Genomic DNA, 576716 nt, shown 5'->3' on the forward strand with positions numbered 1-576716 from the left:
TGACCTGACAGAGTTCCCTAATCTTACTGAATTGGCAATGGAACATAAGAAAAAATTAGCGTGAGCAAATATCAGAAAAAAAGGCTCTGGAGAGCAAAAGGAAACATGATGTGAGAGCAAGTCCAACTAGATTTCAAATTGGTGACCTAGTGCTTGTAAAAACCGAAGAGAAATCAAAAAAGCTTATGGCTGAGACGAAAAAGTTTACTGGTAAATATGTGGGACCTTTTAGGATTGTAGCCAAACTACTAGGTTTAAGAAACATTATTGATTTAAAAAGGTATGTACTGAAGAATCAATTAAATAACAGTAACTAAGAAGTCTCAGAAGGTGTTGCACTCTATGCAATGCTAAGTGTTTGATGAACACTACGTGCGTGAGTTATTGACAAATACTATTTCAGTTTCTTTTCCTGTTATCAATCATCCTCTTCTTCATTCAGAACTTTGAGAATCATCATTCCTTCTTCCCTATCAGTAAATAGTGTACTAAAGTAGTAGTACAAAGTATACAGAGAGTGAGTGTCCCAGTAGAAACTAAGAAATGACTAATCAGATGAGAGAGAATTGCCTATTAATGACAGAAAATATTACTTTAAGGTGACCATACAGTAATATGAAGAGTAATACAAAAGTTTTTGTAACCTGTAAAAAGGTTGCAGTGTAAGAAATGTGTTTGAGGCAAGAGAGGGCCTGTTCAAGGAAGTAAAGTCTAAAATGTGATGTGTTTTGAAAGCCACAGAGGTGAGCTTAGGATGTCTAATTTTCCCAAAGTTTTATGTTGTTGTTGTTGTGGTCTTCAGTCCTGAGACTGGTTTGATGCAGCTCTCCATGCTACTCTATCCTGTGCAAGCTTCTTCATCTCCCAGTACCTACTGCAACCTACATCCTTCTGAATCTGCTTAGAGAATTCATCTCTTGGTCTCCCTCTTCGATTTTTACCCTCCACACTGCCCTCCAATACTAAATTGATGATCCCTTGATGTCTCAGAACATGTCCTACCAACCGATCCCTTCTTCTGGTCAAGTTGTGCCACAAACTTCTCTTCTCCCCAATCCTATTCAATACTTCCTCATTAGTTATGTGATCTACCCATCTAATCTTCAGCATTCTTCTGTAGCACCACATTTCAAAAGCTTCTATTCTCTTCTTGTCCAAACTATTTATCGTCCATGTTTCACTTCCATACATGGCTACACTCCATACAAATACTTTGAGAAACGACTTCCTGACAATTAAATCTATACTCGATGTTAACAAATTTCTCTTCTTCAGAAACGCTTTCCTTGCCATTGCCAGTCTACATTTTACATCCTCTCTACTTCGACCATCATCAGTTATTTTGCTCCCCAAATAGCAAAACTCCTTTACTACTTTAAGTGTCTCATTTCCTAATCTAATTCCCGCAGCATCACCCGACTTAATTCGCCTACATTCCAGTTTTATGTAACTGGTAGAAATGTTGCTGTAAAGGTAATGTGTTCAGAGGCTGTCTGCCTAATGAGTAAGAAGAAGTTTTGCATTTGTGATGACTCGAAAGCCACTGAGGTTGGCTTGTTTCAATAGTATGTTTTCTTGAATATAGTGAATGGGGTGTGGTGGAGAGCCACACAAGTTGGCTGGAGTTAGTTTCAGTAATGTGCAATAAAGAGCCACAGTAATTGGCCAGTAGTTCAGTACTTTACTATAAGGACTTTTTGTATTTTTCTTGAATATTGTGCACAAGAAGTACAGAGCCACAGTGGTGGCATGAGTTACATTCAGAATTCTTATACAAGGACTCTTGGTAGTATTTGTCAGTAATTTATATACTTAATAAAAGGTGTGTCTAAGGTGTATTGCTGGAAGCCACAGAAGCTGGTGTAAAGGATTTTCAGTCTGTTACCACAATATGATAAATTTTGTATATAGGATAAATGTGAGGACTTTGCTCAAGCCACAGATGATGGCACGGATATTTTTCAGAGATTTTTATGAGGACTTTTCTATAGAATAGATGTTCTTTGTAAATAGTATTATGTAAGATGTGAGTAATATTTCAGTGATTTCATAAAACTGTTTTTCTTTTTTTGTAAGATGTATATAGAAGGAGCTGCAGTACTGCAGGAGGTGGACTGAATGATTTTCAGTGCTCAGTAATTTTGTATTTCTTTATGTAATGTGTAATGATGTTTTTCAGAGCCACAGATGGTGGCAGAGATAACTTTGCAGGATATTTTATGATGTTGTATAGTCAGCAGAATTTGTAACAGTAACTTGCTTAATGATTGAAACAGATTTTGGAAAAAGATTTCAGTAGTAGTGCCAATATTGGGTACTGTTGATTTCTTGTGGGACAGTTAATTCACTTTTTACTGAGGTGATTAATACTGAATTTAACTACTGTATATAAGATGCTGAGTTCTGATGAACTATGAATTTGTCTGACAAAAAGGCTTTGTCTAAATAAGAAGTAAAATGTGGAGGACAGTAAAATTTTCAAAACATTTTTCATCGAGTTCTTTGCTTTTGAATTGAGAGCAGCAATTGCTGACTAAAGTATATGTGTGTGTTAGGTTAGGATGTCGATATTAACCATGGATACTTAGACGTAATGTATTTTGCAGGTACAGAGGAGGAGGGGGGGGGGGGGAGAGAGAGAGAGAGAGAGAGAGAGAGAGAGAGAGAGAGAGAGAGAGAGAGAGAGAGAAAGAAAAGAAAAGAAAGAGATGACCCCCATAACGAAGTGACTATATTCTGTTAAGGTTCAGGAAAGGACACCCTTCACAGTGCCTAAATTGTATTTTATTAATTTTTTGAATGCTGATAAGCGGCGTAATAAAATTACTATTTTTTCATAAAGTCAAAATGAAAGATTAAGTACTTTTGTACAGAGAAGATTGTAATTTCAAGAAAAGTTCAATGTAAATACACTCCTGGAAATTGAAATAAGAACACCGTGAATTCATTGTCCCAGGAAGGGGAAACTTTATTGACACATTCCTGGGGTCAGATACATCACATGATCACACTGACAGAACCACAGGCACATAGACACAGGCAACAGAGCATGCACAATGTCGGCACTAATACAGTGTATATCCACCTTTCGCAGCAATGCAGGCTGCTATTCTCCCATGGAGACGATCGTAGAGATGCTGGATGTAGTCCTGTGGAACGGCTTGCCATGCCATTTCCACCTGGCGCCTCAGTTGGACCAGCGTTCGTGCTGGACGTGCAGACCGCGTGAGACGACGCTTCATCCAGTCCCAACATGCTCAATGGGGGACAGATCCGGAGATCTTGCTGGCCAGGGTAGTTGACTTACACCTTCTAGAGCACGTTGGGTGGCACGGGATACATGCGGACGTGCATTGTCCTGTTGGAACAGCAAGTTCCCTTGCCGGTCTAGGAATGGTAGAACGATGGGTTCGATGACGGTTTGGATGTACCGTGCACTATTCAGTGTCCCCTCGACGATCACCAATGGTGTCGGCCAGTGTAGGAGATCGCTCCCAACACCATGATGCCGGGTGTTGGCCCTGTGTGCCTCGGTCGTATGCAGTCCTGATTGTGGCACTCACCTGCACGGCGCCAAAAACGCATACGACCGTCATTGGCACCAAGGCAGAAGCGACTCTCATCGCTGAAGACGACACGTCTCCATTCGTCCTTCCATTCACGCCTGTCGCGACACCACTGGAGGCGGGCTGCACGATGTTGGGGCGTGAGCGGAAGACGGCCTAACGGTGTGCGGGACCGTAGCCCAGCTTCATGGAGACGGTTGCGAATGGTCCTCGCCGATACCCCAGGAGCAACAGTGTCCCTAATTTGCTGGGAAGTGGCGGTGCGGTCCCCTACGGCACTGCATAGGATCCTACGGTCTTGGCGTGCATCCGTGCATCGCTGCGGTCCGGTCCCAGGTCGACGGGCACGTGCACCTTCCGCCGACCACTGGCGACAACATCGATGTACTGTGGAGACCTCACGCCCCACGTGTTGAGCAATTCGGCGGTACGTCCACCCGGCCTCCCGCATGCCCACTATACGCCCTCGCTCAAAGTCCGTCAACTGCACATACGGTTCACGTCCACGCTGTCGCGGCATGCTACCAGTGTTAAAGACTGCGATGGAGCTCCGTATGCCACGGCAAACTGGCTGACACTGACGGCGGCGGTGCACAAACGCTGCGCAGCTAGCGCCATTCGACGGCCAACACCACGGTTCCTGGTGTGTCCGCTGTGCCGTGCGTGTGATCATTGCTTGTACAGCCCTCTCGCAGTGTCCGGAGCAAGTATGGTGGGTCTGACACACCGGTGTCAATGTGTTCTTTTTTCCATTTCCTGGAGTGTATATTGCTGATTTAATTTTGAGAAAAATGTGATTTTGGAGAAAGATGGAAATTTTCTGTGAATTAATTTGATTGTATGCTACTCAGTCCTAGCCTTTGATATTCGATGTAATTGTATATGATACTGTCATGAAGTTTAGATATTTGGTTAATTGATGAAAACAAAGTTTGATAACACTGTCATGGTAGTTCAAGATTCAACTTTTGTTTGCAATAAGAACCACAAAATATGTTCAGCAGAAATTTTAGGTTCTTAGGCCATATGTGATACCACGAATTAATGCGCGATAACAATCATTGCAGTAAGCTACATTGCAGTACAGCCTGCAGTATTGTAGCCAGAGGCTGTGAAGGAGACCACAAGTTGTGTCCTACCTATGAGTCATATACACCTGCTGCTACTGCAGCGTGAGAACGGCTCCTATGTCACTTTGAGCGACTGTATATTCATACCACCTTGAACTTAAATAAATGATATTAAATATAATTCAAACATTTTCAAAATCAGCACACTACCTTTTGTCATTGAGGAGAAGATTGTATAAAAATTTTAACACTGTAACTATCACAGTTTAGGAGATAAAAAAAATTACTAAAAAGTAAAAAACTGACACTTAGGGAACTAAATTCAATTAGGAAATATGATATTTGGCTCCTTGAGTCCAGATTGTGTGGCCATAATAGCAGTTGCATTTACGTGCAGTTTTGTGAAGTTTGGAAGTTTTGTAATTGTTTTATTGGAAAGATATTTGCGTGTGAAAATTTGGCCTTCATAGTATCCACATAGCATGTTTCAGTATTCAACCACTGACCATTTTTGGCGAGCAATTTCTTTTTTAGAAATCCACAAGAAGGACTGAATGTAATAACTCAGATTAGTGGGGAAATTAATGACTGTGAAACTGTTGTTTAATTCGGGTCGGATCTGGACAGATTTCTGGCTGCTGTGCGTATGAAATGTGTATATGAATTGTGAACTGGAAGAAAATAGCCAATAGTTTAAATGTGGACTGAATAGTACCACTTCTTTGGCTATAAGGACAAAATAAACATTTTTGTGTGGAAATTTCGGACATTATTTTCCAGAAGCTAATCCATTTTCTTACTGCCCAATAGAATTGAATGATAGTTTTTCTACAGACTTTTCTTTCATTACTAGAGTTGTGCATCCTCAGTAATTGTTGATATGGAGTTTTTTATCAATGCTCCTTTTACATCATCTTGTAAGTATCTATGTTGCCGAGTGAAGGGACATCGAGCAGACGCTGTTCTGAGATAGGTGAATTTTAATGTGCAGCCTGCACAGAGAACAAAATTAAGAGTGAATGTAATTCTTCTTTTGTGGTGAACTGTAAAATAAGCTCATCTGATTTTTGTATGTTATTGGGATAATTTTTATGATCCGGAAATTGCAGCCATAATTTGGTGGCTACTCGAGAATAGGCTGACAGTCATATGTTTAATTAAGCAAGAAATTCTATACCAATTGTGGCATTTCATTCTATGACATGTATTGATTTTTTAGTGAATATTTTTACAGACACTGTAGTCAGAAATAATCAGCAAAATGTATATGTCGTTTGACTAGGGCCTTCCATTGGGTAGACTGTTCGCCAGGTGCAAGTCTTTTGATTTGACCCACTTCGGTGACTTGCGCGTTGATGGGGATGAAATGATGATGATTAGGACAACACAACACCTAGCCCCTGAGCAGAGAAAATCTCCAACTCCGCCAGGAATCGAACCTAGGCCCTTCTGTCATTACGACCACTCAGATACCAGGGGCAGACGAAGTAATCAGTGTAATTATTGAACTAAATATTTGCAAACCTGAAAGAACATGGAATCTAGGAAGTTTTGCAACTGAAGCTCTTCTTTAAGCTCTAATCAGCGATGTTGTAAGCAGCAAAAGAATGGGTAGAATGGCCACTAATGAATCTTGTGTCTGCAGAATGGTTACACATAGGAAAATATGAATGAGGAAGCAACAGTAACAAATCAATATTGTAATAATTTTTTTCTGTATTTTACTAATTAAGACTCATGGTGTACATGAAATACTGTACAACACTCATCAAAATATTTGGCACATCTCACAAGTTTTGCTTTAACCATTTCCATCAGGTACACTACATAAACATTATTTGATGTGAATAGTGTATATAACTTGCATTTTAAAAAGTTTTTATTGAAAAAAGGAAATTATGAGCAGCATGGTGATTTCAATGAAATGAGTTTATTATGGCACATGGTATTTAACCTATCCTTGTGGGTGCAAAAGTGACTGGTCTGTAGTAGTCAAGTCCTTGGCCCCAGCCTCTGGGTGCTGTGTTGTAATTGTTCAGCGTTTTGAATGAAAATCTGGCTGCAGGAGGCTGTTCCTGAACTATCTCAATAGAAGGCTCGTAACTGTACACTGGAGCTGGAGGCACTGAAAGCAGAAGGTAACATTAATTGACAATTTACTCTTGTTTTAAATAAGTACAATTTACTAATGTTGAAGATGCACAAGAAAATTAAGAATTTCAAAGACAATTAATAACTTCACCAGCAAATGGTGCACATTCAATGCATTAATATTAAATACAAGAATACAGTAACAAATTATATATTAAACTTTGGCTGATCAGCAACCAACGTATTGTAACACACTGATATGGCTGTGAATTAGTAACAAGATGTACATTAAACAACTAACAGCACAAATGTCATCAGTCAAGGGAACCCAATGTTTGTGCATGAGATTTACCTCCGTTCTGCACATTTTGTCACTATCAATAAGCTCCACTCAGTTCACACATGCTCTTATGTGCTGAAGCAAGTAAGTTTTGTACTGTTGTGCTTTGTTTTTCTGTTCTATCAAGTTTTATTATTCTGTTTGAGATTAGGCTGTGACTTAATGTGAAAACTGTAATCAGAAATCTAATCATAATTTCCCCAAATACCCAGAAATGTGATCAATATTTTCAGCTCTGTGAAATTTCCACAAAGGAATATCTTAAAGCAGAATGCAGTGGCTACATTGCACTTTATTAAAGCCACTTCCGCTGCTGTTCCACCCTATAGCTAACAGGTATCTTGAAGAAATAGCAGAAGGCAAGCTCATGAAACTCGTGAATATGTGCTTAACATTATCAGTGAAAAAGTGGAGCGAAGTGCAAAAGCAGAAAAATGCTGTATCAAGCATGAAATTAAGGAACCTGAGACAGAACTAACACTAATGAGAGAAAAAAATCAGTGTGTATTAACAAAAAAACAATAAGCTCTGCTACTACTCAATGTTACATGGAAATGGCTGATCACTGCCATACAAAGTGGCCCAACTTTCACTCTACATAGCAAACTTGCTATACATGAAATAGAAAAATTTATTTTGGAGAGCTACATCACATCTATATAACACAAAACTATTCAGAGACGCTTTGAGCTTACGGAATATATTTTTTGTTTTGACCCATATCTGAATGGCAATAATTTCTGGGTGCACTCCTGGATAAAAAAAGTTCATAACCATGCTGTTGACATATTTTAGCTGTTATAACTTTACTTCCTGGAATCGTTATGAGGGCTGAAAATTGAGGATATCAGTACTGCATAAATATGTTTACAGAGGCAGTGTCACAAACTTGTATCATTTTATGCTTGTCCTACAGTCGTCTATCCAGCAGCACATGGTGCACACGGACTGTTCTCAATGGATGCTTGTCACAAAGGTAGTCTGGTGCTGAGACTGAAGGTATGCAAGTGAGCAGACTTATTTGCACATTAAGATATTTATGTTTCACCAGATAAACAGTTAAGTTGGGACAGCTTATGTGTAAAGATTTAATATAGTGCTAAACAACAACAAAATCAGGAAAAAATTATGTTATCCTCAATATGTATTTTGAAAGTTATTGAAGCTACCAGATACCCACTAAATGAAATGTTACATGTTTCTGTATTGCTCATGTATTTTGAAGCAAGTCTTGAAATCATGACTTTAATTTATATTGTGTTAGCTTGAAATATTTAATACATTCAATGACAGCTTTTCATTTGCAGTACCCCCAGCATTGATTTCACATGTAACATAAAATACATACAACATATTTCTTCTTTTAAAGAAGACTTTCATATTAGAGTATGGATAGATAAAACCTACTTCACTGTAAGGATGAGAAACATTATCACACTGACTGAAAAGTATAGCTATAATAAACAGTCTAAGAATGTTACAATCAACAGTTCTTCTTCACAAATTACAAACAAAAACAAGAAGCATGCTAGATTGAAACTGTGAGCAGGACCAGGACTAACAGAGATCAGTTATTTTCTTCACTAGACATGCTGACTAACCATATATGACACCTGGCCCAACACACAGTCTGCACATCTTTTGGACAGCACACATAAAATATTTATTGTTAATGGATGGCTAATACATAAATAAAATATAGTTCCTAATTTTAAAAAAATTCCACATAATACGGTCACCTATTTGTTCAAGTTGTAATATAGAAACACAGTTTTGATTGTTAAATGGCATTCTCCATCCCATTCACAGTTTCTTCAGCATTATTACTATTGATTTGTAGGAAAGATGTTAGGGACTATTGACGCTGTCATTTGGTTCACAAGACATGATGTGATATCTCAGTAGGCAAATTGTTGTTTACTGAGCATTCATTTCGCAAAGAGAAAAGGTCCTGCAGAAATGATGAAACGAACCCAATAAGATCACAAAGATATTTTATCAAAACAGTGCTCTTTAGTTTGAGAAGCTATATTTTGTTACAATTAGTAGTAATACAAAAAATGCAAAAACAGATGTAGCCTCTGCATGCAGAAGCTTGAATGTTGGGTTGAAATATTGTTTTATTAATCAACAACATGCAGTTCCAAACTTTTACCTACAAAAGGCAACAGAACTCTTACATAAAGCTATAACTACATCACTCGTGCAACATTAAAAATCCTATTTGAAAAATCAATACTACCATGCTGAAATATATCAATTATCATTCATTTGTCTCTGTCTAAAATTGTGCCTGCCGTTGTCTAAATGTATATCACATTGTTTTCATTCCATTTGATCACTAAAATATTTTACTGAAACTTCATTCTACAGATACATCTGTAACAATAAGCCACAAAAACAAGAATAAGTATGTAAAACTTGTTCCAGTCCAATCTTAAGTTTTACCAGCAAACTGACTGTTTGTACTGCTGTCAGGTATCCAGCCATGTGCAGTTGTCTTTGTAACAGGATACTCTGACAGTGTACCATGCTGTCATCTTCACATGATACATCTTTGCTACATTCTACCTCCTTTGTGCTGTAATCTCTCCCCACCCCTTCCCCACTACTTGGTTATGCGAGGCGTCGGATGGAGTACTGGAGGATTGGCATCACTGAAGGTTGTGAGCGAACCTTGGTCTCTCAGTGCTTCTGTAGTCTCCATCGGGCATGTGAGTGGCTCTTGCTCAATGCTGTGATTTTAGTTGCCTTTACACTGGGTCCCAAACTTTGCTTGTGTGTAGCCACAGTCTCTTCTGTTTCCTCATATTTCATTGAGGCCCTTGTAGTCATGCAATGTTCTGCAACTGCAGATTTAATAAGTTGCTTAAGTTCAGTGTGTGTTTTGTGTTCCTTGAATCTTTCTTCAATTGCCTGCTCAATCTGCCCAATGTACGCCTTTACATGGAATATGGTAAACATGTGGTTTGTGGAGCCCCAATCTTTCACCGTACCTGATAGTACACACATTTTTGGAGATGGAAAGAAAGTGCACTTAATGTTACATCAAGCCAGGATTCTGCCAATTTTATTTGAGACTTCGCTGGTGTATGGCAGATATGTCATTGTCTTATGCTACTTGTCACATTCTATTTGCAAACAGAACATGATAAGGAGGACAAGACAATGGCATATCTGCTGTACACTAGCAAAGTATGGAATAGAATGGGCATAATCCTGCTTCCAAGTAACATTAAACGTGTTCTGTATTTTCGAACAGAATACGATGAGGAGGATAAGATTATGTTCTATCTGTCATACACTGTAAAAGTATCAAATAAAATGGGCAGAGTCCTGGCTCAATGTAACATTAAATGTATTTTCCATCCACCTCTGAAAATGCATGCTCTATTAGGTATGGTGAAAGGTGGCTTGGAGCTCTGTAAACTGGGTGTTTACAGTATTCCATGTAAACAGGGTAAGGCATATATCAGGCAGACTGTGCGGGCAACTGAAGAAAGATCCAAGAACCATAGAACACCCATTGGACTTAAACAATCTACAAAATTGTATGTCTATAGGGGACTCAATGAAGTATTAAGAAATGGAAGTGTTAAGAAAGACCTCATAGTTTTGGGACTGTGTCCTGAAGGAGGCTATTGTAATTTGAGTTGCCAACAGGTTCATCAATACAACAGCTACATCCTAAGCAAAGCTTAGTCTGTCCAATTTTGGAGGAAGAAAGCCTGCCAAGATAGCTCAACTACGGGCATGACATGGGGCTCCATAAACCAGGTGTATAGCGTATTCCATGTAGATGTGGTAAGGCATACAATGGGCAGACTGTGCGGGCAACCAAAGAAAGATGCAAGGAACACAGAAGACACACTGAACTTAAGGAAGTTACAAAATCTGTAATTGCAGAACATTATATGGCTGCAATGGGTCCAATGTAGCATGAAGAAACAGAGGTGTTAAGACACACACTGAACTTCAGCAACCTACAAAATTACATGGCTACAGGAATGAAGTATGAAGAAATAGAGGTATTAAGACAGACCCCACAGTTTTGGAACTGCACTCTACATAAATGCAGTAAGGTGTACAGCTGTCAGACTGTGCAGACAATTAAAGAAAGATACAAGAAACACATAAGACACTTAAAGAACTTACAAAATCTGTGGTTGCAGTACATTTCATGGATACAGGGGACCCAATGAAGCATGAAGAAATGAATGGAGGCTATTGAAATTTGAGTGGCCAACAGGATGACCAACAGAGACATTCACTACGCCCTAAGCAAAGCTTGGGACCCAGCACAGAGGCAACTAAAATCAAGGCATCAGCCAAGGTTCAGTTCTGTGCCTGACAGGAGCTACAAAAGTACTGAGAAACCAAGATTCATGCCCAGCCTTCAGTGATGCCATCACCATACCACTCCACCTGACACACTGTGTGGGCAGGTAATGGGAGAAAGGATGGGGAGACATCACAGTATGTGATGCCAGGTTATTTGCCCTGGGCAGCAATTTCAGGGGGCACCAAATTCATTTCTTGAATAAAAAACCATGTTCCACAACACACCTAGCTACCCAGTGCTTGAATGCATGCATAGGGCATGTGATGTCTCTGCCAGGGAAATCCCTGTCGCATCTAGAAATAAAAAACTTGCCCGCAGACAAAAGGGGAGAGGGCTATATGACCTGAGCTAAATAACCCCAAACAGGTGAATACCAATATCTGTTTGTTTGTGTGGTGGATTGGATGTGCGAATGCATTCATTTAATTTTTAGCGAAATTCAGACTATCAGAGTGGAAATAAATGACTAACAAGAATAGCCTACAACAGACCATGTTTTCTTTTATAAGGTAATTAGAAGTTGTGGCTCCTCATAGAAACAAAGTTTTAGTACAACAAGAGAACAAGAGTTCACAATTTTTATTGATATCATTTGTCATCACATTCACCCTGCTTTTCAATGCCCTTGGTTTACCAAGACGCTATCTTTCTGATACCTTCTGAAAAAAGCCTTTTGGTGGCACAGCAATCCACATACACACTGCTTCCTTCACCTGTTGATCAAAGCTGAATCGGTAGCCTTCCAACACATATTCAAGTGGATCATCTCCATCAATCAACACATATTCAAGTGGATCATCTCCATCAATCATTTGTTTTAGAAACATCTCACCTTTGTTAACCTGATGGTCTAGTAGGTGACGGATTTTCACACAGTTATGCCTATGCTCTCCATCAAGTTGCTTTGGAACCCATTTTGCACAGACTTTGTGAAAGTTGAGCTGGTTATGCATGATTTCATGTATAGAACCATGACTGATCTGCATATGGTTTGCAACATCATCAGTAGTCACCTGTTTGCTACTCAGAATAAAGACATAGACTTGTTCAATATTAGCATCAGTTGAGTCTGTAGCTGGATGCCCTGCTCTTTCCGCTTCCTTCACATTCCTTCGACCACTTTTGAACTGTTCTATCTTTGCTGAAAGTCTGCTATGAATTTCTGTTCCTGGTAAGCTTTCAGACCACAAAAATGGACTACAGAATGCTGTTCTTCTATAGTGTAACAGAGTGTGGCATGGCCATCTATACGTCACAACAGCTTGAAGTAACACGATAGTATTGCAACCTACTAGTGCCATGTAGCGGTTGGTGTGTACACAAAACCATAGAGCCAACCTAACAACAATCAGCAAAATCTCAGTTACTGATTGACTTACCATCATATGTGCTCTAGGATAGATGACAGAGATTTTTTAACTGAACAGAAGTATTCAATGTTGATACATTTTTTATCTGCTGAAGTGACACATATCAGAATAGTGTGGCCTTTTCTTTTAGGTTTCCAAACATTAAAATTTTCTAACGTAAAGTGAGTTGACACCCAGATACAGGCCTTCACTGAAAATGTGTCTTGGACAGTTGAAGCAGGTATGGTAGAGATCTATGTACTTTCTTTAAGTTTCATTTCTAGGTGCTAAGCTCAGGAAAAAAGTCACACTGGAAGGCTTGGGGTGCTCAAAATACATCATAGGAACACACAGTTCCTATCACATACACCAAGCCACATTTCATGTTTCAGCATAAGTGTGTGATCCATTCTTGTATAAACTCATTGTACAGTACTATTTTAAAATTTATTTGTAGTTAATGTAACCTCAACTATGCTCAGTATATTACTATTCCAGTCACACACATTAGAAGTTCACCATTCATTGTTCTGTTGTGGCATCTTTCATAATTAATTTTCCTATTTGCACCACTGCTCCCATATTTTAATCTCTTTCTCCAATAATGTGTTGTGTTCAAAAGCATGTCAGATCATTAAATAATGTACAGAAATAAGCATTCTAATGACTGATATCTTGCAGCACAGCTCATTTTTTCCTTGCTGTAAATATTTCATCAGGTTCGTTTTATTTCTTAAATCACCTGTCCATCAGATCTTAATATGCGTCACATTTCTGTTTCCTGGTAGTGAGTCTGTGGGCATATAGCTCACATACTTCAGATTCAAATCTATTTCTGGTCTGAGTGTAGTTTCTTCATCAACAGGTTATGCAACCACTTTTTATCTGAATAATAGAAGGTATGGTTCCAGCTAGACAAGATTTAGTTTTAATATTAATTACTCTGCTACTAATTCAATAACAAATGTGCATCTCTTCTGAATATTTTCAATTTTTCTTCATAAACTGTGAAATTGAATTATTTGCAAGTCAAACGGAGCTCTGCACCTTGGGAAAAATATTCAGGAAACTACCAAGCAACACACAATCAATAAACAACATAGCAGGGTTCAAAGTTGCAGTAAAGGCATATCCCATTGCTTCCACAGCCTTAAAGAGTATTTTGATGAATAATAACATGCTAGTATGAATCCACTGAAACCACTGTAACATTGTAACCACTAAAAAAAATACAAATAATGTACTGATAATGAGTAGTGTAACCATACGGGATTAATGATGTTAAAATGATAGAAACAATATTGTGTTAAATGATGTCCAACATCTTATGTACATTCTACATACCAACAGGTCTGTACAAATAAATAAATATTCATTCCATTGTACAAAATGGAATAATATTTTATGTGAAATCCTGATTACTAATTTTTTCTGCTACCTCATTGGAAATGAAATTTAAGCAGTTGATAATCACTTGGTGTCCCAGTTGTACCTCATATTCAGTCAGTGTAAAAGGTACTTAATCACACATAACCTCTCCAAAATATTTAGAGTCAGTGAAAAATACAGCTCAAGTATGCACCAAGGAATTTCACAAGTACCATAATTTGTACATTAAAAACTAAAGAGTGTGCTTAATGTGAATTTCATTTTCTGTCAATAATTTCAAAATATTTTATTGTTCTTGCAAAAATAAGTCTCAGTAGGTATTACCATTTTATTATTGAGTACTTCTTGAGCAACTGGCATTTTATGTACTACATGATATAATTGTCATCAATTTATCAAAGCAGCATCTATGAAGCTCATACTATGCCATAATTAAATGTGCATAGCATTGTATAGCATTTATCAATGATTTCAGTTCCTCACTATTTCTTCCAACCACAAATATATAAAAAAAAACAAAGATGAGGTGACTTACCGAACGAAAGCGCTGGCAGGTCGATAGACACACAAACAAACACAAACATACACACAAAATTCAAGCTTTCGCAACAAACTGTTGCCTCATCAGGAAAGAGGGAAGGAGAGGGAAAGACGAAAGGATGTGGGTTTTAAGGGAGAGGGTAAGGAGTCATTCCAATCCCGGGAGCGGAAAGACTTACCTTAGGGGGAAAAAAGGACGGGTATACACTCGCACACACACACATATCCATCCACACATATACAGACACAAGCAGACATATTTAAAGACAAATTTGTCTTTAAATATGTCTGCTTGTGTCTGTATATGTGTGGATGGATATGTGTGTCTGTGCGAGTGTATACCCATCCTTTTTTCCCCCTAAGGTAAGTCTTTCCGCTCCCGGGATTGGAATGACTCCTTACCCTCTCCCTTAAAACCCACTTCCTTTCGTCTTTCCCTCTCCTTCCCTCTTTCCTGATGACGCAACAGTTTGTTGCGAAAGCTTGAATTTTGTGTGTGTGTATGTGTCTGTTTGTGTTTCTATCGACCTGCCAGCTTTTTCGTATGGTAAGTCACATCATCTTTGTTTTTAAATATATTTTTCCCACGTGGAATGTTTCCCTCTATTATATATATATATATATATATATATATATATATATATATATATATATATATATATATAGACACACACACACACACACACACACACACACACACACACACACACACGTTTGTCTGGCCTCTCAACAGATACCCCTCCGTTGTGGTTGCACCTACGGTACGGCCATCTGTATCGCTGAGGCATGCAAGCCTCCTCTCCAACGGCAAGGTCCATGGTTCATGGGGGATGAGAGGGAGCCAACAGCCCCTGGTGTTCCCAGGCGGTCACCCATCCAAGTACTAACCGGGCCCGATGTTGCTTAACTTCGGTGATCGGACGAGAACTGGTGTATTCAACATGGTACGGCCGTTGGCCACATGAAAGAATGACAGAGTCATATCAGGTGAATAAGGCAGATTTGGCAACAATTCATACCTTAGTTCGTGTAATTTTGCCATGGCAATGGCACGTGTGCGGGCAAGCATCAAGAGTAGCAGCACCCATCTTGCAGATAATTTTTTCATTTCTAATTCTTCAGTTAAAATGTGCTGCACCCTTTTAGATGACATCTGGCAAGCATGAGCAATTTCACACACTTTCAATCGGCAATCCTCCATGCCCAATTTGTGAACTTACACAATGATTTCTGGAGTAGTGACACATCTCGGTCGACCACTGCGTGGATCATCATCTAAGCTCTCCTGACCAAATTTAAATTCATTGTCCACTTGGTAACAGTTGAACATGAAGGAGCAGAATCCCCCAGTGTATTCTGGAAATCAGCATAAATGTCCTTTGCGTTCATATCTTTCTTTACGAAATACTTAATCACTGCTCGAATCTCAATTTTTTTCCATCTATGCAAATCACTATGTGGGAACAACAGCAGAGCCACACCACCTCCACAGCTCTCTTCCAAGAGCACTGCCATGGCACATGTTTACAGACAACAGTCCAATGAATATCACGTGAACAACTCTTTGCACTCGCACTGACCTCTTGTGGTGATTTCGAGAACTTTTCAAACCACCCTCATATTTGGAAACCACTTTTGAGAAAAAAGAAAAAAAATTGTTTCTGTCTTCCTCGACCTGTCCACGCCATATGACATAAACTGAACAGAGACACTTCTACAGAAATTGTATACTTAAAGATCAACTCCTTATTGAATAATATGCTGATTAACTACCTGTTTCAAGTTTACTCCAAACATATGAAGAGTAAATTCCACAAACCAAAATTAGCCTGCCTACCAGAAACTGTGTATCACAAATTATGCACATCTGTGTCATCTATATGGTGGTTCAATGTCTGTCAGAGACAGATGAAAAGGCTGACAGAAGACATGTGTACTGAGGAGGAAAACCAAACCCAGTGTAGGCAGATATTGCAGCACTCATTCTGAGCAACAAAGAAGCAGCTACTGTCCACTGGTAATATTCTGAGGCAGTGTGTTACAATGTGACAGGAATTCAAAGTATTAGGGATCACTTTGGATAGGCCATTCACCTACCAACACCACCTTTTTGAAAACAGTTGCAAAAGTGAAAAGGCCATTTGATTGTATATAGCATGCTTCTGCATATGCTACTTCAATGGCTCCCAGTGCTAAGCCCAACATCACTCTACCTCATGTAAAAACAGAGCAAATACTCAGTCATGACCAAGAATATACAAAAACTAGTTTGTCCCCTAGCAACGTTCTGTAACCTGACTGAAGCCTTGTCAACCAGCCTGGAGAACTGCCATGAGCCTGTTACCAGAAATGTCATCCTGTGGCTGCCTGGAAATTGGAGTGTTGACCACAGCAAGGCTTCCTACAAGTTGAAAACCAAATGTCAACTCCCATGCATCACTTGGTGCAAACTGAACTAAATCAGATGTGGGACAGCCCCAAGCTGTGACTGCAGAAGGTGATGCAGAGATGCACATCTGACTATTGTGTAGTTTTGCCAGATCCCTGGAAGAACTACATCATGCTGATTATAAAGAAACTGAGTTGTTGGGATATGTGGACAGTGGCCTTTGGTTTCCTAGTGTTTATGTAACTGGTTGTTCATTATTTATTTGTTTGCAATTGTTAATATACTTCTAATAGTTCAAGAGCATCAAATGCTAAATAAATTCACTTTCAGTATTCCACAGCTTGCACTCTGAGAAAAAGCGTACTTTTTTCCATACTAGTTTCTCACCACATACTACACTTTAGAACTAACCTAACTGACTGTAACTGAAACAAATACAATCTACTTTAAAAAATTTTTTTTAAAAAAGTTATACAGACTACTGTATGAGAGATTACAAACATCCTTAGGGTGCACATTTAGAAATATTATTTATTCATACAATATATATGCAGTTTCAGAACAATCATTCCATCATCAGATGTATCTGGGATATCAATCACATCTGCACTGAACCAAAGAAATATACCCATATATGGCTATCAGCTGACCATTTCCTGCCATACCACTTTACCATGTAAGTCAAATCGCAAAGATATTTGAAAACTTCCATACAGATACGAAACCAACACGGATGTTCAGTTTGGATTTTTTAAAAAGTTTTTGTGTGATCTTATGTGATTTTACCTGCATGGTAAAATGGTTTGACTGGATATCAGTGGTTAGTGGCTATCCATGCATGGATGAATTTAACTGAATCTATATAATTGTGATTGCTTTCCCAGATACAACTGATGATGAAATGGGTATTCCAGTCTCGACCCTGTATGTTGAAGGAAAACTCAACATTGATAAAGCGCTGCCTGAAGAGGACTGTAATCTTTCACATAATAAAACACTGTGGCCTGCATGCCTCATAGATGCCATTGCCAGCAACAAAGCAGAGATTAAAAAATAGTGCATTGGAACTGAGCAAGTCTCTGCAGAAATAAGATTCAACATGGCTGAATGGCAATTTATGGTCATCACAAATGCACATATGTCAGCATGCAAATATTAAATATGTATGTATAGCTACTATCAGTAGGAAGGCACTGATCAAATTTGTTAATATTTATTTACATCTAAAAGTTATTTATGTTAATAGGAAATACTAAATCACAAGTAGCAGTCAAAAATGGGTCTATCTACTCAAAAAACTGGAGTGAAACAAAAAAACAGGTCTTGCCTGCTGTTTTTGTTAGAAGCTGCTGGACAGATCCGGTTGTGGATGATACTGTCTTGTGCTGTGGAGGCTGGGCCTTAGGAATCGTTGGTACTGACGTTTTTTGCTCTGTGAGCTGTGCGGATGCACCTTGTTGTGAGAAAAAAGAAGTACTCGTACGCATTTCTGATTTCTGCTCGTAGCTTGATTCGATATGCGTTTTTTCAGTTATTTGAGATGAAAATGAAACACCCTCTGTTTTTGTTTCAATGCCCTGTTGTAGTGGCACATCAAATGTTCGTGATTTCACATTTGCAACATTTGCAATGTAATAGCAACTTGGGTGTGGCTTTGATTCTTGCTTCTGTTGTAAAATTCCTGCCATTTGTGATTCTGGCTGAACCTGTTTATACTTAAATGGTGGCCTTGTATTCTGCTCAAATGATTCTATAAGAGTTCTAACAGGCTGTTTTGACTCGTACAACACACCACTCTCAGTCTCTGCAGTATCTAATTGCTTATGGATATTTGTGTACTCAATAATATTTTCTTTTGCGGTCTCTTTTGCAGATGATGACTGTCTGAACTGCAATGGTGGAAATGTAGCTGCGTCTCTTATACCTTGTTCAATAAATTCGGTAGATTTTGCACTTGTCATTTCCTCAGCCACTTTATTTGAAGAAACTTGCTCACCCTTGATTATTTCACTTAAAGATTGTTTTAGAGATGATGTGTCTTCAGAAACAGCTCTAGTAATAAAACTATTCTCCTCTTTCTTCACTTGTTTCTCAGTTTTCTTACTTATGTTGTGAACTGAAGAAACAGTTTCTGTTACTTGTTCCTTGTTCACTGAAGTGGCATAAGATGATGAGGCACTGAAAGTACTACCAGTAGGTATCATACTAGACTCCATGCCTAAGATGTTAGTTGCAGCAGCATCAGTAGTAGCGGTAGTGGTGGACTGACCTGATGACAAGTTATACTCCTTAAGACTTGCACAGTGTTATTTTGTTACAGATTTTTCAAAATTAGTGTGTTACACATCACATATAGTAGAAATTAAAGTATATTATATCTGTTTTTTAAAACGAGAGTATGAGAAGGAACATGAACATTGATTTCAGTTCCTGAGAAAAATGTAGACTTACATAATCATTGTTCCACATGTCTTTAATTTTGATTGGCACAGGTAAAAAAGAAAAAAAAAAGTTGAAAATTTTCAAATGCTTTGTTGCAGTTATTTGTCCTTCAAAAAGAACGATTTCTGATGTTAGTAATGTCACTTTTTGTGAATATTGTAGACAACTGAAGTATTTCTTTTTGCATAAAAACTGTAATTGTCACGGAGTGGCACAGAAGTATGAATCAAAGGTAACTGACATAGGAAAATGAAAAAGAAAACAGTAGTGACAGGAAGAAAGAAAAGATCTCTTGAGATGTAGAAGAATAAAATAAAATTTTTCTTGCAAATGATTACACAGTTCTTCTTAATGAGTAACATTTAGTTAATATTTCTTTCCAACTTTACATATGTGAAACATCTACAGCAATGGTGCTGTAAAATTATGAGGCAATATTCTTTAAAAAAAAACATGGCATTTCAAATTGTGCAGCACTTAATTAAGAAAACTTAGTGTGTTAGTAATAATTTTCTGTAAATATTCTTGCATCAACTTTAGTAATAATTTACTGAGATTTTCTTGTCATCACTATGAAGTGTTGGCACTAAGTATTTAAAAAAATCTTAAATAATCACTCACCTCTCACATGGAATATACCTACACAAAAATAAAAATTAAATCTATATTATAGTCATAATTCTGGCTAAGGAGTGATGAATTGTAAGAGAGTTTCCTTAAATTATAAAGCAATTTATTTACAGAAAAATGCAGGCAATGATAGCCATGTTTTATGACATTTACAATATATTGATACAAAGGGGATATAAAATACTTATTAATTTTAGAAATTAACCAGCTTGTTATTTTACTGTTTTCAAAATTGTGCTAGGCAGATCTGTGTACAGAAAATAAAATATTATCATGTGTCAAAATCACACTGTTAATTCACAAATCAATTTCTAGACTCACTTCACATCACTACCAAGTTCCAATATTGATATTTCCTACACATGCATACATCAAACTTTAAATATCTAGTGAAGTTTATTGAAAATCATGCAGGACACCATCTTCTGTAAAATTTTTCACATTGTCTTAGATTGTGGCTATAATATGCACCGGGTAAAGGCCAGGGTCTTGGTATGACCTAGGTGATAAATAAAAAAATGCATGTTCCAATTGCACTATGTATACTAAATAATAACATCACATGTCACAGAACCAATCCTCTGAATCCACACAACACTATCTCGTGGAATAAATAAAAATCTCATATTAAGCATGAATAAAAGTTAGTTAACAGGTTGGTGTGAACACCAATGCACTTCAGGAGGCATGATCTTATTATAGTGGTATTCATTGTGTTCTTCTTACCAAAGAACTGGTTCTCCCAGAAAAAGGGTTACTGTGGAATGCTTAACAAAGTGTGATGCTTTTATTTACTTTTTTGCAGTTGACAACTTACTGTTGCCATAGCTGGAAGTCACATTAAACAGTGTTAGTATAAGTTGGAAGTTAAACTGTCAAAACTTCAGGCTACAGATTGAAATCTTATCAACTAATATGCTGAGCCACATAATGTGTCTTTCTAAAGATATTGACTTGTGTGCTGTCAGTAATGTTGTCATGACTGCAGATTACTTCCACTGAAGAATGGTAGCCAACTTTTAACTATGTACACTGTGGTCTTACATTTTTTTCCCCAGAATTCTGTGTAACTGTCTTATACATAGTGTGGATGCTTTCTCTCATGAAACATGTTCTAACAGATATAAGGAATGAGAGAAATCATTGTATACCACCATAACTCCAAAGGATCAGGAATGTACAGCACAACACAAACCATGAAGCATAAAATAACAGCTGCAACCTCTCTCACAGATTTACCTTTCAACACCTTATGTTAAAAAATAAGCTGCTTTATTCGCTATGTTGATGAATATGGGAAGAGGACGAAACACTAACGACACAGTTATGAACCCTGCCCAAAGTTATAATAGAGGTCAGAATGTTCTTTGTACTCATTATATATCTAGATTTAGCTGTTTTAACTGCTTGTGACTATGATTTCTTATCAATATTTCATGAGTGACAAAGTATAAAGTTTAACACTTCTATTATTTTCTCCCAAATAAAACATGCTCTGTTAAACACTCCTTTCAGCAATAATAAAATGAATAATGCTGTGCAATTACTGACACAATATGCTGAGGAGCTGTCAGTGACATTAAATGTAAAACCTGCCAACTTCAAAAATTAAGCATTGCAGTGTCCATAAAGAATGGTAGATAATACTCATTTGCTCATAATTAAGAACTTGTGCTTTAGTCTTCATTGTTTTGATTGATTTTCTTAATTTTTGACATAAAATATCAAGTTGATCCTCCCACAATAGATGTCAGCCTAACAATATATCAAGGAAAGCAGTGTTATCATGCTTGCATCGATTAAACATCTAGGTGTAATACTGTAAAGCAATACAAAATGGGATGAGTGTATAAGGTCAGTTGTAGAGAAAATGAATGGTCGACTTCAGTTTATTGTGGGAATTTTAGGAAACTGCAGCTCATCTATAAAAGAGATCACATAGAACCCTATTGTGATTCATACTTCAGTACTGCTTGCGTGTTTGAAACCCAACAAGATCAGATTAAAGGAAAATGTCAAAGTAATTCAGAGGTGTGCTGCTACATTTATTACTGGTAGTTTCAGTCAACATGCAAGTATTACGGAGATGCACCATCAACTCAAATTGGAATCCATGGAGGGAAGACAACATTCTTTACATGAAACACTACTGAGAAAGTTTAGAGAACTGGCTTATGCGACTGAAGGCAGTCCGATTCCATTGTCACCATCTTACATCTGGTGTAAGGACCACAAATGTAAGATAAGAGAAGTTAGGGCTCATACCGAGGCATATAGACGGGTAGTTTTCTCTTGCTCCACTTGTCCAGTGGGCAGAAAAGGGAATTGACTAGCAATGGTAATAGGTACCCTCCACCATGTTCTGTGTAGTGGTTTGCAGAGTATGTATGTAGATGTGGAAAAAAAAGGTGTAGTATACAGATACATGTTAGACAGAAAACCTATTTTGGTTAACAGTTGGCTCAACATCCTTAAATTGTTAGAAATGATGGTTCTGTTTTATGAGGTGGTTCTTGAGTGTATCTTACAAAAGCCCATCAAAAATATTCTAGAAACAGATTTTCCAATTGAAATATTTTGCTAACTAACATATTATTAAGATAAAATTGTGTATTGTTGGAATCAGAAAAATTAGGACTACAATATGATGAGACTGCATCTTTGAAAAGATTGCCTGTTAAGATTCTAACATTGTAGACACATACAGTCTTGAATAAAGATAGTTTTTGAACTACATAGTTTTCACAAAAGATAAGATATTCTTTAGAAAGATGGGAATAAGAATTTTCAGATAGTTATGACAATTGTAGAACAGACAACTTTTAGCGGGGTCGAATTTTCATGTTCCTACATGAAAATTTTTGTATATATCTTTGAATTAGATGTTTCTATATCAACTGTTTATACATTGTTACTTGATGCTTATGCCCTATGCTTTAGATCATAAAGCTTTGAAAACAGTTGTGATAAAAAAGTAACGGGAATTTTTGTTTTTCTTAATGTATCTTTATTTATTCATCAACATCAACTGTGTGCCCTTCAAAGTTCTCTTCCTCAGATATAATCTGGAACTTGCTTTTCATTATTGTGTTCAGCTCCTACAGCAATCCTGTTTTTCTCTCATCAGTGGTAGCAAAACAATATCCTTTCATGGCTCTCTTCAGCCTCAGGAATGGAAAGAAGTCACAGGAGGCAATGTTTGTTAGATATTCACAGAGGCAACAAAAAGTTTCATTTTTTGCCAAAAAATCATAAAATCATAAACAAGTGTGAGCAGGAGCATTATTGTGGTGCAATTTCCATGAGTGGTTTTGCCACAATTCTGATTGTTTTCTTTCAATTGCTTCATGCAAATGCCATATAACCTCCAGTTAGTATTCTTCTTGACCATACGGCAGGAACTCATGATGCATTCTACCATTGTAATCAAAGTAAACAGTCAGAAGAACCTTCACATGTGAATGAACTTGTTGAATTTTTTTAGTCTTGGCTCTTCAAGCAGTTTCCACTGGGACAATTGGGCTTTGGTTTTGATGTCATGCCCATATACCCAATTGTTCTAGGTTGTTGTTGAATTCATTCAGCAATTTCTTAGCAATGTCTGAGTAATGTCTTTATCGGTCAAAATTCAACAATTTCGGAACAACCTTTACTGCTACTCATTTCATGCTCAAAGCATACAAAAACATTGCTTTCCATGAGACATAGGATATGCCAACATCATCAGCAACCTCTGTGATGGTGATTTTTACAGAACCATTTTCTTTACTCCTTCCGCATTGTTGTCAATAGTTGTTGTGCTAGAGCAATGAGGGCAGTCGTCATCTCCAATTTCTTCTTGACTCTTTTTGGAATGTTTATACCACTCATAAACTCTTGTCTTATTCATAGTAGACTCACTAAAAGCCATAATCAGTATTTTGAATGTGGTGCTGCACTTTATTCCATTTTTTAAGCAAAATGTAATGCAAATTCTTTGAGCCATCTTTTCTGTAAGTAAAAATTCACCAAGCACTCAAAAATACATATAACCTTTTCAACTGTCAACAATAAAGTACATATTCAAAACATTTGAAAATACAAATATATCAGCAATATGTGTACCAATGAGATAAGAAAAAAAAGTTTTGAAAATCAGAAGTATAAAGCCTGCAAAATTAAAAAATTCCCTGTTACTTTTTGATCATGCATCATATGTATTACATATCTAAGAGAGATCAGAAAAGAAATAAATTGGATTTATGTGAAGAGTGGTTTCTAGCTTGTGCAGCTATTCCACACAGTAACCTTTGCAGCGAAACCTTTTCTGGGGGGCTCCCATAAATTAGTAAGGTTAATGCAAGGATAATTTCTCTAAAAAGGAGACAGCCAATTTCCTTCCCTGTCCCTGCTCTGCCTCTAATGACCTCAAGATTTATTCTCTCATTTTATCACAACATATAAAACTGTATAGAAATTTTGCGGCACTGACATTGGGTGTGAGAAATAAGAAAGAGGACTTAAGCACAATACTGATTATATTCTGAGAACATCGTGTAGGTCAGCTTGACAGACATGGAAATGTCTGGATACTTGTTTGTTTCTGAGTAAATTACTTATTCTGGGTTTCATATTAAAATTACAGTAAAGAATTCTGTTAAGTACTCAAAAGTCTAAGTAATGCCACATAATAATGAGTATACTTATTAACATTATTTAATACTCCCTAGAGTTTATTATTAGGGATATGGACACGGTAATGATTAATTTTTGAAGTTGACAGGTTTTACATTTAATGTCACTGACAGCTCCTCAGCATATTGTGTCAGTAATTGCACAGCATTATCCATTTTATTATTGCTGAAAGGAGTGTTTAACAGAGCATGTTTTATATGGGAGAAAAGTATAGAAGTGTTAAAATTTATACTTTGTCACTCTTGAAATATTGATAAGAAATCATAGTCACAAGCAGTTAAAACAGCTAAATCTAGATATATAATAAGTACAAAGAACATTCTGACCCTTATTATAACTTTGGGCATGTTCGAAAGAACAGACACCATTGATGACCTGCAGCCATCTGGAATGAAATTAAAATTATATTAATACCTTCATCTGCTAACGGGCATTGATATATATCAAAGGGGACAGGTGAAAATGTGTGCCCTGACTGGGACTCGAACCCGGGATCTCCTAATTACATGGCAGACACTCCATCCAACTGAGCGACCGAGGGCACAGAGGAAAGTGCGACTGCAGGGACTAACTCATGCATGCCTCCTGCAAGACCCACACTCTCATCTTGTATGTCCACACACTACATTCGTAATGTCCCACCCCAACACACTCATTACTTGTGGAAGACATTCTTACCAAGTCCCGTAAGAATTCGGGGAATGTGTGTGCATCCACACAGAAGAAGAAGGTCATGGCCGGTGTTACCATAACTATATACTTATATGGATATGGTGTCTGTTCTTTTGAACACGTCCGAAAGAACAGACACCATTGATGACCTGCAGACATCTAGAATGAAATTAGAATTATATTAATACATTCAGCTGCTAACAGGTGTTGATATACATCAATGGGGACAGGTGAAAATGTGTGCCCCGACCGGGACTCGAACCCGGGATCTCCTGCTTACATGGCAGATGCTCTATCCATCTTAGCCACCGAGGGCACAGAGGATAGCACGACTGCAGGGACTATCTCACGCACGCCTCCTGCGAGACCCACATTCTCACCTTGTATGTCCACATGCTACATTCGTAGTGTCCCACCCCAACACACTCATTACTCGTCGAAGACATTCTTACCAAGTCCCGTAAGAGTTCGGGGAATATGTGTGCATCTGCACAGAAGAAGAAGGTCATGGCCGGTGTTGCCAGAACTATATACTTATATGGATACAGTGTCTGTTCTTTCGGACATGTCTGACAAGGTAAGAATGTGGGTCTCGCGGGAGGCGTGCGCGAGATAGTCCCTGCAGTTGCACTATCCTCTGTGACGTCGGTGGCTCAGATGGATAGAGCATCTGCCATGTAAGCAGGAGATCTCGGGTTCGAGTCCCGGTCAGGGCACACATTTTCACCTGTCCCCATTGATATATATCAAACCCCATTAGCAGCTGAAGCTATTAATATAATTCTAATTTAGCTAAAAATAGTGATAACATCATTCCTTCCAACATTTTCAAAAATATTAGAGAAATATATGAAGCACCAAATCAAATCTAAATGATCCTAATTTACTAAACAGAAATCAGCATGGCTTCCACGCAAGAAAAACACAGAAATAACAGCAATGTGCTACACTTATCAAATAGCCCGAAATCTAGGAAAGAAACAATAGTATTGCACAATGCAATCCCTGAAGGACGGTATTTTGTGAAGGTGGAGGTATGGAGGCGGATTGTACTGTTGCTGGTTCCAAGTGACAGTTGCTGTACATGCATACACGTGCTTTGCACTTAATGAAAGTGTGTAGCCTTCAAATTATGTCTCTTGCTTGCTTGTACAGAATTTGTCACTTAGCACCAGCATCAGCCATGAGAAGTTGCAGCAAACAAAATAAAAATTCACTAAATAACTCGCTTTGATCATGTGTGACGCTCGCACTAGGTACGACGTTCACTGTGGAGTGCTCAGAACACTACTAAACACCCACTGGCCGTCAGACAACGTCTGAAGTAGGTGCGCAGATCAAGCCTAAACTCGACCACCGTCATTTGTGACTCCAATTGTAGGAGTAAATTTAGACACAGAAACAGAAGAATTGGTAAACAATTTTCGTATAAAGTATTGACTAGTTTTCTGCAAATAATCTCACCCTCAATTTTAAAAAGGCACAACATATTCAGTTCTGCCCATCTAGGAGTACTACAACAATGGTAGATGCAACACATGATGAGGAAATAACAAATGGGGTGGAAACTTCAAAATTCTTAGATGTCCATATTAATGACAATTTAAACTGAAAAACGCACATTTTGGAACACCTAAACCATCTCTGTTCAGCCATATTTGCACTTAAAATAATCGCAAATCTTGCTGAGGGACAAATCAGTAAGTTGACATATTTTCATTGAAATGTCATACGGAATAATGTTCTGGGGTAGCTCATCTTTAACCCTCGAGTGGGTGCACCTGTGCATAAAGTGCGCCACTGCAAATAAAATTGTTTTGCACCATTCCATTGTTGATTCACAGTTGTGAGCCCATACCTCCTCCGTCATGATGCTTCATCTAACACAGAGATAAATTGTGCTGATGTGTGCAAGTGAGCAGCAGCAATATAAAATAAATGATGAGCTGAATGAGAAAAAAATTTATGATCCATTCAACAAAATGACCCAGATTACAAGCTGGTAGCACAATCCCACAATTGGGCTGTTGTGTATGAGATAATTAGTAATCGAATAAGGGGTTGGCTTGGGATCTGATGCAACTGTGCTATTTAATGTTTCAAGTGGTTCATTACTGTGGGGTAACAACTGTCTGTTACAACAGAGTGATATGATGGAAGTTTATTTTATTATTGTTTAGTTAAACAATGCTTTAGTCATTTAATATATGTATAGTTTATCGTTGTTTCATTAAACCTGTGATTTGGTTATATATATTTACCTTTGTAACATAGATATAGCTCTTATAATTAAATTTTCCCTGATACATTTAAGCAGTATTGTTACCCTAGTGCTATGGTGGTGTATGGTCAGCATTTCTGCCTAGTAAGTAAAAAGATCCAAGTTCAAGTCCCAGCCGTAGCACAAATTTTAATTCATTTCTTTAGCCTCCACCAATCTCATAAATATAATTATTCCTTACAGGTGTTCAAAGTATGTCACTTGCCCACTCATACTACGAAAAACACTGTGTGCCCACTTAAGAGTTAAGAAACAAAGTCTTCATTGCTCAAACACAAGCTGTAAAAATAATATGTGGTATTTACCCACATTCATCTCGTAGACTTCTGTTTAAGGAGTTAGCCATTCTGACTAATGCTTCACAGTATGTTTATCCCTTCATGAAGTTTGTTGTAAATAATCCTCTACAGTTCAAAAGGAACAATGATGTACATCGTTACAATACCAGGAGGAAAAGTGACATTAAGGTTGTCTTTAGCACAAAAAGGGATGCACAGTGCTGCAAAAAATTTTTTTGATTACTTGCCCAGTGATGTAAAATGTCTGGCATATAGCAAAGTAAAATTTATTATAATAAATGTGTAAAATGTGGCTGTTAGGAATTATTAACACCTGTATTTAAAAAAAGAAAAAAATGACTTATAATTGGTCAACATGTAGTCATATTGACAAATTAATATGCGATGGAATGTAAACTGACTCATTCCACATCATTCTGATTTATTGTGCAAAATTATCCATGGATCATGAAACAAACTATATAACTAACAAGCTAACAAACTAACTAATCTCCAAAGCACTTGATACTCTCAGACATGGCATCTTCTTAGAAAACTTGGAAGAAAGAAGTAGTTTGAATCATACCTCCAAAACAGAACACAGAGTGTAGGACTGATGACAGCTTACTACAACCATAAAATCAATTTAGTATCAGATGCAAAAAAGTGGAAACAGGAGTACCATAAGACAACAGTCTGTGTCCCTTATTATTCCATGTCTATATTCACACATTGGAATATTACAGCCAATGCTGCACTACTCGAAGATGATACTAGTGTGATAATAGGTGTGCCACAGCAATTGCTGCATACAACTACTGATTAAATCCTAAAGTATGTCCACTCTTGGTTAATGCAAAGACGTTGGCATTAAATGTCAAGAAACAAATTACATGTATGTTGTATGTATGCAGACTGAAGTGACACATGAAAATTTGTACCAAGGCAAGAATTTGAACCCAGGTCTCCCATTCACTAGGCAGATAGACTAACCATGATACCACGTTGGCCAAGTTGCTTTGAACAACCATATGGACTACCCTGGCACACCTCCCTCCTCAATCCAAATTCCCAATCATGCCTCAACTTACTTGGTATTCCTGATAAACTCATTACAGTATTGCAGAAGTTCTTCAACTGTATTGGACTAGCACCTCAGCAATGCGATGCTGTTTGAGTTTAGACGGAATATCAAGTGGGCTGAGGCATGAATGGGACTGAGAATGGAGGCATGCTAGGGTAGTCCATGCAGTTGTGCAAATCCACTGTTCCAAGGTGCTGTAATGGTTAGCGCATCTGTCTAATGAGTAGGAGAGCTGGGTTCAAATCCTGGCCTTGATATAAATTTTCATCTGCAGCTTCAGCCTGCATACATATGTCATAGATATCTGAGACTTGAAAAGGTCTCTGGAACCATATAATTTCATTTGATTAAATTAATTACAGTTTGGGAAAATAAAATAAATCAAAACATGAATCTAGACCTGGTGTTCGGTGACAAATACCACATTTACAAACATCAAATTGGGTCAGTGATACAATAAAATTATTACGTCACGTGACTTCTTTCTACTGACTTCACATTTCCTTAATCTTGGGGACTGATGATCCTGTAGTTTCGTCCGTTTACTCTCCCCACCAACCAATCTTAATCTTGTCTCTGGAGCTTATCACACCTATATACTAACTGTACTTGTCTATACTGAATCTTGGTAGATGTATATCTAATTAGGGATGGTAAGTGGTTGCTTTTCTTTAATTTAATATATTAATATCGAATTTTATTCAAGTTACACATACCATGGAACTCCTTTTCAGAAGCTCACAATCTGGATTCTTTTTATTCTCTTCTATTATTTTTATGAAAGAATTATAACAATGGAACATAATATCCATCTTCTTGACAACTATCATTTTATACCAAGCTATGAGATTTTATAGATAAATTGAACAATGTTTAAGTGAGGCGCACTAGAAGAAGAAATTACACATGTTACTATGACGGGATAAATTACCTTCTAAGGAAAAATACCAAATGAAAATAGTAAGAGACTATGAAATATATAAGAATACTCCAGCAAAAGTTCTGTTGTTTTATGCCACAGATAAAGACTAGTCTTTTTATAAATGTTGAAACCATGGTAAATGGGTTTTAATAAACCTTCAAATTTGCAACTGATTGGTTGTTTTACCATTTCTACAAGAAGAATTCATTCCATGGTTGCTGCTCCAGCCATGTAGAAAATTAAAGTCTTATGATTTCCTTAATAAAGGATTATCCTCATAAAGAGTTTGTTGTTGTTGTGGTCTTCAGTCCTGAGACTGGTTTGATGCAGCTCTCCATGCTACTCTATCCTGTGCAAGCTTCTTCATCTCCCAGTACTTACTGCAACCTACATCCTTCTGAATCTGCTTAGTGTATTCGTCTCTTGGTCTCCCTCTATGATTTTTACCCTCCACGCTGCCTTCCAATGCTAAATTTGTGATCCCTTGATGCCTCAAAACATGTCCTACCAACTGATCCCTTCTTTTTGTCAAGTTGTGCCACAAACTCCTCTTCTCCCCAATTCTATTCAATACCTCCTCATTAGTTATGTGATCTGCCCATCTAATCTTCAGCATTCTTCTGTAGCACCACATTTCGAAAGCTTCTATTCTCTTCTTGTCCAAACTATTTATCGTCCATGTTTCACTTCCATACATGGCTACACTCCATACAAATACTTTCAGAAACGACTACCTGACACTTAAATCTATACTCAATGTTAATAAATTTCTCTTCTTCAGAAACGCTTTCCTTGCCATTGCCAGTCTACATTTTATATCCTCTCTACTTCGACCATCATCAGTTATTTTCCTCCCTAAATAGCAAAACTCCTTTACTACTTTAAGTGTCTCATTTCCTAATCTAATTCCCTCAGCATCACCCGATTTAATTTGACTACATTCCATTATCCTCATTTTGCTTTTGTTGATGTTCATCTTATATCCTCCTTTCAAGACACTGTCCATTCCGTTCAACTGCTCTTCCAAGTCCTTTGATGTCTCTGACAGAATTACAATGTCATCGGCGAACCTCGAAGTTTTTATTTCTTCTCCATGAATTTTAATACCTACTCCGAATTTTTCTTTTGTTTCCTTTACTGCTTGCTCAATATACAGATTGAATAATATCAGGGAGAGGCTACAACCCTGTCTCACTCCCTTCCCAATCACTGCTTCCCTTTCATGCCCCTCGACTCTTATAACTGCCATCTGGTTTCTGTACAAATTGTAAATAGCCTTTCGCTCTCTGTATTTTATCCCTGCCACCTTCAGAATTTGAAAGAGAGTATTCCAGTTAACATTGTCAAAAGCTTTTTCTAAGTCTACAAATACTAGAAATGTAGGTTTGCCTTTTCTTAATCATTCTTCTAAGATAAGCCGTAAGGTTAGTATTGCCTCACATGTTCCAGCATTTCTACGGAATCCAAACTGATCTTCCCCAATGTCCACTTCTACCAGTTTTTCCATTTGTCTGTAAAGAATTCGCGTTAGTATTTTGCAGCTGTGACTTATTAAACTGATAGTTCGGTAATTTTCACATCTGTCAACACCTGCTTTCTTTGGGATTGGAATTATTATATTCTTCTTGAAGTCTGAGGGTATTTCGCCTGTCTCATACATCTTGCTCAGCAGATGGTAGAGTTTTGTCATGACTGGCTCTCCCAAGGCCGTCAGTAGTTCTAATGGAATGTTGTCTACTCCCGGGGCCTTGTTTCGACTCAGATCTTTCAGTGCTCGGTCAAACTCTTCACGCAGTATGTTATCTCCCATTTCATCTTCATCTACATCCTCTTCCATTTCCATTGTCCTCAAGTACATCGCCCTTGTATAAACCCTCTATATACTCCTTCCATCTTTCTGCCTTCCCATCTTTGCTTAGAACTGGGTTTCCATCTGAGCTCTTGATATTCATACAAGTGGTTCTCTTCTCTCCAAAGGTCTCTTTAATTTTCCTGTAGGCAGTATCTATCTTACCCCTAGTGAAATAAGCCTCTACATCCTTACATTTGTCCTCTAGCCATCCCTGCTTAGCACTTTTGCACTTCCTGTCGATCTCATTTTTGAGACGTTTGTATTCCTTTTTGCCTGCTTCATCTACTGCATTTTTATATTTTCTCCTTTCATCAATTAAATTCAATATTTCTTCTGTTACCCAAGGATTTCTATTAGCCCTCGTCTTTTTACCTACTTGATCGTCTGTTACCTTCACTACTTCATCCCTCAGAGCTACCCATTCTTCTTCTACTGTATTTCTTTACCACATTCCTGTCAACTGTTCCCTTATGCTCTCCCTGAAACTCTCTACAACCTCTGGTTTAGTCAGTTTATCAAGGTCCCATCTCCTTAAATTAGCACCTTTTTGTAGTTTCTTCAGTTTTAATCTACAGCTCATAACCAATAGATTGTGGTCAGAGTCCACATCTGCCCCTGGAAATGTCTTACAATTTAAAACCTGGTTCCTAAATCTCTGTCTTACCATTATATAATCTATCTGATACCTTTTAGTATCTCCAGGATTCTTCCATGTATACAACCTTCTTTTATGATTCTTGAACCCAGTTTTAGCTATGATTAAGTTATGCCCTGTGCAAAATTCTACCAGACGTCTTCCTCTTTCATTTCTTCCCCCCCAATCCATATTCACCTACTGTTTCCTTCTCTCCCTTTTCCTACTCTCGAATTCCAATCACCCATGACTATTAAATTTTCATCTCCCTTCACTACCTGAATAATTTCTTTTATCTCATCATACATTTCATCAATTTCTTCATCATCTGCAGAGCTAGTTGGCATATAAACTTTTACTACTGTAGTAGGAATGGGCATTGTGTCTATCTTGGCCACAATAATGTGTTCACTATCCTGTTTGTAGTAGCTTACCCGCACTCCTATTTTTTATTCATTATTAAACCTACTCCTGCATTACCCCTATTTGATTTTGTATTTATAACCCTGTATTCACCTGACCAAAAGTCTTGCTCCTCCTGCCACCGAACTTCACTAATTCCCACTATATCTAACTTTAACCTATCCATTTCCCTTTTTAAATTTTCTAACCTTCCTGCCAGATTAAGGGATCTGACATTCCACGCTCCAATCCATAGAACGCCAGTTTTCTTTCTCCTGATAATGACGTCCTCTTGAGTAGTCCCCGCCCGGAGATCCGAATGGGGGACTATTTTATCTCCGGAATATTTTACCCAAGAGGACGCCATCGTCATTTAATCATACAGTAAAGCTGTATGCCCTCGGGAAAAATTACGGCTGTAGTTTCCCCTTGCTTTCAGCTGTTCGCAGTACCAGCACAGCAAGGCCGATTTGGTTAATGCTACAAGGCCAGATCAGTCAATCATCGAGACTGTTGCCCCTGCAACTACTGAAAAGGCTGCTGCCCCTCTTCAGGAACCACATGTTTGTCTGGCCTCTCAACAGATACCCCTCCGTTGTGGTTGCACCTACGGTACGGCCATCTGCATCGCTGAGGCACGCAAGCCTCTCCACCAACGGCAAGGTCCATGGTTCATGGGGGGAGAGTATCAGATGATAATTTTTTTCTCTTCCTCATTCACACACCTATAGGTTCTTCTGTTCTCCTATATGAAACCTATGTTCCATGTCTTCTTCTTTGTTACAAAATGTTGTCCCCACACAAGGTACTCCTTCATGTTCACTTTCCTGTTAGTTCTGTTATCCATGGTTACATTTGTTTCTTGATCCTCATAAATATAAACTAATATACTGCAAGGTAAATTACAGAGATCTTTCTATAAATGCAGAAGAAATGAAACATAAGAAACAAACTTGCCCCTTTCCACTTTTATGGAAAAGAATGCCTTTCTAATATGGCAATAAGGAAAATCTCCTACCAACCAATGCTTAAGGTATTTCTGATTTGTAGCATGATTCGCTACATCACCTATGGATATTATTAAAATCAAAGTCTCAAGAAGAAAATTGTTTCTGCCTTGTTCTTAAATTAAACTGGTTTGTAACACGAGCTGACAACATACTGGAAAATGTCTGTTTTGCGCAACATATTGAATCTCAAGTCGTACATTTAAGTATAAGCTCTGTAGTTAATGATTACTTAATTGTATGTTTATTCAAACTGCCACAAAGATTTATACAGTAGCATTCTAATATGTATTGGACCAAGAAAGGGTGTATGGAAAAAAAGGAGGGAAGAGATAAAAAATGGAAATGTGGAAAAAAGAGAGCTACAAATCTGTAACTATGTTAGGACATGTACACTTCAACAGACAAAAAGCCTTCATCCCCACAACAATGCAAGTTGACAGGGTTTACAAAATTAATGCATTTCACATGCATTAACAATGAAATTTCTGCATTAAAACAACCCAAAATATCACTATCCCCAACTAAGATCTTTCATACAATTGGTAGTAAATTGAACTAACTTAAAACGAGTTCTGCAAGTACTTCAGTCTTGTTATTTTAAGGAAAGATAGTAGTAAAGAGCTCAATAATCAAGAAAATAAATACAAAAAAGTAGAATAAATGAAATTATTGAAATACAAGATAAATTAAATTAGCACTGATACGTTTCTATATTTAAATAGGTTTTTGTTAACTGGTGTTGCTTTCCACAAATTGCCTTTACAAAGTATGTTCTGTATTCTAGGCTATTTACTGGCTGTTTTAGCTATGATTTGTGTTTCAGTGATTATGAATATCATACTACAATTAGCTGGTGATGAAGGAAAACTAATATAAAAACACATGCATCAAAGATATTACAGTCATGCAGCTATACGAGTGTATCATCATTAGTAAAATCAACATACATTTACCAGAGTAACAAATACATGATTAAAGCTTTACTGGACAAAATGCAATATTTAAAATAATTAAATAAAAGCTCTCCAAATAAATCTTTCATGTGATTACCATAACTTTGCTGTGAGTGTTGTGCACCGCTCCATCCTCTTGGTGCCTTAGGTTTGTACAGAAAGTCCTTTTCATGACCAGAAACTCTTTGGCTTGGGGGCTGACTGACACCAGTAGAGGGTGTAAGAGGAGTAAATACTGGTTCAGCTGATACAGGTTGTGGTGTTGTTGATTTGTAGCTGTCAAATGTTGAACTCAGAACTGGCTCAGGGGCAGCTGGTGTTGGAGCACTAGAAAAGCTCCATGACTGCAGTGGTTTGAGTTCCTGGAAAGCTGCATCCACGGAACCAGTCTCCAGAGCAGCTTCCCATGGAGATTTCACAAGGCGAAGTCTTGGTAGAGTAAACCGCTCCTGTTGGTAAAACAAGTCTCACACTTTTATAGTTGAAAAGAAGACATGAAAAAATCAATATTTACAATTTTCATTACTGTCTCTTGTAAAGGGACATCCTCCCCTAGCATTGCTTTACCTGGACAGAAGTATTCGACACCAGAAATATTTTAGAATTTTGAACAGGTTAATATTATCTCAGCTGTTTTTCAAAAAAAAATTCATATGATTTTGTAGACGAGATGCTATATTTCAAGCTAAAATCTATAAAAAGAAATTATTTTATTTTTGCTGTCACAATCAATATGTACTAGCTCTGGATGTACAGTTAAAATTATTTTTTTAGAAACACGAAGATTACGAAATATTTGGCACACTTAAAATTTCTATTATTATTTACACAATTTGGCGCTATTTATTACGTTTATTTCTGGATTTGTTTATAAATTAATAGAAATTCATTTGTCAAGAAAATTTTTAAACCCTTTCGAATATTGTTATCACCACAGTGTGAAGGAGTAGTGGGCATGCCTCTGATGTGATCGATTGTGTTTTTGTATGTTGGAAGAACACAAATTCAAAAGATAGTGTGATACAATAAAATGTGAGACAATAAATTATTGTGAAAACAAAAATACAGTGCAAGCATTCTACAAAGTTAATTATGTCAACTGGAACGGTGAGAGCCTAAAATGTCAAAAATTTCATCTTCAAGAATCAGCCCCTAGACATGAATAACTGGAGCCAACTACGAGAAAGAAGATAAGTAAAAAGTTTATTGTAAATCTTACTCTTGTATTTTTGAAAAAAAGAGACCTTACCATTGGCAATAGTAGTGACAACAACAAATTGTGGGAGGGGGAGATACAACTTTGACTTTTTTGGTTATTCAGTATACTCTCTACTGGTTACAATGGTCTCAGATATAAGGTCTCGATTATAGCAAACTGCTTTACTTAGTCAATTTATATTGCTGCTGGCTTGAGAAGTGCAGGTACTTGGCGGACAGGAGAGTAAGAAATATCAGCACTACTGCCACCTCTACTGACCCAAAATCCTGTATCTCTGTTGAGTGGCCCATTCTCTATATACAGTGAAACATGAGAATGCTTAACATGAAAAATCAGTTAACACAAAATAATACTGTAGGCCTGGAAAAAATACTCATACATTGCATGCATTTGTTTCTTTTAAAGCACAATGAAATCTGTTTAATGCAGAAAGATTTTGTCCCTTGGGAGAACAAGTAGTGAAGAGTAACATGGTTGCCTAACTTCATTGACCTTTGTTTTTTATTAGACCAAAATAAGCAATGGCTACTATGTTGCTATGTTATCAGTTATCCTCGGGTGCTGCCATTGACAAACACTTTAGTCAGTTTTCAAATACGGTGAACGACATGTGAAAGGTAGTGAATAGTGTATTGACATCAGATTTCCTTTCTAATTTCAGCTTGTTATTTTTCTGCACATAATAACAGGCAAAATGGGACAGAAAAAATTGCTACTTCACTCAAAACAAAGATGAAACTGCTTCATGAAGTTACTGAAAATGAAGACTGGAAGCAGAAATCTGTAAAGATTCTTGCAATGCTACGTCTACACTGTCAACATCAATTAAAACCAGTGGCCAAATTATGGCAATGTTTTAGTATCACACTAGTAAAATTGAATACTTCATGCCTAACTTAGTACCCTTTTTTTAAAAATAAGCAGCAGATCTCCAAAACAGATGATGTTTTGGACTGCAAACTAGTCCTTATTGTTATAAAAATTCATCCAACATTAGGTTCAAAAGTTTTATGCCACTGATACTGAGTCTCAAACTTGGAACAATCATTTTAGTAAACAGTGAACCATCAATTTAATAACTATTGTAAAGTAACACTAGCAAGCCATTTACCAGAAAATCTTCACAATTTCTTTACAGTGTATGGGTGATGTTTTTGGAATTGAGACAAATTTTCCTGGAGTAAGCAAAAATCTGTGGTTACTAAGAAACATATACAGAATAAGGGATACATAAATTTACAAAGTAACATGTCACATTACAAAATCTAGGTGAAGCCCCTTATAAATATTCTCCTACAGTATGCATATTCATCAAACATAACTCTCGTTCTCTATCTCTCCCTATCTACTTCTTCCTCATGACTTCTCCTTTGTCAGATGCTGACATATCTTTTTTGTTTCCCATAACACGTGAAAATTCACTGTCTGCCGACTGATAAGACCAGTTGCCTTGTACCACTTAACACCACATTAATTTTTCATGAGCATCACAGCTATATTGCTGAGTTTTTTTACTGTCCCATGTATTAGTACAGTATGCACATTATTTTCTTTGACCTCTCAGTTTTCTTATATCAGTCAACAACAGTTTGAAGCCTTTGAGTCTGTTGTGTTTCTTGAAAGTATGTTACCAATCTAAGCAAATAAACAGTAACACGTTACATCATTCTAGTACGAATAATGAAGCAATTCCTGGTTCACTGCTTGTTACTTTTATGTCACTGTTTAAAGTTTGTAAATGCGTGTTACAAAGCACAAAATGAAAATCTCATTTATCTTGTACCTGTTTTGATTGAGGAAGATTGAGAATACCCCATTCTCAACATCAATCACCTGGTGGCAGAATATGAATGGCACACAATTTCCTTCCTTTTACCCTCCCAAACCCTACTGAAACAGACTAAGGAAAAGTGTGCACACTGCACTTCAAGTAAATCCTTTGATGTGGACCTCTGATGCTTTGGTTACCTGTATCTCATTCAGTTTTTGTGCATGTTGCACACGTGATGTATCTAAATATGATGGAACAATTGGTGGCAGCTGACTAGGAGTCCCAATGCTACTCTGGCGTTGCAGAGTGCTTGATGAAGAAATATAATCAGTAACTGTGCTGCTTGTGCTGGACTTCTTCACAGTAGTTTCATCAACCACCCATTTTTCAGACTTCTTTCGTCGCTTTGCAAAGAGCTCAGCACCTGCAATGTCACAGAGGAGTATTATAACACTTGAAATTTGCTAAGTTATTTGATGTTGTAGCTTAATGCAATTAGAACCAGAGAAAAACTGTTTGGAATAGTTGGATAAAAGAAGGACTGGGGGGAGGGGGGGGGGGGGAGGCGCAGTACAAAAAATATGGAAATAGTGAGCTCAAATTTGAGCTGCTTATGTTGAATGCAATGACAAAAACGAAGCAGAAAACTGCATTAAGTGTCATTTGATACAGCTAAGAACAAAATATGACAGTTGAGTATCATATCGAAAATGGGTGGGTACATGAGGAACAAATCCACAAAGACAAATGTGTACGAAGACAGGGACACCTCAAAAAGAAACGAAAAATAATTAATTTACAAATATTGGACATTTGATGTCGCATGGTTACAAATGTAAAAACATCTATCGTTAATTAAATCCTCCCCCCCCCCCCCCCCCCCACTATTGCCTGCACACATGCATGAGCATGCTTGTGCGCGCGCACACACACACACACATCCTGTGAACCCTACCAAGGATACAATTTGACAATTTGTAAACAAGGTATAAGATGAATAAAGGAATGTGATTTATGAGAGTACTTTCTGCTGTGATGTTCTATACCAGTCTGTCAAAGATTGTTTTTTTCTAGGTCTTGAAAGACAGCAGTTCATTATATTACTTACTCTGATGGTTAATCCAGGATGGAATGTAACAATATTATGAGAAGGAAATATTATTATAATATTGTTACTTTGACGGTTAGTTTTTATGACGTCTACAGCCAACTTAACACTATTATAATAACAGCCAAATCCAAGTTAGTTGTTTGTGTGGCATAAAATTAGTTTTTGTAATTTTTCATGTACTCTTCTTACAGCCAGAACACATACAAATTTTTCAAGTAATTGCGTTGATGCTGAAGAGAGGATTCTTTCTTTTTTCCCTTTTCCTAACAATGTTTGACAAAACTTCTACATTTTGTTCTAAAAAAACCTATAAGGACTGGGGAGATTATGTCTGGCCTCACGATAAAACTTTTGGTAACAAATAACTTTTCAACTATACATTGAGGTTTATGCCATCAAATATGCAGGACATCCAAGTTCATACATTAACATCACTCAGATGTCTGTGCGATTTTTCAACTGTACAAAGTGCAATGTGGCCCATCTAAGGCTTAACCCTGGACTGATCAAAATGTTAATAATGTTCACATTTGTGTGTAGTACGTCTTCATAATTTTGGTAATATCATTTTATATTTTTTTATTGACTTACAGTTCAAACTGTTGCTAGCATCCCTTTTTTTACTGTTTGTTTCTTCTGTATTCTTCTCACATTTTTAAATCAAGTGTCATTTGACTTGTTTTAATGCCATTATCTATCTGTTCTGATCTTGCGCTGGTATTTTCTTATCTGCACATCTACCACACCCAACCACAAATTTTTCGTGACCCTCTGTTACACTACATCTCTCCAGTACTTCCAGTTCTTTCTACTATGGTTTTCCTGCAGTTATTTTTTGCTTCTGTATACTGCTGTATTCAAAACTCACAGTTTCAGAAATGATTTTATTAGTTCATCATTGTTTCAGTGCATCCTTTTCAGAAATAGTTTTCAGTTCTCTTTATGGCTTCTCAAATTTAAAATTTAAACAGTGGTGACTCTCTGTTCTTCCTTCTATTTTGCCATACATAGTCAGAATCACTGCTCTCATGTCCTAATCTGATCACAATCTAATTTTATGTAGTGCCTCCTCAATTTTTCTTCATATTTTCCAGTATATTACTCTAGTCAGCAGTTAGCAAGCAAAAGAAGTCTGAGCTATTCTTTAACAGTTCTCATATCTACTTCTACAAGCCCTCTTCAATATAATTATTAAGTAACCTTGGTCACCAAACACTTTCTTTGAAGAACTCAATGTATACCATACCACTGACTGTGGATAGCCAAAGATACTTCATAGACATAATGCAGTGCAGTTCTCCAAGACACCAAAGCTACAGCTCACAGCAAACATGGAGCTGCCATTAATTCTGGCTTTTGGCAATTCACATTGAAGAGCTATTGGTTCTCTGTATTAACCCAAAGAATAACTTTCAAATTATCAGATGTATTCTTCACTATTGCCAATTCAGTTTCAAGCTTTTAATACAAATTGCAAAGTTTCCCTAATACGTAAGCATACCAGGTGTAAAAGCATAAAACCAGAATTTCCCTATAGACGGTGCTAGCTGTCAGTGTAGGGCCCATGAGACCACGTCTGCAGCACCATCTGCATCCTGTAATGGCTGACGATGAATGTCAACACACAGTAATCTAAGTTCCATTATTCGGTATCTATTTCAAACCCGTAAACATGTCGAGTTGAACATACTCTTTGGAAAACACAGTGTTTTTAGTGGTTCAAAAAACTCAAAAGTGGTGATTTTGACGTGAGAAATGACAAGTGCTGGGAAACCACCAAAAAAGTTCGAAGACAACGAATTGCAGGCATTATTGGATGAAGACGATACTCAAACTCAACAGGAACTTGCGGAACAATTGAATGTGATACAGAAAGCCATTTCTCTTCAGTTGAGAGCTATGGGAAAGGTGCAGAAAGTGGAAAAATGGGTTCCGCATGAAGTGAATGAAAGACAGCAAGCAACTCAAAAGACCACTTGTGAAATGCTGCTCACCTGATACAAGAGAAAGTTGTTTCTCCATTGAATAGTAACAGGTGATGAAAAAGGTTGTATTTTGAGAATCCTAAGCATCGTAAATCATGGGTGAATCCAGGCAAAGCATCAACATCTAATGCAAGACCAAACTGCTTTGTAAAGAAGACAATGCTCTGTGTGTGGTGGAATCAAAAGGGTGTCGTCTATTATGACCTGCTAAAACCTGGTGAAACAGTTAACATTGATCACTACCAACAGCAAATGATTGATTTCAATTGAGCATTATGTAAAAAATGTCCAGAATATGGAAAAAGACTACAAAAAGTCATATTGCTCCATGATAACGCCCCATCAAACACAGCAAAATGGGTTAGGGAAATGATCGAGGTGCTCAGTTCAGGAATACTAGGGCATTTGGCTTATTCTGCAGAATTGGCTCTGTCTGATCATAATCTATTTGCATCACTGGGACACGCTCTCACTGAACAATGCTTCAATTCATATGAAAATGTACAAGAATGGCTCGCTGACTGGTTCACTTCAAAAGAAGAATTGTTTTTTGGCGTGGCATTCATAGCCTTCCGGAGAGATGGAAGAAATGTATAAATAGCAATGGAGATTATTTTGAACAAAATATTGTTTATCAGTTTCAAACAAGAGACATGTAATTATTGCAACCAAATTCTGGTTTCATACTTCTACACCTGGTAAAACACATTACTGAATGCCTATGTGAATGAAAGTAATACATGCTTGAAACTGGTATGAATCTAGGTAATGATAAGAGCAAAGAAAGCTATTCTTTAATGTTAATTTCAAAAGAAAATGGCTAATATTAATTTTTGAAGCAAGAATGAATTTAGGACAACTGTGCAATACGAAACCATAATTCTACAGTTGCAAATAATTCCCATATAATAATTCCCATATACAGGATGTAACAAAATTTTATTAATAGAGTTTTAGGGGTTGTATCTGGTCTCTTGGGAAACAAATTGAGACTAGGTACCCATGCCTGGATACATCATCCAATGCTGCTAGACACCACTGAAGTTACAGGGGAAAATGTCTGCCACCAAACCACTCCTTCAGCAACAAAAGTGTGATGTAAGACTCTGCCTTCACTGTGCTTTAGCAGTCTCTACAGTGTTGTTGTGGCAGGTGTGGATGCACTCTAACATTGATAATACTCTCAGGTCCATTGCGAGGAGTTTGGCCTGCAGTCTGTTATCATTACAAATCGTATTTCCTGCTGAAGGGGTGGCCTAATATAGATGTTTCCCTTATAACTTCAACACTCTGTACCATTGTTAGATGAAATTTCTGGACATGGGTGCCTCTTCTCAATCTGTCCCTCAAGACACCATTTAGGCCCCTTAAGAAGTTAATCAGAGCATCTGCATTACACCCCATATTGTAGGCCTATCAAAGGCTCAAAATGGTGTTTAATATTGTGGTGCAAAATTCTGCAGTAGGTTGCCCACTAGAGTTTTGGCAGGAAATTCAAAATCCCCAGGCACTAAAAAACAAATTAGTATAATGCTTTACTGGCAGTTCCTTCTACTATTTATCAGAATATTTGAGCTTAGGGGCGTCAATTCTGCGTCATTCCAATGTTAACATTAAACAGATCTCGTCTCTGCCTTTATACAGCCACTTGATAGTGTTCCATACAATGTTCCACAAATGATTTGATGGAAATATTAGATAAAAACAGCATCTGAGTTGTCTAAAATGAGTTTCTTTCAAAGTGGCTAATTTTCTCCTAATATACTTATACCTAATTATTATAATATATAATTAATTAATTCTTGTAATTATTGGTGTGAGTAGAGTAATGATAGTCGTAACCTGTTGCATTCAAACTTTGCAGAAATATCCTGCAGTGGCTGCTTCTACCTGTTAATATGATTATAAATTGGCTCATTACACATCCCTAAAGGCTTTCCTTTATCATGGGATTTATGGAACACAATCTGTGGCTGAATAAATGTTATATTAATGTGCTGGTTGTTACCTTTCCCTTTCGTTGCATTGAGATCTCGCACAAGATCAAGGCAAATGTCCGGACTAAGAGCTCCAGTTTCAATGTTGTAACCTTGTTGTCTCAGACTTGCCAAATCTTGCACCTGACCTCTGGGATCCATAACAAGTTTCAATGGTGTTTTACTCGGCTCCTTAAACACCATTTCCTAATGCAAACATAAAAATGGCTTTCAGTTGTTAAAATATTTATTTAAAGATTTTTTTTCACAAACAGGCTTAAATGCAACTGATAAGCAATTATCCTTGTTTAACAGGAAAATAATGTTCAGTAGAAGTGAGTAATAAGACTATCTATTAACAATAAACTCTATTTCATATATATCCTATGACAAATATTTTCAAATAAAACTTGCACACAAAGGGGCTCATAAGGTAACCACATCAGTTTCAGTGCAGATGGTGCTTCTCTCAGTGAAAATATGGTACACTGTCTTTTTCTTCAACTGCAATGGGCAGTTTCTTCTAATTTTACTATTCTGTTGTGAAAAGTAACACTCATCTGAAAATGACTCTCTAATTGGTGAAAAGAGGATAAAACAATTTTTTAATGAAATCAGAACTCCTATTTTAATGGCACACAATGATTTTACATATAGGGTAAATCCATAAAAATGTCACATGTTCTCCATAACCAGTCTAATACGTCAAAGAAATTCCCATGGTGGAAATATCACTTATTTCTCTTTTATGTTTTTAATTAATTTATTTATCTTATTTCAGTCAAATAAAAGCAATACCAGTAACTTTTGTATGCTTTAATTTTAAAACTACGTAAAACCGATTTTGACTCAGTTTTCTATCAACATAAATGCAGTGCATTAAATGTGTAAGATTACACTCCCAATAGTATTTTATATCTACATCTACATGACTACTCTGCAATTCACATTTAAGTGCTTGGCAGAGGGTTCATCGAACCACAATCATACTATCTCTCTACCATTCCACTCCCGAAAAGCGCGCGGGAAAAACGAACACCTAAACCTTTCTGTTCGAGCTCCGATTTCTCTTATTTTATTTTGATGATCATTCCTACCTATGTAGGTTGGGCTCAACAAAATATTTTTGTATTCAGAAGAGAAAGTTGGTGACTGAAATTTCGTGAATAGATCTCACCGCGACAAAAAACGTCTTTGCTTTAATGGCTTCCATCCCAACTCGCGTATCACATCTGCCACACTCTCCCCTATTACGTGATAATACAAAACGAGCTGCCCTTTTTTGCACCCTTATATATTCTGATGTGTCTTGGTAAAGTGAGGGAAAATTATTATGAAGCTGTCTATATATTATAAGGTCATTTACTTGCTCAGAGATGTCCATTTGATGTCACCATTCCACTGGTTTAGCAACATCTGCATCCAAATGTACACACCTGAATTTTGTATCATCTTTGTCAATTTCCTACTACCCGGTTCCATTTGTTAATGAAAGCAATTAATACCTTGCATGAATCTTCTTGGAATGAATATTCTTGGAATTTTAACAGGAGTCCTCTTTTGATGCAAAATGCCTTTGTTGCAGCAAATTTGTTCAAGTTTGATGAGCATCTACATAACATTTCCTTGTTTATGAAATGAACCTGTGAAAAAATGCATCTCTCATCTTTGGATCTTCTCTAGCTCCTTCATGAATCCTACCTCATAAGTGCCCCAGACTGACCAATAATAATCAAGAAGCAGTCAAACTAGTGTTGTTGTTGTTGTTGTTGTTGTTGTTGTTGTTTTTTTTTTTTTTTTTTTTTTTTTTTTTTTTTTTTTTTTTTTTTCCAGTGCATGTTTTGAGCTGGCATCTGCTTTTAATAGCACTAGTTTTAAGTGATCATTTCACTTAGATAGCTCCAGATGGATGTTCTATTATGCAACAGCCTCTCCAAAGATCATTATGAACTGTCCAATACCACCTTTTTTTATATGCATCCATGTATTTATCATATGAATCAGTGCTTCCTAGGGCCTTTTGTGTGTATTTTTATAGGTATTGTTCAGTTCAGTTTGCCCAAAAACCTGTTCTTCTTTGTAAATACATATAAAATATTCTGGAATGACATACATTCTCTTGATTGTTAATAGATTGTTGTCATTAACAAAAATATTTACATATGCCAAATTAAATATCAGAGATCATGAAATTGTAGTAATAAATGTTTAGCAATAAATATTAAGAGGCTGTGGAAATGTTAGCATGTACGCCTCTAATTACCATAACTGCAATTTGTAAAGACGCTAACATAAAAACCTCATTATGATTCAAATGAAAATAACAATCTTTATCCAATGATCTAATTTCATTTGTTATTCATTTTTAAGTAATTCATTGTAATTAAAGATGCTTGTAAATTACACAGATATTTACCTCTTGTTAGTTACACTACCCACATTTACGAAATTCCGGTATTTGAGAAAACGTTTGTATTTAATTTATGTAATCTGGCGAAGCACGATGTGTATACTTCAAACAAAATCCATACAGTCACTAATTATGAAATTAAAGTAAAATCAAAATAATTGTTGAAATCAGATTGTGAATTAATTTTCACACATAAAACCAAGATGATGATAAAAATATTACATTATCTGACATTACATTTTATAACCTGTACAAATGTAACAGCAGTTAGTTTAGATGAAATTGTTTTTAATTGTAAGTTACAGTTTGTAATGAATTAACAATGGTAGCAATTGTTAAAACTGTATTTAAAGCGACACAGCAAGGCTGCGCAGGCAGTCAGTCAGTCAAGTTTTGTTTACTTCTGGAGTCAGTGCAGTTCAGTTCGGTTTAGCTCAGTTTCGTCAGTTGTTTTGCACTTATGTCAGTTCTGTTGATCAGCTGATGTCAATAAATAATTTGTCAAGCTTCAAATTTTCGTGATATTCTCATTATTCACAGCATCCACAACATTGATGAACCACAGGCCAAAGCAAGTTAAGTAGCAACGTTTAAAGATCGTTACAATTCCCTTACTTGTTACTGTTGCCAGCGAATTAGGGCAAACATTGTAATTGGTCCTTCTATCTAATTACGCAGTTACATTTATTTACATTCATGGTCAGCTGCTGGACCAAATTGCTAGTCCTACGCAGGAACTATTTCATTATCATTTTCTAGCACTGCATCTTTCCTATAAACAACAGTATTATCTACAAAATCCCCCCATGAAGCTTCCGCTTTATCCACAAGACCTCATATATATATATGTATATGGAACATTCCCCACAACAACTGCCACTATCCATACCAATTACAATGCATGCAAACATTATTTCTTGCCTCTGTGTCAATGGTCTGTTGCTGGTTCGTCACACAGGCCGCCATGGTGTTGAGATTTCTGTCTTCCATCCTATTCCCAGATGAGGCAACATTTATAGGGGAAGTATTGTCAATCTATACATCTCTCACCTGTGAGCTACAGAAAATCCCCGTCATATTGTGGCAGTGAAACATCAGCAGCAGTTCAGCCTCATCGTGTGGGCATGGGTTATTGGCAGTTGCCTTTGGGACCAGTCATCCTTCCACAACGTCTCACAGGTGAGGTATATCTGCAGTTCCTGCAAGTGACCCTGCATCCACTTTTGGACGATGTGCCTTTGGTGGTGCAAAGGGTATGTGGCTACTATATGATGGTGACTACTGCTCCAGCTGATTGCCCGCCTAAGTGTAGTGCTAAACCATTAGTACAGATTGAACTTTCCCACTTGCATGAAATGTTCTCAATCACTGAAGTGTACACTGTCAAAGATCTTTTATCTCCACCTTCAAGTTGGTGTGCCTTTGTAATGTATTTCTAGCCACGTGCATATGACCTTTAAAAAGTTCTGAATCCAGTCACAAAACCCGTCCAATATTCCTTAAGCACTTATTTTCTGCGCATACTGACAAGAGTAGAACTATATTAAATTCATTCTGGAAGTCAAGGAACATGGCACCATCCTGGGCACCAATGTCTATGGTTTTCTGGATACACGAGTGAACAGAGCTATTTGTTTATCACAAGATTTCTGTTTGCAGATTCCATGTTGACTCCTTTGAGGAGATTTTTGTTATCCATAAATGTGCATTAAACACATTCCATAACTGTACAAAAGATTGCCATCACCAATAAAGGCCTATAATTATATGCGTCTGTCTGACTAATAGATTTGAAATATGGAATGATTTTTTTCCAATCTCTTAAAATCCTGCATGCTTGAGCAACCTGCAATAAATTGCTGATGTGAAGGGAGAAAGTTTGTTTGCTTAATATATTTATGATATCATACAGTTATCTCTTCAGATTCAGTTTCTTTCCTCTGTCGGTGGATTTTCTATACTGAGATAACTTATCTCAATGTCCACCATTTTAAGGTTTTGTGCAGTGATTGAAAAGTATTACAACTGTTAAACCACCACCTTCCTAACTCAGCTCAGTGAGGCGAGCCAGCAGGTTGTATACCACATTCTGCTACCAGAGCCGAAAAAGGTGATGAACTGGCATGATGAAAGCCTCTGTTCCGGCACTGAAGATAGCACAACAGTGATGGGAAGCATCACCTTTCCCTAATAAATCTAATGTGAGCCCTACTTGCAGTACTGGCCACTATAAATGCTGGCCATCAAGACCCAACGGTATCTGTCCTCAACCACTGCCTTCAGCAAGAAATAGCACACAAAAGCCATTGATGCGCTGTCGGTCATCCACTCTATGCTACAAGTAGCCACTACCTCCACTAGCTGCTGGTCTATGGGCCGTGTGATGAAGCAAAACTATTAGTTTTGTCAAAAGTATTGTTTGCATAACAATATCTGTTATATTCATCATTTAAACAAATAATTCGGCCTAACTCTTGTAGCAGAAGAAACTGTAAAAGACGCAATTTTTCGATGTATTTAGTTAATTTAATGAGTTAAGTTTTAATTGTAAGTTCTGTAGATTAAACATCAAACAATGTGTAGTTTCGGTGCCTATTATTATGACGATATATAAGGGCCTGATTTTTGGTCCGGAGACAGACAGTCCATGGCCGAGTTTCAGACAAGAAACTCATATTGGTTAGATTAACAACAATGCATCCACTTAACTGAAATAAGTGTAATAGGCTGCGTGCTAAAACAATGGCAGTGTCTGTTCAATACGTACCATATTATGTGGCAAGAACTATGCGGTTAGGTTTTTAGTGTTTGTAGATGTTCAACAGTAAACTACTGTAGCAGTATGTTGCTGTTTGCTTGCAACCTATTGATGAGACTTATCGAAAGTTAAACAATAGTGCACTGGCCATATAACTGGTATAATTGGGAGGTTGTGAACTGTGAAATGCAAATGTGCACCTGTCGGCTACATCATTTAAAGTAGTCAGTATTGAACTTCCACCCCCCATTTTTCAGCCAGTGTAGCAACGCTGTACGTTGACACTGAGGACAGTCAATGAAGAACTAAAGCAGGTGAACATCACAGCTGCACCCAGTCCTAATGCTGCCATGAGCTGAAATGGTGTCTTCCAGCTGGGGCCTGCTGCTGGCTGATACCAACTGACACAAGGGCGGCGGCGATAGAGAGCACTGGGTGCACCCGACTGCAAATTGTTGCTCATGTCGGCACCAATGACTTGTGCCGTCTGGGTTCAGAGGTCATCCTCAGTTCATACAGGCGGTTGGCGGAATTGGTGAAGGCAGAAAGCCTCGCTCGCGGGGTGGAATCTGAGCTAACTATTTGTAGTATCATTCCCAGAACCGATCGTGGTCCTCAGGTTTGGAGCTGAGTAGAAGGCTTAAATCGGAGGCTCAGACGATTCTGCGGAGATCTGGGGTGCGAATTTCTCAACCTCCGCAATCGGGTGGAGAAATGTAGGGTCCCCCTGAATAGGTCAGGCATGCACTGCACGCCGGAAGCGGCTACAAGGGTATCGGAGTACGTGTGGAGTGCACATGTGGGTTTTCAGGTTAGAGAATTCCCTCCCTAGGCCCGACAAGACGCCTCCTGAGACGCGGCAAGGTAGAAGTAGGCAAAATGCAACAGGGAATAACAATATTAATGTGCTAATAGTGAACTGCAGGAGCGTCTATAGAAAGGTTCCAGAACTGCTCTCATTAATAAATGGTCACAATGCCCACATAGTACTAGGGACAGAAAGTTGGCTGAAACCAGACGTAAACAGTAATGAAATCCTAAGCTCAGATTGGAATGTTTACCGCAGAGACAGGCTGGACAGCGAAGGGGGAGGCATGTTTATAGCGATAAGAAGTGCAATAGTATCGAAGGAAATTGACGGACATCCGAAATGTGAAATAATTTGTTCGAAGGTCATGGTTAAAGCAGGCTCAGACATGGTAATTGGATGTCTCTATAGGCCCCCTGGCTCAGCAGCTCTTGTGGCTGAGCACCTGAAGTATACTTTGGAAAATATTTCGAGTAGATTTCCCCACCATGTTATAGTTCTGGGTGGAGATTTTAATTTGCCGGATATAGACTCGGTGACTCAAACGTTCATAACGGGTGGCAGGGACAAAGGATCCAGTGAAATTTTTTAAAGTGCTTTATCTGAAAACTACCTTGAGCAGTTAAACAGAGAACTGATTCGTGGCAATAACATATTAGACCTTCTGGTGACAAACAGACCCAAACTATTTGAAACAGTTAACGCAGAACAGGGAATCAGCGATCATAAAGCGGTTACTGCATCGATGATTTCAGCCGTAAATAGAATTATTAAAAAAGGTAGGAAGATTTTTCTGTTTAGCAAAAGAGACAAAAAGCAGATTACGGAGTACCTGATGGCTCAACACAAAAGTTTTGTCTCAAGTACAGATAGTGTTGAGGATCAGTGGACAAAGTTCAAAACCATCGTACAATATGCATCAGATGAGTATGTGCCAAGCAAAATCGTAAGAGATGGAAAAGAGCCACCGTGGTACAACAACCAAGTTAGAAAACTGCTTTGGAAGCAAAGGGAACTTCACAGCAACCATAAACATAGCCAAAGCCTTGCAGACAAACAAAAATTATGTGAAGGGAAATGTAGTGTGAGGAGGGATATGCGAGAGGCGTTCAATGAACTCGAAAGTAAAGTACTATGTACTGACTTGGCAGAAAATCCTAAGAAATTTTGGTCTTATGTCAAAGCGGTAGGTGGATCAAAACAAAATGTCCAGACACTCTGTGACCAAAATGGTACTGAAACAGAGGATGACAGACTAAAGGCCGAAATACTAAATTTCTTTTTCCAAAGCTGTTTCACAGAGGAAGACTGCACTGTAGTTCCTTCTCTAGATTGTCGCACAGATGACAAAATGATACATATCGAAATAGACGACAGAGGGATAGAGAAACAATTAAAATCACTTAAAAGAGGAAAGGCCGCTGGACCTGATGGGATACCAGTTCGATTTTACACAGAGTATGCAAAGGAACTTGCCCCTCTTCTTGCAGCGGTGTACCGTAGGTCTGTAGAAGAGCGTAGCGTTCCAAAGGATTGGAAAAGGGCACAGGTCATCCCCGTTTTCAAGAAGGGACATCGAACAGATGTGCAGGACTATAGACCTATATCTCTAACGTCGATCAGTTGTAGAATTTTGGAACATGTATTATGTTCTAGTATAATGACTTTTCTGGAGACTAGAAATCTGCTCTGTAGGAATCAGCATGGGTTTCAAAAAAGAAGGTCGTGTGAAACCCAGCTCGCGCTATTCGTCCACGAGACTCAGAGGGCCATAGACACGGGTTCACAGTTAGATGCTGTGTTTCTTGACTTCCGCAAGGCGTTTGATACAGTTCCCCACAGTCGTTTAATGAACAAAGTAAGAGCATATGGACTATCGGACCAATTGTGTGATTGGATTGAAGAGTTCCTAGATAACAGAACGCAGCATGTCATTCTCAATGAAGACAAGTCTTCCGAAGTGATTTCAGGTGTGCCGCAGGGGAGTGTCATAGGACCATTGCTATTCACAATATACATAAATGACCTTGTGGATGACATCGGAAGTTCACTGAGACTTTTTGCAGATGATGCTGTGGTGTATCGAGAGGTTGTAACAATGGAAAATTGTACTGAAATGCAGGAGGATATGCAGCAAATTGACGCATGGTGCAGGGAATGGCAATTGTATCTCAATGTAGACAAGTGTAATGTGCTGCGAATACATAGAAAGATAGATCCCTTATCATTTAGCTACAAAATAGCAGGTCAGCAATTGGAAGCAGTTAATTCCATAAATTATCTGGGAGTACGCATTAGGAGTGATTTAAAATGGAATGATCATATAAAGTTGATCGTCGGTAAAGCAGATGCCAGACTGAGATTCATTGGAAGAATCCTAAGGAAATGCAATCCGAAAACAAAGGAAGTAGGTTACAGTACGCTTGTTCGCCCACTGCTTGAATACTGCTCAGCAGTGTGGGATCCGTACCAGATAGGGTTGATAAAAGAGATAGAGAAGATCCAACGGAGAGCAGCGCGATTCATTACAGGATCATTTAGTAATCGCGAAAGCGTTACGGAGATGATAGATAAACTCCAGTGGAAGACTCTGCAGGAGAGACGCTCGGTACGGGCCTTTGTTAAAGTTTCGAGAACATACCTTCACCGAAGAGTCAAGCAGTATATTGCTCCCTCCTACGTATATCTCGCGAAGAGACCATGACGATAAAATCAGAGAGATAAGAGCCCACACAGGGGCATACCGACAATCCTTCTTTCGACGAACAATACGAGACTGGAATAGAAGGGAGAACCGATAGAGGTACTCAAGGTACGCTCCGCCACACACCGTCAGGTGGCTTGCGGAGTATGGATGTAGATGTAGATGTAGATAAAGGGTGCCTCCCAGCAGTCCTTGGTCACAGTCCATGTCCATGTGTCACTCGTACCAGAATTGCCACCACTTGCCCTGCTTGCTAACACCCTGCTGCCACAGACCCACATCTGAGGGCAACTGACACTGCATCCTTCACTGGGGTACCATGTTAAAGGCGCAGCATGCCTTGTCTCTACGCAACTGCCTGGCCCAGGGTCTATGCTTGTTGCATCTGATAAAGCATACCATACAAGGTGACATATCACTGTGCCTTGCTGAGTAAAGCTACTGTGGCCATCCACACATGAAACCTTGATTTGCTGTGGTCATCCCTGCCACCCATGGTCACTGCAGGCCACTAGGATGCTGTCTACATTGGCTGTATGAATTCTGCTGAATAAATCACATAGCTGCTACTGCATTTATGATTTCACTATGGCTGAGAAACTGGTTGTTCATACCTGGTGCCCAGCCTACCATTCTGCATGTCATCGTGACCAATTCCAGGGTCAACAATGCTTGGTCCATCCTGCCCCATAACACCACCTTCTTCAGTTAAACAATTTCAGACACCAAATGGTTCAAATGGCTCTGAGCACTATGCGACTTAACTTCTGAGGTCATCAGTCGCCTAGAACTTAGAACTAATTAAACCTAACTAACCTAAGGACATCACACACATCCATGCCCGAGGCAGGATTCGAACCTGCGACCGTAGCGGTCACGCGGTTCCAGACTGAAGCGCCTTTAACCGCACGGCCACACCGGCCGGCTTCAGACACCAGATTCAATATGTTTGGCCTCCTGGCTTTCATCTTCCATTGCAATGACAGTGTGGTCACTCAACTAGACAGGTGATTTTGATCCATTTATGTGAGACCAAATTTTCTTAGGATTTTTTTTTTTTCCAGCCGGGTCATCAGAACTTTACTTTCAATCCACTGAAAACTTCTCACATTCCTTTTGTTATGCTCATTTTGGCTTTGCTCAGTTCTGTTTTGTTGAATTCCCATAAATGTATGATTAAGCTCTCTTAGCTTTCATAACAACTTTCTAATATGTTTATTGAACCATGGCAGGTCCTTCCTATTGTAAAATATGTTTACACAGCTGTTGGGAATTGTAGTGCAATCTAATATGAAACAAATAGGATTACCTCAGGAGTCTCAGTCTGTAACCTGTTTTATGCGAAACACTTTTGTCAGAGGGTTTATGGTTCTCAAGATATTCTGCTGCACACATCAACAAGAGACACACTGTACAATGATTTCACTCATTACATTTTCTTCGTGCTTTTGGCAAACTTAGCACGGTTCATTGAACTTAAAAAAGGTATTGTACCATTTGTCAGCATCAATGGTACACCAATGTTATCACAATGTTATTTACAATTATCACTCAGAAATATTATAACCAAAGATGGGCAGAGGAGAGCTAATGTGAACAAGAGTTATCTGACCAAGCAAATGACATGCCTGGAGGGCCAACATTCATTTTTTCTGTTATGCTCAACCATAAGCAATCTCAGCTCACAATAAACAATGTGTGAAATAACGAAAATGAAACAGTTCATTTTACTACTACTTGTTTATATGAGGGTTGCCCAAAAAGTAATGCACCACATTCTTTTCTCAGCCGAAAACAATGCTATGAATGCAAAACGTTATGTTTGTATTATCTGAAGTCTCCTGAGCGAGCGCCCCAAGGTTCCGTCATTTCCAACAGATAATGTAGCTGCAGGATTGTTTCAAAATTACATCTACAGGTGATGTAGGTTACAAGCAATGTGCCATCATTGAATTTCTCACTGCAGAGAAATTCTCAAACACTTGTGCAACATCTATGGAGCATCTGCTGTCGACTGAAGTACAGTTAGTTGCTGGTCACGGAGGGTGAGATTATCAGAAAGCAGTTCGGCAGAGCTCCACGATTTTTGGCAGTTGAGGAGACTATCAACGGCTGTCACACCTGACATTTTGCAGCGAGCTGATGTAGTCATTCGCAAGGAGAGATGCACTGTGACTTGGCAGTTGGCACCACATCTGTCAATCAGCAAAGGAAGTGTGGATGCAGTTATCTACACTCTTGGATATTCAAAAGTGTGTGCAAGATGGGTCCAATGGTACCTAATGGTGGATCAAAAATTACACAGAAAAAACATTTGTCTTGATTTGTTACAAAATTTTGAAGGGGAGGGGACGTGCTTCTTCTCCCAGATTGTGACAGGTGATGAAGCCTGAGTTCACCACTTTGAGCCCAAAACAAAATGACAGCTGACTGAATGGCACCATTTCCACTCCCCACAGAGGTAAAAATTCAAAGAAACTGCTTTCTCTGGAAAGATCATGATCCACAGAGCACATCAAAAAACAGGGTTGGACAGTGTTACCCCATCCACCCTACAGCCCTGATCTAGGCCCCTCAGACTTCCATTTGTTTGGGCCATTAAAGGTTGCCTTTTATGGAACACATTTTGAGGATGATGAGAAGGCAATTCACACAGTGAAGCACTGGCTCTGCCACCAGGACAAGGATTTATACTGTCGGGGCAAACATGCACTGGTTTCGTGCTGGAGGAATGCCATAGAACAGGATGGAGAGTATGTGGAAAAATAGGTTGTGTGGATCAAATGTGTGTAATTCTCATTATGTTCAGTAAAGAATTGTTGAAGAAAAAAAAAGTGGTGCATTACTTTCTGGGCAACCCTCGTATTTTTTTATTTTTTTCAATAAATTACCTTTTCAATTGTTTTCAGAATTGTGTGACAACTTTTATATATTATAAATTTGTATTTCTTGTCTGTGGAGGAGAGTAAACCAACTGCTAGCTCCCCCCTCCCCCCTCCTCTCCCTAGGCATAGCACATTGTTATACTCATTGCTAAGTAACGCTCTGCTTGGCCACACAACACAATTTATTTTTGGATTCTATCAATTTCCACAGTATGTCAGGTGTTCAAAAATGAAAACTGAACTCTGAAGCAGCTTTCCCTTGTATGTGCTTCTAAGAAACGTTAGACATGCATTGTGGTATTTTCCATAGCACTAACTCATATTCATAGTGGCATATCTTTTGCATTTTTTATTTCATATTTTGTTAATTTATATTATACACTTTCCTTTTAGTCTACAAGCAATCAGACATACCTGTGGACCCACATTTGGTATTTTGAATGACAAATTCTCATCAGTAATTTCAGAGTATTCTTCATTGGAACTGAGCTTGCCTGTACCCTGTCCTATGGGGAAATAGGAAAATATTGAGTCATTAACACAGTATCAAGAATTTTCTCCATTAATTAACAATAAGATTTGGTAGAATAAATATGCACATAAATTTGAGGACATACATTTACTTTATACAATCAGAAATCTGGGAAGTGTGCGCTTCTCGATACTTACATTTGTCCAATGAAGTTTGATTATTCTTTACATATTCAACTTCACCACTACAAATCAAAGCAAGAAAGTGAAGTTGTTAATTTGATAAGAAATTACGCTTGTTTTTATTTACATTGTATATCAGACAAACAGGATAGATAGTTATTTAATGCCAACTAAAAGTCTAACTGAGTTGTGCATTGTTTCTAGGTACTTGTAGTAGCTACGATAAACATATTGCAACTGTGCTATAACAATTACAAGCACAGAGATAAGGTTTAAAATCTTATGAAGGTGGGTGTCTCTGAAGAGTTGTAACCTCATTAATTTCAGGTGGCCCAGTTGACAGCATCCTGCAAGGATCTCAGCACAGGGTACAAATCGGTGTGTTTTAAATTTTTACAAAAACAATGACTAAAAAAGTTTATGGTACAAATGGTTTTATTGTTTTTGAAATAGTCACCTTTAATATTCACCAATATTTGTGTGCACTCGAAACAAATCTGATAACGTTTTCTATGCTGACGTTGTTGCCTCAAAAACATGGCCTTGGAAGAATTCAACAGCCACTAGAGGTCATGAAAATCTCTGTACACACATATTTTGTTGACATTAGAGAAGAAAAAGAAGTCGTTAGGCAATAAATCAGGTGAGTACAGGAAATGAGACAAATTGTTGTGCATCACTCAGCATTAACAGTTGATCCTCTAAAGCAATGTCTATGAGATGTTCAGTGTGACCAAAGACCCAAGCAATCATTTTCTTGGAAGTGCATCATGAACAAAAACTTTGCTGGTTTCAATTAATCATGGAACACCAAGTCAGTTGATTCCTGCTTAGTTTTTGGCTTGTATGAATATAATCAAGTTTCAGCTACTGTTGCAATGTACTATATGTATTATGCATTTCCCTTCATCAAATTTTTTGAGCGTTTTTTGACACTAAATGACATGAACATTTTTCTCTAGGTCTGTCAAACTGTGGGAAATTGATCAAGGCCAGATCTTTCACACAGCTAAACATTCATGCAAGACTCAACGTTCAGCAGTCTTTGATACACCTAAGGATGCCTCTATCCCACAGTAAGTAGCATGCCAGTCCTCTTCAATCGCGTTGCACACAACATCAATGTATTTTTGGGAAAATAACAGCTTTTGGTCAATCTTCATGAAATTCATCACTGATGGAAGCACAACCATGATGAAATTCTGCAAATCAACCACAAACAGCATTTTTCTGAATGTGAGTGATTACCAAAAGCTGAACAAAGTGAGCTGAGTCTTTGTTGCTTAGTTACACTTAATGAAGATTGTAAAAAAAACCATCGAATGAAACACTTTGTGAGGAAATGCCATTTACTTACAACACTGTTTCTTTAAATGTTCACTGTAAACAAATTAGTGGGGAATTTCTGAGCTTCCATTGTTTTAACAGTAACAAATGACAAGTTTTAAAACAATAGCAGTGTCATATCCCAACAGTGCCACCTAGCTGCCATTTGTAAAATCTTAAAAAACTGACAATTGTATGAGTAAAAAGCTAGTTAGTGGATTCTGATGCAAGAGAGAACACATGTACCATCTCACCAGCAAGAAATGAAATAGGATATAAGTAACTTTTCAAAGAAACACACAGAACTGTGTTGACCCTTTGCAATGTGTTGTGCTCTGAGAATACAGACATGTTCAAGTAAATTAATAGTGATTCATGCATACTATGCAGAGTTCTATTTATTCTTTATCATAGATCACTTTCTAGGGAAATGCTATTAATGGTGTAAATGTATTTACAATACAAAATTCAAATTCTTTGTTCACCCAGAAAATCTCTACAGATTGTGGGACCTCATTTACACATGAGCACACACACTGGTAAGGGTGCACACACACACACTACATATAACATCAAAATATACTGAAAGAGTACAGTAAATTAATTCTGTAAGATCTTGCTTTACCAGCAGTTTTTGTGCATTCTTGCTCTTCAGGTCTGCTGTACTTTAAATGGTTCAAAAATTCTGTGGCTGAATAGAAGTAGTGGTCTAATAAGAATGCCCTTGAAGGTTTATAAACTACTGAAAAAAGAATACTAAGAATATTTTGTGACTCTAAAGAACTGGAATCCCCTGAACCTCACAGTACTAAGTCTGGTGTCATAAATGTTCCTTCGTTATATATCCTTGAAACCTTTATTAATAAGGCACTACTTACAAAACTTTGCAAATTGAAGCAAAACAAGAATGTATACAAATCAGAGAACAATCAAATATCCACAAAAAATTTTACAGTATATCTTATTACCAGAGAAGTGTATTTCATCCTGGCCACACATTACACAACAACATGCCAGAAGAAGGAAAAAAGTATTCCAGATTAAGTGCCAATGTTAAAGAGCAAACAGAAAACATTTCTAATAGAGCATGCACTGTTTCTACCTCACACAAGAATTACTCAACAGTAACTGTTCTTTAAATGTACACTGATAAGAATTTGATTGTAAGAATGAGTATCTATTTACTGTTCTGTTGGTATTATATGTTATATTATGTCCTTTGACCTGTCTCATGTGATCTTTACAACTTGTATTGCATGAGAAGCTAGACCAACAATTATGAAAGTGAAATAATCACTTTGGAGAAGGTAGGCTCCTTATCTCAAGAAGGAAACAAGCATAATGGAGCAAACTCTGATTAAAAGCAAAATCAGTGTTTCTAAATGTTGTGGAAAATGGGGGTTAGCCACACATATACAAATTATTTTATTTTCAGCACACAAAACAACTGTATGATTGTACTGGGGAAGAAATGGGTATCAGAACAAGCTTTGTCCTATTTTAAACAATGGAAAATCCAGGATGGAATGTAACAGTATTATGAAAAGGGTAGTTGCTACTCATCATACAGCAGAGATGCTGAGTCTCAGATAGGCACAACAAAAAAGACTGTCGGAAAGTGAGTTTTTGGACAACAATGCCTTTGATGAAAATAAACAACACACACAGGTGCAAATGCAACTCTCACACACACGACCACAGTCGCTGGCAGCTGAAGCCAGACTGAAAGCAGCAGTGCATGGTGGGAGAGGCAACCGGGGTGGTGGAGGTAAAGAGGAGGTTGGGGTGGGGAGGAGGAGAGATAGCAGGGTAGGGGTGGTACTATAAATAGCTATTTGTGGGAGAATACAGGGATGAGGTGGAGAGAGGGGTATGGCAGCTAGGTGTGGTTGGGAGTTAAAACGGAAGGTGGGTGGGGGGGGGGGGGGGAGGGAGGGACAAGGAGGGGGGGGGATGGAAAAGGAGAGAAGTAAGAAGACTGAGGATGTGTTGATGGAACAGAGGGCCGTGTAGTGCTGAAATGGGAACAAGGAAGAGGCTAGATGGGTAAGGACAATGACTAGCGAAGTGTGCAGCCAGTAGGGTTACAGGAACATAGAATATATTTCAGACAGAGTTCCCACCTGCGCATTTCAGAAAGCTGGTTAAGTGGGAAGGATCCAGATGGCCGAGGCTGTGAATCAGTCACTGAAATGAAGAATGTCATGTTGGGCGGTGTGCTCAGCAATGGGGTGGTCCAGCTGTTCCTTGGCACAGTTTTTCGGTGGCCACTCATGCGCACAAACAGCTTGTGGGTTGTCATTCACACATAGAATGCAGCACAGTGGTTGCAGCTTAGCTTGTAGATCACATGACTGGTTTTACATGTTGCTCTGCTTTGGATGGGATAGGTGATCTTTGTGACCGGACTGGAGTAGGCGATGGAGGGAGGATGTATGAGGCAGGTCTTCCTTCTAGATTTATTACAGGGATGTGACCCATGAGGCAAGTGGTTGGGAGCAGTGGTTGTGTAGGGAAGGATGAGGATGTTGTGTAAGTTTGGTGGGTTGTGAAATACCACTGTGGGAGAGGTGCAAAGGATAGTGGGGAGTGGGTATGTAATGCCTTCAAATCCATTACCTACCAACAAATCCAGGGAATTGGCACCCGCATGGCACCATCCTATACCAACCTATTTTGGACCACCTTTCCTAAACATCCAGAATCCCAAACCCCACACCTGGTTCAGGTCCACTGATGACATCTTTGTGATCTGGATCGAGAGTGAGGACACCCTATCCACATTGCTCCAGAACCTCAAAACCTTCTCCCCCATTTGCTTCACCTGATCCTACTCAACCCAACAAGCCACTTTCCTCAATGTTGACCTCCACCTCAAAGATGGCTACATCAGTACCTCTGTCCATATCAAACCTACCAACCACCAGCAATAACTCCACTTCAATAGCTGCCACCTATTCCATACCAAGAATTCCCTTCCATACATAGCCTGGTCACATGTGGCTGTTGCATCTGTAGTGACGAGTGGTACTTCTCAAAATATAGCCAAGGTCGTACTAAGTCCTTCACAGATCATAATTTCCCTGCCACTACCGCCTCACAAAGTCTCACCAACTGGCCACAGAGGAGTATTCCCCTCATGACTCAATACTACCCATGACTGGAGCAACTGAATAACATCCTCCGCCAGGATTTTGACTACCTCTTGTCATGCATTGAAATGAGAAATGTCCTACCTACTATCCTTCCCACCTCTCCCAATGTGCTATTCTGCCACCCACCGAACCTACACAATATCCTCGTCCATCCCTGCACAACACCTGCTCCCAATCCCTTGCCTCATGGCTCATATCTCTGTAACAGACCTAGATGCAAAGCCTGTCCCATATATCCTCCCACCAAAATCTACTCCAGTCCAGTCACAAACTTCACCTATCCTACCTGTGGGCTGCACAGGGTAGCCGCGCAGTCTGTGGTGGCTTGTCACGGTTCGTGAGGCTCCCCCTGTCGGAGGTTCGAGTCCTCCATTGGGCATGAGTGTGTGTGTGTTGTCCTTAGCATAAGATAGTTTAAGTTAGATTAAGTAGTGTGTAAGCGTAGGGACCAATGACCTCAGCAGATTGGTCCCACAAGAACTTACAACAAAATCACAAAATACCTACCTGTGAAACCATTCATGTGATCTCCAAGCTAAGCTGCAATCACTGTGCTGTATTCTATGCATGAATGACAACCAACAAAGTGTGTCTGTGCACGAATGGCCACCAACTAACTGTGCTCAGCACGCTATCCAACATGATATTCTTCATTTCAATGACTGCTTCACAGCCTATGCCACCTGGATCCTTCCCACCCACACCAGCATTTCTGAAATGCACAGGTGGGAACTCTGCCTGCAATACAGGGTGAGCACAAAGTCTTGCTCTGATTATAAAAATTTATAACAGAATAACCATTTGACATAATAAGTTACATAGGTTGGTGTTACTAGTTTTTGTGACCAATAGATGGCACTACTGCTCCATAATAGCAATGCGGTCTGTTGGGTCACGTCAGTTGCTGGCGAAATGGTGCCGAGGCTGGAGGAAGTGCAACGTGTGCTTTGGTTTCACAAAACAAAATCGCCCATCAATGTTCAGTGTAACTTTCGGGCCTCTTATGGATGCAGACCTCCTGACGTTAAATCAATAAAATGATCATATGCAAAGTTTAATGAAACAGGCAACGTTGAAGATTGTCCTCAATGTGGCAGGCCCCATGTGAGTGATGCAACTGTTGATCATGTTCAGCAATCGTTTCAACAGAGTCCATCTAAATCAACTCATCAAGCATCATGTGAACTTCAAATACCGCAATACCGCAAGTAAGTGTGGTGAAGATTCTTCATGAAAGGCTTAGGTTGCATGCTTACAAAAAGAAAATTGTGCAGGCCTTGCAACCGAATGATTTGCTGCTGACACATGCTGAATTTGCAACTGAGATTCTTGTCAGTATTGATGGCACTAACGATTACTTAAATTGCATATGCTTTACTGATGAATCCACCTTTCATGTCAGTGGAATGGTAAATGGGCATAATGCCCGTATATGAGGTTCAGAGTCTCCACATGCTACTGTACAGTTACAGCGAGACAGCGAAAGGCTAGGATACAAGCTGCTGTGGCTACTGTGACAGAACACATGTTACAAAACACCTGGCGTTAACTGGAATACTGCCTCAACATTCTTCGAGCTACCAAGGGAGTTGAGGTTTACTAATGTAAGTGGTCTAAAAAAAAAAAAGAAAAAAAAAGGTAGGAACACTAACCCATGTAAAGGCACCAAATGTAAATTATGATGTCAAATAGTTATTCTGTAATAAGTTGTTATAATCAGGGCAAGACTTTGTGCTCACCCTGCATATTCTATGTTCCCATAACCCTACTGGCCTCAGCCTTCGTTAGGTATTGTCCTTACCTATCTAGCCTCTTCCTTGTTCCCATTCCAGCACTACACAGCCCTCTATTCCACCAACACATCCTCAGTCTTCTAACTTCTCTCCTATTCCACCCTGCCCACCCTCCCTGCCCCCTCCCCTGCCCCCCCCCCCCCCCACCTTCTGTCTAAGCTCCCACCCACATCTAACTGCCCTATGCCTCTCTCCATCTCATCCCAGTATGCTCCCATAAGCAGCTTTTTATTACCCCTCACCCCTCCTTGCTATCCCTCCCCTCCCCACCACAGCTTGCTCCTTACCCCCCCCCCCCCCACCCGGTTGCCTCTTCGACCATGTGCTGCTGTTTGCAGTCTGGCTTCACCTGCCAGAGACTGTGGTCATGTGTGTGTGAGTTGTGTTTGCATGAGTGAGTGAGTGTGTGTGTTTGTGTGTGTGTGTGTGTGTGTGTGTGTGTGTGTGTGTGTGTGTGTATTGTCTATTTTCGACAGAAGCTCATTTTCCAACAGACTTTTTGTTGTGCCTACCCTTGACTCATAATCTCTGGTATATAGTGAGTAGTAGCAACTATCCCTTTCATAATATTGTTTGTCCTATTTTAACTCTTTCAGGGAAACTGAAGAAGAATCATTTTGAAGATTATGAGGAAACAATGCAAGATGCTGCATAAAAGTACCTGAAAGCTATCCAGTGCCATATTTCTTCATAATAGGTACTGTTATATCTGTGAACTGACAAAGACTAGGAATAAAAACTGGCATTTTACAGTGTGCCAAAAGTGGTAATTTGTAGAAGCAGAATATAAAGGATTACTCTAAAATAAAGGTGAAGACCACAATGAAGTGAGACCTCAAAAAATACATTCAGGGTAACAGAGTATTACAGCAAGAATTATGGTGTTAGAAGAACAGGTGAGTTAATAACTTGATGCGGTTAGAAATACAAAAGCACTCAATGAAAAGACAAGGTATCTTGAGCAGCAGTCAAGTTCCACAAATTAGCATGATTACCTGCTGAACTTACGCACAATCTTTCTTCAGTAAACTAATGAACATCTCTCTCTCTCTCTCTCTCTCTATCTATCTATCTATCTATCTTTCTTCCATACACAAACACATGCACACATACACTCACACCACAAACAGCAATTAATTATTCTTTTCTAGAAATCTGTTAGTGTTCAACATTCATTTATTTGCTGCATATGCATGTGAGAAAGAGAGAAAAAAAGAATGATTTGATTCAAAAGGTCAGTTAGTTTGCTGCACTGTTCGTCATTTATTCAGTGAGCAGTGGTGTATAATAAACATAGTGCAGTAATTTTAAACTGATCACCCCACACAGCTCAGAAACACCAATTAAGATTGGTGTGTTAGAACTACAAGAATCGATATGACATACCACACGGCACTTAGTAGAATACCAAGTTTCACTCATAGCAATATAAATCTGTGTGAATAAGGAATTTATCAAAGATATAAAGAAGTGGAACACACCTCACGAGATTTGATTAAATAAATTAACTTTGTGCGAATTACTGAAAAAGACATCATGAAATTCAGCTGCTAGTGGGGATTGATTTACAACGGTGGGGAAAGTTCAAGATTTGTGCTGGACTGGGATTTGAACCTGGGTCTTCCGTTCACTAGGTAGATTCTCTGACCATTAAGCCATCCAGACACCCTGTGGTCACTGCAACTGCATGGACTACACTGCGTGCCTCCCATCAGACCCAAGTTCTCAACTTATCCATACATTACTGACACAGAGCCCCTGCCCATTATGCTCATTACTTGTGGCATTTCACTGGTTACCATAAGAGTTTGAGTGTGGTATGCATCTGCACTGACATGTCCCAAAGAACAGACAGCACATACATAATTAAGATGAGGCTGGCCAGTGATCCATTCAGTGCTGATGCATAACGTGCCCAAACTCTTATGGGAATTGGCGAAACGCCAAGAGTAATGAGGATAATTAGCTGCAGCACTATGTCAATAGCATGTGGATAATTAGAGTCTGACGAGAGGTGTGCTAGGGTAGTCTGTGGAGTTGTGATGTCTATTGGCTGTCCGGATGGCTTAGTGGTCAGAGCATCTGCCTAGTGAGCAGGAGACCCAAGTTCAAATCCCAGTCTAGCACAAATTTTCAACTTTCCCTATTGATATAAATTAATGCCCACTAGCAACTGAATGTCATTATTCCTTTCTGTTGATATTCACAATGACTGCAGGATCAAAATGATTTCTTTTCTTTCAGATAAGTCTGAAAGAATGTACATCACATATATAATTACTGAAAAGGTAATTATTGATTTGTACTGAGAAGCAAACAGTATATACCATCTACGAGCTGTAGTGTGATTATCATTAGAGTAAAAACTGCAGATTATTTTGAGGATATCATAAGAGCATAGAACTTTCTTGAAAAAGCTGTTTTGCTCAGAAGAACAGAGGAAAAACAAGGAGAAGAAAGTACCGGAGTGACCTTGAAGCGGAGGATCAAAACAATATCCAAGAGTGCATGGAGGGCCATCACATCATGTCACTAGGACATGGAGATGACTAAATGGATCATAACATGTTTATAGGCCATTGTTTACTGAGAATGTTTGCCTCCAATGATATCACAGAACAACATCTGTATCAAAATGAACTTAGCATAGGACATTCTCAACATATTTACAGTTCATTGACCTGACCATATCTGTCTTGCTCAGTAATAACGAAACTAAACTCAACAAATTATGTACAGTAAAGCAAATTAAAACTGAAAGCTTTAAGAGCAACAGAGACCACTCACTGTGGTGTATAAACACTGAGTTGTCGACAAGCACATACAAATGATAGTGAAAACTTTGCTAGCCTTTTGAAAAGCACTTTTATGAGCTTGGGGATGCACACACACACACACACACACACACACATACACACACACACACCTATGTGCTCACATTGTGCTGGATGGGCACACGATGCAGAGATGGCAGTCTGGCAGATGTCTTGAGTATGAGTCGTGTTGGGTGGGGTAGGTACAGGGAGAAAGAGGCAGGAAGCAGGAGGAGGGATTGAGAATGGGTAGCTAGTGGTTCAGAGGAAGTCAGCAGGTTTAGGCACTAGGAATTAGGGAGGGAGGAGTGGTAGGTGCAAGGACTAGGCATGTGACATACAGCCACCGGAGCAGATTAGGTGTGGCATGTGACATAACAAGGGCTTGGCTGCATTACTTTATATGATGTCATTTGAAGCTTCAAGAGCTGGTGGACTGTTATGTACTTTTGGGCCAGGGATTGATGTGTGTCACGGTGAAGGTGTCGTGACATGAGATCTCACATGAATACGGAATGAAAGCCACCATGGACTAATAACTGAAATATTAGGCAGAAAAAACTGTATAGTCACATAAACTGTTAAAATTACTTACAAATATGTTATGGGAATGGTAGACACTTTTAAAATTGGCAAAAGCTCTAGATTCTAACAAAATTATCACCAAAATCATACAAAAGGAGGAGGAGGTTAGTGTTTAACGTCCCGTTGACAATGTGGTCATTAGAGATGGAGCACAAACTCAGATTAGGGAAGGATAGGGAAGGAAAGTGGCCATTGCCCTTGAAATGAACCATCAAAGCATTTGCCTGAAGCAATTTCGGTAAGTCATGGAAAACCTTAATCTGGATGGCCGGATGCGGGTTTGAACTGTTGTCCTCCTCAAAGTCATATAACTTATGGTTTAAGAACCATTTCTGCTAGAATATTTATTACTTATAACTACCGTACAACTATTTCCATACAAGTTAAGGATGCATATAGCACACCAATGAAAAGGTACTGACCTCAGATACATATTGAGAGACCTATGTGATGCAGTTACAGCACATATAATTTATTAAACAAATTATTATTTATTGTTATTGAAACATGGGTCAAAACAGAGTTCTCCACATGTACACAAATTATTAACAGCTGTTTGCTCCATTTGCAATAAGTACCCTGCAGTAATTATTAGTGCAAATATATCTCATTACAATTATTATTGTTAACAAGGTTATGTTTTATGAGCATGGGGCTGCCACACTATGCAGAAGTCAGTCTTGTATTTGACTTGAGCTGGACCATACACTCAGTACAAGTGTTAATTACATAATTTTTGTAAAAAACCTACAACTATTCAAATAATGAATGTGATAGAGATATGTAAGAAATTGTGAATATGTTTATTTTATACATACAGGGTGAACATTAATAAAACTGACAAACTGCAGGGACAGATTCCTGACTGGAAATGAAGGGAAAAAGGTGCTGTACACATGCATTCAGCAATGCATCGTTGTCACATTGGAAAGTGCTGAAGAATGAAAGTTCCTCTACCATGTGCCATGTGTTCCATGTATGCTGCAGGCTGTGTGATTGATGCAGCACACTGTAAGCAGGAGAATGGTCTGGTATTCACTTTGGGAACAAGCTGAGATGGTGTCTGTGTATGACCAAACAGATGGGAATGGTAGAGAAGCAGCACGGCAATACCAAAACAAGTGCTCTCATGGACACCAACCACATCATCCAACATTTCAAACCCTTTTTGGGCAGTTGTGTGATCATGGATCCTTTCAGACAGAAGAACATGCAGGGAGGGAGTTGACTTGGCACACACTAGATTTGGAGGACCGAGTTCTACAGGATATTAAGACAAACCCTAGTACAAGTTCCAGGCAAGTTGTCCGCCAACATGGTGTAAGCCAAAGTACAATTATGTGTATCTGACAGAATAGGAGAGGTGGGAAGGAATCCCATACAGGGAGTGGACACAAGAAGACTGAGCTAGAGGCTTTTGGAATGATGACATTAAGATCAGCCTCTCGGGAAGTAATGGAATTAAGTACATCTGTTGTCAACCAGGCAAAGACTTGTTGACTGCCACTATCAAGCATCCCATCAGTGTCATGGTGTGGGGCCACATGATGCAACATGGCACTGAATGTCTACAAGTATCACAGGGCAACATTATGCCAAGAAGTACCAAGAAGAAGTCTCAGTGTTGAAATTGCTGTCCTCTGTTAGGTTTCAAGGTTACAACAATCAGTGTATCTCTCAGGAAGAGAGCACAGCACAGCACTAGAATCAAGAGAAATGGTTTGCTGAACATCACATATGTGTGCCAACTGTGGGCTGGCAAAAGTTCCAACCTCAACCTGATTGAGAACTTGTGATCAAGACTAAAAATTATGGTTTCATGATGGAATTTCAGTAATGAGAGGGAGCTGTTAGAAGCCATCATGAATTCAAGGCTCAAAATGTTCACACAGAATATCTCTGACTGGTAGACTCCATGCTGTGCAAAGTCAAGGCAGTGATTACAGTAAATCAAAAGGATACCCAGGAAATACTGAGAACCACTGAAATATATTTTGTATCAAATAATTTGTAACTTTCTGAAATTGTTGGTTTGTGAGTATTTTGTTTGATTTTTACTTATATTTAATTAATTTTTTATTTTAATTCAAAGTTTTGAGCAGTGGACATTAGAGCATATTTCCTGAAACTTTGTAATAAATTATAATGTACATTTTAGTTAAAATAAACCCCTGAATGTAATGTTCAGTGAGTATACTTTTATTTTATTATTAGTACCATCAAATGTTAATTATAAAACAATTCCAAATAAAAACTATTTCCACAGCCATTTAAAACTACAAAATAACTAGGTGGACACAGAATTCTGTGACAGTGGAATATTTAAGAAAGTAAAGCTGCACATTCATTACAGAAAAAGTGTCCAGTTATTTAAAATGTTGTTCTATTTTTTTCTCAACAGAAGTACATATTAAATAACTACATCCCAACAGCAAACAATGAGGGCTGATGGGCAAACAAAGTATGATTCTGAATTAGGACATTATACTCCATACAGTGAACCACTACAAATAGTAGAGATGTATAAATACCTGGAAATTACATTACAGATAACATCAAATCTTTTGGCATACAAAGTCAGGAAAGAGCAGCAGCAGCGATCAAAATCTCATATAATATCCCTAACATTACCAATATATCAACAAGCACAACAATGCCACTATTCTAAGCAGCAGTCATAGTATATGGAATAGTTACCATGTGGGGAAAATTAAGGGTCGGTGATTTGAAAAGAACAGAAAAAGTCAAGATGATATTAATGAAACAGTTTATAAGAGTAGGATCATCTCGACTTAAATATGAACTCTTGGAGAAGACTTATTTCATAGACAACATCAGATTACCCCACTGGCTACCTTCTGCAGGACCATATCATGAAGTGATTAACTTCATAGATCAGAAGAAGAAGGAAATAGATGTAAGAGTTTTACAACACACCAGCCATGCTGGATGACAGCTGGGTCAGAGACGGCAGGAAACAGACACATGTAACAACCAGACTCGCAATACACGAGTACCATCATAAAATGTGTACCAAAAACAAATTCCAAGAACCGACTGAAGGGTGTAAGTATGTTCTACGCATACAAGGATGTAAAAAATATCATATTTTAGTATATATGAGAAGAACAAAAACTGTACAGGACTATAGCAAAGAATAAAATTTGCTTAAACTTGTATACTAATGCTCAATCTGAGTGCACTTTTCTCATTAAATTTGAATCTCGACAGTTAACAGCCAATTATAGCCACTGAATCATATAAATAAACGGATGAATGAATGATGAATAAATGCTACAGAAAATATAACCCTAGCATTACTTTGATGTTCATTTAAACTAAATTTTCTCTGATTTGTGATATGATATGAACTTGTGCTAAGGCTTACTTATGGTAATACTGAGAAACTTCAGCCATAAACACGCATATTGCAAAGTCTAGGTTGGAATATCAACAAAATTATGAAAAGGGTACATTGCTTCTGTTTAGTTGCAGACAGGCATGACAAAAGACTGTTACACATTAGAATTTTTGCCAAAGCCTTCTTCAGAAAGAAAAATACCCACACATTCACACAAGCAAATACACTTCACCCACACATGACCACTATCACCGGCTGTTTTGGCTAGAATGCCTCAGAGCATATGCAGTTTGGACAGTGATAAGAAAACACAGGAAGGGAGAGAAAGAATGGACACTAAGTAGAGTAATGCCTTAGAGAACTGCAACAAAAGAGCACATGAAACAGATTGTACACCTTGTGTGACATAAACAACAAGAAATGTAGTATTTACTACATTAGTACTTCACGTTCTACAATTTATTTTTCAGCGGAGAAACTAAAAAAATGGCTCTGAGCACTATGGGACTTAACATCTGTGGTCATCAGTCCCCTAGAACTTAGAACTACTTGAACCTAACTAACCTAAGGACATCACACACATCCATGCCCGAGGCAGGATTCGAACCTGTGACCGTAGCGGTCACGCGGTTCCAAACTGAAGCGCTTAGAACCGCAAGGACACACCAGCCGGCGGAGAAACTAATATTATCTGTATTTTGTCACATTTGTAAGTCATAGTTGCTGCAAAGATTACAACTGCTACAGATCAATAAACAGAATAATGACACTTGACATTTTGCATAAATTTGTAGATTAAAAAAATATCATTACAGTCATTACATTGCACAGATTCACACTTTATTACTAGTTTTGATCATAAGCAATGGTCATCTTAAGGTCTAAAAGTAAAAAAATATTAATAAATAATTAATTTTTTGGGCCCGGCTGCCATGACAGCACCCAGAAGCAGTGGCCATCTGAGTGTGAGTGGTGTTTATGTGTGTGTGTGTGTGTGTGTGTGTGTGTGTGTGTGTGCGAGTGTGTGCGAGTGTGTGTGTGTGTGTGTGTGTGTGTGTGTGTGTGTGTGTGTGTGTGTGTGTATGTGGATGGGTGGGTGTGTGCACGTGCACATGTGTTCTACTTTGGAAGAAGAACTTTGTCTGACCGCTTAAGTACTTTGGCAGTCTTCATTGTGCCTTTTTGTGACTCGATGGCTCCTTTATGTGCTGAGTATCAGCCTGTCCTTTCCATATTGTTGTTATTTCATCCTACACCTTCTGTTGTTTTATTACTTTAAATGATATAGATATTTCAAAGCAAACATGTTACAATTGTACTGCATACTGAAATTACATAGATTGCCATATGTTTAAAATATATATCTAAAAGAGTACCTGATTGATTATCAGTACTGAAAAGTCACAAATCTTCAGAAAGGAGAACATAATCAAAGTTGTACAATAAAGGAAACATCACAAAAGTATGCTTGTAAGCATATTCCATGGTATGAAACACACTCAACCCATTATGCAGGATGCAAGTCCATAATCATGAATAATGTGTAGGGGAGGGATGAAGTTGTGAGGGGAGAGGAAATACTGGTATATGTATTATTAAAATATAACAAAAAAAGTGTCTAAAAGGGGTAGTACAAATGATCTGGAATTAAGAAGGAAAATAAATAACAAAATTTAACATTAATAAGTGACACATCTTGTTTATACTTGTAAACAAAATAAAACGTTGAATGAAAACATAGAGTATGTGCAGTTTCCACCAAATGGTGTCTGGAGTCTGTTGGGCTGCTTGCAGCCATGATGCCACTCAGCCAAGTTCCAGCAAGAGCAGCAAGCTGCTAAGTCTTGTTCTGCCGAGTGGGGCTGTAGTGAAAGTCGTGGAATGCTGTTGATCGGGCTGTTTAAGTACAGCCTCAAAGATCTTGAAGCACACTGAATTCTTGAAGTTACACTGGAAATTAAGTACTTTATCTGGTTCCTTCAGGTGATGGCAATATGTTTAAAAAATGTCCTTTAAACGTCATGTGTAAAAGTTCAAGATGTGTCTCTGTTGGTCTGATGGAGAGTTTAGTTTCATTCAGATGATCTCCAAATGCTGTCCTATTATTTCATAGTACTGTGTTCTTCAACCCCTTAATATGACAATTTTTTTCAAATTATGCTAAAAAAAATTTTTATTTAAGGAAAACATCCTATCCTGAATGACATTACATAAAGACATACACTCCTGGAAATTGAAATAAGAACACCGTGAATTCATTGTCCCAGGAAGGGGAAACTTTATTGACACATTCCTGGGGTCAGATACATCACATGATCACACTGACAGAACCACAGGCACATAGACACAGGCAACAGAGCATGCACAATGTCAGCACTAGTACAGTGTATATCCACCTTTCGCAGCAATGCAGGCTGCTATTCTCCCATGGAGACGATCGTAGAGATGCTGGATGTAGTCCTGTGGAACGGCTTGCCATGCCATTTCCACCTGGCGCCTCAGTTGGACCAGCGTTCGTGCTGGACGTGCAGACCGCGTGAGACGACGCTTCATCTAGTCCCAAACATGCTCAATGGGGGACAGATCCGGAGATCTTGCTGGCCAGGGTAGTTGACTTACACCTTCTAGAGCACGTTGGGTGGCACGGGATACATGCGGACGTGCATTGTCCTGTTGGAACAGCAAGTTCCCTTGCCGGTCTAGGAATGGTAGAACGATGGGTTCGATGATGGTTTGGATGTACCGTGCACTATTCAGTGTCCCCTCGACGATCACCAGTGGTGTACGGCCAGCGTAGGAGATCGCTCCCCACACCATGATGCCGGGTGTTGGCCCTGTGTGCCTCGGTCGTATGCAGTCCTGATTGTGGCGCTCACCTGCACGGTGCCAAACACGCATACGACCATCATTGGCACCAAGGCAGAAGCGACTCTCATCGCTGAAGACGACACGTCTCCATTCGTCCCTCCATTCACGCCTGTCGCGACACCACTGGAGGCGGGCTGCACGATGTTGGGGCGTGAGCGGAAGACGGCCTAACGGTGTGCGGGACCGTAGCCCAGCTTCATGGAGACGGTTGCGAATGGTCCTCGCCGATACCCCAGGAGCAACAGTGTCCCTAATTTGCTGGGAAGTGGCGGTGCGGTCCCCTATGGCACTGCGTAGGATCCTACGGTCTTGGCGTGCATCCGTGCGTCGCTGCGGTCCGGTCCCAGGTCGACGGGCACGTGCACCTTTCGCCGACCACTGGCGACAACATCGATGTACTGTGGAGACCTCACGCCCCATGTGTTGAGCAATTCGGTGGTACGTCCACCCGGCCTCCCGCATGCCCACTATACGCCCTCGCTCAAAGTCCGTCAACTGCACATACGGTTCACATCCACGCTGTCGCGGCATGCTACCAGTGTTAAAGACTGCGATGGAGCTCCGTATGCCACGGCAAACTGCCTGACACTGACGGCGGCGGTGCACAAATGCTGCGCAGCTAGCGCCATTCGACGGCCAACACCACGGTTCCTGGTGTGTCCGCTGTGCCGTGCGTGTGATCATTGCTTGTACAGCCCTCTCGCAGTGTCCGGAGCAAGTATGGTGGGTCTGACACACCGGTGTCAATGTGTTCTTTTTTCCATTTCCAGGAGTGTATAAAGGTAGTATTTAAAAAGCAAAATAATGAGTTACAGAATTTTTGAAGAACACCAATAATAAACCCTTGAGCATACTCGTGTGCTGGACATTCACTAAAATACCCTGAAACTTGAAGTCATTTCTTAGTTTCTGTGTAGCTACGAAGTCTAACCATGTATTTCATAAAGGTTTCCTGTGAACGTAAATCTTGGAGGAGCTGGGTGGAGCACACTGAATGTATTTATCTCATAACAATGAAGAGTTCTTGTCACTCAAATGATGACCTGCCATTACTTTCAGTCCCTAATACAGTATCATCACATTCTTCTTCACTTTCTGAGCCGCTAAATTCCATGCCAAACTCAGGATCACTGTAGACATCATTTTGGAAAGCATTGCCTAGACAGCAATACAGGAAAGAGATTGAAAGCATGTGGTTTGTTGTTGAGTATCCAAAGCTGCACACAATAAAGACAATGAATATAGCAGCAACTACCTCAACAAAAACATGACAGCCTTGCTACAAGTGTAAGACAGTAGCCAGGCTACAAATGTTGGGCCAGGTGCTCTCTTGTGGCCAAATGCTTAACTATCAGTGCTGAAATTGATATAAGAAGAGTTTTATTTTTCTGAAGGTCTGTTCTTAAGTTGCCCAAGTGTACTCAAGCTTTTAGGTCTCTGCCAAAATAATAAAAACGAGATAATTCATGATTTTATATTATGGGGTTAAACTGGATCTTAAAAGTTCTGCCACTCTGACCAATATACTGTTTATGAGAGTCATTGCAGTTGACCGTAGAAATTCATGACACACCTAATTTGCAACTCATATTTATTTATATCATGTTTTAACCTAAATCAAAGATTTTTACTTGTGCAAAAGCATATTCTTTAATCTGTTTTCTGAAATTGTTGTGTTATTGTATCTGACATCTTTCCTCTTCATTTTACAGGCATATATATTGATTTATGTACCTACGCTCATTTTTTAAAAATATTAACGTCTGTTCTCTACATGTACTCTGTTTTCATTTTCTGAAACATTTCAGTAACTATTTCAAGAATGTAACTACTGTTCACAGAGACTTTTTTAAGAATGGCTATTTCATTTTCCTATCTTGCCCACAAAATGGTAGTTCGAGCAGTCTGTTAATTAAGGAGCAAAAATGTGGGATTTTATATACAATGAGATGCCAGAATGTAAGGGATGTAATGAGATCTTAGCAAGTGAGTTTCTCATAAATGCTGGATCTGTGCATCTTATTTAGCGAAATTACATACAGGAAACTGATCACCTCTTGCATTTACGTTGAACAGCAATTTTGTCTTGGGGTGAAAAGCATTAAGCTTCATGACACCTTCAATGATTTCATTTACATTCCCTTTGAATAATAAGATGAAATCATCCACACATGGATGACAGTATATTATTTCACTAGCAAACTTTGGATTTTCATTGCAAAATTCCTGCTCTCTATGGTTCACGAATATTTCTGCCATAACACTAGCAAGGGCGTTACTAGCTGTTAGATCTGATTGGTGGTAAATTTTACCATAAAAATAGAGTAACTGTAAGCTGTTGCCAATTACAACAATTCTATTAACTCCATTGTTTCTCCTACAGATACCTTTTGTGCACCAGTAGCTGTTTTTAATTAAATTGCGGGTTTCACTATGTGGCACATTTGTACACAGATTTACTACATCAACTAACACAAACAATTAAATGTTTCAAAAAATTAAAACAGAGCACATATGAAGAACAGACTGTTATGTTAAAAAATGAACATCAAGTGCAAAAATCAAAGCACTTGCCTGTAAAATATGGAGCAAGGGTGACACAAACAATAACTCAACAATTTTGTAATACAAGTTTAAGAATAAGTTTGCATAAGTTAAACTCTTTGATTTAGGATAAAATATGGTAGATATAAATCCGAGCTGCAAATTTAGTGTGTCATAAGTCTCTAAGATAAAGTGCAATAACTATCACAAACAGTATATAGATCAGAGTGGTAGATCTTTTGAGACCCAGTTTAAAGAATACACAGCATGATGAAATAATAAGACAGCATTTGGAGATCATCTGAATGAAACTTAACATTCTGTCAGACCAATAGATACACATCTCAAAACTTAAGACACAGTATTTAAGGGATACTTTTTAAACATATGGACATCACCTGAAAGAACCAGATAAAGTCTTAAATCTCCTATTTGACTACAAAAATTCAGTGTACTACAAGAATTCTGTACTTAGACAGCCCAGTCAGTAGCAGCTCACAACCTTCTCTGCAGCCCCACTTGGCAGAACAAGACCTCAGCAGGTCACTGCACTCACTGGTGACTGGCTGACTGGCAGCATGGCCGCAAGTAGATCGAGCTCAGTGTACATGAGCCCAATACACCTCAGATGCCATCTGGTGGAAATTGTCCACGCACTACATTTTAGTTCAGTGTTTTATTTTATTTATTAATCTAAATGAGCTGTGTCATGTATTAATGTCAAGTTTCATTATCTGTTTGCTTTTTAATAGACAGTTCTCTGTTATGCTTTCATAGTGCACATACCAGCATTTTCTCTCTCCTCCCACCTTCCTCCCTCCCCCTACCCATCATTCATGGCTATGGATTTGCATCCTGCAAAGTGGGTTCAGTATCATGCCTGACGCCATGGAATCCACTCACAAGCATACTTCTGTGCTGTTACCTTTATTGTAAAACTTTATGTTTTTCTTTCTGAAGAATCGTGACTTTTCACTACTCTTGATTCATCAGCTAATATTTTATGTATTTTATATTTTAGACAATGTTAATCCCTGTTATTTCACTATGTAGGTATAATTTTAATGTCTTTAATTTTTAATTTTTTTTCTATCTATGTCATCTAAAGATATAATTATTTCTTAATGTTTCATTTCATTTTATTTTATTTTCAGACCTGAAGATGATCACTGTTTATGATTCAAACTAGTAATCAAGTGTGATTTTGAGCAACTAGATTCTCTTAGAGAATATGTAACCTGTTATTGAAGTCTGCAGATATTAGATGAACATGAAATAGAAACAGAATATTTTCTGAATCACAACTACATAGAGTCATCTACATAAAGTCATAGCTTTCTGCAAGATGAGAGTAAATTTTTATCAAATTTCCTAAATTTGATAAATACTGGATCAACATCCATCCATATATGAATAAACTATCAACTTTATATAAACACTGGTAGCTAGCTGTTAATATAGAGAAATGAAACAATGTTTACTTCACAAAAGATAAAAATGTAATATAAGATCAAAGGGTTACAATTTGATTCAGTTACCATGACTGTGTAAGAGTACAATGTGCAATGATCATGTAAGATTTATTCTAGATAAAGCAAATGGTGGAGTTCAGTGTACAGATAGGATTTGGGATAACTGCCACTTTTCTGTGAAAGTGACTACTTACAAATCATTTCTAGCAGATGTAGCAGAATAGTCCTCATGTGAGTGTGAGGTTCATATCACGTTGGATTAACAGGAGATAGCACAAACAGTCACAAGACTGCCCATGGGATAATATGGTGAGAATACTAAAAATCTCATTTCATTACCACAAAACCTAGTTTAAACATTCTAAGAAGCAGTTTTTAGATTGGAAGCTGCAAACATTCATCAGCTTCCTTTGCACTGCTCCTGAGGAGACACAGTATGAATAAAATCAGATCAATAACAGCTTGCATGCAGAGGCATACAAGCAGTTACTCTCCCCACATTCCATCCATGAATGGATCAAGAAGAAACTAAAATATATGATATGATAAAAACTACCATTTGGCATACACTTTAGAGCATAGCGCCAGATGTAGACGCAACAATCCAGAAGGTTTATTCCACCACTTGTCCCAAGTGACATGTTTTGGTGTACATGTGTCAATATTTCTCACTGAGTTGATTTACATTTTCCTCTAAATGTTTGAGACATGTAATGCATATTACAGGGAATGACTACACAAATAAAATCTGCTTAAAAAACAAATACAAATATATTCATAACGAGGAGACATCAAAAACAGTAAATGCAGATATACTACAAAGTGCTATGATCCAATTTACTCACACCTATCACACTGCATCCCAATATGGGGATATGCTTCAGATACCCATGTTCAAAAAACTACAGAAGAAAGCATTCAGGGGCACAGCTAATTTACAACAAGACAGTCATGAAAAAATCCATTCAGAAAATTAATACTAACTCTCCTGCACTATATATATTTGAAACAATCATGCAAGTAAACATAAATTGTGCTTCATTTAACAAATTATAATACAAGGTGTAAGAGTGATTACTACATACGAGAAACACAGCTTCATTTAACTGACAAGACGCCAATAAATAGTGGTTACTTTTACCACAACACACTCCCAATCAAAATACAAACATACAAAGGACACCACTATTCCAAAATAAATTAATGAAAAATCTGAGCTGTTAATTCATGTGAATTAACTGAATGTAGAACACAAACATTATGAAAACAAGTAAACCTTTGGATTTTAGTAGGCATTCTTACAAACCGTGCAAGCAGTAGATTCATAGATTACAAATTAATACAATAATTACAAATTTAACAATATGGCTCACTGGTTAATAAAATTTAGGAACTAACACAATGCAGGAGGAAAATACACAGATAAAGAACGTTGATTTGATTGTTATTGCATATTATGTGTCTATAATGACTAACCGTATTACAGTTAAAAGAAACTGAGAAGAGACTATCTATTCAGTTAACTAAATGCACCATGTCGTTGAAAGGAGTATCAAGCTATCACACAGCTTTTCACCAAGAACACTAATCTGCCATCTACCGTATTTCATTTTTTGAATCACTTACTGTAAAAAATGATAGAAAATGACCAGAAGGTATGATGATTAGCAGCAGTAAAATTATACTTAAAATAAAACAAGTATGATTCTTGTGCCTCTCAACAAATTCTTCAATAAGCACAACTTACATGTATGGATGCCTATATTTGTCACTGTTTGTTGTCAGCCAGGAGGTAAGAAATCTGCATTAAAACTGGGCCCTTAATCATAGACAACTGTGCTATAGGAATTCTCTAGAAATTGATACTTATATATTGAGTAACTCTGCTCCACACTGAATAACAGGTTAATTCTGTAATAATATGACAACTGCTAACATGAAGTTATTAACAGCTCGTAATTTGAGTATGTACCAAATAACAAACACTAATTTTCTTCAGAAGTCTGTCACTCCATTTATGAGTAAAAAGAGTACAATGCATTGTGTGAAGAATCAGAAAAGAAGAATAGCATTATAAGCTGATTAATATAAGGTGCACTGCTATCCCAAAGGAAGAAATATTTTCAAAATCAGTATGGCATAATCATCTTTGCAGCTGCTGTGTTTCTTCATGTCTTATTTTTTTCTAGAATTTAATTATATAGTGGAAAGTACTGTCCAAAAATATATGTGATGTTGCAGTAAAGAACCAAGTTTCCCATATCAGTTTCAGTCAGAAACTAGCGTGGTGCAAGAAAACATCTAAGCTTTAAAAAAGGTACTACAAAAAAGATAATCCTATTAGAAAACTAATGAGGGTAGAATATGTCTGACTGAAAAGTGTAAATCCTCCCTCAGCTACTCTTTTGGCCTTTTAGTTGTCAGAAATGCAGTATTTTATGATGCTATGAATCTGTATGTTTTAATGTTAGTACATTATAATCTTGCAACACACCACAATCATTAAAGTTTTTATGCAAACAATTAATAAAATAATTCACATATCTTAAACATAAATATTTTTGAATGTTACCACATAACAGCCTGTTATTCACTTCTTCAAATGTATTCCCATTTTATGCTGCAGAGAGAGAAATACACCACTCACAATATGATCTGTGTACCTTCTCCTGATGAGGGCTGCCTTCTCTTTGGTAAATAGGTGGGGGTACCAGGTGGTGGAGGTGGCCCTATGCAGGGTATCCATCCCACACGTGTTGTCATCACTGTCCACTACATTGTTCCTCACTGCACTGTGTGTCTGACTGAACTATTTCACAGAGTGTTGAACACTAAGAGGCCCAGACAAAGCAACAGGCATTCTGAAATAGCTTTGCTATAAATGTTATTTACCACCACTGGGGAAAACCCCTTCTCCTCTCTCTGACTCTCTCCTCTTCCTGTTGTGAGTCCACAGTTGGCAGCAGTGTAGCCAGTAGGGCTATATATAGTATTTTAGGAGCAACAAAAACACAACTTGAGTGCTGAGCCTTCCTAGTATTTTTTTCGCATAACAAGCTTTTGAATGTATGATCCAAGTATCCTACAAAGCCTGTCAAGAAAATTTTGAAGGTTCCAGAACTTGTAAAACGTCTGTCTGGAAATTCCAAACCAGACATCAAAATGTGTTTTACATAATATATAATAATGATTATTTAAAACTGATTTTTAATTAGATTACTAAAGTTTATTTTTGGAGTTCTCTGAGTTCATTTTCTTGACACAGAAGATTAGTTCTTTTTATTATCTTCTTTGGATTCTGAACTTCAGTGTATATATAGCGAATTGCGAAATGAAATTACTCATGACCTTAAATTACAAATGTACTCAAATATGATAACATTTTAGTGATTAGTAGACACCTGATAACACAAAAGTACTAATGGTCAGATGAATAAAACTCTTCACAAGAAATAATATTTCACTGCCAGGGTTATGTCAAACATGTAATACCATAGGTATGTGGTTACATCATTAAATTAATGTTAAGTAGCTGCAGTTATAACTTTTTGCTTTAAAATTATTAAAAAAATTATAGATAAGTTTGATAAATGACACATGGTCTTTTTGTGGAGGAAAAACATGAGAACAGGAAATCTTACCTTCATGGATCCATTTAACTGATCTCTTCTTACGATTTACATACATGGACTGCCCCTTGCTTTGTTGATTGCTAATATCACTGAGAGAATTTGATATGCGCCTGGCTAACTCCACTTGATCTTCAACTGTTGGGTGGTTTGGGGAATAAAAGCTGGATGATGCATACATTCTCCCTGAAAGGAAAAAAAGGGTTTCCTAGACACTTTAAAATGAAGTATGTATGTAAACGCTTTTTGCACTATATTTAATTTTTTGTTGGAAGTAGTTGATAACCTGCAAACAAAATGAAAAAATTCTTATTGCTTTAATTTTAATGTTTCTATCTTTCCTAATGAACTTAAAACTTGTAAAAGTTGTTAATGTTTTCTGGGAAATGTACTTAATGGGAAAGTATTGAATTAGAAATTCTGTCATTCCTATTTGATCACATGTAACCAGTTATTCTATATCTTACCCATTGACAATACAACTATTTTATAAAACAAATTTACAATTGCCTTCCAAGTAAACATCTTATGTCATTGTGTATCTGCACAGTTTTCCTTGGTTTTATTGAAAAAAGTGGAAATGTTACTATACACAGAATATGCAGCTTGAACACTGACACAGAAACATCCAATCCCTGACACCAATGAAACAAAAATAAAAGGGAACACACTAGTCTACTGCAATTTTCTAACAGAGTGACAAAATATATAGAAAATACCACTCAAAATAGTTTTCTGAATGAGCAGTTCCACTGCTATATCACTACAGTTACTGCTTACTGTGTCGGGAAGGGGTGACTTCTCCTGAATCAGAAGCTGGTGTAAACAGCTTCTCCAAATCGATAGCCTTGTGGTGTGAACCATCTGTTGAATTTTCATCCTGAAAGAAGAAACAACACTGTGGTGACTGCATAATAGAATAAGGAAGAATAATAATGAAACATTATTAAATACAGAGATTCCTACAAAGTATACACAGACTTTGTCATTTACTAAATTAACATGTAATAAATTTTACTGACTTTATACTTGTGGCAATTTCAGTAAAAAATAATTTAAGCTTTTTTAAGGTAAACAGTAATGGATTGCAGATGAATTTGAAACAGAGCTGTGCTGCTGATATGAACGTTTTATAAATGGGTTTATAGTGACAGTAACACTGAAAAAACAAATTTTAGAAGTATTAATATACTTTCTTTTTCTGTAAGACAAGTTAGTGTATCATTTTATACTGCAAGTACACATTAGAAAGTACAAGCAGACTATTTGGAGAAAGGGCACATGTATGTCTTCGGGTCAATTGGTACACATAAAGTTAAATTAATTTCTTACAGGTGGGTTTACAAGCTGTTTATAACAGAAAAGGTTAATAATGAAGTGCATGAATTGTTTATATTGAATACAGAATAAACTAAATTCACCATGGATATTTTCTAATTAATTACTGCTTTTTGTTTATAATCCATATAATAATATTAATGTATAAAAAGATAATAACCAACACAACCAGCAGTATTTATTACCTTCAAATGACACTGATGCATGCTGGCCAAAAGGAAAACATTTCTGATTTATTACTGAATGAACCATTAATTTGAGAAAAGATAAACTGAGGATAAACCATAGCACAAAATAATGGCACAAACATCTGCTTTCATGAGGTTTTAATAACTTTTTATGCCATTTTGATGCAAAAGCTTTCTTTAAACTTCCATTCCACAGCAATTTGGAACTACTTTGACTGTTAAGGTCATTCTTCGCACATGATGCATGCTGGCTTATGATTGTTTTAACATTCATCAATGTAAATTTCGCTTACAGAGAAATTTTGTGATAAACATAAATCACTAGAGTCCAGATTATGAGTAGACTTGGTACAACTTATCTTCCTGCAATAATGTTTTCAGTTGTGAATAAAATAGTTATCATTTATGATGTAACAGTTTTCCCAGCCACTTAAACTTTCTCGCCATTGCAAGTTTTTACTGTCTGTCTAATTTCTTTGGCCCTTTCTCTCAAATGAATAGAAAAATTAAGCTTATTCTGTCTCGTATTTGCTTGAGGAATAGAGCTAATTCCTCGTGCAACACTTTTGATGACATCACTTCAGCAGTTTAGACATCAAATATGGGATTACATTTTTCAAGAGCGATTCAGTTGGAGTCACAGCTCTGAATGGACATCTCCTAAACTATCTCACAAAGCTACATAAAGATGCGCACAATGAACTGTGAGGCTTCTAGGTTAGTATTCATCAAATTACCATCATGCATATGTTGAATGTGTATCAGCGGAAGTTCAAACCTCATTCTAAAGTAAATTCTCCTAGAGTATCTTCCAAAAATACTAAAACTTTTCAAGTTATTTCCATGGAAGGAAAACTATAAAATTTCGAAAAGGCAGGTTATAATCTGCAGATTATTCTCTGCACAAAACTATTGGTTAAGCTGGGTTGAATATCGGATGAACTTCACAACTATATTTACATTTTGAAGCCACTGTACAGTGCATGACAGAAGGGCCATTGCTCCTCCTTTAGTCACTCTCTGTCTCAAGTCATTCATTGATGGGATGAGGAAAACAGACTGTTTCTGTATCCGCCTTAAAATCTCTCTTCTGTTATTTTCATGATCCGTAAGAGAGATGTAAAACTGGTGATGGAGAACTGTTGCGCAGTCCAGTGTGCGATTTGCAGAGGGGGATGGGGGGGATTCTCCCCCCCCCCCCCCCCCCTCTGCATCAGACCATCCCCTACTCTGGTGTTAGTTTATGCGTCCCAACCTGGGATGTTTATTCGCCACGCACTGGAGTAAAACTTTACATATAATTTAAATTTGTGGAGCCGAACACTGAAAGTTTTTAATAAGTCTTACTATTAATACTATTAATATGTGTCAGTTTTCTATCATCAGAATAAGTACAGCTTTTCACAAATGTGCCTCTACTTTTTGAATTCCCCTAGTATACCTGTATGTAGAGGATTTTGTAAATAAGCTTTACCTATAATGTACTTTTAAAGATATAACAAGGGATGGCTTTTCTGATAGTGCATATGCGTGAATAGTGAGTTTTGGCATTAACATCTATTTATAAATAGCTGTTTAACCATGCGTAACACCACGGTCCAAGCTACTAACATATATAATTCTAATAACCCCCGAAGACATTACCCCCACTGGTAAAAGCACAAATCGCACCCTGGCGCAGTCTGCACGAATTCTGGTTCTCAAAATTTACCCAACTTGGTTTCGAGAGGACATCATCTTTCTTTCAAAGAATCACATTTACATTTCCTGGGAATCTCTGTTACAATCCAATGGACTACACCAAAAACGTGAAGTTACGTCCTGGATTCCTTCGATATCTGCTGTCATCCCTACTTGCTACGGACTCCACACCGTTTTAACAGTGCACTAGAATAGGTCTCACTAAAACACATACCGATATCGTACTTTTCCATAGTTTTCAACAAATGTATCGGTTCGCCTATCATTCGTTTTCACGTATTTATTTCGTCTGATTTATATAACTTCGTAATGTAACTCATATATATATATAAATGACTAACTGGATTCAGAGGATTGCTACGAATCTTCTAATCACATAATATTGTGTTCCTTTCTTCATTGTGAGCATTATTCGACATTTACCCATTTTTAAATGGGGGTACCGTTCAGCACACCAAGTGAAATACAGTACCGGTAATGTCTACATCGTTATGATCTTCCTTACAAGCATCCTGCTACGATACTTTTCTGCAGGTAGCCTAATAACACGATCAGTGAACAACTGGAGTGTGTCCTACGCTATCTAATAAAATGGCTCTGCATACTAAGGACGCCGTGGTAATAGTTTTAAAACGTATTTGAGGGCTCTTACAGAATGATACTTTCGTTTCACTTGCGCATTAGCCATCCAGCGTACAGTACCGTTACCTATCACTTAAAAATCCTTTGTCTCAATCACAGACACGTGTGGATATTGGTATGATCGTAAAAGTGATTGTTACTCAAACCAGTTTTTGCTCAGCTGTAAATACATAGCATAGAGAGATACTTTTTTGGACTGTCAAAAAATCAATCATCTCCTCCAATAGTCAGACAAAACCATCGGTAAAGATATATATAGACACATTACAATGCTGAAAACGAGCAGAACTATCATTGTTAAATGTCTTCTTGTTGATGTAAACAGTGGCGCCTCTATTGGTTTGTTCAGGAACTACACGAAATATAAACGTTCTTTAGAGCCGGCAAAGTTGTCCCACGTCGGCCATGTGTTAAAGTTGTTCCATTTACCGGTACGAGTATTAACTTCAGCTCCTGAGAAGCAAGTCAGTGGATAAACCAAGGAAAACGGAGTACACGTTCTGTTTTTGCTTTACGCGTCACTCGCCTTCACGTATCACTTTCCAACTTTTTTTAGGAAATACGTTCCATTTTTCTTACAATATGTATCGCTGCCTGAATTCACCAAAGAAAGTTGCTATAATCAATCGCGACTTCAACATAAGTGTGCCAGAGTGAAATCGTGCAAACCACGTGACATCTGTTACGGTTATACTTCCGATGCGTCCCAAAACTTGATCCAGTCGGCAGCAGCAACAGAAACTACTCACCTCACTGTCAGACCACACGAGGATGAGCGGCAGACCGGCTCTCATGGCGGCCGCGATCCTACAGCCTGCTTCTTGGACAGGCATCGGGCGCCACGGCGCTTATTAAAAATAGACGAAACTTCAGCTCATCGATTTGCCTCTTGACGCCTAGTTTATGATGCTGCGGCACCCATTCGCTCTTGAGGCTACCGTGTCAAGGCGACATCTGCTAATAATCTTCGTTTTGCTCAGCCTTTATTATTCCCATGTCCGTTGAGAGATGGCGAAACAACAAAAAATCCAAGCCCGCGAATAGGGCGATCGTAATTCTATTACCAATCCACGCTACTAGACAAAAGCCTCTAGATTCCGAAGTGCACTTCTCACATTACGATAGAGTTTACACTGGCTCTAATTAAACTTCCTGACAGATTAAAAGTGTGTTGGACCGGAACTCGAACTGTATATTTGCATTCATTAGACAACGCTCTTACCAATCGATTCATCCTGGAGCGCTACGCTATTCAGCTCCAGGAATGAGCCAGCCAGTAGCGTACTCGCCCATCATTCACAGAAGCGCTCCTGCTTATCGTGCCGGATCATCATTTACAAGTAATGGTCTCGCCTGCAATATTGCCGTAGCAGTCTTTTCTTCTCTGAATTTCAATTTGTTGTGCAGATAAAGCGTGCATGTACAACAGTGATTACTCTAGATCTCCAAAGTGTTCATTACCACTGCTACAACATAACTGAAGACTAGGTAGTTTATGGTTTGCCTCGACCCAAACTCTTGCGAGAAATCATAATGGGTTGCCAAAGATCTTGACGTTAAACTAACTCCCTGTTGGAAACGTTCGTTAAAGTTGACTCTGTTGACTCCTTGTTGCTAAGCGATTGCTATGTCGCTCTGGAAACGTCTGTAGACGGTGTCAATTTTCTCCCTTTTTTTGTAGAAAAGAATGTACGGAGGTGAAAAATACTTCCTTAACATCAAATTTGATGAATATTTGTCATCGTGTTACAGATATTGCGGGAATTTTTATACGCTGTTTTTCAGTTCTCGATCTTACGTCTTTACGTTGAATCATAAAGCTACTAGCCACAAAGTGCTTGAAAACTTAATTTTTTTTTGGCTTACCTGTAGTTTTTGTCATCATAAATTTACAGGTGGATGGCATTTTTCGTAATTCGTTAGTCATACTGCACTATTGAAAATCGGAATACATGAGTGCTTTATGGCTTGGACAACTATCAATATGCTGTTTTATGTTAGTTATGGCGGAGATTTTCCCCTTCACGATTCCTTTCTAACGTATGCCATATTAACTCAGCACATGGGGTGCCAAGGAGTAGCAATGAATTAATCATTTTGACCAACTTTAAATTTACTGTTAAATAGTAATGCATATTAAGTACACATCTGTTCGACAATAATTCTAAGTTTGTCAGTTATATCAGTACTCTCTGGAGAGGAGAGCTTTGTTTCCTGGTAAACTGAAAGCGAAGTGCTCTGGACCCAGACTAGGTTATAAAAGTAACAGCAACAAGACATTTTACATCAAAATGTAAGTATACAGGGTGTACCAGAACTCCGACAAACTTTCACGAGATCGCTCGGAGGTACGTTCTTAGTATTTTGGTATCAAGAAACAACGGTCTCCGGCAGCTCGTTACAGAGTTCTTGCATTTAGTTTGGTTTCTTGTCCCAGTGAGTTTTGTATCTATATTGCCCTGAAAATAGCGCACATCAGTGCAAATGTCGACGATATGCATTGTGTGTCTTGTTTTCATTCGCTCAAGGTGCCTGCTGTTGACAACAGTAATGCCTCATTTAACCCGTTGTCCTCAAGTCTGCACTCAGTACTGTTCGTTTCCGTGTAGGTTTTTTTCCCGACAGTGTTGGTTATGTGTTCATAATCGCATACGAGAAACCGAATCCTGTGTTTTGCATTATGCGCTTCAGTTATTACATGTAACAGTCTTTTTTACTAAGGTAACTGGGGTAACAAAATGAATAAATCATAAATATATTGGTACTGTGTAACCATCCGCCGGAGAAAGTGGGCCCCTTGTACCAAAACAAAAAAATGGCTCTGAGCACTATGGGACTTAACTACTGAGGTCATCAGTCCCCTAGAACTTAGAACTACTTAAACATAACTAACCTAAGGACATCACACACATCCATGCCCGAGGCAGGATTCGAACCTGCGACCGTAGCGGTCATGCGGTTCCAAACTGACGCGCTTAGAACCGCACGGCCACTCCGGCCGGCTGTACCAAAACACAAAGCAGGTATCCCTGTACAACCATTTAAAGTTTGTCGGGGTAGTTCTGATTCATCCAGAAACAAAAGGTATGTAGTAGCCTCAAGGTTATGTTCCGTACCAGCTTGCTTTATAAAAAATATAACTGTAATAAACTGTCATTCTGATAACAAGGACTTTACTGTAACTGGAAGTTTATTTAATCATATACAGTTGATGTTCCTGAGACATGTGGAGTCTCACCTTTCTCTATGATAATGATGTAGGCCGAAGCAGTGAATTAAAATTCGTTCTAGCACCGGATTCGAACCTGAGTCTCCTGCTTACTAGGCACATGCGCTATCAGTTGATGCACCAGCAGTTTTTGCCATCCGAAATTTACAAGTAAATTGGCAGTTAACATAATACGTTAGTCATACTGCACTCTTGAAAATTGGAATACATGCGTATCTGCAGAGCCACTGTGGCGCAACAGATAGTGCATTTGTCTAGTAAGCAGGAACCTATTTCGTTATCATTATTTATAAGTAAGTGTAACTAGCTGAGTTTATTGAACGACAAACAGTGCAGCAATAATACTTCATGGAATGTATTTTGTGCTTCACATTTAATTTTAGAATGTATATGACAATATCCTTTCAACTCACATTAATCAATGGCTAGAGAAATTCAATTTCCAGACGCTATAAGCGAAATTCTTCTAAATATTTATCAGTCGCCTTATGTAGGTAAGTAACGCTATTTCTGTAGGTCAGATCATTTCTTTTCATTTTTAAATCTAATGAATGCTCCAGCTGCGTCAAATCTCTAAACGGGAGATGCAAAACTGTCAGTCAGAAAACATATTGCGTGTGCTTCTGAAGGAAACTCACTTCTAAATTAGTGACCGGTTTAGGCATGAGTTCGTTAGTCTCAAACTAGATTTCGTAATGCCTTCTTGTTTACTGGTCGTCAACCACTGTGCCCTGTGACGCCGCCTGACATAGAATCAATTTTTTCCACCACTGGCTCCTTTGCCACCAGCTACGTGCTCAAGAATTGTTCGTTAATATATGTCTGACAGTGAGAGACACACGGTTCCGTTCCAAAACAAATAGATACACGATAATGCTACTCATGGCATGTTTCTTTTTCTCGACTTGTAAATGGTCCGCCGCGCTGAATGTCCCATGGACAGATTATTATCATATTATGGAGCATCCTTAAGCTACTGCAGAGAGATTTGCGGTTCTGCTAGGACATTGTCGTACGTTCTTTAACTATAACCCGTCATCACCTATCTTATAGTCCGCCCCGATAGCTGAGTGGTCAGAGGGCTAGCTGCTCTCTGTAATAAAAAAAAGTGAGTTAATCGATCAACAACTAACTTAAACGGGTGTCTTACGACGTCCGCCCCGAGCAACGAACGAAAGCGAAATATGAGATTAAAAAAAAAAGAGTAATCAGCCTGACGGATTGCCGTCCCACGGGCCCGGGTTCGATTCCCGGCTGGGTTGGAGATTTTCTCCGCTCAGGGACTGGGTGTTGTGTTGTCTTCATCATCATTTCATCCTGATCCGGCGCGCAGGTCGCCCAATGTGGCGTCGAATGTAATAAGACCTGCACCAAGGCGGCCGGACCTGCCCCGCAAGGGGCCGCCCGGTCATTGACGCCAAACGCTCATTTCCATTTTACCCATCTTATAGATTCTGTCAGTGAAAACCTGTTTAACAGTCGAAATTCGAGCTATCAACCTCCAGGTCTGTATACACTGTAATGAAGTAATCTCTGCCAGGGAAGCAGCCTAAGTGTGACAACCCAATGAAAAAGAAACATTGGTAAATATCCTGTTTTCAGCAATATCTTGTTTACAGCAGTGAGTCGTCCTTTTCTTTCAGGTTTTATTAGGCAAATCTATATTTCGACTAGTGCCTAGCCTTTATCAATGCACTATTTCGCGGTATCAATACGTCAGTCCCCTGTTTTTCGGGCTTATGTGACGGTTCGTTCAAGTCTTAAACGTCATATTCAAGTCTTGAAAGTCATATCACAGTCGTTGAGTGCACCCACATTCCTAATGGAAGGTAGCTTGATGGAAGATCCTGTTAATATAGAGTTGTTAAATCTTTACTTCATTTTTGTTGATTTTTGCTGGATGCATCAGGATGTTATCACAGAAATGCGCCGTCCTTTAGTAAATTTGCGTAAATCGTAATATACGAGCGCAGTATGTCGCGGATACACTCTGCCTACGCAGAATCTGGAAGGAACCATCTTAGCGGGTGACAATGGTAGAAGAATCTAGTCAATAGTTTTAACATCATCCATATTATCTCGAACTCAGCGTTACGGTGCTAATGCTGCTCAGAAGAGCGTGGTTGTTCGACGAAATAAAGAGCGTTGAGATGGAAGTAACAGCAACGACAAGACATTGAATTTTGCAAGAAATGGATTTTCGGAAAATAAAAAACTTAAATCCGTAGCTGTTGTGCCATCTTGCTCACTGGGGCCTTTATATACCCCCGAGACTGAAACTGTCAGGAAGTGCATCACAACTGTTGCGACCTAAGACTAGAGGTGGTGCGAATAACTAATAACTTCTTACAGCAGTTCTAAATAAAATAAGACCTTATTTACTTCTAGATATCATACCAAATGGAAGTTTCTGCAACATTAACTGCTATACGCTTCGATCGGAGCCTGCATTTAGTGACACTGACTGTTACAAGATCACCTTCAGTCAGTTCTCAAGCGGCCATGTATACCTATTCAACTGTATGTTAGGCCAACAGTGTAGACGATGCAACTAAAGGCTTCCAAATTCTGATCTGTCGATGATATTTGAAGCACATTCTACCGCTGCACTTAGAAATCGTCTGACGTGGCTCTCAGAAGGGCAATCAAATATTCGGCGTTATGAAGTAGTAGACGGTCTAAAAGAAAGCTTCAAAGAAGAGGACCTGATATTTACACAGCTGTCATACTGAGACTTTCTCAATGTTTAAAAAAAAAGAGGCAGACAGTCAATGGGAACGAAAGTGGCAGATATCGCAGCAGAAAAGGGCTTTTTGTTCGCTTCGTTCCAGCGCAATATACCAACAAAATCGGGGTACAGTCAGAAAAATCTCCCAAGGAGATATGCAACATCAGTTACTAGAATAAGGTTGGCACAAGCATATTTCCCTGCAGGAATGGAGTGATTGACTCTCCCACTTCCAGAAGACAATGGAGATCTACACCATATCATTTTGGGATGTTCCAAGTAAGCTCCACATCAAAATAAACTATGGAAAAACATCGCAAAAATGAAGATTCCCTTACCAACAAGCACTAAAACATTAATGAGTGAGAACAGCCGCAAAATCGATAGTACATTACCTACAAGAGGCGGAGATGAAGCTCCGAAATATAAAATAATGAATTTGGGAAAGTTCAGCATACGGACGTTACAGATATCCAACAAACCGTGACCAAGATGCCACGAACGATTCCACAAGAAGCGTTTGCTGACAGTTTTCAACAGCTTTACAACCGCTGTCAGAAGTGTTTTGAATGTAATGTTGATAACTTTGCAGGTCAATAATGCTATTTTGTATTTCCTGAGACCATTCACCGAACTTTTCAGACGCACCTTGTATAACAGAATGTCAAGTCAGCTGACGTCAGTGAATAGAAGCATTCGTACATTTTTAGATACTGAAATCCGGAACCACATACTCACAAAATTTGATGAACTTGAGCGTCTAAGAATGTCTATAATATGTAATTTCTAATTCAAGTTACTATCAATGCGAACACAGAAGTTTTGAACATTTTACTTTAGATATTGCTTTTTCCACATGTTCTACAGATATCGTAGAAATTGCACCACACCTTATCTGGAATAGCAATGTGTTTCTTTTTTTTATAATTGCAGTGCTAGTTTACGTGAAAAGAGTCAGGTTCATGTCCCAGCACGCGGTTTAGATTGTTGCAGTGGGTAGATAACTGTCATGATGCACTGGGGCGTCATGCAGTATTAGTGACGTTCTCAACGGCTACAACTTGTAGGTACTCCAACAATAACAACTACCTCACACAATCTGTAAAGGTACTGGACGTAACACACTTTCATCACATTACTAATGTTGTATTCCATCTCGACAACGTCCTAGTACATGATGCCGAGAACGCTCCACCTCTTCTTTCGCTGTACCTGGAGGTGACTTTACTTTCCCGCAAACCGTTTACTAGGCATCTCCCTGTGAACATGTATACCTCGTGGTCGAACGACAACTGGCCATTCTGTTTTACCCTGGAAGTATCAATGAGTTGTGCAGTTTACCCAGAACCACTCGGCATGCAAAGCTCCATAAAAACGTTCAACACTTCCGCTATTTGATGCCGTTAAATTGTTATTTCAGCTCATGAAGTTTCAACAGCGATTCGGCAGTATTAGATGAAGCCATAACTATTTACATAGATGATAGTCAGCCATTTGTGGCACCAGTTTCACTCCATGTCAATTTTTTTTTTCATAGCATTGTTTTAGTCTAAAGTGTAGTTTGCTTTCTTTTGCACTCGCGACACTACCATGTCTAGTTTTTGTTAAGTGAAGTCGGTACAGTGACGAAATGGTAATTGCAGACGCAGATGCGAGAGAGACGCAGAGTGAATGGCGAATTCTGCAACTGGAAGTAACCGATAACATAAGGTACACGCTACTGTAAAAACGGTTCGTTTCTCTGCCGACGAGACGAGGTGACTTTTTCGGTCTGCGAGTAGCGAAGCTCTGTATGGCGCCCGATACGTTCAACAGCCTTCCACCTACCGCAGGAAGACATGTCCACGGTAGTTTCAAAGAAGGCACATGAGCTGCACGATGATACAAATCGCCCCTTAGCAGACAAGTGGATGCTATAACTAGTATCTTATACGATAAAACTGGTACACCGCACGTACATAATTTCCTACAGGGACTACGTCGCCTAATTATATTAATAACTCCTCATTAGCCCAGGAAATGTCAATTTTCATCATCCGTACAAGCATGCTTAGTTGTATCAAACGGAACAACTTCACCAGTGTAATTGTTGGTACAGCAAATTCTAGTCCATACTAGACGGCCGCTGTGACCGAGCGGTTCTAGGCGCTTCAGTCCGGAACTGCGTTGCTGCTACGGTCGCAGGTTCGAATCCTGCCTCGGGAATGGATGTGTGTGATGTCCTTAAGTTAGTTAGGTTTAAGTAGTTCTAAGTCGAGGGGACTGATGACCTCAGATGTTAAGTCCCATAGTGCTTAGAGCCATTTGATTCTAGTCCATACTAGACAGTTGGTGGTTGCAATTGATTCTAAAAGTTAATCATCGATTGTGTAATCGAACAATATCGATTCCTTCTACCTGCTTATGAGTAATATGCACCATCTGATCAAAAGTATCTGAACACCGCTATGTAACGCGGAACGGAGTACCAGACGTCACGGATCCGTCAGTACGAAAGAAGGTTCGGATCATTGTTGTCAATAGGGAAACAGTAACGGCAGAATGAGTCGGTCAGGAAAGCTCAATGACATCGAATGCGGATTAGCCATTGGATGCAACCTAAGTAACATATCCATTAGGGTCATGTCAGCCTTCTGAGGATGGCCAAGTCGACTGTTGTTGATGTGATTGTGCAGTGGGAACGCTAAGGAATAACCGTAGCTAAACTAAGACTGGGCAGATCTTATATAGTGACGGACAGGTACCGTCGAACATTGCAGAGGGTAGGTGTAAACAAATCGCATAAAATCAGCCGAAGCGTGAGTTCCAAAGTGTTACCACCAGTTCAGCTAGTCCAATGACTGTGCGCAGGGATTTAAAAAGAATGGGTACAGTGGTCGAGGAGCTCCTCATAAGCCACACATTTCTGTACTCAACGCTAAGATACGCTCGATGTGGTGTGAACAGTGATGTCAGTGGACAACAGATAACCAGATACTAGCGATCTGGAATGATGAATCTCGCTATACCCTATGGCAATGCCGTGAAAGTGTTTGGGATTGGGGAATAGCCCCAGAACTTTACCTGCCACCATGTCCACTGCCAACAGTGGAGTACGGAGGTGTGTTACGGTATGGGCGTGTTTTCCGTGGTTAGGTGCGGTCCCCTTATTATGCTTAAGAAAACGCTAAATCCAGAAGGATATGAACACATTTTACAACAATGTGTACTATGTGTAGTAGAGGAACGATTCCGAGACGATGATTTGTGTCAGCATGACAATTCGCCTGTCATAAAGCAGCATTTATGAGGCAATGATTGTGTGGGCAACAGCATTCCTGAAATGGATTGGTCTGCCCGAGTCCCGATCTGAACTCAATGGAAAACTTTTGGGTTGAGTTGGAACGTCGACTTGGCTCCAGACCCCAGTGCTCAACATCGCTACCTTCTGTAGCTTCGGCTCTTGAGGAAGGCTGGGCTGCTGGTCCTCCACAAACATCCGGACACCACACTGAAAGTGTCCTCAGCGGAGTTCAAGCGGTCATGAAGGCGAAGGATGGGTACACCCAAATTTAATGTCCACTAATAGGTGTCCGGATACTTTTGATCAGATAGTGTATCAGCCGACAAACATAGCGCCATGCGTTGATCATCTACCTTCTACCTTCCTGCATACAACTGCACGTTCCACTATCAGTATCCTCAGGGAGCTACCGACATTAGTCAGTTGTGTGTATTATGAATAATAGAGGTCGTAACACATTTGCCTTGAATAATTCGGTTTATTTAGAGGCCTCCTAGCTAATGATAAGGGACTGTGGAAATCCATAACACATTTGGGAAAGAAACCAGTTGTATGTATCTTTGAGTATGTCGGGCGCCTGCATAGTGGATTTAGGCTCAGGAGACGCAAAAACGCAATCTGCTGTAGTGGAAGTCGGTCGTACCAGCCCGGTATAATCATATATTTTTCAGCCAGATGAGCGACAATGTTTACTTGCAACCGTATAGTGTGGGTGTGGGGAGGGGGATGGAAGGAAAGCAAAAATGAGGAAACACCAAACACATAACGAATTACCATGCCTAATACGGTATAGGAAAACCGTTGCTATTCAAAACAACTTCCAGTCGTCTCGGAACGGATAAATACAGGTCCAGTATGGTTTTCAAGGGAATCTTATACCATACTTCCTGCAAACTAGTGACAAGTTCATGTAACGAGGATGGAGTTGGATAACAATCACGTGCCCTTCTCTTCAAAACAGATCACAAAGGCTCAATAACATTGAGATCTGGTGACTGTGGTGCCCAGGGCAGATGGGACAATTGATCCTCATGCTCACAAAACGATTCTTTGACGATGCCAGCTATGTGGACAGGGGCCCTGTCCTCTTGTAACACGGCATCACCATTGTGGAACAATCATTGTACCATGGGATGGATCTAATCGGCCAAAATGATCACATATACCTTGGCAATAATGCGACCTTGTAGAGTAACAATGGGGCCCCTGGGATAAATCGATATGGTCACCAAAACGATCACCGAACCGGCGCTATATTTCACTCCTGGGACGTAAATTCGGTCCGAAGCCGGAAAAAGTGTGAAACGAGACTCATCCGCCAAATGACATTCTTCCATTGCTCGATAGTCCAGGTTTTATGGCTTTGGCACCACGTTTTCCTGTTACAGGCACCTGCATCATTGATGTGTGCCTTTGGGATTCCAGTTCTCCATCCACTTCTCTGCTTATGGACTCCCTTCGTGTTGTTTTGGTGCTGGCAGGGTTCGCGAGTGCACCGTTCAGTTCTTCAGTCTCTTTTGCAGCTATCGTCGTCTTACTTTTTGTCACAATCCTCTTCAATGACTGTCCGTCACGATCACTGAACACATACTTTCGTCCGAGTTGTGACTTAGAGGATGATGATTTTCCGCATTCCCTGTATGTGGACTAAATCTTTGATACGGCTTCTCTTGAAACACCAACACTTCAGCTACCTTGGTTAGAAAAGCACCCACCATAAGAGCACCAATGTGAAGATGGTCCCAGCGGAGGTTCGAGCATGGGTGTGTGTCTTTGTCCCTAGGATAATTTAGATTAAGTAGTGTTTAAGCTTAGGGATTGATGACCTTAGCAGTTAAGTCCCATAAGATTTCACACACATTTGAACATTTTTTCGAGCACCAATAATTTGCCCACGTTCGAATTGACTTAGCTCCGACAGAATGTACTCACAACTACACAAAACTGTTCTGACCAAGACAGGCACTTGCAATGTATTGGCGACATTGTACAAGTGCCGTTCTTGGTCGGATAGAACATCACAACCTACAGGCTGGACTAGCAACTGCATTCATATTCAAGCATACATTTCTCGTATTGTTTCCAAATTTTTGTCCATCCCCTGTATACCTGACAGTACAATAGCGCAGAGAGGAAAGGGGAAAAAGAAACATGAAAGCAACTTCTTCTGTTTCATTGATGGCTGAGAGCATCTAAGATAAGTGTCATCTTTCTTTAATACTGAAAATAATTCATTAGCCGACACAATCGCATTAATTTCAAACGAATTATCTATTTCACTCGACATGGAAGATCCTTAGATATATAAGTCAAATAAGTTTAAAAGCTAAAGGCAAAGCTATGCAGATTATGTCAAAATTAAAACACGCTGCTGCTTACACACTGGCTACTGAAGGTGTTCTAACACACCGTACTGCCCTACCGCTGCTGGTGCAGGTGCCACGTCGGCGCTATCCTTCCGTTAATAGAAAATCTGGTTGTGTTCACCACGAAAGAAAGCTGGAGAATTAGCCGTCTGTGTTCTTCGTCTGGGGCCACTGTACCAGCAAGTCTATCCTGTCACGGTGAAGGTTTCAGGGTGAAACGTCGCAGGAGCACCGCTAAAGTGTCTGTATTCTATAACGGAAGGCCCTTAACACATAGCGAACATGCAAGTTCACCGGACAAAATAGTAGGAGCCACCTCAAAAGAGGAGATCGGTAGCTTTGGAACTGATACCTGTCAGTCACGTGACTACCGCAGACCTAGTGATGGTAGTGAAGGCGTGTATATAGCCAGTCGGTTGTGTGGAATCAGCGTAATAAGATGGGTCGAAGTGTAGATGTGACAGAACGCCAGAAACGAACTATCGAGAATCAAGTTGCCCGACTGGATGGTGCAGAGGTGCGGACTGCCCAACGTGTCTACAAGGAATGGTATACCACACGTAGCCCTGTGATACAGCGCAGTGTCAGTGACTGTTTAGCGATCCCAACTGACAGGGGTGTTAGGCGAGTGTCACACCTTGCCTACATCTACATGTGGATGCGAGGGGCGTTTGAAAATCCCGTGCAAAAATAAAAACTTCTTACGTGTTTGGGGTAAACCCTTTTTTATTTTTCGACATAGTCTCCTTTTAGGCTTATACACTTCGTCCAACGCTGTTCTTATTTGTTGATCCCTTCCGAATAATAGGAATTGTCCAAGTCTGCAAAACAGCTATTAGTTGCTGCAATCACCTCCTCGTTTGAATAAATTCTTTGTCCCGTCAGCCATTTCTTCAAATTGGGGAACAAATAGCAGTCCAAGGGAGCCAAGTCTGAAGAATAGGGGGGGGGGGGGGGTGAAACGAGTTGGAATACTATTTCTATTAATTTTGCGACCGCAATTGCTGAGGTGTGTTCTGGTGCATTGTCGTGATGGAAAAGGAATTTTTTGCTCTCTAATCACCGGCGTTTTTCTTGCAGCTCGGTTTTCAAACGGTCCAATAACGATGAATAATATGCACCTGTAATAGTTTCACCCTTTTCCAGATAGTCAATGAGGATTATCCTTTGCGAATCCCAAAAGACAGTCGCCATAACCTTTTCGGCCGAAGGAATGGTCTTCGTCTTTTTTGGTGCAGATTCTCCCTTGGTAAACCATTGTTTAGATTGTTCTTTGGTCTCAGGTGCATAGTAATGTATCTATGTTTCATCCACATTGACGAAACGACGCTTGAAGTCCTGCAGATTCTTCCTGAACAGCTGCAAACCATCCTTGCAACACTTCATACGATTCTGGTTTTTGGTCAAGCGTGAGCAATCGCGGAACCCATCTTGCGGATAGCTTTCTCATGTCCAAATGTTTATGCAAAATATTATGTACCTATTCATTTGAGATGCCCACAGCACTAGCAATCTCACGCACCTTAACTCTTCTGCCATCCATCACCATATCATGGATTTTATCAATGATTTCTGGAGTCGTAACCTCCACAGGGCGTCCAGAACGTTCAGCACCACTTGTGCCCATATGACCAATCTGAAAATTTTGTAATCGCTTATAAACTGTTCTAATCGAAGGTGCAGAGTCACCGTAATGTTTATCAAGCTTCTCTTTAGTCTCCTGAGGTGTTTTGTCTTTCATAAAATAATGTTTAATCACCACATGAAATTCTTTTTCGTCCATTTTTTGACAATCACTCGACTTCCTTGATTCACACAAATGCCAAACACAAGGAAATAGATCAATATGGCTGAAACTTGGTGAGCGTTCTTTCCAAAGATGCTACTAACTAAACATGACCTGGATATGCACAGGTGGTGCCATCTCTCGGACTTTGCATGGACTTTTCTAACGTCCCCTCGTACACCTCTGTAAACCACCGTACGATGCGTGGCGGACGCTGCCTTGTACCACTACTGTTCATTCCTTTAAGGGAAAAGCGACTGTCTATGTGCCTCTGTACGAGCCCCACTTTCACGTATCTTATATTCGTGGTCCTTACGCCAAATGTACTTAGGCGGCAGTTGAATCGTTCTGCAGTCAGCTTCAAATGCCGATTCTCCAAATTTTCACAATACTGTTCCGCGAGAAGGACGTCGCCTTTTCTCCATGGATTCCCATTTGAGTTCATGAAATATTTCCGTAATACGTGTTGATCAAAACTACTAGCAACAAAACTAGCTTCCCGCCTCTGAATTGTTTCGATGTCTTCCTTCTGTCCGACCTGGTGGGGATTCCAAACATTTGAACAGTTTTCAAAAATTTGTCGCGCTAGTGTTCTATACGAGGTCTCCTTCGCGGATGAACCACACTTCCCTAAAATTCTCCCAACAAACCGAAATCGACCATGCGCCTTACCTACTACCATTCTTACGTGCTGGTTCCATTTCACATCGCTTTACAAAGTTATGCCTAGATACTTAACTGACGTGCCTGTATAAGGCAGCACACTATTGATTCTGTATTCGAACTTCAAGGGATTGTTTGTCCCGCTCATCTGCTTTAACTTACATTTCTCTACATTTAGAGCGACCTGCCACTCTTCACACCAACTATAAATTGTGTCAAAGTCATATTGTATCCTCGTACAGTCACTCAGCGACGACACCTTTGCGTACACCATAGCATCGTCAGCAAACAGCCATAGATTGCTGCTCACCCTATCCGTCAATTCATTTATGTATGCAGAGAATAAAAGCGGTGTTATCACGCTTTCCGGGGACACTCCTGACGTTCACTTGTCTCTGATGATCACTCGCCATGGAGGACAACGTACTGGGTTCTATTACTTCAGAAGTCTTCGAGACACATCACATATGTGGCAACCTATCCCGTATGCTCGTACTTCGTTAACAGTTTGCAGTGGGGCACCACGTCAAATGTTTCCCGGAAATCTGGGAATATGGAATCTGTCTGTTGCTCTTCATCCATGGCTCGGAGGAAATCTTGTGAGACAAGGCAAGCCGTTTCGCAAGAGTGATGCTTTCTAAATCCGTGCTGATTTGTGGGTAGAAATTTGTGGTATTCGAAATGGGAATATGTTCAACAATTCTGCAACAAATCGATGCATATCGTCAGTGAGAATCGGTTTCAACCGCCACAGGAATTGTTGCTGTCAGTGAATGCAGGTCTGTCTCAACCAGTTTCTGAGCTAACACTGCGAAGAAAACTGTATGCAATGGACGTTTGGAGTCGCTTGTCACTAAAGACTATGATTCCCGGCGACACATAATGCTGCGCGTTTCAATGGGCCAAATACACAGAAACTAGACTGTAGCTGACTGAAGGCGAGTAGAAAATTTCTGGGACTATTTGAAAGAGCGGCTTAAACATGGTAAACAATACCTTTGCAGTTCTACAAGAAACTATCATCAACAAGTGGCTTCATGTGGATGTAACGTACGTGAAGAAACCTCTGGAACCTTTTTCTTTCGTCAAGGCTAGAGATCGCATTACACGGTATTAGCAATATGTGTTCTTGGGGTGACTAATTTGTTGTGATTCCTTGCAAAATCCGAAGAACTGTTTTGCACAGCATAAGCTTCTAATAGCCTTCCAATGTTTTCATATCGACCACATAAAAGTCGCGACGGAAAGTGCGAGTAATAGAAGCATGTAAGTGGTCATTTCCTTACACTAAACCTGTACTATACGAAGCACCTTCTGTCGTGTTCTTTGTAATGACTGGCGGAGCATGCATGCAACGACACAGTTTGGTCCGGCGGCGTCGTCGCAGTCGACGGGTAGCCCCGCAGCCGCCGCCGGCCTTCGGGTGTCGTCGGGTACACTCGGGTGTCCTCGTGCGGCGCTCCCGTCCTCGTCCCGGGGCTGCAGCCAGGAATAGCGCCGCCCTCGGCCGACACGCGGTCGTAGTAAATGACACGCCAATTCCCTTTCCGCGCGGCTGACCTCTGAGCACCGCGCTGGCCGCATTTCCCGATCCTCGGCAGCCATCGCAAGTATTTTTAAAAATACGGGTCTTCGAGTGCCACCGACGAAAATATCTAATTACTGCGCTGTCTGCTTCTACACAGCAGTATTATATGAGATTTGCGAAGGCAGCACATTTCTTCTGTCCACTGATCGTGACCTGGCCAAATATCTCACGAAATAAGCGTCAAAAGAAGAAACTACAAAGAACCAAACTTGTCTAGCTTGAAGGGGGAAACGAGATGGCGCTACAGTTGGCCCGTTAGATGGCGCTGCCATAGGTCAAACGGATATCAACTGCGTTTCTTTAAATACGAACCCCCATTTTTTATTACATATTCGTGTAGTACGTAATGAAATATGAATGTTTTAGTTGGACCACTTTTTTCGCTTTGTGATAGATGGCGCTGTAATAGTCACAAACATATGACACACAATTTTAGACGAACAGTTGGTAACAGGTAGGTTTTTTAAATTAAAATACAGAACGTAGGTACGTTTGAACATTTTATTTCGGTTGTTCCAATGTGATACATGTACCTTCGTGAACTTATCATTTCTGAGAACGCATGCTGTTACAGCGTGATTAGCTGTAAACACCACACTAATGCAATAAGTGCTCAAAATGATGTCCATCAACCTCAATGCATTTGGCAATACGTGTAACGACATTCCTCTCAACAGCGAGGAACGCCTTCCGTAATGTTCGCACATGCATTGACAATGCGCTGACGCATGTTGTCAGGCGTTGTCGGTGGATCACGATAGCAAATATCCTTCAACGTTCCCCACAGAAAGAAATCCGAGGACGTCACATCCGGTGAACGCGCGGGCCATGGTATGGTGCTTCGACGACCAATTCACCTGTCATGAAATATGCTATTCAATACCACTTCAACCGCACGCGAGCAATGTGCCGGACATCCATCATATTTGAAGTACGTCGCCATTCTGTCATGCTGTGAAACATCTTGTAGTAACATCGGTAGAACATTACGGAGGAAATCAACATACATTGCACCATTTAGACTGCCATCTATAAAATGGGGGCCAATTATCCTTCCTCCCATAATGCCGCACCATACATTAACCCGCCAAGGTCGCTGATGTTCCACTTGTCGCAGCCATCGTGGATTTTCCGTTGCCCAATAGTGCAAATTATGCCGGTTTACATTACCGCCGTTGGTGAATGATGCCTCGTCCCTAAATAGAAAGCGTGCAAAAAATCTGTCATCGTCCCGCAATTTCTCTTGTGCCCAGTGGCAGAACTGTACACGACGTTCAAAGTCGTCGCCATGCAATTCCTGGAGCATAAAAATATTGTACGGGTGCAACCGATGTTGATGTAGCATTCTCAACACCGACGTTTTTGAGATTCCCGATTCTCGCGCAATTTGTCTGCTACTGATGTGCGGATTAGCCGCGACAGCAGCTAAAACACCTACTTGGGCATCATCATTTGTTGCAGGTCGTGGTTGACGTTTCACATGTCGCTGAACACTTCCTGCTTCCTTAAATAACGTAACTATCCGGCGAACGGTCCTGACACTTGGATGACGCCGTCCAGGATACCGAGCAGCGTATACAGCACTCGCCCATTGGGCACTTTCATCACAATAGCCATACGTCAACACGATATCGACCTTTTCCGCAAATGGTAAACGGTCCATTTTAACACGGATAACGTATCACGAAGCAAATACCGCCCGCACTGGCGGAATGTTACGTGATACCACGCACTTATACGTTTGTGGCTATTACAGCGCCATCTATCACAAAGCGCAAAAAGTGGCCCTACTAAAACGTTCATATTTCTTTACGTACTACACAAATATGTAATAAAAAACGGGGGTTCCTATTTTTAAAAAACGCAGTTGATATCCGTTTGACCTATGGCAGCGCCATCTAGCGGGCCAACCATAGCGCCATCTGGTTTCCCCCTTCAAGCTAAACGAGTTTCGTTCTTTGTAGTTTTTTCGTTTGATACTTATTTCGTGAGATATTTGGTCCGGTCACTATCAATGGACCACATTAATGTGACCACCGCCTACGTTAGACGTCAGCGTGCAATAACCATTTACAGACAGCAGTGGACGGCACGTAAGAGGTGTAGAGGGCCGAGGAAAACAAGGCAATTTTGTCGTAATGGGGAAACGAAGCGATTTATCGAACGTTCAGAACAGCATAAGTACTGGCTTTTGGCCCAAGGGCGGAAGCCTCTCCGAAACGGCTACATTATTGAAGTATACCGTTATTGAAGTGTACCGTGCACGGCAAAATGGGGCTATCCAGAACAATGGCTGATCAACTCTAGTGCACCACGGTCAACAGATGACAGGAATGAACGACGGCTGTGGAGATATATGTACTGGCGAACAGACGTGCAACTGTCGAGCAACTGATCGCCCGATGAATCACGGGCCTACCAACAGCGTCTCCTCAACTACCGTTCAGCGAACGTTGCTGCATATGGGCCTCCGTAGAAGGTGCCTTGTTCATGCACCCACGCTAACTGCTATTCTTTGGCAACGAATTGTTTGATCTTAACTCTTCAAAAGCCCTCTTCAGTTCTGATACTAATAGTGGATCCCCTATCTCTTCTAAACGATTCCTGTTTCTTCTTCTTATATTACATCAGACAAATCTTTGCCTTCATAAAGGCCTTCAGTGTAGTCTTTCCAGCTATCCGCTCTCTCCGCTGCACTTAACAGTGGAATCCCCGTTGTACTCTTTATGTTACCACCCTTGCTTTTAATTTCACTGAACATTGTTTTGACTTTCCCATTTGTTGAGCCACTCTTTCCGACAATCATTTCTTTTTCGATTTCTCCACATTTTTCATCTATCCATTTAATCTTCGCTTACCTGCACTTCCTATTTATTTCATTCCTTAGCGACTTGTATTTATTTCAAAATTTCCCTGAACATTTTCATATTCCTTCTTTCATCGATCAACTGAACGGCAACGACTTCTATTCTGAGTAATAAAAGGAATTATATTGAATATTGTTTGATTGTGTCTAATGACGCCACACAGATCCTCCGTCTGCATCCTGACAAAACAGTAGGGGTTCCCAGCCTAGCAGAGGGTGACCCCTACAGTGCAAACTGTCGGTAGCGGTTGTGTATTGGGCAGCATATCACATGGATTGAATCTCGCATGCTGCTCGTAGACAAAAGGCTGCTTTCTGAAGTAGAGTATAAAGATATCACTATAAGTATGTAAAAGGAATGTACTGTATATCATGTTACAAAAACTATGACAGGCATATTCTACGAAAGGGAGAACTGAGAAGACTACAGTAGATAGGAAGCTTGCAGTGCGGCTTCTAGAATAAACCGGGATTGCCGAGGAAGAGCTCATGGTTTATATCGACATCGAATAAGGGAAATATACAGGGCATATTTGTCACGTTTATATATGTGAAGCTCTGCTGATCCCTTGTCATATGATACGTTCAATTCATAACGTGTGAACACACTGAGACACTCTTCAATAAATACTAGAATGGCTTTTCTACGCTTAAAATGAATCACGAATAATCACTTGAGATAAATGTAGGATAGGTCTAACAGGCGAAAAACACAACTGAACTGGAAGGCTGTTCAGAGGGATTCATATTACACATGAGAGAATAAGCCTCTGTTTTCCAAAGAAGACATGTAATATCTGACACTGCCTGAGAATATTTAGTGCACCTGAAAACACAGGAAGAGAAAAACAAGGAAGCATAGACACAAAATATAGGACTCTAGCAACAGTGTACCTATTGTCTGGATATGAATTACCAATTAATGTACAATGGAACAATAAAATTTTTTTACCTCTTGTAAAAATCGCTAAGTAGCTGACACATAGGCACATCGCTGGAACACATCCAAACCATTAAAGTTTAATACTATGCCAGGTGCAGAGAGGTCGTTTGAGAAGACTTCAATCATTTGTGTCAATTATGTAGAGATGTCTGCGTGAAGTCAACTAAATGATTTTTATTTAGTAAGATTCATGACGTTTTCTTGCCTAAAACGTGCCAAGCCTCATCGTCTATTCCATCAAGCTGTGGGGCAGAACAGTGTACAGACTACTCGTTTGGGCTTCACATTAAGGACGAGACAGAAGAGCTGGCATTATGAAGTTCTCCACAGTAGCTGAACTGCCAGTTCAGGAGCCGCAGGCCAGAGTGCCGATACTAAGGAGCGTGCGCTTGTTGTGTACGCACAGAGAAAACAAACACAATCCCAAACTGTGGCTTTGGAATGTACACTCGTCTTGCAGTACGTAGTTTCCAAGAAAGTTACAAACTTGTGCAGCTTCTTGCGCCGGATTATACGTTTATTTCAACACAGAAAAATATAAAGAGAAACAAATAGGGTTTAAAAAAAGATGGCGCGAAGACAAAGAACACTATGGAAATATTACGCCTCTATTACGCGAAGTCCGTGAGAATAATCCTTATCACTTTAAAAATTAAGTATGGGTGAACAATTCCATATTTCACTGTCTGATACAGAAAATTATCCACCCAGAAGGGGAGAACGAAACGGAAGTTCATGGGCTGTGATGTCGTTTCAGTGATCGCAAAATCGAGACAAGTTTACAAAGGAAGTGACAGTATGAGCCTACTTATCAGTGTGACGTTGCAAAAAGGAAGTGTATAGTGAACAACGATAGGGAAAGTGAGATCATTCCAGATATATTTCACAGGGCTGAATTTCCCACATTTGTGAGCTAAACCATCAGCATGCTACTCAAAAAGTTGTAGCACAAAAGTCGATTTGCACCCAGAACAGTTTTAGTACTGGAAAATGAAATTTCCTGCGGAGAAAACATCAGCCACAAAGGGATTCAAGCGCGCAGCAATAATATTAGTATGATGACAATAGTTGATGTGATGTAACAGAAAGCATGATTCACTTGGGCAAGCAAATAGTTTCCTTTTCCCCGTAAGCCAATTACGATGCTCACGCTGTTAACTGCCGCCTTAGCTGACGCTGTAACAGAAAGGACAAGAGCACAATTACAGGTCGGCTATAGTTGCCTAGGAGCATTTATAACAATAGGTAGTAAACGATATATGCGCTTTCCACCAGGATTCAACAACACTGTGTTTCAGAATCCTGACTGCCACTGCGCGGAACGGTCAAATCTCTGCCGACCACATTCTTGGGTGAGAGTGCCAAGATTTTAACAAAACCCGGTTAAAAACAGCACAAGAAGAAGCCAAACTCTCTGCTGCTCGTGTCATGTTGCCGGAGATGTGAGCAGAATTCCTGATTTTGAACTCATTAATACACTTCCAAAGAGTTTCAGAATTGATTTTTGTGACTCAGATACGATTGTAATCTTCATAAGCAACGATCAAAAAATTCGTAATAATCACTTTGACCAACCTGCAAAATAGTCTCCATCTCCGCAACGTATTTCATCATTTGATGGTCTTCGATACGTACAATTTTTTACTGATGCAATAAGTGGACTACTTTGAATTAAAAGAGTAGTACACTAAATGATTGAACTAAAAAACCAAAGAAAAATGTAGAAACTGTATTTCATCATTAGTTCTATCCTCTTCTGTTCACGCATATCTCCATACAAATCTCTTCTCGTATCATACGATTTTATTTTAAACAGAAACTACAAAACATCACTCTTCTAGTAGACTACTAACAAAGTATACCTAGCTTAATCGTTCATTTTGGTAAAAATTATTGTCCGAAATAGACGTGTAAGCCAAAATTAAGTACGAGCTCCGTTAAACAAATTGTTGATGAGTTCCTCAACTATTGTCACATACCTACACTTTTTAACGTCACATTCAAGCAAGTAATCTGGAAAAATCTAACTCTATCATGCTTGCTTGTGACGACTACCATGACCCACAGCGTTTTTTCTTAGTTTCTACTTCGGAGAAATTTTAATGAAATTGCCAAGGATTGTCAATAGCAAGCAACAAAGGGGGTATTAACAGTTGCGTAAACGAATACAGGAGCATAAAAAGCAAGAGTCAGTGATCTTAAAGGAGCAGATCACCTGTTGAGAATGCAAGGTGATTCGTATCTATTAAATATTATTTTTGTAGTAAGGAAGAGATGAACATCTGTCGCATAAGAATCAAATTTTAAAATAAGACTGCACACTCGAATGAATTCGTTATAAAAGTTGACATTTTAGGGCTACGCTGCTGACGATTAAACTTCGTAGCTTTTCAATCCTTTTCCTTTCATATCTGGTTTACCCCACTTCCTTCTTTTTTAACACTCGTGTTTCGTGGGAAAAATTAATTTATTTTTAACAATCTCTGAAGAAACAGGCATTGGTGAGGATCTTGCAGCTGTTCTAAATTTTTGAAAATTATTCGCAGCTGCGGAATCTTTAACATTATCTGCATTAGTTATGAAGACATTACCTATCGGTGACACATGAAAATGCCGGACCGGGACTCGAACCCGTATCCGCGCTTGTCGCGAGCAGTTGCCTTGACAACTTCGGCTATCCGAGCACTATTCCAGGACCTAATGCAGCTAAAGTCAGAAAGAGTCCTCAACTGTGAATAAATTTCATAAAAAGATTTAACGTTGGCTGTTTCAAAATCTGAACCTATGAAACTTGCTCCGAACCTTTTTATTCATTTTTCTGACTTTTGTGCGAAAAATGCCATTAGCAGAGTTTGTACGTCGCTACTGAAACGCCTTATATTTTGTACCAGTCGCTAGCTGAAAAGCTTCGAACAAAAACGTTCATAAAAGGAATAGCTGTGACAGCTGTGCCATCCGTTGATAAAATCTTTGTTTAATAGATCTGGGACCATCCACTGATGACCTTCAGACGGCTAGCTTACGGCGCTGAGATGAGGAATTATTAAAACTGGTATTTTCTAAGTTATTTCGTCAAGAGCCTAAGAACGATAAGCTAGTCTGTACTAGGGATGGCGGTTATCGCTAAAACGACCGGTTTTCGGTTATATCGGTTTTTCCACATTAGCTTAATCTGGCTGTTGAAACCGCTCAAAATAACTTGCTGTTGAAATAACAGATTTTCGGTTTTTTATTCCTGATATTCCCTCTAATAAACGTAGAACTCGAACAAAGATTGAAAATTTTTGACTCTCGCAGTTTCAATATACCGTTCGCTGCTTCTCTCGAACTGTGGTTAAGTTGCTGAGTACTACAAAAAATCACCAGTATCTTCCTACTGATTCCAATTTCTTGAAGTCTGCTAAAAAATCATGTTGTAATCGAAGATCGCACAACTATTTGGGCATAACGAAGTCATTGCTAAAGAGTGAAAACTGAGGTTGAATAACTGTTTCTAATATTAATTTGTCCGTTTTCAAGGGCTACAAGCAGATTAACGCATATTGTATAGACATAGGCAGCAGATCAACTACGTACTATTTTTACTATGTATTATGATTGAATTGTTGTGAAGTTTTTAATTTATTACTGTTGCCACAGTTTCCTTCCTTTTTGATTATTTCATAGAAATGGCAGACAAATCTTTAATCTTTGAAAGCAAATGAAGCATTTTACTTCATTGCTATGTCACTTAGTAAAAATATTACCAGGCTAGGGTTGGTGCCATTCCGCAATACAACGGATGTCTGGCGACGACAGGGAGAAACTACCGTATATATCAGGTGGAGGCAAGTCTTGTTCCTTGCACGTACACACGTACCCTATGTCACGACTCATAGGAACAGGGACATCATTGTCTCAGCAGTGCCGCAAAAATTCTTATGCCACAAGTTTGTTGCTTGTTTCTGTCGGCGTTGTTAGTACTGATCACTTTCTCGATTTTATTTTATAATACAGTATTTCAAACCAACGCAAATTTTACAACTGTAAATTACTCCTTAAAAAAAACATTTATTTAATAGTATGGCTAATAGATATTTCGGGTTTTTTACTCGGCTATTAGCAAAAGATAAAAAATACCCGTTATAACTGAGACCATACAAATACCAAAAAATAACGGTTATTCAGAACTAAAATACCGGTAGCAGTTTTAGCCGGTCGGTTTTTCCCATCCCTGGTCTGTACGCTCGAGCGAGAACAACCTACTTAAAGATTCGGACCCGCTGTGAGGGAAGACAGCCGGGTGCGACTTGGTTGTCGCCACGTAAACACGTGCAGCAGTGGCCCGAGGAGCGGCGTCTAATTCTGCATCGTTTCGGCTAACGGCCGAGCAACCAAAGATAAAAAGAGGAAAAAGAGACCTGGAGCGTAATGGCTGGCGCACAGCGTCGCTGAAAGCCCGCCAGATTCACAAATACACGGCCGCGGCGGCTAATGTTGCTGCTTTTTTATTCCAGGAAGGAGGAAAACGCTTCTTAATTCTCTCACTTGGGGCGCAGCCAATACTTAATTTAAGAGGAACGTAATGGTTTGGAGCGCATGAAACAGGCCATTGTTCTCCACGCGTTGCAGATATGTCTGTTTTGTGGGTGGGCTCCAGGCGCGTGGCTCTCAAAGAGCAGGGCTCTCTACAATGTGCTATTTAAAGACGACGCAGCTTTGTCTCTGTTGCAGTTTTATCTAATACGCGCCATAAAAATATTACAGTAGACATCAGCTGGTGCGACAATGTACTTTATCCTGCGATTTAGTAAACTGATACCTCTTTGCCTCAACTGTCCGCGCAAGTAATATATATCGCTGAAAGTCTGCCAGAAAACGGCACATTAACATTTACACCAGAATAACTCCGATATCAACGGATATACTTGCAATGGTTTGTGAAGAAGTAGTATTGTATGAAATACATAATGAGGTCGTCATTTTTTCCGATTTCCCGTCTTTCCTTAGTTGCCTCAAAATTCATAGAGGTATATTTCATCTTCGCAACTAAATGAAAAACTGTTTTTTTTTACTATGAACGTTTCGCCTCTTTTGTTTGCGATGCATCTTCAGTGGCCTGGAATACATATTTGTTATCAGAATATAATAAATGCGTTATATGATAGTTACAAATATGTTAGTATATTACGTTTAGGCCTACTCTTGTTTTTCAGATTAGAAACAATTTTCGTAGCACAAGTTACCTGAAGTTATATTATCGTTTGGTGTTACTTACGATTTATTATAAGCAGAGAAGGAATATTTGTTACAGGCCACTGACCGGCCGCTTTGACCGAGCGGTTCTGGGCGCTTCAGTCCAGAACCGCGCTGCTGTTACGGTCGCAGGTTCGAATCCTGCCTTGGGCATGGATGTGTGTGATGTCCTTAGGTTAGTTAGGTTTAAGTAGTTCTAAGTCTATGGGACTGATGACCTCAGATGTTAAGTCCTATACATATTTGTTATCAGAATATAATAAATGCGTTATATGATAGTTACAAATATGTTAGTATATTACGTTTAGGCCTACTCTTGTTTTTCAGATTAGAAACAATTTTCGTAGCACAAGTTGAACCATTTGAACAGGCCACTGAAGATACTTCACAAATAAAGGAAGCGAAACGCTTGTGGCAGAAAACAAATTGCCTTTCATTTAGCTGCGAAGACGGTATAAGGATAAATACAGATTGTGCCACAAAGTGTAAGTCATGATGCTTCAAAATTAAATCTCTCTTAATACTACATTCTGTAAGAAGGATGCTCCACTTGGCTTATGTAGTCTCGATTATAAGCCTAAACGCTTACCCCCTACATCAGGCGGCGAATCGTTTGATTACAGAAATATCTTGAGCTTTTTGTTCGGCTACAGAAGCCCGATGTACGTAAATAACCGTTCATCTTTTTGAATGTCGAGACATTGCTTTGATGATGACGTATCAGATAGCGACTGGTCAGTGAGGCCTGAAAATTCAATCGTGCGTTGGGTATGTGACTCTCTGTGAGCTGGTCCGTTTTCACTTACATTATGGGTTGCATAGTGTACGCGAAACTTCCTACTTTGTACGATAAATCGTAATGATGTGGAAGAATCATTTTAGATTCACATCGCAGATTAATTTGTACATAGACTTTGGTTACATTCTGAACATTTGTAAGCGTGAGTGTTTTTTACAAAAAGAAAAAAAAGACATACAGAAGTGAGTTAGTAATTCCTACCTACGACCTTTTACACACTACAATAATAGAAATTCTTCTACGGAACAGAAGGAGTTGTCAAGGAGAGACTTCTTCATGGTTGTTTTCAAATTTTACTTTGTTGTCTGTCAGACCTTTTATATTAAGTGATCAAAAACTTTTCCTGCATCGTTCTGCGCCCCTTTTTGTGCTAAAGACAACCTTGATGCGGAGTAATGAACGTCGTTTTTCCTTCTGGTATTCTAATTATGTGTATCATTGTTCCTTTTGAACTGCAGTGGATTATGTACTACAAACTTCATGAGGGAATAAATACAGTGCTTAGCAGCAGTCAGAATGCCCATTGCCTTAAACAGGTATCTACAAGATTATCGTGGTGAGCACCAAAAATTACTCTTGCAGCACGTTTTTAAGCAACCGAGATTTTCTTTCTTAATGGTGAATTACCCCAGAACATTACTCCATATAACGTTACTGAATGAAAATATGTAAAATATGTCAACTTACTGATTTGTCTCCCCCGCCCCCCCCCCCCCCCTCCGAAGTGCAAATGTGGCTGAACTAAGTTGTTTTAGTAATTCCAAGATGTGCTTTTTCCTGTTTAAATTCTCGTCGATATGGACATCTACACTGAAGCAACAAGAACGAACGCTGTGTAATGCACTTTCTACATTATGCATAAAGGCAAAAAATATTCGGAGTAAGCAATAATCTTACAGAGTCTCTTGTATCAGGAATGAAATACACAATATTTTGGCACAATGTATTCTATATATGAATGTAACATTATTTGATCAGAAAGATTGAGTGATTGTAAATGTGCCCACAGCAGTTAACACCATCAGTCAAACAGGAGCGAAATTAACTGAATTTTCCGTCGGTACTTGGCAGAACATGATAATAATATTAACACGGAAAACACTTCTTAACGTTCTGCGAAATTATATTGATTTGGTCACGAACTGGCTTTCGTCTTCTTAGGCAATCTTCAGATGACAACTGATCGTCGTAAACATAGATAAATATGATCTGCGACTTACACAGATATTATTTGTACAGCAGATAAAAAAATGACAGTGCGCGTACATTGGAAAACAATACATTTTCGTCTCATAGAAATAATTACATTAACTTAATTTAAGAAAAGGAAAGCAGGCAATTGAGAATGATCATTTAAGACAAAGCTGGCATTTTGTGTCACGTGTTTGTAGATTTCCAGTATTTCTGCTTTCCTTAACAGAATGTAAAACTTCACACTCTACATCCTATGAATGGTTTTCTGTTAAAAGATGATCAGCAAGAGTTGAATCTTTCTTCCTCGATCTCTACCTCCTCTCATGTTCAAATGGCCTCTTTGCCACAGCTGTGTCTGATAGAACAACACTTACTTTTCCGTACTGCTTGCATGTGATTTTATACACACTACTCCGTGCCAAGGGTTGCAATTTCTCTTTACTATTGAATAAAAATTTTGATATGCTATTGGTATTGTACTTACGAGTTGCGAGACTTTAACGTTTTTGCAGGGTTGTCTGAAATGCTGCCAATATTAAAATTATGGACGAAATGTCTATAGTGGACAAACGCTGATAGGACACGCCGAAACTACAGACTTATTTCCTGAAAAACAGCCGAGTGAACCGAAAAATTACGACCTGAGTGCATTTCCAACTTCTCACGGCGTAATGAATAGTCCATTAAATTTCGGGCGTACAGCCGCGCAAATAAAATTTCCTCCATTGATATTTCGACCGCGTATCGTCCGGCCATCCTCAGAGTGAGTCACAAGACTGTGACTGTAACTCACTCTGAGGATGGCCGGACGATACGCGGCCGAAATATCAATGGAGGAAATTTTATTTGCGCAGCTGCATGCCCGAAATTTAATGGACTATGCGACATGAGTGTTTGTCACAGCGTCACGCAGACATACTTAAAACATGACTTTTCTGACAAAATTCTCTGAAAGCGACAGATTAAGCTATTTCTGCACTTCCAAAGTTTTCTTCGTCAGGCGAGGAAAGTTACAAGCAAAAACGAGAAGACTATTTACAGATACGTCAAACTGTCATATTACGAGGATTCTCTGCAAAGTTAATATGTGAGTCTCATAAAACTAGTTGTTAGTATCGCAGAGTTGTTTGCTTATGACTTCAGTTTTACCACTTGTAAATTGAGTACATATGCCAACGCAGAGTTCCCCTCTGATACTATGATTTGCTTTTTTCATGCGGAAGGCGAAATATCTATTGAAGTCAATCGCGATGTCTATTTGTGGATAAAGTCTTATGAAGAGCATAATATCGTAGAATGAGAAGGAAAAATTCTGCCAATGACGAGTCAGGCCACGGAAGTCCATCCTTAGCCTCTGACGAAACTAATGGATACTTCATCAATGGATACCAGTGCCAAGGACTACAAAACTTACAAACAGTTTGAGATATCGAAGACTCTGTTCATGCTGGGTGGCACAAATTCTTGTTATAAGTAACGAACTAAATCGTTAAGATGTGATACATACATTTCTCACTCTTCTCACTGAGGAGCCAAAAAATTATTACCACCTAATTAATAGCGTACTGGTCCTTCTTTGGAACGCAGTACTGCAGCTATTCTGCGTGGAGTGAATTCGGAAAGTTCTTGGCAGTTTTCGGAAGTATGTAGCACCACGCAGTTCCTGAAAATTACGGAGTGGTAGTTTGCGGACGCGGAGCTGGTGCCCAAAAATGTTACGGATATGTTCCATCAGGTGAATCTGGTGAGCAAGACATCAACGTCAGTTCACTTTCATGCTCCTCAAACCACCGTAGCACGATTCTGGTCTTGTGACAAGGACATTTATCCTGCTGGAAGATGCCATCACTGTAAGGGAAGGCTTCAGACATGAAGGGATGCAGACGGTCTGCGACGTGCTCCCATGCTGGGCACAAGACTGGTAACGAGTTCTTATGGTACGGCATTCCATTCCTCCACCAGTGCGCTTGACAGCTGCTGGGTGGTCGTTCGTGAATGTGGACGTGCTGCAATACAGCTGCCCACCGCTTCCCAAACTTATTTGATGAGATTTAGCTCCAGAGAACGGGCAGCTCAGTCCATCTGCCGAATATGCTCTAGTTCCAAGAGCTCATCCACCTACGCAGTTCGATTTGGTCGCGCACTGTCATCGATAAAAGTGAAATAAGGGCTGAATGCACCGCTACAAAGAGGCAATGGGGAAGGAGTATAGTGTCGCAATAACATTGCTCGGAGAGTACCGTGTTCAAAGATTTGTAGCGCAGTACGTCCATGTAACATTTTGCCTCCCCACGCTGTAGCACCTGGACCATCAAAAGGATGATGTTCGACAATGGTCCTGGGTGCATTAAGTATTCCCACCTCTCACCATATAAAGGCAACCAGGAACATTGTCGAACATAATCGTTTTGGTGGCCGAGGTGTATGTGTGTGGGGATAATACACTCGTGCGCATAAATTAAGGATAATGCTGATACATGGTGAAACAACGCTCTGGTGGGCGGTTTGTGGGTTTAAATTACCTCGAGGTATGACCATGCGGTGCATTTGACCTGCAGTCGTGGCACGGTGGCGCTGGCAACAGTCCACATACGCAGAGGTGTGTTGGTGCTTGTCAGAGTACGGTGGAGCGAGTAAGTGTGCAGACGTTTTCAGACATGCTAATGGTGACTGGTTGTTGAAAATGGCTCAAAGAACACATATTGATGACGTTATGAGGGGTAGAACACTAGGGCGACTGATCAACCACAGCAGGTTATACCACGAGCCCTCCGTGTGCCACAACGTGTGATCTCAAGATTATGGCAACAATCCAGCAGACAGGAAACGTGTCCAGGCGCTACAGTACGGGACGTCCACAGTGTACAATACCATAAGAAGACCGATATCCCACCAGCAGTGCCCGCAGACGGCCACGGGGTACTGCAGGTAGCCTTGCCCGGGACCTTACTGTAGCCAATGGAACAGTTGTATCCAGACACACAGGCTACAGACGACTGAAGAGACATGGTTTTTCGCCCGGAGAACTGCAAGGTGCATTCCACTGACCGCTGGTCACAGGAGAGCCCGTAAAGCTTGGTGTCAAGAACACAGTACATGGTCATTGGAACAGTGGCCCTAGGTTATGTTCATAGGCGAGTCCATGTATAGTCTGAACAGTGATTCTCGCTGGGTTTTCATATGGCGTGAACCAGGAACCAGATACCAACCCCTTAATGTCCTTGAAAGGGACCTGCATGGAGGTCGTGGTTTGATGGTGTGGGGTGGGATTATGATTGGTGTACGTACCCCCCTGCATGTCTTTGACAGAGGAACTGTAACAGATCAGGTGTATCGGGACGTCATTTTGCACCAGTATGTCCGCCTTTTCATGGGTGCAGTAGGTCCCACCTTCCTCCTGGTGGATGATAACACACGGTCCCACCGAGCCGCCATCGTGGAGGAGTACCTTGAAACAGTAGACATCAGGTGAATGGAGTGGCCTGCCTGTTCTCCAGACCTAAGCCCCATCGAGCACGTCTTGGATGCCATCAGGTCGACGTATCGCTGCACGTCTTCAAACCTCTAGGGCACTTCAGGAGCTCTGACAGGCACTGGTGCCAGAATGGGAGGCTATATCCCAGCAGCCGCTCGACCACCTGATCCAGAGTATGCCAATCCGTTCTGCAGCCAGTGTACGTGTCCACGGTGATCATATCCCATATTGATGTCGGGGCACATGTGTAGGAAACAGTGGCGTTTTGTAGCACACGTGTTTCGGGACGGTTTTCTCAACTTATCACCAATACCGTGGACTTACAGATCTGTGTCGTGTGTGTTCCCTAAGTGCCTATGCTATTAGCGCCAGTTTTGTGTAGTGCCACGTTATGTGGTACCACATTCTGCAATTATCCTTAATTTATGAGCATGAGTGTATTACATGGGCATACTGACCTCCAACTCATTGAACATGGTACACTCAATGGTCAGCGTTATTGTGAGACTATACTCCTTCCCCATATCCGTCTTTCAGGGATGCATTCGGCACTGACTTCATTTTTATGGATGCCAATGCGAGAGCGCCTTAAACTGCGCAAGCAGAGGAGATCTTGAAATGAGTCTATATTCGGCGAATGGACTGCCCTGAACGTTCCCCATCCCCATCCCCATCGAGCACGTGTGGGATGCGTTGGGGAGACGTATTGCAGAACGTGCACATGAACCAACCATCATCCAGCACTTGTGAAGCGCGCTGGTAGAGCACTGACACGCCCTATCACGAGAACTCCTTAACAACCTTGTCGCCAAAATGGGATGACGCTGCATAGCTTCCGCTGCCGTCTATGCTGATCACACAACCTCTTAACAAGTACGTAATAAAATGAAACACCTGCAAGCGTAATTTAGATGTTAATTTATCATATGGCAACCAGTTTCGGTGACCATCTTCAGGTTTTAGCTGATGTTGATTGGAGTGGCAATCAGTAAAACAAAGCCGTTTTTCGTTGCGATGGGATCTTCTCATGAAATTTCAATCACCAGTTTTCTCTTCCAATTGTGAAAACATTCTTTTGGCACCCACCTACATAGGGAGAAATGATAATCACGATAAAATAAGAAATATCAGAGATCGCACAGAAAAATTTAAGTGCTCGTTTTTCCAGCGCGCCGTTCGAGAATTGAACAGTAGAGAGACAGCTGGAAGGTGGTTCAAATGGTTCAAATGGCTCTGAGCACTATGGGACTTAACAGCTGAAGTAATAATCAGTCCCCTAGAAATTCGAACTACTTAAACCTAACTAACCTAAGGACATCACACACATCCATGCCCGAGGCAGGATTCGATCCTGCGACCGTAGCAGTCGCGCGGTACCAGACTGAAGCACCTAGAACCGCTCGGCCACTGCGGCCAGCTGGTAGGTGGGTCATTGAACCCTCTGCCAGGCACTTTATTGTGAATAGCAGAGTAATCACGTAGATGTAGATGTAGAGAAGGGGGTGAACTCCGATTGTATACACGGTCCACATCGGTGGCCAGCATCTATGAACTGATTTCCGCAGGAAACTGTAACAATTATGTTGTGTCTGCAGCCATCAGCTACCAACTCGAGTGAGTCTAATGAGTTTTCAGAACACGTTTATGGAATCATTTCCTGTGTCGCTATTTCACGTCCAGTTTTTGCGATCTGTTGTGTAAATACACTGCCGGCCATCGTAAATGCAGCACCCTGAAGGAAGCATCCGAATCAAGTGAAATTTACACCATGGGTTTGCAGCGATGAGATATGCAACTGATTAGAATTTCAGCGCAGACGCACATCACGCGCGCCTGTGGCGCCACCTCAAGCGCCATTTAAGGCTTGGCGATTTCGACGAGTGTACGTTCGGCACTTGTGTTTACCTTGTGGTTGTTTCACAAGACGATCAGTTATGCCTCGTAGACAACTGCGAACATCTTTTGATCAAGTATCCGAGTTCGACAGAGGAAGGATAGTGGCTTACCGAGATTGTGGATTATCATACAGAGAAATCGCTAGTCGTGTTGGACGAAACCAAACAACTGCAATGCGGATATGTGACCGTTGGATGCAGGAGGGTACGACGGACCGACGTGGTCGATCGCATTCACCTCGGTGCACCACTGCACGTGCTGATAGGCAAATTGTGCGCATGGCAGTGACGGATCGCTCAGTGACATCCCGAACCATAGCACAGCAAATTGCGTCTGTAACGCATCATCCAGTGTCTGCGCGTACCATTCGACGCCGTTTACAGCAGAGTGGTCTGTCCGCAAGACGTCCATTGCTTCGTCTACCATTGACGCAGAACCACAGACGTCTCCGTCGCCAATGGTGTGATGACAGACGGATGTGGACGGCAGAATGGAATGACGTTGTCTTTACTGACTAGGCACGCTTCTGTCTGCAGCACCACGATGGTCGGATTCGAGTGTGGAGACACCGTGGAGAGAGGATGCTGGACAGCTGCATTATGCACCGCCACACTGGTCTTGCACCGGGTATTATGGTATGGGGCGGTATTGGAAATTACTCTCGCACGCCTCTAGTACGCATTGCCGGTACTTTAAATAGCCGGCGCTACATATCCTAGGTGTTGGAGCCAGTTGTCCTTCCTTACCTTCAGGGCTCGGCCACAGCCATATTTCAACAGGATAATGCGCGACCACACGTGGCACGCATTGTCCAAAGGTTCTTCGTCAATAACCAGATTGAATTGCTTCCCTGGCCGGCTCGCTCTCCGGATCTTTCGCCGATAGAAAACATGTGGTCCATGGTTGCTCAACGAGTGACCCAGATTACATCCCCAGCTGCCACATCAGATGATATTTGGCAACGTGTGGAAGCTGCTTGGGCTGCTGTACCCCAGGAACACATCCAACGTCTCTTTGACTCAATGCCGAGACGTGTGGCAGCGGTGATCTCCAACAATGGCGGCTACTCTGACTACTGATTCTGGCAGGAACCACAGGTCACAGACGTCTGTAAACGTAATCATTTGATACTTGGTCAACATGTTATCTACAAAATAAATCTTGTTGTGCTACCTCTTGTCTTTCTTGGTGTTGCATTTACGGTGGCCAGCAGTGTATTTCGTGCTGTTTAATCAACTATATAGCGATACAAAATGAAATTCTCTCCGTCCGAACAGGCCATGAAGGCCCAACGGTATCGACCGGCCGCCGTGTCATCCTCAGCCCACAGGCAGCACTGGATGAGGATATGGAGGGGCATGTAGTCAGCACACCGCTCTTGCGGCCGTTGTCATTTTTTCGTGACCGGAGCCGCTACTTCTCAATCAAGTAGCTCCTCAGTTTGCCTCACAAGGGGTGAGTGCACCCCGCTTGCCAACAGCGCTGGACAGACCGGATGGTCACCCATCCAAGTGCCAGCCCAGCCCGACAGCGCTTAACTTCGGTGATCTGACGGGAACCGGTGGTATCACTGCGGCAAGGCCGTTGGCACAAGTGAAATTCTGCTCGAATAGAATTATGACGTTACTGTGCTTTCCGACAGCAACTTGCAACGGAAGAGAGATCTACAAATGTAACTGTCATAATGTATATGTAAAGTATGTTGTTTAACTGCTAAAACAGTGCATGCTGCAAGGTCTCAGTTGCAAATTACCTATCTAACGGCTTCCAGAAGCAACATAAATTTGATTTTCAGTATTTTATATAATTATCTACCGAATTTTCTCGACTGTCTTTCCACAGTGGCAACACCGGTTCCCGGCAGATCACCGAAGTTAAGTGGTGTCGTGCTGGGCTAGCACTTGAATAGGTGATCATTCGGTCTGCCGAGCACTGTGGCAAGCGGGGTGCACTCAGCCCTTGTGAGGCAAACTGAGGAGCTACTTGAGTGGGAAGTAGCGGCTCCGCTATCGTAAATTGACATACGGCCGGGGGAGCCCCTTCATATCCGCATCCAGTCACGCATGTCGTGAGGCAGTGTAACATACGCCGTGCAAATCACGCACACTATCTTCATTGAGAATTTTAGAATGAGAGCACTTAGCGACTTCCAACAAACTTTCCACGTAACTTCAAACCTTTTCGAAACTTTTTCTCGATGGCACATCCCACAAAATAATGAAAGAACAAAAGTTTACTCTTCGCTGTTCATGCAGTAAAACTTCAGAGTCAGACATGACGTTTTAATTTATTACTTCTTTTCTACTATTTCTGTTCGTGACACATTTTGTAGACAGCATCCACATATACCACTGTATGTACCTGCCAAATTATATCAGTCTACGACACATGATACGGGAGATAAGACACCATGAACATTGAGATGCGCGTAAAACTAACTTATCTCAAAATGAAGTGCGAATTTCCCGAATCACACTTACTCAGTGTTTGATAATGCAACAAATTTTAACATAATTTCGAACCTCTTCAAAACATTTTCTTGGTTACATGCTTATCGACAAAAATTCAACACATTAACTCATTTTAAAGTAATCAGACATCTGAAGCTGTTTGGTACACGCGGTGGAGGAGACGTTAGTTGTAAGTTCCTATTCTGTTTAGAATTAGTGTATCGGTTATAGAATGGTGCTGCGCCGAAGAGAGCCACAGTGGACGGTACTCGTTTGCCCGCGGCTGCAACATAGGCAGACGATGTCGCAAACACCATTGTCGGCCCAGGCGGGCAAGGCGCCAGTCTGCTTCCACCCACGCACGCACTCCGCTATGTTGCGTAGCGTACTCATGCGTACCCCCTCAGACGTCGCGACGTTGTGTAACCGCTCCATCTGCTTCTGTTTCTTCTTATGCAGCTTGTGTGCCAAGGACACCTGCGTGCTGCTGGCTCCGATCCCAACCAGAAGGAGAAAGGAGGTGGAACTACTGAAAGTACAATGTTGTCTCCGCTGCGACGTACACTGATCTAAACTCGTCCAGGAGATAGCACCGTCACCTAGCGAGGAATGACTGCTAGTCAGACACACGCACGGTGCATGTAGTATCACTGAGTATGCTGTCCATGTGTAGAATGGAGAAGGCGCGCGATCTATCTGAGTTTGACCGAAGGTGATGACACAGAGGCTCGGCACGAGCATTTCAGAAACTGCGCAACTTGTGTTCAAGGAGTGCTGTGGTCTTCAACAAGTGGCGAAACCAAGGTGAAACCACGTCCAGACCGGACTTCGTAGGCTGGGCAGGCTGATAAAGCAGAACAGGAGGCGAACTTTGGCGGAACTAACATCAGGTTTAAAGGCTGGTCAGGTACAAGTGCGTCTGAATACACAGTGCACTGAACACTCCTAACGAGGACGCGGAGGATTAGCCGAGCGGTCTAAGGCGCTGCAGTCATGGACTGTTCGGCTGGTTCCGGCGGAGGCTCGAGTTCTCCCTCGGGTATGGGTGTGTGTGTTTGTCCTTAGGATAATTTAGGTTACGTAGTGTGTAAGCTTCGGGACTGATGACCTTAGCAGTTAACTCCCATAAGATTTCACACACACACACTCCTAACGATGGGCCTCCAAAGCCGACGACCCATGCACGTGCCAATGCTAACACCACGACATGGGCAACTACGATTGAAATGGGCACGTGACTATCGGTACCGGACGTTGGCGCAGTGGCAGATCGTTGAATGGTCTGACGAGTCCCGATACCTACTTCATCATACTGATGGGAGGGCGCGAATCCGTTGTCTTCTAGAAGAATAGCTCCCTGACCCCTGTGCCGCGGGACAGAGACAAGCTGGCGGTGGCCACATTATGCTTTGAGGAACATTTGCGTGGGCATCCATGGGTCTAGTGGAGCTTGTGCAAGGTACCATGACGGCAAAAGAGTATCGTGCACTAGTTGCAGACCACGTACACCCCTTCATGACGATCATACACTACTGGCCATTAAAATCGCTACACCAAGAAGAAATGCAGATGATAAACGGGTATTCATTGGACAAATATATTACACTAGAACTGAGATGTGACTACATTTTCACGCAATTTCGGTGCACAGATCCTCAGAAATCAGTACCCAGAACTACCACCTCTGGCCGTATTAACGGTCTTGATACGCCTGGGAATGAGTCAAACAGAGCTTGGATGGCGTGTACAGGTACAGCTGCCCATGCAGCCTTAACACAATACCACAGTTCATCAAGAATAGCGACTGGCGTATTGTGACGAGCCAGTTGCTCGGCCACCATTGACCAGACGTTTTCAATTGGTGAGAGATCTGGAGAATGTGCTGGCCAGGGCAGCAGTCGAACATTTTCTGTATCCAGACAGGCCCGTACAGGACCTGCATCATGTGGTCGTGCATTGTCCTGCTGAAATGTAGGGTTTCGTAGGGATCGAATGAAGGGTAGAGCCACGGGTCGTAACACATCTGAAATGTAACGTCCATTGTTCAACGTGTACTCAATGCGAACAAGAGGTGACCGAGACGTGTAACCAATGGCACCCCATACCATCACGCCTGGTGATACGCCAGTATTACGATGACGAATACACGCTTCCAATGTGCGTTCACCGCGATGTCGCCAAACACGGATGCGACCATCATGATGCTGTAAACAGAACCTGGATTCATCCGAAAAAATTAGGTTTTGCCATTCGTGCACCAAGTTCGTCGTTGAGTACACCATCGCAGGCGCTCCTGTCTGTGATGCAGCGTCAAGGTTAACCGCAGCCATGGTCTTCGAGCTGATCGTCCATGCTGCTGCAAACGTCGTCGAGCTGTTCGTGCAGATGGTTGTTGTCTTGCAAACGTCCCCATCTGTTGACTCAGGGATCGAGACGTTGGCTGCACGATCCGTTACAGCCATGCGGATAAGATGCCTATCATCTCGATTGCTAGTGATACGAGGCCGTTGGGATCCAGCACGGCGTTCCGTATTACCCTCCTGAACCCACCGATTCCATATTCTGCTAACAGTCATTGGATCTCGACCAACGCGAGCTGCAATGTCGCGATACGATAAACCGCAATCGCGATAGGCTACAATCCGACCTTTATCAAAGTCGGAAACGTGATGGTACGCATTTTTCCTCCTTACACGAGGCATCACAACAACGTTTCACCAGGCAACGTCGGTCAACTGCTGTTTGTGTATGAGAAATCGGTTGGAAACTTTCCTCATGTCAGTACGTTGTAGGTGTCGCCACCGGCGCCAACCTTGTGTGAATGCTCTGAAAAGCTAATCATTTGCATATCACAGCATCGTCTTCCTGTTGGATAAATTTCGCGTCTGTAGCACGTCACCTTCGTGGTGTAGCAATTTTAATGGCCAGTAGTGTATTTCCAGACAGCAGCGGCATTTTTCAACAAGATAATGCGCCATCTCACAAGGCCAGGACTGTGATGGAGTGGTTCGAGGAACACAGTGGCGAGTTCTGATTAATGTGTTGCCTCCCCCCCCCCCCCCCCCCCCGACCCGACCCCACCCAAACCCACGAGATCTGAATCCGATCGAACACATCTGGTATGTGATTGTACGTGGCGTCAGAGTTCATGGCGCCCCTCACCGCAATTTAAGGGAAGCAAGTAACTTATGTGTGCAGATGTGGTGCCAACTACCTCCAGCGACCCAGAAAGGCGTCATTCTTTCCATGCCACGACGTGTCGCCGCTTTTATCTGTGCTAAAGGTGTACGTACCGGCTGTTAGAGAGTGGTCAGAATGTTCCGGCTGATCAGTGCATACTGTCTGATGAGAAGTGTCCGGACACACCCAGGTAATGCGGAATTAACTGAGCAATTATTTTTCCATGACCATACAACAGTAGTGATACTATTAATTGCGCTAGATGTCCCGGGACGCGGACTCACCAGTATACAGGGAGGTAGGGAGTGTAGCGTTGTTCATATAGAAATGGTTGAAATGGCTCTGAGCACTATGGGACTTAACTTCTAAGGTCATCAGTCCCCTAGAACTTAGAACTACTTAAACCTAACTAACCTAAGGACATCACACACATCCATGCCCGAGGCAGGATTCGAACCTGCGACCGTAGCGGTCGCGCGGTTTCAGACTGTAGCGCGTAGAACCGCTCAGCCATCCCGGCCGGCTGTTCATATAGAGGCAGTAACAGCGGATTGGAGCGGTCAGGAGACATCAGTGACTTCGACCGCGGACAAGCCATTGGATATCACCTGACAAATCAGTCAGAGAGATTCCAGCCCTTCTAAGGCTTTCCAAGTCGACTGTTTAGTGTTGTGACTGTGAAGTGGAAACGCGAAACAACAGCCAAACGAAGACCAGGCAACCTTCATGTACTGACGGACAGAAACTATCGAGCGTTGTGGAGACTGCTTGCAAAAAAATCGCATCAAATCTTGCTGATGGTCCAAAGTGTTGCAGAAAGAACACGCTCTAATTATGACGATGTCAGTAATCTGATATCCTCAACTAAAAAGGTATGTATAAAATTTAGGGATATATCAGTTTCAATGGCCCCTTAGCTGCAAAAATAAATTACTTACTTTAAAAAGATACTTTGTTTTGTATAGGTGTTTTGAAAAGTTCCTGCTCTTGTAGCTGCTTACAAAGAGATTCTAACTGAGTTACCGTTACCTCTTCAGCCCATCCATACTAGATGGAGTACTTGGTTGGAAACTGCAGTGTTTTGCTCTGATAATTTTGATGCCATTAAACTGATGTCTGGTAAATTACAACAAAATTAATACATCAATATTTAAGTTGTAAAGTGAGTACTTCTTCATTTTTAGGTATTTGACATTTTCTCATGAGATGATGCCATACGTATCAGAGACGCACAAGCAGGATATGAATGAACAAATGTGCAGCTGGATTTAATTAACATTAAGGCAAACTTTTTTAAATTGCCCTCTACTATAACGGAGTTAGAAGACACGTGTCTGCCACTGGTAGAATGGTTGTCAGTTGTTGAGAATTTCCTGAGATTCCTCAGTCATGCTCAAGGAAGGGAAAATGGGATTAAATGCAAAGAACAAAACTGGACAGACTCACAAACGGGAAGTCAGATTACGGGTTCTATTGTTCACTGAAGAAAGTATTTTGTATCGAAAGCATGAATGAGGAACTTGACCTGACGCTGTCAGAAATACACTACCCAGTCACATTAATGTGACCACTTGTGGGAAGCCTCAATAACCACCTTCTGCAGCGTGGACAGGTGCGAAACACGCGGTAAGAGAGACGATGAGGTTCTGGACAGTACCGTCAGAGTGTGGAGCCATGATGACTCCTGTGCCGCGGCCACCTGCTCTACTTCTACATCTACATTTATACTCCGAAAGCCACCCAACGGTGTGTGGCGGAGAGCACTTTACGTGCCACTGTCATTACCTCCCTTTCCTGTTCCAGTCGCGTATGGTTCGCGGGAAGAACGACTGCCGGAAAGCCTCCGTGCGCGCTCGAATCTCTCTAATTTTACATTCGCGATCTCATCGGGAGGTATAAGCAAGGGGAAGCAATATATTCGATACCTCATCCAGAAGCGAACCCTCTCGAAACCTGGACAGCAAGCTACACCGCGATGCAGAGCGCCTCTCTTGCAGAGTCTGCCACTCGAGTTTGCTAAACATCTCCGTAACGCTATCACGCTTACCAAATAACCCTGTGACGAAACGCGCCGCTCTTCTTTCGATCTTCTCTATCTCCTCTGTCAACCCGATCTAGTACGGATACCACACTGATGAGCAATACTCAAATATAGGTCGAACGAGTGTTTTGTAAGCCACTTCCTTTGTTGATGGACTACATTTTCTAAGGACTCTCCCAATGAATCTCAACCTGGTACCCGCCTTACCAACAATTAATTTTATATGATCATTCCACCTCAAATCGTTCCGTACGCATACTCCCAGATATTTTACAGAAGTAACTGCTACCAGTGTTTGTTCCGCTGTCATATAATCATACAATAAAGGATCCTTCTTTCTATGTATTCGCAATACATTACATTTGTCTGTTAAGGGTCAGTTGCCACTCCCTGCACCAAGTGCCTATCCGCTGCAGATCTTCCTGCATTTCGCTGCAATTTTCTAATGCTGCAACTTCTCTGTATACTACAGCATCATCCGCGAAAAGCCGCATGGAACTTCCGACACTATCAACTATCTCAGTTGAGGATCGATGGCGCCAACAGCCCAATCTGGTTCAATGCGCTCACAATCTGGCGATTACTCCTTGACACCCTGGCGAGTGCCATGCCTATCTGGCTGGCATCCGCTGAGCATTCGCTCAGCGTTCGCAGAATGCCGCATGTCTGGTGCTCTCCTAACGGTATCATTTGTGCTTGCGCGTAATTACCTGTAGTGCAATGAATGAAACCTACATTTTGGCAGTTTTTCTGGTAATGGAGATATGGGTTGAGCTGGTGTTGGCATCCAATGACAATGCAGTACATCAGCGTCTAAACTTGTCCCTACAAATTCCGACAGTGCGCACAGTTAAAGTCTCGACAGCATTCAGTACGATTCTACCAGTGTGTTAAATCCGTTGGAATTCGATTACTCGATAAATACAATTCTCAAGGCTGTCAATTCAACTAAGTACCTGAGTGTTAAAATTACAAGCAACTTCAGTTGGAAAGACCACATAGACAATATTGTGGGGAAGGCGAGCCAAAGGTTGCGTTTCATTGGCAGGACACTTAGAAGATGCAACAAGTCCACTAAAGAGACGGCTTACACTACACTCGTTCGTCCTCTGTTAGAATATTGCTGCGCGGTGTGGGATCCTTACCAGGTGGGATTGACGGAGGACATCGAAAGGGTGCAAAAAAGGGCAGCTCGTTTTGTATTATCACGTAATAGGGGAGAGAGTCTGGCAGATATGATACGCGAGTTGGGATGGAAGTCATTGAAGCAAAGACGTTTCTCGTCGCGGCGAGATCTATTTACGAAATTTCAGTCACCAACTTTCTCTTCCGAAAGCGAAAATATTTTGTTGAGCCCAACCTACATAGGTAGGAATGATCATCAAAATAAAATAAGAGAAATCAGAGCTCGAACAGAAAGGTTTAGGTGTTCGTTTTTCCCGCGCGCTGTTCGGGAGTGGAATGGTAGAGAGATAGTATGATTGTGGTTCGATGAACCCTCTGCCAAGCACTTAAATGTGAATTGCGTAGTAATCATGTAGATGATAGATGTAGAAGGCACTCAATTTAAACGCCGCCTTCCTGGGATATTGCTCATAAAAGAAATAATTATTTAATTTCATCGCAGAGTTATTCCTTTGGGATCACCTTTACAACACCAGTTCTTCCCAAGTTTGACGCCAGAAAGTTACCATCAACACGTAACTGCATCTATGCCGTACATATTTTTTTCATTCTCGCTTTTATATATTTTTATGGCACCATTTCACGTAATTTGTTTCTTCATATCCTCAAATTAACGTACCTCACCCACCACTCTCTCTCTTACTTCATAATCTTCTGCTCTGCCTAACCGTTTATCTAATTTTATGTCAGCTTTCAGTTTTTGTCTCAGTCTAATAGTTCTTTATTACTAGTAGTAGGATATTCATGCCTATTTGAGTTCATATAACGATCTTATGTCAAAGTCACGTTATGTCTCTGGGGCAATTGCATGTGGTGTATTAAAGGTCAGGATATAACCTGGTAGCCGTTACGTGTCCCCTCCGAGGTCACCCATCCATCTTGGGAAACTGCGTGACATAAAAATGTCGGGAAAATCAAGGTCACTCTTACCTTACTCCTTTGTCTTCCTAGGCCAACTGAATGACTTAAATCGATTTCCCTTTTATTACTATTCGAGTATTTTATTACTATTCCGTCATTCAGGGTCGGCGCACCTTAGTGAAAGGATTACGAAGCGCCACCAGAGGACAACCACCGTCTCCAGGTAGACTAAAAGGCATAAGAAGACTGTCACAGTCGAATGCCAGTGTTACTAACGCCTTCCTCTCATAATCAATGACCATTTACAATTTTGTTACATTTTTAGTGATTTATTTTGCCGCTTTCCAAGTTCATCAAATAAAGATGCATGTAAATACCAGACCTTAAATGTTTCACAATAACCAAAATCCATTATTTAAACAAATATATTCTTACTATGTGCCACAGTACATTATTTAAACTCTTGTTATGAGGAACTTGTCCCTGCATTATAATTGTGTTAAAAAGTGACGTGATAGTGTGTTAAAAATAATGATGTCAATAGAGATTTTAAATGATGAACAATTTCCACAGTGTGATATTTTAACAAATACACCGATACCCCATGTTCAGTAATTAGTACAGTTCAATATTTTAACGAAGAAATCGATATTCCTTTTTAAATAAATTAGCGAAGTGCGATATTTTAACAAATATGCTGATGTCCCTCAGTAAACAAATAGTGCACTGCAATAAACATGTACCGAGTCTAAAAGGAATTCACCGCTGCACTACTAGTTGCCTTATAGGAATATGACCCTATACCACTACAGTAGAGTTGTAAATAACAACAGAAAAATACGAGTATGAGCATTCAAAATACATGGCTGAATTTCCATTCTAAGCAACTACCACCACCATGGGCACTGTATAGGAATTGCAGAGGAAATGTACTTTATTTAAAAGAAACTGAAAACGCGATGTGGGAGACCCATGTGTCATTGTTTACAGATTGCTGACGAAGGGTCGACTGGCATTACGCTCTCGGCCGCTAGACGCCTCTGTGCCTCGCGTATATACATCATAACAGCTTCTGGTCATGGACCACAGTTTGTTGGAGAGAGAGAGAGAGAGAGAGAGAGAGAGAGAGAGAGAGAGGTCTGGACGCCTACTTAAGAATCTGTAGCCCGTATGCTTTAACTTGTGTGCATCATATCATCTTGGTTTCTCGGAAGCCATCAGAAGGGGTGACTAAACATGATAGATAATGCTGCTGGAAAGAGAGATGGGGAATAGTCTCATCGTGTGACCGCAAAACGCAACTGAGCGGCCACACAACTGAGATTAGACCACTACGATATCAGAAGAAGCCACAACTCGCGGACACCGACAGCAACCTGTAGTCTGTGCCTGTGATTTTCTAGCTGTTTCTGTAGCATGCCAGTCTAGCCTCAGTTGTGTGAACCCTCAGCTGTGGGCTGTCTCAGTCTCTCTCTCTCTCTCTCTCTCTCTCTCTCTCTCTCTCTCTCTCTCTCTCCCCTCTCTCTCGTCCCTCTCTCCCTTCCAAACTGTGGTTCTCTGACCAGAAGCTGTTATGTTGTATATAGGTAAGGTACAGAGGCATATGGCAGCTGAAAACATCAGGGCAGTCGAACTTTCGTCAGCAGTCTGGAGACTCACCCGTGCCCATAGGAGACGATGACACGTGGTCTTCATATCGCATTTTTGGTTTGTTTTAAATGAAGTGCATTCCCCTACCTTTCCTATCCAATGTCAGCGGTGGTGGTAGTTTTTTACAGTGCAAATTTAGCGATGTGTTGCGAGTGTACATAATCGGATTTTTTCATCATTATTTACAAGTCTCCTATAATTCTACAATATGATACTCCACTAAGGTAACCTCATAGTGACATCATTGCTTTTGAACAAACTAATAATACAGGTGGGAGCTCCTTGTATACTTGACGCCTATTTATTGCAGTGTGCTGTTTGTTTCATGTTGGATATTGGTGTATTTGTTAAAATCATCACACTGTGCTAATTGCATAACATGGGATATCGATGTGTTTCTGTGCTGGGATATCTGTGTATTTGTTGTAATTTCTTACTGTGATAATTGTGTAGTATGAGATTTCGGTGTATTTGTTAAAATATCGTACTGTGGAAATTGTTTAACGTCTAAAGTCTCTTTTGTGGCCGTTATTTTTAACACACTAAGATGTTCCTTTTTTTTTAAATCATCGGCAATGCAGGCCAAAGCTCATTGCAGCAGTAGTTTACTTGCTTACATAAAGTACTTTGGTATGTGGCAAGAGTGTATTTCTTTAAATAATGCAGTGTGGTAATTGTTACACATTAAAAGCCTTATATTTACATTTTGGTTGACGATCTTGAAAGGAGGAAAAAATCTATCAAGTATGTAACAAAATTATAAGAAGAAGGGGTTAGTAATACTTACATTCGCCTGTGACAGGCTTCTTATTCTTTTTGCTTGGGGTTGGTGGCTGATCACTGCTGTCACTTCATGATCCTTTCAGTGAGGTGCGCAGACTCTGAATGACGAAACTCACACAGCTGGAGTAGTAACAAAAGGGGGAGAGGGAGGTGAACTTGAAGTCATCCAATTGGTCTAGAGAGAGAAAGGAGACGGCGACATTAATTTTGCCCAAATTTTTATGGCACACAATTGTCCAAGATGCGAGGGTGAGCTTGGAGGGGATAGGTGACAGTTATCAGCTTACATCTTATCTTGAATGTGCCACGCACAATTGCGTCATAGGAACGGGAGTGACCTCGAGATAAGATCGTTATCTGAGTCCAAATCAGCAGATATCCTACTAGTACCCACCAGATATTTCTGTTTCATCTTGGGTACGTATCTTTTCCATTATCTATTATTGTTTTGGTTTTGTCTTCCGTAGGAACTATCCTTCTGAGGGTTCTGTTGGTTTTTTCCAATGAATGGGAACCGAAGCAGTATCTTTAGGCAGACATGAATAGCATTATGCTAAGAGACGATACTCCAGACATTATATAGGGTCCCTGTTGAGTTGTAGTCGAGTCTTCGAAGGAAGCACTAGAGAATTCATTACATCCAGAAGCAGATGGCCCGAATATGCTAATATCGATAAATTTTGAGAGGTGCATACGGGGCCTCAAGATGGCATATTGAACTGCCGAAACTCGTATCGAAAATAAAAAAAAATATATATCTTGTCAGTTTGCACGGCTGTTTGACGAGTTTCTTTGTTAAATAACGATTAGTATGGTCAGAAAGAGTCTGAAAAGCTTGTATGGATGTTGCAGGTTGGATTGTGCTGAGAAATAAATGCTAAGAAAAAAATCGATACGTTGCACTGTTTCTGAGTTAATAAGTATTAACGTTAGCTAATCAGGTTGTTGCGCGTGCAAATTCAAGTCGCCCATCAGAGGCTGTTTCGTTAAACGTGTTCTTCATATGGTTTCCTAAAACCGAACAGGAGAGCAATACAAAAATTGGACGTTAGACGGTAGTGAGGATCGAACCCGAGCCAGAGGCTGAGCAGCCTCGTGCGCTATCATCTACTTCTACGCTATGAGAACCACTGACACTAATTGTATCTAGCGGGCTGCTTGAATTTGCGCGTGCAACGGCCTGATTGGCTAACTTCAGTGCCAGTTAACTCGGAAACGGCGTAACGTATGGAATTTTTTCTTAACTGTTATTTCTCTATACAGCCTACCCTCTAACAACATTACAAGTTTTCAGACTGTTTCTGACAATCCTGTATACAAATTTAGTCACCTAGTGTGGACACCTATATGTAAAGACACTGAAACACGATGATTCACTAGTAACTGTACCCATTTCATTCCCTTGATACAAAAACAAGCACAGTTTATTTCAACAGAGAAAAGCAGTCCTGACTCTGCTCGTATAAAAACGCTCGTTGTGTTAACAAAAAGTGGTACATGTGCTAAACGGGATGTAAGATGCACTGGTACGAACCTTGCCCTTCATATTTACTGCAGTTCTTTCTTCTCTCCAAAAAATTTGGTTCAGTTTTTTCCAAGTTTCTCAGAAGATTTAGAATGTCGTTCATGAACTGCGAATTTCGCTATAGCAATATTATTCAATTGCGTATTAGATAAATGGGTTTTGAATATTGAACAAAAAGCTAAATATTTGCTCTAGTTCGCCACTGTCATTTGCTAAATGCTCATTTACGATGCCTTGACTTGTTAGTTAAATCTGAGGGATGTTCAAGTTATGCGTAATACAGGGTGAGGCAGTGAAACGGCACGATTTCGATAGTGGTTGTCGGGCGCGGAGGGGGGTTGCGAGAGTGGGGGAAGTGACCTTGGGCGTCTAGAGTGGTGGAAGTTTCAGTAGCCATGGAGCGTTGGTCGAGTGCGCAACGTGCATATGCCGTAAAGGCATATTACAAAAACGCGGATAGTGTGGTTGGTGCTCAACGCGCCTTTCGTCGTGAATTCAACCTGCCGCCACGGGCTCCCGTGCCATCAAGGAAAGCCATTCTCCTTTGGGTTAAAACCTTTGAAGCTACTGCTAGCACAACAAAGAAAAGAGGCGGCAGCACAAAAACAATCCTGACACCCGAGAACATTAATCGTGTGCGCGAAGCGTTGGGACGAAGTCCGCGAAAATCCGCGAGACGGCACAGCGCAGAACTTGGTCTCAGCAATCGATCAGTAAGACGGATTTTGAAGAGTGACCTTCACTATCATCCATACAAAATTCAGGTAGTGCAAGCCCTTAAACCTAATGACTACAATAACCGTATACGCTTTTGCCAGTCAATGCTTAACGTTATTGAACGAAATGAAGAAAGAGTGCATAACTTATGGATGAGTGATGAAGCCCACTTTCATCTTAGTGGGTACGTAAATAAGCAAAACTTCAGATATTGGTCCTCAGATAGCCCGCACGAACTTCATGAAAAACCTCTCCATTCTGAAAAAGTAACAGTCTGGTGCGCAATGTCATCTCGTGGAATCGTGGGGCCCTACTTTTTTGAAGATGAAGATGGCAACACAGTGACGGTAAACTCTGGACGTTATGCTGACATGTTGACCATTTTTGGTCTGCCTGGAATTGATCGACATGATCCAGATGCTGAAACACTCTTCCAGCAAGATGGTGCAACAAGCCATACTGCTAATGTCTCAATGGAATTGCTTAGAATTGCATTTCCACGACGTCTAATCAGCAGGAATGGCGATTTCCCCTGGCCTGTCCGTTCACCAGATCTGATGGCACCAGACTTTTTTCTTTGGGGCTACCTCAAGTGCAAAGTCTTCCTGGAAAATCCACCAAGAACAAAAGAAGACCTGAAGGAGCGAATTCGACAGGAAATTGACAACATTCCAGTACAGATGCTACGAAACGTCTTGGGACAATTTCATCTCAGGCTTAGACAATGTGTGCAAAACCAAGGACGACACCTCACTGACACCATATTTAAAAAATGGTTGTTTTTAAGTTAAATCTTTAATTTCCACTCTTGTACTTGAGATCCATGTTCAACTATTATGATTTTACTTGTAAATAAATCTTTGGTGGTTTTACAAAATCGTGCCGTTTCACTGCCTCACCCTGTAGTATAACAACTAATTGTCATTGTTTTAAATATGGTGGGGTGAAGTCGTGAAATGTGGTGACCAATGTAAATGCCGCGACTGAAGTTACCAGCGAGATGTGGAGCAGCTTGGCGGTGAGCGACGTGAGGAACTCCCGCTTGTGGGGGTCGTAGCGGTCCGAGGGCTTGAAGCCGCGCTTGCTGTCGATGACGCAGTTGGCAGCGCTGGCGGAGCGGCGCAGCGGCAGGGGAGTCCCCAGCAGCTTGGGGCCCTGGCGCAGCACGTCCGCCGCGCTCCGGCTCGCGCTCAGCTTCATCGCCACCGCCTCGCCTCCTCTGCAGACACTCCGCCACACTCAGCACACGAGGTCGCCAACTAGCGCAACCCGCAATAGCTCGTACTGCACCACACTGATTGTTGTCTACAGGGAAGCATACTGTACGCGCAATACAAGTAACATGTTTCTGGAAGCGGAGTAATCGGTGGAAGTCGGATGATTAGGAGTGGTACGGATTGTTTTCATCCGTTGCCAACCTTAGCTAGGAAACAATACAGCACCCTGTCAGCCGCAGTTGTCGTAGGTGTTGTGAATGCAGTGTTGATGCTAATTGTCCTGCCTGCTCTGCACCCTTAAAAGAAGAAACTTCCTAACCAATTCGAATTATCCCAATACTACTACTTCCTCTGGAGCAGCACAAGTGCTAAGTGAGTATCGTGCACCTGTGCTCCTAGCATCCCTCGCAGAAATGCCAAGTAATATCGTACGTAGTCCTGTCCAGCAAATACTCGGATCCTTCTCACCTCACATCCATTACTGAAGATTGGTCCTTGGGTGTGGAAGAATTACTTCCAACACTGCTGGAAAAATACCTAACTGTCAAACGTGACTGTTATCGATCGCATTGTCTATTGTCTATTCCGAAGGCAGAAATCTGTGACATTGACTTAAAGTGCGTACTATATTCTTAGAACATGTTAAACGTACTCTATATAATATTTATTACTGGAATTCTGGAATTGTTTATCAGTCACGGTTCTTGGCGACACTGCCAGCTCAGTCTATGGGTGCAAGTGAAGTCAAATAAATACCCAGACAGCAAATGTAGAACCAGTAAATCTGCACAAGATAGCCAACAGTGGTAGGATTATTGTTATTTACTGTTATTATTTCTGGCTTTTTTGTTGAATATAATAACATCAAGAACGCAGCCTTACAACAATATCACTTTTGGTGGTTAGAAAATCATCACCGCCAGATTAATTTCTTGGATAAGTAGTATGGACAAGTAGAGAGCACAACTTTAAAAGTCCAGAAGCTGGCAAGTTATTCAGATCAGCGAAGTGCTATTACTCCACCTCAAGTCTTCTTCAACACGTGAATGACAGTGACAGTTTATTCCTCCGTGATAAATTTGCGGGGCAAATAACACTCCTTCAGTAGCAGAAATACCATGGCTTTGTCACGACCAACTGCATAGGAATCGAAAGTTGAATTCGATCAATGGGAAGCGGCATCGTCACTGCTTCCTTAATTAGCCATGTCTGTTATTGATGGCATATTAAACTCCCTGACGACCTTGTCAAAATTCTGTATGAAGATGGTATCTGTTCTTTCACAAGTCCGAAAGTACAGATACTATTGGCGATCTTGCAGCTCTCGAAGAATGAAATTACAATGAAATCCAGACCATTAGCTGCTTACAGGTGCTGATAAATATCAACGGGGACAGCAGGAAACGTGTGCCCCGACCGGGAGTATAGTGGACAGGGGCACTAAAAATGTAGTGTGTGGACAGTAAGCTGGAAATGTGGGTCTCACGGGGAGCGTGCCAGAGATAAGTCCCTGCAGTCGCACTGTCCTCTGTGTCCTCGATGGCTCAGTCGGATAGAGTGTCTGCCATGTAAGCAGGAGATTCCGCACTCGTGTCCCGGTCGGGGCACACATTTTCAACTGTCCCCGTTGATATTTATCAACGCCTGTAAGCAGCTAATGGTCTGGATTTCACTGTAATTTCATTGTCAATATTATTCCCCGCCCCACTAATATACACCTGCAACGTGCAGTCAACTGTGACACCTATGCAGTGTAGTGTACTGTTCGTATTATTGTGAGATGAGTAAGGAAAGAGGAAGGGTAGACAGTGAAAGATGAAGGTGGCAAATAATAACCTCCTTTTACACAGTACTAACAGAGCGCCAAGGTTACCGTCCTCATTTTATGAACCTATCTTTCAGTAGTTGCAGGGGCAACAGTCTGGATCATTGACTGACCTGGCCTTGTAACACTAACCAAAACGGCCTTGCTGTGCCGGTACTGCGAACGGCTGAAAGCAAGGGGAAACTGCAGCCGTAATTTTTCCCGAGGGCATGCAGCTTTACTGAATGGTTAACTGGCAATGGCAAGGAAAGCGTTTCTGAAGAAGAGAAATTTGTTAACATCGAGCATAGATTTAAGTGCCAGGAAGTCGTTTCTGAAAGTATTTGTATGGAGTGTAGCCATGTATGGAAGTGAAACATGGACGATAAATAGTTTGCAAAGGAGAGAATAGAAGCTTTCGAAATGTGGTGCTACTGAAGAATGCTGAAGATTAGGCCGGCCGGAGTGGCCGAGCGGTTAAAGGCGCTACAGTCTGGAACCGCACGACCGCTACGGTCGCAGGTTCGAATCCTGCCTCGGGCATGGATGTGTGTGATGTCCTTAGGTTAGTTAGGTTTAAGTAGTTCTAAGTTCTAGGGGACTTATGACCACAGCAGTTGAGTCCCATAGTGCTCAGAGCCATTTGAGCTGAAGATTAGATGGGTAGATCACATAACTAATGAGGAGGTATTGAATAGAATTGGGGAGAAGAGGAGCTTGTGGCACAACTTGACTAGAAGAAGGGATCGGTTGGTAGGACATGTTCTGAGGCATCAAGGGATCACAAATTTAGCATTGGAGGGCATCGTGGGGGGGAACAATCGTAGAGGGAGACCAAGAGATGAATACACTAAGCAGATTCAGAAGGATGTAGGCTGCTGTAGGTACTGGGATAGAGTAGCATGAGAGCTGCATCAAACCAGTCACAGGACTGAAGATCACAACAACAACAACATCTCCAAAACATCACTTGCCCAGAACGTGTGCGAAGCAGTGGGCGGATGTTCCGCAACTGAACTCAGGGAACTGATGTACAGTCAGAATTTGTCAGCCAGCTTCTCTTGCTGGCGAAAATCTGGCGAAGAAGACTTCGGCTATCACCAGTATTCGCACCTGCTAACTCCACGTCGAGGAGCATCGGATTAGCAGGCACCTGGACTACAAAGGTGGTTCATATTATTGTAGTCTGTAATGTGACATTGAAGCTTCTTGAAACTTCTTGAGATGACTCTGGACAAACTGCTCTCTGTGGTTTTAATATAGTTCACATACGACGGCCTGCTGTGACAATATTGACCCAATATTCACTGACACGAAGTCATGCCACCCAGCAGCATCCTTTACCTTCCTGTAACAGTGCCACTCAAAACACTTCCATTTGTTCTCTCGCACTACACGTAGTCGCGCATGGCATGTTGAAGGGATCCAGTTCCTGCAGCTTCTATGGTGGCAAAGGGTCATGACATATACAGAAGTACCACGCATGTTGGGAGGTTGGAATGATCTTCGTCCTTCCGTAGTCATTAAGCACGAGTTTGCTATAACTTCGAGTTGCCTGTTCCTGTGAATAAATAGCATTCTATTTAATCGGGCAACATAAAAAACTACATGCGTTATTGTCGTTGAAGGCGTCCACGTCGCTATATGGATTTACTCGTTTCGAAATTCTTCGAGAACAGGTCGGATTACATCACGAATAATCAGCATCATCAAATGTTTGACACAGGCTGCTGGATAATGGCCTCCTCTAGATTTTTCCGGACAATATGCCGACTGAAAGCCAATAGCATAGAACAATATAAAACATTTAGCCTCCAAAATAAATGTTTGTTTATATTAGGCCTATAACAGAACGGCTGTTCGTCTACAACTTATCCTGGGGAAAAACAGTCATAATTTTATATTATTTTCATTGGGGAGGCTAATGCAAAGACCGTTCCAGTATTCGGTAGATTTTCATATTCATTACACTGATAAGAGCAACGCATGCTTTAATCAAATAAATAAGACTATTAACCACTTTCTGTGAAATTAATTTATTAGGACAGTCTCGTCAAAAAAGTGTCGAACGATGTACGCGTATTTTACTCAACTTATGTTCGGCGGAGGAATTACTCACTGGCTACGTAATATTCCCTCAACTCTTATACCGATTTTTTTAAAAAGAGACTTTTCATAACGTAGAAATTCAATCCCGTATCTCTTCTTCAAATTCTCCAGATAATAGCTTTAATCAACCCAAGCTGGCAGCTTGCCAAGTTCTATACAGTTTATAGTGAACTGACAAGAGAAATGTCACGCTGTCGGCAGTATTTCTGTAATTATGAAAACAGAAATTTTATTTTAATGATAAATGAATGGTAGAAATGAATTCTATTGACAAACCATGACTATCTGATCAGCAACTTTTGCCATGTGGAAAAAAACGCACCGGGAAGGCATTACCTGGGTGGGACGGAAATCGGTAGTGTGATGTTCATGTACAGACAAAGAAATGATTACAATTTCAGCAAAATTGGATGATTTATTCAAGAGAAAGAGGTTCACAAACTGTACAAATCAGTAATGCATTGATCCACCTCTGCTCCTTATGCAAGCAGTTATTCCACTTGGCAATGATTGACGGAATTATTAGATATCCTCCTGAGGGACATAATGCCAACTTCTGTCCAATTGGCGCGTTATATCGTCTAAACCCTGAGACGGTTGGAAGTTCCTGCCCTCAGTTGGGGAGACATCTGGCAGCCTTGCTGGCCAATGAAGGATTTGACGACCACAAAGACAAGCAGTAGACTCTCGCCGTGTGCGGGCGGGCATTATCTTGCTAAAATGTAATCCCAGGATGGCTTGACATGAAGGGCAACAAAACGGGCTGTAGAATATCGTCGACATACCGCTGTGCCCTGAATGACAACCAAAGAGGTCCTGCTATGAAAAGAAATGGCACCCCAGACCACCCTTCCCGGCTGTCGGGCCGTAGGGGATGTAACAGTCAGGTTGGTATCCCACCACTGTCTCGGGCGGCTCCAGACACGTCTTCGACAGTCATCGGGGCTCAGTTCGAAGTGGGACTCATCACTGAAGACAATTCTACTCCAGTCAGTGGGAAGCCATGCCGAACGTGCTATTCAAACGTCGAGCGATTCGCCAATTACTCCAACCAGCTTCACTGAGCCCAGCTACACATCCTCTTACAAACGCTGACATCTGCGTATATACAGGGCTATTACAAATGATTGAAGCGATTTCATACATTCACTGTAGCTCCATTCATTGACATATGGTCACGACACACTACAGATACGTAGAAAAACTCATAAAGTTTTGTTCGGCTGAAGCCGCACTTCAGGTTTCTGCAGCCAGAGAGCTCGAGAGCGCAGTGAGACAAAATGGCGACAGGACCAAGTTCAACAAATATCCACCAACTGCTAACTCCATTCGGCGATGGTATGCGCAGTTTAAAGCTTCTGGATGCCTCTGTAAGGGGAAATCAATGGGTCGGCCTGCAGTGAGCGAAGAAACAGTTGAACGCGTGCGGGCAAGCTTCACGCGTAGCCCGCGTAAGTTGACGAATAAAGCAAGCAGGGAGCTAAACATACCACAGCCGACGGTTTAGAAAATCTTACGGAAAACGCTAAAGCAGAAGCCTTACTGTTTACAATTGCTACAAGCCCTGACACCCGATGACAAAGTCAAACGCTTTGAATTTTCGGCGCGGTTGCAACAGCTCATGGAAGAGGATGCGTTCAATGCGAAACTTGTTTTCAGTGATGAAGCAACTTTTTTCTTAATGGTGAAGTAAACAGACACAATCTGGGCGGTAGAGAATCCTCACGCATTCGTGCAGCAAATTCGCAATTCACCAAAAGTTAACGTGTTTTGTGCAATCTCACGGTTTAAAGTTTACGGCCCCTTTTTCTTCTGCGATAAAAACGTTACAGGACACGTGTATCTGGACTTGCTGGAAAATTGGCTCATGCCAAAACTGGAGACCGACAGCGCCGACTTCATCTTTCAACAGGATGGTGCTCCACCGCACTTCCATCATGATGTTCGGCATTTCTTAAACAGGAGATTGGAAAACCGATGGATCGGTCGTGGTGGAGATCATGATCAGCAATTCATGTCATGGCCTCCACGCTCTCCTGACTTAACCCCATGCGATTTCTTTCTGTGGGGTTATGTGAAAGATTCAGTGTTTAAACCTCCTCTACCAAGAAACGTGCCAGAACTGCGAGCTCGCATCAACGATGCTTTCGAACTCGTTGATGGGGACATGCTGCGCCGAGTGTGGGAAGAACTTGATTATCGGCTTGATGTCTGCCGAATCACTAAAGAAGCACATATCGAACATTTGTGAATGCCTAAAAAAACTTTTTGAGTTTTTGTATGTGTGTGCAAAGCATTGTGAAAATATCTCAAACAATAAAGTTATTGTAGAGCTGTGAAATCGCTTCAATCATTTGTAATGACCCTGTACTGCCCATGCGCTTGTCTGCGATGCACAGTTACTGTCCAGCTGAGTACACGAAATGAAATTCATGAAGTCTTTATGCCCTGGTGTCGACATGTCCGCTGTTTACTATACAGGGTGTTTATAAATGAATATCTGGGTTTTAACGCTTTATAATATTTATTATATTAATCTTACAGTTATAAATGATATGTCAAATGAAAGAACAACTCAAACAGTTTTTCTTACAAATATTCAGTGAGAACACCGACCACACATCGAGTCGATTGGCGAGTTGTTCGGAAACCTTGATCAATGTGTCACGACTAACTGCTGCAATAACACTGTTTCTAAAGTCGGATAGGTCAGCTAGTGTCGGAGGCACATACACATGATCGTGTCAGATCGTGTGTGAACGTGGAGGTCATGCATAAAATGCAGTGTCAACCGGCCCCTTGCTCCCAATCCACCGGTCGGATACAACATCGTTTAACCAGTCGCGTACTGAGTTATGCCAGTGAGGCGGCGCACAATCTTGCTACCAAATAAAGATGTATTGTTCAGCTTCTTAGAGTGTACTAGCGAAACATTTCGTGGATATGTCTTACACCTTTCCTGGACGACATCCTAGTCTCAACTTGTACTCTAATGCTAACGCATCTGGTGCTCAGGAAAATTTGGACTTATAATTTTTTCTGCTGTGGGCTGATTCCGGTAATTGTGTTCCTTGGTCAACTGGTGCGAACTGATAGCCATTTTGAGTAGTCTCGCGAAGATTTCAAGTTACCTGGCTGTAGGAACTGATGCAGCTACTCAGAGAGTGATGGCCTATTACGAGTTGCTGAGTGCAATACTAACACAAACAATCCGACTTAAATTATTTTCATATTTTCGGGCAATCGGTGAGTGCTCCTGATACGTAAGGCATTGGTTGGCGTGCGATACGAGCTATTCTGGATTGCAACTTAGAGCTGTTCTATAGCAGTAATATACAAAATTGCAACGAAAACGTCACTATCATTCGGTATCCATCACAAGATTTCAAAGATTTCAGTGTGCCAGAGGACTAACTATTCGTTATTTTCTTTAAAAATGGTGGGAGGGGGTGGGGAGCCAGACATCAAAGTCTGATGCTGAAATAGATTGATAGCTGTTACGAATGAACGCGTAAGCACTGTGTGAGACCTAGTAGACTTGTGAGGCCTGTTGCTTGACTCACATTTTGTAAACGGTTCTACGCTGGTGGTGTGTATTTAAAAAACACTCGCCTCACCGATTGGCCTAAATGAGCGAGTAAGAGGATTACTGGTGACAAGAATGCTGCTAAAACACTTTGCTGCCTCCAAAATGAATTGTAACACGGTCTTCCTTATATGATGTAGTGATTGATACAACCAGACCAGTTCTCAGGTGCTTGTTGACACACACACTGCTCCAACTGTGTAGCGAAAAGAACCATTGTCCCAAATATCAATTTTCTTGTAAAAACTTTGGAAACTGTTGTATTGTCCGGTTTCTCTTGTCAAAAACTAGTATGCTGAAATAAGAAACAGCTGAAGGACTATACGACAAAAAAAAAAAAAAAATAAACGGATTGCTAGCAGCAGCTGTGTGGATAATGAGTCAATCGACAAAATTTGCTCTTGTGTAGCTTGCTTCACAGTTGGTCTGGATGCAGGCAAAACAAGTATATTTGAAATGGATTTGTTAATATTTGAAATTAATATGTCAGGAAACAGTTTCATCAAGATGCAATGCTTGTGTTTAAGTTCTAAGAGGGTTTAAAACATGTAACTCATGTTGATTTAATGGCATGATTTTGAATTCGGATCAGAGAGGTATCACAGTTTTGAAGTATACTCTCACAGATACACTTACTCCATGATTGCCATGGTGTATGGAAGGTAGAAGAAGAGGTAAGCAGTCAACAATTGAGTCTACTGGGACGTAGTCGAAGGCAATCGCCTAAAGTAATTAAATAAGAGCCACTTAGTACAAATGCATCAGGAAAATGGGCTTGTTCTAAATAACTTTTTTTTTGTTTTTAAACGTGAAAAATACTGGGTTTCCTTGTCACACCGTATCTTTCCTCATCTGGTGCAAGGTGAACAACAGGAAAGTACATCTATTTTACTTTGAAAAGTTTTTGATAAATAATAGATAAATCTTGCTTCGCCTTCCAGAGATCAAGAGAAGAAGCTCGAATGAATAATTCATGGTACATAGGTGTTTTTGTTCGAAATGGGCAAATTTCTTCAAATATAATTGCATCTTAAATTTTCAGGTGGCTAAAGGGAGAGGTTATTTAGTCTGAAAGTAATTACTTCGGATTTTACTATGCAGTGGGTTCTGTAATCTATAAACGCCAATAAATTAAAAACTCATTAAGCAGCGAACTTCTGACTGAATGGTGTTTCAAACCTAGTTATATTGAAAAGCAGAGCATAACAGAATTTTACAAAATAACAGCTGAGCACAATCTTCCTTCTGCGGGCCAGAAAGAAAAGTTTTGCGAACTTTCTGAATCAAAATTTTTGTTCATAAGTTCTGTGTATGGAATTTCATTTTGGAAAGCCAACGTCTGTGTAGTCAAATTTTTCCAAAGGCAACTATAGACGAAACGACAGTGACGTTTTCTGTTACACTGTTGTAGCTGCTACGAGGGTTAGTAATCCACAAATTCTGCGTTAAAACGTGACGTCTAAAATGCTGCCCGTAGTCTCTTCAGAACTGGAACTTTCTCGCAAGTTTTGAGTATGTGGGAGACAGAGACTGATCCAACAAACCCGCGAAATATTCCGAATAAAAATATATATTTCAGCGTCAGCGTCAGCATCTGCACCAGCTGAGTAGTTTGAGGTCCACGATGACATTAGAGAAGCTGTGCGTCGTATGCTGTGGAACACCCCGCCAGCTGTTTTGTTGGCGATATGTAGTAAGACAGCAGTGACGTGCACCACAAGAGCACGCGTGGCCGTAGCTGCGGCGATTCGGATTCGCAGGCGACAGGTGTGTGAAGTGTTGGCACTGTTCCAGTTCCAAAGGGCCGAGTCGAGCCGAGCGGGACATCCGAGACACCTAGCGGGCCCCCATCCTCTTTCCCTCCTTACTCCCCTCCCAAACTTTCTTTGGTTTCGCCTCCCCTACGCCCTAACACCGCCCCCACAATCTTCTGCCGTTTATTTGCGCAGAGGTTGGCCAGCCTGATGGAGGAAGTGGTGGCAGCCAAACAAAATAATTCATCCGCAGCTTACGTCCCACGACGCTGTCTGTCTGTAGTGGCCTGGTGTAATTTGTTTGCAAAGGGATACCCAAACTGTTTCGAATACAAACCATTAATTACTTCCTTTCTTTAGGCGAAATTATCTTTAACGAATAAACATGTGGCAATCTTTTCTGCAAGTCGATCGTGAAATTGGTATCTATTTCTCTTTCTGCGAGATAATGTCAACACCGCAGCCAATTTCAAAATAATTTGAAAGCGAAATAAGAAAGAAAGAGAAATGAAGAGTAAGTGGAGGACTGAAGAATGGGAAGAAAAGTATTACACAGGCATTACAGCATGTAGGCGTAGTTCTAGCGATTTTACATATTTCAGCCTCAAGCCACGTAAATGATATCATCACCGGTGTCGACTACTGCATTTCAATCTTGTATCTGCGATTTTCAAGTTGTTAACTTTATACCGTTACTCCAGATCATGTAGCTACAATAATTTTCAGCAATCTTTGCTATTACGTAGTTAATTTTAGCCTTCAGTCCCCACTTACAGTACAGATGTGCTTACATTGTGAACAACACTGCTGCTCCGTCCAGTTGTACTGTGACGAGTTACTGTTTAACATATTCAAGTGCGTTTAGCTACACGTAGAATTAGTTTAATTTTGTGATTTAATTTCCTAGTATTTTACTATTCTAATTTTTCTTTCTTTTCAAACAGACCCCTCTGGCGACTTTGTAAGTCGTCAAAACCGGCAATGATAACATCTGTGTGAGCTGAGGCTGAAACATGTAAGAGAAAAGAAAATCGTTTACTAAATGGCGGCTGTATGCTGTGTTCCCCTAAGTCAGTGTCTGGTGACTTTCTTCCAAGCATCAATGTCAGTTTCTAACAACCGAATTCTGAACACCGATGTGTACTGTCGACTGATACCAAGTCAACCCTCCTTCGAACTGTGTTGTATTACACCTCGACACAAATAATTAAGTACTTCAAAAACTATATTTACTAATTTGTTACTCCGGTAAATCCAAATGAAATTCGAATACTTTAAATGAATAATGTTTTGGATTTTACCTCTTTTACAACTTTTAAACAAAAGCTACTAAGTTGTCAGTTAGACTCTGCTTGTCCGATAGCGCTATATGTTTGTTCTTTATCGTAAGAAAATTGAAATGATTATGTGGTAGAATGTCATCAAGAATTCTGAAAGTGGAAAATTATTATAGAATGATGTTTATGCACTCAGGCAAGCTTTGTGTTTCAAAGTGAATTCTACTTCAGAATTTGGGTTACGAAAACAGAAAGCACTAAACTCTTGTATCAGTGTTCTGTTATCTCATCAGTATTGAGGGCTGTTGAGTGCAAGCTTAATAAAGTGCGAGATCTTCGGCTACGTCAGTTGTATCAGCTTCGTTTCTAAAGATGTCAAATTAGACGCTCACGGGCCGTTAAGGTTTTACGAGCCTCCCCTCCACTCCCCACTCCCCGCGCGCGGACCCCCCACCACCTGCTCCCGCAGTCGCGCCGGCGAGCCTAGTAGGCGCGCGGCGTGTTTGCAGTACGGACACTGGCGGCGACTGCGCATGCGCGGCCGGCGGCGCTGCCCCCGGCGTCGCGACGTCCCGCTCGGCTGTGCTGGCGGCGCGGCGCGGCGCGGCTCACATACCTCGGCGGCCGCAGCGGCAGCGGCAGCTCTAGCACTGACCGAGCCGCCGCCGCGGCGGCCGCCGCCTGCCCGCTTCGCCTGCCCACCGCGGAGCCAGGAATAGCGCCGGCCAAAATATCGCGCCCCGCCGTCCCCACCCCCGGTCCGCGCTTTTTACGTAACGCGACGAAAAACGATACCGCGAGATATCTCGATATGTAACCGCTAGTTAACCGTCGGAATACGTGTTGCCTGTTGGCATTCTCCTCGGATTCTTCGGAAGACAACTATACATTAACCCAGGATTCCTTCTGGACAACCTACAAGAAAAAAGCGAAGCTTTGGGCGTACCTGCGTGCACTGAGCATTTCATGCGACTATTCAAAGGCAACAGTAGATTACAGCTAGAAGCGAACGTGGGAGTACTGGTGGACACAGTTCAGAAACAGTGCAGAATCAATGAACTTTCCATCATACCTCTGAAATCAATCTACGTGACGACAGAAGGCAGGCTAAGTCACAAAGAAACAAGAAGTCAAGACAGAAACCCAAATTCCATCAATAGATTTAGAGAAAGCGTTCGATCACGCAGACAGCAAAATTTTATCGAACGTATTATACAGAAAAGGATATTCACGGCATAAAATAAAGGTGATGGAAAGCCTATATAGAGGTACAAAAATAAGAATAAACTCTAAACATGCTATATAAGAAAAAAGTATAAACCAAGGCGTCCGACAATGATGTAGCTTATCACACACACTTTTTAATATATGCATTGACGATATGATTGAAACACGGAGACAACAATTTGATCCAGGCTCAAGAATATCACATAATATACTGGGTGATCAAAAAGTCAGTATAAATTTGAAAGCTGAATAAATGACGGAATAATGTAGAAAGAGAGGTACAAATTGTCACACATACTTGGAATGACATGGGGTTTTATTAGAACCAAAAAAATTCACAAAATGTCCGACAGATGGCGCTTCATCTGATCAGAATAGCAATAATTAGCGTAACAAAGTAAGACAAAGCAAAGATGATGTTCTTTACAGGAAATGCTCAATATGTCCACCATCATTCATCAACAATAGCTGTAGTCGGGGAATAATGTTGTGAACAGCACTGTAAAGCATGTGCGAAGTTATGGTGGTGCATTGGCGTCGGATGTTGTCTTTCAGCATCCCTAGAGTTGTCGGTCGATCACGATACACTTGCGACTTCAGGTAACCCCAAAACAATAATCGCACGGACTAAGGTCTGGGGACCTGGGAGTCCAAGCATGACGAAAGTGGCGGCTGAGCACACGATCATCACCAAACGACGCGCGGAAGAGATCTTTCACGCGTCTAGCAATACCTTGTTTTTTTCTTTTGGTTCTAATAAAACCCCATGTCATTCCAAGCATGTATGTCAATTTTTACCTCTCTATCTACGTTATTCCGTGGTATATTAAGTTTTCAAATTTATACTGACTTTTTGATCACCCGGTATTTTTTAATACAATACTTTTTGCAGACGACCCTGCACTTATACAGGATAGCAAAACTTCGCTACAAAGATCTACTTACAAACTTACCAACGTTTCTCAAGAATATGGCAGGAAGAAATCCATTCCAAAAACAAAAGTGATGGCTTTCAAAGGGACAAAACAGGTGACGGTCAAGATTATAATAAGAAACAGAACCATCGAACAAGATAGTCATTTCAGTTACCCGGGAAATATTATAAGCTACCAGAACGAACTCGACATCGACAACAAACTGCAGAAATCTCAAATGAGATGCGGAACGATCAGTAGAACATTGAGAAATAGATTGAGAAAGGACACAAGAATAAAGTTTTATAAAGCAACGGCCACACCCACATTGCTCTTTGAAAGTGAAACTAGGACAAATACTAAAAAGCAAGAAAGTAGAATACAAGCAGCAGAAATGAAATTTCTTAGAGGAGTGAAGGCCTGCATAAGATTAGATAGACTAAGAAATGAAGATATAAAGGCAGGATTTGAGACATATGCTATAAATGAGATCTAGTCTAATCGACAAAATTGGCTAGAGGACCTACCAAGAACGCCAGATTCTAGACTACCAAAACAAGCCTTAAATTTTAAGACCTTTAGATACAGGATCCATAGGAAGACATAGATGGCTGCATACTTAGAAGATGGAACGGCCTATAGCCTGGATCATGATGGTATAAGAAGAAGAAGAAGAAGAAGAAGAAGCTACAGCCGAAATCGGGATGATGCGGCCATACTGAAAGATCTCACCTGTAGGTGTCTCGGTGTGCACCTGAGAAATTAAATTTTAGTACCCACATAAATGCAGCATACTAGAAAGGTTTGTATGTAACGAACAAGACCGCTGACATTGCAGAAACAAGATTTGATCTCATCTCTATCACGAGATGATGTCAGCGGCCACAGTGATTTATGGTGCCAGTGCGGGCGCATGGTATGAGGCTGGTGGCAGAAGTTCCTAATGATTGGAAAAAGCACACGTCATTACGGTTTTCAAGGAGAGTCGTCGAACAGACGCACGAAACTACAAATCTCTTAAATCGATCTGTTGTAGAATTTTGTAACATGTTTTGTGCTAGCATATTGTTATATTTCCGCAGAGTGGATATCTCCTCTGTTGGCATCAACATGGGCTCCGAAAACAACGATCGTGTGAAACCCAGCTCGCCCTCTTCGTCCACGAGATCCACAACAGAAAGCAGTAGATACCTGGGCCTATGTTGATGTCGTGTTCCTTGACTTTCGTTAGGTGTTCAGTACAGTTCCCAATTGGTGCCTAATGAACAAAATATGGGAGTACAGAGTATCAGACTGGCTGTGCGACTGGACTGAAGAGTTTCTACGAAAAGAACACATTATGTCATTCTCAACGGAGTGAAATCTTCAGACGTAAAAGTTACGTCGAGTGTATCCCAAGGGTGTGTTACTGCACCATTACTTTCCACAATATAAATATATAAATGACCGAGTGGATTGCGTTGCAAGTTCCATGAGGCTATTCGCGAGTGATGCTGTTATACACAGAGAAGTCGCAATGCTGGAAAATTGTAGCGAAATGCAGGAAGGTCTGCAGAATACAGAGGCTTGGTGTAGGGAGCGGCAGCTGACCCTCAGCATCAACAAATGTAACGTACTGCGCATAAACAGGCAATGGACCTATTACTTTATCGTTATAGGATTGCAGAAAAATCACTGAAAGCAGTCTCATCCACAAAATATCTATGAGCATGTGAATGTAGCATTTTAAAGTGTAACGAGCACATAAAAGCAATCGTAGGTAAGGCAGATGCTAGACTGATATTCGTTGGAAGAATCCTCAGGAAATGCAGTTCACCCTCATAAAACACTTGTTCGACCAGTACTTGAGCACTGGTCGTCAGGATGAGATCCGTATCACATAGGATTGATAGGGAAAATTGAAAAGATCTAAAGAAGAGCAGCGCGTTTCGTTGCAGGTTCATTTAACAAGCGCGCAAGCGTCACGGAGATGTTAACCAACTCCTGTGGCAGACGTTACGATAGAGGTGTTCTGCAAACGGTATTGCTTCCTCCTACGTATATTCCGTGTAAAGACCAAGAGGGTACAATTATAAAGATTGGATCTCACTCGGAACTTACCAACAGTCGTGTTTCCCGTGAACCACACAGAAAAAGTGACACTGATACAAAAAGCATCCTGCACCATAAATCACACCTCCTGCGGGGTATAAATGTAAGTGTAGTAGATTTTGATGGTGCAGGTGTAATATGCAGGGCGGATGCACATGGCACACAGATTAAAGCATTACAGGTAGTGTTTGGAGTCCTACTCTGTAATTGTATGCCACAAAAGAGTAGCCATCTACTGGACGAAGGTAAGGAGGCCACAAAAGTGATATACTTGGGAGTTATAAAGATAAGTTTACCTTCGTTAGACAGCGTACGATGCATTTGTGATAACAGAAATGGAACTCTTGTGCTACTCGGAGGCACTCATATTGCTTCTTTTCTAATGTGAAGTACGGACCCCCAGTGGTTGATGTTGAGGCCACTGCTGGTCATCGGTAGTAACTGACAGCACATGAGGGCTACTGGTATATCCGACCAAGTCGTAGTGGAATATCTAATTTATGAGCCGTTGATGGGAGCTCCAGCACACTCCTGTTTACAAGACGTTGTGAAATCAGGATAAATTCGTTCCCTCGAACGAAATAGTTACAATTTTCTTATTAATAGCCAAAAGAGAGAAAGGTGAACAGCTGATGCGTGCCAAGGACAGGAGTACCGTGCGGAAAGGGAACGGCTCATTGCCCGGAAAGTAACAGTTAGTTGTCTTCCATTCGAGTCGTTTTTAAGTCCGAAGTCGGATTTGAAAGAGAGGCTCGATCTCCAGTAGCTAACCCACCACACCGGTGGTAAAAAGGGGAACACTAGAGTAGACCCTCCACTTGCTTCCAGATCCAATATCTTTTTGAAGCAAGTGCGGAACAGAAACTGGACGTAGTCTACGCTAGCCACTTAGATTGCATTAGATAAAACAAAAATTGTCGTAGCACTTTTATCCTCCCATCATGTGTAGTTTGCAATAACAATAAATTTCTTTATTTTCTTTTTTTCCTTTCTATTATTCTTTCTATCTTCTCTCTCTCTCTATCTCTCTATCTCTCTCTGACAAACACACACACTTTTTTGTTTTTATTGGTTATCTTTTCATTGTTTTAGATTTTTTTAATACTAGGTGGCAGTTTTTTTTAATAAGTAGTTTTGATGGCTAAATTAGTAATAGTTACCTTATGGCTAGTTTTTAATAGAGACAAGTGCCGAGGAAAGCATACTGCCATAATAGTCGTCTGCTGGCAGGAGAAGAGATCGTAAGTATTTCCTGGATACTTTAAGAAACAACGATGAAAATGTACCATAGATGTTTTTATTACAGCTTATTTCAAAAGTGTAATGTAAAAAGGCTGTCCATTTAGGTCATGTGCCATCAATAAAGATACACAACTGTAAAAAGTGTATATTTTTTTAAACTGTTGCTTGCATTGTCAACGATTCATCCTCTATTACCGGTGGCGGATTAGTGGCCCCTGTAATGGAAGTTTAAGTTTTGCCAATGCGAATTACTCCTACCAAGATAACCGTAAAAAAGTCAAACATTCAACAGCCGAAGAAAGCAAGAACACCACAAAAAAGAAATAAAAAGAAAACGTCCAATTGCAGGTCCTCTAGTAACAGAGTCTGTCTCATTTCACTGCGCAGCTAAAGACATGGCTGTCGCGCACTCAGACAAACATATCATCTCATAATTTCTCTGAACTTATTCGAAGATCCCGTCTTCTCTCGCTGCTGGGAGAACGAGCATCAAAACAGTGTCACGCACCTGGAATCAAAATGGGTGAAGATACTACAAATAACTATATGACTTTTAACCTCACTGAAGTAATTTCTTAATGTGACTTCAGCGCAGATACAAGTCACTACTCCAAATGTTATACAGTGATTACATTACTTGTGTGTGGCTCAGCCATTAAGAGTCATACTAATAATCCTAAAGTACTGGGTTTGATGTCTAGTCAGTCATTGCTTTTATTTTAATGTCAATTATTTCTTTCAATATGGTTTTTAAAGCAAAAATTTCACTTGTAGCTTGGTTCAGGGTGTATGTTAAAGTGCAGCCCATCTGCAGGGTGGTCAGAAACAGTCTGAAAAGCTTGTAAGGGTATTGTAGGGTAGCTTGTGCTGAGAAGTAATTGTTTAAAAAATTCGATACGTTTGCGCCGTCTCCGAGTTAATTAGCATTAAAGTTAGCCAGTCAGGCCATTGCGAGCGCAAATTCAAGCGGCCCGCCACAGACAATGAGTGTCAGCTGTTCTTATAGCGTAGATGACAGCGCACGAGAGTGCTCGGAGTTTGGCTTCGGTTCGACCCTTACATCATCCCATGTCCAATTTTTGTATCGCTTTGTAGTTCGGTTTTAGGAAACCAAAGAATGAACACATTTGCCGACACAGACTCTGGCGGGCCACTTGAAATTGCGCAACGGCCTGAATGGCTAACTTCAGTGCTTAATTAACTCGGAAACGGAGCAAACGTATCGATTTTTTTTAACAATTACTTCTCAGGCAACCTGCCCAGTAATAGCCTTACAAGCTTTTCAGACTTTTTCTGACCTTGATGATTGCAGATATGGTAAACTGGCTGGTCCTAGATTTTTTGGCCGTGTCTCGCACAAGCTGAAGCGATTATAACTCCTGTTCCCTGGATCTCAAAAAGAAACACAGCATACGATTCGGGAAGTATGGCATCTTTCCTTTCACACTGGCGCTATGAAGTATATCTGTACACGAAAATGAGGGCTGAATGCAGTGTGAGCAAACACTCATTATGAGTGGACCTAGCAGATCAGGATACAGGTACAAAAATAATTCTCCTCGAGAAGCACACGTTTCGTTAATTCTAAACTCAAATCTTGTGGCACAAGCACTTATTGTTGTGGCACAAAAGAAGGTAAAGTTACTAACATCATTGAATGAATATAAAATATGCCAGTAATGTTTGTTTACGTTTTCTTGAGCCCTGTCAGAGAATGGTGCAGGCAGTATATGGTATTAGCTCCACTTACAGAACGACGCGTGGAGAGAGGCGTGGTGTCAGTGACTACGCCCATCCACCACCTCACTCACACCCATTCGCTCACACTGCTGCTAACCTAATCTAAGAAATAGTAACAGCGCACTTCTTTCTCAGTGTATTGAGTTAAAATGTACTGCAAAAGTAATGAACGCTTAAATAAGAAACTTCCTGGCAGATTAAAACTGTGCGCCGGACCGAGACTCGAACTCGGGACCTTTGCCTTTCACGGGCAAGTGCTCTACCATCTGAGCTACCCAAGCACGACTCACGCTCCGTCCTCACAGCTTTACTTCTGCCAGTATCTCGTCCCCTACCTTCCAAACTTTACAGAAGCTCTCCTGCAAACCTTGCAGAAGGTCCCGAGTTCGAGTCTCGGTCCGGCACACAGTTTTAATCTGCCAGGAAGTTTCGCATCAGCGCACATTCCGCTGCAGAGTGAAAATCTCATTCTGGGAACGCTTAAATATTTCGTGTGATCTCAAATCTCAGAAAATGCAGACGCTACACTGAGCGACGAGAGACAATCTTTCACAATTAACAGTCATAAGACTCTTCCTACGCCATCACATAATTTGCTCTCAAAGGGAGACAAAGTCCAAAACGCGTACTTCGTTTCGCCAAGGACTTCCGACGTCTGCCAATTTAGACCCACCAAGCCCAGGGTTAAATACAAAGCGAACAAACTGAACGCAGTTTACTGGAAGACTTCCAAGTACTGTCAATCTCGAACTATGGAACCCAGAGTTAAATATAACCTGAGAAAAATAGTATGCTTCACATCTGCCCATCACTCCCTCTCCTATCCCAGCCATCAGTCATATCATACGTGATCGAAAGTATTCGTAATACAACGCTCATCCACGTCGCGTATAAATTCTTACGGATGTGTCATGTCATTTGAATAAGAAGATAAATCAATTGGGACATAAGTCGTTCAAGTTTTTTGCTTGTGATGTCTCTTATTGTTTGTTTGTTAGGAAAATTTTGTATACAATACGAATTTATTAAAAATGCACATAGTCAACAGGCGACCACCTAGCCGAGAAGCCATAGTTGACAGTACATAGCAATATCACACGCGAGTTAAGTACAGAGCACAGACTCATTTAATCTGTCAGAAATATACGGACGTCGACAGTCACTGCATTAACTCTAGTGATCTTTGTTGTGTGCTTGATTTCAAAGAAATGAGTTAACGATAGTCCAAGAAATGAGGCCAAATGTGTTGCAAAGAGAATAGCGGTTATTAGTATTCGTCTTGAACCCAGCACCACTTTCATTCCCACTTTTCGATATATAATGATTGATAATTATGTCGACCGGTGTCATTTCGATTTCACTACGCTCTAACGTACTGACGGGTGATGACCATCCCAAGCCATAAACGATCTACCCTCCCAAATCCTGTTCATACAGTGGTGCCCTAGGTGTAAAATTACTTGTGATGTTCACTGGTGTGGACAATCACATGACAAAGAAGATTCGACACATGTATTACGAAATTAGTTCCATCACTGTCTCGTAGGGGGGAAAGTAAGATATGAAAGTGTGAGGGCTATTTTTTTTTAGCTGCCAGTCGCTCGTGAAATGGAAACCACAATGAAAATAAAACATGTTTTATTTGCGACATTTAGCTACATCTATCAGCTACTTATCTACTTAGTCGCCGCTCTGGCTTAGCCATTTGTCTTAGAGTGGTACCAACTTTCCAGTACTCTAATTATAGAAGGCGGCAGCCCATGATTTCTGCCAATTCCCTCCACTGGTCTGCACCTCGTTGTCTGTGTCAAAATGCTGCCCTCGTAGTCAGCGGTTGACGTGAGAAATCAGAGGGAGTTAAGTCCTGGCTGAATGGTGGGTGATCAAACACTTCCCACAGAAAACGCCATAGGGGGACCTCTTCGTTGCACCTGCAGTATCTGGCCGAGAACTGTCACGAAAAAGGAAACGCATGACAGCTACATTATGTGGGCTGCATCAAATCAGGCGCAACCGCTCTGCAGGACTTCACACTTGATGGAAGACTTCACATGCTCACTATCACATTTGGTGGAAGACTTTACGTACTCACTATACTTTCAGACGTGAAAAGTGTGACATGACGCTATAGACGGGCATACTGGAGACACTGTGCAACACATCTGAACAAAGCTTCACCAGATTTTCATTGTGGTTTTAATTTCGCGACCGATCGGAGGTTGAAAAAAATGGCCTTCGTGTTACACATGTAAATGAGATATTTATTCCTTCGAAATCAGTGCACACCTCTAGGACCAACTGAACTATTTAATCATTACTGTTGCTCAAAGCCGTTACCATGGCTTACGTGTTCCGAAGCGGTGATTTCGAGAATGCTAGTAAAGGCCATCTGCTGGCATCGAGCCACGCGGCTGGCGGTAAGACAGGACGGCTAACGACGTCGGCATCCGAACACAACAGCTTACACAACGCAGGCCCGGCCGGGTCGTCGACATTTGAAATCGATATCTGAGTCATCAGTTCAACGTTGTACAGCGTGACACTGAGAATACGAGTGAACGTTTCTCGACGTTCAACCGAGGTACAAGGTAGGAGAGCTTAAATAAATATAGCACAGAAACAGAAATGACTAAACGAAGTAGAATGTCGGGAATTTTTTGCAAGGTGGCTAGCCTAGATCGTTAACGCACGGTTATGCAGCTATGTTCGAGATGGAAGTAGCCGTTTAGAATCTTGGTAGTAGGATAAAATTACAAGGCGAGTATTCGGCCAGCAGAACGATGTAGGAGGTAGCGCTATGTTTGTGAAGAAGAGTCTAATGAAATGAGGACATGTGATACTGCTTATAAAGATTCTTCCATCGGATGCAAACGTTTAGCTTAGTATCTCAGTTAAGGAGGAATAGGCACTGTGGCGGCATGGAATTTCATCCATAACAACACGAATCCAGAACATTACCATCATTCAACACTTGACATTTCTTAAGAGACCGGAGAAGGACAACGACGAATAATCTTCACTGAGACTTTGCTCACTATGTAACGCTGAACTAGTGTGATTGCAACCAACACTTATTTCCTTAGTACGAAACTGATTTCTGCTCCAACAGTTATTTTATAAGTAGATAACTGACAACGTTTTGCGAAATGACTCGTTGTGTGCAGCGTTAGTCCGCTGCGTCGAGAATAGTAACATACGAAATAGGACTCAGCTCAATTACGCTATTTCGTTTAAAGTGGCAGAAAATTGCTACTTAGGAAACCACAATCTGGTATACATATTCTCCTATATCTGTATTCTGCAAATGACTATGAAGTACATAGCAGAGGGTATTTCCCATTTACAACTTATTGGGGTTTATTCCCGTGCCATTCGCGCATAGAGCGCGTGAAGAATGAGTGAATAAACACTTCTAAACGCGCTATAATTACTCTAGTCTTCGCTGTCCTTACGGAACGGGACCAATCCGCTGCGGGTTGTGGTATATTCCTAGATTCCTCACTTAACACTGTTTCCTGAGACTTTGTGAGTAGGCGTCTTTCTTCGAGCATTTTATAAAGATACAATTAATTTGACGAGCACTGTCAATAATTGCTGACGGAAGTTTTCTCCTTTACACACTGTCGAAAGTTTTCCCCTTTACACAAACACCATGCAGAACTGGACGATAGATACAGCTTTGAACCTTGTGTAACATGAAGTAATAAGAATGAACTTCGAAAGTTGTTTTTTCCTATTAATGATGATTACCTCTTGTCTCTCGTAGAACGACAATGCCGATGAGTATGCGGCGGTCGTCCTCTTGAAGATTATTTCCGTGCATTCCGAAGATGGCTCGTGATGCACCTAGAGGGGAACAGGTGTATTTGAAACTCGTAGGAATAAAATACTTTTCTTCCACGAGCTATCCACTTTTTGTTTGCTAGGCGCATATAGAACAAGATACGTCCGTACTCCACGGTGGACGAGAACAGAAGAGCTTTGTTGCAAACATTAAAACAAGAGAGGTGGTGTTAAAATAGATATAGCGTTTTTAACTTTTCCGCCGCCCTCTCAGATTGCATTAATGCGGCGTAATATGAGTTAGTACGTTTGGCGCATTCATCTAGCGCCTGTATGAATTAATACATTTCGTTTTTCTGTACATGTAAATCTTATAGGTACCTACGCAATCTCCCAGTTCAGTTCTCCTGTGGGCCAAACATTCCTATCACCTACGTTAAATATCCCCTGCTTCTACTGTTTGGTGTGGGTGCCAAGCACCTCAGAAATTTTTGTAAGCATTTGACTGCATTATCCCAGTTCCTACCAATGAAGCGAAGTCTATCTTTGTGTCTCAAAGTAACAGTTGAAATCATACGCTTCGCAGTTGATCTCATTATCCAAATAACTGTAATTCTGTTCTTATTGAGGCATTCGGATGAAATGCTCATTGGTGTAGCTAAAATTCTGCGATATGTAGACGGAGTACTTTCTCATCATTTTGACACGATGGTACTTGAACATGATATTACCAAAGACGAGCACGTGCTCCGTCGAAATATATGGAAATTTGTTGACACAGTGGTGCACTACGACAATCTGGGACGCAGCAACGTTGAGATGGGCCAATACAAGACTGCTAAAATGTTTGTAGCAACCGTCGACGTCTTCACTGAGACACGCCGAGCGACATTCTTCTGTGCTGTGCAGGGGGTTAATGTGGTTCAATATATCGTTCTTCAAACACCACATGCCCACAACAAGTAAAACAGTAATTTTGTTGAATGCAAGATCCGAGCCAAGTTTAGAAGTTTGCCTTTCTCTTTCCCGTCGACATGAGCTAGTACGCTATGTCTATACATAACAATAATTCTTAAAACCTATTTTAATATCAACTAAAACAGATTACAAAAAGGCAGAACTATGGTTAGGTGATTAGCTCGAAAATCTTTCGCTGAATATCGGAGCTATGTTAAAAAAAAAGGACTGTCTTGCTGTGTGCTATACATCTGTTACAGTAAATTGCAAAACTATACTCATCGCCCTAGGCTCTGCTTTTTCTTCGCTGATTTCCCTTACAGATCATGTTTTGTCTTACTGTAAGTAACTGATGTATTAAAGATATACGTTTTTCATTGCATTAGCCACGCACTGGATATGAAATAGCATACTATACTACTCCTTCATTCATCGTCTCCTTACACACAAGATCAAACACGATATTAAAATATCAGTATAACAAACGCTAAGAAGCTAAACCCAAGGAAAACAAATAGTGTTTCCCATTTTTGTAAGAAAATACAGTAATTCTTTAGGTGTTTCAGTCCCCTACAACAGTGTGGAACATCGCGCCAAAACAACGATCTATAATAAAAAGTCTGAGTCACGACGAAGACAGGCCAAGCAGTAAAGCAAGGATAGTAATAGCGGCGTTGCCAGTTTCAGACTACAACAGCTGAACAAGCATGGAGCAGGTGCACTACTTCCACGAGAAATGAAGTCATCTAAAATCATACCGTCTTTTTCTGCTTCGCGCTTGAAGGGAGTGTTGTATACTCAAGAGCTCGCAGTAAGAAATTTTTTCTAAACACAACCTCCAGAGAGCAACTGAACGTTCCATTGGCTGTCGGAGAACATAGCACGTCAGACATGGTGGACTAATCTATTAGTCACTTTGGTTCGTGAGTCCACCTATAAATACCCGCCAGCTACTGACGTCGAACAAGTGACTTATTGTTAGACTGTCAGTGCTAGTTGGCGCTCGTTTATTAGGACTGCTCTGCTGTCAACAACTCAAGCAATATGTTGTCGAATAAGCTGAACACTCTTATAATTCGCTATTCGTGCGTTTTTCAGTTAATGAATAGCCAGGTCGCTAACTACCACCATTGTATTTTATATTTCAAGCAGACTATAACAAAAGAAATCGCCTGTCTGGGTTGCTGCGGTATATGTTATCAAACATGCAATCTGATTTTCGTTATGCTTTAGTGAAATTACAAACTTTTAAATAAGATTTATCCCATTAATTTTGGTTGCGACATGCTCATTTAAGTAAAATGAAAAGTAAAAACATGAACTATCGCACGAATTCTGGTAGAAACAAGCCAGCTACACAAGAACTATGTTAAGTGTGGTGTCACCGCCAGACACCACACTTGCTAGGTGGTAGCTTAAATCGGCCGCGGTCCATTTAGTACATGTCGGACCCGCGTGTCGCCACTGTGTAATCGCAGACCTAGCGCCACCACCAAGGCAGGTCTCGTGATACGAGAGAGCACTCGCCCCAGTTGTACGAGAACCTAGCTACCGACCAGATGTACGAAGCCTTTCTCTCTCATTAGCCGAGAGACAGAATAGCCATCAGCTAAGTTAATGGCTACGAACTAGCAAGGCGCCATTAGCCATACAGTGATTGTACTTAAAGTCTCCTGTGTATCGTCAAGATCGATGTACCACAATGATATTAAAGATAAGTATTAATCCTGCTCCGTACTTTTCTTCCTAACATTAATTACGTATCCTGTTCCAGTACTTCACGCCCGTCTGCGTTAGTCTAGCTTGCCTTTTCAGCCATCTCAACTTCACGGTGTCGGCACAGATACCGACACAACATTAAGAAAATAAAATTTCATATAGAGAAAGTATCAACCACACGAAACATGTAACAAACAGGTTCCACTCAGTCCATGAACAGTTGCTTATTTTTTTTTTTCGTTCTATACTTTACCATCGTTTCCTTAGAAACAATGTATGCCTACTTTAGAAAAAAGAAAACAAAAAAATCATTTTCTTGTGTTATTCTGCAGGAACTGAACAGACGTATTAACATATTGACATTCGTTTTATGCCGCTCGAGGGTGCAGTCAATAGCTCCATGCACGAGAAAGTAATACTAAATAGGAGATAAATTCAGCAACAAAAGAACGTCAGTAAAATAGGAATATAATAATACAAGAAAACAATTAAAGCAAGATACATACGCAACGAGCTCCGAAACGACTACTATTGAATGCTGAATGGTTAAACCCGCCTGCTGAATAAATTCTACGGTGCTAGATAACAATTCAGGTACCATTGTCTCTGATACGTTAGAGCAGTATGCCGGACAAGGGGTCGACCATGATCCCTGCATTTCGTGGGCAGTGCACTGCCACTTGGGCTACCAATCACGTCTTCAGCCGTCCTCTCAAGAGACGTGAAAACTCACGTGGTTAAGAAGTAGGTGTCGTCACGGCGTGGAAGGTTCTGGGTCTTTATTATTAATTTAGCAGAAGTGTTATCAGCAATAGTCGATGTTCTTTATTATAAATAATGCATCTGCTACAATTCTTGTTCCAAAAGCCAACGACTCGGAAGTTTCCCCAATGGCCCGAAATCTTAACTTGACTGCTAGTCTATCTCAGAAAGCGGCAGGTGAACGCGAGCCAACAGCATTCGGTCGCGTGCGCTTCGCATTAGCAAGCACGCGCTCGTGTTTCGCTAGTTATTCATCTTTCAGCTTTTTATTGAATGCCTAGGCAATACATAGAATATCAAAAATCATTAGGTAGCGTATGAAAAGCATCTTATTTAATACTTTGCCAAGTTATTTAATAGAAAATGCCGGTTACGTTTGGGGCGAAGTATGAAAGAAAGATCTCTCCTAAAGTCTGAAGATGTTCCTGTAGACAAAGAAGTATTACTCAGATCAGCTGCAACTCAACAGTGTACTGGGACTGGACAATTATTTGTGAATTGCATGTGCAAAAATAAATGGTAGGATCTCAGGTGTTTCCACGTAAAAAGAAAATTTATTTGCAATTCAAAATTTCATTTCTGTTTGTTGCAATAAATAAAGCATAAAATACGTACAACTCTGAAGTATATAAAAATTGAAAGTTTAGATTTTTTATAGTCTATTATACATTTTTAATAATTATCAAAAATCTGTTTCTTCAATTGTTTATTACATGTTAGTAATTGTTAAAAAACTATTAAGACACATCATCTTCAGCATAAGCCAGTTTCCACTCACACATAATTGTGACAGTTTTCATGTTTTAATTTAACTTTCATTAAATATGTAAACATCTGGTTTGTACACGTTATTTCATTGCAGTTTTATAGTTTGCCTGTGTCCATTTCACATTTTATAAAATACCTAGGCATTTTATAAATTTTCTAGAAAAAGCATTAACTTAAACAATTTACCAAAAACTTCTAGGCATTCTATACATTGGCTAGGTATTCTATACAATACATGATTTGACACTTTGTCAGTAACAGATACGTGTCCGAGAAGTGGATTCTTTAATGAGTACAGTAACCCACCTCCTTTTTTTGTAGTTCTCACGCATTTCTTCGTACAGTTAAAAAAGATGTGCATCTCACAGATGCTAACAATGGGTGTCCATTTGTTTTCGATATATTTTACAATAAAAGCATTTGTAAATTGGTCATAAATTTTGTACCCACATATACTAAATACATCGAAAGTAATGTCTCACATACGCAGAAACATACACTAATATATTAATTTCAGTGTTACTTCTATCAGTATCTCTGTTAAACATAACAACACATCGATTTGGTATCTAATGCTGGTTGAAATTATCATTCTACAGAGGAAATACTTAGCAGTGACACATTCCGAAATCGGTATCCCCAAAGGACTCGTGATCGCGACCTCTGCTTACTGCGTCTGGACAGCCTATAATTCAACCTCCGTGCCAATCCTTGGTGGCATTTATCGGTATCTTCGGAGGGTCCGAAAACACTGTTGCTTCTTCTCCCAACATTAGTCTTTAAATAACTTAAGCATTTTCATCAGAACTTGTTTTCAGAATATTTCACTATCTTCAATTTTAAAACATTTTTGAAAGTTTACGGATCATTTCGTAGAGTAATTATGTGTGGTTGTTATACAAAGAAAAAGTATCACATTTTTATTACATCTTCCAATATAACGTTCTACTTTGTATAAAAAGCGAACGAAAGACTGACTTTCCCAGAACTTTGGCAGTAACGGGCGACAGGCACAAGATGGAAACGAATACAAATCCGAGAACTTCGGTCTCGTTTTGTTTAACGGGAAGGACACATCAGCGAGCCAAGAAGCGAGGCCGAAAAAGAGATAAATGAAAGCCGAGAACAGAGACGTCGATTCCTGAGAACACCGAGAACTCATTGGAATCGAGTACGTCTCACTTCCCGGACTTCCCACCACTACCTCGGTGCAAACAGCACAGAGAGAATTCGCTCTCAGTCTGTTAAATTTCGTGCTTCAGGTGCCGTTGTTATTGAACGTGAGCTGTGTGCCCGACATAGCAGTCTTTCGAGTTACTGACACATATTAGAGTCAAGTAATTCTAGCAGCTCTTTCAACCAGTATAATTATGTGATAGATATTAATATTCCGTTCAGTGGCTGCGTTATGGTTGCAGATTTTTATGAGAGATTTTAATAATGATAATAATGGATGTACCAAACCGGTAATGAATCCATAAAAAATCAATTGTTTTGTTTGCATTGTGACGTCAGCCTCTAGGTCCCAATTGACAATAAATCAAACGCACTAAGTGTCTGTTATTTTTAAGTGAATAGGAAGATACTAACTTGACCATATACAAATAGTCTTAACCTTTGGTCACTTTTTTGTGAAAAATAAAGTATAGTGTCTGCAATGCTTAGAAATTAATTAGATCGCAATCGTCTTAAAACGCTTAGTAATGAAAGACTGAAGTTATTCTTTTTCTTTCACAAGGTGGCCCAGAAAAGCATTATCGTACAGCAAGATCAAGTGAAGTGCTTGCTGGAACAACGGTACATGTAGGAACTATTTCCCTGGTTAGGAGACTGACATGATGATCTGTGAAATATTATACTTAGTAGACAATTTCTTCACTTGCCCTGACTGCATATAACGATCAACACAGCAAAGGACTGCACCATAAAGACCCACTTAACGATTTATGTGACTATAGTTTCTTCACGTCGTTATCGCGTGTTGTAGCTGTCTGTGCGCTATAAAAAGAAAATAAGAGCACGATACAAGTGAATGAGAGACGATCGTAGCTTACAAGAAGGTTACGGTCGTCTGGGTGCCATGTTTATGAGCTACTTCCTGCTTCTCTCAGAACAGAGTACAGCACAAAAGTCAGTCCAGCGGATTATTAGGTGACTGAATGCCTCTCTGTCGACAATGTACCAGTGAGCATGCACCTTGGCCCATGCCACAATTTGACGCGTCCCCAGTAAATCATAGACACGAAAACAGAGAGGAATATCGAAGTGTATTTCTCATTCCACTGAGAAGAAAAACAGAAGCGAATTGTATTAGCATGCAGGTATGTAACAAATCACGTCTTTGCTTAACACTGTTTCTTAGAGATCTTTACAAATTTCTAAGGGATAACAAAAAAATCCTAATTTACAAAGGCCAGGAAATAATACGCACTTACGGAAAGAGGAAAAAGGATCTCCATATGTGGAAATAGAATTTAAATATTATTAGTATGTATAGTATCTTATAAGCCTGTAGTTATTCCTTAATAAATATGACTAAAATTTATAGTATTTTTATCATCATCATCATCACTAGTGTTCTCCAGGCTGTCCGGTCTTCTGCCATCCTCTTCAGGTCTGCATAATTTCCTCTTCCCTTTGTGTCGTTTATCACCTTGTATCTCCTTCTTCCTCTCAGTCTTCTCCCACAAACCAGTCCTTCCAAAGCATTTGCCAAGCACTCCCTTCTCAATGCATGTCCCAACCAGTTCGTTTTCGTTTCTCTAATAGCCTCAGCAGATATCTCCTGTCACCAACCCTTTCCAATCCTCTTTCATTACTCACTCTTTCCATCCAGCTTATTCTCTCCATTCTCCTCCACATCCACATCTCAAATGCTTCTAACCTTTTTTCATCCTCTCGTCTCAGCGTCCATGTTTCTGCCCCATATAGTGCCACACTCCAGACAAAACATTTGCCAAGCCTTTTCCTTTGTCCTTTACCTGATTTGCCACGTAAGAGTCTCCTCTTTCTGTTGAATGCTTCCTTCGCTATGACAGTTCGAGCTTTCACCACCTGGTGACATCTCAAAGTCTTCAATTATTGTGCTTCCAAGATATTTAAATGCACTTACTTGGCTAATGGTAGATTGTCCTATTTTAATATTGGACAGTCTGCGTCTTGTACTGATGACCATACTCTTTGTTTTTTCTGTGGTTATTTGCATCCCATTTTCCACACGAGCTTCATTCAGATCTTTCAGCATGTTATTCACTGTCCGCTCACTTTCTGCCACTAATACCATGTCATCAGCAAATCTTATACTTTCTATTCTCTTTCCACCAATACATATTCCTCTTTTCCCATATTTTTATAAGCTACGTAAAATTACTGCTGTCATTTGGGAGGTCTGCTTACATTATCTTCATGTTATAGTTTCAGTCATTGGGTTTGACCGCTTGCGTGATTTCAGTGACTTTAGTAAACCACATAAAAATAACAATGTAACTTCTTTGTTATCGTTAGATTTCATACTTCATTGTGTCTCACACAAATCTTTTGAAGTCATGTACGGTAGTCAATACGATTATGCTACTCACATTTCAAACTAATGTATTATTCCGAAAGTCTACTAAAACTCGACGAAAAGTGTACTGTCTCACAATTAACTGGTCTCCAGCTCCCGCAATTGTCTGTGAGATGTGCGACTGATCACGAAAAAACATTTGTAGCAGTAGCAAAACAATGCTTGGGGCAAATATTCGCTGTATCCTAATTTACAGGTGAACATGTCTGTACCTTAATGCAATATTCTAAAATAAAAAAAAACCTGTACAAAATGCTATAATGATAACTGATAAGATTATCAGTCTTTGCCCCGCCAGAGAAATGTAGCCGACAGATTGACTAATAGGAAGTCTTCGTTATTTTTAGAAAGAGGATTCCACAGCAAAACGTTTTCCGTGTATAATGTTTAAAAAAGTTTATAATTTTAGGACGTAAGTATATTGCGCCAAGCTACGGCGCAATTATACATTTTTTTATCAATAGTGATTCGCTTCATCTTTTTTTTCGAATTTTCCATGCACCACTGGTATTGAGTAATTTCCCATCTTTAACATGAATGCTTTTTCGGTATACTTCAAATTCAGACCAATCTCAAAATTAATAAGGAAATGGTGTTCCCGCGCAAAACGAATAGTGGCCTATATGAATCAAAAGTGATACGTGTATTCGTGATAAACCAAGCAGTGGATGTACACGTTACGAAATAAATGTTAGTTGGAATAGTGTAGTTTTGTTTCGTTTCTCTTTGTTAACGTTTAATAACTTTTCGTCAGAAGTTATAGTTATTCAGGGATCACGAACCACCCTAAGAAGTGAAGTTGAGGCCGCAGTTGCCATTTATGTCAAGAATTAATAGGAAAGATACTCTCCGATTTTGCAGTGATTTGCTGTTTGAAGCTCGTGTTGTAGAAGCAGAGTTGATGGGAAGTTGATAATAATAATCGCGATACACTGCGCTTCATCGGATGATTTCAAACTATTTGTGAAAAAATTCACGATTACTAACGTTTTGAACTTTTAAATAGAATGATATACCGTAATACTAATTATATATTTTAATTTAAATGTTCAGGTTTAATTTAAATTTTGAGGGCAAATCTATCATGAGACACACTGAAATCCCCTGTCACTTCATATAACTCTCTCTCATACTAATTTGAACAAGAGTGATGGTAATCAGCAATGCTAATATTGACAACGTTTGTGTAGACAAATCGAGATTGAAAAGCAATAAAACTACTGAATGGAAAAAGAACTGAGAATAATAAACAAAAACTAATTGTGTTAGCACATTGGAAAAATATACATAACCCACTTGGCGCCAGTGAAAACCGTAATATATTCAGTAACGTAACCTACGATTCCCAAGCTAAGCGTATGAAAACGAGCTTGATAAATCACAATTATAGCATTTTAAATTGATTTTTGCAATTATGGAGATCAACTGTCACAGCTGCGACACATAGCAGTTCATTTTCCATAGCAGAACTTCTCGACACAGTAGCGTTCGTAATTCTGGTTGAAATTGCGTTCTAAATCACTCGGGTGAAGCGGGATCGATCCGAGCGATTTGAGGGCAGCGATAATGCATGCACGGATCTCTGCAGAAATAGAAAACACTGTCGGAATGACTGCTCTTCGAATGATGTAATCTTTAGTTTACTTGAGTTTCAACCAATAGTACTGTCGAGACACATGACTGGGATGTATGGCGCAAACAACCCGATCGAGATGGTCCCACAGATTCTCGATTGGGTTTAAATCCAGAGAGTTTGGCGGCAATGGAAGTAGGGTAAACTCATCTTGGTTCTCTTCGAACCACCCATGTACACTGCGAAGTGTGTGACATGTTGCATTGTCCTGCTGGCAGATGCCATCGTACAGAGGAAAAACGAACTACAGGTAGAGGTGGACATGGTCCCCAAGGACAGATACATACTTGCATTGATCCATTGTGACTTCCAGAATGACACCATCATCAAGGTCATGCCATGAAAACATTTTTAAGTTAGTTAGGTTTAAGTAGTTCTAAGTTCGAAATACGCCGAGCGTACTCTACACAGAAGGATGGAATGTGATAACGACAGTATACGAGTATTAGTTAACTACAGCAAGCATTTTAATACTGACTGTGTAATGCATTTTACTGCCGACGATAATGACGCAGTTCAGTTTTTATTTTATTTGACGCTACAGCAAGAACGTTGTGATACAACCTGATGTAAATAATTTTATGACAACTGATCATAGGGCGTTCGAATCGGTAGTTAACAAAGATTTGTTTCATCAGCACCTCCTGGCGACTTTGAAATATTACTTTTCCAAATGTCTACGAGCTGAACAAAATGTGCACCTTAACGTCAGTTACTTTTGGAAATCCTTTAATATCTTATACGGAAACAATACGACAGTCTTCTACTATACGAGATGTTATTTCGGGGAACGCTCTATATTCAAGAAATTATTTCGGCCTACAATGCCTGTACAAATTTAGTTATTGTTTTTACATAGTAGGGGTCGAACTTGACGACAGCAAAATAAGCTGTAAAGGATAAAAATTGTATATTCTGCCAATTGGTGATTGGAAATCACCAGTTAAGTACACTACTAACTCATCTGTGACTGTTGCGGTTGCTAACTGGTTGTGCACATTTTTCAGATTTTATGATTTAATTCTTATTTGCTGTTCACGAAGTTGATGTTCGTTAACTGCTCCAGGACTGCGTATTACTTTATTTTAAGGGTGAATACATTGGAAAATCACAAAAATTTATCATTGAGCATTTATCACATGACGCTCTTCAAACTTTGAGAATCCACTGCGTAAAACAATAGCTTTCAAACTTAAGAAATTTTAAAGGTGGTCACAGCAAACACACAGTGTGTATGATGAACATGTTAGTTAAAAAATACTCGGAAAGCTGACTTTTTAGTACCAAGTAAGTCGCTTTTTGTGAAACCGAACTTTACTTCTTCACGACAATTTTGTTTTTAGTTGGTTTTTTCGCGGAACACAATTTGGATGCACTTGGCACAGAATACACTTGGCTGGCATCCCTGCATACGTACAGCGTTCACATAAACTCACCACTTGCTAGAGATTTGTTATCGAGCGAGTGTGAGAAGTCAACAGAAATATATCGTGTTTGCAGCTTTGCAAATCGAGCCAACAATCGCTGCCAGATGGCTCCAACATCGTTCCTGCAGCTGTTTGCAACTAGCTACGACGCAGAGTTCTATGTCAGCTTCAGATTTCGCATTCTATTACTCTGCTCGAACCTCTCCGCACGTATTTTAGAACACATGCATTTCCTGATGTACAACAGTCGATAGTCGATAAGTATTTCTGATTCCTTTGTGTTGACATTCTGTGTAAGCTTTGATACAGAAGGTAGTTTGAATAGTACAAACCCATTCTCTTTGGTACATACTTCAAAGTAGACAGGCACGGATGAGTTTTAGCCGTAGTAGAATCTGAGCAAGAAATTTGAAAACAATCTGAACGTTGGCTGTTATCGCTATCGATCACTTCGCTTGCGGTCAGCAGCGATATGGCTACACAGCACATGTCGACAAAGTCATCGACTTTACTTCGTACGTCCTTACATTTACACATACACTAGGGTTTCATATGCCCCAGACTTAAATAACAAATAGTTCCCATACCCAATTCTGACCAAAGTTTAGGGGATGTTTCTCTCGGTTGTAAGTGAAATTCTGGAACTAGAAATCCTTTCTCAAACGTTCCCAACTGGGACTCATTGTTCCCCTACTAGCTCATCTGGTATTTTTGACTGAAAAGATGCTGATTATACAATGGGTCATAACTCAACCTGTTGTTGTTGTGGTCTTCAGTCCTGAGACTGGTTTGATGCAGCTCTCCATGCTACTCTATCCTGTGCAAGCTTTTTCATCTCCCAGTACCTACTGCAACCTACATCCTTCTGAATCTGCTTAGTGTATTCATCTCTTGGTCTCCCTCTACGATTTTTACCCTCCACGCTGCCCTCCAATACTAAATTGGTGATCCCTTGATGCCTCAGAACATGTCCTACCAACCGATCCCTTCTTCTGGTCAAGTTGTGCCACAAACTTCTATTTTCCCCAATCCTATTCAATACTTCCTCATTAGTTATGTGATCTACCCATCTAATCTTCAGCATTCTTCTGTAGCACCACATTTCGAAAGCTTCTATTCTCTTCTTGTCCAAACTATTTATCGTCCATGTTTCACTTCCATACATGGCTACACTGCATACGAATACTTTCAGAAATGACTTCCTGACACTTAAATCAATACTGGATGTATGTATCTTTAATGGGAGAGAATGAAACAACAAAAGTAGGGGAGTTAGTGAGTCTTCCTTGCATATGTACTTCACACTACGTATTTATTGTTAGACAGTGGGTTGAAGTTCGATTTTGCCTTATTTAAACTGTAGCTTACATCAGTTCAAACAAGCCAATATTAAATGCAGCTACGAATCAACGGCACTTATGCGTAGACATCAGACGTAAATCGTTAAGGTCGACGTTGTAAATCTAACGTGTTCCAGGGGCAACAGAAAATTTTATTTTCAATATTCCATTTAATTATTTACCGAATTTAACAATTTAAATGCTTTCATAATCTGCTCATGAAGAGGTGTAATCTTACTTTAAAGATTTAATACATCACGCCTGCCGGTGTGGCCGAGCGGTTCTAGGCGCTACAGTCTGGAACCGCGCGACCGCTACGGTCGCAGGTTCGAATCCTGCCTCGGGCACGGATGTGTGTGATGTTCTTAGGTTAATTAGGTTTAAGTAATTCTAAGTTCTAGGGGACTGATGACCTCAGAAGTTAAGTCCCATAGTGCTCAGAGCCATTTCAATTAATACAGCACGACTAGTATTAAAGGTAGGAACCGTATATATGTCTTGCGGCAGGGTAAGTCAACTCGCGCAATTAACCAGAGTATATTCATCCAGTGTTTGAGAATGTAAGCACTTAGCGACTTCCAACAAACTTTTTCTTGCTGACACCCCCCATAAAATAGTGAAAGAAAAAGGTTATCATTTACCACATTTTAGCCACACATGTAAACCTCAGCGTCAGGCATGACATTTTAATTGATTACTTCTTTACTATCAATTCTATTAGCAACACAGTTTGCAGACAATTTTCGCATATACCACGTAAAGTACCTGCAAAATTATATCACTGTACGACACGTGGTTCTGGAGATATGACGTTATAAACATTGAGATACGTGAAAAGCTTGCTTTTGCTTAAAATGTAGCGCAAATTACTTACAATATATTCACCCAGCGTTTGATAATAACTTCTGACAAACTTTAAGCGTAATTTTGAACCATTTCTTAAGTTATTCTCGCTTACATACTTCACGTCCAATACACATTACCTCACTCGTAAAGTAATCAGACGTTTGAAGGTGTTTTATACGTTGGAATTCGATGCTTTAAAGAATCGGGGGTTTACTGGTGGCATTCGAAAACTGTGTGTTTGAACATATGAGAGGTATATGTGTCATGCAAGTTATTTAAGAACTATGATAGCAACAGTCAGCTCTCTAGTATGTAAGAAGCATTATGGACTATTGACAGTTTAGCGCTGACTGACAATCTTTACGGTCAAATTTAATGACCTCTTAGACGCTCTACGCCAACAATGCTGCAAATACAAATAAACTCTCACAACTCTGACAACGTATAACTTACACAATATAACTTACCGCTAACAGTATTTCACCAAGCACTACCTCTGTGAAAATATGTCTACAGACTATGGCTATGCGAACGTGTAATTGACTGGACTACTGTTTCTTCAGTTCGTTTCCATCTATGTTTGGGAAGTAAAAAAAGTTTTTTGTTTTCATTTCTTTCCCATTAGTGCCCCACCTTGTCTCTCTTTTGTTTGCCAGTTCTCCTTGTGGAACCACGAACCGTGTCGGATTTGTTGTTGCAGGAGGTACAGCCAGAGTGCGCTTTTGGCTCTGAGCACTATGGGACTTAACTGCTGAGGTCATGAGTCCCCTAGAACTTAGAACTACTTAAACCTAACTAACCTAAGCACACCACTCACATCCATGCCCGAGGCAGGATTCGAACCTGCGACCGTAGGGGTTGCGCGGTTCCAGAGTGCGCATTTGCGTGACATGAATGTTACCAGCCGGACCGCAAGCATATCCATATGGGCAGGGCATCACGTGAAACGTATCCTCTGTTATACGTAGCTTATAATATCTGTAATCACTTGCGACTCTTAGTTTGCATCCTACTTTATTCTCAGAAAGCTAACTGTGAAATCTGGAAATTGACAGACACAAAAACACAAAAGTTTTTCACGAGCAGAGACATGAAAGCGTAGTGAAACAGTGATCCACTAAATAAGAATATTTTTTTTTTTAATTTCCGCCAATGATCACAAAAGTTTTTGTCCTTGGATTGCCGGTTTCGGTTAGCAATGACCATCTTCATATTTGCAGAAAAATGTGGGAGACGAAATACCACAAGAGCATTTCAGAATCACTTGTTACCTCTTAACCATTCCGTTTTAACACTTTTATATTCGCGTTTTTAATTATTACTTTTTCTCATCGTAATAACTTAACACATTTCACAACACCACTATAGACTTTACCTATTGTACTCTTCCTTTTTTGCATTGTGTACAATTTTATAATGGGCGATTACGTCTAGACTTACAGTAGCGACATTAAACGAACTTACAGCACAAACGTATTTTGTCGCTACTATACTGTAGTTTGTTGTGAATAGTAGCGCCATGACTCCATCTGCACTGTGGCCTTCTTTACACTATGTTTTAAATATATGCAACGGCACTAAGCTGATCTTATGTGTATTTTGCGACGACCCTCTTATGGCTTTACTACATTAGAAAATGTTATAAAATAGGAATAACTCGTCGTATTTTAAGCGCTTGTTTCCACATCTATGAAAGTTATAATTTTTCGTTATGGCATATTTTATTGTTTTAAGATGTAATCTGACCACTAGTTGTATTTCACTTCACATGTTTTTCTGCAGATCTGAAGATGGTCTTTGCTGATCGAAACCGGTAGCCTTAGGACCAAAATTTTTGTGATCATGGACGGAAATAAAACAAATTTACCACAAACGCTTTTACTAATATATTTTGGGGGAGGAGGTAACAAAAATGTCAACAGTTACAGGGGAGTATTACGTTGGCTCCGTGGACTTTCTGACCGTGGCGTTTCCAATCATTTTGTATTTGCAGCAGGTACAGTGACTCTTCTAACTAGTTTTGCACCGTGGCGTTTCTGAAAAGACCTTTCCCCACTGGAGTGGCTACCTTTGACGCGGCAGCCGAGGGAAGTATCGTCATTAGGTTCCTGCCAATTCAAATCCTCGTAAATTGCAACAAATTTGGAAATGAACAATGAAATATTTGTGAAAAGCAAGAATATAAATGTTATTGCTGCTTGTTTCACACGCAGCAATTTAAGATGTACCCGTAGGGTTCTGCCTAACCATACCCTTGGAAATGGCGACATATTTGGAAAAAAACAGCCAAATATTTGCATTTGTAAGTTTCACCAGCAGCAATGTAATCTTTCGTTTTTTAATCAGACTAAAAATTTTAAAAAATGAAAAAAATTTAAACATGCCTGCTTACTGTAACCATAGCCAGTCCTAAGCCTGCATAAAATATGAATAAGTTGTGTTAAAAACAGTCGAAAAAGCCATGGCTAACATCAACCAGTTTTGCACCGTGGTATTTTCTACTAGGGCCTCCGCCACTGTAGCGGCTTTATTTGGCGGTCGGAAAAGTGACGGCTAAAATATTTGTGGTCGGAAACACCACGTTAACGTTACGAGTCACCAAGTCCATAGTGGGAAAGTCCACGACAGCGTCACAACGAAATACTAATAAAATTTCTCTTGAACAGGGTTTGAAGAAATTTTACACAACTACTGCGAGAGTGAAATAGTGGTTTTTGGAAGAGAAGATCTTTCACAGAACAGAATGTTAACCAACAAACCTATAATATTTATTGGTTTCAAGACAGCATGTGATGTTGTAGACAGAGATGCAACAGACAAATTCATTGTAGAACATGATGTTAAAGCAGAATAACCAAATATAATTCGTGAAACTCTAACAAATGCGGTATCGAAACCGAAGTTCTAGGAAATATACCTCATTCATAAAAACTGGTGTTAGACACGGGAACGGCTTATCTTTACCGTTTAATTATGTTTAAAAAATTGTAAGGAATATGGAGCTAAATAACCACAAAACTGAAACAGTGTATCTGGGAAGAAACTTAAATGGAATGATAAGCTGCCTGGCTTTTGCAGACGATTTTGCTATATTTTCAGAATGTATGACAGCAGCAGTTACTCAAATAAATTTTCTGAAAAAAAAACAGCGAACAGAACTGGTCTCAGAATATCTGTTGAAAAAACAAAATGCATGGCAAATATTTTTAAAAAATGCACCAAAAAACATAGATACACTAACAGGTAAAATAGAGCGAGTTAGACAATATAAAAATCTTGAAAAAATCGTACAGCACAATAGACTAGGAAAATATGAAATAGCCGTAAAAGTTAATACGACTGAAAGATCATACATACGGTTTGACAAAAATATCTAAAACAAGAAACGCATATCTAGAAAATAAGAACTAATGTATATCACAGTTTTAAGATCAGAGGAGTACGAGAAGATCTGCTAATACATAAAGAAAATACCAGAAGTAATGGCAAGCCATCTACTTTGGTCACCTCTTCAGAATGAAAGAGAACAGGCTAACGAAATAAGTACACGTATTCCTGTATTTTTAGAAAAAGAAATCGACAGTGTTGTGGATTACAGAAATAAGAAAAGAATTACAAAGAAACAACATTAAAGAAGAATTAACAGAAAATAACCATTTTAAGAATAAAGCAATAAATTTACGAGATTTTCATGATACACTCCTGGAAATGGAAAAAAGAACACATTGACACCGGTGTGTCAGACCCACCATACTTGCTCCGGACACTGCGAGAGGGCTGTACAAGCAATGATCACACGCACGGCACAGCGGACACACCAGGAACCGCGGTGTTGGCCGTTGAATGGCGCTAGCTGCGCAGCATTTGTACACCGCCGCCGTCAGTGTCAGCCAGTTTGCCGTGGCATACGGAGCTCCATCGCAGTCTTTAACACTGGTAGCATGCCGCGACAGCGTGGACGTGAACCGTTTGTGCAGTTGACGGACTTTGAGCGAGGGCGTATCGTGGGCATGCGGGAGGCCGGGTGGACGTACCGCCGAATTGCTCAACACGTGGGGCGTGAGGTCTCCACAGTACATCGATGTTGTCGCCAGTGGTCGGCGGAAGGTGAACGTGCCCGTCGACCTGGGACCGGACCGCAGCGACGCACGGATGCACGCCAAGACCGTAGGATCCTACGCAGTGCCGTAGGGGACCGCACCGCCACTTCCCAGCAAATTAGGGACACTGTTGCTCCTGGGGTATCGGCGAGGACCATTCGCAACCGTCTCCATGAAGCTGGGCTACGGTCCCGCACACCGTTAGGCCGTCTTCCGCTCACGCCCCAACATCGTGCAGCCCGCCTCCAGTGGTGTCGCGACAGGCATGAATGGAGGGACGAATGGAGACGTGTCGTCTTCAGTGATGAGAGTCGCTTCTGCCTTGGTGCCAATGATGGTCGTATGCGTGTTTGGCGCCGTGCAGGTGAGCGCCACAATCAGGACTGCATACGACCGAGGCACACAGGGCCAACACCCGGCATCATGGTGTGGGGAGCGATCTCCTACACTGGCCGTACACCACTGGTGATCGTCGAGGGGACACTGAATAGTGCACGGTACATCCAAACCGTCATCGAACCCATCGTTCTACCATTCCTAGACCGGCAAGGGAACTTGCTGTTCCAACAGGACAATGCACGTCCGCATGTATCCCGTGCCACCCAACGTGCTCTAGAAGGTGTAAGTCAACTACCCTGGCCAGCAAGATCTCCGGATCTGTCCCCCATTGAGCATGTTTGGGACTGGATGAAGCGTCGTCTCACGCAGTCTGCACGTCCAGCACGAACGCTGGTCCAACTGAGGCGCCAGGTGGAAATGGCATGGCAAGCCGTTCCACAGGACTACATCCAGCATCTCTACGATCGTCTCCATGGGAGAATAGCAGCCTGCATTGCTGCGAAAGGTGGATATACACTGTACTAGTGCCGACATTGTGCATGCTCTGTTGCCTGTGACTATGTGCCTATGGTTCTGTCAGTGTGATCATGTGATGTATCTGACCCCAGGAATGTGTCAATAAAGTTTCCCCTTCCTGAGACAATGAATTCACGGTGTTCTTATTTCAATTTCCAGGAGTGTATAAGAAAATATAAGAAATAAGAAATCGAGAACAACATAGACAAAAGAAAGGGAAAACAGCATGGGTAAAAGATTAAGGAGTACTGGCAAAATAGAAAACGACGAAGAAAGAAGAGGAATTGAGATTGTTACGTGAGCCTAGCTGGTCAGTGTGAAAAGAGGGTTTTTGCTCATAATTGTAAATATCTCGATTTATGTATTCTATCCTACGAAGTAAAAATTACAGTAGACAGGATTAAGCAGTACTTTAAAAGATACGAAAAGGAAAGAGACAAAGAGTATTATTGTTAGAAGATATTTCTTTTGTTTAATAATCTTTGTTTACTGTGTCCAGTACTATGAAAAACTTTGACTTGTTCCATGTTACAACTGTGGCTTAATAATAACTTAGTAAATAACACGAAAAAGTCATGTTTCCAGCGCCGAAAGCTAACAATTAGAAGTGATTCGCTCCATACTTGATACACATCATTTCGTGTAACATTTTGTAAGCCCTGCTTTGCTTCAGCCATTTATAATTCGAAAGATTCCGTCGTTGCCAACATTCGAGTCATATTAACAAATTTTTCTTAACAAATAAACCTACATTTCAAGATAAATACGGAAACGATTGCACTACACAATAGAAAGAGATTTTCAACGAAAATTTTGAACCAATTTTGAAAAGCGGGGGAAACGTAACTGTTGAGTTACTTAATTATTTCCGCTTTGTATCTGAAAAACTGATTCTTGCATTTGTAGATTTAGAGAAAGCTTTTGATAAGGATAGTCGTGGGATACTCTTAGCAGTGCCAGTTGTGTTGACAGATCGAGCGGTGCGATCTGTTGTCCGATGAATTTGTAGCAGTTCTGAAGCGAATGCCGTGAAGTGTTTCCTTCAGTTTAGAAATCGAGTTGAACTCACGAGAGCTTAGGTCAGGGGAGTGCAGCAGGTGTTACAGCACTTAGCAACCCCATCAGTCAAACAAATCAGTAACAGCTTGCACTGTACGTGCTTGAGCATTATCCTGCAAAATGATGGTCAGGTCCTGCAGAAAGTGTCATCACTTCTGTCTCTACGCTGTTCATTTTTGGAACACAACCTACGACTTCCACATCCCTGGCAACGGGTAATACTCAATGCTGGTGACTACTTTGAAGGTCAGTAAAACTTTGAAACACGTATCTATTTTGTATGAGCTGTAAATACAATTAGATTAGTAAATGAGACCCTTAAAGTAGTAGATGAGTTTAGCTATTTGGGGAACAAAATAACTAATGATGGCCGAAGTAGAGAGGATATAAAATATGGACTGGCTATGCCAAGGAAAGCGATTCTGAAGAAGAGAAATTTTTTAACATCGAATATAGATTTAAGTGTCAAGTAGTCTTTTATGAAAGTATTTTTTTAGAGTGTAGCCATGTATGAAAGTGAAACATGGACGATAAATACTTTAGACAAAAAGAGAATAGAAGCTTTCGAACTGTCGTGCTACAGAAGGGTGCTGAAGATCAGACGGGTGGATCAAGTAGCTAATGAGGAGGTAGTGAATAGAATTGGCGAGAAGAGGAATTTGTGGCACAACTGGACTAGAGGAAGGTATCGGGTGGTAGCACACGTTTTGAGACATCAAGGGATCATCAATTTAGTACTGGAGGGAAGCGTGGAAGGTAAAAATCATTGAGGAAAACTCGGTGATAAACACAACAAGAAGATTGAGAATGATATAGGTTGCAGTAGTTACTCGGAGATGAAGAAGCTTGCGCAGGGTAGAGTAGCATGGAAAGCTGCATGAAAGCAGTCCCTGGACTGAGGACCACAACAACAACAGCTGAAAATCTAATCTTAGTGGTGAGTGAACAAAACATCGCTGCCTAGTGCTCACTTGACAATGAGCGACTGGAGACCATCGAATCTGTCGCCTGCCTAGGAAGTAAAATTATATCTTGTGGGACATCAGAGAAGGATATTATACGCCGAATCCACCGGGTAAATGCTGCTTTTAAGAAGAGAAGAAATCTATCCACATCCAGCTGCATAGACGATGTCGGGAAAGATCTCATAAAGGCGTTACTTTGGAATAGGCTGCTGTACTGAGGTGAATATGGACACTCCGAAGAAAAAAAATGTAATTACAATAAATAAATTAGCTTAAGACAGCAGTTATGGCATTACAAGTTTTATTGCAGTATCGATTTCTAGAGTTCGCGTCTCATCCTCAGATGCACGTTTGTAAATATCTAATAGACGGTTATATGTTAATATCCCAACTTACACTGGTTGCCAACTGACATACCGGTAACCGCACGCTACGTACGCAACATCATGCAAGCGACACTACGCACTACACTTTGATAGGTAATGAAGATTAAACATAGTGTGGAGCTACCGCAGAGTCGTAAAGATTTTTTGGGTAGACAAGGTATCAAATTAAGAGGTGCTCCACAGAGTGGAGGAAGAGAAGCCGTATCTCTTCAAGCTTATCCAACACAGAAAGGACTCATGGGTCGGCCAGCTGCCGAGACGTGATAGTATCATTACAAGTATTATTGAAGGGACAGTAGAAGGAAAGGCTGAATACATCAACTAGATAATGGAGGATACCCGCTGCACCACCTATGCCACTCTCAGGAGGAAGGCCGAAGACAGAAAAATATGGAGAGTTAGTGCTACCGACCTGACAGTTAAATAACTAAGAAGAATGTATGCTACAGCTCAGCAGCAATTAATTATTTTATCTTTTCTCAATTACTCTCACCCTGGTCTTGCGCTCCCATTTTGCTTGCATTCATTCCTGTAACTCTCTGTACTCCAGTGAAATAAGATGATGGTATGACGTTACTGACCGGAAGACCCCATCTGGGGTTGTTCGGCCACCTAGTGGAAGTCTTTTTACTTTTTTCGGCAATTTGAGCGTCGATTATTAGGAAGTAATGATGACAACACAACACCCACTCCCCGAGCGGATAAAATCTCCTACCCGGCCAGAAATCGAACCCGACCCCGCATGGCAGTCAGCATGGAATCCAGCTACTGAAGTGGAAGATTTTTTTCCTGTATTATCCACTAACATTTCGTCCCACCATCGTTCATTACTGTCATTAATATAAACCATTTTCTGCTACAAATGATTCTCAGATGATTAACAATATTGATTTTTCTATTAACTTTCGATGCATAATGGTAGACTAGGTATGTAATTGTAGAACAGCGTTTTAAAGTGTTCTGTAAGTGAAGTAATTTGATATAAAATAGAATGCACTGTCTGAAGCCGCTGTTTCTTCTACGATGACTACAAATGCAATCCGCATTTTCTGCAAAGCAGAGAGAAACAGCGCAACTGCTTCACCACCCATTTATAAAAACTCCTCCCCCCCCCCTTCCCGCCCGACCCCACCACCGACACAAGACAGCAGGACAATATTTCAGACTCTTCGTTCACAGCTAAATAAAGAACTGACAGAGCGAGACACTGCGAAAATTAATAACAACTAAACGGCTATTTTTACGGCTAAGTGTTCGTTTATAGTGCGGCGAGCCACAGACGGCGCGCCTAAGCTAACGACTTGTCTGTCGGGCCTCTCCACTTTTTTTACGTCGTCATTCTCTCTCCGCGACAGGAAAACAAACATTACTGCGTCTACTGCAGTCAAACGCTATGAAGCTTTGTTTATGACACTACGCTGGGGTACTATTCCGTAGTTCATCAGTTATAACAAAGCTGCAACGATGAGAGGAGTGGCTAGAGTACGCAATATGATGATCTCTCACCCTTTTTGCGTTTATGTCTCTATATGATACCTGGCTTATCTCACTAGGGGTAAGATAGATACTGCCTACAGGAAAATTAAAGAGACCTTTGGAGAAAAGAGAACCACTTGTATGAATATCAAGAGCTCAGATGGAAACCCAGTTCTAAGCAAAGAAGGGAAAGCACAAAGGTGCAAGGAGTATATAGAGGGTCTATACAAGGGCGATGTACTTGAGGACAATATTATGGAAATGGAAGAGGATGTAGATGAAGATGAAATGGGAGATACGATACTGCGTGAAGAGTTTGACAGAGCACTGAAAGACCTGAGTCGAAACAAGGCCCCGGGAGTAGACAACATTCCATTGGAACTACTGACGGCCTTGGGAGAGCCAGTCCCGACAAAACTCTACCATCTGGTGAGCAAGATGTATGAGACAGGCGAAATACCCTCAGACTCCAAGGAGAATATAATAATTCTAATTCCAAAGAAAGCAGGTGTTGACAGATGTGAAAATTACCGAACTATCAGTTTAATAAGACACAGCTGCAAAATACTAACATGAATTCTTTATAGACGAATGGAAAAACTGATACAAGCCGACCTCGGGGAAGATCAGTTTGGATTCCGTAGAAATATTGGAACACGTGAGGCAATACTGACCTTACGACTTATCTTAGAAGAAAGATTAAGGAAAGCCAAACCTACGTTTCTAGCATTTGTAGACTTGGAGAAAGCTTTTGACAATGTTAACTGGAATACTCTCTTTCAAATTCTAAAGGTAGCAGGGGTAAAATACAGGGAGCGAAAGGCTATTTACAATTTGTACGGTAACCAGAAGGCAGTTTGTAACACCATAGCTCTAATGTTGTACTGATTTATTTCGCCTTTGTTTCATTTAACGTTACATCGCTGCCTTTGTTTCATTTAATGTTACATCGCTGAGCTTCTGTAAATGTGTGTGATTGAATCGATAACATAAAACTGTATATTTCTTTCTTTGCACAAACTTTGATGTCATGGTTTGGTTCTATGCAGTCGTTTAAATGCTTTGTCCCATTTGGAGGGAACAAAACTTACTGTATATAATTGTAATTTTGTGTGAATAATTTTTTGTAGAAATGTCTATATGTGCAAATGTTCTGTTTGTTTAAAATGATTGTTTACTGTTATGTAAACTGCTGATCCTCACTTAGGGTTCCTAGTTAGTTTGTATGTAAAAGGTGTAGTGGTTCCCCTCGGGAACGGAACTGTGTAGCGCGCGCAAATTGTGGTTGGCCTAGGTGGAAAAGGTGGAACTGGTAGTCAGTCGGGGACGAGCTACGAGTTCGGGACGAGCCACCAGTCCGTGCACTGCCATGTAAAATATGCATATTGTGCTGATTTCGAGAGAGGCTTTTCGTGCTTCTTTCCAATGCCTCGGATGGATGGATAAATAGCTGGAACTATTCTGGAATTTGTATCTGTCGTCGCCACCAAGAAATGACAGAGTCCAGCAATTCTGTCTGCAATTCCACCTACCAACATGCAGTTGCCACCACATTGCGCAATCATTGCAACGTAATACTATAATGATGTACAGTGAAGGATCAGCTTAATGGATGTGCTAATGTGCTGAAATATAAGGTAATTTATATCAGAATTTATGTACCAACCTTGACTTTTCTCCTCATCATAACACCTCTCAGGGTCCTCTCCGTTTGAACTAAAGTGATTACCGAGTGTCCTTACTGAAAGTACATTAAAACCCAGTTTTCTAATTAATGCCTCCTGAACATAGTAAAGAGAAAGTTAAAGTTAATGTGGCAAGAGAGTGAGTTAAAGTTAATGATGCTTGCTGAAAATAATTTTCCTAGTAAAACTGCTTATTACTGTGTTGTTGCCAACTTCAAATTAAAAGTTCTTAAGACTGAGGCTTATAAAGTTTTGCTTAGTAAATGATCACATTACTGCCTGTTGTAAATCGCAGAAAGTGAGTCAGTATCTTACATAAATGTTAATTTTATGTCTCACAGTAGTAAAAGTGGAAAACTGCATAGTAGGAAATTATATGTTCATGATTACTAAGTGTTTGTCTCTCTTGTGTATTAGAAGTGCATATTAATACTAATGTTATAAAGACCATTCACTTTGTGTAAGCCCTGAAAGTAATAGTGTGTTTTGGTAGCTGTTATAATTTTGCAAATTGTTTCTGCTGCTCTGTTAGTTCCAATCTTACCGTAAACATATGTATGTGTAATAGTTCACTGCACTCGCGTGTGACAAAGTATAGGTTGTGTGGATCCGTTATAGCTACTGATAACTATTTTCTTAAAAGAGAATGTTAATCGTTCTCTTGCCTAGTTAGGCTGGCGACCGTTTTCTTTCTCAGTTGAACAGTACAGATAGACAAAATTTTGTTCGTACTGTTCAAATATTTACGTAATTCTGACTTTCATTTTCGATAAGCCATTCCCGTTAGGTACAGCACGGTCAACCTAACAAAATTCCCCTCAGAGGGTAACACTGCTCTGTTGCTATATACCATAATTGCTTGAACAAAATAGTTTTATTTCATAACCTGTTTCCAATTATAAGGTTATGGTACAGTAGTAGCAGACAGGAGTGTTATACGTGGCTTTTCCGTGACAGGACTACTTGTTCTGTTGGGGCATAGTACGTAAACCAAATTTGGTATTTCATAATACAAGCTACGTAAATGCTGTTGCAGTGTTATAAGTTATAAGAGTCGAGGGGCATGAAAGGGAAGCAGTGGTTGCGAAGGGAGTGAGACAGGGTTGTAGCCTCTCCCCGATGTTATTCAATCTGTATATTGAGCGAGCAGTAAAGGAAACAAAAGAAAAATTCGGAGTAGGTATTAAAATCCATGGAGAAGAAATAAAAACTTTGAGGTTCGCCGATGACATTGTAATTCTGTCAGAGACAGCAAAGGACTTGGAAGAGCAGTTGAACGGAATGGACAGTGTCTTGAAAGGAGGATATAAGATGAACATCAACAAAATCAAAACGAGGGTAATGGAATGTAGTCGAATTAAGTCGGGCGATGCTGAGGGAATTAGATTAGGAAATGAGACACTTAAAGAAGTAAAGGAGTTTTGCTATTTGGGGAGCAAAATAAGTGATGATGGTCGAAGTAGAGAGGATATAAAATGTAGACTGGCAATGGCAAGGAAAGCGTTTCTGAAGAAGAGAAATTTGTTAACATCGAGTGTCAGGAAGTCGTTTCTGAAAGTATTGGTATGGAGTGTAGCCATGTATGGAAGTGAAACATGGACGATAAATAGTTTGGACGAGAAGAGAATAGGAGCTTTCGAAATGTGGTGCTACAGAAGAATTCTGAAGATTAGATGGGTATATCACGTAACTAATGAGGAAGTATTGAATAGGATTGGGGAAAATAGAAGTTTGTGGCACAACTTGACCAGAAGAAGGGATCGGTTGGTAGGACATGTTCTGAGGCATCAAGGGATCACCAATTTAGTATTGGAGGGCAGCGTGGAGGGTAAAAATCGTAGAGGGAGACCAAGAGATGAATACACTAAGCAGATTCAGAAGGATGTAGGTTGCAGTAGGTACTGGGAGATGAAGAAGCTTGCACAGGATAGAGTAGCATGGAGAGCTGCATCAAACCAGTCTCAGGACTGAAGACCACAACAACAACATGATACCTGCAATATCCGAGAACTGATCGGTCGGACGCAAAGCTGTATAAGAGGAAAGTTGTAGAGCATCGAAGTGGGTTTTCGAAAAGTCTAAGAAAGTAACGAAACACGTCACTGATGATTAAATATCGGCATTTATCAATTTGATAGAAATCATATGCATCAAGGTAATAGTTATAATAGTTTTGGAAACAATAAAACAAACCGAATAACACGAAGTAAACGACAATATATTTGTTTACATGGGTACTGGTTTTGGTTATTATAAATTTTGTCGACATGGACGTCCACATTGCTGAACACAAACTGGATAAAAGAACTGTTTCGAGATTTGCTGCTTATTTTCGCATACTGGATACTTCAAACCGTCTTATACCACTATAGAATTGATTCAAAAGCTGATAGTGCATTACAACATCCCTCCGCCCATAGTTTTTAGGTACCATTTTCTAAAGATCTGGCTGTATGTTAGAAACAGAGAATCTTGATTTTGCAGCTCAGATAACGGAACGTGAAAAGCAATTGATTGTCGTCTGTAGCTTTGAACAGTCTCCTTTCTTTTGTAGGTTAAAGCTTTTAGTAAGAAGCATTTCAGAGACTCTGGATATCACTTTGAACTTTGTACTAAACACATCTTACAGGAGCTATATCTCCACTTCGTTAACTCGTGATCTAATGTCCTCCAGTACCACAGCAACAGTTTCAACAATTCAGATACGATCCTAGTGTTGATCTTTGCATCTGACCTCGTACTATACGTCAAATAAAATGGAGTAGCTTGTCAACGAAGGAAAATTAGGGGAACAAATTTGTGTGGTCGCAAATTTTTGTACAGTGGGCGGACGGAGTGGCATGAACATCCCGACCGGTTCTTTGTCAGTGTGGCGGTGTGGTAGGGTTGCCACTTTCTTCACAAAAAAGAAGATTTTTCATGGACATATTCTTAATGACTCATGGATCCATCCATTTATTAAATGCCATTTTTGATCACAAATCACTTACATTTACGTCTTAAAACAATGCCGACAGTTCGTTCTGTACGCCTGCTAACGGTTCAAAGCATCTTATACGAAATGGGAACATCTTTTTGTTGCGTTTGTTTGGAAGCATCTGTTGCTGCTGATAAAAATGTACTACTTTCAGGAGTTCTTAGAATTTTGACAAAATCACTGGCACTTGTAGGTGCTAATACGCTTTTCTCGAACATTTGTGCCTTCGTGTTGCCACAGGAAAGTGTTACAGCTGTTTCTGAATCTGTGAATGTACATGGCGTCAATTTATTGCTGCAGTCCAAACTTGCACAGCTCAGGTTATGTTTGACTGTGTGGTACAAAAGCCCTAACACACAAGCTGTGACACTACTGGCTTCAGGTTTCTGAGTGTTCACAAAATATTTAGACACTTTCGTGGTTTGACTACTTGCTTTCCTCTTTAACTGACGTCGTTTGTGCTGGGCATGTTGCTTGAGATCAAACTGTCCATCAGGTGAAAAGATGAATTCATTCCTGAACAATACACAAAAAGCATGTTTATCAGAAGCTGAACCAGATCTAACCCACGTGAAAGTATCTTCCCATTTCTGTAAGTACATGTTTTGTACTGCTGTTGCTTAGCGTTTCCTCTTCGTTGATAAACCGATTACGATTCTCGGACAAAAGTAAATTAAGGGAACTAGGGTATATACTGTATAGATTCAAGAAACTATCACTGCAATGAACTTTACGAAGATGTGTATAACATCAGAATCAGAAATTAAGTATATCGGAAACATTATCGATTGTACGATCGAGACATCTACAGAAGTACCAAGCTAAACATAGAATACCCTAAAATTTATATCCGAACTGTGATACTAATAAATATACTCAAATTAATGTGTATATTTGTTACATGTATGTTAAGGGATAGAATTGTCGGGTTCTTCTTTAGGCCAGCGCCGAATATTAAAAAATGGAAGAAAGTGCTGTAGGGGAAAATAAAAAACGTAAGGCCAAATTAACGGTAAAAAAGCTTAAGAATAAGGGAAAAACGTACAACTTAGCAACCATAGGGTGGGGGAGTTTAAAGGTCACGTTTTTATGTTTTTCTTAAATAACTCGAAGACAACTGCTTTTAGTAAAAATGTTTCCCTGTAACTACATTAAATTTCCCGCAAAAGATATCGCCCCTTCATTTCTTTATAGGACTAACAGTTTCCCCGTTGCAGGGGCGGAAAAATCGTAGATTATTGAAGATAGTATTTTAATGGTATAAAATTAGTGCTTATTGTTAAATAAAATAGGTTAAAGAGAGATATTAGATACGTGTACAGCATCTAGCTGCAGTAGAGCCGTATTAAGGGACAAACTGTTTTCTGGGGGTGTAACAGGGTGGAGGGAAGCAGGGGTGGAGGGTAGAAACGAGAGGGAAGGTAGAGCGCCGAATTGTGGTCACACACTTCCCTCCTTCGTAGGTGTCCAGACTGAAGAGCGAGCAAATTATTTCCTACCTACCCGACTACCTCACAAGAAGCTACTACAGTATGTTTCACAAAGACCCGACACTTCTGCAGGGCGCCTTATGAGCTACTGGCGACGAGTGCGCAGACACGCCCAGGGGATGATTATTTCCCACAATGTAGGCCTATGTTAACAATACCCAGCACAGATATGAGTTACTAATAACATTTATGCAAGAAATGTATATCGACCATTTTTGGCCTTCGTTGACCGGGCTACACCGGGGCGCCAGTTTCAGCGCGCCAACTCCTTTCTAGCCTCGGAAATAATGTGATGAGAAGAATGGATTTATTTATACAAACGAAATAGCAAAATAAAAATACCCTCCGCGAGTAACATTCAGTATCATCTGCTCCGAGAAAAGGATAGTAGATATTTCACGATACGACTTTCAGAAAATAGTTTGAAAGAATTCATAAATTACACTTGCAAGACCTGACAGTGTCAGGTTATGAAGATACGATATCCGTAATAGTTCACTAAAAATTTATTCGCCCTGATCACAATATAAAGTAGCATTTAGAGAAGCAGTTTCTGTATAAACTCTTGGAAGAGACTGCTGTGTTGATCAAGAAGTGATCAGGTTGGCTATACCGCTGCAATAAGAAGTGTGTCAATTTAATGATTCAAAAAGATCGAACAGAAAATAATATTTAAAATACAGGTTGTATCATCGATCCATCCGTTGAAGTAACCGTTAATGTCAGTTTGGCATCTCTTCATCCAAATGTAAAATCTAATACATTAATTAGTTTAAAAAAAAGCATAATACCTCTCGCTCCTTATCACAGGTAAATTTACAGCACGGCAGACTAGTATGTACACCAGAAACAGCAGATTTTTAGATCGATGTGTTACTTTATTAAATATATGACTACTCGTTAAGTTCCATGAGCGGAAGAGTCATACATTTTAATCATCTTTCGGATGTTGTAGCTCGAAACTAAACAAATGAACAATGTAGCTACACGTGAAATAGTCGCAGAAAACTTGTGCTTTGCTGTGAAATTATATCAAATGCTTGTGATACAGCAAGAAATGACAACAGCAAAACAAATAAGTTCTAACACGTCACAGACAAGAGAAGAAAAACCAAAACATTACATAAAACTTTTAGTAACACGGTAGCTAACGGGATATATAGCGATTTTCGCCCTGAAGTGAACGTAAAACAGAAAAATAGAAACAATTTCGTTGTTTGCAAATGACAAGCAGTAGAATGTGCAGCAGATAATTTATAAAGCTAGCAGCATACACAACTACTTGCGTCACGTGAGGTATGTGAACCAACGTATTATTTTCAAATTTAGTATCTTTAAGCGTAGGGTAAGTGAACAACATTCGTATCAACTCAGCGACGTACATATTACCTGGTATACCACACATAAACGAATGCAAAATATTTGGCATCTAATAATCATTCCTTTACAAATGCAAATACTTTTGGGCCAAAAATGAGGACGTTAAAATGTAAAAATATTTTTTTCAGAAGGGAAATAAAAACAGATATCACTGAGAATAGCGCGTAAATGCTGAATCACGTTTTGGTAATAACAAAACCATAAAACGGTGTCTTGCAAAAGGCGGAATTACTCTCCAGTTATATAACTGTTTTGGCTAGCGAAGTAAGAGGTAAAAAGGGTACTGAGTGCAGTTGATTTCGTTCACTTATTTCTACTATGAAAATACAGTAAGGATGAAATATAAATATTTTTCAGTTTTTGAGTAGACATACGAAGGAAATTTAATACTGCGTGTCGATTTGTTCAGATGAAGGGAGGAAAATAACATGAGGCCTAACCAACCGTGAAGCTTTGACAGAAAGCGACAGAAATCAAACAGGTCAGTACCACTACAAGCTCTTTTATTTGTTGTAGTTTTTGGCTATTTAGCCAATTACATTGTTATTTAATATATGTAATCAAATATGGATATATGTTAATAGTGAATTTTCGATACATCTCACTATATCTTGATTACATCTTACCACTCCAAATGACACAAGCGTATTCTGCTGAGGACGTTAATCATTGACCACACAAGTGAGGGGACTATTGACCCTGTAATTTGGTCTCTTTATACCCCAAACCATCCAACCAACCAACGCAAGAGAGGTCTATGGCGTTCATCATTGGAAATAAATAACTAATAGGGTAATTCGATATGCTGTTCGAGTTTGGAACGCTTGCTAAGACGTGCACTACGTAGTAGCACGAAGCGCCGTCAGATGGAACCGTTGTCCGGTGCACGTTAGAGAGAGAGCCTATATAGGGTCTCTTGTGCACATTAAAGCTCTGTACAGTGGTGTGTTAGGCTCTCTAAATAGGCGTTTCCTTTCCTTAAAATAAGGAGCCAGAGAAAATACACACGCACTCACGAAATTTTTACATCGTAACGTCCAACATCGAAGACAACTGTTTTGCTTCTTTCGCTACTTTTATGAAGCATTGCTTTCATTTTTTGGAACCAGAAAGCAATCGCCGACAGCTAACATAGTAGCCGAACATGAGGTATATTTTAGTTAAATGTTCTCCATCATTGATTAATAGTCTTCTGCGTTTCTCTTAAGAATGAAATGATTATCATTGTGTTGAACAGCTGTTTTCCAAAACGTATATAAGGCAATAAAAGATTTGTGTTTAATTGCAACATAAATACTTAACTTGAGGACTGATATTTTACTATTTACTACAGCGTACTGCAGCTGAAACTCTGAACTGTTTCTGAAGCACTAGCATATCTCTATACAGATTAACATTCATTTGTGCCGTGGTGTTCTCTTCTGGAAAGGCTGCCTATCACATCTTGGAAAACGTGCTTCCATACTTAAATGTTGCTTGCCTTCGCATTTGAGCTATAATAAGTAATTCTGCGTTCTTTTTCATTAATTTTCTCCATCATTAGGTGTGCAACACCTTTTCCTTGCCATAAAAGGAGTTGCAAATCAGATCTAGTCAAAGTTTCTTTTCGCAAGAACAGTTCATCACTTTAGCTTAACAGACAATTTAATTAACAGGTAGCTTGCTCAAATTAACGTCGATAGCCAATGTTAATTACAGGCACAACTGCAAACTGGATGCGACTGCTACGGTCGCAGGTTCGAATCCTGCCTCGGGCATGGATGTGTGTGATGTCCTTAGGTTAGTTAGGTTTAAGTAGTTCTAAGTTCTAGGAGTCTGATGACCACAGATGTTAAGTCCCATAGTACTCAGAGCCATTTGAACCATTTTTGCAAACTGGAAGTTGGCAGTCTTCCGTTATCTCCAAAAGCTCCTACACGGGAATCACTTTAAACGCTACCTCGGTAAGTCGTTTTCAACGTTCGATTCAGTGTGATGCAGTTTGATCATAACACACTGTTCCGGAATTCCATGCTAATATGAGTCATCTGCCTTTGTGGCTTTACGCATTTTTCTTTCAGATGAGACTTAGCGGTTAAGACACTGGTGTTGCATTTGGAAGGACCGGGACCCAAATCCCCATCAGACCATCTAGATGTAGGTATTCCGTGCTTGCAAAACTCACTTAAGGCATATATCAGTACGGAAACTTTGAAAATGCCAAGTCTGACTTTTTACCGTATCCTTGTCCAATGAGAGCTTAACCTCCGTCGCTGTTTGCCTCATTATCGACGGGATGTTAGTTACGTGTTCCATAGACCATTTGAAATATTTTTGCGTCCAAATGATGTGGAACGAAGTATATATATTTATAATAAACTGTTAACTTACTTTTTTTCCATCTGTCTCGCTTTCATTTGAATGCATATAGGTAATCGTTTCTCCCTCACTCTATACTCCATGCGTGAATAGAATAGGAGAGTTAGTCTAGCAGGATCATGTATCTGTTACTTCTAGACTACCTCTCCTATTCTATTCACTCATGGAGTATGGATTGAAGGACTATCCATATGCAGTCAAATGCAAGCGATACAGATGGAAAAAAGGTAAGTAAACGGTTTATTATTTCAAAAGTAATTACCATAGCTGTTAATATATTTATAGCAATGTGAGACGAGACCGTTAGTATCTTCATGCAAAAATGGCTGTGATTGTCTACTGAAACGTGATTGTGCCCAGGCGTGCACCTCAATGTCCGAAGCAAATCGACGGCCACGAAAGTCTCTCTTCAGGGCTCCAAAAATATGAAAATCGCCTGGAGACAGGTCAGGACTGTATGAGGAATGTGTAAGGACTTACCAGCGAAACAACCTGCCCACAAAAAGTCCGCCTACATGTTGCCAAGGTTGTTTCGAGTGCACTGCAAAAGCTTCACTGGGAAGCCCTTACACGTCCTCCACACAGTCCCGACCTCTCCCCATATGGTTTCCGTATTTTTGGATCTCCGAAGAAAGAATTTCGTGTCCGTCCATTTGCTTCGGCAGAAAGGGTGGAAGCCTGTGTACAATCACTTTCCCGCAGAGAACCGCAAACATTTTTCTATGTAGGTACTGACCGTCTTGTCTCACTGGGATAAATGTGTCAACAGCTGCGGCGATTACTTTTGAAATAATAAACAGTTTACTTACTTTTTTCCCCTCTGTCTCGTTTTCATTTGACTGCCCGTTACACGAGGTGAGTCGCTTAAGGCATAATACTCCTTTCGTTTTGTGAACAGTTGAATACACCGAATCGCAAATTTCTGTGAAACGATAGTACGAAGAGAGGCACGTAATTTTATTGAATGGTTAATACTGTTAAAACTTATTTCAACTGAAACATTGAATCAAGTACTTTTTCTTAATTTTTATTTTGGAAAGAACGTTATACTTTTTAAAGATATGAGTAGAGTGATACAACGCTTATTAAAATTCTCTCGGGCTTCCAGCTGCCTCAAGTGATTTAAAATCCTCAAGTTTTCGTCCGAGTGCTCCTTGCCCATTGTGAAATAGACAGTCGAATGATTGCTGCTTCCGTCCTTATATAGCCGAGCTGCCTTCCTTTTCAAGATGTTTATTCCGCAATTACCAATTCCATAGTCTCACCGTTCAATTTTAATGTATCTCTTGGGTATTTGCGAAATTTTTCGACACCAACTTTATATCATTCGACTTTTCAGGAGAGTTCCGTAGCTGTTAAAGCAGTACACCGTTCCATTATAAAACCCGTATTCGCTTCAAAATATCAGTTGTTACAGGAGTTAAATGGCTTAACTATAAATCACTATTACGCGTCCCTCTGCGTACCATAATTTGTTGGAAGCCTCATTTCGAAATCTTGAATGGTCCACGAAATAAAAGGATCTTACGTTCTACGTGACTCGTCCTGTACATAAAACATTTATTAAACACCAGACCTCGTCAAATACTTTATCGACAGATATTTTAGTAAGTGTGACTATTATTAATTTAGTGATACACGGGAGTTATATATCGCTGATATCTGGAAGTGAAGAAAAGTGTAAAGGTGATGTACTTGGCGCTGTAGACATTTCGTGTTCGCTCAGCAACGTAAATATCCTTAAAACAAGTCATGTGAAAACAAAATGTCGCAGTGAACTGCGTGCTTTCTACACACGCTTATTTACAGGATTTAACTTTTTCGTTACACATATCTTAATGTCAGTAGATACTTCCAGGCACTGCAGGGATTGAATGATATGAAATAGCTCGTAGTATCTCATAAGGCGTCTGCATACTATATTCTCGTAATGTTTGATCTAATCTACTTTGACACATTGTATTAAATATCATTTGAGATAAATGGAACGAAAGGCGGAAAATGTACTAAATCGGGAAGCCAAGACCGCATTTTCCTCTCGTTACACAACATTTACACGGCAACAGAGTTTGAACTGCAATTTTCCGGCTGTATCCAGCTGCTTTGTTCAAAACATTTCACTGCAACCGTAACAACACTCATATGACTACACTCCTCACACAAATAGCCCTAAATCCCGTTCACTGCAAAATGATGTTGTGTTTACGAGAAGGTCGTGATCACTTCTCATTTTAACAGAATGTTTGTTATCCTCCAGGATCTCAAATACATTTTTTTGGCGATTACCGGTTTGATTTATTTAACATGTCATCTTCTTATGTATTACTAAGGCACTTGCAAGTCTAAACAGTAAGGATATCTTACGGCACACTGCGTCAGACTACTATTTTTCAATTAAGTTCGAAGCTGCTTGTTTCGACAGCTAATATCAACCATATAAGAATATGTACAGGGTGTTTCAAAAATGACCGGTGTATTTGAAACGGCAATAAAAACTAAACGAGCAGCGATAGAAATACACCGTTTGTTGCAATATGCTTGGGACAACAGTACATTTTCAGGCAGACAAACTTTCGAAATTACAGTAGTTACAATTTTCAACAACAGATGGCGCTGCGGTCTGGGAAACTCTATAGTACGATATTTTCCACATATCCACCATGCGTAGCAATAATATGGCTTAGTCTCTGAATGAAATTACCCGAAACCTTTGACAACGTGTCTGGCGGAATGGCTTCACATGCAGATGAGATGTACTGCTTCAGCTGTTCAATTGTTTCTGGATTCTGGCGGTACACCTGGTCTTTCAAGTGTCCCCACAGAAAGAAGTCACAGGGGTTCATGTCTGGCGAATAGGGAGGCCAATCCACGCCGCCTCCTGTATGTTTCGGATAGCCCAAAGCAATCACACGATCATCGAAATATTCATTCAGGAAATTAAAGACGTCGGCCGTGCGATGTGGCCGGGCACCATCGTGCATAAACCACGAGGTGTTCGCAGTGTCGTCTAAGGCAGTTTGTACCGCCACAAATTCACGAAGAATGTCCAGATAGCGTGATGCAGTAATCGTTTCGGATCTGAAAAATGGGCCAATGATTCCTTTGGAAGAAATGGCGGCCCAGACCAGTACTTTTTGAGGATGCAGGGACGATGGGACTGCAACATGGGGCTTTTCGGTTCCCCATATGCGCCAGTTCTGTTTATTGACGAAGCCGTCCAGGTAAAAATAAGCTTCGTTAGTAAACCAAATGCTGCCCACATGCATATCGCCGTCATCAATCCTGTGCACTATATCGTTAGCGAATGTCTCTCGTGCAGCAATGGTAGTGGCGCTGAGGGGTTGCCGCGTTTGAATTTTGTATGGATAGAGGTGTAAACTCTGGCGCATGAGACGATACGTGGACGTTGGCGGCATTTGGACCGCAGCTGCAACATGGCGAATGGAAACCCGAGGCCGCTGTTGGATCACCTGCTGCACTAGCTGCGCGTTGCCCTCTGTGGTTGCCGTACGCGGTCGCCCTACCTTTCCAGCACATTCATCCGTCACGTTCCCAGTCCGTTGAAATTTTTCAAACAGATCCTTTATTGTATCGCTTTTCGGTCCTTTGGTTACATTAAACCTCCGTTGAAAACTTCGTCTTGTGGCAACAACACTGTGTTCTAGGCGGTGGAATTCCAACACCAGAAAAATCCTCTGTTCTAAGGAATAAACCATGTTGTCTACAGCACACTTGCACGTTGTGAACAGCACACGCTTACAGCAGAAAGACGACGTACGGAATGGCGCACCCACAGACTGCGTTGTCTTCTATATCTTTCACATCACTTGCAGCGCCATCTGTTGTTGAAAATTGTAACTACTGTAATTTCGAAAGTTTGTCTGCCTGAAAATGTACTGTTGTCCCAAGCATATTGCAACAAACGGTGTATTTCTGTCGCTGCTCGTTTAGTTTTTATTGCCGTTTCAAATATACCGGTCATTTTTGAAACACCCTGTACTTAAAGCCTTAAACAAGTGGTCAGTGATGAGTCTGCCCAATAATCACAATTCGTTTAGTATCAGAAAATTCTTTAAATCGTTTAAATCGGGTAATTTGCATGTTTTGTTTGAAAATGAGTGCATCTGACTGTGTGAGAAATGTAAAGAAGAATTGCTACTGTTTAATAGATATGACCAAATAGTAGTTCGTCACATGAATAAAAGAGAGCTCTGCACCACTCATATGACTCCGGTCTAATTGAGGAACAATTCCGTTTGTTGTACGCGTTGTATGCCTTGTCAGACAGCTTTCATGATCCTGGTGGACTTTTACTTGGAGGTTAAAGTTCGCAAGTTTTCAAATCATGGGAGTAATCGCTATATCCTCAACTCTTAGCCAAAGCCACGTTTGTATGTGTAATTTCACGGTCAGGTCTCAATGAGACATGTGTTTCTTCATTCTTGTGGTATCAGCGTTCGATACCACACTTGTTAGGGTTGCAGTTATCGACCGCATCGGTATTAGTATCGATGGACCCGCGAGTCGCGACCAGCGCCGCTCCACGGCTTGTATCAAGTTTCTAGCGAGCTCTCGTCCACTCTTGCTCGGGACGTCAAGTATTAAGCAGCATAGCCTTCAGCTGATAGGAAGCAACCTCTAACAAGGCGCTAAGTAGCCTCAATAGCTATCTGTTTATAATTATACGTATGCAGCCAAGAGGAATCCTGTACATCCAGTGAAGTACAATATATATTATTTTTTACCAACGACTTCTAACTATTTTAGTCGTTGCAGATCCACCCATGCAGCCAGCATCTTATCGACGTTACTGACAAACCTGCTGGGATTTATATGTTTCTGTTTAGCTTTGGCCACCAGTCAACATTGGCGACGACTCGTTTGTCGTCATCATAACATTTCTGGATGTCGACGTAATCTGAAGTGTTGTTAATAATCAACGAGTAAGAGGAATTTACTTACCTCGCACCTCCAGCTGCATTAACTTATAATACAGCTGATTTCAGAATCAGCGTGCCTTACCTGGTGCCTGATGCTTTAAAATCATTAGGCTTAACGTTAATACGTAAGCGTGCCGTTGTGCTGTTGGCTTACCTTGGGTGCTGACTCCTTGGTCTCTCCACCCAGCACCTGGTTCAGCTCCTGTGCTATCTGCAACACGCCGGCATGCTTATTAGTAGGGATCTGAAGCAAGGGCGGCAGCCAAATATTAATGTACTTTAAGCAGCCAATAAAAGCTTGTATATGTCTTTTTGCGTGGTTCAACTGTGTTTTATGTAGGACTATACGTGGCACAGACAATCAACTCTGGAACGTTATTGTTGCTTACGCCAAACTGAGAAAATGGTTTTAAAAGTAGTTTTGCCTTTTTGTGCTTTCATGAATTTTACGTTGGTGTATTATTGCAGTTTAACATTGATCCTTCTCTTTCCCAGGTTTTTTAGCTTTGGATTAATTTTTATTCTGAAATTTGTTGTGTGTGTTTCTCACAGCACACTCCTTACTGCAGAAGTGTGAGGGATGTTTTTCAAACGTTTACCAACTGCAACATGAAAATTTAACATTACGAATAAATTTATTGCAGTGTTTTGCTTATTTAAATGAAAGCAAGGAAGCAAAGTGAGCAAAAATTATTCATAAAGTAGGTAATTTTGTATTGAATATTTCGCATTATGGAAAGTGGAGTATGAGAAGCCAGAATAAGAAAATGTATACTTAGTTATAAGTGCAAATTCGTGTAATGTGTCCCACCATCTGACAGAGGGACGATAAGTAAAGTAAACAACTTTTGATACATCATAAATAATTAAACATTTTGATGTGGTAAAACATATCCCTTTTACGAGAACCTGTTTTGATGCATGTAACTGACAACCGATCCTGCTGATGATCATGTGCTGACTTCAGGCACTACTCCATTTGCTAAATTATTTATGCTCTATGGCAAATCGAAAAATCATCTGCTATGTATACATATCGTGTGATGTGAAGAATTTAGTTTACAAAATGTTTCGCTAAAGTTATGGGGACTGTATCACTAGGATAGCTGCTTCTACCAACCATGTCCTCCAGTTTCTTGGGGTACTAGGCTCTGCTCTATAAAACTTGATTTGCAGCAATAGTGCTTGTTGTGATCGTGGGTTACGTCTATCACTAACGAAGAACATTAAATAATTGCGCGCGAACTAACTTACAACAATTTTTCAGAAAGAGAATGTATTCAGTGGGGTACAACGAGTAAATTCGCATAAGTTATAGCCACACTGCTCGACAGAATGAAGACATAAAACAATTATTAGTATATGAAACACCTGCTTAGCACAGAGTGTAGATTAATTATAAACAGAGCAAATAAGAAAATGCCGAAGAGTATTGGAGAGGCGTTTAGCGACTTTCTAAATATCAAAACTGGGCATACATTTCTGGTGAAGAACTGGGTCTGTCGTTGCTGTTCAAGAGAAGCATGCTATGTGCTAATACCGGGTTTCGTCCTCTACCATCTCTCATAATATCATCATGGATAATAAAACAAACACAACGCTACGCTACACATAAACTCTTAACACACTTGGCACCCAAGCTAACCAATTACGCCAACTAAAAAGTAACCGGATGTGACCCATATTGAAAGAAGAAAAAGGACCACACTGTAAAGACTTCATTAGTAGATGCAAGTGAAAAAACTGAACCTTTTGAAATGTGCTGCCATTGAAAATTATTAAAAATGAAGCGGTTATGTAAAGTACGAAGTGAAGAGTTAGAAAAAAGTGCAGCCAAGGAAAGATGTCTGCTATAAACTCGTCTGAGAATAAGACACAAGTTTGTAGAACAATTGGAACGACATTGACACGACAGTGAGGAGTAGAGAATGAAATGTTATGGTGGGAGACAAAAATTAAAATATAAGAAAGGCTATAGACAACACTGGTGGTACAAGATGTGCAGAGGTAGCAAGTGATTGGATGCAAGGTCCGCCTATCATACAAAACACTGTTCTTTCGTATGAACCAAACATGTTTCAGCACCTCTGTGTGTGTTTGTCTTTGTTTCGCATGAAATGCGGACCTTACATCAAATAATTTAAATTGCAAACACGGCAAATGCAAGAGCAGCGACTCCAAATGATGAAGAGATAGCAAAATTAGGATGATACTAAGAGACTATCGACATCAAAGCCGTTGAAAGACAGTTGTATTTTAAATCAAAGAGATTTTTCGGATAATTTGTTTCCTAGTGTTGCTCTGTAATTCATAATATTATAATAACAATATCCAAAGATGATGAATGGTTAATTTGTTGCAGAATTCATTTTAATTCCATATATTTTCGCCCAAGGATAGAACATTTATAACAAGTAACTCCATAATTAGAATCATATATACTAGCGCACGCATCATTTTCTCCGAATGTCTTCAAAGTACTTCACTTTCAGGTTGTCTTTTAAATTAAAATACAGAACATTAGAATTTGTGCCTGAACAGTAAATACATCGTTTATAGATATCCAAATTACTTCTTATGTAAAATATTTTTAAAGTTTGCACCTTACATTAAAAGATTGTAAAATAAACATATACACAGCTTATGGGAAACGAAACTATCAAGGAAAAGTTTTAACATTGCACACATTTTCAAAGTTAAAAAATTAAGACGAGAGAATTATTGGGGAATAAAATATTTATAATTCTTTCTGTGAAGTCTGTGGATGGCAGTGTTGAATTTGGTTCTAATGAAACTATTAACTCGTGTAGTGCATTTATTTAATTTACGCTGACAGTAACTCTAATGTACAACCACTTAATAGTAACAAACACGTATTATTTTAGTAATGTACATGCAGTGGAAGGGTAGTATGGGCGTTTGCTGTTATTATAAACTTTTCTTTTTACCAGTGATTGACACCATTACTTAGATTTTTCGACTCTTGGCTTTCAGTCAATGTAAAAGAAATGTGTTCATCATCACAGTAATATTAACGAATTTGTATCATTGCTGTAGGAACACTTATTATTACAAGTTTTTTATTCAATTATTTCAATCTTTACATGAAAATAATTTAGAAAAGAGAATGTTATACTACATAATAAAAAGTATTTGGTGAAATGCTATCAATATTTTGTGTCAATAAGGGTAATAATTAAGTGCCTTTACTAAAATTGCATTAAGTGTTAGAATGGATCTTATTACTACATTTGACGTAGCTTTCCTCAGTGTATGTTTTGTAACCAAGTTTAAAATGAAGCTGGAGGTAGAAATGTGAATTCAGCTAGCAGATGCAAAGTCACATACAAAATTTAGAGGCAGAATGCGTTTTTAATTTCCGTTTTGAAAATTCTGTTCTTCAGTCAGTAAGGAGGTATTTATTCATCATGAAAGCAAAGAAGAGGAATAAAGTTTTTTTCTACAATCCATCTAACTTATGTCACATTAAACACAGCGTTCACCTTATATATGTGTCCATCTGTGAATTTAAATTTCGTTGTTACATGGAGCCTGTATGTAATTATTTCAATGTATTCGCGCTGTTTGAGTATTAAATTTGCTAATGTTACTTCGGTAGTTTTTCTAGTGATTTCCTCAATAACTCGTTGAGTGGAAGTTAAGCGAAAATTGATTGTCAGGACGCTATCGCCACATAATGTTAGATTACATATTATGGTAGATAGGAGGCAGTCTAAAAACAATCCTTGTTTATGAAAAATCAAGAGAGCATATGGATGAAACTTGATAAATGTCCGATCTGTTTGATGATGAATCACTTAGATAACGGGCATAGAGCAGGTTGTGAAACTAATATCTTTCACTAATATGCTAACTGCATGCCATGTATTGTATCCATGTTTTGACCACGTCAGAGGCTGTCTTTATAGTGCAACGTTACAGTGACTTTGTGAATACCCACACGTTTAAGCACTGGTTGTACATGAATTGAGTTTTATGTACAAGCTAAACATGTCGTAAAGTGTATATGATCATATTGACAGGCTCACATGTCTATGGATAGACTGTACTGTTGGGCAGATTCCTTTCAGTACTATGCTGTCTCGAAACAGTATGTAGATACGATCATAGAACTATTAGATGTCTCTTGTGAGACAGTAATGCACTCTTCACCCAGCTGTTGTTGCAATTGCTCAAAGTACATTGCTGTTGTGGCAACTGGACCAGAGATCGCCCCGGTATGTTCCACACATGCTCAATGATGGAGAGGCCTGGTAATAATTCCTGCAAATGAAGTTGATGATTATCTTGGAGAGCAAGTTAGGTGTTATCCGGCTGGAAGAGCTCTCACGCTCGAGATTGTAACGACAGAACAGAATGAGCCAGGGAATGTTCTTCACGTATCCTGCACTTTTCAGCCTCTCAGCTGATTGACACGGCACTCACGACCATTAGTGATGCAGAGACAGAATCTGATGTCATCAGTAAAGATAAACATCATGGTGGAAATTTGTCCAGGGTCGTGTCTTTCGCTACGTTATTAGAAGCTGGAGCAATGAGGAGTTGTCTGGCAAGCGGCATCCATACTTGTAGCCCAGATTCCAGCACTCGGTCCTAGGTACCACTTACCACTGCTCTCCTTCTCAAAATCTTGCAGGTTCTGCTAGGACCGGATTATCGTTACCCAATCATTGGAGACCTTCCGAATTCTGACAATGAAAATTTTATGTAAATAGAAACAATCTCCCTTCTGTTAAAGAACTGTGTCACACTACACGCAGCTATATATATTCCCAACCTGTATACTTTGAAGAAACAGTTTCATCATTAAGGCTAACGGAATATCGCCACCCAACCTTACTGTCATAAATAAAAGAAACAAAACATCGTACTCATGATAGATACCGAACGTTTCTTTCAATCTCCTCTCGGAGTTTGAGAGGCTTCGAACAAACAAGCCACTCGCGGCCGCCGATGCACATGCTTTAAGCGGAATGCGGCGCGCGGGCCCAATTACACGCCCTCTTGCTCCGCAAATTTACTCGCAAATGTTTTTTGACGGATTCGGATTAATGGTCTCCGCTGCTACACTATTAAATTTAAATATGGGTTGCTTACCTCGCTCTGACCCCCGAGACAGTGCTAAAATTGTCACTCCATTTGTACTACTAATAAAACCCCTTCAGTGATTTACCAATTTCAGAGAGACTCCGCAGTCACATCACCAGACTGCAAAAAGTAACCACCTTCAGCTGATTTCTAGCTACTCCCGGTCTAGAAACAGACAGCGTAATGGTTTAAATTTAAACTGGAATAAAATCACACAAAAACACAGCATCTCGAGTTTACATAGAAAAAAAATGTGGTTCATTGGCTTCGACTAGACCTCACCAGTTGCGGCTCTTTTATCAAAAACCATCTCTAGACAGCTAATGACCTCTTGCTATGTAGCACGCACACATTTACTATAACGCATCACTCGCCAAGAGAACTAACGGATTAAGAAGAATTCCAGATCTGCATACAGGAATGCACGTGCGTACTCTTTCAAAACTTTCCGTACTGGCAGAACAACGGATCGCTGAGAATTATTCGCTGCTGACTTGACAGCACTCTTAAATCATCACTTCCGCTCTACATGGCCTACTGTTTGCCTCCTACACCCTTGAGGGCTGTCGGCGACTCCTGAATGTGACAAGCTCCGAGCAGCTTCACGAAAATTGTTTTATATCTAGGCGTATCATCCAGGTTCGATTCCCGGCCCGGTCGGACATTTTTCTCCACTCAGGGACTGTGTGTTGTGCTGTCCTCATATTTTATCATCATTGACAAGCAAATCACCCAATGTGGCATCAAGTGAAAAGACTTGCAACACTGCTACCAAAATTTCCCATGTGGCGACTCCCAGCCATCAGTGCATTACGATCATTTCATTCTTCACAGAAAAAACTAGACCATCATCTGGAGGTTGAACAGTGCCCCCTTCTCCTACATACTGGAAACTGGCTCTGGCGTCCACAGCAGGCAGGTGAATGAGGTGCCAAGCCTGATCACCAATAATGTGTCACATACAGTCAGGCGTAATTACCCAATGATGAAAACATGCTGCCAAATCACGTCAAGCGAAAATTAACAACGTCATGGTACTTGAATGAAGCAGGGAAGATGGTTGTTTTTAAAATACACTACTGGCCATTAAAATTGCTACACCACGAAGATGGCGTGCTACAGATGCGAAGGAGATGCTGTGATATGCAATTGATTAGCTTTTCAGAGCATTCACACAAGGTTGGCGCCGGTAGCGACACCAAAAACGTGCTGACGTGAGGAAAGTTTCCAATCCATTTCTAACACACACACAGCAGTTAACCGGCGTTGCCTGGTGAAACGTTGTTGTGATGCCTCGTGTAAGGAGGAAAAATGCATACCATCACGTTTCCGACTTTGATAAAGGTCGGATTGTAGCCTATCGCGATTGCGGTTTACCGTATCGCGACATTGCTGCTCGCGTTGGTCGAGATCCAATGACTGTTAGGAGAATATGGAATCGGTGGTTTCAGGAGGGTAATACGGAACGCCGTGCTGGATCCCAACGGCCTCGTATCACTAGCAGTCGACATGACAGGCATCTTATCCGCATGGCTGTAACGGATCATGCAGCCACGTCTCGATCCCTGAGTCAACAGATGGGGGGAACATTTGGAAGACAACAACCTTCTGCACGAACAGTTCGACGACGTTTGCAGCAGCATTGACTATCAGCTCGGGGACCATGGCTGCGGTTACCCTTGACGCTGCATCACAGACAGGAGCGTTGCGATGGTGTACTCAACGACGAACCTGGGTGCACCAATGGCAAAACGTCATTTTTTCGGATGAATCCAAGTTCTGTTTACAGCATCATGATGGTCGCATCCGTTTTTGTCGACATCGCGGTGAACGCACATTGGAAGCGTCATTCGTCATCGCCATACTGGCGTATCACCAGGCGTGATGGTAAGGGGTGCCATTGGTTACACATCTCGGTCACCTCTTGCTCGCACTGACGGCACTTTGAACAATGGACGTTACATTTCAGATGTGTTACGACCCGTGGCTCTACCCTTCATTCGATCCCTGCGAAACCCTACATTTCAGCAGGATAATGCACGACCGCATGTTGGAGGTCCTGTACGGGCATTTCTGGATACAGAAAATGTTCGACTGCTGCCCTGGTCAGCACATTCTCCAGATCTCTCACCAATTGAAAACGTCTGGTCAATGGTGGCCGAGCAACTGGCTCGTCACAATACGCCAGTCACTACTCGTGATGAACTGTGGTATCGTGTTGAAGCTTCATGGGCAGCTGTACCTTTACACGCCATCCAAGCTGTGTTTGACTCAATGTCCAGGCCTTTGTTACGGCCAGAGGTGGTTGTTCTGGGTACTGATTTCTCAGGATCTATGTACCCAAACTGCGTGAAAATGTAATCACATGTCAGTTTCAGTATAATATATTTGTCCAATGAATACCCGTTTATCATCTGCATTTGTTCTTGGTGTAGCAATTTTAATGGCTAGTAGTGTATATGTTTTTGCTACATGATGTTTCTTTTATAGTGTTTATTATTTGTCAGTGGTCTGTGTTATTGAACTGAAGAACAGAATTCGCAAGGTATGATCAGCGTCTGCCAGCTGAGCGTGTGGTGGCGGGTGTAGCTACGTACCTTGACACTCTGGCAGAGGTGCAGCAGCGCTCCGGCGGGCAGCGACAGGGGGCGGCGGCCCTTGCGCAGGCAGGGTGGCAGCGTCAGCGCATCCATCAGCTCGTCCTGCCACCACAACAGCGAGCAACACTCAGCATTCAGCGTGCCAGCCCGTCCCAGGGGGTCCAGGCACGGAGAGCAGGGGAAAGGGACGTGGGAAACACAGCTCAGGATCACGGTCTACCCTTACAATACCTGGCTCATTTACACAGCCCAACAAAAAAAGTTAAGCACCCATAGGACATGGTCAGATATCAGTCTAATTTCGTACATGTACACACCACCTGCAGGTCTGTAAGTGATTACAACTACAGTTCTTTCTGGCATGTAGAGTGGCCACCAAAGATCATCAGTTTCTCCGTGTTTACTATTTTACCAGGCCTGACGGGGATACGCTAAGGCGATAAAAGTCATGGGATAGCGATTTGCACATATACAGATGGCGGTAATATCGCGTACACGAGGTGTAAGAGATAATGGCGGAACTGTTATTTGTACTCAGGCGATTGATGTGTAAAGCTTTCTGACGGGAGTTAACAAACTTTGAACGTGGAATATATAACGGATCTTTTATGTTAGGATAAATTTATTTTATTTTTGTTAGATGTTTTCGTTAAATAGCTGAATAAATTGTAATTAGGAATAATTTAATACAACAGAGTAGAAAAGATAAAGTCAAAGAGATGTTCATTGGGCGGACATTGTCGTAATGTAACGTCATTGCGTTGTTCGGTTGTTAAAACAAGTCGTTTGTGTTCCGTTCTGCTGTTCGGTCGTGCGCGTATCTGAAAGAAATTAGTTCGGGGACTATAATAAACTTTCACATAATAGTTGCGATTCGATGTTCCGACAAAAGGGGTTAACGTCAGTGTTAATTTGAATTGTGGGCGACAGGATTAGTTTTGACAGATGCGTGAAAACGGACGTAACGAAAGTTGTTCGCATATCATCCTTGAACGTGACTTTTTATTTAATTAACGATTGCGGGCTCATTAAAAGCTATTATCTCATGATTAGGATCAATCCCGCTTTCCTCCTAGATAGTGATCATTCATTAACATTTACGTCAAGAAAAAGGATTGTTAATAAACGTGATGTTTAATGACAATTACGTGTTATTCCGTTAGTGTGGAACCGACGTAATATCTCTGAAATGACACTGATATATAATTTGTGTTAAATACTGAACTGAGATAGGAAGTAAATTGAAATTAGTGAACATTTGATACTGAGACTATAGAAGCAGAAGCGCTTAAGGTTTCTCTTCTCTAAAATGGCAAAATAAGGACGAACTTTAACTCAATTGTCGACATTATGTATTAGCATTTCATACTTGTTTTGACGACGCGCTGTTAAACAAAGGAACGTTGAGTCTCTGTACGAGTAATAAAATTAAATCGAAAAACATAATTAATAACGGCGAACTCCGCTTTAACAAACTGTATTGCGTGTCGCCATCGGGCAATAACTGGTCAACCCTGGAGACTTGTGTGGTGAAATTAGAAGTCGGGCATATAAAACAAACTTAAAAATCCATTCAAGCTACAGTGGAGTCGGCACAACACGACGTGGGCAATTATGTATTTCCATTTCAGAAATCGTTAGGGTTTTCAATATTCCGAGATTCACAGTGCCAAGTATGTGTCGTGAATACCAAATTTAAGGCATATCCTCTCACTACGGGCAACGCAACGGCTGAAGGCCTTCACTTAACAACCGAGAGCAGCGGCGTTCGTGTAGAGGTATCAGTAGTAACAGACCAACAAGCCTGAGTGAAATAACCGCAGAAATCAATGCGAGACGCAAGATGAAAGTATCAGTTAGGACAGGGCGGCGAAATTTGGCGTTAATGGGCTGTGGCAGAAGAAGATCGACGCGAGTGTCTTTGAAAATAGCACGACATCGCCTGTAGTGCCTCTCCTGGGCTCATGACCATATCGGTTGTACCCTAGACCACTGGAAAACTGTGGCCTGGTTCCATGAGTCCCGATTTCAGTTGGTAAAAACTGATGGTAGGGTTAGGGCGTGGCGTAGACCCCACGAAGCCATGGACCCAAGTTGTCCACAAGATACGTCGCAAGCTGGTGGTGGCCCCTTAATGGTGTGGGTTTACACGGAATGGATTGGGTTCTCTGGTCCAACTGAACCGATTATTGACTGGAAATGGTTATGTTCTGCTACATGAAGACCATTTGCAGCCATTAATGGGCTTCATGTCCCCAAACAACGATGGAATTTTTGTGGACGACAGCGCGCCATGTCACCGGACCACTGCTGTTCGCGACTCGTTCGAAGAACAACCTGTACAGTTCGAACGAATGATTTAGCCACCCAGATCGCCCGACATGAATCCCATCAAACATTTATGGGATATGATCGAGAGTTCAGTTCATGCACAAATCCTTTACGGGCAACACTTTCGCAATTATGGACGGCTATAGAGGTAGCATAGCTCAATATTTCAGAAGGGAACTTCCATCGATCAATCGTTGAGTCCATGCCGTGTCGAGTTCCTGTACTACACTGGGCAAAAGGAGGTCCGACACAATATTAGGAGGTATCCTATGACTTTTGTCACCTCAGTGTATAGGGCATGAACAGAGTCAGATGTTAAGTGGTCACTGTGAAGGACACATAAATACGGAATATTCGTGGCAGACAGTGCTATCAGCGCCTAACAGAGAGTGAAACAGCATTCCCATTTGGCTGGTTGGTGGAATCGTGCAGTCTACAGATTTTTGGGGCATTCGGATGCGACAGTGGTCAGATGCTGGACTGTATTCAGAATGTCAGGGCAAGCATACCTATCATCAAGATTCCAGTTAACCACGCCTGACCACCACAAGGGAGGGTTACCATATTATGCACCACCGACATTACAACCTCTTCACATCTGTGCCTGCCCCATGATGAGAACTGCCTGTATCATCCTGAATCATTGACAGAAGACTAGCAGCAGTCAGACTGCAGAAATAGTCTCCTATGTAAGCTGTTATTAACATCACTACACAAACAGCTGTGACAGAATATGTACGGGACCAGCTCGAAACTCAACTCCATCCCATTGCCACTATCCAGGATATCAAGGACGAGGTAATACAGTTGTCAGCCAGCTTGCCTCAGGTGGGGATACAACCCCTTAATGATACCCTTCCCAACCGAATAAGTGCATACGTCGCAGCTAGAGGGAGTTCAACGTGATATTGGTAAGTGGGTGCATACTGTCAAGTTCTTTGTAAATTTGAGTCGATTTTGTAATCACTGAAACAGCATCGTCAATGGCCTTGCCGCAGTTGTAATATTGGTTCCCGCCAGATCACCGAAGTTAAGTGCTGTCTGGCTTACTAGCACTTAGTTGAGCGGTCGCCCGGGTCGGCCGAGCACTACTGACAAGCAACGTGCAGTCAGCCTTTGTGAGCCCAATTGAAGAGCTACTTGACTGAGAAGTAACTGCTCCGGTCACGAATGCTGACAACAGTCGGGAGAGCAGTGTGCTGACCACATGCCTATCCTGCTTGCATCCAGTGACACCTATCAGCTGAGGATGACATGGTGGTTGGTGTGGTGTCACCGCCAGACACCACACTTGCTAGGTGGTAGCCTTTAAATCGGCCGCGGTCCGTTAGTATATGTCGGACCCGCGTGTCGCCACTATCAGTGATTGCAGACCGAGCGCCGCCTCACGGCAGGCCTAGTCTAGAGAGACTCCCTAGCACTCGCCCCAGTTGTACAGCCAACTTTGCTAGCGACGGTTCTCTGACTACATACGCTCTCATTTGCAGAGACGACAGTTTAGAATAGCCTTCAGCTACGTCATTTGCTACGACCTAGCAAGGCGCCATATTCAGTGACTATTGATATTGATATTGTGAATCATGTACCTTCAGGAGCGACGTTCATCATTAATGGATTAAAGTTAAGTATCAAACTAATTATGTCCGCTTTCTGAATTCTCATTCCTTGTCATGTTACCGACCTCACGTCAGTATAGTTCTTCCCTCCTCCCGCCAGCCTGCGTGAGCTAAAACGCGTGCATTTCGGCCTCCTCTCGTAACAGGGTGTTGGCTCTTCTGCCAACAAAACAGTTGGTTGGTATCGTTGGGCCTCCGGAGGCCTGTTCGGACGGAGTTGAGGACTCTTACCCTCTTAGTCCGCGAAATTCTGTTTCCTCCTCCCCTTCAGGATGCTTAACCTTTAATGGATGGATGGATGGATATGATGTTATGGGCGCTCAACAGTGTAGTCGTTAGCGCCCGAACGGAAACAACAACGGACGAGCTTAACCTTTTATGTCAGGCAGTGTATATTGTGTCGTTACACTCTCAACGATAGTCTATCCTGTGTAAGCCTCTTCATCTCCGCAGAACAGCTGCAACCTACATCCATGTCAAGCTACTTATTATACACGAACTTTGGTCTCCCTCTACGGTTTTTATTCCCCACAGTTCCCCTCATTACCAAATAAAGTATCCCTTAGAGCCCCTGGTTGTGCCCTGTCAATCTCTCCCCTTCTTTAGTCAAGTTGTACCATAAATATCTTTTCTCCCAGATTCGCTTCAGCACCTCTTCATTAGTTACCTTATCTAGCAATCGAATTCTCAGCGCTCGTCTGCAGTACTACACTGCAAAAGCTTCTATTCTCTTCTTGTCTGAGCTGCTTGTCTTCCACGTTTCACATACACACAAACAACAGCGTACCCAAGGAAAGGATGTAAGGCATATTTACTGGTAGCATGTGTACCGAGAGCCATCTGTCACAAATTCTAAAAACTGTTTCGCCACCACCACAAAACTTGCGTGAGTTGCACCCTCCCTCAGCTCAGATCCTCGGTAAGCCCCTTGCAAATAATCTGTCTGTAAACTGAAGCGCAAAAAGCCCTCGCGGTGTAGGAAGAAGGTTTTGCCGAAAAGACGCTGCAACTGCCGTACATGAACAATATGAATTAGTTTTCGGTCTCTCACTGTGCAGCAGCAAGCGGCGATTGACGTAAGATTCTTTTCGTGAAAGTTTCTTATGTTAGTTATATTAGTTACTAATGGCTGTATTCCGTACAGTGTTGATGCATTTATTGAAAAATAAATACCTCAAGACGTGTCTGCGCGCTGGTTGCAAAGGCGCACTGCGGAAAGGTTGCTACAACCTTGTGAAACAACTTGTAAGTTCTTCTATCCTCTCTGCGTAGACAAAGTGGATGCACGCCTCCTCGCTCTTCAGTTTATAGGAAGACTATGCGAGGCTACTCTCTGGACAAATACTTTCAGAAAAGACTTCCTAACACTTAAATTTATATTAAATGTTAATATGTTTCTCATTTTAGTGGTAGCTTCTTTTATTATTGGAAGCATACAAATTGTATCCTCCCCACTTCTACTGCAGTCAGTTATCACGTCTGCTGCTTTCAGCGTCCCATTTCCCAATCTAATTCCTCATCATCATCTGACTTAATTCAATTTGCAATACATTTTTTAGACATTATCCACTCCTTTCAACTGATTATTCAAGCCGTTTGCCCCCTGTGGCAGTATGACAATGTTATAGACAAATCTTAGCAGCTTTTATTTCTGCCTCCTGAGCTTTCACTCCGTTTCCAAGTTTTCAGCTTAGTGTTCCCTCCCACTTGAGGTGCAATTTGAATAATATGTGGTGTAGATTACATCCACGTGTCACACTCGTGTCAATTTTTGCTTCCTTTCGTGTCATCTTAGAAACTGCAGTCTGGTTTCCGTACAAGCTGTAGACAGTCTTTCACTTCCCGTAGGTCCATGGACTTTAGAATTCTAGTCCCCAGTCATTGATGACTGTTCTCAAATTCTCGCCATAGCCGGTTAAAGGCCTATAACGGTTTTTTGCATTGGGAGTCGGTTAGAGTGTGAAAACGTTTTGATTCTACAGTCTTTGAAAACAATTTATTACTAACCCTTATTGCTCTTTCTTGACACTACATACGTGGGAAGATGAAGAGGACCTTTTGGAAGCTAATTCACATACCATGCAATCCGTGCGGGACTACGGGAATAAGGTGATATGGGAGAGGTAAGCAACACAAAAATTGAAAACATACATAGCAAACCGTATTTTGTTCCCTTTTTGGATAATTTTAAAGTGACACTCTTCTAAAATGTTGACAATGAAAACATAATTGTAACACGTAACAAATTAAACAGAAATTTGAATGCTGTGTCAGTTAAAAATACGTTTGAAATTGTCGGACATATGAATGGACAAGGAAATACTATTAACTTTTGGATAACAATGTGAAATTTCGACATAACGGAAATGTGGTAAGAGTACAGATCATGCTGCCTCTAGTAAGGCCTTTACTTCGAGGCTGGCTTACCTCTTTGTTGATATAATAGTAACCTTCTTCCAAGGACGTTGTCGAAGTCTGCTTCTCCAAAGTCTTTTTGCCGGAAATCGGTGGTTTTGTTTCTTCTGCTGTTGTCGGTTTGGCCTGTAAAAGTTATAGTTCCAATCAAAATTCCACAGGTAACAGAACTAATTTCGGTGTCGAATTTGTTCACCTTGCTATTATGATTTATCTTTAAGAGAAAATGTATATGTACATCCAACTGCAGAACCAGTAAATTATCAGCCAAATACTTTAAGGCATAGTATATTCCCCAAAAAGTTGCTGTAAAGTTCAGATTTTATAATTATAATTATATACAATAGCATACTGCTAGGGTATTCAATGAGGTATAACACGTTATGTGAACGTAAGGACTGAATTTAGTATCTTTACATATGTGGGTAGGTTACAGTATGACCTGGTATATTATATGTTTAGGGGCGAACAGACAAAACTGATTCACTTCTCATTGGCAGCTCCTCAAAAGCATCAGTCTCCAGTTCTGGTACAGTCGTGGGCGGTGCCGTGAATCATCCAACTGAACTCACACACACACACACACACACACACACACACACACACACACACACACACACACACACAAACACAAACCGTAAATTATCCAACTGATCTCACACACACACACACACACACACACACACACACAAACACAAACACAAACACAGGCCCATCATGGTTCTGGTCTTGTGAGCTAACAACAAACGGTTTCAAATGAGGTGGATGCATCGCCTGAGATAAAGTCGATTCTTAGGTCTGACACTAAACTGCAGTTCGTAAGACAGTGAAATAAAGCATCATTCGATAGGCCCCGATCTACGATGTGTCTGTGTCCAATTTATTCCTGGACCACGGATTACTACAGATGCGACATATACAATGGGTTTACATACGTAGAGACCACCTCACAAAAACAACTGAGGATATTTTGATTGTATAATCCGCGTTTTACTGTTTGTCGGATTAAAAAAAAAAGAGTTACCTTCTGCAAGCTATTCTGGGTGGCTGTGAGCAGGAGTTTACTATCATCTCTGGTTGTAGCTGCTCGTGGTCTACCTCGCCTTGCTCTTCGTCGTACACATTACTGAATCGCTTCCTCAGTCACATAGCATTTCTATTGGACACTCCAGTGATATCTGCTGATTCACAGCGTGACTGACTAGCTGCTATCCTACCATCTGATGACCTCAGATGTTAAGTCCAATAGTGCTCAGAGCTATTTGATTCTATTTTCCTATTTGTTCCTGTAAGAGATCAGTCTTTCGACTCGTGCTGATCTCTTCATGTCTGCATACCTACCATATGCTACATCTTCTGTAACTGTTTTGCACATTATAACCCTTTTTTTGGTCTTCAGTTTTCCTATTGTGTTGTTCCTGGGGTATTAACGCACGTCACATGAAAAATTACCTTTTCTAGTCTTTAAGAAATCATTAATTCTGAAAATATTTTATTTCTGTATCACAAGCTGCAGATCAAAAAAATGCGTACGCATATAAATTGCACTAAGGCGGTCAGCCTCAGGTAGAGCAGTGTATTTTCCCCTTCTGTTTCTCGACAGGGAATCGACTGTAGCATCACGTCTCCTGAGCACCAGGCCCAAAGAACGAGCTAGCTAGAGTTCAATAGCACTAGAAGCACTATTTCTTATCGAAAGTGAAAGGTGTAGTGCATTTAGTGAGTCAATGTGAATCACTGATGAGCTACTTGAATTGCTTTGTTGTTTTCCCCACATTTATTCAGTCCAATATGTAAGCAGATATGAGAGTAATATCGCCACTAACTGATTTGTATTTCCTAGAAATACAGTTTATATTATCATGTTTCGCCATTAAATGCACCAATACCCGACACCTATTCCTTTCTCTCTCTCTCTCTCTCTCCTCTCTCTATTTTTAGGAGTAACTTACACGTAGCATATACCTTCGAAAGGTTGTCTAAATTTGCCTGGTGCACTTCGTTACAAATATGTTAAGTTCATGGCAAAAGAACAGCAAAGAAACGTACGCAGCTTTTAGAAAAGTTGTATTAGGTGTGACTGGTGTAAAATCTGGTGACAAAGATAGCAAAGCAGGGACTGCTCTCCATAATAAGTTACAGTTATATGAATAATCTCTGCCCCTTATTTTAAGTAAGAAAATATAGTCAGATAGTGACTTGTAGAAACGTCAGAACCATGACGATGATATTTATGTTCACGGACTGTTAGCCGTCCCAATCTCAAATATTAAAAGAGGGATTCTGTATATAAATCACCTGTGAGTTATTTCTCTAGAGAGATCTCGTAAACAGATATCTTCACCCAATAAATAGCAGACATTTCTGTTGTTCTCATTGAGAAAAACAGTAAGTGTGGCATAAACGTTACGACTCAATCACTGCTACGTTTGCATACTCTTCGCTTTTATATACACGAGATTGTTGCATTACTATGTATAATTGGTCGTAATTTGTTGTTCTAAACATGGGATAATAATCATTACACAGATCTCCTACCAATTACGTCAAGAAAAATGGTATGCCAGAAAAATTTTAAGAGAATGAACGCACACAAAACTCCTGTATAAACAACATATTAAATAACAATAGTTTTCAGAACATAAACTAGAGAACTTCCATCAAAGTCTGTAATATGGTCTACGATCAAAATTCCTTGCAAGCACATGCTTAGTAAACAGGAACTACATAGAGAATTCTAATGATATGAATGTAACAAAAAAGAAGAAGAACTAAAATTTGTAGGGAAATGAGACAGAATTGCTCTATGAGAATGGGGAAACGGGGCAGGATACAAAATCGAAAAGATGAGGCTCACGTAAGAAAAGCTTTTTAACTACTACGAAATATCCACCTACTTACAGCAAATGTATTTTTCACCGAAAGAAGCCGATACCACAGTAATGTGATAACGTAGTGACCTGAAAATCGTTGTTTAGTGCCCAGGCTTAAGCTACGAGTACATGACATTCACTATCGAACTTTCTGAAAAGTATCATCTTCAGTTCCATTGGCGATATGAGCAAATAATTATGTTCGTATTAAACGGTCAAATTTTTCTATGATAACATCATGAGCATCGCTTAATACAACTGAAGGGATGGTTCTTTTGAAAAGAGCATGACTGATTTACTTTATAATCTTTTTCAAGCCGAGCCTGTGGCCTTTTCATAACACAGAAGTAAAATCCCGATCTGCCTCGTCAAGAATCGATTGGAGGCTGAAGGCAGCAGATACAGACTGCTGTTTTCTGTGCATTTACTCACTGAGTGCGAAAAACATGCTAACTGTTTCACTGTGTGCGAAATGTAATTAATCTGATAGTGTGTTTTCAATATCTGCCAGAGCGGAATGGAGCGGACTGCAGGATATTCCAAGGTTTCTGACTAAATCCACACATTGGTGATGTGTAAGCACATTTTATCGAGATAACAGCATCTTCCAGTTAATATATTCTAGAATTTTTGTAACAAGCCCTCTCTTTTCTTATTTATACTCTATTCCTGTGTTGTAAATACCTGATACGGATGTAATTAAGATGAACGACATTCTAGAAAAATGGTGCATTTATTTGGTAAGCAATCTGTATCTTACATATGACACAGGAGATCGAAAAGTCTAGTGGTACATACGTAGCCTTAAAAAGTCATAGGACCAGCATTGTAAAAGACGTAACACTTGAGAGATAATTTTTTTTTTTTTTTTTAATTTGTGGTAAGATCTTATGGAGCCAAACTGCTTAGGTCATCGGCCCCTAAGCTTACACACTACTTAATCTAACTTAAACTAACTTACGCTATGGACAATACACACACCCATGCCCGAGGGAGGACTCGAACCTAGGACGGGGGGAGCCGCGCGGACCGTGACAAGGCGCCATAGACCGTGCGGCTACCCCGTGCGGCTTGAGAGATCATGTAAAGTAAATAGGATTAGAATTTTGTATCCTGAGACAGTGTCAGGTAAATAACTTAGATTTTCAACACATTGAGTTTTTTTAATATAATTGAGAGCTGAGAGAAAGATGGAGCTATTAAGGAGAGAGAGGAAAGCAAAAAAAAGTCTCAGTGTCACTATTGTCTTTTTATTGAAGAATCAGTGGACGTACTGAAACAAAACGGAAGTAAGACAAAAGAGAATATAAATGTTTACCAACAATATACTTAATCTGGCTACAGTTGTAGGAAACAAAGAAAGGTTACGTGGAGCTAGTAGAACATTTATTAACGAATTTGGCTTAAGAAAATTCGGAAGGAAGACATTATTATTGTAAGCCACGCAACTGAGTAACATAAGTAGCAAGTTGAAAAATTAAAAGGAAAATAAAGAAAATTATATCTTCTAGAAGGAAAAGACAACTGAAACATGAAAGACATTTATAGTAAATTAACCAGAGAAGAAAAGTTTTCTTCAGTGAAAAAATGGAAATGGCATAATTGGTCAAGAGATCTCGTCGATAAAGCAATTCTGAATTCTACTACAGTCAATGAAGTGTGTATCTGGCGTTAGATTTCTTTGGACACGTCTTTATATGGGACTGATAGTCAACAAACGAACATGAAAAGAGGAGAATCGGAGAACATAAAACCCTTAAAGATGAATTGCTTGCAACTTTGCCATTTCAGACAGATAAAACAATCAAGGAAACGTTACACTATATTGCCAAATGAGAGAATATATTTAAATCCTTAAGAAATACTTGAATCGAAAATGCAGGCAGGACCATAGAGTAAGACATGGTGACTGGGATTAAAGTACATAAAGCCGGATATCGAAGATGTGTTCTGTGGTAGATCACGCATAAAGAAGAACGGAAGATTTCATCAGACAAGTCAAGGATTTTGTGTATGACACAAGCTAAAAGCTACGAAGTAATCAGGAGTAGTGAAATATATATAAAAACTATAGTACATGTGTACAAAAGAGTGCTATAAAGATTGAGACTATTGTGTATCGATAGGTCTAGCCAGTTCCACTCACTTCAAAGACCAGTGGTATTGAGAAAACTGATATTCTTGCATATCAGGTAGGTTCTCGTCTGTAAAGGTAAAAATCTCAAATATAATTAGAGTCAGTTGATAACACCCAATAAAAAAATCAAATGGCTCTGAGAACTATGGGACTTAACATCTGAGGTCATCAGCTTCCTAGAACTTAGATCTACTTAAACCTAACTAACCTAAGGACATCACACACATCCATGCCCGAGGCAGGATTCGAACCTGCGACCGTAGCAGTCGCCCGGTTCCGTGGCCGGGGCGATAACACACATTATCCTAAAATGTTTAAACCTGTATATTAATGTAACATGGATGTTTCATATGTCATAGAAAATTAGAGAAAGTTATGTCCTATGCAAAATCTGACGTACACTTTAAGACTCTTACCGAAGCCATAGCCACAAATTCCAGTACAAGTTAGGAAAGGAAAAGTTAGACTAACTTTAGGATAATGCAAAGGGAATCTGATAACTTTGCCTTATATTGTGCAGCTGAGGCTGGCTTCGTAAATGAAAAAGTAGCACATATACTGTTTTGTTCTGAGCTCAGTGACATTTGTATTACGTATGTTCGTTTCGATGCTAACAAAGGTAATTAGAGCTGCTGATTTAAGAACTTAACTTTACAAATATCTGTAATTTGCGCTTGTCTTATCATAGATCGTAATAAGCATTTCAAGAAGCTACGGTGATAAACACCAAGGAAATGGAAACAACGCCAGTGGTATAATAATGCACAGTTTGTTAGTCTGATTAAGGAGAAGACAAGAAACTTTAAATCCGGGGTAATAATACAAGTAATCAATAATGGTTTGAAAACGTGTGCATGTAAGCAAATTGTATAGATGCAAGCAGACAGGCTAGCTATTATAAACGATAAATAATTGTTTCATGAATTATTGGCATATTTGTCTTCCATCTACGTATTGATGTCTCGATGTTTGATTGGATATAGTTGAATACAGAAACCTTGAAGAGGGAGAGCTCTCATCTTCATTCTTCGAACGAAATGTCATATAACACAGCTCATGCCTTACAATCCAGACAAACTAAATACCTAGGCTATTTCTGCGAGAAATGCCCTGTTCTAATAATAATGCTATTAGGTATCACAATCCGCACAGCAGGAATCTTAAATAAATGTAGGACATTTTTTGGGATAGACAGAATAATATAAAGGTCAAAGGTTTCTCTTGAGGAAGCTGGAATATTACAAATTCTCAATAATGAAGTGTGTTACAGATTACTAATGTAGAGTGCATTATTTATGACCAAAATTGTGATACATTAAACTGAGCCACGAGGAAGATATCTATTTTATATTTATGTACTGTGTGGTAGAACTTAGGTTGAATCGAACAGGTAGCACCATAATGAGAAAATGTGGGACTGTCACATAATGGTAATATATTATGGTTCCACATGAGGGAAAAGTTCTGGTAATCTTTATTTGTTTCAATCATCTTATAGTATTTTATGGAGATACATTTGTCTCGTCTGTTGTGAGATTTGCTGTATTTGCGTATTTTTGATGATCAGTTGTATAATAGGCATAATACTGAAAAACAGAGACCTAAAGTGTACGATGATATTAATCCGGACTAAAGGACCAGTGATATTTCTTAAAATGTAGTGACCTGAAGAGGGTCAGGAAAAAGTGGTTTGACCGAATAGTGCAATAGCTAATGTCTATGTACAAGATTATGTGAAAATTTGAACTATATTCCATTTTAGTTTTAATTTGTTAGATTAGATTGGATTAGATTAGTACTTGTTCCATAGATCATGCATACGACACTTCGTAATGATGTGGAACGTGTCAGGTTAATAAACGGCGTCTATACAAGATATTACATTACACAAAATATTACATGACACTTAATATTTTTTTTTGGTGGGGGGTGGAGAACTTACTTACTATATCCAAAAATTCATCTAATGAGTAGAAGGAGTTGCCATTCAGAAATTCTTCAGTTCCCTTTTAAAGGCTATATGGCTATCTGTCAGACTTTTGATGTTATTAGATAAGTGACCAAAGACTTTTGTGGCAGCATAATTTACCCCCTTCTGAGCCAAAGTTAGATTTGATCTTGAGTAGTGAAGATCATCCTTTTTCCTAGTGTTGTAGCCATGTACACTGCTATTACTTTTGAATTCGTTCGGATTGTTAATAACAAATTTCATAAGTGAATATATATATTGTGAGGCTGCAGTGAAGATTCCTAGTTCTTTAAATAAGTGTCTGCAGGATGATCTTGGATGAGCTCCAGTAATTATTCTGATTACACGCCTTTGTGCAATGATCACTCTTTTACTCAATGATGAGTTACCCGAGAATATGATGCCATACGAAAGCAGAGAATGAAAATAGGCGTGGTAAGCTAATTTACTGAGATGTATTTCGCCAAAATTTGCAATGACCCTAACAGCATAAGTAGCTGAACTCAAACGTTTCAGCAGATATTCAGTGTGTTTTTTTCCATTTCAACCGCTCATCAATGCATACATTTAGAAATTTTGAATATTCTACCTTAGCTACCGATTTCTGATCGAAGTATATATTTATTAATGGCATCATTCCATTTACTATGTGGAACTGTATATACTGTGTCTTTTTACATCCATAAATGTCATATCCCTCCGATGTCGCGTGTTGTCTCCAGTTGACAGCATGTGAAGCCTTCGTAATCTTCGAGAATTGCTTATCGTTTCGTTTACTTTTTCCTTATTAGCTACTATAATAAATAAATGCAAATTATATTTTACTCCTAAGAGTGGTGTGTCATTTGATACCAAGTACTGGTAACCATATTTCCCATTTATCCATGAGGAAGTCACGACATTTTCATTTTATGTAGAAGGATCATAACTTTATCATCTGAGAGCGAATTATGTACGAAAATTTACGTTCCTTTCCTTTATTGACTACACGAAACAGACATCTAGGAAAAAAACTTAAGAGGTGTCAATAACAAATTAAGGTCTGTATAATTTCAAAATACAAGAAATAAAAGGGGGTAAAAAATAAATGCAAATGAAAGTGCTGTATCAGTTACTGAAGGCACTAGGTAACGAAACGATTGAGTATTACATCGCCCTTCTAACCCGAAATAGTGGAGAATTATAGAGTGGAGCAGACAAAACCACTTATCGCAGGTTTTGGGTTAAAAATGAGCAAATCAAACAAAAACGTGATGAGGACTCTTGTAAAAGAGACTAGATTTGCTAAATATCTAATAGGAGAAGACACAGCAGAAGAAGTGAAGGAGTACTGCTACATAGGACATACTTTTGCGCAAAACGGCAGAAGCAAAGAATACACCAGAAGAATAAATTTATGAAGTCTTGGCATGTTACCAATCACTAAGGTGACTCATGTACACTTGTACACAGCACCTGCAAACGATTGGTTGTTCTGCAGCTACTACTATCTGAGAAGGTACTATAGCTGAACAATACTGGTAAAAACGTGAAATTTCACATGAGAAAGTGATCGGCACTTGCAAAGCATTTGCTAACTGAATGACTCGACAGGTATTAGACATCCACTGGTATGGAGAGAAAAGTTCCAAACAGAGAAAATCTCAACCACTGTATTCTATGAAAGTGAAACTAGATATTGTAAAACAAGAAAAATCAGTTTTAAACATTTCAAATGTGGTGACATGGGAATATATTAAAAAATAAGTGAACAGGTAACTTGTGAAACAGGAGAAAGCAATGAGGTTAGAAGCCTACATGAAAGTGCTACCAGAAGAGGCCATATGTCAGTAAGGTGTGTGCTAAATTATGCACAATTGTTTTTCGATTTAGCACTCTGGAGCAGCTGAGTGAAAAAACCGCAGGGGCTAACAATGATCAGTATTTGTGAAAGATTACTGATGATTGGTTGTTGAGATGAAAAGATTACTAAGCGATAGGGACGAATGGAGGAAGGATCACACTGGTCGAAAGGCAGAGCACCGGTTCAAAACAAGCGGAAGAAATTGACAACAACGTAACATCAATCAAATTCTGTTGACGCACAAAACAAGGAAAAAATAATGAGAAACTAAACAGAACTCATGTTAAACTTATGTCTCTCGTTCCATCGATATGCCATTTGTGCTTAAGTCTGAGCTTATCTTCCTCCCGAAGAATGTCCTTGTAGTCTGAAATGTGTGGTATTTTGTTTCCTTTATCATGTGATTCTGTTGCCTAATGTGTTTGTAACTGTGCTAATACCGATCGTACCATGTTACGGTCGAATCGTACCCTTGTTCATCACTTGTGGGAGCAGGATGCCCGACCATACCCGAACGCTAGTATCATTTATAATTTTTTTTCCGCGGCAAAAATAAAGATTTATTAATACAGGTACGTGAAATCAGCTATCAAATTTTAGTGTTTCCAGTGTGAGGGTGATGTGTGTCGTCGGCCGGAGTGGCCGAGCGGTTCTAGGCGCTACAGTCTGGAGCTGCACGACCGCTACGGTCGCAGGTTCGAATCCTGCCTCGGGCATGGATGTGTGTGATGTCCTTAGATTAGTTAGGTTTAAGTAGTTCTAAGTTCTAGGGGACTGATGACCTCAGAAGTTAAGTCCCATAGTGCTCAGAGCCATTCGAGCCATTTTTTTTTGAGTGTGTCCAGAGTTGGTCGAACTAAAAAAGGTGAGGAAATAGAACTTCTATTAATTGTATTCGCAGTTGCGAATGTGGACAACCATCAGCTGTAGAATGGAATCACGATAACGAAAACTTGTGCCCACCTGGAACCCGAAACCGGAATTCCTGCTTATTGCGAGCTGTCGCTTTACCATTTGGCTATCCGTGCACGATTCACCGCCAGTTCAAAACTTCCTATGTCGTCAACCATGCGTCTACAACCCATATTCGTACATCCATTATGTATATTCCCTCACAGGCGAGACATTTTTTACCTGAAAGTAGCTCGCGTGCAGTTGGCAGATAAATACGATATTTCAGTGCCTTTGTTGTTCTGAATTACGATGCAGAGTTCCTTTGGACATGCACGCATGCCGGGCAAGCGACTTTCAAGTAAAAAAAACAAAAAAAAAACGCATGGTTGACGACTTAGGTGACCGCTCACGATAAACGGGAAGTACGGGTCTTAGTCTCGATCCGGCACAAATTTTCATCGTCGTCATTCCATTCTACAGCTGATGGTTGTCCATATTAGAAATTGCGAATACATCTAATGTATTTGATAACGGCTGTAGTCGCCACGGTGCCTGTTCCTTTGGACATGCATGCAATTTTTTTGTGTTTGTGGAAAAATAAACTTCATCATTAATATGGATTGTGTTATTTCGTACCTTCTGCTCACTTAGTTGGATTAATATCGTAGCAACAGAACCATTAAGACGACTGTGTTTCACTTACACGCGCACGGTCAGAAGATGTGTGAGGACGCCATTCCGTCGCTCACTGTTTCTGATGAGAGGCGCCACGCATATACACCAGCCGAGGACGCAAATCCACATGATCTCACTGCTCGAGACTCGGACTGGTCGACGCATCCTTCTAAGCAGTCGCAATTCAGAGCTCGCCCCTCCGCCCCATCCAAGTTTTGTAAGTCCCTCCTGATCCTCGAACTTCATGCTTTCCGTCTCGCTTTCCGCATCCGCCTACTTTCATCTACAAAGATCCTTTACCAAATCATCAAATTCCCACCTCTCCTCACTCACATTCAACAACTTCGAATAACATACACCAGCCGCAAAATCGACACCGACAATCGTATTGTGTCCCCTCTCCTTCCCATTGCTATTGCGCTGCCGCGCCCCTACCTACACATCCCACCAATTCTCCACTTGCACACACTTCACGTCCTCTCCCAAAGAAATTTCAGCCGCCTCCCTCTATTGAACCACGAACTCCCTCGCGACACATACCCATCCTGCCAAGTAAGTGGATAAAGGGTGGAAATGACCTGTCATGGTTTAATAACGAAATTCGGCGGATGCTGAGGAAGCAGACGCTGTTACACTCTAGGTTCAAAATGGGACGCACAAGTGACAACAAGCGATGGTTATTAGTGATTCTTGCGTCTGTTAAAAGAAGCATACGACAACTACTACCATGATACCTTGTCAAAAGATCTGGCAGAGAACCCGAGAAAATTCTGGTCGTATGTAAAATTTCTAAGTGGGTCTAAGGCTTCCATTCAGTCTCTTGCTGACCAGTCTGGTGTGGCAGTTGAAGATAACAAAACGAAAACAGAAATTTTAAATTTCACGCTCAAGAAATCGTTCACACAGGAGGACCGCACAAACATACCGTCATTTGACCCTCGGACGGACTCCCGCATGGACGACATAGAATTTCCTGGCATAGAGAAACAACTGAAAGTTTTGAAACCAAATAAATCGCCATGTCCGGATGGAATCCCAGTTCGATTTTACGAAGAGTACTCTACGATATTGGCCCCTTACCGAGCTTGCATTTATCGTGAATCTCTCGCGCAGCACTAAGTCCCAAGCGACTGGAAAAAACCGCAGGTGTCTCCAGTATATAAGAAAGGTAAAAGACGACGGACCTGCAAAATTACAGGCCAGTATCCCTAATTTTTGTTTGCTGCAGATCCTTGAATACATTATCAGTTCGAAACTAATAAACTTTCTTGATACTAAGAAGCTTACGTCCACGAATCAGCATGGTTTTAGAAAGCATCGCTCGTGCGAAACTCAGCTTGCCCTATTCTCAAATGATATGCTGAGGACCATGGATGAAAGGCGACGGGTAGATTTCGTATTTCTAGATTTCCGGAAAGCATTTGATAAGACGCCCCATTGCAGGCTATTAACGAATGTATGACCGTACAGAATAAGTTCACATGTAAGTGAATGGCTGGAAGACTTCTTAAATAATAGAACACGGTATGTTGTCCTCCACGGCGAGTATTCATCAGAGATAAGAGTATCGTTGGGAGTGCCCCAGGGAAGTGTGATAGTACCACTGTTGTTCTCTACACACATAAATGATTTGGGCGACAGGGTGGGCGGCTATCTGCGGTTGTTTGCTGATGACGCCGTGGTGTACGGTAAGGTGTCGAAGTTGGATGTAGGAAGATGACTTGTACAAAATTTCCAATTGATGTGATGAATGGCAGCTAGCCCTAAATGTGGAAAATGTAAGTTAATGCGGATGAGCAGGAAGAACAAACCTTTAATGTTCGGATACAGTATTACTAGTGTCCTGCTTGCACAGTCAAGTCGTTTAAATATTTAGACGTAACGTTTCAAAGAAATATGAGGTGGAAGGGGCATGTGAAATCTGTGATAGGGTCGACTTCGGATTCTTGGGAGAATTTTGGGAAAGAGTGGTTCACCCTTAAAGGAAACCGCATATAGGACGCTGGTGCGACGTATTCTTGAATACTACTCGACTGTGTGGGATCCGTACCAGGTCGGACTGAAAGAAGAGATCGACGCAATTCAAAGGCGGGCTGCTAGATTTGTTACCAGTAGGTTCGGACAGCAAGTAAGTGTTACCGAGGTGCTTCGGGAACTCAAATGGGAATCCCTGGAGAGAAGGCGACGTTCTTTTCTAGAAACACCACTGAGAAAATTTAGAGAACCAGCATTTGAAGCTGGCTGCCGAACGATTCTGCGGCCGGCAACATACATTGCGCTTAAGGAACAAGAAGATAAGATTCGAGAAATTAGGGCTCATACGGAGGCATACAACGGTAGTTTTTCCCTCTTTCTATTTGCGAGTGGAACAGAAAAACAAATGACTAGTAGTGGTAAAGGGTACCGTCCACCACGCACCGTACGGTGGCTTTCGGAGTATCAATTTAGATGTAGATGTAGAGAGCTACGGCGTTTGTGTAGAATTGTCTGTGCTAACAGACAAGCAACACGGCGTGAAATAAGCTCAGAAATCAATGCGGGACGTACGAAGAACGTATCTGTTATCAGACTGCGGCGAAATTTGGCGTTAGTGGGATATGGCAGCAGACGAACGATACGAGAGCGTTTGCTAATAGCACGACACCGTCTGCAGCGCCTCACCTGGGCCGATGAAAACATCGTTTGGACCCTAGGCGACTGGAAAACTTTGGCCTGGTCATATGAGAATAGATTTCAGTTGGAAAGAGTTGATGGTAGAGTTCTAGGTGACACGAAGCCATGGATCCTAGTTGTCAACAAGGCACTGAGCAATCTCGTGGTGGCTCCATAATGGTATGGGCTCTGTTTATGTGGGATGGACTGGGTCCTCTGGTCCAACTGAACCGATCGTTCGGCTACTTGGTGATCATTTGCAGCCATTCATGGAGTTCATATTCCCAAATTATGATGGATTTTTTATGAATGACAGTGCGCCATGTCACCGGGCCACAATTGTTGGCGATTGGTTTGATTCCGGACGACTCGAGCGAATGATTTGGCCACCCAAATCGCCCGACGTGAATCCCATCGAACATTTATTCAGTGTAGTCGAGAGGTCAGTTCGTGCACAAACGCTTTCGCAGTTATTAACGGCTATAGAGGTAACATGTCTCGATATTTCTGCAGGGGACTTCCAATGACCTATTGAGTCTAGGCCACGTCCAACTGCTGCACTACGCCGAGCAAAAGAAGCTCCCACACGATGTTAGGACGTATTCCATGACTTTTGTCACCTCAGCGTATAAGTGTACTAGCTTTCGACACCATTCGCTTCTATCGAGCACATTACGCTGTTATATAACACAGTGCATCATAAGAACTTACAGCATTCAGAAGTATGTATAATACAATTATTAAATGTAGGTAATTTCTTAAAAAATTATTAACGTGTTACCTTTCTGTAGACATCTGACTGTATTTATTTGCCATCTCAGTTACCGATACGACACGGAGTAAATGGGTTAGCGATTAAAAAAATGCAACTTGCTGTTTAAAAAGGGTATACTGCTGCTTATATCTTAGTAACAAATAAAGTTAAAAGAAAGGTTATCATGTTGGTTAATTTCCCACTGGCTGCTAAACAACAACCGGCCGGTGTGGCCGAGCGGTTCTAGGCTGGAACCGCGGGACCGCTACGGTCGCAGGTTCCAATCCTGCCTCGGGCATGGACGTGTGTGATGTCCTTAGGTTAGTTAGGGTTAAGTAGTTCTGAGTTCTAGGGGACTGATGACCTCAGATGTTAAGTCCCATAGTGTTCAGAGCCATTTCAACCATTTGCTAAACAACATTTGACTGTTAAAATTTTTTATTTTGCTTCAGGACAAAAAGTAATTTGGGGCGCTCAAGACAAATGGGACACCTTATATCGTCTAAAGGTCATCGTGATCATTGCAGAAAATAGGAACGAGAAAGAGTTGAACAGATGGGTGTCGACGCTCTGATTTTGTCGCGTCGTTATTGTTCCTCTTTGTTAAAAATTCGGATTAGTGCGAGTAGGAGTCACATTAATCCGAGAGTTCCGTACAAACCTAATTATGTATACAGACTGTTCATCCATCCCGGGAATCGAGAATTTCGACGATTTTCGCCTATTATTGATACCGATGTTAGCAAGGTACCAAACCACGTGACAATAATGGTCGTATCTTTTGATGGCATTGATGTAGAAGCTTAAATTTATGACATCGCCAAGAGACCATAGACTTTAGTGTTTTTTTTTTTTCATCAGTCTTCTGACTGCTGGGTTGATGCAGCCCACCACGAATTCTCCCCTGTGTGCAACCTACGTCCTCAATTATTTGCTGGAGGTATTCCAGTCTTTGTCTTCCTCTACAGTTTTTACCCTATGCAGCTCCCTCTAGTACCATGGAAGTTATTTCCTGATGTCTTAGGAGATGTCCTAACATCCTATTCCTTCTTCTTATCTGAGTTTTCCATAAATTCCTTTCCTCGCCGATTCTACGGAGAAGTTCCTCATTCCTTACCGTATCAGTTCACATATTTTTCAACATTCTTCTGTAACACCACATCTCAAGTGCTTCGATTCTCTTCTTTTTTTGGTTTCCCCACAGTCGATATTTCACTGCCGTACAATGCTGTGCTCCAAACGTACATTCTCAGAAATTTCTTCCTCAAATTAAGGGCTATGTTTGATAGTAGTTGACTTATCTTGGCCAAGAATGTCCTTTTTGCCATTGCTAGTGTGGTTCTTATGTTCTCCTTGCTCCCACCTTTTGCTGCCTTGGTAGCAGAATTTCTTAACTTCATGATCACCCGTCCTGATGTTAAGTTTTTCGCTGTTCTCATTTCTGCTATTTATGATTACTTTCGTCTTTCTTCAATTTACTCTCAATCCCTACTCTGTACTCATTAGACTGTTCATTCCATTCAGCAGTCCTGTAATGCTTCTTCACTTTCCCTGACGATAGCAATGTCATCAGCGAATGTTATCATTGAAATCCTTTCACCTTGATTTTAATTCCACTCCTGAACATTTTTTTATATCTGTTATTACTTCTTCGATGTATAGGCTGAACAATAAGGACGAAAAGTTACATCCCTGTCTTACACCCTTTTTAATCCGAGCACTTAGTTCTTCGTCTTCCATTCCTATTGTTCACACTTGATTCTTGTACATATTGCAAAATGGTTCAAATGGCTCTGAGCACTATGGGACTTAACATCTATGGTCATCAGTCCCCTAGAACTTAGAACTACTTAAACCTAACTAACCTAAGGACAGCACACAACACCCAGCCATCACGAGGCAGAGAAAATCCCTGACCCCGCCGGGAATCGTACCCGGGAACACTACATATTGCATATTACCCATTTATCCCTATATCTTATCTCTATTTTTCTGAGATTTCCCTTCCATTATCAAGTCCAACGTCAGAATTGCCTCTTTGGTGCCTAAGCCAAAGTGATCGTCGTTCAATAGATCTTCAATTTCCTTTTCCATTCCTCTGTATATTATTCTTGTGAGCAACTTGGATGCATGAACTGTTAAGCTGATTGTGCGACAGCTCTCACACTTGTCGCCTCTTGCAATCTTCGGAATAGTGTGGATGATGCTTCTCCGAATGTCGGATGATATATCGCCAGACTCATACATTCTTCACACCAGCGTGAGTATTCGCCTTGTTGCCACTTCCCCCAACGAGTTTAGAATTTCTGAGGAATGTTATATAACCCTTCTGCCTTATTCGAACTTAAGTCTTCCAAAGCTCTTTTAAATTCTGGTTCTAACATTATATTCCCTATCTCTTGTCTATAGACTCCTATTTTTCTCTTATCACGTCACCAGACAAGTCTTCCCCTCATAGAGGCCTTCAGTGTACTCTTTCCACTTATCTGATCTCTGCTCTGCTTTTAACACTGGATCTCGGTTTGAGACATAAATTTCAACTTGATGCGTCTACCCGTTCTTGAGAAAAAGGGGTCTTGACAGATGGACAGACAGAGAGGCGTATAACAAATGCAAAAAAATTTTGTTTCGTGTGATGTGATAAGATAGTAAGTGATTTAGGATTTTTTCCTTTACTTGTACGGTGAAACCTTGCTGCTTGGCAAATTTCATGATTCTAGATCAATGGCAAGTACCATATACGTTTCGATGAGCGAGTTTGGAGAATTAAAATATTTGACATAAATGAAGGTATCTTTTGATTGCATTGACTTACAAGCTTAAGGTTTTTACTCCACAAAGGGACCATATACCTTAGTATGGGACATAAAGTTCAACTTGAAACGTGTACTCGTTCCTGAGAAGAAAGGGGCCTTAACAAATAGAGAGAGACTATCAAATAACAAAAAATTACGCGAAATATTTTTTTTTATGTGATTACGAATTGACAATTTTTGGATTTTTTCCTTGACTTGCACTGTGAAATCTTGCTTCCTACCAAATTTCATGATTCTAGGTCAACGGAAAGTACCCTAAAGGTTTTGATGAGTGAGTTTGCGAGTATGGAAATATGTGTTGTAAATGATCGTATCTTTTGGTTGTACTGACGTACGAGCGTCACTCCAAAAGAAATGCACACTATTTTTGTAAAAATACAGTTTTCATTCTGCATGTGTAAAAGTTTTACAGTGTGCGGATACATCCTTCCCGCTTGTTGTCAAACTTAGTTCAACCTGTTCCCGTGAGCGGCGCCATCACAGCATGTCTTCAAGATGGCTGCTACATTTGACGTTCATCAGAAGCAACGTGGTGTCATAGAATTCCTGTGATTTGAAAGCGAGACAGTGGGAAACATCCACAGGAGGTTGAAAAAGGTGTATGTAGATGCTGCTGTCGATCGCAGTACAGTTAGTCGGTGGGCAAGCAGGTTATGTGACGAAAGCGGGCACAGCAATATTGAGGATTGTCCTCGCACCAGCAGGCCTCGTACAGCACACACTCCAGACAGAGTTAACGAATTGGTGACTGCTGACAGACACATCACAGTGAACGAATTGTCACGCTACGTTGGGATAGGGGAAGGAAGTGTTTGCAGAATACTGAAAGTGTTGGCGTTAAAAGAGGTTTGTGCCAGGTGGGTTCCCAGGATGTTGGCAGTGGCTCACAAAGAAACAAGAAAAACGGTATGCAGCGAACCTTTGGAACAGTACGAGAATGGTGGAGATGAATTTCTTGGAAGAACTGTGACAGATGATGAAACATGGCTCCATCATTTTCCACCAGAGACGAAGAGGCAATCAATGGAGAGGCATCATGCAAATTCACCCAAGAAAAAAAAAAAAATCAAAACGACACCTTCTGCTGGAAAAGTTATGGCTACGGTGGTTTTCGATTCCAAAGGACTCTTGTTTGTGGACATCATGCCAAGTGGAACCACCATAAATTCTGATGCATATGTGACGACACTGAAGAAACTTCAAGCTCGACTGAGTCGTGTTCGACCACATCGGCAAAAGCAGGATGTTTTGCTGTTGCACGACAATGTACGGCCACATGTCAGTCAAAAAACCATGGAAGCGACCACAAAACTCGGATGGATAACACTGCAACACCCACCTTACAGTCCTGACCTGGTTCCATGAGACTATCCTCTCTTTGGGAAACTGAAAGACTCTCTTCGTGGAACAATGTTTGAAGATGATGACTCCCTTGTGCACGCTGCCAAACAGTGGCTCCAACAGGTTGGTCCAGAATTTTATTTTGCGGGTATGCAGGCGCTGGTTCCAAGATGGCGTAAGGCAGTTGAGAGGGATGGAAATTATGGGGAAATGAAAATATTGTTCCTAAAGGATATATCTACACACTGTAAAACTTTCAAACATGTAGAATAAAAGATGGTTTTTTTCTTTTTTTTAAAAATAGTGTGCATTTCTTTTGGAGTGACCCTCGTAGAAGCTTCAATTTTTTACACCGACAAGGGACCACATATCTTAGTATGTGACATAAATTTCATCTTGGTTCGTCTACTGATTTTGAGACAAGGGGTTCTTAACAGTCAGACTGACAGTCAGACGGACAGATGGACAACAAATTGATGCTATATGGGTTCCACTTTTACCGATTGAGATACGGAACTCTAAAGCTACTGTGTGACATGTGCTGAGGAAGTATTTGGTATATACTTATATCCTACACGACGTGGGTAGTACCTGCTGTGGAGCAGCAGTGCTGTCGGAGGCGACCTCCGAAACGACGGCCTCCTCGATCTCCGAGATGATCTCCTTGAGCGTGTTCTTGATGCTCTCCTGGTGGATCTCTGCGGGCTGCGACTCTGGCTGGGGAGGCGCCTGCTCCGGCTGCTGATCCTGGGGCGGCGCCTCCTGCTCTGGCTGCTGAGGAGTCTGCTGGTCCGGCTGCTGAGCTTCCAGCTGCTGAGCCTCCTGGCGGGGCTGGTCCGGCTCGCCGGCGGCGGGCGGCGACAGCGGCGGCGCCTCCAGCTCCAGCTGCACCGTCTTCTCCTTCTCGCCGCCTCCTCCCCCTCCCCCACCCTCGTCACCACCGCCGCTGCTGGATTCCTGCTGCGATACTGACGAGTGCTGCCAACAAACACAGCGCCGTCTTACAATATTTGTCGACACAAATTTCAAATCAGTGGCGCTTCCTACAAGGAGAAGATGGAATATTAATAGGTTGGTGCATCAGTATGTAGAGTTTTTGTTTTGCTTATTGGTACTTCGATTCCTGTGGTTTATTTATCGATTGTCATCTTTCATTTGTACGAGGGTATTTCGGAAAGAAAAGATACATCTTACGCCGGAGGAACAGACGAGTTTTGGCGAGCAAGTTGGCAACACTGGTGTTAATCTTGAACCGTTGGCTTTCTCCTCGCGGTCGTTCGGCAGTTGAACGTTGCTTCTGGTTGGAGTAGGTCGTGTTCAAAATGGCTGCTCCGAGTCAGAATCCCGCCAAATGCGAAGTGTGCTCTGTCATACGTTCTCTTCATGCAAAACCAGCGGATATTCACAAAGAAATTGTTTCTGTTAATGGGAACATTATGAATCGATAAAATGTAATGAAATGGTATCGTCATTTCTCTGAAGGTAGGACCGATGTTCATGACGAACAGAGAACAGGTCGGCCATCTGTGATCTTTGATGCCCTTCTTCGGAGAATGGAGGAAGCAATTCGTGCGAATAGACGTCTCACATTGAAAGAATTCCATCAGATCATACCGGACGTGTCAATGACAACTCTTTACGACGTTGTAACTGTCAAGTTAGGGTACAGGAAATTGTGTGTGCGCTGGGTTCCAAAACTGTTAACGGAAGAACACAAAAAGAAAAGGATGGGCTTTGCACTCGACTTCCTCACACGCTATGCTGAAGCAGGTGATGAGTTCCTTGATCACATTGTGACAGGTGGCGAGACGTGGGTTTATCACCATACACCTGAATCCAAGCAACAATCAATGCAATGGCGCCATTCGAATTCACCAAAAGCCAAGAAATGGAAAACGTCGATTTCAGCGGAGAAAATCATGGCTTCTGTTTTTTGGGACAGACAAGGCATTATTCTGTTTGAATTTATGCCTCCTGGAACGACAGTTAATGCTGCTGCATATTGCCAGACTTTGAAACGTCTTCGAAGGGCAATTCAAAGCAAACGCAGGGGAATGCTGACAAGTGGAATCCGATTGCTTCATGACAACGCTCGACCTCACACAGCGCTCGTAACCAAAGCACTACTCAAACAATTCAAATGGGACGTATTGGACCATCCGCCGTACAGCCCGGACCTTGCGCCCACCTACTTCCATGTCTTCCGTTACCTGAAGTCACATCTTGGTGGAAAATCATTCCACGACGATGAAGAGATCAAAGATGAAGTTGAAACGTGGTTCCGACAACAGGCGGCAACCTTCTAGGACTGTGGGATACAAAAGCTTGTGCACCGACTTAACAAATGTTTGGATAACGGTGGCGATTATGTCGAAAAATAACAAATAATCCACTTAATAAGATGTAACTGACGTTTTCTAAATAAATGTTCTATTTAAGGACTGCAAGCCATTGTATCTTTACTTTTCGAAATGCCCTCGTAATTCACTGTTACTACTCAAGTTTGCATATTGTCATGTTCTCATTTTTGTAGCTGTTGACGCTAGAATGGAGTGTCAAGTGGTGAAAAAGGAACATTTTCGACATATTCTTCTGTTTGAGTTCAATAGATGGGTGACAGCAACGAAGGCAGCCAGAAAAACTTGCACTCTGAAGGGGGATCATGTCATTGGACAGAGTTCGGCAAGAAAATGGTTTTCTGGTTTTAAGCAGGATCGTCCTGACGTTAGTGACTTTCCACGTTCAGGAAGGCTTCAAATGGCTCTAAGCACTATGGGACTTAACATCTGAGATCATCAGTCCCCTAGACTTAGAACTACTTAAACCTAACTTAACCTAAGGACATCACACACATCCATGCCCGAGGCAGGATTCGAACCTGCGACCGCAGCAGCAGCGCGGTTCCGGGCTGAAGCCCCTAGAACCGCTCGGCCACAGCGGCCGGCGTACACAGATATCGTTTTAACACAGTAATCCACAATGATCCATTTCCGTGTATTCGAGAACTGGCAAATGTGATGAGCTGTGATCATTCCACCAACATGCGACATTTGCATTCAGTGGGGAAGATTCAGAAATCGGATGTGTGGGTACCGCATGATCTAAGCCAAAATCACAAAAATCAGTGAGTGGCCATATGTGCATCTGCTTACTTGTCATCAATTGGCTCGTGAATAACACCGACCATTCCTATCCTGTACCGTTACCGGTGAAGAGAAATGGTGCCCTTGTTCTAAAATAAGAAAAAGGAAGGAATGGTTGAGCCCACACAAAGCAGCAACTCCCTGTACAAAGTTCTTTATAGCCCGACGAGTTCTTCCCCTCAAAACCACGTGATTTCTGAGGTCGTGAAATCGGAAAGCTATCCCAGCGTTGTCAGACTGTTGTAAATAGTGAAGGAGAACATATTACAGATTACTAAAATCTCTTTATATGTATCTTTGTGTTTATTAAACTTAAGGAAAAGTGCTACGAACTTATGCGCCAAACCAATAGTTAGTTAGTTTCATCTTCCGTAGCTAAATTGAACGGTCGTTTTATCGAAACGATGTGGAACGAACAGTTATCAGGATATCTATACGTTATTACGGTTAGCATTAACACTTGTTTATTGGCAACCAATTTTTAAATAGAAATTTGTCAATGGAATATGAGTTATCTTGGAGAAATTATTTTAGGTTAGACTTAAGACTTCCTTTGCTATCTGTCAGACATGGTAAGGTATTGGGAAAATGGTCAAACATTTTTGTTGGCGAATATTGAATTTCTTTCTGAGCCACTTTAATAATGGGTAATAAATGTAATTTTCCTCTAGTGTTGTAGATATGTACCTCACTGTTCCTCTGAAATTGTGATGGATTATTTATGACTAATTTCATTAGCAAATATATCTAGTGTGACGGCTCAGTTAAAATACGTAGATCCTTGAGGAAGTACCTATGTCCTTGGGTGAACATCATACATTATTCTTATGGTTCAAATGGCTCTGAGCAATATGAGACTTAACATCTGAGGTCATCAGTCCCCTAGAACTTAGAACTACTTAAACTTAACTAACCTAAGGACATCACACACATCTATGCCCGACGCAGAATTCGAACCTGCGACCGTAGCGGTCGCGCGGTTATATATTATCTTACTGCTTGATTTTGTGCAATCAGTACTTTCTTTCTAAGTGATGAGTTACCCGAGAAAATTGTTTCATAAGACGTTATTCAGTAGAACTATGAAATATGTGACATGAGTTTAATTCATTTCTTTCTAATGACAGTAATTATACGCAGAGCAAAAGTAGACGAACTTAATTGTTTGAGAACCTCAGTAATATGAGTCTTCTAGTTCATGTTTTCATCAAAATTTATACACAAAAATTTGGAGCATTCTACCCTACTCACTGACTCCTGTTCATCTGCTGATTGTATTTGTTGTACAGAACTAAATACGAAACAAACTTTGTGTAAAAACACCAGTTCCGTGAAACTTCTAAGAGCCTAATATCATCTACACAATCTCAAGCCTTGGAAAGATCACATAACATACCAACTGACAATATTATACTATTTAAGTTTATTAATTTGTGAATGAATATGTAAAGAGCAATCTCAGGCGAGCTACCCTTCTGGAAACCAAACTCTGATCTGCTAAGTAAATTGCCCTTACTCTAGTATGAGACTGCTCTTGAGTACATTACTTTTTCAAATATTTTAAAAATTGATGTCAGTAAGGAAACTGGTCGATAACTGTTTAACTCCTCCTTGTTACCTTTCTTATGAGGGTTTAATAATTACATATTTTAACCTGTCTAGAAAAATTCCTTGTGCCTTTGATGCATTATATGAATCACTAAGTACATAACTTGTTAAATTGAAAGAACTCCTCAGAATTCTGTTTCAAATATCAATGACACAATATGAGCTTTTATGTTTTTAGAATTTTTATAGTTCTATTAACTTCAGTGAAGGATGTTGGTGCTACTTCCGGTTGTTTAAGTTTTGTGGACTGGGAGTTTTAATATATTCTTTGCTTCTTCAACTGAACAATTTAGGTCTAATTTTGCTGCTACATTTAAAAAGTGATTGTATAAAGTACTCAGTTTGATTGTTATGGTATCTTGTACACTCATATACTACGCCAAAACAGTGAACAACGTACTAAACTAAAAAAAAGTTATTTTGACGAATTTATTTATTAACGTGAGAGAACAGAAGCTACTTACAAAATAAAATAAAAGCATACAAAATTCAAAATTTAGTGGCTTGGATTACAGACCTACACTAGCTGAAAAAAAAGTATCCGGACACCCATGTGTAAGGCGGAACTGACTACTAAATGTCACGAGCGGTGGACCCGCCAGTATAAAAGGAAATGGGGAGTATTGTGGTTGTCAGGAGAGAAACAACAACAGTAGAATAGAGAGCTCAGTAACTTCCAACGTGGGCTAGTCATTGGATGTCAACTGAGTAACAGATCCACCAGGGACATTTCAAACTTCTGAAGCCGCTCAACTCGACTGTTGGTGATGTGATTGAGAAGAGGAAACGCGAAGGAGCAATCACAGCAAAAACAATAACACGCAGACCTTTCGTACTGACTGACAGGGACAGTCGACCATAGCGTGGGTTGGTTGTAAAAAACAGCTTGAAATCAGTGGAAGGAATCACTCGTGAGTTCCAAAATGCTACCAGTAGTACACCTAGCAAAATGGCTGTGCGTAGGGAGTAGAGAAGAATGGGATACAACGGTTGAGTGGCTCCTCATAAACCACAGGTCTTTTGTAGTGACTCTAAGCAGTACCTGAGGTGGTGTAAATATCGACGTCACTGGGTAGTGGATGACTGGAAACAAGTGATTTGGAGTGATGAATCATGCTGTCTTCTGTGGCAATTCGATGGAAGGGTTCCGGGTGAGCGGATGCCTGGAGAATGTTACCTGCCGTCGTGTGTAGTGCCTGCACTGAGGTATAGAGAAGGTGGTACTACGGTATGTTTTTTTTTTCGTGATTAGGGTATGATCCGTTTATAGCGCTTAAGAAAACGCCAAGTATGGAAGGATAGGATCACTGTTCTGTACTGCATACAGTAGAGGAACAGTTGGGAGATAATGGGAGTCCCCAATGGAACACATTTGGGACGAGTTCGAACGTGGACTTCGTTCCACGCCCTAGCATTCAACATCACTACCTTCTCTGGTTTCGTCTCTTGAGGAAGATTGGCGGCCATTCCTCCACAGACATATAGACACCTCGCTGAAAGTGTCCTCAGCAGAGTTCAAGCCGTCATATAGGCGAAGGGTAGACACATATTAATGTTCACTGACTGATGTCTGGATAGTGTATATCTACCTTTCGTTGCTAGTTGGATGACCAATCTACATATACATCTATACTCTGGAAAACAATATAAGTGTACGGCAGAGGTCTTGTGTTTTTGCCACATATTAAGATTTCTTTCTAATCAATTCGCGCTTGTTTCTCAGGAGAATGATTAAAGCCCTCTGTGCGCGCTGTAATTGTCTAATCACGTCTTCACTGTTCCTACGAGAGCGATACGCAGAACGCTGTAGTATATCCCAAGATTCCTAACTTAATACTGCTACTTGGCGCTGATAACCTCGATGTTGAGCGCCCATGAGCCCCAACACACCAAATACTGCTACTTGAAACTTGGTAAGCAGGCTTTCGCGTGATAGTTGGCGCCTATCTTCAAGCGTTGATCTTTCAGGTTTTGTAGCATCTGCGGCACTCTCTCCCATGGGTCGAACCAACTTCTGACCAGTCGTGCTGTCCTTCTTTGCACACGTTCAGTATCCCCTGTTAGTCCAATATGTAACGGTCCTACACATGAGAACAATATTCAAAGATTGCTTGACCAGTGTTTTGTGAGCAATCTTCTTTGCATACTTATTGTAGTTTCCCAGTATCTTACCAATGAACCGAAGCCTATCACCTGCTTTAACTACAACTGGACCTATATGATCATTCCATTTCATACCTCTTCAGACTACAACCAGGTCTTTATACTCCAGCTATGACTCATTAATTTTGGAGACATAGGATACTACCTTTCTGTATACTGTGAAGCGCAAATTTTACATTTCTGAACTTTTAGTGCAAGTTATCAATCTTTGCATCTCTTTCTAATCTTATCAACATTTGATTTCATTATAGACAACTGCATCATCTGTAAAAAGTCTGACATTATTGATACTGTCTTCCAGATCATTACTACACAACAGCAGCGACCTGCCGTGCTTCGCACGGGTAGCACCAAGTATCTGGAGTCGTTCGAATTGTTTGACTTAGAGGTAACAAAATATACAGTGCGTCCCGGAAGGAATGGCCAGTAGTCATAGATATGACAGGAACGATCATCCGAAACAAAACGGTCTATTAAACATACCGTAAGAGCTAGGAGCACTTGTTCATCTTCGATATTGTGAACAGACTTCTACTGCAAGCTCTTCGCTTTCCACATTTTGAGGGGTTTTAGTGTGGACCAAAACAAGAAAAAATATATCCTGTAAACTTAAGTTCTAAAGTGCATACCTTAAAAGCTATCAGCACTTGTAAATCTTTGCTCTGTGAAACACATCTCTTCTAAGAAACAAGTGCCCATAGCTCTTAAGGTATGCATTTTAATGCCTAAAACTTGGAAAGCGAGAGGCTGCGGTAGAAGAGATTTATTTCACGGTGTCTAAGATAAAGAAGTGCAGATAGCTCTTAAGCTATGCATTTTAGAGCCTTCGAATTATCGTTCGTCTCATATCCATGAGTACTGACCATTCCTCCTAGGGCAGCCTATACATACAAACCGTCAACGTGAATCAGTCTGTCTATTAGTTCAAAGCGTATCAAAATCTCTACAGTAGTTCCTGAGAGTATCCTCTATATATGGACAGAAAAACGCGATCGGGAACAGAAACTGACGGTAGCCGTGTCAGACAAGTCAGTCGTATGCAGGTTGAATAACACAGGAACCAATGTAGGAACTTCGGGGTCATTTTTGTTTGCTTTGAAAGAAATTCTTGCGATGTGCTGGAACTTTTTAATGAGAGTGGTCAGATTTTCGCTTCGTGCACACGTTTTGAGTTTAGCCAGGGTCCATCCAGACATACTGTACCATACGAGTAGCTTGTAGACAGTTAAGCTACAGATGAATCCAGATTCGATGTAAGATGTTAGTGCTAGCACCTGTTCACAACAGCTTGCTTTGTTTGGAAATATATTTGGTATGCTAAAGATGGTGTTCAACTCCTGAGTAGTAAACATTCAAGGAGTATGAAACAGCTGAATAATGGTATAGGTCTACAGCTTGATGCATAGTCTCCATTCCTCATTTAAATGTCATTAAGACATGAACTATCAGTGCGTCAGTCAAAAATATTCCGAGGCTGATTTTATTCCTGGAGTATAAGCGCCGTCAACACAATTAACTACGATCGGCGCTTGAGTTAACTGATGTTCATTCGCCCCTACAGGTGTGAGCAGGCGGTGTTAAGTTGTGGACGTGCGACCATAGTGACCGTAATGTGTCAACGTGCTTGTGTTAGAAATCGCAGTGGAACAACATTACTAAATCAAGTGTGTTTAAGACATTCTCCAGAATGTTTTAAGAAGAGAAAAGTGTGTGCAAAGCTTGTCCCACATATCTTGTCTCCTTAACAAAAAACAACGACGCGTGGACGTCTGCCGCGACTTCTTTTGAAATCCAAAGAGTGGAAATTCTTTTCTGGAAAAAATCATCACGTGTGACGAGATTTGGTATTATCAATAATAACCTACCACTAAACGACGAAGTGCAGAGATTCGCATGACTACATTATCGACGTTCCAACCAATGTGACGCAGTTTCACATGCATGGACGTTCTGTACTTTGAACTCAAGTATCTGAAGTGTTAGAACAACCATTTTGACTTGTCTCTATTTTTTTAAATCCCGTTTCGAAACTGTCGGAGTGTGCTGCAGTCAGCAGAAATACTCCCAGTGTTTAAAATATCATTAAAAAATCTCGTGAACCATATTCTTCCACGTATTCCAATCTGTCGAATAAAATAAGAGAATACTCCACCTAGTCCAGATTCTTTCCCCATTTCCAACTTTTTGGTCGCAATATTTATGTGTTGTTGACTGAATAAGTCTTACAAGGTAGAGGTATGCTGAATTTTAACCATTTGTGTTATCCAAATTTTTCTTTGAACTTGCTTTAATGACTGGAGCAATGAAGAATATGTGTGTGAATTCCTAAGGGACCAAACTGCTGAGGTCATCGGTCGCTAGACTTACACACTACTTAAAGTACCTTAAACTAACTCATGCTACGAACAACACATACACCCATGCCCGAGGGAGGACTCGAGCCTCCGGCAGGAGGGAAGACTTCCGTAGCTTCTGATTTGATGTCAACTGCCCTTCGAGATAGTGTTCCACCGGATGACTTTAATTTCGAGGTATATGGAGGAATAATTTGAATCAACGTAACTGTAAATGCGAGACTCGGGGATGCTATTGTTGCAAATACATTAACAGTATACAATGGAAAGTTAGAGGTGATGATGCAAGCTAACGAAGTATTTCCTAGGGGGGAATATTCAGAGAAACCTAGTAAATATAAATTACGGCCGAAAAAAGATGTAGCTACAATTCATAGAATGCTTTAGAGGAAAAATATGTATTGAAAAACTGAACCGTTCTAGTACAATATGCGCAGAAAAATGAGCGGAAATGTGAAATTTCATATAGGCTCTAATCGTTGATTTCTCGTGTTAACAGAATGTGGTGTTAAATGCGCTAGTGTTTTGCATATAACGAGATGTTTCCGTGGGACAGAGGTTCAAAAAAGAGGTATCAATTTGAGATAAGGAATACTGGCTCGCAGTTATTATCGTAATATATCTTAAACTGGGTTTTAACCTTTTATTTTTTACGCTCACTGATGTTAATACCAGGGTCATTATGTTGACGACTCATTTATGTATTTTACTTTTGCCTACATTTATGAATGAAGAATAATAATCATTGCAAGGAATACGTGCTGAATTATTTATTACATCTTTATCTGTGGCATTACAACCAGAAGAATTGTTGGTAGGTAAAAATAAATATTTTTATTGCTTAACTATTGTGTATTATTTAACCGTTCATTCATCCATCCATGTTTTATTGCTTCTTCGATCAAAAAATCATATTATCGAGCGCAAGAAACGAAGAACCTTAGTACGAGCTTTGGAGCCAACTATCTTGATTTCGTATTGACAGTAATTTGTTTTAGAGACATCCAGCTCGTACATGAGAAAGAGTTACTTCCTCAGGCTGTTTTTGTGTATGAATGCCGAATTCTTCTTTCCAGTCGCACATGTATGTCAGAGATGTTTTTGGTGTAAAGCATGTAGTTGTTTATAGCTGTAAAATAAACACTCACAGCGTTCCTGTTACAGTGACGAGCGCCGTGTCTTTGAGCGACTGGAAGTACCAGCACTGCGTTGAGGTATTTGGTCTGCTGTCGTTGCTAACCCAAACACCGTCAGACTGTTTGAAGCAGCCAGACGAGGAGTCGTTCATTGGCTTTGGAGCGACTCTGGGATACGTTGCTTTGTATAGGGATGTATCGTGTTTCAGCCGCGGACAAAAACCCGAGAAAACAGAATTAGAAGCGCACCCGGCAGTATCTGAACTCTCCTGTGGACGTTCGAGGCGGAATGTCGCATTTTAACGTGTTTGGTTTAGTATTAAACATATTTTTTCTCTAAATTTCTTCCACTGTACGGATTTCATATTGTCTTGCGGTAAAACAGGTATAGTACTTAACTTCGTTTTTAGCAAAAGTGTCTAGCATGGTTCTAGATCTACATATCCACGATCAAAGGAAGCATTATCGAAACGTGGTTGAATTAATCGTAGTAACTCTGAATATATCACACTGCTCTAGATGTATATTTCCCATCACTACTGGTTTCGATGAGTAGTCCATTCTCAAGTGTTCAACAACTGTTTCACACATAAAGTGGCTTGCATGAAATACACTCCTGGAAATGGAAAAAAGAACACATTGACACCGGTGTGTCAGACCCACCATACTTGCTCCGGACACTGCGAGAGGGCTGTACAAGCAATGATCACACGCACGGCACAGCGGACACACCAGGAACCGCGGTGTTGGCCGTCGAATGGCGCTAGCTGCGCAGCATTTGTGCACCGCCGCCGTCAGTGTCAGCCAGTTTGCCGTGGCATACGGAGCTCCATCGCAGTCTTTAACACTGGTAGCATGCCGCGACAGCGTGGACGTGAACCGTATGTGCAGTTGACGGACTTTGAGCGAGGGCGTATAGTGGGCATGCGGGAGGCCGGGTGGACGTACCGCCGAATTGCTCAACACGTGGGGCGTGAGGTCTCCACCGTACATCGATGTTGTCGCCAGTGGTCGGCGGAAGGTGCACGTGCCCGTCGACCTGGGACCGGACCGCAGCGACGCACGGATGCACGCCAAGACCGTAGGATCCTACGCAGTGCCGTAGGGGACCGCACCGCCACTTCCCAGCAAATTGGGGACACTGTTGCTCCTGGGGTATCGGCGAGGACCATTCGCAACCGTCTCCATGAAGCTGGGCTACGGTCCCGCACACCGTTAGGCCGTCTTCCGCTCACGCCCCAACATCGTGCAGCCCGCCTCCAGTGGTGTCGCGACAGGCGTGAATGGAGGGACGAATGGAGACGTGTTGTCTTCAGCGATGAGAGTCGCTTCTGCCTTGGTGCCAATGATGGTCGTATGCGTGTTTGGCGCCGTGCAGGTGAGCGCCACAATCAGGACTGCATACGACCGAGGCACACAGGGCCAACACCCGGCATCATGGTGTGGGGAGCGATCTCCTACACTGGCCGTACACCACTGGTGATCGTCGAGGGGACACTGAATAGTACACGGTACATCCAAACCGTCATCGAACCCATCGTTCTACCATTCCTAGACCGGCAAGGGAACTTGCTGTTCCAACAGGACAATGCACGTCCGCATGTATCCCGTGCCACCCAACGTGCTCTAGAAGGTGTAAGTCAACTATCCTGGCCAGCAAGATCTCCGGATCTGTCCCCCATTGAGCATGTTTGGGACTGGATGAAGCGTCGTCTCACGCGGTCTGCACGTTCAGCACGAACGCTGGTCCAACTGAGGCGCCAGGTGGAAATGGCATGGCAAGCCGTTCCACAGGACTACATCCAGCATCTCTACGATCGTCTCCATGGGAGAATAGCAGCCTGCATTGCTGCGAAAGGTGGATATACACTGTACTAGTGCCGACATTGTGCATGCTCTGTTGCCTGTGTCTATGTGCCTGTGGTTCTGTCAGTGTGATCATGTGATGTATCTGACCCCAGGAATGTGTCAATAAAGTTTCCCCTTCCTGGGACAATGAATTCACGGTGTTCTTATTTCAATTTCCAGGAGTGTACTTCAAAATGCCCTGACAGTCGAAAATGGTCGTCATGAGAAATGTACTTAAGCAACTAAAGCTATGACCTATTCAGAAAATTGGAAGCAGTCGAGGACACTAGGTGTTGAGTGTGTCCCGAACAGTAGTACATTCACAACAAAGAAGTAAGACAAAAAAGGGCACCACGAAGGAATTATGCAAAATTATCACAAATTGTTATTCATGTAGGTACCAACGGAATGCAAACTTGTAAACTTTAGCTATGGATGAATGTGTGACGCTCCAGTGTAGCATCACTATGCAGATGGCAAAGATAATAAACAGGGGACGTGTTGATACCAGGGCATAAAGTCCTTGCGACCTTCATTACGTGTACTCAGTTGGGTAGTTAGTATGTCTCGCAGACAGGCGCGTGAACAGTATACACAGATGTCAGTTTTTGAGAGAGGTTGTGTAAATGAGTTCAAAGAAGCAGGTTGGAATAGTCAGCTCGCGATCTGAATAGGAACTAAGCCACTAATTGACCATGTTGGCAGGAATGGGTGAACCGTGGCCGAACAAGTCGTCAAGCAGGTGAGAGATGACAGAAGACGGGGACTGAGCAACCGTCGGAGAGGCACTCAGAGCCCCAGATTCATCATTTTCACTATTCGACATGCAACTGGTGCTTCAGTGACGATAAGGACCATTACTAGGCGGCTCAGGGATAGGGGGGCTGAGTTCACAGCACCCCTTGCGCCGACTGCCGTTGATCTCTGTAGACCAACAAGTCCGTTTGCAGTGGGGTCGAGCACATTTAGCCTGGAATCTCACTGGCTAAGCGAAGGCGTGTCTGGAGACGCCCTGGACAGTGGTGGGATACTAACCTGAATGTCGCCCAAGATACAGCCTGGCAACCAGGAGTAATGGTTCTTGGCGCCGTTTCTTTTCATAGTAGGATCCCTTTGGTTGTCATCTGTGGCACCATACAACACAGCGGTACCTCGACGGTTTTATACACCCCACTTTGTTGCCCTCCATGGCAGGCCATTACGTTTCACCAAAATAACGCCCGCACACGCACGACGAGAGCTTCTACTGCTTGTCTTCATGCTTGGGCACTACCATGGCCAGCAAGGTTGCCGGATATATCACCAGCTGAGAACTTGTGGAGCATTATGGGTAGGGCCCTCCAACCAGCTCGGAATTTTAACGATATAACCCGCCAGTTGGACAGAATTTGGCACGATATACCTCAAGAGGATAGCCAACAACACATCAATCAATGTCAAGCGGAATAACTGCTTGCATAAGGGCCAGAGGTAGCTCAACGCGTCACTAACTTGCTCAATTTGTGAAGCTGTTTCTCGTGAATAAATCATCCAATTTATCTGAAATCTAATAATTTGTTTATCTAAACATGTAAATGACATCTATCGATTTCCGTCCCATTTGACAATCCTTCTTGGTGCTTTTTTTTTTTTTCTTAGGGTGTATTTACAGAATACCTGAGGTTTGGGTAATAGCTGGAACCGATGATGCTGAGAAATAGATTTATGCAGTTAGAGCTGTGATAGATTCGATGGATTAATCATATTGCCGATACTCTATGTCCAACATGAATAACATACTGAACGACATAATAGCAGCAGATATCCATCAGTTTGACAACACTGTTCACAAGAAAGAATTAAAAACCACTCACTACTTTTTTATTTTTAGAACATTCTGTCGATCCTGCATGATAACCAATACCAGTAAATTCTAACAGTTTAATGTTTGTAATACATATTGTCCATTTTAAATGTTCAATCAGTAATTGATACTTACTCTGTTTTTTTGTTCTGTTTTAACCGCTTTCTCCAGATCGTTATAATCACAGACCAGTTTGTGCTGTTTTGAACATTTTAAAAGGCTTTTGTACATAGATTAAACTTTTGTAGGCAAATTCGTACAACGTTTAAGAAACATCGTCTCATTATACGAATACACTGAGTTGACATAAGTCATGAGGTAACTTCTTATATTGTGTCGGATCTCCTTTTGCCCGGCGTATTGCACCAACTCGGCGTGGCATGGACACAAAAAGTCGTTGGAAGTTCCTTGCAGAAATATTGAGCCATGCTACTTCTATAGCTGTCCATAATTGCGAAAGTCTTGTCGCTGCAGGATATTGTGCAAGAACTGACTTCAGGATTATGTCCCATAAATGTTCGATGGGATTCATGTTCAGCGATCTGGCTGGCCAACTCATTCCGCTCTAATTATCCAGAATATTCTTCAAACCAATCGTGAACAATTGTCACTCAGTGACTGACGTGGTTGTTCGGGAACATGAAGTCTATGAATCCAGAGGACTTGCCCACGAAAGGCATAGGTCCCAAGTTCGAGTCTGCCGACCGCTGTGGCCGAGCGATTCTAGGCGCTTCAGTCTGGGACCACGCTGCTGCTACGGTCGCAGGTTCGAATCCTGCCTCGGGCATGGGTGTGTGTGATGTCCTTAGGTTAGTTAGGTTTAAGTAGTTCTAAGGCTAAGGGACTGATGACCTCAGATGTTAAGTCCCATAGTGCTCAGAACCATTTGAACCATTTTTGTTCGAGTCTCGGTCCGTCACACAGTTTTAATCTGCCAGGTAGCCGAACATAACCATCTCCACTCAATGATCTGTTCGGCTGGACCAGAGGACCAAGTCCATTCCATGTATACACAGCCCTCATCATTAGGGAGCCACCACCAGCTCGCACAGAGCCTTGTTGATAACTTGGGTCCATGGCATCGTGGGATCTGTGCCACTCTCGAACCCCGCCATCAACTGACATCGCGACTCATCTGACAACGCCAGATTTTCCAGTCGTTGGGGCCCATCCAATATGGCTACTAGGACAGGAGAAGGTCTGCAGGCGATGTCGTGCTGTTAGCAAAGGCACTCGCGTCGATCGTCTGCTGACGTAGCCCATTAACGTCAAATGTTGTCGCACAGATATGTTAGAATTTGACTTCTACAGTTATTTCGTGCAGTGTTGCTTGTCTGTTAGCACTGACAACGCTACGCAAACGCCACTGCTCTCGGTCGTTAAGTGAAGGCCGTCGGCCACTGCGTTGTCCGTGGTGAGAGGTAGCGCCTCAAATTTGATGTTCTCGGTACACTCTTGACACTGTGGATCCCGGAATACTGAATTCTCCAATGATTTCGGAAATGGAATATCTAATGCGTCTAGCTACAACTAATACGCCGCGTTTGGAGTCTGGTAATTCCCGTCATGCGGCCATAATCACGACGGAAAACTGTTCACGTGAATCATCTGAGTACAAACGAGAGTTCCACGAATGCACTGCCCTTTCACGCCTTGTGTACGCGACACTACCGTCATCTGCATATGTGCATATTGCCATCCCATGACTTGTATCACCTCGGTGTAGAAGGTTCACCGGGTATCGTAGATTACCTGTTTACGAGATTTTTTTAATGGATTTGTTTAGCATTGTGTTGTTATATTTAGCAGCTTAAGATGATATCTACCAAATCTTAAGGTATCGTAATCGTCAGTGTCTAATTTTAGACAGCTTATACATCACCAAAGATTAAATCTGCATATTGGATTCCATGCAAGATCGGCGATGGTCAAAACGGGTTACATGAGATATGAAAGGTATAAATGGTTCTCACTTCCCCTAAAATATCTGGCCGCTGACCACAGAACTTGTTGACTTTTTAACAGGTGGTCAGGAGAAATCACTTACATAGTCGCATCGTATCATAAGTGTGAAGCTGGAAATCTGTGGCACTGTATACAAACAATATCGCTTTCCTTACATCAGACGAACTAAAAAATATAGAGCAGCCACCTGTTCACCCGATACGTTATTCGCCCTGTTGTCGGCACCCCTCCAAGTTTGTCCTGATTCTGCCACGGGACCCTCTAGACATTATCATACACTTTCGCGGCTTGAGAATCATAGCGTAATGAGCCCCGGCAAAAACGAAAAGGGACTGCTCGACTCACTGAGAAACTGCTTATTTGTATTAGTACGTGACTGTTTTCGGCCTCATGTGTCGTCTTAGATTGTGACAAATTCCGTCAGTCTGGTCATCTCAGAGGTAACGTAAGAGCAGTTTACAACGGAAATTTCCTTGCACTTCCCCCAAAGGGTAAAAAGGTGGAAAACGACTAGAAGAAAAGTTTTCAGCAGTGGGGAATATTACGGGGCAGTTTTTCCCAAAGCTTCTCCATAATCTTATTAATAACCCACTACTCCTATTAGACTACCATGTTAATTCAAATCACAAGCGATAAATGAAAATATTCATGTAACTGGAACATACACCAATGATGTAAATGTAATAACTACTTTTTCATTTTATTTCTACATGGTGGTGAAGGCTTTGTGCAATTTCTCTGTGAGCTGAGTCTGCTGGCTGACTGCGATAACGCGAGGGCCAAAGGGGTAGAATAGCAAGCCGGTCCTAAAACTGTTTTTCGTTAAAAGGCAGGTTCCTGGCAGGTATGCTCTGGGCGACAGGAGCTATTTGGGATAGAGCTCGGCCGCACCAGAGGACGAGAGGCAGAACTCGGCAAGATGTAAACTCGCAACGTGAGGACAGCTACAAGAACGCGTTCTGAAAAGATAGTGAACTGCACGGGGATAGGAAAACACGAGAGGAATCTGGCGCACTCAAAAGACATTAGCATTAATTGATGTTATACTGTATTTTGTAAGAGATCCCAGGATTGGCTCCCGAAAATTATTTTTGTAGCAGGAATGAGAACGTCCGAGTGTCTACGTGCAGCTGCTATCAATGGGATAAGCGTGGAAACAACCTCGTTGTGGGAGAGGTATTTTGCTTTCTCACCTACTCTGATGGAGAAATGTATGTTACGGGTTAATCGCTGCAGATTTTTTAAGGAGGAGACTGGTAATATTTTCATGAATTTTTCATTGGACAGAACTTGGAAGCCCCACAGTGATTGGTTAACGAAAATCCAGTGCTGCCAGAACCAGCAAGATTTTTCTAAGGCAAGTGTGTCGGGACTTGATCTTAGAGCTCCAGAGAGGGAACACTTTGTCTCCATCTGCGCTTGCAGCAGACAACGCTTTAGGTGATGGTCATACTGAGACAGCCTCAGAGCCAATCACAGATGCTATGGCCGAATTTGTAACTTTCCGCCACCACTGCTGCCATTCTCTGCATCTGAGACAGTGATTGTGGTAAAGAAAAAGCGAAGGAGACAGTGGTAGTTTGAGAGAAAGAGAGGGACCCAGTAGCAGAAGAACACAGTGAAGGAGGCTATGCCTGTGGGAGAGGAACAAAGAAAAGGAGAAAGTGAATGTGGTTGAGAACCCGTGATAATGAGAGAGAGAGAGAGTATATGACAACGACAACGAGCAAGAGTGAAAGTGGGAAGAGACAGCAGCAGTGGGAAGGAATGAATGAGGCAGTAGCAGTAACAGAAAGCAAGAGGGACACAGCGACAGCAAGGGGAGCCAGCTGTAGTTAAACAGAACGTAGGAGACTGTCAGGTGCACTGACCCATTTCGGGTGTGGATCACCCCCACCCCACCCCAAAACCCCTCACGTCTCATAATCTAGCGTACTGCTCATTGTTCTACATCAGTAGGTCTCCCGTAAACCAGATACATGCAAGGATAAAGCTATAGCGATACATGTAACACGAAAGGTGGACTACAGTAGGTCTCCCGTAAAACAGATACACGCAAGGATAAAGCTACAGCGATACATTTAACACAAAACGTGGACTACCGACGAATAGAAAAATACGTCCGATGAGTCAACTCTCATGCTCTTACATACTGCCAACATGTGTTTACTTAGTGACAACTGAACATGAAGGGTGAAATCCAGACTCTCTTCGGACCGTGAAACATTACGGAAGTTCTGTAATGGTGTGAACAGTCATAGCTTTCGGAAGGTTTTGTGCATACACACTGAAACGAAATACAGCCATAGAGGTGTATGAAAACGAAGAAAGTTTATATTTCTCGGATTGTTTCAAGGGTGGGAAAGGCTGTCAGCATGCCTTTGACAGGAATCATTCCGGAATTTGCCTGGAGTGATTGAGGAAATCAGGGAAAGCCTAAATGAGGTTGTTTGGACGCGGGTTTGAACCGTCTTCCTCCCGAATGCGAGTCCAGTGTACTAACCACTGTCCCACCTCACTCGGAGGTGTCGGAACCGTTTCAGGAGGCCGTAAGTATTCTGCAACGCAGATATTGTTCTCAGTAGTTGAAAGGGTCTTATGTGAAGATAAGTCCCTTTTGGACACGGACCGAAATGTCCACTTATTAGACGCTCTGTATTAGGATTATATTGCTATTCTTCAGCATCTCTCAAAGACCTTATTTTCCTCAAAGAATGATGCAAGTATAACATTTGTTTGACCTCCTCTAGGCATCGCTTCGCTGGAGGATTTATCCATTTTCGGTCGTTAAATGAGGTCCTGCACCGTATTAACCTGAGTGGACCAAAGTCGTAGAAAGGCAACGGGGCACGGCTCTGTCGTAGGCTAACGAAGCCTATGCTGTGTGTTGTCTTACTTAGTACAGTGACGGTAAAAAGGGATTCCTGGCGCCCAAAATCCAAATCGGCGGCGAGGCAACTGTCGTCCTCTGATGTGATTTACACATGTAGAAAGACTGTTTCAGCGATACTGAAGGCCCACCGTAGACACTGTTGTGCACAGAAAACCGAATTCTTGTAAAACCGATATGCTGTGACTAATGCGACTGTGCCGCTTATCTTTCCACGTCCAAATTCGATTGACTGGCAACAAGCTGTCGTTTTTACAACACAGCTATCTGTAACAGACTGCTCAGATACAGAGCTTACACTCGGGCTGTCCGCCGCACAGTGTTCGGACGCCATACACAGCACATTTTCAAATGGAACAACCCTTCCCTAGATTTTTGACCACTCGGTTTAATTGGGTATTGATCTTTGTTATCTAATGCCTGTATGCGCCAATATTGATCTGATGACACGGGTGCCGCAGATAGTGAGGGAGAAAGGGAAGCACTTACCTGTTCGACGACCTGTCCGTCCTGCTCGCGGACGAAGCTCTCCTGCGTGACCTCCCTGGAGTAGCTGGTGACTGCTGGCGGCTGCTGCTGCTGCGGCGGCGGCGCCTCAGCCACTTGGTTGCCGTTGTCGTCCAGGGGCTCGTCCTGCGACAACCACAGCTGATTAAGTTTCGGGTTATTACTATGCTGGTGAACGTAATCAGTGGCAGACCACGTAATGTAGGAAACGTTTCGGAAGACATGTGCAGCACATTCGGCTGCACGGGTGTGTGATCGCGAATCATCTGGTACATCTACATCTATACGCTGCGAACTACCTCATGGTAAACGGCGGAGGGTATTTTGTATCTATCACTTTCACGCTTCCTTGTTCCAGAACGATGCCGGTAAGCCCCGGTCTGAGCTCGAATTGCGTTGACTTTACCTACAAGGTCTTTTCGCGAGATACACATAGGAAGAAGCAATGTATTGATTGGCTAGAAATGTAAGCTCTCGGAATTTTAGCAGTGACCAAAATGGTACTGAAACAGAGGATGACAGACTAAAGGCCGAAATACTAAATGCCTTTTTCCAAAGCTGTTTCACAGAGGAAGAATGCACTGTAGTTCCTTCTCTAGATTGTCGCACAGATGACAAAATAGTAGATATCGAAATAGACGACAGAGGGATAGAGAAACAATTAAAAGAGGAAAGGCCGCTGGACCTGATGGAATAGCAGTTCGATTTTACACAGAGTACGCGAAGGAACTTGCCCCCCTTCTTGCAGCGGTGTACCGTAGGTCTCTAGAAGAGCGTAGCGTTCCAAAGGATCGGAAAAGAGCACAGGTCATCCCCATTTTCACGAAGGGACGTCGAACAGATGTGCAGAACTATAGACCTATATCTCTAACGTCGATCAGTTGTAGAATTTTGGAACACGTATCTGGAGACTAGAAATCTACTCTGTAGGAATCAGCATGGGTTTCGAAATAGCCGATCGTGTGAAACCCAGCCCGCGCTATTCGTCAACGAGACTCAGAGGGCCATAGACACGGATTCACAGGTAGATGCCGTGTTTCTTGACTTACGCAGGGCGTTCGATACAGTTCCCCACAGTCGTTTAATGAACAAAGTAAGAGCATATGGACTATCAGACCAATTGTGTGATTGGATTGAAGAGTTCCTAGATAACAGAACGCAGCATGTCATTCTCAATGGAGAGAAGTCTTCCGAAGTAAGAGTGATTTCAGGTGTGCCGCAGGGGAGTGTCGTAGGACCGTTGCTATTCACAATATACATAACTGACCTTGTGGATGACATCGGAAGTTCACTGAGGCTTCTTGCGAATGATGCTGTGGTATATCGCGAGGTTGTAACAATGGAAAATTGTACTGAAATGCAGGAGGATCTGCAGCGAATTGACGCATGGTGCAGGGAATGGCAATTGAATCTCAATGTAGACAAGTGTAATGTGCTGCGAATACATAGAAAGAAAGATACCTTATCATTTAGCTACATTACAGCAGGTCAGCAAGTGGAAGCAATTAATTCCATAAATTATCTGGGAGTAGGCATTAGGAGTGATTTAAAATGGAATGATCATATAAAGTTGATAGTCGGTAAAGCAGATGCCAGACTGAGATTCATTGGAAAGAATCCTAAGGAAATGCAATCCAAAAACAAAGGAAGTAGGTTACAGTACGCTTGTTCGCCCACTGCTTGAATACTGCTCAGCAGTGTGGGATCCGTACCAGATAGGGTTGATAGAAGAGATAGAGAAGATCCAACGGAGAGCAGCGCCCTTCGTTACTGGATCATTTAGTAATCGCAAAAGCGTTACGGAGATGGTAGATAAACTCCAGTGGAAGACTCTGCAGGAGAGACGCTCGGTACGGGCTTTTGTTAAAGTTTCGAGAACATACCTTCACCGAGGAGTCAAGCAGTATATTGCTCCCTCCTACGTATATCTCGCGAAGAGACCATGAGGATAAAATCAGAGAGATTAGAGCCCACACAGAGGAATACCGACAATCCTTCTTTCCACTAACAATACGAGACTGGAATAGAAGGGAGAACCGATAGGGGTACTCAAGGTACCCTCCGCCACACACCGTCAGGTGGCTTGCGGAGTATGGATGTAGATGTATATGTAGATGTGGATGTAGATGCAGAATGCCCCTCTTGCAAGGTCTGCCACTGAAGCTGGCGGAGCATCTCCTTGACGCTTTCACGCTGACTAAAAGAACCTGTGACGAAAGGCGTCGCACTTCTTGTGGACTTCTCTGTATCCTCTACCAGTCTTCACTGGTACGGGTCCCTGACTGACGAGCATTTTGCAAGTATCATTGGAGCGACGGTTTTGTAAGCTGCCTACACTTCTTGAGGATTCTCCCGTTAAAGCTGCCTCGCATCTACTATTTGTACGATACGTTTTATGCAGTCGTTTCACTTTAAACCATTCCGTACGCAAGCTCTCAGATATGTAATGGTTGTGACTGCTTGCAGAGCATGTTCGGCAATTGTGTGTTCATACAGTAACAGATCATTTCGGTTATGTATGCGGTATACATTACATTTATTTGTGTTGAGGGTCAATTTCCAGTCCCAAAACCAAGAACTGTCACTTCATGCGTTTTGGAACAATTTTTTAGCGTTACGACTTTTCTACATCAAATGGCAGCCTCATTGAGTTTCCGTTATTATCCATTACATTACATGTATTGTAAACAGTAATGGTCCTACAACTTTTCTCTGGGCTACCCTAGAAATTTTAGGTCTAAGTATTTCTTTCTGTAAAGAATGTCACCCAGAGTTCTAATTCCAAATAACTCTAGAATGCACTATCAGAGTTGATTTGATATTCCGTGTGCTGTGTCCTCGACAATGGACGCAACCGGAGCTGGTTTCCGACTGGTGCTACTGGCTGCGCTTTGAAGTTCGCCGCCAACCACACTTGCAGCCCAATCAGCAACCTCCTCGCCGCTGCCCATGAGATGACTTCCGCAGTGTGATAAGCGGCGGCCACACGCAGAAACGGACGGTTCATGTTCGCCATTGGCTTACAACAGTTCTGGTACGGAGTTCCAGGGTCGCAGTTCGTAACTACAGTTCGTAGTGAAGAGCAGCCTGTGAGACTTAGTCTACAAGTGAAGTCGCCTTAAGCCTTCGCGTAGGAGCAAGTGTTCACTACAGTGATTGACAGTGTGGAGGCCAGGACGGACGTAGTCTTGTTGACATTGTATTCAATGACTCAGGCCTTGACATGCCGCTCTTACTTGTATCTGGCTGTAAGTACATCCGACGAGTTGCTGTACAACTTTAGTTATTTACTCAGTGCAATAAAGTGTATACTCGTATTTGTGTGTCAATAATTTGTTTGCACTGTCACAGTTCTTCCACCCACCTCGCAGCATCAAAACCCAATACGAGGTGTGCGAGCCGTTGTAATCTGACGACCCGTACACGTCACCGTGCTCTCGTATTCACCAGGCGACACAGAGGAACCGTACTGAACGCCTATTGGAAGTCAAGGAACAAGCCATCAACTTGGGCGCCTGAAAGTACTCCTTTCTTGGTCCGTGGACGAAGAGCGAGATAGATTTTACGCGATCGTTGTTTGCGGAGTTCATGTTGATTCCTACAGAGGTGATTTCCGGTCACCAGAGCAGCCATAATACGAGTATAAAACGTGTTCTAAAATTCTATAACAGACTGATGACAGTAATTTAAGCTTATAGTTCTGTACGTCTGTTCCATAGTGTTTCTTGGAAATAGGAATGGTCTGCTCATTTTTTTTTTCGATTATTAGGAGCAGTTTGCTCCTCCAGCGACTTAACGGCAGACTGCTGCTACAAGAGAAGCAAGTTCTTTCGCGTACTCTTTGTACAGGGTGGGAATTATTGAAGTATATGAAGTAAAAACGTCATAACTTGAGTAGGGTTTGCGTCCAAACTGCACTGTTGGCCGCGGGGCCTCTATGGGAATTAGTATGCGCTGTATGAAACTTCTTGGAAGATTAAAACTGTGTGCCGGACCGAGACTCGAACTCGAGACCTTTGCCTTTCGCGGGCAAGTGCTCTACCAACTGAGCTACCCAAGCACGACTCACGACCCGTCCTCACAGCTTCAGTTCTGCCAGTACCTCGTCTCCCATTTTCCAAACTTCACAGGAGCTCTTCTGCGAAAATCTCATTCTGGAAACACCCCCCAGGCTGTGGCTAAGCCATATCTCCACAATTTCCTTTCTTCCAGGCGTGCTAGTTCTGCAAGGTTCGCAGAAGAGCTTCTGTGAAGTCTGGAACGTAGGAGACGAGATACTGGCAGAACTGAAGCCATAGTGGAGCTGAAAACAGCCATTGAGGAGGTCATCGACAGCGTCGATGTTCCGACACTTCAGCGAGTCACGCAGAATTTCGCTATTCGTCTGCGCAACATCGCCACCAATGATGGCAGGCGTATTGAACGTGTCATAATCTAAATCTGAATATCTGCAGTGACGTCTGCATGCAGAATAAAGTGTGTGCACGCTGCAGTTTGTAAATAATTTACATTTCTTTCATATAGTTCAATAATTGTCATCCTGTATAATCGTAGTATAAGTTTATTGGATCCAGTCGCTTTGAGCAATTTAAGTTGCATTTATTTTCTGTAGTCACTTATTTCGCTATCCATCATTTGACTTTGGTGCGATAATTGGAAGGAAGAACCGTGGTAAGTTCTTTCTCAGTGAAACAATTTTGGAAAAAGAATTGTAGTATTTCGGTCTTCTCTGTTACTCTCCGTTTCGATGGTATTACGATCAGTAAGTGTCTGAACAGATGATGTCGATCCGTAATTTTTCATGTCCGTTTATAATGTTCTCTCCATTTTTTTCAAGCAGTTCAGTACATCTGTGTATTTAAAATGTGAGCAGGCAGACTGATGCTTCTTGACTTGGGAGATAAATGTAGAAGTTATTCATGTTAGATAATCTCTTTCAGTCGAATCTTTGTTTACCTCATTCTAGTCGTTCAAGTCTCTCCAAAGCACACATGTTATTTTCCTCTGGTTGTTTCTATTCAGCACTAGCTGTTCACTGTTTGGTTTTCATTACTACTACAAAAGTGTGAAATCTCACTTGGAACACCAATTCAAAAATAAACTATCTCAATGTTTTTGTTAGATATCAGATATACTATATTCGACTATTCGTTTCACTTGCATTGCTTGATTTAGAATAATGGCGAAGAGAGTATAACTTTCTCCGATTTCATCAACCGAAGACATGTCATGTTCCTTTGTAGTTTGAAATACATCTTATTTTCTTAAGTTCTGATTTCCTACGAGCCTGAAGCCAAAGTCACTTCCACGCTTTCTGTCGTCTGTGTTGGCAATGAGTCAGATATACTCGTACGCTACTGGTCAGTAAGAGCCGCATCTGACACGAAGTTACTAAGTATGTATTCTAAGTGACAGCATGTAGAGGTCCGAAAATCAAGAAAATGTATCTAATGCGCAACATTCATAACAGTGTCCGAAAATCAGTCTTGCTATATCTTTTGCCCTTTAAACTGGCCTTTGGAATTCTATTTCGTGTACGTGGACAAAAAATAAGGAAACCACAAACTAATTGTATGTTCAAAAAATGTGTGTGAAATCTTATGGGACTTAACTGCTAAGGTCATCAGTCCCTAAGCTTACACACTACTTAACCTAAATTATCCTAAGAACAAACACACACACCCAGGCCCGAGGGAGGACTCGAACCTCCACCGGGACCAGCCGCACAGTCCATGGCTACAGCGCCCTAGACCGCTCGGCTAATCCGACGCGGCAAACTAGTTGTAATTATGTATTCTTTTGTGGTCATTATCGAATGTAACCTGAGGAAACTTTGGCTGTTTATGGACAAGGATAAGAAAGACAAGTTAAAGTAATTATCTGCGTCACTTTTTTCTTCACCTAGAATAAATAAGAAAATAAGTGACTGAGACAAATAATCGATTTGACTTTTATATCACTGAGTATATTACGTTCCTAATATTATCCTGTCTGATGGTTCAAATGGCTCTGAGCACTATGGGACGTAACTGCTGAGGTCATCAGTCCCCTAGAACTTAGAACTACTTAAACCTAACTAACCTAAGGACATCACACACATCCATGCCCGAGGCGGGATTCGAACCTGAGACCGTTGCGGTCACGCGGTTCCAGACTGAAGCGCCTAGAACCGCTCGGCAACCCCGGCCGGCTATCCTGTCTGATGATCTGCCTTTAAAATAATCTATAGTATATTGTTAAAGACACATCAAAACCATCCTGAAACTTACCCAAAGTTGACGATTCAATAAAGAGTTGAAATACTTAATGCGCGCGCACTCAGGAAAATGAGAAAAAGCGCAAGATATTGCTGTAGGTACTTTACATGTTTGGGCCCTCTACTACGTGTCGATAGTGACAGTTTATGTAGGAGGATCGGAATGGCTTTACTCAATGTTATTTATCGTAGATCGCTGGATCACGAATGGTACCTAACGACTGCAAAAATTGCAGATCATTCCCCTTTTCAAGAAGAGTTCTAGGACAGACGCACACAATTATAGACCTATACCGTTGACGTCAATTTGTTTTACAATTATGGTACATGTTTTCTGCTCTGAAACCATAAGGTTCCAGAGACCTTTTCAAGTCTCTACAGCTAATATGTATATATGCAAACTAAGCGATGAATGAAAATTTATATCAAGGCTGGGATTCGAATCTGGGTCTCCTGCTCACTAGGCAGATGCGCTAACCGCTAACTTTTCATTTGGTTAAAGCTCCTGTGCCTGGGTTTAGGGCAGGACCCCTCGTTTCATTTGATGCTGAGGTGCTACTCTAATACACTTGGAGAGCCTCTGCAACGCTGATTGAGTTTAGAGGAAATACCAAGTGTTCTGAGGCGTGAATGGCAGTTTGGATTGAGAAGGAGGCCTGCTGGGGTAGTCCGTGCTGTCGTGCAAAGCCACTGCGCCAGGGTGGCATACTGGTTAGCTCATCTGCCTAGCGAGCGGGAGACCTGAGTTCGAACCTTGGCCTTGGTACAAATTTTCATTCCTCGCTTCAGTTTGCACATATGAATCTTCTATAAAAATCAACATTGATACCGCAAACGGAGATCTTGCGAGATTCAGCTAACCCTGTTCCCCCATGAGATCCATAGCTCTGTAGACAACGGTGCTCAGGTTGCCGCCGTGACCCATGACTTCAGGAACGCATCTGACATCGTCCTGCACTGCACGTCGCTCTTAACGGAACAAAATTGACAGATCTAAAGATAATTTCCGGAGTACCTTAAGGAAGTGCGATGGGACCGTTACCATCTACGATGTATATAAACGATCTACACTCATGCTCATAAATTAAGGATAATTGCAGAATTTGGTGCCACACAATTGGCGTTAATAGCATAGGCAGATAGGGAACACACACGACACAGATCTGTTAAGTCCACGATATTTGTGATAAGTTGAGAAAACCGTCCCGAAACGTATGTGCTACAAAACGCCACTGTTTCCTGCGCATGTACCCCGACATCAATATGGGATATGATCACCATGCACACGTACACAGGCCGCACAACGGGTTGGCATACTTTGCATCGGGTGGTCGAGCAGCTGCTGGGGTATAGCCTCCCATTCTTGCACCAGTGCCTGTCGGAGCTCCTGAAGTGCATACGGGTTTGAAGACGTTCAGCGATCCCGTCGACCGAGAGCATCCCAGACGTGCTCGATGGGGTTTAGGTCTGAAGAACAGGCAGGCCACTCCATTCGCCTGATATCTTCTGTTTCAAGGTACTCCTCCACGATGGCAGCTCGGTGGGGCCGTGCGTTATAATTCCCTGAAAAGGCGGACATACTGGTGCAAAATCATGTCCCGATACATCTGACCTGTTACAGTTCCTCTGTCAAAGACATGCAGGAGTGTACGTGCACCAATCATAATCCCACCCCACATCAACAAACCAGGACATTAAGGGGTTGGTATCTGGTTTCTGGTTCACGCCAGATGAAAACCCGGCGAGAATCAATGTTCAGACTATACCTGGATTCGTTCGTGAACATAACCTGGCACCACTGTTCCAATGACCATGTACTGATTTCTTGACACCAGGCTTTAGGGGCTCTCCTGTGACCAGGGCTCAGTGGAATTCACCTTGGAGGTCTCCGGGCGAATAAACCATGTCTGTTCAGTCGTCTGTAGACTGTGTGTCTGGAGACAACTGTTCTAGTGGCTGCGGTAAAGTCCCGAGCCAGGCTACCTGCAGTACTCCGTGGCCGTCTGTGGGCACTGATGGTGAGATATCGGTCTTCTTGTGGTGTTGTACACTGTGGACGTCCCGTACTGTAGCGCATGGCCACATATGCTCGAATCGTTGCTATAATCGTGAGATCACACTTTGTGGCACACGGAGGGCCCGTGCTACGAACCTGCTGTTTGAACAGCCTCTAGTCGCCCTAGTGTTCTACCCCTCATAACGTCATCAGTATATGTTCTTTGGGCCATTTTCAACACACAATCACCGTTAGCACGTCTGAAAACGTCTGCACACTTACTCGCTGCACCGTACTCTGACCTGCACCAACAAATCTCTGCGTATGTGGACTGCTTCCAGCGCCACCGTGCGACGACCGCAGGTCAAATGCACCGCATGGTCACACCCCGAGGTGATTTAAACCCGCAATCCTCCCACCTGAGCGTTGTTTGACCATGTATCAGCATTGCCGTTAATTTATGAGCATGAGTGTAGTAGAAAGAGTCCAATGATCTTTAAGACTGTTTGCAGATGATGCGGTTGTCTAAAGCAAAGTAGCGACGTCAGAGGACAGTATCGATTTGCGGAATGACCTGCAGAGGACTGATGAATGGTTTAGGCTCTGGTAGTTGACCGTGAACATAAATAAATGTAATATATTGCGAATACATAGGGAAAGAAAGCCACTAACGTACAACTCACTATTGATGACAAATTACTGGAAACAGCATCTAGGAGTAACTATTCAGAGCGACCTTACGTGGAATGACCACATAAAACAAATATAGTGTAGGAAAAGCAGATGCCAAACTGAGATTCGTTGGAAGAATCGTAAGGAAACGTAACTCACCCACGAAGGAAGTGGCTTATAAAGCGATCATTAGACCGATTCTTGTGTATTTACCATTGTTATAGGATCTTACCAGGTAGGTCTAATAGAAATAGAGAAGATCCAACAAGAGCGGCGCGTTTCGTACATGATCGTTCAGTTACAGAGATGTCCAACAAATTCCAGTGGCACACGTTGCAAGAGAGGCGTTCTTCCTCACTTTACTATTGAAATTACGAGCGAGCACTCTCCACGAAGAGTCTGACAACATATTACTTGCTCCCACATACGTCTCGAGTAATGGTAGTTAGTAATACGTTACCAGATCTATCCTCCGCTACACCCCAGTAGGTGGCTTGCGGAGTATGATGTAGATGTATAAACCTCCGGAACGAGTATTTATACGAAACCGGGAAGCAAAAGATAAAGCAATTGTCTATCTGAATAGTTGGCGGGAAGGAAGACGAATGAGACGTAGCATCGAGCAGTGATGAATTCATCAGCGTTTCAAGCACTGGTAGATCGTCGAAATCAGATTTCCTGAAACTTGATTGTAGGGAACTTCTCGTCACCTAGGATATTCAGATTGTACTGCAGTGATATTACGAGCAGCGAAATTGGGTCGGCACGCAGGATTGTCAGAGAGACATTGAAAAAGACCGGCAGATTATGAGATGATGAGAAGACATTACCTGTAGCTCTATCGTCTCCGACGGAGATGGCAGTGTTGTTACGAGTGTCGATTATAGAGAACACAGACATTAAGTAGAGCAGGAGGTCAAGGAAACTCTACAGAACAGACACTTCCTCCTTCTCGACAATACTTCTTCAAAAACATGCTTCAGCAAGGTAACACTCCACCTAACACACTGCTGGTGCAAAAGTGATGCTAAGACTCTATGAAAGAGATGCAGGATTCTAGTCCATGATTACGTTCGGTAATGGGGTGGAGGCATAACTAATTACTGCGTAACAAAAGGGATTTGAAATATTGTTCCAGTATAACAGCTGCGGCAGGAGAATATTAGAAGTTACTGATAGCGTACTCATATCCAGCACTCCATTCAATAGAGCCATTAGTACTACGTTGAATTAAACATCTAACTAAATTTTGTTTTTCGTTGGTACGTTTTTCTGCGAATTTTAATGTTTTTAGTTGAGTTATCACCCGTTGAACTTGTGGCTATCTCTGCATCATTCTGGCGGTTCTTTAAACGGTTGGCCGGCCGCTGTGGCCGAACGGTTCTAAGCGCTTCAGTCAGGAACCACGCTGCTGCTACGGTTGCAGGTTCGAATCCTGCCTCGGGCATGGGTGTGTGTGATGTCCTTAGGTTAGTTAGGTTTAAGTAGTTCTAAGTCTAGGGGACTGATGACCTCAGATTTGAAGTCCCGTAGTGCTCAGAGCCATTTGAATCATTTTTAAACCGTACCTTCTTTCGTACATGATTGTATAATAATGACTGCCAAAATCGCTGCATACGGAAACACTGCACTCTATGAATGCATACTCGGAGAATGTTTAGAGCAGTGCAACAGCGGCCAATAAAGGAGTCTGTGTTCACGTTGGTCACATGCGTGAAAGTAAAAGTTTGTTTAGTACGAAACTGCTGCACAAACGACCGCTCATATCAGGTGAGAAGTGAAAACAAGTGGAACTATTACTTGTCGACATCAAAGGACGCTATATTAGCGCCGCCCGCGGTGGTCTAGCGGCACTAGGTGCTCAGTCCGGAACCGCGCGACTGCTACGGTCGCAGGTTCGAATCCTGCCTTGGGCATGGATGTGTGTGACGTCCTTAGGTTAGTTAGGTTTAAGTAGTTCTAAGTTATAGAGGACTGATGACCACAGATGTTAAGTCCCATAGTGCTCAGAGCCATTTTTGCTATATTAGCGGTTGAATGACTACGAATGGGGAAGAACGGTCGTTCATAAACACGCCTGTGATGTCATTGCTTGGTTGCTTGTTGCTCACAGCCCTCTATCAAAACTTGTTGATGCTTTGCAGGCTTGTATACAAAGCACATGGAGAGTAATTCCTCAGGAACGTATCCAGGTCCTCTCTGAAACCATGCCACGATGTTTGGAGGCAACAGTCTGATTCACGTCACATATAGGGTGGTCAGAAACAGTCAGGAAAGCTTCCAAGGGTGTTGCAGGACAAATTGTTTTGAGAAATAGCTGCTAAGAAAAAAATCCAGTACGTTGCGCCGTTTCCGAGATAATTGGCACCGAAGTCGACCAATCAGGACGTTGCGCGCCCTAATTCAAGGAGCCCAACCAGGGACGGTGTCGTGAAACGTTTGGTTTCCTAAAAATCGAACAAGAGAACGATACAAAAATTGGACGTATGACGGTATTAAAAATCGAACCGGAGCCAGGATCTACGCTAGGATGGGAGATAACTCATTAGTTTCGCGGTTTGAGATTTCGCAACAGACTGTTCTGAGCACCCTTGCTACTACCCACTATTCATTATAGAGGGTGTTCCACTCACCTGATGACTGCGAGCACCGGGTTGTGTTCGCCGGCCACTAGAGCCACGCAGGCAGAGCAAATGACAATTATTTCAGTGTCGACAGTTAAGAATCCAGCAGCACTTGGTACAAGGGTTGTGAGGAATATGGACAGGGCACCCAGTTCCTTCTACATTTTTTCCTAATTCTTCTTTAATTTGGTGAAACACATTCCGCTGCCCGCGTCCATGAAGCCCTCCGAAGTTGGTATTGGTACTGTCTCCACAGAAAGCGATTAATTTTTCTAATACAATTTGCAGTTGTCTTAAAGTGTCTAGACAAAACTTTGCAATCGTCTCCGATGCTTCGTGGAATAACTAAAGGAAACATCTTTTCAGCTTTGTGGTTCATTTCGTAGGTGACTATGCCGTAAAATGAAGCTTCTTGGAATTTTTTTATCCATTGGGACACGAAGCGGGGTGCGAGAATATTTTTAACAATCGTTGTAGCTTTGGTACTGGGTAGACTGCTTTGCGACGAGTTTGGAGTCAGGATACATTGCGGCATTCATTTTCACAGTACTGTCAAGATAACTGAAGGATTGACGATGTCTGACAACTTTATAAGCTATTGTTAGTTCTTCAGCAGCAACGAGCAGGGTATCTTCTTTAATCATGAATGTAGAAAAAGGCTTCGATGTCGATGCTCGACCGCGAATCTATCTGTATGAGTCTTTGTAGAAATGCGATACCTCACATCTGCCTTAGCTTCGTGAGTTATTGAGACGAAACAGCTACAAATGTTAAACAACACTTCTTTATCCGTACGTCCTTTCTTGACAATAGACCATTCTTTTGTGTAGTCATCCTAAAAGTGACACTTTCTATTTCCTTTCTTAGGCATTTCCGTAAGCTGTGATAATTTTATTAGACGGTAAACAATCGACAATAACACTTCACTCATCGAAGTACAGGCCACTATACACTTCATGCCCCGTATACCCATAGTAAACATTTCAAAGATTACTAATTTGCACTCGTTGTTGATATTACATTTAGAAACAATCGTTTTATCAAATCGCTATTCAAATGGGAATTGCCTGAATCTTTCGCATTGCACTGCTTAAACAGTTCCAGCCCCGAGTAACTGGGGAAGTCAGGTTGAGAGGTGGCATGAGTCCCCTCTCATATTTCTATCTTACTCTGAGTAATTCGATTTTCCTCTCTAATTGCATGCGGTGAAAAGTTGCTATTCCTTCACATGCGGACTTCCCACGCAGCGTCTCTCGTCGCTCGGGTGGTCCGGTGACAGGCGGGCTCTGCTGATCTTAAAAGGGTTATGCCGACAGGTGTGAGGTAGCCGAGTGGATGCTTTCCAGACGCCAACATTGTCATAAGAGCGGGGGCGACACGCCTACACAGGTCTGACGGAGCGGCTGGGCTAGAGATTCCGTTACTTCGCAGAAACGTAGTGAAAACACTTTCTGGCAGGCTACCAGCGAGGCGTGGGGATGACTTGTGTTCCCAGGCAGTCTTGGCGGGCAAATTCCCGCGTTTTCTGCAAAATCATAACTGTGATTGGCTTGCTCAGGGGATAGCTCCGTGACGTAGCAAAATCGGCGCAGAAATTGGCGCCAAGTATCTCCATTGGTGGAATAGTAGTGCTTCGGCAATAGAATGGAATTTTCCGCCGGTTTTCGAGTTGCTAATTGGAACAATTAACCACGGCCACTGTCATGGGGGCGGGAATGTTCTGTGTATGGCTTGTACGGGTGCTCTTGAAGGAGCCGGCTTTCGCCTTTCGGTCAGGGTAGGTTACAAGACTGAGCTCTCGCTGCTCTGCACAGCCTGCCTTGCGTTTGTTGTCTAATACACTTTCATTTAATTGTAACTGTTTGACGCAGTTGCTGAAGTTTCGACTTCAACGTAACTTTCCGAGTACAGTTGGCAATTGGTGATCTGCATACAAGTGGACTATGTTGTCCATCTTGAGCAGTTTTGGCTAAAGTTCACTGTATCGGAGTTACTGTGTGACTTTGCTTATTAAAATCAATCACTGTACCGTCAATGACTGTGTGGCGAGCCTTCTTCATCTCCTTCAGAGGAGCATTTATATTTATAGCAAGTCTTTAGTCTGGAACAACCAGACCAGGATAATTTGTTTCGGGCTATACTCGTGACATTATCATCACCACGACGGGACGTCGAAGCAACCAGCCATCGCCTCCGGTACGCCAGATCATGTCCTTGCAGTTAAGAAGACAGCTTGGTAATGTATGTCCGCAGCACCGGCAGATTAGGGAATTTTGCTCTGTGATAAGCAGAACTCAGCAGAGCGCGCCTGTTCCCGTCTTTACTTACGTGGTTCTGTCTTGGATGTTCATTGTCTGAGTTCTCACAACTTGTTGGGTTGGCTGGGTGTTTCTCTTTAGATTTCAGTTGCAAGGAATTGGCTCCACATACTACTTGGTCATAAACGTCACGAGCTAGTTTATGGACAACTTCACCTTTACAGCATTTATTTGAGTATCCAATTTGACTTATTGTAAATGTTTCATGTGTTTTGTTTATTATTATGAGTTTCGTCATAATAAATCAAATTGTTATTTTGGACAGAACTTTCATTCTGTGGATCGGTAAAGCAACGCTTTCATTTCTCACTACGTTAATGAAACTTTCCTTTATCAAATTAATTTCTATCAAATTAAATTATTGCAGGTGCAAAACTCTTTTTTACTCCAGTTGCAGGGTTCGATTACAGTCAGTTCGCGTTTCTTCTTAATCCATGTGCAGCAGCAAAAGTCGGAGTTAGAAAAGGGGGGGCTTAGAGCATCATTTCCATGTGAAGATTCTAGAAGAATTTAGTGTTAAATACACTGCTAGCCCCGGCACCTCGCAAGGTATTTTCTCGAACGATGGTGCTATATGTAGAAGGTACTTGCATCGTTGATGTTGGATACGAAACATGGAACGCCATCTGTGAGACGACCTTGTCAATATAAACTTGTTGAGATAAATAAAACAAACTGAGGCTATATTTATATGTTGAGCTAATAGGTGGCTTTACTTCACTACTTGAGCCAAGCTCATAATAGTGTTTTGCAAAATCGGGACAAAATTGGCTGTTGTCGGTACGTGGGGACGAGAAGGTCCATTACGGTGACGGTCCTGATGTATTGGGACGTATGGCAACCCTAGTGCCGCGTCGCCTACGCCTTCTAGAGCCTCTCGCACTACGCGTCTCTTCGGTCAGTGTCATTCGAATAGTGAAACAAATAAATGGTTCAATTGGCTCTGAGCACTATGGGACTTAACTTCTGAGGTCATCAGTCCCCTAGAACTTAGAACTACTTAAACCTAACTAACCTAAGGACACCACACAGATCCATGCCCGAGGCAGGATTCGAACCTGCATCCGTAGCGGTCGCACGGTTCCAGGCTGTAGCGCCTAGAACAGCTCGGCCACCCCGGCCGGCATTTGATTCGTCAATACATTCGCTAAACGGGGAGTGTTCATGACAAGAAGCGTAAACGACGATGTACAATGCTCACAGAAGCTCATCTCGAAGACATTGCATATGGCCTGGAAAATTCCCCAAGAAAGTCTCTTAGAAGTTTTTCAAAGCAAACGCAGATTTCTTTCATTCTGAACAAAGAGCTACTAAGTTACTTGGGCTAAGGTTCTATAAAACAACACTAGTGCAAGAACTTAAGCCTGTCGGCGCTGGAACACCAATAGGCCTATTCTGCTTCATGAGGAGCCCCTACACGATCAGACAGTGCTCACGAGTGTGGTGCACAGTTAGTGGTGACAGAATGAGAGGCCTAGTTTTCTTTATGGATACAGTTCAGTGTGAAAGATACATGCAAAATATTTTGAAATATTTTTCAGTTAAAATTGAATGAAAGAGACTGAAGCTTCGCGTTTTTTCAATAGGATTCAGCAAGGGCACATACGGCCAATATTTGTTTGCACACAATTCACGATGTGGTCCGTGACAACGCCATTAGCAACAATATCTGGCTGCTCGTAGTCACAATTAACCCCCTGTGATGTATATTTGTGGGGAGCAATTAAAGGATAAAGCGTAAATAACAAATCCGCTCACGTTCAAAAATGGTTCAAATGGCTCTGAGCACTATGGGACTTAACTACTGTGGTCATCAGTCCCCTAGAACTTAGATCTACTTAAACCTAACTAACCTAAGGACATCACACACATCCATGCCCGAGGCAGGATTCGAACCTGCGCTCGTAGCAGTCGCGCGGTTCTGGACTGCGCGCCTAGAACCGCTAGACCACCGCGGCCGGCCCGCACACGTTACAGGAACACAAGGATAATATGGGTGAGTCAATTAATTCAGCTTCTCAAACAGAATTACATCGTGTGATGAATATTTCTTCAGAAATACGTCGAAAACAATGGCAGCAGCTCGAACACTTCCTTACATGAGATGAGTGAGAACAAAATTTATTTCCATATATTTTAAATTTAGTACTGCAACAGTAGACGGGCGACACAACATCTGATTCGCCGGGCAACGGAGCACTCACTGCCTGCCATCTAATGCACCATGCATGCGGGTGTCAGACAAATGGAATGTCCTGTGTGTTCCGCCTTCTTCCACCTGATACTGAAATGTTATGCTTGTTTGTGCCGAGGAAGGAGACAAGTTTGGTCTGTGTAGATCAGTAGTTTTGAGAGGAGCACGATCGCTTAGACGTTTCACTAACATCCGTCCGGGTGGAGTTATTTCCGGCTGACGTTCTAAGTAGTAGTTTTTCCACTTGTGCCGTTGCCTCCACATGATGCATTATTTCTTCTCCTGAAACGCTCATTTCGTTGTCCTCTTCGGCACCACTGTCGTTCCCCGTAGTACAACATGTGCAATACAAATTTCATCATCGGTCATCATGCCGTAAACAGCGTCACTATCATTCCGGAACCACGCATCTATGTCACTATTGTCTATATTCGAACAACTAGAAATATTTGCTAATATTTCAGGGAATTAAGAGGTGTTGACAATTTCACAAAGTTAAGTGGTGCAATCACAAATAGCGAAACGAAACAAAAAATGAGTTGGCATAAACCAGATATCCAGACTAATGAGGCCCAGATAAACGAGATTCTTGTATAATAGGCGCGAGCAAGATCCAAAACGGTATTTGAATGCGTAGAAGTTCAGAAGGATTGCATTCCTTGAAACAATTTCATTGCACAGAAAAGACGTCGGAAATTTCACCTACATGTAGCACAACTGGCCGACTTACGACAAACCATGAAAATATTCACCGTCAAAAATGGGTCCCAAGAAACCAAAGGACAATGGCTAGCCAATACCCAAAAGGTCTTAAGGAAGTTACGGTCGATTCACTGGCAAATACAAGGGCAATATAAAGATATAAAATTTGAAAAAATAACAGAAAAAAGTCTGAAACTAAAACACTGTCGATAGACGAATAGTGGCAGGATCAACAAATTTTGGGAAGACATGAAGAAAATGAATATTACAGCCAGCCAGTGGTTCTACGAACTCTTTAAAGGACCAAACAAAACATTTCACTTTATTTTCTGTATTTTAACGTGATCAAGCCCAACGGAACGCGCGCTGCTATTCCATCGTCTTCTATCCATCGATGCTATCTGCTATTCGTCCTCATCTGTCGGTGACGGTTGCTGGTCTTCGTGGAGGCCATCCCTCCACCTTTTCCTTGGCCTTCCCGCAAGTTTCCTGCCTGAGAGGATGAATTCCAGGAGCTTACGCACTCTCTTGTCATCTTCCGTCCGAGCCATGTATCCAGCCCACTTAGCGGCTTGCTTCTGATGAGTCCTGCTGCACTTGCATCACGGTGCAGTTCATCTAACTGTTGGTTGTGTACGATCCTACATTCACCCGTGTTGGAGTTCAACATCGGACCAAAGTTCTTCAGCAACACTTTTGTCTCAAATAAAAGAAGCTTATGAAGGTCCAGTTTCGGTACACTCCAGGTCTCATGGATTGGATCAGATTTTATATAGCCGGATCTTGAACTGTCTCGAGAGCCATCTGGGCCGAAGCTTTTGTGTTAGGCTGTAGAAGGATCAGTTTCCGGCTTGGATCCTGATCTTCACTTCGCATGACGGGTTCTCCGAGGTAAGCGTTCCCAATGTACTCTCTTGTAGGACCAGTCTCCCACCCACAGGAACTGTAGTTGTCCAGTATCTTCACCATGTCGACGAGTCACAACGATGTAACCCATCTTGACTTCGTTTACTAGTAGCCCAAATTTGCTGGCAGCCACCCCCAGAGCCCTAGTCATTTGTTCCAGTTCCTCTGCGTAGGGCAGATATGCAAGATTTCTTCCTTCGAACTGAACCCCTTCGAAGTTGCCTTTAAAAGCCTCTCGTATGATCTTCTCAAATGCAAAATTGAACAGGATAAATGGTCTCTTTGCTTGAGAACGTCGTAATTTCAGAATCATCTGTTACTCGGTTTTTCGTCTCCATTTTACTATGTGTTTCACTCTGGCCGATCTTTACCAGGCTGATGAGTTTCTGTGGCATCCTGAACGCCCTTATACAAGCGAACAGGCTCTTGCGTGTATGCAGTCAATGGTCTTCTTCAAATCAAAAACATGATGTGTAGCTCTGTTTCGTGTTCCATCAGTTTTTCAGTGAGCTGGCAGAGAACTAATATATGATCCACTCTTGACCGCCCTATCCGAAAACCACCCTGGTATTCATGGTATTCAGAAACTGCTGTCGTTGCAAGGTCACTAATGTTTCAGAGTTTGTGCCTGTCAGCCCAAGGATCTGTGTCTTAACGGTGACTGCAAAGCATAACAAGGCGACTTTCGTGAGCTGTCGAGCTCTCAAGGAAGAAAGTATGACTGAAGTGAAAGATGAGTTTCATGCGCAGCTTGAAGCAGTGATGGATACCGTCCCAAGCGGATACTAGAGGAAGCTTATAGGTGATATGAATACTAAAACTGAGAAAGAATAAGTATTTCGAGACACAAAAGGAAGACATAGCCTGCATGGACTAAGCAACGATGGTGATGTGAGGTTCACTAGCTTCGTCACACCAACAGGTCTGTTCATTTCCAGCACAAATTTCTAGCACAAGGACGTACTTTAGGAAAGCTTGGTGTCAGCAGATGGGAGGACAATATAAGTGCCAAAAGATGAGTTAGGATGGCGCGGCGTGAGGAGTGTGGAAGTGACCATTTTCTGGTCAGAGGCCCGTTAGAACTTCACTGTGTAGGAAGGACCAGGGATAAGCTGCAGAAGGATGTAAGATACCATTTGAAAGCTCAAAGATGAAGTAATAATGACCGAATATCAGTTGCAACTTAACAACCGTTGCGAAGCACTCAGTGGACGGGACGGCAGTGAAGACCCCTGAACAAAATGGAGACACATCAGCAGCTCAGTGACTGACACAGCAAAGGAAACGATTGAGAGAGACCAGCTAGCAAGACGATCTGGCCTGGAAAATAACGCACTGACACTTTGGAAGGAGGCAGGATGTCAGGAGGGAGTGGCTGAGGGAGACAAACCCGTTGTAGCGTAAAGTCTGGCGAGCTACCCAAGCAACTCCGAGAACAGTAAAGATGGAATATGTTAAGGACATCATCGTTGAGGTGGAAGCAGACTTTAGAGGAAATAACCAGAGAAATGTTCCAAAAGCTGAAGTGTTTCAGCAAAGGGTACCAATCCAGATACAGGCCAAGATGATCCAGGCAGGGGGCGAGAAACTCGCAGAAAGACTACGCCTGCAAATGCAAATAGTCTGGTCCAAAGAACTACCAACAGAATCGAAATTGCCAAATAACATAATAACAAAAATTATAGGATGCGGACATCAGTAGGAAATGCTTTTCCTCTTTATATCTGAATCATAACGGTTTCCATCATCAGAGTGTGCAGCATTTACTTTTAATGAAGGTATATGTTCCGGCGTAAGGATAAGCGCTGGCACGAAGATCAAGAACGATACAGCAGAGAGAGCTGTGAGGGCCGGCCGAAGTGGCCGTGCGGTTAAAGGCGCTGCAGTCTGGAACCGCAAGACCGCTACGGTCGCAGGTTCGAATCCTGCCTCGGGCATGGATGTTTGTGCCGTCCTTAGGTTAGTTAGGTTTAACTAGTTCTAAGTTCTAGGGGACTAATGACCTGAGCAGTTGAGTCCCATAGTGCTCAGAGCCATTTGAACCATTTGAGAGCTGTGAGGCGACGCCGTCAATAGCACGCTGACTAGGACGTCACCACGACAGGAGCGGCCTCTACACGAAGAGAAGAAAAGCGACGCGCAGCCTAGCCTAGACCGCACTAGAAGAGCCGCACTGGAAGGCGAGACGTGACTTGTGAACAGCATCATTATTTGCATGGAAATTGTATTCATTGAAGGACACTGATTATTTGTATGTCGCCAATTGCTTGCCACCAATCTTTGTAAAGACGCCAAGTTAGGTATTGTCAGTATGCTTTATTGTAATAAAACCATTAATGTGATTTGCTTGAATTGTTGTTTGGCTATTCGAGAAAGCACCCTATGTTACACGAGGGGCCAGGATACCACATTAAAGTTTTTTCAGTACTTAGAATGAGAGAGCTGTGATGTAAGGCGACCTGGTGTTTATATAAATTGCATCAGTAAGTGAAGTAGATAGAATTTATGTCATTTGGCCATACCCGAAGAAGCTCCTATACTCTTTTAAGTAGTCGGAACAACTCAGTTATTTACATTCCACTGTATTTAAAAATCAGTGTTATTGAAAATTCTCAACTCAACCATAATCTTAGCATCTTCTTAGTCAACAACTGAACACCTTGCTTGACATTGTTTTGGCAAGAACTAAAGTTTTACTTCGGTTGCAGTACTGTATCTGGTTGATATTGCCTATGGAAGACAATGGTACTTGGTCTTTTAAACCGTATACGCAAAGCGCTATCGATGCTCACTAATCGGAGAAACACCTGTTGTTGTTGCTCTGTGAGGCACAGACTCGATAGAGATTCAAAGGCTGAAGTAATCAACTGGCGTGTACAGAGAATAATCCTCTTGGAAGATAGCCAAAACGTGTTATCTGAGTGATTGTACCGTGGGAGAGTAGTTGGTAACCTTGTGACTGGTCGAAATGCCACCGGAAACAAGTGCGATTCGAGTCACAAAAAGGGCAATCGTACCACTGAAGAAAACTGCTGTTTCCAAGGGATCAGTTGTTTGTGTGTGTGTGCATCGTTGAACTTATCAGGGATGGGTGGTATACAACGTGCAGCGAGAACAAGTACGTAATCCAAATGTCCTTTCCACGTACGCCAACAAAAAGATTCTACTTACCTTGGTTGTGCATTAATCACAGATGGTTCTCCTCAGAACAATTTCGCGACGAGTGACATGTGTCTACCTTCTCGTGCTACTGAATACTGTCTATCGGCGAGTCAGATCCCGCCAAGGTACTGAACATCGTTACTGACGCCAACAGTACGAATAATTGGGTGCATACCGATTCAGTGTAGCAAGTGTTGCAGAATGGTACCTTCTAATGGCAAAGAAAGATGGATGCACAACAATTTCAGTGGATACCATGACCATTGCAATAGGACAACTGTGTATTTTCTCAACATTGTCGGTCACAGGGTAGCTTTACACTGAGGTAACAAAATTCATGGGATATCTCCTGATATCGTGTCTGACATCCTTTCGCGCCGGGTGGAGCAGCAACTCGAAGTGGCATGGACTCAACAAGTCGTTAGAGGTCCTCTGTAGAAATAGTGAGCCATGCTGTAATTATAGCCGTCCATAATTGCGAAAGTCATGGACTGTACGGCTGATCCCGTCGGAGATTCTAATCCTCCATCGGGCATGGGTATGTGTGTTTGTCCTTAGGATAATTTAGGTTAAGTAGTGTGTAAGCTTAGGAACTGATGCCCTTAGCAGTTAAGTCCCATAAGATTTCACCCACATTTGAACATAACTGCGGAAGTCAAAATATCCACGGGTATGCTGCCGGTCTATAGTGTCCAACGGGCACAATATTTCGGCGATCATACATGTCGCCATCATCAGGTGAACTGACGGACTGAGCTCCTGTGATCGTGCCGGCACGGAGATCCGTACGCTATGGCTGCTCAGAGGGAACTGGGTTCGGTCGCGGCGGCGGCCGATTTAAATACCCTCCGCCCGCGGCGCGCTCCCTCCGCCGTCCGCGCCCCGCGCCACGGTCGCGCGGTGGAACAGATTGTGACGGCGTCTGAGATGACGTCGGTGTGATGGCTCTGTCCGCCGTGGTCGTCGCAACTATACGTTTGCTCGATTTACTCTTGATTAACCCGATCGCTGGTTCCCAAGCCTTGCTAAGATTATAGCCACAGTCACGGTTTATGAGGTCGTCATTGGTGCGAATTTCGCTGGCCTGTCTAACAACGCTGTCCCAGTATCTCGACGTCTGTACCAGAATCCTCGTGCGGTCATACTCCATGGCGTGATTTTCCGACAAACAATGTTCAGCGACCGCCGACTTGCTCGGATACATCAGTCGAATGTGCCTCTGGTGTTCACGGCATCGATCCTCGACGGTACGCATCGTCTGACCAATATATGACTTGCCACATTCACACGGAATCTGGTACACGCCGGCCTTCCTCAAACCGAGGTCATCTTTGGCGCTCCCCACCAGTGCACGAGTTTTATTTGGAGGACAAAACACAGTTCCGACCCGGTGTTTCTTCAGAATGCGGGCGATTTTCCCCGAGAGTGCGCCTGTGTATGGAATAAATGCAGTGCCTACCTCCTCCCTCGTGACTTCATCCATCTCAACAGGTTGTGCTGCAGTGGTTGGGTGGAGAGAACGTTGAATCTGCCACTCTGAGTACCCATTTTTTCGAAATACAGTTCTCAGATGATCCAATTCCTGGGGTAGACTCTCTGCGTCAGAGATAGTGCGCGCCCTATGTACTAGAGTTTTAAGTACCCCATTCCTCTGTGAAGGGTGGTGGCAGCTGTCTGCGTGCAAATACAGATCAGTGTGCGTTGTCTTCCGATACACCCCATGACCTAGGGTGCCGTCAGCCCTTCTCTTGACCAAGACGTCAAGGAAAGGTAATTTACCCTCTGTTTCAGTCTCCATAGTGAATTTGATGTTGGGGTGTATGGAGTTTAGATGTGTAAGGAAGTCAAGGAGTTTATCCATACCATGTGGCCAGATGACGAACGTGTCGTCCACGTAACGGAAAAAGCAAGTAGGTTTCCACACGGATGACGACAGGGCTTCCTCCTCGAAGTTCTCCATGTACAAATTCGCTACCACCGGTGAGAGTGGGCTACCCATGGCGACTCCCTCCGTTTGTTCGTAGAATCACATAACTGCGGAAGTGTTGCCGGTGCAAGATTTGGTGCACGAATCGATCTCTCGATTATTACGTGAACATAACCATTTGCAGGCAATGATCAGTTCATCTGTACCAGAGGACACAATCCTTTCCTCGCACACACAGTCCACAGCATTATGGAGCCACCACCAGTTTACACAGTGCCTTGTTGACAGCTTGGGGTCTGCGCCACACTCGAACCTTACGATCAGCTCTTATCAACTGAAATCAAGGCTCATCTGACCAGGCCACAGGTTTCCAGTCGCCTAGCGTCCCAACGATATTGTCACGAGCCCAGGAGAGGCTCTGCGGGCGATATCGTGCTGTTAGCAAAGGCACTCGTGTCGGTCGTCTGCTGACATAGCCTATTAACAACTTTTCTCCGCACTGTCCGAACGGATACGTCCCACATTGATTCCCGCGGTTATTTCACGCAGTGTTGCTTGTCTATTAGCATTGACAACCATAAGTAAACTACGCTGCTCTCTGTCGTTAAGTGAAAGCTGTTGGTCACTGCGTTGTCCATGTTGAGAGATAATGCATGAAATTTGGTATTCTCGGAACACTCTTGACCCAGCGAATCTTTCAATATTGTATTCTCTAACGATTTCAGAGTAGAAGAAGGGATCGGTTGGTAGAACATGTTTTGAGGCATCAAGGGATCACAAATTTAGCATTGGAGGGCAGCGTGGAGGGTAAAAATCGTAGAGGGAGACCAAGAGATCAATACACTAAGCAGATTCAGAAGGATGTAGGTTGCAGTAGGTACTGGGAGATGAAGAAGCTTGCACAGGATAGAGTAGCATGGAGAGCTGCATCAAACCAGTCTCAGGACTGAAGACCACAACAACAACAACAACAACGATTTCGGAAATGGAACGTCCCATGCTTCTAGCTCCAACTAACATTCCGCTTTCAGAGCTGTTACTTCCCGTCGTGCTGTCATAAGCATGTCGGAAACTTTTTCACACGAATAACCTGAGTACAAATGACAGCTCCACCAATGTACTGCCAGTGCACTTATGCATTGTGTACGCGATACTACCGCAATCTGTTTATCTGCATATCGCTATCCCATGTATTGTATACAGATACTAGAAGTATGTGTTCACCTTTTGCGCGTTGCGGTGGGCTCTGACTTAGTTTCCGTGGAGGACAGCAATGTTGGAATACCAAAGACTCTGGAATGTGAAGACGTCACAAAAAGTGAGGAACTGCCTGTTTGTTGGACCTGAATCCAACAGAGCGTGCGTAGATCTCACTTAGAAAACGGGTCGAACATTATTCTATAATCTCTGAAAACTGTGAAATCGCATAATGAAACAACATCTACAGAACTTCTGCATAATCTCTTGGATAGAGTCTTAAACACATACAGGTCGCATCATTATCTCCGGACGGCCTACTCCTTAAAGATGTTTTGGCATGGTTGCCATAACAACGTTTGACGGTGCACGATATAGCTTCGAGTAACTTACAGCTTTTCGTTTTTGCTGTCATGTGCCTGTCCGTGACGGAATTTCTGACGGAATGTGCCATGCGACAGTACGATGTTTTGATGTTCCAGTACCTAATAAACACAATCTAAATGGTATATTATTGTACAGTATTGTCCTTTAATCAATCATCAGATCTTCGTGGTTCAAGCATTGAATTTAGTGACGGTAGGTGTAAGTACCGAGATACCGGTTTCCCAACGCTGCCTCTATATTATTTAATTTATTCGTCATAATTGGTGTTTTTTGAAAACTTTGAACTGTGTCCTTCATGATGTGAATAATAAAACACTGAACCAGTTAAGGTTTTTCATGCACAGCTAGATACCTTTCACATTATCAAGTGCAAATATTTACGTTATTGATTTATGTGGTATTTGCGTGTGTGTTATTCAGCTTCTCTTGCCCTGCAGTCGTCTTTTTGTGGTCTTGCTGGAATCGGAAAATATAAACGTTGTGAATTTTTACGTACTAATATTGCAAAATAGTATTTTTTTCTGTCTACTTTCAGGTACTGTATCCCTTCATTGTGAAGAAATATATACACACACAAACCATTACTCACACTGTTAGTTTTTGTGTGAAATCAAAATATGGTACAAGTATATTTCCTCATATACCACTGTGCGAGTTGTTATTCGTGCTATTTCATTTGCACAGTCTTCACGAGAGCGGAACGAGGTGACCGAACAACACTCGTGGTTTCCTACCTTAGCCAGCCGAAGTGGCCGTGCGGTTAAAGGCGCTGCAGTCTGGAACCGCAAGCCCGCTACGGTCGCAGGTTCGAATCCTGCCTCGGGCATGGATGTTTGTGATGTCCTTAGGTTAGTTAGGTTTAACTAGTTCTAAGTTCTAGGGGACTAATGACCTCAGCAGTTGAGTCCCATAGTGCTCAGAGCCATTTGAACCATTTTTTTCCTACCTTAAAACCGGTTTCCGAAAATTTCAAAGCATTTTTCAGCGTAATTTTAGGTGTAATTCTTCAGGTATGTCCCTCTGGGTCCAATAGTATAGTGACCATTTTCGCTGCCATTCTTTGTATGTGCTTGATTTGTCCTATTAGCCTGATATGGTGGGAACCTCTTGCATATGAGCAGTATGATAATTATACCGTAAACATGTTTTGTAAGCTCACTTTTTCATAAGTGAACTTCAGTTTCCATTACCCTAAGAGTTAATAGATACTTGCAGTTCGCTTTACTGATTGACTCATATCCCACGTACTATTGCTGCTAAGTATCCACATGATACAGCATTTTACGTGTGGTTCATTATGATGTTGTCAATGGCTACTACATGAAACTTTGCATTTTTATACATTAAGGATTGCTTACAGTTTATGATACACACTGTTTTTTGGTCGAGATAAATTTTTATCCAGTGACACTTTTCTTTAATAGAAGTCGGTGCGTTACTGTTGCGAATGAGTTTGGAAAATACAGAAACAATGAAAACATGGCTGTGCCAGCTCATGGCTTATAGGAAAATAGAGATATTTTGTGCCTTTTATCTATATTGGTAGCCATTGGGAAACTGTTTGGTTCCCTATAGGTCTTGGACTCAGTACATATTTTAAAAAACCCTCTGATGTCAGTAAAGGTGAGTGATATATTACTACACTCTGTGTCTCAGTTCTATCACCTCTTTGAGAGTAAATATGGCTTTAGCTCCTTCTTAGGAACAGTCTCAAAAATATATGTGGTGAATTGTGATCATGAGTGAAACTATTTAACTTGAGAATTTTTTATACAGCTTCATAGGAACTGCGTAAGGATTTGAAATCTAGTTGAGTGATGGTCATTTCAAGAGTTCCAAAATAATAATATTTTTGTGCGCATAGTCTTTATTAGTTGGTGTCTTCAACATCTTAAGATACTCTGAAAACCTGATATAGGTTATAATTCAATAACAGGGGTGTCAATTTGAAAGACATTATTTCACTGAGCTTCTGTTCTTCTCACGTTAGACTACGATATGTTGCAGGTTATGTAGATTGCACCAGACGCCGCACGATAATTTTTTGTACACACATTGAAGAGCAGGTCGTCGGCCGGAGTGGCCGAACGGTTCTAGGCGCTACAGTCTGGAACCGCGCGACCGCTACGGTCGCAGGTTCAAATCCTGCGTCGGGCATGGATGTGTGTGATGTCCTCAGGTTAGTTAGGTTTAAGTAATTCTAAGTTCTAGGGGACTGATGACCTCGGATGTTAAGTCCCATGGTGCTCAGAGCCATTTGAACCATTTGAAGAGCAGGTCGCAGGACTTGACGACCATCTTGAGAGAAAATTGGATGAAGTGGAGAGTGTATGAACAAACATTATTCTGCCACAAGAGCATATTTTAAAGACACTGCAAGAATTACAAAAGAGTGAGCTGGTGATGTTCTCTGAGTATCCTTCCTGTTCCCTCTTCTCTTAACAAATACTAGAGGTGTGTGGTTGTTCTGTTCTGTGGTTCCTCATACCGTGATGTTCAGAGTTGTTATTACCTGAAACACTATGGCACTTGATACTTTCCTCTTCGATGCTGCATTTCCAAACTACCACTACTGATGCAAAGTCAGAATCTGCTCATATTGCCAAACACATTTTCCACCATTCATTCCTCCAGTTGCGTCTTTTGCGACTCCATTGGAGGTGAGCTGAACAGTGTCGAGGTGTGTGAAGAAGCATGGTGAACAGCACTGTTACTTGAAACTCCATTTCCAGCTTGACATCCTGGATGAAATATTGATCCTAATTTTAGCTTCATTCGTCATGCAGTCACGAATGGCTGCTCATTTTCTGTGTAACAACAGGCATCAATTTATGTGCCACCATCCTTCGGAACCGGGACAACAGCACTGACACACGTCAGCTTTAACTTCTTCGATAGTTCTTCGAAGTGCCATCAGGAACCGCTGAAATGCAGTTAATTGTACCATTTGTGCTCGAGTATGTCGACCTGCTATGACTACACTAATGGTCATTAAAACTGCTACATCACGAATGTAGTATGCAACAAACGTCTAGCTAGCATGAAGTGTATACTCGACGAAATGCAGAATTTCAGAAGTCTCACGCAACTAGCGCCTGAGATGATATATTGTCGCTCAACCGTGCAGGATCATACAGCCACGTCTTCTAGCTGGAGCTTGTTTGAAGCGAGACCAGTGTCAATACAGGCAGTGCGACGACGTTTAGAGCTCTACTGACTGAGTTCCATCAATCACTACGAGCTGTGACCTCTGGTCATACCCGATAGCTCCCCACGCTATGACGCCAGAAGTGACACTGCTGTACTCTCCGTGGCATAGCAAGAATGGAACGTCTTGCCAGGCTGCCGCCTTACTTGATGATGATGGTCATCCGGGTAGTGCAGAACTGCGATTCCTCGCTGAAAATAGTCTGACGGCATTCATCAGCAGCCCTTGATCCCAGACACGCCACTTCTCCAAACGCAGACGTTTGTATTCTGGTGTTAACGTCAACCTTCGTACTAGACGGTAATTCCCTGGTCCAGCGGCTGTTAGTAGTCAACCAGTGGTCTGGGATTACACTGCATATGATAGGAAATGCATTAGTTGTTCTTGAATGCCAGGCATAGATGCGAAGGAGTTACGATGTGCTTAGTGCACAATATGCGATCCACCATTCTGGTAGTCAGCTGTGGTCGAGGAGAACGTTGACGATGAGTAAGCCTGTGCTCACGTTCTTAGGGAATGCAACATCAGATCACTGGCACATCCGAATGCCTAATAAATCTAGGTGCTGCACCATGTGTTCAGCTGGCCAAATGGAGACCCGCTATGGGGTCCTTTTCAAATTGTGAGAGGTGCTGATAGCGCTGTGTCTCACGAGTACGGCGGTATCTCCGTGTCAACACAATGTTCACTCAACGTCTGACGCTGTTCACGCCCGTTTTATATCCTACCAGGGTTGGGCCTGGTAACAACACTAAATCTGAACAACAATAATGTTCTTTGCTGGCCGTTCTGCCCGTCACAAAGGGTAGCAACTGTAATCATTTACATATCCGCCATGGCATGTACGAGTACAAAGTTACGTTGACACCCGACCTTCCCTTCTGAGTGATTACATTTTTTTGGGGCCGAGGGCCTGTGTATTAAGGGCGGTGATTGTTCCTTATCTTTGAGGTCTCCGTGGAATCATCTTTAAACAAGACAACGAAATAGTTGCCTGTGCTGCCCTGAAGTACATCAATACAGAGAATGTTCGACTGTTGCCCCGACCATCACGTTCTCCAGATCTCTCATCCATTGAAAACACCTGTTATGTGTTGCCATGAGACTGACACGGCACCATCACCAGCCGCTAAGGTTGATGAAAGCTGGGACAGAGCTGAAGCAGCATGGAGTGACGTAGGCTTATGTGTCATACAAGCTGGATACCCAGCCAAGTTAAAGGCATTATTTCTCCTAGAGCTGGCAACTCTGTATGCTGCATTTAGCACCTTGTATACCCCAAATTACCTGTAGTGTCAATCAAGTATTCTTCCTGCAATAATGTGTATGCATAATGAGCAAAATTTAGTTGTTTGTCATCTTTCCTGGCTTTGCATTTTTAATCGGCAGTAGTGTTGATGGTATGAAGCTTTGTGTCGATTCTTGAGACATGTTTGGAAATTTGTAACCTATAATGTGCTGATAGTGAAAGCCGGGGAAATAGCTTTGAATTCTGGGCCGGCAGGTAGTATATACTCTGCTCATAGTGAAACAGTTTATTCTTAGCAAAATCCTGAGACTGTGAATACACAGGACGTCCCGCTATATCCTATCTCACGGAGTGCTTGGCTTACAGCCCTTATGAGGAAGGGTACATAGAGTTTGGAAAGAGACGGAAGAGCCAGTAACATGTTGAAGCTTTGCGTCGATCCGTGACGTGTGGTCGAATGAGAACGCATTGCTCGCGAAAGGCAAGGATCGGAGATCGAATTCTGGTCCAGTACACAGTGTTGACTAGCTACTGACGATAAGCGTAGCATAAGCCCACCGGATAAAAAAATTAAGTCACTCCCAGGAGACAGGATGTTAATAATGGGTAACACTGTCTCTGTCCTCGCCTCAGTTCGGCGAGCAAGAGTCTGCACATTTCTTCAGAAGTATCTTGTCCAGCTGAAGCCGCTCATTGATTATTAGGTGTCCTAGAGCTATCAAATTACGGGGATGTTGACTGATATGTTTCACCCACTAGTCCTAAAAGTCCTGGATGTTTTCTGTATGATTAAAGATACCATGTTTTAGTGGGCTAGTTGAGCCATATGGTGCCTAAGTGCCCGTCGACCCAGTAATGTATCCGTGCAATCCTGTGTTGTGATAATGGAAGACGCTAGTGTCCGTAACATACTCATCATGAAGACGTAAGAGAAAGGGCAACAGCTGGTCATCGAGAAAGTTGAGATAACCATCCTGGTTCACATGCATGGTAACCTAATTGAGAGGATACGGAAATCGCCCCAAAACATCACAGAGAACCACCTTCGGCCTGAACAAAACCCATCGCACACTGCGGCTTAGACGCCTCATTGGGCCATCAGTCGCATCATTGGAAAAGAAAACCACACTACATGCTTCAAGTGACCTGCTATTAGCCGGCCACCCGTGGCCGTGCGGTTCTAGGCGCTGCAGTCCGGAACCGCGGGACTGCTGCGGTCGCAGGTTCGAATCCTGCCTCGGGCATGGATGTGTGTGATGTCCTTAGGTTAGTTAAGTTTAAGTAGTTCGAAGTTCTAGGGGACTGATGACCTAAGATATTAAGTCCCATAGTGCTCAGAGCCATTTTTTGACCTGCTATTCAATTTCAGTGTTGTCTGGATTATTGGAGATGTGTAACTTAATATGCCTCTGTGAGCAATGTCTTTTGTAAGTTACGTGATTCCAAGTGTCCCTTCACAGTGCTCGCTCGGAAACTGGTTGACATGGTCGTGCAGTCACTGACACCAATAATTCATGGCGACTTAAACGATTCTCATTGACAATGCGTCACGCTGCTCTCCATTCCCTGATGGTTAGGAGCCCTTTACGATCACTCTTCTTAATGTCGTGTTACATGGCTTGCGACTGGTACACCATGCTTTGTAGGCAAGTCTCAACGTCGACCAGTCTCACTGCGCTGATTCAGCTCAACCGAATGGTACCTGATCTACACCATTTATCGTACTCCGGAGGAATCAGTGTGCTCTTTTACTGCAATGACTACTATTTTGTCCGTTGAGCTTACTTTACTTACAGTAAAAGAATTAATCGTCTTAAGTCGTGTGCTCGGTGATAGGGTAATTCCACACTCTCTGACGCAGAGTCCTCACTACGTACGTGTGTGTAGATTCGCGAAGCGTCTCCGGAGGAGCAGACACCGCCGGCCCCTGAGGTCGCAGCGAAGGGCAGCGTGGGCGGCGGGCGCGCTGGCTGCTCGCCCAGCCCCCTGGCGAGCGCATTGTCTTTATGAGCGCCGCTATTTATACTCGGCGCTCATGTCAACAAAAGCGCGACGACGCTCGCCAATATTTTCCACATGCTCTATTACTGATCCTCGTCCCTTGCACTTGAGAATCCGCTGTCATCCTTTTAAATTATTCGTTTGCTTACTCAAAGCGCAGCCAGAGCTTTTGTCTGCAGATCGAGTTGTTTTTAGGATTCTGTCTAGAACGAGTCATTCCTACCGCGCGTTTGTAAAAATAAACCGATTTCTTTGCTACTAGGGAGAGATTTGCCAAGAATGCACTCCAGTACAGTCCTGTGTTGCATTTGGCTCGTATGTGAGGCGTATTTTGTTTGTTAATATTAAACGTACCTTGGAGATCCAGGCCATTACAGACAGAAATGAGGTGAGAAGGTCGTGGCCGAGCCCTTGCTCAGAGGATTATGCCGGCACTCACCGTGTAATGTAAAAGTTGCACTGCATACATTTTCCATAGGCCGCTGTCTCCTAAAGAGAGGACTGCACTCGGGGATTCTGTGCTCATATGCTTGCCTAGCGAGGTTTTCACTAGTCTTCAGCTGTGCAAGTTTTCGTATTTTGGCGGTAGCGGAGAAATAGAAAGCGCAGGGATCTTCTGCCACGACGGAAGCAGCTGTGCAGAAGGTCCCACGCTAGACAACACCGCCGGCCGAAGTGGCCGAGCGGTTCTACGCACTTCAGTCTGGAACCGCGCGACTGCTACTGTCGCAGGTTCGAATCCTGCCTCGGGCATGGATGTGTGTGATGTCCTTAGGTTAGTTAGGTTTAAGTAGTTCTAGGGGACTGATGACCTAAGAAGTTAAGTCCCATAGTGCTCAGAGCCATTTGAGCCTAGACAACACCAGAACTCGCAATGTCCAATAGAAAGTGTTATTATTAGCATTAAGGTATTACAGATGGTGTGCCATAGGCAAAACTGACAGGGAAGCTCTTGAAGTAATGTCTGTCGCTTAGAACAGGGCGTGCTACATAAATGCGGTAGCGAGTAAGGTGTGCATTGTGATGTGCTCTAGAACAGTTGGTACACTCCGTTCTAAAGACATTGACATAAATGAAATGACGTCAACATTGTAACAATGTGGTTCGAGTGATGTAAATATATTACATTGTCACCTCTTCAGCACACCGATATTTCTGAATAATATTGGTAAAATTTTTCATTTGTGTGTTTACGATATCGGTAACTGCTGTGTATATAATTATTAATTCTGTTACTGTGTACTCGTATATAACTAATACTGAAATACGTTGTTTCACTGCGAATCTCGTTTCATTTTATTCAGTTAAGATAACGCCAGTGGTACAGGTTTCTTATCCCATTCTTCCATACAATAGGGATACGATGTCTCCACCCATTTCTCACTAGAATTATCCCCTTTCTCATTGGAGCTGTACATTCAAAATGAGAGACCACAAACAGCGAACAGTGAAGCACAGCAACGCTGACAACGAAGTCTAGTAGTGGAGATATTTTTTGTATACATAAGACAGTCCATTGACAGGCGAGGGTGCGAGGGAGAGAGGGGAAGGAATGTTTACCTGCTTCCTTCCTCACCTACACATGGATCTCTCCTGAGCTGTCTGCTGTACCAGTTATGCAATAGTAACTAGTGGAGATTTATGTCCGGCAGTGCATCCTTTCTGTTTTGCTCCGTGAAGCGATGTCGCACAAAAAGGTGCACACGAAGTCACACAATAACTAGAACACAGAGAGCAGACATTCACCTTCGGCGTCTGCTGCAACGCGTTCGCCAGATTGGGACAATTTGGCCACATCGACTAATTATTTTGGTTATTTATTTCTAGTTTCTGCTACCAGTCACTTTTTATTTTATGTTTAATCTAACATAATACAACGCGTTTCGAACATGTTAATTTCATCTTCAGGGATTTATACATGCATACATTCAGAGAAATGTTACTTAAAAATTAACAGTCTTCAACTAGATTAATCTATAACTATTTTTCCGTTGTATGTTACTGTAGCAGCTGGTGTGGCATTTGGGGGGAGGGGGGGGGGCAGTGTACGGCTAGAAATAGAAATCAGTGATGTCTTCTGCTAGTTTTCTTCCTTGTGGTTGACCGTGTATGATATCACAGCCTGTATAGTATGCAGATAGATTTGCATCAGTTATGTGTTACGAAAATACTGTGAAAGGCTTTTATATGAGAGTTGATCACTTATTAAGTAGCATTTCTCTGTTTGTATGTATGTATAAACGCCTGAAGATTAACAAAACATGTTCGAAACGCGTTGCATTATGTTAGATTAAACATAAAATAAAAAGTGACTGGTAGCAGAAACTAGAAATAAATAATTATCCCACACAGTCACGGTTCACAAACATAGCCATTATGGCTGAAAATAATTATTTTGATGCTATGTGATTAAGCAGTAACTCACCGCACATCCGGAATTTTGTTTTAACTACCGGTTGCATTAGTAATGGCGACGACGGAAATGGTCTTAAAATTGTAAGAAAGGGGAAATAAATTAGTGCTCGTCAACATTGACTACTTTAGAGATGTGACACTAGCTGTTGAGGAGAAGGTTAGGGACAGCACGTGACAATGGCCTTGTGGGAAGACCTGAACGGAATACAAATCGAAGGGCCCGGACACTGAGCCTCTATTGATGTTGTTCGTGTCGGTGCTGCTAGTTCCGTATTTCAATGCCCATGGACATTCTATAGCTTTCTAATAATTTATTGTTGTTGTTAGATACGTGCATGTGTAATTATATGTAAGTCTGCAGCCTTTCGTGGCCGCTGTCTTGATAGTAAACTAATGTTAGTTCGTCATATTCCTCTTCAGTTTCTTCCTACACAATCGACGTTCAGACCCCTCTGTTCAGAGTCTTCTGATGTTCCTGGTTCAGGTAACCGATGATTGTTTAAGAAGGTATTGAAGGAGAACTAACGAGCCCTAAAAACCTGCAAGATTTTACCTTCAGTGTTTGATTCTGCCAAAAACCGTGTGTACTACTGCTACAACTCTACAGTGCAACTTTCCTAAAAAAGTTTCTACTGGGTTACAGTTATTCGGCCGCGCGGGGTAGCCGTGCGATCTGAGCGTCTTGTCAGGGTTCGCGCGGCTCAGCCCGTGGGAGGTTCGAGTTCTCACTCGGGCGTGGGTGTGTTGTGTGTTATCCTTAGCGTAAGTTAGTTTAAGTTAGATTGAGTAGTGCGTAAGCCTAGGGACCGATGACCTCAGCAGTTTGGTCCCATAGACATTACCACAAAAAAAAAAAAAAAAAAAAACAGTTATTCGTTGCCCCAGATCTGTGCACTTGTGCTGTTAGCTTCTATCGCTAGGTAGTGTCTTAAATTGAATGAAATTTTCACTCTGCAGTGGAGTGTCCACTGATACGAAACTTCCTGGCAGATTAAAACTGTGTGCCGGAACGAGACTCGAACTCGGGACCTTTGCCTTTCGCGGGCAAGTGCCCTTCCATCTGATGTACCCAAGCGAGCCTCATGACCCCTCCTCACAGCTTCAGTTCCGCTGCTACCTTGTCTGCAACCTACCTGAGTAGTTCATATGGTAGAGCACTTGCCCGCGAAAGGCAAAGGTCCCGAGTTCGCGTCTCGTTCCGGCACACAGTTTTAGTCTGCCGGGAAGTTTCATATCAACGCACACTCCGCTGCAGAGTGAAAATTTCATTCTGAAAACATCTCCCAGGCTGCGGCTAAGCCATGTTTCCGCAATATCCTTTCTTCCAGGAGCGCTAGGTCTGCAGGAGAGCTTCTGTGAAGTTTGGAAGGTAGGAGACGAGGTACTGGCTGAATTAAAGCTGTGGAGACGGGTCGTGAGTCGTGCTTGGGTAGCTCAGATGGAAGAGTACTTGACCATGTAAGGCAAAGGTCCCGATTTCGAGTCTCGGTCCGGCACACAGTTTTAATCTACCGGGAAGCTTCACCGTCTTAACGTTTTCTGTATCGCATTAACTCGTCAGTCGCTCAAATTTAGACAGTTAGGACTATTAGGACACAGTTCCAATCTAACGGCGCCAGTATGGATACGTCTGCTCACACATCTACGTTTCTTCCTAATCGGTAGCATGTGTTTACAGAAAGCAAATCTACGATTGGTAGAAATGCTGTGGATAGGCGTTTGGAGAGAACAATCATCTTCCAGCGTCCTTAGACTGCCCTTGAAGCCCCATACAATTGGCAGGAAGTAAAATATGCTGTCATTTCAAACCTGTGCATCTGCGAAAGGCGCAAAGTGCTAGCGGGTATGAAAGGTAGAAGACATTTACATGTATGACAGAGTCGGATTTTGAACCTACCTATTTTCTAATATTGCTACTCATTACACGGTAGCACTGGACACATATTTACGAACACAAAGTGTTTTAATTTAAAGGTAGTTGAGCGATGGATCTTCGGATGGACTAAAACTGTGCACCCAAATCTACATAACTACTCCAGAATTCACACTTCAGTGTCTATCAGAGAGTTCATCGGACTACCTTCACTCTCTTTAACGTTCCACTCCCGAACAACACGAGGGAGGAAGAAAAAACAAAAAAAAAAAAACACAGCATTGTATGGTAGTGAGATATGGACTGCGAGAGAATCGGGAAAGAGAATCGAAGCGTTTGCAGTGCGTTGCTATAGAAGGATGTCGAAAATCAGTTTAACTGACAAAGATAAGGTATGAGGAGATTATCCGCAGAATCGACGAAGAAAGAAACGTATGTAAATCACTGACAAGAAGAAGGGGCAGTGTGGTACGGCATGTGTTAAGACATCAGAGAATAACTTGTATGGTACTAGTGGGAGCTGTAGATGACTGAAACTATAGGGAAAGACAGAGATTGGAGCAGTTGTCTTGTGACAGCCAGAGCGAGAGCACCAGCAGCAGCGAGTACTGTTTGTATAAAGCGTTTATTTTGCATTTTGTTTACGACCTTCCACTAAGGAAGGGATTCTATTTGTGTTTATCTGCTCTGCATAGTAACTAACAGTTCTTGATAAAACTTTACGTAGTTTTCGTGTTAGATTTCTTAGTGTTTTCTGGATCGTTTAGAACAGAAAGCGCCCTAAAACCGTCTTTTGTTTGTTTCGCGGCCGTTAGCCACTAGTCACTTGAATCAGCAGTTGTCTTGTGACAGCCAGAGCGAGAGCACCAGCAGCAGCGAGTACTGTTTGTATAAAGCGTTTTTGTACTTATTTGCTGCGCTTAGCTTTTAAATAGTTTTTCTGGGAAAACCTAGCGTAGTTTTCGCGTCTCGTATTTCAGTGAGTGTTTCTTGATTATCAGAGTAGCTCATCAGAAGATTATCTTGGGAATTTGTCACCGTATAGAGTAGGGTAAACATAGTCATGTGTAGGGACTGTGGTTGTTGTGAGCGGACGCAAGGAGAATTGGCCACTCTTCGGGGGCAGGTGGAGGCTTTGTCTGTTAGGCTCATCGAGCTCGAGGCGCAGGCGTCGGCTCGTAGTGGCGTTGGGGCAACTGTGGTGAGACCTATGCCTATACTTCGGTGGCCTTGGAATCACATGGAACCCGTGATGTCGCTGCGTCTTCAGGCAGTGAGCATCTTACCGGTCAGCCATCACTCCAGGGTGAATGGCGGACAGTGGTGGGCTCGCGCGTGCCTGGCCGAAAGGCGAAGGTGGGATCTGGCCGCGTGGCAGCTGCCTTACCCCTTTCCAACAGGTACGGGGTGCTTCCTAGTGGTGATGACATCGTTTCAGAGCCACCACAGGATGCCTCGCCTGTTGGGCCAGTGGCCGATTCTCCGGCAAGGTCCCGACAGTCACAGAGGGCGGGCCTATTAGTTATAGGGAGCTCCAACGTTAGGCGGGTTATGGAGCCCCTCAGGAAAATAGCGGGTAGGTCGGGGAAGAACGCCAGTGTGCACTCGGTGTGCTTGCCGGGGGGTCTCGTCCGTAATGTGGAGGAGGCCCTTCCGGCAGCTATTGAACGCACTGGGTGTGACCGGCTGCAGAGAGTAGCACATGTCGGAACGAATGACGCCTGCCGCTTGGGTTCTGAGGCCATCCTTGGTTCCTTCCGGCGGCTGGCTGATTTGGTGAAGACAACCAGCATCGCACGCGGATTGCAAGCTGAGCTTAATATCTCCAGCATAGTGCCCAGAGTCGATCGCGGTCCTCTGGTTTGGAGCCGTGTGGAGGGTCTAAACCAGAGGCTCAGACGACTCTGCGACTATAATGGTTGCAAATTCATCGACCTCCGTTATTGGGTGGAGAACTGTAGGGCCCCCCTAGACAGGTCAGGCGTGCACTACACACCGGAAGCAGCTACTAGGGTTCAGAGTACGTGTGGCGTGCACACGGGGGTTTTTTAGGTTAGAGGGACCCCCCCTTGGGCGAAACGATAAAATACCTGACGGCTTACCAGAGGGGACATTATCATCGTTGATAAAGAACGTCCGTCCTCAGAGACCAAAAACAGGAAAAGTTAACGTAATATTGGTAAACTGCAGGAGTATCCAGGGCAAGGTTCCTGAATTAGTATCTCTTATTGAAGGAAATAGTGCGCATATAGTATTAGGAACGGAAAGTTGGTTAAAACCGGAAGTGAACAGTAACGAAATCCTAGACACAGAATGGAATATATACCGCAAGGATAGGATAAACGCCAATGGTGGAGGAGTATTTATAGCAGTAAAGAATTCAATAATATCCGGTGAAGTTATTAGCGAATGCGAATGTGAAATAATCTGGGTTAAGTTAAGTATCAAAGGTGGGTCAGATATGATAGTCGGATGCTTCTATAGACCACCTGCATCAGCAATCGTAGTAGTTAAGCGCCTCAGAGAGAACCTGCAGAACGTCGTGAAGAAGTTTCGTGATCATACTATTGTAATAGGGGGAGACTTCAATCTACCAGGTATAGAATGGGATAGTCACACAATCAGAACTGGAGCCAGGGACAGAGACTCTTGTGACATTATCCTGACTGCCTTGTCCGAGAATTACTTCGAGCAGATAGTTAGAGAACCAACTCGTGAAGCTAACGTTTTAGACCTCATAGCAACAAATAGACCGGAACTTTTCGACTCCGTGAATGTAGAAGAGGGTATCAGTGATCATAAGTCAGTGGTTGCATCAATGACTACAAGTGTAATAAGAAATGCCAAGAAAGGAAGGAAAATATATTTGCTTAACAAGAGTGATAGGGCACAAATCGCAGAATATCTGAGTGACCACCATCAAACGTTCATTTCTGAGGAAGAGGATGTGGAACAAAAATGGAAAAAATTCAGAAACATCGTCCAGTACGCCTTAGATAAGTTCGTACCGACTAAGGTCCAAAGCGAGGGGAAAGATCCACCGTGGTATAACAATCATGTACGAAAGGTACTGCGGAAACAAAGAAAGCTTCATCATAGGTTTAAGAGTAGTCGAATCATAGCTGATAAGGAAAAAGAGCGTAAAGAGAGCAATGAGAGAAGCATTCAACGAATTCGAACATAAAACATTGGTAAACAATCTAAACAAGAACCCTAAAAAGTTTTGGTCATATGTAAAATCGGTAAGCGGATCTAAATCCCCTATTCAGTCACTCGTTGACCACGATGGCACCGAAACAGAGGACGACCGAAGAAAGGCAGAAATACTGAATTCAGTGTTCCGAAACTGTTTCACTGCGGAAAATCGTAACACGGTCCCTGACTTCAGCCGTCGCACGGACGCCAAAATGGCAAATATTGAAATAAACGATATCGGAATTGAAAAACAACTGCTATCACTTAGTAGCGGAATAGCATCCGGACCAGACGAGATACCCTTAAGATTCTACAGTGATTATGCTAAAGAACTTGCCCCCTTTCTATCAGCAATTTATCGTAGATCGCTGGAAGAACGTAAAGTACCTAGCGACTGGAAGAAAGCGCAGGTCGTTCCCATTTTCAAGAAGGGTCATAAATCAGATGCGAATAATTATAGGCCTATTTCGCTTACGTCAATCTGTTGTAGAATAATGGAACATGTTTTGTGTTCTCGTATTATGACGTTCTTAGATAATACAAATCTCCTTCATCATAACCAACATGGATTCCGCAAACAGAGATCATGTGAAACTCAGCTCGCCCTATTTGCCCAAGAAATTCACAGTGCCGTAGACACTGGCGAGCAGATTGATGCCGTATTCCTGGACTTCAGGAAGGCATTTGATACGGTTCCGCACTTACGTTTAGTGAAAAAAATACGAGCTTACGGAATATCGGACCAGGTTTGTGATTGGATTCAGGATTTCCTAGAAGAAAGAACACAACATGTCATTCTTAACGGTTCAAAATCTGCAGATGTAGAGGTAATTTCGGGAGTACCGCAGGGAAGCGTGATAGGACCTTTATTGTTTACAATATACATAAATGACTTAGTTGACAACATCGGTAGCTCCGTGAGGCTATTTGCAGATGACACGGTTGTCTACAAGAAAGTAGCAACATCAGAAGACTCGTACGTACTCCAGGAGGACCTGCAGAGGATTAATGCATGGTGCGACAGCTGGCAGCTTTCCCTAAACGTAGATAAATGTAATATAATGCGCATACATAGGGGCAAAAATCCATTCCAGTACGATTATGCCATAGGTGGTAAATCATTGGAAGCGGTAACGACCGTAAAATACTTAGGAGTTACTATCCGGAGCGATCTGAAGTGGAATGATCACATAAAACAAATAGTGGGAAAAGCAGGCCCCAGGTTGAGATTCATAGGAAGAATTCTAAGAAAATGTGACTCATCGACGAAAGAAGTAGCTTACAAAACGCTTGTTCGTCCGATTCTTGAGTATTGCTCATCAGTGTGGGACCCTTACCAGGTTGGATTAATAGAAGAGATAGACATGATCCAGCGAAAAGCAGCGCGATTCGTCATGGGGACATTTAGTCAGCGCGAGAGCGTTACGGAGATGCTGAACAAGCTCCAGTGGCGGACACTTCAAGAAAGGCGTTACGCAATACGGATAGGTTTATTATCGAAATTATGAGAGAGCACATTCCGGGAAGAGATGCGCAACATATTACTACCGCCCACATATATCTCGCGTAATGATCACAACGAAAAGATCCGAGAAATTAGAGCAAATACGGAGACTTACAAGCAGTCGTTCTTCCCACGCACAATTCGTGAATGGAACAGGGAAGGGGGGATCAGATAGTGGTACAATAAGTACCCTCCGCCACACACCGTAAGGTGGCTCGCGGAGTATAGATGTAGATGTAGATGTAGATGTAGATAACCAACACATAATTGAGGATGTAGGGTGCAACTGCTACTCTGAGGTGAAAAGGTTGGCAAAGAGAGGAATTCGTGGTGGGCCCCATCAAGCCAGTCAGCAGACTGATGACTGGTCGAGAAGGGGTAGTGGGGAAGGAGGCTGCTACTGGATACGACGTGCAATCTCGCCTGTTACAAGTTAAATGCAGTCTTCATAGCAGCTGCCTCGTGATGGATGTGTTAGATCTCGAGGAATACTCAAAAGCTTGTGGAAGAGCGACGGTTACTACTACCTCACTGGTGCGAAGGTTCGCCCGTTAAGTAGCCCACTGGACGTAATGCATCTCGGTTATTATGGTTTGGAGGTTGTTCGTCATGATCCTCCAACAATTGTTGATATATTAATGCTGACAGAGATTCCTTAAGAAAATATGGAGGTTCAGATTTGATTCCATACCACAACGTTTCGAGACTCGTAGTTGACTTCTCAAAACCATATCCATTTTGCATTCTAATCGTTTGTGCACTGTCACGTTGCTAATCTGTGTTATGAAGTGCCATTGTAATTTTCACAAAGATTAATATGTAAATTCAAACGTTAATATATAAACTGTGTTCACGCTTTACAGTAAGAGTTAACATGGAGAATTTTGCTCTCTCTCTGTCTCTCGCTTCTCTAGTTTTATGGAAACCCGTATACAGGGTATCAGAGAGGGAATGGGCAGTACTCAGAAGTGACAAGAATGGTCATTTGAAGCAAAAACCTTCATTTAAACATGTGCCCTATTTCGAATGGTTTCCAAGCTAGAACATATTTAATGTACATTTGTTTTTAGGCTATTGGTGCACACGTATATGTATTTTCCACCAAACCTCTTTGATATTTTATTCGAACTCAGTCTACCTCGTCGCTTTCAACTTCTTTTCTCGGGATGTCTTTCTGCCGTTAAACTAGATCGCTGAGGGTGCAGTTGTCCATGGTACAAAAAAAATGGTTCAAATGGCTCTGAGCACTATGGGACTCAATTGCTGAGGTCATTAGTCCCCTAGAACTTAGAACTAGTTAAACCTAACTAACCTAAGGACATCACAAACATCCATGCCCGAGGCAGGATTCGAACCTGCGACCGTAGCGGTCTTGCGATTCCAGACTGCAGCGCCTTTAACCGCACGGCCACTTCGGCCGGCTGTGTCCATGGTACGTTGTGAGTGAAGTAGTGAGAGGGAATGAAGGTGTATCAAAGAGAACCATCGGTTAACTATGTTTGTGCACGCACTGGCTAAAATTTCACACACTCACAGTAATGAAGAAGACGCAGTTGTGGTGAATGTTTACGACTTACGCGATGGTAGTGTTCTTGCTGCTGTCGAAGAATACCGTCGGCGTTTTCCGACACGTCAAATTTCTAATCGTAGATGTTTACCAGAGTTTCCAGCGCATTGCGTGACATTGGTATTCTTCCAAGTTACCAGTTTTCTCCTGAAGGCCTTGTTCAACGACCCATGCAGGAGCAGCAACACATTGTTGACATGGTGCAGCGGAGTCTTGCGACCAGCACATGGCGACTTTCTGCAAGTATCAGTGACCCATGAACACGTGTATGCCGAGCATCACATGTGGAAAACTTGTACCATAATCTTCACATTGCCGAGAATACCTCACGACTTGAATTGTGTCACTGGTTAAATGACAATCGTCATTTTCTTCCATTAATACTAAATGCTGATGAAGCCACGTTTACACGGGATGGAATCAATAACACACATAATAATCACCGGTAGCCGCTGGAAAATCCACAAGCTACAGTGGAAACCAATTTCAAAATCGTTTTTCTATCAGTGTTTGTTGTGACGTGATCGATAACATGTTGATGGGTCGAGCCATTTTACAAGAGCGAATGACGAGACTGAATTACTTGTATTTTTTGGAAAATTCGTTTGTGAACATCTTGAGGACGTTCCTTTGGTCGCACTGACTGCAGTGTACTTGCAGCATGACTGAGCACCTCCACATTTTACCGGAGGTGTGAGGGAACATCTCAGCCGGACTTAACCCTAATCGCTAGACAGGTCGTGGTAATTCAATTAACTGGACACCAAGATCGCCAGACCTTAAGCCATTAGGTTTTTCTTTATGAGTTTGGATAAAGTCTAAGGTGACAAGCGATACGTGAATACGCGAGATGAATTACTTTATCGTATCATTGGTTCTCCAAAGAATGCACAAATACAAGGAAGCTGACAATGCGATATTCGAACATTTTTTGGAAACTGTACGGCAGATAGGATGTGACGTGTACGTTAATGCTCTGAGGTGAGTGTGTAGAAAATACGTATTTTTCAATTAATGCTTCGTAAAATGGATGTTGTAATGTTTGCTCACTGTTGTTCGTGTGTACACGTAAAAATCTACATAGCTTTACCTTGTATTAGATTACCTGTTATTATAAATATAAGAAATTAATCTTCCGCTTACGTACTCTTATGAAACATACGTAACATATGAACTCGAAGGCATTGATGATGTACTTACCTTGAGAAGCTGTATTGTTCGGTGTCCCATATTATTTTTTTTTAATTTTTTTTTATTTATTTATTTTTTTTTTTTGAGTCCACCAGACATCAATGTGGTGTGCAACTTACCTGTGTTACTCGAACGCAGTAGCAGAAGTGATACGAAAAGTGGTGATCTATTATCGGCGAAGGAAATTAAAGCCGCAAATCGCTAACACTGTCGAAAATAATTAAACAATATCCCAGATAACAGCGACAATATTAATTACTCTACATTAATTATCTTTTGATGTTGCGATTTTTTGCCTTCATTGTAATTTTGCAGGCATATTCAATGGTAAATATGGATTTTTGCCAACAGAGTTAGGAATAAAAAAGTAATGAATTAAAACGTCGTGCCTGATGCTGAACTCGTGGAAGCAAGTTTCACTGGATACGTCGCCAAAATATTACTTGGCACGTAACTGTCATGTAAGTCGACAGTTAACTGATAATAACCTGAAGGGCGTTGATACGTCTCTTGTTGAAAGACCATATCCTCAGAACGTTCAATGGGCGACAAGACTAACGAGAGGCTAAGCCAGTAAAAACATAAATCTGCCACATACAGAAAAACTTTGGTTGTTTCGGACAAGTGGTACACCGTCGCCGTTATCTTGTTGCAATAAAACCTTCGACAATTTGATTATGTTTCTCTTGCTATTTATAGCATACACAGTTGTCAACAACTACGAGGTCTCATGTAACTGCATGTAATTTTCTAATATGCTAGCATCATGCTGGCAGCAATAGATAAATTTCCAAAAGTAGTGAAAATAACTGTAGGCCTACGTTCATCTTAAGAAAATTCAGTTGTGAACTGCAGTAATGGCCGTCCACCCCTCTGCCAACGTTGTAATAACTGGCATGCTCCAGCATTTGTTGTTAACTTCAGTATATTCTTGGGGATTTTATTTCAGTAGGACAACTTCACAGCTTGTGTCACCTGAGAGACGGCAAAGCTGTCTTTCCATCAGAATGACCGTTCGCCGGCCGTTTCGCCGGTGAAGCATATGAACATTCATCGAATGGGGCTTCAGTGACAGAAAACTGTAATCTGGTCGAAGCAACGGAGCCTAAGGACACACGACGCGCCTAAAAGGACTTCACGTTGTACGGCTCGAAAGCTTTTAATGAGTACGCTGAGATTTTGAGGAGGTACTGATTTGGCGACAGAAGTAGACTGTAGTTTTGGGAAATTCCCTTCCTTTCGTATACAACTGTTAGTTGCAAGTGGCAAAAAATTAATTTCTTTCCGCCAGGGCGTTTCAGACATGAAACATGTTTTCCGTAAGTACCAGTCCAATCCCGATTTTTTTAAAGAATCGAACTCCCATGGATAAAATAGCTTCAGACTTTGATTACTTTGCAGATGAGCTGATGTCTTAAATAATTGACTTTAAGTATGTAAGCGAGAAAAGCTTAGGAAAGCTTTGAAAGTATGCTTAAAGCGTGTTGCAAGTCACTAAGTGCTCTCATTATGAAAAACGCTCCATGAATATAGTGTCGATAATTTGCACTCCGTTTCAAGCAAAAGCTATCTTCTGAACCATGTGTCGTACAGTGATATACACGGAGGTAAAAAAAGGAGTTGTGCGACATAAACGAAAGTTGGCATGCGTGTTTCTACATCTGAAAGATGATGTCTGTTCAGATTTCGCGCCAGTCTGATAAGTGTGGCGCTAGTAGAGCCACTATGAGGACGCAAATCAGGTTTGCTTTAAATACACGGTGCAACGGTCGTTACGGTAGTTACCTTTGAGACTGGTCTCGATGAGTTGGTGTTACTCAAGAATGCCTTTAAGGCGACAAAGATGTCATTATCAACATTTCATTGAGTATGGACGAGGTCGTGTAATAGGGCTACGGGAAGCTTGACGTTCCTTCTTCGTTATTGCAGGTAAACTTGGCAGGAATGTAGCCACTATACATGACTGCTGTCACCTGTGATCACGCAAATGTATGGTCGCTAGAACACCGGGCTCTGGTCGACAAAGTGGCACGGCCGAGAGGGAAACTATCGTGTTCGGCATGTGGATTTGGTGCATCGTATTGCATCTGCAGCAGTAATTTGAGCAGCAGTTGGCACCACAGTGACACAACGAACTGTTACTAATCGTTTACTTCAAGGGCAGTTCCGGACCAGACGCCGTGCAGCGTGCATTCCACGGACCCCAAACTAATGCCATTTGCGACTTCACTGGTGTCAAGCGAGAGCTCGTTGGAGGGCAGGGTGGAGGTCAGTTGTGTTTTATGATGAAATCTGGTTCTGCGGCCTACAAACAACCTGTCTGCGTGCTAGAGACACTGGACCTACACCTGGAGTTATGGTCTGCGGTGCGATTTCGTATGACAGTAGGAACACTGTCATGGTTATCGAACGCCCTGACTGCAAATTTGTACGTCAGTCTTCTGATTCGACCTGTTGGGCTGCCACACTTGATTAGCGTTCCAGGGGGTGTTTTCCAACAGGGTAACGCTCGCCCACATACCGTTGTTGTAACTCAACAGCCTCTACAGAGTGTTGACATGTTGCCTTGACCTGCTAGATTGTCAGATCTATCTCCAATCGAGAACGTATGGGACGTCATCGGACGACAACTCCAGCGTCATCCACAATCACCACTCCCCGTCCCTGTATTGAACGACCAAGTGCAACAAGCATGGAGCTCCATCCCGCAAACGGACATTCGGAACCTGTACAACACAATGCCTGCACGTTTGCATGCTTGAATTCGACATTTTGGAAGTTACAATGGTTATTAATGCACCAGCATTTCACACTTGCAATGGCTTATCTCGTGCTTACATTGACCTGTGATCTTGCAATGCCAATCACTAAAATATGTTACCTAGACAAATATATTCCCGAAATTCTATTACCCTACATTAATTATTTTTTGCTGTCAGTGTAATTTTGCAGGTACAGTCAGCGGTAAATATTGATGCTGTCTGCAAAAGTTGCTGTGAGTAGAGATAGTCGTAAAGAAGTAATGAATTGAAACGTCAGACTTGATACTGAAGTCTTACTGTATAAAGAGCGAAAATGTAGTAAGCGCCAAACTTTTTTCCATTTATCATTTTGTGTGGGGCGTAACTTATAAAAATTTTCGTAAAGGTTTGAAATTACTTGAATGGTTCTTGTAAGACGGTTCTTGTAAGACGCTAAGTGCTCTCATTCACGAATAGTGGATGAATAAAGACAGTTACGTGCGCACCGTCAATTACTCTGTCTCAAGACAGACACACAGTTCCTATGCCTGTAATACTTGTCTTGTTGTGTTAAACCTTTGGTATACAACTGATCACGTCTCTTAACGAACAGATTATGACAGAATTTAAATTTTAAATTCGGCCAATAATCTCACGAAATATTGAAAGTCAGTTTTTGTTGCCTATGTACGCCGTTAGATAGGGAACCTGCAGTTGGAACCGGATACTCATTTAGTAATATAAGTGTGGGAAATTTCATTGATCACCGCATCGTTGCTTTGGTGAGAGTATGTGTATTTTGTTGTTTGGAAGTGGCTGAGTTTATTCACTTTACATTCCTGCGCGCTCTTGTGAGTGTTCTACAGGCTGCCCCATGCTGTTTGGACACCACCAACGTTACTCAACTGTACTTATCTTCGAAAAGTGGCTAAATGTAATCAATCGTAATTGGACATCAGTATCACTATCATATACTTCTTTTTCTTGTAAAGACCATGCCTTGTTACGGCAATAATTCTTCCCTATTTTATGTCGTTCTTTCATTTATTGGTAATTTAGATTTTTTTGCCTTGAGAATATTGAATATTATTATTTTATATCTTCCTCCCCCCCCCCTCTCTCTCTCATGATTTTTCTTTCGAAGACATATACCTCGAATCTGCTATGTCGAAATATGTGCCCAAAATTTGTTTTTGTTTTCACTTACGAATTGTAGACACGAGGCTCCTTTTCTGTTTTATTTAATCTAGTTTCTTTTCTTTCCACAAAGTCTTATTTAATCGGCAGTACAAAATCTTCATCGTCCCCGTTTCCCAACCTGAAGCTAATTCGAACATCTACTCTCGATTATTTCTTTATTTCATATTTCGCATTTTTAAGAAATGTTTCGTTCCACGTATTGAAAAATATTAAATCGCAGCGTTCCTTTCTTAAAGAATTATACAATTTTTGTATTTTCAACATTGCAGCACGGTCAGCAATCGTGATAATCTAATATATTAGAAACTATCAGCCTCGATTCCGGTAAGGGAACAAACCTTTACCTAGGTTTCAGCCCAAGTAACTGAACCTTCTTCAGACGATGTACCTGAATCTATAATATGTCTTTGAGGGCATGGTCTAGAAGTAAAACTAAAACAGCCTGACTTAGTACTTATGTACCGCATTTTTAAAACGTGACTACACCTATTCAGGCTTTTTTAGTTTTATTTCTAGACCATGCCGTCATATTATAGATTCAGGTACATCTTCTGAAGAAGGCTCAATTACTTGGGCTGAAACCTAGGAGAAGGTTGGTTCATTACCGCAATCGAGGCTGATACTTTCTTATATATTAAATTATAAAATTTATGTTATAACAATACCGCATTTCGTTTTTAAAACATATTTTTTTTTGGTTACTCCAAAAGGATGAGTTTCGCCAATAAGCATCATGTAGAAACTATCAGCCTCGATTCCGGTAAGGGAACAAACCTTTACCTAGGTTTCAGCCCAAGTAACTGAACCTTCTTCAGACGATGTACCTGAATCTATAATATGTCTTTGAGGGCATGGTCTAGAAGTAAAACTAAAACAGCCTGACTTAGTACTTATGTACCGCATTTTTAAAACGTGACTACACCTATTCAGGCTTTTTTAGTTTTATTTCTAGACCATGCCGTCATATTATAGATTCAGGTACATCTTCTGAAGAAGGCTCAATTACTTGGGCTGAAACCTAGGAGAAGGTTGGTTCATTACCGCAATCGAGGCTGATACTTTCTTATATATTAAATTATAAAATTTATGTTATAACAATACCGCATTTCGTTTTTAAAACATATTTTTTTTTGGTTACTCCAAAAGGATGAGTTTCGCCAATAAGCATCATGTAGAAAATTATTCACTCCATTGTATAAATCATCATTTACCCAACCTGATTAGGAAATCGTGAGGCTCTCACATGCTGATAGTGCCCCTTTGCCTGGAGCATTCAGTGGATCTTCTTGCTGTTCAGCAAACCAATTTCTTGTTCTCGTATGACCACACAAAAAGCACGATGTCGCTTGATTACTGCCGCGAAAAGACACAACTCTGTCTTCTTACTCTCTGACAGCAACTTCCTCTATCAGTAGATGCGTAAGGGTCATACCTTCGTTGCTGAAAATAATCGTCTTCTATTGAAGTTTGCCTAAAGAAGCGACACGCTTACAGTAAGTTACTTTGAGCACGTGCCTGTAATTAAAAGTCTGAACACGGTTTCATAATGTAAAACCATTTGGAGGTTTATGTCCCATACGACTGCAACACTGCCTGCATGTATCGTATAAGTATTATTCATTATTAGTATGTTTGATGCCAGATCATTCTACATATTGTGATAATCAGGTTAATGTACTGGATGTTACATTCACATAAATGAATGGTGTGCTCCAATCATTCTGTGTGACTTTCAAAGAAAGAGGATAAGTATGTTGGGTCAAAGGGGAGCTTCAAAATGTTTCGGAAGATATAACAAGAGAGTTTTGGTAAGCGTGAAAGGTCTACTTAAGATTTTAGTGAGTAAGCTCATTCTGTTTTGTGTCTGAAAGCAACGAAAAGAAAGAAAGTTAGGATAAAAGCTCTTAGAGAAGAGAGTTGCGACTGTGAGTCCCAGAACTGGGTCTGAATAATAAATGTACCAAAGCTTTCGATTCGAAATCTTGGCTTCTTGCAATACACAATCGTCCAGGTTTACAGACGAATGGTATTAAACACTTTTTAGCACAAAAAATCAGAATTGTGTTCATAATTTTTCTCTTGCAAAAATAAGACTTTTTTAAATAAATGATTCAAGTTTGCCAAGATTTCGCTGTCGTTACTTCCAAAACATTATGAAGCTACGTTCTGCAAGTAAAATGAAGTTATGTTTTACAATTTGACACAAAACTTTATTCGTCTTTCAGCCACGTGATTACACTTAATTACAATCATGTGCTTGAGCTGTTTTGCATTTTTATGGGAACGTGCTCATAAATGAAATGAAATGTGCAGTTTCGTCTTTTTTGCATACAGGTGACATTTCTTAAAATAACAGTCCAATAACATCATTTAATCACCATTTTGACATTTATTTCTTACACTAAAACAAGAAAGATTTCAGAGAAGTATAGAATTAGCACGAAAAAAAAATGATTTACCACACATGAAGGTCTGTATAACCCTAAAGTATTTCACGAAACACGAGTCAACATGATAAGACGCAAGGGAAACGAACACGGGTTTGATGTTCAACCAACATATTACACTCGTAAAAAAAAAAGACACGCGTTGCAGAGCTCCAGTTCTGTGCAATAAACTAATGAGTACAAGTTGCAACTCTTTTCTCTACAAATCGATTATTGTTAGATTAATAATCGGACAAAAACAATCACAAAAATCTCACACAGTGGTACATCACAAGGTTCATGTCTTTTAAAAAGATGTCTTTGGGTATGGGAACTCAAGAAAAAAAAGCAACTCAACACGGTTCATACAACAGAAACAAAAAAAAATCAAAAAAGCCATTGTGTGCAGTGTTCAAGAGTTTGCTCAATTATGACGTTACTCGAAAGAGTCGCGATAGTGATGTTAATGTCAAGCACATCACGAAAAAGCATTGAAAGTCAGCATTACAAGAGTGGTCTACGCCATTGGTTAGGGTTTTCGTTTATTCCTACCAATACTGGATTAGGAAATATGGCGGTATTGTCATTTCTCAATCTGTTTCGTACATCTGAGTCACATATTCATGCCAAAATGTCGTTTTATAATGAGTACATCCAATTCCGAGACAACGATATTTTTCCCAGTGGCCATATTTGGCTCTCTACATTCGCAAAAAAATAGAAGAGAGGGTGGTAGTTGTGTGCGTTACGATCGGAGCATATACTTGATGAGTGTGAAGCCTGTGCAAAGAGAATGAAAAATATGAGAAAATTTTAAACAAGACGAAATCGCTACAGCTAGTTGACACCTGAGCACGGTGAGGTGGAGGAAACAGAAGTGAGCTGCGGCAGGGGTCGGTGGTCTCGGCAGCGCAGCGCGCCTCTTCCGGCGCGCCGCTCAGAATTCGATCCTCTTTACCTGGCTGGACTCGATGCCCACGGAGGAGGAGGAGACCACCTTCTGGGAGGACACGGAGGAGGAGACGCTGGACACGGACGACTGGATGACGCTGGAGCTCTCGAGGCGGCGCGTGGAGCTGCTCGCCTCCACCACGTGCGAGCTCTCGCTCTGCTCCACGCTGCTCTTCTTCTCCAGGATCTGCCGGCCGCCCACCTCGCGGCGCTCCTGGAACGAAACGTGCTGACGTCAGCATCTCATACAGGCATTTTAAGCGTGAGGGTCACATTTTTCCAGATGTTGTACTTCTGGCTAAAATGGTTCAAATGGCTCGGAGCACTATGGGACTTAACTGCTGTGGTCATCAGTCCCCTAGAACTCAGAACTACTTAAACCTAACTAACCTAAGGACATCACACACATCCATGCCCAAGACAGGATTCAAACCTGCGACCGTAGCGGTCACGCGGTTCCAGACTGAAGCGCCTAGAATCGCACGGCCACACCGGCCGGCCTTGTGCTTCTATTCGAGCAGTAATTTCTGCAATATCTGATCAAAAGTATACGGCCACCCATTAGCGGACAGCCTTTATCACGGCCTGAACTCTATTGGCGACACTTTCAATGAGGTGTCTGAACGTCCGTGCGGGAATTGCACCCCCGCCCATTCTACTGCAAATTTTGGGACCGGTAGCTTTTGCAATGAGTCCCTTGAAAAGTATTTCTCACGTTAGTTTGCACGCTCGCATTTGAAAGCTAACGACGTCAATGAGAGGTTAGGAATTTGTTATAAATGCTTTATCACAGGCTAGCAACTGCTAACACTTCAAATGTAAGTCTACGGATTCGGCTGACTAGCCGTACTTTACTGCACTGGAAGTCCCTTTCACATTTCTTTGGTACATAGTATCTGTTGGGTATCAGACATGCTTTTTAAAAGAAAATTACGTTTTCATGTCATAACACAAACCATTGTATAGAAAGGATTTAATCGTACGGTTATTGAACTTATGACGTCTCTTCCGCGTGGTAGCCGCAACACAGGATCTACAGGCTGCAGAAACTTTCAGAAGAATGGCCATTTTGGGTCAATGAAGTGGGCTGTGAGGCGCTTCGTGTACATGGAAGCCAAAGGAGTGGTTTCGAATCTCTGTTAGTGCATAGTTTTAATCTGTTGGGTTGTGAACATACGCAAACACACCGCTGCAGAGTAACAGTTGAAGTAAAAATATAGACTATGTGTTTTACACTCTATTGTTAGCAATGTAAGTGATAGAACAGCGGTCAATCACATGGAGCATGAACTGAGTTGTTTCTCGTCTCTTCTGGCGTGCTTTTGGAGGCGTATAATGGCTGTCGTAGAACAGAATGAAACCAGGACGAACAGTACATAGGAAGACCACTAACGCGCCTCAAACCTATGTTTTCCCTATAACATACGAGCAGCACATTCAGGTAATGAAAGCTGATGGTTGTTATTTGAAGAAATATGTACTTCCAGTCTTTTGGGAATCCTCACTTCAACTTATTCCACTTTTCTATTCTGAACTTCAGATTATCAACAGCTCTACGCTGTACAGTGGCTTGCTGAGTATGTGCATAATTCAGATTCTGAAGACATCAGTTTATTTTAACTTCAAATTAAATAATGTTTTATTTAAAAGTGATAAGCAAGATGTTAATTCCGAGTAGACAGGTACAACACATCTCTGCAAATGCTGCGAATACTAAATTTTCTGTTAAGATATCTCTAAGTGTGCGCAATCGCCCATGAATGAGACTGCTGCATGAACGGGAACAAGTGTGCAGAGAACTATTTTTTTGCGCTTGAGAAATCTCTCAACCTTAGCGTCCACTTCTATGTTTACCTGCCGCTCATTCCTCGGGTAGAAAGTACTCCTAAATATTTATCAGTGCACTCCAACGTCTCGTTTGATATCTTACCTCCGAAGAGGAAGCTTCCATGCTGGAGGAATGTTCCTTGGAGACGACGTTTCCTGTGGGAGTTACTTCCATTTTGTTACTGCTGTCTGGTTTTCTCTCGTTCAGGAACCTGCTGTAACACAAATGTCGTGCATTAATTCTCTTTTGAAGCGAATTTTAAATTCATAAGTATGTCATAATTAGATTTAAGATAATGCACACTGAGTTAAGAATCTGACATCCAAAAGTGACAACACTCAAACTGAAATCATATACATGCGAAATACCTTCTCGAAAAACGCCTAGGGGTTATGGAGCACGGGATAGGTAACAACTTTTGTTAGAGACAAAATGTTTCGTGACGCTAGCTGTCCTTTTGCTTTGGTTGTGCCCCTGAGTGGCCGCAGAGCGTGGGCACTGTGCTGCATGTGTCTGCAATACGTGTTGCCTATAATCCAGTCATCTACTCCTCGTGAAAGGACGAACGCCGAAAAAATTTAAGTTCCTGGTTCGCTTTTAAAATACCTTTCTCTGCGTTCTCAAGGTCTTTTTGTTGTTGAAAATCACTCTAGCAATTTATTGGGGTCGGTATTACGCAACACACCTAGTAAGTAGACCCTGCTACAGAACACTAACGTCACTGATCAGCATTCATACATATAAACATTGACAAACGAGTTTTTCGTGATCTGACCAACAATTTGGAATTCAGAAGGAGGTATTGTTCATTTGATCTACTACTAAAACGCATCCAAATTGATAAAAGAATTCGGTACAGCATTAACTATATTTTATGACACAATATGCAAATATTTGTTAGGGGCTACTCTGCGTACTTAAACAGTGCTGGTAGAAATTAAAAGTGACAAGCGAGAAATTTATTAGCATTTTCTTTTTTGGACTGTCTCGACGGTTCAAACCCGCGACCGGCCATCCTAATTTAGGTTACCCGCGATTTCCATACATCGCTTCAGGCAAATGACGGGAAGGTTTCTTTGAAAGGGTACGTCCGACTTCCTTCGCCATCTTTCGCTAATCCGATGGGACCGATGATCTTGCTGTTTGGTCTCCCACCGAAATCATCCAACCAACAAACACACACACACACACCCACACACACACACACACCCACACACACACTCATATATATATATATATATATATATATATATATATATATATGATATGAGTGTGTGTGTCAATTTCATATTTTCAAAGAAGTCGGGTCGAACTGAGGTGTAGCATTCATTTTTATAGAGACATGTTAAATTTGACTGCGTGTTGATAGATGATGGAAGACAGATGTATGATCTAAAATCGCATTCAGTTGGTAAGGAAATGAAAATAGATCATCAGGTTTCAGTTTACATCTTTCAGTTTTTGTACTTGTTCTATTTCGAGTAGTTAGAGAAACCTTCTACGATGACTTTAACCTGCAACGGCGAAAAAACAATTATTTCACAAATCTAGGCAAATTCTTAAATCCCTCAAATGTAGTTCTGCTTTTTGTGCTTTTTCAAAAGTACTGCGTGTTGTCTATCGAGGTGCCAAATCGGTTTTTATCCTCTGCTGCCTTGAAAAGACATGCAGAGTGTGATGTGATCAAGGATAATAGATATTAGGAATCCTACCGAGTATCGATCACTTAATTTCAAAAAAATAGTAACTTTGCCTAAATCGATTTCTAAGTAAACGGTATACCTTGTAAACTATTGCTTTCATTTGACATGAATTGAACAGTTTTGTAGTTAATTAACAAAGAAGTACATACATTAATTTTGCACAGTTATTTACAATAATGGTGCGACCGAGTTTTGTAATGAAAATGTAAATACTTTCACCGACAGCTATATAAATACTAGGACTCTTTACTTACAGTTTTTGTATCTCTGTCTTTCTACCTCGCATTTGGCGAGAAGAGTCGTTGTAAGAGTGCCTCTTAAAGAGTCAGAGGCAACGAAGAGACATGTTTGGACTGTTGTAAGAGAGAGACGTGTTTGTGCGGTCGCAGGGAGTTGTATTTCTGTGAAAGTTGGTTTGTCATTGTGAGACAGTTTGCTTATAAACCTTAAAAAATCGATAAGACAGGAAGTTATGGCAACCCTTACTATGTACGATATTCAAAACTGAAATTTGTAGCTTACAAAGCTTGTCCCAGCAGTCATAGCGCGGAGAAGACACCGAAGCCAACATAAAACCAGCTAAGTACCAGATTTTGTAATTTATCAGTTGAACATGAATACTTTCAGTTTTATACAAAATGACAATATCAGTGGAAATATAAACATTATTGAAAGATTATGTCAAAGGAGACGTCTTTCATAAAATATTTTACGTTGACTAATGAGGATATTTTTCTTACAACAAGTTCACCATTGCCAACGGCCTTGCCACAGTGATATACCAGTTCTCGTCAGATTATCGAAGTAATGCGGTGTCAGGCGTGGCTAGCACTTGGATAGGTGACCGTACACGGATCTGCCGAGCGCTGTCAGAAAACGGGGTGCGCTCCGCCGTTGCGAGGCCAATTCAGGACCTGCTTTACTGAGAGGTAGCGGCTCTGGTCACGAAAAGTGACAACGGTCGGGAGAGCGCCGTGCTGACCAAATGGTCCTCTACTTCAGCATCCAAGACGCCTATCGGCAGAGGATGACACAGCGGTCGGTCGGTACCGTTGGGCCTTCCGAGACCTGTTCGGACAGAGTTCAGTTCACCATTAATATGTAGCTTTCAACGTGCAACACCTCGAGATGGGAGTACCTTTCGTTATATCTCAAAACATGACCGAAATATTCAGTGTTTCTTATCTTGATGGCTATAAGGACGCGTAATTAAAAGATGTAAAATTTGATAACTCTCTTAAAGTCCAGCCAGAGGACGCTGCCGCATAAACGCAGTTTCATTTTCATTGCTGCCCGTAGCAGTGTCACACTCTTTCACTCTGAGATACACAGTGAAGAGTTCTGAGACTTAACACTGAATATTAAGGCACAATAGGGGGCAAAAAATGAAATGATCGTATGGAATTACTGGGCGGAAGATACCATCTAGGATTATTCGGCCACCTAGTGCAAGTCATTGTATCTGACGCCATTTCGGCGACTTGCGTGTCAATAATGATGAACACATCACCCAGTCCACGAGCGGGTAAAATTTCCAAAGCGGCCGGGAATCATACCCCCGCCCCCTGCATCGAAGTCAGCCGCGCCGACCACACAGCTACGGAAGCGGCCAACAGAGTGCATACCAATAATGAAACTTTCCCCCACAGTCGGGTTTCTGACGGGCTATACCTGTGGATGAACGCCTCCGCACTAGCGACTTGGGCTACAGAGATGGGATAGATAGATACTGAGTGGGCCATTCGAGTATCTAGAGCTCCTTTCCTGTTAACAGCGTACGCCATAAATGCTAGTCAACAGCAGCGATGCTGCATTTGCAAGCTCGGTATAGACAGAACTGGGTCCGAGTTGACATTCGGAGATTTTGCTGGTAGTGACACTGCTGTGTGCAAAATTCGTTAGTTGTTCTGAGGCTTTTGAATAATATTACCCCTGTAGTCACGACCGTTCTACGTGAAAAAGTTTGAATAACATTTTGCTGTCACTTTACATTATAATGCTGGAAAATACGCTAAAAACATGTTGTAACCGCCTGTATTCCCATAGGTTGTGAACCAAAGAACCAACATAACACCCAGTTAGAGTGCTTTCAAGAACAGGAATGGTCTGTCACTGTTGCCTGTAATAGGAAATTTGAGAAAATCTGCCAAAACTGATGCAAGGTCCCACTATACAAGTCGAGCACATTTTGTGCCCTTTTCGACAAGATGGTTCTGGTTGACCGTTATGAAGGTATTTCTACCTGCTTAACTGTAGAATGAACCGTTCGTTTTTCCTCCAATACGTCCTTTCGTGCTGCCTCATGTTATCTATTCTCGTGCAGCTCATATCCCGTAGCGCTCGTTTCCGACTTCCCCTGTGCTGAGTGGCTTCTTTGCTTGCTTTGATGTTCTATATTTTACTCACACTTCTTTCAGTGACAGACGTAGTCGCCGGTTCTATGTCTTCCGCTGTTCAAATGTCGTTCTGCGACTTATGTTTACTTTGCAGACAGTTACGTCAAAGTACTGAAGCCGGCCGCGGTAGCCGAGCGGTTCTAGGCACGTCAGTTCGGAACCACGCGGCTGCTGCGGTCGCAGGTTCGAATCCTGCCTCGGGCATGGATGTGTGTGATGTCCTTAGGTTAGTTAGGTTTAAGTAGTTCTAAGTTTAGGGGACTGATGACGTCAGCTGTTATGTCCCATAGTGCTTAGAGCCATCCATCCCAAAGTACTGAATGTGATTAGTGTTATTTCTGTCTGTGAACGTTTCACTGAAAAAAGTACCTCCAAACTAGCATCCTTTCTTGCGAAAGGGTTTAACATTTTGTTACGTACAGGAATGAAGAGATAAGCTTGAAGTTCTCTAGGGCTATAGATACAGCAGTGACTCAGTGGACAGTTCAGTTGAGGAGGAATGGACATCTCTAAAAATGGCGATCACAGAAATAGGAAAGAAAAACATGGGTACAAAGAAGTTAACTGCGAAGAAACCATGGGTAAAAGAAGAAATGCTTCAGTTGATCGATGAATGAAGGAAGTACAAAAATATTCCGGGAAATTCAGGAATACAGAAATACAAGTCACTTAAGAATGAAATAAATAGGAAGTGCAGGGGAGCAGAGGCGAAGTGGTTGCAGGAAAAATAGGAAGAAATCGACTAAAAAATGAATGTCGAACGGACTACCTCAGCATATAGAAAAGTCAAAACAACCAACGGTGAAATTAAAAGTAAGGTTGGTAACATTAAGAGTGCAATGGGAATTCCACTGTTAAACGCAGAGGAGAGAGCAGATTGGTGGAAAGAGTACATTAAAGGCCTGTGTGAGGAGTAAGATGGTTTGAAGTGATAGAAGAAGAAACAGGAGTCGATATAGAAGAGGTAGGGGATCCAGTATTAGAGTTAGAATTTAAAAGAGCTGTAGAAGACTTAAAATCGAATAAGGCAGAAGGAATAGATAACATTCAATCTGAATTTCTAAAATCATTGGGGTAAATGGCAACAAAACGACTATTCACGTTGGTGTGTAGAATGTATGAGTCTGGCGATATACTATCTGATTTTCAGGAAAACATCATCCACACAATTCCGAAGACTGCAAGAGATGACAAGTGCGAGAATTGTCACACAATCAGCTTAACAGTTCATGCATCCAAGTTGTTGACCAAGTCGTTGACAAGAATAATAAACAGAAGAATGGAAAAGAAAATTGTGGATGTTTTAAACGACGATCAATTTGGCTTTAAGAAAGATAAAGGCACCAGAGAGGCAATTCTGACGTTGCTTTGATAATGGAAGCAAGACTAAAGCAAAATCAAGACACAGTCATAGGATCTGTCAACCTTGGAAAAGCGTTCGACAATGTAAAATAGTGCAAGATGTTCGAAATTCTGAGAAAGGTAGGGGTAAGCTATAGGGAAAGACGGATGATACACAATATGTATAAGAGGCAAGAGGAACGATAAGACTGGAAGACCAAAAACATTATGCTCTAATTAAAAGGGGTGTTAGACACGGATGTAGTGTTTCACCCCTATTGTTTAATCCATATTTCGAAGAAGCAATGATGGAAATAAAACGTTCAAGAGTGGAATCGAAATTCAAGGCGAAATAATATAAATGATAAGATTCGCTGATGACATTGCTATCCTCTGTGAGAGTAAAGAAGAATTACAGGATCTGCTGTATGACATGAACATTATAATGAGTACAGGATATAGATTGAGAGTAAATCAAAGAAAGACGAAAGTAATGACAAATTCAAATGGTTCAAATGGCTCTGATCACTATGGGACTTAACATTGAGGCCATCAGTCCCTTAGAACTACTTAAACCTAACTAACCTAAGGACAACACACACATCCATGCCCGAGGCAGGATTCGAACCCGCGACCGTAGAAGTCGCGTGGTTCCGGACTGAAGCGCCTAGAACCGCTCGGCCACCGCGGCCGGCTGAGAGTAATGACAAGTAGCAGAAATGAGAACAGCGAGGAACTTAACATCAGGATTGGTGATCACGAAGGAGATGAAGTTAAGGAATTCTGCTACCTAGGCAGCAAAATAACCGAGGACTGGTGGAGCAAGATGGACATCAAAAGCAGACTATCAATGGCAAAAAGTGCATTCGTGGCCAAGAGAAATCTACTAGTATCAAACATAGGCCTTAATTTGAGGAAGAAATTTCTGAGAATGTACGTTTGGAGCACGGAATTGTATGGTAGTGAAATATGGACTATGGGAAAATCGGAAAAGAAGAGAATATAAGCATTTGAGACGTGATGCTCCAGAAGAATGTTAAAAATTAGGTGGACTGGTAAGGAAAGGTGTGAGGAGGTTCTGTGAAGAATCGGCGAGGAAAGGAATATATGAAAAATACTGAAAAGAAGAAGGGACAGGATGATAAGACTTCTGTTAAGACATCAGGGAATAATTTCCGTGGTACTAGAGGGAGCTGTAGGGGATAAAAACTGTAGGGGAAGACAGAAATTGGAATATATTCAGCAAATAATTAAGGACGTATGTTGCATTTGCTACTCTGAGATGAAGAGATAGGCACAGGAGAGGAATTCGTGGCGGGCCGCATCAAACCAGTCAGAAGACTGACAACTCAAAGAAAAAATAAGTAAATAAATAAATAAAATGTACGTGCCTCTACAATTCTCCACCTTTGTGACAACCTTCCATTCGCTAAACTAAATGAAACCTTTCTGGTTGAGAGTGTTTGTGATGTAATTTCAATGATTACAAAATCAAGTCAAATTTACAATGAGCTTGCAGTGGGCCCATTTATCACTACGACGTTGCACTCCTTGCAGCTTGGTTGCATGGATTGACTCGGCTGGAAAGGGCTTCATAAAGCTGTTGTATTCTCTTCCGAAGCAGTGGGCCCACAACTGTTGTAACTGGTCCTTGTTATCCAGGATTCTGGCACCGGGACGGAGCTGTCGTCCGCGCCCCGGGACAGATTCGGGGATCTTGCTGGACACTGGAGTATTCGGCATCACGCAGGCGGTTCATAGAGACCTGCGTGATGTGTGGACGAGCATTGCCTTGCTGAAAAATGGCACCACAATACTTGAGAAGTAAGACATGAGGATGCAGGATGTCAGTGACGTACCGTTGTGCCGTCAGGTTTCCCTCAATCCCTACCACCCGTGAGGTGAAATCGTAGCCCATACCACGATGTCAGGAGTAACAGCGCTGCGCCTCCAATGGAAAAATGGGACCTGTCCTATGGCTGCCGACACACTCTTCGACGATGGCAATCCGGGGTAGTGCAGAACCGCGATTCGTCGCTGAACACAATGCGACGCCATTTATCAGCAGTCATGCTTCCATATCACGGTACCACTACAAACGCAGCCGTTTCTGCTGTGGTGTTAACGGTAACCTACGCGTAGGACGTTAATTCCCTAGTGCCGCTGTTGCTGATTGTTCCGATCAATGGTACAGGAAGACACAGAACTCTGCTTGTTCTCAGATGGCAGATACAGTTATGGATTGGTTACTATGTGCTCGGTGTACAATGCGGCGATGTTCCCTTGCTATGATAAGACGTGGTCGACCGAAACCTTGACAATGTGTGTGCGTGCCACTCACGATCCCATTCACTTCAACTTCGGGCGACTGCCACATACGAATTCCCCACAAGTAGGGATACTGCACAATTAGACCATCTGGTCAAATGGAGACACCAGGGCTGGTAACAACACTAACGAATTGTGGTGACCGTTCTACCTATCACAGAGAATTTAAACAGAAATAATCTACATTCTTTCCGATGCTGTGAACGTATGTAAATTTGCACTGATGTCCGACAGTGTCTTCTGCATGCTTCACTTTTTTGTCAGACAGTGTATTTTCTTCGTTATTCTGGATTCCTTACAATTATTCAGCGACGACACCAACCATCAGACAACAGCATCGTAACCGAACGACAGGAGTTTGGGTTTTTAAAATTCAACCTTCTGCCAAACACAGTTTATTTCATTACTCAAACATGTTTGCCGGCCGGAGTGGCCGAGTGGTTCTAGGCGTTTCAGTCCGGAACCGCGCTGCTGCTATGGTCGCAGGTTCGAATCCTGCCTTGGGCATGGAGGTGTGTGTTGTGCTTAGGTTAGTTAGGTTTAAGTAGTTCTAAGTCTAGGGGACTGATGACCTCAGATGTTAAGTCCACAGTTCTTAGAGCCATTTGAACCACTCATCAAACATGTTTAGACACACACGTATCATCTTCAGTGGGTTTTATGTCTGTAAAAATATTATACGAAGTTCTTGGTTGGTTTTCTGTTGGTTGGTTTTCTGTTTTAGGCCTAACAACTATAACGTATGCACTTTTAACAGTTTATGTTACGCATCTCAAAGTACATTAATTGCGAAAATGTAAATGCAGGGGCTGGGTTGATTAAAGGAATGTTCATCGTTTGACAGCATGTCATTTGTAAAGTAAATAGAAGAATTTGTTTCTTTGTTCAAATAGAAATTACTTTTGAATTTTTCCTACAAGAGTAACGGTAGTACTGGTTCTGTTCTTTTGTTATACGAAGTACTGTAGATCTTTATTGCCTTGGTTGTCCATTATAATTATTTTTCACATGAGCCTCACCAAACTTCACAAATTTTATTATACGAATATGATATTTAGGAATAGTTTATGTGAACAGTCTCTTCGAGAGATGCAATGTTATGGTCGCCGCTCATTTGTTCATTGATTTGTGGCGCTAATTTTTGAATGTTGAATGTGATTTTTTGTGGTAGAGGAAATAAGGGAGAACTTATCTGATTCGTGTGTGTGTGCCTGTGTGTGTGTGTGTGTGTGTGTGTGTGTGTGTGTGTGTGTGTGTGTTTTTGAGAGAGAGAGAGAGAGAGAGAGAGAGAGAGGAGGGAAAGGGTTGTTTTTGGGGGAGAAGATCAAACAGTGAGGTCATCGGTCTCATCGGATTAGGGAAAGACGGCAAAGGAAGTCGGCCGTGTCCTTTCAAAGGAACCATCCCGGCATTAGCCTGGAACGATTTAGGGAAATCAAGGAGGACCTAAATCAGGAGGGCCGGACGCGGGATTGAACCGTCGTCCTCCCGAATGTGAGTCCAGTGTGCCAACCACTGCGCCACCTCGCTCGGTGTAGGAGGTAGAGGAGCAGAGCTGAGAATAAGGTGTTTCTGGATAATAGGAAGTATCCGAATGCTAGGGTTTCTTTGAGGAAGTGACTTTGTATAATTCATTAAGTATCGTAAATAGCGTTTTTCTGCAGAGTCTTGTGTATTTGTTCAATTCTTTCTTGTCTTGTATTACTGCTTTTTGTGTTTGGAAATTCTCCTCGGTTGTGAGCTTTTGGTAAGAGATTCTGTCCCTAAGTACGTTGAGATCAGTTTCAGTGTTATTTGGGTGCGATTTTCCTCTATGAGGTGAGAGTGTACTGTCATTCACTGACATGATCAGTATACCTATTGTTTCGAAATTACTCCATGTTTTGCCTCATAACCTTCGTGAAAGTGGAGATAAGTGTGATCAAGAACAGTGGCTAATGCAGAATGCAGTTATTGTAAAATCTAACAGGGACTACAATAAGGCATGGCGTTTTATGCGACTCAAGTAACAGCATTTCTAATTTATGTATCGTCTATCTGAGAGTCTGTGCAGTGGACAGACAGTGAGAGTGTACGTAAATAACGTTTCACGCGTAGCGTATACGGTCCTATCTGTTATTGTTGTCTGATTTTGGCATCCATACTGATGTTTGATTACTTAAATGGCTCTGTGCACTATGGGACTCAACATCTGAGGTCATCAGTCCCCTAGAACTTAGAACTACTTAAACCTAACTAACCTAAGGACATCACACACATCCATGCCCGAGGCAGGATTCGAACCTGCGACCGTAGCGGTCGCGCGGTTCCAGCCTGAAGAACCTAGAACCGCTCGGCCACCCCGGCCGGCTTGATTGCTTAAACCAGGTGCACAATTCTTTTACGTGTCGCATTCGAAGTAAGGTTACAGTTTAGCGTTTCGTCGTCATAGCTGTTACTAGAAACGAACCAAGAATTAACTTAGACAAGGGTAAGTAAGGAAGTCTGCCTCGGTCTTATTGCAGGAAGCCGGAAATTATCCCGACGAAGGTGCACGACATTGCTCCCAGACTTCAGGTGCTTAATCGAGAAGTTTTCTTTATTCATATCCATATATTTAAATTAAAGTGTGAAGTTGGCTCGTGCATGTGCGTTGTTTCTTGTATGCCAGTGTGTTGGGGACGTGAAGAACGTGGTGCCGTGTTTGTTTTTTGATGACAAAGATGTAGAAGGGATGCAAGTGAAACGAGGTACAGACACATCGGCTACGTTTTCCGAACAGCACCAGAGGGAATCCGAACTTAACATCCTCCATCTGACAGAGGGATATTGATTCGCATCTCCTCATTCCATAGGACATTGTGTTTTAAAGGAGAGAAAATTATTCAAAACTTCAGCTTCTCCAGAGAAGCTAGCCATACGTACGAAATAAAATAACCACCCATTAGCGCGATAGGGAATCAAGAGACATGCGCACTGGGCTAATATCTGAGAGAAGTGGGGTTGAAATCCCCGACCGACAGTCCTAAATGAGAGCCAAACTCACATTATGTGATTCTGAGGAACGTTGCGCCATCTCTCCAGCCATTTCCACGCAAATACAAGCGGCGACAGTTTCTTTGACCACCAGATCCGTGAAATGGTTTAAAGAAATTGTATCGAATCTCCTTTAGGATTGTCTGACGAAGATTTTATCCCCACTTCTCTCGAATATTAGCCCAGTGCGCACATCTCTTGATTCCCTATCGGGCTAGTGGGTTGTTACTTTATTTCGTACGTATGGCTTGCTTCTCTGGACAAGTTGAAGATTTGAACAAATTTCTCTCCTTTAATACCGTATCTGTGATGGAAGGTGTACGCGTGACGCTGGGTTAACCAATTGTAGAGTTCTGCTCTAGCGTTCAGAGTCCTTACCTTGCAGGCAGGAAGCACACATCGAAATAATTTAGAAACACACTGTCAGGATCGTAATATTTCAGTACGACCCATACGAAATGGTATCGCAGATGCTCAGGGAACCTGAATGGGGAATCTTCGGAAAAAAGCTTCTGCCGAAATGCGGTTGGATAAATTTACTGAACGTTTATGACAAAAGATGGCTGTAGTCTTATGGGACCAAACTTAATCGATTTGGTTATTTCTCCCTGGGACTGTTGCTAGAAATCGTGTCACTTACTCCATCATAGCGTGTGTAACGTCAACCTAGCCACACTATTTTTCATATGAGCTTTTGAACTCGGCGCTGGCTGTTAATCGCGGAGGCATTACGGTTTTGGGCTCAGCAGCAGCTCCTCTGTGCGGAGACAAGGATCGCGACGGTCCCGCAGCCCGGACGGTGGCTGTGCTGCCGAAATAGCCGCGCCGGACGGGTTATTTACGACTGGGTGTTCCCTACAGCAGCGGCGCGCCGCCTCTGGCTGTGTGCGACTGCCTATGCGACGACACCCAGAGCCCAACACTCATAAGGCAAGCAGAGCGGGTGGCGGCGGCAATGCCTCTGCAACGTCTACACAAACCGCAGCTCCTCCATGTACTCCCCCCACCCACCACCCCCCATCCCCCACTGCCAACCGCCACCCAGCAGTCTACAGAAGAAATATGAGCAAAGCTATCCGCGAGTCTATGAGACTGGAGATATACCATCCGACTGTCGGAAGTATTTTATCCGTAAACTCTTGGGCATACAAAAAGGAGATAAATGCGAAAACTGTGGTACAACCAACTTAACAGCCCATGTATCCGAATACTTTACAAGAATAGTGGACAAAAGAATGGAAAAGAAAATGAACGTTCTGTTATATGACGATGAAATTGGATTCAGAAAACGTAAGGGCACCAGAGGGGCAGTTCAAGCATTGCGCTCAATGAAGGTGGCAAAACTTTTAAAATACCATAACACTCTCATAGAATTTGCAGACATAGAAAAAGCGTTCGACAAAGTAAAGTCGTGTGTGAAATCTTATGGTACTTAACTGCTAAGGTCATCAGTCCCGAAGCTAACACACTACTTAACCTAAATTATCCTAAGGACAAATACACACACCCATGCCCGAGGGAGGACTCGAACCACCGCCGAGACCAGGTACACAGTCCATGACTGCATCGCCTTAGACCTCTCGGCTAATCCTGTGCGGCAAATTGGTGCAAGATGTTGGAATTTCACAGCAAAATAGATACAGGCGATAGGGAAGGACGTGTAACATATAAGGGACAGTCAAATCAAAACGAGACAGACGGAAAAAAGTAAGTAAACTGTTCATTATTTCAGAGGTCATATTAATATACTTATCCACAGGAAGTTCAATGCCTCCGTGGAAAACTGTTTGCAACTGCCTACGGAACCATGACGTAACCAGGGGTGCAGCTCTCCATTCAGAGCAAATCAACCGCCGTGAATGTCTTTCTTTGGAGCACCAAAAATATGGAGCTCCCTCGAGGAGAAAATGGCTCTGAGCACTATGGGACTTAACGTCTGAGGTCATCAGTCCCCTAGAACGTAGAACTACTTAAACCTAACTAACCTAAGGACATCACACATATCCATGCTCGAGGCAGGATTCGAACCTGCGACCGTAGCAGCCGAGTGGTTCCAGACTGTAGCGCCTAGAACGGCTCGGCCACCTCGGCCGGCCCCATGAGGAGAGATCAGGATGGTACGGAGGATGTTAAAGGCTACCCAGCGAAACTTCTGCAGCGTAATTCAAACAGTCTTGGCAACATGTGGGCCCAGCTTAAGTTCTGCAGTGTCGTCTAAACAACCGTGCAAGAAGTGGGCCCGTAGAAGTTTCGCTAGGAAGCCTTTACAAATCTTCCGGAATTAAAACTGTGAGGACGGGTCGTGAGTCGTGCTTGGGTAGCTCAGTTGGTACAGCACTTGCCCGCAAAAGGCAAAGGTCCCGAGTTCGAGTCTCGGTCCGGCACACAGTTTTAATCTGCCAGGAAGATTCATTGCGGAGGATGGTTGTATAAATTCGTGTGACATCAGCGGAAAGAATCACTCGTGAGATAAAAAAATGCCGATGACTGGAATAAGTGAATTGGAATAACAGATCGCGCTATACCCTGTGGCAATCCGATGGAAGGGTTTGAGTTTGGCGGATTCCTGGAGAAAGTTACCTGCCGTCAAGTGTAGTGCCAACAGTGAAAATGAACGAGCTAGTGTTACAGTATAGGGGATGTTCCTCGTGGTTAAGGTCTAGTCCTCTTGTGGTGCTTAAGAAACCGCTAAGAGCGGAAGGATATGAACACATTATAGAACATTGTATACTGTCTATAGTAGAGGAACATTTTGGAGAGTATGAATGTGTTTATCAGCCTGACAACGCGTCCTGTCATAAATAAGCATCTATGAGGGAATGGTTTGTTGACAATAACATTCTTGAAATGGACTGACCTTTCTGGAGTCTGTGTCTGAGCACCAGAATTGAGAATATGCAGGGTGAATCACTTAAAACTTGTACCACACATATTGCGGAAACGGAATGTGTTATAATGGTTGTCAGGGGCTCGTACTGTTAGCAAATAAACGGATTGAAAAAGTACTTGTAAAGTGTAGTTTTTGTGCAAACATGCCCTTTGTTAATGGAACAAAGTCTATTGACAGTAACAAACTAAAGGTAGGGCTAGTTAGAATGTCAATGGTATTTGTTGCCGGATTCTAGTGCGAGTCGTTTACGAGAATGTCGTATTTTGAAAAGTTTCTACACCGACTCCTATTTGTGCCACTGAGAGTGTTTCGTTGATAGCTACAACATTGTTATGTTTGCTTACAGTGTGTTTGTGTGTTCCTTGGGTGTGTTGCAGCTTACTAGTCAGTTGGAGCGTGATAGTCTCCAAGCAGTAAGTCGTGAGTGGACGACGGGATTTACCAGTGAGAAAAAGCGGACATGCTCATGGCGTATGGAAAGTGAAGGAAGAATGCAAGTCGTTCTTGTACGGCGCATGCTGCAAGATATCCCAATATACGTCGACAATCTCAGCAATTATTTATCAACCCCCTCAACCAGCTACGTGAAAGCGATAGTGCAAGGCAACAAGTGTCGACAGAAGATGGAGGAAGTACAGGGTGTTTATAAATGAATATCGGGGGTTTAACGCTTTATAATATTTATTATAGTTATAAATTATATGTCAAATGAAAGAGCAACTCAAACAGTTTTACCAAGAACCTTATAAATGTTCAGTGTGAGCACTGGCATGGTGAATTACGCGATTGGTTGAAATTCACTGTACCCAAGTGCTGGATAGGCCGCAAGGGACCCAATGACAGGGCTTGCTTTGCATGGCCTCCACGTTCACCCGACCTAATGCCATGCGATTTTTTTCCTTTGGGGCTTCATCAAGAATCGTGTGTACGTGCCTCCGCTACCAGTAGACCTCCCTGAATTAAGAAACCGGGTTGAAGCAGCTGTTGTTACAATCACTGAAGACACACTTATCAACGTTTGGGAAGAACTCGGCTATTGACTTGATGTGTGCCGTGTGACAAATGGTGCTCGCATTGAACATTTATAAGGTTCTTGGTAAAACTGTTTGAGTTGCTCTTTCATTTGGCATACCATTTATAATAGTAAGTTTAATATAACAAATATTATAAAGTGTTAAAACCCCGATATTCGTTTATAAACACCCTGTAATGTTCTTGCAGCTATTGCAGTTGGTACATTGAGAGCTGCATGGAAATGATTATAAGACTCTGTTAACTTCTGTACATGGGCATTAAGACATGATACTTCAAATGTATCACGTATCTTGTTTAGTGATGAGGCCACTGTTACCAATCATGGCCAGGTAAACCGCCAAAATATCCACTTTTGGTCTGTTGACAATCATAGTTAGCTTCGTCAGGTGGAACGTCAGCGTCTATGGGATGTAAATACGTGGTGTGAGACACTGAATACGCACAAGTATCGCAGATTCCCAACAGACCACCTTCCACTAATGCTAGAAGACATTCCTCTGATGACTAGGCGGAACCTGTGGCACCAACACGATGGCTGTCCATCCCACAGTGCACGAAGTATTGCGGTCTGCCTTCACAAATGGTCTGTAGATCGCTGGATTGGACGCAGAGGACGTGTACCTTGGCCGTTCCTATCCCCAGATTTGACGGCCTCAGACTTTTTTCTGTGGGGAAAGCTGAAAGACGCTATCTGCAATGACATCCAAGCGCACTCAATGATACACAACGACGTATTACTGCAGCCTGTTCGGACGTCTCCGCTGAAATGCTAGCACGTGTGCAGCAGTCGCTCCGTACCAAACCGGAAGCGTGGAACCGTGTACTGCCGCTGCCGGTGGTCATTTTGAACACAACCTATGGCAGTCGAATGTCTCGTTGGTCAGAATCCACGTAACTAGTGTCCGCACTTGCATTATTCCTTAATGTGTGCTACCACAGGTGTTGTACATGTGTCGGTGTGGGAACTTTTCAAAGTACGAAATTCTCGTAAGCGACTAGCACCAGAATCCTGCAACAAACACTGCTCATATTCTAATTTAACCTACTTTTAATTTGTTAATGTCAATAGGCATTGTTCCATTTAAAAAAGTGTATGTTTTCACGAAAACTACACTTTCAAAGTAATGGTTAAAAATACGAGCCCCTGTCTATCAATCCGTTCTGTGAAAACCGCACGTCAATAGCGCCTGTCATTTCCTCAATATTTGAGGTGCAAGTTTTAGGTGATTCACCCTGCGTACATGTGACACTGCACTATGTATGAAGGCATTTTCTTTGACGTTATGAGAATGGACTAAGCTCGAACATGGCAATTCTTTTTTTTCTTTAGCAGCAAGGGAACGATTGTCTTTAAGCGACCTATTACACAGTGTATAGCCAGTGCTCACAATTTACATTATGGTCGCAGAGCTTCTAAGCAACTTTATGCCGGAACTTAATTTGACTGATTTTACCTAAGTTATCATCTTCTTCCTTCAAGACTAACGCATCCACAAGTTGTAATCTGTTCTTTACTTTCTCCACTAAACAAAAGAAAAAAACGAAAATCTTGTTATATGGACGATACATTTCTGAGAAGACATGACACAGAGGAAATAGGTCGTATTGATGAACACCTCAGCACGATTAATCGGAAGATTCAAGTCACCATGGAGGACGACGTCGATGGGAGGTTGCATTTTCTGGATATACTAGTTTGGTCCAGACGTTAAACAGCAAACCCACACACACGAACAGGTACCTTCCACGATATTCAAATCACCATCCACGGCAGAGCACAATGTTAACAAAAGCGATAGCGGGTCGAACGAGGAACTTTTGTCAACTGGGGCTGCTTGGCGCAGCATTGAAATATTTCACTACCATATTGCTTAGGAATGAGTAATCTTCGGCGGAAATAAAAAAGAGCGTTAAGACCGACACGTAAAGAACGTACTGATATATAACCGTCTGCGAAACCAAACCGTCTCCTACAAATACATCCGAAAGATACAGGAACAGTTGAAGTCCCAAACCGCTGGGAAAAGCAGGAATTTGAAGAATACCAAGGTGTGGTGGAGAGGAGTAAGCTGCTACCACGAAATGAACGGTAAACATCCGAATAAACGAACAAGAGTAAGAAGAAGAAGAAGAAGAAGAAGAGAAGTCGAGAGAGCGGATACTACAGAAAGAACGTCGGAAAACCGACTAAAAGAGCACAAGGGAAACTGTAAAAGAGAAGAAATGGGTTGATCGATACTGAGATAGGCTAACCACAGAGAGGATTAGATATTTTTAAACAGGTCGATAATTTTAATCGGAAGGAGGTGTGTGTGAAACTGAATGGTATCTGGATTCTGATGCTGAAAGAATTTGTGTACCAGTTCAAAAATGGCTCTGAGCACTATGGGACTCAACTGCTGAGGTCATTAGTCCCCTAGAACTTAGAACTAGTTAAACCTAACTAACCTAAGGACATCACAAACATCCATGCCCGAGGCAGGATTCGAACCTGCGACCGTAGCCGTCTTGCGGTTCCAGACTGCAGCGCCTTTAACCGCACGGCCACTTCGGCCGGCTTTGTGTATCAGTCTTCCACCGTAAAGTGATAACAGTATAGTGGATACCAGAAAGCGACAACACCCAACTGCTCTTTAATTTTCAAACCATGTGACGTCACGCCTCTGCGCAGGATCGCAGAGACACGTAAATTTACTTCCGTCACTAGCGGACCTGCATACACGCTACAATTCCCCTTTGGTGATGACCTCTGCAGGTAGGTTTCTCCAAGAAATGTTCGCCGTTGCCTACTGTACCCAGGCATGCACCTCTTTGTCCGAAGCAAATCTTCAGGGTTGGAAAAAAAAATGGAAATCGCATGGGGATAGACCGGGACTGTAAGGGGTAAGAACTTCCTAGCGAAACTTCTATAGCGTAGATGAAACAACCTTGGCAGCAAGTTGACCGTAGAAGTTTTACAGAAGTTTCGCTTGGAAGCACTTGCACGTCTCCATACAGTTCCGATCGCTCCCCGTGCGATTTACGTATTTTTGGAGCGCTGAAAAACGACATTCGTGGCCGTCGATTTGCTTCGGACGAAGAGGTGCGGGCCTGGGTAAAATCACAGTTCCGCAGACAAACGCAAACTATTTCCATGAAGGTAATAACCGTCTTGCCTCACAATGGGATAAATGTTTTAATAGTTATGGTGATTACTTTTTTCCACCTGTCTCGTTTTCATCTGACTGCCCTTTATACAAGATGAGTTACAAAAGACGTAGGCTCATTGGCGACGGTCCTGATAACGTTGCGCCCCTGTGTGTGTGTGTGTGTGTGTGTGTGTGTGTATATGTGTGTGTGTGTGTGTGTGTGTGTCTGGAGATGGTGATTGGTGTATAATTACAAACACTTGCAAGCAGAAAAAAAATTACAGTAAAACCCTCTAGTACCCCTACAGCTGAGGCTGGGGGAGGAGGATGAAAAGAGGTGACATAAAAGCGTAGCTCAGGGACACCTGGAGCAATTTGAAGCAAATATGGTATATACGTGAGTCATTTTTTGCGTAGTAATACTGTGTAAGATACTCCTACTACCCCTGGGGACGGGGATGAGAAGGAGGTGAAACGATCTGTTGGTATTTATTTCCTGTATCTTGTTGAATTGGAACGTATTAAAAGTGTGAAGTGCAATTTGTCTCTTACGTGTGCTGCTCAGTATGTCAACCAGATCGCGAGGATGAACAGGTAACGTATTTCGATTTATTGGTAGAATACTAGGGAAATGCAATTAATCTACCGATTGCTTACAAGTGATTAGTGCAGCAAACCTAGAGTACTGGTCAAGGATAATAGACCCTTACCAAACAGGACTAGCAGGGGTTACTGAACGTATACAGAGAAGGGCAGCATGAATGGTCACAGGTTTGTTTGATCCGCGGGGGACTGTAAGAGAGACGTTGGAATAACTGGACTAGTAGACTCTTGAAGGTAGACGGACACTATACTGAGAAAGTCTACTAACAAAGTTTCAAGAACAGGCTTTAAATGATGACTCTAGGAATATACATACTCATGTTCAGGCAAAACAGAACACCTTGAACGACTAGAGATAAGACGTTCATATTCACAGAAAATGTTCATTAGTATGTTCTGCAGAAATAATTACCGTTTGAACCATGCCGGCACGCGGCGCAACACTGTCTTCCGGTAAAATGTGCCAGCGGCTCTCGTTTTCGCTATAAACTGAAGGTAATGGATCAGTATGACTTGAGTAGACGTGCAGGATGCCTCGTAGACGTAAGCATTATGGGTACCGCCAAATCAGTGAATCTGAAAAAGGGCGCGTTATTGGCTGCTAGTGTGGGACGAAGTGTTTTGGCAGTGCAACGGGTGTGTACAGAATGGTTTACGGATGGCCGTTGAACACGACCATATGGGTCAAGTCGTAGAACACCACGAGATCGGTCAAGTCGCACCACTCAGACCGACGCCCCCGCCCCCTTCCCCCCCCCCCCCCCCCCCCCCGAGAAGATCGACACCTCATTCGAATGGCATTGCAGGACAGATCTGCGTCCGTCGTGCGCGTCGTCCGCTTCTGCGTCTACAACCTTTGTCGAACGTGCAGAAACATGATAGACGGCAATGGTATATGGAACAACGTCACTGGGGACAGGAATAACATCAAATAATGTTTTCGGGCGAATCCAGGTTCTGTTTGTTTGAAAACAATGGCCGCTTTTTGGTTCGCCGCAGAGAGGGTAGCAGCATCACTGACTGCATTCTAACAAGATGTACAGCGCCAATTCAAGGTCTTATGGTGTGAGGTGCTGTTTGGTACAACCACTAATCACATGTCCAGGATACAGTGACCAGTGTGACCCACTTGAATGACATCCTGTAGCCTGTAGCCATACCCTTTCCGCACAACACCCCAGACGCCATTTTTCAGCAAGACAATGCACAACCAGATATTACTGCACAAAGACGTGCCTTTTTGGTGTCACAGCATGTCAGCCTTTTGCCCTGACCCGCCAGATCACCAGACTTGATGCCAATCGAAAAGGTGTGGGATATGGTGAAACGACGGGTCCAGCGCTGTGACCCAATGCCAACCACCACAGATGAACTTTGGAACCACGTGAATGCAGCTCGGATGGCTGTACCACAGAACGCCATTCGCACCTTATACTCGTCGATGCCATCCATGGCATCGCTGTGCCTTCTAGGCAACAGGACACATATTGAACCGAGGTGACTGAAAAGCTAATCGTTTCTGCAGAACATGCTAATTTACATGTCCTGTAAATATGAACGTCCTATCTACGGTCGTTCAAGGCGTTCTGTTTTTTCTGAACATGAGTGTACAGCCTCATATATTTTGCTCCCTCAGGACTATGAGGTCAGGATCAGACTAAATGCAGCACGTCAGTCTGTTGTACCCTTATGGAGCAAACATGTTATGTGATGCGTATGTGAATGGAACGGGAAAAGCTCTGATAACTAGTACAGTGGGACGTACCCTCTGTCATGTACTTCACAGTTATTTGCAGAGTATGATATAGATGTAGACGTAGACAGCTGCGAGTCAGTAACTTTGTCAACGTGTTTCGGGACCTAAGACAGTTCCGAGATTAACTGTGTGAGGACGAAAATGTGGAGAAAAAAATGGAAAAAATTCAAAAGCATCGTTCATTATACTTCAGACAAGTATCTACCAAGCTAGGTCTCAAGAAAAGACCCTCCGTGGTTTAATAACCATGTTAGAAAACCACTGCATGAACAAAGAGAGCTTCGTCACAGACAAGGGAAGTCAAAACCAGTTGACAAATAAGAACTTAACGAAGTGAATATGAGCGCAAGGAGGGTAATGAGAGAAGCATTCAGTAACTGAAAATAAAATTTTGCCAACATATGTGACGAAAAATCCTAACAGGTTTTGGCCTTACTTAAATCAGTAGGCAGAATGAAGTCATCTATTCAGTCACGCAGGGAAACGGAATCCCGAAGTACTGAACGTGGTGTTCCGAAGTTGATTCAGCACGAAAGATCGTAATATAGTTCCTCTGTTCAATCGTCGTACGAACATGGAACTGGCAGATATCGCAGAGTATAAGAGCAACTACAATCGCTTAGGAGCGGAAAGGCATCGGGACCAGATGAGATACCTGAGAGTTTCTACAGAGATTATTCGAAAGGAATTGCTCCCCTACTAGCAGCAGTTTATCGTAGTTTGTTGGAGCAGCTGAGGTCCCCTGGCTACTTGAAAAAAAGCCGTTTTCAAGAAGGATCGTATGCCAGATGTACAAAACTATAGGCCTATATCGCTGACGCTAGTATGTTGTGGAATTAGGGAACATGGTTTATGCTCAAGAACTATGAAGTTATTGGAGAACTAAAATCTTCTCTATAAGAATCCACATGGATTCCGCAAAAAATAGAGATCTTGCGAAGCTCAGCTCCCTCAGGTCCGTAGCGCTGTAGACAACGCCGCTCAGGCTGATTTTGTGTTCCTCGACTTCAAGAAGGCCTTTGATGCCGTTCCGCACTGCCGTTTAGTGAAAAAAAAACACAAGCTTGTTGAGTGTCGGACCAAGTTTGCGACTGGATTCAAGACTTACTAGCCGATAGAACTCAACACGTCGCTCTTAACGTAACAAAATCGGCAAATGTAAAGGTGATTATGAACAGTACCCAAGGAAGTGTGATAGAAGCGTAACCGGTTGCAGTATATATAAATGATCTAGTAGAAAAAGCTGACAGATCCAGGGGTTTGTTCGCAGATGATGGTTGTCTGCAAGAAGGTAACAACGCCAGAAGACAGTAGCGACTTGGAAGAGGACCGCAGAGTATTGGTGCAGGCTGTGGCAGTTCACCCTGAACGTAAATAAAAGGTAATATATTGAGCATCCACAGGAAAAGAAATTCACTTCTGTACAACTACATTGATAACAATTTGCTGAAAAGAGCATCCAGAGGAAAATATCAAGGAGTAACAATCCGGAGGGTTTTAAGTGGAATGACCACATAAAATACATAGTAACAAAAGCAAATGCTATCAGAGATTCATAGGAAGAGTTTTAAGGAAATGTAGCTGAGCCACTACAGACGTCGCTTACAAAACAGTTGCTTGCCGATTCTTGAGTATTGCTCATCACTGTGGGATCCTTACCAGGCATGAGTACTAGGAGAGGCAGAGAAGTTCCAACGAACAGCAATGCGTTTCGTGACAGGATCGTTTAGCCGGGTCGAGAACATTACAGAATGCTCAACAAACTCTAGTTGCAGACGCTAGAAGTGAAGCGTTGCGGATCACGAAGTGGCTTGTTATTGTAACTCCGAAAGAGTATGCTCCGGGAAGAGTCGGACAACATACTACTTCCTCCCACATACGTCTCGCTCAATGACCTCATCGAGAAATTACATTATTATTCAAATGGCTCCAAGCACAATGGGACTTAACATGTGAGGTCATCAGTCCCCTAGACTAGAACTACTTAAATCTAACTAACCTAAGGACATCATACACATCCATGCCCGAGGCAGGATTCGAACCTGTGACCGTTGCAGCAGCGCGGTTCCGGACTGAAGGACCTAGAACTTCATTACAGACGCCATTTTGAAGACTAGACGTATATCGCCGCCACCTACAGGAAGTTCCTGAAAATATACGCCTAGAACCGCTCGGCCACAGCGGCCGGCCGAGAAATTACAGCTGATGGCAGAGGGTTACCGACAATCGTTCTTCCCACGCGCCATTCGCGTATGGAACAGGGAAGGGGGCATCAGTTGTTGTTCAAGAAGTACCTTTCGCCACATACTGTTAGGGGACTTGTGAAGCACTGATATAGATGGAAAGGATCACACTACATAGCTGAATACCACAGATAAATGTCACAACCTCTCTGGTGTCGTATGGTGTAAAACAGTAGAGAATGAGACATATGTGATACACGCTTACGTGGGCGAAACCGTGGTTGAAGAGCTGGTATTTTAAAAAGTGTGATAATACTGGACGTGGAAGTTTATGTTTTATAATGCACAGCTACTGTTCCGATTTCATGACTTTCGCTATTCTGGACCCCACCCCAGAATGAGGCCGTCGTAATCAGGTGCTTAGGGATGCCTCAGTGTTCAGAAGTTGCTCATTGCTGACACCTCGCAATGCACCCGTAGGTAGCTTCGCTGCTCGGTCGACCCGAACAACTCTTAAGCTCATGACTCGACAGACAAATGGGACTGCTCGCAGTGTGAGGGCGTCTTGAATCCGGAAGATAATATCGAGCTGATGGACAACTAAGATATGGCCTTTGTCGGTCAACTTATAGATGGACATAACACTACGAGCGATATGTACCAATCTGACAATTTTTAGATCCCCTGTGCTAAAACTGTGAATGTCTGGCTTGATTAAAGTTCGAGAGCAATTACACGTCAGTTCCAACTGGCAAAAATCCTAAATTTCATACCCACGAAAAATCGCTGAGACGGATCGTAATTACGCGACAAACATCCTGGACGGCATCCATGGTATTTGGCCAACCTGCCCGAGTGGTGACGGTAGTAAACTGCTGGCCGTTAAAACTGCAACATGATGAACGCGGCATAACAAACTTCAACTTGGCTTGATGTGTTTCCCATGACTGGATAAGCTAATGATTAAAAAAGAAAACACTGGCGCAAATATTAGGTAGGAGTGAGTTCATCTACATTCCGTATGCAAGAACAGATTACGGAGATTATGGTGTTGGTGTTTTCATTTTTCACGGATATCGCCTGTGGACCTTAGTCGTTTGCGAGGAGACCTTGTTACATTTCATGTAAGAAAAACAAATGTCTACCAGTGTCGGGCACCAACAGCGGCAGAATCGTAGCCTGCCAAGATTGCTGTTTATCGTTCCTCGACATTGCGTTGGTATGGATATTAAAACATGCCTTACTCAACACCACGCAAGCTCTCAACAGCCACATGTTACTAACGCCCTGGATGACAGATGTGTACTTGCTGTACGGGATCGTACTGCCATGTCATGTGTCATGCGTCTGAAATGGGCTCGTTGACAGCAAGTCAGGTATTCACACAGATACAGCGCAGTATACGCTGGCCAATGCCCAGTGATCAATTTTCGTCCAAAGCACTGGGCGATTTCATTCTTTTGTTCGGAAGGGTAGGCGTACATTGTTTGCCCACTTTCGGCCGGTTTTCGGTCCGCCGCGATGACAGAATCGAAGCGCATACCCTGCAGTACTTCTTAAACGATTTCACATAAACCTCATTATTTCGTTAAAAGTCATAGTTATTGTGATATTTGGATTTAAGTGAGACATTGTGGGAAATTCGAAAAAGTTTGCAATGAAAAGTAGGACTCACTATGATCTGGCGTTTGGTGTATATTACATAATATGTTAATGCATATGAAATTCAGCTAAGATATTGAATTTTTCTTTAGACTTCAATGGAGGTCTCTATCTGTCACCAATACCGAGAAAACTGATCTGATGTAGCACACTCATCTGCGATCACGCGCGCCAGCGATAAAGCTAGAATGAAATATCTATATTCCTCGTATTTCATAAATGGTCTGAGATATCGAAGCGAAATTTTGGAAAATGATAGCTCGCAAATAGGAGAGTATTTTGCCGTATGGTTATTATGCAAAAACCTCATTATCTTCAATTTTATTCCATTAACTACAGACTTTTTCGATGAAAGAATGTAATTTTTAAGGGCCATCGGTAGCTGGTGAAACGAGAAATTCTGCGGGTCTTGGAATGACATAACTGAAGACATTACACGTTTATTTTTCTACCAAGGATGTTCTTCTTCATAAGCCACTGACTTTAATTTTCCTAATTATGTCACTGAATAAAATCAATAAACCACAGTTTCAGAATTCTCTCTCAATGGCATCTGCACAGCATGTTAGTGGGGTGACATTGTGTAAACTCGTCTGTATTTTGGAAAAGGAACCAAAGTTTAACACAGCAACAAGCGAAATGTAGGTTTAACGTAAAATTCTCCGAAAACTAAAAATGGTTAACAATCCAGGCGAAAATAAAATCGCTGCTTTTGGTGCATTTTCAGCGAAATTCTTTCTAGATACTATCCAAAAAAGAGGTGACAGTAGATCTTTCGAATGGTCCCCATGCGAGTTTGGGAGTGAAGGGACTCCACTTAATATTTACAGGAAATGTGAGAGTATGCTTCAGTTTGGAACGACACTTCCCCTCCAGCGCTGAGCATTTCCCCTACAGCGCCAGCCACTACTGCTCACCCCTTGCGTGTCCTGCCGACCGCGCATCTAGCGACCAAGTTATTCTGTGCGTACTTAGCTACTACGTCTGGAGCACCGCGGATTGTCAGCATGGCGACCTATGCTGCAGTTTCCCTTGTCGCGGCAGCAGAAAGAGGCGCAACAACTGCGCATCCGAAATGCTGGACAAATAATTGGCACCACATAGCGATGGCGATTATCGCTGAAACAACCGGTTTTCGATTATAACAGTTTTTCCATCTCCAGTTTTACCTGACTTTAAAATCCGCTCAAAATAACTGGTTTCAGAAAAAACTGATTTTCTGTTTTTGATAATATTTATTTCCAACAATAAGTCCAGACATCAAAGAAAATTCGAAAAATTGTAAGCCTTCCTCCGACTTTTGCAGTATATGTCTCAAGTCGCATAAATCAAAATATCAAGTAAAATTGGTAAATAAAAGCAAACATAATCTGTTCAGCATCGCTGCTTTGCTCGAGAAGTGATGTGGACTTGGATACTACAAAAAATTTATCAGTATTCTCTAACTGATACTAATTTGTTTTGAATCTCTGTTTAAAAAAATGCTTTGTTATCGAGGATAATACGACTATTTGGCCATTATGATCATGTTAAATTGTCTGTTTCCAAGGGTTACAAGAAAATAAAGGCGTATTACGTACACACTGACAGCATATCAACTACTTTCCATTATCATTTAAAATTATGAACGAAATGCTAATTTTTAATTTATAACTCTTGCAGAACTTCCTTTCTCATGTTATTTCATAGAAATGGGAGACAAATAATAAGCTTTTGTGGAAATTTGTAGCGCTCTATTTATTAATTTATTTCGAATGGAAAATTCATTTTTAGTCAAATATATGTCTTTACTTTTTAATGGGAATTTGACTAAAACTGATGCTTTACTGCCAGGACCGAAAAACCTGCTTCAAAAAAATCGAGTGAACTATTTAGATAGTAGGAAAAACAACATTTCGCAGGAAGAATTACATGGCAGAAGTTAAAAGTTCAATAACGAATTACTCCACTGGCCAATGGTTCAAATGGTTCAAATGGCTCTGAGCACTATGCGACTTAACTTCTGAGGTCATCAGTCGCCTAGAACTTAGAACTAATTAAACCTAACTAACCTAAGGACATCACACACATCCATGCCCGAGGCAGGATTCGAACCTGCGACCGTAGCGGTCGCTCTTTCCAGACCGTAGCGCCTAGAACCGCACGTCCACTCCGGCCGGCCACTGGCCAATATTTGTTGTCCAGTCTGTTCATAAATACTTGTTTTATAATGTGTTGATCTGTAAGTTAACTCCATTAGAAACATCATTCGAAGACGATAGTAATCTTGCAGAAGCCGCAGAACATCCAACCGAGGTCCTTTTCTAAAACTGTTTCACCTAAAAACAAAAAAAAATTATCACCACTGCTATGGCAGATTGATATTTTGATTTTACACCCGGTTGGTTATCAGTGAGAAACGAAAACAGCTGTTTTAACCGAGATCAAAGGAATGCCGAAAAGTACCGGTTAATCAGAACTAAAATACCGGTATCGGTTTGAACCGGTCGGTTTCTTCCATCCCTAGCATCCCATCGCCTTTTCAGCCGAGTCCCAGTTCTGTTTACAGCCTCATAATTGACTTACGCGCGTGTGGAGACCCGGAGGAGAAGGAACATTACCAGACTGAATTCGTCACCGTCATGTGACCCAGCACTTAGCGTGTTGCGGTTGAGTACACAGCACGTTCACTTCTGGTTCACATTACCATTAATCTGGTTAGCTGGTGTTACATTTCTGCTCTGTTAAGGCCCATGGCTTTGCACTATCTCTGAGATCTCCGTAACAAATGGCTCTGAGCACTATGGGACTTAACTTCTGAGGTCATCAGTCCCCTAGAACTTAGAACTACTTAAACCTAACCAACCTAAGAGCATCACACACATCCATGCCCGAGGCAGGATTCGAACCTGCGACCGTAGCAGTCGCGCGGTTCCAGACTGTAGCGCCTGATCTCCGTAACATCATCTTTCAAAAAGATAGCGTAAGAATGTATGTTGCATGTCCTGTCATGACCTACACTCCTGGAAATGGAAAAAAGATCACATTGACACCAGTGTGTCAGACCCACCATACTTGCTCCGGACACTGCGAGAGGGCTGTACAAGCAATGATCACACGCACGGCACAGCGGACACACCAGGAACCGCGGTGTTGGCCGTCGAATGGCGCTAGCTGCGCAGCATTTGTGCACCGCCGCCGTCAGTGTCAGCCAGTTTGCCGTGGCATACGGAGCTCCATCGCAGTCTTTAACACTGGTAGCATGCCGCGACAGCGTGGACGTGAACCGTATGTGCAGTTGACGGACTTTGAGCGAGGGCGTATAGTGGGCATGCGGGAGGCCGGGTGGACGTACCGCCGAATTGCTCAACACGTGGGGCGTGAGGTCTCCACAGTACATCGATGTTGTCGCCAGTGGTCGGCGGAAGGTGCACGTGCCCGTCGACCTGGGACCGGACCGCAGCGACGCACGGATGCACGCCAAGACCGTAGGATCCTACGCAGTGCCGTAGGGGACCGCACCGCCACTTCCAAGCAAATTAGGGACACTGTTGCTCCTGGGGTATCGGCGAGGACCATTCACAACCGTCTCCATGAAGCTGGGCTACGGTCCCGCACACCGTTAGGCCGTCTTCCGCTCACGCCCCAACATCGTGCAGCCCGCCTCCAGTGGTGTCGCGGCAGGCGTGAATGGAGGGACGAATGGAGACGTGTCGTCTTCATCGATGAGAGTCGCTTCTGCCTTGGTGCCAATGATGGTCGTATGCGTGTTTGGCGCCGTGCAGGTGAGCGCCACAATCAGGACTGCATATGACCGAGGCACACATGGCCAACACCCGGCATCATGGTGTGGGGAGCGATCTCCTACACTGGCCGTACACCACTGGTGATCGTCGAGGGGACACTGAATAGTGCACGGTACATCCAAACCGTCATCGAACCCATCGTTCTACCATTCCTAGACCGGCAAGGGAACTTGCTGTTCCAACAGGACAATGCACGTCCGCATGTATCCCGTGCCACCCAACGTGCTCTAGAAGGTGTAAGTCAACTACCCTGGCCAGCAAGATCTCCGGATCTGTCCCCCATTGAGCATGTTTGGGACTGGATGAAGCGTCGTCTCACGCGGTCTGCACGTCCAGCACGAACGCTGGTCCAACTGAGGCGCCAGGTGGAAATGGCATGGCAAGCCGTTCCACAGGACTACATCCAGCATCTCTACGATCGTCTCCATGGGAGAATAGCAGCCTGCATTGCTGCGAAAGGTGGATATACACTGTACTAGTGCCGACATTGTGCATGCTCTGTTGCCTGTGTCTATGTGCCTGTGGTTCTGTCAGTGTGATCATGTGATGTATCTGACCCCAGGAATGTGTCAATAAAGTTTCCCCTTCCTGGGACACGGTGTTCTTATTTCAATTTCCAGGAGTGTATATCAAAACAGAGCGTGGTCGCCTGTTTTGTGGTCAGCATGTTCTTCATATATCTCACCAACTCCAAATGTTGGTCATGGATTGTCAAGAGGGCCACCACTGGACTTGATGAATTGTGGTGTAGAGATGTAGCAGCATGGAAGGTTATACCCGTATCTGTCATCTAAGCTCACTTCGACTTGGTGCCCATGTGGTTTAGAGCCACTGTTGGTGCCAGAAAGAAGGTGTTAATGTGTTGCTATATTCGCACCATGTACACCACCCCAACCACCTTCACATTAATCACATATTCTTCCTTCTATACCGTAGACGCACAAATTTCGTTATCTGCAATCTACGCACATACTCCGCAAGTTACTAGCGGAGGGTACCTTGTACCACTACGAGTCATTCCTTTTCCTGTTCCATTCGCGAATAGATCGAGAGGAAAACCATTGTTTATAATCCACCATACGAGCACTAATTCCTCTTATCTTTGTGGTCCTTATGCAAAATGTACATTTTCAACAGTAGAATCGTTCTGCAGTCAGTTTCAAACGCCTTTCTCTAAATTTTCTCAATAGTGTTCGTCGCAAAGAACGCCGCCTTACATCCAGGGATTTCCATTTGACTCCCCGAAGTATTTCCGTAATTCTTGCGAGTTGAGCGAAGCTATCGGTAACAAACTTAGAAATCCGCCTCTGAACTGCTTCGATTTCTTCCTTTAAACCGATCTGATCGGGATTCCAAACACTCGACCAGCACTCAAGAATGGGTCGTGTTAAGCGTTCTACACGCGGTCTTCTTTAAGTACACCTGCACTTCCCTAAAATTCTCGCCGTAAATAGAAGTCGCCCATTCGCCTCGCCCCCTACCATCTTCACGTGCTCGATCCACATCACATCGCTTTGCAACATTACGCCTAGATATTTAACTGACGCGACTGTGTCAAGCAACACACAACTGATGCTGTATTGGGACATTACGGGATTGTTCTTCGTACTCATCCGCATCACACCAACGAGAAATTTTGTCTAAGTCATGTTGTATAGTCCTACGGTCCCTCAACGACGACACCTTCGCATACACAACAGCATCATCAGCAAACAGCGGCATCCTTGCAGCTCACCGTGACCGTCAGATCATTTATGTATGCAGAGAATAACAGCCATCCTGTTACACTTCCCCAGGGCACTCACGACGTTACTATTGTCTCTGATGAACGCCCGCCCTTGAGTACATCGTACTGAGTTGTATTACTAAACAAGACTTCGAGTCACTCACGTGTATAGAAACTTATACCGTATGCTCGTTTCATCGTCAACTGTCTGCAGTGGGGCGCTTTGTGAATCGAGGGATGTGGAATTTGCCTGTTGCCCTCCATCCATGGTTCACAGGGCATCACATGAGAAAAGGGCACAGAATAATCGCACGAGAAAGTCCGTGCTGATTTGTGAACGGAAGCTTTTTCTTCTCAAGGAAATTTGTTTTATCCGAATTGAGAATATGTTCAAAATTCAGCAGCAAACCGACGTCAGGGATATCCGTCTGTAGCTTTGTGGGTCCGTTCTTTTAACCTTCTTATATAAAGGAGCCAGCTGCATTTTTTTCGCGTCGCTTTGGACTCTGCGCTGGGCGAGAGATTCGCGATAAATGTATACTACGTAAGGGACTGCTCTTTGTAGAACCGAACTGGGATTCCATCCGGACGTGGAAACTTATTTATATTCAACTCTTTCAGTTGCTTGTCTGCGTCAGGGAAGCTTTTTACACTACTGGCCATTAAAATTGCTACACCAAGAAGAAATGCAGATGATAAACCGGTATTCATTGGACAAATATGTTATACTAGAACTGACAGGTGATTACATTTTCACGCAATTTGGCTGCACAGATCCTGAGAAGTCAGTACCCAGAACGACCACCTCTGGCCGTAATAACGGCCTTGATACGCCTGGGCATTGAGTCAAACAGAGGTTGGATGGCGTGTACAGGTACAGCTGCCCATGCAACTTCAACACGATACCACAGTTCATCAAGAGCAGTGATTGATGTATTGTGACGAGCCAGTTGCTCGGCCACCATTGACCAGACGTTTTCAGTTGGTGAGAGATCTGGAGAATGTGCTGGCCAGGGCAGCAGTCGAACATTCTTTGTGTCCAGAAAGGCCCGTACAGGACCTGCAACATGCGGTCGTGCATTATCCTACTGAAATGTAGGGTTTCGCAGGGATCGAATGAAGGGTAGAGCCACGGGTCGTAACGCATCTGAAATGTAACGTCCATTGTTCAACGTGTACTCAATGCGAACAAGAGGTGACCGAGACGTGTAACCAATGGCACCCCATACCATCACGCCTGGTGATACGCCAGTATTACGATGACGAATACAAGCTTCCAATGTGCGTTCACCGCGATGTCGCCAAACACGGATGCGACCATCATGATGCTGTAAACAGAACTTGGATTCATTCGAAAAAAATGAAGTTTTGCCATTGGTGCACGCAGGTTCCTCGTTGAGTACACCACCGCAGGCCCTCCTGTCTATGATGCAGCGTCAAGGGTAACCGCAGCCATGGTCTCCGAGCTGATAGTCCATGCTGCTGCAAACGTCGTCGAACTGTTTGCGCAGGTGGTTATTGTCTTGCAAACGTCCACATCTGTTGACTCGGGGATCGAGACATGGGTGCACGATCCGTTACAGCCATGCGGATAAGATGCCCTTCATCTCGACTGCTAGCGATACGAGGCCGTTGGGATCCAGCACGGCGTTCCGTATTACCCTCCTGAACCCACCGATTCCATATTCTGCTAACAGTCATTGGATCTCGACCAACGCGAGCAGCAATGTCGCGATACGATAAACCGCAATCGCGATAGGCTGTAATCCGACCTTTATCAAAGTCGGAAACGTGATGGTACGCATTTCTCGTTCTCACACGAGGCATCACAACAACGTTTCACCAGGCAACGCCGGTCAACTGCTATTTGTGTATGAGAAATCGGATGGAAACTTTCCTCATGTCAGCACGTTGCAGGTGTCGCCACCGGCGCCAACCTTATGTGGAAGCTCTGAAAAGCTAATCATTTGCATATGACAGCATCTTCTTCCTGTTGGTTAAATTTCGCGTCTGTAGCACGTCATCTTCGTGGTGTAGCAATTTTAATGGCCTGTAGTGTAATAAGAGTATGTTCTCCTTAAGGGAGTCCGTGCGATGGTCAAACGACGGTACGTTTTAGAGTCCTCGTGAGTGAACAATTTCTTAAACGCGAAATTTAATGAACAACTGTGTATTTCGCTCTATTGTTTCCTGCTTCTGTCACACATTCAAATCCAATCCCTCCCATAGCGAACTGCAGCTGTTGTCAAGGCTTGTAGACAGGGGTCACGCTATTAGGATGGTTTCACACTTGAGAGAGGCGTAAAGTAGTAATAACGGCATTTTCTGGAGTCTGTTACCTTGTTGTGGGGCGTTGCTGGAGGTGCTCAGGGGGCGTCTGGGTCCGAAGCTGCAGCACGGCCTGCAACACGCAAGCAGACGGCGGCCGTCACTCCTCGTCTTACCAGCAGAGCGCACGCCTCTCGCCAACACACACACGCCTCTCACACACACGTAAACAGAAGTTAGTTCTAGCTGATGATGGACAGGCATAAGGAAGAGAAAACACACACACGTAAATCTGGACTAGGAACAGGAAGGAGAAAAAGTGTGGCACTTCTTTACCTCAAATACACTACACAAAGCCGATTCATTTACACATTGTTAACGTAGTAATTAAGCTCTCTTCCAGTTTTACCATAGAAGGTTTTTTGGTAGTCTGCCTGCGGCTATTGATTTACGCTGTTTGACAACTGCTGAGGAACAAGCATACACTCTGCTGTGAATTTTTGTTGACATGAGAACTGACTTTTATATCAAAACAAGTCATGAATATATATACTATGTGATCAAAAGTATCCAGAAACCCCCAAAAACATATGTTTTTCATATTAGGTGCATTGTGCTGCCACCTACTGCCAGCTACTCCACATCAGCGACCTCAGTAGTCATTAGACATCGTGAGAGAGCAGAGTATGGTGTTCCGCAGACCTCACGGACTTCGAACGTGGTCAGGTGATTGGGTGTCACTTGTGTCGTACGTCTGTACGCGAGATTTCCACACTCCTAAACATACCTAGGTCCACTGTTTCCGATGTGATAGTGAAGTGGAAACGTGAAACGACACATACAGCGCAAAACCGTGCAGGGCGAGTTCGTCTGTTGACTGACAAGAGACCGTCAACAGTTGAAGAGAGTCGTAATGTGTAATGGGCAGACATCTATCCAGACCATCACACAGGAATTCCAAACTGCATCAGGATCCACTGCAAGTACTATGACAGTTAGGTGGGAGGTGAGAAACTTGGATTTCATGGTCTAGCGGCTGTTCATAAGCCATACATCACGCTGGCAAATGCCAAACAATGCCGCGCTTGGTGTAAGGAGCGTAAACATTGGCCGACTGAACAGCGGGAAAACGTTGTGTGGAGTGACGGATCACGGTACATAACGTGGCGTGTAGGCATGGCGATTTCCCGGTAAACGTCATCTGCTAGCGTGTGTAGTGCCAACAGTAAAATTCTGAGGCGGTGGTGTTACGGTGTGGTCGTGTTTTTCATCGAGGGGGCTCACACCCCTTGTTGTTTTGCATGGCACTATCGCAGCACAGGCGTACATTGAGGTTTTAAGCACCTTCTTGCTTCCCACTGTCGAAGAGCAATTCGGGGATGGCGATTGCATCTTTAAACACGATCGAGCACCTGTTAATGCACGGCCTGTGGCGGAGCGGTTACACGACAATAACCTCCTTGTAATGGACTGGCCTGCATAGAGTCCTGACTTGATTCCTATAGAATACCTCTGGGATGTTTTGGAACGCCGACTTCGTGCCAGGCCTCACACACCGACATCGATACCCCTCCTCAGTGCAGCACTTTGTGAAGAATGGGCTGCCATTCCCCAAGTAACCTTCCAGCACCTAATTGAACGTATGCCTGCGAGAGTGGAAGCTGCCATCAAGGCTAAGGGGGGGTCAACACCATACTGAATTCCAGAATTACCGATGGGGGGCACCACGAATTTGTAAGTCATTTTCAGCCAGGTGTCCGGATACTTTTGATCTCATAGTGTAGCAAATGTGCCTAATTAATCTGCACCATACTGCAGAATTCTCCTAAAAGGTGCAATACAGGACAACAAAAGCGAAAGCTACAGTATCGTGCAATAATAAAACAATGTCATTACCCTAATCTCCCCTAAAGGAGGTACTATTTGTCGGACATGATATCATTGGAGACATCGTCGTGCAGACTGTTCTCAAGTTTCTGTTTCATCGCAGACACGTAATAGAGACTACTGCTATCAGTTCTGCGTCGCTAGTATAACGTTTCTTGTCCTTCCATGTTTTTACTGAAAAGGGCTGTAATGAACTTCAGATTTTTTGTTGCTGTATTGATGTTGATTTAATGTTGTTTTCAAGTTTACTTGCCGTCACACCGAAAACGGGACAGACTAGTTAAGAAATTAATTTCTTTTGATTCACGATCAATTAATTACGCTTTGTTGTCTCATTTTGCACGAAAACCTTTTATACATTCATGTCTTAAAGTGAGACATTGTCACGTCAGTATTTTCCTAAGATGACATGCGTTTTACGTTGAGCATTCTGTGTGAGGGAGAGTACCAGAATCCGGGAAAATTCTAGACATACCTCATATTCCAACCTCTTGTTTGCTCTCTGGGAGGAACTTAAAAAAAATCTGAATACCAAACATTTATATAGTTCTTGTTATTGTCATTATTATTGGAATCCTGGAAAAGAATTTTCATATTGCAACTGATCTGCATCAACATACATACTCCGCAAGCCGGTACTAGTCAGTTCCTTTCCTGTTCCATTCGCAACAGAGCGAGAGAAAAAATACGGTCTATATTTGTCCGTACGAGCGCTGACTTATCTTATCTTCGAGATGTGGTCCTTACGCGACAGTAGAATCATCTTGCTGTCAGCTTCAAATACCGATTCTCTACATTTTTTCTCAATTGTGTTCAACGGAAAGACCGTCGTCTTTCCTCCAGTCCGCAGCTAGTGGTCTAGTGGCTAGCGTTGCTGCCTCTGGATCGCAGGGTCCAGGGTTCGACTCCCGGCCGGGTTGGGGATTTTCTCAGCCAGGGGACTGGATGTTTGTGTTGTCCTCATCATTTCATCATTGCCTTCATCATTCGTGAGAGTGGTTAGATTGGATTGTGAAAAAACTGGACTGCGTGAAAACTGGGACTTTGTACGGGCGCTGACGACCGCGCAGTTGAGCGCCCCACAAACCAAGCATCATCGTCTTCCCTCCTCAATTCCTATTTGAGTTTCATGAAGCATCTCTGTAATACTCGCATGTTGATTGAACCTACTGGTAACAAATCTTGCAACACGGCTCTGAATAGCTTCGATGTCTTCCTTTAGCCTCAAATACTCGAGCAGTATTCAAGAATGGGTCGCACTAGTGTTCTATACGCGGTCTCCTTTATAGATGAAGCATACTTTCTTCAAATTCTCGCAATAAACCGAAGTCGACCGTCGCCTTCAGTGGTATCAGTCTGACGTGCTCGTTCCAGTTCATATCGCTTCGCGACGTTACGCCTAGATATTTAAACGACGGGACTCCGTCATGTAGCGCACTACTAATGCTCTATTGGAACATTATGGAACAGGTTTTCCTGCTCATCTGCATTATCACAATGTTCTATCTTTAGAACAGTCCGCCTCCGGTAGCTGAGTGATCAGCGAGACAGAATGTTAATCCTAAGGGCCCCTGGTTCGATTCGCGGCTGGGTCGGAGATTTTCTCCGCTCGGGGACTGGGTGTTGTGTTGTACTAATCATCATCATTTCATCCCCATCGACGCGCAAGTCGCCGAAGTGACGTCAAATCGAAAGACTGCACCCGGCGAACGGTCTACCCGACGGAGGCCCTAGTCACACGACATTAACTTTTTTTTACCTTTAGAACAACCTGCCATTCATAACACCATCTAGACGCATATTTATATACTTACACGCACGATGCGCAACCAAGAGAGTACAGTCACCTGTGTACCATTGACAGCAACAGTGCAGTTTTCCAGTTTGTTTTTCAAATCCCACAAAGACACTGTCCGTTTCCTTTTCCGATTGATCTCTAATAAAGCAATGTCCGTTTATTTCGTATGTCTCTTGTGATTCTGAGGGTTGAGCTGGTACCAAAGGCACTTAATCCTTCTCAGCACTCAATCACCGCAATCATTGCACTCGGCGAGAGAAGGGAGAACGGAACGGAACGGAAAACAGCCACGAAGTGCGGAAATGCAGACGTGACAGGATTGGCCGCGAGGGATTAGCCGAGCGGTCTGAGGCGCTGCAGTCATGGACTGTACGGCTGGTCCCGGCGGAGGTTCGAGTCCTCCCTCGGGCATGGGTGTATGTGTTTGTCCTTAGGATAATTTAGGTTAAGTAATGTGTAAGCTTAGGGACTGATGACCTTAGCAGTTAAGTCCCATAAGATTTCACACACATTTGAACATTTGAGTGACAGGATTCTGGCAATGAGTAGCAAAAGGCTTGCGAGAGGGGAGAGGCACAGGGCTGTTTCTCAGCTCCTGCCACTGCCCAAGCCGCAGCCTTTTGAGCTACCGACTTACACACACGATAACCAACAGGGAGAACTGGTGGAGGGTCGCTCCAATCGCTTTAATCTTCTCAGCCATCCAATGTCCGGGGGACATTATTTGGGTAGCCCAGTGGCTTAGACACACGACTATACTGGGATCCAAAGCGTCAAACCTGATATCAGATGAGACAAATCAGACCGTCTCTAGGGTTCTTAATCCTGCCAACAAGTCTGTTTGGAGTATGCTCGCTATGGACACCAATGCACAAACTGAATTTTTCTGGGACACTTTTATCGAGCTCATTCAGATATCATGGAGATATAGTGTTACATTTCGACCTCAATGTGGTTTACAAATTACGAATGTGCGACTTCTCCTGAGTATCAATTCCCCTGAGAACGTCCGACGCAAACTCTGTTAGAGTGAGATACGACAAGTATGCAGAACATTCTCACTCAGAAAATGCACTATATTTGCTAATGAGATTACCTACACTATGCTTGTCCGTCTCCTGTGGAGTATTGCTGTACCGTATGGGATTCTTACTCAGTAAGATTGACGGAGGACATCGACAAAACTGAAAGAAAGGCAGCTCAGTTTTTGTCGATATGTGGAACGTAACTGCGATATTATACCGCTAGAATGAGGATGAGAATGCTTCGTTCAGTATTTACGCTATTATTCGACGCTATCAGGTACTCTACTATTAATTTACTACTGAAAGTGTTTCAGCATTCATATCGAAAAGAAAGGGACAGAAGCAAATATTTTATAACGTTTGTGCGAGAAACTTAACATCCGTTGACTACGAGGTGCACTTCATTCTGCATAAGGCTTCTCTTTTTGCAGCAGATGAGTTGTTAAGTGTTTCAGGCTGTAGTAGGAGAACTAATTCTGGAGCGTACTGTTTCAATTAAGATGATCTCTGATTTTTTTTTCTTTGACAATACGAATCAAATCCGACAACATTATGATGGAAACGTAAGACAGTGTGGCGTCTTTAACACTACGTGCCTGATGTGTCTGAACAGCGCTGTGCTTTGTGTTTGGCCCTTTTCAAATGGCTCAAGCAATCCGATAAAATGCCAGCTGTACTGCATCCGCGTTCGAAGAAGAAAGCGATTTGTGCTTATTTCGAGACTGGCGAGAGAGGCAGACACAAAACGTGCGTCCAACGGGCGCCTGAAACCGGTTGCCACAGAGCGGACGGATGAAAGCTTTGAGTGTTTACATGTGACGGGCTCCAACTGCTCGCAGCCTCACGCACTTTGATGCCAGACGAGACGATTGACGTCTCAGGAAGCGCAGCGTCGCTGACTTGCATTGGTGTGTCGGCTGCTGCCACTGCTCCTTCTGAAGCCCAATAGTCGGCAAGACGTGTTGTTCATTTAAAGGAAGTAACGCAGCGAATGCTTCTTGTACAGGACGATTCAATTGCACCTACCGATGGGTTCTAAGCAACCCGCAACACCTTCAGATACCATGCATAAAATTTTCATATTCTCTCGCTCGCTACACGCAAACTATTAGCCCTACAAAAATAATGAACAAGGCCTTTTTGTAGGAGGTTTAATGTAGTTACATTTTGTACTGGGATACGTTTCCGCTAGAGACTGTAGTTTTCGAATTGTTCAAGAAAAACGTACAAAAGTGTCCTTCGAACGAGATTTTTTTTTTTAATGACTCGAAAACTGTGACCTTCAGCAAAAAACGTAATCAGTACAAAATTTAACTAACTTAAATTTCCTACAGAATGGTCCTGGGTCCTGTTCATTTTTTTCTATGGGGATAATAGTGTGGAGCAAACAAGACAATATGAAAATTTTGTGCGTGGTTTTTGTACTTGAATCACCCAGTATATATATATATATATATATGCCCAACAACAAAATAATCAATCCTAGAGAGGCTGAAGCTACTCACGGATGATCACATCTCGTACTCCTACAAAAAGTGGGGATGTTGACTGCTACGTTTCAGCTGCAGTTCCAAATAATCCCAGACATTTTCTGTGGGATTACGTTCAGTTGATTTACCTAGGCAGAACAAGGAGTGCCTGAGTCTTCGTCAAACCGGGATCGTATCCGTTAATCCTGTGAACAATCTGTTGTGACCTTGGAAGAAGGAAGTATCCACAGCATTCTCATCAAAAAGATGTACAATAAAGGGTAACAAGTGGTCACCGAGAATGAAAAAACAAACATCCTTGCTCGTGTTCACGTTAATCAGTAATAATGTGCCCAAGTCACAATACGAAAAACACCCCCAAATATTACACACAGCCTCTGGCTTGAATTACACCCTCCACACACCACAGGTTTATCACCTCATTGGCCCATATCCTCACTTTATCTTTGCATAATTTTAAAAAAAGAGAAGCAAAATCGTGACCTGTTGGAAGACTGTACATGACTTCAGTTGGCCACTGTGTTGTTTGGCCTTTTTAAGACGTTCCATTCACGTGTGCTGTGAGCTATGGCCTTTTGCGTGGCATCTGACTCCAGTTGTCCAGTTCCCTTCGCTGTTTTAATTCGGAAAATCGTTGAGGTAGACCTGCATTCGCTGACAACAGCGATTCTTGTCGGGAGTGAAACCGATTGCCATTGATAGGGTGTGATATTCACCTCTGGTCGCCGTCGGTTCTTTTACGAATATCGTCCTTACACCCTGTTACTTCTACATCTACATCTATGTACATCTTGCCCAAGATAACGATCGGTGCGTGGCGGATGGTCTCCTGTACCACTACTCGTTATTTCCTTTCGGTGTTCCACTCGCAAATAGAGTGAAGGAAAAACGATTGTCTACATACCTTCGTAGGGCCGTAATTTCTCGTATCTTATCTTCGTGATCCTTACGCGAAATGTATGTCGGCGGCAGTAGAATCGTTCTGCATTCGGCTTCAAACGCCAGTTCTCTAAATTTTCTCAATATTGTTTCTCAAAAAGCTCGTCGTCTTCCATACAGGGTTCCCATTTGAATTCCTGAGCTATCTCCATAATACTTGCTTGTTCGAAGGTACCGGTAACAAACCTAAAAGCCCACCTCTGAACTGTTTGGATGTCTTCCATTAATCCGATCCGGTGAGGATCCGAAAGCGAGATGGCGCAATGGTTAGCACACTGGTCTCCCATTCGGCAAGACGGCGGTTGAAACTCGCGTCCTGTCATCCAGAGTTAAGTTATCTGTGGTTTCCCTAAATCGCTTAAGGCAAATGCCGGGGTGGTTCCTTCGAAAGGGCAATGACCTCGACGTCGACGGGACGTTAAACACTAAACCTCCTCCTTCTCCTCCTCTGATCCGGTACTCTCGAGCAGTACTCAAGAATAGGTCTATATTTACAAATGAGCCACACTTCCCTAGAATTCTCCCAAAAAACCGAATTCGACAAATCGCCTTCCCTGGCACAGTCTTCACATGCTTGTTGCGTTTCATATCACTTTGCAACGCCACGCCCCGATATTTAAACGACGTGATTGTGTCAAGCAGGACACTACTATCGCTGTATTAGAATATTAAGGGTTTGTTATTCCAAGTCATCTGCATTAAATTACTCGTACATTTTTCCACGTTATTCATCACACCAACTATAAATCTTGTCTAAATCATCTTGTATCCTTCTAAAGTCACTGAACATCGACACATTCCCGTGCACCACGGTATCATCAGCAAACAACCGCACATTGCTGCCCACCCTGTCCACCAGATTATTTACGTGCACAGGAAATAATGGTGGTCATATCTCATTTCCCTGCGACACTCCTGACACCCTTGTCTCTGACCCACACTCGCTGTCAAGGACAACATAATCGGCTCTATTACTTAAGAAGTCTTCGGGCCACTCAGTTATCTGCCAACCTATTCTGAATGCTCGTACCTTCGTTAACAGTCTGCACTGGACACCGTGTCAAATAGTTTTCCGGAAATCTGGAAATATGGCGTCTCCTGTTGTCCTTCATCCGTAGTTCGTAGTACACCGTGTAAGAAAAAGGCACGCCGAGTTTCATAAGAGCGACACTTTCTAAAATCATGCTAATTCGTGGACAGAAGCTTTTCCGTCTCAAGGAAATTTATTACATTCAGACTCATATGTTCAAGAATCCTGCATCAAACCGATGTTAAATATACTGGTCTGTAATTTTGCGGATCTGTTCTTTTACCGTTCCTATATACAGTAGTCACCTGAGCTTTTTTCCAGTGGCTTGGAACTTTGCGCTGGGCGAGAGATTTGCGATAAATGTGGGCTAAGTAAAGAGCCAGTGCCGTAGAGTACTCTTTGTAAAACCGAATTGGGCTTCCAACCACACCTGGAGACTTACTTGTTTTCAATTCTTTGAATTGTTTCTCTACGCCAGGATTGCCCATTATTGTGTCGTACATTCGAGAGTCTGTGCGATAAGTTTGTACTATTCTCCTGTGCGAACCATTTCCTAAACGCGAAATTTAAAACATCAGCTTTCCTTTTGCTATCGTCTACTGCCACACCATACTGGTCAACGAGTGACAGGATGAAGCATTAGACCGCTTAATTGGGTGCGAGCGGTGTACTGTTCCTCGTGGACATGTTTGACAGCCAGCGTTGCTACACCAACAAATTGGTTAACATTCATGAAGTGGACCTGAGCACACCCAAACACGATACGCGTACTCTGCCATTCTGTCACATCCACGTCGTCTCATCCCAAGGCACTAAATCCATACTCATGACCGCCTGGGATCAGTTTGACGCCACCTAAAGCTCTCAAAGGAGAACAGTGTGCTTTTTTAGTGGTGTGTGTAACATTTTGTCCCATGAGCTTACCTTCCTGAGTCGAATTACGAGAACGGCAACACCTAATAGTAATATATACCTGACTTCTAGCAGGATGTTTCGTAAACTAACCGATGGTCCACTAGTCGTATGACTTTGATGGCGTACCGCCATATGCATGTGATAAACTGGCAACGTTATCCTAAGGTCCGGTTCCCACTTGCACTTGCTTCATTCTCCGTCCGAAATCTACTGGCTGTTTGTACTGCACGCTTTGTATACGGAGGTATGGCTTTAGTCAGAAGGCTTTCTTGAAATCTGAATATCGTACTTATAGCTTCTGGAAATGCTGCACGCAGTAAATAACAAGGTTAGTTCAAATGGTTCAAATGGCTCTGAGCACTATGGGACTCAACATCTTAGGTCATAAGTCCCCTAGAACTTAGAACTACTTAAACCTAACTAACCTAAGGACATCACACACACCCATGCCCGAGGCAGGATTCGAACCTGCGACCGTAGCAGTCCCGCGGTTCCGGACTGCAGCGCCAGAACCGCTAGACCACCGCGGCCGGCTACAAGGTTAGTCTTAGAGCTTAGTGTGTACAGTGCACCTTGGATCGACTATTACTTAGACAAATGACATTGGCAGTGAGGTGAAAGCCAGAATAGCAGCAGGTGACAGATGCTACTTTGCCGCATTACCCATGCTTAGGAGTTCGCTTCTATCACGAAAATCCAAAATCCTCATTTACAAAACAATTATAAGACCAGATGTTATGTATCGTGCCGAAACGTGGACCATGACTGTAAATGAGGAAAGGATCCTTAGCATATGGGAGAGAAAGGTGCTACGTAAAATATATAGCGCAATATATGATCAAGAAGGTTGGCGCATCCGTAAGAATGCAGAACACCTTTTTGAAGAACGTGACATTGTCATTATCATTAAAATAAGAAGACTGCGGTGGGCAGGGCACGTGGTCAGAATGGAAGAAGACAGAACATGTAAGAGGATGTTTGATGGCAAGGCTGGGGGCAGACGGCGGAGGGGACGCCCCAGAAAGAGATGTGTGGATGGAGTTGAAGAAGACATGAAAAAGCTGGGTGTCAGAGGATGGAGACGGGAAGCCATGGATCGGATAGAATGGCAGGATATTGTGATGCAGGCCAAGGCCCTTCAAGGGCTGTAGAGCCGAGGAGTCAGTCAGTCAGTATGCATCTTGCCAAGTGGTGCATGTAAGAGCCTAAAATGCAGAGTTTTTGGTTGGCTCTGAGCACTATGGGACTCAACTGCTGAGGTCATTAGTCCCCTAGAACTTAGAACTAGTTAAACCTAACTACCCTAAGGACATCACAAACATCCATGCCCGAGGCAGGATTCGAACCTGCGACCGTAGAGGTCTTGCGGTTCCAGACTGCAGCGCCTTTAACCGCACGGCCACTTCGGCCGGCTGCAGAGTTTTTCGTGCTCCAGAAGTGTAACCTGACGTGTTTATGGGATCACAAAGAGAATTGTCTCAATTTGGATGCGGGAATTCTGTAGGGGCAAGGTCTTAGCCTCATTCCATGGCCAAAGTAATACTGCAATTTAACATCTTTAGCTGCAGAGATCCAATAGCTCACTGAAAGTACATTCTCAGAGGCATTATGTACCATCATGGACAGCGCTGCAATTATCTCTTTCTACTGACTGTGACCACCGAAGTCTGACGAACATCTGATGTGCTTTCATGGAAGCAATATGATGTAAAGTGAGACGTAAGAGATATTTGATGCCTAGATCAGTGCGCTAATGGCAGCGGAACATAGACGACAATATGCTTTCTGGTGTAGCATGCCTTCGAAACCAGCAGCTGCCTTTTCGTGCGTGAAATTGGCGATCGTATTTTAAGCGTAGAAACTTAGTCTGGTTCGGTGAATCACTGCGCTAGTTGTTGCTATGTGACACAAGGTCATTGAGCGTGTAGGATTCCGAGTCACAAAGCACCTAGCTGACTGTGGGACGCTGTAAAGAATGCAGGTATTCAGTACTGGCACGGGCAAACTTTCGCGACATGGTTTTAGCCCTCTGGTGAAACTTCTTCTACCACGGTAAGCGGGAATCGCTAGGTTCGATTTGTAGGCAGTCATGTGTTTCCGCATTAGGACTGCACGCACATTACCATCGGTGCCATTTAGCAGCAGGAAGGAAGGTTGAAATCTCACTGTCAATCGACATCAAGATCAGTAAAGGCGGCCAACTAATTGGAATTGTACAAGAATGGGAGAAGGAATTGGGCATGGCATTTTGGAAGAACGATCTGGGAATGCAACTAGAATGATTTGGGGAAGCGATAAGAGACCTGAACAGGGGTAGTCAGATGGGGATTTTAATCATACTCCTCCCTTACAGACAACATAGGGAATGAGTAAATCTCCCTAGTGATGCTGACCACTACCATTTCAACTGAATCATCCGCATTCGTAGGCAGGCGACACAGCGTCCAGCGAGCGACGAAAGAGAAACTTGATATTGACACGGAGATGGTCAAGTGGAAGGCCTACGTTAGTGCCCTGTCTACCTGTACTTCACAAGAAACGTATCGCGATTTCGTGATAACCTTGCAGTGTTCAGGTCATCGTTGGGCTTATGAAACTAAGAATCTCATCAAGACTTGGTAATGGTATGGACGTAGTTTTACTTTGTGATTTGCATTTTCTTGTTAAACTGAATTATTTATCAAATGGAAACGCTTCGCTCAGCTTCCTTTGAAAGATTTAAGATATTCCATTAACGAAGCCAATGCTCAGGAGGACATTGTTGCATGGTGCTGCAGCAAAATTGTTCATTATTCATTTATAAAACGCTGTGAACAATGTCAACAACTGATGTGAGTTTGGATCACCACACATGAAATCAGCCCAGCACCACTGGAATATGGCCATACATCGCATCCAAGTCAAAATTTTCCAGCCTTTAGGAAACGCGCTCTTGGGCACCTGGGAAGTTGGCTTAATTAAACGTACGTTTGAAAGACGTCCGTAGACATAAAGGGAAAGAGAGACAGATAGATAGAGAAAGAGACAGATAGTGAGCCTGAAATGCCGCTGTGAACGGTGTGAAGTGTGTTTTAAACGGCATGAGGTAAGTATCTCATGGCTTTTCACACTTACAGCTGAGCCGGCGGTGTGGCCGTGCGGTTCTAGGCGCTTCAATCTGGAACCGCGTGACCGCTACGGTCGCAGGTTAGAATCCTGCCTCGGGCATGGATGTGTGTGATGTCCTTAAGTTAGTTAGGTTAAAGTAATTCTAAGTTCTAGGGGACTGATGACCACAGATGTTAAGTCCCATAGTGCTCAGAGCCATTTGCGCCACACTTACAGCTGTACACCATCTGTACGAAATCTGAAAAATAACATAGTTTATGCTATCTACGTTCTAGGATACAAATTTGCAATGAATTTGGAAGTAATGACGTTAGACATTTCGTAATAAGTCATTGGCGTCGGTTCTTGAGTGAATTAGCGGTAGGGTTTCCGGGAATATACACGTTCTCCAATGTGCATTTTGGGTAAAGATTGCACAGCAAAGATGAAGCTCACGGGAGTTATTATTTTATTCATCACTGGAGTTATTCGAGAAAGAACGAAGGCAGTGCAGTCTCTGTTATAAGGGGCTGCTCTTTTATCAGACATTCAAGCTGCTCTCACAAACAGCTATTGGCAGCCTTCCCACAGTCAATCGCTAGTGGCGAAACGCAAAATTATTTTTGGAACATGCTTCGTTGCTTTGGCAATGATGTAATCGGAGCAAAAACGTGTAGCATATGTTTGCTGCTTGGTTGTAGCCCACAACGCTTTCTTGGCTACAGTTAAAAACCAGAAGCTCAGATGAGCAACAAACTTACCGAATGCCAACGAGGATAACTTTCGAACTGCTGAAACTACTCAGAATTGTTACGAAAACGCTAAAGGGAGAGTGCTGCACGCTCTAGTCGTAACAATTTTGCTTCGAAATTTTTTTTATCAGTCACAGCTACGTAAATATATTTTACGACAGCCTTACAAGTGTAACTCATCGACGCTGGTTCAATATAGCGCATAGAAAACCATACTAATTCTAGTCTTCAATGTTTTATTGTGAATGAAACTGGAAGAACATGAAAGCGTATCTGACAATACTGAATGGCTCCTGTCGTACTGCGCACAGCCGCCATTTCTGTAGTCAATTTTCACGGTGCTCGACAGATGTCAAAAACAGGAGGCTCTGTGTTTCATTGTAATGCTTTGTTAGACACGATGCTACGCTGTTATCGATAGCAGCACAGGCGAAGTGTGAGTTTTGGTTCGAAAGCCCAGATGGTAAGAGCATTTTGCACGAAAGGCATTGGCCAGGGTGCGAGTTACGTCCCGACACCATTTTTGACCTGTCAGAATGCGTCAACACAGAATGCCTGTAGCGTGAAATACTCATTCTAGATGATTGCAGTGTCATCTTTTTGTTGCTCACGAACGACGACAACGCTCTTATATTGTTAGATCTGCCTATATTTACGTGAGTGTCAGTGCAACAGACATGAAGTCTGTAGCTTTCTCTCAGCTGTGTCACTCTCACTGATTTATGTTTCGTTAACATATAGGAACCGCCGTTTTCTGTAAAACTATTATGAGGTCAGAGAGTAGGATCTCATCGATTTCGAAGTCACTCGATGTGGCAGGAATCACTATGTGGCCTTTTCGGAAAAGAAACCATCTCGAAACATTCGCCTAAAGTGATTTAGTGAAACTACAGAGAAAGTAATGAGGGTTGCTAAATGGAAATTTGAAGTCCTCTCTCCATAAATGTGAATTCAGAGTCTTAAGCGCTATGTCATTTTGGTCGGCAAATAGCCCAATCTAGGTATCTGTTAAAGTGTGTCTACCTTGCTACTTGCGCATTCAGACGATGCCAAAGCACATGTGTGCGTATTGTTACATCTGCGTAGTTTATGATCAGACACTTGGCACAAACGCAGACTTTCTTCTGGGTTGTGACGTATCGGGATAAATACGTGTAATATGAACGGTGTGGTCCTATTGTTTTTCCATGGGGAACATTCAACATTACCTCCGCTGTTCGTTGTACCTTAAGCTACTCTGGTACTAAATCATCCCTTGACTTTACTGTTGACAGGCTGCCAAGCCTCGAGGCAATAGTGCATGCGGCCTTTTGTTATGGTAAGCAAGACAGCGTGAAAACAGACGAGTGGCGCCACTCCAAGCTAGCAGACAGGGGACTGGCGAGACGCGTCGGGCCAGTGGGATTGCAGGCATGTGCAGCGACTAACCTGTACGCCCTGCAGGCGCTGCATAACCTCGGAGAGCGCGCCCAGCACCTCGCGCGCCATGGCGCGCCGCGGACCGGACAGCGCGCACTTGTCGCTGGCGCCAGCGAACGCGGCCGCTCCTCCGCTGCCAGGTTATTTGTGCACCGGCGCACTGGCCCAACAGCTCCGCTGCGACCTAGTTCGCACGCCCCCACACCTCCCACCGTGTGATTGCCCATCGGTACTCCGAGCCCATTAAGACCCGTGACCAGCGAGAACTTCTAATGCCACTCTCCGAAGGGATGAAAATATAACCATATTATTATTATCAGGTAATTATAATTAAATTGCAGCGGAGGTCCAATGAGGGCTCTAATTATCGTATGGCAGCTACTCGCGGAGGTCCAGTGAGGGCTGTAATTATCGTATGGCAGCGATACTTGGTAGACATTCCAATGTGTTAACGCAGAACCGATGTATCCTGAAAAAAAAAAAATTGTTCCAACTCTGGCTACCAGGTGCAAATCTGACGCTGTGTGTCCAAGAAAGACGTATATACAGGGTGGTTCATTGATAGTGACCGGGCCAAATATCTCACGAAATAAGCATCAAACAATCATAATAATGGCGTGTGACGAGGGCCTCCCGTTGCGTAGACCGCTCGCCTGGTGCAAGTCTTTCAATTTGACGCCACTTCGGCGACTTGCACGTCGATGGGGATGAAATGATGATGATTAGGACAACACAACACCCAGTCCCTGAGCGGAGAAAATCTCCGACCCAGCGAGGAATCCAACCCAGGCCCTTAGGATTGACAGTCTGTTGCACTGACCACTTTTTTTAATTTTTACTCTCGTTTTGTTCGTTTTCGTTCGTTGTATCTGCTCGGGGCGGACGTCGCAAGACACCCGTTTCAGTTCGTCGTTGATCCATTAACTCAGTTTTTTTATTACAAAGGGCAGCTAACCCTCTGACCGAACACGCTGAGTTACCGTGCCGGCGACCACTCAGCTACCGGGGGCGGACGGCATCAAACGAAAAAACTACAAAGAACAGAACTCGTCTAGCTTGAAGGGGAAAACGGATGGCGCTATGGTTGGCCCGCTAGATGGCGCTGCCATAGGTCAAACGGATATCAACTGCGTTTCTTTAAATAATAACCCCCGTTTTTTATTACATATTCGTGTAGTACGTAAAGAAATATGAATGTTTTAGTTGGACCACTTTTTTCGCTTTGTGACAGATGGCGCTTTAATAGTCACAAACGTATAAGTGCGTGGTATCAAGTAACATTCCGCCAGTGCGGATGGTATTTGCTTCGTGATACATTACCCGTGTTAAAATGGACCGTTTACCAACTGCGGAAAAGGTCGATAGTGTTGATGTATGGCTATTGTCATCAAAATGCCCAACGGGCGTGTGCTATCTATGCTGCTCGGTATCCTGGAAGACATCATCCAAGTGTCCGGACCGTTCGCCGGATAGTTACGATATTTAAGGAAACAGGAAGTGTTCAGCCACATGTGAAACGTCAATCACGACCTGCAACAAATGAAGATGCCAAAGTAGGTGTTTTAGCTGCTGTCGCGGCTAATCCGCACATCAGTAGCAGACAAACTGCGCGAGACTCGGGAATCTGAAAATGTCGGTGTTGAGAATGCCACATCAACATCGATTGCACCCGTACCATATTTATATGCCCCAGGAACTGCATGGCGACGACGTGTACAGTTCTGCCACAGGGCACAAGAGAAATTACGGGACGATGACAGATTTTTTGCACGCGTTCTATTTTGCCGACGAAGCGTCATTCACCAACAGCGGTAACGTAAACCGGCATAATACGCACTATTGGGCAACGGAAAATCCACGATGGCTGCGACAAGTGGAACATCAGCGACCTTGGCGGGTTAATGTATGGTGCGGCATTGTGGGAGGAAGGATAATTGGCCCCCATTTTATCGATGGCAATCTAAATGGTGCAATGTATGATTTCCTACGTAATGTTCTGCCGATGTTACTACAAGATGTTTCACTGCAGGACAGAATGGCGATGTACTTCTAACATGATGATGTCCGGCACATAGCTCGCGTGCGGTTGAAGCGGTATTGAATAACATATTTCATGACAAGTGGATTGGTCGTCGAAGCATCATACCAAGGCCTGCACGTTCACCGGATCTGACGTCCCCGGATTACTTTCTGTGGGGAAAGTTGAAGGATATTTGCTATCGTGATCCACCGACAACGCCCGACAACATGGGTCAGCGCATTGTCAATGAACGTGCGAACATTACGGAATGCGAACTACTCGCTGTTGAGAGGAATGTCGTTACACGTATTGCCAAATGCATTGAGGTTGACGGACATCATTTTGAGCATTTCTTGCATTAATGTGGTATTTACAGGTAATCACGCAATCAACAGCATGCGTTCTCAGAAATGATAAGTTCACGAGGGTACATGTATCACATTGGAACAACAGAAACAAAATGTTCATATGTACCTACGATCTGTATTTTAATTTAAAAAACCTACCCGTTACCAACTGTTCGTCTAAAATTTTGAGCTATATGTTTGTGGCTTTTCTTCCTGTTGCCAGTCTACATTTTACACTCCTGGAAATTGAAATAAGAACACCGTGAATTCATTGTCCCAGGAAGGGGAAACTTTATTGACACATTCCTGGGGTCAGATACATCACATGATCACACTGACAGAACCACAGGCACATAGACACAGGCAACAGAGCATGCACAATGTCGGCACTAGTACAGTGTATATCCACCTTTCGCAGCAATGCAGGCTGCTATTCTCCCATGGAGACGATCGTAGAGATGCTGGTTGTAGTGCTGTGGAACGGCTTGCCATGCCATTTCCACCTGGCGCCTCAGTTGGACCAGCGTTCGTGCTGGACGTGCAGACCGCGTGAGACGACGCTTCATCCAGTCCCAAACATGCTCAATGGGGGACAGATCCGGAGATCTTGCTGGCCAGGATAGTTGACTTACACCTTCTAGAGCACGTTGGGTGGCACGGGATACATGCGGACGTGCATTGTCCTGTTGGAACAGCAAGTTCCCTTGCCGGTCTAGGAATGGTAGAACGATGGGTTCGATGACGGTTTGGATGTACCGTGCACTATTCAGTGTCCCCTCGACGATCACCAGTGGTGTACGGCCAGTGTAGGAGATCGCTCCCCACACCATGATGCCGGGTGTTGGCCCTGTGTGCCTCGGTCATATGCAGTCCTGATTGTGGCGCTCACCTGCACGGCGCCAAACACGCATACGACCATCATTGGCACCACGGCAGAAGCGACTCTCATCGCTGAAGATGACACGTCTCCATTCGTCCCTCCATTCACGCCTGTCGCGACACCACTGGAGGCGGGCTGCACAATGTTGGGGCATGAGCGGAAGACGGCCTAACGGTGTGCGGGACCGTAGCCCAGCTTCATGGAGACGGTTGCGAATGGTCCTCGCCGATACGCCAGGAGCAACAGTGTCCCTAATTTGCTGGGAAGTGGCGGTGCGGTCCCCTACGGCACTGCGTAGGATCCTACGGTCTTGGCGTGCATCCGTGCGTCGCTGCGGTCCGGTCCCAGGTCGACGGGCACGTGCACCTTCTGCCGACCACTGGCGACAACATCGATGTACTGTGGAGACCTCACGCCCCACGTGTTGAGCAATTCGGCGGTACGTCCACCCGGCCTCCCGCATGCCCACTATACGCCCTCGCTCAAAGTCCCTCAACTGCACATACGGTTCATGTCCACGCTGTCGCGGCATGCTACCAGTGTTAAAGACTGCGATGGAGCTCCGTATGCCACGGCAAACTGGCTGACACTGACGGCTGCGGTGCACAAATGCTGCGCAGCTAGCGCCATTCGACGGCCAACACCGCGGTTCCTGGTGTGTCCGCTGTGCCGTGCGTGTGATCATTGCTTGTACAGCCCTCTCTCAGTGTCCGGAGCAAGTATGGTGGGTCTGACACACCGGGGTCAATGTGTTCTTTTTTCCATTTCCAGGAGTGTATATTCTCCTTTACTTCGCCCATCATCAGTTATATCAGTTATTTTGCTGCCGAAATAACAAAAGTCATCCACTATATTAAGTGTCGCGTTATTTAACCTAATTCCCTCAGAATTACCTGATTTAATTCGAATGCAGTCCATTATCCTCGTTTTTCTTCCGTTGATATCCTTTGGTGTCTCTGACAGAATTACAATGCCATCGGAAAAACTCAAAGTTTTTATTTCTTCTGCCTGAACTTTAATTCCTACTGCAGATTTTTCTTTGGTATCCTTTATTGCTTCTTCAGTCTACAGACTGAATGACATCGAGGATAGCCTACAACCCTGTCTGAGTCCCTTCTGTAACCACCGCTTCCCTTTTGTCACCCTCGATTCGACTGGTTTCTGTAGAAGTTGTAAATAGTCATTCGCCCACTGTGTTTCATCCCTGTCACCGTCAGGATTTCGGGGTACTTCGTTAACACTGTCGAAAGCTTTCTTTAAGTTTACAAATGATATAAAGCACGTTTGTCCTGCCTTAATACATCTTGCAAGATAGGTTGTAGGGTCAGTATTGCATCACGGGTTCCTACATTTCCCCGGAATCCGAACTGATCTTCTCCGATGTTGGTTTCTGTCAGTTTTTCCATTCTTCTGTACAGAATTCGTAATCATATTTTGCAATCATCACTTATGAGACTGATTGTTAGGTAATTTTCACATCTGTCAGCGCCTCCTTGCTTTGTAATTCGAATTAATATATTCTTCCTGAAGTCTGAAGGTATTTCGCATGTCACATACATCTTGGACATCGGATGGAAGAGTTTTTTCATGTGTGGCTCTCCCAAGACTGTCAGTAGTGCTGACGTAATGTCGACTACTCCCGGGGCCTTGTTTCGAGTTAGCTGTTTTACTGCTCTATAAAATTCTTCTTTCAGTACCATATCTCCCGTCCCATCTTCATCTGCGTCGTCTTCCCGCGTTATTTATCATTGCTCAAACACAACTGCAATCGTCAGCGCAGAATTCCGATAATTTTATTGAAAAGATTGTTCTCTGCCACTAAAACTATATGACATCCCGGAACACTTATTGTCTGTGCCCTACGACAACGTTGCATATCCTAAGCCAAAATTTCAATCTTCCAGTACCTCTCCCTTAGCTTTGTCTTCCAAACCTCACTACAGCGTTCCCCTTTGCGAAACAATTCTGTGACGGTAGGCAGATATCCGGGAAGTACTAAGGAACACATTGACATTACATTGATACTACCCGCACCTGCACACCTTCCATCATAGCGAGTATTACCTGTGAGCCTGCACAGTGACACGAGCGGATGACAACATGGAAATACACACACCGCGCTTCTGCCTCTTGTAGGCCACTAACAGACGACAGAGATCCATGTGGACGTCAGAACTGAGGCAACAAACCGTAGCTCCCAGTAAATCATTTGGAGCTTAAGAGATGCCGAGCACTTGGTCCGAAATGGAGACGCAGAGGCTACAAAAAAAATTATGTTGTACCGGGTGACCAAAAAGTCAGTATAAATTTGAAAACTTTATAAACCACGGAATAATGTAGATAGAGAGGTAAAAATTGACACACATGCTTGGAATGACATGGGGCTTTATTAGAACAAAAAAAAGTATTGCTATACGTGTGGAAGATCTCTTGCGCGCGTCGTTTGGTGATATCGTGTGCTCAGTCGCCACTTTCGTCATGCTTGGCCTCCCAGGTCCCCAGACCTCAGTCCGTGCGATTATTGGCTGAGGGGTTACCTGAAGTCGCAAGTGTATCGTAATCGACCGACATCTTTAGGGATGCTGAAAGACAACATCTGACGCCAATGCCTCACCATAACTCCGGACATGCTTTACAGTGCTGTTCACAACATTATTCCTCGACTACAGCTATTGTTGAGGAATGATGGTGGACATATTGAGAATTTCCTGTAAAGAACATCATCTTTACTTTGTCTTACTTTGTTATGCTAATTATTGCTATTCTGATCAGATGGAGCGCCATCTGTCGGACATTTTTTGAACTTTTTTTTTTTTTTTTTTTTTTGGTTCTAATAAACCCCATGCCATTCCAAGCATGTGTGTCAATTTGTACCTCTCTATCTACATTATTCCGTGATTTATTCAGTTTTCAAATTTATACTGACTTTTTGATCACCCGGTACATTGAGAGGCGTCCTCCGTGTTTATTTCACCGTGAAGCGGTCTACAGATGGTGCATTATGCGAACTCGGAATTCTACAAAGAATCTCTATTACATGACTCCTATACGCAATATCTGACATTTAATCCCTTGCCCCTATTGAAGAATCATGCCAGGTGAGGACACACGCCGTACATATAATAAGAATCAATTTAATAAAAACACAAGAATAATCTCCCAAAAGAATGACTGGGTTGAGGAGACTGGCAGGCAGTTTGTAACTGAAAGCCAGAAATATTGTGGAAAATGAAACAAATTTTTATTACTACTAGGTTTTCACATTAACAACTCAATATGCATGATGAGGTTATGACAACTAACACGAAAGTACTAATTTTTTCCATTTTTCAGTACCGATTGGCACCTTTTCTATGACTGACAGAGAGCACGAGATTATAGTTGATTTACCTATCAAAGTGAACGTTACTGACATGCAGAAGGAAATTATACTTTGAGCAAGCACTGAACTGCATATATTCCCTTCCGTATCTGCCTCGGCAAGAGCGATTTGAATACGGCCGGAGCTGCAGATATTTGCCCTGTGATGTTCTCTGAACGTCGAAACCACAGCAGGTGGCCCCCTCGTGGTGTCGAGATGTGGATCAGCTGTGATGATCGCTTATGTGCAAAACTAATGTATGGGCTGCCGAGCGAAAAACAAAACTTCTCTGCACGGGCCGGAGCAAAGGCTACGCTTCCCTTCGAAGCCAAAACGGGGTACTTAATTTCTGTAGGTACCAGACGGAGTTGGCTCCAGGGGCCGTCCGAGAGTAATAATTTTCTTACGAACTACCCGTCACCGTCATTACCGCTCGCTGTGTGGATGCCCAGCGGCTGTCCGATCAGTGTTACTTTCGGTAGGCACGCGTTGGCTGCGGTCAGTCGTCCAAGCACCACACCGGCGCCGCTTCCAGAATTCGCGGAAGGCGCCGCCGTTGTCTGGTACGGGCGTCCGGTCCAAGGTAAGATCAAAGGGACGCTTCTGCACAGGACGCCGACTTGGGCGGCCCTCTCTGTCGGTGTTACAAAATCTCCCCCCCGGCTGCTCGGCACCGATTCCACTTGCAGCGGTTTCCGGTAGAGAACTCTGCCACGGAAAAGTTCTTCATAATACGTGATTTTTAATGCAATGCACCTTGTGCTCATTGTGCGTTTTAACAGACCCGTGGTAGTTATAATTATCCGAACGGAACCCTTAACTTGATCTCTGCACTTCGCTGGTTGCCATGGGAGTGTTCAGTTCAGTAATAAAAATGCAAATAGGCGGATAACGTGAGCCCTGTACTTGCAGTGCATGGGCCAGATAGGACGCCATCTCGCAGCATGTTCCGAGCAAAAACGTAAATCGCGCACATTGTGCTCGGATTCACCTCGTTGACATAGTTAGCTCCTAACAAGTACACACATAAAAAAAGTTTTGTATCACTTCGGTTCCGAGAATTCCGGAACCTGTACAGGAAATTGGAATAAAGATCAACATAAACATCATTTCCGCCCTTTTTATTGCTCATGAAAACCACACACTGCATGTTGTACCACGATACAGCGAGATCTTCAGAGGTGGTGGTCCGGATTGCTCCACTCAGGTACCTTTAATACCCAGTAGCACGTCCTCTTGCATTGATGCATGCCTGTATTCGTCGTGTCATACTATCCACGAGTACATAAAGGCACTGTTGGTCCAGATTGTCCCATTCCTCAACGGCGATTCAGCGTAGATCCCGTAGAGTGGTTGGTGGGTCACGTCGTCCATAAACACACCTTTTCAGTCTGTCCCAGGCATGTTCGTTAGGGTTCATGTCTGGAGAAGATGCTGACCTCTTTAGTCGAGCGATGTCATTATCCAGAAGGAAGTCATCCACAAGATGTGCACGATGGGGACGCGAATCGTCGTCCATGAAGACGAATGCCTCGCCAATATGCTGCCGATATGGATGCACTACCGGTCGGATGATGGCATTTACATCTCGTACAGCCGTTACGGCGCCTTCCATGACTACCAACGGCGTACGTCGGCCCCACGTTCCACCGAAAAACGGCAGGGAACCTCCACCTTGCTGCACTCGTTGGACAGTGTATCTTAGGGGTTCACCCTGACCGGGTTACCTCCAAACACGCCTCCAACGATTGTGTGGTTGAAGGCATAAGCGACACTCATCGGTGAAGAGAACGTGATGCCAATCCTGAGCGGTCCATCCGGCATGTTGTTGGGCCCATGTATACTGCGCTGCATGATGTCGTGGTTGAAAAGATGGGCCTCTCCATGGACGTCGGGAGTGAAGTTGCGCATCATGCAGCCTATTGCGCACCGTGTGAGTCGTAACACGAAGTCCTGTGGCTGCACGAAAAGCATTATTCAACATGGTGGAGTTGCTGTCAGGGTTCCTCCGAGCCATAATCCGTAGGCAGCGGTCATCGACTGCAGTAGTAGCCCTTGGGCGGCCTGCGCGAGGCATGTCATCGACAGTTCCTGTCTCTTTGTATCTTTTCCATGTCTGAACAACATCACTTTGGTTCACTCTGGGACGCTTGGACACTTCCCTTGTTGAGGGTCCTTCCTGGCACAAAGTAACAATGCGGATGTGATCGAACCGCTGTATTGACGATCTAGGCATGGTTGAACTACAGACAACACGAGCTGTGTACCTCCTTCCTGGTGGAATGACTGTAACTGACTGGCTGTCGTATTCCCTCCGTCTAATAGGCTCTGCTCATGCATGGTTGTTTACATCTTTGGGCGGGTTTAGTGACATCTCTGAACAGTCAAATGGACTGTGTCTGTGATACAATATCCACAGTCAACGTCTATCTTCAGGAGTTCTGGGAACTGGGGTGATGCAAAACTTTTTTTGATGTGTGTAAATGAGTTTTAGGTGATTGTCGCATCCATGGCGGCCTCCTATAATCTGTCGTGAAAACAGATCGAACTCATGTACATTCTTCGAGCTGTTCTAATAAAACGTCCTGTAAACATGCCCCTTGTTCAGGATCGAAGCTGCAATGTATACTAATGAGCGAAAGCATTCTGATTTGTTGACTCACTTCTGGAACGCAGTACAGCAGCGATTCTGCATAGCATAGATTCGACAATTCCTTAGTTGTTGTAAGGAGGTATTTGGCCCTTGATGTCTATGCACAGGTCGTATTAATTCCGTAAAATTACCAGCCTGTGGTTTGTGGGCACGAAGCTAGCCCCCTAATAGCGCCCCAGATGTGGTCCATCAGGTTCGGATCAGGCAAATTTGGTGGCCAGGTCATCAACGCGAGTTGCGAACTATTGTCCCCTGGAAGATGTGACTGCCGTCGGAAAAGACGTTAAGCATGGAGGGATGAATGTAAGTAGGCTGTTTAGGTTTTTATATTGGTAACGCCACGTAGCGCTCTGTATGAAAATCACTGGCTGTGCTGTGTGCAGTCTGTGGCTGGTTTGCATTGTTGTTGGCTATTGTAGTGTTGGGCAGTTGGCTGTTAACAGCGTGTAGCGTTGCGCAGTTGGAGGTTAGCCGCCAGCAGTGGTGGATGTGGGGAGTGAGATGGCGGAGTTTTGAGAGCGGACGATCTGGACAGAGACAGTAAATTTGTAAGACTGGATATCATGAACTGATATATATATATTATGACTTTTGAACACTATTAAGGTAAATACATTGTTTGTTCTCTAACAAAATCTTTCATTTGCTAACTATGCCTATCAGTAGTTAGTGCCTTCAGTAGTTTGAATCTTTTATTTAGCTGGCAGTAGTGGCGCTCGCGGTATTGCAGTAGCTTGAGTAACGAAGATTTTTGTGAGGTAAGTGATTTGTGAAAGGTGTAGTTTAATGTTAGTCAGGGACATTCTTTTGTATGGATTATTGAAAGTCAGATTGCGTTGCGCTAAAAATATTGTGTGTCATTTTAGTGTTGATCAGAATAGGTAAAGAGCGAAATGCGAAATGTCTGAGTACGTTCAGTTCTGCTCAGCTGTTTGAAAAGAAAATAATGTAAGGGGTTTATCAGCACAGTAATTCATTAATTTTTCTAAGGGGACGTTACATGAAGTAGTCCACAATAATGTTGATGCAGTCCACAGCAGTCGTGGTGCCTTCGATAAGAACCACAGTTCCAATGGAAGCATATCACAATCCAGCCTCCGCCGGCCTGCGTTCGTGACGCGGTCCATATTTCAATCAGCTGTTCGCCTGATTAACAGCGCACCCGGTCACGCCCGTCGACCTGTTGTACCAAGAAATTTTTAACTCGACCAGTCGACACTTTTCCATTGATTCAAGGTCCACTTACGACGCTATCGTGCCTACTGCAATTGAAATTTATGATTTTTTGAGCCAACGTGGGAGCACTTAGGGATGACCTACTGCGGAGTCCCATGTTCAACAATGTGAGCTGAACTGTATTTTCCAGTATTGTACTTTGTCGTCAGATTTGCCACCGATCGCTGCTTATCCTGCTTTACAGAGCGGGAAAGACTCCGACCTCAACCTTCTGTTACGAGACGTGGAGGTTCTCTCGGCAGTAGCACGCGAACAACCGAGAAGCTTCGCCATTTGGGAGATGCTCGTTCCCAGGTGTCGCATCTTAAGAATCTGTCGTTCGTCAAACTCGTTATGTCAGTGGATTTCTCTGTCCGCAACTCGTGTTGTCACTAGAATAATTTCCCAGTCAGCTCTGTGTTTTGTTGGCAGAAGAGCTAACACCGTGTTACTAGTGGAGGCCGAAATGCACGCGTATAGGGAAGAACTATACTGACGTGAGGTCTGGAACACGACAAGGAATTAGAATTCAGAAAGCGGACGTAATTAGTTTGATACTTAACTTTAATCCGTTAATGATGAACGTCGCTCTTGACGGTACATGATTCACAATATTGTCTGTTCAGAATACATTCATAGTAACTGAATATGGCGCCTTGTTAGGTCGTAGCAAATGACGTAGCTGAAGGCTATGCTAAACTGTCGTCTCTGAAAATGAGAGCGTATGCAGACAGTGAACCATCGCTAGCAAAGTCGGCTGTACAACTGGGTGAGTGCTAGGGGGTCTCTCTGGACTAGACCTGCCGTGTGGCGGCGCTCGGTCTGCAATCACTGATAGTGGCGACACGCGGGTCCGACGTATACTGACGGACCGCGGCCGATTTAAAGGCTACCACCTAGCAAGTGTGGTGTCTGGCGGTGACACCACACTCTGGCCCGCTTATATACTTTCCTTACCCCGTTGTCACGTGCCACCAACATCACCAGGCATCATTCAATCCCGCGCTGGGTATTGGTCATCATGTTGTGGCTCATCAACGTATTTCGCACGAGTTTGTTATTTAGGTAATGGAGCATCTCTGTTCTTATGCCTTTTCAGTGTCTTTCCTCCCAACTGTCTTGCACTATAACATTGCTCCGATTTAATTGTATTATGGTGTAACAAAGTCTGGTTCTCTCCGTTTACTATACAAGGTGTTTACAAATGAATATCGGGGTTTTAACGCTTTGTAATATTTATTATATTAAACTTACAGTTATAAATGATACGTCAAATGAAAGATCAACTCAATCAGTTTTACCGAGAACCTTATAAATGTTCAATGCGAGCACCATTTGTCACACAGTACACATCATGTCTATAGCCGAGTCCTTCTCAAACGTTGATAAGTGTGTCTTCAGTGATTGTAGCAACCGCTGCTTCAATCAAGTTCCTTAATTCAGGGAGGTCTGCTGGTAGCAGAGCCATGTACACACGATCCTTGATGAAGTCACAAAGGAAAAAATAGCATGGCGATAGGTAGGGTGAACGTGGAGGCGATGCAAAGCAAGCCCTGTCATTGGGTCCCTTGCGGCCTATCCAGCACTTGGGTACAGTGAAGTTCTACCAATCACGTACTTTGCTATGCCAGTGGGGTGGTGCACCATCTTGCTGGAAAATGAAGTTCTCTGGCTCATCTTCTTCCAACTGAGGGAAGAGCCGTTGCTCTAGTGTATCAAAGTAAGAAGTTCCAGTTACAGTAGGTTCACCAAAACAAAAAGGCCCATAAACTCTCCGCCGGGATACGGCACAAAAAACAGTCACTTTAGGGGAATCTCGTTGCATTTGTACCACCTCATGAGGATCTTCTGAGCCCCAGATGCGCACATTGTGAACGTTAACATGTCCACTAAGGTGAAAGGTCGATTCATCACTGAAAACAACATGATCCAGAAAATCTTCATCGTCATGAAACAACATTTCGTTTGTGAAGTTGGCATGTAATCCACAGTCTGCCAGCTTTAGAGCCTGTAATAACTGTAAACGGTAAAGATGTAGTTGAACGCGTTTTCTTAAAACTTTCCAAACAGTCGACACAAGAAATTGTAATTGACGACTATCCTTCCGGACTGATTTCTTTGGCCTACGAGTGAACGACTTTCTCACTCGCTCAACAGTATCTTCACTAACTGGTCATCCTGTGCTCTTCCCTTTACAAAGGCATCAAATTGATGATACCATCTACGAATGTTATTGTCACTTGGAGGATCACTGCCGAACTTCAGCTGGAATGCACGTTGCACAGTAACTAAAGATTCGGTCTTTGCAAACTACAGAACACAAAACGCTTTCTGTTCACTAGTCGCCATCTTCGCTACTACCGCTGTCTAGCGGATTGCGGCGGAAACATTGCGCGCTGCGCACGTGCACTGGTGCCAAACACAACTGTTTGAGTTGCTCTTTCATTTGACATATCATTTATAACTGAAAGTTTAATGTAATAAATATTATAAAGCGTTAAAACCCCGATATTCATTTATAAACACCCTGTATTGTTGAACGAATTGTAGCTTTCGCTTACGAAAACACACATAATTAATTATATAATCATTCAAAGTGTGCGTACCGCTCTTGGAAGGTAGAGCTTCAGCTCCTACTAGAAAATAAAGCATCTGTACATTCCATGAAAGCGAGTGCCGCTGAAATCAACCTCATCGCGTGCTCCATACCATCATCATCGACTTTGCAGAGGTGGTTGGACGATAGTCTAGCAAGAAGAGCGAGCAAGGTTCCTTTCAGGAGGACAACACGACGAGAATATCGTAGGACTCTTCGACTGGCTGTGACGAATAGACGGATGACAGTAGCTAAACTCCGGATAGAGTGTCACCACTTACCATTGGGAACAGATTACTGGAACCTGGGTTGCGGTCTCGAGCTGCCATCGGTCGTCTACTGTTGACACCATAGTACCGGGTGGTTGTAATTAAACTTTCCCTATTCAACACGTTATAACACGGAAACTAATTACTGTACGATAACCAAACTTGGTAGCGTTAATGTCAAGGACACAGGGAAGAGAAATATTGCAGAATCCATTCAGTTGAAACACTTTTAATGTGCTGCTACGTTGCATCATACCATTACACCAGGTACTGTTACTGCTACAAAAGGGGCTCAATATGGCCCCCACCAGTGTCCAGAAGAGACTGAAAGCGCTGGATTGCATTATGCACAGCAGAACAACCAGAAATCACAGGGAGTGAGATTAGGTCATTGTGCCGGCCAAGCATTTGGAAACGATCGGCGGATAATTCGATCATTTCGGTGAACTTTACGAGTGATATGCGGTGGGACCCCCGTCTTACGTGAAAACTGTTGAGTTCAATGTGTCTCTCTCCCGTAGGGCGGGCATGACATGCTGGCGAAGCATGCCGCAGTAGCGCTGGCCAGTCACACTGCAAGTCTTTGGTCCTTGAGCACCAATCTGTTCAAAAAAGAATGGGCCAGTGATCAACGTAGCCGTGAAGCCGCACCATACGGTGACACGTTAACCGTACAGAGGAACTTCATGCACAGTGACTGGCGGTGAAGATCCCCACACTCGACATTCTATGTGTTCAGCTCACCTGTCAGAGAAAAATGGGATTCGTTTGTCCCTAGGATGGTTCAGGGCCAGCCGTCGTTAACTTCAATCCTTGCAAGAAAGTGGAGAGCGAAGTCAACACGTCGTTGTGCATCCTGTGGTACAAGCTGCTGTACGATATGGATCTTGTACGGATACCATTTGTGAATGGTTCGAAGCATCTTCCGTACAGTGGACCACGGGATGTTCAACTCTCATGACACAGCACACACACTGCCTGACCAATCGGGAATTGCGCGCAGCGTTGTCTGCCATAGCAACAGCGATTTCATCAACCGCCTATGGTGCAACCGGTCGTCGGCCTCTTCCAGGAGCGACGGCCAGTTCTCCAGTTGATTCTAACTACTTCATCATGCTCCGCACAGCAGGTGGAGAAAAAGGACCCTTTTGTAATCCTTTCAGCCGGCGATATTCTCGAAGTGCAGCTGCAACGTTACTGTTGTTTTGATAATAGAGCTTCACCAATAATGCCCTGCTCCATTTGTCAATGCTCTTGTTGACACGCCAAGTGCACTGCGACTGGTGTATGAGACTATGAATCACGATGAGTGATCACGGTACATGGGGGCCATAGTTGGAACTGGATGGTGGCTCTGTGACGTCTTGGAAATCATGCACCCCATACTCTGGATATTAATGCTACCAAGTTTGGTACTCGTACGGTAATTAGTTTCCGTATTATAACGTGTTAAATAGGGATGCACAACAGAGACTTACATGGTGCAGAGCCATTGCGTGTTGTTTTATAGAGAACCATACACGTTTTAATCCTTTAAAATCTCATTACAGGTGCTTGAGACCGTGATATGGAGGGCAAACACTGATACTGAAATTTGGCATCCTGGGAAGCGTAGCGAGATACTGGAGAAAGGGGAAACGATGCAAGTAATAGAGATCGTATAACAGACTCAAAACAGACAACCGAGGTAGGTGACTTTGAATGTTGCACTTACTTCAGCATTCTGAATACTAGTGTCTTTTGTTGGTAACTGTGTAGACATTACAATGAAAAAAAGAGATTTGGTAAGAGACGATTTTGTATGTCACTTTGAGATGACTGGTCGAGGCATGAACATCACAACAGTGGTAATTCAGTAGACTGACTTACTATACCATAACGCTGTCTTTGAGTATGGAAGCCAGATTCTTTCGCTGGTGGAAAGACGGTTAGTGGGGTGATATTCAGACTGTAAGCAAGGGGGGGATTTTTCAGTTATTATGCCTGCACCATATCCATTGAATAACTATACTGGATGTTATAATTAAAGTGTAGCTACTCACAGCGGTCCAATCTAGGTTTTAATTATCGTATAGCCAGCAAAACTTAACAGATCTTATAATTCGTTAGTTCGGAATCGATTTATGCCGTAAAAAATTCCACTTTTTACCATCAGTCGCAAATCTGGCTCTGTGAATGCAAGAAAGACGTATAGAAATGTTTCGTTATGTAATGGATTAGGAAGGGCATGTGTGCAGAAAAGGCTATACAAGCGAGAAAGAATTCCGGCAATGGTACAAATTTTAATTCTTTGATTCGATAGATCGTAGATAAAGGTGAGACTCAGTATTTCTCAGGAACGTCAACTTCATATGATTAAGTGAGAAAGATATAATGTTATTTATTATTAACTGGCGCTTACATCATTTGTTCAATATGAGCACCAGAGACATCGACGAGATGCCTCCGCCAGATTTGCCCCTCGTGCCAAAATTGAGACTATTTTTTTCAGCGTAAATCGGTTCCGCGTTAAAGCATTATCGTATCTGCCAAGTTTCGCTGCCAGATTATAATTACAGCCTACACCGGAGCTAAGTAAGTAGCTGCACCTTAATTATAACCACCCAGTACATTGCAAGTGCGTTAATGAGCAATATATGTTTAACAAATCATTTTATCAACTGATGCCGAGAGACATAATGTACGAGGAGGAAGGCTGGGGTCGTGCGCAGTCGCCAGCCCGCCAGCCCCCTTCCAGGGCCGGTGATCTGTGAGCGTCCCGATGTGTCTTTGGAGCGCCGCCAGTGCTCACAGTTACGGCAGCGTGTGACAGCTGCGCCGATGTTTTAGCGGAAACTTGACACTTGCTGCAGCACCTCATCGTTGCGTCACTGGCGCGTAAGAGGTGTGAAAGAAATTCGTTACGCACACATACGACACATATGCACGCTTGTAATCAAATAAAAGCAACTACGCACGTAGTGAACTAAAACAAGCACGCTGCTATATATGTATGGGCTCATGAACAGACAAAAGCATTTTCCCATGTCATATGCATAAGCGCGCGCGCGCGCACACACACACACACACACACACACACACACACACACACACACACAAAGAGAGAGAGGGTGGAGGCGAGGGGAGTGAGAGATGAGCATATACACTGAAGCGCAACAGAAACTGGTACAGGCATGCGTATTCAATTACAAATACACTACTGGCCATTAAAATTGCTACACCAAGAAAAAAAGCAGATGATAAACGGGTATTCATTGGACAAATATATTATACTAGAACTGACATGTGATTACATTTTCACGCAATTTGGTTGCATAGATCCTGAGAAATCAGTACTCAGAACAACCACCTCTGGCTGTAATAACCGCCTTGATACGCCTGGGCATTGAGTCAAACAGAGCTTGGATGGAGTGTACAGGTAGAGCTGCCCATGCAGCTTCAACACGATACCACAGTTCATCAAGAGTAGTGACTGGCGTATTGTGACGAGCCAGTTGCTCGGCTACCATTGGCCAGACGCTTCCAATTGGTGAGAGATCTGGAGAATGTGCTGGCCAGGGCAGCAGTCGAACATTTCCTGTATCCAGAAAGGCCCGTACAGGACCTGCAACATGCGGTCGTGCATTGTCCTGCTGAAATGTAGGGTTTCGCAGGGATCGAATGAAGGGTAGAGCCACGGGTCGTAACACATCTGAAATGTAACATCCACTGTTCAAAGTGCCGTCAATGCGAACAAGAGGTGACCGGGACGTGTAACCGATGGCATCCCATACCATCGCGCCCGGTGATACGCCAGTATGGCGATGACGAATTCACGCTTCCAACATGCGTTCACCGCGATGTCACCCAACACGGATGCAACCATCATGATGCTGTAAACAGAACCTGTATTCATCCGAAAAAAGAAGTTCTACCATTCGTGCACCGAGGTTCGTCGTTGGGTACACCATCGCAGGCGCTCCTGTCTGTGATGCAGCGTCAAGGGTAACCGCAGCCATGGTCTCCGAGATGATAGTCCATGCTGCTGCAAACGTCGTCGAACTGTTCGTGCAGATGGTTGTTGTCTTGCAAACGTCCCCATCTGTTGACTCAGGGATCGAGACGTGGCTGCACGATCCGTTACAGCCATGCGGATAAGATGCCCTTCATCTCGACTGCTAGTGATACGAGGCCGCTGGGATCCAGCACGGCGTTCCGTATTACCCTCCTGAACCCACCGATTCCATATTCTGCTAACAGTCATTGGATCTCGACCAACGCTAGCAGCAATGTCGCGATACGATAAACCGCAATCGCGATAGGCTACAATTCGACCTGCATCAAAGTGGGAAACGTGATGGTACGCATTTCTCCTCCATACACGAGGCATCACAACAACGTTTCACCAGGCAACGCCGGTCAACTGCTGTTTGTGTATGAGAAATCGGTTGGAAACTTTCCTCATGTCAGCACGTTGTAGGTGTCGCCGCCGGCGCCAACCTTGTGTGAATGCTCTGAAAAGCTAATCATTTGCATATCACAGCATCTTCCTGTCGGTTAAATTTCGCGTCTGTAGCACGTTATCTTTGTTGCAATTTTAATGGCCAGTAGTGTGTATGTAAAGAGCAGAATGCGGCGCTGAGGTTGGCAGCGCCAAAATAAGGCAAGTGCCTGGCGCGGTTTTAGATCCGTTACTGCTACTACAGTGGCAAGTTATCAAGATTTAAGTGAGTTTGAAAGTGGTGTTATAGTCGGCGCACCAGCGATGGGATACAGCACCTACGAGGTAGCTATGAAGTGGGGATTTTCCCGTACGACCATTTCACGAGTGTACCGTGAATATCAGGAATCCGGTAAAACATCAAATCTCCGACATCGCTGCGGCTGGAAAAACATCCTGCAAGAACGGGACCAACGACGACTGAAGAAAATCGTTCAGCATGGCAGAAGTGCAACCCTGCCGCAAATTGCTGCAGATTTAAATGCTGGGCCATCAACAAGTGTCAGCGTACGAACCATTCAACGAAACGTCATCGATATAGGCTTTCGGAGCCGAAGGTCACTTGTGTACTCTTGATGACATCACGACACAAAGCTTTACGCCTCGCCTGGGCCCGTCAACACAGACATTGGACTGTTGATGACTGGAAATATGTTGCCTGTTTGGATGAGTCTCGTTTAAAATTGTATCGAGCGGATGGACATGTACGGGTATGGAGACAACCTCATGAATCCGTGGACCCTGCATGTCAGCAGGGGACTGTTCAAGTTGGTGGAGGTTCTGTAACGGTGTGGGGCGTGTGCAGTTGGAGTGATATGGAACCCCTGATACGTCTAGATACGACTCTGACAGGTGACACGTATGTAAGCATCCTGTCTGATCACCTGCATCCCTTCATGTCTATCGTGCGTTCCGATGGACTTGGGCAATTCCAACGACTACCCATGAATTACTACAGCGTGGCTGCAGGAACACTCTTCTGAGTTTAAACACTTCCGATGGCCTCCAAGCCGTCTGGAATGGCCGAGCGGTTCTAGGCGCTACAGTATGGAATCGCACGACCGCTACGGTCGCAGGTTCGAATCCTGTCTCGGGCATGGATATGTGAGGTGTCCTTAGGTTAGTTAGGTTTCAGTAGTTGTAAGTTCTAGGGGACTGATGACCTCAGAAGTTAAGTCCCATAGTGCTCAGAGCCATTTGAACCATTTTGATGGTTGCCAAACTCCCTGGACATGAACATTATAGAGCATATCTGGGATGCCTTGTAATGTGCTGTTCGGAAGAGATCTCCGCCCCTCGTACTCTTAGGGATTTATGGACAGCCCTGCAGGACTGATTGTGTCATTTCCCTCCAGCAGTACTTCAAACATTAGTCGAGTCCATGCCACGCCGTGTTGTGGCACTTCTGCATGCTCTCGGGGGCCCTACACGATATTAGGCAGGTATACCAGTTTCCTTGACTCTTCAGAATATATTAGCAGTAGTCGCTATGTCGGAGAGCTATATCGCCTGTTGCCTCAATGAATGGAATAGATCTCGCGGCGTTTGTGTCGGTACAACTTCCACTGGCCCTCTGATTGACGGTAACGTTAGTACGGACAAGACAGAGGATCGCAGTGGGAACGATCAGTGATTAGAAACAAAGGACACTCCATCATTGAAGGCACTACCCTTTTGAAACGCCACTTTCTCAGTGACATCAAAGGCTCTATCATCCTTTGGTTGCATTTATGCTACGGTACGTCATTGTGTCAAGCGGTCTTCTAAACCACTGACTCGCCTTGAAGATGACTGTCCAGTTAGGACCCGAAATATAGCAAGATGCAATACAGGGTCATGGGGCTCAATTAGAAGCGGGACAGAACAATGAAAACAATTCTGCTCTAGTCAATGAGCTTCCAGGCCGAAGACGTGTATGGAGACACGTCCGACAGCGGTGGTATACGAGTCTGAATGTCGCACCACAACCAGGAGTAATGGTCTTCGGTGCCATTTCAGATCATAGCAGGATTCATTTGGTTGTCATCCGCAGACCCCTTACAGTACATCGGTACGTCGAGGACAGTCTACGCCCCGTTTTATTGCCCTTCACGGCAAGTCATACTAGGCTTATATTTCAGCAAGATAATGGCCGCCCGCACACGGCGAGAGTTTCTACTGTAGTGTTAACAACAAGTGGATTGCAAGAGCCATCGTCGGATAGCTCACGCAATCACAGAGCGGCAAAATGCCCATCAACTCAGCGCTTGACATTAAACGAGCATCATTGTCACCAGGATCCATTTCCAGACGCTGGCTCACAAGAACCAACTTCCCACACGACCCAACTCTGCTAAACATACTTCGCAGGGCACAGTCCTTACCTTCTGCGCACAGCATACTATTGATCTCTTGGACTGTGGAGAAATATCAGCCGCGCGGGATTAACCGAGCGGTCTTTGACGCTGCAGTCATGGACTGTGCGGTTGGTCCCGTCGGAGGTTCGAATCCTCCCTCGGGCATGGGTGTGTGTGTTTGTCCTCAGGACAATTTAGGTTAAGTAGTGTGTAAGCTTAGGGACTGATGACCTTAGCAGTTGAGTCCCATAAGATTTCAAACACATTTGAACATTTTTTCGAGAAATATCACCCGAAATATTGAACATCAGTTCATAATTGTACATAAAAATGGCACGGTAGGAGTGCTGCGAAAAGCAGGTACTTTTCAAGTATTCTGGTGGAAACGCCTGGGAGGGATGAAATGAGAACCAAGAATGTCCGCCATCGCCCCGTTCCCCATAGGTTGTCGAAATAAGGCTGTGCAGGAGATCACGTGCTCCAGTTTGTTCATAAATAGCAGTCCGGCCCGGATTCGATTCCCCGCCTGGTCGGAGATTTGTTCCGTCCGGGGACTGGGTGTTGTGCTGTCCTTACGTTCCGCATCGTCAGGATTGAAATTCAACTATTTAGCTGGCTGTATGGGGACGACCCAAAAGCCAACAAATTAAAAAAATAGCAGTCCATTGACAAATTGCACAGTCACCAAGACAGGTACGATGCTTCGTTGCTGCTGAATTATATTTCAACGTTTGACAAACGTTCTGCAAAAATGAAAAACAGGGAAAGAAGATTGTAGCCTAACGCCCCACTGACGACAAATCACTAGCAACAGAGCACAAACTCAGACTGGAAAAAGATGGCAAGGGAAAGTTGCCTTATTATTTTCATCCCGACATTTGTCTCCGGCGGGTTATGGAAATCATAGAAAACGTAAATATGAATGACCGGACGAAGATCTGAACTGCCGTCCACCGAATGAGATTTCAGTGTCTTAATAAATGTGCCATCTTGCTCGGTCCACAAACATGAGGATACGGGCTTGGTCCCTCAGTCACCATACTTGTGTTGATCACATCTCGAGTGTTTCCAAAACGGATGCAAATGCCTTTATTACTATTTCCGCCAGTCTCATTGAACAGAATGTGACTATTGGCTATATCTACCTATTGTGTCAGATCTCACATAGGACCTCTAAGAGTTGTGGTTGTCATCAGTGCGAAAGGAAAAGCTACGCGTCTCCCATTGAACGACTAAACAGTATGTGCTGCAAGGTCACACTACTACGCAGACTCCCAGGTGTGGCGTTTTCTGCACTTACATCTTGACATTTGTTACTGGTAAAGTGTCAGTGTCAAGAGCCTGACATATTATCTTTATGCAGTTCGTAAACTGTTGTCATCAATCGCTCTCCGCCTTTCCTAGCTTTTCTATCGTCCTGCGAGGACCGCTGTTTTCGCGATTTGGGTGTTTTTATGAGAATGGAAAGTCATCCTGTACGTTTATTTAAAATTTTGGGCCACAGAAGCTCTAACCTGGACCTAATCTTCCCTCACAATCATTCTCCTAACGGGATTCACGAGGAAGGCAAAGATTTCGGTTCGAGTTAAGCCTGACACGCAATTGTAATATAGCCGGACGATTAAGTCCAGTATACTCTCCGTCGCACAGCGTTTTATAAAAATTACCTTGTTTTCCAGTCTGTGAAAGTTAAAATAAGGAAATACGGACCCTGCTTTGGACTGGATGGGCTGCCCTTGCGTACTGTCCTGCGACGATCACTCAGATCGTATGCGACGATTTTTTTTACATCGTTATTTTCTCTTAAACAACAAACCAGCTGCAAAGGAGTAAAATAAACGGAAATGTTAACTTTTTTTTCTCCGCTCTTACTTGTTACATTTACAGTCGAAATCCCGGTCATGTAGAACACTTGGAAGTGTCCTACCGAACGGGGTAACACAGTGATCAGACAATAAATTGGGATTCTTGAGAGGCCGGTTTCAAACATCGTCGTTGTGCAGGCGCAACATCAAGCGCCGGCACGTGGGTCTGGAACGCTACAGCAGAGAGGGCTGTGAGACGACGTCAGCCAATAGCACGCTGTCTAGGACGACACCACGGCAGGAGCGGCCCCTATACGAGGAGAACATAAGCGCTGCGCCGCGAAGCCGCGGCCGGACTAGAAGACGAGCCGTCATCCAAACGCTTTAGCCATGACTTATCAACTGTTGTGTTTTGCTTGCACTGAAATTGTATATACCAAGGGACATTGATTATTCGCATGTCGCCAACTACCTGCGACACCTCTTTGTGAAAACGCAAAGTATTTTCAATTTAACTTACTGTAATAAACCCAATTAATAAGGTTTGCTTGAAATTTTGTCTAGCTATCCGAGGAAACAGCTTCCTAGGCACCCTATATTAGACGAGTGGGCAGGATACGACAATCCAGCCATCGAGGTGCATTTTGTTGCGGTGTCGTCAGTCTGTTTCAGGTTAACGCCGAGCTGATTCCTTCAAAGAGGCCATGCTCGCTTGTTGATCTGTGTCAGTCGTTCGCAGTGCTGATTCCTGTTGCTCTTGGCCTTTAGGTCGTGAAGTAACGCCGAATCTTTGCAGTAGTGCGCCAGTCACATGTTTCTGAACTTCAGGTATTCATGATGACTGTTGATTCGACTATGTAAGCGTCGTCACGTGAAGATGGGGTGTGGGTGTTCCTTCAAATACCGGGTGTTTCATAAAGAGTCATGCGATTTCACGACTGTGTCATCTACACGAATGAAAACAAAAACTAGGGGTGAATTTTAACTTACAGCGTCTTTATTTTCAAAACGGCCATCCGATTTTAGAAAGAAGTATCTTTTGGGCGCAAACTCAGACAATTCTGGAGTATGTTTTACAGTTACGTTTCGGTCAGACTTTTCTTTACCTTTCACAAATGTTCAATGTATTCTCCAACGGAGGCGTAATAAACATCCAGACGATGGTCAAACTCGTTCCATACTTTTCTGAGAGTGTTTGGAAGTTATTACATTGACTGTTGTTGCTACGCCCGTTCGTATAGAGTTGTTGGAAGACGAAACCTTCAGACTAAGTCTTTGATACACCGCTACAAAAAATAAATCACACGTTGCGAGAGCAGGCAACCATGGAGGTCAATAGCGTAATGCTAGACCCACAGGTCCCTTAGGACTCATCGATCGGTGACGCAACGCATTGTTGAGAAATGCTCCTACATGCAAGTGCCAGCGCGGAGGTACTCCAGCCTTCTGAAAAATGAAACTTTCAGCACTTCCGGTGAATTTGAAAAGCAAAGATCTTCGTAAAACACGCCAGAAAGACATATGTGGAACAGCCCTCAACTGTCATGACTTCTGCGGACTACGTGTAAAACTCAGTTGAATGCGCTCTACCGGGGCGACCTGTGGATTTCCGCTTACATAAACACCTGTTTCTTAAATATATTGGTGTCATCGTTGAACGTCTTGATCTGTAGGAGGTGCTGTGCAGTGTTGTCTACGACAACGCAGCACGCTCTTGTAACTGAATTATATCTGTTGAAATGGAGAATGCAAAACTCCTTTTATCACTTTGTTATCGTCATCTCGACCAGACGGACACTGATTAATGAACGAGCAAGCGAGTTAACTGCACAGGCCACTTACAGCTGGCGCCAAGGTAAAGCTTTAGTTTCAGCGTGTGACTTAAAATTCATCTCAAGTTTCTCTCTTCATACATGCAGAAGGCGTAGTCTTGTGTAATCGGATGGATCTTTCTGCAACATCCTGTATTCTCAAGTTTATTGGTACAAACAAGAAGATCACAAGGTAATTGGATTTTTGTAATTTTCTGTATTTATGTTACGTGAAGTTCAGAACTCAAACCAAAGCAGATCAATACAGCGCTCAAAAATTCCCGACAAAAATGACTTTGAAATTTTCCAAGCGTCTTTAATAATCTAAATTACAGTCGATTTTTCGACAGGCAGCTTGGTTACTATATTGCGGCCGTAGTTTCGATTTCTGGCTGAAGCAAATTTTTAAATAAAAATGCCTGCCCTATGAGCATTAACCTGAAGTGTAATACACATAAAGTTGGAAAAAAATAGTAGCCCTCGAGACTGGCAATCGCTGGATCACTGTTTCGAATCTTATTTTGGTCATTATCTTTTCCGTTTTTTTCTGTTCATTTCGAATACCTACGTCATTTAAATATAAAATGGAACAAATATATGCTAATTAAGATGTAACTGACATTTTATGGAAAATCCGGGTCTTCTTATTTCTAATCACACATTGCACACAAAAATCCAATTCTCATTGCAAATATAAATTCTTAATTACCAATATTTATAAAAGATTGTTAATAAATATTTTTATTGAAACAATATTACATTTTTTCGTCTTTGTATATTTTACGCTCCACAGAAATGCTCATGGAACATGAACCTTTGTTTAAAAATTTACCACAGCTGGAAATCGAACCGAGCCCACCCCCCTAGCAGACGAGCATTCTGCCACACGCCCAAACGGCCCGTTGGGAAACGAAATCTTTTTAGGGTGTAAGGCCACTTGGAAAAGTTCAAAGTCGATTTTGTCGAGAATTTTTAAGCGTTGCATGGAACTGCTTTGGTAGATTGATGTTTGAGTTCCGACATTGATGTAAAATAAAAAAAAAATGGCCAAGTGCGAGCAGGACTCGCGCACTGAGAATTCTGTATAAACTTAGTAATTTAAACACTCAGTTCATCCATTCCCGGAACTGAGGATTTCGAAGTTTTTGTCTGTTATCGACATTGATACTGCCAAGATATAGGTTCCAGGAACTCCCAAGATTTTCGAGAACGTTTTAATTTCAAGATTGAACTCGGATAACAAATGCCAAAGAAATATTTTTGTCGTGTGATTAATTAGAAATTACCAATTTTTCGATGTTTTTCTTTGGTAGTACTGTGAAATCTTGCTTCTTGGCAAACTTCATGAATCTAGGTCAACGGGAAGCAAAAAATGGTTCAAATGGCTCTGAGCACTATGGGACTTAACATCTGAGGTCATCAGTCCCCTAGAACGTAGAACTACGTAAACCTAACTAACCTAAGGACATCACACACATCCATGCCCGAGGCAGGATTCGAACCTCCGACCGTAGCGGTCGCGCGGTTTCTAGACTGAAACGCCTAGAACCGCTCGGCCACAAGGGCCGGCTAACGGGAAGCACCCTGTTGGTTTTGATGGGTGAGTTTACGAGTATGAAAATATGTGACCTAAATGGCCGTATCTTTTGGCTGTATTGACTTAAAAGCTAACGTTGATTATACCGCCAAGGGACTATAAACCTTAGTATGTTAAATAAATTTCAACCCGATACGCCTACCCGTCCCTGACAGAAAAGGGTCTCAACGAACGCACGGCAGACAGTCTGGTAACAAATGACAAAATTTCTTTTGTGTGTAATGTAATTACAAATTAATAAATTTCGAATTTTTTCCTTTGGTTTTACTGTGAAACCGTGGTCGTTGGCAAATTCCATGATTGCAGGTCAACAGGAAGTATCCTGTAGGATAGGTTTCGAATGGTTCAAATGGCTCTGAGCACTATGGGGTCATCATCATTCCCATAGACTTCAAACTACTTAAACCTAACTAACCCAAGGACATCAAACATATCAAAGCCCGAGGCAGGATTCGGACCTGCCACTGTAGCAGCAGCACAATTCCGGAATGAAGCGCCTAGAACCGCTCGGCCGCAACGGCCGGCGGTAGGTTTCGATGAGTGAGTTTGCGGCTATCAGAATATGTGACGTATATGACCGTATCTTTTGACAGCATTCACTCAGAGCCGGCCGCTGTGGCCGAGTGATTCTAGGCGCTTCAGTCCGGAACCGCGCTGCTGCTACAGTCGCAGGTTCGAATCCTGCCTCGGGCATGAATGTGTGTGATGTCCTTAGGTTAGTTAGGTTTAAGTAGTTCTAAGTCTAGGGGACTGATGACCTCAGATGTTAAGTCCCATAGTGCTCAGAGCCATTTGAGCTATTCACTTAGAAGATTGACTTTTTTACATCGCCAATGGATCGTAGACCTTAAAATGTGACAGATTTTGAACTTGATAGTGTACCCATTCCTTAAAGAATTGGTTTTGAATAATCGGACAGACGGACAGAGAGAAGGCAGACGGACAATAAAGTAAACCTATAATGGTTCCCTTTTTACTGACTGAGATACGGAACCCTAAAAAATTAAAAAATGTGATTGCCCTGTGGTCTCATCGCAGTCTAAGTAACACCCGACAGCCATAGCAAGATTTTATTACTCAACGAAAATTATTTCGTCGCTCCTTCCCAGACGGCCAAAAATAACATATGTGCTCGCGTTTAAAGGATGTCTGACGAAGGACTTGAACGTTGGCCCAAAAAAACAGAGGTTCTCAGTCAGGAAGAAATTCGCTGCTACGCTGGACACGTCTAACGCCACTGACTCACACTCTCACACAGAGACAGACAGACGGAACAACAGCCAGCAGTAGCAGCCAGCAGCCAGCGGGCAGCGGGCGGCGGGCAGTAACTCACGTGAGCCGTGCCGTCCGTGTGGCGTCGGCCGCACGACTGGTGACTGCTGTGTGCCCGGCCGCGGTGGCCGCTCACCAGATTAAAATAGTATTTGATCCCCGTCGCCAAACTGCGCCCTCCTCTCGAGCAGTAGCGTCAGCCCCCCCAGCGCCGAGGCGTATCGGCATGCGAGCGCGGCAAGCGGCGCGACAATAAGCAGATGGCGACCAGACGGATGGGCCGGCGTTCCGTGGGCGCCACACCGCTGCCAGCGGCGGCGCGGCCTCAAGGGCGTGGCGCTCGGCGCAAGTCTATTTCCGCAGAGTATTGTCACTGGACAGAAACTGAAAAAATTACTCCAGCTTATCGAAGAAAGAAGGAACGCAAAAAATGCGAGGGGGTGAACGAAGGACAGCAATCAGAAGAGCTAACGACCGTTGTCCGCTTTGAAGTGACCAACTAACCTACCCCCATGAACCATGGACGAACTATGAACATGAACTATATGACCAACTAACCTACCTCCATGAACCATTGACCTTGCCATTGGTGGGGAGGCTTGCGTGCCTCAGCGATACAGATGGCCGTACCGTAGGTGCAACCACAACGGAGGGGTATCTGTTGAGAGGCCAGACAAACGTGTGGTTCCAGAAGAGGGGCAGCAGCCTTTTCAGTAGTTGCAGGGGCAACAGTCTGGATGATTGACTGATCTGGCCTTGTAACACTAACCAAAACGGCCTTGCTGTGCTGGTACTGCGAACGGCTGAAAGCAAGAGGAAACTACAGCTATAATTTTTCCCGAGGGCATGCAGCTTTACTGTATGGTTAAATGATGATGGCGTCCTCTTGGGTAAAATATTCCGGAGGTAAAATAGTCCCCCATTCGGATATCCGGGCTGGGACTACTCAGGAGGACGTCGTTATCAGGAGAAAGAAAACTGGCGTTCTACGGATCGGAGCGTGGAATGTCAGATCCCTTAATAGGGCAGGTAGGTTAGAACATTTAAAAAGGGAAATGGATAGGTTGAAGTTAGATATAGTGGGAATTAGTGAAGTTCGGTGGCAGCAGGAACAAGACTTTTGGTCAGGTGAATACAGGGTTATAAATACAAAATCAAATAGGGGTAATGCAGGAGTAGGTTTAATAATGAATAAAAAACTAGGAGCGCGGGTAAGCTACTACAAACAGCATAGTGAACGCATTATTGTGGCCAAGGTAGACACGAAGCCCACGCCTACTACAGTAGTACAAGTTTATATGCCAACTAGCTCTGCAGATGATGAAGAAATTGATGAAATGTATGATGAGATAAAAGAAATTATTCAGGTAGTGAAGAGAGACGAAAATTCAATAGTCATGGGTAACTGGAATTCGAGAGTAGGAAAAGGGAGAGAACGTAGTGGGTGAATATGGATTGGGGGAGAGAAATGAAAGAGGAATCCGTCTGGAAGAATTTTGCACAGAGCGTAACTTAATCATAGCTAACACTTGGTTCAAGAATCATAAAAGAAGGCTGTATACATGGAAGAATCCTGGAGATAATAGAAGGTATCAGATAGATTGTATAATGGTAAGACAGAGATTTAGGAACCAGGTTTTAAATTGTAAGACATTTCCAGGGGCAGATGCCGACTCTGACCACAATCTATTGGTTATGAACTGCAGATTAAAATTGAAGAAACTGCAAAAAGGTGGGAATTTAAGGAGATGGGACCTGGATAAACTGACTAAACCAGAGTCTGTACAGAGATTCAGGGAGAGCATAAGGGAACAATTTACAGGAATAGGGGAAAGAAATACAGTAGAAGAAGAATGGGTAGCTCTGAGGGATGAAGTAGTGAAGGCAGCAGAGGATCAACTAGGTAAAAAGACGAGGGCTAGTAGAAATCCTTGGGTAACAGAAGAAATATTGAATTTAATTGATGAGAGGAGAACATATAAAAACGCAGTAAATGAAGCAGGCAAAAAGGAGTACAAACGTCTCAAAAATGAGATCGACAGGAAGTGCAAAATGGCTAAGAAGGGATGGCTAGAGGACAAATGTAAGGATGTAGAGGCTTATCTCACTAGGGGTAAGATAGATACTGCCTACAGGAAAATTGAAGAGACTTTTGGAGAAAAGAGAACCACTTGTATGAATATCAAGATCTCAGATGGAAACCCAGTTCTAAGCAAAGAAGGGAAAGCAGAATATTGGAGGGAGAATATAGAGGGTCTATACAAGGGCGATGTACTTGAGGACAATATTATGGAAATGGAAGAAGATGTAGATGAAGATGAAATGGGAGATACGATACTGCGTGAAGAATTTGACAAAGCACTAAAAGACCTGAGTCGAAACAAGGCCCCGGGAGTAGAAAACATTCCATTGGAACTACTGACGGCCTTGGGAGAGCCAGTCCTGACAAAACTCTACCATCTGGTGAGCAAGATGTATGAGACAGGCGAGATACCCTCAGACTTCAAGAAGAATATAATAATTCCAATCCCAAAGAAAGCAGGTGTTGACAGATGTAAAAATTACCGAACTATTAGTTTAATAAGTCACAGCTGCAAAATACTAACACGAATTCGTTACAGACGAATGGACAAACTGGTAGAAGCCGACCTCGGCGAAGATCAGTTTGGATTCCGCAGAAATATTGGAACACGTGAGGTAATACTGACCTTACGACTTATCTTAGAAGAAAGATTAAGGAAAGGCAAACCTACGTTTCTAGCATTGGTAGACTTAGAGAAAGCATTTGACAACGTTAACTGGAATACTCTCTTTCAAATTCTTAAGGTGGTAGGTGTAAAATACAGGGAGCGAAAGGCTATTTACAATTTGTACAGAAACCAGATGGCAGTTATAAGAGTCGGGGAGCATGAAAGGGAAGCAGTGGTTGGGAAGGGATTGAGACAGTGTTGTAGCCTCTCCCCGTTGTTATTCAGTCTGTATATTGATCAAGCAGTAAAGGAAACAAAAAAAAAATCGGAGTAGGTATTAAAATCCATGGAGAAGAAATAAAAACTTTGAGGTTCGCCGATGACATTGTAGTTCTGTCAGAGACAGCAAAGGACTTGGAAGAGCAGTTGAACGGAATGGACAGTGTCTTGAAAGGAGGATATGAGATGAACATCAACAAAAGGAAAACGAGAATAATGGAATGTAGTCGAATTAAGTCGGGTGATGCTGAGGGAATTAGATTAGGAAATGAGACATTTAAAGTAGTAAAGGAGTTTTGCTATTTGGGGAGCAAAATAACTGATGACGGTCGAAGTATAGAGGATATAAAATGTAGACTGGCAATGGCAAGGAAAGCGTTTCTGAAGATGAGAAATTTGTTAACATCGAGTATAGATTTAAGTGTCAGGAAGTCGTTTCTGAAAGTATTTGTATGGAGTGTAGCCATGTATGGAAGTGGAACATGGACGATAAATAGTTTGGACAAGAAGAGAATAGAAGCTTTCGAAATGTGATGCTACAGAAGAATGTTGAAGATTGGGTGGGTAGATAACGTAACTAATGATGAGGTATTGAATAGGACTGGGGAGAAGAGAAGTTTGTGGCAGAACTTGACTAGAAGAAGGGATCGGTTGGTAGGACATGTTCTGAGGCATCAAGGGATCACAAATTTAGCATTGGAGGGCAGCGTGGAGGGTAAAAATCGTAGAGGGAGACCAAGAGATGAATACACTAAGCAGAGTCAGAAGGATGCAGGTTGCAGTAGGTACTGGGAGATGAAGGAGCTTGCACAGGATAGAGTAGCCTGGAGAGCTGCATCAAACCAGTCTCAGGACTGAACAACAACAACAACAACAACAAAAACATGTGACTAAAAGTATCCGGACACCTGGCTGAAAAAGACTTACAAGTTCGTGCTGCAGTCCATCGATAATGCTGAATACAACATGGTGTTGGCCCACCCTTACCCTTGATGACAGCTTCCACTCTCACAGGCATACGTTCAATCAGGTGCTGGAAGGTTACTTGGGGAATGGCAGCACATTCATCTCAAAATGCTGCACTGAAGAGAGGTATCGATGTCGGTCGTGAGGCCTGGCACGAAGTCGGCGTTCCAAAACATCCCAAAGGTGTTCTATAGGATTTAGGTCAGGTCCCTGAGCAGGCCAGTCCATTACAGGGAAGTTATTGACGTGTAACCACTCCACCACAGGCCGTGCATAATGAGCAGGTGCCCGATCGTGTTGAAAGATGCAATCGCCATCCCCTAATTGCTCTTCAACAGTAGGAAGCAAGAAGGTGCTTAAAATCAATGTAGGCTTGTGCTGTGATAGTGCCAAACAAAACAACAAGGGATGTGAGCCCCCTCGATGAAAAACACGACCACACCATAACACCACCGCCTCAGAATTTTACTGTTGGCACTACACACGCCGGCAGATGACGTTCACCGGGCAATCGCCATACCCACACTCTGCCATCGGATTGCCACATTGTGTACCGTGATTCGTCACTCCACACAACGCTTTGCCACTGTTCAATCGTCCAATGTTTACGCTCCTGACACCAAGCGAGGGGTCGTTTGGCATTTACCGCTCTGATGCGTGGCTTATGAGCAACTGCTCGACCCTGAAATCCAAGTTTTCTCACCTCGCACCTAACTGTCATAGTACTTGCAGAGGATCCTGATGCAGTTTGGAATTACTGTGTGATGGTCTGGATAGATGTCTGTCTATTACACATTACGACCCTCTTAAACTGTCGGCCGTCTCTGTCAGTCAACACACGAGGTACGTCTGGACGCTTTCGTGCTGCACGTGTCACTTCATGTTTCCACTTCACTATCACATCGGAAACAGTGGACCTAGGGATGTTTAGGAGTGTGGAAATCTCGCGTACAGACATATGACACAAGTGACACCCAATCACCTGATCACGTTCGAAATCCGTGAGTTCCGCGGAGCGCCCCATTCTGCTCTCTCACGATGTGTAATTACTACTGAGGTCGCTGCTATGAGTACCTGGCAGTAGGTGGCAGCGTAATGCACCTAATATGAAAAACGTATGTTTCTGGGATGTCCGGATACTTTTGATCATATAGTGCAGCTGTCATTTGACAGCTGGAGCGCTGCACAACTCCCGTCTCCAAACCACCAGATGGCAGTACCAGCTCGTACTATGTTCCCTCTTCCTCTGCACAAAGCATTGCGACTGTCAGTTCTCAAGCACGAAACGTTTCCTGACCGAAAATTTCGCTTATTTCTACAAAAAACGTCACACTGATCCCAGAACCGACTGGTAACAAGCTGAAGAGACACAGTAGAGATCTGCCGGCCGCGGTGGCCGATCGGTTTTTAGGCGCTTCAGTCCGGTACCGCGCGACTGCCACGGCCGCAGGCTCGAATCCTGCCTCGGGCATGGATGTGTGTGATGTCTTTAGGTTAGTTAGGTTTAAGTAGTTCTAAGTTCTAGGAGACTGATGACCTCAGATGTTAAGTCCCATAGTCCTCAGAGCCATTTTTGAACAGAAGAGATCTCAGGGTAATTTTTTCTACCGTGTACAAACTCTAGGGATTGATCGATGGGAGGATACGGAACAAAAAAGATCTAGTGAACTCATGTCCGGAAATCCATGGTTTCCATGCAGAGAGCATTTATTCAATCATACATTGTTACAGAGACTGCGGTCTTATACGCGCTGTGCCATGCAGCCACAGATACAGTACGTGTTGAAAATGGTTTCCGTGTGCCTCAACGCATACGTGTACGCGCCGTAGCATGTCCTGTCTCAGACGTTGATATCGGCCAGGCTGCATCCTAACAGTGAAGAAGACGGCATGAATACGCTGCTCCAAAGTCTCCACATCCGAAGTAGTTTCTGCATACACGATACCTTTGAGATGGGCCCATAACCATAAATGGCACGGGTTGAAATCCGGTGAACAAGCAGACCAAGTAACTGGACCCCGTCGTCCGATCCATTGACTAGAGAGGACACAATTAAGTTGGGTGCGGACGGTAATGGTGAAGTGGGATGCAGCACTATCATGTAGCAGCCACATAACCCTTCGAATCATCAATGGCACTTCTTCCAGCAGGGAAGGAAAGTCATCCGCAAGAAACGCCGATAGTTCCGGCCTGTTAGGCGACGTGGAAGGAAGATTGGTCCCAAAATACGGCCGCCAGTCATCCCCGCCCACACATTCCTGTTGCACCGATGCTGATGAATCGCTGTCACCATTCCATGGCGGTTCTGCATACTATCCCACAGATGAAAGATGAAGATATCACTCCGCGTAAAGGTGACTTCATCTGTAAATAGGATGGATGACACAAATCTCGGAATAATGGTTACCTGGTGAAGAAACCAGCGAGAAACTGATCACGATGTCTGTTGCTAGTACGCTGTAAGACCCTGTACTGCGGACCAACTGCCTGGTACTGACACGGCAGTCGCGTTGCATAGTGTTGATCACATTTTCCTCCAAGTCTGGTGTCCGAATACTTCGAGTACGTCCTTAATGATTTCCTGCTTCCTGAAACGATGCTATCTCAGGCAAACATCGAAACAATGTTGCAAACATTGAATGCTGTAGTTTCTGTGAAATGGTTCAAATAGCTCTGAGTACTATGGGACTTAACATCTGAGGTCATCAGTCTCCTAGAACTTAGAGCTACTTAGACCTAACTAACCTAAGGACAGCACACACGTCCATGCGCGAGGCAGGATTCGAACCTGCGACTGTAGCAGTTGCGCGGTTCCAGACTAAAGCGCCTAGAACCGCTCGGTCACAGTGGCCGGCTGGTTTTTGTCGGCGGAGATAGGTCTCCTGATACAACCGTGCTGCCCACCGACCATTGCCATTTGCCTATCCGTAAGTAAACAATGCGTGGGCAATCTCTCGATTCGAGTACGGAACCATTGTGTACAACGCTGTACCACACCCACTACAAGGTGAGTCAGAAAGTGAAGGGAATCGGACACAACATTATCAATTACTATGGCAGGAGCGGGCGCTAGGGCATGACGTTTGAGGAGCAATATCACCCTCTAGGAGGAAACCATGCATAATATAACTGTGGCTGCATGGTACAGCGCGTATTAGACCGCTGTCACTGTAGCAAAGTATCTTAGATTAATGGTCTCTAGAATGGAAACCGTGCATTTCCGGACATAAGTTCATTAGACCTTTTTTGTTCCGTATCCTCTCATCGATCAATTCCTAGAGTTTGTACACGGCGGAAAAAAAATCACCCTCTACACCAAACGTAAATTTCCGAATTTATGTGGAAGATAAAGACTTTAAACTTCGTACTTGTTGCGACTTAAATATAAGATGATAAACAGATTGGGCGTTAAAAATATATTCAAAAATTTCCTTGTGTGTGCTCATTTCAGGTCTCATTTTTCGTGAAAATGTTTGGATAAAATCATTACAACTGTTTCGAATTAATATGTAACTGAATTATCAATTTCTTTAGTGCAATGGTTACTCAGACTAGTATAATGGTTACAGGATAGACAAATCACGAGTTTCAATTGCTTTTCACCGTTTTTTCATTTCCATTTCGACTCTGCCAAAGCCCCGAATTCGTTTTTAGGTTTCTTGGATCCCTTTTATGGTATTATTCAGAGAGTGCAGTGTCACACGAAAGTAGGGAACGCGAATAGATAGCACAGACATTAGCGAGGGCTCATTGCAGTCCGTAACAACCTATGGAAGGCACTGCAGAAGACCACTCCTCCCTCGCAGCACAGCGGCGCCCTCACGTTCAGGTCAATATGGTGTCGAATAAGCAAGAGCTAAGCCCAGTTTGAGACCTCAGATATGGCAATCAACATCATCACGCAGGACATTAACTGTTCTTAAAGTTTAGGATGAAATATACTTCCATAAATGCTCAATTTTGTACTACAGGAGAACAGTTTGTTAATCAGTGGATCAAGTGACGCTCTGCTAGTCAATGACAATAATAAATTGCACAACAATCCTGTGGCGAAGAAATGTGTCAAAGTGAGGTAAATCTTGTTTTTTCATTTGCGTAATAAACTGAACTAGTATTTCATTTGTTCTAATTTGATGAGGCTTGTCCCAGAGCAGTCAAAGAAGCCACAGTTATGGCCAGACGGAAGAAGTTCTATCTGGTCACAATACCTTTCGACATGAACTTTCCTCTAAGTTGTCTTTTCTACAATTCTGGGCATGTTTATGAAACATATGAGAGACATCTTTAATTATTTTGTAATTTTCAGTTTAATACCGATTATCACTTGTATTCCGGTCGACGTTTTTATTGTTGCGCTGTAGCTCCTAATAGTGCTCCGCGAACTCTTCACAACGATAATCGAATCAATGACCTATCTAAACACGTTTGCACGCTACACCAGTTTATAAATTCACTCAAAGGTAATTCGTGACAATCACACGCGTGCGCCTACAATGGTACGATGCCGTCACGGGCAAATCAAATACTGTGCATTAAACACTTAAAAGACATGATATATCCGTTATGAGTTCAACCACTGTTTACACACAATTAGTATCGTAGCTAGTTGCGATTCAAATCTGACAGTATTTATCACACAAGAAAGTACAACCGACGAACGAATAGACGTTTTCGTGCAAAAAATTACTATTTCAGTATAAAAATAAAAATTAAATCAAATGACCAGTGCGCGATTCGACGTGAAATCGGAAGTGCGATATACTCCTCTTCCCTGTGTAGCTAAGCAACCACCTCTTCCGCATCCCGCCAGAGCGCATGAACGCTCTCTACCGCGCCGGCGATGCAGGGTGAGCTCTATCTCACTAGGCGACCATCAGACCTGCTAATCACAGATCAGATATGTTGCAGAGGGGGCAGTCCTGAGTAACTGGCTAGGGCCATTTCATGCGGCCGCCCTACTTCACGAGAAAAATCGATGTAGAAGTTTCATACGTACCGCCAATACCAGTAACGTTATTCATGTTACGAATAAGTAAGCGTAGCGCACTAGTAAAGTTTTATGGGAACCGCGCTTATGGGGCTCAAATCCTGCCTGTATACTTTTTTCCAATTCCATCGTACAGAATACCATTAAATACATTAGTATATATCACGGAAAATTAATGGAAATAATCATTTTCGCCGTAGTAATTACATTACTACACTACTGGCCATTAAAATTGCTACACCAAGAAGAAATGCAGATGATAAACGGGTATTCATTGGACAAATATATTATACTAGAACTGACATGTGATTACATTTTCACGCAATTTGGGTGCATAGATCCTGAGAAATCGGTACACAGAACAACCACCTCTGGCCATAATAACGGCCTTGACACGCCTGGGCATTGAGTCAAGCACACCTCGGATGGCGTGTACAGGTACAGCTGCCCATGCAGCTTCAACACGACGATCCCACAGTTCATCAAGAGTAGTGATTGGCGTATTGTGACGAGCCAGTTGCTCGGCCACCATTGGCCAGAGGTTTCCAATTGTTGAGAGATCTGGAGAATGGGCTGGCCAGGGCAGCAGTTGAAGATTTTCTGTATCCAGAAAGGCCCGTACAGGACCTGCAACATGCGGTCGTGCATTATCCTGCTGAAATGTAGGGTTTCGCATGGATCGAATAAAGGGTAGAGCCACGGTCGTAACACATCTGAAATGTAACGTCCACTGTTCAAAGTGCCGTCAATGCGAACAAGAGGTGTAACAAATGGCATCCCATACCATCACGCCGGGTGATACGCCAGTATGGCGATGACGAATACACGCTTCCAATGTGCGTTCACCGCGATGTCGCCAAATACGGATGCGACAATCATGATGCTGTAAACAGAACCTGGATTCATCCGAAAAAAATGACGTTTTGCCATTCGTTCACCCAGGTTCGTCGTTGACTACACCATCGCAGGCGCTCCTGTCTGTGATGCAGCGTCGAGGGTAACCGTAGTCGTCGTCTCCGAGCTGATAGTCCATACTGCTGCAAACGTCGTCGAACTGTTCGTGCAGATGTTTGTTGTCTTGCAAACGTCCCTATCTGTTGACGTGGCTGTACGATACGTTTCACCCATGCGGATAAGATGCTTGTCATCTCGACTGCTAGTGATACGAGAGCGTTGGGATCCAGCACGGCGTTCCGTATTACCCTCTGAACCCACCGATTCCATATTCTGCTAAAAGTCATTGGATCTCGACCAACGCGAGCAGCAATGTCGCGGCAAATAAACCGCAATCGCGATAGGCTACAATCCGACCTTTATCAAAGTGGGAAACGTGATGGTACGCATTTCTCCTCCTTACACGAGGCATCACAACAACGTTTCACCAGGCAACGCCGGTCAACTGCTGTTTGTGTATGAGAAATCGGTTGGAAACTTTCCTCATGTCTGCACGTTGTAGGTGTCGCCACCGTCGCCAACCTTGTGTGACTGCTCTGAAAAGCTAATTATTTGCATATGACAGCATCTTCTTCCTGTCGGTTAAATTTGGCGTCTGTAGCACGTCATCTTCGTAGTGCAGCAATTTTAATGACCAGTAGTGTACATACATCATTACAACGAACTTTCGTAAACTATGCATACCGTTTGTTGGAGAATAGACTACAGAATCGTCTTTCCCGCTGTCACTTGCATCGCGTGCTGTGCTAGAACAGACTTCCGGATGGTATTTGCCGTAGAAGCAATCGAAGCACAAATTCTTAGAACACCACGTATATTTAACGAAAGCTACTGCACTACAGGATACGTATTTTTAAGAAGCGATACCGGAAAACTGTTCGTTTAAATTCAAAAGACTGTTATTTCTTCGGACAACTTCGATGCGAACGTATTTCATCATTCCTGTGTAAGCAGGTTCACTACACAGGTAGAGAATTAAAGAACGTATTAATATGGAATCTTACCTAGAAACGATATCTCTAACATTCGGGAGAATTTTGAATTTTTTCTGCCAGCGTGGTAGCCGTGATCTTCAGCCGCTGCGCTACGCTCGCTTAATCGAAATGTAACATTACAGATGCAGGCGGTACGTATGAAACTTCAACATCGATTTTTTCGGAAACTGGGGAACGTCGCGTGAAAAGCTGTTAGCCACGTACTAAGGGCAGGTCCCTCTACAACATACTTGAGACTCATCAAAATCCCTTGTCTCTCACTTAGCACTGGTAACTGAAGGATGTCTATCCACGCACACGTTCTGCCAGTTATGTGAGACATGTCTGCTGAAAATCACCTTGAGCAGCTGTGTGTGATGCTTAATTCTACTAACTTACACGCGCGAAAAGCATGTTGTTCTGATTTGGTGGAAGATATCCCGGGAATTTCTCTTTTTATTAATTTATTGACTTTCAGAACGTGCCCATGCAGCCATCTCAACATTACGCATATCATCCTGCAATTCGTTTTAGACAGTTAAAAGTACCCTGATACGAAGTTACATAGGCTTAACAAAGGACAGATGCTGACGTAAAATAAATGTTCACATCCACAGAATGCTGAAACGAGTAAACACGACGAAAATGTAACGCATGTACATAGAGGTTTTAATTTAAATACAACCATACTACCTGCAGTTTTAGTTGAAGATTTGTGGGCGTTGTTGTTTAATCATTATTTATACGCTCTTGTTGTAGAACTAGCCTGAATTATTTGCATTCTACTTAAGGAGTTCAAATAACATTTCTTTGATTTACATAAAGGTTTATACTTAATTCATTTCATAGCTGCTCATTCATTGTTCTGATCTTCTATGCTTGTAGGTGTTAATTGATGTGGTAACTAACCTTTTAGAGATAATTCATATATTTTTTGGAACATATGTAAACTAACTAAGTGTTCTAGTAGTGGCTGAATTCATAGTATGCGTTATTTTAATTATTTTTGAGACAGAAACTCTACGCAAGGTCATGCTGTCGAACCTGAAGTGAAAATTTCTTGGATTTCAAATATTAAATACTTATCTCATTTTCTTACACTTATTTGTGATTGTTAAATGTCACAACTTCTTATTTAAATCTGTCTTTTTTCTGAGTGAAGCGTTATGTTTTTTGTGGCCTGGTACCTTACCACTCCCAGCTCCTCGCTTGCTAAAGTATTTCATCAAATGTCATTGTCGTGCATCTTAAACGATAGTTCGACCATAGGATTATGAATTTGAATCGAATATTTTCTACGCAGCGTCAGTGAAAAATAACCAGCGTTTTCATATTAATATTTCAATTAGGACTTATTAATTAAAACATCAGCTTGAGTAAGAAACAAGTGTATGAACTGGGGTATTTAAACATCCTGTTCGACTGAGATAGCTCGGTTATTTGAAAAAGCTCTAAAAGTAGCTGATACCAACTGCTACGGGGCTTTCGTGTGGTTAAGTGAGATTGGGTCATGAAAGCGGACCTCTGACAAAACCCATTATCTCGCTGTGAATAAATGAGAGTTTTGATTATCAGTATGTGTAAGCAATCAATAAAAGGAGCCGAAAACTTAAAACTTGAGTTACATTTTGACATATGTTTGAGTAAATAAATGTAAAAGAAAGTAATTAAAAGCCACACGAAATTAGAAGAAAGTAGTCGAAAGTATATGCTAAACTCTATGGCGAGGATCCCTTATTGTAAATTTAGGTTATAAGACCAAAGAGCTTCTATCCTGATGCAATCAATCATGTGATCGCTGAAAATATTTGAAATCAAAAAAGGGTAAATTCGCCAGAAGTACGAGAGGCGTTCAATAAGTAATGTACCTCTTTTTTTCTGAAAGCAGGTTGGTTCTATTCACGATTCCAATACATCATACTATTCCCCACACTTTTGGCTACAAAACCCTATTTTCCAACATTATGTCCGATCAATGCGACGGGCTTACGCCATCTTACTGGGAGGGGCTGTAAGCCTGCATGGCACCACTCTACTGGTCGACGTCGGAGGCAACGTCTTGCTCCATCAGTAACCTCCCCGTCATCCAAGTACTGCGATTCCCAAGGAGTGCATCCTTCACTGGGCCGTGCAGATGGAAGTTGGAAGGTGCGAGATCCAGAATATTGGGCGGATGAGGAAGAACAGTCCAATGAAGTTTTGAGAGCTCCTTTGGGGTGCTCTGACTTGTGTGAAGCCCTTGCGTTGTCACTCAAAAGGAGACGTTCGTTTGCATTTTTGTGGCGACTAACACGCTGAAGTCTTTTCTTCAGTTTCCTGAGGGTAGCACAATACACTTGACAGTTGATAGTTGCACCATGAGGGAGGACATCTCACAGAATAACCCCTACAGAGTCCCAGAAGACAGTCCCCTTGACTTCATCGGTTGAGGGTGGTCTTTGAACTTTTTCTTCGGAGGAGAGGTGGTGTGTCGACACTCCATGGATTGCTGTTTTCTTTCCGGCTCGAAGTGATGAACCCCTTAGTTCGTTGCCCGTGACGATGTTCGACAGAAAATTTTCATGATCAGCCTCTTAATGCGCAAGCAATTCCGTGCAGATGGTCATTTGTTGCTCTTTACGGTTTTCTGTTAGGCGGCTAGGAACCCAGCGGGCACACACCTTTGAATATCCTAAATGGTGGACAAGTTTATTAGCAGTACCAACAGAGGAGTCCAGTTGTGCAGCGAAGGGTTTGGCTGTGATTCGTCCATCACCTCGAATGAGAGTGTCCGCACGTTCCAACATTGCAGGAGTCACAGTTATGTACGGCAGGTCGGCACGCGGAAGATCGGGCAGGTTTGCGCGACCTTGTTGCGAAGATGACAGACGCATCGCCCAACGACTTACCGTGCTTTTGTTGATTGCCAGGTCTCCACAGACATGGCGCAGCCGCGCGGAGAGGCCGCGCGGTTAGAGCCATGTCACGGATTGCGCAGCCCCTCCCGCCGGAGGCTGGAGTCCTCCCTCTGGCATAGGTGTATGTGTTGTTCTTAGCATAAGTTAGTTTAAGCAGTGTCTAAGTCTAGGGACCGATGACCTCAGCAGATTGGTCCTTAGGAAATGCACACACATTTGAACATTTGAACACACATTGTGCAAGCGCCTATGAATATCTGCGATGCTCTGGTTTTCCTTCAAAAGAAACTCAATGACAGCTCTTTGCTTGGACCGCAACTTCATTACAGACGCCATTTTGGAGACTATATATGGCCGCCACCTAAAGGAACTTCCTGAGAATATACGCACTGAAGCGGTGATGTTCCACGATGTCCCACAACAAATTCTGCATTTTTCCAATCGAGATTAGCCGAGAAAAAATGTGTTGCATCACTTATTGAACCCCCTCCCACTCGTGTATCGCATCGCCTTCAGCTAAACGGAAAAGTTCTTCGCAGTTTCCCATGGAGTGCGTGCGTGTGATGCTGTTGACTGTGATCCGTCCGTCAGATTGGAACGTTAAACTCAGTTGACGCCTTGGTGCTGTCCGAAACGTGGATGCTATATACCTGTACGTGATTTCACCGTCTCCCTCCTGTCTCATGATTGTCGACAACATAAACGAGACACCACACGCTACACGGATTGAAGAGGAATTCTGTCTTGCGCAAGCGACGGTTACGCAGCTTTGTTACTGCCCAAAGATATTTCAGCATTTTATGTGCTACCTTCAATGTGATTTTTGTTTATTTTCTTTCCCAGATGACGCTGTTAGTTGTGTATGCTGGTAGTTTTATAATATCGTTATGTAAGAAAGAAAATAAATAAAAATTACACTTAATATAGCACATAAAGAGCCGAAACTTTATAACGGTGTCTTGCATAAGGCGGAATTCCTCTCCATATCTTCTTAGCAAGCAGGGAAAATGAGAAGAAATGAAAAACCTAAAACATTATTATTATCATAATCTTCGATACTACACGCTAGACATTTGAAACGCCGAAACGGTGTCCACGAGGCACTGAGCAACGTGGAAAGTAAAGCGAGTAGTTGAGCCTCTGTCGACATTGGAGGAGACATCGACTATATCTTATTTGAAAATAGTTTGATTCAAAATTCTTAAGGCCTTTTGTTCTTCTATCTCAGTTTAATTATTGAGCATGAGTTAACGTTTATAAGAGTTGGAATTCCGTGATTGTTCGTAAGGTAGATGTTCATCGAAAAACGCTATCGAACTATAAATGTCATTCGCAGAAGCCCTTGTGTAAGAATCGTATTCAGTATTTGCAGAAATAGTATATAGTTCTCCAGTGGAGTGTCAGATTTAATGAAAATTCTCGGTAGATTATTACTTTGTGTCAAACGGGGGCTCGAAAAAGTTGGTTTTGTTCAAAAATGGCTCTGAGCACTATGGGACTTAACTTCTGAGGTCATCAGTACCCTAGAACTTAGATAAACCTAACTAACCTAAGGACATCACACACATCCATGCCCGAGGCAGGATTCGAACCTGCGACGTAGTGGTCGCGCGGTTCCAGACTGTAGCGCCTAGAACCGCTCGGCCACTCCCTTGGTTTTGCGTGTAAATCTCTTACTAACAGAGCCATCCTAACAGCCCGAAGTGCTCCAATCTTCCACTGCCTCCCTCCTGTCTAACTTTGGTTTCAGACCTGTGACGCGTCAATTTTAGTGGCGCCGAGTGGCAGACAAACATTCGGGACTGTGGAAGTCTTGTGACGCCCCTCGCCCCCATTAGGAGGCAGGAAGCATCGGCCGCTGTCAGCTGAGCAGACCGCGGAAATGTTCGCCTCAGGCGGCGCGCCTCATTTCTCTTGGCCGCTCGCCACGTTTTGACACGTGCAAGCTAAAGGTGACGGACTCGGTATTTAAGGATCCGGGAATGACTTCCAGCACTCTTGTTTGTTGATGCTCTGATAAGCTTTCATAAACAGACGAGCGCTCCTACAAAACTGTTCATGACAAACCCTAGCAGTGAAGCACAGATAATGGACATTTGAATAATAATAATCATCAAATATTCACATAAAACGTACAGGATATGATTTCACTTCGATATCATTGGAGAGCCAACAGTTAAAAAATAATTTCATATTTCATCGTTGGCCCATTTCTAAGAAACAATATGGCATTACTGTTCTTTTCACGAAGATAAATATATCTGAAAATTAAACATTAATTTTCCCTCTCCAACCGAGTGCGAGCTGGAACCGCCAGGATAGCCGAGCGCGTTAACTCGCCGCTTCCGAGATTCGGGGAGGTGCTCAGCCCATGCATCGAATACTCTCGGCGCGTTAACAACGAGGATCTCTGTGCCGCCCAGCTTGGATGTGATTTTTAGGCGATTTCTCTCATCCACAAAGTAAAAACCGGGCTCATTTCAACGTCCTGCCACAGATACGAGGTGCACAGATATCACATTTGAATATGTTCTGTACTCTAGACGCAGGCAGCAGGGCTGCACGAATTCCGCCGGTAGGGACAGGAATGGCATGTAGCCACCCGCCACCTACCGTCACTAGGTACGATATTACAGTGCCTGTGATTATCAGAAATACGATGCAGTGTTCCTTTGGACTTCGACTTTCAATTGAAGTATCTCCCCTGTATGGGAAGAAACATAACGAATCCACGAGTGCAGGTTGTAGATATAAGAATAACAACAGATGGAAGTTTGAGTCTGCTCGTGAGTCTTACTCGGATAGCCTAATGGTAAGATGACGTCTCGCAATAAGGCGGAAATCCGGTGTCGAGTCCCAGTCGGGCACAAATTTTCATTGTCGTCATTCTATTGTAAAGCTGATGGTTGTCCATATTCGCAACTGCGAATAAGTTTTACGTACACTCTTCCTATGGTTGTAAAACTACCGTAGGCCTCGAAATGTGGCAACTGTTCATTCACGTTCTTGCACCGTTCTGGAATGTAGGGATCCGTCATGGTAGTTTCTCATGTCTCAAAAACTTCTCTAATTGGTTGAAGTTTGTCACTTGATATATGTTCAAGTCGGGCTGCTGCACTGTCAAAGCGCAACCCCCTCAGAATACCATGAAAGCGATCTGATTAGGGCCATTAGGCTCTCTCTTACAGCGGACCAGGGTTTCACACATATAGTACCTTTTTCACATCATAATTGCCTAAGAAATAACAATTTTAATGTGACAAATAGTATTAAAATGACGTGAGTGTCTATAGTGACAATGTAAGTAATACTCACTATGAACTTGTAAGGTTAATACTGGCAGTAATTATTCCAGAACTGCTGCTACCATTCTTAGCGATAGTAATGTAAATGTAAGGGTCATGTGACTAGGGCCTGCCGTCGGGTAGACCGTTCGCCGCGTGCAAGTCTTTCGATTTGACGCCACTTCAGCGACTTGCGCGTCGATGGGGATGAATTGATGATGATTAGGACAACACAACACCCAGTCCCTGAGCGGAGAAAATCTCCGACCCAGCCGGGAATCGAACCCGGGCCCTTAGGATTGACATTCTGTCGCGCTGACCACTCAGCTATCGGGGGCGGACAGCGATAGTGATAATAATACTAATGACGAAAATAATGACAATAATAACAATAATGATAAAGGCAGATATTAAAAATGTTTTCTGTTATAGCGAGTTCTGGAGAAGGGAAATTTAAGGTGGCTGCACCAGCTAAAAATACTAGGAAATGAAGAACATGTGGTTGGAAAGAAGAATGCGCAAGGGTAACAAGTACGTACAGGGACAATGGTAATCATTATTGTTGCTTTAGTACATATATCATTAACTGTCTTCTGAAGCTGGAGATATTATTCAGCTCTCTAATATTATGCGAGAAGTTATTCCAGAGTCGGATATAATATAACTCTGGCATTTATGTGTGTATTTGTGTGTCGGTGCGTGTGTCAGCTTTCGATTTAGTATTCTTACAAAATTCACTCATTTGTAAAGCATTATAAAATGAAAGGAATTGGGGAGTATTAATTCGAACTATTCCTAATTTATTATCAGCACAGTGCCTCCACTGTGCCGACATTCCAGTCGTGTAGTCTCAGCGTAAGTGTCAGCCTGCCTCTGGAAAACAGAAAATCACTTGCCCAAAAATTTTCAAATATTTATGTTGGTATTATTACTTGGGTAGATACTGCTGTATTTCAAGTGCAACTGCATAAGGCCAAGAAGTACTAAGTATACATATGGGTCCACCGTATGTAGGAGTTTACGAAAATTCTGCAACGGTGTTTCAGTTATCCAGGCGCTCGTGGTGATCAAGGATAATACCGCACTCACTTGTCATCCACTTACAGGTTCCAAACGCAACCTTTGGACGGAGCACCACTGATCCAACACATATTGGCAATCTCGGCTAAGGAAGTGGGCTATTCTTGAATAGATGTCCTCGGTAACGAGATTCTACCAATGTAATCTTATGAATCCAGCTGATCACTTGAAACAACCTCCGCAGGTTTCCACTTTATATGTTAGCGAAAAGAGACTTTCGAAACACGTAAGAAATGACAGTGATAATCCGTTTGATGTTTCAACCAGAGAAAAGCAACGAAATTTCTCTTATTACTTCAAAGATTGAGAGAAGGCAAAGTGAGTAATGGATGATTGCTATTTTTTTTGCTGCAGAAGAGAACAGCAAATCATCTCATATAAGATCGTGGCTTTTTTTGTTCTAAAAAAGAATTCTTTATGGACTTGGGATCGCTGCCTTTCGGTATAGTAAGCAAATCAAGCGGATTTGACCTAGATAAGCGCCCTAGAAAGATATTTTCGAACAGTGTCAGGAGCCAAGAATTTTATGACTGTTTGTGTTTTCTTCCTGAGAATCAGACGCCACATTTCTTTTGCCACGGGCTACAAGAGAAAGACAGTTTTTTTCTTCAGTTTATCGAGGTATCTAAGGTAAATGTTTGCGTGATGATGTTACCTAGCTGCCAGAAAGGACAACAGCTCAAGTAAAGCTATAACTATACCTGCACTGTATGATCTGTACGTTTGATTGATTTTCAGTTCAACTAGCGCCTGAGAATGGCTAAAAAGTCGAAGTCATGACTGTTTGAAATAAATGAATAGTAATTTAAAGTCAAACTGTAAGAGTTTTTTTCAAAATGTGAATGTGGTCTTCCATGAAGGAAAAATCAATAACTATTTCAATTGATAAAGGCCGTATTCTAAGCACAAGCATTCTGAAAACATAGACAGTGGTTGAAAACATTCAACAGAGAGAGTGGGAGCCATTTTTATTAGAGTGTAGTGTATTTATTTTAAGGTCAAATTATGAAATTTGAACCTGAAGGGATGTAGTACGGCATCATGTTACTACCTGATTAATTAGCTAAATTGGTCGAATTCCATGCGAATTGCATTTCGATTAGTCACTGGTTGCAAGAGAGGAAACAAAACTTGTAATTAATGAGTGAAATAAGACTGTTCTAGCATTAACCTGAACCAGTAAAACACATTCTTAAATTGGATTAAGCTACTGTAAAAGTTTACTCCTTCTGCATGAAATGTGCCTTTTATTCACCCATATCATGTCGAGACGTAAGAGTAACAAATATAATTGCATAAAGTTTCAATACTTTCGTTGCTAAATTTCTGCTTTCTCAACTGGCTGTTTAGCTTATAACAGCATATACAACTGTATAGATGCTACATCTATTTACTGATAGTCATATAAAGTCAGCTATTGAATTCTCTTTTATACTAAGTTAGCTTACATTATATTCGTTTGTCGTCAGTCGGCAGGAAGAGGAAGTGGGATTAACGCTCGTCCACGACGAGGTCATCAGAGACGGAGCTTAAGCAATTGAACCATTGAGATCTTTATTTCAAACGATCTAGCGAAACCACTGAACACCTGACTCAAGATAGCCGGACGGGGATTCGAACCGCCGTCCTTCCTAATGTGAATCAAGCGTCCTACCACTGCACCACTTACCTTGTCATCTTATAACTGTATATTACGCGAGATTAATGCTCCATTTGTGGACATAAAAGGTAAACCGCAGTAAAAGAACTAATATGCTGCAGATAAGTCTCTTCGTGCTATTATGTCTGCCATTCACTGAGCTAAGTTTTGCATTTGGAGATATGATGCGATTAGAGTTCTGAATATATGATGTCCACAAAAGTTAATACCTGTGGACACATATCATAAAGTCCACTATACGATGTATATGAAATTGGACACAGGAAGCTACCCTCCATTATAGGTTCGAACGCAACCCAGGCACCCTTCTTGCCCCGTGTTTGTAATCATACTCGCTGGAGCGTCGCTTACGCGCCTCGTAGGGTGATTATAAATTCATGAACAAAGACTGACCAAAAATGACTTTTCGAGATCGGGCTTTCCTATTACAACATACACTTATATTACTAACCAGCTCCCGTAACTAATTTCGTATAGAAGTCTTCTGTTTAACGTCTATCGAAGTGATTAAATAGCGGAAGGTCTTTCTATGTTCACACGTTCCTTGCGTCACATACAGGTTTCTCGGTCATAATTTGAACTCAGAGTACAAAACACGAAATATAATTTGCTGGAAGCAAAGCACATTTCACTGAAAGATACATCCACTCTTGAGTTGGGGAAGATTAAATTGTTCTGCAGAAATTTTCTTTTGGAAAGTGCCATGAAACACGTTAAACCCTAAGATTATTTTTACATGAGGAGAGTACAAAGAGCTTAGGATAACAGAAGGACGAGGTAAATAGTCTTTTCAGAAATATCGAATGGAAACGACCGAGGTAGCAGCAAATGGCTCTGAGCACTATGGGACTTAACTTCTGTGGTCATCAGTCCCCTAGAACTTAGAACTACTTAAACCTAACTAACCTAAAGACATCACACACATCCATGCTCGAGGCAGGATTCGAACCTGCGACCGTAGCAGTCCCGCGGTTCCGGACTGCGCGCCTAGAACCACTAGACCACCGCGGCCGGCAGGTAGCAGCATATTAGCGTCCTACAAGAGATGAAGAACATAACACACGGAAAATCTGCAGAAATATGAAAAAGCACGACTGTTTTATGTCACATTATCCAAATGTATTCAGAGCTTAATGGAATAATCTCAAGAGAAGGGTGAAAGAGCATTTGAAGGGAACTCTTTACCACACGAGAGTGTGGAAAAACATCTGACAATTATTGAAATCATATTTATTTCTTAATAGCTGTTATCCATAGCTGCAATCGCATATCAGTAGTTTTGTTTTGGCGAGTGATGGTGAGTAGGTAAGCAACAACATAAGTAGCCCTCACGGGCAGGAGCGCGCATCGTGCTATTGATGTAGCTATACATTATACAACGAGTACATGTTGCAACAAATAGTGTGGGAGTATAGATTAAATACATTGAAAAGGGGATAAGCATTGTATTAATTACTTTTAATCATATAATGTAGCACATATCAATCGATGAAAACATTTTCACAAAAATGATAAAGATCAAAAGCCAAGAGTCAATAGCTATTTCAAAGAGTAGCCTAAATGTTTGTCTCCGATTAGTGTAATATTCTTCAGGTCAGTAAGTATCTTGTACTACACGATTTCTGAAGTAGCCTTTGTCTTCCTCAGGGCTCAAGCTATCTTCATATCAAATTTTATCGAAATCGATTCGGCAGGTTAGTCGTAAAATCGTAACTGACACAGTTACTTCCGCATATATAGTATTGTTAGTCTAAGGATAAAACTTTCAATTACGACATCTTTTTTGTTCGTAATACGATTTTGATGAAATAAAGCCTGTATGGGGCCCCAAGCTATGTTCAAATTACCTGTGAAAACCCCTTGGAAGAGAGTAGCGTGCTTAAACAGGCAGACAGACAGATACGACCATTTTGGATAAAACTTTGAATCAGGCCATTTGTTTTTTCGCGTTCCTATTTTAATGAAATGAAGCCGATAAGGTGCCACAAGCTATGCTCAAGTTACCTCTGCAAACGCCATGAAAATTCGTCTAGTAGTTTTGGAAAAGTGTGCTCAAACATACAAAGAGATGGACACGATCAGTTTTACAGAGCTATAAATACAAACTGGAGAAAGAAAACTGGCGTTCTACGGATCGGAGCGTGGAATGTCAGATCCCTTAATAGAGTAGGTAGGTTAGAAAATTTAAAAAGGGAAATGGATAGGTTAAAGTTAGATATAGTGGGAATTATTGAAGTTCGGTGGCAGGAGGAACAAGACTTTTGGTCAGGTGAATACAGGGCTATAAATACAAAATCAAATAGAGGTAATGCAGGAGTAGGTTTAATAATGAATAAAAAAATAGGCGTGCTGGTAAGCTACTACAAACAGCATAGTGAACGCATTATTGTGGCCAAGGTAGACACGAAGCCCACGCCTACTACAGTAGTACAAGTTTATATGCCAACTAGCTCTGCAGATGATGAAGAAATTGATGAAATGTATGATGAGATAAAAGAAATTATTCAGATAGTGAAGGGAGACGAAAATTTAATAGTCATGGGTGACTGGAATTCGAGAGTAGGAAAAGGGAGAGAAGAAACATAGTAGGTGAATATGGATTGGGGGGAAGAAATGAAAGAGGAAGCCGTCTGGTAGAATTTTGCACAGAGCATAACTTAATCACAGCTAACACTCGGTTCAAGAATCATAAAAGAAGGTTGCATACATGGAAGAATCCCGGAGATACTAAAAGGTATCTAATAGATTATGTAATGGTAAGACAGAGATTTAGGAACCACATTTAAATTGTAAGACATTTCCAGGGGCAGATGTCGACTCTGACCACAATCTATTGGTTTTGAACTGCAGATTAAAATTGAAGAAACTGCAAAAAGGTGGGAATTTAAGGAGATGGGACCTGGATAAACTGACTAAACCAGAGGTCGTACAGAGTTTCAGGGAGAGCATAAGGGAACAATTGGCAGCAGTGGGGGAAAGAAGTACAGTAGAAGAAGAATGGGTAGCTCTGATGGATGAAGTAGTGAAGGCAGCAGAGGATCAAGTAGGTAAAAAGACGAGGGCTAGTAGAAATCCTTGGGTAACATAAGAAATATTGAATTTAATTGATGAAAGGAGGAAATATAAAAATGATGCAGGCAAAAAGGAATGCAAACGTCTCAGAAATGAGATCGACAGGAAGTGCAAAATGGCTAAGCAGGGATGGCTAGAGGACAAATGTAAGGATGTAGAGGCTTATCTCACTAGTGGTAAGATAGATACTGCCTACAGGAAAATTGAAGAGACTTTTGGAGCTCAGATGGAAACCCAGTTCTAACCAAAGAAGGGAAAGCAGAAAGATGGAAGAGTATATAGAGTGTCTATACAAGGGCGATGTACTTGAGGACAATATTATAGAAATGGAAGAGAATGTAGATGAAGATGAAATGGGAGATACGATACTGCGTGAAGAGTTTGACAGAGCACTGGAAGACCTGAGCCGAAACAAGGCCCCAGGAGTAGACAACATTCCATTAGAACTACTGATAGCCTTGTGAGAGCCAGTCCTGACAAAACTCTACCATCTGGTGAGCAAGATGTATGAGACAGGCGAAGTACCCTCAGACTCCAAGAAGAATATAATAATTCCAATCCCAAAGAAAGCAGGTGTTGACAGATGTGAAAATTACCGAACTATCAGTTTAATAAGTCACAGATGCAAAATACTAACACGAATTCTTTACAGGCGAATGGAAAAACTGGTAGAAGCCGACCTCGGGGAAGATCAGTTCGGATTTCGTAGAAATATTGGAACACGTGAGGCAATAATGACCTTACGACTTATCTTAGAAGGAAGATTAAGGAAAGGTAAACCTACGTTTCTAGCATTTGTAGACGTAGAGAAAGCTTTTGACAATGTTGACTGGAATACTCTCTTCCAAATTCTAAAGGTGGCAGGGGTAAAATACAGGGAGCGAAAGGCTATTTACAATTTGTACAGAAACCAGATGGCACTTATAAGAGTCGAGGGACATGGAAGCAGTGGTTGGGAAGGGAGTGAGACAGGGTTGTAGCCTCTCCCCAATGTTATTCAATCTGTATATTCAGCAAGCAGTAAAGGAAACAAAAGAAAAATTCGGAGTAGGTATTAAAATCCATGGAGAAGAAATAAAAACTTTGAGGTTCGCCGATGACATTGTAATTCTGTCAGAGACAGCAAAGGACTTGGAAGAGCAGTTGAACGGAGTGGACATTGTCTTGAAAGGAGGGTATAAGAGTAACATCAACAAAAGCAAAACGAGGATAATGGAATGTAGTCGAATTAAGTCGGGTGATGCTGAGGGAATTAGATTAGGAAATGAGACATTTAAAGTAGTAAAGGAGTTTTGCTATTTGGGGAGCTAAATAACTGATGATGGTCAAAGAAGAGAAGATATGAAATGTAGATTGGCAATGGCAAGGAAAGCCTTTCTGAACAAGAGAAATTTGTTAACATCGAGTATAGATTTAAGTGTCAGGAAGTCGTTTCTGAAAGGATTTGTTTTGAGTGTAGCCATGTATGGAAGTGAAACATGGACGATGAATAGTTTGGACAGAAAGAGAATAGAAGCTTTCGAAATGTGGTGCTACAGAAGAATGCTGAAGATTAGATGGGTAGATCACATAACTAATGAGGATGTATTGAATAGAATTGGGGAGAAGAGGAGTTTGTGGCACAACTTGACGAGAAGAAGGGACCGGTTAGTAGAACATGTTCTGAGGCATCAAGGAATCACAAATTTAGCATTGGAGGGCAGCGTGGAGGGTAAAAATCGTAGAGGGAGACCGAGAGATGAATACACTAAGTAGATTCAGAAGGATGTAGGTTGTAGTAGGTACTGGGAGATGAAGAAACTTGCGCAGGATAGGGTAGCATGGAGAGTTGTATCAAACCAGTCTCAGGACTGAAGACCACAACAACAACAAATACAAATTGCAGTTCAATTGAGAAATATGGTAATGCAGTGGTATTAACATTATTAAAAGTTAATTGAATGTATCTAATGACGGTGTGAATAACAGTACTAAGAACTAACAACCTTAATGCTAGCTAATATTTGTCTTTAATACGTGTAATATTCTTCGGTAAGTATCTTGTACTACACGCTTTCTGAAGATTAATCACAGATGCTGCAACTGATAATAATTATGTATAACTGACAGATACTGCAACCGATAGTAGTTGTATACTTGCGCCAAGAAACCTTCCTCCTCATGTAATGTTAATTCGTGGCGGTTGTCGCTAAGCACTCGTTAATACACATTACAGCAGCTTCTGGTGGTTGCATGATGCCGCGCTTTAAATACATTGAAGTGGGACTACACTGTTTACAGAAAATATTTTGGTTACTTCTAGCTGTACTACTACCAATGCTAATAATAAGTGTGCAAAAGTGAGTTCTGAGGGAGAGAGAAATTTAGTTAGGGTGAATCAGCTAAGGGGTTTTGGAATTGAGGATATCTCAGAAACCGTTGAAAATTAGAAGTAAGTCCAGCCAGAATACCCTAAAGCCAATTACGTATTCTTGTACGAATACATAGAGATGTATCCTATATTATTGTAGTTATGATGGGAATGCCACAAAATTTTCATATGTTACATGAATTTCACAATTTTCCGTGTGAAGGCAGAATAATGTGTTTTTAGAATTTATAGCATCGATGTTTTAATGTTTCCTCCAAACGGAGTGTCAGGAAATAGACGAGAGGACTATCATCCTCAGCCACAGTGGGATGGGACAGAGCGAGGTGGCGCGGTTGTTAGCAAATTTGACTTGCCTTCGGGAGGACGACAGTTCAAATACGTACCCAAACATCCAGATTTAGGTTTTCCGTGGTTTCCCTGAATCGCTCCAGAAAACTTCAGGGATGGTTTCTTTCAAAGTGCACGATCGATTACCTTTCCTCTCCCTTGAAACATTTCGAGCGTGTATTCCGTCTCTAAAGACCTCGATGTCGACGGGACGTTAAACCCTAATCTTCCTTCCTTCCTTAGAGGCTGGAGGCTGGTGGCTGTAGCCCGTAAAAGCTGCCACAAGTGGGCTGGTCACCAAGTGTCATTGTGGGACTCGATATGACAGAGACGCGCCCAAATCGTGTTTGGACGACTACTGAAGCACTCGCAATTTGCACGTATCGGAGAAAACGAAACTTGCCATAACGAAACGATGCCATAACGAAACTTTATTACCGATTGTGTGTGTGTGTGGTCTTTTTAATATGGGAAAAGAGGGCGGCACTCAACAACTATTTAAGTTAGTGTTAAATAAGCTGAATGCCAAGAAGAAGATCATAAGTTGACCAGTCAGGTCCATGGACGCGTCCATAGAATTCTAGAATGACGTAAGAGAGATCATCCTAGTGCGGCACTTCACTTCGAGATGCCAGATTAGGAGTTTGGCGAAATGGTTCAAATGGCTCTGAGCACTATGGGACTTTACATCTGAGTTCATCAGTGCCCTAAACTTGGAGCTACTTAAACTAACTAACCTAAGGACATCACACACATCCATGCCCGAGGCAGAATTCGAACCTGCGACCGTAGCGGTCGCGCGGTTCCTGACTGAAGCGCCTAGAACCGTTCGGCCACACCGGCCGGAGTTTGGCAGCTGAACTTCAAAGCAGAGACGGGGATGCTAGTCTCGAAGGTACATACGCCGCCACAGCTCGGAGGTCGCTCAAAGCTTCCCTTCTGAACGCAGTGACAGCCGTGTGAGTCACTGCAGCTAGCGCTAGAAATCCACACCTGCCGAGGCCGGAAGACACGCATCCGTCTGCGGTAGTGACAGCCTACTTCCTCGCACGTTAGCGAACATCGTAAATGCGGCAATGGAGCAAGCTAACTTTCCTGAACGAATTTTGCACCATTCTTTATGAATTACAGCACTTACCTCTGTCACCCGTGGTGCTATTGCAAATAAAGCAATGAAACTAATAAAAAGGATATGTAGACGCACTTGTCCCGCACGAGTAAAATTTAACAAATGTATTACCTATATCGTAAATAGTATACGATCACGATCACAAGGTTATACAAGAACAGACCGTCTGTAACAACAATGTCAGTGTAAGTACGCAGACGTTTTCGGTAAATTTAATGGGCGAAATCGTCTTGAATTATCACCCCCGGGGCCAAAGTTGTTTTGAGGCAACGTTTCAACGAATTTCCTAAACGTCACCTTCAAGCTTTACTGCGCGGTGATGAGTTTTAGAAGAATTATACTGTGCAGAGGCCTTGCTCATAGAATAGCTTCCTGCAAAAGATTTCTGATGGTTCTAACTCATATGCTTGATGCAGCATGGTTTGTAATTTGTGTCTCAGCCGCGATATGCTCAGCAGTGTGATGAGGATTTCCAGGCATGAGTATTACGCCACTGCCTTTCACAAGCAAGGCAGAATAACCTGTGCAGCTGGTTGCCACGGCGTTCCAACGGAGATGCTCAGGCAATAGCTCACGCCCAGCTGCTTGGGGAAATCTTCAGAAGAGCCAGCCACGCCTTAGCAGGGCTACAGTGCCACCTAGCAGGGGATCAGTCAAATGCGCCGACTGTTCTCGGCGTCGCAGTCTTGTCGTGACTAAAATGTTTACTAACCTAACACAATACTCGAAACAAGAGATCAGTCTTTCATTCAGTCAAATACAGTTGTTGTGGACACACCGTTGGGGAAAAGGAGGGACTTCCAATAGAACGAATAGAAAACCGTGAAACTGCGACTAACATTCGGTCCGTGCAGATTTTTTGGGGGCATATCTGTCGTTCTTTTGATCAGAGCCGGCCGGTGTGACCGAGCGGTTCTAGGCGCTTCAGTCTGGAACCGCGCGACCGCTACGGTCGCAGGTTCGAATCCTGCGTCGGGCATGGATGTGTGTGATGTCCTTAGGTTAGTTAGGCTGAAGTAGTTCTAAGTTCTAGGGGACTGATGACCTCAGATGTTAATTCCCATAGTGCTCAGAGCCGTTTGAACCATTTTTGATCAGAGATAAGGGATCAAGTGTTTTTGATAACCCTTGGCCAAGCTGCCCTACCGGAAGAACGAGTGTACTGGGTCAAAGTTTCAACATTACATACTTCCTCCACCCCGGTAAATTAAGCAAATCGATTGGATCTTTTGTATTAGGTGTATCCTTGGTTGGACCTAGGTTGCTTATAAAATCACGAATTCTTCATGGGTGCTTTCTGAGAAAACCTCGGAAAACCGTGGTTTTTGGGCACGAAAAGTACCATCTGTGGCTATGGTCACCACTATTTCTATTCATGTCATATCTGAAATTTTTACTGTGTGCCCTAAGATGATATTTTTGGTGAACTTCGAAACTTTTTTCGATATCATTATCCGTTACCGAGATCCAGAGGGCATACTTATGCTCGTAATGTCCGGTTTGAGGAGTAAATGTAGTTTTACCTGACGTATGAACGCGTTGCAAACGGTTCTAAGATCATCGAAAGGGTTCTGAGATCACCAAACTATATTTTTAGTCACCATGTTTTCACTAATAAAGTTTTATGACTCGCTGTTTCTGTATAATGGTCACTTCACGCCTGAGCAAATATAGAAAAAGTGGTAGTATAGTGACAAAAATGTGCTAAAAAGGTTCTTAACATGCCAGAAAAGAACTTAAAATGACTGTCAAAAATTATTTAAAACTCGAAAGACTGTAAAGTGAGTAAAATATTTCTAATAATATTTTTACTCTTTTAAGATACAAATCATAAGCCGGGAGTTTCCAATGAATTGCGGTGGATGAGAAAAGTATCCAAAAAATGTAAAGTAATGACTTTGTGTAACCTTACATTAGGCATACTTTTTCGTTGTTTATATGTGTCAAAGTATTAAAATGTTCGAGGTATATAAATGCCCATAAATACTTGTCGAATGCGTTTTATACCACTGGCTGTAGCAGGGAAAAGAAGAGAACCAGCGGATAAACGCTTTATTGAAATTAATCTGTACTGAAACATCGACGAGGAAACATAATGTGTTCCTAGGTACTCTGTCCTCCAAGTACAACACTCTCCCCTACTACACTACTGGCCATTAAAATTGCTACACCAAGAGGAAGTGCAGATGATAAACGGGTATTCATTGGACAAATATATTATATTAGAACTGACATGTGATTACATTTTCACGCAATTTGGGTACATAGATCCTGAGGAATCAGTACCCAGAAAAACCACCTCTGGTCGTAATAACGGCCTTGATACGCCTGGGCATTGAGTCGAACAGAGATTGGATGGTGTGTACAGGTACAGCTGCCCATGCAGCTTCAACACGATACCACAGTTCATCAAGAGTAGTGACTGGCGTATTGTGACGAGCCAGTTGCTCGGACACCATTGACCAGACGTTTTCAATTGGTGAGAGATCTGGAGAAAACGTGCTGGCCAGGGCAGCAGTCGAACATTTTCTGTATCCAGAAAGGCCCGTACAGGACCTGCAACATGCGGTCTTGTATTATCCTGCTGAAATGTAGGGTTTCGCAAAGATCGAATGAAGGGTAGAGCCACGGGTCGTAACACATCTGAAATGTAACGTCCACTGTTCAAAGTGCTGTCAGTGTGAACAAGACGTGACCGAGACGTGTAACAATTAGCACCCCCTACCATCACGCCGGGTAATACGCCAGTAGGGCGATGACGAATACACGCTTCCAATGTGCGACCATCATGATGCTGTAAACAGAACCTGGATTCATCCGAAAAAATGACGTTTTGCCATTCATGCACCCAGGTTCGTCGTTGAGTACACCATCGAAGGCGCTCCTGTCTGTGATGCAGCGTCAAGGGTAACCGTATCCATGGTCTCCGAGCTGATAGACCATGTTGCTGCAAACGTCGTCGAACTGTTCGTGCAGATGGTTGTTGTCTTGCAAACGTCCCCATCTGTTGACTCAGGGATCGAGACGTGACTGCACGATCCGTTACAGCCATGCGGATAAGATGCCTGTCATCTCGACTGTTAGTGGTACGAGGCCGTTGGGATCCAGCACGGCGTTCCGTATTACCGTCCTGAACCTACCGATTCCATATTCTGCTAACACTCACTGGATCTCGACCAACGCGAGCAGCATTGTCGCGATACGATAAACCGCAATCGCGATAGGCTACAATCCGACCTTTATCAAAGTCAGAAAGGTGATGATACGCATTTCTCCTCCTTACACGTGGCATCACAACAACGTTTCACCAGGCAACGCCGGTCAACTGCTGTTTGTGTATGAGAAACCGGTTGGAAACTTTCCTCATGTCAGCACGTTGTAGGTGTCGCCACCGGCGCCAACCTTTTGCGAATGCTCTGAAAAGCTAATCATTTGCATATCACAGCATCTCCTTCCTGTCGGTTAAATTTCGCGTCTGTAGCAGGTCATCTTCGTGGTGTAGCAATTTTAATATCCAGTAGTGTATATAACTCCAATAAGTAAAATTATGTTACTTGTAGCCGTTTCCGATGTCGGGATTTAATAGGCTGCAGTATACACTGAGGCCGAACTGGCGCGCCCGGATAGCCTAGAGCGTTAACGCGCCGCTTCGCGATTCGGAGAGACGCGCCGATCTCGGATGGAATCCGTCCGGGCGATTAACGTTGAGGGTCAGCGTGCAGGCCAATCTGGGTACCGTTTTCAGCCGGTTTTCCACATACAACACCGTAGTTACCAAGTTGGTTCTCAAGGCGGCGTCAGGAAGGTCAACCGGCCGTCCACTTTCACTAAGATTGCTTCAACTCATATAACAATGGCTACCTCGTAGTGTCGTAGTCGAATGGGACGAGGCAAGGATGAACAAGAAGAGTAACAAGAAGAGTATATTTAGGACGAACACAGTCGTACGAGAGTACTTTAGCGACGTCGGCTACTGACATGAGTTCTTTGTGAGTGTAGCTCGACGGAAGGAGAAGGGCATGAGAGGAGAGGGAAACCAGTGAGTGGGCTGTGTGGGTGAGAGGGGTACGGCCGAGACTTCGCGGGTTATGTATGAGTAGGCTGGTGACTCGGGTGCTGGCAGCCCACGCCGGACGCCCCCACGTGTTTGTTGTCTGTTCAGAACAGAAGAGAGGCCGGCTTGAACGGCGTCCAGGCGCGCGCCTAAATACAGAGCGGCGCGGTCGGTGGCGCAGATGTCCACCGTGGGCGGTCGCCGCCAACACCACCACCCCACGAGCGAGCGCGTCTGCCGTTGGCCGCTGTCCGCTTCTGCAGCATTTCCTGTTGCTATTTCCAGAAAAACCGGCTGGCGCAGCTAATTACCCACGAAAATTTATTTCACTGCGTTGACGAGTGCTGTAAAGGCAGCACACTGCTGCAGTATTTACTGGCAGCGTACCGGTCACTGGAGCCCTTCGTGGGACGGCAATGTTACTTAGAATTCACAAATTGCTGCAAATACGCCAGTAATTCTTATTAATCATACTCGACGACTTTCTGCTATAAAGCCTATGGAGACAGTTAATTTGAAAGAACATTACACTGGTACAGCTTCTCGTTTTTACCATGAAAACTACTGCCCTTGACCAAAGTTTCCATACTGCATGACGTGGTATTGTCTGTCGAGGGGGTGGCTGGTCTGAATTCTGTTTCTGTCTCTAATGACCTCGAAGTTGACAAGACATTCATTAGAAAAATTGCCTAACGGATTCGATTAACAATAACTTTTCCGATTTAAGCTGTTGAATCCATGATGTACTGAAATCCCGTTAGTGCTTCTTTTTCACTAATCTTCCAACCTTTGCTTCGAAACCTGTTTTCGTTAGCAGAATTTTTTCGTCAAGCCGAAACAATTTCGGCGTAAAACTCCCGATTAGTTGACTGTGCACTTATTTTACGAATTTATATGTATTTTTATGAAACAGAGAATGACAAAAGAAAGGAAAGGGGTGAGTGGGAGTTCCTGACATCTAGAGTCACAGGACATTGTGCTAATGCAATGGCGAAAGTTGAAAATTTGTGCCGAACCGGAATTCAAACTCGGATTTACCATTTCTCATGTGCTTTTTCCCTCACCATTTGTTCTGGACAGACGTCACTTGACACCCCTTTACGTTCATCGTTGAACAACTCACTCAGTACTTTTTTTATTTTTTTTATTACAGAGAGCAGACAGCCCTCTGACCGAACACGCTGAGATACCGTGCCGGCCCGCTCCATCTGTACCAGTGGCTCCCAACCTTTGTTAGACCTTTACTCCTGAGCGTTATTACACGTTAGTTATTACCCTGCCGTATGTTGCCCCTCCCCCTCCCCCACATTATCACCAACTATGGCACCTAACTAAAGTATAGAATGAAATACTATTCTTGGGACACTTTCATTTTCAAAATGATGAAAGGTGAATGATATTTAGCTCGTGTGTGTGTGTGTGTGTGTGTTAGAATGAATGACGAAGGAATTCGTGATGCATCGTGCACGATATGTAATACGCGACGTGGCAGATGTGCTTGATAATAGCTCACTGCCAAAATTAGCTTACAGCATGAGTTTAAAAAAACACAATACAGCCTACAAAGGACACTGTATTCTTTTATGAAACGAAATCGAATCATTTAGTTTTTATCCCTCAGGAAATTTCATTTTATCCCTCAGAGGGTAATTACCCCCAGCTTGGGAACTACGGAGCTATATGGACACAGCCCCTGACCGACTCAAATTTCCAACTTATCGCACACTGTAATGCAGCGTCTCTCGTCCATTAAACCTCTACTCGCAAATTTATTAATTACCGTAGGAGCTCTGACGGAATTAGTGCATCCGCGTTGAAACAAACGTCAAGGAGCCGTCGCGGTCTTATACAAATGTGTATATTTGCGTGGTGTCTGTTCTGTCTTCTCCTTTCCTCTCATTTCCCAGGATATTCTCAACATTTCAGTGGCAATATACCACGCAAAATCCCATTTTCATTGTCATGCAGACGATACAGATTCACAGCTGACACATGAGTCTGGTATCGTACGCAAGCAGCGGCGAAAGTCTTTGCTATAACCAAACGATAAGGGCAATCACGTTTCGCTGCACTTAGTAGTTCATTACACAAATGACACTGTACTGGTTTGTTCTATAGCATTATATGGAAAGCCTGAGATGGTCATGGACAAATTCACTGCAAATGTCCAAATTATTAATACTAATAATTACTGCTTGTTAAATGATAAAACAATTTTCCGACTAGGTTGTGTAGGTTCTTCAAATACTTTAAATTTTGTTGTAGTATCTGTGCCCTGTTTCGATCGTAGAATCTCTTTTCAAGAGTCGTACCTCATTTCAGCCACTGAAGTGAGATGAAGTTCTTCTCGGTCGATTACCGACTGCGGGCAATTCGATGACGCAAGATTACTTGCCCCGAAGGAAGAACCCTCCAATGTGCAGTGGTTGTGGCTCGCGGATTTCTGTACTTCACATTTTAAAAGTATGTGTTGTACATTGAGAACAGAATCCAGAGACTAGTTTATCAGTTGATTTGTCATCTCTTTTAGCAAACGATGATAACAATGAGGTGCACCTTAAATTTGTGAAATATTTTGTTTGCTCCATAATGTATTTACATTCCGTAAGAGTGGGTATGCCAGAAGCATCTAAGGTGAGTGAATATCGGACACACTGTGATTTTAAGTGAGCTTAAATTTTATACGTTTTTAATTTGACTTTTAACCCCATTCATCTCAGATCAAGTACATTGTAAAGAATATAAAACCACGTTCCTGTTCCCGTTTTTATACCGTTTAGAAGTAACTGGCACATGTATCGCATACCATAATAATCTGAAACTAAGCACAACATATCATTTCCCTCGTTTCTAAATAAAGTCGACAGCCTTGGTGCAAAAATGCTATTACGTATCAAGTGGTGTATTACGGCAATGGAACCCACCATAAAGAAGTTGAATAACTAACTAACTTACGTATTTTAACTAAACTGGAATCCGTTGGACGCTTGTGTGGCACAGTGACCGTTGTGTATTCAAATTTAGAGAAGGACAGCAGACACTCTCAAGAATCCGTAGTTTATTTCAGATCTACATTTTGGCTATAGCCTAGTCATCATTGGTGCGTTACATAAGAGTCATGTAGCAACATGTCAGAGCATGAACTTGGGGCAACACTGGCACATTCAGTTTAGTTTGTCATGTAAAGGCTCGTGACATTTGACATAAATTTATTCTCTGACATGTTGGTACCTCTTGCGGTAGTGCACTGATAATGAATATGCAAACAACCTTGAAGATAAGGCAACGCCAACTATGAGTACTCATCTTTGGTGTTAATAAACCGGTTCCTTTATTACTGGATTACCATAGGTTTCGGAGGCACTAAATTCCACATCTTCAGTGAACTAAAACATGAGAGCTGAAAAGCTCGGAACCTTTGTACCCAACACTCGTCCTTTAGTACACCGCTAAAAGGTGGTATGTCATACAATAATACAGCCGGGTTCTAATACAGTGGACGGGTCCGCTTCACCGGTCTATACGCGATCGTGAACAGGGGATACGGCCGCGTTCTGTGTCATAGCGGAAGGCATCTGATCAGTGAGAATGTGTTTTCATTCATAAAACGGGTATGCCAAATAACACCAAACTCCATTCCGGCACGGTGTTCATGTACGCAGTACGTTATCTGCAGTCAGCTAGAGAAGACAATGTTACGTGGAGAACATCACGTATACGAATTGTACGTTGATAACTTGTAGTGCCCGAAAAATCACTCCCTAGTATTTGTATCGAATCACGCCAATGCACGCAATTTATATCAAGTATAATTGATTGCAAGCCACATCGGCGTCTTTTACAGCGAGGCGCTTCAAAGACGGTCCTACTGACTAGTCTGGTTATTTCGAGCACTACAATGTTTGTGAAGTATTCCGCACGACGAAAATACTATACAATGTTGACTGTAATAACAAGCTGTGTAACTGCTTATCTCTAATTTAAATGACAATATTTTGAAATAAATCTACGCGATAATGTGGAAGGTTGTTTTTCTTGGGTAGCTCTTGGATTCTAAATTAGTGTAAGAGGAATGTCAGCACTTGTGCCAATTGGGCAGATGTGCTAAGCATCATATTAAATGACTCTCATTTCATTGGAGTATGTCCAAGAGAAACTGTAACAGATGATCTACAGCAGACGATGTCAACAACCTTCAAAAACTTCTTGTGTTATAGTTGGTCTAGCGGTTCTAGGCGCTCAGTCCGGAACCGCGGGACTGCTACGGTCGCAGGTTCGAAACCTGCCTCGGGCATGGATGTGTGTGATGTCCTTAGGTTAGTTAGGTTTAAGTAGTTCTAAGTTCTAGGGGACTGATTACCACGGATGTTAAGTCCCATAGTGCTCAGAGCCATTTGAACCATTTTTTGTGTTATAGTCTGCAGAACGAAAGAAGGAAAAGGGATTCATTTTAATTTACCGTCGACATAGAGGTCGTTCAGAGAGAGCAGTAAATCATTTGGGGAGTTAATTGCTTCAAGACACCATTCCGACATTCGCCAACGAAAACATTGAAAATCTTAATCATGATGGATACGTGGGGGATTTAACAACGACCCTTCCAAATACTAATCCACTGTTTTGGACAGTACGTAGTTATCGGTCTTTGGAACGAGGTCGGACTGTCGTGACGCGGTAAGTATTCGCTTGTCTCCGTAGCGAGGTCGTTGAACTTATGCCAACATGGAATCTTTGAGACACTAAGTCGAAGTGTAAAATGGGCAGGTGGTAGCTTTTTTAATTGGAAAAGAAATGAGCAGTTCCTCGCGTCACAAAAAATACAACAGAAACGCTTTCAAACGAAATATGTGTACCTGTGAACACTAAAATTTACTTCTTACGATTGTAGACCAGTAAAATGCAGAATTCAATGAACAGTAAAAGAAAAAGAAGTGGTTTGACATTGTTGGTTGGAAGAGTCTGAGGGATAGGTTTAAAGGGTTTTCTTCCTCCACATTCGACGCCTCCTTTCTACGTGATAGTTGAGTGTTAAGTGCATCTGCTGAACATAGGTGAGTGTAATGGATGTGTGTGCACAGTGCGGTGTTGTCGTGTTTGGACTGTATGATGATGAAACAACTGAGGGGGTGAAATCTGATGTCGACACACCGCCAGCTGCGAAAGTTCAAAGTTATAACCGAGACAGAATCAGCAGTGCAGTGCCAGGGCGGAATCAGGCCACGCCAAAGTCGGACGCAGGCCAGCGGACTGTATGGTCAGTGACTTCGCAGCCATCTCTGTGTTGACAGACTACATGTGCCGATCCTGGGTGAAGAACATCCTTCCTCAGCAGTGAATGCTAGGCAACACTGAAGTCCTCCCGGAGACACAAGTACAATTGGCTTCAGAAGTGTGACCTCCAGGCCCACCCCTTTCATACCTCGAATAGCATCAAGAGGTCCGTGTGAGCGTTATGTCCCCATTCGGTAGATGGATCACCATCAACAGTGCCGTGTGCCCTCGTTTCATGAGATACTGTGGATGGGTTGAAATTTAATACAAGACAATGGTGCAAGGTCTGCAGATCAGGAACTTTACTCCACAACCACTCCTTTTCTTGTCACCCAAATGCTGGTGGTGAATATTTCGCCTGCCACGAGCGCTCGATCAGGCTACCTCCGAGTCGAGCGCTGCCGCATAGGCTTGCATTAGAGACCTTGGCTACGGAGACGAGTGCAGTTAGAAGTGCATCGTTTATTTCGACTATGTGGGCGTGCAAGAAGGACATATTTATGGATATCAAATACTCCTCTAAGAAGGGAATATACACTATCTGATCAAACGTATCCGAAACCACCTATATAATGTGGAACTGACCAGTAGATGACGAGAAGCGGTTTTAGGCTGTTTTCCTTACTCATCTAGGTGAATATGGAGCTGCTTTCCCTCTTCCATCACACACATACGTAATAAGCGAGCAACTAGCATAATAATTACGTAAAGGAGAGAGATGCAGTTTGCAGGTAGATGAATACGACGTTTCTCCGTATTTGCGTGAAGACCATGTTTTGACGTCAGAAATCCACTTAGAAGGCGCTTAAAACGTCGAAACCTTGACGACAAAAGCAAGGAGAGAACAACCTTCAACGTTAGGAGTATCTAGGCAGTGAGAAACTCTATACATCCGACAGCATCAATTTTAGAAGAGAGACAGATCGACGTGTATTGAAATCTGAAACTTGCCTCCACTGTCGTCACAGATACAAAGGCAAAACGGTAAGTTCGCCTGTCCGCAACGCTTGTCTCTCTATATTGCTATAAACTAATTAGAAACGGGGAGAGTAACACTACAGTGAGAACATAGTCTACTTTTGGTAACTTGTTGGAACATCAGCTATCTGGTATATACAAGAATAAATAGTAACTTTCTAAATCACAATTTAGAAAATTGATACAATTTGCAGATAGACGAATTTTCTCCATGTTTACGTTAAGACGATTATAAAAAAGAGCGGTTTAGACAAATTATATATAGATTTATTAAAGAATTTTTAGTTATTCTTACATCAAACAAATAGTTAACGTTCCAACATTTTACTAAAATTTCTTCGATTATTGCCTAGTTAGATATGAAGAACCTTTAAGAGAAAATTGCTAAGTAGATTGTTACTATTCACTCTTAATGTCTGCTTCGTCCGTTACAACAGGTAATCCATAAGGCACAGTGCAGGGAAGCTCGTTTTACATACGATCTGTTCCTTTTCTTGTCCCATTTGTGGATGCAGAGACAGAAATAGAACCGTTAGTACACCTCGACGCACATTCTTGCTTTTTTTATGGCTCTTTAGTGAACCGTATCGTAGAGACAACAGCCGTTTTAACAGTCGATCTCGCAATCTTTCTTACATAGATTCTACACAGTTTTCAGCAAATCTTCCTTAGACCATCGTATTGACTGATTCTACCGGTTAAAGTTCTACTGGTCTGTTTATGAATTCCTTCGGTCTCAAATCAAGTCCATACGGATCCCAACTTTCTGAACAGTATTCAAGTATAGGTGACTATTATGCCTATGTGGTGAAGCTCTGTCTGATTGAATGTTTACAGATGTTGATAAATTGAGCGGTCCTAACAAGTCTTATTTGGGAAATGTTTTATATTACGCTTGCAGACTATCAGAAGAGTCTAGTTTCGATGCGCAACAAGGAAGATGGTAGATTAGAAATTCACTTTCAGTGTACAAATTACGCCCTTGCTCCACAAATCACAGCATCAATGCCTCGTACAGGTATTTAGCCAGACACGTTTCTAAAATGGTGTAGCTTAATATCAATTGCGGAAAATGATTGAAACTCTTGTGCTCCATAATGGTCCTCCGGGACAAATAACACACAGTTATGAGAGTGTTTAAATGTTCACCGAGACATTTTTTTCCAGTACTTGTGGTACACTGGTGGATTTCAGGACCTTACCCAGAAAAAATATTCGGGATGAGAATAATGAAAATCTCCAAGATTGCCAGACTAAGGCTCGCTGCGATTCTCCCTCTTCTTCAGAGATGTCAGATATGTTGCTTATTAATCACTTATGAAAAGGTAAAGATCTTATAGCTTGGATTGTAGCTGCAGCCGAAGCACGCAGATCTTCCATTTGGTTGTCTTCCAAATTGCTGCAACACCGGATGTATGTCGTAAAGAGCCACACAGACGTACTCTCACACAACACTCCTCAGTACGTTAGCAACTGACTCTTTTGCGCAGTAATGCTCTGTCCGTTTCCTCTGGAGCATATTTATGTCTTAACGTTACACTCAGGCCAGGACGTCGTCCATGAGCAGAATATGTGCTCTTAACTTAATTTCAGCGATGCATGTGGAATATCGGATGATCCCTCCGAGGAATAGCCCGACAAATTGGAAGTGACGTAGCGCTGCGAATGCATTGGGCTGGTAGTCCAAGAGAGAAGCACTTTCTCGATCTGGTTTCAGATGGCATAATGCGTGTACTCGTATAGAAACACATGGCAAGATCACAGCGACAGAGGAGCAGCCATTGCTGGTTATATGGCATCCACAGCACTATTTACCACTCATGTTGCGCCCTTTGTCAAGTGGAACCATCCGATACCGTTTTCTGGAAGATAGGCTGCAATCAAGGGTTCCGCCCACCACGTTTGTTTCCTCGCATCACCAACCCGAGACTGCATCCGTTACCCAAGTGGAAAACACAGCATGTCGAAGATAATACGTAAAGATGAAAGATTCTTCGTTAGAGTCAGTGATGATCTGCTGTGAGTACGATGTTGACAAGAATGCGAACCATGTGAGTGGATCAGGAAAGTACGAACAGTCATAGAAACTGGAAATTTGTGGTAACTTCCTATGGAACCAAACTGCTGAGGTCATCGGTCCCTAGGCTTACACACTACTTAATCTAACTTAAACTAACTTACGCTAAGGACAACAAACACGCCCATATCCGAGGGAGGACTCGAGCCTCCGACAGGGAAGGGGGGCTGGGAGATGGGATGGGGGGTGGGGGGCGGGGGGGGGGGGGGCAGCCGTGCTAACCGTGGCAAGGCGCCCTAGACCTCGCAGCTACCCCGCGCGGCGAACATAGTCTACAGTGAGTAACGACCTTTGACGTTTGTCGAGGGAATACTGAACTGTGTATAATACACTCTGGACTTCGTTCAGATCATTGTATTCCTGTAACATCCGGGAAATGTGCTCTCTCATTCATTTTTTGCCTATGCTTAGGTGCCAACTAGTTGGCAGTTGATGGTTGGAGTGCTGACACGTAAGTTTCAGATTAACTGCGAATCCAATAATGCTGGCAACTCATGGGTTATGCATGGGGATCGTATCAACCTGTACCGCATCTAAACAGCCTGAAGATGACGCAATGAAGCGTTGAAACTGGTAGCGACACAATAAAATAAAATCATAAGGACGGCTGTAGGTGTTTTAATTTTTTGTCACGATAGTAAACGGCTGTCGTCCCAGAGACCTCTTGCTGAAAGGATGGAAATACAAAAACGCTACTTTCTTGTTACGCAATTTTTGCGCTTTGCAGTAAGAAGACTGCTTTAATGTTCTGTCAGCATTTTTGTGTTCCCTGTTGAGTCTAAAAAGCTTCGAGTTTCAGATGCCTGGCGCGGATTTTATCCAGCTTAAGATGTTCTCCCACACTTTCGTTTATCCATTTTTGTTATGAAATACAAAACCGTCGAATTACTTTTTTGCAGATATTTATGTCACTCAAAAGTACAGCACGGAGTGGTCGAACTCGTTTTCAAAACAGTTCTTTAAGTTAATTATCTGCCTCAATGATTAACAACTCTACTACCATAGAATAGTTACAACTTTTATTTTTTCAAATGCCCAGTCGATCGTTTTTTATGGTATGAATTTATCTTGCCCATTTTCCTGTGTTTGAAGTTATCTCTACATTAACATCTTCTAAATTTATTTCTCCTCTGAGGTTGCTGTTGTCTTTTCTCTCCGCTCCCACCTTCCTTGGCTGCACACAAGAAGAGGGAGGTTTGTTTCAGAATCATAAGTCATTAACGGGACTGAAAAAGTCAACTGAGACCGGTAGTCCAGTGGGTAAGAAACAATATGTTTGAAACTCCTCTTCGGTTCCCAACGATTAACTCAGGCAAATGCCGTAATGATAACTTGTCCTACCGAGCTAGTACCCAGCCGATAATGATCTTCTCATTGTTTCTTCAGTTACCATCTACTGCCTCTTGGTGTTGCACTGAACAAGTAAAATTAGTGTTAGAGAAGGCGAATGAAAGATTTAGATTTGCAGAAGAGTTCTCGGAAAATGCAACGTATGTGTAAACGAAGTTGCATACAGGGCTCTAGTGTGACCTATTCTAGAATACTGTTCCAAGGTTTTGAACCCTTAAGAAGTGATAGTGAACGAATTCAGAGATGGACCGCTAGGATATTATCATGTCAGTGCAGCCCATACGAAACTGTTACAGAAATACCAGTAGCGCTTGAGTGGGAATATTTTAGAGAATGACGTAGTTATAGCGAAACCCCGTTGGGTAAATTAGGAGTACCTCTAGAATGAAATTTTCACTCTGCGGCGGAGTTTGCGATGATATGAAACTTCCTGGCAGATTGAAACTGTGTGCCGGACCAAGACTCTAACTCGAGACCTTTGCCTTCGGTAGGGCACTTGCCTGCGATCTCGAATCTCGGTCCTCCATACAGTTTTAATCTGCTAGGAAGTTTCATAGGAGAACTGACTGACTGACTAACGAATTAACTCCACAGGCATTGACCGACCTCCATGTCGCCCCCCACCAATGGCGCCAATGAATGTCTGTTTCCGTGAACTAGAGACGCTATTGTTCAAATGGCTCTGAGCACTATGGGACTCAACATCTGAGGTCATCAGTCCCCTAGAACTTTGAACTACTTAAACCTAACTAACCTAAGGACATCACACACATCCATATCCGAGGCAGGATTCGAACCTGCGACGGTAGCAGTCGCGCGGTTCCGGACTGAGCGCCTAGAACCGGTCGGCCACCTAGGTCGGCGAGACGCTATTGCTCGGTCAAGTAGCTCCTCATCTGGCCTCACGAGACTGAGTGCATCCTGTTACAGTCCTCCCACCAAGGAAAATCCCTGGCAGTACCGGGAATCGAATACATGGCCTCCGCATGGCAGTCAGCCGTGGTAACCTCTGAGCTACGGAGGGCGGACATTCGAAGGAGGCTGTGCGGCCATAATACTACTAATATATTGCACAGGGGCATGAAAATAAGATAAGAGAGACTAGAAAACACACAAAGGAGTATAGACAGTTTCCCTCAGCCAATACGAGAATGGAATAGGGAAGAAAATTGATAATATGGTTCGATGTACCGTCCACCACACACTGTACAATGGCTTGCGGAGTATACGCACTGATGAGCCAAAACATTACGACCACCTGCTTATAGTGTGTTGGCCCACTAATGGAACGCAGCACAGCAGCGATGTTTAGGTTTGTAGGTTTGCGGATGTGTACGGCACCAGACGTCTATGCACAGGTCAGACAGTTACCGTAAACAACGGGCCGATGGTAAGTGGACGCGGAGCTGGCGCCTGATAGCTCATCATATGCGTCCCATCGGGGTTCGGATGAGGCCGAAAAATCATTGTGAGTTCACTTTCACTCTCCTCAAACCACTGCAGCGTGATTGTGGCCTTGAAACGTGTATGGTTTGCTGCTGGAAAATGCCGTCGCTGTCGAGGAAGACATAAATCATGAATGGGTGCGGGTGGTCTGTAATAATGTACACATAGTCCAAAGATGGCATGGTGCCTGCAATTACTACCATATATCCCGTGAGACACAAGTGGATGTCCCCCATAACACAATACTGGCTTGCATCGGAAGGGCGATGCCTGTTAGCAGCAATCATTTGCTCGTATGACGGAGTAGCCGGACATGCTCATCGAGCTGTTGTAATTAGAAACACGATTCATTCAACTAGGCGACATGTTTCCACTGATCCACAGACCAAACTCGATGATTTCGCTGCAGTCGTAATTGGCGAAGTCGTGGAATCAATATGGGAGAACGTAGGGGTTGTTTACTGCGAAGTCCCTTGTTCAACATACTGCACTGAACGGTGTGTTCCCAACAGTATTACCTCATGATATTCATGCAAGGTCTCAACAGCAACAGTGATGATGTTGGTATTCATAGAATACTCATCACACTTAATTATTCTCTCATTCAGAGTGGATTTTCCTGCACCGAGGACATCATACAAATATAACTGCTTTAAAAAAATGTCAACACACTATTCCATCAACGAACTACATCGCCAGCCCTCCCATTATATAACATTCCACACTTTGTCGAAGAATATACTGCAACATTATCTTCCAGTGATCTTTATAGTACCTGCAAGTAGATCCTTGATCTTAGACACGGATCTTCGACGTGCCTGCAGATTCTTATCTTCTCCATAGTCCGCCTTCCAACTAGTCAAAATAAATTCTGCCGGTCTATACGCATAAGGAATTCTTTAGTTGAAACTAACTAGGTTCGCAGGAGAGCTTCTACCAAGTTTGGAAGGTAGGAGACGAGATACTGGCGGAAGTAAAGCTGTGAGGACGGGACGTGAGTCGTGCTTGGGTAGCTCAGATGGTGCCGGTACGGTAGCTTAGCGTGTTCGGTGAGAGGGTTAGCTGCCCTCTGTAATAAAAAAACTGAGTTAATCGATCAACAACGGACTTAAACGAATGTCTTACGACGTCCGCCTCGAGCAGACGCAACGAACAAAAGCGAACAAAATCAGATTCAAAAAAATGGTATAACACTTTCCCGTGAAAGGCAAAGGGCCCGAGTTCGAGTCTCGGTGCGGCACACAGTTTTAATCTGCCGGGAAGTTTCATATCAGCGCACACTCCGCTGCAGAGTGAAAATCTCATTCTGGAACTCTTTATTTATGTCTGGCTTTGAACTTTATATTAATATGTGATGAATAGGCTGATGTGGGAGCAGAGTCGAAGAATTATCTGCATTTTACAATCTCGTAATATTTCGTGGCAGCCATGTTGCAGTTGGGCAGGAAACTAAATACGAGCATCACATTCAAACAGCTGGATTTCGACATCCACAAAGTACAGAGATCACTGCTCCCTCCCCAAGAAGTCTCTTATCTGTCTATTGCGTCATGTTTGCCCTTTGCTATGTAAGTAACCGCTCTGGTGCTCTCATTCGCCGAGATGCACACCATGCACACCGCGTGCATTGTGTGTTTAAAATGGCGTCCAGCCATACTGACGGGAAAAAAAGGAAACACAAAGGAGTCTATGTCTGAAAGATGATGAATATGCAAATTTCACATTAGCTGCACAAGAGTGGCGATAATAGCGCCACTATGAGAATGTAAACCAAGTTTGCTTTAAAAATACGCTGTTACGGCGTGATTATCAGTTACATTTGAGACTGGACATGGTGAATCGATGTTAGTGAAGAAAGCCTTTAAGGCGACAAAGAAGCCATTATCATCACTTCACTGAGCTTCAACGAGATCGTGTGAAAGTCTACGAGAAGCTGGATTTCCTTTTACAGTACAGAAGAAATACTTGGCAGGAATGTAGCCACCGCACATGATTGCTGCCAGCGGCGGTCACGAAAATATGCAGTCGCAAGAAGACTGGGCTCCGGGCGGTCACGTCGCACTACCGATAGGGGAGAGCACCATTGTTCCGCGTATGGCTCTGGCCTATCGTACTCGTCTACAGCAACAGTATGAGCAGCAGTTGGCACGACAGTGACACAAAGAACTGTTACAAATCGGTTACTTCGAGTACAGCTCCGAGCCAGACGCCCTGTAGCTTGCATCTCAAACCATCGCCATTTGCGTCTTCAGTGGTTTCAAGCGAGAGCTCATAGGAGGGCAGGGTGGAGGTCGGTTGTGTTTTTTGGTGCTAGCTGGTTCTGCCTCGATGCCGGTGACGGTGTGTGTGTTGATTATAAGAAGGTTAGTTGAAGACCTGCAACCAACCTTGTGCGTGTTAAACACATTGGGCTTACAGCAGGAGTTGTGGTCTGGGTTGCGATTTCGTATGACAGCAAGAGCACTCTAGTAGTTACCTCACGCATCCTGTCTTGACATTTGTGAACCGGTCTGGTGATTCTATCAGTTGTTCTGCCGTTCGTGAACATCATTTCAGGGGTGTTTTCCAACAGGATAACGCTCGCCCACATACCGCTGTTGTAATCCATCTTGCTCTACAGCGTGTCGACATGTTGCCTTGGCCTGTTCGATCACCATATCTGTCTCGAATCGGCCGGCCGGAGTGGCCGTGCGGTTCTAGGCGCTACAGTCTGGAACCGAGCGACCGCTACGGTCGCAGGTTCGAATCCTGCCTCGGGCATGAATGTGTGTGATGTCCTTAGATTAGTTAGGTTTAATTAGTTCTAAGTTCTAGGCGACTGATGACCTCAGAAGTTAAGTCGCATAGTGCTCAGAGCCATTTGTCTTGAATCCAGTACTTGTGGATCATCAGACGAAAACTCCAGCGTCATCCACAATTAACATTAACCGTCCCTGTATTGAACGACCAAGACCAACAGGCATGGAACTGGGTCCCAGAAACCGACATCCGGCACTGGTACAAGAGAATGAGATTTTCACTCTGCAGCGGAGTGTGCTCTGATATGAAACTTACTGGCATATTAAAACTGTGTGCCGGACCGAGACTCGAACTCAGGACCTTTGCCTTTCGCGGGCAAGTGCTGTATCATCTGAGCTACCCAAGCACGACTCACGCCCCGTCCTCACAGCTTTACTTCTGTCAGTACCTCGTCTCCTACCTTCCAAACTTTACAGAAGCTCTCCGGCGAACTTTGCTGAACTAGCACTCCTGAAAGAAAGGATATTGTTCTGCAAGATTCGCAGGAGAGCTTCTGTAAAGTTTGAAAGGTAGGAGACGAGGTACTGGCAGAAGTAAAGCTGTGAGGACGGGGCGTGAGTCGTGCTTGGGTAGCTCAGATGGTAGAGCACGTGCCCGCGAAAGGCAAAGGTCCCGAGTTCGAGTCTCGGTCCCGCACACAGTTTTAATCTGCCACGAAGTTTCACTGGTACAACACTATGCATGCACGCTTGCATGCTTGCGTGCAACATTCCGGCGGTAACAGTGGTTATTAATCTACCAGCATTTCACAGTTTCAATGGCTTATCTTGCGGTTACATTTACTGGTGACCTTGCAATGTTATTCACTTAAATATGTTACCTAGACTCTACATTAATTATGCTTTGGTGTTGTGATTTTTTCCTTCAGTGTTTCTAAAAGACTGTTTTATATGTAGGGACACTGTGTTGTCAATGTTGATACCGCTAGGATTTTTGATATTCTATTTGGTCCATCAGTAGTGGTGGCTGTGATGATTTTGGATTGACTGATGTTGATTTAAAAGCTGGTCAAGCGTCTCTTGCTGTCGTTCGTGTTGATTCTGCACTAGGTTCATTGGCTATTAGTTTGGAAAATTTTCCACCTCTTGACTAGCATCGACATTGTACTCTGTCGTCAGATTTCCCACAGAGTGCCTCCTATCCTGCCTCACATAGAGGGCAAGCGTCCGCCCTCCACGATCTGTGCTAGTACGTGGACGTCCAGCAACTTGTCGCCTACTCGTGGTCTGAACTTCCTTCAACCGCTTTCCGTAGAAATTTGCTTGTGAAGAACCAACTAATATCGCCGTTTCCCAGATGCTCATTCCCAGGCGCGAAGCCGTAACAGTCTGCTCGTTTCAAAGTCGCATACGTTTGTGGATTTCCCTTTTGTGGCTCGTATCTTCCCTGGATGATTCCTCATTCGTCTCGAGACGCGAAATTTAACCGACAGGAAGAAGATGCTGTGATATGCAAATGATTAGCTTTTCACAGCATTCACACAAGGTTGGCGTCGGTGGCGACTCCTACAACGTGCTGACATGAGGAAAGTTTCCAACTGATTTCTCATACACAAACAGCAGTTGACCGGCGTTGCCTGGTGAAACGTTGTTGTGATGCCTCGTGTAAGGAGGAGAAATGCGTACCATCACGTTTCTGACTTTGATAAAGGTCGGATTGTAGCCTATCGCGATTGCGGTTTATCGTATGGCGACATTGCAGCTCGTGTTGGTCGAAATCCAATGACTGTTAGCAGAATAGGGAATCGGTGGGTTCAGGGGCATAATACGGAACGCCGTGCTGGATCCCAACGGCCTCGTCTCACTAGCAGTCGAGATGACAGGCATCTTATCCGCATGGCCGTAACGGATCGTGCAGCCACGTCTCGATCCCTGAGTCAACAGATGGGGACGTTTGCAAGACAACAACCATCTGGACGAACAGTTTGACGACGTTTGCAGCAGCATGGACTATCAGCTCGGAGACCATGGCTGCAGCTACCCTTGACGCTGCATCACAGACAGGAGTGCCTGCGATGGTGTACTCAACCTGCGATGGTGTACTCAACGACGAACCAGGGTGCACGAATGGCAAAACGTCATTTTTTCGGATGAATCCAGGTTCTGTTTACAGCATCATGATGGTCGCATCCGTGTTTGGCGACATAGCGGTGAACGCACATTGGAAGCATGTATTCGTCATCGCCATACTGGCGTATCACCGGGCGTGATGGTATGGGGTGCCATTGGTTACACGTCTCACTCACCTCTTGTTCGCATTGACAGCACTCTGAACAGTGGACGTTCCATTTCAGATGTGTTACGACCCGTGGCTCTACCCTTCATTCGATCCCTGCGAAAACCTACATTTCAACAGGATAATGCACGACCGCATGTTGCAGGTCCTGTACGGGCCTTTCTGGATACAGAAAATGTTCGACTGCTGCCCTGGCCAGCACATTCTCCAGATCTCTCACCAACTGAAAACGTCTGGTCAATGGTGGTCGAGCAGCTGGCTCGTCACAATACGCCAGTCACTAATGTTGATGAAGTGTGGTATCGTGTTGAAGCTGCATGCGCATTTGTACCAGTACACGCCATCTTAGCTCTGTTTGACTCAATGCCCAGGCGTATCAAGGCCGTTATTACGGCCAGAGGTGGTTGTTCTGGGTACTGATTTCTCAGGATCTATGCACCCAAATTGCGTGAAAATGTAATCACATGTCAGTTCTAGTATAACATATTTGTCCAATGAATACCCGTATATCATCTGCATTTCTTCTTGGTGTAGCAATTTTAATGGCCAGTAGTGTACCTTTCAATCTTACAGTGGGCAGCGATCCTAATGTTTTGTGTCATCTGTACATACAATTTCCAGGACTTGTTTTTGCAGGTAACCAGCTCCCTCAAGGTTGTCGCGATGCGATAATGCAGAATTTTTTGCTAGGCAGTAGCTCCCATCATTTTCTGATTGTTGTGTAATCACTCGTGCTTTTATTTCCGTCATTTACTTTTCGTAAAAGAAGTAAAGGCTTACGTGACATTTGAATTTGTAATTTACAGTTGTAAAATTATTAAAGTTACTTTCTCAAGAAGACGAGAGCACATCGAGAGTTCTTCGAGATCTCTTGTAACCATCGCGGTGAAGTACCATCGTTCGTTGAACGTATTCTCGAGTCTGGCTGCTTCGCACGGGCATTGAACTGCGCACGGCAACAAGAGAAGAGCCCCTCGCGAACCGCTCCGGAGGTATTTAAAGCCGGAGCGCGAATTCTTGGCATGGCGCGGCGCGCCGCGCGCACACAAAAGCAGTCAGCTGTCGTTTACCAGGGACAGCCGTGAGAAGTTGGGCCCGGCGTGGCGCCACCGAAACTCCGGCAGCGAGTTCACACTCTCACGTCCAGCCCGACACGCGTCGCTGGAGACAAACTGAGGGCGCCAGTGGCGGAGACGGTGATTTAAACGGCCGGGTCCGTCTCTTCATAAATAGCTCACTTTTCAAATGGATCTCTTACGGAGCCGCGGAGGGTGACTTGTAGTATTCCTCCTGTTTTCTTTTGGGCCTATTTTCTATTCCAGGAACAGGGTTGTTAATTGCCTCAGCTTAGTCCTACTCCAGAGGCATTAAACGGCCAATGTCTTGTCCTCTTCCACTTCTCTAGCTCCGTCAGTCGTCTAGTGACATATCACATTATCCGTTTAAATTTACTTAATTATCCCGGAGGAGGCGGCCGGAGTGGCCGAGCGGTTCTAGGCGCTTCAGTCTGGAACCGCGCGACCGCTATAGTCGCAGGTTCGAATCCTGCCGCGGGCATGGATGTATGTGATGTCCTTAGGTTAGTTAGGTTTAAGTAGTTCTAAGTTCTAGGGGACTGATGACCTCAGATGTTAAGTCCCATAGTGCTCTGAGCCATTTGAACCATATCCCGGAGGTCATCATACAATGGAAGGTACGTGGCAGACCAGTCGTAATTATTCCCCTTCCTATTCCATTCTTGAGTAGAGTGTGGGGAGGAACACCGTGCTTTCAATCCTGAAGAGCAACGAGCTGCTGTAACGGTACCAACGTGGTCCTTAAACGATGAAGTTTTTTTGCATAGAAATACAGTCTACGGTTCTGTTTTCGATACCATTTGTTGCGGTGCACGTAACGACTTGGTTGTGCTTTCTTTCATCAGTGATAGTTGAGGATGCCTTTGACGCTCTTCTGCGGAAAAATAAACAAAGCTAAGACCTGCAAATATTATGCAGTTCTTCTTTGAACATTTAGCATATATTCAGTCAATTGTATTTGGTGAAAATCCCAGTGTGATAAAGTTTAGGTCTCCAGAGAGACGTATTTTATTCCTTTTTCACAGATGACCCACTGTCTCAGATTTCGTCCGCTGACTTAGAGTCTGAAGTTTCCTTTCCCCACTAACAGGACTTTAAAAGTGCTTCCACCTTATATGTCTTCGACCTGTCACTGCGAAGTATATGACTTGTGTGACTGACTTCCGTGGTTTATCATGAGTTCTGCTGTGTTACACAATCAGCTCTTTTAATTTACGTATTGATGTTCCGGTGCGAATCTTTGTGATTAGAGTACCACCGGACGAGGTGGCGCAGTAGTTAACTTACTGGACTTGCGATTGGGAGGACGATGATTCAGGTCACCTTCCGGCAATCCAGATTTAGGTTTTCTGTGATTTCCCTAAATCGCTCCACACAAAAGTCGGGGTGGTTCCTTTGAAAAAGACGCGGCCGATTTCCTTTCGTAATGCAACCTTGTGCTCCGTCTCTAACGACCACGCTGTCGACGGGATGTTAAACTCTCGTCTTCCTTTTTCCTTCTTATTACAGAATCTAGAAATTTTTATGTATAACATTGTCTTAGGGTTACTGACCTTATAAACTACATCATTTCTTTGTATGATGGCTAGGAAATCATCTAGTCTTCCTCATTCTACACCAGACGCTGAATTTGCTACGACCTACGTCCTCATCCATGAAAATTTGCCGAATTCTATCTACTGCTAAATTTTCAGTTCAATATTAGTTTTAAAGCAGTACTGACACCTCAAAACATGGGGTAGTATTGTTTTCCCACCTATGCGAAGGCGCCTAACGGATTACGCGCAGTCACAAATTACAGCTAACCCTTACGTGGGTGTGACGAAGAGGTTAGTTTCCCGTGAAAACTGAGTTCTGCCATACAGCCATTGTAGCAGCTTCATAAAGAAATTTAATTCGAGATGTTGGACGAATGGATCCATCAGAATATCTTATCTTAAATGCCTCAAAACTGAGCATGCATCAAAATTTATGCTGAGTGTGGATCTGTCAATAAGACCATCGCGTCGATAATAGCTAGCTCTTCCTAGTTCTTATCTAGCACAAAGAAAATTGATGTCAGTTATTGGGAGGAGAAAGATTTAGTACGATGGAACTTAGACCTAAGAGATGATTGAGTACGAATGGCATGTGCTGTGCCACACATATTCTGCGGATACAATACGTGAATAAATTACGTGATTTTATAGATATTTTGCTACAGACTTGAGAAAATATTCGTTCGCGTTGCAGGTCCTACAGTTATCTTCTCATCATTGTGGTCATACGAAGACAGAAATGCCATATTACAGTCCTAATGACTCCATCAGTGACAAAAAGTAGCGGGAGTTGCATGATTATAATATTAGGAAAGTAAAAGAAGGAGATATGTTCCGCTGACATTGAGGTCATTCGAATTAGTAGTGAAGTTTTGGAGGAAGAAATAGGCATTGGACAATGAATCTTATCGCCATTCATCCATACTAATTAACGAAACCTTCCAAATAATTTGAATCAGGAGGTCGAATAGGGATATTAAGGTACCTCTTCGTGAATACGACTCACAGTCCTTAATCGCTGTGCTTCCCCACTTGTTGTATGCCATTATTATTAACAGCTGGAACAACTCTGTAACACGGCTTCCGTAACATTTTATATGAGAACTTGTCGATCTCAGAAAGTGAAATCTAGTAACTAGTTACTGCATCCTGGCTTCAGGGATATCTCGTGTCTCTTAATTACTTGAGAAACTCTTGTCTGAATTTCTGATACGCTTCGTATTAATATTTAATCATCTTCATAAGTGACTGTAGGACATAGTTTACGATTGCCTTGAAAGCATCTATCACGACTGCCTCAATTCCTCCTAGTAGAAGTCAAATGAGGTACAAGGTTTACCAAAGAAGTACTACTGGGGGAGAAAAATGAGAAGTAATCTTCCTGGTAGGATGACACTTCAGAAAAAACTTATAACGACGCTTAAGAATAAAGGTCTGACGTAGATTATCGCTCTGGTTTCAATTAGGTCTACAAGCAGATATTTATAAAGTGCCCTTGAATTTTTTATTGACGAAGGTCACACATGCTCTTCTGCAAGCAGAAGGGAAAGGCTTTTCTAGTGTTCCTACTGGATTGCTGATATCTAACATCAGTGTGGTCAGAAGTAAATAACTGTTCTGGAGACAGGTTCTACCAGAAGCCTGAACAGCTTATCGTATAAGAATATTGCCTCCAAATCATAAGGATACTCGGTAGTGTACTGTCCTCGCACAATGTTTTAAATGTTTCGCGGGTAGGTCGACTGAAAATCCCGACTTCTCGCATACTCTGGTCGATTAACTACCGCACGTGTTCCATGAAATATTGCCATGTGAATGAAATCGGAAATTTAGTCCATCCGCGGCCAAAGAGTATTAACAGTCAGCTGCGCTGGCTTCAGGAACAAGAACATTTGCAAAATTGTACGGAAGACTTGAAACGTACAGGGTTGTCAATAGCCGAAGACAGCAAACTCAGCATCTGGCCACATCGTATCCGTTGTTCGGATAACGTGTCGAGGGATCCCTCCACAACAGCGGAGTAATGTTGTATCGGCGCGTTAAAACAGACGACGCAGGCTTTACGAGGCGGTGGAAAGAGACGTGTGTTAGGCGCAGCTGGAGCTAGCGCGCGGCGTGGCCGCCACGTGGACTCACCGGAAGGGGTGCAGCAGGTCCTGTCGCGGCCGCGGTCGCTGCAGGTGTTGCTGTCTGCCGGCGGCGCCGCGACGCCGCGCGACGCCCGCCGCCGACCGCCGCCCGGAAGCCGGCGGAAGCTGTCGAGCGCGCCCGAACTGTCGCCGCCCTCCGCTGTCGCTGTCGCTGTCACCAGCGACGTGAGGCTAGGCTGACGACTGCTCACTTCTCTCGGCATGACAGCCAGTGGGCGTAAACTAGGGATCGAGAAGTTCTTTTGCTTAGAGGCGTACTACTGCAGCAGAAAGTACACGGATCAAGAATGCATCAATAGAATTACCTTGGACACAACTGTCAGGTGGTTCCCTATTTCTATGATGTACATAGCCTTCATACCGAGCGACAATATTCGGAACGAAACATACACTACTGGCCATTAAAATTGCTACACCAAGAAGAAATGCAGATGATAAACGGATGTTCATTGGACAAATATATTATACTAGAGCTGACATGTGATTACATTTTCACGCAATTTGAGTGCGTAGATCCTGAGAAATCAGTGCCCAGAACAACCACCTCTGGCCGTAATAACGGCCTTGATACGCCCGGGCATTGGATGGCGCGTACATGTACAGCTGCCAATGCAGCTTCAACACCATACCACAGTTCATCAAGAGTAGTGACTGGCGTATTGTGACGAGCCAGTTGCTCGGCCACCATTGACCAGACGTTTTCAGTTGGTGAGAGATCTGGAGGATGTGCTGGCCAGGGCAGCAGTCGAACATTTTCTGTATCCAGAAAGGCCCTGTAATATTATTGGGATTTCCGTTGTATGAAAGCTGTGAGTACCCTTGGAAAGGCATTCATCTATCTGTATATTAAATGATCAACTTATGGGATGAGACCTATTCTTTGAAAGACATTTGTTTTATATAATTTACGTAACTGTAAAGATGCGCATCTAGCGCGGACGCTAATACATCGATTGCGCAGTCAAAGGGACATTTTAACAGAAGCTGAACTGAACGTTCCGCTTCGATCTAATTAAAAGATGACAGTAAAAACTTTTGTAGATCTTCATATTTTATGTACCTCTGCTTCTAATATGAAAACGTAAAGAAGGTCGACTTTAAGCTATAAAAGTGAGCGGTCTTGCCAGCGTGCAGACAACATTATTAATCAATAAAATTCAAGTAATTTATGTTCGAATCTGTAAATCGGCAAGTTATTGTTATGAAGGTGTTGAACGGTGCAAGAATTGTCTTTATCGAAGGAGAAAAGTAATCACTGTAATTTGTGACAAAAACGTGAACCAAGGAGACAGCACAGGGCAGGCTGAAATCTGATCGCACCATACAGTTAGAAAAGTACTTATGTAAGTTATACTGTTTATAAATAATCCCTAATTTGCTAGTGAGAATTGTTTGAATATATTTAGTGTTTACCAGATTTCTTATTCTATTCTTTTCCTTTATTTTTTTTACCTCCATGTCATATTATTTTTGTAAATATCAAACGGCCTTTACTACAGCAGAGAATACTGCGGCATCCTGGTCGTAGACAGAAGGCCGCTCCTTGTCTTCTATACAACTCATAGCTGCCCCATTTATTAATGATTTCATTTGCAAATGCATTTTTTTATTGTTCATTGTTAAAGGTCCCTTATGTGATTATAAATTGCATACTGATTACGTAAAGAAATCCGGGTTGTTCTTTTCCAAATAATAGAAGCCTTTGCGTAATCAAAAACTAGCCTCCTTCTGACAACGATCAGGAGCCGACCAGAAGGCGGACGTCTTCGACCGCTTTCGTGTTTCCTGTGGCAAAGCTGTGCCAAACTGGGAACACAACATTCTAGTATATCAGATTAAAATTGAAAAAAAATTCAAATATATTTAACCTAATTTTTTTTATCATACTAGAGCCCGTACAGGACCTGCAACATGCAGTGGTGCATTATCCTGCTGAAATGTAGGGTTTCGCAGGGATCGAATGAAGGGTAGAGCCACGGGTCGTAACACATATGAAATGGAACGTCCATTGTTCAAAGTGCAGTCAATGCGAACAAGAGGTTACCGAGACGTGTAACTAATGGCACCCCATACCATCACGCCGGGTGAAACGCCAGTATGGCGATGACGAATACACGCTTCCAATGTGCGTTCACCGCGATGTCGCCAAATACGCATGCGACCATCATGATGCTGTAAACAGAACCTGGATTCATCCGAAAAAATGACGTTTTGCCATTCGTGCACCCAGGTTCGTCGTTGAGTACACCATCGTAGGTGCTCCTGTCTGTGATGCAGCGTCGAGGGTAACCGCAGCCATAGTCTCCGAGCTGATAGTCCATGCTGCTGCAAACGTCGTCGAACTGTTCGTGCAGATGGTTGTTGTCTTGCAAACGTCCCCAACTGTTGACTCAGGGATCAAGACGTGGCTGCACGATCCGTTACAGCCACGTGGATAAGATGCCTGTCATCTCGGCTGCCAGTGATACGAGGCCTTGGGATCCAGCACGGCGTTCCGTATTACCCTCCTGAACCCACCGATTCCATATTCTCCTAACAGTCATTGGACTTAAAACCAACGCGAGCACCAATGTCGCGATACGATAGACCACAATCGCGATACGCTACAATCCGATCTTTATCGAAGTCGGAAACGTGATGGTACGCATTTCTCCTCCTTACACGAGGCATCACAACAACGTTTCACCAGGCAACGCCGGTCAACTGCTGTTTGTGTATGAGAAATCGGTTGGAAACTTTCCTCATGTCAGCACGTTGTAGGTGTCGCCACTGGCGCCAACCTTGTGTGAATGCTATGAAAAGCTAATCGTTTGCATATCACAGCATCTTCTTCCTGTCGTTAAATTTCGCGTCTGTAGCACGTCATCTTCCTCGTGTAGCAATTTTAATGTCCAGTAGAGTATGTCGACCTGTCATATTCTGCTTGGTTTGACCACCGCTTTTAAAGGTTGTTGTGATCTTCAGTCTGAAGTCTTGTTTGATGCAGCTCCCCATACTAGTCTATCTTGTGAAAGCGTCTTCATCTCTCCATAACTACTGCCACATACATATATTTGACGCTTACTTGATTTAATCCTTGCTCTCCCTCTACAGTCTTGACCCCCACAATTCTTTCCATTACCAAACTGACAGTTCCCGGATGTCTCAAGACGTGTCCTATCAACATATCCCTCCTTTCATTCAAGTTGTGTCATAAACTGCTATCTTCCATAATTCCATTCAGTACATCTCATTTGTCACACGATCCACCCTTCTAATGTTCAGCATTCTTCTACACCATCACATTTCAAAAACTTCTATTTCTGCATGAAATGTATACTGTCATAATAATGCACTCCGTCTTCAGGCCACAACTGGCCCATCGGGACCATCCGACCGCCGTATCATCCTCAGATGAGGATGCGGATAGGAGGGGCATGTGGGCAGCACACCCCTCTCCCGGTCGTTATGATGGTTTTCTTTGACCGGAGCCGCTGCTATTCGGTCGAGTAGCTCCTCAATTGGCATAACGAGGCTGAGTGCATCCCGAAAAATGACAACAGTGCACGGCGGCCCGGATGGTCACCCATCCAAGTGCCGGCCACGACCGACAGCGCTTAACTTCGGTGACCTGACGGGAACCGGTGTGTCCACTGCGGCAAGGCCGTTGCCCCTACTGTCATAATAACAGTAATAATAATAACCCACAGGAGCTACTTTTTTAATTGTTATATTTAGATTAAAGTTCAGTCTTGATCACGTTATGTCTGTTTTAATGAGTAACCGGTTTCGGTTTTTTCTATAAAACCATCATCAGACCCATTGGCTCCCTTGGGTTGGTAGGTGGAGCTCTCCTCGCTGCAGACATAACGTGATCAAGACTGAACTTTAATCTAAATATAACAATTAATTGATCACTGAATTCCAAAAATGTTTACCAAAATTTTTTAATTGTATTTGCCCATTCCGATTTCGAACGATCCCTATTTCTCAAGCGGTACCTAGATACAATCAAGCTGTTACCAGCATATACAGTGGTGTGCAAACTTTAAGGACCGACGTAGGGCAAAATGTCTTGCACTTAAATACATATATCTCCAAAAATATTACAGCTAAAATAGTAAAACTTAGGCTTACTGTGTACAACATAATGCTTACTATTCTGTGCAATTTTTGTTTGTAAATGCGAATCGAGCTACATTTCATAAGGATTTCCATTTTTAATTACTATTGTTTTTTTAATGTACATTTTCTCCTAAACTAACCAAGCAATAAAATTCGAATTTCATGGTTTGTATCTGCATAAGAGGCAAATAAAACGTGTGGAACAGATTTTAGTTTAAGGTGATAGTTGCTTTGAAATTAATTTTCAGTTTTGTGTTACCTGGGACTGCTCTATTTTTTTCAAACTTTAATAGAGAACTTTTCTCGGAGAAAAGATCATAGAAAGGTGCTGCACAGGATTATTCAGTAACTAATTCTTAGGCCCTCCCGGTTGGCCGTCCGATTTAACGCACAGCTTTACGAATGGGAAGGAGCGCCTAGTTCCGGGCACGAATCCGCCCTGCGGATTTGTGCCGAGGTCCGGTGAACCGGCCAGTCTGTGGATGGTTTTTAGGCGGTTTTCCATCTGCCTCCGCGAATGCGGGCTGGTTCCCCTTATTCCGCCTCAGTTACACTATGTCAGCGATTGCTGCGCAAACAAGTTCTCCATGTACGCGTACACCACCATTACTCTACCACGCAAACATAGGAGTTACACTTGTCTGGTGTGAGATGTTCCCTGAGGGTCCACCGTGGTCCGAATCGCACAATAACTCTGGGTTCGGTGTGGGGCGGCGGAGGGGTGAAGTGGACTGCGGTGGTCGTCGTGGGGTTGTGGACCACTGTAGCTGCGGCGGGGACGGAGCCTCTCCGTCGTTTCTAGGTCCCTGGTTAACATACAATACAAGTAATTCTTAAGAACAATCCCAAATTTCAGGATGTTAGCTTTTCTAGTTACTCAGAAAAGGTACATTATACACTGAAGAGGCAAAGAAACTGGTACGCCTACCTAATATCGTGTAGGGCCCCCGCGAGCATGCAAATGTGCCGCAACACGACGTGGCATGGACTCAACTAATGTCTGCAATAGTGCTGGAGGAAACTGACAACATGAATCCTCCATGGCTGTCCATAAATCCGTAAGAGTACGAGGGGATGGAGATCTCTTCTGAACAGCAAGTTGCAAGGTATCCCAGATATGCTCAATAATGTTCATGTCTGGGGAGTTTGGTGGCCACTGGAAGTGTTTAAATTAAGAAAAGTGTTCCTAGAGCCACTCTGTAGCAATACTGGACGTGTGGGGTGTCCCATTGTCCTGCTTCAATTGCCCAAATCCGTCGGATGCACGATGGACATGAATGGATTCAAGTGATCAGACAGGATACTTACGTACCTGTCACCTGTCAGAGTCGTATCTAGACGTATCAAGGGTTCCATATGACTCAAATTGCACACGCCTCACACCATTACAGAGCTTCCACCAACTTGAACAGTCCCCTGCTGACATGCAGGTTGCATGGATTCATGAGGTTATCTCCATACCCGTACACCTCCGTCCGCTCGATACAATTTGATACGAGACTCGTCCGACCAGGCAACATGTTTCCAGACATCAACAACCCAATGTCGGTATTGACGGGCCCAGGCGAGGCGTAAAACTTTGGTAGTGCAGTTATTAAGTGTACACGAGTGGGCCTTTGGCTCCGAAAGCCCATATCAATGACGTTTCGTTGAATGGTTCGAACGCTGACACTTGTTGATGGCCCAGAATTGAAATCTGCAGCAATTTGCGGAAGGGTTGCTCTTCTGTCACGTTGAACGATTCTCTTCAGTCGTCGTTGGTCCCGTTCTTGCAGGATGTTTTTCCGGCCGCAGCGATGTCGGAGATTTGATGTTTTACCGGATTCCTGATATTCACAGTACACTTGTGAAATGGTCGTACCGGAAAATCCCCGCTTCATCGCTACCTCGGAGATGCTGTGTCCCATCGCTCGTACGCCGACTATAACACCACGTTCAAACTCACTTGAATCTTGATAATCTGCCATTGTAGCAGAAGTAGCCGATCTAACAACTGCGCCAGACACTTGTCTCATATAGGTGTTGCCGACCGCAGCGCCATATTCTGCCCGTTTACTTATCTCTGTATTTGAATACGCATACCTATACCAGTTTCTTTGGCGCTCCAGTGTAGGTCAAAAAAGTCAATTTACGGCAATTTGCTTTTAAAGTTTTTATTTCCATTTAGGACAGTACTGTTACACCTCAAGTGACTAATGCTGTTCATATCCATAACCTTTATTCTCTTCCTCGTCTTTCTGGAACAATCTCTTCCCTTGCCTCCTTTTCTCAGCCATCTTTCGCATTTTTTCTTCTGCTGCCTGAGCTCTGTCCAGTCGCGCTTCATTGATGCTTCTGAGTATCTTCAGTGTGAATGGACCTGGATGAAAGCCTAGTCTTTGCAGGCACTTAATCCTACCTACATTTTCAACTATTCAACACTAGAGGGGCATCAAATGCAGCTATCATCATAACAACTGAGGACACAAATACTGTTTTTGAAACGCCTCCATGTAATGTGATTGTAGCTCTCATTTGTATTCTGTGTATTCAAAGTAGCTTTTTAGCAGTGGTTTTTCAGCAGTTCAGGTTTGGCTAGGTACCTGAAAGTTGTTTTTATAACATCTAAAACAGCAAGTGGCAAACCATGTTTGCGGATGTATGCGTTTCCATTGGCTTCTACCTGAAGATATTTGCACCACGATATGTCACAGAGGGGTGTTGAGGATTATTATCTGTGGAAAGTTTGTGAAAGAATATTGCCCACACGGCTTGCTGCATTGTTTACACACTACGTAGGCTATCCCTGATAGCTTTCCCACAGTATATTTGTAAAGTGTGAATTTCCTTATCTGTCAGTCTGTTAACACCTCCCAGTGGCCTTCCATCTTCTAATTTCTTGCCTTTCATTTCTTTCTTCAATCTGAGATGTCTAACTTCCTTTCGCTTTGGACATACCCCACACATTCCAGTTTTTCATTTTTAGTTTGTGAGTCATAAGGATTGCTCTCTAAAACAGTCTTAAAAGCATGGAATCTCAACCGCCTATACTTCGCACACCTAACACCATAACGTTCAACTGACCTTTGGAATATTAGTTTCTTCCCAGCTGCTTCCATCCTACTACTTGACCCCTGGTAATTCTTGCTGCACACTTTCTTGTGTTACTGCAGACACCTTTCATCTTCACTGCCGTTATTATTCTTACTTGTGACACACTGAGAGCAATATTTGCTCATTACTTGGAAGTCTAAGATTTTCCCTGTATCTACACTCATAGATGATACACCTTCATCCAGGTTCCACCACAAGAGACACACAGATCTGTCTTGACTACACAGTGTCCTTCTTCCCCTTCATTGTTAATAATTGCAGCTTCCTCAACAGCTGCTTTCATGTCATCGCTGCACTCAACTTCAAGAACACTGAGGAGTATTCTGTTGGAATCACAGGATCTAGTCACTGGTGCAGGCATCTTGATCAAGCCACAAAACAAATTTGTGCCTTCTCTGCCTACACCTAAGCATCTCATCTACAGTTTTGTATTCCCCTCATCTTCCCATGGAGAACAAAAGCCTTGAACTGAACATCATAATTACAAACTTTACAAAAATATGTCTATTACTTACAATGCGAATTCTGTCATTGTCTTCATACAGTCTAAGACCCTTGACTGACAAGAACCAAATGCGCATGAAACATTAATGATATGGACAAGCAGTTCTAAGTCAATTAGCCTAAATCCACTGAATAACTCGTCTTTGGCGCTGTACACAACGTTATCAATTGCTTCACTAGTTTTATTCTTCGATGAACTCAGTGCGTTTGCCGAAAATTGTTCTTCATACTTAGAAGCAGCATCTGTAACACTGTTATTTAAATTCCTGTACCTTTTACACGTGAAATTAGACATTTCCTCATTTCTTTGAATATGTGCCCACTGTTACGACTCATTTCAAGCAAAACAGGTTGATAAATGCAACACTAAAAACTGAAATAAGTTTGTAGCACGTACTATTCAGAAAAACGACGTTGTACAAAAGGAACAAGCAAAGACAATCTTTCTCACAGCCTTCTAGACTCATCTGTAGTTCATTTAGATTGTGTGAACGGAAAATTAACTTACAAAAAGTTTCTAGTGTAGAGAAGGTGTGGATCGCAGCATGGAAAGAGGGAATGTGGCAGGTGCAGATACCCAAACAAACTTTTTGAAACATGTTTCTAGGAAGAATTCGATTATGAAACTTGGCGATGTTATTCTTAAAGAAGTAATCTAATAAATTACGCAATAAAAAATACGAATTGTTTTCTCACTTTTCCCCTAGATCTGCCTTTAAGGACGAAAGTAGCTTTCGCGTAATGTGCCACTGCCATATAAAATAGCTCGATGAACCTTGGACCATACATAGACAGAACTGATACATTATGATACAGAAGGTAAAGTAAAAGAAACACGCAATGAAACGAACAGAAATGGGACATTTATTCAACGACAATAGGTACACTGAAGTCACTGCGATTCATGATGATCCTGTGGATATTAAAAAGGCGTAACGTAGATTTTAATAGGGTGTGCAATCACCTAGGATAAAAGTGCAACGTGCTCCCATGCTGGCCAAGAGGTTATTAAGAAGTTCTTGCGGTAGGGCGTTCCACTCGTCCAGCAGCGCGGTTGACAACTGCTGGAAGGTCGCTGGTGTATGTTGTAAAGTACGTATGAAGAACTGTAAACGGATCCTAGCCAAGGCTCGACATACGTTATGTACCAAGAATAATGGAGATATAACCCTTGTGCGCAATTTCTGGTTAAGCCACCTCAGAAGGACAATTATAAATTTAAAAAATTACAGGGTCGCCACCAGCCCAAACCCTTCCAAACAATTAAGACAAGACCGAACTGGAAATTATCAGTTTCATTAAATTAAGAACTTAATTATAAGAATGCAATTTTTTTAAAATAATCTAACAAGGTGGACAGCATTGTATGTCGTACTGTCGTATTGTTTAATTAAATGTGATAATTTCGTAATTTTGAGACAGTATACCGTTCACTTTGATTTTTCCTCCCATTTTTGTTCATCACAAGCAAGCAGATTAACTTACAAAAATTAAGGAATAGAAAATTAATTTGAAAACTGGCATCAATGAGAAAGATAAAGGACGCAGAGTTTATTACGTAACACATTTATTTCATTACTGAATTTGATGCACATCCTATGAATACACATGACTGGTGCCTGAATAAAAAAAATTAACTAAATAACTAGCAAAAAATTGTAGAATAACGCAATTACAAAGGAAAAACACACAAAAGGGAAGTGGAACACAATAATTCAATCGTTCCATCTACATACCCACGACTGTCCGAAAGGAACAAAGCAACTTCCACACTTCCAATTTCAGCCACCATCATCTCCGATTTTTAACAAAATAATTATGCCATAATCCGAAAATACATAACTACACACGCTTCAGTTAAGCGGAAGTACTTAACTATGCCATAAATTTAACATAGTGAAGTTCTAATTCGACCTACTTCCTATCAGTAGAAATCCTCTCTAGGAGCTACGAACTGTACTCACCAACCGCTAGCTGCAGAGTGTCTTTTCTCCCCCGAGCTTCGCCTAACTACCGGTGCAACGGAAGCTACCAGAGGGGTAGGCTTCCACCACAAACCTGACAGACAAACCAACCTCAGGCGAAAAGGGGTAAACCTCTCTTTCCAGGTAATGGGATCCGAAGTTGGGCATCCTGTGCTACCCTCCAAACGAGAAGCAAACATCACCTGCTCCTAGCAGACGACAACCAACTCAGCGTCCCCCACAAAAGAAACCCGAAACCACCCGTAAAAACACTCATTCAGTCACATTTACGCACACATAGGGTAGGGTGATGGGAAAAACGTAATAAATACAGGTCATGATTTCCTATGGAACACAAAAAATCAAACATAATATCATTTAATAAGCCCTAGTTTGATTGCTCAGTCTTTCTGGGAGAGTTAATAAATTAAACCGCAATCAGGCGGTGGACAGAACAGGATGCACAGAATGCGGTTAGACTCCACAGAGACGTTTCAATGTCGAGGTGCACCAATACGCCTCATCAACGCATCCCACGTGTTCACGATGGAATTTAAATGGGTGGGGGGGGGGGGGGGGCAGGCCAGTCAATTCCCCGAGTATCCTCTCGTTCCGAGAGCTACTCCACCTGCGTTCTTCGATGTGATCCGGCATCCGAAATCAGAGACAAATGCACCCCTGAAAAAGATGCACATGGGGAAGAAGTGAAGTGTCAAACCACCGGCGACTCGTGTGTGTACCGTGTTCAAAGATCTGAAGGCCAGTGCGCCCATACAACATTAGGCCTCACCATACCGTAATACCTGGATCAACAATAAATCATGTTCGACAGTATTCCTGGATGCATTACGTGTTCCCATCTCTCGGCACGTAATACACCCAGGAACATTGTCGAACATGATTTATTGTTGGTCCAGGTATTACGGTATGGGGAGGCATAATGTTACAGGGGCGTACTGACCTCTAGATCTTTGAACACGGTACACTCACTCGTCAACACATCGAAAAACGCAGATGGAGGAGCTCTTGGAATGAGAAGCTATTAGGCGAAAGAACTGGCCTGCCCTTCCCCACGACTTAAATCCGATCGAGCACGTGTGAAACACATTGGGGAGACGTATTATAGCACTTCCACATGTTAGTAAGTTGGCTGCGTGTTCTATTAATCAATCGCACGGTACGGTAGCCGTTACGATGTGGAACGTGTCAAGTGCACAAGAAATGCACATATCAAACAAGATTATATATATATATATATATATATATTACAATACAGAGTTAAAGATTAATATTTCTATTATTTACCTCATTCCCGTAAATGGCACAAAATGCATATGCTATATGTACAGATTTATTTATTCCTATTCAAGAATTCATCTGTGGTATAGAGTGAGTTGTCAAGGAGATATGCTTTCAGTTTATTTTTGAAGCTATTACTGCTGTCTGCCAGACAGTTTACTTTATCCGGTAATTTGTTAAAATTTTTATAGCAACATATTTTACCCCTTTCTGTGCCAAAGATAGGTTGATTAAAAGATAGTTAAGTCTTTCTTTTTTCTGGTATTATAATCATGAATGTCACTGTTGTTTTTAAACTGGTTCATGGTGTTGAAAACCAATTTCATTTATGATTAAATATACTGTGAGGCTGTTGTAAGAATCCCCAATCTTTTAAAAAGATGCCTCCAAGATGTGCGACTATGAACCCCACACATTATTCTAACCACTTTCTTTTGAGCAGTGAATACTTTTTGCTAAATGTTGAGTTACCGAAGATTCTCATCTCTATGTACACCCAAAAACTTAGTACGCTCTACCCTGTCTACTGACTTCTATTGATGTGTTATATTTATTGAAGGAACTGTACTTTTTGCAGCAGAAAATTGGATGTACTGTGTTTTTTCAAAGTTTAGAGCAAGCCAATTTGCAGAAAAACAATTAATGACTTTGTAACGCCGGAAATGCATATCCTCCTACTTCCATCTATTGTACCACAATTTGTTTTCCTTATTTTTGTTACCTGAATATATGACATTTCTGTGTCTTTACATATTGTAATTGTTTTACTATTAGTATATATATATTTATGCATTTATGTCTATGTATAATTGGTTTGTTTCGTAAATATTATTTGTATTTTTACGCTGGGTCTTGCCTAGGGAAAACTGCTATCGAACGATTACATCGATAGGTCGTGTGAAGACTCAAAGTGTGTAGGATCTTTGGTAGTGTTAACTCTGCCGCGTGGAGCGCGGGCAGAGCGGTGGGAGTCTGGCTGGAGTAGCGAGTGGAGCAGGTGTGTTGTGTGACGCTCCCGCGAGTTGCCGCGCTTTCGGGGTTTGGCAGCATGTAATTGCGCTCGACTCGCGATGATAGTTTCTGACATAGTGTCGCGGACGGGAAGCATTAGCAGGCGCACATCAAGAGCCCGTTTCGCCTGGTGACCGTGTCGAGAAGAAGGCGCGCCAACATCCAGCTTCTGCAACAGCGACGGCCGACAATGAGTGACTGTCGCCACCTCCTCGATCGACGGTTTCAAACCTTCAATCAACCAACAAGGAAGACTAAAAGCACGTAAAGTTTCAGAACTGTAAGGCAGACCTCAGCTTTTCAAATTGTTCCATTTGCCTCGCAAAATTACAGCAACTTAGCATGAACCTTTGTTGCTCATTGTCCCAATTGCATTGCCAAGCAGGGTCCCTTCCTTTTCCGAAATGAACCCGAGTGTCGTTGAAATTCAAACGCCAGCATAATTCCATTTCACTGGTTTAATTTCAAAGTTCAATTTAAGCATTAGCTGGCTACAATAGTTAGATTGCACTAGCACAAATTAAGAGTGCGAGTTTTGTTACCGTATTTTAGCTTACCTGTGACTGCAGCTCAGCTTGGTACGTACTAAATTTTACTATTGTTAATTGTCAGAATCGTTTAATTCAAGTTCAAAGTTAAGTCTCTTCTTTCTAAATTGTGTAGATTCAAGTAGCTTTAGAAATGATTGTTGAGGTAGTCCAAGACTAACTGTATTTGATGTGCTTCAGAAAGAAAGCTCACTATTAACTTCAGTCACTAAATTAAGTTTCGATTTTCCGGTTTCAGTAATTCTTTTGCTAAATTAAGTGTAGCGAAATTTATTACTTCTGACAAACTTTCAGTTTTCACACTACACGTGTCAACTTTCAGTTGCCACGCTTCTAGTGCTAATTATATGTGTAATAACCTTTCTTTTTCAGTTATTATAGTAATTGTCCATAGGACTGGCGACCGTAATTTCCCCCAAATCTCAAATATCTAATTCCGCTAGCTGATTGTTAACGTAACGGCCGCACATTTACTTTCTTTATTAACTTTATCCCTACTTCAAAATTAATTTCCACCAGTTTCACTTGCATTTTTCCTTTCATTTAGATGTAACCCTTTCCTCCCTCATTACCGAAAGGTTAACTTCGGTGACGATTGCTTTTCCAAAATTCCCATTAGGTACACGCGGTTTCATTTTTCACTGTCATTAAGGTCGATAAGTGAGGGGGAGGTTACACGTGGCGACCTGGTGACAGGACAATCTTCAAATTTGAGGTTGTTCTGGACACGAATTTTGCATTGTACAATTCTCGTAACGAAGTACTGGTTACGAAATGGTCGATACGTCAGCGAGAATATTAGTGTGAGGAATCCTAATTAGATTTGAAATTTGGCATTTATATTGAAAATTATTAAAATGAGTGAAGGCAACAATTACCAAAATTTGGTAGGTTTGGATAAGGAACAATCGGTTGAACAGTGGGGAACGCGCACCGCGGTACCCATTGTTCAGGGACAGGCGGCTAGCATGAAAGACGCGACCGCCGCAACGCAACAAAGAGCAGAAATGGAATTCCACACTTTAGAAAATGTTTCGGAGTCGGAAGTGAAAATCAAATGTGAATCCCTTGATGACGAATACGGGGGGACAATTAAAGAGGAAGCCGCTACGGAAGTAAAACCGGTAGTTTCCGGGAATTTAACTGATTTATTGAATGTTTTGATTAACGAAATCAAGAGTCAATCGGCCAAGCAAGAAGCTCAGTCTGAAAAAATTGAACGAAAGCTAGACAGTCACAACAAAGCTATTAATGTTGTTAACAACAATGTTGGAGTTGTTAACACAAAAGTTGATAAAATCAAAGAAGATATTGTTGTGATTAATAGCGAAATCGGTAATCTTAAACAGGAAATGATAGGCGTTCAGGCGGAAATTGCGAGCATAAATACTCGTTTTTATTCCGAAATTAGCAGAATCGAGAAAAGTGTAGGAGAATCAGTTGCTCCGATCATCGAGAATAAGGTGACGGAACAAATTCAATTAGTGAAAAAAGAGGATCAAAAGAAGGTGGAAACTTTAAAGGCTTTAGTGTCCGAAGTAGATACCAAAGTGACGAAGCAGGCTAATACCTGCGAAGAAAAAAAAAGGGAAGTAGAAACGCTTGCGACAACCACTTGCCAAGTAATTACGAGAGTGTCGGAATTAGAAAAGAAACTTGACGAAAAACAGAGCTATGTGCCAATCTATGCCCATAGTTCGGAATTGTTGACGAAAGAGGAGCGGTTCGACCCCTTGAAAAAAGGCGGTATACACGCGACGGATTTCATTAAGAATTGTGAAAGAGTTTTACTCAGATCATGGACTAATGAGAGAAAAATTAATGCGATTATTGATGTGTTGGCTGGTGATGCCAAGCTTGGGGCTTAAACCTCAACATTACGGACCTGACTTTTGACGAATTTAAAAATTTGTTTCTGGCTGAATACTGGTCAGAGCAAAAACAGCAAAGTGTCTGGCGCGAATTTGTCGTATCGAGGCCTTTCGATGCGAATTCGCGCGGTTCGATGAAGGAGTTTTGTGAGGGCTGGATCCGCAAGTTGGAATACTTGCGTGATCGCCGCACGGAATCCGAAATAGTCTGGGAACTCTACAAAAAGCTTCCAGATGATACAAAACGCTACGTAGGAAGCAATTACAGAACAATAAATGATTTCCTGGAAAGAGTGGAGGACGAGGACAATTGACGCAATAATCGCGACAGTGGTAGAGGCCGTGGTAACAACAACGGGTACCACGGCAACCACAACAACGATAACCATGGGAATAATGCACACTGCAACCATGGCAGCAATAACAATAATGGTTCGGATCGTAATAACAATCGGTACAATGCAAATAATAACAGGAATGACGGAAACCAGTATCATACTAACGTGATACGGGCTTCACAGAATAGTAATAACGCCAGAGGGTGTGATCAGCCGCCTCAGCAGCATCCGGGGACCGTATCTGCTGGGACGAGACAGGGAAACCATTAGCCGCGCCGGTGAGGGACCGACCGGGCGTGGAGAAATTTTGGCGGCCCAATAACAGTAGAAAACCCAGGTGTCGTCGATATGAAAATTCCGTATGGAATAATCAACGGCGGGAGAGTGTGCCAGTGTTAAGAGAAAGGAGTGCGCCCACAAGTAGTAGATCAGCTGTATACACGGCAGTAGAAGGTACATTCACTGTCAGTGAGAACAATTTAAGTAGTGTTCCGGAAATCGATTATAAGGTGCCAGCTGTAATACCCACAGCGGAACTGGAGATTGAGTTTAAGAATGATTCGCAATTGTTGAGAGATCAGATGTCGGATAAAACGTCCGTCATCGAGCGAGGGGATGCAGAGAGGGATGAGGTCTGGTTAAGGCAGTTCGGTCGCTTATACGACGAACTAAGAGGTTATAGGGGCCTGTACGGGAAAAGTGTTTATGGGGACCGCGGGCAGGATTTGCCGCGTCTCGTCCCGCAGGAAGATAGTGTTTGTGAAGTGATAGAAAGTTCTGGCCCTAACCGGCAGACTTTACTAGAAATAGTTGATGTTAAGGGGGAGCACGAGCAAGATGCGTCGTGTTTCGTCACGCGGGAGTTGGATGTTGAAGTAGTAACGGAAAGTTCTGGCCCTAACCGGCAGACTTACCGAAAGTTATAGTGTTAGAAGTGGCCGACCCATCCGACGCAAAGCTCCAGTTTAAACATTGCGAAAGTATTAAGGAGAAAGATTGCGAAGATTTTAGTGATAGCCGGACACGATTGGCAGAAAACCACATAGATTACAGTGTGTATGAGGTTAGAGCTGACGTTATACGGTCAGACGATAACAGTGTGGGTTGCGCAGATCTAGAGGAAGTAATTGCAGATACTACTGGGCACATTTCTCCAGGTAGATTGGCAGATGAGATCAATCTGGCTAAAGAGGAATCAACGAAGGTGACAATTAGTGAATTGATAGGAAAGCAACACTCGCTAGTTGACGAGTTACAGGAAAAGGTTTCGGTATTGGAGGCGAAGCTACAGACAAAGCCTCAGGACGAACGTGTTGAAATTAAAACTGTATGTGAACAGAGGCTGAAAAAGCCGCCAGATAAGCCGGATTTGGGATCAAAGCCGGATGGTTTTTTCTGGAATGACCTGGATATAGACGAGGATTTACTGTGGGAAAATAAAGAAACAGTCGAGGACAAGTGTAGACGGGTAGTAGTGTCTGTTAATATGCACGACCTACAACTAAACGTGTTGATTTACACTGGTGCAGAATTGAGTGCTGTATCTGGGAAAATATTTGAGTTACTGAAAGATAGACCTGGCATCGTAGTTATGCCAGTAACAGGAGTGAAAATTATCGGTGCTACTGGGAAGGCCAGTAAACCGGTCACAAAACAGATTTTTGTCCACTTCGAGATATGTGGGGCAAGATTTGAACAAGAGTTTGTCGTCGTGCCAGACTTGACTACGGAAGTAATTATCGGGTTAGATTGGCTATTAAAGTACCGTGCAGTGATTAATTGCGAAAGCAAAACTTTGACATGTACGTCACAAGATAAAACAATAGTAGTTAGTTTTGACGAGGCAGGAGACGGTGTGCATAGGCAATACCAACCTATACACATTGTTAACTGGCCGGATGCTATTCACGTAGGTATGAAATTGAACTACTGTAATGTGAGGAATCTCGGCATTGACAATAATGTAGAAAGTGAATTGGAAAGTATTGTAGAAGGTGTGTCAAACGTAACACACGAACAAAGACGAGGCCGACTTTCCCGTACCTATTGCCATCACAACCATAGGGCATGGGGCAAATATGAAGCAGAATTTAAGAGAATTATGAACACCTTGAGACTTGAATCTACGGGATTTTCTCCAGAGGAAATCCTGTTGGGTGACAGAAGTAAAAGTTTAGTGGAAGAGATAATCAAATTCCCTCCACGGATTGACATTAGTATTTGTGTGAAAAAAGATCGGTTGCGAGAAGTAATGAAGCTAAAAGCCGATGCTCGCACACGTCGTCATGACGCTAAAGCGCGTTTTGCTAAGTTTGCAATCGGAGACTTAGTACTTGTAAAAGCTCATGAGAAATCGAGCGAGATAGACAATGAAATCTCTAAATTTAAGTTTGTTTATAATGGACCATATAAAGTCATTGGTATACCTCACACAAATGCTTATTGCTTAGAGTATCCAAGCTCTGGAAAACTATTAGGTATACGGAACATTGTAGACTTGAAATTGTGCCAACCTAGGATCGATTAATACCACACAATGGGTAATTTGTACAGTATGTAAAATAGAGTGTAAGATTTAACGATTTGCTAGATTGCCATGCTTTTGACTGACAAAGGTCATTAAAGAAGTTGTAATTAATAAGTAATTAATTTTGATTAATCAGTTCAATTTTGATCAATTTAATCATGATCTAATCAACTGAAAAATCCAAGCTACTAGTTTAAGTTTTCAGCTGAGTCGCAGTAGATTAAGGAATGTAAATATGATTTTGTAAATAGCTGTAAGATTCCATAAATATGTGATTTACTAGTCATTGCCGATGTACTTAGACGCTGTTTTAAGTTTCAGGCTAGTACATGCGTGTGATGATGGACAGTGTTGAGTTATCCACTGTGATAGCGTTTATGGACTCCTTGAGATTACTCGGGAGTGAGTTTTACCGAAAGAATTCAGTGAAACGGACGTTCTGGAAATGCCGTTACAAGGGCGAGAGAGATAAAGCGTGCCGCACAGGCGGGCGCAACAATACTGGCGGGGCGGAACCGCTGTCGGCTCTTGTGCCGCTGTCGGCTCTTGTGCCGCTGTCGGCATTCTTTGTACTTGCGAGTACGGAAGGCGGAGTTGTTTTTCTTCCCGGACAGCTGATATGAAAGAATTCTGTTGTCAATATTTATGTTTTTGTCGATCTGCTTTACATTATTTTCTTGTTTAGCGTTAAATAGATTCTCGTGACGAGAATATTAATTATGAAAAGGTTATATAAAACGTGTAGTCTATTTAATTATTTATTTGCGTATTTTGATCTACCTGTTTTTATTACCATGCTCTCTGATTAATTTTGCAAATAGTATTCCATTTCTCATAGTGTTACGAATTTTAATGATTTTGGAATAGCTAAATCATTTTCTATGTTTTCTATGAATTTTGATATGTTGTCAACCTGTTTTATTTTGTGCAAGATGACAGAGTGGAATACGATTAGGAGTGTCTCCACTCAATTATTATCGTCTAAAAATTGGTTTATGGTTAATTAGGCGAATGCTAAATTTTGTTGATGTTTTGAGCATGTGCATTTCCGCTGTTTCTTTTTCTTTTTTTGACATTTTCTGAGTCTGTTTACGTTACACGAACATCCTCAGACAATGTGGGGCACGTGTAACGCCGGAAATGCATATCCTCCTACTTCCATCTATTGTACCACAATTTGTTTTCCTTATTTTTGTTACCTGAATATATGACATTTCTGTGTCTTTACATATTGTAATTGTTTTACTATTAGTATATATATATTTATGCATTTATGTCTATGTATAATTGGTTTGTTTCGTAAATATTATTTGTATTTTTACGCTGGGTCTTGCCTAGGGAAAACTGCTATCGAACGATTACATCGATAGGTCGTGTGAAGACTCAAAGTGTGTAGGATCTTTGGTAGTGTTAACTCTGCCGCGTGGAGCGCGGGCAGAGCGGTGGGAGTCTGGCTGGAGTAGCGAGTGGAGCAGGTGTGTTGTGTGACGCTCCCGCGAGTTGCCGCGCTTTCGGGGTTTGGCAGCATGTAATTGCGCTCGACTCGCGATGATAGTTTCTGACATGGTGTCGCGGACGGGAAGCATTAGCTGGCGCACATCAAGAGCCCGTTTCGCCTGGTGACCGTGTCGAGAAGAAGGCGCGCCAACATCCAGCTTCTGCAACAGCGACGGCCGACAATGAGTGACTGTCGCCACCTCCTCGATCGACGGCTTCAAACCTTCAATCAACCAACAAGGAAGACTAAAAGCACGTAAAGTTTCAGAACTGTAAGGCAGACCTCAGCTTTTCAAATTGTTCCATTTGCCTCGCAAAATTACAGCAACTTAGCATGAACCTTTGTTGCTCATTGTCCCAATTGCATTGCCAAGCAGGGTCCCTTCCTTTTCCGAAATGAACCCGAGTGTCGTTGAAATTCAAACGCGAGCATAATTCCATTTCACTGCTTTAATTTCAAAGTTCAATTTAAGCATTAGCTGGCTACAATAGTTAGATTGCACAAGCACAAATTAAGAGTGCGAGTTTTGTTACCGTATTTTAGCTTACCTGTGACTGCAGCTCAGCTTGGTACGTACTAAATTTTACTATTGTTAATTGTCAGAATCGTTTAATTCAAGTTCAAAGTTAAGTCTCTTCTTTCTAAATTGTGTAGATTCAAGTAGCTTTAGAAATGATTGTTGAGGTAGTCCAAGACTAACTGTATTTCGATGTGCTTCAGAAAGAAAGCTCACTATTAACTTCAGTCACTAAATTAACTTTCGATTTTCCGGTTTCATTAATTCTTTTGCTAAATTAAGTGTAGCGAAATTTATTACTTCTGACAAACTTTCAGTTTTCACACTACACGTGTCAACTTTCAGTTGCCACGCTTCTAGTGCTAATTATGTGTGTCATAACCTTTCTTTTTCAGTTATTATAGTAATTGTCCATAGGACTGGCGACCGTAATTTCCCCCAAATCTCAAATATCTAATTACCGCTAGCTGATTGTTAACGTAATGGCCGCACATTTACTTTCTTTATTAACTTTATCCCTACTTCAAAATTAATTTCCACCAGTTTCACTTGCAATTTTCCTTTCATTTAGATGTAACCCTTTCCTCCCTCTTTACCGACAGGTTAACTTCGGTGACGATTGCTTTTCCAAAATTCCCATTAGGTACACGCGGTTTCATTTTTCACTGTCATTAAGGTCGATAAGTGAGGGGGAGGTTACAACTTTTCCAAAGACATTATTTGTATCATTTTGAATTGGAGATGCTCTTACTGAATTAATAATTATGCTTGTATCATCACCAAACAGTGTCATTTCAGCTTCCTGTTTCAGATAGGAAAGGAGGTCGTTCACATATATCAAGAACAGAAGGAGGCCCATGATTGAACCCGGTGGAACACCTGATGTGGTCACTGAAGCACCAGTTGCACGTTGCATTGATGATGACGATGAATGTGGGGCTCTGGCTATTGTTCCGTCCTCACGTTCTGTCATCTTTCTAGGTAGACCGCTTCCTCCTTGACGTAGTTCAAATGGCTCTGAGCACTATGGGACTTAACATCTGAGGTCATGTCCCCTAGAACTTAGAACTACTTAAACCTAACTAACCTAAGGACATCACACGCATCCATGCCCGAGGCAGGCTTCGAACCTGCGACCGTAGCAGTCGCGCGGTTCCAGACTGCAGCGCCTAGAACCGCACGGCCACTCCGGCCGGCAAAAAATAAAGAATAACCTATACAGGAAAATGAATTTCTTTAAGACAATAACTCGATATGTTATTGCGAAATATTCCATACGGTCACTAGGTCTAACGTTGTAGCCAAAAAATTAAGCGTACTATAGACTTCTTGTAAACTACGTGCATTGAGCCTTTTATCTCGTCGCCGAGAGCGCTATCACAGGATAGCGAGAGAGAATGGATAGCGTTTTGTTTTCCAACAAAACAGGACCTCATCATACCGGTTTGTGAAGGTTCAGTGCTACCTAAGAGGGTCAGTGTGATGCATCTGCATTGGGGTGGCTCAAACGTTAGGGGAGGATCAAAAGATAGGGGAGGAAACATCTCGTCAGATAATAAAAGTCTGAGCGCGCCCTCAGAGTCTTAGTGTTGAAACTTCTTTATTTAAATCTGTGTGTCTGTACTGAAATTGCTAAATGACTGAGAAGATGAAACTTCTATGTTATCTGATTTTGAAACAGCTGACTAAAACTGAACGTACTGAGCCTACTTTCTCTTAACTTTTTCTTGTCATGTCAACACTGACCCACAATATTCTAGCGCAACGCAATCTGACTGCTCAAAAAAGAATTACAACCTGACTTCAAATAATTAATGCAATAGAATGGCCGTGAATGAGAAGCAATCCTGACAAAAACCTATACATTTCATTAAGCACTTATCTCACAAAAATCTTCATTACGCATACTACTGCAATACAGGCGAGCGTAAATACTGCCAGCTAAATAAAAGTTTCTAACTACTAAAGCCACTAACTACCAATAGGCATGTGGTTAGCAAAGGAAAGATTTTGTTGCAAACCAAATAATGTATTTTTTACCTTAATTATGTGACATCCAGTGCAAACACGAATAGAAATCGTCATTGACATCCAGTACAAAGATATATAATCATGAATAATTTTCAATTTCCAAGTCGGATACTTCCAGACCGTTAGCCTACGCTAACACTTCAGACGTCTACCCTCCATCAATGCTAACTTCTCACATTTAATATCCATCACTGCTGGCTGTTCACTTCCAACTGCCAAACAGTACTTCCACCACTGCTGGCGACTTACTTCCAACTGCCCAACACTACTGGCGATTATCTTCCAACAAGGAGTCCAACCAGCCACAGACTCTCTTACAAAGAAAGCGCAGTCAGAGATCCAATGCAAAGCGCTACACAGCGCTGCCAACACAGAAGTAGCCCACTTACAGTGTGCCTGACGGAAGAGACCGGGCAGTTATTATCGTTATTGTTGACTGGAAACAGATTACAGCAGACCCTATGCGCCAACCGGAAAATTAAAAGCCCAGCTGCGAATTTATGACCCGAAGGAAATGATTTTAGCGAAGTGACTTTTTTTGGTGGGCACTGTCAGAGGAGAATGTTTCATAACCACACGTGTAGTGGGAAGGCGGAGGGCACTTGGCACGATGGCTGTCTTATTAATTCGATTGCCGGAAATACATGCTTGATCTGGCAACTCAGTTTCAGGATACATTCTATGCAAGGTTTCTTAAAGCTCTAACAGAACATACCAACGCAATAATCCGGATAGTCCAGGATCAAACAAATCCATGAATTATCTATAGAACAGAACAGCTGAAATGCAGCATACAGCCAGGTCGTGAAAGTAAGGTGTAATTGAAGTAGAGGCTTTAGCACAGTACAATTCGAAGTGTCTTGCAGCCATCCAGTGGCCAGGCTTTATCTTCGGCTTGATGTTAGCGGCTAGGCCCAAGTGAATATCCGCTGACGCCACATACCGGCCGCTGGCAGAATCGTTGATAGCGGACGCCACAGGATATCGACCTGCTTGTCAGATGACAGATATACAGTATTCTTCCTCCCCTTCCCTGTCGATATCATAATCACTGTACTGATAAGGGGTAGGTGTGGGTGGACAAGCTAGCTAAAGGGTCACAGTCCACCTCGACATCTGGCATCGTTGTGTCCTCTACTTACAGTGGGCTTGTGGTACTCATGATAGAGTCGGCCAGAGCTGGCGTTCGAATTTCTGGGTTCGTGCTGGAAGCCAGTGATGCCAGAGATCGAAAAGGGTGTCATTACATGAAGACTAGCTCTGACGGCACCGAACCTGGGAATGTAGATTAGGGAATCATTTGAAGTAGTATCGAGCCTGTGAGGCAGTGGAAACACCTGAAAGTGGGCACAGCTGGTTGGCATGCCATATCAGCATGTTGCCATTGGCGTCTGTAGTGGGACGCGAAATTGAAGCGTCACCCATCCACCAGTGTCAGCCCAGTTTGCAGGTGAATATAAGTTTAATTTAGTGTTTTGTTTATGTATTTTGTAATATTTGTAATGGTTGTGAATTATCTAAAGTTTTGTATTTATTTTTATGTTTCATGTATGGAGAGGGCGGCGCAACGAACGGAGACAGCATCTTCACTGCCGGGACCAAAGAGAAAATTGCTGGCCACTATACGTCGCGGGTCGACAGCCAAAGAGCAATAGAAGATCCTGAAACCGAGTTGTTGCGTCGTGCTTCTAAAAATGAAAAAATGAAAGTTTAATCATGTTGTAAATGTTCAGTCCTATCTTGTCAAGGCTCAGGTTCACGTCTATATGTAGTATATAGGAAGATAATAACCTAGTGTATACTACAAAAGTTTAAATACGTGTTCCGAGAATTTATTTATGAAGAATTATGTTAAGGAAGAAATATTACTAATTTATTTGACAAGATTATTAATTTTTGACAACGTTCATCGCGAGTTTGAGTCTTGAAAGTTTATTCAATGTGGTTTTAATATTTATTAAAGCAGATAACTTGCATTAATATAATTTCTGAGAAGAAACAAACGACATCTAAATTGAAAAAAGTTTGCGCAAACCAATCGGACTGAGTGACGTAATTCTGCGCATACGATCAAATGATGATGTTTTAATTACAGTTACGTTCAAGAACCATTCAGCGACAACTTTAAAAAGAGTTTAAATAATTTTGAAGTGTTTTTTAACAAATGTTGGTGACGAAGTCTGCACTTGGTCATATGTCAAAAGAAAATCATTTATACAAAACTTACGTCGTTACACTACACCGTGACGACCTTATAAACAGGACTTGTGTGCAACTAAGACACACAGGTACGAAACAAAACATCAAGAGTCCTTAGGAAGTCAACGCGAGTCTTCGTGGAGGCTTCACCAGCCAGCGGCGACTTCGCGGGTGTGGGCAGCTGATGGAGCGCAGCCAAGCAGTACGATCACGCAGTTATTCCACGAGAAGGCGCATCTGTTGGGCAACAGCTGAACGCTGCAAACCCCGACAACCTTTTTCTCTCTAAACTAACAGGCCCAGTACGTCAGCTGGGGGGCGTTCCTCCTGCTGGTATTAGAGGTGTTGCTGAGAGCTTCGCCTGTCTACGGTGCGGCCGGGCGTGGTTGCAGCCAGTGACGTCTCCGGTGTTCGACTCAGCGTCCTGCCGGTTGCCGAAGCGGGGACGCAGCATCTCACCGGCTGCATCGACGGCTGTTACTTCTGCAGCCCATAGCAGCACACTGATCACCGAGAAATAAAACTACAATATTAGTGTCCGGTGAGTCTGTTTTGAGTTGGAAGTGGAGTGTTGTACATAGGGAGTGTGCTTTTAATAGGATTGTTGATTACAAGTCTGCGTGTGTAACTAGTTAATATCTTACAATAATGTCGGGAAGTGAAATGTCCGATAGGAGCACGAGATCCCTTTTTAGGGCGATCGCAAAATTAAAACAATCTAACGGGGATTTTTTAGCTGAATTAAAACAATCTAATGAACCATGGACCTTGCCGTTGGTGGGGAGGCTTGCGTGCCTCAGCGATACAGATAGCTGTACCGTAGGTGCAACCACAACGGAGGGGTATCTGTTGAGAGGCCAGACAAACGTGTGGTTCCTGAAGAGGGGCAGCAGCCTTTTCAGTAGTTGCAAGGGCAACAGTCTGGATGATTGACTGATCTGGCCTTGTAACAATAACCAAAACGGCCTTGCTGTGCTGGTACTGCGAATGGCTGAAAGCAAGGGGAAACTACAGCCGTAATTTTTCCCGAGGGCATGCAGCTCTACTGTATGATTAAATGATGATGGCAACCTCTTGGGTAAAATATTCCGGAGGTAAAATAGTCCCCCATTCGGGTCTCCAGGCAGGGACTACTCAGGAGGACGTCGTTATCAGGAGAAAGAAAACTGGCGTTCTACGGATCGGAGCGTGGAATGTCAGATCCCTTAATCGGGCAGGTAGGTTAGAAAATTTAAAAAGGGAAATGGATAGGTTAAAGTTAGATATAGTGGGAATTAGTGAAGTTCGGTGGCAGGAGGAACAAGACTTCTGGTCAGATGACTACAGGGTTATAAACACAAAATCAAATAGGGGTAAAGCAGGAGTAGGTTTAATAATGAATAGGAAAATAGGAATGCGGGTAAGCTACTACAAACAGCATAGTGAACGAATTATTGTGGCCAAGATAGATACGAAGCTCACACCTACTACAGTAGTACACGTTTATATGCCAACTAGCTCTGCAGATGACGAAGAAATTGAAGAAATGTATGATGAAATAAAAGAAATTATTCAGATAGTGAAGGGAGACAAAAATTTAATAGTCATGGGTGACTGGAATTCGAGTGTAGGAAAAGGGAGAGAAGGAAACGTAGTAGGTGAATATGAATTGGGGCTAAGAAATGAAAGAGGAAGCCGCCTGGTAGAATTTTGCACAGAGCAAAACATAATCATAGCTTACACTTGGTTTAAGAATCATAAAAGAAGGTTGTATACATGGAAGAACCCTGGAGACACTAAAAGGTATCAGATAGATTATATAATGGTAAGACAGAGATTTAGGAACCAGGTTTTAAATTGTAAGAAATTTCCAGGGGCAGATGTGGACTCTGACCACAATCTATTGGTTATGACCTGTAGATTAAAACTGAAGAAACTGCAAAAAGGTGGGAATTTAAGGAGATGGAACCTGGATAAACTGAAAGAACCAGAGGTTGTACAGAGTTTCAGGGAGAGCATAAGGGAACAATTGACAGGAATGGGGGAAAGAAATACAGTATAAGAAGAATGGGTAGCTTTGAGGGATAAAGTAGTGAAGGCAGCAGAGGATCAAGTAGGTAAAAAGACGAGGGCTAGTGGAAATCCTTGGGTAACAGAAGAAATATTGAACTTAATTGATGAAAGGAGAAAATATAAAAATGCAGTGAATGAAGCAGGCAAAAAGGAATACAAACGTCTCAAAAATGAGATCGACAGGAAGTGCAAAATGGCTAAGCAGGGATGGCTAGAGGACAAATGTAAGGATGTAGAGGCTTATCTCTCTAGGGGTAAGATAGATACTGCCTACAGGAAAATTAAAGAAACCTTTGGAGATAAGAGAACCACTTGTATGAATATCAAGAGCTCAGATGGAAACCCAGTTCTAAGCAAAGAAGGGAAAGCAGAAAGGTGGAAGGAGTATATAGAGGGTTTACACAAGGGCGATGTACTTGAGGACAATACTATGGAAATGGAAGAGGATGTAGATGAAGATGAAATGGGAGATACGGTACTGCGTGAAGAGTTTGACAGAGCACTGAAAGACCTGAGTCGAAACAACGCCCCCGGAGTAGACAACATTCCATTGGAACTACTGATGGCCCTCGGAGAGCCAGTCCTGACAAAACTCTACCATCTGGTGAGCAAGATGTATGAAACAGGCGAAATACCCTCAGACTCCAAGAAGAATATAATAATTCCAATCCCAAAGAAAGCAGGTGTTGACAGATGTGAAAATTACCGAACTATCAGTTTAATAAGTCACAGCTGCAAAATACTAACACGAATTCTTTACAGACGAATGGAAAAACTTGTAGAAGCTAACCTCGGGGAAGATCAGTTTGGATTCCGTAGAAACACTGGAACACGTGAGGCAATACTGACCTTACGACTTATCTTAGAAGAAAGATTAAGGAAAGGCAAACCTACGTTTCTAGCATTTGTAGACTTAGAGAAAGCTTTTGACAATGTTGACTGGAATACTCTCTTTCAAATTCTAAAGGTGGGAGGGGTAAAATACAGGGAGCGAAAGGCTATTTACAATTTGTACAGAAACCTGATGGCAGTTATAAGAGTCGAGGGGCATGAAAGGGAAGCAGTGGTTGGGAAGGGAGTAAGACAGGGTTGTAGCCTCTCCCCGAGGTTGTTCGATCTGTATATTGAGCAAGCAGTAAAGGAAACAAAAGAAAAATTCGGAGTAAGTATTAAAATCCATGGAGAAGAAATAAAAACTTTGAGGATCGCCGATGACATTGTAATTCTGTCAGAGACAGCAAAGGACTTGGAAGAGCAGTTGAATGGAATGGACAATGTCTTGAAAGGAGGATATAAGATGAACATCAACAAAAACAAAACGAGGATAATGGAATGTAGTCGTATTAAGTCGGGTGATGCTGAGGGAATTAGATTAGGAAATGAGACACTTAAAGTAGTAAAGGAGTTTTGCTATTTGGGGAGCAAAATAACTGATGATGGTCGAAGTAGAGAGGATATAAAATGTAGACTGGCAATGGCAAGGAAAGCGTTTCTGAAGAAGAGAAATTTGTTAACATTGACTATAGATTTAAGTGTCAGGAAGTCATTTCTGAAAGTATTTGTATGGAGTGTAGCCATGTATGGAAGTGAAACATGGATGATAAATAGTTTGGACAAGAAGAGAATAGAAGCTTTCGAAATGTGGTGCTACAGAAGAATGCTGAAGATTAGATGGGTAGATCACATAACTAATGAGGAGGTATTGAACAGGATTGGGGAGAAGAGAAATTTGTGGCACAACTTGACCAGAAGACGGGATCGGTTGGTAGGACATGTTCTGAGTCATCAAGGGATCACCGATTTAGTATTGGAGGGCAGCGTGGAGGGTAAAAATCGTAGAGGGAGACCAAGAGATGAATACACTAAGCAGATTCAGAAGGATGTAGATTGCAGTAGGTACTGGGAGATTAAGAAGCTTGCACAGGATAGAGTAGCATGGAGAGCTGCATCAAACCAGTCTCAGGACTGAAGACCACAACAACAACGAAGATCTACTGCTAGATTAAAAGAGGAACTAAAACAGGAATTAAAACAATCTAACGAAGAATCTACTGCTAGATTAAAAGAGCAACTAAAACAGGAATTAAAACAATCTAACGAAGAATCTACGGCTAGAAGTAAAGGGGAGCTAACAAAATCTACAGACAGGTTACAGGAACATCGTAGTGAAACCAGTCGAGAATTAAGTGATAAAATAGAGGCTTCTAAAGTTGAAATGCAGGAAAAACTAGTAGGACTTAGTAATAAGATTGCTGTTAATTGTAAAAGGTTAGAAGAACATATCCAGGAATCGCGTGAGGAAAAGGCTCGCATGCGAAATGATATTACTGACTTAACCAAGAGACTAGATAATATCAATGTCTTAGTTGTAAATGAAATAGAGAAAAATAACGATAAGTTACGAGATGAATTTTCTATGCAAACAGAAACAGTTCATAGAGAATTATTAGAATCTATTAAAGAGGTTTCTACCAAACCTGTAGAGATTTCTTCAATAGATAATGTAGAATTAGAGACATTAACTCATCGAGTAGAAAAAGATCATACTGAAATAGAAAACATGAAATTTTTAATTACCGAAATATGCAGTAACCTAGAGACTTCCAAAGACAATAACATTGACGAAGGTACAGAGCGTTCACATCGTGAACACAGTGAAGAATCGATATTAGCTAAACGTGTATCCAATACAGAAACGCGAATACAGGAAATTACTAAACGGTTATCGGAATTAGATAATAATGAAAACATTTCAAGTAGTAGAAGTAATAACGTAATCAGAGACAACAATCGCATCGTGTTTGCTAGCTCGGACGACAACAATACAAATAAAGAAATCATGGAAACAAATCCGACGCAACTCCGTCTCTGCAATCTAAACTAAATCCAACTATGTCTCTCACGGAATGTTGGGATGATATAACGACAAATTCAAATGTAGCAAGTCGATTTCCTGTATTCAAACCAGGAGGCGAACTTCACCCTATAATCTTTATAAAAGCTTTTGAAACTTCATTATCTCCTAAATGGAGTAATGAAAAACGGATTCAATTTGTAATAGGACATTTAGAAGCAGAAGCTGCGGAATGGGCAGTACTGCATAGAACTGAATTTAGGGACTGGGATGATTTTGTTAAGCAGTTTAAACAAAATTATTGCTCAAGAGGAAAACAACAACACTTAACTTTAGAGTTGTTAGACCCTCCTCCTTATTCTAAACGGTGGGGAGGTTGTAGGAATTATTTCGAATGGCATTTAAACCGTGCTAAATTAATTGAAGAACCAATTATTGAAAGTCATCTAATACGAGTCCTAATTAGTAGGTTCCCGTATTATGTAAAGGAAAAAATGATAGAAAGGGAATGGTCACAACCTTGCGAATTATTAGGATATTTAGAACAGTTAGATATACTTAATAGAGAACGGAAGACGAGAAATTTAGATTTGGTAGAAATGACAATTCTCGAAATAATAATAATTCAGAAACACGAAAATTTAACAACAACAATCATAGCCGGTTTTGTTATATTAAACGTCAATCTAAAGATAAAGAGAGCCAACAAAATTGGGGTAATAACTATAAAATGCAGAAATTACACAATAACGATAATGAGGTAAATCATCCTCAAGTAATTAATGAAGGTCAAGTTGTAGGTGACGTTATCATAGAAAGTTCGGAAAACTAGCAAAGTCCTTTTTTACGGGTCGACTAAAGGGAACTGTTAGTCAAAATTATACAAGACCCAATTGCAATTTATCATTAAGCTGCCAAAAGGAAGGTGATTGGCAACAAGATTTACTTCAGGAAGACAATCAGATAAGGGAGAATATAACTTATAAACCCGTTATTAAAGGTTATATTAAAGATACCAAAGTAAATATTATAATCGATTCAGGTAGCGAAGTAAGTATTTTATCTAAAGAATTATTTCAACTTAAAAGGAAATATTGGAATTTCCCAACCTTACCTGTAACTGGGGTGAAAATTATAGGAGTTACTGGTAAAAGAAGTCAAAATATTACTGAGGAAGTTTATTTAACTTTTGAAATTTCTAAACAATTAATTTCTCACTCTGTACTTGTCGTAGCCAACTTAAATGTGGCCATAATTTTAGGTATAGATTGGTTGTGTAAATATAAAGCTACATTAGATTTTAAAGACTCTTCCTTAACCATCCATAAGGAGGCATGTGCTTTTAAAGTGAGGTTTTCTAGTAATCAAGTACCTGAAAATTGCTACGAATCCTTACAGATTAAGTACACACAGACCATGAACCTATTAATAGATTCTAGTGATCTTGAATATGAAGTATACCAATGTCAGGCTAGTAATAGTATCGAAACCGAAGTGAAAGAAAAATGTTATTCTACGAATTGTCTATCCGAACAAGAAAAGGAAGAGTTGGAATCTTTATTGTTAAAATTTAGAGCCGTCTTCTCAGATTAACCGGGGAGAATCAAAGATTACGTTTGTAAACTTAAGATTAAAGATCAAAAACCATTCTTTAAGAAACCTTATCCTATTCCAGTACAATTCAAAGAACCGGCTAGTAGAGAAATAAGTAAGATGCTAGAACAAAATATTATCGAAAGATCATGTAGTGCTTTCAACAGTCCTTTGTGGGTAGTTAAGAAAGCTACTGGTGGGGTACGACTGGTTCTGGATGCTCGTGAATTAAACAAAATTATAGAGATGGAAAGAGACAGACATATTCCTATGGAGGAGGTACTTCTTAAGATTGCTGGTTCTCGTTATATGAATACAGTGGATTTAACTGCTGACTACCATCAAGTCATATTACACCTGGATTCACGACAATATACGGCTTTTCTTTTTGAAGGCAGATCATATCAGTTCCAAGTTTTACCTTTTGGACTTAATATATCAGTGTCAACTTTCATTAGGGCGTTAGATTCTGCTTTGGGTCAGCAATTATTACAAAAGATTATTTTATATGTAGATGATATTTTGGTAGCCACTAAAACGTGGGAAGAACACGTAGCGATATTACGGGAATTGTTTGACCGTTTAATTGACAGAGGAATTACTTTAAAATTATCTAAGTCTTACTTCGGAAAGGAGGAAGTGAGATTTTTGGGGCATATAGTGGACAGTAAAGGTATTAGGCCAGACCCAGCACGTATTGAAGCTATTACTCGATGCCAGAGTCCTAGAAATCGGAAACAACTGAAATCATTCTTAGGAATGGTAGGATTTCTGAGAAGATTTCTTCCAGGGCAGGATATTATTAATCCTAAATTACTGGATTTATTAAAAGAGAAATCATTATGGCTCTGGGGAAAAGAGGAAGAGGAAGTTTTTAATAAGATAAAAGGAGCATTAACAGAAGCTAAAATGTTATACCATCCAGATTTCAATCAGGACTTTTGTATGTGTACGGATGCCTCTGATTATGGTGTGTCTTGCGTAATATTCCAAGGTGATCTGACCAATGAAAAGGGATTATATCAGCCTATTGGATTCGCTAGTATTAGTGGATTATTAATTGGAAGAAAAACAATTGTATATACTGATCATCAGGCTTTAACCTTTTTGAACAATTGTCGGTTACTTCACCGTAGATTATTACGTTGGGTATTATGCTTGCAAGAATTTCAGTACGAAAATAGATATATAAAAGGATCTCAAAATGTAGTTTCGGATGCTTTGTCGAGACTTCCAGTAGGAATGGAGAATATTAACATTGCGGAAGAACCAGGAACAAATTACCATGTTTATGTCCATGTAACTCAGGAGAACGAACGCAAGGTTAAACGGATAGTAACTGCTATTAGATGCAATCAAAGAAATGACGATCAATATAGGGAACTTATACAAAACCTTAATAATGGGGACGAAACAGTTAACACCCGGGGTGTGTGGTTACATTTCAACGACTTGTTGTATTGGAAAGCACAGAGGGAACACCAGAGATGGAAAATCTGCATTCCGAAAACTGTTGTCTACGAATTAATTACTTATATTCATGAAGGTTACGGGCATTTTGGAATTCATGAATGTATTAAACATCTAATGAAGTATTATTATTTCAAAAATATGTCCCGTATTGTGAGAAGTATTATTAGGACTTGTGAAACCTGTCAAAAGGTTAAAGTTAATAACAAATCTAAGCGTTGTAAATTATAAGCTGTAATTCCTCGAGGTCTGTGGGATCTACTGTCATTAGATTTTTTCGGTCCCCTGCCTCGTAGTTCAGGAAGATTTACTTATGTGTTTGTTGTAATGGAATGTTGGCCCAAACATGTGAAACTATATACTTTGAAACGAGCGAATACAGCAAGCGTTATACGCTGTCTTACTCGAAATTACTTTGTTAACTGGGGCATTCCTAAACGACTTATGTCTGACAACGGTAGTGCCTTTATTAGTCAAAAGTTTCAAGATATGATAAAACAATATGGAATCAAACATATCTTAATTTCGAAATATCACCCTCAAAGTAATTTAGTAGAAAGAGTCATGAAAGAATTAGGACGATTATATAGAACTTATTGTGCATATAAACATACTCGGTGGGCCAAACTAATGCCTGAATTTGAAAATATATTAAATGAATTGCCTCATCTAACGACGAGATTATCACCTATAGAAATTTTAGGCAAACGAATTATAGGTGAGCCTTTACTAGCTGCTCTACTTTGGCCACCAGTAAATGAGATCCAACAATGCATTCCAAACGAAAAAATTCGCGAACAGATTGTTAAAAATGCTGAGCGGAGAATTAAAAGTTATAATCAACATGCTATAGAACCCTCATTTCAGGTAGGAGACCTTGTATTAGTACGATCTCATACTAAAAGTTCGAAGATCAATAAGGAATGTAGAAAATTCTTCTTTATCTTTGAAGGTCCATATGTTGTTCATAAGATTGTACATCCCAAAGCGTTACTTCTTATGGAACCTTCATCAGGTGTAATTAAAGGATTATATAGTGTCGATCAAATTAAACCCTTCATTCCTAAATAAGTTAATATTTAGTATATGTTACATATGGACGAGCGTTCATAGTTTATTCATGTGAAGTTTTTTGTGATAGTTACATGTTATTTTAAAGAAATGACAGGAAGTTTAAACAAGTGTTCTACAATAATCTACAGGTACTTCAAAAAGGGAAAGGTAACAAAAAGGGCATTATATGGAAGAAATTTTTGTTTTAGGTCAGAAAGAATTTTGTATATTTTATATTTACTCGGATAGTAGGAACCAAAGGGGATGGTTAATAATTTTAGGGACCATGGGCGTCCAGAGCTATAGGGCTCACGAGAACATAGCAGAGTGCCTTTAATAGAGATTTGTAACAGGATTAATATAGAACACACCAAACGGGGCTCTCTCGCTTGTTTCTCCTAAATAAATTGCCATTACCCAACAAAGTGTCCGAAAGTAAAGAAAGCCGTGCCGAGATTCTAAAGAAAATTTTGCTTGATTTCTTCTTGACCTCAGGCATAAATAAAGCATTAGGGAAAAGAACGACGTAAAGTAAATAGTACTATTAGTTATTGTGAGAAACTTATTAGTAATATATATTTTGGAAAGAATAACTCTAGTAAATGAATAAAACTGAAACTAACTTATCACAATTTGAACGCTCTGTCCTAATGTAACAACGTTAAAGAACGTACTAAATTATTATTTACTAGCAACTATTCAATGAAAAGGAGTAATCTCCATATATTCGGTTATGAACTACCATAATAGCACAATTAAAGGTAAATGACAAATAGTCACAAAAATATCGTCATAAAAGGACTGAATCTATCTAAGAACAAGGACTTTAGATTACCGAAAATGTAAGGAAAATGTATGATATTAACAGTTAAATATTGTGTATAGAAGAAGTTTTATTTTCGATTAAAACCTGACAAACGGAGCTTGTGGGTGGGGTATGTACTGGGAAGCGAAATTGAAGCGTCACCCATCCACCAGTGTCAGCCCAGTTTGCAGGTGAATATAAGTTTAATTTAGTATTTTGTTTATGTATTTTGTAATATTTGTAATGGTTGTGAATTATCTAAAGTTTTGTATTTATTTTTATGTTTCATGTACGGAGAGTGCGGCGCAACGAACGGAGACAGCATCTTCACTGCCGGGACCAGAGAGAAAATTGCTGGCCACTATACGTCGCCGGTCGACAGTCAAAGAGCAACAGATCCTGAAACCGAGTTGTTGCGTCGTGCTTCTAAAAACTGAAAAAATAAGAATTTGTAATGTTTCTACAACAATGACGTCATAGAAAGTTTAATCGTGTTGTAAATGTTCAGTCCTATCTTGTCAAGGCTCAGGTTCACGTCTTTATGTAGTATATAGGAAGATAATAACCTAGTGTATACTACAAAAGTTTAAATACGTGTTCCGGGAATTTATTTATGAAGAATTATGTTAAGGAAGAAGTATTACTAATTTATTTGACAAGATTATTAATTTTTGACAACGTTCATCGCGAGTTTGAGTCTTGAAAGTTTATTCAATGTGGTTTTAATATTTATTAAAGTAGATAACTTGCATTAATATAATTTCTGAGAAGAAACAAACGACATCTAAATTGAAAAAAAGTTTGCGCAAACCAATTGGACTGAGTGACGTAATTCTGCGCATACGACTCAAATGATGATGTTTTAATTACAGTTTCGTTCAAGAACCATTCAGCGACAACTTTAAAAAGAGTTTAAATAATTTTGAAGAGTTTTGTAACTGACGTTGGTGACGAAGTCTGCACATGGCCATATGTCAAAAGAAAATCATTTATACAAAACTTACGTCGTTACACTACACGTTCATTGTGAATATTTGTCGTCCGCCAGATGGCTCTGGTGACACCTGGTATCATCGTGCGACACTCCTGAAGCTGTGAGCCAAACCCTCTGTGCCCAGCAATGATTGCGCATCAGTGGGCACGTAGTAGGGCACAGAAGGTCACAGAGGGTCTGGTGTCGGTGTCCAAGCACCAGTTTCACTGGAGTGCACCCCTTTACCAGATGGTTCTGTAGGAGAGCAGGAACGGGTCAGGAACTTGGTCTTGGTTGTGCCTGACAGAACCTTCCACATCTGCATCTCAAATGTGTGGATGAACCAGTCGGCTTCAACACTCGAGATTGGATGGTACGGCGCCATTTTCAGGTGCGTTATGTCGTTCCAGCGCAGAAATCTATAAAGATGCTGGATGATAACTGAGGATTACTGTCCGAAATGATTGGTTCTGGCGCACTTACTATGACTGACCAATATTTTCTGCGAGGTACTTATTTTCGTCCTTTCTGTGATATTTGACATGAGGTAACTTCGAAGAAGAATCTATGATGATGGACCAGGTCTCCCTGAGGAAAGAGCTGTCAGGGTCCATGTGGACATGCTTGCATGGGCACTGTGGCACTGGCCAGGCGTGGAACCATTGCAGGGCTGCTGACTGGGTTGACGCATAGGGAGTAGGCCCTCCTCTTGATGTCCTGCATGATGCCAATAGTCGTGGCACCTTGCGAGTGCCTTCGCCTTCATGCATGTCATTCCCCATTGGTTAACGTGCTGCAGGTTCATTACATGCAGATACAGTGACAGTGGGACGAACAGCCAGCAACTGCCGTCGTCCGATCAGTATCAGTATTCTCTGTACCATCTGGATCCTGTGTTTTAGAGAAAATATTTGCTGAGTTCTGGTAGGGAATAGAGAGAGAGGCGTTCTGGCCAACTTGGGTGAATGTACCGGTATTTCGTAAATTGTTTGAGAATAAGGTCATCAGCTGTATGCTTCGCAGTTATGGATGCAGTGACAGGAAACTCTTGTAGGTGGTTTTGCAAGGTCTATTTAGAAGCATAATGTTTTCCGAGAGTCAAATGCGGAATCTGGTCCCTTAAGTAGTCTGGATAGGTCACTGAAGTTAGCATGTTGGGCTGTTGGGTGATATTGAACTGAATAATTGTAACTGCTGGTGAAGAGGACCCAGTGTGTATGCGATAGGTTGTTCATACTCATGACCACTTTTGTGAGAAAGAACGACTCCAATATGTTGGTGGCTAAGATAAGACGTTTTCATGGGTTATAGATCGCCACTTGTGAAAAGTCTTCGGCACACTGTTGTGATCATTCATATTTTACACCTTTCTTTCTTACACTATTAGTGAGTCTGGCGATCTGGGCAGCATTTGATATAAACTTTTCGTGATAATTTATTTTGCCGAGAAGTGACTGAAGAACATTTATGTTTGCAGGGACTTTTTTCAATGGCTGGCATGCGTTACTGAGTCGGTTGAAGTCCTTTATGACTCAATATTGAGCCTAAGTAATCCATTTACTCCTGAAAGAATATGCAGTTTTGTAGGTTGTTTTATAGTGCATTTTTGTAGTATCCGGAACAGCAGAATAAAGTTCGATAAATGTTGCTCTCCTGAAGCGCCACTCAATTAACAAATGGTCCAGATAATTGACTGTGCACGGAATGTTTTGAGACTTGTGTTCCAAAAACCGTTGAAAAATTACTCGTGCACTAGTAATTCCTAAACGCAACCCATTGTATCTGTGCAACCCAAATGGAGTTTTGATGACCATGAACTGGTGGGCTGTTCATCTAGTGGGAATTGAAAATAAGCATCAGATAGATCAATTTTAGAGAAGTTATGTCCACCTATAGACTTGAGATGAGCACTTTTGGCCCTGGAATCCATGACTGTTCATTTGTAGTTGATTTAAAGCCACCAAGAAAGCGTAGGCAGCCATTTGGTTTTCATAACACCTCTACATCTAAATCTGCATATATACTCCCCAAGTCACCGTGCTGTGTGTGGCGAAGGGTACCCTTTACCACTACTAGCCGTTTCCTTTCCTGTTCCAAACGCAGACAGATCGGGAGAAAAACAATTGTCTATAGCCTCCGTATGAGCCCTAATTCCTCATATCGAACCAGGAAATGAATACTGGCGGTAGTAGGATAGTTCTGCAGTCAGCTTCAAATGCCGTTTCTCTAAATTTTTTTCAATAGCGTTCCTCGAAAATAACGTCGCCTTCCCTCCAGGAATCCCATTCGAGTACGCGAAGCATCTCAGTAACACTTGCGTGTTGTTCGAACCTACCGGTAACAAATCCAACAACCCGTCTGAATTTTTCGATGTGTTCTTTCAATTCGATCTGGCACTGATCCCAATACTCGAGCAGCACTCAATAATAAATGGCACTAGCGTCCTATGCGTATAGACAGTCTCATTTACGGATAAACCACACTTTTCCAAAATTCTGCCCTAAACCGAAGTTGGCCATTCGCCGTCCCCACCACAATCCCCACATGATCGTTCCATTTGATATCCCTTTGCAGTGTTACGCCCCGGTATTTAAATGACGTGACTGTGTCATGCAGAACATTACTAACGGTGTATTGAACATTAGGGGTTTGTTTGTCCTACACATTTGCATTAACTTACATTTTTATACGTTTATAAGCAGCTGCTATTCATAATACCAGTAAGAAATATTGCCTAAGTTACCTTGTATCCTCCTACAGCCACTCAACTTCAACACCATCCCGTATACCGTAACATCATCAGCAAACAACCGCATATTGTTACCCAACCTATTCGCCAAATGCCGGCCAGAGTGGCCGAGCGGTTCTAGGCGCTTCAGTCTGGAATCGCGCGACCGCTACGATTGCAGGTTCGAATCCTGCCTCGGGCATGGATGTGTGTGATGTCCTTAGGTTAGTTAGGTTTAAGTAGTTCTAAGTTCTAGGGGACTGATGACCTCAGAAGTTAAGTCCCGTAGTGCTCAGAGCCATTTGGACCATTTTTTGTGCGCCAAATCATTTATGTGTACAGAAGATAATAGCGGTCTTATCACCCTTCCCTAGGGCACTCCTGACGATACCCTTGTTTCTGATGAACACTCGCCGTCAAAGGAAAAATACTGGGTTCTCTTACTTCAAAAGTCTCCGAGCCACTCACATATCTGGGAACCTGTTCCGTGCGCTCGTACCTTCGTTAACAGTCTGCAGAGGGGCACCGTGTCAAATACTTTTCGGAAATCTAGAAATATGGAATCTTCCTGTTGCTCTTCGTCCATAGTTAGCAGTACATCATGTGCACGAGCGATGGTTTCTAAAACCGCGCTGATACGTGGATATAAGCTTTTCGGTCTCTAGGGAATTTATTGAATTCGATCTGAGAATACGTTCTAGAATTCTGCAGCTAACCGATGTTAAGAATATTAATCTGTAATTTTGCGGGTCCGTTCTTTTGCCCTTCTGAGCTTTTTGCCAGTCACTTGGGACTTTACGTTGGGTGAGAGATTTGCGATAAATGCAAGCTAAGTAAGGGGCCAATGGCGTAGACAACTCTTTGTAAAGCCAAATTGGGATTCCATCCAGACCTGGCGATTTATATATTTTCAACTCTTTCAGTTGTTTCTCTGCGCCTGTGGCGCTTATTACTATGTCGTCCACAAGGGACTCTGTGTGATGGCCAAATGACGCTACGTTCATACGATTCTCCCGCGTGAACGATTTCTTAAACGCGGAATTTAAAACTTTAGCTGCTTCACATCCGACTGGTCAACGAGTGACTAAATGGAGGTCTGAGACCCGCTTAGCGACTTTATGTGGGACCTGTGGTGTTGCCAATTGACTGGATGTAATGGATGCGAGGATGTCTAATTGCACCAGACAACCTTATTGGGATTTGAAGTCATCCGGCAATGCTACTGGCACTGATATAACTCTCAAGTAGGGAAGGACTGCAGAAGGCTTCAGCTGAATGAGAGCTATAGCCTAAGCCTGGTGAAAGAAAGGTCTTAAAATTCGGTGTATAGTGGATCATGATAATCGAATTGAACCACTATTGATACAATGTGATGTCGCATACTATTTTCAAACCAAAAGATGGCAAATGACCATCCCTAAAATGCTATCACCTTGAGTTAATGGCACAACGGAGAATGTATTCGTAATCAGACTGCTGACTTTTCTTTACAACGTCGTTGCTGTGCATTTACCACGCAAGAATATGCGGTGCTTGAGGTCAACACATGAGAAGGCGAACCAATCTGAGGGTAGGTTTCCCCATTTATAGTAGACCCTGGTGAACCGGTTTCAACAAAAATTTTATTAACTGGTTGTTGGTTGTTATTGAGAGAGCAAAATTTTGCAATTACTGTGCAAAAGGGTACTATGGCTGTAATGTGTTTAAGCTACTGCAGCGTTGTCGGTGCAACGCGGTGTCCCCAATGCTAGCATATCCACCATACTTTGGCAGGTCAAAAATTCTGGAGGGGTCCCACTAATGTTTTCCCCTTACCCATATGTTTAAAATTTCTGTCTAAATTGCGTCTTCCCCTATACCTACGTGTTAAAGTTCGCCGGTTTGGGAGGGACTACACCCCCCAACCCTATGTATGGTCTCCACTCATCTCTCTTTTTCATTTCCATTGTCTCCTGTTTCTTCTGGTGCTACTGGTTCTATCTCAACCCATCTCTCTTTCTGTTTTACTACCACTGTCTCTCACTGACCATCAATATCTTATCTCTCTTTGGCTCCTACTACTATTGTCTTCATCCATCTCTCTTTCTCTTTCACTGACACTTTCTCCGTCGCAACATCACTGTCTCCTCTGTCTTTCTCTCCTATTGACACTGCCTCCTCTCTCTTTCATCGTCATTGCCTCTCTTATACTCTCTTTCAACACCAAAAAGCGCGAATATGTTCGTCTGTAAAAATTTTTATGAGGAGGGCAGAGTGAGGATTGAGGCAGCTGGATTTCCACCTTTTGGTCACAGTATTTTAAAAAGTAATATTTTCGTCTTTTTTGCTCTCCGACAGGAGCATCTTTCCGCTGGTTCTCTTCTTTACCCTGCTACAGCAAAAAGTGCTGCTTATATGACGCGCCATTCTATAGGTCAGTAAAAATTTGACAGTTTATTTACATACTTCGACACATTTACAGACTTTTACACTTACAAACAACAAATAAGTACCTATAATATGAGATTAATACAAAATCGTTTGCTTTATATTTTTTCTGGATACTTTGCTCATCGATCGCAATTCATCGAAAACGCCCGGCTTATGATTTGTTTCTTTTTGTTAGAAACATTTTTTTGAATTTGTGGTCTTTGCAATTTTCATAATTTTTGACAATTATTTTAAGTTGTTTTCAGGCATATTAAGATCCTTTTTACCAATTTTTTGTCACTACTGTGCCACTATGGATATATTTGTAAACACCTGAAGTGTCCATTGTACAGAGACAGCGCGTCGTAAGGTTTTATTGGCAAAAAAAAAAAAATGCTCACTAAAAACACTCTTTGGTGATCTCAGAACCCTTGCGATACCCTAGAGTCCTTGCTCTGTTTCACTACTTCCGTTAATGTCACATTTACGCCTCAGACTGGATATCACGTGCATGTTTTACGTGCGTGCGTACGGTAATTTTGAACCACTGGATCTCGGCAACGGATAATGATAGCGAAAAAAGTTTCAAGATTCCCCAAAAACATCATCATAAGAACATATTGTAAAAATTTCGACGATTTGCTAAGAACAGAAACTATAGAAGTTTGGTTCTCTTGGTAACAAAAAATCGAAGTTTTTTTCCCGTACATCCTGATAACGGATACAGATACGGCAGAACGCCATTTCTAGATGAATGTCTAAACAATGAACAATTAAAATTTGAGCCATTTGCTACAGTTAGTTATTTAGATAATCTAAGCCCAAGGTGCAAAAACAGCTAAAAGCCGCTTTTTGCGGTGTTCTGCATCAATACTGACACTTTGAATCTCTGAATTTCCCACAATTGGTACTTTTCGTAACCAAAAATCGTTCTTTTTCGAGGTTTTTTCAGGTACAGCCTATGAATAATTGTGCTTTTATAAGCCTTCTAGGATCCACCCTAGCCACACCTAACGCAAAAGAACCAACCGATTTGCTCAATCTACCTGGGCCAGAGGAAGTCTGTAATTTCAAATTTTGACACTGAACTTAAGGATAGCTACAGTATATCTGTTCTGATAGGTATACAAAAGGGCGTTGGGACAAGTGCTCTTCAAATCATTTGACCCCTTAACTCTGCGAACAATAGAACTCGAGATGTAACCCCATGAAAAATTGCATTTTCGCGCGCGGCTTCTTGGAACATATTGCAACGTATTATGATTGTAACTTATTGCTATCGTAACTTATTGTTCGATTGTAACTTATTATGTCAAAGTTTTAATTTCTTCAATTTCTTTGAATAGGGAGATGGTGTTCTGAGATGTGAAACTACGACACTCTTAAACCTTGGCTGAAATCAACAATACACGGGATATAAAAGTATTTACAATAAATCTTTATTCCATTTGACCTACTAGGTCAGTGACTGGATTACACGCCACGCACAGATAATGTTTTCCTCCCACTGCTACCACACACGCTAGATTGCTAGAGCATTCGCGGAGTCTCCCAGTTTGTAATTTCTTTCTCTGTTGACAAACTTTACATCTTTCATCACCTTTGCTGCAGTTGACAAGACACATTATAACAACTTACATTTGTTCTACTTGAATTTTGTTGGTGTGAACTGCATTCGTTTCATTTTTCACATTGGGCTCATATCGCGTGCATCTCAAGTTTGTGTAAAATCTTCATTTTATGTAAGTATGTCCAGTTCTAGTGAAAATATGGAGTGTTGAAGAAGTCTCTCCGCAGTGTCGTATGATTGTTCGCCTGCCTGGCTTACTTCCCTTCAAGTGGACTCTCCCAACATTCCACTGTTTCGTTTATCTCAGCCAGCGTCAGTAGTATCATTGGTGTGTGTCGTTACGTGTTAACGTGAACGTTGAAGTTTAGCTCCTTTGTTCGTTTATTTCGTTTTTGTCACTGTTAAAATGCTAACCATTGAAGAAAGTGTGTTTTTAGTCGAACAAGTGTTCAAAGCTGGAGGTAAATACACAGTTTCAGTTCGTCAAATATTTAATTCAGTTTTCCCGGAGACAACACTCCCACATCGCAATTCTGTGCGAGATTTGATTAACTAATTTCGAAGTACGGGTTCAGTGACAAATGAACCGAGAAGTGGTCGTCCTAGCGTTTTGTCTGAGCATAAACTACTCGATATTTCCGATAAAATGTCCATGAGTCCGAACTAGTCAGTGAGAAAATTCGCCCAGGAAATCGATGTTAGTGTCGTAACGGCCCACACAGCTGTAAGGAAAAAAATTAGAACTTTTCCCATACAAAGTGACAGTCGTGCAAGAACTGAAAAATACTGATAACGGCAAAAGACTGCATTATTGTCAATGGTTCAAAAATTTCGTTCAACAAAATGGAAGCGATATTCTTAATGAAACGTTTCTCACTGATGGGGCGTGGTTTCATTTATCCGGGTACATGAACTCGCAAAATTCTCGTATGAGGATTACTCCAAATGCATTGTGTATTCATAAGGAACCACTTCATTCTGTGAAAATAGGAGTTTTTCTAGACATCGCATTGTGGGCCCCATATTTTTCAACGAAACGATAAACGCGCAACGATACTGCAGTGATATTCTGTACCCATTCATAGGAGAACTTGTGTTACGTGAAATACTGAACGGTTATTTGCAGCAAGATGGTGCACCCGAGCATACAGCTCACGTTTCACTGTCACTGCTTGCTGATGTTTTTGGTGATCGCATAATTTCATAGGGACTCTGGCCTCCACGATCGCCTATCCAACACTACCTGACTTTTTCTTCTGGGGTGCAGAGAAAGCAACGGTCTATAAAACTGTCCAAAATCCATCGATGAAATGAAAACTGCAATATCCACTTTCACTGCGTCTGTTACAGAATAAATGGTACAGCTTGTGTTTGGAATGATGATTAGACGAATTGAATTGTGTATTCAACAACAGGGTGTAACCTCCCCACAAAATATTTAAAAGGAATGTAATGACAATACTTAATAGAAATGGGAGCCAAACGTAACCTCCCTAGCAATTAAATTTAATGACAATAAAAGTGAGAATCGCAATCTGACTCAAATATAAATTCCTCACAAAAAATTTAAAGTCTATTCAGTGATAAGAAAATTCAATTAAACCGAAACATCGGTCTTTGGCCCTGTGTAAATCAATCAGAATTAAAGTCTTACCTCAGAATAACTGGATGTCAAATTTCTGCTCTTGTTGTTGCGCACCGCTTGGAGGAACTGCATTGCAAATAATAATATTCTCTTTTTTTGTGATTTTAGTGAAATTTTTCTTCAAAAGAAGTGGAATGAAATGGGAAGTGCAACGAAATCTTTAGTTCAATAAAAAATTAAATTTTTGAGAAAATGCTTTTGAAATAAAAATTATTATTGGGGGACTTGTTGGAGAATAATTACAATAAATAAATTTTTACATTATCTAATGATTATATTAATTAATAGTATACCTCATTCACCATCTTGACCAGTGTTGCCGACCGCCTACATCACACAACCGCACTGGGCTGCTACTACTGACCGACCGCTCTGCATGACGACTATTAGCGAACTGCACGCGACGACTACTGACAGAGTACTGCTCTCAACTAGACAGAGCTACAGACTCGCAACGACTGACTGACAGACTTGAGAACCGCTCGCAACACTCGCGCGGTCAAGCGCAAACTCTCTGGTCACAGATGCTACAATGCCTCGCCATCGCTGCTATGTTACATACATGTTTCATAACCCTCCACTGGGGGGGCAAAAATTTGGCAGCGATGGTGAGTCATTTGGACTTGCCAAGCGCGTCAAAATTTTTCTTTAATTAACAAAATCCTACAACTTACAGAATATTTAAATGTTGTGCACACGCACTAAGTACAAAATATATCAGACAAAGACAAAATGTGAATACAAAACATAGTAGCAAATCAGAAAAATGTATATACAAATTATTTGACAGATAACAAAGTGCACACGCACTGAAAAAATTCTTTAGCATATTCAGAACAAATAAACAGACTGGCAAAAAATATTATGTTGACAAGTGACATGAGTGCACATGCACTGTAGTTCAGAAAATAAAAAAATGTATATACAATATAAAAGACAAGAGTGTACATATACTGTACTTCAGAACAAATCGAAAAATGTCTTTAGCATTTTCGCAATAAATAAACATAATGGCAAGAAAATCATGTCCAAAGTGCACATGCACTGAAAAATGTCTTTAGCATTTTCACAACAAATAAACATAATGGCAAACATCATGTCGACCAGTGACATAAGTGTACTCGCACTGGAGTTCAGGAATCGAAAAAAATGTATAACCTACGAACAGAAATGATGTTACCAAAAAAAATGATTTTCATTATGTGACAAGAATTAGGATAGGAAAGGGAAGGATTGCATCATGGTTGTAGCACTTTAGATTGCACACAGCTGTTCTGAAAGTCCATATCTTTCCACAGAAGTACAACACCAAGTGACACAACTTGAAGATCTTTTCCCATCAGAATTTATCAGTGTAGCCAAGACACTGAACTGTCGTAGTAATGTTCCATGTTTTCATTTTGGCAGTACATTACGTACACCAAACAGTGGGACCATAATAATGTCTTCATCGCTCACGGTGGTGGACAGCATGTCGTGTCAACACCACGCTCTTACAAGGCACACCAACGTAGAATTAGTGCAAAAACCAAATATAGTGCTCCATGATCACTAGGATAAACAGGACAAATGGACATTGCAGTAATTTAGGGTAGTCAGCTTATGAGGTGAAGGACATCAAGTCACATAATATTGACAATTACAGACTTAATTAGCAGTTTGTGGCATTCATAGCCCAGTTATTGAACATTTCTGTACCAAGTATGTAGTATTACAGAAAAATGTTCATTAATTGTTTTACATAGGATCAGTAGCCTTCTTTTCCTAGTTACAAAGCATTATGAAATAAATGCATTCTTTTCCAGTTACAAAATATAGTATAATTAATTAATCATTTGTCTTCCAATAGTAATAATCATTATCTTTTTCCTAACCACAAAGCATTATGAAACAATAGCATAGTTAATTAATTATGTGTCATTCCAATCTAGTAAGAATTATTACCCTTCTCCTAATTACAAAGCATTATTAAACAGTAATTAAGATTCATTAGCCCTCTAATTACAAAACATCCTAATTACAGTTAATTAATCATTTGTCATTCCAATCTATTAAGAATCATTAGCCTTCTTCTAATTACAAAGCATTATTAAACAGTCACATTCTTTTCTGGTTACAAAGTATCAACATTGGAAACAAGAGCTAATCAATGGCATAATTAATAACAATTCTTCAAGTGACATTAATTATTGGCACTCAGTGGCCAGCAAGTATTGAATAAAATAAAACATAGTTCATCATTCAGTATTATTCAGATCATTACGAAGTCATTATTAAAAATCAGCTAATTAGTCATAGCATTAATAATCATGGGCATTATAAGTAGTCTCATTACAATAAAACATTGTTCCTCATTCAGTAGTATTCAGATCATTACAAAGTCATTATTAAAAATCAGCTAGTTACAATCAAAGCATTAATAATCGTGGGCATTATAAGTAGTCTCATTACAATAAAACAGTGGCAGTTATTAGCTAGTGACAAAGCATTATTTTATATATATATATATATATATATATATATATATATATATATATATTTTTTGTCTCATTAGGAAGTCATTACTGAAGCGACATACTATTCAGAGCTAATCAGTATTATTCAGAATTATCATAAACTAGTGACATTATGTGGGACTGGTAATACATTTTTTTGGTAGCAATGCATTGCGTTGGGATCGATAATTAATTGCTGAAATATAACACTATTTGCTTTTGACCTATTGCAGCAAATGAGGATAGGTAACGTCATTCGTCATGAGTCAGCTGTACCAAGGTTATGTAACAAGGCAGTATATGTGATCACATTTATAAATGATAGACACAAATGGGTAAAAATATAAAAATGCAAGTACTAGAACAGGTATAATAAGTAACAGGTTTAGTAAGTATCATGAAAAACTTCTCCTGGAAAAATTACAAAATGGATTATTGACCGGAAAGAAGAAACGCACACTATGCTGAAAAGTAGTGAACTTCGAATTAACAGGTAGAGAAATGTGTATAAAATGTGTTCCATAGCTGTCCTTTCCAAAACTTTCTGTCATCCTACTATGCAATATAACACCTGCTGTCAAAACAAACTGCAACAAATACTTAAATAATTACGTAGCATAAATACATAATTTCAACATTATCCTCATCTGTAAAGAAAAAACTTCATTATCAATCACTTCATTATCCACATTATCATAACTTCATTATTATCATCACCTGTAAAGAAAAACTTCATTATTCATAATACCATATCCTTCATCATTATTCATCAGTATTCATTATCATCTACAAAAAAATCACTTCATTACTCATTATACAACTATTCCTTATCTCTAGCATATTTCATCACTAAAACTAAGATGTGTAGTTCAGTCTGACAGCCTGCATCAATCACCTTGTATTCTGAAAGAAAAAATTAGCTAAGGCTGCTATCCTATGATGAGTATAGTATATTCTTGTTAATGCTTGTTAATCCTGATCCATTTACTCTTCCTCATAAAGTTATTGCATCTTCTTTCGTTTATTCCGTAGGTGAAATTCCCATTTCTGTTGAATTTATTTCTTACACGCACCATTTCTTACTGAAATTGATGAACAAAGATTAATGTCCTGCATTTAAATCATATACCCACTAAATAAGGACTGGTTTATGGTAACATACTTAAGCATACAGCATAACATGACAGAAAACGTAGTATGTCAAAGACATTGACAGTGTTCAGATGTAAAAATGTACACAGAATATCACAATGCAGCAGCAAAAGGAAAAATGTAAAACAGTCACGATGTCGAGATATCATAGGGCAAAAAAAAAAAAGTCAAAGTCGACTGGTGTGTGTTATATCTTAACTATTTCACAGTGCATATAAACAAAACTGGAATACAATCATACATAAAAAGACAAAATGTGACGTTCGTTGTGTTCAGCTTGTATGTAGTGTAGTTAATCGAGGCGAGAATTAAAGACTTTAATGGAGAGAGAATTTGATAAAATTAATACGTCATTACATAGAATTGCATAATTATTCATAAAATACGTAAGTTCATTTGGAAAAATATGCACGGTCTGATGTGTAACGACAAGAAAAGCGACCTGCTAACCTTACCTTGCCGGGCACTTGCCAAGAAAAAAAAATACGATAATCATCAGTAATTAGTCAGGTGAATATAATTGCATTAGTAAATGGCATCATAGTGTGTTGAATCATAAAGTGTCTTCATTCAATAAACGGTTTAATGTTTGAGATATGGTGATTGCCTTTCGATTTTCTGGTTCTCAAAGTTTCGACGTGTACAACATTGGGGTGAGGGATGCTGCGAATCCGATATGGACCTGCGTATAGAAGTTCAAATTTACTGCACTTACCTTTTAATTTACTGGATAAATAGTGTGTACGTATCAATATCTTCTGTCCAACGTGAAAGTCGCGGCGTGTACAAACCTGTTTTTGCTGTCTTCTCCGGCGCTCTGCGGCACGTTTGATGTTGTTCAGCGCAATGTCAATTATTTCGTGGTGTCGTAGGCGACGACTTTTGGGGAATTTTACTAATTCTTTAATTTTGTTCGGTGGTTCAACGTTTTTCAGTATAACAGTCGGAGATAGCATAGTGGATTCATTTGGAATGGAATTAATTACATCTTGGAATGAGAGTATGTGTGTATCCCAATCAATATGTCTTTTGTGGCAGTATATTCTACACAGTTTACCAATTTCCTTCATTAATCTTTCACAGGGGTTCGAAGAAGCGTGGTACTTGGATATATAGATCGGAGAAATGTTTCTAGCTCGTAACATGCGTGTCCATACGCTACTACGAAATTGTGATCCATTATCAGAAATTACTTTCATTACATGCCCTACATGAGATAGAAAATGTTTTACAAATGCTTTCGAAACAGTTTTAGCAGTAGCTTTGCGTAACGGAGTGAAAGTAACAAATTTTGAAGTAAGCTCAACAGCGACAAATATGTAGCAAAAACCTCTGTTAGTTCTGGGAATCGGACCAAAAATATCTACAGCGGCCATATGTCTTAATTTAACAGGTATAATGGGATATAATGGAGGAATATGCAAAGTGGTGTCTGATTTAGCTTTCTGGCAAATTTTACAAGACGCTAAAACTCGTCGTATACGTTTTTCCATGTTAGTAAAATAACAGTTCTGTCTCAGTATAAGAAAACATTTTCGTGCTCCGTAATGTGCGTAGCTTAAATGAGTGTACCAAATTAATTTGTTGACCAGTTCGTCAGGAATGCATAATAACCAATTGTTGCTGTCAGGATGAGAGCGGCGAAACAGAACGTCATTGCGTACAGTGTAATGGTTTCTAATCGTAACATTTTTTCTATCTTGCCAAAGGTGTTTAATTTCTTTCCACACATTGTCTTTATTTTGTTCCTTTGCTATGTCCTGTAATGACGATGAAATAAAGTTTTCAAATGCAACTTGCTGAATGTACATGACACTGAAATTTGTTTTGCAGAAGTTGGTTGCTACGTCTTGCTGATTGTTGCCGAGAGAACGCGATAGTGCGCCTGCTATAACATTTTGCGTGCCGGGAATGTGAACTATTGTAAAATTAAATTCCTGTAAATATAGTTTCCATCTACTTAATCTGTCATGAGTAAATTTAGCCGAAAGTAAAAATTGTATCGCTCTGTGATCTGTGTAAACTGTGGTATGTCTGCCATAAAGAAAGTGCCTAAATCTCATAAAAGCCCATACAACACATAATCTTTCAAGTTCTGTAACGGAATAATTTCGCTCAGCAGGTGACAAAATGCGACTTGCAAATGCGATGTTTTTAATTACTGTAGAACCATCTTCTTCAATTTCCTGGAAAATGTGTACGCCTAAAGCGGTGTTGGAACTGTCGGTGGCAATGGAAAAATTTCTAGTAAGATCTGGGTGCGATAATAGTGGTGCATTCAACAAAGCATGTTTCAGGTTCATGAATTCAGAGTGTGCTTGCTTATCCCAAGACCAAATACTGTTTTTACCTGTTAATTGGCATAGTCTAGGCGTGTCTAAAGCAGAATGGTGAATAAATTTACGAAAAAAGTTAATTAAGCCCAAAAAACTGCGTAATTGCTTCTTCGTCGTAGGAACGGTAATGTCACGTAGAGCTTGAAGGTTTTCCGGATCAGGTGCAATGCCTTCTGCTGAAATTACGTGTCCAAGAAATTTTATGGAAGTTTTGCCAAAGTGCGATTTACTAAGATTAACTGTAAGTCCTTGTGCATGAAAAGTTTGTAACAGTTGTTCAAGAATCAGATTGTGTTCAGACCAGTTAGCTTCTGCGATAAGAATGTCGTCTACGTACGTCGTAATTCTGTCTTTAATGCAAACGTGTGTCGGATGGCGTCAAAATTAATAACATTTTCGTGAACAAGATTCTGCGTGCCTAAATTATTGCTTACGTTATTGGAATATGCAATCTGTACTGTGTCTGGTCAAATTCTATCGTACGTGCTGTTATTTACGGGAGAATATTGTGGCATATCCACTATATGAACTGCTCTGTTATTTCTTACTGACGTATTGCGCTATCGATGACACCTATTATCTGGATCATTCATGATAATGTGTTGTTGCTGATGTTCTTGCTGCTGAAAAGATCGACTGTTATTAAATGTACGCTGAAAATTGTGCTCGTTATTTTTACGTCTGTCATGATAGTAATTTCTATACAGCGCATTGCGATACGAGTTGAAATAGTGTGTTGTCTGTACGTAGTTATTTCTTTGCTGCCATGCGTTACCATTTGTTGGAGCTGGGACTATACGTGCACGCGGCGAAACATTAAAGTTTGGTTGACCTTGTAGACTGCATTGTTGGTTAGGTATGCTAAGCGGCGGTTGACTTTCATGCTATTGTGGTGAAAAACGTCTATTGTTACCAAAAAATGCGTTTGCTGTTAACTTTACACATACTGATGATTACGATTTTTATCTGTTATTTAAGTTCTCGTGATTCTGGAGTGCCTAATGAAAATTGTCACATTCGGTAAAATATTTCTCATATCGGGTTTTCTTTAGTCATTCTTAATCCTAAATAGAGCAATAGTTAAAGAGCAGTTTGGATAGATATAAAGGATAGTAGGAGAAAAGGCAGCAGTGCAGAAAACTAAAGATGAAATAGCACTACTACAGCTCGGGGCCCTATGCTCGCTACGGCACATATTCATTAAAGCGTAATGAATCCCCTGAGGTCAATTACGCACTGCAAATAAATTTTAGCTTTTGCGTTGCAAGCAATAGCGGAAAAATTCCAAAGGCAAATTGTTGTATCCGTGCTAATTCAAATTTCTGCATTATAGGCAATGCGGTTGTAAATACAAAAATAAATTGTCGCATCTGGTTCAAAGCTAGCTTCTGCATTACAGGCAATAGCGGTGAAAGTACAAAAATAAATTGTCGTATACAGTGCAAATCGTGTATCTGTGCTCTGCCATTATTAAATTCCTTACATTTTCTTGCGGATAAAAATTGCTCATAATCTATGTTCTCGTCACCGAATTTGAGAACACGTTCAGGTTTGAATGTGAATCTGTTCGTCTGTGTCATTTCGTACTTCAAGTTACGTAGCTTTTCAGATTTTAAGTCGCGTGGCTTTTCGGATTTTACGTCTCGTAGTCTCTGTAAATTGCCCAAATTATACGCGCTGCGTGAGTCTGACAAATGTTCATGAAGTGGCGTCTGTTGTGGTATGTTATTAACTGAAGTGTTTTTCATCTCTGTTACTTCTTGTTGTAAATTTGATAACTTCCTACGTAACGTGTTGTTAGATGAATCGATCTCATTAATTGTCTGCTGTAAATTTTGAAATTCAGGTGTTTGGATAAATGAAACCGGTGCAGTATCGTCTGATTTATTGTCATTAGTATTTTCGATAACATCAATACGACTGGCCAATTCATCACATTTTTCAGTCAGTATTTTAACCTGATCGTCGGTTTTAGAATCGGACGCATTAATCTGTTTTTGCAACTTACGCGTAGTTTCGCTCAGTTTTTTAACATCAGCTTTGATAACATCACAATCCTGTGTTAGATCTAATTGTTCGAATCTATCTGTCACTGTTTGAATATTTACTGTGTGTGTATCTGTTTTTGATTTAAGGTCAGAAATTTCATCCCGTAATTCCGCGTTCAATTGTTCTATGGTATTAATTTTGTCGGACACTGTAGTAATATTATTGTCTACATACGTCTACGCTTTCGCGAATATTTTACGTTTGTCCTCTTGTCTTTGTGCAGTGATTGTTTCCATGACTTGTCGCTTTACTTTGTTTTGATCCTGAATAAATCTGCGGAAACGCGTATCACTGTTCTGTATGTGCTGATTAAAGCGCTCGTTAATCTGAGTGTTCTGCTGTTCGAATTTCGCGTCTATCTTTGCGTCCATAGTGCGCGAAAGTTCTACCGTCATTGCTCTAAACTCGTCCCGTAATTGTGCAGCTTTTTCAGAGCATTGTTTAGCGACTTCGCTAATTTCGTCTCTGAGTGTTTCTGTTGCGGCTGTTTGCATTTCTCTTAATTCTTGCGCAACAGACTTAATTTCTTCGCTATTTTTTTGAGAACAAGCCTCAATTTCCACGCGCAACTGTTCCTTAGTGTCATGGCACTGCGCGGCAACGTCTCTAATTTGTTCACTAAGCTGTCTGTTCTGTTCCCTAAGTTGTTTGAAATTTTCACTCTGTTGTCGGACCTGTTCACTAAGTTTGTCTTGTTTTTTGTCATTATTGTCAAGTTTTTCATTTAAGTGTTCGTTATCTTCCCTAAGTTGTTTGAAATTTTCACTCTGTTGTTTATTATCTTCCCTAAGTTGTAGCAGTATTGCCATAATTGGATCCGAGCCAAAATTACCATTTCTATTATCTGTACTGTTCAATAGTGGATCTGGAATTGTTTCACTTTCTGTGACCATTTGGTCATTTTGAAATTTACAAAAAGGTTTGTCAGTCAAATGTATACTATCAGTCATTGTTTCGGAATTAAATACATCTGTCCTACTTTGTGTGATCTGTTCATTTTCATTAGACAGATTTGTCTGTACATTACTTGAGTTTTCCGAATCGGGTGTGTTAAGCTGGGCAGCGCTCATTACAATAGAGCGTTCTGCGTCATCAATTGTCGTCAAATTAACAGACGAGACAATTGAGTTCGTTTGTTCATTATCAGGGTAAAAGTCATCACTAGTTGTTGGAATGCACTGATTGTTAGTGGACGCAGGATTGTCATGATTACACTGCGTGTCATATGTCCTATCGGTAAAGTTGTTTGAGTCGGTAATTTCATTCAAAATACCTCGCGATACACTATTCACAGTCTTTCGCGGCATTTTAACAATAGTCAAAATTATTCACAAAACAAATAAGCACAATGCAAAAGTAACACACAAATACAACAGAGCAAAGAATTGCCGTTGACCTGTAGAAAGAAAGTCACAAGTTAATAAAAGCGTTGCGCCAAATCCTAATTATATCTAAGCAAATAAGAGCAGATATCTGACTGTTGCTCAAAAGACTCTCAACGAAATACGATCCTGGACTGGGTGTCGCCAAGTGTAACCTCCCCACAAAATATTTAAAAGGAATGTAATGACAATACTTAATAGAAATGGGAGCCAAACGTAACCTCCCTAGCAATTAAATTTAATGACAATAAAAGTGAGAATCGCAATCTGACTCAAATATAAATTCCTCACAAAAAATTTAAAGTCTATTCAGTGATAAGAAAATTCAATTAAACCGAAACATCGGTCTTTGGCCCTGTGTAAATCAATCAGAATTAAAGTCTTACCTCAGAATAACTGGATGTCAAATTTCTGCTCTTGTTGTTGCGCACCGCTTGGAGGAACTGCATTGCAAATAATAATATTCTCTTTTTTTGTGATTTTAGTGAAATTTTTCTTCAAAAGAAGTGGAATGAAATGGGAAGTGCAACGAAATCTTTAGTTCAATAAAAAATTAAATTTTTGAGAAAATGCTTTTGAAATAAAAATTATTATTGGGGGACTTGTTGGAGAATAATTACAATAAATAAATTTTTACATTATCTAATGATTATATTAATTAATAGTATACCTCATTCACCATCTTGACCAGTGTTGCCGACCGCCTACATCACACAACCGCACTAGGCTGCTACTACTGACCGACCGCTCTGCATGACGACTATTAGCGAACTGCACGCGACGACTACTGACAGAGTACTGCTCTCAACTAGACAGAGCTACAGACTCGCAACGACTGACTGACAGACTGAGAACCGCTCGCAACACTCGCGCGGTCAAGCGCAAACTCTCTGGTCACAGATGCTACAATGCCTCGCCATCGCTGCTATGTTACATACGTGTTTCAAGGGTTCAAAAAATGGTTCAAATGGCTCTGAGCACTATGGGACTCAACTTCTGAGGTCATCAGTCCCCTAGAACTTAGAACTACTTAAACCTAACTAACCTAAGGACATCACACACATCCCTGCCCGAGGCAGGATTCGAACCTGCGACCGTAGCGGTCGCGCGGTTCCAGACTGTAGCGCCTAGAACCGCTCGGCCACACCGGCCGGCCAACAACAGGGGGGGGGGGGGTGACACTTTAAACATTAAATGTGAATATTCAGTAAATTAATAACTTTTATTTCACTGAGTTTCATTTCGGTATATTCACTGCGGCATACGGCACGCGCAGCTAACAATCATACGGCAGTGCGGAGAGACTTTTTGATCACCCCCGTATATCCTATAGCAAACTGTCCAATAATTTTTAATCATTCTGTACAATATGTAAACAAAAATATAGTATCCATTCTGAGAAATATGACAGATGCTGGAGGTCTGAATAATTAAAGTTTCGTCTCTACGTCACTGATGCATACAGATATGTAATCGCATATTATAAAAACAGTTATTTATTGGAAAGCTCTCAGTAAGTGATATAGTTGCTTTATACTTTTATTTCTGTGGTGCGTTACTCTAGTGTGTTGGGGTTTAATATCTCCTTGACATCACTTCTTTGGAGGAAGCCGCAAGATCTGATAAGCAATATAGTTAATCATTCAAAGCATCAGCATTCGAGAGATACTATTTACGGAAAACAATGAAATGCTAACTCAGTAGCTCATAATTAGGACTTGATTTCTGGTACAGAGTCTGAAACACACCACCACTTTGTTCGGTATGGCTGACTAACGCGCTGTTTCAGACAACGTTACAGTGCGCATCTGTTACAATAAGTGCACAGAGCCTACTGGTGTGCCTGCACCTGTTAGCCGCTTTTCACAGTGACTGGTCTGCTTCGCACAGCTTGTTGCGGCACGCGAGATACAAAACCGCTTTCGAACTGCGTTTCAGATTCACCCTGTTTAGCGACAACAGCGCATCTAGACACGTAGGAATTGCAATGGTCTATATTAAGATTTAGTCTCAAAGGTTATATAATAGTTTAACCGCGAATGAACGAACTTGTAAACTACATATATTTTCGAATGCCTCGTCTTTCTCTATGTATTTTCAGCCCAAACTTCTTTTGTGTCAAGTTGAGGCGTAGAGGCATTTCCTTGATATTTCAGCAGGAAAAAACTAGCAGTGGTTAAGGAAGACCAGATCTATAACCTCAACCAATCATTTGCCATAGTAAAGAGGAGGGGAGCTTCCAGTAACCAGACATGACGTTTAAGAGCAGCAGACTTTGCAATTATTGAGAAACGTAAAACAGAAACGAGTGTCCTGTTGCAATGTGATAGGCACGAGAGGTACACCAGTTAGTGGTTTTATTAGGAAAGGTGTACCATTTTACAGCGTCTTCATGTGGTGCTCAGCGAAGTGGTAGAAGATGTAAGACCTTCTGTTAAAAAAAATATATATATTCCATAGCATCGAGGGTGGAGTTACAGGAACCATATTACGCGTAATATTAGTCATAGGTTGCACAGTATTCTTTATTAACTCAAGAACGACGTTTGTCGCCTGGGTACGACATTCATGAGGTTATATGAAAATATAAATCTCTCCTCTACCCAACCATATTGTTACAATTTACTTAAAACAACAAAATTTAATTTATATTTAAACTTCAAATTAGAGTTATTTTAAAAAATAATTATTCTTTGTCAAATGTTGCTGACAAAAACAAAACAAAAACTACAAAAAGATGGCGAACTAAAACTGTAATATGTACAACCTGACGTAAAAATCAGGTAATAGGTCTTTAAACTTGCAATAAATAAATAAATATCTGAAAATATAAGGAGAAGAAGATTGCAATTAACTCGGCGTGGTCGAGTCCTGGACTATTAGAGCAGGAAAGGGAGAACCAGAAAACAGGCCAAATGAAACGGCATAGCAGTACATATGATAACTGACTTAAAAACTCTAAAGTTGATGCCAAGGAGCATGAATCAAGTATAGGTACAATACTAAATGAGATAATCTGAAAAACAAACCATTAGAAACAGACTGAAGACAAACACGGGGAACTGGGAGCAGTAGAGAACGTAAGGAGAAAACGGGAGAACTGAATTATCTCATGAGCGTCGGTGACAACAGACATAGCAGCGCAGAACGAGACAAGGCGCACAAACTGTAAATATGGCCCCAGAGCAAAACAGCGCCAGAGGCCCGTCCGCATTCACACAGAGCATGCATATGATCGATAAGAGCACAAGCAAACTACTGGGCTAGCAGCAACGACAGGCAGTAGGGGACGCTGTAAAGAGGCGGGGGGAGGGGGAGTGCAATGCAATAATAGCAAAAAATCGAATATACACTGAAAGACAAAAGAAAAACGTACCAAAGATTGGTTTCCTTCGCTGTTCGCACCATGGAGGTAAGAATAGAGGGAGACGCCGTGACGCCACAGCTGTGAAGCTATGTGAAGCCGAGGGTAGCCATCTCAATCCGACCAAAACATTGCTGCTGTAAGCTTGTGTGCATAGGCTTGTCGCTCGTTTTTGGAAGGATTTTGCGCTATTATGGTGACTTGTGTGGTGTTCGGATGTACGAATCGTTCTGATTGTGATGCGAAATCGAAGGGAATAACATTTCATGTGTAAGTTGTCTCGTTAAGTGTGATTTTACAACTTCATTGTGAATGAACGTGTACTACAGCGGTACTTGTACTATAGCGTGTTTTTCTCCTGTATGATTTTAGATTTCCTAAAAATGAAAGTCGGAAAGCTCTGTGGGAGAATACCGTGAGGAGGAAGAATTGGCATGCGTCTAAATGGAGCTCTGTATGTTCTCAGCATTTCCGAGAAGAGGACATAGACCGAACTTCCCTTTCAACAGTAAGGCTCCGAGAAAATGCTGTAGCATCAGTTTTCCCTACACACCCAAAATATTTGCAAAAGGTATGTTGATTCAAAGAATTAAATTCTTAGTTTTCAAGTTCACGTTTCAGTATAATACGTACGTATCGCCGATAATCGAAGTGTTGAGTAACTCACTTTGTCTTCATCATGTACCAAATTAAAAGCTAACACTACATTAACTGGCGTAAAGTATAGGCCTAAACAGGACACTGTGTAGATTTGCCATTCTGTGTACCGTATTTCAGTAAATATTGGTGGCAATGAACAGTGTTTCCCAGTAGTGTAACGTAACTGAAATGTCCCAGTACGTATTACAAACAAGATGTATTTATGGGGCTTTGGAGGGAGGGTATAGCTAACTTAGTTTTCAGTTTCTATTATTTAGTTTGTGATACACGTTTATTACTGAATTAACAAAATTGTATCGTTTACATTGAAGGCTAGCTATTCGTAATATTACATTAAAAACTATTTTTAATCAGAAGAAATGCGGAATTTCGCCTTTGCGAGATTTTATTTTAAACAAAAACTTTGAAACAACCAATCTGATGACGTTACATGCGTATATGGTGCAATTAGCGACTGTAATACACGCAGCGCTATAGCACACTGGCAATGTTTTGGTCAGAGTGTCATGGCAGCGAGCCACGCCACTATGGCTTCAAAACGTAGTACGGCTGGGATACGTAGCGCCATCTCCCCTTATTCTTACCTCCATGGTTCGCACCGTCTCCAGACACATCTTAGCTGATACTCGGAGCTCAGTTCGAAGCGGAATTCATCACTGAAGACAATTCTGCTACGGTCAATGAGATTGCAACCGAAGACGTGTCTAGAGACGGTGCACATAGTGGTGGGGACCAACCTGACTGTCGCCCGCCTAACAGTCCGACAGCCACGGGTGATGGACTTTGGTGCCATTTCTTTTCATATCAGGACACCTTTGGTTCTCATTCGCGGCACCGTTACAGCACATAGGTACTTCGACGATATCCTACTCCCCGTTTTGTTGGCCTTCGTGGCAAGCCATCCTGGGCTTACCGTTCAGCAAGACAGTGCCCGGCCACACATTGCTTGTCTTCTTGTTTGCCAGATCCTACCTTGGCCAGCAACGTCGCCGGATCTCTCCCAGTTGAGAGCATTACGAGCAGGGCACTCATACCCTCTCGATATTTTGACGATCTAACAGGCCATTTGGACGGATTTTGGCACGATGTCCCTCAGGAGGACATACAACAACTCTGTTAATGAATGCCAAGCCGAATAACAGTTTGACTGTTACAGATTTGCTGTTTGTGTTTCTCGTTATCTCTTACAAATCATCCAGTCTGTTATTTGCGCATTTACATTAAATCTACCCATTCGGATAATTCTTTCGTGGTACGTAGCTTTTCTTTTGTCTTTGAGTGTATTTTCCGATATTTTGCTATTATTGCACTGCACCTCCCCTACCCCTCCCCCGCCTCTTTACAGCTACCCGTACAGCTTGTCATTGCTGCTAGCTCAGTAGTTTGCTTGTGCTCTTATCATTCATATGCATGCTCTGTGTGAATGCGGACGGGCCTCTGGCGCCGTTATGCTCTGAGGCCATATTTACAGTTTGTGCGCTTGGTTTCGTTCGGCGGTAAAAATTTAAATTTGTAGTAAGTTCCTACCGGACCAAATTGCTAAGGTCATCAGTCCGTAGGCTTACACACTCTTTAATCCAACTTAAACTAACTTACACTAAGGACAACACACACACACTCATACACACACACATGCCCGAGGGAGGACTCGAACCACCGACGGGGTGACCCACGCGAATCGAGGCAAGGCGCCTGAGACCGCACGGATACCCCGCGCAGCTCTCGTTCTGCGCTGCTACGTCTGTTATCGCCAACGCCAACTCATCTTCCCGTTTTCTCCTCATGTTCTCTACTGCTCGTATCTAGAACTGTTACTTGCTTCTTGGCAGTATCTTTATAGTTTTTTACGTGAGCTAGCCCATATACTGCTATGCAATTTCAGTCGGCCAGTTTTCTGGTTCACATTTCACTGCGACAGTTGTCCAGAATAGGACCACGCTGAATTAATTGTAATGTCGCCTTCCCCGTATATTTCCAGATAAGCTGATGACGCCCTGCTCGAGCGAATCGCGTCGTTCTTGAAATAATAAACAACATTGTGAAACCTACGACTGTTTTGTTCAAGTAAGTTTCACTATAGGACTTAGTAGTTGTTGTGCTTAGAGCTGGAAAGTCCTTTGACAGGGATGGGACTTTCTCATTAAAGACCTGACAAAAATAGCACTAAGGCTCGTGACACCAACGTGTGCTTTTTAAAGTTGTTTCAGCTTCGTGGCCGACCGATACTCAACGATGCTGTAAATGCAACTCATTCCACGACGGCTTACATGGTGTACATTGAGCTTGTATCGCTCCAAACAACTAGTGGTAGGCTAATTTAAATGTTTCTGTATGTGTGCGAAACTTGCACAATAGGAACTACAAAATTGAAACGATTAGAAACCTTTGAAACGAAGTGTTATAAGAGCCTGTTGAAAATCAGGATTGACGAAACAGTCCGCGTGTTTACTCCAATTCAAAGTGTCCAGCGGTCACTATTTTTCGCCGACCAGAGTTGTCATCATCGTCAGATGCGCTGACGATCTGCCTTCCTGCGTGTAGTGAGCTACTTCTTTCTAAGCTACTAGCCTAGTTAGTGAATGGTGTGAGATTTCACCCTGCTGTAATGCTTACTATTCTTATGTTAATGTTGCTGTTTATTTAGCTTATCGTGTTTGTATGTGTTCTCTTGTTGCCGTTATAGTACATTGTCATCTTGGGTGTGGCTACTGCACTCCAATAGCTCCTCAGGCAGCGTATATTAAGTGGTTAGTATTTTCATTTTTCAGTCCAAGGCGACGTATTAGTATGTCGTCGGATTTCTCGCCTTCTCATATAATTTCTTCACATGTACCTGGAATCTGCGGGACACTTGTTGTTCCTTCGCTTCTTCGTGTGCGTAGTGGAGGGGTAAGTTTCGCGGTACGTGGATATCCTCGTCAGTATTTCATTTTGCTGGCGTTGTAGCTTTTACAGGTGTGTTTTAGCTACTGTTCCCCGTATAGTGCAGGTATAGTCCTGGACGGCATGATGTATATTCTGTATACTCACAGTATACATTCTACAGGTGGAGTTGAATTTTCATTACTCAGTAGGTATAACGCATCCAGGGCCCCGGAAGTTTCTTGAAGATCAGGTGTAACTCCTCTCTGCGTCCATTGTATAGGCGGACTAAAAGGGTGATGTTCCCTACGTCCGATGGTAGTCTCCTCGTTACTAGGGTTGCTTGGCTTTTTGCGGCATTGAACCCAGTGTGTCAGTCTGCCGTCAGTTGTTGGAAATCTGTACTGGCGACTTTGAAGTCTTCTCTGTATCTCTTGGGGCTATCGGCTTCTGATGATCAGCGCTGTGTCGTCAGCGAAAATGTACTTACTGACCCTTGGGGATGTAGGAAAATCAGCTGTGTAAGTGTTGTAGAGTACAGGGCCCACAACTGACCCTTGTGGAATTCCAGCACGCATTTCTTTAACAACAGAGTCCCTACTGCCAACTTACGATGAATGTTCGACCAGTGAAGTGGTCGCCTGTCAGTTGTATGTGTCATCTTGAAGAGTTTGTAGATGAGTCCTCTGAGCCTAACATTGTCGAAGGTCCGAGATACGTCAAACAGGACAGTGTCACAGTTTCCTCTTGTTAACGACTAGACTGCCTTTTTCTACAACTCATACCACTTCTTGTGTGGTAAAGAGTTCTTCTCTGACACCGAACTGTTCTTTCGGTAGCATAGCTTCTCTGGCCACTGGAAGGTGAAATGTCTTGGTCAAAAGTTGTTCAAAGACTTTACTTAATACCGGAAGCAAGCTGATCTGTTCATAGGTCTTCTGGTCTTTCCTGTTTTTGACGGGATTAGGTAGTCGCCCTCGTGACACAAAGCTAAATGATCATGCCACGTCGCCATAGCAGTCATGAACTGGGTATGACTTACCTCAATATGGAAGGTGGAAAATTAACCTGAAATCTGAGGCTTTGCCTCCAAAGTGACATATTAGTACATTACCAATCACAACTATCTTCTTGATTGCCCTGTGTGTTTTGCTTTTACATTATATTTGCGAACACCTAAGTTGCAAGTGATGTGATGTTACATACTCGCTGCAGGTTGCGTTGTGTACATTGTTTCTGCACTTCGGAGTACGCCTGGTACGCCTCATGCAGGAAACAGAACATTGGTGAGACGCTAAGAATACAATATTAAGAACGAAAACACACACGTCACTGATGTAATATTCTACAACATTTAATATTTATTTCTCAAGCCAGTTTTTGGCCTTACGCTATCATCATGCACAAAGATAAATATGTGGAGCAGTAAAATTTTTGTAGGATCAAAGATTTTAAATTATTGCAGCATCAGAGTATCTCAGTTCCCAAGGACGAAAAATTCCAGCGTTTGATTTAGGAATAAAAACATAGGAATTATTTCAGTGAAAATGATATGTAAGATTATTTAACCAAGATAAAATATGTGACTCGTTACCAAATGAACTGTATAACAAATTACAATTGTTCTTAGAATAAAATAAACTGAACAATAAACTTTGGGGCATGTTATGATCGTGTGGTTGAACAAAATAAATTTGTCTTTAATAGATCCTAAATTACAAACAGATAAATTATGCTGGTGAGAGTAAGCAGGTAAGTGACGCAGCTGTGATTATACAAAGCAAAAATTATTTAAGAGTATAAAAGACATTACGGAAACTGAAATAAAGGAAAAATTGGGATGTATCAGTAAGAGGGGTAATTTTCAGCATGGCCTGGATGTGATTAGGAGCAGTACCTGCAGTTAGAAGTGGCGTGTAAGGGAACTGTGTTGTTTATTCAGTACTAAGCTTGGATAGAAAAACGTATGTTCATTAATTTCCATTATTTCGAGGTAGTTCATCTTCCTTCCTTTATAGATGTGATATAAGTCTTCATGTTTTACTCGTAGCTAGAGCCATCTTTAAGCAGATGATCTGCAAAAGTAGAGTCTCCTCCTCCAAGTTTCCAACTTCTGTGGTGTTCCTTTAAGCGGGTGCACATTGCCCTGAGAGACTGAGCTATATAAAATTTGCCACAATTACAAATTATTTTTTACATTCGATTCTTTTCCAAAGCTGAAGTGTTGCCTTTAACATTGACCAAAAGTTGTCAGACAGCGTTGCGCACATAAAATGGTGTTTTAAAGTTACTGGATTTAAGCTTTCTGGCTTCTTTCAGGAGACTTTTCCTGAATGTGGGATTGTGCACCATTGATTGAGTTCTTGAGGTTGTGGGTCGAGAGCAGTGTAGAGAAGAGAGAACACTTGTTGTTACTGTTTTTATGAATTATGGAGTTCACCAAGAGTGGAGCGTAGCCATTATTTGATGCTATTTATCTTATAGCATTTGATTCAATTTAGAAGTTGTCTTCGCTTATGGGGATGGCTATTGAAGAACTGTTGTAATTTGTTATATAGTCCATTAGTTAAGGTCACAGAATTTATCTTATTGTTAGTTAAATAATCTTACATCGCATTTTAGTTTAAATAATTCATCTCGTTTTATTCCTAAATCTAACATTAACAATTTTCATCTTTGCAAACGGAGGTACTCTGATGTTCAGTAGCTTAAAATCTTCGATCGTACAAAAATGTCACTGTGTCACATATTTATCTTCATACTTAATGATAGCGTAACAACCGAAAACCAGTTTGTGGTGCAAACAATAAATATTATAAAATATTGCGCCATGTCGTGTGTGTTTTCATTCATACGGGTAACGTGTAAAATGTTCTACCAACAACCGACGGAACAATTAATCAATGCAAGAATATAATTCTTAAGCGTAAATTTTGTTCGCACACTAGCACAACTTAGAATGACAGCATACAGCAGAACACGATTCATATTGAGGCCGTATGTGAGCTGAGAAGAGTGATATGTGAAGTATTGGCTTACTGGCTGCAATTTCAGTGCAAGAGCTACAAACCCTGACAAAATCGTTGTCGAAAAGAGTTTTTGACGTTATTAGAAAGAACGGAGGTTGGAAAAAGTACCAACAAAGTAATAATACAACAGGACAACGAGTGCCTTTACGCCATTTTCCATCTAGGAAATGCGATCGCCTTTTTTTTGTTTTTCGTATTATGAAAGAAACTTTGTAATTCCGTCATGGTTATTTATATCTTATATGTACCTACTACTTTCATAGTAATATCGATGCATATATGCTTCAGACATTGTACTAAGACTTTCGTGGAACCCTGCCTTTATAATGATTTTCATCACCACACTGCGCCACCTCGCTCGGTATTTTTCCATTGCCGTATACTTGCAGTTAATTATAGCACAAATGAGAATTTGTTCTGGCGGGCGCATATTTTAAAAAATATTAAGTTCGGTCTTCATAACTTTTATATCCACTTTACGTCAGCACGCATTGAAATCACACCTTATGATATTTCTTCTTTCGACCTGACTTCTTCAGCAACGTGTTCTTCATCTATGTACATACTCCACTCCGTAAGCCACCACATGGTGCATGGAGGAGAGTACCTTGTACCACTAATAGTGATTCCATTTCCTGTTCCACTCCCAAATGGAGCAAGGAGGTTAACGACTGTCTATATGTTCCCGTACGAGTCCTAATTTATGTTTTCTTCGCGGTCCTTGCTCGAAATACACATTAATGGCGCCAGAATCGTTCTGCAGTCGATTTAAAATTCCATTCTCTAAATTTTCTCAGTAGTGTTTTGCGAAAAGAACGTCATCCCTCGAAGGATTCCCATTTAAGCTCACACAGCATCTTCATAACACTCGTCTGTTGATCGAACCTACCGATAACAAGTATAGCAGCCGGCCTCTGATTTGATTCGATGTCTTCCCTTAATCCAACCTCTTGGGGATCCCAAACACATGGGCAATACTCTAGAATGGAACGCACTAATGTTCTATACGCGGTCTACTTTTTAGTTGAGCTATACTTTCCGATAATTCTTCCAATAAACCGAAGTGGAGCATTCACTTTCCCTACTATCGACCTTATGCTCGTTCCATTTCATATCGCTTTGCGACGTTAAGCCTAGATATTTCATCGACGTCACTGCGTCAAATGATACACACTAATACCGCATTAAAAACTACACGTTTTTTCATGTTATTTCCATACTGACTTGCATTAACTTACATTTTTCCACATTTAGAGAAAGCTACTATTCGTCAGACCAAATATAAAATCTGTCAAAATCATTCTTGCTCTCCTACAACCACCCAATAAAGACGCTTTCCCGTAAACTATAGCGGCATCAGCAAGCAGTCAAGATTCCTTCTGAGAATTCATACCACCGAGTTTTTTTACTACACAAGATGAATCACTTAAAACTTGCGCAGCAGATATTGCGAAAATGGAAAGTGCTATTGATGTTCGGTTTTCACAAAATGGGTTGGTAGTCAGGGGCTCGTATTGTTAGCCAATAAACGGATTGTAATAACACTTAGAAACTAAATATTTTTGCGCAAACACACACTTTTCAAGCCGGCCACTGTGGCCGAGCGGTTCTAGGCGCTTCAGTCCGGAACCGCGCTACGGTCGCAGGTTCGAATCCTGCCTCGGACATGGATGTGTGTGCTGTCCTTAGGTTAGTTAGGTTTAAGTAGTTATAAGTCTAGGGGACTGATGACCTCATATGTTAAGTCCCATAGTACTTAGAGCCATTTGAAACATTTGAACACTTTTCAAATGGAACAATGCGTATTGACACTAACAAACTAAAATTAGATTAAATTAGAATGTCAATGGTGTTTGTTGCAGGAGTCTAGTGCGAGTTGTTTACGAGATATAGTATGGTCCAAGTTTCCACAATGACACTTAGTTTGTGCCATTCAACATGAGTAGTTGCTAGGTACGATGTTGTTATGTTTGCTCAGAGTGTGCTTGTGTTATCTTTGAGTGCACTTAGACTTGTTAGTGAGTTAGTGTGTGGCAGTCCAATCAGCAGGTCGTGAGAGGACGATGGGATTTATCAACGCAGAAAAACTCGACTTGCTCGTGGTGTATGGAGAGTGTAGAAACAATGCAGTTCGTTCCTGTACGGTTTATGTGGCAAGATATCCCAATAGACGTCAACCATCTGGCGATTATTTATCAACCTCTTCAACCAGATACGTGAAAGTGATAGTGTAACATCTAGACAACTTAACAGAAGGAAACAAGTGACGACTGAAGAGGAGCAAATTAACATTCTTGCTGCTGTTGCAGTTGATCCGCACGTTAACTGGAATGGCATGAGTCAGGCAAGTGTCCTACGCATTGTCCATCGACATAGGTTCCATCCCCACCTCTCCATCGAGAGTGCATGGAAACGGTTACGAGAATCGTGTTAACTTCTGTACATGGGCATTAATGCAGGATACACCAGATGCGTCATGTGTCTTGTTGAATGATGAAGCCACATTTACCAATCACGCTCAGATAAACCGCAGAAACATGCAATATTGGTATGCTGATAGTCTCCCTTGGCTTCGTCAGGTGGAACGTCAGCGTCCATGGAGTGCAAGCGTGTGGTGTGGGATAGTGAACCATCAGCCCATAGGCCCGTTTTTCGTAGATAGGACACTGAACGCGCCCAAGTATCTCAGCCTTCTAAAAGACCATCTTCTACAGATGCTACAAGACGACCCTCTGCAAACTTGGAGGAACCTGTGGTACCAACGGGATAGGTATCCAGCCCATAAAGCACGAAGTACTACAGCATGTCTTCACGAATTGTTTCCAAATCGTTGGACTAGACGCAGAGGACCTGTATCTTGGCCTGCTCGTTTGCCGGATTTGACGACTGTAGACGTTTTTCCGTGGGGAAGCTGAAAGACGCTGTCTGCAAGGACATACCCATTACACCTGATGATATGCAACGACTTATTATTGCAGCCTGCTCGGACATCTCCGCTGAAATGCTAGCACGTGTACAGCAGTTGTTCCATACCAGTCTGGAAGTGCGTATTGCCACTGCTGGTGGTCGTTTTGAAAACAACATGTGATAGTTAATTGTGTCGTTACTGGTCAGAGTCAACATAACTAGTGTATGCAGTTGTATTGTTCTTTAGTGTGTGCTACCACAGGTATTGTACTTCAAGTGCAGGTGTGGAAACTTTTCAAAATATATCTCGTTAACGACTCGCAGGAGAACGTTGCAACAAACATTCTAATTTACCCTACATTTAGTTTGTTAATGTCATCAGGCATTATTCCATTCAAAAGGTTTATGTTTACACAAAAAATACTCTCTCTAAGTATTAATACAATATGTTGACTGGCTAACAATATGAGCCCCAGACTACCACCAGCCCATGCTGTGAAAACTGTACATCAATAGCACTTTTCATTTCCGCAATATTTGAGGTGCAAGTTTTAAGTGATTCGCCCTGTACATGATTTTTGCTACTAAGTTCTTAGCTCATCTCTGAATGATACACTGCCTTTCTAGAGCTGGTTACGGAGTAGGAATATTTCTTAATAGTCTTGTAATACATTGTGAATTAAATTTTCTGACAGATTAGAGCACAGATCTTTTCTCCGTAATCTACGATCTTCCCGACTGCGCTATTTAGACGCACTGGCCTTCGTGAATTTCCAAAAACAACTGTTTATCTCGAGGCAATCGCGTTTAGCAAATACCGCTCCAAACACAATTCTAAATCAGTGTGCTTGTTTTCCTAGAAGCTTTAGCGAATCTAAAAATATACTTGTAAGACAACATGGTACAAGCCTCCAATTCTCGCTCCTAGTAGAATAAACACAGTCGTCAAATAGCTACGAACAGTTGTAACATTTTATCTTCGATAGCCTGTTTACTTACGCTGGCGCATATATCACTGTTTTCTAGGGTGCCGAGTGCAGTCGCGCAAACAAGATTCCTTTTCTTAATCCTGGAGCATGCATATCATTATCCCTGGTGTCCTTGTGTTAATCAGAACAGTATCTATTGTATCAAAGCCCAAGCGACTAAGTCTTACGAATAAACTCTTCTGTTGCTGCAAGAATTCCTTAGGTTCGAGATGAGAAAACGAAAGGAGCGGGAAGTAATTTACCGTTAACGACTAGGTTAATGGAGATAGAACACAGGCTTGTACCGTACAACGATAGAGAAGAAAGTCAGTTCTTGCCTTTTAAATGGAATCATCCCAACGTTCGGCGTAAGCGATTTAAGGTGACTGTAGAAAACTAAAATTCAGAGGTATGGCATAAAGTCTGAGGTATTACAACGTGCACACTCTATCTGAAGAATAAGAAATTTGGAAGCAAAAGAAAAATTTTGAAATCATCTTCGTACTGTTAGAAAGGAAAGACTATGTGTTAACAACACGTTTCAGTCCGCAGTCATCTGAACTGAACTGTTAAGCATAGAACAAGCCTATCATAAAGCCATACAAAAGTCGTAGTATACTTCCTAATAATGTTTGTGGACCTCCTTTTCTACATCTACATCTACATTTATACTTCGCAAGCCACCCGACGGTGTGTGGCGGAGGGCACTTTACGTGACACTGTCATTACCTCCCTTTCCTGTTCCAGTCGCGTATGGTTCGCGGGAAGAACGACTGTCTGAAAGCCTCCGTGCGCGCTCTAATCTCTCTAATTTTACATTCGTGATCTCCTCGGAAGGTATAAGTAGGGGGAAGCGATATATTCGATACCTCATCCAGAAACGCACCCTCTCGAAACCTGGCGAGCAAGCTACACCGCGATGCAGAGCGCCTCTCTTGCAGAGTCTGCCACTTGAGTTTGTTAAATATCTCCGTAACGCTATCACGGTTACCAAATAACCCTGTGACGAAACGCGCCGCTCTTCTTTGGATCTTCTCTATCTCCTCCGTCAACCCGATCTGGTACGGATCCCACACTGATGAGCAATACTCAAGTATAGGTCGAACGAGTGTTTTATAAGCCACCTCCTTTGTTGATGGACTACATTTTCTAAGGACTCTCCCAATGAATCTCAACCTGGTATCCGCCTTACCAACAATTAATTTTATATGATCATTCCACTTCAAATCGTTCCGCACGCATGCTCCCACATATTTTACAGAAGTAACTGCTACCAGTGTTTGTTCCGCTATCATATAATCATACAATAAAGGATCCTTCTTTCAATGTATTCGCAATACATTACATTTGTCTATGTTAAGGGTCAGTTGCCACTCCCTGCACCAAGTGCCTATCCGCTGCAGATCTTCCTGCATTTCGCTACAATTTTCTAATGCTGCAACTTCTCTGTATACTACAGCATCATCCGCGAAAAGCCGCATGGGACTTCCGACACTATCTACTAGGTCATTTATACATATTGTGAAAAGCAATGGTCCCATAACACTCCCCTGTGGCACGCCAGAGGTTACTTTAACGTCTGTAGACGTCTCTCCATTGATAACAACATGGTGTGTTCTGTTTGCTAAAAACACTTCAATCCAGCCACACAGCTGGTCTGATATTCCGTAGGCTCTTACTTTGTTTATCAGGCGACAGTGCGGAACTGTATCGAACGCCTTCCGGAAGTCAAGAAAAATAGCATCTACCTGGGAGCCTGTATCTAATATTTTCTGGGTCTCATGAACAAATAAAGCGAGTTGGGTCTCACACGATCGCTGCTTCCGGAATCCATGTTGATTCCTACATAGTAGATTCTGGGTTTCCAAAAACGACATGATACTCGAGCAAAAAACATGTTCTAAAATTCTACAACAGATCGACGTCAGAGATATAGGTCTATAGTTTTGCGCATCTGCTCGACGACCCTTCTTGAAGACTGGGACTACCTGTGCTGTTTTCCAATCATTTGGAACCATCCGTTCCTCTAGAGACTTGCGGTACACGGCTGTTAGAAGGGGGGCAAGTTCTTTCGCGTAGTCTGTCTAGAATCAAATTGGTATCCCGTCAGGTCCAGTGGACTTTCCTCTGTTGAGTGATTCCAATTGCTTTTCTATTCCTTGGACACTTATTTCGATGTCAGCCATTTTTTCGTTTGTGCGAGGATTTAGAGAAGGAACTGCAGTGCGGTCTTCCTCTGTGAAACAGCTTTGGAAAAAGGTGTTTAGTATTTCAGCTTTAGGCGTGTCATCCTCTGTTTCAATGCCATCATCATCCCGGAGTGTCTGGATATGCTGTTTCGAGCCACTTACTGATTTAACGTAAGACCAGAACTTCCTAGGATTTTCTGTCAAGTCGGTACATAGAATTTTACTTTCGAATTCACTGAACGCTTCACGCATAGCCCTCCTTACGCTAACTTTGACATCGTTTAGCTTCTGTTTGTCTGAGAGGTTTTGGCTGCATTTAAACTTAGAGTGAAGCTCTCTTTGCTTTCGCAGTAGTTTCCTAACTTTGTTGTTGTACCACGGTGGGTTTTTCCCGTCCCTCACAGTTTTACTCGGCACGTACCTGTCTAAAACGCATTTTACGATTGCCTTGAACTTTTTCCATAAACACTCAACATTGTCAGTGTCGGAACAGAAATTTTCGTTTTTTCGTTTTGATCTGTTAGGTAGTCTGAAATCTGCCTTCTATTACTCTTGCTAAACAGATAAACCTTCCTCCCTTTTTTTATATTCCCATTAACTTCCATATTCAGGGATGTTGTGCTGTTAGCAATGACATTAGCGGCGGTCGTCTGCTGCCATACCCCATTACCGCCAAATTCGGTTCGTCTACGTCCCACACTGATTTATCTGATTAATTCACGCAGTGTTGCTTGTCTGTTAGCACTGACAACTCTACACAAACGTCACAGCTCTCGATCGTTACGTGAAGGCTATCGGCAACTACCTTGTCCATGGTGAGAGGTAATGCCTGAATTGTCGTATTCTCAGCACCGTCTCGACACTGTGGTTCACGGAATATTGAATTCCCTAACGATTGCCGAAATGGAGTGCCCCATGCGTCTAGCTCCGACTACCATTCCACATTCAAAGTCTGTTAATTCCCGTCGCGCGGGAACGTCGGAAACCTTTCCACATGAATCACCTGAGAACAAATGACGGCCCCGCCAAAGCACTGCCCTCTTGTACCTCGTGTACGCGATACAACCGCCTGTGCACATCACTATCCCCTGACTTATGTCACCTCAGTCTATTTCACGGTAAACGGTGATAATCTGTTCGAATTAAGAAATATTTTCCAGTTATAACGACTTGTGTACTCTTCAAGGTACCTATTGTCATTTTACGTTGATACTTCTTTATTACATTTAGCTAATTCGGACATTTTTGTCTCATCCAATTCGAGAACAGGAACATTTGATAAGTGTTCATGCTTACAATGAAGAGTCAAAGAAACTGGCACACCTGCCTAATATCGTGTAGGGCCCCTGCTAGCACACAGAAGTGCCGCAACACGACGTGGCATGGGCTCGACTAATGTCTGAAGCAGTGCTGGAGGGAACAGACGCCATCAATCCTCCAGGGCTGTTCATAAATCCGTAAGAGTACGAGGGGGTGGGGATCTCTTCTGAACAGCACATGCGGCCCAGACATGCTCAAGTTAACATTGAATGTAGATTGAAATGTCAGGAAGCCCTTTCTGAAAGTGTTTGTATGGAGTGTAGCGTGTACGCAAGTGAAACATGGACGATAAGTAGTTTAGACAAGAAGAGAATAAAAGGTTTTTGAAATGTGGTGTTCTACAGAAGAATGCTGAAGATTAGATGGGTGGATCACGTAACTATTGAGGAGGTACTGTATGGAATTGGGGAGAAGAGAAATTTCTGGTCCATTCTGACTAGAACAAGGGATGAATTGGTAGGACACATTCTGAGACGTCATGGGACCACCAGTTTAGTTCTTGAGTGAAGCGGGTGGGGAGGGGGGGGGGCGGTTAAAATCGTAGACGGAGACCAAGAGATGAACACTGTAAGCAGATTCAAAAGGATGTAGTTGGTTGCAGTAGTTACTCGAAGATGAAGAGGCTTGCACATGATAGAGTAGCATGGAGACCTGCATCAAACCAGTCTTTGGACTGAAGGCCACAACGACAACAAACAAGTGAGGAACTGAGGAAAAGTAAGATCATTAGCTTATTAAAAAAGCACATCCTTGGTGCAAAATAAACGTATATTGTTTTCACTTACGTTGTTTCAAAACCCTTTGCATTTCTCGTTTCACCAGCTATCGATGGCCCCTAAAAAAATACATTTTTTAATCGAAAAAGTCGATAGTTAGTGGATTAACAGGGTAGATAATGAAGTTTTGCATAATAACCATGTAGTAAAATACTCTTTTCTTTGTGTGCTATCATTTGCCAATATTTCATTTCGATATCTCAATCTGTATATGAAATATGAGGTACGTTGTGGATACTTCATTCTGGACTCCTCGCTGACGCGGTGCTATCACAAACTTCTTCGAATTTCGCGCAGTGTGTTAGTTCCGTGTAAATATCACAATACCTATGGTCATTAACGAAACGATGGCCACATCATCATGAACCTGACACCTAAGTATGTAACACAAAAATGATTTTTTTTTACCGAATAGTTTCTGTAAAATCGTTTGAGAAAGATTGCAGGGCGTGAGCGTCTACTCTGTCATCGCCGACCAGCCAAAAGGCAGCAAACACTTGGCTTCCGCTTCCAAACAAACGAAGGGCGCGCCCACAGCTTTGGGCGAAAACTGGTCACTGAGGATCGGCCACCTTATCCAGCGCGAACTTGTACCAATAAGCCGCTGCGGTATAAATTATGACACGCAAGAACACCGATTCGTGAATTTGCCTTACAGAGACGGTCATTTTCTAATGCGGTACATATTTGTAGCAAGGAATATGAAATTAAATTAAGGCTGTTATAATACAGCCCACTGAGAAGAAGTAAAATGACATTCAAAAGAGTTAACAAGTATCTGTTATCGTGCCTCATACTGAATAATGCATCTAAATGTAAGTACAGTTTCTGTTATTAAGCAATTAAATCATCCGTTCACACAGACAACACTGTAACTCTTCGTCAGGCAATTACAATGTCACAACTTTGGGGCCGCTGAGGATGGCAGTAATCTGAAACAGAGAAAAGTCGACACGAAGTGCTCCGAATACTGTCGACTTTTAACGATTAGTACTTGGTAGCCGATGGCCAACTTATCGCGTCCTTACTACAGCTAGACTATGGGGGGCTCATAACGTACTAATTCATGTACATTACCAATAACTAATAGTAAGGTCAGTACATATGCGGCAGGTGCTCCCCCACAATATCAATATATTGGCTCCTGAGCAAAAAAAAGTTGACGACCACTGCTTTAAGGTATGAGATTACTTTTCGCGAAAGAATTCCACACTTATCAATGAATTATCTGTCGACGTGGAAAAATTGTACAGAACACTTCTTCGGTTGATCTCTAAGTATGATTTCTGTGGAAGAAATTTCATGATTCTATGTCAATGGGAGGTAGCCTACACGTTTTGATGAGTGATTTTGCTAGTACCAAAATACGTGACACAAATTTCCGTATCTTTTGATTGCATTGACTTAGAAGTTTACATTTCTTACACCGCCAGGGGTTGATGACGGATAAAAAGTCATTTTTTTGCCTGTAATACAACTGCAAATTATCACGTTTTCGGTACATAAAACAAGTCAACCTTTTATTAATTTGCACGCAGCGGCACCTTCCACTTGTTAAATGTGTTACTTCTTTATGTTTGGTGTAGGTGACACTGATCATTGCATACACACTGGTGTGCAAAACTTAAGGACAAAAGTAAATGTTCCAGGGCGCATTACGCGTTCCCATCACTCGCCACATCAGATTACGTGCATAGTCAAACACGATCGTTTTGGTGGTCCAGGTGTTACGATTTGGGGGAGGCGTGGGAGTGCTGACCTCCAAATCTTTGAACGCGCTACACTCACCAGTGAACGCTATTCTGACACTGCGTTCCTCTCCCAAACCCGTCTTTTCAGGGTTGCATTCGGCCCTAACTTTCTTTTCATGGATGACAAAGCGCAACCGCATCGAACAACGCTAGTGGAGGAGCTCTTAGGCCTGCCCGTCCCCGACTTAAATCCCCTCGAGCGCGTGTGACATGCATTGGAGGACGTATTGCAGCACGCCTTCGTGTACCAATGACCATCCAGCAGCTATCAACAACGCTGGTGAAAGAATGGCACGCTCTACCGTAAGAAGTCCTTACCAATTTTGCGGCCAACATGGGAGTACTTTGTAGAGTACATCATTGCCGTCCTTGGTGATGACAAACCTTTTTAAGAACCATGATCCTCTTTTTGCAATGTCCAGTGGACCGTAATGAATCAGTATGACTTTAAGGTAATTATTGCCTTCGAACATTGTGTCATTTCTATTCGTCTCATTGCGTATTTCTTCCAGTTAACTTCTGGCCTATACTGTAGCAGTTCTCTCTAAGTGGGGTCCAAGTTTCATCGTGCTATATTACTTGGCTGTGACACGCCATGTGAATGTTACTTTCGTCCTTACTTTTGACCACCAATGTAGGTATAATATAATATCGTGTCTGTGCTGTTACTAAGGTTAAAAGAGAAATTAGAGACGGTAAAATCCATACCGGCATTTAAGTTACAGATGACAGTCCTGCAGCATCTCTTACTACTATTCCATGCGTCGCAGCGGAGAGATTTCGTATTTAATCAGGCACACTGGCGCACAGTCTGGCAGTTAGTAGTACATGTACACTACCACTTCTCCTTCTTTTGCCATACAAATGCTGATAATGAAAATTTCTTCCACCACGATTACTCTAACCTTCTACTTGATGATGGAGCACCATCCATCACATGTGACTTAGAACACATGCATCGGACTGCATATCTAGAGTTTCGAATTTTTACGCCTGCGTGGTCCAACGGTAACCTTCGCTTCTTTCTGTAATTACTATATGTAAAAGTATGAGGCCGCACTGTGTTTCTGATTCCGCATTTAACTTCGCATGGTTTGAACAAAATACGAAGAGTTTGAAAAAGAACTCCCTAATTTGAATGTGTCCTAGAATCTGTACAGAGTGACATACACTATTCTAGTTTGTGGTGTCTGATTCATCAACTCTCCAAGTTTGGCTCCCCTGCAGCTGCAGGTCTGCTTGACCTTGAGATGGCACCAGTGCTGTTTTTTTTTTTTCCGCTGTTCCCCCAGTTCAGTCCAGGCCGGTGCAGTGCAGTGCAGAGAAACTCAGCAACAATGTGTATTCCGCAGCAGAAAGCGCAGTGTATTATTTGGCTTGTGAAAAGTGAGTCAGTTATGACAGTGCAACATAATTTTAGACGTCAGTGTGGTGGTGAAGCACCTACAGCATAAACTTTCCGTCATTGGCTAAAGTCTTTCAAGGAAACCGGTAGTGTTTTAAAAGAAAAATCGCCAGGTAGACTGAGAACTTCTGAAGATGTTGTTGAACAGATCCGAAGAAGTCATTGGTGCCTACAGGTACTGTGTATGATGTTGTGCATAAAAGACTTAAGTTGTGTGCCTGCAAATTGCAACTGTTACATGAAACAAAACCTACTGATAAAATCAAAAGGTATGGTTTGCTGTTGACTTTCTACACAGAATTGATGATGATGTCAATTTTTTAAAAACGGTTATCTATTCTGATGAGGCTACATTTCATGTCAGTGGAACAGTTAATCAACATAACAGCAGAATTTGGGGGGCAGAGCATCCACATGAAGTTATCAGCATCAACGTGACTCTCCCAAAGATAATGTCTGGTGAAGTTTGATGGAAGATCGTGTGAGTAGTCCTTTCATTTTTGTAAAAAAAAAAAACAATAAACAGGACATTTACTGTGACATGTTGACAGAGTACTTCTTTCCCGAAATGGATGATACTGAGGCAGAAAATGAAATGGCTCTGAGCACTACGGGACTTAGCTTCGGAGGTCATCAGTCCCCTGGAACTTAGAACTACTTAAACCTAAATAACCTAAGGACATCACACACATCCATGCCCGAGGCAGGATTCTAACCTGCGACCGTAGCGGTCGCGCAGTTCTGGACTGCAGCGCCTAGAACCGCGTGGCCACCGCGGTCGGCGACAACAAATGGATCCCACGTTGATGTCTACTAACACTAAACAAAACTTGAATTCTCTTTCATGATGTGTACTCACTGATGTAATGATCAAAATTAATGGAGAACAAATATATTATATGCAATTTGCTTGCAATATACACGATCCAGTCACATCACTGTGACCATCGCCTATATTTGACGTCAATGTGCAATAACCACTCACAGACGGAAGGTGACAGCACTAGCAGTGGAGGGTAATAAAACACTTCGGGGGGACGTGGAATACAGGGCAGTCATTGTCGCAATGCAGAAATGGAGTGATTTATCTGACGTCAAAAGAGCATAGTCGTTGGCTTTGGGGCAAACAGTGTGAGCATTTCCGAGACGGCTACATTTGTCAACCGCTTGTATGTCGTTGTGGTTAAAGTGTACTGTGCATGGAAAACTGGTGCTATTCAACACTGGCGCCGAGGCAGCTGTGGCCCATAGATGACAGGGGTGTACGACAACTGCGGAGATCGGTACGGGCGAATAGACGTGCAACTGTTGAGCAACTGACCACCCAAATGAACCGAGGCACTACCAACAGTGTCTCCTCAACGACTGTTCAGCGAACGTTGCTATGCATGGGCCTTCACAGCAGGCGCCTGGTTCTCACACCCATGCTGACTGCAGTTCATCGGCGATGAAAGCTGGAATTTGCACGCCAGTACTGCAACTGAAAGTCCACTGAATGGTGACAGGTGGGCTTTTCACACGAATTGCATTTCATGCTACATCAGAAAGTTGGCCATTGGCGTGTATGTCATGAAATGTCTGAAAGCAAACCCCCTGCAACAATCGCCGGAAGGATCCAGGCCGGAGGAGGGAGCTTTAGGGTCTGGGGAATATTTCGTGGCATTCCCTGCGTGATCTCATCATTCCGGAACGCACAATGGATCAACACAAGTATGCATCTATTCTTGGAGACCACGTCCACCATTACATGCAGTTTGCTTTTCCTCGGCAAAATGTCATCTACCAGTAGAACAATGCAGCGTGTCATACAGCTCACTGTGTATGTGCGTTGTATAAGGAGCACCAGGGTGAGTTTATCGTACTCAACTGACCACGCAACTCCCCAGCGTTTAACCCAATCGAGAAGCTGTGGGATCACCTCCACTGGGCTGTTGGCACCATGGATACACAATCGAGAAGCCTAGTGCAGCTGGCCACGCTGCTGGAGTCATCACAGCTACATATCCCTGTCCGTACCTTCCAGAACCTCACTGACACTCTTCCTTCAAGTCTTGCAGCGGTCTGTGGTGCAAAACTGTTCAGCCTTTTGACATGTGGTAACATTAATTTAATTGGACACTGTAGAAGTTTTAGCAGATTCTGAAGAGGACATGAATTATATGTTAAAGTCAGTTGCTTTGGAGAACCACTACCTGAAAATAAACACAAACAAGACTAAAATAATCTTGATGGATACATCAAAGAGACAAGTGAGGACGAACATGGAGATTGAAAATACAATGCTAGTGCTTATAATGAATTTTCATACTTGGGAAGAACAGTAACAGTTGATAACTGAAGTAGACTACAATGGATATTGAAAGAACTGCAATGACCAAACAACCCTTCAGAATAAGAATAATTTATAAACAAACAACCGCTTTCATATTGAAACGACACATTTATTTGGAGCATTTTAAGCTATAGATGTGAAGTTTGGACTCTGGGGAAACGGATCAAAATTAGAAGCTAAAGAGATATGGGTATGGGTAAGAGTCACAGAAACATCCTGAACCGAAATAAAATCCAATGAACAAATACTGAAAGAAATTAAAGAGAAAATGTTAAGCCCTATTGATTAATACAATACAGAGAAGAAAACTAAATTAAGTGGACACCTAATTCGACATCACGGTTTCATTAAAATTATCTTCGAAAATAAACTTCTAGGGACAAAATCCATAGGAAGACACAGAAACCATTACAAAGTGTTATCAGTGGAATGAACTGCAACCAAATAGTACAGATGGTAATGAAATGGATATTTAGAACAGCTTTCACTTTTACAACTGAACTCCTCGTATCAGACTTTTAACCATCTTTATGCCCTCCTGTCTCTATAACTAAGTTTATATTGTATTTCAGTAATTTGTTTAGCAGACGAACTTTCCCCTTAAATTCAACACACTGGATATTCTTAGTACACCGAGACTTTCAATTGTACACCGAGACTATTGTTAATGGTTATAAATTCGGGTAAATTTCTACAATGTGACTTTCATCACTTATTTACCAGTAGGCAAAACTTCAGTTTCCCTCTTCCGAAGTTGTCGAGTACAATATAACAGCCGGCCGCGGTGGTCTCGCGGTTAAGGCGCTCAGTCCGGAACCGCGCGACTGCTACGGTCGCAGGTTCGAATCCTGCCTCGGGCATGGATGTGTGTGATGTCCTTAGGTTAGTTAGGTTTAAGTAGTTCTAAGTTCTAGGGGACTGATGACCACAGAAGTTCAGTCCCATAGTGCTCAGAGCCATTTTGAACAATATAACAATGCAGCGACCATAGATATGCTTAAGCGCATATGAAGATGAAACAAATGACGGTGACGTCATTTCAAACAAGAGAAAACAAACTCCAGAAATGAGACGTTTGCACCGAGAAGGTTATGCCCTTTTCTGCAACCCATGCAGGTCTCCCTGTATTCTCGGGTCAGACATAACAGCTTACCACCCCCTTTTATGGCCAACCACCCACCACTTCTTGTTATTGTCTGGCGAGTAGCATAAACTCACTACGTTTACATGCGATACATCTTCCGAAAAACGAAAACAGAATTTCGAAAACCGTTTTTTGCTGTCATGTCTACATACGTCTGAAGCGGATTTGCTAGCCCAGTTCAATATGGCCCCTGATTTAGCCAGCACAATCGCTATTTCTCTTCAATTAGACCATATGAAACAGCTTTAGTCTAATATTTCTACTTATTCTTAACTGTACAAAAACCCACTCCGTCCATATTATCCGAAAATTTTTATAAACAAGACGAATCCTGACAGCCCAAGCACATTTCAAATCCGGCTGTGTTTACATGGGAGCGAAAATCACTTGCGGAATTGCAAAACAGGCAACTAGCAACAGGTTTCCAGAATCGCGTTTGAAGTGTTTACATGACCACCCAGAAGCGGTATTGCAAAATCGCTGTACGAAATGCGCTTTTGGGAGCCCCATGTAAATGGGGTGACTGTAGTGCAAAACTTTACGACCCGTCTTCTGCTAGCATGCGGCAGCGCATGCGCAAACACACACAGCAGTTGGCCTGGGCGCGGTTTACGGTCCAGTTAATTCGGGATGGCGGGCAGCGACCGTCGCCTTCGCCACGCGGCGTTGCGAGACCCGCCGGGCTTGCCAACTGTCTGCTCGCTACTACAAATAGCCGCTCCCAGACCGTCCGAAATATAATGCGCGCACTCCCCTAGCCGTGAAATAAAGACGGCCGTTGTCTACATTGTGTCCACGAGCTTTCCGTCTTTGCGTTTTCACAGATGACTCATACACACACACATGATCAAACTCATCTTTCTCCTGTTCAGTTTTATGACATGATGCCACATTTGTCCAAGATTATGGAGCTCAGAGAACAACAGAAAGTTCTCGAGAGACAATAACAATAATTATGTTACGGTACAGTTACTTACAAGTGAAAGGAATTGTTTTTCACTGAATGGATTATAAAACTCAACAATAGGATCACAATACCTCCCAACACATCTTACATATTTTTGTAACTTGATATTTTCACTATAATTATACATTTTGTTTAAAATAACTTTGTGACTTACTTTTTTGAGGGTCAAGTGACAGGGGCCAACCGTCACAAAGCCAACAGTGCTACTTTCACAAGCAGGGCTGGTTGCATACTGACAACGCAGGCCCTCTGGTACAACCTGTCAATCACAGAATTATTTTATTCGAGTTGTAAGCAGTAGTATGAGTTGATATTTCTACAGTCAGTCCACTTTTGTGATTTACCGGTATAGTTTTCTGATAAGTTTTTCTCTTTCTTTCTTTTTTGGGGACTTTGTCCTACTTCAATTTGGAGTCGGCGGTTTTACTATTGATTTGGCAGTGTTAGCAGCAGAGGGTGGCTGGATGCCCTTCCTGTCGCCATCCCAAACCCCCTCGCCTCCCCCCCCCCCCTCCCACCCGCGACAGAATTAGTGTACCCCAACTGTGTGCATCTAGTGTAAACCATGGAATAGTGCGAAAGTTTTCAAATATCTGCAAGCCGTGTAACTGAGGCGGAACGTGTGAACCAGCCCAGTATTCACCTAGCGGGTTGTGGAAAACTGCCTAAAAACCACATCCAGGCAGGCCGGCATACTGGCCCTCATCAGTAATCTGCCAGGCGGATTCAATCTGGGACCGGCACGCCTACCCGAGTCCAGGAAGCAGCGCATTAGTGCTCTCAGCTACCCTGATGGGTCTGTTGTGTTTTATCTTGAACTAATTGATGACATACCAATTTCGCTTTTCCTGAGATGTTTGACCCACATTTGATTTTTATTTCATACTACCTAATCTGCAATAGTGATATCAACATTCTTGTCTTATAGTGACCTCTAAAATCAGAGTTGAACTATCATACCAGTGTGGCAGAGAGCCAGTTCCTCCCTCTTCAATTTTTGCGAAGGACGGAATACTTCACACTCATAAGAAACTGAATTAGAGACAGTCTATCAAGTAGCATCCTCTCTCACCTTGATGGCATTGGCAAAGTACATTGGCATAGAAATTGTGTCCTCAATAGAATCAAAATCAGATGATTTTGAATCCACATAATCAATCACTTTCATGTCTATGGAATATTTAGCAAATATTTTGACACAGCTCAATCTGCTGAAAGTGCAGGTTTTTAACATACGAATATGTCACAACATGTGCAATGACTCACCAGTCCAGACAGCCTTTTCCCATGTCCTGAGCATCCAGTGGCAGCATTCATGTTCCTATGCTAATCTCTGTGCCATGTGATGTGTTTTGAAGTGGCTTCTGTAGCCCATGAGGAGATGATTCTGAATGCCAACAGCCAACGCATTGTCTCACAGAAACTCAGTATTCCACTCACCATGGCTTCAAAAGTGGCCTTTCTTCAACTACAATTACTGTCTACATTCAGTTGCTCATGAAATTACATAGTGTCTAACCACATTTTCCTGTTTGATAGTAAGACAACTTTGTAATAACTGATAAATCTCTTCCATTCAAAAATTACTGGTGCTTTATATCTTGCAAGGTGAGTGTCAATATGTCTGATGGAATAGGACTGACGATGTTTCAATCTAGGAGAGTAATTGGCTGTAATTCATTGCTTGATTTGTGTTAAAATATCTTAAATTCCATAACATCTAGGTGGCCTACTTTTTTTAGCAGAGTGAGCCAACCGTTGCCCCGGCCCACTTCAGATGTTTGAAGAGCTGAGAGGCCGGTGATGCATTTGACACCCTCAAGCTGCAAAAAGTATTCCTGTAGTGGAGACAATGAAGTTGTTATTACCAAGCACATATTGACAGCATACTACATTTGGTGCAGGCTCTTCAGCATGGCAGACAGTCAACAGCTTCAGTTGTTGAGCTTTTTTACATAACACGTCATTTAACAACTGCAAGTAAATACTCACTTAATAAACAGAAAATAACTCCACTATATAAACACGGACTAAGTGAACTAGTTTTGTCTGCTCACATGAGAAAACAGGACAAGAAATGCTCTGGAGGTACAGTCTGTTTGTAAACTGAAAAACAAGCAGCACTCATAATGAGGGGAAGTTGTCTTTTCCACAAAAACCCTACAATGGCCATACAGGATGAATAAGAATCAATTTCCCTCTAGCACTGTAGAATAGTGTGTGTGTAAATTATGTCAGAAGGTGTTTCTTCTGTTACTATTATTAGCTGTTCATACCTGTATTCCAAATAGTGTTAATACAGTTTGTGGTAAATAATCCCTCCTCCCAATGTCTGCATACTCCATCACAAGTGATTCATAATGTGATGCAAAAGGGCTGGTATAACTTTGTGAAACATCCTGTAGCTGCTTTTTGTGACTTTGTGTGACAGAGAGAATGGGGAATTGCCTGCTCGCTTTTCATTTTGCAGACCTATGAACAAGGAATTGCATGACCACAATCCAGTGACCTTCATGCTTTTAATATCCACTGCGCCCTTTCTCCCTGTTACACCCTCACAACACAGTTTATCCCTTAATACAGTTCTTCTGCACTTAGATGTGGTACAAACATTTAACATTTGTTCTTACCTCTGGTTATTTATATATGTGTTCATATTAATCAGCTAAAGTGAGTGTAAAATAGTACATAGCAGTTTAACAACTGTTAGCTACTAATATAATTCCTAGCTGTTTCTTGATGTTGTTGATGTATTCATTAACTTGTTGCAGGTCCATTAAGGTTTTACTCCACAACTGGATCTATGAAACATAATAAATGAATGTCTACATTTGCCTGCACACGTGTCCAGTAATATTTTTCTGGAAGTTGACTTACTTCGACACAACCATATACACAGAATAAGCTTTATGACTTACTGGGTCAGAAACTAATTTTTATTGTTCCGTGTCCTAATGTTTCCTTGCTCCCTGTAACTATAATTAACATCAATGACATACATTCAAGTAATTTGGTGCAGATCCCTATTTGCAATAATGTGTGAGTTCCAAAATGCTATGACCACCCTGTGTTATATAGTCCCAAAAACTCTGAGGCAACTTTTAGTGCAGTACATTACTGGATAGTCATATGCTATGAAAATATGTTATGTATACAAAGAAATCAATGAGTTCATACACTGTGAAACTTACAAAATAAAAGACAAGGCTCCATGACATTAAAGTTCTGCTGCCTTTAGTATATGTTAAACATGCACAAGTGATGGTAAAATTGCTGGTTCACAACAGTGTGTTACACATTCATGATTTCTTCCAGAATGGGGATTTTATAGGCTTTCCAGTCTGTGAAAGAAATATCTTTCACTATTCAGAATGAAAGAGCACTTATTAAAGAAGCTGACAAAGTGAAAGAAGCTAGCCAGCATCTCTGAATTGGAAATTGGGCAATACCACAGTTCCAGCTAAGCTCCTGCAGCAGGAGCTGACTAAACAAGTAAATCAGAATGAATGAAGTCATCACCAACCAGAACTGACATCCAGGCTGCTACAGCCTGTTGTCTCTTCTAGGTTGTGGTATGTTTCCGTTGGAGAAGTGCATTACCGTATTGTGGCGTGTACTTGATGCCCAACACCAACCATCATCTTCATCAGCTTTTAGCTTCGAGGTGAACATCACTGCAGTGCCAGTCATGTACCAAGGACTTTGTCTCCAGCAGCAGCAAGAGACCACCTGGGCTAGGAACTGTAGGCAGAAGACTTGGTACCTTTGCACCACTAGTTGAGTATCTTCTGTTGGCAACCACCTCCCTGGTGCTCTGCTTGTTTGAACCTGGGCTAAGGGCTATCCAGTCTCTTTTATGCTATATACCTGTTCCTGAGAGCCTTTATCATAACTGATCATTGCCCAGTGTGGCCATATGCCTTCAACTTCAGCCATGCTGCATGTCACAGTTTAAACATCGTCCTTCCTGGTGTTGTTTGAGGTGACCACGAGTTAATTGACTGCCACAAGCTGTACCTAGCACACTTTGGCAGCAGTTTGATTGATGCTATTGCAAGTAGTGCTCCAAGCAAGCAGTTGTGAGTCTTGGTGCCGGGTATTTTAATGAAATAACAGGGCAAAATCCCTATTTCAAAAATTGAAGTAAAAAGTACAATAAGAAATATATTTTAAATGTAAGGATTTTGTAATATGTAGAACTACGGCAAATGTTTATAGTACTGGAGACTGAGCAGAGATGAAGCGTAAGGCATGTTTATGGGCTACTGGCATGATGGGCCAACAAATGGAAGGTTTGCTCACAGCAGGGCATCTGAATCCTAAGAAGGATGACTTGAGTGGAAGCATATAAAAAACGAGAAAGGCAAAATATAGGTCAAGACTACAGCTGGAAGCTTGTGCGGCATGTCAGGCTCACTTTCAAAGACAGGCAATATCCTCATGATGAGGTCCATAATAGCAGAGTGAGGACCAGAGAGATTATGAAAACATTATGATAGCAACAGGAAATATGAATGTTTAACACAAATTGTAATAGCAATAAGAAATATGAATAATTAACACAAACTTTATTATATTCCACATTTAACATAACATGACTTGTAACAAATTAAATTCTTATTTTACATGGTGTAATACTGAATTAATTCATTTGATGGGGACTGGAACTACACTCCAGATGACTCCCTGTATGTCAAGAGACTTCCTTTAAGTACAACAGACTGCAATGACAAAATATGGAAGATTAATCATGTTTTGTAAATTGTGTTTTAAGTATATGAGATTGGTTGTGGGGTAAGGATGAAAAAGCATCAAGAATGAAGAGTGGTAATATAACAGATGCAACATGGATGGCACTTGTGGTGAAAAAATTGGGTTTGCAGTAGCATATTTCAGCTGCTGTCTGCACTTGGTACATTTTTATCATGTCATATCTGTCAATTACTGTTATAAATCTTGCTGATTAATGGCCACCTTTAAAAACTGTTCTGGTGGTCCAGTTACTTCATCCCACTGCTGTGTACGAACCTCCTTTTCTTCTGGACTTTGATCATTGTAGGGTGATGCTGAAATGCTAGACCATGATGACTACTTTAAGCTACTATATAAAATATGATCTTTCATTTACACTTCTCTGTATTTAAAGTCTTCAAGTGTCACAATGATAGCTGCAATGATTGTAACTCTAAAAAGTTTAACCAAACATTAAAACATTCTTATACATGTCTGACTTAGGTTGTACATCGAAGTTCTTTTTAATATAAAACTGATTCATTTGTTTTGGGCCCACATTGAAATTATCAGTGGCCCTCTTACTCTGAGCCACCCATCAAACCATCTACATGGAGAGCCAAAGCATACATATAGCCTCATATAGCAAGTGAATGCTGTGCATCATACGACTGCTCACCCTTGTTATGGTGCACACATCCTCTGTACAAACACAAACCAGGGCACACAGTACCTGCTCCTTTCCTATACACTACTTTACAAATATCTGCTATTACAAACATCTTTAGCAAGTATGAATACCAACAATGGACCGCGGTATTTGATAAAATGCCCTGTAACACTACATGCAGTGTTGACAATAACCATTTATTAGAGATAACCTACATATTCTTACAATAAGTAACAACATTATTTTATGTTGTAATATTATTGAAGTCCATTAACCTTAATCAATGTTTTTCTTAAATGTGGAAACATGTCATGATTTTCAACGAAGGAATCAGCAAAGGGGTTTTCGCCCATTAATTTTTAAGAATTTTATTGCCTATGAGAATTTCTCAATTTGAAAAAAAAAATGGGGAGAGGGGGGGAAGTATAACATACATGGCAAATGAGTATCCCTCAAACTGTAGTACTGTGCAATATACAGCAATCCTGACTATTTGGGAGATTTTTACGAAGTTGAATCGTCCTGGTGCCAAGTTACAGAATCACATTTCACCTGGTGACAGCATATTTGCTTCCTATTGGCTGAGGGAAGCAGAACCTTATAAGGCAGCAAGAATTTTCCTGGCACCTGATTGCCCGAAAGGTCTGAAGCAGAATTTGTCATTGTTGGAGAGCCAAGTGGCAGCAGTGAGTAATGCACCTAAGGGCACTGCAAAGAATTTCACTTCAGATTCATTGATTATTTCATTAAAATAGCTAATTGCATCATAAGACTACATTATAGGGGCAATGGGCAATGGCCAATGTGAATGGCCGCATTTGTGATGGCTGTAGCCAATTGTTAAGAAATTTTGTATTATTAGTAATGAATGGTTGCGTATGTGATGTCTGAAGGCAATTCCATGTAAAGGTTTGTTAATTGAATGACCTGTAAAGCAGATAACTTGGTTCACTAATTAGAATATTTATGAAAGTATGTTGTGAAGCAGTACTGTATTTGTGTTAGCAAATTATATGAGTGACAGACTGTGAAATCATTTGGTGTAATGATACGATGTGGTAACCATTATGTGGCAAGACTTATAGCATGAAATAAAAATAAGGCATCTGTGAAATATTATTGACATGCTCTTCAACGCAAAGTAGATCCTCATTTTCCAATCATTTTAACCTAGCAGCACAATTTCATAAACAGTCACGATCGAGCATTATCTTCTGCAACCAATGCAAGTGTTTCGAAGACATGGTGAGCTCAAGAAACAGCGCAAGATGTGCCTGATAAACAACTACAGCCCTCCTGTGCATGGTCAGTCTGTTACATCTAGCTATTAGGCAAGTCACTCCTTTAACACAGTTGAGGTGTTGTACAGAACTTGGCACACTTTGGTGGCAGCTCCTATTTCACCAATGGTCATTGCCGTTAATGCGAGCTGTCCTCAGAGGTAGCAGTTGCTGACCTCAGTACTCAGTACACTGGTAGCCACCTATGTCATCAAGGGGCAATAGTCTCCTGCCTACTGCAATACCATCTCTGTATCAAAGTGAATAAAGGACTGTTGTATTTTATTACCAAAAAATTTAATAGATAACAAAAAAATCACAAATGAACTTACATCTTTTACCTACTTTTCTACATAGCCACCAATGTTCTCAACACGTTTCTCCCACTGTGGTAGCAGTTTCAATAGTCTCTGTTCGTAGAAGTCCGTTGGTTGGAGTACAGCCATCTGCGGACAGCTGATTTATCTTCTGTATCTGTTGGAAAGAGTTGATTGGCCAGGAATTTCTTCATGGGACCAAACAAGTGAAAGTCTGAGGGTGCAAGTGCCGAACTGTATGGTGGATGCTGGAGCACCTCCCACCCAAAATTTGGGGATTTTCTCCTGAACAGGAGCAACAACATGGTGACGAGTATTTTCATGAAGTTTGACACTGTCAGCATTAATGTTGTGATGTTTGTCACAAACTGCATGATACAAATTAACCAAAGTTTTAAGGTAAGCTGCAGCATTCACAGTGGTCCTGTGTTCAGCAAAGTCCACCAATAACACAACATGCATATCTGAGGACACTGGCACAAGCTCTTTCCTAAGAGATGGAGTCACTCTGATTTTTTTCATATTGGGTAACCAGCATGTTTGCACTACATAGTGGCCTACCTGGTTCTGGGTGTGTAATGGTACACCCACAACTCATCACCAGTGACGATTCCTTTCAGAAGGTCAGGCCGTTCTGTGGTATAATGTGTTAAGTGATCCAAGCTTGATCATTTGCTGCCCCTCATGGCTGGCTGTCAGATTCTTAGGCACCCTGCAAGCACCAACTTTACAAAATTTCAACATGTCTTGAACAGTATTGTACACCGCACCATGCAAAATGTTGAACTGCTGTGATAAGGTTCGCAGTTGCACATGTTTGTCATTCTACATTGCTGCCTCAATGGCTCTGACATTCTGCAGGGTTGTAGCTGTTACTGGCGGCCTGGAGCGTGGCAAATCACTAAATGTTCACATGGTCCTCTTAGAAGGATGCACACCACCTGGAGACATTTTTACAGTCCATACAGTTGAAACTTCCTGGCAGATTAAAACTGTGTGCCCGACCGAGACTCGAACTCGGGATCTTTGCCTTTCGCGGGCAAGTGCTCTACCAACTGAGCTACCGAAGCACGACTCACGCACCGGTATTCACAGCTTTACTTCTGCCAGTACCTCGTCTCCTACCTTCCAAACTTTACAGAAGCTCTCCTGCGAAACTTGCAGAACTAGCACTCCTGAAAGAAAGGATATTGCAGAGACATGGCTTAGCCACAGCCTGGGGGATGTTTCCAGAATGAGATTTTCACTCTGCAGCGGAGTGTGCGCTGATATGAAACTTCCTGGCAGATTAAAACTGTGTGCCCGACCGAGACTCGAACTCAGGACCTTTGTCTTTCGTGGGCAAGTGCTCTACCAACTGAGCTACCGAAGCACGACTCAGGCCCAGTACTCACAGCTTTACTTCTGCCAGTACCTTGTCTCCTACCTTCCAAACTTTACAGAAGCTCTCCTGCGAAACTTGCAGAACTAGCACTCCTGAAAGAAAGGATATTGCGGAGACATGGCTTAGCCACAGCCTGGGGGATGTTTCCAGAATGAGATTTTCACTCTGCAGCGGATTGTGCGCTGATATGAAACTTCCTGGCAGATTAAAACTGTGGTACTGGCAGAAGTAAAGCTGTGAGTACCGGGCGTGAGTCGTGCTTCGGTAGCTCAGTTGGTAGAGCACTTGCCAGCGAAAGGCAAAGGTCCCGAGTTCGAGTCTCGGTCGAGCACACAGTTTTAATCTGCCAGGAAGTTTCATATCAGCACACACTCCGCTGCAGAGTGAAAATCTCATTCTGGAGTCCATACAGTTGTTCCCATACACACCATGTATGTCCCGGTGAATGTCACAGTTTATCCCCTTTGATCCTCAAATATCAAACTACACTTTGCTGCTCTTCCCAAGTTGATGACAGTAATATGCACACCATGTTCATTTCATAGTTCAGGTTTCTCTAATTAGAGCTACACCTGAAAACAAAATACTCTCTGTAGTGCAAACTTCAAACTATATCACCATGAAATTTCAACATTCCGGCTGCAATACCGGGGGAGAAAAAATTATTGTGCCTTACCTTCCAATCCTCCGTCATAAACAGGAGTGTTTAATTAACGGCTCTCTGAATGGTTCCAGTCATCACCACCTCAACAACCCACATCCATATGAGAAAGAGGGACTTTTTCCTGTCCTATGTACAACTAATTACTCCACCACTGTTGGGATCAGCTTAAGGGCCCCATTGCTATTTCACACCTCTTTCATAGAGCACAACATGCTCTTTATGTGTCTTACATGTATTCATTTTTTACTGGAGATCTGTGCACATTATTCTGTGACTGATATGCTCTTGCTGGACCTATAGGCATGAATTCATGTCATGAGGTAATTAGCAGTATGCTTCAGCATGGCAAGCACTCATGCATATCGGTAACACAATTGCTCCTCCAAACTCAATCAATGAGAAAATAAGAGAAACATAAAATTATTTAAGTGATCCTTGTACCCTGCTGGCCATTAAAACTGCTACATCATTATGGATAATAGTCCAATTCTTAGCGGAATGGTCAGCACAGCTGATTCCCATGCTGAGAAGCTGGGTTCAATTCCCAGTACTGCCAGGGATTTTTCATTTGTGAGATTAGAACTGGTTGGACTCAGCCTCATTATGTTGCCAACAAAGGAGCTACCTGACCAAGTACTAGAGGCTCCAGGTTACAAAAACTGACAAGAACTGAGAGAGCAGTGTGCTCTTCCTGTGGCCCTCCATAATGCACCCAATGATGCTTTTGGTGGTGCATGACACAGCGTTCAGTCAGCACCAATGGACCTGCCAGGACCTGTGGATGGAGCTTACATTTACATCAAGGATAGTAAATAAGGAAATTTTACTTATTGTGCATATACAGTATAGTAGGAAGAATACATCATTAAATTTGTAGTTGGTTTGGGGTAGACATGGATGTGAAATTTAGTACACAAAGCTGACAGTTCTGGCAGTAACAATATCCCTGCCCCAGTTTGGCACCGTTGAACTGAGTTCAAATGATAGATATGGATATGCCATTCCCTGTTGTTTCAAATCTGTCTCTGAGTTCATCATTCATAGCAGCAGTGTTGAATTATGTTTTTTTCACAATAATGTCATGGAGAACTCAAAGATAGTGCACAGCTACCAGCTTTGACATGTAAGAACTGTAATGGCTGCTATGCAGACAACAGCTTATCATGTTGTTACCTGATGGCACCACATATGAAGCCAGGTGCTGTGCCCCTATAATGATGATGATGAATACAATCTGTCAACATCTGTTCTCCTCAGAGCCTCCATACACAGGTATGTCCATCGTGATGCTATGTGCAGAACCCAAACTCACCTGAAAGGATGACATGGTGACACTACTGTAAGCAGTGTTCTTGTTGGACGCATCCCCACCTGCACACTTATTTGCTGCTATGTCAAGGGAAACGGCAACATTTGTCGCATGCTGACAGTCCGTGGTTCTCCAGGTGTTGCCACATTGTCCGTGTCAATACTTGTCTTACTGCAAACAAGCTCATTTGCAGGCTCAAGGAACGTGACATGACAGCACAATCCCACATGGCTGAGTAAACAATTTGTCTGTCCTCTAGAATGTTAGTCATATGGGGCCATTGAGATCCTGCGTGGCAGTGTGTATGGCCCTCCTAAACCAATTGATTCCAATTTGCATGTGCCATGAGATCCTGACTAACGTGAGCAGCAACAGTGCGATATGATAAACCACACTCTTCTAGGCCATGATCCTGCTGCTGCTTTTCAATTCTGACTGTGCTAGTAGGTGTTCCTCCTCCTTGCATGAGGCATAACATGATTTTTCACAAACAAGCAACATTCAAATGTGATCAAGGAATGAGAAATCTGCTTTGTAAGATTTATTTATACACAGAATATAAATCTATCTACTTTGTACTGTTGGTCTGCAATGCTAATAATTTTAATATCCAACCATGCTAGTTTCAAATTTATTACATGGAATCTTCATGGTGTTGTCATTTTAATGATTCATTCATTCCTGAATGTTATGAAAAAGGCAACACAGCCTATCTCAGTACTACCACACTCACTTATGAAAACAACCCAATAAGAAGAAGGAAGACTGGGTTTAACACCCTGTCGACATCAAGGTCATTAGGGACAGAGTGCAAGCTCAGATATTGTCAAGGATGGTGAAGGAAATCAGCCAAGCTCTTTCAAAGGAACCATCCTGTCATTTGCCTTGAGCGATTTAAGGAAATCATGGAAAACCTAAATCTGGACGGCTGAATGCTGGTTTGAACTGTCGACCTCCCGAATGTATGTCCAGTGTGCTAACCACTTTGCCACCTTGCTCCATCTAATAAGAAGAGAAAATTGCCTTTTTTCATAATAGAAAGCTTATTGTACATTAAATTCATTCACTGGTGCCTGAATGGATGCAGTCAGAAAGTACACTCAACTATTTTGTTCCACACTGAATCACTTGCTGGTTCTTCATTAGCATGAATGTTTGTAGAATACTGAAATCAATTTCGTTGTCAGAGCAGGAGATAAAACCAAATATCTAACTTCTAGAGACAATGTTTCAGAATCTAGGGAGTTGAAGCATATATGTGCACTACAACACTTCCTTAAATTTCAATATCCATGGTTGTGAAGGACAGAAAGCAGTGTCACACCTTCTTCCAGTATATCTATGGGCAAGTCACTGTCTAATGTTGCTATCAAAACTCTCCAAAAGTACTTGACTAACTTATTTCAAAATTGTTACACAACACATTAGTAAACATTCAGACATATATAAAGGCTATATACTTGTTTCAATGACAATGCATAGGTTTTCTGTTAAAAGTGACTGTGAAAAGGAAAATGCAGTGCTGTGAAAATGGATTTACAGAAAACAGGAAAGTTGTATTTATGGCTTAGTATTACAATGCCACTATAGAATCTAAATCATTCAAAACTTTGCAATCCTACTCATTTGCATATTAAAACTATGGGGGGGGGGGGGGGGGGGGAGGGGGGGGGGGGTGAACAACAAACTAAATATTCATCAACTTCTGTTATTGCATTAGATAGTCCTTGTGAACAGTCCCAATGACACCGACAAACACTAGCAGTTTTCCTCTAACATTACAGACACAAACCAACCACTGCATACAGCTCTTTCTTCAACATGTGAGAACAAAATTCTTCCCATATTTTCTGCATATCTCCGTTGATTCTTCAAGAATATACCACATTACCAATTATGTTACTAGTCTCTGCACTGGAGATCTGTTTCCACTAGTGTTAGTATCTCCTTATGAAAATAAGTAAGCACTGTGAAGATTATACAGACAGCTATAAAACTTATTGACCAACCACGGAGTACTTAGAAGAAACTCAGTATTTTTTTCATCTTTTAATTCCTAAAATTCTAGCTCACTTTTTAAAAGCATTTTTGATATTATGTTTGTGAGTGATATGATCCTTTTCTAACCTTTTCAGATTTCCACCTTTTCCCCCTACCATTGCTGCTTATTTCAAAGTACTTTCCCTTCTTGTATTTTTAATGAAGTTCAGCCTGCTTATGATACTAGGAGAAGCTTGTGTAGAAGAGTTTTCTTGGATTTGGGAACTGAGGATAAACAGCATGTGCAAAACTGATTATATTTTTCATATTATAATTCTGCAGTGCATATACCATTAAACAAAAACTTTTAGGAGCGCTTCTTAGGTCCTAGAGCATTTTGAAGGTAGGAAATCAAGCTGAGGCTGTACACTGTCTTCTTGCGTGTTTAGGAAGGAAGGAAAAACAACATTCATTACTCCACATTAAGGATGTCTTTTGCACAGAAAGGGGTGCACAATGCAACAAAAATTTTTGATCACTTATCCAGCGATGGCTTCAACAGCAAAGTAAAATTTAAAAACAAACTGAAAAAGTTTCTCCTTGACAACTCCTATTCCATAGGTGAATTTCTGATACTGTAATGTTTAAAATGTGGTGCTAGGAATTACTGACTCACATCTATACATTTTTAAAGGTTATAAATGTTCAGCTTGTAGCCATATTTACAAATTAATTACCAATGTGAATGTCAAATGACTCATCCCTCATCATTACGATTTGTCATGTAAAATGATCCATGGAACATGAACCTAACTAAGTAGGAAGGGCAACTTGTGAATCAAGTTCTACTTAGGCAAAAATGATTGTGTAATTTTAAAAATTCATTTTGAAATTAAGTCTAACATTAATATAATACTAGGCTTTTAGTTAAACCTACATGCACTGCTGAATAGTCATCCTACAAGGTTTTCCACACATTACTCTTCAGTTATATAAAGTTGAATAATGTCCCAACATACTTTCCAATATCTTATACCCACCTTCCATTTGGTCATTTCATAACTCTTGGAATCCATCAAAGAAGTTCCTTGAACCATCTACTATCCATTTTCCTTTATACATGTCTCATCCACCTAGCTTATATTTTCAATGAGGTCATAAATATTTCTTAGACTCCAGTCTGTTCTCTGATCCATTCGTTATATTTTCTATCTCTCCTGGTATTTATCAACATGCATCTCACTATTGATCACTAAGCGGCTCTCAGTTCTTAAATAAATTTTGTAGTACAAGTCCATGACTCACTGCCATTAAGCCAAGCCTGCTAATACACACTAACTGTAACTATTCTGTTTGTCACATCAAAATGTTTGTTTTGAAAATATTGTTTAGTTTACCAAAATCATATTAGGCCATTTTTATTCTTGTGTTTACTTCTCTTCCTGTCAACCCACTCACTGTCTTTAACTACCCTGCCTAACTACATCATCGAAACCTTCTATGACTTCACTGATAATTTATGAAACAATTCTATTGATAATTGTACATTAGATCTGTCTTCTAAATTCTGGCCTACTTTCAAACTTGCTTTATTAAGTTCATTCACGTAACACAAGTTTATCTGAAACATGGACATCATTCACATAGATTCCATTAACCTAGATTTCTTCATTTTCTCAGTATCAGAGAATGAAAAATTCCTCTTATGTTGCTGACAATAGCTTTGGTGATATGGAATCTCCTTGCATAACTCCCCTCCCCTTTCTTTTCCACATTTGTCACTATCCTGACATAGTCTAATGGAACCTGTAGCATTAGCAAATATATTCTTAAGTACACTGATACAGGTGGAATCATGTGCCTTGTTTCACTTGGACTGTTAGTACAGAGCAAGCAAAATTTGAGTCAAAAGCTTTCACATAATCTATTAACCCCGGTCAAAGCAATAACTCATAAACATTGCTCTAACGTACAATTACATTCATGACCTGTAAGTGCAACATCCACTTCTAAACAAGCTAGTTTCTTTCTTTAATTAATATTTTATGTTTCTTGCTTTCACTATAATAATGAAAACTGCAGTGTATAAGTGAACAGTTCAACAATTCACCGCATGGACATACTTTTAACAGATGACAATATTTGACTTCATTCTTACAAGGTTTAAAGTGGGACAAGACTAGAAGTAACTGCACACACATTGAGGCCATTCACATAAGGAGCTATTCAAAAGGGGCTCATTTGGAACATTTTGCTTGGAAGTTGCTTCCCTTGTAATCCAGAGGAATACTGAACATGGCAACACCAATTAGAATCCCAGAGGCAAGAAGTCTGTAACATGTTCCAGGTGACTCACCATGCCAGTTATCAGTGACTATAGTTCCTCAATTCTAGGATATAAAGAGCATTTTTGCATGGGCGAGTTAACAGGTTTTTAATAATAATTTTCTATGTTACAACACCAAATGCACAATAAAAGTAAACTGTATAAATAATTCTTTCCACATTATTCAGATTTTTTTTTAGAATGGCCTCATTAGGTATCATAATAAGAGGAACACCTCACCTACTACAAAATAAAATGGAAAGAGGCTCTGTGTGTGATATTAGTCTTCAGTACTTCTCAAAATATTTTTGTGGTCTCCTTAATGATTCATTCATAGTGATTTCTATCCATTCAAAGTACTATGGAAGAAGGAAAGGTGCGCCCTATAGCCAAGTATTTGCAAATGAAACATTTTGTCTAAGCAGTGCTATTTGTTTTTATTGTAATTCTCTGTTCTTTTTCTTAGTTCCTAAAGTGAGTTCATATTTTTGTTTGCATAAGAGAAATGAAATCACTCATGAACTCTCTTTTGTTGGAAGAGTAAAGGTTTAGTTATTTAGTTGTAAGCATAAATGAAATCAACACCTCCTTATTTCATTTCTCTCAGGTTCATGTTATGTAGTGTCTCATCAGAAATCTACTGTGGTAAACCAATGTCACACCATTTACTTAATCTGTACTCGAAATATGTGAAATGCTTCAGTGTATGAGCCTTGGTGAGGCAAGTGCTTCAGCAATTTTTAAAAATTGAAATATTGACAAAATAGTCAATGATTGAAAATATAATATGGATGGATTAAAAGAATCTACTCCCTATGCAGTACCAGGAGAAAACACATATAAAAGATGCAGAAATGTGCAAGCTTCTGAAGCCATGGTAGCAGGGAAATGAAGAGCGATGAAGTTAAAGGACTTGCAAGATTTAGGAAATGAGAAGTTATAGAAAAGTTGCCCAGAACTCTTGGTCAGGCGAGACGTACTGAACTATTACTATTTTCCATTTGCTGTTATTTTATATTCCTGATTTCATTTTTATATTGTTGCTTTTTTTGCAGTTTTAACAAACTGGTTTGGTTTCCATCTCTTTCCACCATAGTAATTCTATTTATCCATCTGACAACTGCAACTCCTGTCTTTTAGTCCTCCACTCAGAAATTCTTCTTCTGTTAAGTAAGTCCAATTTTTTATTAAGATGACTTCCTCATGTTCCGTATTCCACCCTCCATCAGGAATCACCTCTCTCAGCCTGTTAATCTGTCCCTGTTAGCCTGTACCCTCTAACATACCCTCTAACACCATTAGTGAGCTCATGTATTTCCAGCACCTCAAGATCTCTCTTCAGTTTTTCCAATAAGTTATCAATAACTGATATTTCTTTTGTTGTGGAGCATTTACTTTGTGTTGTCTATGTGAAATCTGATTACCATATTTGATATTCCATGTTCCACAAAAGAATAAAAAGTAAATGAAAATTTGAAAATAAAATTCAAATAAAAATCACAAAAGTGACAAGGCAAGAACACAGTATTACACTTTTTCTGTGAGCTACTGAGAAATAGTTTCATATATTCACAACCCAAAAAGCAATAATAATTTTTAATATATGAAATGTGGAGAAGTTATTTGTGTAAACACGAAACAATATTTTAGCTTTCTTTCTTTTATTCAACAAACTAAACTGAATAAAAATGAAACAATAACAATTATTCAAAGTACAATCTGATTTGGTGTATAATAACTTCTTTGTGTAAAATACTGTATCAAAAATATGACTCCAAATGTGAACTATGAAACAAATTATGCTGCTTCAATGTTTCAGAGGAAATAGCAACATCATACTGCACTGGCCAGCAATGAGAGGAAGTCAGTTTTTCCAAAACATTAAATCTGATTCTAAATTACTCACATATTATGTTTTATAAATTATTATTATAATAAAAATGAAAATAAACAAAAGCTTGTATTTAACAGAACACACATATTAAATAACTTATAAAGTATTTGTATTTATTGACAGATCTCAGTGTTGATGCAGTTATGGATAACACTATATCCTGACCACTCACTACTGTATAGTTATAATGGATGGCGATATTTAAAACAAATCCAGACTGTTTGCAAGAAAATAAATATTCGATCTATTCAGCAGAAAAAAAGCTGACTAAAAACTAAGATCTTCCAGCTTAATATAGTACAATATGTTGATATGTAAAATACAGTCTTTGTTTGAAAGATTGTAAACAAGGAACTTTATTTAAATAATTGATAGCTATTTCTTTTTCTCACTGAAATTTCTTCATTATATCTGTAATACTCACTATGAAGAACATTAATTTCAAGTCCCACTATAAGACAATTCCTTTTGAGCATTTTCAGTAATTAGTAGGTATAACCTTGCAGATAATTGTTTCAGCACAAAATAAAATGGCCAAAACTGGATATCACTTGCCAATCAACTTGTCATATGTATAACATTAAAAATTTGTGTCTCCTGTGTGGTGAATGACAGATTTTTTGACCACCACTAACATTTTTATTTTAACATGAGAACAATGGTTTCATTTCAAGTGCCTCTACTGTGCTTTGTATTTTTTTCCTTTATTAAATAGAATTTGAGATTATCATTGGCTGTAATTAAATTAACCATAACTTGAATAAAAAGAAGGGAATTAATCATAGTAATTTTAAAAAGTACAAAATATTCAAGCATACGTAAGACGTCAATTTTTCAGGTTGTTATTCTAAGTACAGAATTAAAATTCAAACTAAGTAAAATATTTCAATGTAGTCATTTCTTTGCACAAACAGTATGACCTACAGCCCTTTGAAACTCATTTATATTCTTTTGGAGTCAAAAAGAGTACACCTGTAATCATATAGAGTACACCTTCTTAAAATAGCGCCATATAAACCTGTTACACTAGATAAAATTACAAAAAATACTGTGTAATATTTTTCAAATAACAATACTTAACAAGGAAAAAAATACATGTGTCAAAAGTTTAAAGGAACTACAATGTGGTTGTAACTCTTTGAACAAGAGTACCTGAGTAGTACAATTATTTCAAATGGAAGAATGGCAACTGGGTCACTCCAGAGCAGCAAATCCTTTACAGTTAAAAAAATAAATAGCTATAACTTTACATTATGTAGCAAATTACTGATACACTTTAAGTTTCACAAAAGGTTATGGTACTTTCATTTTAGTACCTTTGTAAAGCAAAGTCAAGATACTGCAAGGAACTTAGCAAGAAAAACTGAGCAGTTTCCACTGACATGCAATAAAGTTGCAGAATTAATACTAGGTGCATTGATGTTCAAAATTTGTGCATTTTAAAATTTTAACAGTCTTAAAAGTAAAACCCATTTCATTTTGTAAAAAATATTGCTTTTCATGTGTCTTGAATCGACCCATTCTAAAATGGCAGTTTTACAATACTGAAAAACTAGGCAAAATCGACTCCAGTGTCCAGAAGCTCTCTTAACATTACTGATGCTTTGTGTGGAAGAATCCTGAGGAACAGAAAAAAAAAAATCACAGATATCAACATTCACACACAAGAAGAAGGAGTAGTAGTAGAAGATGATGATGGTGGTGATGATGAACCATTTCATTAACAAAATTTTACATATCATGTACGATTTATCAGTGACTATTTCTCATTTTATGATGCTATAATTTATTAGACTGTTACAGAATTACAGTTTGTCATCTAGAAAAGCTGTTTCACTGATGAATCATTACAATACTATCATGCAGCAGCCACTTTTTGGAAGTGTCATGCAGATGTACGATTGTTCTGGTTAACAATGTGTGAAAGTCAAATTCAGTTGATTGGCGTATGAAAATGATGGCAGTGTTTATAAATATGAACATATTCAAAATAAATTTTGTGCATGAAACTCAGGCAGTGACTATATCTTTTTCATTTTCATTGTTTGTGCATAAAAAACAATTACATGACATGGAAAATATTGCCCCCTACCCATTTGTGTGCATAGTTTCCATGCATTACATCAACTTGGACTTTCCTTTCCGAATTGTCTTTGAATTTCTACCATTCAGTCTCGTATAGATCACTAACAAGTTCCAAATGTTTACCTTCAAGATTTCCTTTAACATCATAAAAATAGCATGGTAGGCATATAACTGCAGAAAAACTTTTGGAATTCGCACCATTAACTACACTCTGTAAAATTTAAAATTGAATAGCCCCTGACACAAATTAAATGGTATACAATACTTTACAACATAGCCCCAACACTTGCAGGTTGTTCCTTCTGTGTGAAAACCTACCTTAAAAGGGTAAAATAAATGCTACCTCTGTGATGTTAGAGGAAAGGCTACTTTTCAACTGCAAAATAGTGACAACTGCATCAGGACAACAAAAAACAAACAGAAAGAAGAAGAAACTGACATCAAATCTTGACTTAGATGATTAAACCAAGAAATGAGAAACAGAAAGGGGAAAAGTATATGCTGTGGAGAGTCTTAGTCAGAATACGAGACAAGAGAATACTTTTCTGAAACTTTGTACAATTATATAAACTGATGTGGTTAGAAACTCAAAGATTTTATGGCATCTACACACCATAAAAACATCCATCCATACATCTAAGAAGTTTCTACAAATCTTCACTCAGGAGGGACAAAAGAAATTGATAATGAGTAAAAATCAAGGGTTAGAAATGAAATGAAGCTGAAGGTTTATTTTATTGATTTTTCTATTCTGAAATTTCCATTACCACAATTAATAAATGAGAAATTATAAGTTATTAGTCTTCTCAATTGAACTGTTCTCCAACACAACGAAAAAATGAGACAGAACTGCTGACCAGTACACACCTTCAAAAGACAGAATTTGTTGTTGTCCCAGCAGTAGCAATACTGATAGACACTTATAAAAGCAGAAGTGATAAACTTCCTTACTTTCAGAACTAAAAGTTCCTTCATCCCGAAGGAGAGAAGGATAGGTTGGGAGAAAAAGAAAAGGGAGGGGGGGGGGGGGCAGGTCACTCAGGGATCTACCTTTAGTGAGGACAAGAGTGGACAAAAGGTAGTCCACGTGACAGACAGTTATTAAATGCTTCAAAAGTATCAGAAACTAATATGTCTAAAAACAAAGATGATGTAACTTACCAAACGAAAGTGTTGGTATGTTGATAGAGACACAAACACACACACACAAAATTCATGCTTTTGCAACCCACGGTTGCTTCATCAGGAAGCTTTTCTTGATGAAGCAACCTTGGTTTGCAAAAGCTTGAATTTTGTGTGTGTGTTTGTGTTTGTTTGTGTCTCTATCGACATACCAACGCTTTCGTTTGGTAAGTTACATCATATTTGTTTTCAGATATATTTTTCCCACATGGAATGTTTCCCTCTATTATATTCGTATCAGAAACTAATTATTTTATGTGGAAATAACAGTGGGAAACAAACATGCAAACAAATAAAATAAATGATATGTTATTAAAAATGAAACTAAAATATGCAAAAATAATGTGAGAGCCAGAGCACATATGTTGCTCTATTTTCTTAGTTAGCACATCTCACTCCAGTTTTTCACCTTAGAAAAATTTTTCAATATTCACTTTTATTTTTCAAGATATAGTCAAAAACTTACCTTAGTATTCTGCTAATGTACAACAGATAACCTGGAATACTAACTTCTGTGTAATTTCTTCTCATTCCTGAAATTATTTGCCTTGCTGCATCTTTGGGATAAATTGTTCCAAAATAGCTAGGTATTCTGAAACAAACATAGAAATGTACATTTGATTAGCTCTCCCAGAAGATAATTTCCACTGCAGATGTTATGAAACCCTTTGGAATGTCAATCAATAATGATACCAGTGAATTCAGTACTTTTAATACTCATGTTGCAGTAAGTACTAAAAACAACAAGCTGCATAGGCACTTGATAATTTATTTTCTTCATTTCACACAATTTCAGAATTTTTCCTTTGTTATGCAGTACTGTCAAATGGAAGGTTCTGCCACCAGAATGTTAGTCTGAGATGCCACCTGAACAGAAAATTAACACTTGGCTGACTGCTTAAGTTATGAAAAAAAGAGGCATTTTTGACCCAGGTTCAAAACAATGTCACTACTGAATGAGCAGAATGAGTTTTGCTCTAATTGGTCTCTTAGAATGTTTCAAGAATTGCTGATTTACCTCAACTGCTTTTACCAGCAATGGGTGCTCTGGCACTCCAAATGTCATTGGGGCTGGCAACACTATGACTGCTTGACTTGCAGGAGCCCATGACACAGCACACCTAGTGAGAGGCTGCTCATCCTTGTGCCAGAGGAACTGCACCACTTAATTATATTTTATGCTCTGATCAAATTTCACTTTTTAAAAATGTTATGTAAATCTTTATTGAGTGAATATAAATACTTTAGGATTAATCCTGCTATCTTCCTTAAAAAATCTGTACACATATGGTATCTGAAGGGCATGACGATTATAAATTCTTAAAAATTATTGTAATTTTAAATGTAGGTTTACTTGTTACAAAATAAACAAATATTACAGTATTACATGCCAACAATCTCACCAATGATGTAAGATCTGGACCTCAATGATATGTTGTGCAATAGTGTTTTACTTAGTGTATAAACTGTCAATCATGGGAGAAATTACAATAGAGTTTTACTAAGAATTCCACAATTTGGGCAGTGGTATCTAACGTGAGCTTCACAAACATGTTTATTACAATTTGAGCACTTCATGGTGTCTTGATGTAACAACTTGATAGACAGAATTTGCATCTGGCATGTTTGCAGGTTTGGCTGTCACTGCTGAAGCTTGGTGTTGATTGACTTCCTGTTTGTATTCTTCTAACAATGGCCGCTGACTGTTCATTTCATGACAGCATTTTTCTAGCTTCAATGTAAGGAGTAATTAAAGGTTTTCCCAATTCATCGAGAAATACCCTTCTTTTGCCAATAATATTTTTTCCCAACCTGGATTTATTTCTTTCCACAGCACAAAAGTATTGTAGGCACAAGTATCAACAATACTGTAGAAGATGATCATTAGCCAGCAGGTGGTTTTCCTCTTGCATGAGTAGGTGCCAAAAAGCTGTCCAAAGTGTCAACTGCTCCCTTACTTGCATTGTAATCCAACATCATTTTTGGTTTCTTGTCCACAATCTGTTTGTTCTTCCTAGAAATGTAAAACACTATCGTGGTACCCTCAGTAAAACTAACTTTTAAGTGTGAATATTTTCTTTACTTGATATATTATTAGAGAGTCAGGTTTATTTTTTCTCACCATCCCCAGCATCAAAATATGTATTGTGACAAGTCCTTAGCTTAATACACATGATGTGAAGAAATTGTCATGTGTGACATTTTGCCCTTTTAGCTCATGTGTCAGATCCATGACAACCCTCACACCTTGATATTCCTCAGGTGCTTCCAAGGTAATTTCCCTGTATAGATATGTGCCTTCAAAACATAAGAAGTAGCACTATCACACAATGACAAAACAGAGTCTGCCAGAAAAATGTACACACACTTCAAGGAATGAGAAGTATTACTGATGTATTATTTTGTGTTTAATAACTGATCAGACATGTTGTACAACCTTCAGTTTAGCACATGGTTACTTTAAATGTTCACCGTTGGTTGCTATACACATAACACAACAACGAGCGGTTGCCTCAACTACATCGGTCAATGTTACAGTCGAGATCGCTGCACATGTTGCTGGTAATCTCCTGGCGAAGTTCCTCCAGCTTGCGTGGCTTACGTCGATAGACCTTATCTTTCACAGTTCCCAACAAGTAAAAGTCCATTAGATCTGGCAACTGTGGATGGAACTCCAATCCAATGCTTCAGAAAATTGCCATGCAGAAAAACTCGTACGGCTAGGTGGTCATGTGGTAGTGCTCCGTCCTGATGGTAGAAGACCCCCTTCATCAGTTCCATAAAGCGTATGTATACCGGACATAATTGATGTGTGTAACATTTCCAGGTACACTTCTCCAGTTCTACTAAGCCCCTAGATGATAGTCCACACCACACATGAACCCCTGATAGATTGACCACTTTATCCACATAAACATGCGGATTTTCCAGCACCCAGTTCTTCCATTAAGTTTAAATTGTTCCTCGTCACTCCACACTGCCTTCGTCACAAATTATTCATCATCAGTCATCATTTTCTGATACCATTCGCAAAATTGCATTTGGCGGTCAGGACCGTCATCATTAATTGCATGCAGTAATTGTGGAATGTAAACTTTGCACTTTGTAGCTTTCAGAATTCTTTGTACACTTGTACTCACGTGCACATTGCGTGGCAGACTTTTGTGGAAAATTAACAAATGTTTCCAACACGAGAGCCGACGAAGCAGGACTTGTAGCTGTACGCTGTCTTCCTGATCTTCTTTCGTGAATATCACAAATCGTTCCTTGCAATTCAAACTTGTCAATGATGTGTTTAATTGTTAGGCGGGTTGGCGGTTCTGCTTCAGACTCCTGCCTCCACTGACGTTGTACTGCAACAGTATTATCAAACTTGAAAAACCACTTCACAATACATCTGCTTGAATGTCAAGCATGCTCCAGCCATGTTGTGTTCTCACTACCGAGAAGAAAGTACTTTTGTTGAGCCAAAGACCATACTACACCACACTTTTAACTCAAATCAAATGACAATATCTTGATAGATCCTTACAAAGAGTATGTACATTTTGCTGGCGGACTCTGTATTTTGAGGGTTTGCACAGTCCATATTTTTTGAACAGACGTCTTGAGAAAGCCACCAGATGTTCATCCATGGCTACATTTTTACCAAGATAATAAAGTTTTGGGAGTATTTCCTCCCACTTATCCCACAGAACTCTTAGAGGTGCTAACTTGTCATCATTCATTCTTTGTGCTCTTCAGTCAGACTTGTCATCAAAATGTAACACATGTGAGATGTAACAGAACTGTTTCAGTGATACAACAGGAAAGATGGCTCTATCTGTTTCTGCATCCCATAGGAACTTTGTTGAGTCATCAATAATGCTTCCCAATTAACTCCATAAATTCTTCAAACCTCAATATTAGTCATTTCCACCACAATACTCTGAATGTTGTCATTCATTGTAACTCTAAATACTCTGGTGATAGCGTATCTTGTTGGACCACAAGTCAGCTTTAGAACATTTGCACTAAATGCTCTTCCAGTTCGTGGAAAATACTCCAAGCTCCATGTGATTTTTTGTCTTTAGACTGAATCAGTTCAGCAGCACCTCACATTGTCATCTGATGTATCAGTATCTAAAATCTCTTCTAAATCAGATGAAGGATAAATATTGTCATTGTTTTTCGTTAGAAATATTTTTCTCTTGTCAGATGCATTTACAAATGCTTCCAATTGCTCATTGGAAAGAACTCATTTTGTCATGATAGCCACACAGAAACTACTACAACAGGTACACGAACTGCATCTGTACACAACAGTTGATAAAATGTAACTGTTGGCAATAATCTGCTATAATAATTCAAATGCAATCATCAACTTGCATTGTTGCATAACCTTCGCACATTTCAACAACAAGGAATCAGATACTTACTGTCTCATAGAAAACCATTATGCATATTCCTCAGGCATTTAGAAATCAGACTTATGATATTTGTACATTCTGAAAATTTTAATGCTCCCTGGGTCACACTGACCCAAGAAAGACAAATCTAAAAAATTAACTTTTAGCAAAGAAGAGAAAATTTTAAGAGATCAGTTTGACAGTGCCGAAGACCAAGAGATGCTCGTAGTTACTAAGATAGGCATTTTAGAGCCTATCCTTACTAGAAATGTTTTTATTTTTTTTTTTGCTTTGAATGATCATCCCTGTCACAGCCACGAATATTCACCATTCCTCCTAGAACACCCTGTATATTTCTTCTACTGTCTGAACTCTTGAAGCAGATCAAAACAATAACAACTCAGTCTTTTCACATCTAAGAATGAAGAAACATGCTTTCAGTCTGTATGAAGGACGATACAAACAGCTTATACTATAAAGATGTTGTAGAAAGTTCTAGAAGAATGTAAATACTTTGGATTAAAGGAGACCACTAACCCAAAAGCAGAAGCTCTGAGTTGTCGATAAGTACACACAAAAAGAAAGCAAATTTGCTACAATTGGGAGTCATCCTTTCACGAGCTAGAGTGAAATGCACACAGAAAAAATACCGACCCCCCCCACACACACACACACACATATTCTCTCTGTTCCCTACATGGTATCAGCTGGACTAAGAGTGCCAGTGTTGCATTTTGGCAGGTGGACTAGGTTGTGGTGGGGGTAGTGTCAGGTCAGGTGGGGTGGTTGTAAAGGTAGATGGAGGTTGGAGCCAGGGAGTGGTATTGGAAGCAGGTGGCTAATGGCTCAGAGGGAGACAGCTGGTTTGCTGGTTAGGAATGAGGCAGGGGCAGGTGGCAGGTATACAGATCAGGCACGTAATACACAACTGTAGAAGAACGTAGGGAGCGGTGCACGCTGAAGGTGATGTAGGGAAGTGAATTGGGAGTAGGTGACAGGTTACAGGAAGGGGAAACTACTGGGTGGAGGTGTGCTACAGTGGGTTACAGGAAATTGAGGTCAGAACAACTTCTGGAATAAAGGATGTGTTGTAAGGATAACTTCCATCCATGCCGTTTAGCACTGAAGTTTTTATGATACTACTGAGATGACAGAGTCAACTCAGGATTACAGTCTGTCCTCTTAATTAGTACTCTCTCATGTTGACAAGATGCAGTATTCCCATCGTTAACCCCCCTTTCTCCCTGTTTCCTTTCAGCTTTATCATCATATGCCCTAGAAGAAAAATCCACAATTAAAACTGTTGCACAAATTTATAATCTATCAGGCCTGCTTCTAAAATGGTTTCACTTTTTTCTTATAGGTCTCCTTCTTACAATCTGTCTTTAAATCCTCAAACTGAGCATTATTTATCATTCTACTACATGTATTACATTAAGTGTTCTTCATGGTCAATTCTTGTTGTTGTTTTGTTGTTGTGGTCTTCAGTCCTGAGACAGGTTTGATGCAGCTCTCCATGCTACTCTATCCTGTGCAAGCTTCTTCATCTCCCAATACGTACTGCAGCCTACATCCTTCTGAATCTGTTTAGTGTATTCATCTCTTGGTCTCCCTCTATGATTTTTACCCTTCCATGCTGCCCTCCAATACTAAATTGGTGATCCCTTGATGCCTCAGAACATGTCCTCCTAACCAATCCCTTCTTCTTGTCAAGTTGTGCCACAAACTCCTCTTCTCCCCAATCCTATTCAATACTTCCTCATTAGTTACGTGATCTACCAATCTAATCTTCAGCATTCTTCTGTAGCACCATATTTCAAAGGCTTCTATTCTCTTCTTGTCCAAACTATTTATCATCCATGTTTCACTTACATACATGGCTACACTCCATACAAATACTTTCAGAAACGACTTCCTGACCCTTAAATATATATTCGATGTTAACAAATTTCTCTTCTTCAGAAACGCTTTCCTTGCTATTGCCAGTCTACATTTTATATCCTCTCTACTTCGACCATCATCAGTTACTTTGCTCCCCAAATAGCAAAACTCCTTTACTACTTTAAGTGTCTCATTTCCTAATCTAATTCCCTCAGCATCGCCCGACTTAATTCGACTACATTCCATTATCCTCGTTTTGCTTTTGTTGGTGTTCATTTTATACCCTGTTAGTGGCTACTTTTACATCAAAATCACTTAATGTTGTTCCCTGTTAAAATACATTAGCAATTTCACTATGCTCTTCTACTCTCAATGAGAACTTGACTGTAACAGTCAAAAATTGGACAACAACTCTTCAGTGTCCCTGGTTAGAATTGTCTGACAAAGTCAACAGTAAAGCCTCCAATTAATTCAGCAGAATTTTATCATCTCCCTCTAACTGCTCTGTGAAGCTGAAAATGAGATCTCTCTTTTTCTATCAATGAAAGACACACCATACAACAGTGTGTTTATAACATCACAATATTTTAGTTTGCCAGGTAAAATTTCATGATCTGCAAAACCAAAAACCTCAGTACAGTTTCATGAAATCTCAACATTTCATTTGTGATCCACCTAAGAAGCAATCAATAACTTCCGTTCAGTAAAGTGTGTTAGTATGTTCTTTAAGACAAAATAGGTTGCAATACGATTTAAATGTGTGGCTTGAATAGTGCACTCAGTCTAAAGCAGCTTTAAAATACAACTTTTGAAATCTGTGAGTGAACAGAGGAAATAACACGAAAACAACACAGTTACTACAATATTACCTTAGCCTGATGTCCTTTGCCTGCTCCCTGCTGACAATGAATGGATATATGTGAACCAGTGTCATATAGACATTATTTGACATTTTTGCTGTTCGGAGCTCCTCTGAAAGTGATTCCATTAAACCCTGCACAGCATACTGGGATGCACTCATCGATATATGCTGCTTAACACCAGCAAGGCCAGTTACAGATGACAGTGCAACAATGTGTCCATCATTCTTCTCTACCATCTCTTGCAGAAATGCTTCTAGAAGCTTAAAAGAAACAGTTACTTGATAACTTAATTCCTTACAAATTTCTCTAAACTAAATCTTGTTATAGGTAATAATCAAATTGGCAATGTTATAATACCTTGACCACTCATTACCCATATCAGTAATGGGAAGTAACTGCACTACACTGAAGGACAGCAAAGGGCAGGTACACAGAGTTAAACAAAGCATTGGGTACTAAGTGTCGGTTTTGATCTGTGGCTTTACAATAGGATGGCATTTGGCATCATACACAGGAGGAGTATTTGAAAGTTGCTATGCAAGATTACTTAGGCATTTCAAAGCAGGTTTTTTCCTTCTGATCATGCTCTCTTATGGTAAATTTCTATTTCACAAAAATTATTGTGTGTTTTGTTATTTGGTCATTGCTCACACTAATTGTATTATGGATCAGACAATGAGGTTTAACAGCAGTATGCTGACAGAGAAGATGTGCGAGCACTGTAACTATCCTTCAGAAATAACATTAGATTTGTTAACAGTAGGTTTGATCAACAAGCGAGTATTAGGGAGACGCTTTGTGAACTGAATTGCAATCCTCGGAGAGAAGATCACTTTCTTTTTGCAAAACGCTAATGAGAAAATTTAGAGAATGGGTACTTGAAGTTGACTGTAGAACTATTCTGCTGCCACCAAGGAACATTTTGCATAACGACCATGAAGATAAGAGAAATTAGAGCTCATGTGGAGGCAGACAATCTTTTTTCCCTTGCTCTACTTACAAGTGGAACAAGGAAGAAAATGATCAGCAGTGGTACACGGTATTCATTCACCATTCGGTAAATCATGGAGTGTGTTCGTAGCTGTAGATGTAATGGCAGATTATCAAACAATGGGAACTCCAGGTACGAATATCAACAATGTAGGAAATGAGAGATTTCTGTTTACCATAAAGAAGACACGTTAAGCTGCAGACAGGCACAATTAAAAGACACTTACATAAAGATTTCGGCCACAGTCTTCATCAGGAAAAAAGAAACATACACCATTCACACACACCTAACAGACACACGACCACCAATTCCAGTTGAGGCGTGCTTGGTTGTACACCTGTGAATGGTGTATGTTTCTCTTTTGCTGATGAAGGCTGTGGCTAAAAGCTTTAAGTAAGTGTGTTTTAATTGTGAATGTCTGCAACTTAATGTTTCTTCTTTATGGTAAACAGCAATCTATCATTTTCCTACGTTGTTAATGGCAGATTGATATAAAGAAATGTGGAAATTTTGCGAAAATAATTAAAGTTGACCCAACCTTTATCAGTGATAGTCATATGTGGCACTGTTAGGAGAACAATGTGTGGCAATCACTTCAGTAAGGAACATTGTTCAAAACAATATAGGCAGGCATCCATGACAGTGTTTATTTGACTTTTTGTTCACATACAAGGTTTTTTGGCCACTAGATAGCTGCCAGTGATTAGATACAAAAGGAGAGAGTAAGATGTGTAAGTATTTTCTGTTTGTAATGATTTATTTTGAAAGGTGTTTTTTTTATTTTCTAACATAATTTTAGTTTGTGTTGTTTTTTGTGTAGGAAAATGAATAGCTGCTGGTGGAGGGTTTTTTTTATTTTTGTGGAGGGGTGGGGGGCAGAAAGTGGGAGTTGCTGTTTGGAAGCAATTAGATGAGGTAAGTACTTTATTTTGTTTTATCTATTTAATGTATTTTTGTTTTGGATATTGGCTCATGTTACATTCTTTTGGTTTTGCTTTTCACTAGTCTACATTTTTTTGTACATAGGTCTTTTAATCTTTGACAAGCAAGTATGATGTGAGCGACTGTTTACTCTGTTTTTTGATTTTATTCTGACTCTCTTACATCTATTTGGTGGGTACTGTGGGCTTCATTTTAGCTTTATAGATAAATTGAGTTAATATGCCAAATGTACATTAACATTGGTGTTATTTTGTTTGTTTGTGGAAATAGATTTTTCATGCTTGAGGGGTGTCATGGAGATCATTTTAGCTACGTATGTTTAGTGCGTATAACAATACTGGTCTTATGTAATTGGCTTGTTATTTATCAGATAGTGATTTTTCACGTTTGGTTGGTTCTGTGGAGTCCATTTTAGCCATATGGAACAGGTGTACATAACAATTTCAGTGTTGCCATTGTAAATGACTCATTATTGTCCTGATAACACTACAGGATTGGTTGTTGAGTTAATTTTAAGCTATAGAGGCTAACTGAAGACAATAACAATTTTGTTATGTTTTGAGAGTAGGATTTTGTTTAATATTGTCGTTCCATATTTGACAGGTGGAGGGGGTTATTTGTCTCCTCCCCAAAACCCCATATTCCCACATGTCCTGTTACTTATGTACTGATTTTTAGATTATTTTGAATATACATTTTCTGATGAATTTACTGTTATTGTGTCTCCATTATAAATGCAAGGTGACTTCATGGCTGCCGTATTGGATAATAATATTGGTTATACAGGGTGATTCAAAAAGAATACCACAACTTTAGGAATTTAAAACTCTGCAACGACAAAAGGCAGAGCTAAGCACTGTCTGTTGGCGAATTAAGGGAGCTATAAAGTTTCATTTAGTTGTACATTTGTTCGCTTGAGGCGCTGTTGACTAGGCGTCAGCGTCAGTTGATGCTAAGATGGCGACCGCTCAACAGAAAGCTTTTTGTGTTATTGAGTACGGCAGAAGTGAATCGACGACATTTGTTCAGCGTGCATTTCGAACAAAGTATGGTTTTAAACCTCCTGATAGGTGGTGTATTAAACATTGGTATAAACAGTTTACAGAGAATGGGTGTTTGTGCAAAGGGAAAAGTTCTGGACGGCCGAGAACGAGTGATGAAAATGTAGCACGCATCCAGCAAGCATTTGTTCGCAGCCCAGGAAAATCGACTCGCAGAGCTAGCAGAGAGCTGCAAATTCCACAATCAACTGTATGGAGAGTCCTACGAAAAAGGTTAGTTATGAAACCTTATCGTCTGAAATTGGTTCAAGCACTGTCTGCAGCTGATAAGATTAAAAGAATCGATTTCTGTGATTTTATCCTTGCTCAAATGGAAACAGATGAATCTTTCGTTTCAAAGATTGTGTTTAGTGATGAAGCAACTTTCCACACTAATGGGAAAGTCAACCGTCACAATGTCTGTATATGGGGCACTGAGAATCCGCAGGAAACAACTCAGTATGAACGTGACTCGCCTAAGGTGAACATTTTCTGTGCCATTTCAGCCAATAAAGTTTTTGGTCCCTTTTTCTTCGAAGGTGCTACTGTAACTGGACTACAGTATCTGGAGATGTTAGAGAATTGGCTGTTCCCTCAGATCGAACAAGAAGCACAACAATTCATATTTCAGCAGGATGGAGCGCCACTAAATTGGCACTTATCTGTCCGTAAATACCTGAACGTCAACTACCCGAGGCGATGGATCGGCCGCCAGGCAGCCCGTGACAGAGCACTTCATCACTGGCCTCCAAGAAGCCCTGATCTTACCCCCTGCGATTTTTTCTTATGGGGGTATGTTAAGGATATGGTGTTTCGGCCACCTCTCCCAGCCACCATTGATGATTTGAAACGAGAAATAACAGCAGCTATCCAAACTGTTACGCCTGATATGCTACAGAGAGTGTGGAACGAGTTGGAGTATCGGGTTGATATTGCTCGTGTGTCTGGAGGGGGCCATATTGAACATCTCTGAACTTGTTTTTGAGTGAAAAAAAAACCTTTTTAAATACTCTTTGTAATGATGTATAACAGAAGGTTATATTATGTTTCTTTCATTAAATACACGTTTTTAAAGTTGTGGTATTCTTTTTGAATCACCCTGTATTCCTCATTATATATGGGTCAAAGCTGATGACCAGTACTTAAGATTAGATTCAGTTTCTGTTCGATAGACCATAAAATGAGATGATTCTCATTGGTGCGGAAGGTTTCGTACCGCTTAAATACACTGAGTAACTCAGTACGGCTGAAATTACTAGTTCATTGATGCTACCAACTCACAAATAAAAATGCAATATGGGTTGATCTTTGGCCCACTGATTAGACTGTTCAGAAACAGGCAGTACCTTATGCTTCTTCACCTTCAGCGTTTTTTGCCATTTGTCCGTAAACACGAAAGTACTCACTGTTCAACAGTAAAGACTCGCCAAATGTGATTCATAGAGATTATTCTAGACATATTGCTCTACATATTTCCAATAAATAATTTGCTGTGTATCTCACACTGAATGGCATTAAATATTTGTACTTTAAATATTAGATCCACAGATACTGACCCAAAAATATGACATTACACAGACATCAACTGTTCTCCTGACTTCCTGTTCAGTTCTATAAATATAAGACTGAGGACTTGGAAGAGCACAGCAATGTATTATACCTGTTACACGGCCAATATTTTTCTTTATTTCACTTGCCATTTTCAGAACCTAGAAGATAATAACAACAGTTATTAACATGAGTGTGCAGTGTTTATGACAAAACTTAATGAAAAGCAGTAATTAGTAGTCATAATAAACAATCCAGCAAGTAACTTTAGCGTAAACTGATACAAAGTTTATCCCTGGAGTCACTTCCAGCATCTTGTAACCCTATGCCATTTACTAAATATGTATTTAGTGCACTGGGTGTCAAAAATAATTCTGTACACTTTGTGTGTCATATTATGTGGTGTACAACTCTTACCCACAAGTCCTCTTATCACTCACACACAAAAATGAACATTAGCAGGGAAAGAGAGGGTGATGGCCACACTGAGTGGGTGTAATGACATGTATGTTTGAAAAGCATGGTGTTATTTAATTTATGCTTCCCATTGTGAAGTTCTGCATTATCTTGAGGAAAGTAACTAATGAAGTGTAGAAACTGAGGAGACACTATGCTAAATTCCTCCTTGCAAGAAAAAACACTCAAATGTTTTGAACATTACAGACCTTTACGAGACAGTGTTTTTACATACTTTATGTGATCTTATCCTCCTCCTACCACGGTTATGACTGGGGGAGGGAGAACACCTTGATGTTCAGCTTGTACTACCACACTGTTAGCAAATATTGTATATGAAACAGTAGCTAATGGCAAGTCATATTAAAGTGAAACACTGACATGTGAATTACTTACTTATGTCAAAGTTTCTGATCTATGAATCAAATTACATACAGATTGTATAACATGGAAAAATCATTAATGAGCAAAACTATTTTGATATTTGTTTAAATATACACTATACTGTCTTCTGTTTGCAAGTAACACATCATGGTGAACAAAATGACATTGTAAATGGGTTTCCTGATACCTCTAAAATAACGGTAAAACAGGAAACAGACTATCGAAAATGAATATATTTACCAAATATAGTATTAGTTTGAAATATGGTGTTATTAATACAGTTAAAGAGTGCAACTAACTTGTAAAAAGTTCCATTTCTGCCTCTACAGCTCAATAATGAACAACAAAAAGGGAATGTGTTTAAATTTTACACGTTAGTCGTTAGCAGATCCACGTTATCTACCATGCTTACCTGTTCCCTGTCCGAGACGTCGCAAATACAGCTAAATGCTCTTCCAGTGGTGCTATATTTGTTTGCGGCTGATACTGTAGCTAAATTCATCTTCTCGTTAATATCAACACAAATGACAACAGCTCCTAGGGATGTTAGTTGCAGTGCAATTTCACGACCAACTCCACGACCTGTACCTACGACCTAATTCACAACCAAATGACAAACATATGAAAAAATAGAATTAAGATATGAGCGAAGATGTAAGCCTCATACCAAGATGATCTGCCCCAACACAGGCTTCTCCTTGACAGGTATAATTGTGCGATACATCATTTCAATCACTGCAAACGAACAGGCGACAACGACACGTGCTAAATCCCACCACAGCACCGCAAGAGAATATACGAATAGCAGCATATTTTGATGCTCACTGAACGTTAGAGGCAGTTACAAGTAAAATAAACCGCATTAGCGCAATGTACACCTTATACTGCAACCAGTCCCTCCCTGGGTTATTAACGCTACAGAAACTGATGCCACACGACCCGCTTTCCCGTGCGCTAGAAACTGTTCATCGTAATGAAAGTAGGTCTTCGACGCGGTGTCCTAATTGTTCTTATGCTTCTCACTCCGTGACAACAAAGATACTGGCGCTTTAGTAAACTAGAAAACATTCTATCGGAGAACACGACTTACAATAAGGCTTGCATGTGCTTTCTCAAGCAGTTAAACAAACCACAGTATGACACAGTTCAATCAGAGCGCCTTTTATCGCTAGTGTTGACAAATAACAGCGTATTCCACTGTTGCTTGGTCTACGTCTAAGTAATCGATAGGTCGAATTTTACGAGTATCTGTCACTTCTAATCATGTATGAAGCATAAAAATCACCACTTAATGGATCTGGTAAGTATACTTTGTAAGTAATAGCCTTTCGTCATGTTTGTCGTTTGTTTTTACTGTCAGTCAATAACCAAAAATAAAAAAGAAATTTATAGCCATAAGATTAAGAAAAAGAACTACATCAATCATGGTGGTTTTCTGAAACTAAAAACAAATACGAGAAAAGGACCATAGTTTCAGAAACTGCAAAACAATTATGAATCTCGATAAGTGTAGATGTTGAAAAATACAATGTAGTGATATTCTTGATGTGCAATGAGGCAACAGTGTAAATCGTCACCGCTGCAATGATGCTCTGGTTTCTATGGTAACGTCATAACGTGAGTGTATACATCTTTATACTCTGCGATCTACGTAGCGTTGTCATATCGTTGTAGAATCTTCGATAAGCTTGTGGTTGTCGGCATTATATAGAGAAATGAAGAGCATTATGACAGTATTTGTTTGCTGTTTTCTGAGTCAAAGAATATTTATACTCTAACACCAAATCTTGTAGATTAAACGAGGTTTTTATTTTTCATAAAAACGGTCAGGTTCTTGTAGAAGTGTCATTTTTAATCACCTACGAAACATCTACCTGCGATCGAAAAGTACATCTCGTGTACTTCTTCCGTTTGTTCTAAATTACTTCTGAAGGGAAAAAAATCTTTTTTCACCAGTGGCAGGCAGAATAAACAATCGCTCAGGCAAAGAACTGTGCTCTATAGTTTTTTAATATTTGGGGGATTCCATTGTCATGGGTGGGACAGTTGCACTACGTTTTTCAACAGTCAGATACTGATATAACATAAAGTATAAATAGAAATAAAGTAAAAATTGACTGGTTGCCTTACAAATAATTGTTTTACCTTCCCTTTAAATCTGAATGTCAAAAGTTTACAAATTGAGCTGTTATTCATCTTTAAAACTTTGTCACGGGTGGGACAGCAAATAGACGTAGCATTGAATAACCACCAACATTTTAGAAGAATTCTGTGATTTATGCACTTATTTTCTTTTGAAAATATTGAATTCACATTAATAAAACAATTCTCTACATGACATAATATCAATAAATATTATATTAGTAATACTTACTTACAATAATTGCAATCAAAGACTGTCACGGGTGGGACAAGGAATTGTCACGGGTGGGACTCATGTGAATTACAATCTTTTTTTTTTATTTAAACTGATTTTATTATGTCAGTCAGCTATGAATCAGTAGGTAACATATACTTAGAGGGCACTTTAGGTTTTAATAACTTTGTAGAACATTTTTGTTGCTTATAAATAATATAAATTTTGGTATAGTATTAGTTTACAGTTCTGAGTACTTAATTATTTCACTTGAAGAATGTACCACTTTGAAAAAATACACTTGACCTATCACCCACTTTCGAAAATGTCTAAATTGCCGGGAAACTCATAATATTAGGTGTCCCTAACATGTTTGCCATTTGGATTCGGGAGAATAGCAAGAACTTGTTTAAACTCTCTGTAGGATACATCCTGCTTGTCAGCTTTAAATACATTTGCTGAGTCCCCAACAGATCGCATACACATAATCTGTATTTCCCCATTGTCTTCTACAGTTCTCTGTGCAATTGCAGCATATCTGTATGCAGTGGATTTCTTTCTTGCAGTTTGGAACTCAACTAAAATAAATGTTCCTGGCATGATTTGTTCCACAGCTGGTTCTGAACCTGTAACTTCTTGGGAATTGGGTGTCAACAGGACATCAGGATATGATTCCTCATCACTCATCTCAGAATTTGTGTAGATTAGTGAATATATGTTGGGTGAAAGTGGGAAAACCTCCACTTTCTCTAAATCTGATTTTAGGAAAGTTCTACCACATACTAGGTTACAGGTATTGTAACCGTTGAAGTAATGCTTGCTGCGAATATCTTTTATTTCTTTAACAGCTTTCCAGCGGCCATCCAGAAGGTATCTGTTTTCATCAATATGATCTTTTGTCAGAAGAAGAAAGTTTATTCCAGAAACAGATGATTTGGCACAGTCTAAAAATTCCTGTGCATTGCTGATGATGAGTTTTCTTTGCTTAACTTTATTCCAAACAACCCTTTTTGTTACAGCTCCAATGCCATCCACTGCACCTTTCCCATGTGATGTTGCAAAGAAAAACCATTCTCCAGACACTCCAAAGTCTTGTATCATGTAGCAGGGGTTAGAAATGGTGAATTTGTTCATAAATTGACCTGTGCAACCATCAGAAAAAATTCGTATCGAGGTCAAATTGGGGAGCTCTTGTTTCAGCTTACTTATTGTACTCTTCAAACGTGTATAAACTGAGTACTTGTCATGGCCCAGTTCATCACTCACAATTGCAAATGGCTGTAGCCCTGTTTTCATCCAAACACAAATAGTGACCACTGTAATCTGTGTATGACTCCAGTGGGCACTTTGTATGTCATCTTGTGCCAGTGCTACATAGTTTTCTGCAAAATCTATTTGCAATATCACTTCATCATCACTAACTGATGCTTTCACAGTCTTGAAAGTTCCAGATTGCATCCTTTTGACAAAGAAGTGCTCCTTGAATGTTTTTAGTTGAGACTGAAGTTCAGAGAGAACTTCACAAAGTGTTCCACTGGTAGTAGTCTGTTTAGGGTGACACTCATGTTCGGTCCATTTTCTCCAAAATATTATGTCACACAAATCAAACTTTCCATCTATTAATGTGTGTAAATTCATGATGCATTTCTTGCATTGACTTGTCATGCATATTTCACTTTCTGCATCACAGCAAACAAGATTCATAAGATGAGTGTGAGTAGCAGGGAAACTAGCTATTTCTTTGTGAATGACTTCAATGATGAAGTTGAAGTTAGCATGATATCTGCACACACATACATTGTGAGGCATTTGAGACTTTAGAACAACATTTTTAGGCCGAAACTCGTAGAATTTTGAAATCTTGATATCAGTATCTGGATTGTCTCGCTTAAAAAGAAAAAATGCTTCCTTAACTGTCATATTCATGTAACGTTTCTGCAAGCTAACTCTTTTCCCAGTTTCATGGTCTACAATAGACTTTACATCCTTTATACCAGGTGTCTGCCTGCTGATTTCATAATTTGTGAAAAAATTTTGTATTTTGAGCAGATTATCACCTGTAAGTTTATGAGACGTTTTCTTCACTACTGGGAAAATCTGCTTTACTACCTTTTTAGGTAAGCTTTCACTTACAAGCTTTTTTATTACTGCTGATTTTTTTGAGGGGCTTGAAGGAAGCACCTTCTTTAACCAAGAAACGGCTTTGCCAAGGGACTGAGGACATTTATATGATCCTAACTGGGAAATACAGGTCTCAGACTGATATTCAATTAAAACGGATTTTAGTTTAAGTCTGTACTTCCTTTTTCTTTCAGTTTCCTTCTTTCGATATTCCAATAAAGATTTTTCACTGGAGGATACCTTCATCTTCATATTTTCCCTTCTTCTTTTATCCCACTCTCTTTCTTTTTCTTTATGGACATTGTACTTGCTGGTATCTTTCTTCAGTTTTTCTCAAAGTTTTCTCATACGCTCTGCTGATGTTGTTTTCCCCATTTTCAGAATAAACAGTAAGTTTTTATTTAGTGTAAACCATCAAAGCACTTGTTATATCAACCAATTTAACTTAACAATAACAAGAAGTGTTAAATGGTTTAGATTTGAGTAACATCCAAAAAACTGTCACGGGTGGGACACAATTTCTTTTAACATTTATAGATGATCATTTACAACTTAGAAGGTGCCTTATGGTTCATTGGATGTTTTTATTTGTTTTTCTTACTTCTAACCTAAAATATATAGAATTACTATAATTACTGAATTAGAAGGTAAACTTTTTCATGTTTTTTGTCACGGGTGGGACACTAAATACATGGTAACTTTTGTGCATTAGCTGCATACTTAATAACTTAACTTTCTTTAAAAACTGAAGTTTGTCAGAAAGATAAGATTCTGCTCTTGAAATTTAACAATTAAAACATCAACAATCGCTACAACCCAAATTTAAACAGCTGCCAACACAAAAAGCAAACCTTTTGTTTTCCATCCTCATCTGTAGAATCGCCAACTTTGTTTAACTATATTTCCTCAGCTAATTATGTAATTTTTATAATCTTTTCAGGACAGTAAAATTCAACTTTTGTAGATTCGAAAAACTATAACATTGTTAAATTTAGCATTTTTTCAAAAAATAAGCCTCAGGCTCAGTTTGGCATGGAATGACCCATTTACAGCTGGCAGTTTCATTGATGGCTGATTATTGGCAGGGAATCGATCGACAGTAGTGATGGTGTATAATGATTTTGAACTGTTATTGATGACTGACTTATAACAGGAATATTCTAATGACAACTATTTAATCTCCGTTTTGGAGTCGAATATTTGTTTAATCTCCGTACAATTAGCAGACATTTTAGGCCTAAGCAGCGCAAGGAATGCTTTATGCTGAAGAGTATTTCAATGTGATTTTTTATTAAATAACGAGACACCTGGTAAAAGTTACATACATCCATAGAGATTAATTATGCTTTGTTATCTCTTCAAGGCCCCTACGTCCATCTGTCATAAGTAAAAAAGGTTGCTTTGTATTGTGTAAAAGAAATTCGTCATACTGTGGCATCTAAAGCTCTCTTGTAACTCTCTTAAAATAAGAACATAAGTTTAGCTGATTTCACATCTGTCATTGACCTTGTGATTAATTACGAGCAAAAGTGAATATTAAATTTTAGGGAGATTTTTCAGCGCCAGCTTCCAGAGAGCAGCGGCATTACCTTCCGACCGCGGACGCAGTAAGATTTTCAGTTTCAGATCAACAGACGGCTCGGGAGGTAATACTTCGTTGATTGTTTTGCACCGACGACCCCCCCCCCCCCTTAGTACTGTAGCTTCACTATTTTTCGGGTGCTTTTCCGGCATGCGTGCAAAATCTGTTCTGTAATGATATATACGGCACTGCTAATTTTAATAATTATTATTACCAAAAACAAAAGTAAAAGAATTGTGATACAGCATAAAAACAAGTACGACGCTAGAATGACAGACTTTGTTATGTTATGTGGAGCTTCTATTAGGAGTAAACGTAATGCCCAGTGCTGTTTTCCTAATGAAAAGAATGGGAAGGGGGGAGGCTGGGGACTTACATAATGAAGACCACAGAAGATGGACTATCGCTCAGACTGCTGCACATGTAGGTGAGCTTTTTGTATTGGTTGTCCTCGGCATGCCCATTTGCTTCGAACCCTACTTTAATATAGTCCTCAGCATTCATAGATGAAGTGGAGTCCCACAATTAAAATAAACTTTGAAGATGATAGCAAACAGAAAGCAAATTCCGCAATATTATCATAACTAACATAAGTCCATTTTGCTGAAGCCTGTTTCACAGTCCGATGGACTTATAGGGAGTGCCTCAACACAGACAAAAAGTGGTTTCAGGTTTTCGGGAATGTTCTCTGCACTGTTATCTATATAATCTCTGAAACCTTCTCTTAGATTTTTAAAAGAACGAAGAAACCGACCACACATTTTTCTTATATCTTCTTTCCTTTCTAGCCATGGACTTGCAATGTCAAAGAACCATTTTATACTATCCAAAATATCAATCTCTTTCATGAAAGATCTGAATTCTTGAATGTCATTTGAAATTAGTCTTTGCCTTAAATTGTCACTAAGGCTCTGACAGAATTGTTTCATATTAATTTGTATAGTCATTCTGGTTGATTCTCATCTGGGTACTAGTGAAACGTCTGTGAAGCGACCTTCTGAAGCTTTCTTTGCTTCCTTCAAGCGAGCAGCTGGAATTTTCTTGAATTTTTCAGTGTTCGTAGAACGGAGACGGTACGTTGCCGGACATGGGTTCCTATTCAGAACGTTATATTCTCACTCCCCACTACAGGTCCTGGAAGTTTTCAATTTCCCAACACTTTGTATACTCCTTCCACTTTTCTGCTATCCCGTCTTGCTTAGTACTGGCTTGCCATCTGAGTTCTTGACATTCGTACAGTTGCCTCTCTTTTCTTCATAGATATCTTTAATTTTCCTACAGGCAGCATCTTTTTCCCAGAATTATGCATTTTCCTACAGCCATGCGTTTGTCCTGTAGCCATTACTGCTTAGCCATTTTGCGCTTTCCGCCAATCTCATTTTAGACGCCAGTATTCCCTTTCGTCAGCTACATTTTTATATTTTCTCTTTCATCAATTAAATACAATATTTCATGAGTTATCAAGATATTCTCATTATCTTTTTACCTATGCAATCATCTACTAACTTCCGTATCTCATCTCTCAAAGTTCCCCATTCGTCTTCTGTAGTATTAATTTCCCCTATTTCATCCAACGTTGCCTAATGCTCCTTCTAAAACTCGCTGTAACCTCTGGACACTAACTCTGGTGCCACTGAGAATCTCTACATATGAATATCGTTTCTTTGAATTTCGTGAGCGGTCTTTAAATAAGATTCTGCTACGGTTGTTATTGACGGCTGACTGCATTTAACTTTTGACAGCCAACTGCGTTTCGTTAAACATCTCTATCTACATCTATATCTTTACTCTGCAAACCACCATGAAGTGCATGACAGACGACTCGTCCCACTGTACCAGTTATTAGGGTTTCTTCATGTTCCATTCACGTATGGAGTGTGGAAAGAATGATTCTTTGCATTCCTCTGTGCTTGCAGTAATTATTCTGATCGTATCCTGACAATCCCTATGTGAGTGATGTGTAGGGAATTGTAGTATATTCCTAGAATCATCATTTAAAGCCAGTTCTTGAAACTCTGTTATAGACTTTCTCGGGATAGTTTATGTCGATCGAGCGCTCCAGTTCAGTTTCTTCAATATCTCTGTGACACTCTTCCATAATCAAACAAACCTGTGACCTTGTGTGCTGCCCTTCTCTGTATACGTACAATATCCCCTGTCAAGCCGGGTTCCACACACCTGAGCGATATTCTAAAACCGGTCGCACGAGCTATTTGTAGACAATCTCCTTTGTAGACTGATTGCACTTCCCTAGTATTCTAGCAGTAAACTGATGTCTACCACTTGTTTTACCCACGACTGAGCGTAGATAATCATTCTATTTCGCATCTCTACAAAATGTTACACCAAGGTATTTGTGTGAGTTGGGCGATTCCATTGATATTATAGTCATAGGATGTTTCGTTTGGTGAGGTGCACCGTTTTACATTTCTGAGCATTTAAAGCAAGTTGCCAATCTTTGCGCCACTTTTAGATCTTATCGAGATCTGACTGAACATTTGTGCAGCTTCTTTGAGACAGTACTTCGTTACAGATAACAGCATCACCTGCAAAAAGCCTGAGGCTACTGTTAATATTGTCTGCAACGTTATTAATATACAACATGAACAGCAAGGGTTCCAACACACTTACCTGGGACATATCTGAAGTTACTTCTACATCTGATTATGGCTCTTCATCCAATATAGCATGATGTGCCTTCCTACCAAAATGACGTCAATCCATTCTCAAATTTCTCTTGGTACCCCACATGATCGTACTTTTGACAATAAGCGTAGATGTGGTACTGAGCCAAATGCTTTACGAAAATCAAGAAATCTGCACCTACCTGACTACCTTGCTCCAAAGCTTTCCGTATGTCGTGTGAGAAAAGTGCGAGCTGGATTTCACATAATCGATGGTTTCGGAATCCAAGCTGGTTGGCATTCTGGAGGGCATTCTGTTCAAGATATGTAACTATGCTTGAGTTCAGAATATGTTCTAAGACTCTACAACAAATCGATATCAAGGATAGTCAACGGTAGATTTGTGGACCTGTTCTACTACTCTTCTTGTAGACGGTGTGACCTGTGCTTTTTTCCAGGAACTGAGTACTTTTTTTTGTTCGAGGGATCCATAGCTTTATACATTATTTTACACGAAGTTTCTCGTTGAGATATGACACTACTGCCAACTGTCCTTTATATTTTGGTAATAATTATTGCTTACAACTGTTCATGGTCACCGATACTAGTTTCTGCTGGGAACAATTGTGTGTGTGTGTGTGTGTGTGTGTGTGTGTGTGTGTGTGTGTGTGGGCTTCTTCTTCTTTTTTTTTTTTGAGGAATTGTACGGTAGAAGTTTGTTGGTTTTCATATTTGGTCTGTCTTGCAATTACCAAAGAATCAGTCTTAAATCGGTGTTTCTGGCAATAAGGTGTATATATTTTTCGGTGGTTACTAAGGTATTTTCCTAATCTCTCAAAGGATAGATTAGAGTCAGTATCCAATAGTTTCAATGTTTCCATTCGCAAAGATTTTAGAGATCCAAACCAACATTTAATTATTGAATTAAAAGAATTTCTGAATGACAACGCCTACTCAGTAGATGAATTTTTAGATATGAAGTAGTAACTGTAAAAAAAGGATTAATTAATTATTTTGTGTAAAGAAAACTTATGTTAAAGTGACACGTTCCACGTCATTACGAAATGTCGTATTCATGACCTATGGAACAAGGATGTATGTTTGTATGTATGCCGTTAGATTCAATATGTTTCTCTCATAAGTGGGCTTTCAAACTATCTATTATAAATGTTTCTCAGAGAAAGCATTTAGTATAGTTTCACAAGAATGTTGTCACGTCCACCACTTACTATAAATCCTTATTATTCCCACTGACTGTTTGTGGAATATAGCTTCTAATAATTATGATGGAATAGTTGGGGACCACTTGTTATCTCTTTGAGGGTTTCTGTAGCAGTTTTGTTTACATCGAAGTGTGACTCTGGAAGCCAATACAACAACGCACTTTTTCAATTATGCATACCCATGATAAAGTATCTTACCTGAGAAATATTGCATGCAGCTTTAGTTTACTGAATTTCCTATCTACTGCAACGAGTATGTCACCACAATTTCGCTTGCGATATAAACTTAGACTTGCCCCAAAAATCTCACTGCTGTCAGTCTCAGGTTCCAACCAGCTTTCTGTGCCTTTTTATATGATTTCCACTGCTATTTATGACTGTTTAAAACTCTAACTTTATCTGAAACTGCTGGTCATTTGAATCACATAGCGTGATGGATGTTAGCGTCTGATGTATTGCATATCTGTAAGTCACTTTCAACCCCATGGCGCAAGTGTAGGAAGTCTTAGTATAATTTGCCATAGAACCTTTCACCAGTGGTGGTGACGGGGAGAGGACGGGGAGGGGGGGGGGGCGGGGGGGGGGGGGAGGGGGGCGGCGGGGGGGAATGGGGGCGGCGGGGGGGGGGGGGGCGGCAATCATTCTAGGGACAATGCTACATATTGCGAGCTTCACTAAAATTCTATGATCGAATCTGTTACTCTCTATTATGATCCTCATAAGACTACGGAGCCTAAATGCCAGGCATCATTTGTCCCAATGTCTGCCAAAATTTGCAGCTGGTTGCACCTCAAAGCGTGCTGGAACACTCACTCTCTCCACCTTGTTTCAGACATACACACTGAGTGTGCAAGGCAATCCTTCTTCTCCCTTGCTGCCATCCTCCGAAGAGGTGTCATTATACGCTGTACTGTTCGAAATGCTGGCTGTTAACAGACCCTTAGACTTTTTCACTAGCTTCCTCGGCTTAGGACACCGCAGGTTTCTCAACAGATGAAATATATCACGCTGGCTTAGTTTCAGTGAAAGACATAATTTGGAAGCTATTGGTATGCGCTACGGGCGTAGTACCCTGCGTTGTCCCTCGTCCTTTTTTTCCCTTACAGACTCGTACACTACAACTTGCACGCCAATCGTAGTCAGGTCGACGAGTGTTACTAGACCCTGTATATTTCCTGGAGAGGAGACAGTATGGACGGGAGAGTAATCAGGGCGATTGCCAGCTGCTTACGAAGAACAATTAACTCATGTGTGCTCAATAACGACATTTACAGTGTGGCTCCTTCGCATCTAGCGCAATGTTTTTCTGAAGAGTAAACAAATAACTTTAAATGATTTTTTTTCAAAGATGGACATATTGTCACATTGAGAACCCACGATTATGGTGGCACCTTCGCTAAAGTTATTTTCTGTCATTAACCGCGTACGTACTTATGCCTTGGAAGTGCAGTTGAACGGAATCGTCACTGTCCTGAAAGGAGGTTATAAGCTTAACGTTAACAAAAGGAAAACAAAGATTAGGAAGGTAGGCGAATTAAATTAGGCGATGTTGCTATTTGTGCAGTGAAATAACTGATGAAGGCTGAAGTAGAGAGAATATAAAGTGTAGACAGGCAATGGCAGGAGAAACATTTCTGAAGAATGAAACTTTGTTAACAGTGAATGCGAATTCAAGTGTTAGGAAGTATTTTATGAAGGCGTTTGTCTGGAGCGTAGTTTTGCACAAAAGTGAAACGTCGACGATAAGCTCCAATTCTGTTCAGAACCTCATCATTAGTTATGTGATCTACCCATCTAATCTTCAGCATTCTTCTGTAGCACCACATTTCGGAAACTTCTATTCTCTTCTTGTCTAAACTATTTATCGTCGACGTTTCACTTCAATACATGGCTACACTCCATACAAATAGTTTCAGAAACGACTTCCTGACACTTAAATCTATACTCGATGTTAACAAATTTCTCTTCTTCAGGAACGCTTTCCTTGCCATTGCCAGTCTGCATTTTATATATTCTCTACTTCAACCATCTATAGTTATTTTGGTCCCCAAATAACAAAACTCATTTACTGGTGATCCCTTGATGTCTCAGAACATGTCCTACCAACCGATCCCTTCTTCTAGTCAAGTTGTGCCACAAACTTCTCTTCTCCCCAATCCTATTCAAAACCTCCTCATTAGTTATATGATCTACCCATCTAATCTTCAGCATTCTTCTGTAGCACCACATTTCGAAAGTTTCTATTCTCTTCTTGTCCAAACTAGTTATAGTCCATGTTTCACTTCCATACATGGCTACACTCCATACAAATACTTTCAGAAACGACTTCCTGACACTTAAATCTATACTCGATATTAACAAATTTCTCTTCTTCAGAAACGCTTTCCTTGCCTTTGCCAGTCTACATTTTATATCCTCCCTACTTCGTCCATCATCACTTATTTTGCTCCCCAAATAGCAAAACTCCTTTACTACTTTAAGTGTCTCATTTCCTAATCTAATTCCCTCAGCATCACCCGATTTAATTTGACTACATTCCAGTATCCTCGTTTTGCTTTTGTTGATGTTCATCTTATATCCTCCTTTCAAGACACTGTCCATTCCGTTCAACTGCTCTTCCAAGTCCTTTGCTGTCTCTGACAGAATTACAGTGTGATCGGCAAACCTTAAAGTTTTTATTTCTTCTCGGTGGATTTTAATTCCTACTATAAATTTTTCTTTTGTTTCCTTTACTGCTTGCTCAATATACACATTGAATAACATTGGGGATAGGCTACAACCCTGTCTCACTCCCTTCCCAACCACTGCTTTCCTTTCATGCCCCTGGACTCTTATAACTGCCATCTGGTTTCTCTACAAATTGTAAATAACCTTTCGTTCTCTGTATTTGACCCCTGACACCTTCAGATTTTGAGAGAGCCTCATTTTTGAGACGTTTGTATTCCTTTTTGCCTGCTTCATTTACTGCATTTTTATATTTTCTCCTTCCATCAATTAAATTCAATATATCTTTTGTTACCCAAGGACTTCTACTAGCCCTCGTCTTTTCACCTACTTGATCCTCTACTGCCTTCACTATTTCATCTCTCAAAGCTACCCAATCTTCTTCTACTGTATTTCTTTCCTCCGTTCTTATCAATCGTTCCCTAATGCTCTCTCTGAAACTCTGTACAACCTCTGGTTCCCTCAATTTATCCAGATCCCATCTCCTTAAATTCCTCCCTTTTTGCAGTTTCTTCACTTTTAATCTACAGTTCATAACCAATAAATTGTGGTTAGAGTCCACATCGGCCCCTGGAAATGTCTTACAATTTAAAGCCTGGTTCCTAAATCCCTGTCTTACCATTACATAATCGATCTGAAATCTTGCTCACCAAATGGTAGAGTTTTGTCATGGCTGCCTCAGCCAAGGCTATCAGAAATTCTAATGGAATGTTGTCTATTCCCGGGGCCTTGTTTCGACTCAGATCTTTCAGTGCTCTGTCAAACTCTTCACGTAGTATCATATCTCCCACTTCATCTTCATCTATGTCCTCTTCCATCTCCATAATATTGCCCTCAAGTACATCGGCCTTGTATAGACCCTCTGTATTCCATTCAACAGTGTCAAAAGCTTTCTCTAGTCTACAAATGCCAGAAACATGGGTTTGCCTTTCCTTAATCTATCTTCTAAGATAAGTGGGTCAGTATTGCCTAACGTGTTCCAACATCTTTACGGAATACAAAACGATCTTCCCTGAGGTCAGCTTCTAGCAGTTTTTCCATTCGTCTGTAAGGAATTTGAGTTAGTATTTCGGTAATTTGCACGCCTGTCAACACCTGGTTTCTTTAGGATTGGAATTATTATATTCTTCTTGAAGTCTGAGGGTATTTCGCCTGTCTCATAAATCTTGCTCACCAAATGGTAGAGTTTTGTCATGGCTGCCTCAGCCAAGGCTATCAGAAATTCTAATGGAATGTTGTCTATTCCCGGGGCCTTGTTTCGACTCAGATCTTTCAGTGCTCTGTCAAACTCTTCACGTAGTATCATATCTCCCACTTCATCTTCATCTATGTCCTCTTCCATCTCCATAATATTGCCCTCAAGTACATCGGCCTTGTATAGACCCTCTGTATACTCCTTACACCTTCCTAATTTCCCTTCTTTGCTTTGTACTGGTTTTCCATCAAGACTCTAGATATTCATAAAAGTGGTTCCCTTTTCTTCAAAGCTCTCTTTAACTCTCCTGTAGGCAGTGTCTGTCTCACCCCCAGTGATATATGTCTCTACATCCTTACAATTATCCTCTATCGTCCCTGCTTAGCCATTTTGCACTTGCTGTCGACCTCATTTTTGAGACGTTTGTATTCCTTTTTGCCTGCTTCATTTACTGCATTTTTATATTTTCTCCTTTCATCAATTAAATTCAATATATCTTTTGTTACCCAAGGACTTCTACTAGCCCTCGTCTTTTCACCTACTTGATCCTCTACTGCCTTCACTATTTCATCTCTCAAAGCTACCCAATCTTCTTCTACTGTATTTCTTTCCTCCGTTCTTATCAATCGTTCCCTAATGCTCTCTCTGAAACTCTGTACAACCTCTGGTTCCCTCAATTTATCCAGATCCCATCTCCTTAAATTCCTCCCTTTTTGCAGTTTCTTCACTTTTAATCTACAGTTCATAACCAATAAATTGTGGTTAGAGTCCACATCGGCCCCTGGAAATGTCTTACAATTTAAAGCCTGGTTCCTAAATCCCTGTCTTACCATTACATAATCGATCTGAAATCTTCCAGTGTCTCCAGGCCTCTTCCACGTATACAACCTTCTTTCATGATTCTTAAACCAAGTGTTAGCTATGATTAAGTTATGCTCTGTGCAGAATTCTACCAGCTGGCTTCCTCTTTCATTCCTTGCCCACATTCTATATTCAGCTACTACTTTTCCTTCTCTCCCTTCTCCTACTATCGAATTCCAGTCCCCTGTGACTATTAATTTTCGTCTCCCTTCACTATCTGAATAATTTCTTTTATCTCATCATACATTTCTTCAATCTCTCCGTCATCTGCGGAGCTAGTTGGCATATAAACTTGTACTACTGTGGTAAGAGGGAGATTCTGTCCATCTTGGCTACGATAATGCGTCCACTATGCTGTTCATTGTAGCTTATCCGCGCTCCTATTGTTTTATTCATTATTAAACCTACTCCTGCATTACCCCTATGTGATTTTGTATTTATAACCCTGTATTCACCTGACCAGGAGTCCCGTTCCTCTTGCCACCGAACTTCACTAATTCCCACTATATCTAAATTTAATCTATCCATTTCCCTTTTTAAGTTTTCTAACCTACCTGCCCGATTAAGGGTTTTGACATCCCACGCTCCGATCCACAGAACGCCAGTTTTGTTTCTCCTGATAACGACTCCTCCTGAGTAGTCCCGCCCGGAGATCCGAATAGGGGACTATTTTGCCTTCGGAATATTTTATCCAAATGCACGTCATCATCATTTAACCATACAGTAAAGCTGCATGCCCTCGGGAAAAATTACGGCTGTAGCTTCCCCTTGCTTTCAGCCGTTCGCAGTAGCAGCACAGGAATACCATTTTGGATAGTGTTACAAGACCAGATCAGTCAATCATCCAGACTGTTGTCCCCGCAACTACTGAAAAGACTGCTTCAGGAACCACATGTTTGGCTGGCTTCTCAACAAATACCCCTCCGTTGTTGTTGGACCTACGGTACAGCTATCTGTATCGTTTTGGCACGCAAGCCTCTCCACTAACGACAAGGTCCATGGTTCACAGGACACATGATACGTATTCAGAAATCCCATCTCTCTGTTTCAGGTCTGTGTATATGGTAGATTCCCAAAAGTTGTCACTACATCCTTTTTTCTCTTTCCACATTCCACGGTCTCAATAACCTGTTTTTTTTATTTTTTATTTATTAATTTTTTTTTTTTTTTTTTTTTTTTTTTTTTTTTGCGAACGTCAAACACTTACACTTCTTTGAAGTCTTTTTCGCAACTGAGTGGCATATAGGCCGCGGTGCATCAAGCATTTTTCAGCGAACATAGGCGATTCACGAAGAGTTGGATGACGAAACAAGTACTCGAGCTGCAGAGTGTTAGGTAACCGCCAACTGCGAAATATAGTGTGTTTGCGAGCGGTCTCTGTTAATAATCGATTTGATTTGTCGATTGTACCAAAACACACGTGATTTCTTTAATCTTTTGAAGGTTTTTTCAAGTGGCCAGACAATTAAATCGACTTCTCAAGAACCTCGGCCTATCGAGGTTGGAATTAGCCAGAGTCGACTATGCATAAACGAGTTTCAATTAGAGGATTCGCCGCTCTATAGATTGTTCGCTGACGATTCAGGTGTCAACACGGAAACATCATCGTCAGACTATCGTAAGGACATTCAAGAGACGACGACAAAATTTTTCACTTTGTGCAATGAAAAGTAACTTCCTTTCAAAGATGTTAAATACAAGATAACGACAATAAAAAAGAGACATATCCCTATAGCTTCTGATTACAAGAGCATCTTGAGAACATCACATCGTACAATTATAGTAAATGGTTCAAATGGCTCTAAGTACTCTGGGACTTAACATCTGAGCTCATCAGTCCCCTAGACTTAGAACTACTTAAACCTAACTAACCTAAGGACATCACACACATCCATGCCCGAGGCAGGATTCGAACCTGCGACCGTAGCAGCAGCGCAGTTCCGGACTGAAGCGCTTAGAATCGCTCGGCCACAACGGACGGCTATAATTATAGCAGCGATGTGACGTGGGACGATCAGGTAATTCAGTATTAGAGAAGGAGAATAAGACAGATTTGTTGGAAAGATTGAGGGAAAGAGCAGTACATCTATAAAGGAAATCGCATACAAGAAGCTTGTGCTTCCGCCAGTAGGTGTCCTTATCATGTAAGGACGACAACATATGTCGAAAGTGTAACGGATATGCTCGAGGAATTTAAATGAGAATCGTTGGAAGAAATGGGACACAGTTGTCGCGAAACTCTGTTGAGTAAATTTAGAGAGCTGAACTCGAAGCATGCTGTTCGAATATTCTGCTGTCATCGTCGTATATCCCACGTAATGTTCATATGAACGAGATAAAGGTATGTTAAGTGGCTCCTAGACGGTCAATAATATTGAGAATATACCCCGGAAACGCAATAATATTGATCCTCTAGGAGTGAGATTGACAGGTTGCGCAGTAATGTCTGGAACATCAGAAATTTTGGAAATAGGCCTATACTGCGCTGGCTGGAGATGTGCCGTTTGTGAGCAGTACTGACAATATCCTTGACAGTCTCGCGTGCTACACAGACCAAGGAGGTTAGGTTAGGTTTGCTGTTGTTGTATGGAAAATAAGTTCAAATCCAGACGCAAGAGCGTTATTATAAACGTCCATCGAAATGAGTAAATCATTGCCGTCATTGTGGAATGTGAGGGCAGATGTGTACGAAAACAGAAGTGTTATGACTGATGAATCGTATGATTTGTTGCTCAGAAGGTATAGGCAACGGCCACAAAGAAACATGTTTTAAAAAATTAATTAATAAAAAGGTATGATTGAAACTGAAGCAACTGCAAAAAGGTCGGAATTTAAGGAGATGGGACCTGGATAAACTGACTAAACCAGAGGTTGTACAGAGTTTCAGGGAGAGCGTAAGGGAACAATTGACACGAATGGGGGAAAGAAATAAAGTTGAAGAAGAATGAGTAGCTTTGAGAGATGAAGTAGTGAAAGCAGCAGATGATCAAATAGGTAAAAAGACGAGGGCTAGTAGAAAATCCTTGGGTAACAGAAGAAATATTGAATTTAATTGATGAAAGGAGAAAATACAAAAATTCAGTAAATGAAGCAGGCAAAAAGGACTACAAACGTCTCAAAAATGAGATCGACAGGAAGTGCAAAATGGCTAAGCAGGGATGGCTAGAGGACAAATGTAAGGATGTAGAGGCTTATCTCACTAGGGGAAAGATAGATACTGCCTACAGGAAAATTAAAGAGACCTTTGGAGAAAAGAGAACCACTTGTATGAATATCAAGAGCTCAGATGGAAACCCAGTTCTAAGCGAAGAAAGGAAAGCAGAAAGGTGGAAGGAGTATATAGAGGGTCTATACAAGGGTGATGTGCTTGAGGACAATATTATGGAAATGGAAGAGGATGTAGATGAAGATGAAATGGGAGATACGATACTGCGTGAAGAGTTTGACAGAGCACCGAAAGACCTGAGTCGAAACAAGGACCCGGGTGTAGACAGCATTCCATTAGAACTACTGACGGCCTTGGAAGAGCCAGTCCTGACAAAACTCTACTATCTGGTGAGCAAGATGTATGAGACAGGCGAAATACCCTCAGACTTCAAGAAGAATATAATAATTCCAATCCCAAAGAAAGCAGGTGCTGACAGATGTGAAAATTACCGAACAATCAGTTTAATAAGTAACGGATGCAAAATACAAACGCGAATTCTTTACAGACGAATGGAGAAACTGGTAGAAGCCGACCTCGGGGAAGATCAGTTTGGATTCTGTAGAAATATAGGAACACGTGAGGCAATACTGAACCTACGACTTATCTTAGAAGCGAGATTAAGGAAAGGCAAACCTTCGTTTCTAGCATTTGTAGACTTAGAGAAAGCTTTTGACAATGTTGACTGGAATACTCTCTTTCAAATTCTGAAGGTGGCAGGGGTAAAATACAGGGAGCGAGAGGCTATTTACAATTTGTACAGAAACCAGATGGCAGTTATAAGAGTCGAGGGGCATGAAAGGGAAGCAGTGGTTGGGAAAGGAGTGAGACAGGGTTGTAGCCTCTCCCCGATGTTATTCAATCTGTATATTGAGCAAGCAGTAAAGGAAAGAAAAGAAAAATTCGGAGTAGGTATTAAAATCCATGGAGAAGAAATAAAAACTTTGAGGTTCGCCGATGACATTGTAATTCTGTCAGAGACATCAAAGGACTTGGAAGAGCAGTTGAACGGAATGGATAGTGTCTTGAAAGGAGGATATGAGATGAACATCAACAAAAGCAAAACGAGGATAATGGAATGTAGTCGAATTAAGTCGGGTGATGCTGAGGGAATCAGATTAGGAAATGAGACACTTAAAGTAGTAAAGGAGATTTGCTATTTGGGGAGCAAAATAAGTGATGATAGATGAAGTGAAAAGGATATAAAATGTAGACTGGCAATGGCAAGGAAAGCGTTTCTGAAGAAGAGAAATTTGTTAATATCGAGTATAGATTTAAGTGTCAGGAACTCGTTTCTGAAAGTATTTGTATGGAGTGTAGCCATGTATGGAAGTGAAACATGGGCGATAACTAGTTTGGACAAGAAGAGAATAGAAACTTTCGAAATGTGGTGCTACAGAAGAATGCTGAAGATTAGATGGGTAGATCATATAACTAATGAGGAGGTATTGAATAGGATTGGGGAGAAGAGAAGTTTATGGCACAACTTGACTAGAAGAAGGGATCGGTTGGTAGAACATGTTCTGAGACATCAAGGGATCACCAGTTTAGTATTGGAGGGCAGCGTGGAGGGTAAAAATCGTAGAGGGAGACCAGAAGATGAATACACTAAACAGATTCAGAAGGATGTAGGTTGCAGTAGGTACTGGGAGATGAAGAAGCTTACACAGGATAGAGTAGCATGGAGAGCTGCATCAAACCAGTCTCAGGACTGAAGACCACAACAACAACACATTACTTATCGGAATATAATCAATTAATGCTCTATTATTGCGTGACATGCTTCCATAACTACGTCTCAAACAGTGTGAGGTGAAACTACACTTCCAAATTTTAGGTCTTCGAAAGATTTACCAGTAGCAATGTGACTGACAATATTATTGAGCAGTCTAGGGAGAAATTCGATGATAGTGACTGCTGGGAACTGCTTTAGGGTACGAACAAATACACGCATAGAGACATTGTTCCCTCTCTCAATACACGAATGGAGTAGCCCATAATATCGATAATAGTGGGGCAAAGTACCCTCCGCCATGCACTGTGACGTACCTTGCGCAGTTGTATCTCACAGTAGAGATAGGAGGGTGAATAAGAGAATCATACACCATTTGCTATATTGTGTGCGATATCTGAGTCCAAACGTGCTGCCCAGTAGAGTCTTTCAGATTTTCTGATATACAGCGAATATGATAATAATGCCCTTTTGAAATAGCGGGTCACATATTCAATGAAAAGGCATTACACTGTCAAAACTCGTTTCGAAAGTATTGGAGAGAGAGTGATGAATTACATTTTGGTAGATTGGGGAATATCTTAGTTAGGAAAGAAGTGTTACGCTTTCCTTCCACGCCTTCCGAGGACGGTTCCGAAAATGCGACCGCACCAGTCGACAACATTTCGTGTTCCTTCACTACCGCGTGACGGTAATTACAACCATTGGCCCTGTCTAAGGCGGACAGGCGCTGACCGAAAATTGTTGACGTACCTGCTACCGTTTCAAACCAAAAGTATTTATTATTTGTACGCAACAGCGATATTGGATCAGAAATCGTCAGTACACATAAAATCACTGCTGAAAACAGATACTATTAGACATATGTACTTCTTACAGTTGATTCCGTATTATAATCGACATTTCACATGTAATATTTTACAGTTTACGCTACACATACTTATTAACGAGCTTGTTTAGGATCAAAATTGTGATATAGCACCATAAATTCCTTTTTATTCTATGCGGTCAACATTACCGAAAGCTTTTGCTTTGAACGAAGACCCCATCGTATTTCTCGATTTTCATTCTGCAGTTTCTTTTACCTTATGTCATTTTACTGGAGGACACAAACAGCTGCATGTCTCGATGGAGAGTTCAGAGAGCTGTGAAAAGATAGGCATCTTGTCCCTATATCTGAGCACTACATAACCGTGGCGTTAGAGAAGTTAAAAGTAAAAGATTACACTCTAGCATCTTATTCACGTAGAAATAATATGGGAGAAGGAGGAGTTGTCACACATAATGAGACACATCATTCATTGTTTTTAATAACAATGAAGCAAGCAGATTTTGTGCTGATCAGGAGATAGAGGTGTGACTACAATAACTGTTAGATGAACCGTCTAAGTTGCGTAGGGAGTTTTATTTATTTATTGATGACTAGTTTCAGATGGCTTGCCCGTTATCAAATCATCCATGTACATAAATCTTGCATTACAACCAGACGCGCATGTAAGTGACTGGCCACAAAACATGTAAACGTGACAATGTACCATTTAGCGTCCATATACGAACAGCGCTGTACGTCGAAACGTATACTGAGTATATGAGGTACATCTCCCTCGATGACTTTTCAGATGCATTCAATAGGACTGAAGTCAGGCAACCTGAAAAGGGTGCCCCTATTCGTGGAGTATTCTCTGTAGGTTCTAAACAATTCTGACAAAAGAGGTACACGTTATCTGCAGGATGCTTTAGGCGAAAAAGTTAATGTGATAGGACAGTCACTACGTTTATGTGTGGCTCTTAAATTCGTTTTCGTCAACATATTTCCCAATACTACTTCCGATAGTGATTCCGGAAATGAGCATTTAGCTGCTGGATTTCTACTTGAGCAATACATTTTCGCTCTCGTCTAAACGATCTTTTTTGAAACGTAATTGAGTTTTCACGTTCCTATTTGATTTTCCAAGTGTCGGCTCTTCTTGTACAGCGAAAGAGAAAAGTAAATATCAGTCTGAACATGAAGTTATCAACCAACCATATTTCAATGGAGAGAGACGGCCTCGGCGTAGAATAAATAGAGATGAGAAGAACTGATGTCCAGAGGCCATTAGCGTGAAGGAGCTAACGATTGGGAAACAGATACGTGACCAGACTAGGAAATTCGATTCATGCCTTAACATGTAAATTCGTCAGCGAATTCGATTTCCGACATTCGGGTTTCGTCTCCCGAAAGATGTACTGCATGTAAACGCATCGAATAGAATTCTGTAGCGTGCGCCAATGCATATCAGGGACCCCTCTCCATCCACTCGAGAAGATCTTTAGGACGTTCTGAATAGCGTTCAGTTCGAAACAGAGATGCATCCTCTTTTCATCCTATGAACATCTGACGTCGATGTTCCTAGGAGTATGTTAATCGCTGTGCACTGAAGGAAACAGAAGAACATTTATAATGCGTCGCTTCTAAAAGTTAGGTCCGGCGGAGGTTCGAGTCCTCCCTCGGGCATGGGTGTGTGTGTTTGTCCTTAGGATAATTTAGGTTAAGTAGTGTGTAAGCTTAGGGACTGATGACCTTAGCAGTTAAGTCCCATTAGATTTCACACACATTTGAACATTCTAAATGTTATGGCTGCTTATTGACTGCTGTTGGCCAACAGTGTACTGGTGAGTGAAATGTTGCACTGTGGCCAGCCGGTCTGTCCTCTTTTACAGTCTGATTGTCGGCAGCGACCTCTGCAGTCAACACTTGTTTGTCCGCAGTAGTTGCTGGCGCGGTTATCCCCTACTGGAGGCTCCGGCTAAGTAAAAAAAAAAAATAATCCAGCAACGGCTTGGTATATCCTGTTTCTTACTCAGCTGCTCTTTTCATCATCTGTCGAAACTGCCTACGGGTGAACAGAGAACGCAGGGCGAAGCCTTATCGAGAAGGGAACAGGACGCAAACGACCTCTGTTCTATCCACAAGTCAGATGGTCAATATTGTCACTGCCTGCGCACTCATACGTCAACCAAAGCAAACAGTTTCGTGTTATTTCACGGAAGACTTCCTATCAGGAGTCGCTGAAAGTTGTTTTTAGTGCACTGTTCATGACTAGTTACTCATAGCACTACTTTACCTTTTTCTACTCGAAAATGTAACAGCAGTGAAGCACATTCTTCCACTGTGCACGCAGGCGAATATCCTACAGCATTTTGCTTCAGTTTGAGCTTTTATTTCCAGATGCGAAGAGGCTGACCTCGCGGTCTAGTATCTCTCGATAGTTTTCGATGTCCTGTTCTCTGTAGACAGGTTTATTGTCAAGTGGAGAAATGATGCAATAATCTGCAGTGTTTTACGAGGGAAACTGATTTTTATGGTTCAACACAGAAATAGCATTATTAAAAATGAAATTTTGATCTTGTTATGCTGCGGGATAACGTAGGGCAATCTCTAAGACATGATGTCTTCCATCTTTTCCTGTGATGTGGTAATCCTTTTATATCTACAACTAACTAGTGTAACCATCATTCACTATAATCTATTTTTGAGACTGAAGTATACGTCTAACCCTAACATTATTCCCCTCTTCTGCTTCTTCCAATCTAACTATTCCTGGATACCGTAGCAGAGGTTCGACTAGCCTGCTACGTCTTCTGGTAGATGTCTTCCATGCACATCTTTCATTCATCTTCTTCATTTAGTAATTTAGTACTTTAGCAGTAAACCCCCCGCCATCCCCCCCCCCCCCCCCCCCCCGTCCCCGCCCCATTCTTTATGGAATCGAACTCCCATGTATAACAGCTTCAAACGCCTGAAAAATGAGGTGATGTGTTAAATACAAGGTGTCCAGACTAGAGGTATACAAAAACGTTTATTTTCCGTATTAAGGTTTATAACTTCATTTGACCAAAATTATACACCGGAGTTCAAACATTTTTATGCATGTTGGTACAGTTCAATGTGCGCGCAGTTTGCGGCTCGATAGATATAGGAACGGTACTCCAGTTTTCGGCAGATGTTTATAAGCATCACAGGTGTTACAGCCTCTACTTCGGCGTGGATCTGTTGTCTCAAATCTACCAGATCTAGAACCCTTGTTCAGTAAATAATGTCCTTGATAAACACTATGCACTGAAATCCATCGGAGTCAGATCAGGAGACCGAGGGGCCCAGGCAATGGGACTCGTCCCCCTTCCGAACCAACCCTCGGGAAATGTCTCATGGAGAAATTTTGTAACATCCCCATGGTAGTGAGGTTCGGCAGCATCTTGCCGAAAAATGACGTCGGGAGGCATCTGTTGAACTGCAGAGTTCGCCAACATGTCGAGACAGGTGTGCCATGTCATTGGCGCGTATGCGCCATGTGACTGTGCCGTTTACGGGCTGGTAAGCATCACATTTTGGAGAGTGCCGATGACGGCTGCGTATTTATCTAAGAACATAAAATGTTGATTTTTTCGTTACAAGGATTTGTTTATGTATACCTCTAGCCCGAACACCCTGTATTTGACATTAAGAACGTAAGCGAGAAAAAGTTTGGAAAAGGTTTGAAATTATGTTTAAAATTTGTTGGAAGTCGCTACGTGCTCTCATTATCAAAAATTGGATGAGTGTAATCCAGGTACTTCCCGCTCCGTTTTAAGCAAAAGTTAGTTTTTTAAGTATCTCAGTGTTTGTTTTAAGTATGTCAGTGTTTACGATGTCTTATCTCCTGAACCGTGAGTCGTGCAATGATGAAATTTTACAGGAACATTCAGTGGAATATGTGGATACTATTTGCAAAATGTGTTGCAAATAGTGTTCGTGCTAAAGAAGTAATAAATTAAAAAGTTTTACCTATCGTTGAAGGTTTGCTGCATGAATGGTGAAAATGCACTAAGCGATAAACTTTTTGCCTTTTATTTTGTGAGGGTTGGCGGTGGAAAAAAGCCTTGTAAAAAATCATGTGGAAAGTTTTTTGAAAGTCACTGAGTGCTCTCCTTCTCAAATACCAGATGAATATAGTGAGACTAATTTGCGCAGCGTAAGCTACACTGCCTCGCGATCTATACACAGTTTCTCACTGTCATACATGTCTTACTGTTTTAAACCTTTGAATTCGGGCAATAATTACACACATCAGAAAAAGTTTTGGATCACCCCAGTTCCCAGAACTCCTGAAGATAAACTCGAGCGCCAGGCCGGCGCAAGCTACACCGGCCCCTGCTGCTACCGCTGCGCCACCTGTCACCGGCGCGGCGATCGAAAGCAGCACTGCGCGGCCCACGCCAGATGGCAGCACGGCACCAACACCGACGCAGACGACGGAGCAGCGCGACGTGAATGGAGGGACTGCAGCTGCATCTCCGAGACGTGGCAGCAAGAAGAGGAGATGCCGACGCCGTAACAACCGTCCCAGCCCTGATCCTCCGCCGCAAAACCCCCGTCCTTCACCAAACCTGACAGACCCCCCTGTACCCTCCGAACAGGGCGCAACCGTGGCAGCTCCGCCCCCCCTCCCCCGGCCGACGCTCGGCTAACGGAGAGGCAGCGGCGCTGGCTGGCGGCCCTGGAGAGCGTCCACGACAAGCAGTGGGACGCATTCGTCGCGGTCGTCGAGGACTTCATCTCCGAGATCGCCGAGACGAAGCCACAACGCCAGGCAGCCGGAGGTCGACAGGATGGGCCACCAGCAGCAGCGCACCGCGGCCAGGGCCGCGCCGACGCTGCTGCCAATCCCCCTCCCCCTGCCCCTGCACGCGGCCCCTGTTCAGAGATGTCACTAAACCCGCCCAAAAGATGTAAACAACCATGCGTGAGCAGCGCCTATTAGACGGAGGGGGTCCGACAGGAGATCATTTCCAGTCATTCCTCCAGGAAGGAGGCACACGGCTCGTGTTATCTGTAGTACAACCATGCCTAGACGGTCAATACCGCGGTTCGATTGCGTCCGCATTGTTACTTTGTGCCAGAAAGGGCTCTCAACAAGGGAAGTGTCCAGGCGTCTTGGAGTGAACCGAAGCGATGTTGTTCGGACATAGAGGAGATACAGAGAGACATGAACTATAGATGACATGCCTCTCTCAGACCGCACAAGGTGTAGTACTGCAGTGAATGACCGCTACCTTCGGATTATGGCTCGGAGGAACCCTGACAGCAAAGCCACCATGTTGAATAATGCTTTTCGTGCATCCGCAGGACGTAATGTTACGACTCAAACTGTGCGCGATACGCTGCATGATGCGCAACTTCACTCCCGACGCCCATGGCGAGGTCCACCTTTGCAACCACGACACAATGCAGTGAGGTACAGATGGGCCCAACAACGTGCCAAATGGACCGCTCAGGATTGGCATCACGTTCTCTTCACCGATGAGTGTCGCTTATGCCTTCAACTAGACAATCGTCGGAGACGTGTTTGGAGGCAACCCGGTCAGGCTGAACGCCTTAGACATACTGTCCAGGGAGGGCAGCAAGGTGGAGGTTCCTTGCTGTTTTGGGATGGCATTATGTGTGGCCGACGTACGCCGCTGGCGGTCATGGAAGGCGCCGTAACGGCTTTACGATACGTGAATGTCATCCTCCGACCGATAGTGCATCCATATCGGCAGCATATTGGCGAGTCATTCATCTTCATGGATGACAATTCGCGCCCCCGTCGTACACATTTTGTGAATGACTTCCTTCAGGATAACGATATCGCTCGACTGGAGTGGCCAGCACGTTCTCCAGAAACGAACCCTATCGAACATGCCGGTGTTAGATTGAAAAGGGCTGTTTATGGATGACGTTACCTACCAACCACTCTGAGGGATCTACGCCGAATCGCTGTTGAGGAGTGGGATAATCTGGACCAATAGCGTCTTGATTAAATTGTGGATAGTATGCCACAACGAACACAGGCATACATCAATGCAAGAGGACGTGCTACTGGATATTAGAGGTACCGGTATGTACAGCCATCTGGACCACCACCTCTGAAGGTCTCGCTGTATGGTGGTACAAAATTCATTGTGTGGTTTTCATGAGCAATAAAAAGGGTGGAAATTATGTTTATGTTGATCTCTGTTCCAATTTCCTGTACAGGTTACGGAACTCTCGCAAGCGAGGTGATGCAAAACATTTTTTCATGTGTGTTAAAGCATTATATTCTTTTACCTATAACCAACAATGCCGAAACACCGAGATGGCTCTCCAGCTACATCGCATCCGATGGACTTCCTCGTGTAACCAATAACATCTGTAGCTTTGCCCATCTGACCACTTCATACTTATGTAGCTGCCATACACAACTCTCTACCAGTAAAATACCTTTTACTAATCTCAAACTCCCCGTGTACTTCAGCCGATTCTTGACTTACCAAACAAAGCATGTGCTTTTGTACCCTGAGCCAGTACGGTCCATAGTTAAACCAATACATTCTCTCCCACTTTTCCCCTCCCCCACCCTGTCCCATCGTCCACAATCCTCATAATACTTGTTCATTCATATCAATATTGCACTACTCTGTTACTTCACACAATATATAACAAACTATTTACCCACACGCTTCCTATCTCCCAATATTCAGAAGCCCACGGTGAAGGCACTAAACCTAAAAAATCAGTCTTCATCAACTTCATCTTTAACTTGAATCATGCAGTATCTTATAGTGCCACAGAAAAACTTTACTGAGGCGCCTTATGTCAGTTCAATAAATATGGACGTAATCAGCACAACCATGACTTTTTGCCGATATTTTAAGCAAGAGTTCGATTCTGTTAGATACATTTGCTGAATAATGGATACCTTTGTACCGCTGACGTTCCACCTGCAGTCCGTGAAGTTGATGTGAATGATATAACAAAGAAAAAGTAAGTTGGTCTACTACTGTGAGTTTCATTTCGTGCAGCACTCTATGGACGCAAGCCGCAGCTGCTCGTTTGGCGTCTGCTTTTATGTTTGTAAAACCATCCAGACCACAGAGGCGTCCAGCTGTGATCGAGAACATCAGCTCATCTGAGTGTTGTTCCTCACCTCCACCGACTATTACTGGCTAACTACGAAGCCGCCAGCATCGTAGCTCGTATCTTGCCGTTCAACGGTGGTTTTGCCACCGTCTTCGCGTTGTCACTGCGGAGGAAATGGAATCTGAATTAACGAATTAAATTCCTACCTCGACACAAAAATCTGCAACCCACTCTGAGTTAAAACAATACAGATTTTCTAAATTTTTTTTTTTTTTTTTTGCGTCCAGATTTTCGTCATATTGCCTCTACCAAGAGCAATAATTTGAGAGGGAGGTCTGCTCCATCACCATCACAAGAATGTAGAACCCTCAAAATTGCATCTTCAGTCTTATTATTTTCCAAAAATGGCGTAAGTATGACGACGACCTTACTCATCTATCGAAAGTTCCTCTTGTTATAGGAATTATGTTGCACTTATCCATAAAATTTCGGGCGTGCACCCGTATAAATTCGACCTCTCCTTCTAATAGTGTATTAGAAGAAGAGGTCGAATTTATACGGGCCATACTGGCCATTAAAATTGCTACACCATGAAGATGACGTGTTACAGACTCGAAACTTAACCGACAGGAAGAAGATGCTGTGATATGCAAATGATTAGCTTTTCACAGCATTCACACAAGGCTGGCGCCGATGGCGACACCTACAACGTGCTGACATGAGGAAAGTTTCCAACCGATTTCTCATACACAAACAGCAGTTGACCGGCGTTGCCTGGTCAAACGTTGTTGTGATGCCTCGTGTAAGCAGGAGAAATGCGTACCGTCACTTTTCCGACTTTGATAAAGGTCGGATTGTAGCTTATCGCGATTGCGGTTTATCGTATCGCGACATTTCTGTTCGCGTTGGTTGAGATCCAATGACTGTTAGCAGAATATGGAATCGGTGGGATCAGGAGGGTAATACGGAACGCCATGCTGGATCCCAACGGCTTCGTATGACTAGCAGTCGAGATGACCGGTATCTTGTCCGCATGGCTGTAACGGATCGTGCAGCCATGTCTCGATCCCTGAGTAAACAGATGCGGACGTTTGCAAGACAACAACCATCTGCACGAACAGTTCGACGACGTTTGCAGCCGCATGGACTATCAGCTCGGAGACCATGGCTGCGGTTACACTTGACGCTGCATCACAGACAGGAGCGTCTGCGATGGTGTACTCAACGACGAACCTGGGTGCACGAATGGCAAAATATCATTTTTTCGGATGAATCCAAGTTCTGTTTACAGCATCATGATGGTCGTATCCGTGTTTGTCGACATCGCGGTGAACGCACATTGGAAGGGTGTATTCGTCGTCGCCATACTGGCATATCACCCGGCGTGATGGTATGGGGTGCCATTGGTTACACGTCTCGGTCACCCCTTTTTCGCATTGACGGCACTTTGAACAGTGGGCGTTACATTTCAGATGTGTTACGACCCGTGGCTCTACCCTTCATTCGATCCCTGTGAAACCCAACATTTCAGCAGGATAATGCACGACCGCATGTTGTACGTCCTGTACGGGCCTTGCTGGATACAGAAAATGTTCGACTGCTTCCCTGGCCAGCACATTCTCCAGATCTCTCACCAACTTAAAACGTCTGATCAATGGTGGCCGAGCAACTGGGTCGTTACAATACTCCAGGCACTACTCTTGATAACTGTGGTATCGTGTTGAAGCTGCATGGGCAGCTGTACCTGTACATGCCATCCAAGCTCTGTTTGACTCAATGCCCAGGCGTATGAAGGCCGTTATTACTGCCAGAGGTGGTTGCTCTGGGTACTGATTTCTCAGGATCTATGCACCCAAATTGCGTGAAAATGTAACCACATATCAGTTCTAGTATAATATATTTGTCCAGTGAATACCCGTTTATCATCTGCATTTCTTCTTGGTGGAGCAATTTTAATGGCAAGTAGTGTACTTCGGCTGAAGACCGTCCAGCCATCTTCAGAATGAGCCGAGGTGACTGACGCTGCTTCGGAAGCCTGGGGTTTACAAGATCCCCCGTGAATGCGGCCGTTCCTACATCGGACAGACGACACATACTGTCGAGGAGGGATTCACAGAGCACCGCAGGTACAGCCAGCTCTTACAACCTAATAAATCTGCGGTGGCAGATCACCGTTTTGACACTGGGCAATCTATGGTGTACTATAACGTCGAAATTTTAGCCTTGACTTCATCTTTCTGTGGACTCAGTAGTGAAAGAAGCAATTGAAATTCGGCTGCGACGAATTTAACTAATATATATAACGGCTTCAGCATGGACAAATCATGGAATCCAGCAAATTCTGTAATAAAATCACAAAGACGTCGCGACGGTGCAGCTCGCAGTAATACATCGATACCACCGTGTGGATCGATTGCGCAGCCATAGATCTATTTCCATGCACATGCCATACCTTTTTGCCGCCGATTAGCGTCTCTCGCGCCTTGTGTATCTGTGGCCGCATGCGCAGTGATGCGGTCCACGGGTTTAAAAGGACGGAGCAAGTGCTGGAGTGTCAGTCACCTCGGCTCACTCTCAAGATGGCTGGACGGTATTCAGCCGAAGTATTAGAAGAAGAAGGCGAATTTATGCGGCTGCACGCCCAAAATTTTATGTATCAGTCTTTGCGCCGCAAAAATATGAAGATACATATCTTGCACTTATTCACATTTACCGAGATTTGCCATATTGCAGTATATGTTACACCAATAACTCAATCATCTTGCTCGGTGAGCTAATGGAATTAATCAACGTTCTTTTTACTTCTTCGACTCGATTCAGCTATGAATACAGATGTACCTTTCTCCATTTCATATGGCCTTGGTCAATACTATTCTGGTGTAATGGTTGTGTACCTATCCGGCAATAAAACCAGTCTGGACATTGAATGCTCATACCCTCATTATTCGTATAATTATACTTTAGAACATGCATCTATGTGAGTGATTTACCTAGGATTATTTAAATTTAAAATTATGACGCAATCATTTACGTTTAATTTTATCTATTGCCAGGTATTGCAGACAAATACACTACTGGCCATTAAAATTGCTACACCACGAAGATGACGTGCTACAGACGCGAAATTTAACCGACAGGAAAAAGTTAGCTCAAGTAGGCCTATCACATACCGTGCGCAAATTAAGTGATAAGATAGTGGCAACCAACCAACACGAGTTGCGCTATCCGAAACTGTTCGTCATCTTTCCGAGAAAGTGAGTAACTTGGCTGTGAGCAAGAGAAATTGATGCATGATCAATAAGAAAGCAGAGATATGCAAATGATTAGCGTTTCAGAGCATTCACACAAGTTTGGCGCCGGTGGCGACACCTACAACGTGCTGACATGAGGAAAGTTTCCAACCGGTTTCTCATACACGAACAGCAGTTGACCGGCGTTGCCTGGTGAAACGTTGTTGTGATGCTTCGTTTAAGGAGGAGAAATGCGTACCATCACGTTTCCGACTTTGAAAGACGTTGGATTGTAGCCTATCGCGATTCCGGTTTATCGTATCGCGACATTGCTGCTCGCGTTGGTCGAATCATGGCTGATGCCAGACTTAGATTTATAGAAAGAATGTTAAGGAAATGTAATTCATCCACGAAGGAAGTAGTATACAAGGTACTTTATCGACCGGTTCTTGAGTATTCTTCGTCAATCTTTTACAGAGATGCCTAACGAACTCCAGTGGCAGACGTTACAAGAGAGGCGTTGTGCATCACGGAAAGGTGTACTATCAAAATATCGAGAGAGTGAAACGTCCCCTTTGAAAATTAAGAATGACAGTGCTGGAAAAGCTCTTACGTTATTTGATTTTCAAACAGCTGAGCAAAACTCAACATACTCAAACAGTTTTCTCTTTACTTATTCTGATCATCACTAAACTGACACACAACATTTTTAGCGCAACGCAATCTGACTTTCAATAATCCCTACAAAAGAATGGCCCTGACTAACAGTAACCTATACCTTTCATGAATCACCTACCTCACAAAAATCTTCGTTACTCGAACTACTGCAATACAGCCAGCGCCAATACTGCCAGCTAAATAAAAGATTCTAACTACTCAAGGCACTATCTACTGATATGCATAGTTAGCAAATGAAAGATTTTGATAGAGGACAAACAATGAATTTACCTTTTTAGCGTTCAAAAGTTATAAAATATATATAATTTTGTGACATCCAATTAAACAAATTTCCTTTTTCTGACCGACACATGTCCACATCGTCCGCTCTCAAAACTCTGGCATCTCTCTCCACACATCCACCACTGCTGGCGGCTCACTTCCAACTACGCTACGCGCTCTTCACATCCAACAGCCCAACCCTTCACAAGCGAATATTCCAACAATGAGTCCAACCAGCAACAGACTGTACACAGCGCAGTCAGCGATTTTCATACAGAGCGCTACGAAGTATTACCAACATAAAAACCTAAACAGCCTACTTACGAGAGCACTTTCCAGGAAGAGCCGGACAACATATTACTTCATCCCACATTCATCTCGCGATATGACCACGACGAGAAAATTCAAGAAATTAGAGTTAATACAAAGGCTTATTGACATCATTTTTCCCACACGTCATTCGTGAGTGGAACACAGAGGAGGGCTCAGTTAATGATACCAGAAGTACTCTGCGCGAGACACCGGTAGGTTGCTTGTGAAGTATGATATATATATAGATGCTGTTTATGTCTAAAGTGGGGGAATTTTGATGTGATGGTAAAAATAGCTAGGCAATTAAACATGAATCCCTCCAAGAACACTGATGCGGCATTAGGAGGAAGCATCTACCAGTAAGGGCACACAATCAACTAGTTAATGAAACAAGTTGTTTCAAAATATAGGTTTAGCGACAAAGACGATGTCTGCAGCTTTAAATTGTGCAAAGGAAACTGCATCCACGCAGCACAGGCTTAGATTTCAGTGACTTGACACTGTGTCCAGAGAAGTTTCGGAGAAACATGGCACTCTGTTGTCCACTCAAATGTCCGCTGCAGTTTCGGAATTAAAGTTAGCTCAAGTAGGACTATCACATACCGTGCGCAAATTAAGTGATAAGATAGTGGCAACCAACCAACACGAGTTGCGCTATCCGAAACTCTTTGTCATCTTTCCGAGAAAGTGAGTAACTTGGCTGTGAGCAAGAGAAATTATTACTGACTTTTCACTATGGAGTGACACTATAAGTGAAGATATTGTATCATTAAAAAGAAATTATCTGAAATAAGGGACATGGTGCACAGCAATCAGTCAGTTGGACATGGCTCAAAAGATGTCGAACAGATGTCTAACAGGTAGCAGTAAGAACAGTGTGAGCTGATGGCCCAGTCAATGTATGAATGACCATATAACATTAATCAAATATTTATAGTAACTTAATAAGACACACAGTTTCAAGTGTTTTTTTTCCCAGAGAGGAAGAGCATCTATCCTGTAGTTTTTATGAGGGCTATTCCATTGTGAATTAGAGGTCACACAAGATGACTTGGTGCCTGCATAGAAATGCATTCTTGTGCTGGGCCCTGGGCGAGTCCATTCCTTTGTTCTGAATGGGCCGTCACCTTAGTTACCTCTCACCTGCTGAGCTGTGCATTTTGAGTGTTCTCGTTGCTGTTTTCTGTTCTGGCCAGCATGGAATCACAGCCTCCGTGCACCATAGGTGTAGGGAAATTACTTCATAATATGCATGGGAGGTTTGTACATTATCATAAAATTTACTTCAGAAGAGGCAGATGAGGGAGCAAAAATATAATTAAAAACAGTGCTGGATAAGGGTGCATCAGTGACTGGCGTTTCTCATCGTACAATAAAGAGAGTAAACAAGGAGGAGGAAAATGCAGGTACGGGTACTGCCCGAGACTTCTTTACTCTAGGAAAAACACAGAAGAGGGAGATAAAACTTGACATTTATTTGATTTTGATCAGCAGATTTCTCAGGGGACTGGTGTATAATATCCCTATGACACATAAACAGTTCCCAGCATTAAAGTTATTAGTTCTGTTAATCAAACAAATACAATTAAAGGAGGCATTTCATCATTATGATCCTCACAATATAAGTTATACTACAGGTATGTCAGTTTCTATTTTTTGCCCTATCTTGATCATACGTTTAAATGTTCGTATACTGTACATTATGTAACATTTACCAAGTGAAGAAGATCATTATAAACAGTGAGGAACTATTTGAATCTTAGACATACAAAGTATGTATTGATTTTCTAAATAAAGTGAGACATTGCTGTAAAGTCGGCACATGCATGATATATATTGTTGAAAGATATCGGGTTACTGCATAAGTTCGTAGCGGTTTTCCACAAGTTTAAACAAGAGATAAGCGTAACAGAGACCTTAGTCATGAATAATATATTCTCCTTCGCTATTTGCAACAGTCTGCCAACGCTGGAGTAGCTTTTCGAGTCTGCGACTGTACAAATCACGTAGTTATGGGGCAAAGAACTCATCGAGCCATCTTCAGAGCACATATTTGTCCAGAAATGAAGTTCCTTGAAGATTGCTCCAGATTAGATTTATTTTCTTTCCAATTGATCCGTAGTGAGCAGGTCCTCCAGGATGTAGAACATGTCAGAAAAACAATAATACATTACAAATATTTACAAGTGAAACAAATAAGCTAATGTACCTTCCACAGGTCCCAAGTGGAATGATCGTCATTTATTTAATGAACACTGTATGAAAGAACCATTTTACAAATGCTCGTTTACTAAGATTGCATTAATCCACTGAATTTAAAATTTTAAAATATATATTTCTATAAGGTAATAAACTATCATAGAACTACTACAATAGTTATTTACAATGAACACATTACTGCACTGAAACAGTGTAGAAGTTAGATTTTATATATCAGTTGGTTCTACTGAGAATTTTATCAGTAGAGTAGAAGGAGTTGGCCACCAATAAATCCTTTAGTCTTCTCATAAACTGAATCTAATTGATTGTTAAGCTTTTTATGGCTGCTGGCAAACTATTGAAAATGTGTGTTCCTGAATAATGCATACCTTTCTGTTCAAGAGTAAGTGACTTTAAATCCTTGTGAAGATTATTCTTATTTCTAGTATTGATTCCATGAATTGAGCTGTCGGTTTGAAAAAGTGATATATTTTAATGACAATTTTCATTTAGGAATAACTATATTGGGAAGTGGTAGTTAGTATCCCTAGTTCCCTGAACAGGCTTCTGCCCAATATTCTTGAGTTCACACCACATATAACTCTTATTACCCGGTTTTGTGCCCAGAAAACTTTAGCTTGGTTTGTTGAATTACCCCAAAAAATGATCCCATATGGCATTATGGAATGAAAGTAAGTATAGTATGCCAGCTTTTTAATTTTTATGTCCCCTATGTCTGACACAATTCGCATTGCAAGTAGAGATTTGTTAAGACGCTTCAGCAGTTCTGTGCCCCTCCCAGTTGAATTTATCATCAAGCTGTAATTCCAAGAGCAAAATAACTGATGATGGTCGAAGTAGAGAGGATATCAAATGTAGACTGGGAATGGCAAGGAAAGCGTTTGTGAAGAAAAGGAATTTGTTAACATCGAGCATAGATTTAAGTGTCAGGAAGTCGTTTCTGAAAGTATTTGTCTGGAGTGTAGCCATGTATGGAAGTGCAACATGGACGATAAATAGTTTGGACAAGAAGAGAATAGAAGCTTTCGAAATGTGGTGTTACAGAAGAATGCTGAAGATTAGATGGGTAGATCACATAACTAATGAGGAGGTATTGAATAGAATAGGGAAGAAGAGGAATGAACACTGTATGAAAGAACCATTTTACAAACACTCGTTTACTAAGATTGCATTAATCCACTGAATTTAAAATTTTAAAATATATATTTCTATAAGATAATAAACATATCATAGAACTACTACAATAGTTATTTACAATGCACACATTACTGCACTGAAACAGTGCAGAAGTTAGATTTTATATATCAGTTGGTTTGTGGCACAGCTTGACAAGAAGAAGGGGCCGGTTGGTAGAACATGTTCTGAGGCATCAAGGGATCACAAATTTAGCACTGGAGGGCAGTGTGGAGGGTAAAAATCGTCAAGGGAGACCAAGAGATGAATACACTAAGCAGATTGAAAAGGATGTAGGTTGCAGTTAGTATTGGGAGATGAAGAAGCTTGCACAGGATAGAGTAACATGGAGAGCTGCATCAAACCAGTCTCAGGACTGAAGACCACAACAACAAACAACTCGAAGAATTTAACACTGTCCACTTCCTCTATCTGCTTGTCATTGTATGTTAGGCATATACTTGTGGGACACCCCTAATAAGTTCTGAACAGCATGTAGTGTGTTTTTTCAAAGTTTAGTGACAAAGAAGTAGTTAGGAACCAGCGATTAATGTCCACAAATATTTTATTAGCTGAGTTTTCTAAGACTGCATTTGATTTGCTATTTATTGTAATGTTTGTATCATCACCAAACAAAACAAACTTACCATTTGGTAATGTTATGAATGAAAAGTCATTGATACATACAAGAAAAAGTAAGGGCCCTAAGATGGAACCTTGTGGGGCCCAACATGTAATTAGTTCCCAGTTGGATGATGCCTGGTAGGTTAATACATGTCTCTTTCCTAGTAACACCCTTTGTTTCTTGACAGAGGTATGAGATTTGAACTATTTTGCAGCATTTCCTGAATATTCTACTTAACAGGAGATTGTGATTTACACAGTCAAATGCCTTTGACAGATAACAAAATGTACTAGTTGCCTGCAACTTTTTGTATAATGAAATAAGTACATTTTCACTGTAAGTGTAAATAGCATTCTCAATATCACAACCCTTCAGAAATCCGAACTGCGACTTTGACAATTTGTTATTTGTGATAAGATGGTTATAAAGCCAATTATACATTACCTTTTCTAAAATTTTTGAGAATGCTGGCAAAAGTGAAATTGGATGGAAGTTTGATGCTATTTCTTTACCTCCCTTCTTAAACAGTGGGTTAACTTCAGCATATTTCAACCATTCAGGAAATATTCCACTGATAAACGACTGGTTACACAAATAGCTTAATATATTGCTTAACTCAGAATCACATTCTTTAATTAACTTTGTTGATCTTTCATCATACCCACTAGATGTTTTTGATTTTAAAGATTTTATGATGGACATTAGGTCTGCTGTGATAGTGAGGGTCAAATACATATTATGGAAGTTACTTGAAATGTCTGATCTGAGATATTCCATAGCAGCATCTACAGGACCTGACAACCCCATCTTTTCAGTAACAGGTATAAAATATTTGTTAAAAAGTTCTGAAAAACTATATATATCTGTCACCAGTGTATCATTTGCTCTTAATGCTATTTGTCCCTCTTAATGTCTGGTTCTACTGGTCTCCTCCTTTGTTATAAGATATGACTATCCTTTCCTCATGATATATTTGCTTTGATGTCTGTATTAGTCTTTAATATTTTTCAGTATTTCTTGTGATGTGCTATAGGATCAGCATCAGAACTGTTTTGGATTGACAGATACAGTTTTCTTTTTGTTTTACAAGATAGCTCTGTTCCTTGAATAATCCATGGCTTCTTTGCAGACTTTGTTCTAACCTTGGTTAGTTTTGTGGGAAAAGAGCGTTCATAAGGTAAGAACTTTATTAGCAAAATTGTTATATTTTTCATTCATGCTACGAGCACTGTAAACATCACGGCAGTGAATGTCTCTGAGGAGTGCCCTAAAATAATCAATTTTTGGCTTATTGATTACCCTCTTGAGTTCAGATTTAACAGATTTTATATCCTGTTCAGTATTAACATTTAACAGAGGGAACTGCATGTCTAGGTCTGAGAGGCCATTGACTATTGGTTTTATAATATAATTTTGTTCTTTGGACTTTTTTATAAAGATATTATCAATGGCTGTTTGTGAGCAATTGGCTACCCTAGTGGGGACCTTTACAGTGGGAATTAAATTGAATGATAGTGTTACTAACTCAAATAAGTTCTTATTGGGAGAGTCTTTAAGCAAATCTACATTCAAGTCACCAGCAACCTCTATTTCTTTGTTTTTGTTGTTAAATGGGCCAGTACAGCTTCAAGGTGGTTCATGAACAGATTAAAGTTACCAGCAAGTGCTTGATATACACTTAATATTACGAGGAGAAAAGGTGAGAATCTGAGGGCACAATATGAGGTGAATGAGGTATATGCGGAATGAGTATCCAATTCTTATATAGTTTCTTGTCAGTCTTGTAAAATGTAGGCGGATTTTATCGAGGAGTACCATCACTTCACGCCGTCATCCTGGTCACTGTTCTTGGATTGCGCCTGCAAGATGTCTCAGTTGGTGATAGTAAATGTCAGCAGTGGTGGTTGCACCTTGTAGAAGTAATTCATAGTACACCACACTGTCACCACCCTTCCATCACATTTTGTGGCTGCTTGTAGATCTTTGTACAGGGAGTTGATGGTTTTTTTTTTTTTTTTAGGGTCGACCATTTCTCTCTTTTCCATACGTTAGCATAAAGTGTTACTTAAACATCGATAGTTGATACATCTGATATTATCGATAGTATTTTCAAAATTTGTCGATGCATCGGTTAATTATCGATTGTTATGTACAGCTATTTCAGGTGAAAAATAACTTTCTTAGAGTTTTTATTGTTTAAAATACAGCAATATAATATACGCAAATTTCGTTTTATAAAAAGTAAGGGATTTAAATTCTTGTCCCTTAGTCTATTGTTTAAAGTACAAGATTACAAGATGTGCAAATTTCATTTTATAAAAAGTAATATATTTAAGTTATTTTCATTTAGTCTGTTGCTTTTATCACTAATTATTTCTCCAGCCTTGGAGGAAATCCTCTGTGCAGGAACTGAAGTTGCTGGAAAGCATAAGTATTTAGTGGCCATTACATGCAGCATTAGATTTTTCCCAATATTCTAATACACAAGCATGCTTGTCTGTTTCAAGTTTTTCAAGATACTGACGTGAGTCAATTATGGAACGACTGACTGGTGTAACGACATCGACATTACGCTGTTGCTAACTGGGCAGAAAAAGTAGATCATCTGATTTCAAACTGGTATAAATATTAGCAGACGCATTAGCACTCCTCATGGATGCTTCTGTTTCAGGTATTATTCTTGGTGCTAATGCGATGATAGCACCATACTCTTTCTGAAGTAATTGTGCAGCGTTGTCTGCCTTTCGAAGTGTCCTGAAACCAAATTTTTCAAACCTAGGACCTAATAATGTCAAGAGCATAATAACAGTCCGCTTGTTAAATGGTGTCAGTCTTTCATTGACTGATTTAATCAAGGAATCCAGAACAGTTCGTGCTTCATTAGTTATTAAGGTGCTTTCCAAGCGTGACAACTTTTCAGAAATAACTCGTATAAGAGGTATGATTCAGAAAGCATTGATGTATGAATCCCCTGATATTGCTGTTCTTGCTACTTCAGAAGATCCAAGAAGACCTATTATCTCTTGTACAGGCAAGTAATTTTCTACTGTGAGGTAAGGTGGTGCTTTTCAACTTTCACTGACCGCAATCGCAAGCTCATTTCGTACTTCCAAAAGGATTTTCAGCATCTAGTATGAGCTGTTCCATCGATTCAGCATCTCCTGTACTGGTTTCAGTTTTTTTGTTTGCTCTTTTTTGAACATTGCGCAGTTTGTCACTGGCTAGAGTAGAGTTATGAAAGAAAGTCACAATAGCCTTTGTTTTCAGTAAAAGTTTGGAACAAGTTTCTACTTTGCAATAACCTCGCAATTTTAAGTTGATGAAGTAGACAAAACAGGGTGAATGTCATCGAATCCTTGGGGTATCGTCAGTTTTTTTCGTAACTGCAACGTTTTGTATAACCAATGCTAGTGTCTTGTCACGAATATTGTATTCTAGTAAGATTTGATTGATCACCTGAAAAAATTACATGTTGAAATCTACAATCAATCGATATATCCGAAATTTTGCATAATATTCTCAAAACATTCTTTTTTTCAATGTCTTGTTATCTGAAAAAATAATTTTCATAACGATCGGGCCAATATACTACTTGTCGACGCTAAGCTGAGCTTCAGCATCTTAGAAGCACGCGGAAAGCAGGAACAAGAAGAAGAAGAAGAGGGGGGGAGGAGGAGGAGGAGATAGGTCACCACCAGGAACATGGATGCGACAGGGGAAATGTTTGGTGGCCTGGCATGCAATACTGCCACATTACGCGTGCATGGTTGTTGATGAACTGCAGCAGATATGGTGTGAACTACATACGGGAATAACGAGATGTAGTGTAACCGCACTGAAGAGACCAGGGGTGGCTTCGTTGCTCATTATGTTTATTCTGAATTGAGTTGACACAAAACAATACGGCCATCATCTACTGCACTGTTACAGCTGCTACATTGTCGAGGTCGGTAGCACTAGTTTTCTTAATGCAGTGGACACTAAGTGTATAGCTTGAAGAAGTTTCATGCGGAGTTTCGCCTTTCGACGAGGGAAGCGCACGGACCGGTATTAAGAGCACAATAGTAATGAAGAGTAAGGAAAGGTGTGGAGAGATACAGCAGTGCTGGCACCCTCACCCATCGTACGATGTATTCCTATAATATTGCCGGACCGTTAAAAGTTTGCAGTTAACAGATCCTGATCTAGCGTTTTGTCGACTTTACTGTAGATGTGATACAGCAGCTTCCATTACACAATAGCTAAGAGTTTTCTATTACGATTAGAAAGTTCCGATTCGGTTATTCCGACCTATATTTACAACTTACTACGGTTAGTCTTTTTTGGCCAAATATATGCATTAATATTACACCATGTTATAAACACCGAAAGTTTCAGTTTTGTTCCCATTCACAAACACAGTGGAAGCACCTCCGTTAAATCACACACCTAAGCACCTTGTTTACAAACTCGAAGACAGCAACACAGTAATTGCAAGGTCACGACCAGTTTATGATTTTGCTACGTTGTAATAATTTTGGTTCAGATGGTGTTGGAGTACATGATGATTTCTCACATCTTACTCTGTTCTCGTGCACACTCTCAGATATAAACACTGGGCGGTCTACTACACATGGTGCACGGAGAAAGCACATTATAGAGATATCCATGTTCAAATGCGTTTGATATTTGTAGTAATGAATAAGAAAATAAATTAAGCACGTTGTAACGCAGTTATTAAATTATTTATTACGGCTGGCAGTGTCCATAAACAGAACACAAAAGTCGCGACAGCTTCAGATTTCTATCGACAAGAGGGGTTGCGGTGGGGGGGACGGTGAAGCAGGCAAGAAAAACTTTACAAGCTATGCCGACTTGATTTATAATGGCATGTACCGATCACAAGAATGAACCATAACTCAGCATGGATTAGTGATCATTTGAGTGTGGTTTTATCTGGAAACTCATATCTGCTGTCTAAGTCATGAACAATTTTTTTCAAATCTTGATGGCCGAAAGTTCTGAACGGCAGCATATCAGTTGCGATCATTTGCACATAAAGAGAGTCAAGTGCCTTTTTTTTACTTTTGGACTGACGTCGTACAACTGAATTCTGTTAAAATAATTTATTATAGAGCTTTTCAGCTTTTTTTCCCGGACATTCACCGTCAACTCTTGGCAAGAAGAGATTTGTTTTGGCTCACATCCACTGAAACATTCACATTTCATCTGCATTACTTACGAATATGTACTGCAATACTTTGAAAGCAGATTGTATGTAAATACAGCTGTCTATATGTTTTAATGATTATGTCCTGCCACCATACAAATAAAAAACTTGACGCTCGACAGGCTGTGCTTTTACTGTATTCAGTTTTAAGAGAACTTGTGAGTCCTTAAGGAACAAGCACCACTAATTGAACACAACACAGGCAAGTAATATATGAACGATATTTGTGCTTCTACAAAAGCAGAAGTGTCGAAGGGGCATTAGGACTGCGTCAGTGTTTTGTGTTTTCGAATCACCTTGTACATTAACATGTATAATTGGAAACACTTGAGGAGTTAGAAACACAAAAAGACGATAGCGGGTGTGTTTAATTAATAACGATAATAATAGTATTTATTTTAAAACGCATTATGCAGTACACTCACAAACTCTTAACTAATCTTAAAATGTCATTTTTCCTCTACTAACTGTGTTGCACTGCAACAGTTTTATTTACATTTGTATTCCGTGCTGTATGTAAGTATGCTCATATAAGTGAAGATGGCAGTCTGTATCGTGCGCATTCATGAATCCATGTTATTTACGTGTGTAATTTGTAGCATAAGTATCTGATCGGTATGAGATGCACACAACCGTGAGTTGTCATCACTGGAAGACAAATAAGAAAATTCCCTCTCTCATGTCTCCTCCCCCACAGATTTTAAGTAGAACAGATGGAATTCATTTATTCATAGTACATCTCTACTGCTGATAACATAACTCTCTTAGATAGTTACGAATTCATTACCAAGTTTGCTGAGCCTTGACGTGAATATTGGTAGTACAGACTGGGAATAAGTACTGATATATGTTGTACTCTGTTGCTTCACATGCTGTGTACATAAAAGGTGTAGATGCATAACCACCACATAAAGACGTGTCCCCAAATTAGGTTTACAGGCCAGAGATATGATTTGCTAGTTGAGATTTAAAAGACAGGTGGTAAAGTAATATTCGATCAGTTAACATTACCTAGTCATACACTGTAACTCTTTACTCTGGTATTGGTCAATTCAGTTTGTAACTGTGTCTGTTGTCATGTAACAAATCACTGGTTGCAGGGTATCAGTCCTTTCATTGACATTTTTACACTTTAGTTTAGCAAGTAATACCTACATTTAGAATGACAGCCATCTGTATACTATCTGTGATATGTATACATACTTAACACCATAGTAGTCAGTTTAGTTATTCAAGATTAGCGTTGTTTGTTTAAAAGATAAAATTACCACCGCATTTGAATATACACAATAAACCAAACTAATACCTTGCAAACCAATTTAAATCACAATGGTTCTTAATCTAGTTTGCAAGTGATCACAACTCCCAAATGACCTTCAAACTTACTACATATTGGAAGCAACACTTAAACAGATGAAATACATAATTTGATGAGTTATGTATTACAAAAGTAATTAACTTTTTACAAATTTGTCTCTCACCGGGAAGCTTATTGATGGTAAATCTGGAAAACCGTCCACACTTCTTCAAATTTGCTGAATTAATGTTTTTTTAACTGAAATATGTAATATTTAAATTACACCAACACAACTTCAAAGAGAAAATGGCTTGTATCATTCTTAACAAGAGAATTCGAATTGTATTTTTACACTGTTACATTAATGAAAAGCACTTGAAAAAGTCACATTTTAAGAAAACTAACTTCAAAATACACATTTCTCGAACATGGATCAAAACCATTTTCTAGTCAAATTACCTGTACTATTAACAGCGAAGAATGCAAATGTATATTTCTAAAATTAAATGCTGCTATACCAATATACAGTTTATCCAGGAGAATCGTTAACAACCAATTCATTTTTAATGGTAATACTGTTTTCTGATAATCACCTGTGTAAGGAGGTTACATTATAAGAGATAAATTGCAACTTGGATCCTCTCTACAAGGTAAAAGAAATTCTCAGACTGGAAGTTTCAATGCACGGAATCAATTGCCAAATGCTGTGTATATATACTTAGTATGTAACACTAATGGATATTGTCCTGTGTTACATTAGGTAGATATTAGTCTACCATTGAACAAATGGAGCTCTGCAACGAATTTTATGGCGAGTACTTTTATTTAAGGAGCAACTGAAGGTATTAAACCCATTATACAATGAGTGACAAAAGTCATGGGGAATAATACACACATGTAAAGATGGTGGTAGCATTGTGTACACAAGGTATAATAGGGCAGTGCAGTGGCAGAGCTGTCATTTATATGTAGGTAATTCATGTGAAAAGATCTCCAACTTGATTATAGAAACACGACAGGTATTAACAGAGTTTGAAAGCAGAATGGGAGTTGGAGCTGCACGTGTGGGACATTCACTTTCAGAATTCGTTAGGGAATTCAGTATTCCGAGGTCCACAACATCAAGAGTGTGTCAAGAATACCAAATTTCAGGCCATTACCTCTCACTACAGACAATGCGTGGCCAACAGCCCTCAGTCGACGACCGATAGCAGCGGCGATTGCATGGAGTTTTCAGTGCTGACAGAGAAGGAACACTGCATGAAATAACTGTGGAAATTAATGTGGGACTAAACTGTGAGTATAGTGGTAATGCTGATAATGCAACGGAGTGACTGACCTCGGAAAGTTAGATATATGTTAAAAAATTCATTGAAATTGATTCCTATGTCAATTTTTGGAATCCGCGTATTTCTTAAAAATTTGTGCAGTTACTTACATTTCCTTACCAAGCGCTTGTTCAGTGATTTTATTTCGTGCATAAGGAAAATTCTTTCGACGTCTTTTATAGCCACAATGTTGTATATCTTCTTTCTTGACCGTGTCGCCTAGATTTTGAAATAATTAAGTTTTCTTCTCAGCATTGCTTAATGAAAAGGACCAAACTTAATTTTCTTTCTTTTGCATCTGTATTCTTGGTACACGTGCAGCAACGGTACGTTACAGCTGGTATACTTTTTCACATCGGTGACAAATTAACTTCTACTTATTATTCATAAAAAAACTTTTTTATATAGTAACTTCTATAATGTTCATGAGAAGAATCTCAAAATGTAGAATATAAAGTTCATAATACTTCATATGATGCCATTAATGCGGAGTATGCTACTATGTAACCTAATTCTAATAGTAATTATTCCATGACACAAAACGTTTATGGTCAAAGCACTTAAAATATTTTTCAGATTTCATAAAAGTAAAAGTTTAAAATATTATCATTTGTTTTTCTTTACTTGTGTACGTGTTACTGACTGACCTTTCAGTGATTGTGAAAAGGAATCATATAATTTTAGACGTTAGCCTTCATGAAGTACGATTGACACTGTAGAACGCACGACGAAAGTATCGGTTTAGGACAGTGCGGCGAAATCTGGCGTTAAAGGGATATGGCAGAAGACGACCGACGAGAGTGACTTTGCTAACGGCAAGACAACGCGTGCAGCGCCTCTCCAGGGCTCGTGACCTTATTGGTTGGAGCCTAGACGACTGGAAACTTGTATAAATATGGGTTCCTATTTCAGTTAGTAAGAGCTGATGGTAGAGTTCGAGTGTGTGACAGACCCTACGAAGTGATGGACCTAAATTTTAAACGAGGCACTGTGCAAGCTGGTGGTGGCTCCATTGAAGGCGTGGGCTGTGTTTACATGGAATGGACTGGATCCTCTGGTCAAGCTGAATCGATCATTGGCTGGAAATGGTTATGTTCTGCTACTTGGAGACCATCTGCAGCCATTTATGGACTTCATGTTCCTGAACATTTTTACAGGTGTATGACAATATGGCATGTCATCAGGTCACAATTGTTTGCAATTGGTATGAAGAACACTGTGTAAAATTCGAACGAATGATTTGGTCACGCAGATCTCCGTGCATGAATAGCATCCAGCATTTATGGGACATAGTCGAGAGGTCAGTTCGTGCACGAAATACTGCACTAGCAACACTTTCGCAATTATGGACAGCTGTAGAGGTAGCATGGCTCAATATTTCTTCAGGAGACTTCCAACGACTTGTTGAGTACATACCAAGTCGAGCTGCTGGACTACACCAGACAAAAGGAGATCAGACGACAGATTCAACTGGGAGGAGCACACCACAGAACTGCTGAAGCGTCTTAACAAATCTCTGTTTGCAATGCGAATTTTGTCAGACATAGGGGATATAAAAATGAAAAAGCTGGCATACTATGCTTACTTTCATTCCATAATGTCATATGGGATTATTTTCTGGGGTAATTCATCAAGCCAAGCTAAAGTTTTCCGGGCACAAAAACGTGCAGTAAGAATTATATGTGGTGTGAACTCAAGAACATCCTGCAGAAGCCTGTTTAGGGAACTAGGGATACTAACTACAGCTTCCCAATATATTTATTCCTTAATGAAATTTGTCATTAAAAATATATCACTTTTTCAAACCAACAGCTCAATTCATGGAATCAATACTAGAAATAAGAATAATCTTCACAAGGATTTAAAGTCACTTAGTCTTGTACAAAAAGGTGTGCATTATTCAGGAACACACATTTTCAATAACTTGCCAGCAGCCATAAAAAGCTTAACAACCAATGAAATTCAGTTTAAGAGAAGCCTAAAGGATTTATTGGTGGCCAACTCCTTCTACTCCATTGATGAATTTCTGAGGAAAACCAACTGATTTGTATATAAGTACAACATAACTTCTGCACAATTTCAGTGCAGTAATGTGTTCACTGAAAATTTGTGTGTGTGTGTGTGTGAGTGTAAGTATAATCTAACTTCTGCACCATTTCAGTGCAGTAATGTGTTCATTGTAAATAAGTATTACAGTAGTTGTATTACATGTTTCTTACCTTATAAATAAATATAAAACTTTTTTATTTTAAATTCAGTGCAATAGTATTTGTAAAATGACTCTTAGTGTTCATTAAAAAATGACGATCATTCCACTTGGGACCTGTGGAATGGTACATTAGCTTATTTGTTTTAGTTTAAATATTTGTCATGTATTGTTGTTTTTCTGACATGTTCCACATCCTGGAGGACCTCCTCACTACGGATCAATTGGAATGAAAGTAAATCTAATCTAATCTAATTAGCAGGTCTCCCATGACTTTTGTCACATCAGCGTACACGATATCTCAGAGGATCTTGGGAAAGGCACAATGCATTTCCAGCTTCGATGAGAAAAATGAACCATCTTACAAGTTCCAGACAAGGAAGCTGAATGAGTTTCTACATTTAGACTGATTTCACTTTTGTTCTCGAGGGTGGGGGGGGGGGGGGGGAGTAGTTTAAAATGATGTGTTCTGAAGATGTGATATACCGGATGATCAAAAAGCCAGTATAAATTTAAAACTTAATAAACCACGGAATAATGTACACAGAAAGGTAAAAATTGACACGCATGCTTGGAATGCCATGGGGTTTTATTACAACAAAAAAAAAAGTTCACAAAATGTCCGACAGATGGCACTGAACAGCAAAACGTCAGTGACTGCGCATGGCAATCGTGTATAAAAGGATCTGTAATGAGAGAGAGAATCAGATGCGCCAGCAGTCGCAGCATGTTGACGTTACCTGAAAAGGCGCTTTTAGTGAAGCAGTATTATCAGAATGGGGAATGAGCTAATTTAGCGTTACGATTCTATCGCCATAGGAAGGAGATTCGAACGGGTAAAGGTCCGTTGACAAATGCAGCTGTGGCGAGAATGATTTCGAAGTTCGAAGCCTTGGGTTGTTTAGACGATAGACCCCGTAGTGGCCAACCGAACGCAAGGCGTAATGCTGCTGAGACAGTTCAGGAAGAAATGGAGACTGTAGCGGCTTCGTCTATGCACGGGGAAGTCAGCGCTCGTGCAGTCGCACGTCGCATCGGCATTCCATACACTACTGTTTGGTTGGCACTTAGATGTACCCTCCGATGCTATCCGTACAAAATCCATCGGCATCATGAACTATTACCTGGCGATTTATTGAAACGGTGGGCATTTGCGGTGTAGGCGTTTCAAAAGATAACGGAAGATGACAATTGGTTGGGTAACGCGTTGTGGACCGACGAAGCTCATTTCACGCTCCGAGGATCTGTCAACGCCCACAACAGCAGAATTTGGGCTACCGAAAATCCTAAAACTGTCGTGGAAGCTCCATTGCATGACGAGAAAGTCACGGTATGGGTTGGATTTGCCACATCTACCGTTATCGGGCCTTTTTTCTTCGAGGAAATGCGTGATTCTGGTTTTACAACTGCTACCGTGACGGGTGAGAGGTACGCTGATATATTACAGAATCGCATCATCCCCAGCCTGGCTGATAAACACCTGCTGGAACGTACGATGTTTGCGCAGGATGGCGCTCCACTCCATATTGTCAGACGCGTGAAAGATCTCTTGCGCGCGTCGTTTGGTGATGATCGTGTGCTCAGCCGCCACCTTCGTCATGCTTGGCCTCCCAGGTCGCCAGATCTCAGTCCGTGCGATTATTGGCTTTGGGGTTACCTGAAGTCGCAAGTGTATCGTGATCGGCCGACATCTCTAGGCATGCTGAAAGACAACATCCGACGCCAGTGCCTCACCATAACTCCTGACATGCTTTACAGTGCTGTTCACAACATTATTCATCGACTACAGCTATTGTTGAGGAATGATGGTGGACATATTGAGCTTTTCCTGTAAAGAACATCATCTTTGCTTGTCTTACTTTGTTATGCTAATTATTGCTATTCTGATCAGATGAAGCGCCATCTGTCGGACATTTTTTGAACTTTTGTATTTTTTGGTTCTAATAAAACCCTATGTCATTCCAAGCATGTGTGTCAATTTGTACCTCTCTATCTACATTATTCCGTGATTTATTCAGTTTTCAAATTTATACTGACTTTTTGATCACCCGGTAAATATGATCGATTGTTATTCACACTTGCGCAGTATGAATACACCAGCAACGGATGAGTAGCCAGCAGAATGGAAGCGACAAACAATACAAGCAGCTAGACATGGTTAACTCTATGAATAATCGCTTACCTTCTATCAGTAACTTCAATGGTGAGCGAAGGGGAATCGCCGTTTGTCTGTGATTAATTCCAAACGACCTGTAATCGCAAATGTGTCATGAAGAGTGTGCACTGACATTCCACGAGCAAACATTCGTAAATACATAGCTCTACCGTGTGCAGGCGGCTTGTAAGTCAAACCTGCTAGGCTATATTGTTTTTGTTAAATTGAGTGAGGTGGAAACCTCCGCTTTATAAAGATTCAGTTGTAGATACTGTGATGAACTAGCTGCAAGGACACTCTGCAAATGCGCTTTTGAGTGGTGTAAAAAGTTTTGACCTACTGTTAACTATATTTTGTGCTGAGAGTCATACTATGAAGAACAGCGAACTGCTTCAGGCAGGAAACAAACTACGCAAACCACAGTCGAATGAAGATTTTTCTGAAGACTATGTTTTCAAAATGTTCAAATGTGTGTGAAATCTATGAGACTTAACTGCGAAGGTCATCAGTCCCTAAGCTTACACACTACTTAACCTAAATTATCCTAAGGACAAACACACACACCCATGCCCGAGGGAGGATTTGAACCTCCGCCTGGACCAACCGCACAGTCGATAACTGCAGCGCCCGAGACCGCTCGGATAATCCCGCGCCGCTAGACTGTTTTTTCCCTGAATTTCCATGATCCATTTTATAACTGGCTGTGATTGATTTTTGGAGAATGAGAGCCTCTTCCTCCAGTTTTAAAGAATTTTGGAACTAAACAGCTGCTTCTCTTTCAGGAAGATATTCCCTTTCAAATTTTTAACACTTATTGTAGGAATGTGTCATGTATTTCTGCCATGGTGTGCTGGACATCGATGACGAGACCTGCACATATAACTGTCACGAGGGTCCTATGTGGAGTCGAGACATCACAACCTCGCCTGCATATTCAAGACGATGCTCCATTTAGAGACATATATGTGTCTCCTGCCACTAACTACCTACATCACTCTCTATCTTGTTATAAAAACGAATCGTCACAAGACCTTTTCCCTTGCTGAACGTTGTGTTGAGCTTTGAACCTGTAAATTCAAACCCACAACTTAAAACTACTGAAATCATATTTTACAGCTAGTCAAGTGAAAAAGTGCAGAAAAAATCCATTGTCTGTTATGAAGGAGGAGATGAATAATATGTGCTGAAAAATCAATATCATATGAGGTTGAGGCCTCCTCTTGTAGTGTTCCCTGGTTTCATACAAGATTAGATGGTGGAGTGGTATAAAAATAATTAGTCCAGGGTGAAAGAATTTTCTAGTCTGTTTCTATATAAAAAGAAAATTAATACAATATGTATTAATATATGAAGTGTCTTCTCCACATAAAGTATAAGTATTCTTAATAATAACAAATTTATGCATGTTCAAAGAGAAATGTAATGCTTGAATATTCACATACTGTAATAATCTGATTCTTTATTATACACTCCTGGAAATGGAAAAAAGAACACATTGACACCGGTGTGTCAGACCCACCATACTTGCTCCGGACACTGCGAGAGGGCTGTACAAGCAATGATCACACGCACGGCACAGCGGACACACCAGGAACTGCGGTGTTGGCCGTCGAATGGCGCTAGCTGCGCAGCATTTGTGCACCGCCGCCGTCAGTGTCAGCCAGTTTGCCGTGGCATACGGAGCTCCATCGCAGTCTTTAACACTGGTAGCATGCCGCGACAGCGTGGACGTGAACCGTATGTGCAGTTGACGGACTTTGAGCGAGGGCGTATAGTGGGCATGCGGGAGGCCGGGTGGACGTACCGCCGAATTGCTCAACACGTGGGGCGTGAGGTCTCCACAGTACATTGATGTTGTCGCCAGTGGTCGGCGGAAGGTGCACGTGCCCGTCGACCTGGGACCGGACCGCAGCGACGCACGGATGCACGCCAAGACCGTAGGATCCTACGCAGTGCCGTAGGGGACCGCACCGCCACTTCCCAGCAAATTAGGGACACTGTTGCTCCTGGGGTATCGACGAGGACCATTCGCAACCGTCTCCATGAAGCTGGGCTACGGTCCCGCACACCGTTAGGCCGTCTTCCGCTCACGCCCCAACATCGTGCAGCCCGCCTCCAGTGGTGTCGCGACAGGCGTGAATGGAGGGACGAATGGAGACGTGTCGTCTTCAGCGATGAGAGTCGCTTCTGCCTTGGTGCCAATGATGGTCGTATGCGTGTTTGGCGCCGTGCAGGTGAGCGCCACAATCAGGACTGCATACGACCGAGGCACACAGGGCCAACACCCGGCATCATGGTGTGGGGAGCGATCTCCTACACTGGCCGTACACCACTGGTGATCG

General features: G+C 41.6%; 2 protein-coding genes, 1 non-coding gene and 2 pseudogenes across 12 annotated transcripts; all 5 read right to left on the reverse strand.

Annotated features, from left to right (window-relative positions):
* Positions 1 to 6332: 6332 nt before the first annotated feature.
* Positions 6333 to 416200, reverse strand: LOC126414772 (probable basic-leucine zipper transcription factor N). 10 transcript variants are annotated; one of them, XM_050083381.1, is made up of 17 exons: positions 416088 to 416200; positions 323544 to 323605; positions 291756 to 291864; positions 289833 to 290039; positions 239946 to 240089; positions 221098 to 221484; positions 202565 to 202678; positions 196188 to 196292; positions 188636 to 188692; positions 79518 to 79617; positions 78750 to 78923; positions 54952 to 55043; positions 43005 to 43179; positions 38098 to 38324; positions 35008 to 35359; positions 18404 to 19345; positions 6333 to 6761 (listed from the first exon to the last, which is right to left on the reverse strand). In XM_050083381.1, the coding sequence occupies exons 3-17, from the start codon at positions 291825 to 291827 to the stop codon at positions 6586 to 6588; spliced, it is 3324 nt and encodes a 1107-aa protein (XP_049939338.1). In that variant the 5' UTR covers positions 291828 to 291864; positions 323544 to 323605; positions 416088 to 416200; the 3' UTR covers positions 6333 to 6585. The 10 variants fall into 10 exon arrangements, with proteins under 10 accessions (XP_049939338.1, XP_049939337.1, XP_049939340.1 ...); XM_050083380.1 differs by having other exon boundaries at positions 291756 to 291867; XM_050083383.1 differs by lacking the exon at positions 416088 to 416200 and adding an exon at positions 364518 to 364649 and having other exon boundaries at positions 291756 to 291867.
* LOC126427050 (5S ribosomal RNA) lies at positions 15527 to 15645 on the reverse strand. Its single transcript, XR_007576514.1, has one exon. It is a non-coding gene; the product is annotated as a 5S ribosomal RNA (ribosomal RNA).
* LOC126427188 (5S ribosomal RNA) lies at positions 116129 to 116246 on the reverse strand (annotated as a pseudogene).
* Positions 416201 to 419634: 3434 nt separating the features above from the next.
* LOC126421385 (5S ribosomal RNA) lies at positions 419635 to 419752 on the reverse strand (annotated as a pseudogene).
* Positions 419753 to 510208: 90456 nt separating this feature from the next.
* LOC126414879 (short-chain dehydrogenase/reductase family 16C member 6-like) lies at positions 510209 to 527360 on the reverse strand. Its single transcript, XM_050083386.1, has 6 exons — positions 526828 to 527360; positions 526573 to 526755; positions 525329 to 525481; positions 520806 to 521059; positions 514134 to 514259; positions 510209 to 512019 (listed from the first exon to the last, which is right to left on the reverse strand). Exons 1-6 carry the CDS (start codon positions 526969 to 526971, stop codon positions 511953 to 511955), a joined length of 927 nt encoding a protein of 308 aa, XP_049939343.1. The 5' UTR covers positions 526972 to 527360; the 3' UTR covers positions 510209 to 511952.
* Between the last annotated feature and the right edge of the window lie 49356 nt (positions 527361 to 576716).

The sequence above is a fragment of the Schistocerca serialis genome, chromosome 1 (genome assembly GCF_023864345.2).
Source record: "Schistocerca serialis cubense isolate TAMUIC-IGC-003099 chromosome 1, iqSchSeri2.2, whole genome shotgun sequence".
NCBI lineage: Eukaryota > Metazoa > Arthropoda > Insecta > Orthoptera > Acrididae > Schistocerca > Schistocerca serialis.

What these genes read in the sequence shown, in the direction of transcription:
- LOC126414879 (XM_050083386.1), bottom strand. Translation starts at nt 526,971, where the DNA reads ATGCTGCTATTCGTATATTCTCTTGCGGTGCTGTGGTGGGATTTAGCA. An exon ending in TGTTGGGGCAGATCATCTTG is followed by an intron (nt 526,756 to 526,827) that starts GTATGAGGCTTA and finishes GTTGTGAATTAG; the next exon opens with GTCGTAGGTACAGGTCGTGG. An exon ending in GTGTAATGTCATATTTTTGG is followed by an intron (nt 521,060 to 525,328) that starts GTCAGTATCTGT and finishes GTTTCTTTTAAG; the next exon opens with CTTCTAGAAGCATTTCTGCA.
- LOC126414772 (XM_050083376.1), bottom strand. Translation starts at nt 337,883, where the DNA reads ATGGCGCGCGAGGTGCTGGGCGCGCTCTCCGAGGTTATGCAGCGCCTG. An exon ending in GCACTGCTGCTCCACAGCAG is followed by an intron (nt 202,679 to 221,097) that starts GTACTACCCACG and finishes TAACTTTTACAG; the next exon opens with GCCAAACCGACAACAGCAGA. An exon ending in TACCAAATGTGGGTCCACAG is followed by an intron (nt 43,180 to 54,951) that starts GTATGTCTGATT and finishes TGTTTGCATTAG; the next exon opens with GAAATGGTGTTTAAGGAGCC.